The 424,904-nt window shown below is 41.0% G+C and overlaps 2 protein-coding genes across 2 annotated transcripts; one reads left to right on the top strand and one right to left on the bottom strand.

Annotated features, from left to right (window-relative positions):
* The first annotated feature begins 6,916 nt into the window (after positions 1–6,916).
* CDH13 (cadherin 13) lies at positions 6,917–256,934 on the top strand. The gene is made up of 13 exons (XM_039355996.1): positions 6,917–6,935; positions 8,379–8,587; positions 34,845–34,961; positions 70,873–71,025; positions 99,636–99,780; positions 148,633–148,811; positions 182,702–182,842; positions 213,816–213,998; positions 214,353–214,606; positions 235,487–235,629; positions 249,531–249,761; positions 251,441–251,656; positions 256,132–256,934. Exons 1-13 carry the CDS (start codon positions 6,917–6,919, stop codon positions 256,137–256,139), a joined length of 1,998 nt encoding a protein of 665 aa, XP_039211930.1. The 3' UTR covers positions 256,140–256,934.
* A 125,002-nt stretch (positions 256,935–381,936) lies between these two features.
* Positions 381,937–395,854, bottom strand: MLYCD (malonyl-CoA decarboxylase). Its single transcript, XM_039356024.1, has 5 exons — positions 395,163–395,854; positions 387,705–387,817; positions 386,789–386,945; positions 386,449–386,598; positions 381,937–383,237 (listed from the first exon to the last, which is right to left on the bottom strand). Exons 1-5 carry the CDS (start codon positions 395,721–395,723, stop codon positions 382,704–382,706), a joined length of 1,515 nt encoding a protein of 504 aa, XP_039211958.1. The 5' UTR covers positions 395,724–395,854; the 3' UTR covers positions 381,937–382,703.
* Between the last annotated feature and the right edge of the window lie 29,050 nt (positions 395,855–424,904).

Here is a 424,904-nt window from a genome sequence, read left to right as displayed (position 1 = left end):
TAACAAAATACAAAGACCTACAAATAGAAATAGAAAGACTGTGGCAAAAGCAAGCAAGGGTAGTACCAATAGTCATAGGCACCTTGGGTGCAATCCCAAAACAACTGGAGCACCACTTGAACACCATTGGCATTGACAAATTCACTATTAGTCAATTGCAAAAGGCAGCCTTACTAGGAACTGCTTCCATCCTGCCACGATATCTGTAATACCATCAAACATCCACATCTGCCTATCCCAGGTCCTGGGTAAGGATTTGATAGGTAGACAAAATGCCAAATCCAGTCTGAACATCTGGCTAACTGTGCGATGATCCATAATAATAATAATAATAGTAAAGTTGGAAGGGAGGTCATCTAGTCCAACCCCCTGCTCAGGCAGGAAACCCTATACCATTTCGGACAAATGGTTGTCCAGTTTCTTCTTAAAAACTTCCAGTGTTGGAACATTCACCCCTTCTGGAGGCAGGTTGTTCCACTGGTTAATTGTTCTCACTGTCAGGAAGTTTCTCCTTAGTTCTAGGTTGCTTCTCTCCTTGATTAGTTTCCATCCATTGCTTCTTGTCCTGCCTTCAGGTGCTTTGGAGAATAGCTTGACTCCCTCTTCTTTGTGGCAGCCCCTGAGCTACTGGAACACTGCTATCATGTCACCCCTAATCCTTCTCTTCATTAAACTAGACATACCCAATGCCAGCAACCATTCCTTATATGTTTTAACCTCCAGTTCCCTAATCATCTTTGTTGCTCTTCTCTGTACTCTTTCTAGAGTCTCAACATCTTTTTTTATATTGTGGCAATCAGAACTGGATGCAGTATTCCCAGTGTGGCCTTACCAAGGCATTGTAAAGTGGTATTAACACTTCACGGGATCTTGATTCTATCCCTCTGTTAATGCAGCTTAGCACTGTGTTGGCTTTTTTGGCAGCTGCAGCCCACGGCTGGCTCATATTTAAGTGATTGTCCACTAGGACTCTGAGATCCCTCTCACAGTTACTACTATTGAGCAAGGTGCCACTTAATCTCTACCTATGCATTTGGTTTTTCTTGCCTAAATGTAGAACCTTACTTTTTTCAGCATTGAATTTGTCCTGTACAAACAGAGTTACTTTGTTGATTTGTGGAAGCTTGTTGTCTCAATTGTAGAGGTGTATAAAATCTTAAGCAGCTTGGCATGGCGTCTGTCAAAATATCATTTTCCATTTTATTGTAAGCTTCAAGATCTTCCAAAAATACCTTTCCCTGAGTCCAGTTCAGACATTAAGCATCTAGGCAGAACAGAAAAACCGCTAAAAAGAGATAGCGACAGATACCCTATTTTTTATTCTTACAATGAAGGCATGATGTAACCCCAGCATCCTTGTTTTCAAGGCAGCCTTTCAAAATTCCTTCTGAATGATATTTTTCCTAGACTTCCCAAATGTTCATGAACTGCTACAAACTCTTGCGGCTAAAATAAAATCAATATATTCCACTCATTTTTGCCATCGGCGGCATCCCATTGCAGCAATGGATCGTGACATTATGGATGTTGCAAATTTCTTTTACATCTCTTCTCCTCATAGGTAATAGCCCCTGGTCCCCATCTTCTCCTGCAGTACAAATACCTGAAAAAAATATTTAGGATTTTCACAGAATGTGGGACTTAGAGAAATGTTACTAAAATAAAAGTAAGCAAGCAAACAAAGGAATGGAAATTGCGTAGACATTAGACAGATATCTGTGAAAATCCAAGATGGTGGCCAAAGCCACACAATCAAAACCCTAGAGCATTTTGAGGTGTATTGTGAGTGTGACACCTATAAAAAGTGTGCAGGATTTGACTGTGAGGTCTCAGCCACCATCTTGAACATCAGGATCGTGCAGAAATGATTTGGAAGAAATGTTTTGGACCTCACATGGATTTAATGCCCTCTTCTGCTATTAAAGGCGCTATCTTTTCTTTAGATTTTCCGTGAGTCTGAGGAAAAATGTCATTGCTGTGATTACCATTTGTGGAAACCATTTTGAGAAAAACAGATATTCCAAATGTTTCAAGAGGCAACTAGACTTTCTTATTTTTCTTTGAAGATGTTTCGCTTCTCATCCAAGAAGCTTCTTCAGCTCTGACTGAGGGACATCCCATTTTCTCCCTTGGTTGCTATGCAGTTATTCCTCAGGAGTTGAATTCACCCTTAAGTTTTAATAACTACCCCCATCAATCAATTCTTCCTATTTAATCCCAGATAGATTTGTGGAATTAAACTGAGTTTTTCTTGGCATCACAAAAAAAGTGAATTTAAAACAAGGAAGTGGAGATGGTTTAACAAGATGGATTTTCAACTGTACCTTTTAATATGCATTTTCTAATACATTCATTTTTATGCTGTCTTGTTTATATTTGCAAGCAATTTTCTTAATATAATGCATGGTGGGTTTACTATTGAATGTTTTCTGATAAGTTCCTCTAATACCACTGTGGTGCACATTTTTTAACTAGAAGTTTGCATCACAGAAGTATGAAATTTGGAGGATAAGCAAGTGTTTATTCTTATCTTGCTAAAAAAAACAATATTAGGTAATTACACTTTTTTTTCATACGGTAAATATTCTTCAAATGAAAGGAAACAATTTTCCTTTAGAAAATAGTGTCATTTCTCAATGTCAGATAATGTTGGTTCTCTACTTTGTGTTTCAGAGTAAAGCTCTCCAATATTTGGGGTAGTTTTTAATCATGGCTTATAGAAAACAGTTTATATTTCACTTCCATGAGATGGAATCCAAAACCTCACGGGAATATCTATATATATATGGATTTCATGCTAACAGAATGTCCCAAAAGTACTTTTTCAAAAGGCAACTGGACTTTCTTTGTTTTTTTTCCCCTTGAAGACATTTTGCTTCTCCAGCATGATGGATGAAGAATCCACCAATGGGTTATCTCAGTCCTCCTGCCCAATCAGACTAAGTTGTCAAAGTTGTCATGCCCGTCCTGGCCTGGGACCTCCCAGTTTCAACTTAGTATGTTTGCCCATAAGGTCATGATAACTTTGACTCCCAAATTCCTTCTTCTGGCAAGTTTGACGTAGATGAAATATTTCCCTTTTTCTACCATTAGTGGATTCTCCTTGACAGGAAGGTTGGAGGTTACATAGCCTCTGATTATCCCCTCTACAAGGGACCCTGTCCTCTGTCTTTTGATTTTATTTTATTTTTTGTCAAAAGTTCAGATGGCTATTTGGGAGGTTTTTCTCCCTTAGTAGCTCAGCTGGTTAGCTAAGACTTTCTCCTTAGACGAGGAACTCAGCCTGTCATTGGGGGGGGGGGTGTTTACCACTCGCAAGAGCTCAGCTTGCAATCTCAAAATCAGCTTGCCATCTGACATTTTCCCCTCAGTCAGGGCCTCAGCTCAATTCGTGGTCACCATTTTGGAGCCGCTCAACCATCAGCTACTTGCTGAAGCTTGACCTCATTCAAGCTGACAGGCCAGAATTAGCCCGTTTTACAGCGAGCTCTGCTGTGGACAGAAAGCCTACCTTATAGTCACATTGCTTTCTGCCGGCTGTCTCTCGGCCACGGAGTCTTCGCTGCTGCTGGAAGGCGCCGTTACCGCCGACACACCTCTCAGCTGTTCAGTGTGAGCCAGGAAGCATTTTTTTGCCAGTTTCCCACCTAAGGGAGGAAGAACTGGTCACACAGGGGACGAAAATCCTTCAAGCGCATTTCTGCACGATCGGAGGCTAAGCGATCCAATCACCTCAGATTCTCACTCCTCCACCAATTTCTCTATTCCGGCAGCATGGCTGCCATTTTGTGGCACAGTAAAACATTCCACCAGCACTACCTCTGTTCTTTGTAGGACAACAGGGAGACTATTCCCTTGAGAATTAGGCGGTGTGGAGGAGGCTGAGACTAGTGCGTCTCTCGACTCATCAAAGGACAGTTCATCACAGCCGTTCTCCCTTGCCTCACTATTGCGGGCACCATTTTGGGTGGTTTTGCTGGACAGCAACCTCAACCTTCATAGGCCCACAGACCACTACAAGTTTATTAGGCCATAACAGGCACCTGAATTTTGACCACATAGACCCTAAATTACAGGTAGATACTAGGCTAGGCATCCACAGATAACCAATCACATAGCACCATTGTTTTAACCTAGCAGTCTCTTTTCAACTCTCTCTTATCACCTACGAGCAATTCATTGTCTCAGGCCTTTGCCACTTAGACCTCCTTCACCTTAGCCAATCTGCCGCTCTGCATCTAGTGCAGCGGTTCTCAACCTATGGGTCGTGACCCCATTTGGGGTCGATCAACCATTTTTTGGTGGTTGCCAAAGAAGGCGATCCACCATTTTCTCCCCTCAGGGGGCGGCGCCGCGCATGCACGCCACGCATGGTGGCGGTGCCGCGCATGCGCGCTGCGCATGGGGGCGGTGCCGCACCTGCGTGCCACGCATGGGGCGCCGCTGCGCATGCGTGCCGCGCATGGGGCGCCGCTGCGCATGCGTGCCGCGCATGGGCGCCGCTGCGCATGCGTGCTGCGCATGGGCGCCGCCACACGTGTGCGCGGCACCACGCATGCGCAGGACGTTTGTGTGATGGGGGTCGCCGTCACACAAACATTGAGAACCACTGATCTAGTGGTTGCTCTCTAGAACCTGACCATCGCCACTATGTGAGACACATGAAATCTAGTCACTCAATGGAACATGATGGCTTCCTCTGGACATCAACAGTCTTCATCCATCCAGAAACATTCATTGGTTCCAACTGTTTCAGTTTGTATTTGTATTTGTATTTGGGATTGGGCGGCATATAAATAAAATTAAATACAAATACAAATCCCATTGACAAGCACCCTAACACTTTTGGCATGAATATGGTTCAGCCAGTGAACTGGACTACGCTGATCCATGTGCAAGTCAGCCCCATCGCGGTGGACAACTGGCGTTCTTTTGCAGTTCGAGATTGCTTTGAGTGATTAACTGGGATCTTTCTTATTAACATGGCAGACAACACTGAGTCACAGGCTTCTGTGTTGATCAGGCAACTTAAGCGCAAGTCCCCTTGCCAAGAAGCCACAGCTAAGGTAAAGGCCAAATCTAAGTCTAAACCCGGCAATAAGCCCAATAAGTCAGCTGAAAAGCAGGCCAGCCGAGCACATCGTGCCTTGGAGAAGCAGTTCTCTCGGGCACAAAGGCTGGTAGTAGGGGAAGCGGACAAACCACCACTTCCCCCACTTGCAGCTCCCACCATTGACTCACAACTTCTTGCCCCAACACAGGCATGGTCCCCAGAGCAGGAGCCTGAGCAGGTCTGCAGACCTTTGGTCAGGAAGGCCCACCCCTTTTGGGGAGGAACTTGTTCCACAGGGCCCACCTATGGAACCTACAGCAACATTTACCCCAATGGCAGCAGGGCTTTGCCCTTCACCAGACCCTTCATTTGCTGATCAGCTGCAAGCCATGATATCACACGCAGTTCGTCAAGTGATGGCTTCCTCTGGACATCAACAGTCTTCATCCATCCAGAAACATTCATCGGTTCCAACTGTTTCAGTTGCCTTTTGATAAAGCGCTTTTGGTACAACGATGACCTGGATGGTTGAGAATCTCCATAGACATGCTGACGGAATCAAGGTGTGTTGGATTTTAACAATTGTCGTGTCATTTAAATGTGGGCTGGATTTTGCATCAGTGTTCCAGGAATGAGTAAATAAATTGGTAACACATAAATTATTTGCTGGGAGATAAGCGTTATATTTACTTCAGAAGTTCATTGATAGGACTGGCACCAGGTCTTATGCTAACAAAGCAGGTATTAAGCAGCAGGCTTCATGAAATATAGGTTACTTGAATTTTTTTTCCCATTAGGAAATATTTGGCACAGCTTCCATGCTTTCCATCGTGCTTTTTGGATCTCATTCTACACCATACGGCATATTAAACACAATAAAGATGTTCACTTGGCAGAAATGACTTTCCAAAGAACCATATAGATGTCAATAAATGAATAGTTTGCTTATACAGAACTGAAACATTTGGATCTGGCTACAGCTGGGGGATAACTGTGTGTGTATGAACTGAATTTTCAGCAAGGAGAATCGGTATTCCAGTAAAGACCCCCCATTATCCATACTGTATTTAATGTTTGATTAGGATTTGTGGCTCATTATGTACTCCATAATAGTGAATTGATCTCCTTGACTACCTTTGAAGAACCTGACCATTAAAGGTCCTATCACTGCCAGCACCCAAAATTTCAGAAAGTAGATATGTGTCCAGTTTCAATTAAATTTATTCTATTGTGTTTTAGTAATGTGAGAGGCCAAAAGTCTCATCAACCTTGAATCTTCATTTTTGATTACATTCTCTCTCTTCTTCCTTAGATTTCATTGGTATTGCCTTAAAAGCAGCAACATATCTCTAACAGTATGATATTTACTGATAGAAGACATAGTTTGTAGCTCAGAGTTGAATTTGTGGGGTCCTTGCTGTTCTCTGAGCTTGATTGTTTTCTTGCAGACATTTCATTACCAAACTGGGCAACATCATCAGTGCTAGAAGGGAATGGGTGGTTAAGAAATACAAAGTATAAATAAATAAAAATGAAATTTGGAAACCCCACTCTCTTCTAGTACTGATGATGTTACCTAGTTTGGTAATAAAACATCTGCAGGAAAACAACCAAGTTCAGAGAGCACCAAGGACCTCACAGCCTGAGATTTTTGTGTCAACATCGCATGTCAAGTGCCATCTTGCTTGTTTAACACTCTGAGAACCATACTCCCCTGCCACCTGAATCCATACAATATTCTCAAGGACCCTGAAAGATGCAAATGTCATCTTGGACTGTCTCAGAATGAGGACAGTTGAAGTTCAAAACCCCTTGAGCGCAAGTAAATGAGAAATAGACTGGAGTTTCTTAATGGATTTTGGGATGGAGTTTGCCATCAAAAGTAGGATGTTGCTCTGAATTCATTCAAAAGATGGATCAACCCAGTCTAAAATTGCTGAATAGCATTGATTCGTCAGGTTTTATACCGGAATCTTTCCATCTTGCCTGAAGCTGACAAGGTCTCAGCAAATTCTCTACTAGAGAATCCTTCATTTCCATGTGGGTGTCATGCACATAAGTTGTGTTTTCATGAATTCTGCATCTATGAGCCCTGAAAACTCAACCGCCCATTAGAGATGATTCTCAAGGCTGTAGATGTGATCAGCTTTCCATAAAGAAAAGCCCATGCTGAATATAATTACAGTAGTCTGCACAATAACAATTATCACACTGCTGAAGTGTGGACATTCATATATTTAGGGAGGCGCTTTGATTGTGAAACCAATCATCCTACAGTAATTTCCATCAAACCAACAGAATTGGTTCTTAAAATGAAGCAAAATTATTACCCCAAACTGCTTTTATTAGCCTTAAGGATTTTAGATGGCCAGGCCAGGCCCAAACCAATTATTCCATAATTATTTACTGAAAACATTTTGTTCAAGCCTGCTGTTTCTCGCATTATAAACCTGGAGTAACTACTCACAAAGTAGTTGCTATAATTCAAGTATGTTTAATCTAGTTTCTGTTAATGTTTTGGTGAATAAATTTCAATCTGTATGCATGCTTGGAAGATGCTTTTCATTTTGTCTTTTCATAGCTCTTAAGCACTTAAGGTGGGATGAATTCATATATTGTATAAAGCCATAAAGCTTTTTCTTTTGTTCTGGAGTGGATATAATGTGTGAACCTTTCTTTCTGAATCAACAATTGACATTGAAACAAGTTTTGTGGCATTGCTGCTAAATGATAAAAGGTTATATAGTTTAAAAACAAGATTGTAATGGATATGCAGAACCAGGTTGGATAGACAGAGAATAATATTGAAGATTATATTATATATTAGTGTGATACCAACCATTGTGGTTTGCATACCATGATCTGCAACTTTAGCATGCTATCTAGTAGTTGGAGAGCTGCTGGCATATTGAGAAGATAAATTCAAGATTCGGAAAAAAATTGATACAATGGAAACCGTGGACTTTTCCAACAAAATGTTGTTCAATCTTCCTTCCTTCTTTCCTTCCTTCCTTCCTTCCTTCCTTCCTTCCTTCCTTCCTTCCTTCCTTCCTTCCTTCCTTCCTTCCTTCCTTCCTTGTTCATTGTTAGAGAACTGTTTACAATCTCTCTTAACTGTTGACTACTTCCATCATCACAATACAGTGCTAACACTTTTGATAGATTTTTGCAAGATCTATTATTATTAAAATTGAAAAGTATTGGGTCAGTAATGTTCCAAATAAGGCTTCTAATGTAAGCCAACTAGCTAGCTATCAATGACATGATATTTCATGGACACTTTTGACCTTGTTTTTCTCTCTCTTTCTCTCTCCCTCCCCCTTAGTGGTATTTGATGACTGTCAAGAAAATCACAAATTGAACTTTGAAGTTTCAAGCCCAGACTTCAAGGTGGAACCCAATGGAGCTTTAGTTGCTCTGAGAAATTTATCAGATGCTGAGAGAGCTTTAGTCATCTGTGCACAGTCAGCCTGGGCAAAAGATACAGCAGAGGTATTGATTGTCGGCAGAAAAGAAAAACCTGGTTCTTTAAAGGTAAGACGGAAACAAACATAAATCAAACATTTCTGATGCTGTGCATAAATTAGTTGCGCACACAGTGATACGATAATAGAATTTTTCATTTTAGAAGTTGAGCCAAACTATGGTGTTAACAAAACGATCGAACTATTTGCAGGAGATAAGTTTCTGAATCACAGAGGAAATTGTTCATATATTATGCAGGCAAGGCTATAAACTTATACACCCTTGTGGATACCAAATTAATTGGTTTTACTTCCAATTAAATGTATGGAGTTTTGGAGTGCATAATAAATGGCGCAAATTAATTGGACTTCATTTTACCTTTTAACCTTAAAGCCTTATCTGATTTAAATAAAGGTCTCTAAAGTAAGTAGTGGGGGATCTAAATCTATAGAGGCTTAATTTAAAAAAAAAACCTTCAGAAGAAATGAGATTTGAATATTCACTGAAACATATGCTTTGATGGAGAAGGATATCCCTCTTTTCATTCCACTTAAATTATATCACTCAATGTACATTGGATGCACTTGTAACAATTAATGTCTGGGAAAATCAGCAGGAAGATTCTAGAAAGGCCTACAGCTTCAAATTGGGCTTATAAAAAGTCAAGGAAAGTGAGGTTGACTGTTCCATAACACCAAATGATGTAGCAGGATTTGCAAAAACATTTTTCCCAATAATTTAACTTTATTAACTGGTGTGATCTACATACACATATTCTCTGTAGGAGAAGAGCAGGTAGAGCTGAAGGGTAGAGTTAAATATGTCATTAGCTTAGATTTCTTACATTGCCACAAGTTCAAGTCAAACTCTTCTTGAATATTGTTGAACCTTATGTGATTCCAATTTAGTACTGAGCTTTAGGTTAGATTAATTAATGTCAGGTGCAAAGGATCAAGACCACATGTTAAGAGTTAATGTTCAAAAGATTTAACACTCAAGCCATTACACAAGAATCTGTTAGGTGTATCTAGAACCTGGGAAACTGTGAGTTCTAGTTCCACCATAGGTCACAAAGCCATCTAGGTGACATTGGGCCAGTCCCTCTATCTCCGTCTTAGGAAGGAAGCAATGGCAGATCACTTCTTAAAATCTTGCCATGAAAACTGCAGGGCCATCACCAAGAGTCATTAAGCCACCAAATTTGGTTTATATTTGAAACTTCCAAATATTTCTCATGATTATTCAATCACAACAATAATTTGAAGCAATTATTTGGGTTGAAGTCAGATCTATCACTTCACCCCCAATAATCATATTAATTATACTGAATGTTAAACTCAACTGAAATAATTTAGTTGTTCTCCTGGGCCCATCTAAGTATGGGGTTTAGTTGTTGTTATTTGGGGAGTACAGTTCCTTATATTCCATTCATAAGATGAAATGTAATTAGTTTTATTGGAAATGGCTAAGAAATCAAATGCATCTTAAAAAAAAAACAACAATGGCTTGCATCCTGATCCAGGGAATGAATCAAGTTTCAAATAAGACAGCTAAGCACTGTCTGCCTTCTTAACATGTGATCCCCCTGACACACAAGCTCTACATAAAGCTGATAAGCTCAGGCTGGGAAAATAGAAGGGAATGAAAGAGATAAGGTTTTCAGAAGCAAGGAGAGTTTCTCAAGCAAGACGTTTTGAGAAAAGAAGTTCAAAATAAGCCGATGAGTTGGCAGGAAGAGAGAGCTCTTATTGGAGTTCTGAAGGTGGAGGAGATGTTTGGTTGGCAAACTTAGTTGGATTTAGGCAGTTTTGGCTGCTGAAGCGCTACACGTTCCAGGTTGTAGAAGGGCGTGAAAAGACCATCAAGAGATCCAGAATGAACAGAAAAATCAGCATACAGTACCTGCTTGAGGTATCATTTCTACCATGCATGGATGGATATCCCAAAAGAAAAGAGAATCAGAAAAACAAACAGCATTACATCTACTCAGGAAATTGCCAATTAAGAATATTTATTGCCTTTGATAAACTTTAAGGGAAAGTGGAACTTAGGATTAGCTATATACAGATTTAAGTTGATAATGGGAGGGAGGGAAGGAAGGAAAGGGAGGGGAGGGAAAGGGGAGGGGAAGGAAAGGGAGGGGAAGAGAAGGAGAGAGAGGGAAAGGAAAGGAAAGGAAGGAATTCAGTCTTATAAATGTAAGAGGCAAAAGATTCAAGGCCTTTTTGTCAAATTAATTAAAATATTCCCTGCCAATGATGTAACCAAATAGCAAAGGAATAACGGAGATAGCCTTCATTTCTCTATTGTGGCATTTAGCAAAGAAGAAAATATGTCAGTGACTTAGAAGACAATTAAACCAGGTACCTTCACAGACCTATAATTTAGGATGACAAGGAAGCCATAATGAGGAGATTAGAAAGGATGAGTGATCCATTCTCTAATTCTTCCACTTAGATCCCTGGCAGGAGGCAGTTTCATTGTTTTTCCAGCAGGAATGAGATTTTCACCAGAAATCTCCCATGTAAAGGCCACATTAGCTATAAAAGGAAGACCAAACAAGCTTTAAAACATTTCCCCTGTGCCTCTAAATGTTTTTTGATGTGACTTTGAGCTGGGTGGAAATCCTATGCAGGATGTGTGGGCACAGAGCTTGTTTTATCTCTCACATTGTGTGGACTTCATTTGAACCATGGCATTGAGACCAACACAATCTTCTGCCAAATTTGAAAGTTTTTAAAAGGCCCAATTTAACTTTCACATTAAAAATCTTTCTTTTCTTTTTGGTCTTCCATGAATAGATGTAAGACTGTTATATCCCTAGTCTTTTCTGTGGTGTCCCAATACCACAAAGATTATGAGAAGGATAAATTCTAGTTCTTTTGTCTCTGACAATGATCATTCTGCTCTGTTTTCTTCTTCTTCTTCTTCTTCTTCTTCTTCTTCTTCTTCTTCTTCTTCTTCTTCTTCTTCTTCTTCTTCTTCTTCTTCTTCTTCTTCTTCTTCTTCAGATTGTCACTGTTCTGGATGATATATATGATGGCATCATTTTCTCTTAGCTGTTCTTTTCCTTTACTCATTATAAGCTCCATCAAAGCGTTTTCTGAGAAGTATACCTCTTTTTCTTTGCCATGCAAAGATCAGAGAAGAACTAGCAATTTTAAAGCAGGGGGGGGGGACTCACTGAACTATGTAAGTGAGGAGCATGAATAATTCTCTTTGAGACAATAAAGAATTAGATGCCCTGAATTTTCTCTTGAGTTTGCCAAATTTGAATGTCCAGCAAGGGTTACGTCTTCCATGCAAGTGTGGGAAATTAAGATTCACCTGGAATGTAGGCTTTTGAGTGACATGGTTTTCAAGGAAACACAAAGTCCAGTTGCCTTTTGAGAATGCACCTTTGGGACATGCTTTACTCAATTAGCTCAGTTTTTGGAGTTTGTATGATGCACCAATCTAAAAGTGCAATCCGAATTGCTTAGCTAAAGTGTAGCTATGGTTTGTAGCTTGGTCTGTCATACAGTCACTGAGTCAGAAAAAGTAAGCACTCTTCAAAAACAACTTTGTCAGTTGAAATATTTTGGGGGAATCTAGCCAGAATGATATTTTCCCTTCATTTCATTTCAAAGCAATAGGTCTCCCTCTCTCCCTCTCTCCCTCCCTCCCTCTCTCCCTCCCTCCCTCCGTCTCTCTCTCTCTCTCTCTCTCTCTCTCTCTCTCTCTCTCTCTCTCTCTCTCTCTCTCTCTCTCTCTCTCTCAATAACGTTTTAATGTATTGGGTTAATCCAGTCCAATTTATTATTGGTAATTATTATTTGCTCAGCACACGGTACATTAAACTATGTTTGGAGAGCCATTTATTAATTGGAAAAACATTTCAAGATGATCATGACATGTAATAAGTATCTTGATTAAGACTTTTTTGAAAGCCTGCAATGGCAGAAGAAGGCTATTAATCTTGACCCCTCCGTAAGAGGCAGTTACTTAAAACTGTGGAAAACCTGTCCATCATTCACAGATTACAGGAACCTGTAAGAGACAAATCAATCAAGAAATGGCATGCTTATCAACAGAAGATCCTTAGGTGAGAACCAGAATGAGTCAAGGCAAGCAATCTGTGAATGATGCTATCAACACTATTGAACTTGAACAGTCTTGGGTTGTTTTTTTTAAATTATTGTTTTATTTTGAGGAAGCTCAGAGATACAACAACTGTTCTGCATGGATATTCTTGGCTTTGTTGCCAACTCCAGATCCAAATGGGACTAGCACAGGGGTAGGCAACTTTGGCTCTTTTATGACTTGTGGACTTCAATTCCCAGAATTCCTGAGCCAGCATGGCTCAGCTTGGAAACCTCTCCCTTTTCCCTCAGCATGGCTAGCTCAGGAATTCTGGGAGTTGAAGTCCACGAGTCAAAAAAGAGCCAAGGTTGCCTACCCCTGGACTAGCAGAATGGAACTGTGCAAAGTAGCTTCCAATAGTATATAGACTGAACTGAATAGCTGTGATGGCTGGGGAATTCTGTGAGTCGAAGTCCACAGATCTTAACAGAGGTTGAGAAACACTGAGATAGACCAATGCTCCGATGTGGCTTGACATATTGGAAGAAGAAGAAGAAGAAGAAGAAGAAGAAGAAGAAGAAGAAGAAGAAGAAGAAGAAGAAGAAGAAGAAGAAGAAGAAGAAGAAGAAGAAGACGAAGAAGAAGAAGAAGAAGAAGAAGAAGAAGAAGAAGAAGAAGAAGAAGAAGAAGAAGAAGAAGAAGAAGAAGAAGAAGAAGAAGAAGAAGAAGAAGAAGAAGAAGACTGCAATTGTACATCTTTCAATATGGCTTTCACTCTTGATGTCTATAGCCCTATTTCCTTCCCTAAAAATAAAGGAAGAAGTATGTAGATAATAATCTCAAAGGTGTTTTTTCAAAAGGCAGCTGGAAGTTTTTTTGTTTTTTCCTTGAAGACATTTCAATTCTTATCCAAGAAGCTTCCTCAGTTCTTCTTGGACCAGAAGTGTCCATAATATTCCTTTCAGTAGATAAAATAGCTACAGAAGAAGGTTATGAAAACGCACCAAAATCTAATTAGCCTTAATCATTGGTTGGCCTCTCTCTCTCTCACCCTTTCTTTGAATATTAACTGGAAGTGGTATCAAGAGTTTAGATGAAAAATAGTGTTGTTAAAGGCACACAAGCTACAAGTGCAAAATACCATTGGTATTTTAGGTAGAAATGGTTTCTGGGGCTATAAAATATCTCCTCTCTTTGGGAGGAGATTTGCAAGCTGCCAAAACATTCTACGCTAGGAAGTGTGACATTCAGTGACATCAGTAGCTGGAATATCTTGTTATTTTTATTTATTTTACTTTGGGCCCAGTGAAATTGCTGTCAGCTTCTGAGTGAGAAAACAGAGAAAACTTCTAAAGTTTGGCTGTCAATATTAAATCACCAAGAAATATTACTCCAGCTAACTCTTCCAGCCCGCCCATCAATAATAGCTGCTGAGCTTTGTCCTTTGGAGAGCTGAAATTTACAAGGAGCTCAAACGTGCTTTTGTGGCCAAATAATGATGGTTATGTTTTGTGGAGGTGCTGGTTTCCAAAAGAGGTTGTCCTAAATCCCAGTGTGACAAAAATCAATTTTCGGATGCAAATTAGGGCGTCATCGGTGACATTTTTCATGCCCGATAAACTCCTTGTCTAGGGCTTTTGAACATAAACAAGCAACTGGTGGTCAGGCACTGCAGGAAGATTTTAGCCAAGTTCTGTCTGATGCTACACTAAGCAGTGATATATTTAAGGAAAAATTCGGGATGGAGACGGGAAGGTTTAAATAGGTTTTTCACTTTCATCCTCTAATTTTGGTTTATTTCCAGCTCCTCTTCCTCCCCCCCCCCCAAAGTTCCTAGGATTCTCAGTAATGCTGTCTATCTGATGCAATCCTTCTTTCTGTTTTGTTCAGCAACTGTTTGCAAAGATTTCACAGAGATTGTGGCTTATATCACCTTTCACTAGCAGTGCCTATCCTTCTCTCTCTTTTCCTTTCACTAGTAGTGCCTATCCTTCTCTCTCTTTTCCTTTTCCATTTTAACAGTAGATACTTCAATAGATAGTTCTTCCTTCATAGCCCTTCCTTTCCCTTCTTCCTTCCCCATCCCCTTCCCTCTGTCCCCTTCTCTCCTCTCCTTTCTCCTTCCCCCTTCCCTCTTCTCTTTTCTCCCTTGTCTCCTTCCTCCCTCCCTCCCTCCCTCATAATTTTTCTCATTGTCTTCCATATTTTTTCTCTCTTAATCCTTTTCTCTGTGTCAGCTTCTCTTTTCTCCTCTCCTCTTCCTCTTTGCCCTTCACTGAAAACTGTCTCAAGCCAAACATAACTCTTCTAGCAACTTGAGTTGACGCATTCTGGATGGTTTAGTTGGCCTTGAACAACGAGGCAGCAGCGTTTGAATTCCCTGGAGTGGAACTGGGCTGCCTGCTAAGTAACTTTTGATGAAAACGCCTAATCTGGACAACAGAATCAGCTGAGAACATGAAAGTACATTTCTTGGGAATTTAATATTATATAAAGCCTGAGCTGGCACATTAAGAGCAGGATGCTTTTGAAATTCAAGGAAGAAGAAGGGCAGATGATAGTTTTGACCTTATATGTGATACAGAATTCTTTTCACTGCTGTTTAGAGGATGAACCAGACATATTGGATGTTGCAAAATAGCATTGCTTTACAGTATATTTGTGATCTTCCTCTAAGCAAGAGGTGTATTCCCCCCCTCACATATATGCAGATCCAGTTTAAACCTTTATATAATGAAGAGGCCGTAATAAACACAAATGGATAGTTGTTGATTAGCGATCACAGCTGTGTTTGTCTGAATGGCAAATATAACAGCTTGAATAGGAGACTACAGGGAATAGCGGGGGGGGGGGCAGAATGGTTAGCAATATAACTTTCTTGCCCTAGTGCCAAAAAGAAATAAAGTTAGTTTTACCTTGAAGCTTTTTTTTTTTTTTGCACAAAGGTGGTAAGGAGAGAAAAATTCTGAAAACATGTATGTTCTGAAAACATAACATGAAAGGTTACGTTGCATTCACACAGCAACCGGTTTGAATTCTAAACTGAGATGTGCTAGACCAGGAATGCACAGGTTTGAAACCTGCACCTATAAATCAGTCTATCAGTTATTATTGGAAAGATTTCCAAGAACAAATGCTTGTGTAAATGTTTGAAATCTATATGGTATTGTCTTGAAGTAAGCATGAATTTGAAAAATAAGTCTTGCACATTAACCTTATCTTATTTGTTCTTGTTTTTTAATTAGATATGTTACTCAGTAGACTATAGGAATGCTGTAGATGTAATATATCTTGATGTCAAGGAAGCATTTGTAGGCGACACATAATTTGTGAGATGGATTTATAAATGAATGAGTAGAGAGAAAGATCTGGAAGAATGAGATAAAATTCCCAACAAATCTTGATAGATTAATGGCTTGAACATCAGTATGAAATTTGACAATTTGAAATAATGCCTTTGTGTAGGAAATGGATGTAAGACAGGGAGTATTTTGTTTTGTAATGAGTGCTTGTGAAAAAAAAATAGACTAACAAGTGATTGCAAACTGAATGTGAGTCAGCAGTGGAATGTGTTTGCAAAAAAGGTATTTTCAGCTTTAAATTGCATTAACTATACTATAGTTTATAAATCCAATTTACTCTTCGTTAAGCAGCCTCCATCTAAAACACTGTGTCCAGATCTGAGTATCACCCTTTAAGAAGGATTTAGACAAATTGGAACTGGTTCAGAAAAAGGGAACAAGAATGACCTGGAATTGAAAACTTAGTCATATGAAGAGAGCTTAGGGTTAGGGTTATGTCACCATGAACTCAGGAAGCAAAATGGACATCGCCAACAAATTTGAAGTGCTTGGGTATAGTTAGAAAGGCATTGACTTTTCTAGCCTGCCTATCTATCTTTCATGGTAAAATACATGAGAAAATCCCATTCGGGGAAAATTCTACTTATGGTTAGGGTTAGGTCACCATGAACTCGGAGAGCAAAATGGACATTGCCAACAAATTTGGAGTGCTTGGGTATGGTTAGGAGGACACTGACTTTTCTAGCCTGCCCTATCTATGTTTCCTGGTAAAATACATGGGAAAATCCCATTGGAGAAAAATTCCACTTAGAGCAGGGGTGTTAAACTGCCGGCCCGCAGGCCGGACGCATCATCCCAAAACCGCACCCACCCCATTGCCAGCAATGGAGAAAAAGCTCCGATATGTCACGCGACGTCACGTGACATAGCAAGTTTGACATGCCTGACTTAGAGGTTCAGAGAGTATTTAGTTTTGAGAAGAGAGGACTAGATGGTGATAAAGCATCCGTATTTAAAAACTGAAACAGTGCATGCTACATTATTAAAACGAGAAACAGGATTGCTTGGCACTGTGCATTTTATGAAAGGCTGTCTACAAATGCCATAAAAAAAGTGTGTGGCTTCCATCTTTGTATATCAGGCTTGATGCATCCTAGACCTCTTTCTAAGAAGGTGTCATTGAGGGGAGGAAAGTTGCTCTATTTCTCCATTAAAACACACAATTTCTCACACCTATCCAGACTTTCTATCTAATCTTTGCCCATTGGCTTGCTTAATCCTCTTCTGCCTTCTCTGATCATCCAGATGGTTTGCAGTGTGAATGTTCCTCCTAGGATGTGAACCCTCTTTCGTGGCTTTGCAAGAGATGTTTTCTTTTTATGGTTCAGAACCATAAATTGCTTTCAGTAGTGATACAATATACGGGCTGGCCCCGCTTGTTATTTCGCCTCTGTCACAGCTATAGTGAAACATTGTAATAGCATGCAAGCAAGCTAGCAATCTCAGGCATATCTTGGCATGACTCTGCTGTATGCTGGGTTGTTCTCTCTCAGATGATCGGAATGTTTCTCCTTCTCTTGAAAATTCTTAGCAGGGAATGGCTGATGGAATTCAGGGCAGGGCAGGTTTCCATCCTGCTGGCTAGTGACCTAGATATCAAGAATAATAAATATTTCCCAAGACTGCTCTGTAATCCAGCAGTTTAACTTTAGGTTAATATTCAAGGGGCTCCAACAAAGACAAGGGGGTCAAACTATTTACCAAATCATCTGAAGGCAGCACAACAAGGGATGGAAATTAATCAAGGAGAGAAGCAACCTAGAAGTAAGGAGGATTTTCCTGATAGTGAGAACAATTAACCAGTGGAACAGCTTGCTCTCAGAAGTTGTAAGTGCTCCATCCCTGGAGACTTTCAAAAAGAGACTGGACAGCCAGTTGTCTGGAATGGTATAGGGCAGGGGTAGTCCACCTTGGCTCTTTTATGACTCGTGGACTTCAATTCCCAGAATTCCTGAGCCAGCTTAGCTGGCTCAGGAATTCTGGGAATTGAAGTCCACGAGTCATAAAAGAGCCAAGGTTGACTACCCCGGTATAGGGTCTTCTGCTCAAGCAGGCGACTGGACTAGAAGAGGGGTAGGCAACCTTGGCTCTTTTATGACTCGTGGACTTCAACTCCCAGAATTCCTGAGCCAGCCAAGTTGAAGTCCACGAGTCATAAAAGAGCCAAGGTTGCCTACCCGTGGATTAGAAGACCTTTATGGTAACTTTCAATTCTATTATTCTAGGTTCTAGGTTTATGTGCCAGTTTTTCATTTATACTTACAGCAATGAGAAGAGAAAGAAAGAAAAAACAAATGATTGGCTGAAAAAGGTTCAAGGATAAATGATATGAGTTGATTTCCTAGGAAATTTGTAATCATGGTCAAAATGGTTTTTTTGTCAGCTTTAGAATATCCTGGGGCGAAGCTGAGGAATTACTGCTGGAGTTATAAGACATGACCCTGATTCTCCAATATTTCCAATATTACATTGTCAGAACTCCTTCACACATAGATAGGGGTGTGACTATCGCTCAGAATCTGGTCAGGCCAGCATGCAATCAAGTATTGCAACAAGGTGTTGAGTTTCTGAGGATTAAAACAAACAAGCCCTCCAATTGTTGAACAATCGTATTTTGTTCACACTGTTCCTGAATAGTTGAAGTTGAAGCTCAAATGCTTTGGCCACCTAATGAGAAGAGGACTGATTGGGAAAGACCCTGATGATGGGACAAAACTCAGCAGCACTTTTTCGTGCGGCTGCTGATAAAAACAGAATCGCCAACATGATCGCCAACGTCTGATAATGGATATGGCACAAGAAGAAGAAGATGGGAATGATTGAAGGCAAAAGGAGAAGGGGACGGCAGAGATGGTTAGATAGTGTCATCCATACAAGGACACAAATTCCAAGAGACAATGGAGGGCAGGGAGCTGGCATGCTCTGTTCCATAGGGTTGCGAAGAGTCAAAACACAACCTAGCGATTGAACAACAACAACCCTTCCTGAATAGTTATCTGCTCACATGCAACTCTCTCTGTAGTTATAATCTAAACCTCTGAGTTTTAATTTTAATCTGTTTTGAGAACCAATCTGGGATGAAAAAAAAAATGCGTACATAAAGGAGAAATTGTGCCAGGGTGTTGTGAAGAAAGTAACTCTGTTCTCATATCTGATTTTTATGAAGAAATAACTACATAGAGAGGGCTTTAAAAAAAAGAAAAAGAAAAAAGAAAAGTGCAACTACGATAGAAGAGAAAAATTCACAGTCAGAAAAATGAATTCACACTCAGGCATCTGAATGCTGTTTGGAATATTAAATACAAATTGGAATTTAATTATCAGGACTAGCAGCTCTGTATTCAATGGAAGCAAGAATAGCTCTCTCTCTCTCTCTCTCTCTCTCTCTCTCTCTCTCTCTCTCTCTCTCTCTCTCTCTCTCTCTCTCTCTCTCTGTCTAAATCTTAGAGTGAGCATGGATGGGATCATTCAGACTCATTCAAAGAATTGTATAAGTAGCAGAGGGTGCATCTCATTTTAACACCGGCCTTCCTGGCAGATGGGAACATGGAAAACAAGCTTCTGTGCCTTATTTTTATTCTGTGACAGACCGACTCCTACTCTTCCTGGTGATCAAAAAGCACTGGCTTCCAAAAGCCAATAGAATAAAAGGGAGTAGCACAGCTAAGGAAAAGGGGGAAAAAAATGGCAGATTGTGTTGTTTGGCAACCCCCGTGAAATGGTCGTTCGACCCCAAATGGGGTCCCAACGCACAGGTTGAGAACCACTGTTGTAAGCTGTGAGTTTCTTGGGAGCAATTCATCCAAAGATTGGCGATGGCTCCCTTAAGCGAGTTTCTGCTGTCCCTGGTTACTAGAGACAAGGAGAATCCAGATGTTATCTTTTAATGTGGATAGTTAATTATCTACACTTAATTTTAAGAAGCCTCTATGTAACTCACTCTTTAAGTAGAGCCAGTTTGGTCTAGAAGCTAGGGCACCAGGCTAGAAAGCAGTAGATCTAGAGTTTGAATCCCACTTTAACTATGAAAGCCAGCTGGGTGACCTTGCACCAATCCCCAAGAGACTGTGAGTTCTAGTCCTGACTTAGCCATGAAAGCCAGCTGGGTGACCTTAGGCCAGTCATACTCTCTCAGCTCAATGCACCTCACAGGGTTGTTGTTGATGTGGGGAAAATAGGAGGAAGAAGATGTAGTAATAGTAGTAAAGTTGGAAGGGACCTTGGAGGTCATCTAGTCCAACCCCCTGCTTGGGCAGGAAACCCTAAACCATTTCGGACAAATGGCTGTCCAGTCTCTTCTTAAAAACTTCCAGTGTTGGAGCATTTACTGCTTCTGGAGGCAAGCTGTTCCACTGATTAATTGTTCTCACTGTCAGGAAGTTTCTCCTTAGTTCTAGGTTGCGTCTCTCCTTGATTAGTTTCCACCCGTTGCTTCTTGTCCTGCCTTCAGGTGCTTTGGAAAATAGCTTAATTCCCTCTTATTTATGGCAGACCCTGAGATATTGGAATACTGCTATCATGTCCCCCCTTGTCCTTCTCTTCGTTAAACTAGACATACCCAATTCTCGCAACCGTTCCTTGGATATATTGTTGGATATATTCACTACCTTGAGTTATTGGTAAAAATAATACAGGCAGGGAATGAATGAATGGGTGAATGAATGAACGAAGAAGCCATGATTTATTCCCTCTTCATCTCAAGTGAGCATGGACAACCTGTTTAGATTGAAGACTCAGAACAGATACTCCATTTGTCAATTTTGGGGCAACTCAACCGTAATTGTTTAGTTTTAGCTGACTGGGTGAAGATTATCTTCTACATCACAATATGCGTTAGTTTTACCTCTTGGTTTAAGTTCTACCAATTGCCCTCTCTGGAAAGTGACCACGTTCATTGTTTGCTCATTTGCTTTTCTGCTATGTAAATTTGGGGCATCTCAATACCTCGTTGAGAAAACAAACAAGGACAGCATACCTCGTCTGCGTAATCAGTTGCTCACATGTTATGAAATGCTGCCAGTAAATGAGGCCAGGAGGAACTGAAAAGTGCAAAGGGGAAGAAAAGGGTAAAAAGCACCATCTTGTCTTTTTTTAAGCTTAAAAAGAAGCTTTTTCATACATTTCTACTTGGAATCACCATGAAATGAGCCAAACATTTTCTTATTGTGCCCCAATAAATTGCGTTTCATTGGCCTATTACATGGAACGTGTGATACAAGGTCGCACTTTAAGGGTTTGACTTTATTTGCACCAAATTGTTAAGCTCTTCACACCAAGCAGTTAATGTCTGTTAAGTGATTGGGAGGAAGAGTCAACGCAAAAACCAAGCTGTGAAATGGATTAAAGCTCTTGCAGTTTTTTTGGTTCTTTGGGAGGAGAGAAAGTTGGAGTGAACTGGATTTTTTTTTAAAGAGTGGTAGGGTCTCCACCCCCTCCTAAGTAAGCGTGTCATCATTATCCATTAGTTAATTCATTTGTCAGCAATGACACAGGTTGACAAGAAGCAGTACATCCGTTCCTTAGATCTTTCTAAGCAAAATGGAGATGTAGGTGATGGACTCAATCTTCTACTTCTCTCTGAATTATTCAGTAATCACATTCAGATTTCTGGCGTTCACTGTGACCAGTGCCATACACTAAATAAATAAATCTCTCTGAATTGCACCTTCATCTTGATAAATCTTCAAGGCAATTGCTGTAGGTTGCTGCCCTGGAAAACCAGAGGAGTGACTTCTAATTCTTCAAATAGCTGTGGTCTCATAAACCTACATGAAGTGTCTTTCTATTTAAGGGAATTGGCTTATTTTTTTTTTTATCTCAAAGAATGCAGAATCATCTTTGTCATTTGAATGAAGTGGATCCCGCACTCATGACTATGATAGTGGTTTTTTTTCCCCTTCTGTTATTGGCAGAGAAAACATTTTAGGTAGTATATGTAAAAAAAATACCTATTAGAACAAGGCAGACTGTTGTTGTCCAGAACTTTTGAAATTCAATCTCCCATCTATTTATGGACAGTTGCAAAGATCTGGACATCCTGTAATTCACTGTCAAAATGTGATGTATGGACAGAGCTGTGATCAAACAATATTCCCAGGTATGCTTTTTTTCCTGGTGCAGAAATACAAATTTTAGTATTTTTAATGCCTCCTACAAGGAAGAGATGCATGAATGACCTATGAATTTGTCTTCCCCATAAACAGAAGTTCAAATCATTCAGTCTAGACGGGTTCTTTCCATGGATTCAGCATCTAATTGGGGATTAAGAAGGTAGTTATGGATTCTGTGAAACATAATGAGGGCCACAGATAGGCAGGGAAGGTGTGTCCAAAGCAGAGAATGAGTATGAGTTACAGTTTAGGTTTCAGGGAGAATTGTTTGCCCAAGGTTCTGATTTGAAGACACTTCCTAATGGTGATAGGTAAATAGACAAGATTAGATTAGAAGAGTGGAGTCAAACTTCACATGGAAATTCAAGACATTGATCTGATTTTGAGATTCTACTAATTTAGGAAGAAATTATTAAAGCATCAGATCTGTTTTGGGTGCTGGCCACTGAACATGACACTCTGAGCCAGATTTAATTTGATGTATGATTGCATTGTTTTGTTCACAAAATGTCGTGTTGCTTCAACCACGATTCTGCAGGGTGTAACTGAATAACAACCAATAATCATCTGACTAGCAGACCAGCTATCCATGCATAGAAGTGTATAACACATAATAATATAATGCAACCCCTATAATAAAAACTTGATGAATAACACTCCCATAATAATTCAGACATACATGCAAGGTCTTCCTCCTCACCCCTCCCCTGTGTCACCATCCAACCCTTTTCTTAGGAAAAAGCTAAATCTGTTGAACTGAGTAAATGAAGGCAAAATAAAATGAACCTCAGCGTTTAACAGATAGATGTTCAGATGTGTCAGAACTAATTTTTCACCAGGGTTGGTGCACTGCTGTGATTTTTAGGGAGACGACCGTTCGCCTTGCTTACTCATCAATCATGCGAGCTGATCCCACTTTTTTAGATCTCACTGGACTCCTTTGTTGAGAGAGGGGATTATTTCTGATTACATACCATTCCTCCAACCCCAGAAGGCATTTGCAAAAGGCTCCTGCTGTGAGCCCGAACTTCTCTTCTCATTATATTTGTTTAAAGTAGCTTCCCTGTGTAAGGAGGCCAGCAGAGCTTCCATAGACTCATACGGATCAGTTTTTATTTCAGAGCTGACCTCCAGCGTGAGAGCGGTGTGCTCGCTTGCTGGAGCTAATAAAATATCTAAAAGTAATTTTGACACACCATACTATTGCTTTAGGGAAATGAGAAGTTGTCTTTGTGCTTCATTCTCATAATGGAATGGAATCCATATTGGATGTGCATCCCAACCTGTATCTATAACTGCATGTCATGGAATATTAGATGCATATGTACATGTTCATGTTTATTATTATTATTATTATTATTATTATTATTATTATTATTATTATTATTATTATCGATCATCGCACAGTCAGCCAGATGTTCAGACTGGATTTGGCATTTTGTCTACCTATCGAGTCCTTACCCTGGACCTGGGATAGGCAGATGTGGATGTTTGATAGTATTACAGATATCGTCGCAGGATAGAAGCAGTTCCTAATAAGGCCGCCTTTTGCAATTGACTAATAGCAAATTTGTCAATGCCAATGGTGTGCAAGTGGTGCTCCAGTTGTTTTGGGATTTCACCCAAGGAGCCTTATTATTATTATTATTATTATTATTATTATTATTATTATTATTACTATTATTATTTTATTGAAAGTTTATAAAATTTTACAATAAAATACTCCCCCCCTCCCAACCCCCCACCCCCTCCCTCCTACTTCCCAGAGCTGAATACAGGGTTAAAAACAACAAAAAACATACAACTTAAATGAACATCCAACAATTATACATACATCCAAAAAGCAAAATTTTAAACACTTTAACTCCAGTACCTAAAAACAGAAATTACCATCCTTAAACATAAGTTACTCAAAAACTTACCCTTAAATATACATTATTCAAAAGTTAAATAATACTTTCTAATATCATATCTATTCTGTATAAAATTCACCCATCTTTTCCACACCAATAAATATCTCTCTTGCGATTGGTCTTTCAGATAAGCTGAATTTTTTGCCATTTCAGATAAATAAGAAACTTTAAAAAACCATTCTTCTAAGGTAGGCAAAAAATCCTTCTTCCAGTATTGCCCAATCAGCAACCTTGCTGCTGTAATTAAATTCAACATTAAAATAATCTCTTTACCATCACAATCATCAATAATACCTAACAGAAACAATTGTGGTGTAAATTTTATCCTTCTGTAAAAATCTTCTGAATATTCCACCAAATCTTGATCCAAAAAGCCTTTATATTTCTGCATGACCACCAAATATGATAATACGTTGCATCCAAACAACCACATCTCCAACATTTGGGCTGCACATTTGGATACATACGAGACATCCTTTGTGGATCAAGGTACCATCTATAAAACCATGTTTATTATTTTTGAAGCCACCCTTTAGTAGGCTGTCAGCCACAATGAAATCTTGGCAGGAAGGGTGAAGTATGACATTGGGCAGAGAAAGAATTGACAATTGAGCATTTGAATTAGTTGTGGCCAACATCCCACATCTGGGAATAACAGAATAATAGAGTTGGAAGGGACCTTGGAGGTCTTCTAGTCCAACCTATATCCTATTTCATTCCGGACAAATGGCTGTCCAGTCTTTCCTTAAAAAATGTCCAGTGATGGAGCACCCATCAACTGAAGTGATGAATCATCTCGAATGTTATTTAAAACATTAAATTTGTGGAGAGGAACCGTATGAGTTGTAGCTAAGTAATTCCTACCTAGAACTCAGGAGAAACTTCCTAACAGTGAGAACAGTTAACCAGTGGAACAGCTTGCCTTCAGATGTTGCGGGTGCTCCATCACTGGAGGCTTTTAAAAAGACACTGGACAGCCACTTGTCTGAAATGGTATAGAGCAGGGATGTCAAACTGCTGGCCCACAGGCCAGATGCATCATGCCGAAACTGCGCCCACCCCAGCTCTGGGGAAAAAGTTGTGATACGTTGTGACACGTCCTGTGACATTGAGAGTTTGACACCCCTGGTATAGGGTCTCCTGCTTGAGCAGGAGGTTGGATTAGAAGATCTCCAAGGTCCCTTCCAATTCTGCTATTCTGCTCTGTTCTGTTGTGTTCTGTTCTATTCCATTTTTTTTAATTAATGTTAAATCAAATCAAATTGTAATTCTCATCCTGGTCCATAAATGGCCAGATCTTGGTCTGAAAAAACATTGTTCAACCTTTTTGAGAACTTTACTTTCTTTCCTAGTCTGCCAACCTTTTTAAAAAGGGGGGAGGAAATATTTTCTGAATTACTTTCTGCAGATGTATGAAAGCCTGATAAGAAGAGAGTTTACTTGAAATCCATTTGCAATGCAAAGTGTCATGGCTGTGGTAGATTTTACAAGAAAATAACCCATGCCTCTTATTTTGGTGAGTGGCACATGAGTGAAAGGAAGGGTGAAACTGATTAGCAGATGATATTTCTTTGCCCGGAGTTTCAGACAATGAGCTTCTTGGGAACTAATGAATTCAGGCTGAAGTTATATTCTGTGAAGACATACCAGACAATGGTGTTATGACTAATAGCACAGAGTGACAAGATATAAATCATCTTCTGTATTGCAAATATGTACTTCTCAAGAAATGTACAGCTTGTCTCCCTGTTGTGAATATTTTTTTAACTAGACAAGAGAACGCATCCATAACACATTTGCTAAACGGAGGAAAGATCTGGTGGTTTGATTGTTCCAAACAATGGATAGACCTGGAGTGCTGGCTAAAACATATGAAGAGTGGTTGCAGGACTTGGGTATGTCTAGTTTAATGAAGAGAAGGACCAGGGGCAACATGATAGCCGTCTTCCAATATCTCAGGGGTTGCCACAAAGAAGAGGGAGTTAAGCTATTCTCCAAAGTGCCTGAAGGCAGGACAAGAAGCAATGGATGGAAACTACCGTAATTAAGGAGAGAAGCAACCTAGAACTAAGGAGAAATTTCCTGACAGTGAGAACAATTAATTAGTGGAACAACTTGCCTTCAGAAGTTGTCTGTGCTCCATCACTGGAGGCTTTTAAGAAGAGACTGGACAGTTTCATGTCTGAAATGGTATAGGGTCTCCTGCTTGAGATGGGGATTGGACTAAAGACCTCCAAGGTCCCTTCCAAATCTATTATTCTGTATTTATTTTCATGACAAGACTTCACCAGCATATTTCAATAGCTCGGCTGAGGTTTCTCTCATAGAACGCTCAAGTGTCTTGCCAATAATGCATTAATTCATGGGAAGGGCAACAGATGATAGATAGATAGATAGATAGATAGATAGATAGATAGATAGATAGATAGATAGGTAGGTAGGTAGGTAGGTAGGTAGGTAGGTAGGTAGGTAGGTAGGTAGATAGATAGATAGATAGATAGATAGATAGATAGATAGATAGATAGATAGATAGATAGATAGATAGATAGATAGATAGATAGATCACAGTGAGGCTTCAAGGGAAACACAAGTCATCCTTATGCCATGTAGCAGCTGCAATGCTGTCCTTCAATTTGATCCTTGGAAATAGCTTCCTCACTGTGCTTCCCTGGTTGGTTGGTTGGTTGGTTTATTATAATAAAAATGACAAAGGAACACAATGAGAATAATACATCAATATAATAATCAAAAAGATGATTTAGGCTTTTAAGCCCAGAATAACATTGACAAATCATCTAAAATAAACATAGGCACATGATCCATATGAAGGTTTTTTTCTCTTGTTGCAAAAAAAGAGAAGCCCTCTGAAGACCCTGGTTGAGAGGTCAGACCAGTTAAATTTCTTTTGGTTAGGCGGTTGCACGCCTGATCACCCAGGATACATTTAATGGTCGGTGTAGCATTGCACAATCACTCTGTTTAATGAGCAGCGTGCTATCATCCCAGCCGTAGGCAGAATTTACAGCTGGCTCAAATGAAAATATGCCCAGTAATGTCAATAATGATTGAAAAAACAGCTTGCCCTGTTGATGGCTAAAAACAACACCCAATCCAAATGTGTTTTTTGCTTCTTTTTGCCAATTGTCCTAGAGAATAATGTATGCTTAGACAGCAAGGAGTGGTAGTGAAAAAGGAGAAAGAAGGAGAAGGGAAGGGGGAGAGGAAGAGGAGGAGGAGGGAGGAGGAGTGGTAATGGAAAAGGAGAAAGAAGGAGGAGGAGAAGCAGTGGTAAAAGAGGAGGTGGGAAGGGGGAGAGGAGGAGGAGGAGGAGGAGGAAGGATGAGTGTTAGTGGGAAAGGAGAAAGAAGGAAGAGGAGAAGCAGTGGTAAAAGAGGAGGAGGAGGAGAGAGGACTGTGGTAAAAGAGGAGAGAATTATAAGAAGTTAACAAGGACAATCTCAGATAAAGAAAAATATGTATATTTAAAAGAAGGTCACATTTATTTTGCTTCTGCAATGCTATGTGATACTCACATGGTCTGATCCAAATGGGCAAATGTTCTCGCTTTTAGAATTAATTACTTTCAGGAATTGCATTGCTAAATGATGAGTCGACAAGTTTGGGGACCCCTGGCTTGGACCCCCAGCCTTTAGGAAACTAGAGTAGGAAGCTGGACCTCTTCAGCGTAATTAACTATATTGTCACTGTAAAATAGCTACCCTGGTATATTATACTTTCTTTTCTTTTTTCCTCCTCCTTTTCACCTTTGAAGCAATTTTTACATGTACTTTTTGATTGGATTTGCATTGTAATTATCTTTGGATTTTTCTTTTGGTTATTTTTTCCTTTGGATAAAAAGCAATAGTAAATAAACCATATTCGGTTTATTTTGTTCCGATGAAAACCACAAACTCTGCTGGGAGTTACCAGCAGAAGCCTTGCTGAGAAAGTGAGGTGCTTGTTCCCAAGCAGGTGTCTTTCCACAAACAACCCTTAAAAACAGTAGCAACTGATCTCCGATTTATCTAAGCAGCTGTTCTCTTGCACGGAAGTAAAGCTCCCTGCGCTTGGCGTACTGGCTGAGTTTTCAAAGCCCGTTAATAAATGCGAGATGGTTTGAATAAAACAAACAATGATTTGGCAACTATTTGGAAAGCACTAACCATCAATATGCAGTCCGTGATGTCAGCATTGTCCTGCTTGTCCATGTTGTACAGGGGGTCCTCGACTTACAACCACAATCCAGCCCAACCATTCTGTTGCTATAAGTGAGACATTTGTTGAGTCAATTTTGCCCCAGTTTACGACCTTTCTTGCCACTGCTGTTAAGTGAATCACGGAAGTTGCTCAGTTAGTAACCTGGTTGTTAAGTGAATCTGGCTTTCCCCATTGCTTGTCAGGAGGTCACAAAAGGGGATCCCATGACCCGGGACACACTGCAACCGTCATAAATATGAGTCAGTTGCCAGGGGTCTGAATTTTGATCACCTGACCACGGGGATGCTACAAACGATCGTAAGTGTGAAAAACAGTCATACGTCCTTTTTTTCAGTGCTGTTGTAACTTTGAACGATCAGTAAATGAACTGTTGTAAGTCAAGGATTTGCCCGTAGTAGGTTTATTTGACAGATCACAAGAAGTAGCAGCACCTGGTCAGTTCTCCTGGAGCAGGAATGTGTCAATGGGGAATCATCAGGAATCTACTTCTAGATTATTGATAAGGAAAGCAGTTGATGAATAAATTCAGGCTGGGAGCTACACTTAATTTAAAGAAGACTTTTCTTTTTATCCTGGACAGATATTAATTATATCCCGAGCATCTCTTTGAAGGCAAGAATATATTGCATTCCAGACAAGATCAATTTCCCCATTAATCTGGCAATGTAGCTGCCACATTTGGACATAAAAAAAAATCGCTAAAGATGCCTTGAACCAACTCCAGTCTGCCCCATCTCTTTATTGATCCTTGTCTAAACAAGAGGTCCATAACCTTATGTAGACCGCACACGTCCTCCCAAAATATCAGTGTATCTTTTTTTTTAAACAAGAAAGAAGGTGAGAAATTCTCAAAACGAAAGGAAGTAAACTAGGAGTTGCGTTTCATTTCTTTTTTTAAAAAAAAAATTCATTTTGGTGCAAATGAAAATAAGTCTTCTGCCTCTTAGTGATGGTTTATGTCATTTATCTCATTTCTTTCCCTGTGTTCTTGTAGTCTCTCACTCTTCCCTGTACTTAAGGATGAATCAGAATGAATATTGGGATGATGTGGGATAGATCAGAAGCCGTGGTAAACTTTCTATGAGTTGAATACAATAAGAGTTTGTTAACAGAGGATTTTAAAATTTTAATCTTGTAAATTTCCCCCCTCCTTTTTTGGAGTTTTTTATTTTTTATTTATTTATTTAATAAAATGAAAAATCTGAAAAAAAAAAATTCACCACCTCTCAACTCCCCTTAAATCCTCTAAAAGTCAACTGCCCCTAAACATCTGAACCGGTTTCCAGCTTCAGGCTGTTTTCGTGGCATCAGGAAACTGGAACTATTTCCTTTAAATTGCCAATGGGGATTCTGCCAAATTGGAAAGTGAATTTTATTAATTTAGATTATGGGAAAATGTTATTGCTTCATTTCTGCTCTATCAAACTGAGCCAAACTCATATATTACTGGGCTTCAAACAGAAATAAACCAGGGCTCCCTTGGTCAGCTATAATGGGATACATATGGATCATCTCACCGAGGATGAATTTGGTCCCAGGGTGATAGATGGCAGTCTGGCCCTTCACTCATTCCCTTGACAATTTCTAATGAAGATTTTGTTGTGAAGAATGATGGTGTTTGTTAGTAGTAGGCAGGCTGGCCATTCATTTAAATTGTAAAAGACATTAGGATCCCTGGGAGATTTTTCCAGCAGATAGGTAGAGAGATAAACAAGCAGATGGGAGATGCTATCTCTGATCTTGACAAACCCTCAATAATAGTCAGGATTTTCCCTCCCCCACACCTTCCCCCCCCCGAATTGAATCGGTATATTAGCTTGTAGAATGTGGTCAAGTATAACTGGGTATGGATCAAAAGTTTAGCATGTCTAAAAACCAGAGAACTTTTACAAGTTTTAATATTGTAAGATACCTAGAGTTACCTTAAGGTAAGATTAACAGCTAATAAATTTTACAAATAATAGTTTATACATGATAGAGATTAGTTAGTTAGTTAGGTAGGTAGGTAGGTAGGTAGGTGGGTGGGTGGGTGGGTGGGTGGATGGATGGATGGATAGATAGATAGATAGATAGATAGATAGATAGATAGATAGATAGATAGATAGATAGATAGATAGATAGATAGATAGATAGATAGATAGATGAAACATCTGCAAGAGAACCACCAACTCAGAGAGCACCAAGGACCCCTCATTTCAATCCTGAACTATAAATATTCTCCTTTATCATTTTTTTTTACAAATTATTCTGAACATGAAAATGATAAAACAGGATCCCAATTGTACCATTTATTGCTGTTTTTTTTATTTTGTGTCCTTTTGAACTGCTGTAAACTACCATGAGAGCTTGTGTGAATTGATGGGGTTTGATTCTAATAATAAATAAATATAGTCAGGGATAAAATGTGCACAGACTTAAAACTGAAGCACTGAACATTTTAAGAGGCAACAGTACGTATTCAAATTGCAACACAAAAAGACCCCATTAATTAGCACAGTCAGAATGCCTGATTCCCAAATGGGATCTGTACTGTAAATTATAGACCTAGTCTGTCTCAATTAATAGCAATAATTAGAGCTAAGACAACATCAGAAAAAAAACCCTCTTTTTCAACTTCTACCATCCTTGCAATAGTTATTTAAAAAGACCAAGGAAGGTAAAATACCTACCAATTCAAAGTAAGGTTATACCCAGATTTGGCACTATAATATTATCAGTTGAACAAATTCATATCACCACGTAATATTGTGATAAAGACTATATCACTTGCACGAATCATTCTCTGACTAAGCCAAAACAAAGCATGGTAAAGAAATTGAATGTGAATTTAATCTAACAAGAATACTGGTAAAATACCGTAGGAGTAGTGGATCAGGGCTGCAAAAATCAGCAAAAGCAGTAGATGGCTGGAAAGAGACATCAAAAACACTAATTTTTGTGGCTGTGTTGAGTTGGCAAACCACATGGGTAGATGTAAGAGAATGCAGTTTTAAATTATGAAGATTGCTCCCCATTTAATATAAATTTAAACAAACCAAAAAGTAAGTTTGGTCTAGTGATGAAGGCACCATATAGAAACCAGGAGAGAGTCAGTTCTAGTCCTCCATTACGCAGGAAAACCAGCTAGGTTACTTTGGGCCAATCACCAGGAGATGGTGAGTTCTAGTCCTGCCTTAGACATGAAAGCTGCCTGGGTGACTTTGGGCCAATCACCAGGAGACAGTGAGTTCTAGTCCCGTCTTAGGCATGAAAACCAACTGGGTGATTGGGCCAGTCACTCTCTCCCTCTGCCCGGCCCACCTCACAGGATTGTTATTGTTGTGAGGAAAATAGGAGAAGGAAGGAGTATCAGATGTGTTCGCCACATTGAATTATTTATAAACATAATAAAGGCGGGACAAAAGAAGTCTATAAAATCCCCTGCAGCTCTTTCAGTTAATGACGTGATTCATTGATAAAAGTGAATGGGCTTGTGTGCAGCACCCAGCTCTACGACCGTGGTTAGTAAACCACAGTGACAAGATTCATCCAACACATCAAGCCCAAGTGGGCTACAGGTAGTCCTTGACTTACGACTGCAATTCAGCCCAAAATTTATATTGCTAAGCGAGACAGTTCTTGAATGATCACTGCCCTGTTTAATGTCCTTTCTAGCCACAGCTGTTAACTGAATTGCTGCAGTTGTTCACTTAGTAACATGGTTGTGACTTCCCCATCGACTTTGCTTGTCAGAAGGTTGCAAAAGGGGATCACCTGACCCCGGGACAGGGCAACCATCGTAAATTTGTAAGACAGCTGCCAAGGGTCCGAATTTTGATCACCTGACCTTGGGGATCCTGCAATGGTTGTAAGTATGAAAAACGGTCATAAATTACTTTTCTCAGTGCTGTTGTAACTTTGAATGGTCGCTAAATGAACTGTTTTAAGTCGAGGACCACCTGCTTATCAGACTAACCTTGCTCATCTTGACTTGATTGGCCGTATTGCTAAAGTATCTAATTTAGCAGATTAGGGTCCCATATTCTGCTTCTTATCACATCAATGTTCTGTACGAAAACAACAAAAAGCTCATATTTTTTTTCTATCCTAAAGGATCAGAAATTGGAAGGCAGGTCCCCATGTTAGAAAAAAAAGAAAAAAAAATGTTTTGCATCTGTATTGGCTAACTGCACACTTTGAATTGTGATGGGTGGATTTTGTGATCAGTTACAGCGATGCTGCACTCTTATTTAGGTAATCCACTCCCGGATTCACTCCCAGGAGCCGATTCACAAGGACAGTCTGTGTCTTTTCCTTGCTAGGAAGGGAACAAAGAGCTTTATCCGTCCAAGAAGGCCAGAGACTTCTAAATCTTCTAAGTCATGGCAAAGACCCCTGGCAGGCCACAGACTACGGATTTCAAAGCTTACCTCCGCATCACACCGTTTGCCTTCTGGAGAGAATTCAGATTTTATTCCTTTTATATATATTTTTTTCTTTGACACTTCTCCGGCCTACTTCTGGAGGGAATTTGAAAGAAGAACCAAATTACCCCTTCAGGGTCTGTTGTGTTTTGTACAGTGAAAATCTGGATTGTTAAGGCAATAGCCTGGAGGCTGGAAAAAGATTTAGATGTAGGATGAAACCTTGTGAAATAATGAAACTGGGGATGTGATCATAAGAAAGGATTTCTTCCATGTCTCCCTCTCCTGGCTCCTGGATATGAGTCTTGATACCACTTTATTATCTTTTTTATTATAAGTAGTCCTCCACTTAAAACAGTTCATTTAGTGATTGTTTGAAATTACAAGAGCACTGAGAAAAGGAACTTATGGTGGTTTTTCACACTTACAACCGTTTTAGCATCTCCATGCTCCATGATCAAAATTCAGACGTTTGGCAACTGACTCGTATTTATGACAGTTGCAGTGTCTGGAGATCATGTGATCTCCTTTGGCGATCTTCTGACAAGCAAAGTCAATAATAATAATAATAATAGTAATAATAATAATACCACTTGGTAAGCTGTTGCAAGAAGATTGCATAGACTGATTACAAGCAGCGGCATGACAAAGTAGCAACAATGATGCATTGGAAGATCTGCAAAAAATATCATTTGCCTGTAAGCAAAAACTGGTGGGATCATAAAATAGAGAAAGTCATAGAAAATGATAAAATTAAACTGCTCTGGGACTTCAGAATTCAAACAGACAAGCACCTGCAACATAACACCCCAGTCTTAACAATTGTCGATAAGAAAGACAAAAAAGTCTGGATAGTGGACGTCGCAGTGCCTGGAGATAGCAGAATAGAAGAGAAAGAACTGGAGAAGATAACAAATTACAAAGACCTACAAATAGAAATAGAAAGACTGTGGCAAAAGCAAGCAAGGGTAATACCAATAGTCATAGGCTCCTTGGGTGCAATCCCAAAACAACTGGAGCACCACTTGAACACCATTGGCATTGACAAATTTGCTATTAGTCAATTGCAAAAGGCAGCCTTATTAGGAACTGCTTCCATCCTGTGACGATACCTGTAACACTATCAAACATCCACATCTGCCTATCCCAGGTCCTGGGTAAGGACTCGATAGGTAGACAAAATGCCAAATCCAGTCTGAACATTTGGCTGACTGTGCGATGATCCATAATAATAATATTAGCAGAATAGAAGAGAAAGAGCTCGAGAAGATAACAAAATACAAAGACCTACAAATAGAAATAAAAAGACTGTGGCAAAAGCAAGCAAGGGTAGTACCAATAGTAACAGGCGCCTTGGGTGCAATCCCAAAACAACTGGAGCACCATTTGAACACCACTGGCATTGACAAATTTGCCATTAGTCAATTGCAAAAGGCAGCCTTACTAGGAACTGCTTCCATCTTGCGACAATATTTGTAATACCATCAAACATCCACATCTGCTTATCCCAGGTCCTGGGTAAGGACTCGATAGGTAGACAAAATGCCAAATCCAGTCTGAACATCTGGCTGACTGTGCGATGATCTATAATAATAATAATTATAGTAAAGTTGGAAGGGACCTTGGAGGTCATCTAGTCCAACCCCCTGCTCAGGCAGGAAACCCTATACCATTTCGGACAAATGGCTGTCCAGTCTCTTCTTAAAAACTTCCAGTGTTGGAGCATTCACCCCTTCTGGAGGCAGGTTGTTCCACTGATTAATTATTCTAACTGTCAGGAAGTTTCTCCTTAGTTCTAGGTTGCTTCTCTCCTTGATCAGTTTCCACCCATTGCTTCTTGTCCTGCCTTCAGGTGCTTTGGAGAATAGCTTGACTCCCTCTTCTTTGTGGCAGCCCCTGACATATTGGAGCACTGCTATCATGTCCCCCCTCGTCCCTCTCTTTGTTAAACTAGACTGTGTTACTCATATAACAACTGCAGCGATTTGCTAAACAATTGTGGCAAGAAAGGTCGTCAAATGAGGCAAAACCTACTTTACAAATGCCTCTCTTAGCAACAGGAATTTTGAGCTTATTTGTAGTCATACATCAAGGACCACCTGTATTATTCTTGGACAAATTGCACCGTGGGCCCTGAAAGGTTATTACTTGATCTGAGGCTCATGGACATTGTGGTTGTTGTTCTCAAGAGTAAGAATGACTTGTGGTGTCCTTGAAAGCCACGGTCTAAATTAACTCATTCTTCTGTTCCATCTTAGGAACTCTTTAAAGCAGAAGAGGGCCTTGGGAGCATACGACAAAGAAGGTCCATTGTTGCTTCTCAAATCTTAATTCCTGAAAATCAGAGACCTCCCTTTCCAAAACATGTGGGCAAGGTAAGTAGTAAAATCTACTCTGACCTTTAATTTCATGGATTGCTGAGAGGTTTTTTTTTTTTACTTCTTTGCAAGTAATCTTTGTTTTCTGTCTTCACCCTTAAGTTTAACCAGAGACTTGTTTAGATATTTAGAACAGGAACACCTATAAGTTTCTCCTCCTCTCAGTTTCTTGCTCGATTTTGAAAATTTCTCCAGTAAACGTTCCCCGTCAATTCAATTGATCTCTCTCTCTCTCTCTCTCTCTCTCTCTCTCTCTCTCTCTCTCTCTCTCTCTCTTTGTCTAGGTATGTTACACTCATTTTTTTACATAGCCCATTGTATATGCATAATTTCTGGCAGTTTTTAAGAAAGTTAAGAGCCGAGGTGGCGCAGCAGTTAGAGTGCAGTACTGCAGGCCACTTTAGCTGACTGTGTTCAGCAGGTCAGCGGTTCAAATCTCATCGGCTCAAGGTTGACTTAGCCTTCCATCCTTCCGGGGTAGGTAAAATGAGGACCCAGATTGTTGGGGGCAATGTAAATATATATATACATTGCTTACTGGTGTACATCGCTTAGAGAGTGCTTGCACTTAAAGTGGTATATAAGTCTCATAAATAAATAAATAAGTTGCAAGAAATTATATTTAAAATAATACCTGCTTTTGCCCATCTGCTGCTTGTAAGGTAGTAGCTAACCCGTACTTCAGATGTGAAGTGCAGGCAAGTCCTTGATTTACAACCGTTCATTTAGTGACTGTTCAAAGTTATCATGGCATTGGGAAAAAAGAGATTGATGGCCCTTTTTCACACTTATGACCATTGCAACTGACTCATATTCATGACAGTTGCAGTGGCCTGTGCAGTGATTCACTTAAGCACTATGGCAAGAAAGGTCATAAAATGTGGCAAAACTCACTTAACACTTTATGTCTTGCTTAGCAACATAAGTTTTGGGCTCAGTTGTGGTTGTAAATTGAGGACTACCTGTATCTCATGCTGAATCCTTGCATTTCCAAAATGATGGGAACAGAGAAACATCTGAAATCCTAGAGGGGAAAATAGCTGTCAGTCTGCATGCATAATACTGAGCTAAGCAGAGCAATCGGTATCTGACAATTTCATGTGTTTGCATTCGTACCAAACCTCCATTTTGATCTGATTGTACGTCGATGCAGCAAACAACTTTTGCGCAGCATTTTCTAAGCCTCTAAATGCATATTGATCAGGACAGCCAAAAAGCCATATTGATACGATTGCACAAGGAACCTGAATTGCTCTTGGATGTAATGTTTCTGCCATCTGCATGAGCTGAGCTGAGCACTTGAGAATTTCCATGCAGAAAGAATGAATGAACGAAGGCTGACATTTTGCTGAAATTGTGAACGTCGTTACCCAACGTGCCTCTACTGCAAAAGCGGAAACTGGTGATGTGAAAGAGTTAAAGTAAACAAAATGGGCTTGAAGGCCAGGATTAATTTGGAAAAAAAAAAAAATCTTCCAGATCAATTGGGATTCGGAAGAAAGACTGGACAATAAAAGAAACCATGAAAGGGAAGGGAGAAATTGTAGCCGCTCTCTGTAGTAATAGAAAAGCTTGAAATTTTGTGAATATTGATTCATGAATGGTAGGAGAAAAACCCCTTTGATGGGAAGAAATGAGTTTTGACACAAACTCTGTATCATAATACTCCTTCCTAAATTTGAAACTAAATTCAGGAGGAAAGCCATGTCCTCTGTATAACGGAATAACAGCTGGAAGGGACCTTGGAGGTCATCTAGTCCAGCCCCCTGCTCAAACAGGAGACCCTATACCATTTCTGACAAATGGTTGTCCAATCTCGTCTTAAGAAGAGCACCCACAACTTCTGGAGGCGGATCATTCCATTAATTATATTGTTGATCAAGCACCACAAGGATGCTGCAACAAGTGTCATAAGTCATAAGTCTCTTTTTTCAGTGCCATTGTTACTTTGAATGGCCACTAAATGAATCAAGGACTACATTCTAGGTGCCACACCTGTCCAATTTTGGCAACTTTAAGGCTGGTGTCTTAAAATTACTGTTATAACTTCGAATGCTCATTCAATGAATGGTTGTAAGTCAAGAACTACTTGTATATATTAATTTGGTGGGATTTGGAATCCAACATTTCTCCCATTTTTCCAGGAAAGATTGGCTCAGCTTCAGTTGTTGCTTTTTGCCTGGGAGAACTAATGACATCCACATGATTGACTGTAGGGGTCTGATTGAACTAGACTAGGAAGGTGTGCCATCAACCTCATTTGGATAATGAGACAATTACCAGGGTTGAGGGCTCTGGGCCTGCAAACTCCAAACGAAGACAGAAAACAAAATATTCACAGGTGAACCCAGCACTTGAGTGTAATGAAAATGTAATATTGAGTGTTATTGAAATTGTTCTCTATAAGGGCAAAACACAACGAGGCGGATCAATAAAATGCTATAATGAGTTGTAATCATCAGGTCAGCGTGGGGAAACTGAATGAGCTGAAACTTGACCATCCTAGTTTCAGGAAAAGTGATTTGTCTAGGAAAGCTACTTGCTGGCAACCCATGTTTATGGCTGTTGTCACCATTTGTGTAGCAACAAGGAGTAAAGATGGAGCATTCCGTTGTTTCTAGGCAGGTGGCAACATGATGGAGACCCTGGGTGGTGCTTGTACATAACTAAGGATGGATTTTTTTTTATTAAAATTTTTATAAACTTTTTACAATAAAATCCCTCCCCACCTCTCTCCCTCCCCCCTCCCATTAACCCTCCCCCCCTTCCCAGAGCTGAATGCAGAGCTAAAAACAACAAAAAAGAACATAAAAATTTAAATAAGCATCAATCAATTATACATAAATCCTAAAAAATTTAAGGACCCCTTTAACTCCATTACAATAAAATCAACAAATCTAACCGTAACAACTTTACACAATAAGTTATTCAAAAGCTAAGTAATACTTTCTAATCCCATATTTATTCTGAACGAAATTTACCCATCTTTTCCATACAGAGTTATATCTCTCTTGCGATTGGTCTTTCAGATAAGCCGATATTTTTGCCATTTCTGATAAATAAGAAACTTTAAAAAACCATTCCTCTAAGGAAGGCAAGGAGTCTTTCCTCCAATATTGCGCAATCAATAATCTTGCTGCCGTAACAAAATTCAACATTAAAATAATCTCTTTACTATCACAATCTTCAATAATACCTAACAAAAATAATTGTGGTGTGAATTTTATCCTTCTATTAAAAATTTTTTGAATATTCCACCAAATCTTAATCCAAAAAGCCTTTATATTTCTACAAGACCACCAAATATGATAATAGGTTGCGTCCATACAACCACATCTCCAACATTTGGGCTGTAAATTAGAGTACATACGAGACATCTTTTGTGGGTCAAGGTTTAGGCATAGGGCAATTGCAAGATCATGTTCTTACTGCTACAGACACTCAAAAAAATCCATCCTTAGTCAAAATTTACAACTAAGGATGGATTTTTTTGAGTGTCTGTAGCAGTAGGAACATGATCTTGCAATTGCCCCATGCCTACAGCGATAAGGGACACTGATGGATTGGTTGATTGATTGATTATGTTCCATTAAGTGGTTGTCAACTCTTAGTATTTACAGAGATTGCATTCCCCCACCCCCATAACAATCTGTGCTCAATCTGGTTCTTTACATCTTCCATGTAACTGGATATGTCTATGTCTTCTTCTCTTTTTTTTCCACCTTTCCCAGCATCAAGACCTTCTCAAGAGAGCTGGGTCTTCCCATAACATGTCTGAAATAGGATAACTTGAGCCTGGTCTTTTGAGCCTTGAGTGAGAATGCTGAGTTTATTTCTTTGAGAATTCCTTGCTTAGTTTTCTCTGCTGTCCACGGTCTTCTCAGGAGTCTTCTCCAACATCAAAGTTCAAAAGAGACACTCTTCCTTTCTTCCTTCTTCAAACCCCAACTTTCACTTCCCTAGAATGCCACAGGAACTAATACCAAAGTTTACACAACACCATTTTCCTAGTTTAGATGTTTTATTAGATGCTGATTCGATTTCTTGAGCTCTTTTTCCCTTGTGAAAGAGATTTCTGATTTTTTTCCTACCTCACTCTCAAATTACTTGAGAATTCCTCTCAAAGTTCTCCCGATATGATTTTGTTTTACTTCTGGTGGGGTCAGGAGGAACATAATGGGTATAAACAGGTAGTCCTCGACTTACAACGAGTCCAATATTTCTGTTGCTAAGCAAGTCAGTTGTTAAGCGAGTCGTGCTCCATTTTATGTGAGTGTTTGCTGGTAGGATGGATGGCAGAAGATTAGAAGCTGTACTGAAACTGCTGAAATAATTGCTTTATTTCCAGTTCCCTACTAAAACATAGATGCAGGCTGGGGAATTCTGGGAGTTGAAGTCCATGCAGCTTGAAATTGCCCAAGTTGAGAAACTAGCACTGACATGTTTCATTAATGCATTTTCTCCCTCTTTCACACTGATCTAAGCCGACAATATCTTACCCACTTTATGTCCACATGTTAGTCTTCCAATTTATTTGTCCACCTCAAGTGGAATAAGGCCTGGAGCAGCAGAGCACACAATCCTCCTTTAATTATTGGAATAGTTTATTTGTCAGGACTCTAAATGACAGACATTTCTCCTGTGTGATTTGATTTTTCTTCCTATTATTTGCCTTCCTGCTGTGATTGCCTCTTGTCAATCTCCTTTCATAACGCATGGGGATGGGGATGGGGAGTGCTGTTTTAATAAGCATCTCTGCCACTAAGTTTAAGCCCAAAATATCTTCACAGTGTTGAATATTCAGGTTATCCAATTTTTGGTGTATGTTTGTATGTGTGTCTGTTTCAGGAACTATTAGATTGAATTGGGAATCTTTAATTCTGGCTTGGTAGCTTCTAGGGATTTAAATCTGACATTGTTACATCTTCTGGAGATTGCGTCTTCTAGCAGAGTGTCCAACTCCATTGTTGTATCTTCTTGAGATCGTACAGTATCTTCTAGGGCAGAGGGTCCAACCCCATTGTTGCATCATCATCATCATCATCATCATCATCATCATCAAGTTGGAAGGGACCTTGGAGGTCATTGAGTCCAACCCTCTGCTCAGGCAGGAACCCTACACCATTTCGGACAAATGGCTGTCCAGTCTCTTCTTAAAAACTTCCAGTGTTGGAGCAGTCACCCCTTCTGGAGGCAGGTTGTTCCACTGGTTAATTGTTCTCACTGTCAGGAAGTTCCTCCTTAGTTCTAAGTTGCTTCTCTCCTTGATCAGTTTCCATCCCTTGCTTCTTTTCCTGCCTTCAGGTGCTTTGGAGAATAGCTTGATTCCCTCTTCTTTGTGGCAGCCCCTGAGATATTGGAGCACTGCTATCATGTCACCCCTCGCCCTTCTCTTCGTTAAATTAGACATACCCAATTCCAGCAACCGTTCCTTATATGTTTTAGCCTCCAGTCCCCTAATCATCTTTGTTGCTCTTCTCTGTACTCTTTCTAAAATCTCAGCATGTTTTTTACATCGTGGTGACCAAAACTGGATGCCGTATTCCAAGTGTGGCCTTACCAAGGCGTTGTAAAGTGGTATTAATACTTCACATGATCTCGATTCTATCCCTCTCCTAATGCAGCCCAGCACTGTGTTGGCCTTTTTGGCAGCTGCAGCACACATGGCTGGCTCATATTTAAGTGATTGTGCACTAGGACTCCGAGATTCCTCTCACAGTTACTACTATTGAGCAAGGTACCCTATACTATACTGTGCATTTGTTTTTTCTTGCCTAAATGTAGAACCTTACTTTTTTCACCATTGAATTTCATTTTGTTAGATAGCGCCCAGTGTTCAAGTCTGTCCAGATTCTCCTGTATCTTAAGCCTGGCTTCTGGAGTGTTGGCTATTCCTGCCAGCTTGGTGTCATCTGCAAATTTGATGAGTTCCCCATCTATCCCCTCATCCAAATCGTTGATGAAGACGTTGAAGAGCACTGGGCCCAGAACAGAACCCTGGAGCACTCTTCTGGAAATCATGTCTTCTAAGGCAGAGTGTCCAACCCCATTGTCGTATCTTCTTGAGATCATATCTTCTAGGACAGAGTTTCCAACTACGTCCCTTTCAATTTCAACTGAGAATGGTAGGGTAGAGGATGAAGCAAAGCCTCATATAACACTTAATAGAAAGTTCTGTTCCCTCCTACACCTACTTTTTCTTCTTTCTTGCATTCTTTCTTGCTCTTTTTCTGGCTCTCCTCCACAGAATTCTGAATTGTTCTCCTGTAGATGGCTTTTGAAACTAGGTCAGCCTGGATGAAACAGTGTCTCCCGTTCAAGGGCAAGTATTCTCAGGTTTTATACAGCTCTCATTTATGTGTTTGGAGATCATATTTTTAGAGAAAGGAAGGATTTGATCAGTCTTCCTGCTTGGGTTAGGATTTGGAAGAAGCATTTACAGTTTTCTTGCATATTGTGTGGGTCAGATTCTTGACTTCACATCCTTCAAATCTCCTGGGTAAACTCTCTCTTCTCCTGGTTTATGGTTGCTATCTGACATGGAAGAGGATTCAGTCTAAATGTCACCTCTGAAGACAGCACTGGGGAAAATGGAGAAATATATTAATCCTTTCTTCCCAAATTTATCTGATGTATGTTTTCTGAACCTGTGCAGGAACCAGAATGTCATCAGATGCCGAGGGTTACTTTTGGTCATAAAATATACTCCGTGGCATTTCTGTTTTATATTGTCACTTTCAACGGCTGTTTCCCATACAACTTTAAGCAGCACACATTGGAACACAAGGTCCATTTGGACAACAACTGCTGGGTATAAACAGGTAGTCCTTGACTTACAACGAATCCAACATTTCCGTTGCTAAGCAAGGCAGTTGTTAAGCGAGTTGTGCTCCATTTTGTGTGAGTGTTTGCTGATAGGATGGATGGCAGAAAATTAGAAGCTGTACTGAAACTGCTGAAATAATTGCTTTATGTCCAGTTCCCTACTAAAACATAGATGCAGGCTGGGGAATTCTGGAGTTGTGCTCCATTTTATGACGGTTTTTGACACAGTTGTTAAGCAAATCATTGCAGAGAAGTGAATGATGTGGTTGTTAAGCAAATCTGGCTTACCCCATTGACTTGTTTCATCACAAGCCAGCTGGGAAGGTCACAAATGGTAATCCTGTGACCTTGGGATGCTGCAACCATGGTAAATACATGCCAGTTGCCCAGCACCCAAATTCTGATCACGTATCTGCCTGGATGCTGCAATGGTTGTAAGCGTGAGTCTTTTTTTTTCACTGCTGTTGTAACAAAAGGTTGTAAGTCAAGAACCTGTAGTATAAATCTCTTGTCTTCTTCCTAAATCAGCGTTGCCCAAAGTTGGCCACTTTAAGACTTGTGGACTTCAACTCCTAGAATTCCCCAGCATGGCTCAGGAATTCTGGGAGTTGAAGTCCACAAGTCATAAGAGAGCCAAGGTTGCCCACCCCTGATCTATGGTCATTAGTGTGACTGGGGAATCCTGGGAATTGAAGTCCACAAATCTTAAAGTTGCAAGGGACGGACATCCTGAGGTAAATATTCCAGTGCCTGAGATGTATTTCACAACAACTCTTCAGGTTAATGAATGAGCAATTACACTGACATTTTCATTTGCTAAATAAATAAAGATATTCATATGGGATGTCCTTTAATTAACCAATCCCATTTATTGAGGAATAAATCGGTCTATTCACATTTTCTCTCCATCTAAAATATTGATGTTGCTTTTCCTTCTCTTCCTCCTCCGGCAGACAAAATCTGGTCTGCCTCAGTGAAACAATCCTAACTAAGCAATCTCATTTCCAAACAATGCTTTTAAAAATACTAAACTGGGGCTTACAAAGACCCTAGCAAAATAATTGTATTATAAATAATAAGAATTGATTTCTTCCCCACCCCTTTCGGCAATAATTTTGGTGGCAACAACTAGAAATACATACTTGAACTTTTTTTTAAGGGGGGAGGGAGATTGTCCTTTTGTAGTTGCCATGACTACGAGATAGTGAGAAATACATTAGCTCTATAGCAACTGGAGAATTCTATTTTATGCCCAATATTGAAATTTCCAGTATCTAATTTCTTCAGAATAAATCACACTAATGACTATAGAGCTAAAGCTGGAGGGAGTATAATCTATAGTCAAGAATTTACTTAAGTAAGAGTAACACAAAGCAATTGTACCACGTGCGTTGACCTCAGTCCTGACATTTGAATTAAATCTGGTTTTTTTTAAAAAAAAAAAAGGAGAGAGATTTTTGAGAGACTGTGTGAAAATGCTAATGACTATCTGAGAAAATATGCCTCTTAAAACAAAAGAGGTAATTGGTGAAACCGGTATCGGGTAAAGGACTTGGGAGTATTTTTCCCCATGAGATCCATGTTGACTAAGATTTCAATCTAAAACATAATTACCGTACTTTCCGGCGTATAAGATGACTTTCGCAAGCGTTAAAATCGGCGCCGAAGTCGGGGGTCGTCTTATAGGCTGAGTCGTCTTATACGCCAGAAATAACGGTAGGTTCCGGCGTATAAGACAACTTTCTAGGCATGCAACTCGGCGCCAAAGTCGGGGGTCATCTTATACACCAGGTTGCCTTATACGCCGGAATATACAGTATAAAGAAGTAGTGGTTTAATGGAATTCTACTAGAGATCTTCCTACAAGCATATCCCAACTGCTGTACGCTGTATGATAATATGGTGACCAAATCTCATCATAGAATCATAGAATATTGCAGCAGTTGCCACAAAGAAGAGGGAGTCAAACTATTCTCCAAAGCACCTGAAGGCAGGAGAAGAAGCAACAGATGAAAACTAACCAAAGAGAAAAGCAACCTAGAACTAAGGAGACATTTCCTGACAGTTGGAACAATTAATCAGTGGAACAACCTGCCTCCAGAAGCGGTGAATGCTCCAACACTGGAAGTTTTAAAGAAGAGATTGGACCACCATTTGTCTGAAATGGTATGGGGTTTCCTGCCTGAGCAGAGGGGTTGGACTAGAAGACCTCCAAGGTCCCTTCCAGCTCTATTCTATTCTATTCTATTCTATTCTATTCTATTCTATTCTATTCTATTCTATTCTATTCTATTCTATTTCTATTTCTATTTCTATTTCTATTCTATTCTATTCCATTCCATTCCATTCTACTCCACTCCACTCCACTCCACTCCACTCCACTCCACTCCACTCCACTCCACTCCACTCTACTCTACTCTACTCTACTCTACTCTACTCTACTCTATTCTAGAATCTATCATAGAACTGGAAGAAACCATGGAGATTTTCAAGTTCAACCACCTGTTCAAGGCAGGAGACCTTATGCCATCCCAACTAAATGGCTGTCCAATCATTTGTTGAAAACCTCCAATGATGGAGCTCCCATAACTCTGGGAGACAAGCTGTTCCATTGCCCCATTGATTAATTAAAGTCCAACTAGCTTTCCCCATGGCCCTGGGAAGAAAAATGGCAGGCAAATCAGATAAGAGTTGGTTTTGCTTTGTAAGATGTTCAAGATCCTTTCCCACTATTATTTAAGGACTCCAAAAAGTCTTCATGCAGACTGACCATACTCATCATTTTTTTCAGTGCTGTTGTAACTTTGAACGGTCACTAAATGAACTGTTGCAATTCAAGGGTTACCTGTATCGTCTTATTTAATGTGCTGATCCAGGCCAAAGAGCCAGACAATTATTCCTTCATCACAGGCTTTCAAAAGAACATTTGCTGAAAAGAAAAGAAAAAAGAACAGAAATGGAAAAAGAAAATATAAATATTGGGAGCTGGATTTTTCCATTCTCCAAATCGTCATTTAAATTCAACACCCGAAGGCTGATTTTCTATGCTATTTCTTTTTTCTTTCCTTCTTGTTCTGCCTTCTAATAGGGAATTATCCCCTGCTGGTTCCCTAATAAACTTGTTCAGACTTACAGCGAGGTTTTCAAAAGGAAAGTCTTCAATAGGAAAACAGCACAGTGTTTAATGACGACACACAAACATACACATACAACCTTCCTGTCTTGCACATGAACAGATTGTAAAACATCTTTTTGCAACTTGGACAATTAAAGTTGGCTGCGGTTTATTTAAAATAAAAATCATAAGACTGCATTTAAAACAAAGCAGAACTGTGTGTGGTGTGTGGAATCAACAGCTGTTAAGCTAGAGCAGGGGTAGGCAACCTTGGCTCATTTATGACTCGTGGACTTCAACTCCCAGAATTCCTGAGCCAGCTCAGGAATTCTGGGAGTTGAAGTCCACAAATTATAAAAGAGCCAAGGTTGCCTACCCCTGAGCTAGAGCCATGAATTTGGTTATTTTTTTTTAAAGTATCACATATCCTGCAGCAAATTCCAGCATCAGGATGAGAGCTTCCATCTTTGTAATTCTTTTCAACTCAACAGAAGATTGGAAATGAACTATATGGGGAGACTCCAGACTCTTATCTCTGTCCATTAGCAAAATAACCCTCTGAAAACTGAACAAAAACTGAACTGGACTGAATTAGGCATCTGAATTAGCAATAGCACTTAGACTTATCTATCACTTCACAGTGCTTTACAGCTCTCTCTAAGTGGTTTACAGAGTAAGCCTATTGTCCCTGACAATTTGGGTCCTCATTTTACTAACCTTGGAAAGATGGAAGGCTGAATCAACCTTGAACCGATGAAGATCGAACTGCCAAACTGCTGACAGTCAGCAGTCAGCAGAAGTAGCCTGCAGTACTCCATTTTAACCACTGTGCCACCACCAACAAAATAAATAGAACATTAAATTTAGTGTTGTCATCTGTCTATCATACAACCTATTAAAAGCACTGAAGTGGCTTCTTATGATCTACCATGCCCAGTTAAAGATGTGGACAGCAATTTAGGAAGCCATTAAATGGTTTTATTTATTTATTAAATTTGTTTGCTGCCTATCTGACTATAAGGTGACAGTGGGCAGCTTGCAACGTTAAATAACATTTAGATTTGGGACCAAACTCCTTAAAAAAAACCCTCTTCATATCCCACATACTCTAAGAGCTTGGTTAAGCGGTGGAGGCCTTTGTTTGTGTGCAATTGTGGGTCCAGGCCACAGTGTGGGGAAACATAAATTAGTGGTAGCACTTTCTGATTTTAGAATTTTCTGCTGGGGATGGCATATAATATGCCCCATATCTTCTCAAAGTTTAAGCTATAGTTTAAGGCACGCTTGTTCACTTGGGCTTTTCCAACACAACTGTTTCAGAATCAAATCCTTACCTATTAATTATCATTTTAATTAAAATGTTCTGTTTGAAAGGGTGTATAGCAAAAAAACTGCACTTTATTGTTTTAATGATTTGGTTTTATGGGTGCTTTTAGTTTCCGTAGGTTGATGAGAGAGAGGGAAAAGGAGAGAGACTACAATAGGTCTCATTATTTTAAATCTCAGTTTCCAAAACTGTGGACTGTTAACCAGTTCTAGGCAGTGATTACTGATTTGAAGAACAAAACGGGATTTGAAAAACGTAAGAGTTATCAGGAATTTTTAAAATGAATTGTATATTTTTTTTTTTCAGAATCACACACAACTCTGTAGGGTAGTCCAGGAAAAGACACAGCTACAATAACAGTAGTTATTGGCTGGAACTACATACACACTAATTCCTATTCCAAATTACACTTTTTCTTTCAAATCAGATATCTGCATAGCTCTGGTTTCCATATTACTTGAGGATCTAGGAACTTTTTAAACTTCTTTCAATAAGCATCATGAGCATTTCATGAGAACCAAAGAATGGCACAGTGATTTTAACTTTTAATAAATGTTCATCAAAGTAGCTAAGAATCTTCATGCTAAGTTCAGTATGCGCTTACTACCTCATTGTCATGAGTGCAGCAATGTTGCTAATGCCATTAAATCATTTGTTCTTTTGATTTGCCTGAAGCACTCATATTTCAGAGAAAAAAAAAACCTAGACAACAAAGAATGATCCTGGGAAAGTAGTTTGCTTCATTAAGCAGCAAAGTTTGATTTAGTCGAATGTTTATCCCCAGAGTCTGTCTGTCAGTGAAATGTGCCACATTCTTGAATTATATATAAAAGAATCTTTGACCTGTTTAAATTGGTTTTGAAATCTGCAGAAACTAGGTTTATGCAATGGATGCTCCTGTAGTTTTTAGAGGGGTGGGGTTAAAATTGCATGCTTTAGTAGACTGAGTATGAATAACTTTTGATTGCCCCATGGTGGTATTAATTATACGTGTCGTCTCTAGGAGTCAAAAATGAGCTAACAGAAATCAATCAAATCAATCAATCTGGCATTTAATTCAACTCCATCCCATAGAATAGTGGAGTTGGAAGGAACCTCAGAGGTCTTCTAATCCAACCCCCTGCTCAAAGAAGAGACCCTATATAATCTCAGACAAATGGTTATCCAGTCTTTGAAAGCCTCCACAACTTCTGAAGGCAAGTTATTCCATTAGTTGGTTGCTCTCGCCATTAGGAATTTTTTCTTGGTTCTAGGTTGTTCTTTCCTTGGTTAGTTTCCAGCCATTGTTTCTATTTGTCTTGCCTACTGATGCTTTGGAAAATAGTTTGACCCCCCCCCCATCTTTGTAGGAGCCCCTCAGATATTGGAACAGTGCTGTCATGTCCCCCATTCCCCCAATGGGAAAATCCCCCATCCCTCAACATTGCTATCATGCCCCATTTGCTGTTTGGCCCATGGGCATTTAACAACAAGGAAGGATGGATAGATGATTAGATGAGAGGGGGGGGGAAAGAGAGAGAGAGGGAGAGAGAGAGAGAGAAAGAGACCATTGTTTAGCTGTTTAATTGTTTCATGCAATCAATATTAGCAAAATGCAGAACCATTTTTCAAAGGCACAAATCCAAACAACCTATAACATACTTTGTTTTACAAAAGAATGTGTTTTCTTTGACCACGATTTCAATTGAGTTTCAATTCAGTGTAGTGTCATCATTACATCCCTCTCAAAGGCCGTTTGTCTGGGAAGCCAATATGAACAATGCATCTATGCAAAGGGCCACAAAGATGCTGATGGATGCACATAAGATGAGGATAAAGGGCCACTCTTGAACTACTTGAGTCAAAGGAATTGTGCTTCTTTTATGACTATGGTGAGAAATGAGATGTCACTCTGATTATTGACGGGTGTTTTGGACAACTACTTACCTGAGCTTCGATAAAAAGCTTATTTTAAGGTTCACTTTTCAAGGATTGGCCAATGACAGTTTGCATGTTTCAGCTTCAGTAGTTTCTCATCAAATGGCTGAGAGAGGTTGAAGGGATTCAGGCATTACAAAATCCAGAACTTGTATTGCAGCCGGTGACTTGCTTATTCAGAAGTATGTCCAAATGCGTTTAAAGAGGATTATTTGCAGATGGGTTTCTGTTGGACGGCAGCCTTATTAACTCGACCTATTGTGATTCCCAAATACTCCAACATACTTCTTGGTTCAACAAAAACATGAAATTAAAATGTGAAACACCCAATTATATTTTGGGTGGAAATTGGTTTAGGATTGCACGTTTTGAGAAAAGACATGTTTTATAACTAGCTTGTAAATGCACAATTTTGTGTAGATCTTTTTTTTTTAATAAAGAAGTGAGTCACTATGAATATGACTGAATAAATGTGCAAATTGCAAACTTAACTAATCACCATTCATTTCTTGAGTGGGAAAAGGATTTTAACAAGCTTATGGTTCCATCAGAATGCAAGAGCATTGGAGAACTTTATGATCTTTTGATCTCAAAAAAAGAGGACACTATAGGTCTCATTGCTACTGGATAATCTCTTTTCTAAACACAGACAGAAATACAACTTTGCTAAAGAGGAATGAAGCAAACACTGAAATGCAACAGTCTAAATACTGAAGCATTACCGGGAACTTAAGAGTTCTTCTTGGTTGTATTTTCTGGCATATTTCAAGCATTTTGTTGTGCACACAAACACACACATACAGAGAGAGAGAGAGAGAGAGAGAGAGAGAGAGAGAGAGAGAGAGAGAGAGAGAGAGAGAGAGAGAGAGAGAGAGAGAGAGAGAGAGAGAGAGAGAGAAGAAATAAGCTTTGTTAACACCCCAGAAGTTGAAATGCAGTCAAATTATTTGACTGGCAACCACTTAAAGAAGGAAGGAAGGAAGGAAGGAAGGAAGGAAGGAAGGAAGGAAGGGAGGGAGGGAGGGAGGGAGGGGATGGACAGATGGAAGGATGGATGGAAGGAAGGAAGGGAAGGAAGAAAGGAAGGAAAAGGATGGACAGATGGATGGAAGGAAGGAAAGAGGTGTATTTGTGTGTGTTTGTGTTTGTGTGTCTGTGTGTGAGAGAGAAGAACAGACAGACGGACAGACAGAGAGAGGGAGAGGGAGAGAGATGCTTCAAAGAACATCAGAGGCAAAGTATAGAAATTGCACCTATCATCTCTTCTGGGTTCCTTCAGCCCTGCAATGATGCCTCTGACTATACACTTTAACCAATCTGCATTCCTGCATTCAAAAATAGCAAGAGAGGTGTATTATTAGCCCCTCCCCCTCAAGAAAAAGGAGAGGCGAATTCCAATTCTTTACCGCAAGACAGGATGTCTGTCAAAACCACTGAAACACATCTTGACTCCTGGTGTCAAATAGTCCATCAGTCCACAATGAGGCTCGTTTGCAGAACTCATTAAGAGTTCTTCAGTTAGCCCGGCTGAAAGACATGTAACACCGACAGATCCCTCTTTTGGAATTCTATTTTTGTACAGAGTTTTAATCAGGCAGTTTGCATCAAACAGAGGAGACAGGGGCGTCACCACGCCGTAAGAAACGGCAAAGATGATTTAAATAAACGTCTTGATCTCTTGGCAGTTCTAGCATGAAGCTGATGTACTTTTAATGAACTTATGTGTCAGTACCAAAGACAAGCTATCCATCATTTATATATATATATATATATATATATATATATATATATATATATATGTCTTTGGTTGTTCGGGTTTTCTCCCGCGTAAAATTGGAAGTGTCTTGGCAACGTTTCGACGAAGTCCACATTCGTCATCTTCAGGCTGGTGTTTTTAGCTTCTTGCTTTGAGCAGCAATGCTGCTCAAAGCAAGAAGCTAAAAACACCAGCCTGAAGATGACGAATGGGACTTCGTCGAAACGTGCCAAGACACTTCCAATTTTACGTGGGAGAAAACCCGAACAACCAAGACCTACATACAAATACCCGCGAAAACCTCAGAAAACATATATATATATATATATATATATATATATATATATATATATATATATATATATATATTAGTGATAGCATTAAAAATGTGAACCCTGAGTATATCCATATTTGAAATAAGAGTGAACACCAGGGAAGTTAAAACTATAAAAAGTTTAATTAAAAAACGCCAAGCTTTCGCCGGCACCTGCTGGCACCATCAGGGCTTAGAATGCTAGGAAGTGAGGGAGTCCCCTTTATAGGTCAGCTAGGGTCTGCGCGCGGCTCTTTGATCTCGTCACTGGGCCTAATTGAGTAGATTGTGCTCCAGTGATCTTTTTTTTTTTTTTGCACCACTTATCCATCTGTATGCTGTCACCAATCTTCCCTTCGTTGGGTTTTGGGTTAGGTGGAGTACCTTCCCTGTCCCCTTGGGTATTCCCACCATCTTTTTCTTTTTCTCGCTCAGACTTTTTAGATGGTTTATGTTCTCACCCTTTTTAATTAAACTTTTTATAGTTTTAACTTCCCGGGTGTTCACTCTTATATAATACACACACACACACACACACATTTTAGATTGCTAACAAAGAATAAAGGGAGAACTGGAATAGCTATTTCGAGCTTCTTAACTCTCTTCAGCCAGACATACCCTTCTGAGATTCGAACCTGGGCTGTGTGCATGTTAGGCAGCTGTATAAATAAAAGAAAAAACGAACACCAGGATATAATAAACCAGCCTGTTTAATATAAATAGGCGTGTAGTTAAAAAGAGTTACTGAGTTTTTGTCCGGCCAAAAAACTGCCAGCGTCATCAGAGCTAGAATAGCAGGAGATCGGGAAGGCAGCTCATATAGCCTCCTGTCTCTGCGCCCGGCTGCTTGAGCGTGTCATCAGCCCGTTGATTGTGTTAATCCTTATCGCACCGAGTTGTTCTGCATCAGGCAAACTTTCTTTGACTCCACTGGTTGTTTTACGATCATCAAGTGCTCTTTTTGAGCATATGCAAGCACTTGGAGGGTGGCTGTCAACCCGTCCCTGCACCCAATCCCCCTCCCTCCCAGGGCCATTATCCTCCCCCACCCCCAAGGTCGTTGTCGTAATTCCTCTGCCCCAGTCCTGCAACAAACAGCTGTTCCGGCATTCCTGCTCTCTGTCTTCCCCCTCCCTCCCCCTCCTTCCAGATCGCCTCAGCGCTTCCATCCCTGGCTTAGGGCCATTTGATCAATCATCTCGGTCCATGTGAGTCCTGGTCGTCCCATCTATAGAGCCATTGTCCCAATTATGTAAAACACTGTCATCTTCTTCCTGTCTCATCCATCATTCTACCATCCCAATCCTGCCAAGGAAGAGTTAAATGTCTTCTCAGTAGGCCGTGGTGCTGTTGTTCCCATCTCCTAAGCGTCTGGTAGGTCAGCACAAGGTCTATATGCCACTTGATGGAATTTTCATTAGACAGCCAGGCTTCCTTGAGTAGGCGGCCACCCTTACATATATTTCACGGGGAAAAATGAGGTGGCTTTGTGGTCAATTTAAATTAGGCCTGTAACCTGCCAAGCTAAAAACAGCCATGAACAAATTTTACAAGTAGTTTTTGTTGTTGTTAATTGCGAAGTCATGTCTGACCCATCGCGAACCCATGGACAACGTTCCTCCAGGTCTTCCTGTCCTCTACCATCTTCTGGAGTCCATTTAAGTTCACACCTACTGCTTCAGTGACTCCATCAGCCATCTCATTCTCTGTCGTCCTCTTCTTCTATTGCCCTCAATCTTTCCCAGCATTAGGCCCTTCTCCAGTGAGTCCTTTCTTCTCATTAGGTAGCCAAAGTATTTGAGTTTCAACATCAGGATCTGGCCTTCTAAAGAGCAGTCGGGGTTGATCTCTTCTAGGACTGACCGGTTTGAATGCTTTGCAGTCCAAGGGACTCGCAGGATTCTTCTCCAGCACCATAGTTCAAAGGCCTCAATTCTTTGGCACTTAGCCGTTCTTATGGTCCAACTTTCACAGCCATACATTGCAACTGGGAAAACCATGGCCTGGACTATACACACTTTTGTTGGCAGGGTGATGTCTCTGCTTTTTAGTATGCTGTCTAGATTTGCCATAGCTTTCCTCCCCAGGAGCAAGCGTCTTTTAATTTCTTGGCTGCAGTCCCCATCTGAGGTGATCTTGGAGCCCAGAAAAATAAAATCTGTCACTACCTCCATTTCTTCCCCATCTATTTGCCAGGAATTGAGAGGGCCGGATGCCATGATTTTGGTTTTCTTAATGTTGAGTTTCAAGCCAACTTTTGCACTCTCCTTCTTCACCCGCATCAAGAGGCTCTTTAGTTCCTCTTCACTTTCTGCCATTAGAGTGGTATCATCTGCATATCTTAGGTTGTTGATATTTCTCCCGGCAATCTTAATTCCAACTTTTGATTCATCTAGCCTGCCTTTCTCATGATGTGCTCTGCATATAAGTTAAATAGGCAGGGCGACAGTATACAGCCTTGCCGGACTCCTTTTCCAATTTTGAACCAATCAGTGGTTCCGTGTCCAGTTCTCACTGTTGCTTCTTGACCCGCATATAGGTTTCTCAAGAGACAAATAAGATGGTCTGGTATTCCCATCTCTTTAAGAACTTGCCACAATTTGTTGTGTTCCACACAATCAAAGGTTTTAGCATAGTCAATGAAGCAGAAGTAGATGTTTTTCTGGAACACTCTAGCTTTCTCCATGATCCAGCGTATGTTGGCAATTTGATCTCTAGTTCCTATGCCTCTTCAAAATCCTGCCTGTACTTCTGGTAGTTCTCGATCTACATCCTGCTGGAACAAGTAGTTTAAAATAATCTTTTATGAAAGAAAAGAGGGAGGAATCAAAACAGAGAGTTTAATACATGCAAAACTGTCCTCCGAGGATCGGAATTAGTAGATACATCATTTCCAGAGAAGAAATAGAGACTGTTGATTGATTTCAGCAGAACTATCCTTACATTATTTCAAAAGCCAGGCTGAGAGAAAGAGGGACTTTGAATTTTGCCTGTGAAGCAAGAGTCAACTCCTTGTAGGAGTTCTTTTTTGTGGAACAGGTTTTGTCTTTGTCCAGAACATCATAGGAAAATATGAGCTCCTTTGGCTGAAATTCATATGATAATCTAGTTTGCTTGTAAAAAGAAGGAGAGACAAAAAAAAAAAGGAAGGATCTTTATTTCTTAGCTGGTGAGAGCAAAGTAGTATGAAAAGATCAGCAGAAGGTTTGAGTCATACGTTCTACCACTGAGATTCTCCTTAAATTTTGATCAAGCATGTAGGTGTGGGAGGTAAATTAAACAAATGCTACAGAACCTTATTCCTTCACCCTTGCTCCCTTCTTTTCCCCTTCCTTTCTTCCTCTCCTCCTCCCTTCTTTTTCCCTTCAGCATCTCTTTCCTTCCTTCCTTCCTTCCTTCCAACCTCCCTCCCTACTTTCCTTCTTTCCTTCCTTCCTTCCTTCCTTCCTTCCTTCCTTCCTTCCTTCCTTCCTCTCTCCCTCCCTCCTTTTTCCCTTCAGCTTCTCTTTTCTTCTTCCCTCCCTTCCTTTCCCCTCCCTTTTTTCCTCCCCTCCTCCCTTCTTTTTCCCTTCAGCTTCTCCTTCCTTCCTTCCTTCCACCCCCTCTGCCTACTTTCCTTCCTTCCTCCCTCCCTCTCTCTCTCCCTCCTTTTTCCCTTCAGCTTCTCTTTTCTTCTTCCCTCCCTTCCTTTACCCCTCCCTTTCTTCCTCCCCTCCTCCCTTATTTTTCCCTTCAACTTTTCCTTCCTTCCTCCTTCCTTCCTTCCCTTCCTTCCTTTCTTCCTCCCTCTCTCCCTCACTCCCTCCCTCCTCCCCCTCTCTCCCTTCCTGATTTATAGTTTTTTTTAAATACAGCCTTTATGATCCTTTAAACTTTATATTTATGGTTATCATGTCTCGCTACAAATAATAAAGTGTTAGCTGTTCCTGTATTTCACAAGAGCTTGTCAGAACGTGTCATATTTCATTCTGCCAACCAACAAAGCAACTGCACCCCAAAGAAAGGGGAGGGAGGGAGGGTTACATTCTTTATCTTTAAAATGCTCCTAATTTCTTGGGGGGGGGGGAAATCCTCTGGTCTACCAACATGTTCTTCTGCAAACATTTGGACCTGCTGGTTGCGGAATTCTAGGAGCTGAAGTCCACATCTCTTAAAGTTGCCAGATTTGAGCATCAGTGCTGTAGATAAACCTCGAATTACTCCCTCCAAATCCCAGCAAAAGGCTTTCTGAGGTTGAAAAGATCAGTAGATCTTATTTGTGCCATCATATCAGAAGCTAATGACCTTGAGATTTATTGTGGATATTGAGCTTGTATCCTTGAAGTAAATTGAGAGGAAAAAAAAATATTAAGTAACTGTCCCTCCCTTCAGTGAAAAATTACTGCAGGTTCACCAGACTTTGGTTAGTTTCAGTAATTCAGAACACCTTGAAAAGAAAGTCAATCATTTAGATCAATAGTGCCTGTTTTCCCCCAAATGATGGGAAGTTCCAAGGAAATGCTCTAACACAGCAGCTATATATGGTAAGCAGCAATATCAGACTATCATTTTTTTTATTATATAAGGTGGGAAAAAGAAACAAGCAAGTAAAGTACGATGTGTCCAAAACAGCCACCAAAGGCCAAGGATGAAACGAAGGCTTCAACGTGCAAATGGATTTAGATTTAGGACTCATAATAAACCTTAGTACACACACTGGATTTTAACCAGCTGGCCAAAAAGGAGTTTACCTTTACAAAAACTGCGTAACTTCTGCAAAAAATAAAAATCCCCATAACTGGATTTTGACAGTATTTCATTCATGTCTTTTAGGTTTTGTATAGTTTCTATCTTTTTAAGATTGCAAATGTGAAATGTTAGTACCACTTTATAATGCTTTGGAAAGTTGCATCCAGTTTTGGTCAACACAATATAAAAAAAAAGAGGAGACGGTGAGTTCTAGTCTCTCCTTGGGCATAAATGCCAGCTGAATGACTTTGGGCCAATCACCAGAAGGGTGTGGGTTCTAGTCCTGCCTTAGTCACAAAAGCTGGCTGGGTGACTTTGGGCCAGTCACTGTCTCCTTAGCCTAACCGACCTCACAAGGTTATTGTTCTGGGGAAAATAGGAAGAAGAACTATTAGCTATATTCGCTGCCTTGAGTTACTTGTAAAAGTAATAAAGATATGATTTTTTTTAAAAAAAAAAATTCTGTATTCCTGCACAAATAATTTTCTGGGGGCACATTTTATACCAGTGGTTGTAAGATAGAAACCATAAGATATGATCCAACCTCAACCTCTCTCGTGCTAATTTCTTATATCTTTATCTTTTTTATTATTATTCTTTCCTTCCTCCTTGTTCTTCCTCTGTTGCTTTTTCCAAAGGCTGAAATTAAGATGATTATCTTAAGCAATTTCAAAATTAAGCCTGGGACCACACAAAAGGATTTCATTTAGAGTTGCCAGTTAAGTTGGAGAGTAGGAAATGGAAGACTTTCAGCCTTAACAATTTTCTCTTGGTTGCATCCAAATCTATCTTGTTATTAAGCAAAGGAAACATTTGATATCATGATTGCAAAATGACAGCATTAGCTCAAATTGGTTTCTTATTATAGGAGGATTTCAAAGCTTGACAGATATCATATAAAACTCCAATTTTGCATAATCAAAAACTTATATTTTTGGACTGCTTATTATTCAGCAGTAAAGGAGATTCCTGTTAGCGACTGTAAGTAATGGCATTAAAAATCAGGCAACTATTTTTTTTTTCAAACGTATCTGTGAAAAGTGCCTTTTAATGTTCACTAAAGCCAATTTTATGCAAATGAATTTATTGATTTAATGTTTTTAGCTGGCAAATGTTTATTTAGCATGTTTTTCTGCGACGTGAATTAAACTGTGGTTTTTCAGCAGCAAAAAGTAACATTTATTTATATCTACGTTTTTTGGAAAACGAGGAGGAATATGACGTTGAAAGAAAAAAAAATGGATAATTTAAAGTAGATACAAAATGACTATTATAAATTTGCCACCGGGCTGAGTCTTTTCCCAAATAGCGTGTTCTCATTATATTTTGGCACCGGAGTGAAATTTGAGACTTGCAAGATTGATGTCAGCCTCATTTGGGTAGACTAGACCAGGAAATAAACTCCGTAGGAAAGCTTAAATTACTTTTATTGAGATTTTATTGAGATAATCTGATTATGAAGTGCATCCACCCCCTTATACTGCTGTGATTTAGGAAGGTATCTCTCTGAGTCTCTTCCAAATACAGGTAGTCCTCAGTTTACAACAGTTCGTTTAGTGACCGTTCAAAGTGGCACCGAAAAAAGTGACTCACGGCCATTTTTCTCACTTACGACCGTTGCAGATTCCCAGATTCACATGATCAAAATGTGGGCGTTTGGCAAATGACTCATATTTATGACGATTGCAGTGCCCCAGTATCCTCTTTTGACAAGCAAAGTCAATGGGGAAACCACTTACCAGTCGTGTTACTTAACAATGGTGGCAAGAAAGGTTAAAATTCACCCATCTTCAAGTCACCCAGGTATAGGATCTCCTGCGTGAGCAGAGGGTTGGACTAGAAGACCTCTAAAGTCCCTCTCAACTCTGTTATTCTGACTTCCTAAGACCCAAGGGGATGATTAACAAATCCTGTTAAGTGTTAAAGAATGACCTCCTAAAACAGTGTTTCTCAACCTTGACAATTTTAAGGCATGTGGGCTTCAGCTCCCAGAATTCCACAGCCAGCAATGCTGGCTGTGGAATTCTGGGAGTTGAAGTCCACATGCCTTAAAATTGTCAAGGTTGAGAAACACTGTCCTAAAATGTTTGAGGTGTTAAACTTCTCCAGAGGAATAGCCTGGCAGTCTTGATTGCAATGTCTCCATCCCCAATTTGTAACCTCTAGATAAATTACTACGATGGAGAGAACCAATTAACTAAAAACTCTTCCTTCTTGACCTTGTGAGTAGGAGCCATGGATTTGATTCCTAATGGAACTAATGACTGAAGAAAATCTGTAATTAGATCTGCAGACTGTATGCTGCATAGACAAATGCTCAAGGAATTGTCTTTATGTACAAAGCGTGTAGAAGTTGGTATAATTCACTACAGGGATGGCATGGGAGAAATGGCAGATAATAGTCCCCACCTGAAGCCGTTTTTTTCAGCTGCAAGAGATGTATCATGGATGGTTTCCCCTTTGTAAAAAGAAGTTTGGAAATGAGTCCAACTGTTAGAGAAACTATGATGATCCATAGTGTTGGTGACTGAGGTTTGGATCACTCATGGATCTTCTAAGGGACTTGAGGTAAGGTGGGGTGGGGTGTTGTCCTCGTTTTAAAACATCTGCCGTGCTTGGAAATACAAGAATGGGAATTTCCAGAGCCATAAGCAAGTCAGTCAAGCGCAGCGAAAGCAATTTGTCATCTCCTACGTTTAGGGCGCTGCAGAAATATTTGGCGTACAGTTGGGAATGTTAAAGCAGAGTTATGCATGTTTACATCTTTAAATTCATGTTCCTATTGGATTATCCTACTTCAAAGATTTTCTCGGGGTCTAGCCTCCAGGCACCAGGGATTTAGTGCAGTACTTGTTCAATTAGTTTTTTTTTTTAAAGAAAAATTAAAAAAAACTTTGTATAGCTTATTTTAACTGTGGTAGTCAGGATGGATGCTTCTCTGAGACACACACACACACACACAAACACATGCACAGAGGGGGGAGAGATAAGCAAGGTAATTCCTTTTATTTTGATGTAATAATAAAATGCACTAAACACTGTAGAATGAAGGATGGAGTGGGTATTGTAGAAACCATGATTTCTTTTTGAAATCTGCATTTGTAAGAAGCAGAAATTATAATTTAGCATGGCTTGGCCACCTTGCAGGGAGGGAGGGAGGGAGGGAGGGAGGGAGGGAGGGAGGAAGGAAGGAAGGAAGGAAGGAAGGAAGGAAGGAAGGAAGGAAGGAAGGAAGGAAGGAAGGAAGGAAGCTATGCATCCTGCTACACCTTTCCTGAAGGATGGCTAAATAGATAAATACATAGTTAGATTGACCATCCAATAGGAAACAGCAAAGCATGTAGAATAGATAATAGAACAACCAACTGACAACATTCTGATATTAGTTTATTAATCTCTGCTGAATTTTACAAACTATAAAAGAAAACTGTTCACGAAATGGATGCATTCCTCTTAGAGAGGAAATAAGTAAAATCCATTTGAGCACCCTGAGAATTTTATTATGGAAGCTCTAAGGCAAAAGCAGATGTCTCCCTGCAATTGACAAAACAAAACAACATGGATTGTGGTTTTAATAGATCCAGCGCCAGAAGAAACAACAATGACAACAATCTATTGCTGTATGCACCAACATGGCCCATTTGGACCAGTGTGCTTTGCTATGCTCAGTGCAGGTACTCCTTGAGTGACTTCAGTCATTCGCTTAGTGATCATTCAAAGTGACAATGGCAGAGAAAAAAGTAATTATGACCATTTTTCACACTTACAACTTATTAGCATCCCCATGGTCACGTGATCAACATTCAGCCACTTGGCAACTGACTCCTACAGATGATGGTCGCAGTGTCCCTGCGGTCACGTGACCGTCTTTTGCGACCTTCTGACAAAGTAAAGTCGATGGGGAAGCCAGTCTCACTTAACAACCGGGTTATTAACTTAACAGCTGCAGGGATCCACTTAACAGCTGTGGCGAGAAAGCTCCTAACATGAATCAAAATTCACTTCGCAACTGCCTCACTTAGTAACAGAAATGTTAGTCTCAGTTGTGGTCATAAGTCAAGGGTGCCAAGATCTAAATTCTCCTCCCCTGAGCACATATTTTGCCAGCATGTTCCCTCCCTTAATTTGCTGTCATAAATCACATTCTCCTATCAGTTTGAAGGCCAACTTGGGATTTTTATCTAATATAATTACCCACATATATTCTTTCTCCTCCTCTCCCAGCGTCATCTGAGTTAACTCTAAAAATACCACACAGCTCTGCATATTTTGTCAGAGCAAGAACACAGAGCAAGAACAGCGTTGACAAAGGGCTTCCTGTATGGAAATCAGGTGAACCTGGAAGTAAAAGAAGTTGAGGATAACTCCACAGAGGTGGAGCTGTCACAATGTGATTACACAGAGAATCAATTAGATTGTTGGGTCACTGCTAAAGCTTCCCTCAACTATCTATTCTTTATGGTAATATGCAGGCTTCCTCTGCCATTCGACAGGCTGAGATAGATTTCAGAGGACTAATAACAGGCATCAAGTTGTCAATTATTTTGTTTATTGTCCCTGTGGTGCCTTCATTTGGATTCCCTGCCTGAGGCACCAACATGACCTGGTCTGCCTCTGCTGGGTTATGGAGTTCAAGAACCTATCCGAAGCCTCAGGAAATTAAAAAAAAAAAATAAGGAGCTCCTTTGCCCAGCAGATATTCCATTTTTTTTCATTATTCTGCATTTAAAAGAGTAAAATTAGAACAGCCTCTTCAGTCTCATACATCTTCCAATTAAAATTGACCCTTGGGGATGTGACATTGAACATAAGCTGCGGAGGGGGAAAAAAAATCTAATTAAATTTGAAGAAGGAAGTATACAAAACAAAAAAAAAGTTGAAGAACCAGAGTTACACTTTTCATTGCCGGGTTAAACTTCCCTTACTTAACTCTGTTTGTACAACTTTTTTCTCCTTGTCAACATAAAAGAGAATCATTTATTTATTTATTAAACCTGCCTACGCGTCAGGAAAATATTTAGAGTTGGTTCAAAGCAAGCAATAAGAAAAATGTCAACGAGAACTTTTTTTTTTAGTAATCCAGTATCTTTGGACTTCTAAGAATAGTTGTTAATTAAAGAGGACGATAGCCTAAGCTTCTGTGAATATTTGGCTTGTCCAAACAAGAAGGAAACAGGTTGTGAGAACAAGGAAGGAAATATGTGTCCACCTTCAGTGTTTCCAACAGTTGCTCCTTGGCATCTGAAGACAGGAAAAACGTGACAAAGCTCTCCCTGTCAGGCTGAGAATCATAGATCAATGTGACTGTCTTGAAACATAATGGTTGGATATTAATGATAAAAAGAAAGAAGAGAAAGAAAGAGAGACAGAGGAGGAGGAGGCGGCCTACAAGAGAGTGGAATTTACAAATCTGTGGAGATAGAGGCTTTAAGAGTATGGTGTCTATTGTAGAGAAACCCTATTTATCTCATCCATGTCCTACTAACTTCAGGTCAAGGAAGAAGAAGATTCTTCACAGGTCTTCTTGGGAAGTTCTCCCTAAATGGATAGATTTGAATCCACCAACATATGATCTGATTTAATTGAGAATGGCTACCCTGTGTAAGCAGATGATACCACTCTAATGGCAGAAAGTGAAGAGGAACTAAAGAGCCTCTTGATGCAGGTGAAGAAGGAGAGTGCAAAAGTTGGCTTGAAACTCAACATTAAGGAAAACCAAAATCATGGCATCGGCCCTCTCAATTCCTGGCAAATAGATGGGGAAGAAATGGAGGTAGTGACAGATTTTATTTTTCTGGGCTCAAAGATCACCTCAGATGGGGACTGCAGCAAAGAAATTAAAAGACGCTTGCTCCTGGGGAGGAAAGCTATGGCAAATCTAGACAGCATTCTAAAAAAGCAGAGACATCACCCTGCCAACAAAAGTGCGTATAGTCCAGGCCATGGTTTTCCCAGTTGCAATGTATGGCTGTGAAAGTTGGACCATAAGAAAGGATGAGCGCCAAAGAATTGAGGCCTTTGAACTATGGTGCTGGAGAAGACTCCTGCGAGTCCCTTGGACTGCAAGGCGTTCAAACTGGTCAGTCCTAGAAGAGATCAACCCCGACTGCTCTTTAGAAGGCAGATCCTGAAGTTGAAACTCAAATACTTTGGCCACCTAATGAGAAGGAAGGACTCACTGGAGAAGAGCCTAATGCTGGGAAAGATTGAGGGCAAGAGAAGAAGGGGACGACAGAGAATGAGATGGCTGGATGGAATCACTGAAGCAGTAGGTGTGAACTTAAATGGACTCCAGAAGATGGTAGAGGACAGGAAGGCCTGGAGGAACGTTGTCCATGGGGTCGCGATGGGTCGGACACGACTTCGCAATTAACAACAACAACAACCCTGTGTAAGGCTTGGTATTCAGTGTATCAACTTCTCAAGGAGTGTTAAACTGCAGTGGAACTCATCAATAATCTAGCCGCCTTGTTATGGACCAGTTTCAGCATCTAGGTCATCACCAAAGGAAGCCCCAAGTAGAGCACATTGCAGTAATCCTATCAACTCATTGGTTACCAATGTCTTCATCCAGGTTGATTCATAACAAAAAACCAGCAAAATCCTGCCAAGACACCCCCAGGATACAACCTCCACTTGCTGTTCAAGCAATAACTGTATCCCTGCTATGGCTTCAGAAGAAGCAGAATCCCAGCTAAGATGGCCAACACTGTGTGATTCCCTTGCGCTGAACAGAAAGAGGGTAACACAGCAAGGTCTCTTCTAAGTCAGTGACTTCATCTTCATCAATTTTGGACTAACATACATTGAAAAACAATTAATTGATTAATTTGGGGGGACTTTTAATTATTTAAAGGGAACCTAATTAGTTAAGGATGTGATGTTTGCCAATGTAATTTGATTCCATCTGACAACGTTAATTTTTTCTTGAATAATAAGGGTGATAGTGATAATAACTTTAGTTTTATTCATCTATTGCCCTTCCTTGTAAAAAAAACCCAAGGTGATGAAGAAAGAAATTAAAATAAAACATTACTGAATAGCAATTAAAAGCATCCTATAAAACGTGACCCACTTGCACGAACCAGGGAACTAAGGAAAAATAATCCAATAGATAAACAGAATACTCATAATGGTGGAGAAGGAGAATTGGTCATCCTTAGGAAAGAAAATATAAGTCTCTGGAACCATTGGTGCACTTTTTAGAAGATGGAAGATAGAATCATAGGGCTGGAAGGGACTGCAAAGGTCTTCTAGTCCAACCCCCTACTCAAGGCAGGAACCTTATACCATCCTGGTCAAATGGTTAACCAGTCTATTTTTGAAAACCTCCAGTGATGGAGCACCATTCCACTGATGAATTTTTCTTACTATCAGAAAATTTCTCTTTAGTTCTAGGATCTCTCTTTAACAAACTTGCACCCTCTACTTCTTGCCTGGCCAACATGCCTATTTAGAAGCAAGGTCGAGGTCAAGGTTTACACGTAGAAGGAAAGTCCATAGAGTGTTAGCAAAGATATATGGTAGTCTTAATCATGATGACTCAAGTCCCAATTAAAGGTTGTTTCACGGGCTACCTTCCAGATACAGTAATAAGAAAGGTAAAAAAAAATGCCTCTGGGGTTGTCCATTGCCCATTGCCATTTTCCAGCAGAAATATGAAGTCTAATTTCTGCAAAAAGCCTATCCATTTTTGCAGCTGTACATGTTTAATGCAAGCACTGAAGCACAGGTCCTTTGAACTGCTATTGCCATAACCTCTGCATTCTAATTAGAAAGTGTCTACATTTATCTCCGTTCTGCCAGCCCGTAGCTCCCTCTCGTGGCTAATTAAACCAAGCCTCTCCTTTCCCCGGGTCCTCCTTCTCTGTAATGATCAACACCGTCATTCGTGGCTTCCAGCAGTAGGTGCGAAGTCACTAACACCAGCTTGGATGGGCAGAGTGAACTCTTGACTCTTTGCTTTGGATGAGAAGCACGTTCAGTGAGCAAGTTAATTTGTCATGCAGGTTTCGCTCCAAACCTGCATCAAGAAGGATGGTTAATTTGTTTTGCAGGTGTTGAAGGGGAAAAGAAAAAATTGGCAAGGAGCAAAATTGCTCTAGCAGGAAAAGAGAGCAAATGAGGAGATATTTTTTGCTGGGTTTGAAAAGGGCCGTCAGTAAAATCTGTTTTCTTTGTATGCCAAAACTTGGTTTGTATGTAGTTTTGTTGCGGTGCTTGTCCTATGAACCTCACATGGGCCTCTTGTCTTGGAGAATTGCCCAGTATAGGCTGACCAATTTGTACAGAGCTTCAGTCACTGAATTTAGAGAGGATTCGTAGACCATGGTTTCCCATAGGGTAGAAGCAACATGGGAAGTACAAACTGGCTAACAACTGGAAGGTAGAGGGTTCTTATCAGTGTCCTAGCTGTAGATGATAGATTATTGTAGACAGAGAAAGGTAAAGGTTTCCTCTGTCTAGTCATATCCAATTCTAGGGGAGCGGTGCTCATCTCCGTTTCTTAACCAAGGGAGCCTGTGTTGTCATGTGGGCAGCATGACTATATGCTGAGATGCACAGAATGCTTTTACTTTCCCACCAAAGTGGTACTTATTTATCTACTTGCACTTGCATGCTTTCCAACTGAGGCAAGAAATGGAGCTCACCCATTGTGCTTTGCTGGAATCTCGAACCTGGGCTGTTAACTTTCCAGCCAACAAGCCCAGTGTCTTAATTATTGAGTCATCACTCCCCTCTGTAAACAGAACCACCGAACAGAGATTTATAAAAGTATAAGTGTCCTTGGGAGAATTATCAGGAGTGTGCAAATCAGCTCTGCCATGATTCAGACTCTCCACTCAGTTCAGAACTTCAATTCAATCTGAGAGTTTGAGCTGATTCATTAAACTCATTCCTCAAACTGGTCTGATTCATTGGAGATTTTTAATTCAGTTTGGAAAGGGGGAAAAGAGTCTCGCATATAATCCAAAGTACTTGAATTAGTTTGAAGGCATCTAATTTGATTTCGCAATTCAGTTCAACTTCCTGATTCAGTCTGGAAACTCTGTTCAGTTCAGAATTTCTGATAAATTCCCTTTGAACTGAATCTCAGAAAGGCAATTCTAGCTTGTGACAGGTAAATAAAATGTAGGAAAAATGATTTATACGTATAATGAGACACAGACATTACATAGATTAATTGCTTAACATTTTCTGTCTGATAAGAAACCTTAGTCTCAGTTTAATCCTTGTGAAACTGTGTTAAGCCTCTTAATATATTGCTTCTCTGCTATTTCATGATGTAATTCCTTCTTTTGCAGATAACTATGTTGAAATCATGTTAGTACTGAATTTCTATTTATACTTAAAAGGGTAGAATTATGGGGATGAGAGAGGGGTGGGAGGAAAAGCATGCAGGTTGCTAAGAACCTGGGAGAAAGGTAGGAAGTAATTTTTATAATTATATCCGCAAACGATGAGTGAGTTCAAGAAAAAAGATGGCACATTTCAAAAATCTGCAGCCCTGCTTCATTTTAACAGAACTAGTATACTTTTAAAAATGAAGGACTTTTATTTCACAGCTGTGAGCTAAGGAACTGTAGTTTGTTGAGATATTAAGAAGTGAAGGTGTAAGGACCCACCCCACTTTGCATCTTAAGAAGACAGAACTCTTGGAATATTTCTTCCAACAGGCATCCTTAATTAAGAGAAAATGGTTGCAGGTGTTCTAGACAGGACCTGGGGCCCAAGCCCTACGGGTCAAGGTTTTAAGGGGTCCCCAGCAGCCCCACCCCACTCCATCATCTTTCCAGCAACAATCCCAGGCATTACATTTCCACCCCCTTTTTCCTCACTGCCGGTGGAAGGGAGACTTCAGAGAGGAGTAGATGAAAGCTGATGGCCCCATTGTTATGATTAATCCTTTTGGTGGTATCCACATTCAGTCCCTTTGAAGTTGTACCGAAGGAAGTGAGGGCCATAAAACCCCTTTGTTCACCCCCCTTCCCTTCATCGTATGACAGAATCCAGAGAGGGCAGAAATGGGTTTTCCATAGTCGATAACTAGAGATGAAATATAATTAGATTCTGACATCCTGCCCCCTTAAAAATAAGATAGATCCACCAGAAAGAAAACAAAACAGGTATAAAAGTTAGTCAGGCTTGTTAGGATACTCTCTATGAAACTTCTTTAATAGCTTCAGGGCTCTGACATGACATTTATGGACCCACTCATTTTGTGAGGCATGGAGGTGTTTCCATGCAACTAGGTACTGAGTCGTTCCATGATATCTCCTAGAGTGTAGAATTTCCTTTATTTCAAAGTGTTGTTCGCCCTCCACCATGATTGGAGGTGGTGGTGGGGGGATTTTTGGCCATAACGGTGACTGATGCTCTCTTTTCAGCAAGCTGCAATGAAAAATTGGGTATATTTGCCTGAGATTTTGGGGTAATTCTAATTCTACTGTCACTGAGTTTATGATTCTTTTAATTGGAAAAGGCCCTATATATTTTGGTCCAAGTTTTTTACAGGGTTGTAGGGACTTTAGGTATTTTGTAGATAAGTATACCATTTCTCCTATAATGAATGGTGTAGGCTCAACCCTTTTTTATCAGCTTGTGCTTTGTATGCCTGCCTAGCTTCATCTAGTGCTTTTCTAACTATTGGCCAGGTATTTTGTAATTGTTCCATCCATTCTTTCAGTGATGGTATTGCCGGTTCATTTGGGGTTGATTCTGGCATGGGGTTGAAACTTTGACTGGTGGCTATTTGAAAAGGAGTGTAACCTGTGCTGGAGTGGATTGCATTATTGTAGGCAACTTCTGCGAAAGGGAGTAGGTCTGTCCAATCAGACTGCTAGAAACTAAAAAAGCATCTTAAATATTGCTCAAGTACTGAGTTCAATTTTTCCGATTGACCATTCTACTAAGGGTGATGGCTAGATGTCAGTCCCTGAGTGGTCCCTAAGAGGGATAAAAATTCCTTCCAAAATGCAGACGTAAATTGCACTCCCCTATCAGAGATGATGCATTGGGGTGTCCCATGCAATCTGTAAATATGCTGGACGAAAATTTTCACTAAGGATTTTGCAGTGGGAATCTTTTGGCAAGGGATAAAGTGCACCTGTTTGGAAAACAAGTCCGTGACCATCCAGACAACAGTATTCCCATTGCTTTCTGGTAATTCCACTATAAAATCCATGGCTATTTCCCTCCAGGGGGCTGAGGGATTTGCCACTGTTTGTAACAGTCCAGGCGATTTCCCTTGCAACCTCTTTGCAGTTGCACACTTTGGGCAGCTGGCTACGTAACTTTCGATGTCCTTTTTTATGGATGGCCACCAAAATTGCTGTTTAATTAAGTGTAATGTTTTTACAAATCCAAAATGCCCTGCTGATTTTGTGTCATGGCAAAGCTTCATGAATGTGACTCTTTGGATACTTGGTATATATAACTTTTCCCCCACCCAAGGCAGCCCGTTTCTCATTGTACACATTTTTGTTTTTCTGGAACCATTCATCTGTTTCCAAACTTTTCTGGAATTCAATTCCGGTTTGGCTGCCCAGCTGTGGTTTTAATTTAGCTTGGGCTCTGGTGCTGCCAGTTGTGATTCTACCATCATAGGTTTAGATCGGTGGCTCACGTGCTGTTATATTGGGGCATGTGAGATAGTGCATCTGCCAGGAAGTTCTTTCCCCCTGGCAAATGCTTGAGCATAAATTGGAACTGGTGAAAATGCTGGGACCAGCGGGCTTGCTTGGGGTTGAGCTTCCTGGGTGTTTTCAGGGCTTCCAAATTTTTGTGGTCAGTCCACACCTGGAAAGGGATTTTGTTCCCTTCCAGGAACTGTCGCCACGTGAGTAATGCCCAATGTATCCCATATGCCTCTTTCTCCCATACGGGCCAGTGCTGTTCTGTTTCCATGAGTTTCTTGGATGTATATGCACAGGGTTGCAATACTCCATCATCATTTTCTTGTAATAGAACAGCCCCCACTGCCACATCACTTGCATCTGCCTGTATTACGAAGGGCTTATCCATGTCTGGATGCCTCAGTACTGGTTCGGCAGAGAAAAGTCTCTTTAACTCTCAAACGCCACTTGGCACTCCATTGTCCATGTTAGTGGCTGGCTAGGTTTTACTGAAGATGCTCCTTTCATTTTTAGTAAGTTCATGAGGGGCAGTTCTATCTGGGCAAATGAGGGGATGAATTGACGGTAAAAGTTTGCAAAGCCCAGGAAACTCTGCAGTTGCTTTCTTGTGTGGGGTGGTGCCCATTCTAATACTGCTCTGACCTTTTCTGAGTCCATTTCAATGCCCTGTGGGGATATGCAATAACCTAGGTAGTCTATCATTTCCTGGTGGAATTTGCATTTCGAGAGTTTGGCATATAGGTGGGTGGCTCGCAGTTTCTGTAAAACTGCTCTGACTAGGTTGACATGTTCCTCTTTTGATTCGGTGAAGATAAGAATGTCGTCTAAGTAAACCAGGACCCCCTTAAATAGGTGCTCCCTTAGAATGTCATTGATTAATTGTATAAATACTGCAGGGCCCCCTTGTAATCCAAATGGCAAGACTTTGAATTGGTAGCACTCCATGGGGCAGTTAAATGCTGTCTTCCATTCATCCCCTTCCTTAATTCTCATGCGATAGTAAGCTTCCCTTAGGTCTAGTTTAGAAAAAAAATTCCCTTTCGAGAGGTGTGACAATATGTCCTTCATGAGCAGCAGATGGTATAGGTTGCTTTCACTGATTGTATTCAGGGCCCTATAATCCACGCATAAGCTTAAAGAGCCATCCTTCTTCTCTCTAAAGAGGACTGGGGCAGCAACTTTAGGTTTGGCTGGCTCAATGAACCCCTTTCTAGGTTTTTCTTTATGAATCTTTCCATTTCCTCCTTCTCCTTTGGGCTCATGGAGTATAATCTGGGCTTTGGGAGTTTTGCCCCAGGCTTGAATTCAATGGCACAATTTGTGGGTTGGTGGGGGGGAGCTCATCCGCCCTCTCCTCACTGAAAACTTCAGCAAGGTCTCTGTATTCCTCTGGTATTTCTGTTAGTCCCTTTTCCTCTCCCATGGATGCTTTTTCTATTCTTGATTCTGGTAGCCCCCCTTGGGATTTTAAGTCCATAGGGTCCCCCTTCAGGAATTTGATTTCTGCCACCCTCCAATTCACCCAGGGGTTCCATTTTTTAAACCATTCCATCCCTAGGATCATCAGGCATTCCATGCCTGGGTTCACGACAAACGTTATGTCTTCCTCATGTTTGCCCAGGGAGAGGTGTATTGGTAAAGTGGCTAGGGTAGCTGGCACCCCCCTCCTGCTATGGACCCATCTAATTGGCCAAATGAGATTGGTTGTTCCAGTCTCCTCGACGGAATGCCCAGATTCCCCACTAGCGTTGGGCTAATGAGGCAGTGGGTGCAGCCAGAGTCTATTAAGGCTTTCACCTTCATGGCTTCAGGCATGGGGGGAATTAATATAGTCACTGTCTTGAGGATGGATGCGATGTGTCCACTTACCAGGGGTTCGCCCTCCGAGCTGTCTTCTGAGGCATCCACCAGCTCTGCAGTGTAGGCTGGAGTCCTTTCCCCCTGACGAGCAGAGGTGGGGGATTCCACAGTCTCCATTGTTCTCATGGCAGGTTCTTTTAGCTTAGTTGGAGACTTTCCAGATTTGCTGGCTGGTGATCTGTCTGGGTTGTGCTGGGGGGGGGGCTCTTGAGTAGCATTCTACAGCCCAATGCCCTTCTCTTCTGCACTTGAAACACCCCATTTGCTTCTTGGCCATAGCCAATGGTTTCACTGGTTCACGTGTCAACTCAGGTGGTGAGCGGCTCCATTTTTATCTTCGGCGGTGCCTCTTCAGTAGGTCGATCTCTGCTTCCTCTGCCAGGACGTACCATTCATCAAGTGGATGTGGGTCCCCTCGGGGCAGGCAAGCATCATATAGGTCATAATTTAGTCTGTCTTTGAAATGGCTAAGGAGGATGTCTTCCGGCCAGTTCAGTTTGCTGGCAATGGCCCGGAATTCTTGCATATATTCGGCTACCAGGTGCTTGCCTTGACTCATCGTTTTTATCCTTTTGCGGGCTTTGTGATCACCCAGGGGGTCCTCAAATCGCCTTCTCAGAGAGGACATGAAACGTTTGAAGTCGTTGTGCAAGTTCACCACCCAATCTGCGGCCGGCTCGTCCAGGGCAGATTGCACGATCTGGATATGGACTTTGTCGCTGGGGATGTCCTGCCCGTATTCTTCCATGTAGCTGAGGACTTGGGTTGGGAAAAACCCCAAGCGTGTTAACTCCCCCTTGAATCTCACATCCAGCGGTGGGAGTCTTTGAATGGATCAGTGCCTTCGTTGTTGGTGGTAGTGTCTTCCATCCAGATCGCATCTGTGGGTCGGCAGGGAGTGGGGACTACTGGATCAGTAGATGTCCCCGGGGTTGCAGGTTCCACGTCCCCCTCGGTGTCTCTCCCTTTGTGGCTCCAGGAGCTGGGGTGGCCGTAGGGCTCAGAATTCTCCTCTACTAGGGAGCTGAGAGTTCTCTTCATCAGGTTGATAGCCTTCTCTAGGATCCAGCCCGAGTACGGTGCCCAGCTCCCTTCCTCCTCACTTGCGTGCAGGCATTTCTCCATCTCCTGTTTCCATTCTGGTTGGTTGGCCCCCCGTCTCAGGGTCACCTTTCTTGATTTCTTTTCCCACTCGCTTTTCTTTCCAATGCCCATTGACCACTGAGGTTTGTGGTCCCGTGTCTCCACCACCTCTTCTCCTGAGGAATATGACCTCTCAGATGCCAACATCTGGCAGGGTTTCAGTCAGGGCAGCGGCTCCCTTTCTGGGGAGTTTTCTCCCTTCCTTGCTCTGTTGTCTGACATGGTAATTTTTGCAAAGTCCCCCGGCAAGGTTCTCCTTTCCAGGTGGACTAATTCTGAAGGTCCTGTCTAATGTAAGGACCCACCCCATTTTGCATCTTAAGAAGACAGAATTCTTGGAATATTTCTTCCAACAGGCATCCTTTATTAAGAGAAAATGGTTGCAGGCATTCTAGACAGGACCTGGGGCCCAAGCCCTATGGGTCAAGGTTTTAAGGGGTCCCCAGCAGCCTCACCCCACCCCACCATCTTTCCAGCGACAATCCTAGGTGTTACATTTCCACCCCCTTTTTCCTCACTGCCAGTAGAAGGGAGACTTCAGAGGGGATTAGATGAAAGCTGATGGCCCGTTTGTTATAATTAGTCCTTTTAGTGGTATCCACATTCAGTCCCTTTGAAGTTGTACCGAAGGAAGTGAGAGCCATAAAACCCCTTTGCTCATCCCCCTTCCCCTTCGTAGTATGACAGAATCCAGAGAGGGCAGAAATGGGGTTTTCCATAGTCAATAACTAGAGATGAAATATAATTGGATTCTGACAGAAGGTAGCCCTCGACTTCGTTTAGTGGCCATTTGAAGTGGCAACAGCATTGAAAAAAAGTGAATTATGACCATTTTTCACGCTTGCAACCATTGCAGCATTCCTGTGGTCACGTGATCAAAATTTGGACTCATATTTATGACAGTTGCAGTGTCCCGGGTTTTTGTAATCCCCTTTTGGGACCTTCTGACAAGCAAAGTCAATGGGGGAAGCCGGATTCACATAACAACCATGTGACTATCTTAATGACTGAAGGGATTCCCTTAACAACCGCGTTAAGAAAGGTTGTAAAAAGGGGGCAAAACTCTCTTAACAATGGAAATTTTGAGTTCAACTGTGGTTGTAAATCAAGAACTATCTGTACTGGTGATTGAACAACCATCAATTGTTCAAAGTGACAGCAATGCTAACAAGGGGGAATTTAATACAAGTCTTTATAATTGTGATCATCACAACATCCCTGGGGTCCTTTGATTGTGATTCTTGTGCTTGTCTTACAATTACAATTATTTTGTGGTCTCCTTTTACAGGTGATAGACATTGACCGGCCCGAGAATTCAAAGTTCCGAATTTTGGGGAAAGGTGTAGAACAGGAGCCAAAAGGAGTTTTCAAAATCATTGAGGGCACGGGAGAACTCTTCGTAACACAACAACTTGACAGAGAAGCCATTGCTACATACGAGGTGAGTAATCCTGTTTTGTGTTTCTTTTATTGATTGATTGATCAAATTTATAGATATCCCCTTCCTCCCTCTCTCTCTCCCTCTCCTTCCAGTCTTTTTGTTGCATTAATGAGCCATCTGTGTTACCATGGTAACCCTGATACCCTGGTCTTTCAAAATACTGGACTATTGTAACATGTTGGACAAAGTTGATATAGGAAATACATAATATTGAATGCGATGAGGACTAAACTCAGCAAATCTCAGATCCCTTTTCTTCTTTTGACACTTGTCAAGTTTTGGAATTGAGTTGTGTCTTCTACCAGCTCAAGGGTGGCTTGGGTGAAGTGTAGACTCTTTGTGAAAGTCTACCCTGAAGAAATAGGTGGGACCAAGGTAGTTTTCAGACTGGGATTCACAGTTCAGAGGGATGAATTAAATATCTGAAGCATCTTATTCAAGATTCTCAGAATGCAGTGAAAGGGTACAAGGTCTTGGTCTCAGCCCTGATAGAAGCCTCTGCTTGTGTTCTTTTGTGCTTCTGGTGTATGAATGTGGAAAAATTTAATGCTTGGGGAAACAGGATGAGAATAAAAATGGAGTTGCAGTAGCAAAACTCATTTTAATGTTGGCTCTAGACCCACCCACCTTTTTTTTCAGATTTACCATTAGCAGATTCGGAAGAAATCAGTTACACAGGGAGGACATATGCAATGGTTATGGGTTGTTGTATTGGGCAGGGGTGTTGGATTAGATCAGTGTTTTTCAAACTTGGAAACTTTAAGATGTCTGGACTTCAATTCCCAGAATTCCCCAGCCAGGGAATTGTCCATGGGGAGAATGAGGAAATAATTTCTTGTTGATTTGAAACATTGCCATTAGATAATCTGAATCGAAGCAAAAGTAGAAGAAATTATTTCACATACATCTAATATGAATCGAAATTTGCAAACAACAAATGACTGCCACTAGATTAATTCCTAAAAAGCCATGACATTGACACAGATTACACTTACCAAGGAGGGAAGCAACCTAGAACTAAGGAGAAATTTCATAATGGTGAGAACAATTAATCAGTGGAACAATCTGCCTTCAGAAGTTGTAGGTGCTCCATCACTGAAAGCTTTCAAAGAGAGACTGGACAGCCATTTGTCTGAAATGATATAGGGTCTCCTGCTTAAGCAGATGGTTGGACTTGAAGACATCTGAGGTCCCTTCCAACTCTACTATTCAATGTTCTATGTTCTACCGTAATCGATATAGCATGAGGTGAATGGCTACCTAACTTTTATTTAACTAGAGAACGGGAAATAACAGGTTTTGGCATTTCTTATTCCCAATTCTGTCTCTGCAGCCTCTGCTGCTTTCATGAGGCATCAACTACTACACAGCAACAGCCCTTTCTCATACTAAATCAAAGCATTTGCTTTTCTTCCTTCCAGCTTTGCAAACCACATTTTAAAAAAAGGCACCATGTTAGATGAAGCAGAAAATAAATGCAAATGAATGTTGTCATTGCTGCACATTCTTTCTGTGTGGTCCGTCATATACAGTATTTCTGTGCACAGCAGGTTGGTTGGAGCCCCATTGAGAAAAACACAATCACAAAATTCAGCACAAAGAGAACACACAACTTAATTAGTCAGGTTTTTTTTTTTTTTTTTTGAAAAACTGGGAGCTGCAATCCCTGGAGATTTTCCTGTTTTCTGGTTTCAAATACTGACTGACCCACGGTTGCTATGATAGTTCATAGTTTATTCATAGTCAGAGAAATAACAGTCAATGCATGTAAAGGCAAATGACAGACACTTGCCAGTCTGCTTTGTTTTAACAGGAACACACAAGAAAAATAGTCCAAAATCAGTCCAAGTTTTCAAAAGCTGGGTCATGGTTGTTCAACGGTCCAGAATTTCCTGAGCATGATCCACATAAATGTCATGCAAGAGCTGGAGATCAATCCAAAACCTTTAGAACATTTTTGTTCTGATCTCCTCTCTACTTGCCAGATATGGGGGCTGGGAGACCTTACACCATTCTCATTTGACAACTCCAGTTGCTTAGGTAGTGCTGCTGTTTGATCAGCTTCACATAATTCTTGGCTGAGGCTGACATTCCACAGATCCTGCTGAAGCAACTTCTCCATATTCACAGGCAAGAGTCGCAGATTCTCTGTGGAAAGGTATAACTATTTTCTGAATTGTTAGGTCCATGAAATAGAAAACTGATACTAGGCAGAAGTGGAAATGATAAATGTGCCATGTAGTTCCACTTAAACTCTACTAACTGAAAAGATTAACCCAACTCTTTCAAAAAATAACCACAGTGCAGGAACATTGGTAGGACTATTCTTTCCTCTCTGTAAGTTTCACTAGCATAATGATCTGGAGCAAGGAGCCATTAATCTAAGTGAATAGAAAAGCTGAAAGCCCTTCTGAATAGGGAACGGCATCAGTTTCTGTGGGGCAGTACTTACTCTTGAACAGGACCATGACTCTTGTCCAAGAACAACTAGTAGTTTCTAAGAGGGTGATTTGATCATTGCTAACGTGGCACAAATGTCCCTTGTGTTGATCATTGATTAAATGTGCATTTATTTCAGTCAACATAGAAGAAGGCAAGCCTGGGGAGTGGAGTCAAGAGAGTAATAGCTTGGAGTCATTACATTCCCACAAATGGTCTAAGTGCAATCCCTCTTGAATTCGGTGGACTCTTATCTAGCACCAGTGTAGTGCTGAATGTCAGTTGACTTAGATAAATTCTTATGTATAGGCATGAGCAATAAATCAGCTTAAGGGGAACGTAACACATGCTCCTGGTTATTCATGCCTGACAGTCCATCGAGAAATCTAATTCATAATGATACTTCAATCTCAAAAAAATAATAATGAGTACAAGAGAAGTCCCTCTGGTTTAACACATGTTTTAAAACAAAAGCCAACAGTTTGATCAGCTGCTTTGATGGAGAAAAAAGTCATTCTGTGTATGTGAATGAATGCACATTAGGAAACAGATCGATGTGGTATGGTCAGTCCCACTGACATCTCATCTGCGGCACCAATTCAGTTCAGTGCTTCATTTAAAGGTGGCTTCTTTGATCCATGTTCCATCCAGCCCAGAGGCCCTTTTAAAGCTCTGCATAGCTCTATTATTTATGAACTCATATTTACGAAGATATGAACCTTGCTCAAGGCAAGCTATTGCTGTACCTTGTCCATTATAATTGGAAGAAATTCCTTTGCCTCTTAGAGAGAAAGTAGAGCATCTTTCTAATTGAAAGTGGTGGTGATATTTACCACCCAAGTTTTAGTGAATATAGCATAAGAGTGAGTTAGCACCATCCTATTATTCCATATTTATTATACTACTCTGCGGATACTCTTAAGCTGAAGGAGAAAAAAAAAAGATAAACTCACAACAAAGGTCATTGCAATTTAAAAATAACACAGGGAAGGAACTCCTACTAATTAAGAGAATTAATCTCCTTCTTTTCTGCTAGATGACATGGATTTTCATACATTTGGTAATTTATGAATTACCCTGCTCATCTTGGTAAACAACCTGAAAATTTATTCCATAAATGCTAATATTAATAAATTCAACTGTATGGATGGGAGTTATTAATACATTAAGCACCTGGCATTTGTGACAGATAATTTATAGTTAACTATCAGGTTCCAAAGCCATTTCATTTCTTAAAATTGAAAATATCTTTTCGCTTCACAGAGGATGCTTAGCTAAATTCAGAGTCGACAAAACCCCTCGATTACTGCAAAGTATTTTTTTTTTTTGGCACTGTAATGTGAAAAATATGGAAAACTAAAGCCATTTTAAGAAGAGCCATTATTCTCAGTAGATACTGAAAGAGAAATCTGGTTCCAAGGAGTTAATTCATTTTCTATTTGGACTGGAATGAATGGAAGGCTCAGGTAGAAAGAGATGAAATGTTACATGATTCCAGAAATAAGATTCCTTGTTTACCCAGAAATACAGTCCTTTTGTGACACATCAGTGGTGCTTCTAATCTAGCATCTAATCCCTTGCAGTGGACTACCAGACCAAGAAGCTCACAAGCAGGGTTGAAGACAACTGTTCTGTATTTTTCCTTCCCCCCAAATCAGCACTTCCTGCTCTTAAGCATCGAAGCTCTGTTACGCAAGCCCTTAAAAGTTAAACTTTTTAAAAAGTAAGATCATGCTTGGAATACTGCGTCCAGTTTTGGTCACCCCATTGCAAAAAAAGATGTTGAAATTCTGGGAAAAGAGCAGAGAAAGACAACTAAAATGATGAAGGGTCCAGAGACTAAAACATATGAAGAACGACTACAGGTTATAGCTAGTCTATAGAAAAGAGGGGATAGTATTCCAGTATTTGAGGGGCTGCCACAAAGAAGAGGGGGGTCAACTTATTTTCCATAGCACTGAAAGACAGGATGAGAAGCAATGGATGGAAACTAATCAAGGAGAGAAGCATCCTGGAACTAAGGGGAAACTTCCTGATAGCTAGAACAATTAATCAGTGGAACAACCTGCCTCCAGAAGTTGTGGGTGCTCCATCACTGGAGATTTTTAAGAAGAGACTGGACTGGACAGCCACTTGTCTGAAATGCTATAGGGTCCCCTGCTTGAGCAGGGGGTTGGACTAGAACAGGGGTTCTCAACCTTTTTAATGCCGTGACCCCCAACCGGTCGTAAGTCGAGGACTACTCAACTGGTGCAGCACCGTTTGCAGAATGGGACTTTTGGCGGGCTCAGCAGGGCAGAGACAGCCTGGACAATTCCTATTGGCTTTTGAAAGCCAATAGAATTAGACTCTATTCAAGAGAGTCTATTCTATTGGCTTTCTAAATCCAATAGAATAAAAGGGAGTAACACAGCTAAGGAAAAGGGGGGGAAAATGGCGGACTGCGTTGTTTGGCGACCCCTGTGAAATGGTCATTTGACCCCAAATGGGGTCCCGACCCACAGGTTGAGAACCACTGGACTAGAAGATCTCCAAGATTCCTTCCAACTCTATTCTGAATCAAACTTAGTAGAGTGAAAAAAAACCAGCACACTATTTGTTTATTTCCTAACTACTAAGATACATTGACTGTAGTTCCTCCTTTGGACCAGATCTTCAAAATCCTTCATTGAATACAAAGGTCACTAGAGCTGTTTTTCTAATGGTCTCAAGTCCTTGGTCTCACAGTCATCCTGATTAACCTAAATTGGGGTCTTCAGCATCATGGATAGACCACTGTGGAATTACTTACAAGGCTTACTTCCTGAAAAACCATCTGATTTGAAATGTTGTCCCACTAAAGGTCTGGAAGCAGCTGGGATTATAAATATAGCTCTGCAGCAAGGTAGGTGGGCTTAAAGGAGATTGGCAAATGATCTTCAAAGCTCATTGCTTCTTGGATGGTGTTCTGCTACCCCGTTGTGTGCTAACATAAGGAGAATCTCTAATTGGAAGGTCTTGTACATACAAATGCCTTGTGTCAGTAGAATGGAATAGGGTAATTTCTTTAGAAAGAGTCAGCAGAAGAATGATCCTCTCTAGAGCTTGACTTGTGCAACCGACAGTTGGGTTGGCCTTAAACTGTCTCTTCCTACCCCACCTCCCATCTCTAATATTAATAGACCTCATTTAAACTCAGACTTTATAAATGTTCTCCTCCATCTGTCTATCAGGTGAAGAGTTCAGTCAATATTTTAAGGAGCAAGGGGGACTCAAGTGCTTAGAGCACAGGGCAGGAGGTTAGCAAGCCCACGTTTGAGACCTGAGTGCTACCATGAGGTAGGTTGAGCTCTCGTCCTTCACTCCAGCTCCTCCAAGGGACAGGAAAGGAGTCCCCAATTGGACATCCCCAGACAATGGTGATATCATCAATTAATCTTTTCAACTCGGAAGCACCTCGATGCTTCTGACATGAGCGCAAATATATATATATATATATATATATATATATATATATATATATATATATGTAGGTCTTTGGTTGTTCGGGTTTTCTCCCGCGTAAAATTGGAAGTGTCTTGGCGACGTTTCGACGAAGTCCCATTCGTCATCTTCAGGCTGGTGTTTTCATATATGTTTTCTGAGGTTTTCACGGGTGTTTGTATGTAGGTCTTTGGTTGTTCGGGTTTTCTCCCGTGTAAAATTGGAAGTGTCTTGGCGACGTTTCGACGAAGTCCCATTCGTCATCTTCAGGCTGGTGCTTTCAGCTTCGTGCTTCGAGCAGCTCGTCGAAACGTCGCCAAGACACTTCCAATTTTACGCGGGAGAAAACCCGAACAACAAAGACCTACATATATATATATATATATATATATATATATATATATATATATATATATATATATCAATATTTGATATTAGTTTCTTCACCACTCTTTTCCAGAATTTATTGAACATCCCAATGAATCTACTCTGGAGAAGCAGGGGCCTTTCTTGATTTTATTTTATTTTTTTACAGCTGCCAATGTAATCAAAAGCTCAGGATTCATGTACAGGGAGACAGTGTTTCACTGGCAGGCTAGAGAGGAAGAACAGAATGAAAGGAGAACGGAAGGATTTAGCAATTGATTTCACGGCTGCTTTCCACAAAGGATTTTCTAGGTTTTGTTTTAAGTCTACACCTTTCCCAGGGGAACAAATACCAATTGGCATTCCAAAGGGCACTTTTGCTCATCAAAATAAGGATGCTGCCTTTAATTTTGTCAATGCTGTATATTTTCTTTTTGTTCCTTATCATGAGTTTGTATGGGGGGGGGGGGAATGATGAACGCTGTATCATGGTACAAATGCACATTGTGATATTGCATGCACACACAAAAGGGGTGGGGCTTGTAATGCAACGACACAACATTGATTTTGTCCTGAAGGCATCCCACTGCCGCTCCCAACCCTCCAGCTGACTGGCAGCCTTCCTTTAGCCTGACCGTTTTCCTATTTTCTTCAATATACACCATTTATTTTGCTTTAGGACCATTCTCCCTTTCCCTCTGATTGCCCATATGTCTTGTCAGAGTCTCTGGCCCGATTCCATTAGTCGTAGCGGCCAGATCTAGCACTGCCTGCTTTGCCATCAAGCTTCGACATGAATAGATCCTTCCCCTCCAAGCAAATTGGGTAAACAATGACTTCCCAGAGCGAGGGAAGAGATAACTTTTCTGGAACAAATCTATAAAGCCGGATGGCAAGCTTTCAAATTCAGAGTTCTTTTTATCTTCAGGTAAAAAGCAAAAGACCGCTCTTCTCCCTTCAGCAGATGAGGAAACAGCAGGAGGATTTATTATGTTATATAATCAAATTTGACAGGAAACATGAAAGAACATTAAGAGTCAGTTAATGGCCTAGGAACATTGGATGCTATTTTTTTTTTCAGAGCTAAGCAGAGTTGCACCTGATCTCTCCCTGTATACAAAACACTCGTAGCATTTCTAAAGGAAGAGGGGAGCTGTAATTACAATAAATAGGAAGATAATTATCATGATGATGATATTGCCATTAGATGAAATTCCAATGGTTGCTTAGATATTATTTTTCTCCTGGCAGCATTTTTACTCTGGAGCATGATGTAATTTCAGGTATACAGGTAGATGGATTTCAGAGGAGATGAGAACAAAAATGGAGAGGCATAAGGAGACGCTGTTTGCAGAGGTGTACATTTTGCACAGATGTGTATACAGCTTTGGAACTTGGCATATGGCCTCTAGCCATCTAAAAAATGGACTCAGGGAGGGTCGTTTATGTTAGGAAGGTGACTGTGCAGAATGGCTGCTTACTCAAAGTGTTATGAGGGAAGGAAATGAAATGCAAGGTGGTTAAAGATGCTGAGTTTGTCAACTGGAAAGCTTACAGCCCATGTTCGAGACCTGAGCGCCACACAACGGGATGAGCTCCCGTTCCTTGTCCCAGCTCCTGGCTACCTAGCAGTTCAAAAGCATGCAAATGCAAGTAGATAAATAGGTACCACTTTGGTGGGAAGGTAACAGTATTCCGTGTGCTTTTGGTATATAACCATGCAGGCCACATGACCACAGAAATAGTCTTTGGACAACACTGCGACCTTGACCAAGAAACGGAGATGAGCACCGCACCCTAAAGTCAAATACAACTGGACAGGGAAACCTTTACCTTACATGAAAAGTGCTTGGTCTATATGCAGAAGATACTTGGTGCACTCCACATCTCTCCAGTTTAAAAGATCAGAGCACAGGTATTGTGTTGTGATGACCTTCTGAGAAAGAGGTGCTTCTGGTCAGGCCCAAAGAGCCAAGAACAACATGTGGAGTTACTTCTGAGTAGTTCTTTATTGTTGTTTGCCTTCAGACTAAAGCAACTATCTGCATAACTCTAGCTATATTCTGTGAATGGCTAGGAAGGGTCCGACTTTGCTGTCTTCCTGCCTACCAGACATTCCAAGCTCTGCAGTCTCTTTGCCTCTTTAGAAGGAGCTCCTCATTCCTGCAATTCTAGACTACATTCTACCATACTTCTAGGCAGAATATAGTAATGGATCACCATCATTATTTGGTCATGTGCTGAGCACATTGGGCAGTGAGTGTTTTCCATTTCATTTGCAGCATTTTGGGCATTGTCCCAAGGGACATTAATGATCTTAAGATCTTCTTTAAATGCTTGATGTCAAGTTTTCGAAGACCAGCCTTATTTCCCCTTTCCTCCAGGAGGTATCCAACATGGTGCAATTTTGGGGAGATTGTTTTTAGGCATACATAAGATATTGCCAACAATTTGCTTTCAGCGTTCATTCCCGGTTCTCAATAGGTGTTCTAAATTTAATCTTTGTAGTATCTCTTCATTAGTGATGTAACAATGTATGGGCAGAGGCACATTCTGAGAGCATTGGAATTATCCTAATGCAGTGGTTCTCAACCTGTGGGTCGGGACCCCATTTGGGGTCGAACGACCATTTCACGGGGGTCACCAAACAACACAGTCGCCATTTTCCCCCCTTTTCTTTGGCCACGTCCTTGGCATCCGGTGATGTATAAATGGTTTGGGGGTCACCACAACATGGGAAACTGTATTATGGGGTCGCGGCATTAGAAAGGTTGAGAACCACTGTCCTAATGTGTGTATAACTTTACCTGCTCCAAACGTGTTTCATGAGCATTTGTTTCAAATAAGCATTGCTTTTGAGATGTTCTGGAATAATTGAGAATCTGACAGCCCAATACATATGGGTGACATCAGGTTGAGGAATAGTGTCGTATTTGCTTTTGAAGAGGCACCAATTGAAAATGGCAGTGTCACCTCAGCCAACTGCTGGGAGAAAGCTGAAGACAATCATTTCTTCTGAAATCTCCACGTTTACTGTATGTACTCCTGGTTGTAATGGTTCTACATTGGCCCTAAGTTCAATTGCTGGAATTCCTGTACTCCGTTCTGTTCTTCTTGATAAATCTTGATACACTTTTGAAAATTGTGCTTGGAATGAATAACTTTCAGTTTTAGGCAGCTGTCAAAGAAACTGACAACATACTGTAGCTAGAAGAAGTTATGAATTTCTAGTTTCTCCTCTGGGTCCAAGAAAGCAAAGAGGATTGACAGTTCTGGAACAAAGAGGTAGTAAGTCCCTACACTGAAGAACTCATGGGATCAAGATTTTTCCAGCAGATGGATTAGCCAATATCAAGGAAGACACCCTCCTTTGTCGATTTATACATCTTCCTCTTTTCTTCTGAAATTGCTTGCAATTGAGAGCCTTCTCTGAGAGTCTTGTGGATTTCTCATGAGTATTTTAAGCCTTATATCAGGACTCATTGACTAACTAACAAATTTTTCTTGAACTTCTCTTGAGAGAAAGCATGAAAAAAGATCGTCACTTTTTTCAGTGGCGTTGTAACTTCAAACGGTCACTAAATGAATGCTTGTAAGTCAAGGGCTATCGGTAGGCAAATGAAATGCCAGTGGCACACATGAGTTCCTCCTCCTGCATTGGCATGGGTTATTTAGGTATTGTCCAGTCTGGATCATGGTACAGCTAACTATAAACTAAAATTAACAGATAAACAAATCTCCTTAAAGGAGAACTCTCATACATTAAAATCAACTTCTCAGAACCTAAACAGAGAATATCTTTCAGTTATCTTACAGTCTATATTTGTGACAACAGACATTGCTAGCAGACAGATAAGGCTTACACTCCTTTTAAATACATGACACTTACACGGAAGAGTAATTTTGCGTAACCACCTTAATTTTGCACATGTCTTTCATTTACTATAAATAGCTTTCAGCTCCTGATTAAATGTTATCTGAACTCAGCAGAGGCCTTCAGCTTCTTATTTCTAGGTTCCTTCAATATGTTCCCACCAACCTGCCACCAGCATTCTTTTGACTGCCGAGCATATTAAATAAATCTAATGCTGTAATGTAAGCGCACATCCTGCTGATCTCTTTGGAATATTTTTGTCCACCCGTTGTTGTACCACCTTTGCATGCAAAAAAAAGGGGGGCCAGATAAGTATTTTTCATTTGAAAAATCAACACTGCTTCACTTTTTTTGTTTATAAAAAGTGGGCAGGAATCTCTTAATCTTTGTAGTAGCTTGAAAAAGACGACTGGGGAAAAAGAATCATTAAATGTTTTCCCTTATCTCCATTGAACTGTACAATGAAAGGAAGAGAGAAAAAAAAATCATCTTGTTAAAATGAAAAAGAGCACTGCTGACTTCCAAAAAGATATAGATACTTTCATCATAAATTCATGCTTTCTTTTAGAAACTGTTTGATGGAAGCGATTGGTGGAACTGAATAAATACACATTCCCCAGACTGAATTAAAGGTCATAATTTAACCCTGAATACTAAACTATTTTTATGACTCTAAATTAAAACGGCCAACTTCCATCCTGGGGAGGTTTGGAAAACAATGGAAAGAGAAAATTTTGTTTTTCCCAGATGGCTTAAGTGGGCTATGAGTAGTCAGAAGAATTTCTGTAATTCTCCAAGGGCAGTCATCCATCTTTGAACACATGAATTAAGATTAATAGAAATATTATCTAGGTTCGTTTGTTGGGTTAAACAATGGTTTGCTTATCTATGATTTTCTCGATAAAACACAATTGGGTTCACACAACATGCATCATAGTTTATAATCCACAGTAATTAGGTTTTTGGGGAAAAAACACTGAGTCAAAATCAAATCACCTGTATTATGGCTAACTGAAGAATCTAACAATTCTTCCTTTCACATGGATCTAAACAAATCCTTTTATATCCTATTTCCCGAAGCAAAGTTCTCCAATAAAGTGAGGCTCAAATCAGTAAAAAGTGGTTGGAGATAAACAAAGCTTCAAGCATCACATGATTCAAGTGGACCTTAAATAGGAATACGTTTGTGTCCAGATTGGACCTATCAAATGCTTCCATCCTTCATGGACGGGTCTGGCCAGGGTTTCAGTAGCTTTGGATCTAACGTCACACAATGATTTGATTGGCAGATGTTATCAATGTACAGATTTGAGAGTTTCTCACAAGTAAATTTTTAAGTATAGCTAGATGATAGATAGATAGATGATAGATAGATAGATTAGGCCTTATTTTGGGGGGAATATAGTGGATACATAGACAGACAGACAGAAATGAAGTAGTGATGTAGTGATTAAGATATCAGGCTAATGCGTTCTACACCTGCCTTAGGCCCAGGGTGACCTTGGGCCAGTCCTTCTCTTTCAGCCCTAAGAAGGAGGCAATGGCAAATCAGAAAGTTCTCCAGGCAATCACTAGGAATCAAAAAACTGTCCTGAAGGCACACATAATAATAAAATAGTGGTGGAGACACTATCTTCATATCTTTTTTATGTCCATGTCATAATCTGTTTTAAAAGGAGATTTTCACCATCCAGCCTACCGCCTATCCAGATGCTAATTCTAAGAGATGGGCAGACCTGCCCAATCTTATTCAGATCACCGATTAAATATTAAAACATTGATTTATTTTGATGCAAAGGATCAAAGTGATTTGAAACATCAAAAGCCCTTGTTCTGGAACATCAATTCACATAACCGAATTTGAATGATTGATTTTGTTGGAGAACTGTCCTTTTGCCGAGGCGCAAGAGTCACCAAAACACTTTGATAGCTTCAGTTGGTTCAGCGACTCCATTTGGCTAATCAGAGATTTGATCAAATCACCTTCTCATTGAATCTTTGCTTCAAATATTTGCACAGTCCAATCGGTTCGTAGGCTAACTTTGCACAATAAATCACACCGATACTTCAGCCTACCGAAAGGGCAGAATGAACTAATCTTGTAAATCCTAAAGAGTATATCAAGGTGCCGTGGGATTAAAAAAAAAAAAAAAAGCAGGAGTGATGCATCACTGTTTTCTTTGATTCTGAGAATCTAATTTGATCCTGAAACACAGTTGCAAAAGTAAATAATATACACCTTTTGTCTTTCATTAGCAATGAAAGCTTGAGAATATTAGAAAATAATGCGCTGCAGTAAATTAGAAGAAACCAGAAGAAATTAAGATATGGCCTACATCTTACTGTTTGCTTTTCTCTTTCCCTTGGCTGTAACTATTGATCAATGTAGTGCTTAAAATATTCAGAAAACACTTTGAAGTTTTAGATGCAAGTGTGTCTACTTTTCTTCCTCTTTTCTTGGCTGAGCCAGCTGAAGTGAAGTGTAGCAGCTAACTATCCAGATTGCTAAATTAATATATTTAAAGATGATGAAACAACTCAGATAATCACTGTCTACCGTGTATATTTAAGTGTTTTAAAAGCAAGGAGATATTTTTTGTCAGGGGACGAAAAAAAATGCTGCCATTGGCAACAATACTTCCAATGAATTGCAATGGAAAAACCATTTGTTATGTTGCTGTAGTACTGTGAATAATTGCAATATGAGCATGTCAGGATTCATGTATTTATTTACATATGCATCGATATTTTGTATGCCATCTTAATTCCTGAGACTTGTGACAATTCATAAGACAAAAGAAGAAAGGAGAAAATTAATTGGTGAATGCATCCACAATAATTAATACCAATTAACATTCCTAACATAAACAGAATCATTATATCACACGTAAATACAGATAGCTTCAGCTAATGAACACTGAAGGAGTTTTATTTTTACTAATTTTCAGAAAAGTCAAGAATGATGTCCATTTTGTGGACTTGTGAAAATACTGGTGTACACTGATGTTGTGTTGCATTTGTGGAGCTGTGGTGTCACAGTGGTTGCTATTGCAAGCTAATTCAGATCATTTCCAGGAGTTCGATCCTGACCGGCTCAAAGTTGACTCAGCCTTCCATCTTTCCGAGGTCGGCAAAATGAGGACCCAGATTATCAGGGACAATATGCTGACTCGGTAAACTGCTTAGAGAGGGCTGTACTGTGAAGCGGTATATAAGTCTATGTGCTATTGCTATTTGTCCAGCATCTTCTGAAGATGCAAAGATTTTTGATATTACCCTGCCACTATCTCTCTTCTGGTGTTTTAGGGAGAATTAAATTGTGTGTTCCCCTTTCAAAAAATGATAGTACCACTTTAAGTTTAAGAGCCTGGTGGGGGGCAGAGTCAAGAGAGTAATCAGCCTGGAGTCATGACGTTCCCACAAATGATCTAAGTCAACCCCTCTTGAATTCTTTTGAGTCTTAGCTAACGCCAATGTAGGGGCTGACCATTAGTTGACTAAATTCTAGAAGAGGACATCACCACTAGGCAGTCAAACACTGACTGCACAGTCCAGCAGATTTAAGGAAATAAATGAGGCAGGAATGTGAGTTGACCTGTTTGTGCCTTTTTAATGTCATTTTTTACAATTCCATGAATAACAATAGGTTTCCGAGAAATGACATAAGGTGCCACCAAAGAACAGAAAAGCCAGAAAGTTCATCATTTTTTATTATTCAAGAAAAATTGGGATATAATTCATGGATTCTGCCATGGAGCAGTGCTATAAAGAAATAAGAATGGGTGGAGAAGGGTCTTTTGAATGCCACCCCTTTTTTTCCCTGTCTCTTTGGAAATTGCTCGACTCGTATTATTCACTCTATAGCATTGCTAGAAAATTCTCTAATAAATTCTTGGTGAAAATTAACTGTCAGTCAGTTCCAGCAAGAACTATAGCTTTTTATTGATGCCATTAAGTAGCACACTATAACTCATAATATCATGTTTTACCAACCCCTGTAGATTTTTTTTTCTTCATTCTTTGCTGCTGTTTGGTATGGATGTGGTCTTGAAGGTATATTTTCAAAATATATGAGGTACTGCAACTTTATTGCACATTATGGTTTGGGGTAATAAATGTGATATTTGTTTCTATTTTTCTCTAACCATTTCGTTCTTAATAGTTTCAAAAATGGCCCCTGCATTCAATTTTTGTTGTGACTCATAGTTTCTCTTTCCAGCCTTTTATATAAATGAGTTTCACCTCGTAAAGACCAGCTGAATTTCTATTAAGGTAAAATTTGAAAACAAATTTTAGCAAACCCAATTCCCATTTCCTGGACTAATGCACAGATTGGACTTCAATTGCCCCTTGGTTGGTTTATTTATTTATTTTTGAGCTTCCCATCCAGGTTGACTCAAGCCCTCACCAAGTGCTTATGAAAACATGAGTTTTAGATTAAAATGTGCGTGAACATTTCAGACAATTTGGTATAAAGATGTGCAGTTTAGAAAGCTTAAGGTTATAAATCCTTGCCATAGTCTTTCCATTATATGTGCAGTGACTGAAAAAAATGCATTGTGGAAGCTGGCAGTTTTTGAATTTGCCCCTTTCTCTTCGCAAGACACCCAAGATATGCACAAAAGATTCTATGCCTTAGTTGTTGCTTGGCTGTTACTTGGGATCAATAAACCTACCTAGCTCTCCTAAAATCCATTTATGAGGGATTGTCAAGTAACCCATGTTTTTTTCTGAACCCCATTCCATCCTCTGTCTGCCATCTTGCTTTTGACCTGATGTAATGATAGCCAACAAAGGGGGCATGATGGCTCAGTGCTTAAAGACACTGAGATTGTCAGCTGGAAAGCTGAACACCTGGGTTTGAGACCTGAGCACTGTGAGATGGGGTGAGCTCCCGTTAACTTGCCCCAGCTCCTGCAAACCTAGCAGTTCAAAAGCATGATGGGCCAGGGCAACTTTGAGCAAATTTACAGCAAATTTGGTTCCCGAATTCTGAAGGGCTGAACTAATGAGTAGAAAAACAATGAGATTTAGAATAGAATAACAGAGTTGGAATGGACCTTGGTGGTCTTCTAGTCTAGTCCAATCCCCTGCTCAGGCAGGAAACCCTATACTATTTCATTTATTTATTATGGCATAAGCTGGAGGCTGTGTGTGTGTGTGTGTGTGTGTGTGTGTGTGTGTGTGTGAATAGTCAACAGAGAATACAGTTCTACAATTGTCTTGTGACACAACACCATTTAATTTTGTTTTCACTTGTTTGAATTTGCCTCTTAGAACCCCCCCCCCCTTTTTTTCCCCCTACAGTAACTGTTTTTGCCACTACAACCAAATTGGGCCACCTTTCCTCAAATGGGATGGGCAAAGGAAAACCCAGAAGTCCTTTCAAAATTTCTTCTTTTACAACTTTTACTTTATGTCTGCAGCGAATAGCAATACCACTTAGACTTATATGCCACCCCTTCACAGTGCTTTGCAGCCCTCTCTAAACAGTGAGCACATTGCTATTATCTCAGGAAATAGGCTCAGAACTTATTAGTATTTGTAAAAAAAAAAAAAAAACATGAGAAGAAAGCAGAGGTGAACCATGTCAGTTGGTTTAACTTGAAGGAGAGTGTGCTCTCCACATATACAAAGCTTTGTCAATTAATGTCATTAAAAGGCTGAGTTTTTTACCCCCATGACCTGAAGTTAAGAATAGTCAGCATTACAGAGAAATCAGTTTCAAATAGCAAAGGTACCCTGATCTTCCTGTCTTAAGGAAGGAGGGTCAGAAAAGGAAGTAGAATAAAGGTTTCTTGTAAGATAGAATTAAAAACTGGAGCTGAGCGCTCCTGTATTTTTAATCATTCGGAGATCCAGACTCCCAGGCTACTAACTTTAATGTTGTCATGCTGGGAAGTTTTCAACTACAGATGCTACTCCTTTAGTTCCCTGTTGTGAAGGAATTTTAAGGCTTGCTTTAAATCAAATACTGAAAGGCTTACCTTTTGGGTTCAGCCATGCATTTCTTCAATAACCAACAAGCAACGCTTCTTTCTTGTCTAAAGGACTCCAGAAAAGAAACTGTACAGCTTTAAGGATAACGTGGATTGCTCTATTTTTCTTCCTTAAAAATGGGGCAACTTGAAGACTTGTGGGCTTCAACTCCTTGCCAGCCTTGGACTAGAGTAGGGGTAGGCAACCTCGTCTCTTTTAGAACTCATGGACTTCAACTCTCAGAATTCCTGAATCAGCTGTGCTGACTCAGGAATTCTGGGAGTTGAAGTCCATGAGTCATAAAAGAGCCGAAGTTGCCTACCCCTGGACTAGAGCAAGAGTCTCCAAACTTGGCAACTTTAAGACTTGTTGACTTCAATTCTCAGAATTCCTCAGACTGGGAGATTCTGGGAGTTGAAGTCCACAAGTATTACAGTTGCCAAGTTTGGAGAGCCCTGTGCTAGAGTCATCTTGTTTTTTCTCCCTTGCTGGCTTGACTCTCCAGATTATATGGCCAGTATTTTTGCTGAGAAATAACAATATATTACAATAGGTATTTTCTTTTTGACTCTTTTCACTGTGCTAGAGTAGCAGGAGGTTTTGTTTAGTCATGCCTAAATCTGTCTTTGATTCAATCATAGATTAATTGCTCACTGATTTAGAGTGATAAGTATTGGCCCACAGTACAGAAACAAAGCAAAACATCCCCGAAGTGTTTTAATTGCTCTTCATTGTGCCAGTTTACTTCTCCTGAATGTTCCTTTTACGGTAAGAGTTGCTTTTTTGGATGAAGCACCACACTACTAACATGCAGGAGTTGTTTTCCAAATACATTTTGTTAGATTTATACTGTTATATATTTGTCGAAAGATTGGATCAAGAAGCTCTGGCTGTTATGTTGTTTTCCTTGCCACTCCTAAGAATTCTTTGTTCCATTCGAAGCTGGCTTCTATCTTCAAAAACAATTGGTTTAATAAATTTGGTATTGGAGTCTCTGATTCACACTATTTGTCCAATATGGTGGTATTTCCTGTGATCTGTTGTTTTTTTTTTTAATGAGAAATATTAAGCATTGCTTCTATTGCCTTTATCCTGCATGGCAAGACAGCACATTACAAAAAGATTAGGGCTTTCATTATGCAGTTGTAGCCATCATTTTGACATTTTTAAACCTCCTACTGAGATACTCCTTCCTTCCTTCCTCCCTCTTTCCTTCCTCCCATCTTCCCTTCCTTCTCCTTCCTTTCTTCCTTCCTTCCTTCCTTCCTTCCTTCCTTCCTTCCTTCCTTCCTTCCTTCCTTCCTTCCTTCCTTCCTTCCCTCCTCCTTCTGGTCCCTTCCCTTGTTTCCTCCTTTCCTCCTTCCCTTCCCTTCCCCTTCCCTTCTTTCATCCCTGCCTCTTTTTTTTCCTTCATTCCTCCCTCCCTCCCTCCCTTCCTCCCTCCCTTGAAAGCCACCTGCCCACTCTGAAAGAAACAGAATCCGCTCTCCTTTCAGGTGCGATAAGTGGTTACCTCCACAGTCCCAGGCACCAAACAATGAGGACAGATATTTAAGCCTCTTTCAACCAAAACTGTTTGCAGAGTAGCAAATACATGAACATTACATGTCAAACATTCATCTTCTGTTTAGGTAAAGTAAAATGCTCTGCATTAGGATCTATTACTGTGCAAGGGAGTTGTAACTGATTCCATCTGGGCTGTGCACATTAGATTTAGAAGGAAAGGTGTTTAAAGCAGGAGAGATGTTGAAAGAAGAATTATTTCAATTCTTTCTTAATCCAGGGCTCATCGTGCAATCTGTATATGTGAAAAACAGTTGGTCAGTCTCTTAGCAGTGATAACGTCAAGAATTAAATATCAACCGCTTTCCAACAGAGCCTAACAAATTGTCACACTTAGAGCTCTCTGCCTCTCACAACTTTGAATGGAAGATTGGGGAGCATTTTAGAAAGACCTCAACAATAGCAACACTTCACATCATGACAAATTCTGGCTTTTATATTTCTCCCTTTTTCTCAAGACAGCAGAAAGTCAGCTTTTCAATCCTGATGATTAGAGGTAATATACTTCAGATTGCTTAGATTTGGAAAGATTTCTTCTGAATGTCAGTTGTTGAGGAAATATTGCAAGGCAGGCAAATTGTGATTTGTTGACCTATCAGCTTTTATTACCACCAAAAGAACAGACTATCTCACTCAGCGGGAAGCTGGGAGACACTTAAAGACAATCATGCATTGTTCTGTGTTATTTCTCAATGGGGTTATAATGAAAGATATTCCAGTTTAGAGGAAGCAGAAAAAGTGTTTTTCCTCTTGTTGTCTAATGATATTAAAACGACTCAACGGGAAATGCCTATTTGTAAGAAATCTGTTGGTAGAAGGTGAAACATTCTGTTTTGTGGTTTGAACAGAAAATAAAGGGTATCTATCTCTGGTTTACAGTAGAGAAAAAGCCGGTAACCAACAATTATGGATAATGCCTTGACCCCTTTCTCAGTTCTCCCAGATGTCATTTTGACATCCTTGCTTTCAAGACCATAAACTCATATCTGTAGGCTGAACTGGAGGGTAGGGTCAAACTTGTCATCAATCTGGAGTTGTTACATTCCCACAAGAGACCCAAGTCCAGCTTTCCTTGAAGTCTATTGACCCTTATCTAGCACCAATTTGCCTTGACCGTTAGTAGATCAGATTCTCGTGTATAGATAGCCTGGAATAAACTTCAAGAGCTTTGAACTAAACTCCTGTTCCTGGAGACTTGCGCTGGCAAGATCTACTTATTTCGCAAAGAAGAATTGTTAGCTGTAGCCTTGATTCGAGCAATTGAGTAATGTCCTACTTTTATTATTTTTAGAAATAACTCAAGATGGCAAACCCATCTCATACTCCTTCCTCCGCCCGTGTTCTTATAGTAGCAAAATTCAGTTACACGTAGCTTAGCCAAATGAAATCAAGAGCTGGATAATATAGGTAGTTCTTGACTTCCAATCATTCATTTAGCAACTATGCAAAATGACAAACAACACGGAAAAAAGTGACCCAAGACCAGTCCTCACAGTTATGAGCATCCCAACAGTTATGTAATAAAAATTGGGGCATTTGGCAATATTTACAATGGTTGCCACATCCTGGGATCAGGTGATGATCACCGTTTGTGATTTCCCCAGTCAAACAAGCAAAGACAATGGAAAAAGCTGGATTTGCTTAGTGACTCTATGTTTCAATTAGTAACTGCAGAGATTCGCTTAACAACTCTGCTGAAAAAAGTTCATAAAATTGGACACAACTCACTTAACAACAGAACAACAGAAGATCTGGCCTCAATTGCAGTCACAAATGGAGGACTACCTGTCAGGTATAAAACATGATTATAAAACATTGCAAGCATGACTTTTCCGATCAAATATTGGTTCAATGTGTACCTCCTTAAACTTAACTGTCTCCATAGGAGAACACAAAGAAAAATCTGGTGCGCCGTGTTTATGAAAATTTATCTTGCAAATACTGTAGCAAGTTTTCCATTCCTCCACATTACAGTAAAAGGAGTCCAGATTGGGAGACATAAGAAAGACACTCTCTTTTTGTTCATTAGAAGCATAGCAGCTTACTCTGCTCTCCACCTTGGGGAGATTAAGGACCGACAGCCCTGAACAACTTTTGAGTTTCATTGTCTCTGCTTACTCTGCTCACAAATGCGATGTGATATATTCATATCTGAAGTCCTCAGAGATGCACTTTCAATGAAGAATAGAGTATGTAGCTCAAACGGATTAATCCCAGTGTTTGATGCTTAACCAGGATGTCTCTTTGCTAAAACTACTAATCTGACAAGTCTTCTTGTAACTGCTTCATTTTTAGAAAAGGAGGAAGATAAAAAAAGCATCCTAGAATTCACAATAAGTGAATTCACAATAAGTAGTTCTTCGTAGCAACAGGGGCAAAGGAGTAGATGACCTAAACAAGTTACCTTGGAACAGAGGTGAGTTACTACCAGATGTTCAGGGACAGGAACCCTTCATTAACAGGCAGTTTGTGTCTTGCAAAAGAAAAAAGAAACAAGACCATGTTGACATCACCATCATATTATGAGTCTCTTAATTAAGACTGAAAGGGCAATGAAAGCCATGTCTGCCCTTTGCACAGATTGCTTTGTCAAGAAATTTCTCCTTAGTTCTAGGTTGCTTCTGTGTGTGATTACTTTCCATCTGTTGCTTTTTGTCCTGCCTTCAGGTGCTTTGGAGAATAGCTTGACCCTCCTCTTCTTTGTGACAGCTACTTAGATATTTGACGAGATCAACCCCGACTGCTCTTTAGAAAGCCAGATCCTGAAGTTGAAACTCAAATACTTTGGCCACCTAATGAGAAGGAAGGACTCACTGGAGAAGGGCCTAATGCTGGGAAAGATTGAGGGCAATAGAAGAAGGGGATGACAGAGAATGAGATGGCTGGATGGAGTCACTGAAGCAGTAGGTGTGAACTTAAATGGACTCCAGAAGATAGTAGAGGACAGGAAGACCTGGAGGAACGTTGTCCATGGAGTCGCGATGGGCCGGACACGACTTCGCAATTAACAACAACAACAAATCATGTCACCCCTAGTTCTTTTCATTAAACTTGACATTCCCAGTTCCTGCAACCATTCTTCGTAAGTTTTAGCCTGCAGTCCCTTAATCATCTTTGTTGCTCTTCTCTGTACTCTTTCTTGAGTCTCAACACCTGTGCCTTGTTGGAAGTATACAATATGCTTCTGTTCATGGGGAAATGAACACATTGGGCAAACCTTTCTCAGGCAGGTTGTGAGTTTGCCCAGGACAAATTAAATATCACAAGCTATTGTGGACTGCACATTCGCAAAGATTTGGGATGGTGTCCTCTGAGACAAGGACAGACCATTCATATTTGCAAATAGAGAAACTCGTTATTATCCTGTGGTTTGTGTGACAACTAATAATAATCATACTATTCTTCGTTCTGAAATACACTGGGTTGTATTTAGGCTCCACATCTGTGTGCTGCAATCATTGGCTGTTATTAATAATTACTAGCCAACGCAGCTTATGCTATAATATAATGCATGGTATATAAGGAATCACTCATGCTGTGAATAGAAAATTGACTCAGAGCTGCCTTAGGGCATTGTGATTATTAGTGATAATTCATCCATTTCAATCCTCAACAATTATTAATAACAAGTTCTATTGAATATTCATTCACAACAAGTTCTGTAGTCCTGATGACATATTTATCCCACATCCTGGTAGAAACCTAGAGCAATTGTTTGCTGGTAACAGATAAGGTAACCATTTTTAAGCAACAATTTTAGACCTATTTGTAAAACTAGTGTAATTCGTAGAACCAGAGGAAGCTATTGCTCAGGAAATGGGAGAGGATGAGAAGGGGGACAGAGAGGAGGAGGGAGGAAAAGGCGGAGGGGGGGAGGAGGAGGAGGAGGAGGAGGAGGAGGAAGAACAAAAAGAGGAAGGAGAAGGGGAGGAGGAGGTAGAATAGGAAAAGGACAAAGTTGAGGAAGGAGGAAGAAGAACAGGGAGGAGGAGGAGGAGGAGGAGGAGGAGGAGGAGGAGGAGGAGGAGGAGGAGGAGGAGGAGGAGGAAAGAAAACTTTATTAAGTCAATTGACCATATCAAATATGTAAAACTTTTGATTACCACATTTCTTGTTTACCTTTTACTATCAGCCTCTTTCCCTTTTTCTCTGCCTCAGTCATTTTGATAAATTGGGTAATAATTTAGCTGCATGCAATAGTTATTGCTATCAGATAATAGATATCATTTCTAATTAACTATTCCCAGCGGCTTAGGAGGAGTCCTAAGCAACTTGGAAGTTCAATTACTTAGTTGGACCAAGTATTACACTTGGAAATTAAATGTACTGGAGCAACAATCAGTGTGAAATAATGCATTTTTAATTTGAGGGATTCTAGGCACAACACTTTTTTCTCCTATTTTTCTATACATAATGATGACAGTTGATAAATGGATTTGGGAGGGAGGAAGGGAGGGAGGAAAGGAGGGTGGGAGGAAAGGAGGAAGGAAAGGAGGGAGGGAGGGAAGGAAGGAAAGGAGAGAGGGAGGGAAGGAGGGAAGGAAGGAAGGAAGGAAGGAAGGAAGGAAGGAAGGAAGGAAGGAAGGAAGGAAGGAAGGAAGGAAGGATATTTATTTAACAGATCTGAACACGCTGCTTGGAATTGCCTATATTCTTAGACGCTACCTTAATAATTCTTAGGTCTTTGGTTAGGACTTCAAGTATTAAGTTTCCACCAATCAGAGTGTAAATCTAACTGTAGATTACTCACATGTAAATTAATAAATAATAATGGGAAAGACACAATAAGTGGATAAAAATGCCAAATCCAGCCTAAAGATTTGGCTGACTGTGCAACCAATCATAATTCCACGTTGGCTTAGTTTAGATTTGTTGCCCTCTTCTAACAAAGCTTTTAAATTCTGGGAGACTTTTAAAATGTCAGAAGTTTGAGAATGTTGTGTTATTAGGTTTAAAATAATATCAACACTCCCTTTCTCCTGACATTCTCAGAGTGGATTAAGTTTCTTCTTTTATTAAAGGAACTTTTAATCTCTGCGCGTAATGCTAAATTAGGCTGCTGTTGACATGTCTTTGTAAGTCTTTGAAATCCTTCATTGGCTGAACTGAATTGGGAAGAAAAAGGGTAGGGATAAGTTTGAGATTTCAGCCCCAAAGGCTAGAAACTTCAATTATTCTAGGATGTATTTTCATTGAAAATCCTGCCATTTGCTATCTTGAATACTCGTTGGATTTATAGTAAGAGAAGAGTTGAGAAAGCCATAGATGTGTTGGCTCATGAGATTAATTATCTTTTTTTACCCTTAAGAATAATACTTCTATAAATAAAGTAGACATTTTCTGGCAAGTCTTATTTTCAATTCAATATTGGGGTATTTGCTCTGATCTCATGGAAGCACAAAATTTTAAGGACCACATTGTCTCCTGAGTTAATTTCTTGAGATGATGACATTTCCTGGTGTTCTACAACATTTATTTAGATTCAAACTGAAATAGGTTGTACAGCCAGTTGTATAAATGAGATGTGTTAATCTTTATGGAGAATAACAAGAGGAGACTCTATATAGAGTCCCTTTTTTAATGTAGAAAGAAAGTATGTTTAAAAGAAGAAAGGAAGGAATAAATTATGTTTGCCCATAATCTTTAATGTGGCAGGGAAGGTCTGTGCATATTAATTTGAAGCAGGGGGAAATTGCAGTTCTTTATTTCATTTCCAAGACTCCTTGAGAAAACAAATTATTTTATACATCAGCTCTGTGTTGGAAATGACAGATGAGATTAATATGCTTCTTAAATTACCATTACCAGGGGTCAATTAATAAGTGAACCAACCTTGTGAATGTCATTCCAAGAGACTAGTTACGGGGTCCATAATGGTCCCTGTCAAATTATGTAAATGTGAGAAAATTAGAAAGATGTCGATTGGATGCTAAGTCAGGATATACTTACTAATTGCATTCTCTACAAGGTAAATGAGTAGTTGGTTTGAAAGCTACGCTCCGAATGCTGGAAAAAGCTGAACTAATGTAGTGCTGAGAAGAACCTTGAAGAGAAGGAATCGCTGTGGGAATAAATATTTTGAACTCTCTTTGGATCAGCTTGAAACTTCCAGCGGAAGGTTATTTCTAAATGTGATCATCAAATCAGTTTTACTTGTCTTACAATGCGGCAGTAAAATTGGAAATTCCCACTAGAGAACATCTAAAGAAACTGTCTTTAGATCTATCAATATGTATATACTCAGACTTATATATGTATTTTGTTCAAGGAGGAAAGTCCAACTTTGTTTCAAAAATTTGTTTAGGAAAATCTGATTTCAGTTTGGGGTATCCACCCACCCAGCCAGCCATCCACCCACCCTCCACCCATCCACCCATCCACCTATCTACCCAACTGATGGCTCCATCCATCCATTCAACCAATCAAACTACTTACCTAAGCAAGGATTTCCCATTTAAACCTAACCTTTCCATTAAGCATTTTTAAACCTCCGATTATATATTTAACTTCCTAAAACCTTCCCAAAATATCTCTAATCCAAGGGAAAGCCTTGTCGACTTGATTATTCTTCGTAATTTTCTCCTGTAACTCCCTGTAAGACACCCATTGGATGGAAGTTTGGATAGCAGTCCATACTGAATAACTAAGTAACAGAATAACAGAGTTGGAAAGGACCCTGGAGGTCTTCTAGTCCAAACCCCTGCTCAAGCAGGAAATCCTATACCATTTCAGACAAGTGGCTGTCCAGTCTCTTCTTAAAAACCTCCAGTGATGGAGCACCCACAACTTCTGGAGGCAAGTCGTTCCACTGGTTAATTGTTCTAACTGTTAGGAAATTGCTCCTTAGTTCCAGGTTGCTTCTCTCCTTGATTAGTTTCCATCTGTGGCTTCTTGTCCTGCCTTCAGGGGCTTTGGAGAATAGGTTGACCTCACTCTTCTTTGGGGCAGCCCCTGAGATACTACCATCTTGCCCCTAGTCCTTCTTTTCATTCATTCCTCCATTCTTTTCATTACTTTGCCTGCAGAAGTGCTTATGTCTTCAACCTCCATGTAAATGAGGCAAAATTTCAGCCGGAAACAAGGGACAATTGTTTTGTTATCCTGACAGCGTGAAGCCAGACGATAATCTTCTTCATTCAAATATGGGCATGGAAGGTTGTAGCAAGGATTAATTTCCCCACAATGCCAATTAATTACAGCTAATGAACCTGGCTGTTAGGGGTAATTTATTAATGGGATCTGTAGGGACCCGTTCACCATTTTGCCATCCGGACAGCAGCAGAGAACAAATGATCAGTGTCCCATTGATTATCTCAGTGCTTTTCAACCTTGGCAATTTTAAGCTGTATGGACTGCAATTGGCAGAGCTGGCTGGGGAATTCTGGGAACTGAAGTTCATACAGCTTAAGGTTGTCAAGATTGAGAAACCCTGGAATATCTAATCCATTGGCTCATAAGAAAGCAGCCAGCTTCTCTAGAGTGTCACCCATATTTTGTGCCGTGTAACTGCAGGTCACAAAGGCTGATAGCTTTTTCCAAGGTGACATTTAGGAGCTTTTCAAACACCTCTTTGTTCCCCTGTGTGAAAGATTCAGATTAAAAACAACAAAGTCAATCTTTCATCCTGTCTGACATGGCCTTCTGAGAACTTCTGAGTCAAGAAAATCCTTTAGACCCCCCACGTGGGGTCCATTTTAAGCATTTATTTAGCTAATTGTGGACTCATTGGCAAAAACATTATTTCTTTGTCAGTAAAGCACAAACGTTGCTCTAAATTCCCACAATTAATTTTTTTAAGACAGAAAACAGATAATTAGAAAACAGTGCTTCTCGTTTAGCTATTTTGCTTTTAAAGCATCAAAAGATCAGGTGCAAAAATCAGTGTATTTTTGCATTCAGGCAAGTCTTCTTCAAAGTTACCACTCTACCAGTGAAGTTACCACCTTGGGGGAGATGAAAAAAAGAGGAAATCTCGCATAGAGCTATTTCATTTTGCCATAATTTGTTTGAATTCAATTACTAGTTGTATCTAATGATAGAACTGTGAAAATACGTCACATCTATGTTGCATCAGCAAAACAGCCAGGCATAATAGAAAAGTCAATGCAGCCTGACTGATTCGGTAAAAAGCTATTTATTCCAAGATAACTAGCGAAGGAAAATACGATAATTTATTGCTACCCTAACATTCACCTATCTCCATAAGCATTAATATTGCAGAGAGAACAATGGGGAAATTGAAGCTAGTGGTTTCAATTGTGCTATATTTTGTGGGAAGACCAGAAATGGGGGAAAAAAATACTGAGATAATGAAAATGTGGTGATAAATAACTTTTCATATTATATTATTAGATTTAAAAACAACTTCGGTTTGAAGCTCTACCAAAATGAAATGGAAAGGTGTGGGTTTTTTTTGTTGGGGTGGACTATAACAAAATAATTAAGAGGTTACAAGACTAAAAGGCAAATGCCTTTATGTGGGGATGATATTTTTGTTCTGGTGGTCCATAAGAAGTGGCTTCCTAACTCCTGCCTGAACAGGGTGTTGGACTAGAAGACCTCCAAAATCTCTTCCAACTGTATTATTCTGATATTCCTGTAGTATGGGACAATTACAGCGCTTTCAATCAAGATTTTGATAACTCTTGATTTTGATAATTTGGTCTAATAATGAAGATTCTTATGTTAGAATAACAAGAATAAAAAGCTTGTGAAGAGCTCGTGAAAGCCTTGATGGTGGAACCACAAACTTGCAGCCTAGCATGTGTCCATCCCCACAAATATTTTGTAACTTCCATACCTTATCTACTACTATGAGCTGTGTAATCAAGTGAAGCTAAGAATCCTATATATGCCTGCTGTAAAATGTACTCAGGGTCCTTTCAGCTATATAGAAGATCCCACCTTTGTCCAATGCTGAATAAATGTGTCATCTATAGAGAGAATCTGGATTCTGCCTCTTTGTTCACACTGAGCCACACCAGGTTTCCTGCTCCACAGTCATACCTCATCTGGGTGTCCATCTGTCATATCGTAGAGTGGAGGTAGCAAAATATTCCAGAAGCAAGAAAGCAATCATGTGTTTCTTCTAAAATGTACCATGGAAGATTCTCGAGGTGAATACAGTCATGGTAGACCTAGAATTACTAAAAGAATCTTTCTTAGCCCAAAAAGGCCTAACTTTGCCTATGGTGAAACTGATACTCTCAAGCCTATCATCTTTTCTTCTTCCTTCAGTTCAGTCTTCTTTCTTCTGTGTCTCTGACCTCTGCAATTCTGGTAAACATCTGTCTTGTTCTCTGGCTATTATGGAACAGAAAATAATATGAGTTTTTAGCTGTAGATAGGCTGTCGTAACTCATCTTTCTTATCACATTCAGGTTTTCTACATAAAACATATATTTATTTACCCCACCCAACAGAACAGGGAGGCACAGAATGCTACAGGTCTTGTCTCCTAAGGAGGTCCATCTCATATGACCAAGAAAAAAAGGTGTTACTTCCACTTAGACAAAATGAGATTGAAGCTTTGTGATTTATAGAACACATATTGTTTTATATATATAGAATACACAGTATTGACTTTCCATATTATTTCCCCCCGACCTTTTCTTTTAAACCCAGTGTTTATGGATCAATTCACTTGACTATTATTTCTTGCAACATCAAATCAAATTACTGAAAAAATTATTCTTCTGCAACTTCTTTTCAAAGACGCAAAGAAGTCTTTCACGGGAAGAAGAAATTGTTATGACACACAATGCTCATCTCATAATTTTTCCACTTCAAATATCAGGGAAGTAGGATTTCTATTTGAATTAAAATAATGCTCTGCCAGAGCAGACTAATTGCAGGTTGAATTTCCAGGCAGGTAAAATTAGACTCGCTTCCATAGGGTTGCTTAAGAATGGATGGAAAAATTATTTTTGATACCATCCTTATGGATGCTGACCCCATAGCTGCTGTGGTGATGAAATCTCAAAGGGGTAAATTAAATCATTTCAGTATAAAACCGTTATGTTTAAAACAACACTCTCTTTTTCTTTATTTTCTGCTAACGATCTCGTTTCTGCTTCCCAGTGGTTCAGGTTTGGGCTATCTTTTATTTTGTAATTTTGCAATTTATTTTGTAGTTCAGAATGTTCCCCTTTAGGATAATTATGTTTGAAGGAGAAAAGAAGGAAAAATACTTATTCTAAGCAAATCTTCACTTCATTAGCATCAAGTTGTGTTCCTCTTCTCCCCCTCACGGCCTGCAAATATGACAATTCCATTGCAATGTGCCCAATGAGGATCTCAGCAGGGGTGTGTTTCGATTGCTCAAGTTTGCCACCATCCTTCCTTTATCCCACTTTCTCAAGTGCTAACGTGGCCAGGGATTTCTAATGACTTAATGGCCAAAATGCTGATGTCAAATCTGCCATCTTCAACTTTTGCGCCATAAAATGCAGGGGAGAGGAGCCAAAGGAATGTAGAGTAGCAAGGATGAGCATGGGAATGGGAAGACAAATGGCAGGAGGGGGGAGGAAGCCCTGATAGAAACCAGAGGTGCGAGAACTGGATCAAACAAGCCTTCAGGGTCACATGGCCTGAGAACAGAATGCAGCATTCCATTGACTGGCACCAACATCCAAACATCTGGACAGCATGCTATTGGAGAGCAGTGAACTGGTCTAGCAGGGAGGGCCATGGAAAGGGGAAAAGTGTAACTTTTTGTGCGGGAATATTCAGATCTAGCCTTTCTTTTGGTGCAACTACTTAACCTTAGTAAGAATCTATTGCTTCAACCAAATGAAGTTGAGGGTCTTTCTTTTCTAGGGATCTGAGTTGGGGCAGGCCTGATAGCTGATGTCAACTCTCCTCTTCTTCTCCTTGTTGGGTTAACAACGCGACTCAGATTTCTTTTATGCTTTTTCTATTTATACAGCTGCAGGTGGAGGTCACTGATGTCTCTGGGAAAACCATAGAAGGTCCAGTTCCTTTTGATGTTATCATCATTGATCAAAATGATAACAGGCCCATCTTCCGGGAAGGACCGTACATCGGGCACGTCATGGAAGGTTCTCCAACAGGTGAGTAATCCAGATACTTCTGGAATCTCATTTTGTAGGCCCTTATGATTTGGTGGACTGTGATGGAGAGCAGGAGTATCCAAGCTGGACAAGATCTGAATGACATTCAATGAGTAAATTCAGTTGAAATTCTGTAATTCAGTTGGATTGGAAGAATTGGTTTGGCTTGGTGATTCAAAGAAGGGAAGGGAAGGGAAGGGAAGGGAAGGGAAAGGGATTTCCAATGCTCCCTGCCAGATTCCCACAAGGAAAGTCAATAGGGAAGCTGGCAGGAAGTCAGAAGCAGCTTCTCCTCCCACTACTTTTTTCCCCACCTTTGGTCATTCTGTTTCCTGTTTAGGTAAGGAAATATCTCTGAAATAGACCCAACAGGATAGGAATTGTCTAATGAAATTTAGAGCTATTTTCACAGTGAGAAATATATTTTATTACAAGCTTGCAAAGAAAGAACCCCACTTTAAACATTTTGCTGAAAGTTTTGTGTTGGATCCTATCCGAAGAGAACATACTGTTGGTGGTTGGTCTCAAAATTTAACCATTGAAGCTTTATTTGGAGATTGGAACATTCCATTAAGAATCTGAGTTTTGAACTGTCTTGACATGTTTTAACAATAAGAACATTCTATAATAATGAACTCATTAATCTACAACAAAACTTTGGATTTTTGTAAGATAGCTCCTTTTGTAAGATAGCTGTGTCATGTTTTATCTGCAGGAGTTCTGATTTTAATGTTAGAGCTTCCCATCCTTGCTGTTTCTCCTTCTATCGTTGTCTTTTTGTCTTGCCTTTCGGAGTCTGCAAACAAGGAAATGAGCAAGAATTAACAACGCTTTATCTTTTTTTCTTTCTGGTGAATACCAAAGACTAGGTTTACGGTGCAAGAGCAGGAAAGTCAGCAGAAACTTTTGGGAGGATAACCTGGGAAAGGTTGGAGAGTGAAGTGGCCCCACCTGTGACAGCTTCTTTGCAACGCCTTGGTTTCTGCAGACTGCAATAAATCACAAATACAGAAAGTAATATCGGTAGATCATGCGAGACAACCGACCATCCTACAGATTAAAATCCCCCTTTTTGTCCCATAGCAAGAGGAACTCTTCAAGGGAATAAATTTTAGCAGGACAAATGTTCTGATGCTTTCCTTCTCTTCTGAAATGGGTCTTTGTCCTTTGCAATCAGGTATTTGTTTTTCTTAATCAGGGAAGGATCCACAAACATGGAAGTAAGATCAAACTTTTCCCTTAAGTCAGTGGTTCTCAACCTTTCTAATGCCGCGACCCCATAATACAGTTCCCCATGTTGTGGTGACCCCCAACCACTTATACATCACTGGGTGCCAGGGGCATGGCCAAAGAACAGGGGGAAAAAATGGTGGACAGCCTTGTTTGGCGACCCCCGTGAAATGGTCGTTTGACCCCAAATGGGGTCCCGACCCACAGGTTGAGAACCACTGCCTTAAGTAAAATTAGAAATGGCTGAAATCCATCCATCCATCCATCCACCCACCCACCCATCCATCCATCCATCCATCCACCCACCCACCCACCCACCCATCCATCCACCCACCCACCCACCCACCCATCCATCCATCCATCCATCCATCCACCCACCCACCCACCCACCCACCCACCCATCCACCCATCCATCCATCCATCCACCCATCCACCCACCCATCCACCCACCCATCCATCCATCCATCCACCCAACCATCCACCCACCCACCCACCCACCCATCCATCCATCCATCCATCCATCCACTCACCCACCCACCCACTCATCCACCATTCAAATCCATTGAAGTGTATTTAGTCTCTTGATCAAGGCACCAAGCTAGAAAGCGGGAGATGGTGAGTTCTAGTTCTGCCTCAGGCATGAAAGCCAGTAAGTAACTGTGGGCCTCTCTCTGGCCCAAAGTCAGAGAGGAAGGAAGGAAGGAAGAGAGGGAGGGAGGGAGGGAGGGAGGGTCAAACAGAAAAGCCACTAAAATGGACTTTTCCCTCTCCTGTTGTAGCATTCAATTGATGTACAGTATATCAGTGATTTATACTTTTTTTTTTACAGTTGGGGGTGTGCACATGTATGCATGTCTATTTAAGCTGGATTTTGGGTTTTTATCCTGTCCTCCCCCTATTTTAAGGCTTTTTCTTTTCTTTTCTTTTGAATGTCCAATTCCATCTTCCTCGTGATTGCCACTGGTGCGTAGGGCCACTTAAGCTTTCAAATGACTAAAATTGCATTCAATTTGCTGAGCCCAGTAGGATCCCTTCTTGTCTATGACCTGTGATTCTAACAACCTGCAGGAAACCACGGGGGTTTTTCTTAAGAGCTTTCTGAAGCCAGCAGATAGAATAGACGAGGGTTGTTTTTTTCTCCCCGTGCAGTGTTCTTGCAGCAACCAGACACACCAGCAGACCATTTTGTGTCCTTGTTGCTAAGTACATACATAAATACGTCCTTTAATACATATCTGCTATTTCTCCAACAAAGCAAACCTTCCTAATCTTTCTGTAGGTATCTACATAGTGCATGGGGTCAAAGAACAATCCACTGCAACTGATAGCGTTGTACAAGGAAATTCCTGTAGGTCGGATCTGATAGAGGTAGTCCTCAACTTATGTCCGAATTGAGCCAAAATTTCTGTTGCTAAGCAAGACATTTGTTAAGTGCGTTTTGCCCAGTTTTACAACCCTTCTTGCCACAGTTGTTAAGTGAAGCACTGCAACAGTTAAGTTAGTAACACGGTTATTAAGTGAATCTGGCTTCCCCAGGGACTTTGCTTGTCAGGAGGTCACAAAAGGGGATCACGTGACCCCAGGGACACTGCAACAGTCATAAATATGAGTCAGTTGCCAAGCGCTTGAATTTTGATCACATGACCGCAGGGATGTTGCTACAATCGTGTGAAAAATGGTCATAAATCATTTTTTTTTCAGTGCCGTTGTAACTTCGAACGATCATTAAACGAAAGATCATAAACCAATTTTGGGCTGGCATAGGCAGAAGCCAGTTAGAGTCTTGGTTTTCCCATCCAACTCCATTGCATACAGTGGTTTCATTCCACTTTGAGCAGCTTAATCATTCAGGGAAGGTTGAGGAAATAAATCTCATCAAATTTCCTTCTTCCCCAACCTAGATGGCCCCTCTATCAAAATTGCCTACAAGTATTATTTTGTAATTTGTCATCTTTCTGCAATTCCACCTCATGAAACTATAGAGAAAGGGATGGAATCTTGATTTTTTTAAGCGCCCTGAATTTAAAAACTTCCCCCAGCCCCCAAACACCTACTGTTAGTTTTATTTGCTTTGCCATCCTTTATTCCCCCAAAACCAAAAAAAATTGCAGCATTGGTTTAACCACTCTCAAAGGAGAGTCACAGGTCCTTAAATATATATAACATTTCTGGTGCTTCAGAATTCATTCTCCGCTAAAATATACAGTTGATTCCTGTTATTTGCAGATTCCATATTGAGGAATTTGCCTACTCCTTAACATTTATTTGTACCCACAAAGTCAATACTTGCAATCTTTTGTAGACAAGCAAAGCAGTGAAAAAATTGAGTTCACTCGACATGTATGCTGAAGTTTCAGTATTCGCTAATTCAGTGTTTGTGGCAACTTTATAGAACGTTAACTACCGTGAATAACGAGAATTGACTGTGCATATTTTAAAAATGTCTCTCAGTTTTCATGCAGACATTTTTAAATACATTAGCCAAGCAATTCAGATGGCAGACGAAATGCATTTAAGCTGGGGCATAGCTAGGAGTGAGCAAAGTTAGATTTGACATGCAAGTTCACCCCTACTTTGCAAATTCAAATAAACTGGTATGCAGAAAATCTCCACTCCTCATTTTACATTTGGATTAATGAGCCATTCCAGATTTGTTAATTTTACCTTTGGTGCAATTTCTCAAAATGCATCTTATTTCTAAACATTGCGATCTAAATGCTCAAGGTAATGGTATTCAAAAAATTTTGTCTGTAGTGTTTCCTGAAAATATGCACCACCTTGTTTGATCAGAGAGAAAAACCTTGTAATGATAGTTACAAGTAAATTACAGGCGTGCAATTAGACTATTGCTAGTTCTAATGATCTTAAATTAAAATTATGAATAAATACATTCAGGGCAACATCAAAAACAATTTTGTTTGTGTGCAGTATACTTCAGCGAGAATTAAATCAATGGAATCTCTTTTGATGTTTCTGCGTAAGACAGCAAATAAGGAGCTGTTGCAAAATGTTTATATAAAATCAAGGGCTGGTTTTGATATGAGGTGTAAAGGAAATAGTCCAAATTAAATCTCAGCTGGGAACACTTCAGAGTTTGGTATTTGAGTTGACATTAATTCCAATGTTCCACCCTGAAGCAGGCTGACTTAGATGTCCATTTTTTTAAAAAAAAAAAATAGAATTCTTTGAAGGAGGGTATGCTGTAGCATCAGCTATGGTTTGAATTAGTTGATATGAAAGATCTAACCTTGATTGGGATGTTATCAATATATCTAGCTGGTTCAGTGTAGTGGTTTCATTTATCCAGTGGAGGAAAATTGAATTTGTTAAAAAAAACTAAGTAGGGTATGGTCAGAAATGGGTTTTCCTCCCAAAAAGCATACCTCCTTCACCCTCGGGGTGCTTTAAAAAATTAACATGATGCTTAAATGAAATTAAGGCTTAAATTGAAGCTTAAGTGAAAGAATTTTATTTTCCTGGGCTCCAAGATCACCTCAGATGGGGACTGCAGCCAAGAAATTAAAAGACGCTTGCTCCTGGGGAGGAAAGCTATGGCAAATCTAGGCAGCATTCTAAAAAGCAGAGACATCACCCTGCCAACAAAAGTGCGTATAGTCCAGGCCATGGTTTTCCCAGTTGCAATGTATGGCTGTGAAAGTTGGACCATAAGAAAGGCTGAGCGCAAAAGAATTGAGGCCTTTGAACTATGGTGCTGGAGAAGACTCCTGCGAGTCCCTTGGACTGCAAGGCATTCAAACCGGTCAGTCCTAGAAGAGATCAACCCCGACTGCTCTTTAGAAGGCCAGATCCTGAAGTTGAAACTCAAGTACTTTGGCCACCTAATGAGAAGGAAGGACTCACTGGAGAAGAACCTAATGCTGGGAAAGATTGAGGGCAATAGAAGAAGGGGATGACAGAGAATGAGATGGCTGGATGGAGTCACTGAAGCAGTAGGTGTGAATTTAAATGGACTCCAGAAGATGGTAGAGGACAGGAAGACCTGGAGGAACGTTGTCCATGGTGTCACGATGGGTCGGACACGACTTCGCAATTAACAACAACAAAGTGAAAGAATGGTTGCTGGAATTGGGTATGTCTAGTTTAATTAAAAGAAGGACTAAGGATGACATGATAGCAGTCTTCCAGCATTTGAGGGGCTGCCACAAAGAAGAGGGAGGAGGGCCAGCCTATTCTCCAGAGCACCAGAAGATAGGACAAGAAGCAATGGATGGAAACTAATCAAGGAGAGAAGCAACCTGGAATTAAGGGGGAATTTTCTGAAAGTGAGAACAATTCACCAGGGGAACTACTTGCCTCCAGAAGTTGTGGGTGCTTCATCACTGGAGGTTTTTAAGAAGAGACTAGACAGTCACTTGTCTGAAATGGTACAGGGTCTGCTGCTTGAGCAGGGGGTTGGACTAGAAGACCTCGAAGGTCCCTTCCAACTCTGTTATTCTGTCATTCTGTTAAACTAAAAATCACGACAATCGAAGTGGAAGTGATATTGCAGCTTTTCCTTGACCAATAGCATTTCCCATTCAGCCTATTTTCTGAGCATAGAACAACCAAAACAATCATGTTTGGGGAATCTATTTTTATTACACTGTTGGGGTGTTAATTAAGGGAGGGGAAGGAAGCATGTTCCTTAATTAAAGTACAAATGAATTTTTAAGGAAGCTTGGAAGATCCCCACTGGGTAGTAAAGATTGCTCGGCTTCAACAAACAAGAATAATTCTGCACTGATTTGCAGGGAGATGCTTATTTATGTCATGCCACTCCAGAAAGGAGTTTTATTGTAGTTTCTGAAGCATCTTCTCATGTGGCTTTTAAAGGACAGGGTTGGCTTCAAGCTAGCTGAGAAAAGGTGAAGGACAAAATATTTGCTGGGGAAATAAACAGGTTCAACAGTGGAGTGGAAAACAGATGAATCCCATTTTGAAGTTGGATGAAATTTGCTATAGTTTTTCCACCCCCAAAATGAAGAGATGAATCTAGTTATTTTACTCACAGATTGTTTTCTTGCTTTATTTTTTAAAAAATAAAACAAAACATGTTTTAGAATATTATGCCATTTTCCATAATGTAGTCTAGAACATTCTGCAGTGGTTGTTAAACGGGGGCTGTTAAGGCATGAATCAAAGTAGAACTATCAGCTGAATTTCTCATTTTTCGACTTTGTACTCAAGAAGAAAATATTCAAGAGTTTTAAAATCCATTCTTCTATCTTTTTATTTATTCTGCTTTTAATCTATTGGCAGTTAATGCCCTCTTTGTGCTTTATTTAAACATTTTGAAGCATAATTGCAAGCAAAACCACAAGAAACGTATTCAAATAGAATTAGAAATGTATATATTCATAAGATGGAGAGAACAAACCAAAACACTGTGGAGGGAAAGGGTAATTAAAAAGTAGCAATTGTTCTTAATTCAAACATTTTTATTCCAAGGAATTCATGGTGGAATATACAACTCTTTTTCAGTTTACTCTCACACACATTCCCCTTTGATGTTCTAAGAAATAATTGTTTCAATGACAACCAGCCAACTGTGCATATGAAATAAACTCACTCCAGTTCAAAGATATATGTACTATAAGGGTCAAATTATCTAGGAAAGATAAAGTTCATTGCAGGAAAGAGATGAAATTCACTCAAGCCATTTTTAGCTAGAATACTCTTTGAAACCCAACCCCAGAGGCTGGACATAGAGTTTGTTGGGAAAACTAAGCTGGAAAATAAATGATACCGACTGGGTATAAACAAAGAGAAAACCCCATTCCCTTCTAGCACTGATGGTGTTACCTAGATGGGTCATGAAATGTCTGCAAGAAAACAACCAAGCTCAGAGAGAACCAAGGACTTTACAGTCATTCTCTTTCTTCTCCTCCTCCTCCTCCTCCTCCTCCTCCTCCTCCTCCTCCTCCTCCTCCTCCTCCTCCTCCTCCTCCTCCTCTCTCCTCTCTCCACACCCCACTCTCTTCTAGCACTGATGATGTTACCTACAGTAGTTTGGTCATGAAACATCTGCAAGGAAACAACCAAGCTCTGAACCACAGTTCAATCCTGAGCAACAAATATTTTCTTCTGTTGGAAAACAGATGTCTCTGTTGATGCAACCACAATAATTCCTAGCCATGGAGATCAATCAGAGCTGACAAACAAAAGTGCCCCAGTTTGACATGTTGGGTGGGGCATCCCATTTGAACTTATCTTTATATTACCGTTACAGATGTCAGTTCACCAGCCACACTGATGTTGTCAGGCACATCATGATGTCCTTTCCACAAGTCGCTAAGCGACATCATGGATCTGATATCATCTTAATGTACGTGGTACCAGCAGAGATGCCAACCACTGCTGTGCAATGAAGCAAAATCACGTCAAGTGTTAGTACCACTTTATAAAGCCTTAGTGAGGCCACACCTGGAATACTGCATCCAGTTTTGGTCACCACATTACAATAAAGATGTTGAGACTTTGTAAAAAGTGCAAAGAAGAGCAACTAAGATGATTAAAGGCCTGGAGACAAAAACATATGAAGAACAGTTACAGGATTTGTGCATGGCCAGTCTAGAGAAAAGAAGGACTAGGGGGGTCAACTTATTTTCCAAGGCACCTGAAGGCAGGACAAGGAGCAATGGATGGAAACTAATCAAGGACAGAAGCAACCTAAAATTAAAGAGAAACTTCCTAACAGGGAGGACAATTAACCAGTGGAATGGCTTGCCTTCAGAAGCTGTGGGTGCTCCAACACTGGAGGTTTTTAAGAAGAGATGAGACAGCCATTTGTCTGAAATAGTATAGGGTCTCCTGCTTGAGCAAGGGGCTGGACTAGAAGACCTCCAAGGTCCCTTCCAACTCTATTCTGATTGAGTGAGTAAAGAATAGATAGTATTAATCTGGTTTTCTGAAGGAGAAGCTTTGGAATCAACCTATATGTGTGATAATATGCGGTTCATGAACCCAGTTTTATATATTCATCATTTTTGGAGTGCTATATGATGCCAACTTTTAGCCTCTCAAAAGATTGAGGCTAAGTGCCTGTATTACCTGACAACAACCCCCCCCCCCAAAATGGATGTGCATAGGAGACAGATTTTTTTTAAAAAAAAAAACACACACACACACAACGGCATTTATTTTCATAAAAGTCTGCATTAAAAGAAATGCTTGTTCAACAGAATTTGGAAACCTAATGCTGCAAAAATTTGTAGTTAAAAAAAATATAATAATAAAAGCCCTCTAGCAATTCTCCCGTTGCTTGTGGGAGATTTTGTTGCGATAGATGTTAGATTGCTTCTTAATGTAACAAATCAATACATCTTTATTTGAAGAAAGTTTTAAAATGTAATCAAGAAGCTTTAGCAAACAGGATTTACTGTTTTCTTTGCCAGGCAAATATCAACCTGTCTCTTTGCAGTTAGGTGGGCTTTGAAAATTTAAATCATGGACCCAGAATATTATATATATATATATAACTGGTACATCTTATAACTTGATTGGCATGTAGATAATATATATTGAGTTCCCAGAGAAAGGATGGGCATCAAACCCCATGGGTAAATTGCTAGCTAGCTAGTTAGCTGTATTCAATGGATTCATATTTAAGCTGGACCTTCAAAAACTGAAGTGATCTGCTTGAGAAATTCATAAATAACAATAGCGCCTTGGGAAATTTTACTGGCAGAAGGCATGAAAAATGAATGCATTTTCTTTTCTACTTCAACGTAAAGCTTCATTTTGCATTGCCTTGGATTTGGCCAAAAAAACCTTATAGATCTCGTTTAGCCCACTTTATTAAATATACTGCTTTGATTCCGTCCTTCCTGCTTAATGCATTGGCTACAGCACAGTTGTCATTTAGTATTTCACTTTTCTAATTTTTTTTATGCCATTCTTGGTTATTTTAATTTTTTTTAAATGGAGACCTAATATTTATAAAGAGTATTTTAGGCCAGCATACATATCAACTACTTAGTTTATAATGAAATGCATACAAATATGAATAGCCTCTGGGGGGGGGGGGAATGTCTTTTACGTTTCAAAAAATGCAAACCAATGCAGAAAGAGAATACAGTGGACTTGGAGAAATGAACACAATTCAGAAATAGATGGGTGCAGTCCTAATTCCTTTGGATACGTTCAGTTTTAATTTTCTACAGTCACAGTAAAGGCAGAGAACTGCCCAGTAACCATAAAGCAAGAGCAGGCTTATTAAGCAGGGCCCAAGAAAATCTAAATAAATCTACTTGCAGGTAGTCCTCACAATTGAGTCTTTACGATCACAACCGAAGTCAACATTTATGTTGCTAAGCGAGACAGTTGTCAAGTTAATTTTGTCCCATTTTACGACCTTTCTTGCCATTGTTTTTTTTTAAGTGAATCACTACAGTTGTTAAGTCAGTAACATGACTGTGAAATGAATCGGGCTTCCCCATTGACTTTGCTTGTCAGAAGGTCACAAAAGGGGATCACACAACCCCCGGGACACTGCGACCATCATAAATATGAGCCGGTTGTGCCAAGCGTTGGAATTTTGATCACATGACCGTTGGGATGCTGCAATGTCGCAAGCGTGAAAAACGGTCACTTGTCACTTTTTTCAGTGCCGTTGTAACTTTGAATACTCACTAAATGAACTGTTGTAAGTTGAGGTCTACCTGTAGTTTGTGTGTTTGTGTGTTTGTGTGTTTGGGGCAGAGTGGAAGCTAAAAAGTACCTTCTCCTTCGTTGGCTAAAAACTACAGCCATTTCATCTTTCCATCCAGAAGAAATACCTTTTCTTCCTTGTTCGTGCTTTTCGCACAGCTGGGAAATTGTATGTTGTCATCCTAGTTGTTCGTAGCTGATCAGGTACTAATCTCACAACAGCCAGGATAAATGGCGGGATAGCATAGCTGTTGGTGTGCTTGTTTCGTGGCATTTACCCTCTGACTTCCATCCAGAGCTGTTTCTGCCCCCAGTTTGGCTGCCTTGATTTGTCTTTTTCTCTCCCTGTATAAAAAGAAAAAGCACGGGAACGGTGCCAATCTTTCACAGTATTCTGATCAGGTTTTAATTGCACGGTCCCCTCCCCATTTCCACGGCCTTTATCCAGGAGAGAAGATTCACAAATAAAATGATTGTCTAGGGGCGCCACCCTTTCACCGTCCCCTTGGGTTAAAAAATACACTTTTTGTCTTGCTTCTCTGTCCTCCCTCCCCCCCTTCCCCGCTCCTCCTCGCTTTCATCAAAGCTGCTTGTGATCCTGTACTAATGATTAAAGCATAACTGCTGCAATTATGTCACATTGATTTGAGCGACAACAAAGCCGAGTGCAATATCAGATGTCTATCAAAGCTCTCCAATTTAATTGTCCTCGGGTCTGAATCTAGCAGTGCTTTCTCTTTTTAGTCTGACAGCCTCCTGGTTTTTAGGTACAACATACGTAACATCCATGAATGTTACAGCCATTCAAAAATCTCGGGAAAGTTTTGAGCTGAAGGATTTTTCGTGAGGGGAGGACAGACCTTTCCCCATTTTGGCCTATGCTAATGATGCATGGCTTTTTTTGCCTTGTCTGGATTAAAAGGGGGGAAGGTTATAATATGGTTTTGATTAAACCAAGTCCCCGTTGAAGGTTTGTGGGGTTCCTGGTTGCTCTCTGAGCTTGGTTGTTTCCTTGTGAATGTTTCATGGCCCAACTAGGTAACATCATTAGTGCTAGAAGGAAGTGGGGTTTACTCTCTACCAACTATCAAGTAAGACAATCAAACAATAAATGCTGGCCTAATCAAGAGTCCCTCAAGAACACTCCCACCAATTTTGACAGGGCAAACCATCCTATATAAACAAAAAGCAAAGCCCTTTCCCCTCCAGCACTGGTGATGTTACCTAGTTGGGTCACGAAACATCTGCAAGGAAACTGTTGTGATTCCTCACCAGCCAGTGGACCCGGCAGCTGAGTCTGAGGAATCAGAGGAGGAGGAGGAGGGGCCTGGAGTGACATCAGAGTCAGAGGAAGGCTCTGAGGAGCTCCAAGACTTACAGTCTGACGAGGAGCCTGGTCCCTCTACTCGCGCTCAGTCTGAGACACAGCTGTGCCGGGAGTCTGAGTTGGACAATGATGAATCACAGCTGGGAGATATCCCAGATGCATGAAAATACCAGCAAGAAAAGAGAGTAGGACAGAGCAATGCAATGGGGCGGCTCCAAAGGCAAAGGAGAAGACATTAGGAAACCTTGGCTGAACAATAAAAGGGATGGTGTGGGAGGTACTGGTTGCTGAAGGTAACCACTTGTGTTAAGGAATCGAGTTTCTGTGAACGGTGTTTGTTTGCCTTGGACATTGACTCAGGTCTGTGAATAATAAAAGGGGATTGTTTTTTCCTGTCATTCCTGCTTGTTGGAAGAGGGGTTTCTCCTTGTGAGCATAACAAGGGCTCATGTAGGCTGGGACAGTAACAACCAAGCTCTGAGAGCACCAGCCCTCCTCCCCCCCCACAAACTGCACTCCTTTCTAGCATTGATGATGTTACCTAGCTGAGTCATGAAACATCTTCAGGAACCAAGCTCAGAGAGCACCAAGAACCCCACAATTCAACCCTGAGCTTCTCCTCTATATTAAAGGTTTATTCTCGCACGCTTCCAAGTTTGGTTTGTCATGCAAAGGAAATGTAACCAAAATTGGACACTACACATTGCTTCAAAGAGCTCAGATGCCCTGCCTGCGCATGCAAAACCTAAGCTAATGGAAAGCCTGCTCCTTAACCCTAAACCATCATTTGGCATGTCATCTCAATTAGTCACTTAGCTGTGAGTAAAAGAAGAATGGAAATCTTGTATTTTAATGAGTTGTCTTCACTGCAGAAGCCATGAGAAATATTCTAAAAGGGATGAACAAAAAGAAAGACAATCTGTCTGATTTTTTTGTTTTTAATGATTTACGATCCTTTGAAAAATTAAGTAAATATACCCTGCAGGCTTTGGCTTTTGAGACAATCTGGAAAAGTGGCATGCTAAGTTGACCAGGTAGTGCTTAGTTATGACAAAACTCTTGTTGGGAATTTTCTTTACTGGAGTAAAAGGAAAGGGGAAAAAACAGTGTTTGATGCTGTTCTGCTGCCCTGGGACTTTTTGAAATTAGCATACAGACTAAAACTGCTGATCAGGGTTTATTTCCAGTGTCATTATAGCATAAAGAAAAGCTTGATTATTCAGGAATCTTGAAAAGGGAAAAAAAGGGAGAGGGAGAAGGAAAACTAACTTATGTCTCAAACAATGGGTGAGACAGCCCATAAAGTGGGTCAACCATGAGCCAACATGACAACCTTGTCATTGAGAATGTCAGAGGATTAGTATTAAGAGTGACTTACTGCTATGGACTAAGCTTTTATTTGAATATCCTACATTATGTGTTGGAAATTATCTTTATGTGCTAGTTAAATTGTGGGATAGGCGTTCAGTTCTCAAATTTAAAAAGAGTAATGCTCTGTTAAGATAATCCAGGTTTTGCCAAATCAAAGACCATTCAGGACCTTGGAGAGGGCAAAGTAAGATTTCACAAGTCGAGATTTGCATGACAGTTCTTCTAGCACAGTGGTTCTCAACCCATTTGGGGTCAAACGACCATTTCACGGGGGTCGCCAAACAACGCAGTCCACCATTTTTTCCCCCTTTTCCTTAGCTGTGCTACTCCCTTTTATTCTATTGGCTTTTGAAAGCCGATAGAATAGACTCTCTTGAATAGAGTCTAATTCTATTGGCTTTCAAAACCCAATAGGAATTGTCCAGGCTGTCTCTGCCCTGCTGAGCCCACCAAAAGCCCCAGTCTGCAAACGGTGCTGCAAGTTGTCTGCAGCAAAGGCGAGTTGTCTGGAAGCTTCCACCCCTCTCTGCTGAGCAACTACTAAAAATGTAAGGAAAAGAGGGCCAGGGGTGGGAGGTGGGAGCCCGGCAGGCACAGGGAGGGTTGCTGGCACGCGTGGGGCCCGGCGGGTGCCTTACCTCCCTTGGGCTGGGCCAGCTGGTGGCCCAGCCGGTGGTCAGCCTGCGCCGTCGCTGCCCCTTGCCAGCTACGCCTCGGCCAGCGCAGGGGGCGGCACCACGCATGTGCGGCGCTCCCAGGCACGGAAAGTCCTCAACTTACGACCGGTTGGGTAGTCCTCGATTTACAACCGGTTGGGGGTCGCAGCATTAAAAAGGTTGAGAACCACTGTTCTAGCAAAAGACAACAACTGAGTTGAGTTGAGTTAAGATTGAGGCTTTAAAACAGGGTAGCCAATCTTAGCAACTTGGCTGGCTGGGGAATTCTGGAGTTGAAGTCCACAGGTCTTAAAGTTCCCCAAGGTTGCATACCCCTGCTTTAAGAAGGTCTAAAGTTGTCCAAGGTTGCACCTACCTGCCTTAAGAAGGTCTAATTCTGTAGCAGCTCTACTTTTACAGGATGCTGCCTCTAGTTTTGAAGTCTTAGTCTCCCACATAGCCATAAAGGATTCATTCTATATATGAGATTAGGATTATGTCTCCATCTGGGAAGTCACTGAACTTCAAGACTTCTTCAGACCATTTCTCATCCTCTAGGATGAGGAATTCCTAAGTTGATAGAATTCAATCAGGTGTTCAAACCTTGCTCATATTTCTAGTGGGGTGTTTACACATCTAGGCTGCAGAGATGGTTACCTTCTTTTCATATTTACAAACATGCTCATGTATTAAGAATTAGGGTGTTATATTATTACTTCTATGAAAGTTCCTGGGCAGCATTGCTGGAGATATTGAAAAGGTCACATGCTGCACATTTGTTCTTTGATGTAATAATAGAAACCTGGATGAAAAATGATGGTTCCTTAATGTAAATGGGAGGTGGCCCAGCCATGCTCATGCCCCATACAAATGAGAAGTTATATCCTGTCAAATAGCATTTGAATATTTTGTTCCCTTTTGACATATATTGCATATTGAGAGATTTGGGGTCTTTCTTATTTATTCCTTTTCTTTCCAACTTCAGGTAATGGGAAGGTTAAATATGATTATTAAATAAAGAGAAACATAAGGGAAAGAAACATGAAAAATAAGCCATTATTTGGAATGATTAAGGCACAATGTTTAAATTAAAAATCAACATAAATCTGAGATACTCTTCAATTTCATACCATGTTGAGATAATAATAATAATAAAGTTGGAAGGGACCTTGGAGGTCATCGAGTCCAACCCCCTGCTCAGGCAGGAAACCCTATACCATTTCGGACAAATGGCTGTCCAATCTTTTCTTAAAAACTTTCAGTGTTGGAGCATTCACCGCTTCTGGAGGCAGGTTGTTCCATTGGTTAATTGTTCTAACTGTCAGGAAGTTTCTCCTTAGTTCTAGGTTGCTTCTCTTCTTGATTAGTTTCCATCCATTGCTTCTTGTCCTGCCTTCAGGCGCTTTGGAGAATAGCTTGACTCCCTCTTCTTTGGGGCAGCCCCTGAGATATTGGAAGGGTGCTATCATGTCCCCCCTCATCCTTCTCTTCGTTAAACTAGACATACCCAATTCCAGCAACTGTTCCTTATATGTTTTAGCCTCCAGTCCCCTAATTATCTTTGTTGCTCTTCTCTGTACTCTTTCTGGAGTCTCAGCATCTTTTTTACATTGTGGTGACCAAAACTAGATGCAGTATTCCAAATGTGGCCTTACCAAGGCCTTGTAAAGTAGTATTAATATTTCACATGATCTTAAAGGCTTGGGGTCATCCTACTGAATACGGCATATGACCTCTGCTCCTAAATCTATCTCAAAACAGCACTGGGCCTTAGCTGATCCAGTTCCATTTCAAAAAAAAAAATCTCATTGACCCACATTGGTCAAATGCACACCAAGCAGAGTCCATAGGCAAGAGTGTCATCAAGGTCCAGAGCAAGGATGAAGGCAAGACATAACTATAAAAAGGGTTAGAAGTTTAGGCAGAAAGCATTTGCAAAGTTTTGGCAGCAAACTTACTATTTGAAAGTTACAGGAAAGGATATTTAAGATAGAGAATGTCTAATGCAAGGGGCTCCCACAAAGAAGTGGGAGTCAACCTATTCTTCAAAGCACCTGAAGGCAGGACAAGAAGCGATGGATGGGAACTAACCAAGGAGAGAAGCAACCTAGAACTAAGGAGAAATTTCCTGATAGTGAAAAAAAAAAAAAACCAGTGGAACAACCTGCCTCCAGAAGCGGTGAATGCTCCATCACTGGAAGTTTTCAAGATGAGATTGGACAACCGTTTGTCTGAAATGGTATAGAGTTTCCTGCTTGAGTGGGGGATTGGACTAGAAGTCCTCACAAGGTCCCTTCCAACTCTATTGTTCTGTTAGACTATCATTCCACCACCTAAAGTTAAGTAAACTAGTTTATCCTACAAGCTCCAGGCTTCCATTCAACCAGAGTTAGTCTGGAGATAGTCTTTGAGAAATTTAGCATGTCTCCATCTCCCGGTGACTGTATCTGGTGTTCAACTCAAAGGATTTGGGGATGCCATCCTGTTTTCAGGACTGAGTCTAGGACTGCAAAGTTGGTGGAAGATAATTATGTGATGCCTTAAGTGCTAGACCAGTGTTTCTCAACCTTGACAATTTTAAGGCATGTGGACTTCAACTCCCAGAATTCCACAGCCAGCATTGCTGGCTGTGGAATTCTGGGAGTTGAAGTCCACATGCCTTAAAATTGTCAAGGTTGAGAAACACTGTGCTAGACCAAATTTTTTTCATGAAGCTCATTATTCTCATCCAGTTGTTCCTCCTTGTTGATCTAGAACCTGTCTAAAGCAGGGCCTTTAATCAGTTAAATTATCCACTGGCCACAAGAATTCACACTACCAAAAAGGCAACATTTATCTACATTGCTGTAGGATGTATTTTTTCCTATATTCCATTGCAAAGAAGGGTTTTTTTTATATCCTGAGTATAATCTAAAACCAGATGTAAAACAAAATAAAGTTTTCCCCCTCCCTCGAAGCACAAGGGAAACAGATACGAGGAGGAATCCAGCCGGCATTAACAGAAAAACCCATCGGCTAATCTTTTGCAAAGGGTTAAGTTTCCTTATTGAGTTTCTTCCAAAAATGCAAGCAGAGATGGTTCTCAAAGAATAACAGGAAGATAATATATGGAATTCCTGGCCCGCATTATTTATTCATTCTCTCAGTCATCCAATAGCAGGAATTTTCTGGTAGCTGGGCCAAAACAAATTTAAAAACCACAAGATATAGTTGCAGCCATCTTTCAAGGGGAACGTGAAAAAGATCAAATCAAATCAAACATTTATTGGGATAAGAAAGAAAGAGACTGGCCATCCGTCATGATAATGTAATGATTCTTTCAGTACAGAGGGCAACATCCTCTATTAAGAACATATCAACATGGATGGAAGAATTCTGTACATTGATGTATACATAAGTGCATCAGGGTGTTTATGCCCAGCGAGTGGCCTTCTGTGAAATTGGGCAGTAGATTATCACAGGACACAACATTTTGATTCATATATTTGGTTGGATGGAAGTCTTCTTAGTTGACTCTTTAATGCAGATTGATGATGTAGCAGCTACTTAGAGGTGATAGATACAGAGAGATCCTTTTAGATTAAATCAAGTAAATCAAGAAATTAAGATTAAATCAAGGACAAGAAACAATGGATGGAAATTAATCAAGGAGAGAACCAAGGGAAAAAATCCTGACAGTGAGAACAATTAATCAGTGGAATGGCTTCCCTCCAGAAGTTGTGGGTGCTCCATCATGGAGGCTTTCAAAGAGAGACTGGGCAACCGTTTGTCTGACATGGTATAGAGACTCCTGCTTGAGCAGGGGGTTGGACTAGAAGACCTCCAAGCTCCCTTCCAACTCTGTTATTCTCTTAATGTAATTGCCTTGTGCATCCTACTTGGAGTGCTATGACATCAATGATCTCTTCCACAAAAGGAATTGGGATTCGTAAGAAAAATGTGTAGGTTTAACAGGGTTTTGAGTGGTTAAATCTATTTTATAAAGTTTAATTGGCAGCCTCTTTCTGCCAATTTAAGAATCTCAATTCTGGCAGATCAGTCCAAAGAACAACCAAGGCCACCGTCCTGTCTTCCTGAAGCAGCTATTGGACTCCTGCAAGAAATCATAAGCGGGCCAAGATGAAGTCTGTGTTGTGATCAATCGACAAATGAGATTCAAGTACTTGTATGCAAATTAAAACACAAGAGTTGCAGTGCAGTTCTTTTCAACTTTCCTAATCACCTTGCATTTTTTTCAACCCAGAAATCCAATTTCAAGTTCTGACCGCAAGCACAAACTATACGTTACACCTGGACTTACATTTTAACCAATAATTTCTCAGCAATGTGATAATTGGAAGATAAATGTAAGCTAATGTGTTTCTTCCGCTGCTTCCCTGAGCATTAAACTTAAATAAAAGGATCCAGTGATGTGAAACTCTTTTCCTTCGAATACCCATTAACTAGTCTTACATAGAGTCTGTCTTGAGAGAATGATAGAGAAAAGTATTTGACAATGTGGAATTGCTTAATGCTGGCAGTGTCGGTGGTATTGCTCCTCTTTCTTTCTTTCTTTCTTTCTTTCTTTCTTTCTTTCTTTCTTTCTTTCTCTCTCTCTCTCTTTCTTCTTTCTTTCTTTCTTCCACCCTCCTTCCTCTTCCTTCCTCTCCTTTCTTTCCTTCCTCCATCTTTTTTCTTTCCTTCCTTCCTTCCTCCCTTCCCTCTTTCTTCTTCTTCTTCTTCTTCTTCTTCTTCTTCTTCTTCTTCTTCTTCTTCTTCTTCTTCTTCTTCTTCTTCTTCTTCTTCTTCTTCTTCTTCTTCTTCTTCTTCTTCTTCTTCTTCTTCTCCTTCTTCTTCATATCAGTTATCGGACGTTGGCGATTATGTTGGCGATCCTGTTTTTATCAGCAGCCGCACGAAAAAGTGCTGCTGAGTTTTGTCCAAACCAATCCCTTAGATTTTGAAGCCACGATGTTCTTCTTCTGCCTTGGACTCTTTTGCCTTCAATCTTTCCCTGGAGGATTAAATGGAGTATGCCGTATTTTTCTGGGTGTCGCATCACATGTCTGAAATATTCTAATTTTCATTTTTTTAATTGTCTTGATGATTTTCCTTGGCTTTCCCAGGTGGCTGATCACCTCCTCATTTCTGATCTTGTCAACCCAGCTTATACGTAACAGCCGCCTGTAAATCCACATTTCAAATGCTTCTAGTCTCTCCTATCCCTTCATTTTCCTTTCTCTCTCCCTTCCTCCCTCCCTTCCTTCCCTCCCTCTCTCCCTCCCCTTTTTTCTTTTTTTTCCTTCTTTCCTTCTTTCCTTATTTCCTTCCTTCCCTTCTTTCCTTCCTTCCTTCCTTCCTTACTCACAGATAAGAAAAGGAAGCCAATATCATTTTCTGTTGGTTATGTCTTTCAAAATTGTCTCGTTCAATCTTACTAGACATTCATTGGGACATTATAAACCTATAACAAACTATTATTTGCATTATCCACTCCCAACACCCCCAAAAAAACCTTGATGTTAAAATAAGGTCTGTTGACTGTGGGAAGTTTGGTTCTTAAGTAACACCTCAGTCTCCTTGCTTTTGAACTGCAACAAATGCACCTAGCAGTGATCAATCTTTGATCACCGAAACTATAAAGGCTCCTTTTAACTCTTGCTTAATTGAATGTTTGGTGCTCTTGTTTATCTGTTTTTCTTCCTTTTTGTTTCTCCACAGCCTCCTTTTCTGTTATAATCCCCTATGGATTTGAAGAGATTTGCACTTTTATTTGCAAACATATCGGTGTTAAACCTGCTATACAAAGCAATGCTTTTGCTCTTATTTTTTTCCCCATTGGAGAATAAACATTTTTTATTGTTTACTGTATTAATTCCTTTCAAAGTTTTACATCAGAACATCTTATTAACATTTCCCCTGGTTAAAAATGGAAGAGAAAGACAACAAGTAATAATATTAGTGATGAGACCCTACAAGAATAATAAGGAGGGGGCTGCAAAATTGGGAACAACAGACATCATAGATTTAGGAAAGATGGAATAATGAAGTATAACATTATAAACATGGATGAGGTTTGAGTAATGAAAGGTCTGCAAGAAAACCACTAAGCTTAGAGAGCACCAAAGACTCATCATTTCAACCCTGAGCTACAAATATTCTCATTTATTAGTTGAAAAACTACCTGCCAGCCTATACTGGACCAGCATAGGAGGGCCCTGCTACTAAATTCTAAGCCTGATCTTCAAAATGCAGCTACAGGTTCTTGACATATAACAGTTCATTTAATGACCATGCAAAGACCCAACGGCACTGCAAAAAAAGTGACTTATGATCATTTTTCATACTTACAATAATTGCAGCATAATTAAAAATTATAAAAATTCAGATGCTAAGCAACTGTCTCATATTTATGATGATTGCAGTGTCCCGGGATCGCATGATCTGCCTTTGCTTCCAATCCTTCCTCCCAGCTTTTATTTGTACCCAAATTGACCCCTGTGTGTTCTAACCTAGTTTTCTTGTGTTCAGTACTTCTTTGAATCTCGGAGAATTTATTTCCAATCCCTGTTTACTGAGCAGATTTTAAAATGCCAAAGATTGAACACAAGAAACGTTCTGCTGGATCAAATCAAAGCTGGTCTAATCCAGCACACCGTCCCTACGGCGACTAACCAGAGGTTTCTTGGAAACCCAGGGGCCAAATACTGGCTTAGATGGACTTTGTTGCCTCTGTTCAGGGATGTCCTTCAAAAACTTTGGCGTGAAGTTTCACATTCAGAATAATTTAGGAGGTGGGGGAATTACTGTCAAAGTTAGCAAGAGAGAGGCATTACAACATTGTTGGCAAAAGACAAGGTGGTCTATAACAAGGAACTATTATAAAGTGACATTTTTTAAGCTAATCAGCCAAGCCTCCCCTGAAAGGTCTTAGGCTGAGTGATTTACCAGGCTCGTATCAAAGACCTCAAATTTGGAAAACTTATGCAAGCTCAGAAGCTGCTGCCACAGAGGCAGAAAAAGCTGCATTATACCGTGCCAAATCATCAACTTTAGAATAAATGACAACTGCTTTTCAGAATTTCAAGCAAGTTTTATCTAGCTGTGCTGGATAATGCTTTTTTACTTTTATTTATTTGCAGCCAGCTCAGTCCTGAAGTAACTAGCCCATGGTGGATAAGTCCTTTTTTTAATAATAATAAAAAAACCTCTTCAGTTATGTCAAAAGAATACAGGAAGCAGACCATCAAAAAGACAATATGAAGTTGGTGTATAATGAGACACCCAGTTGATCCATCCATGGGCTGATACCTGTTTGCAAAACTACTTTAGCTCCATCTGAAGAAACTAAAGATGGTTCCTGACATTTGATGTTTACAAATTTCTACTATTAAAAGACCCTGCTTCATTCTTTTGTTTAAGCAGTTCTGGCCACCTGAAATCAGCCAGAAGGGTCTGGAAGTTACAAACTCTCAGACAATTGTACATTTCCTAAGCATGAAAAATGACTATGTTTATGACTACTTCTCTTTACTTGCCTGAATGACACAGGACATGTCTACAAATTCAGCTATGTGGATTCAGTTCAGGGAATCTTTGTGGTTTCTTTTCAATTCAGCAATTTAGGTCACTCTGCACAGCGACCCTAGCCTCAAGCTACATCTGGATCTCACCGTGTTAAAAACTCAATCCTGAATGAATTTGACAATCGCTTCCCATCTGCTCCCTTCCTTGGGATTTGTCTCTTTTGCTTCTCTTGGTTTTTTGTTTTTTTTTTAATTTTCCCTCCTTGCTTTCTTTCTCTGGGCAGTGCAGTGGGTCAGTGGTTAAGATGCTGGGCTTGTTGGCTGGAAAGCTGGCAGCCCAGGTTTGAGACCCAAGCACTACGGGATGGGGTGAGCTCCTGTCCTCACCTCAGCTCCTGCCAACTTAGCAGTTAAAAACATGCAAATGCAAGTAGACACATAGGTACCACTTTGGTGGGAAGGTAACAGCTCTCCATGCCATCATCCTGTCCAAATGCCCATGGAAACGTCTTCGGACAGTGCGGGCTCAATGGCCTTGAAATGGAGATGAGCACCACTCCATAGAGTTGGCAACGACTAGCTGAGTAAAATCCGCAAGAAGACCTTTACCTTTTTTTGATTTCTCAAATGTTTCAGCTATGCAGGATTGTGTAGTTTTTTTTCCTGCCTGCCTTGCTTTTCAACACACTTCTCCTCCTAAAATATATATATAATTTTGTGTTTTGTTTTGTTTTGTTTTTAAAAAAGCATCCTGCTTAATAACCCCAGGTTTCTTCTGGGAATTAAGTTGCATGGAGAATAATTGGAAAGCAACTTGAAAGAAGTAACAAATCAGGTTCATTACAGCCACATCTTAATGAAGTTCTTAATGACATATTAAATGTAGTCTCTTCAAGCTTTGAGAGAAGCAGTCGTGAATTCATTACAAAGGATTGTATGGTCCATTATCCGGAAGGCTTAAGCCATTTAATCTGCCTCTGAATCATATTCTCATTGTTTTGAGGGAAAGGCCACCATTTGTAATAAGGGTGACAAATGTTGCCTATTCTGGTTGGCCATATAACATTGCAAAAAATCCACTCAGAGCCTCTGAGGGTTGGGATGTTCGCTTTACATTTAAATTGAAGAAAGCCCATTCATTTATTTGGAAAGGTAAATATATTCATTAAGATCAAAATGAAGATCTCGAGACCCAAATTAATTTCAAAATGCCCTTTAGTTTAAAAAGAAAAAAATAAAACCAGCAAAACATGATGGTAATTCTTACGAAAAGGCTTCTTTCTCAGCAGTTAATTTTGTGAAGTTGCTGCAGGGCGCCCCATTTCAATCCTCCCTAATTGTCTGAGAGCATCTCAGGAAGAAATCACATTTGGGTCTGTAAACCTGGAAAGTTGATTTGCTTCTGCTTTTGATAAGGAACAAAATCTTACTCTTCCCAAAGGGATCATGGAAATGTTCAGGGTTGGTTGGGACATTTGGCGAACGAGTAAATATGGGGGTCTTATGAAAGGCCAGTACATTCTTCATTATTGATGCATTCATCTCTGGAACTTACCTTTTTTCCTTCCTTCCTTCCTTCCTTCCTTCCTTCCTTCCTTCCTTCCTTCCTTCCTTCCTTCCTTCCTTCCTTCCCTCCCTCCCTCCCTCCCTCCCTCTCTTCCTTTTTTCCTTCCCTCCCTCCCTCTCATCCTTCCTTCCTTTCTTCCCTCCCTCCCTCCCTCCCTCCCTTCTTCCCTTCCCTTCCCCTCCCTTCCTCCCTTTCTTCCCTTCCTCCCTCCCTTCCTTCCTTCCTTCCTGCTAATTTTAGTTGTTGGTTCCCCAAATATTTGAGATTCATTTCTGCTGACATAGAGAAAAGTTCTGCTCAGGGTTGAACAGTGGAGTCCTTGGTGCTCTTTGGCCTTGAAGACGTTTCATTACCCAACTAGGTAATATCATCAGTGGGAGTGACTGTGAGGTTTGTTCTTTGTTTGTTTGCAGTAGCTTGTCCTGCCAGTATTGGTGTCCTACCAGAGGTGGTCCCACACCCCCACTAACACTGGAAGGGCAAGCCATTCTGTATCAACGGGAAGCAAACTCCACTCTCACTAGCACTGATGATGTTCCCCAGTTAGGTAATAAAACGCTTGCAAGCAAACAACCGAGCTCAGAGAGTACCAAGGACTCCATAGACAAGGGTCTTCATTTACTTTCATCACTATTCCTTAAACAAAATGTAGCCCCTTTATTATCCTAAAGAGGATTCCTTACACATCTGCATTCAGCACGGGGAGCTTTCTCCATGTTGTTGAGCACCATATTTTGCATTTGTCTTAGCGACCTCCAGGGTCTTTGATGCCTGTAAACAACAGATCAGAGGCACCGGGCAGAAGTGAGTTTTCTTTTATTTCTATACTTCAGAGTGGCAAGTTTTGATTTTGCCTACATGGAAATGGAACTTCCTTGGCTGCTCACCTCCTACCCCTTCCTTGTATGCTACGAGTGGAGCTTTGGCAAATCAATCACAAGGCAATCTCTACACAAAACTCAGTAATACTAAATGGGATTTTGTGGACTTAATTCCAGCGCAACCCCCTTTTTATTTTCCATTTCTTTCCTGGGGTTGAAATGACACTTGGCACCTGCCAAATCGTTAATGGAATTCAGTGTGTCTGTCTTTCGGGGATTTGTAAACAGACAAAGTTCAGCAATATCCAAATTATCTTGAAAGACTAAAGCTGAGTGACATTTTATTCATTGCTTTCACTGCTGTGAAGCCTCAATAGCTTCTAAGTCCTGAGAAAGGTATTTTGGTGTGTAAGATTACCCTTCCAGTCTTCTTCAATTAGCTTTGAGAGAACTCAGGTATGTCCACATGATAAGGACCCACAAGCAAGCTTCTTAGAAGGTTTTGTTCCACATCATCTATGAAGATTCTTCTTCTTCTTCTTCTTCTTCTTCTTCTTCTTCTTCTTCTTCTTCTTCTTCTTCTTCTTCTTCTTCTTCTTCTTCTTCTTCTTCTTCTTCTTCTTCTTCTTCTTCTTCTTCTTCTTCTTCTTCTTCTTCTTCTTCTTCTTCTTCTTCTTCTTCTTCTCCTCCTCCTCCTTCTCCTCCTCCTCCTCCTCCTCCTCCTTCTCCCGTGTCTAGATCAAATTTTAAACTGTCAGAAACAGGCCACCTTCTTGGCTTTTCATTGGGCAAAAATAAATCATTATTGATACATGTTTCTGGTAGTAGCCAACACGTCAGCTCTGGTTCAGGTTCTGCATCTCTCCACATTCACACAGTGTGTTGTTATCTGCTAATTAAGCTTACCTTTAAGCACATTGCTTTTACATTTAGGCACTCTAATCCTCAACCTATTCAGAATCTTCAAGTAGTATAAGGTAGATCAGATCCTCAGCCACACCCTCCTCAAATGCCATTCCTTACTCAATGGTCTCCCTCTTCCATGTTTTAATTTTGTTTTGTTCTTGTGTACCCTCAAGAATGTTTGTTCTCACCATAAAGCTTTTCCTAGATCTGAATCAGCAGGCTTGGAGCATCTGTCCATTCAGAGGATGTCGAGTATCATTTTCTTGCTTATTCTCTCGGCATCTGCTGCTAAAGATGATCACCTAAAACATGGGAAAACAACTAGCAATTCAGCAGTGTCTGGTGGACGACAAGTCCCAGCCTTAGCCATAGTTGTTTAAGGATGCTGAGAACTGCAGTTGAACAGCATCTGGAAGCCCACAGGATGCCTGCCCTTATCAAGAAGGTCTAACTTTTGTTTACTTTCTGTAAAGAACAGTACCATCTGGGGTATAACTTTATGTCATTGGTTGATGGATGGACTCCTACTCTTGTATTGGTTTTCTCAGAAGCGGAGATGGTTGATCTTCTCATCAAGGAAGAAACATCAAGAGACTCCTCAATCAATTTTTCTTTGGTCACAGACCAGCAGATAAGAGGCTCCTTACTTATCAACAGATTGCACGCGGGGAAGGTCTGAGGCTGAGTCAATTAGGCTCGCCCACTCCATTTTACTCCATTGCTTATTTTTAGTAGCACATTTGAAATAGCTCATACACATGGAAAGCTTCAAGGCTGTGGAGCAGGCATACCTGTTAAAATCTCGCCCACACACATGGGAAAAAATTGGAGAAATAATTTCTCCTAAAGAATTAGGAAGTTCACAGAATAACAGAGCTGAAAGGGACCTTGGAAGCCTTCTAAGTCCAACCCCCTGCTCAAGCAGGAGACCCTGTATCATTTCAGACAAATGACTCTCCAGTCTCTTCTTAAAAAAACTCCGATGATGGAGCACCCATTCCTCATTATCAGGAAATTTCTCCTTAGTTCTAGGTTGCTTCTCTCCTTGATTAGTTTCCATCCGTTGCTTCTTGTCCTGCCCTCAGGTACTTTGGAGAGTAGGTTGATCCTCTCTTCTTTGTGGCAGCCCTTCAAATATTGGAACACTGCCATCATGTCACCCCTAGTCCTTCTCTTCATTAAACTAGACATTTCCAATTCTTGCAATTGCTCTTCATACATTTTAGCCTCCAGTCCCCTAATCTTCTTTGTTGCTCTTCTCTGCATTCTTTCCAGAGTCTCTTTTGAGATCTTTTTATATCATGGCAATCAAAACTGGACGCAATATTTCAATCATGATCATACATATGAAATTCTGCATTCGGCAGGCCCTGAGAAGCTTGCACTGCATGTAGGACAGTCCCAATGTTCAAATGCTGTTTTTTTTTTTCCTGCCCTTTCAAGAAAGTGAATTTGTTATTCTTTTCTTGGCCATGGAAATGGCTAACATCCATTTCTTGTTTAGTAAACAGCTTACCCTTGCAGAAAATGCACATGGGATCAGGTCTGCCCACTGAAAAGATGTGTGTGTGTGGAGGGGGGAAGCTTTGTATCCTTTATAGCAGTGGTTCTCAACCTTTTTAATGCCACAACACCCCCCCACCGGTCGTAAGTCGAGGACTACTCAACCGGTCGTACGTCGAGGACTACTCAACCGGTCGTCAGTCAAGGACTACTCAACTGGTGCAGCACTGTTTGCAGAATGGGACTTTTGGCGGGCTCAGCAGGGCAGAGACAGCCTGGACAATTCCTATTGGCTTTTGAAATCCAATAGAATTAGACTTTATTCAAGAGAGTCTATTCTATTGGCTTTCAAAAGCCAATAGAATAAAAGGGAGTAGCACAGCTAAGGAAAAGGGGGGAAAAAATGGCAGACTGCATTGTTTGGCGACCCCCGTGAAATGGTCGTTCGACCCCAAATGGGGTCCCGACCCACAGGTTGAGAACCACTTCTTTATAGGCATTGCACAGTTATTTTAAAGTTTGTAAGAAAGGAAAAGAGTGGACTTATTGCTGTTGCCCTAGAAATTCATGTTCCATGAAAAATGTTAAAGTACAGTAATAATGAAGAGCAGATTTGATTAGATTGCAAAATATTTGTCCAGGTTTGCTGGGCTTATTTAGCATTTCCATAGAATTATTTCTAAACATCTGCTCTGTGCGAGGTGATCTAGATTTCTTGTATTATATTACAGCTAGGATTTCTTTTTTTCAGTGTTTAGGAATTTCTAATAGCCTCCTTCTTCCCCTGCTCTAATAATTTCTCTCATTGAGGTTTTATGACAAAGGCAATGTTTTTTTTTTCTTATTACTCTATATAATAAAAAAGCATTTTCAGGAGCTGAATAGCAATTTCCCCCTCTAAATAAATAAGCAGGTGGATACCAATGCCGGTTCTAAATAATTGAGTCGTTTATATTCTAATTCCATTGTTTGTTTCAGAAAAAGGCTTGAGAATTATGATTCACAAGGAGTAGATAGGTGTTAGCTTGCCTTTTTTACCTCATTTTTATAGTGTGCCTTTTTTTTTTTAGCACAGCACCTATTAGTTATTCCAGTGAGCCATATCCAATTTTTGCTTATTTCTTCAGAAATGTTCTCATGTTTCCAAGATGGTAGGTGAATGAATAGATGGCTATATAGATGGATGTATGGATGATGATGAGGAAAGACAGGTAAATGACAGAGAGATTGCTAGCTAGAAGATAGATAGATAGATAGATAGATAGATAGATAGATAGATAGATAGATAGATAGATAGATAGATAGATAGATACAGGGCTTTTTTTTCATAGAATGCCCAGAACGGAGTTCTGGCATCTTTTTTGGATGGAACCTTGTAGGATAGGCAAGGCGGGTTGTATGATGTGTGTGAGTTCTGGCACTTTTTTTTTTATAGAAAAAAAGCACTGGATAGATAGATAGATAGATAGATAGATAGATAGATAGATAGATAGATAGATAGATAATAGATGGATGATAGATGAGAGAGAGATAAGATAGATAAGTCGGACAAGCTGGAGGTGATAGATAGATAGATAGATAGATAGATAGATAGATAGATAGATAGATAGATAGATAGATAGACAGACAGACAGACAGACAGACAGACAGACAGACAGACAGACAGACAGACAGACAGACAGATAGATAAGAGAGAGATAAGATAGATTTGGATCAGCTGGAGATTAGATAGATAGATAGATAGATAGATAGATAGATAGATAGATAGATAGATAGATAGACAGACAGACAGACAGACAGACAGATAAGAGAGAGATAAGATAGATTTGGATCAGCTGGAGATTAGATAGATAGATAGATAGATAGATAGATAGATAGATAGATAGATAGATAGATAGATAGATAATGAATGAAAGAGAGATGATAACTGGATGATAGATAGTAGATAGAGAGATGATATAGACATGGATAGATGGATAGATGGATAGACAACCAACCAAACAGACAGAGAGACAACCTCGGTGTGTATAACTGCTACGGTACTTTTTAAAAACTTTTTTAAAACTGTAAAAGGGGAAACGTAGCCACTGACGTTTTTGTGTTGCACAAAATAACCTCTCAGGGACTTTAAAACCTTCAGACTGGGATGTTATCTCGTCAACTTAGCCTTGTTCTAAAGAATCAGTTTTGGGGTTATTTTCCCTAGAAGAGAACATCTCTTTGCTCAGCCTTGGGCAGACGGTGGCAAGCTTACAACAGCAAAGACACACAGCCGTGAAACATTGATGATTCCCATCCTCAGTGAACTTGTTGGTTCAGTTTTTCAGAGGTTGTGTGATGCCATTGCGTCCTTTCTTCTCCAGAAGCTTTTATGTTGCGAGATTTAAAATTCTTTTAAATGCTTGTTTCTAGAATGCAATAAATGACAAGGAAGCAACATATCTCTGTCTCTGAGAGTTATACTTATGATTCCCATATGTGTGTTGTGTAAGGCTGGAGGGGCATTTATTCCGTCTGAATATTTATATCAAGCTATGCAGTTTGCTACTCTCCACCTGAATACATTTACATACAATTTTCACAATTTAGTTTGCAAAAACATGCATGACTTAATAGCAATACTTTGGAAAATCTTAGGGAGAGAGTAGTTCACAAAATCTGTGGTTCAGTAGGCCAAAGACCTAGAGTTACGTATTGTAGAAATAATCCTGAAAAATCCATCTTGTTCTTCTGCTGATGGATGAAAATGGAGTTTAATATTTAGTTTTGTATTACAGCCTACAGGAAAGTAATCAGCATCTTAAAAAATTAGAAGGACAGGCCATTTTTTTTTAAGGAACAGAATCCCCAAAGGGGATACAGGACTTTGTATCTTTTACAAGTAGTCCTTGAATTACAACTCTTTGTTTAGTGACCGTTGTAAGTTACAACAGCACTTTAAAAAGTGGCTTATGATGAGTTTTTCCACACTTGTGACCATTGCAGCATCCTGATCATGCGATCAGGTCTTGGCAACCGGCATGTTGACTTATGACCACAATTGACCCCAACATTTATGTTGTTAAGTGATTTTTTTCAGTGCCGTCGTATCTTTGAACGGTCACTAAATAAGCTGTTGTAAGTCAAGGACTACCTCTATTTATGACATTTGCACGATCCATGTGATCACCATTTGTCATCTTCCCCAGCTAGCTTCTAACAAACAAAGTCAACGTGGGAAGATAGATTTGTTTAACAACCATATGATTCATTTAACAGCTGCAACGATTCGTTCAACAACTGTGGGGAAAAAAACCATCATAAAATGGGGCACGGCTCATTTAACAGCTACCTTGCTTAGCAATGGAAGCTTTGGAAGCTCAACTGTGGTCGTAATTCAAAGAATGCCTGTACTGTATCGAGTAGTCATTGATCCATCTGGCTCAAAGTTGTGAGCTTCCTGAGGTTTTAGCCTTCCATCATGTTGTTACTTAGCAAACTTTGTGCAAGCAGAGGTTCCTCCCCCCATTTTTTCCTATAAATCCAATAGAAAGAGAGCACCGGGGCATATATTTTATTTCCATAGGTGAGCGGGTGAAACAGCTCCAAGCACAGTGACTCATGGACAATTGTCGACAGAGCTGAAACTTGCCGGATTTTGAAAATAAATATATCTTGATCTAACATCATGCTTTATGAGCACAAGCTCAAGGGCAATAAGACAATTTTATTATAGGAGAGCTAATTTTTAATACATCCCATTGCTAAAGCTAATGTGGAACACTTACGGCTTTATCTGCTCTTGGGACCCAATCAGGTGTGCTTCATTCAATTTAGCAAGGCTGTGCACACCTACATTACCTTGGTCAATTTCAAGCAGCAATTTCTACTGCAGGAGGAAACAGGGTAATATGACATAGGGCATACATAAGGGAAAGGGATCTAGTAGTGTTATCCAGGGACTTTATTCCAGTTTGTGAGAACTTTGTCCTGCAAGGGAGACGTGGAAAACGGAACAAAGAAATAAAGGCCAGCCTGGTCAAAGAGTCCGGTGTTCCCAGCTCAAAGACCTGGGAGAAGAGCAGAAAGTAGATGCTACCTCCAGGGAAGTAGGAAGTCTAGTCTGTACCAAGATATCTGTCCTATCTCTATGATCTTCCATGTGGATTTGTGTAATCAAGGTGTGAAAGGATCTCTGGTATCGTTTTTGCATGAGGCATTTCTTAGAGATCAATTTGAACTCAGTGATCTTGAATCAATTTTATAGCAAAGACCTCTGAGCACCCAGCAACCTTTTGGAATGTCAACTGAATCTTCAAAATGCACAGTGTATCCATGAAATAGTAGTAGTAATACTAGTGGTGGTAGTAAAGGTTTTTGAATTGCCATTGTAGGCTTTAATCAGCAGAAGACTGGTAGATATAATGATTGATTGATGCATGCAAGGAGTGAACCAGTTAGATGTAGTGGTTGGACTAGACTAGAAGGCAACACTAGATGTTGCCTTAAAAGTCTGTTGACTCCTTTGGAAAGAAGAGCTTGCCACCAAACGTGTTGTGATCAGCCAATTTTCACTAGTATGAATTTGGAAGAACAGCAATAAATCATATCCCTTTCCTTTGGCATTCCGAATGTTCCTCTGAGATTCCATCTGCAAAGTTTAAGAGAATTTAGAAGCATTGCTCAAAGCAAGGTTGCATTTTTAAAAACACAATTACATTTCTGGGTCCGTAGAATATTGATCCTTTTTTTCTCCCAGATCTCTTCCCCATCCCTGTCTTCTATAAGTTATAAGTTAGCTTTTGTTTTTTCCTTTTGCAACTTCTGGGGAAGCAATGGAAGATGAAAGACAGTTGCACAGAGAGCAGATATGACCACCGTGGTAAAAAGAGGAGCTGTTGGATTCCTCAGTTCCTCAGAATTTCTCTCCGGAGCAAGGAGAGACTCAAGATCGCCCATAGGTGCCCTTTAGTTTTTTCCAGTGCTTTTCTAACTTCAAATGGTCACTAAATGAAATGTTTTCAAGTTGAGGACTTCATAATTTACAAGTGCAAAGGGAAAACCTGTGAACATTGTTGCAAGCAAGATTTTTGGAATTTTTCTCTTTACAGAAAAAAAAGCAGTAAAGAAGACCATGTGATATTCCTAGATTTTGTTCCTCATACCCCATCTTTCTTTGCTATATTATTGTATAAATGATTGGAAAGTGGTAATAAGGAGCTTGTTCCTTGCAAGACCATACAGCTGACAAAGCAGAATTTAAGCTATGTGAAAATAGGACACTGTTACAGCCCAGTATGCAAAATAAGGATAACAGATGAGCATGTTAATTAGGACTGCTAACATCTGTTTCTCTGATGTTTTCTTAAAGTGTACATGTCTGTAACACTTTTGTGTGTGTGTATGCCATTTCCCCTTAGGTTTTCAATTCTTTGGTTCCAAGAATGCCATTAGTAGGGGAAGCTTGAATAATTAGATTTCCTTTGCAAAGTCTTATTTCCTAGATTAATGTGTGGATCACACTTTAATAATCCAATAGTGATTGCATCTCCTGATGGGTTGATACAGTTTTTAGGGTTCAAAACACTGCATCGCATCAAAACACTGAAAAAAAATTTTTAGCCCTAAAACGAAATGTGCATTAAGGAATGACTATTTTGAGATCAAGACTTGAATTAAAAGATTGCAGCTTGAGAGCAAATGCAACTAACTTGAGCCTTTCAATAATTAATGAATTGTGAAGTTTTATGGAGATTGCAAGAAAGACCCATACACAGATTGATGGGCTGGTCAGCCCGAATGAACTAATGAGAGTTGCTTTGCAGTGATATGGGCAGGAAAGAAAGGAAGGAAGGAAGGAAGGAAGGAAGGAAGGAAGGAAGGAAGGAAGGAAGGAAGGAAGGAAGGAAGGAAAGTTAATAGTCAATCCATTCATTTACAGAAAGTCAGGGAAGGCTCAAACTGTACCCCCTAACATGTTCAATCCTTGCATTCATGCTTCAAAAAAAAGTCACAACCGATGTTGACCTTTGACATTTCAAGGCACATCAAAAGGTCTAAGAAGGCTGAAGGGAGAACATAGATTGGGTCTCACCTCCCAGATCACCTGGTCTTACAGGTCCACACCTGAGATGTGTTATGCTGCATCTTCTTTGCAAAGAACCCAGAGGCAACGGTGACATTAAAAACCGCAAGCTGCCTGTTTATCGTGGAAAGAGGATGACTGCAGAGTAGTTTTCCTAAGATAATCAAGGCTTTGGTTTGAAAAACAGAATTGCTCCATTAACGAGTAAGGTGAAAAGATGAAATTAGGCATTGGAGGCTGGAACCTCTCACATCTTCAGTGCAGCTCAAGAACTCTTTAGCACATTATTAAGTAATTTCTTTGCTGTTTTCCCCTCAATTATAGTTATTTTATGTCTGTATTAGAAGAGGGCCTCGCGGCAACCAGGGACCAATTTTCATCCAAAGGCTGATTAGATATTTAGCTTCATTCTGCCTCCGAATGTCTTTCTTTCCCCTTTCCATCGTTGTTGTTTTGGCTTTGTTTTTGCTGACCTTTTCTTCCCTTTTCACACCAGGAAAGATTTCCGGCTTTTCTTGTTCTGTCAGATGGTTCCTTTCATGAAAACAGACTTGGAAAAGGACCAGTAGTTCCAATCCTTGTCCTTTAATTGTTTCTGTGCTTTCTGTGCTCAAACAACTGAGGTAATTATTGATTCCAGGCATCAATTGAGCTAATGTACATTCTGGGTAATGGCTCTGCTTGTCCCACAATTCCACACACAACAATGTCTGAGAAAAGAGCATTGTGGGAAGAAGGCCAAGATGGCGGTCATACATTTCTGCACAGGCCAAGTGCTCATCTCCAATAGACCCTTCCTTCATGAAGGCATCAAGAAATGCAGTGGGTTCCAGCATTTTCCTGGATGGATAATGTTAAACTTTTACCTCCAACTCAGGAATCAAAGATGTTGCATTCAGTAGTTGTCAGATAGTCTTTAGGATTTTAAACACTTAAGTGAGAATAAGGGCCTCTTCAGCGGAACTCAAAAAGCATAAAAAAGTTGACTGCATAACTGAAGCTCTGTCCTTTTTTTTTGCATGAATTATAGATATAACATGTAAAAATGGGTGAGGGTTTCAATTACATGGCTGCAATCTTGTTTTTTTTTTAAGCCATCTTGTCTTCCCTTAAGATGAGCAGGGTAAGTTTTTGATTTCCTGCAAACTAAGAGAGAATAGAATAGAGTAGAGTAGAGTAGAGTAGAGTAGAGTAGAGTAGAGTAGAGTAGAGTAGAGTAGAGTAGAGTAGAGTAGAGTAGAGTAGAGTAGAGTAGAATAGGACCTTGGAGGTCTTCTAGTCTAGAACTTGCTGCCTTTCTCATATTTCCTAAGGGAAGACATCTAAGAAGCTTACAAGTATCTAGAAATCTATAAAGGGGGATATTTGTAGCTCAGGGTTGAAATGATGGGTCCTCAGTGCTCTCTGAGCTAGTTGGCTTTCTTGCAGACATTTCATGACTGCAAGAAACTACAGCAGCAGCAGTGCTGGTGATGTTACCTAGTTGGGCAATGAAATGTCTGCAAGAAAACCACCAAGCTCAGAGAGCACCATGGACTTCCTTCTCCTTCCCTCCCCCTCCTCCTCCTCTTTCAAAAATGTTATAATGTTTAAAAGACCTTCTCAGTGGCAGAATATGGGGCATTTGCACGTAGTCGAGCCAAAGGGGTGTGCGAAGCATTTGTATTTGAAGAAAGTGGCCAGATGTGCTTATCCCTGCAAAGGATTTATAGCTCCCCACTGGAAAGCATGGCTGGCTGGGGAATTCTGGGAGTTGAAGTCCACAAGTTTTAAAGTGGCCAAGTTTGAGGACCCCTGTTCTAGAAAATCAAAGTAACCTCTGAAAAATAAGCGACAGAAAGGAACGCAGAAGGGGGAAGTCTGTTGGACTTGGCCTCCAAGCCCTCTTTAACTCATCTGTGGGGGTTTGGGGGGGGGGAGAGGAAGGTCTTGTGATCCTGGATGTACAGAATTTTTAGCAGCTTCCCACCCCGTCTCTCCATGCTGAGCATTCAGCTTCCAAATCAAATGGAATCATGAAGCGAATTCTCCAATGCTCAATTGAGAAGTTCATGGACTGTGAAGCTCATGGCTTGCACAGAGTAGCTGAAGGAATATCTCTGGACATGCTCCATTAAAACACATTGGGAAGAAATGACTAGCTGGGGCTTTGGAGAATTTTACTGCAATTTGGAAGGCATCACCATTGCTGCCCTTGGGATACCCTACAGTTGGGTTCACACAAGACATTTTGCCTAGTTATTAAATCATCCTGTTTCCCCACTCCGTATAAATATCTCAAGTCAGGACTGACCAGACAGCTGGTTATGCTAACCAACTGTGACTTCACCCTCATCTCTCTCTCTCTCTCTCTCTCTCTCTCTCTCTCTCTCTCTCTCTCTCTCTCTCTCTAACACACACACACACACACACATGCATGCTCAAAGGCTAACCTTAACCATGCTTAGCACACTCAATGGATGAATGGATCTTCTGATTCTAGCAGGCTGATGTGTGCTGTGTGAATGCAGCTAGCCGGCATAATGGGTCCACCTTAGCAGCAGAATGGGGAGAGAGCAAAGGACGATGAGTTTTGTTAATCAGAAAGAAAGAGAACAAAAAGAGGCAGCCCCAATCTTTTGTTCTGTAATTTTAAAACCGAGTAATCATTGCGACGCAGAAATTGCAAAAATATCTAGAGAGTGAGACAAAGAGAAATCTCTTTAAAAGGGGGAAAATATTACAGGAACAAGGAGAGACAAGTGTTATACCTTGAATAGCTGTTTCACATATCAAAATGTAGCAGGTGATTTTTTTTCTTTCTCTTTCTCTCCCAAGCATGAACATAAGGGCCGATAAACACTTCTCCCTTTAATTTATCTGGATGAAGTACTGAAGACGGAGAAGTGAGATATTTTCTGAAGGTGACAGTCACTAGGCGCTATTATTCAGCGCAAGCATGAGACTCTTTCTATAGTCTGAAATTGTTTTCCATATCAGGTACACAAATACAGGAAAAGAGGAAAGGGAAATAATTGCAGGGTTGGATAAACGTGTTCCAGGGACAGTTACCCACTCTTGCAGTCACCTCAAGACTTTCCAAGATTGCGGTGAAATCATGGGGAGAAAGAATAACAGAATTAGAAGGGACCTTGGAGATCTTCTAGCCCAAGCAGGACACACCCTATAACATTTCAGACAAATAGCTGCCCAGTCTCTTCTTAAAAGCCTCCAATGATGGAGCAACCACAATTTCTGGAGGCAAGCTGAGCCTCTGATTAATTACCAGAATGACGGAGTTGGAAGGGACTTTGGAGGTCTTCTATCCCAACCCCCTGCTCAAGCAGGAGACCCTATACCACTCCAGACAAATGGCTGAATGGCTGATTCTCTTGTTAAAAGCCTCCAGCGATGGAGCACCCACAACTTCTGGAGGCAAGCTGTTCCACTGGTTAATTGTTTCACTGTTAGGAAGTTTCTCCTTAGTTCAAACAGTGTGAACAGCTTACCTCCAGAGGTTGTGCATGCTCCATCACTGGAGGCTTTTAAAGAGGCATAAAACAAGGCATGGCATAGACAACCTGAAATGATAGAAATTTGATAATGGGGGTGTTTGTTTTCTATTCTTTTCCCATTAGGCTCCTTGGCACTGGTCTAAAATTGAAAAATAATTTTTTGGTCCCCAAGCATGATATTCACAGAGTCACCTTAGCAGGATTTAATGGGAAGAAAGTGGATAGTACAGTACGGTACGGTACGGTACTGTACTGTACTGTACTGTACTGTACTGTACTGTACTATACTATACTATACTATACTATACTATACTATACTATACTATACTATACTATACTATACTATACTATACTATCAGGGGTATTTCCCACCTAAATGCAATATGTATATCCCTGATATATCTTACAGGTGAGATTTTTTATTCATTTTAGATTTGCCTTGGGTCTGTTCCTGAATGTTTTAGGCAGGCAAGCAACCCTTACATGCTTTGAATCAATGTATTATTCAAACAAGGCCACTGGGGAATTCTGGGAGTTGAGGTCCACTTGTTTTAAAGTTGCCAAGTTTGAAAAGAGCTGTTATTAAACACCGAGAAACAATACTGGAAGGGTCTCTCACAGCAGCAGGCCCATTTACAGAGGGGGAAATAGAGTGAGTGGCTGGCCAATTGGCAAACGTGTTTTTTGTTCCTTGCAGAAGAGGGTGCGTGCCAAGTTGTATTATTAATCTGGAGTGAGTAGAAGATGCTTTGTGTGCTTTGTGCATGCCAGTTTAACCCACAACGGAGGGACAGTGAGAATCTCAGTTCTCCAAGGTGTTGCAGCAACAGCAGCAAGACTTGTGTGGCCTTTTCTATCCTCTCTGAACCTATCATTTTATCATCCACGGCAAAATTAAGGCAGCTCTCAGAGTTTATGCAAACTACATTATTAACAGCGTTTTCCACAGGGAGATGAGAAGGAGAGTGTTTTGTCACTATGCATGAATTAACACGAAACCTGACTGCCTAAACTGTAAACAGCTGTGAATTTTAGCCTTGCTTTCTGGAACTGTATTTCCATAGGAAGGCAATTGTTAAATCCCCAAAGGTTTTCGAATCTTGCTAGCAGGAGAGGTATCCAATGTCTTAGTCTCTATTCTGGCTGCTACAAATACCGTTGTCATGCACATATATATATTATGAATACCAATTGTTTCTCAGAAGATAGGCATTTGTCAGGCACAAAGAATCAGGACAGTCCGTTAAGTTGCAGCATGGAAGATTTAGTCAAGTCTGTACACAAGAATTTGGTCAACGAAAGTTCAACACTAAGTTGGCACCAGATAAGGGTCAACAGAACTCAGGAGATATTGGATTTGGACCCCTTGTGGAAACACAATGACACTAAGCTGATGACAGTTCAGAACCTTTGAGATGTGTGGACTTCAGTTCCCAGAATTCCCCAGCCAGACTTCTGGGTCTACCCATCTTAACAATGTTGGGTTTGAGAAACCACGATTATTTTAGAGGTAAGGAAATAAAACAAGCAGCTGTCCTCACCAAGGTGGTTACGTTTCAAAGTGGTTACATTTCAAGGTAGCTGCACTTCCATGACTTTGTACACCAGTCCTACATCACCAGGCAGTACAAATCAACAAGCACTGTCTAGGACTAAGAGGACACCCAAGAAAGTATTTAAACCTTAACTCCATCCAGTAGAAACTTCCAGAAAGAGTCCCATGAGTTGAGTTGAGTTGATTGATTGATTGATTGAATTTCTATGCTGCCCATCTCACTCATGTAGTGACTCTGGGCAGATAAATGTATTACAGACCATGAGCATTTACTGTATAGCACAGTGGTGGCAAACCTATGGCACAGGTGCCAGAGGAGGCACTCAGAGGCCTTTCTGTGGGCACATGTGCCATCACCCCAGTCCTAGGCCTTCAGCTGGGTTTTATAAAAACTTTTTGCTTTAGGTCTCCGCCGCCGTGTGCAAAAAAAAAAAAGGTTCAATCAGTCAATTTCAACTTCTCGCGGGGAAAAAAGATCTTGCAAAGTTGGAATTGATTGATTGAACTTTTTAGTCCCACCCAGTCTGCCGTTACTACTGCAGCCACGCCCACCCAATGGGCCACACCCAGCCAATGGGACACACCCACCCGGCACCCGACGATGCATAAGTGGGTTTTGGATTGCAGTTTGGGCACTCGGTCTCTAAAAGGTTCGCCATCACTGGTATAGCACATTAATACTGGGGATGGAAAGAGACAGAAGTTCCTGATCTTCTTCAAATTGCAAATAAACGAAAAGAGCACCTGATGACATTCCTAAGATAAAGCTCACCTCAGTGGTAACAACAGTCGTTTGGAAATTCAGAACTATGGTAGAACTCTGGGAAACCACATTTTAGAATCAGGTTTGTTTTTAAAATGTAAGAATAACTTCATTTGACTTTGATTCATAGAGCTGGAATGTACTCGAGTTGGTTTTTTCAAGGGCTCAGAAATTTTAACCATTATTTTTCAAATCTGACATATAATCCATAGCTATAAATCACGGGGCATAATATTAGATCCCAAGCTGCCATTGGCATTTTTTTTTTTTTTGCAGGTAAGCAGACATAAAATAATAACATTTAAAAGTCTATCAAAGTCCATAAGTGACTTATGGTATGCTTGCCTCCCCTTCCAGAATAAAATGAAATCAGGTTGTGGGGGCTGAAGAAGATTTTGGAAGACAAATAAATGATTGGTCTCCTTATGAGACAGAGGATCCATAAGGCAAAATAATTATCTGTGCAATCTTCTGTACTGTGAGCAGTTGCCTCGAAAGAAACTTGATACAGTGACTTTGCTGAGAGGACTAGACTGGAATTTTGCAGTTCAGATTCTCAGACAATACAATTTGAAATGCGCTGGCGGAGAAGAAAAGTAATAAATAAATACAAATAATGCTTTAAGCCAGTGCTTTTTAAAAAAAAAAAAAAAAAAAAGTGCCGGAACTCACACACGTCATACAACCCGCCTTGCCTACCCTACAAGGTTCCATCCAAAAAAGGTGCCGGAACTCCGTTCTGGGTATTCTATGAGAAAAAAAGCCTCTCCCTCCCTCTCTTTTTCTTTTTATTCTCTTCTTACCATACTGAAGTTTTTGTTCTGTGGTTATGACACTATCCTGTCATATGAAAAAGGAAATCCAGGTGATTGTGGGATGCAAGGGCTGGTTTTATGGTGAAGAACCAGAAAAGAACAAAAATTAAAGCCGCCTTGCTGACTGGAGATTTTAAATGTTGTAGTTTAATGTCTCTGGAGATGCTCAGTCATCCAGGTCTGAAGAACTGAAGAAGCTCGTTGGATGAGAAGCGAAATGTTTTCAAAGAAAAAAAACCCAAGAAATTCCAGTTGCTTTTTGGAAAAAGCACCTTTGGGTTAAAAAAAAAAAAACAACACCTTGGGTTCAACATCGCCAAAGCTTGGGAGAAGTTGATTTGAAGCACTAGAGAAATTCTGATTTTACTACAAGCGTACTGGGTGACTTCTGAGTGATGCCGTGGAAGTTTCGCAGTCAACAACTTTACTCCTTCAGCTGCTTTCCTTTCCTTTTCCTTTGGATCATCAAAGTATTGCCACCTAGAATCTAGGACTTAAAGAGACCATAGAGAAGGTATATACCCTGTCTTGTCCTCTGTCCTCTCTCCTTCTCTTTCTCAAAAGAGAAGGAGAGAGGACAGAATTAATCAAAATTAATTCAGGCAGAAACTGCCAGGGAAAGCAACAGAGGTTGGCAATAAACACCCAAGCTTTATTGGCCAGAGGTATGGACCACAAGACCATCAAAGCCCCTTCCAGCTACGATTCCCGGTCTACAGATCAAGCCACAATCTTAGATAACTGGCTGAATGTAAATGTCAGAAAGGTGAGCTGTGTAATCTCAAACTTGCCTTTCTTTCATTTTGCCTTCAAATTTCTAAGAGTTTCTCCTCACTCTGAGGATCTGCCTTCCCGGAGGGAGAAGAAAAGCGGAATCTCACTTGATGTGAAGCCACAACATCATCACCATCCTTGCTTGGTTTAAAGAGAGAGAGAAAAAATAGATTCATGTTGGCACAGCAACTACTAACTGAGCTCTAAAGCTCTAAACACAAAGAAAGCAGGAGCCATGGAAACATTTGGGTTTTCCTATTTAAAAAAAAAATCAACATTTTCTTTGTCTGCACATATTTCTGGGAGAAGATTAATTACAGCTCGACTGTAATAATAAAGGAGAAATATGCTGAATCCTTGCTATGTTTGCCTTACATTTAAGAGGCCTTTGCAAAGGGCCCTATTGATTAAAGCATTATCGTCATAAATGGTTTCTCCAGATATTTGCACGGCCCATTGAAATGGCAGAGGCAAAGCTGGAGAAAGACCTCTCTGCCATTGGCATGCCTTGCTTAAATCACCTTTAGCAGAAAGAGGAGAAAAATGGAAGTTAATCACATGGATAATGGATTGCTGTTGTTGTTCCTAGCATTTGTCCTGCTTAGTTGCAAGCTTAGTTCTTGCACTTTGCTGGTTTCAGTTCACATAACAAAGCTATGAATACATGATGTGACAAGGGGGTTTGTTTTTTCAGGCAGGTTTTTCAAGCTGGCACTGATTTACACGGAGAAAGAGGTCCAAGGTCATCCGGCTGTGTTCCAGACCCTGTATCTCCCTCCTTCTAGTCCAGCAACTTAGCAACTGTAATAAATTGATTCTTCAATATATATAACTCATGATAACTTGGTATTGTACAAATAAGAAATAAATTGAAAGGGGGAAAAATAACAGGGAAAGAGCCAGTTTGGTCTAGTAGTGAAAGCACCAGGAGGTGGTGAGTTCTAGTCTTGCCTTAGGTGTAAAAGCTGGCTTGGGTGACTTTGGACCAATCACCAGGAGACGGTGAGTTTTAGTCCTGCCTTAGGCATGAATGCCGTGTGGGTGACGATGAATTCTAATGGTCAATAAACCACTATACTTTACTTATAAACAAGTCTTGACAAGTCATGATCGTTGGCCACATGTTGAACTTAAAGATACTTAGTAGTTCAAATTCACAGGCTCTGAAATCAACCCTGGGACAAAGTGCAAAATTGGGATTAAAAAAGTGCCTTGATGGTCTAAAAAGATACCGTAAAGTCCCTCAGTTGTATGTGAGTGGAGAAATGTTTTAGGAATTACGAAGACAAGTGATGATTCATCTGGCTTAGAATTCCTTTGGATCAGCACCCAAACGCCAATGACCACTTTGTTATTATGTCTAATTAGTTTAATTAATCAGCCCCACGTTCTTTGGGAATTCCAGAAATTGCTCTACCTGCATCTATAGAGAGCACCAAGCTGGAGAAGGTGACTGTAAGCTGGATAGAGGGATAAAACATTCCCTGAAATTCTATGTAGTTGTTTTTTTTTCCTGAGAAGACTCAAGTATAGACCCCAAGACTTCTTCTAAAGATTGCACAAAAGTTCCGTCTTTTAATAAGACAGGAGATGGAAACTATTAATTATACAGGGGAAAAGTAATTGTACTAAAGCACCATTTAATTTAATTACAATCCAATTCCTATTTTGAATCAAATTTAGCTTTTGTCTTCTCTCTTCCTACTTTTGAGGCAATGGCCACTCCTGGCCCTTCTAAGGACCCCTCCCATTTGTTACTCAGCCTGGATAACTTTCAGAAATGTGGACCGATTCCCCAAATTCCTTATCTCACATGGCCATTTCTGCCAATTGAAGAAGAGAATTTAAATATCATCTCTAAAAATAGGTCATGATTTAGACAGGACACCCCAGATGAGATGTTCTCCTTCTTCTTACATGCCAGGTATATGGTTACAGGGGATGAAATATAAAAGGAACAAGACAGCAGGAGAACCCACATTGTAAGCCTATAATGGGTTATTATTCTGTTTAAAACAGTAATTCATATGATTTACTCTCTCGATGGCCGCTCTGCAAACATCAGAAAATGCAAACCCGGGGGCTGGATGGGTGCAGTGGTGATGTGAGACCACTTTTGCTTTGATGACAAATTTAATAATAGAGGATTAACATGCAGCCCGTTAAGCAACCCATTCAAAGGGAAACAACAAAGTGCAAATAGATGGAGTCATAAAATATGTAATATCCCCAATTCATCATCCTCAAAATATAATGTTCTCTGTACTATTGGAATTGAATAATGATGGATAATATAGCAGTGTAAAAAGGGTGATTAATTTTTCTTAAAAGAACTTATGAGCCAGGCACGAAGACAGCCCTGTAATGTCCAGTTGTAAAGAACATGACATTTGACAAAAGAAAAAAAAAATTCAACATTTTAAGTCAAATTTATGATCTAGCTGCATTATTCTGCAAGGATGGCTTTGTTCTGGAGGTGACGGTGAGTTTCTCAATTTGAGACTCACTTCGCACCTAGCCACGGTTGTGTGGAAATTAATACTTGTACTGCTTGACAGTAAACACCATTATCCTAAACAAATAAATAGTTGCAAAGGCCTTCACAATTTAAATGGGGTTTGCTAAAATGAGCCAGTGCATTATAGAGTGTTTTTTTGGGAAGCATGTAGTAAAAAGGCCGTCTAAGTAGCAAAAGGATGTGATTGCAAGTGCTAAATGTTAGAGACACAGTGAGTCTCACACATGAAGCAGGAAAAGACATATGTTTGATTGGTAACTTTGCTACAGTTGCTGGAGTATTACAGGATATGGAATTAACACCAGATTCTACATTAACTGAATCAGCTTATTTGGGCTAATTCGAGGAAGCACCACTTAAACAACGGTGGGTGGATTAGTTAAAGATCAAATCCTTGTATCTGTGGGTTTGCCCAAGTGAATGTTATTAGAGTTTTAATTTAATTTATATCTTATATAATAAAAAAGAGTTCCTGCGGATTTTACTTTGCTAGTTGTTGCCGACTATAAGGGGTGTTGCTCAAGGCCACTGAGGCAGTGCTGTCCAAAGACATTTCTGCAGTCATGTATTACCTTCTCATTGAAGTGGTACCTATTTGTCTACTCGCATTTGTGGGCTTTTTATCTGCTAGATTGGCAAGAGCTGGGACTCGGATCTCGAATCTGGGCTGTCAACTTTCCAGTTGACAAGCCCAGCATCTTAACCCCTGAATATATGCTATATAGAATTTATATTTATTCACATTGCCAGTCGCTGGTCATCAGGAGTCGTGGTGACATAGTGGTTAGAATGCTATATTGCAGGCTAATTCTGCCGACTGCCAGTAGTTCGATCCTAACCGGCTCAAGGTAGACTCATCCTTCCATCCTTCCAAGATTGATAAAATGAGGACTCAGATTGTTGGAGGGCAATATGCTTAGGGTTAGAGAGGGCTGTAGAGCATTGTGAAGCAGTATATAAGTCTAAGAGCTATCATACACGATTCTTTTCTGCTTTCCTTAATTTTCATCTTAATACACAGCTTTCCCCCCCCCTTTTTTTTTCTAACTTAGATGAGACAGGCTGAAAGATACTCTTGGTTCACCCATTAGCCATATCCTGGCTTGTTTTAATTTTGGTATAAGCAAGGCTATGATTTACTTATAAACTATGATTAACCATTGAGATTAGTTATCAGGCTAATCTGAAGCCAAGCCAAGAACATGATGGCTTAGTGGGTTGAATAAACTTTTCCATTGTTTCTGGCACTTTAGTTTTATGGCCAAGCACACATTTGAACCTAAAACTTCCTCCTTTTTCTTGCCATTTTACCTTTTCTTCAACTCAACTGCAAATGCAAGATGAAAATCGGAGAAAGTCTGAAGAGCAGCAGCTTGAGGGATGTTTGTTATAAAAAGAAAAGATAAGGCAGAGGCCTTTGCAAGATTTATTTCTTTTAGTAAGCTCTGTGCTTAGCCGTTCTAGACTATAAAGCCTGTGCCTGCATTTAAACAGCCTGCAAAATCTGAAATCAAATTTGAATTATGGCAAACAATCCTGGCTCGCTTAGGGGAAAAAACAAGGAGTTGGCCCAGCATAATCTGAGAGTTAAGTGCACTGTGCGATAGAATAGGCTAAACTATAAAATGGCTTGGATTGAAAGCTGCCAGATGAAATAGCAATCTGGAAAAAGAGACCAAAATACAGTATTTAGTTTTAGGTGGATTTCGCCCATTTGGTCTTGTAAAGATAAAGAAGGGTGTCAGAAGCAAAAAGGATGACCTCCATATTAGGTTCATAGTTGCAATCCACAGTGAAAATGCCTTATCTTAAATTGAATTGTGGGTCCATCAAGTCTAGGTCTAGAAATGAACCATGCTGGTTATCAGCCCAGAACACTTCTCTACTTATTCTGTGATTGTGACCTTGGCTCAGAAGCCTTCACTGGAGAACTGTATCAATAAACCACTTCTCACTTCTTCTCATCAATAGGTTTATCAAACTTTCAAAGAATTCTGAAATTTTTCAAAAAGCTTATCCCGTTAGCAAGGAAACAGTGTGAAGGCTGTGTTGGTGCTACTGTTGCAGCTGCTTTTGAAGAGTAAGCTATCATTAATCTGACACTATTAGAATTGGTTTGAATCAACAAAGATAGTACCAATGGTAATAGGCACCGTGGGTGCAATTCCAAAATATCTGGAGTACTACTTGAACACCAGGGGCATTAACAAAATCTCCATCGGTCAATTACAAAAGGCAGCTTGACTTGGAACAGCTTACAACCTGTGATGAGATGTTTAACGCCATTAAAAAATCCACATCTACTTATTCCAGGTCCATAGAAAGGACAATAGCTGGATAAAAATGCCAAATCCAGTCTAAACATCTGGCTACTGTGCAATCAACCCTAATAATAATACAATCCTAATGACTATTGCCTCCCAATTGTCTTCCATTTCCATTAATATTAATATTAGTAGACTTCACTGGCTGAAAAAAATCAGAGGTCTAAAAATAAAAATTATTCAGGTGCTTTCTGTCTCTTTATTCAAATTGGTCAGTTTGATCCTATCCTGATTAGCCTCTTGCAAACCGCATTCTGTTTCCCACAATGACACCCTCCTATCCTGCCTTCAACCCAGTCTGCACCAGCCTCTTAAACAGATTCTCATGTTCAGCAGAAGCTATGCTGACATGCTGCTTCTACAAATGAAGGTGGATATAACTCATTCCACGTAACCTTAGCACATAAATACTTTCTTAAATCCAAACACATATAAAACTCCCTGGGCTGAAAAACGGGAGGAGGGGTAGAGAGACGGTGGGTAAGGTTAAACATTGAAATTGCTAAAATTTGACCTGATCGTAAATCTCCACTTTGGCTCATGTTTTATGAGAACATTCAGTGGGAAAGTAATTCCCATGTACAATTGCTTTGCCTTATAAGTCATTTCTGACTGATTGATGTCATACCTGAGATTTTTAACCTCTTTCTCGGTAGCTTTAGCAATATTTTTAACAGTGTTGCAGTGGAACTGTCTATGTTTAAACCAAGGAAGTGAGTCCAGAGAGTGTCATGTGCTAGAAATATACAACATTTAAAATATGGGAAGAGCTGAATGCTTTTAGGTAGATAATGTCATTCATGGGGGGGTGGGGGAAAGAATTCTAAACATAGTGCTGGGTATAGAACTGTTAGGAGATGCTAAGTTTAGGCCTGGGAACCTTAACTTCTATTTGTGGTTGATCCATATGGCAAGTTACGAGAACCGCAGCTTGGGACAGCTTCCTGTTTGGCAAAAGAGAATATTTTATGAGCGTAAGAATTCCTGGCAGCAGTTTTATAATTTGAACAGAAAGAAGGCTGGAAGAAATAACAGGAGCTGTTGATTGTGCTGGGAGAACTTCTCTTATTTTCAGAAGCTCAGGGGGTTGACTGTGTAAGTGTTTTTCTGTTTTTTTGACCTTAACCTAACCCTAATAAATGGTTGTTTGACTTGATCTGATGCTAAGCATTCTTTCCATCTGGTCATGTCAGGCACAAAGAACTAGGAACACTGGCGCAGTTCAAAGCACTGAAGACTTTATTATTGTTGCCTATACACAAGAATCTGGTTGAAGCTAAATTGGCACTTAGATGAGAGTCAATGGAATTCATGAGAGTTGGACTTGGGTCTCTTCTGGCTTGCAATGATTCCAAACTGATGACACATTTAATCCCACCTTCCAGCTCAGCCTGCTCCTCTCTTCCAGATTATGAATGCGTGGATTAAATCTATCAGCTGTTTACCATTCAAATTTCACAAGAAGAATGTTTGCTAAACCATGTTAGCCACCAAGATACTTTTAGGAAATTCTCCCATCAGAAAACAATGCTCCCATTTTTTGCAACTTTCTAATAGATGAACTTAAAAAGTTCATTTCATGGAAAGTAAAGGAATTTGTTTGGAATTGAGGACAAATGTTTGGTCATCTACTGGATGAATTTGTAAATCAGAACCTAGCTCTCCATTGCATCTCCAATTGATTTGTCAATGGTGCCATGAATTTTACCACTGGCATCTTTTAGAACTTATTAAGACAGAAAAACTACTAGAAAAAGAATACATGAAACTATAAATTCAGGGTTCCACTGGTTTGACCCAAGGCTCTAGAATAAGTGAATTCTGAAAGGGCAGCTTGAACCTTTGAAATGGCTTGCATTGAATAGCTGTGTGTATTGGGAGAAACAGAAGTCTTGGAGACTGTAGGAAAATTGGCCTGTAGCTCATTAATTCTCACTAAACAGACTACCGACTGGGTGAAGCCTCCAAGTTTAATAACAGCCATAAGTTAATACATGCAGCTGCAATTCAAATGTACTTGATTGGAAAGAGAATAGATCTTCTCCCATTTGTTGTGGCTTTCCCGGAGTTTGTTTTTCTTTAAAGTACAAATTGACAGTCAAACATGTAATTAGTTGTGATGACTGTCACAACCAGCCGTTTCCCTTTCACCATGCCACTTGTCTAAAAGTTTAATTATTTTGATCACAATGGCAGGCTTTTCATAATCATTGAGGGAGTCTGGTTCTCTTCTCGTGCCTACTGCATTTACCCAATCATCAGATTAAAGCACAATGGTGGCATATCATAACAGTTTCCTGTTTCCATGCGTATTATTTATTCAGTTGGGTAGATTTCGATCAGGGGTCTTCAAATTTGGCAATTTTAAGACTTGTGGACTTCAGATCCCAGAAGTCCTCCACCAGCCATATCTTTAGTCCAGGGATGTCAAACTCACCACGTCACGTGATGTGTCGCAACATATCGTGACTTTTTCCCCCTGGGGTGGGCGCAGCTTCCATGTGATGCATCCGGCCCGTTGGCTGGCAGTTTGACACCCCTGCTTTAGTCTGATGACATTCTCCTCTAACAAAAGGCCTGTGCAATAAACTGGATTAGGGAGAGAGTGAGTTGCCCAAAGTAAGCCATGAGCTTCCATGGTCTATCAGTCCATGGTCTACTCCAGGGGTGTCCAACCTTGGAAACTTTAAGACTTGTGGACTTCAATTCCCAGCAATGCTGGCTGAGGAATTCTTGGAGTTGAAGTCCACAGATCTTAAAGTCACTAAGGCTGGACACTCCTGGTCTAGTCTATCATCTTAATCACTAAATAACTACACTGGATGACAAATGCTGTGAAAGAAAAATGAATCTCTAAAAAGGTTTAGTTTCTCATAATCTGGTATGACTAGGCAAATTGTCGTGCATTTATTATACTTTTAACAAGAGAATTTGTTTTACTGCAGCTTCAGCACCGCAAACTTTTTGGAAAAAGAATTGGCTGCAAATATTTAGCAAAGTGATGATGGGTCCACTAATTGTGTTGATACAACACACCCGCACCTGTCTGTCATATAATAATTTTGTAGGCTGTTGTCTGATACTTCAGCAGCCAGGCATTTGATTAATGCATGGAAGCATTTATAAATGACAGAAAGTTAGAAGGAGGCAGTTTATGAACCTTGGGAAATGAATCTTTTCAGAAGAATATAAAATTTTGTGATGGGAATAATGCTAGGGATGTTCTGTTTAATATGTCTGGATGGATTCTCACCTATAGACAGTTTTGTACTATGTGTGGATATTCAACCTGTTTATCAGCATTCTTCTCGGTTGTGGGTGGTTGGTTAATTTTTGGCCGGTGTGTCCCTCACAGTTGGAAGTCTGTAAAAGGAACCACCTAAATGTCTCCCCAGGTTTTAGAGACTTGGATCACATTACCGAGATAGTTTTCTGCTTCTTGGGTTTTGTTTTTAAACCGTTGACCATGGTTTACAGTAAACTTAGCTCCTTTGTGTTATTAGGAGCATTTTATCTGAGCACAGTAGTGCATCTGGATGTTAGCCAAAAAAAAAAAAGAGAGAGAGAAAGTAAGCAGCAAAAATTTCACATAATCATTTGTGTCATTTTGTCTTTGCTTCCCACAAACTGACATAAATGTTTTATCCATGCCTGGAGAGACTGAGCAGGAAGCAACGCAAGGGGGATGGAAACGCTGCCATTAAACTAGGAGAACATTCACGAATGCAGAACAAAAAAGAAAGAAAAGTAGAAGGACTAAAACTTCTCAGCTCCCCCATCCCTTGATTTTTATTTTTATTTTATTTTGCAAAAGAAAAGGGACTCTGCACAGCCAACTCAGGCTAAGCTTTCTGGCAGCTGTCTAGTCAGAACCTCATTTCAGAAGTTGGGCTGCAGGTGAAGGAGAGATAAGTACGGATTGAAATGCAAGTGAGAGAAGCTGCTTCCAGTAAATTGGACTGCTAGGTCTGGGAAAGTACGAGCGGCCTTCGCACTTCAGGGTTAATAATCCCCTGCTTTTTCTAATTACAACTTGCTCACAGCGGGGGAGATAACTAGGCTGCAGAAGAATATGCTTAATGAGGTGGGCATGGAAAATTCATTAAAGGCTCCTAATTGAATTTACAGTCATATGGTTAACGGAGGATAAGTTCTCCACTAGGAAATTCGGGAGAATGTGTCCTGCTAAATGCCGGATCCGTTCCTTGCAAGGGAATAAACATCAATATATCCCCTTGATGAGGTTTTAAGAACAAGCCGTTGGTTGGCTTTGAAAAAGCAGTCTGGGCTGTTTAGAAGGAAGGATATGTTGTAATAAACTAGGGGTCCTTTGGGTTTCTTTTAAGTGCGCCTTTATGTGATTATACACTCACAAATCCTATCATTTGTGTATCTGCTACAGCTGCAATCCGGTTTTAAGTTGGATTCATTAGAAACATCTAACGCAGCAGTGTTCAGCCTTGGCAACTTTCAGACTTAGGGACTTCAACACCCCAAATTCTCCAGCCAGCATGGGGAAGGCTGAGAGTTGAAGTCCACAATCTTTGCAAAGGTTGGACACATCTGGACTAGACCATGGAATTGATAGGCCAAGAAAATTCATGGCTTACTAAGGGTAAGTCATTCACTCTCTCTCTCTAATCCAGTTTACCTCAGAGGCCTTTTGTAAGAGAAGAAAGTGACCAGACTCCTCATGCTGGCTGAGGACTTCTGGGAGCTGAAGTCCACAAGTCCTAAAGTTGCCAAGGTTGAGCACCTCTGCTCTAATGTATAATGTCCTACCTAGTTAAGTGAAAAAATAAAAGGACAATGAAATGATATAACAGAGAATTGTTTCAATTCATCTTATTTTGTCTCTTCTCTTAAATCCTTGGAATCTTATTTTCTAAACAGGAAGCACCGAACTCTACAAGCTAGATGCCAAGTGGATAGCAATCAGTTGCTTAATCTGTTTTAATGCCTTGTTGCTGGAAATAAAATTTGATCTTCTTCTGCTCCTCCTTGCTCCAGGAAGTACTGTTATGCGGGTGACGGCGTCTGATGCAGATGACCCATCTACAGATAATGCTGTGCTGAGATACAACATTCTGAAGCAGACTCCAGACAAACCATCTCCGAACATGTTCTACATTGACCCAGAGAAAGGGGACATCGTCACGGTGGTGTCTCCAGCCATGTTGGACCGCGAAGTAAGTCGCAAGTGGTTTCCATGATTTGTTGAACAAAACAGATTCTATCAACACAAGCCTTGTTGTTTACTGCCTATTTTTCATCTTGTCATCTTACCTGGAACTTAGTAAGCCATTTGTTGGTTTGATCTTTGAATGGCTTGTTTAGAAAAATATTACGTAAAACCCACAGATGGAAAAGAGAAGTGTTTAGATAGCTGAATAATATCAGGATTTGATCTCCCAGTGATGAATAGAATAAAAAAGAACAGAACAGAATAAGGAATAGAATAAGGAATAGAACAGAACAGAACAGAATAGAACAGAACAGAATAAAATAGAATACTTTGTGATTTTAAATGTATATTAATCGGCATACATTAAAATGAAATTTCATTGCATACAGCTCTCAAAGGATCACCACCTCCAATATACACTACATAAATATGACAAAAAAGAAAAAAAATGCATATACCCACATATATTCTTTATTCTATATATATTCTACATATATTTGTAGCAGATCAGCTGTGTTTCTTATTCTAAACTAGCGGTGTTTCTTTCCATTTTTCCATGCTTGGAAAGGGCCGTGTAATAATATTAGAACACACATCCTGAAGGAGCTTTTATTTTAAAGGCAACTGGACTTTCTGATTTTTCTTTAAGACATTTTTGCATCTCATCCAAGAAGCATCTTCAGTTCTAACTAACTGCTGTGGAATCCAGTCCAGATGCCTTTAAAATAAAAACACTTTTAGGACAAACATGATCTGGATGACTGACAACCTCCATAGACATTAGAGCACACAGTTTGCATGGAGCAGAGGAGCAGGAGGAGGAGGAGAAGGAGGAGAAAGAGGAGGAGGAGGAGGAGGAGGAGGAGGAGGAGGAGGAGGAGGAGGAGGAGGAGGAGGAGGAGGAGGAGGAGGAGGAAATATTAGCAAATCAGAAATGTCAACTTCACGGTCCATCAATGTCAAGAAGATACTTGGAAAAAATAGGGAGCAATTTGATAGGAAAACTGGTTGGAGAGAGAAGAAATGAGCTTTATTAGGCTTTGTCAGTGAAGAAAAGAAGAAGGTTTAAAGCTTGTGAGATAAGAAGGGATAAGGAGCTGAACACTTCTTTGGTTCAGATTAAAATTCTGAGCCATCAAAGAATAGGGATGTTGTAAAAATCCTCCTGAACTTGCAAAACAGAAGTGAACACTATTGCCATGTAGCTGGCTAATTCAACACAAGGGGAGAAGCAAAGAATAATCTCCCTTTAAATATATCTCCATGCTGACACCCCCAATTTGCATAAACAGAAGTGAGCTAACCTCTCTGAAACCTTTCATTGTGTTATTATCGTTCCATTTTTATTTACAAGCATAACAGCCACATTGGTGTGTGAATGAGTGTGTGGTGTATGAGTAATGTGTGTTTTCTTTTTCTTTAAAATAGTTGAAGGATGTACAATGGGGGGGGGATTGGCAGCATCATAAATAAGTGTTAAATTTTTTAAGTAATAATTTTTATTGAAAATGACAATTTTTAATAATGACAAAAAAATGACAAAAACACAAAAGAATGGATCGCCCTGATGGTTAATACATCAGTTTGAGCCAGAGAGAACTTCCGTGTGGGGCATGTAAAACATGTGAGGATAGCCCATAAAACTGGGGAGGGTTGCATTGTAGCAGAGACGGGAAACTTGTTGGGATGTCTTGGATCCAACTCTTTTATTTAAATCTGGCCAAGGTTTTGTCTAGGCTAAGGGTAAATATTGCCAGAAAGCAAGGCCACACAGTATGTCAACATGTGATTGATTTGCCTCCTTAGAGAAGAGACAAACTTATCCAATAAGGTAAGGTCGAAAAAAAGGAAGTTCCCCCAAGGATTTGCTTCAACCGGGATCAAAGTTGACAAAGTCTCAGACAAATTCCCAAAGAGACGTGACTGAGTTCTAACTCTATCTTGAATTCAGTCTCTTTGATTTAACAAAAGAAGAATTAGCTTAGAAAATATATTCTTAGCTATGAGGCCCTTGGTGCTCTCTTGGTTGTTTTCTTGTAGATGTTGCATGACCCAACAGTGAACTGATGATGGTATCTAGTTGAGTCTTGCAATGCCTGCAAGAAAACCACCACATTCAGAGAGCACCAAGGACTTCACAGTTTTTCTCCTCCTCCTTCTTCTGCACACCCCATTCCCTCCTAGCATGATGATGTTACTTAGTTGGGTATTCCAACATCTGCAAGAAAACAACCAACTTCAGAGAGCACCAAGGACCCCATAGTTGTCCTCCTTCTCCTCCTCCTTCTTCTGCACACCCCACTACCTCCTAGCATTGATAATGTTACCTATCTGGGTCATGCAACATCTGCAAGAAAGCCACCAACCTTAGGAGCCCACAGTTCAACCCTGAGCTTCAAATATTCTCTTCTATTGCTATGTTATTAGCTTTGGGGACCTTGGTCATAATATCCATATGAAATGAAAAATATATATTTGAGGGCTGTGCAACCACCAAGTCATCCAGAGAACTTTATGGCCAGATGGGAATATGAACGCAACCTGAGTGTGAGATTCTTCAGGGATTCCAAGCTTACCACCAGCTAGGAACTGAGATAAGAGGCTTTTTCCGATGTTTATCCATCCACAATTGTATGACTAATAAGGCAGTTATGTATTGTGCCTAATTATGCTTTTTAAATGTTAAGTTAGTGCAATTAAAAGACAAGCGAAATATTGACAGACATCTGTGACATAAATGGCATTGCCTTGAAAAGAGCTAACTGTAGATAAATTGTTGAATTATACCGTAAAGAATGGGGGGAGGGGAATCTCCAAAATGTCAATCAAACCTTCTTTTAAATCTTACTTGGATTTCATTCTCTCTTCAAAATGTGTTGAGTCAGCTGGAGAATCATTTATAAAACATGAACGTTGATTAGCTTTGACTGACGAGAGTGGGGTGTTGTTGTTGGGGGTTTTTTTTGCAATTATGGAGGAAAAGTACAAATAAGTAGCACTGGAATTCTGTTTAAAATGATGCTATGAAATTAGGAAGGAACCCCAGAACGATCTCATTTTTACCCCTGTTTGTTTTGAAGCATTGCTCCAGCATAAAATCTAGTTTTCTCAACTTAAAAAAAAATGTTAAAAGTAATTAAGTGTAAAAAGTACCAAAAGGGTTGGTTTCATTGAGGATATCCCTCCAGCAAATATATATTAGACATTTTTCAGCAGGAGATTAAAGTTTTCCCTTGCTTTCATCCTTTAAATGAGCCCCATCAATTTAGTCCCTGCTTTTATATTTAAAATATTCCCAGGGTAGAGAGAAACGTGCATTTTATAGCACATCTAGATTGGATTCCTTCATTGTGCTAAATGATTGTTTGTAGACTAAACCACAATTACCTGGGTTTGTATAGCATGTTAAGCTATAGGTTTACTGTTAGCTTGTTTGTCTGTATTGATAGTTCTTTGATTGGGATATTGTTTACTTCTTGATTGTTGTCTAGTGTTCATCTTGGTGTTAATATCTACTTATTTGAGTGTTGATTGCTAGCAAGGATATGTTTTGCTCTTTTTGTTTTCTTTTTAGCTTTTTGATTCTTTCTTTTGAATCGTATATAGATGTTTATCTCTATGTGCATTGATGTCTGATTTTTCTGAGTGCCAGGCTTCCCAGAATTCTCTTGGAATTTGAGTATTTTTGCTCACAATTTCCCAGTTGGAACTGTGGTTGAAGCTATCCATGTGTTGCAATATTAAGGAGTTCTCATGTCTTCTGACTGCTAATTGGTGTTCATGGAGACAATCTGCTAGTCTTCTCTGTCTGTCCTACATAGAAGCTGTTTGTTTACTTATTTTCAAAACTATGGACCTATAATTAGTTAGCTACTATGTGATAAACCTCATTTTCATTCATAACCTCATCTATTGGTGACTTCTTCACCCAGAATCTAAAAGCAAAACAGCTATTTGGCCTAATTCCTTTCATTTAATTTAAAACTTTTTAAATTCTTTTTTTGGAATATCTTTCTGTTGTCAAACACATTTATTGATTCCCACTTCATTCAGAAAAAAAGAGAAAAGTCTTGTGGGGTCAAAATAATTTGTTGCTTCACCAGCCAGTTAAATACGAGGAGAAGCATCATGTAAGCACAAGAGGGCACAAATAATATCAAGAATGCGTATAGTTCAGCTAAAAGAAAGAAGACTTTTTTTAAAAAAAGAAGGAAAAAAAACAATAACCACCGGTTGTATGTCAATTTAATAAACAACTGCCATGTAACCGCCTTTCTAATATTTTAATTATGTCATCTTCAAATAATTTCTCCTGCAAAGAAAGCTGAAGTGACAGCTCATGGTCTGAAGGAAATGAAACATGACGTAGCTCATTTTCTTTCCCTCTTAGAGCTAAAATTTAATTTTCTTCATCTTGACAAGGAAGTGTTTTAATTAGAAATTACTTCTGTCTCTGCCCTTCCTCCCCATTTCAGACCTGATGCCCACAACATAGCAAGACTTTAGATTGTTCTAGTGAGCACGTACATGTTATCTGGTCTAAGAAGATTGTCCAGAACTAGAAATAGGGCTCAAATCTTTGTCCATTACCAAAATCAGGGTGGGCAGTAAGCAATTCCTACCAATGATACGTTTTCCAGATTGAAGAAGAATCGGTGTACCCAAAGCTGAGATTAGTTCACCCAACTTTTGAGAGTCACTTAGCAAAATTTGGAGCTCTCTGATTATGTTATGGTCACACAAGAACTCTCTAGCTGCTTTTGAAAAGCTCATGGACATGCTTGCCAATAGTTAGAATTTAAAGCATTCGAGAGTTGCAATCACAAATGCCCCAATTTTTCATGAATTGCTCCAATCAGCGTTTCAACCATTTAATTGGTCTTCATGTTCAGATGCTTTTCCAAGCCTTCTTATTTCCCATTGTTCTTAGCCTTATTCTTTAAGATGACCTGTTAATTATGCTAATTATCTATTACATATTGTCCCTCCTTTGTTTTCCTGTTTTCCATTCCCCCCTTTTCAGTTCTTAAAGCACTTTTAATGTGTTTTCTTCGAGAATAGATCCATCGTAGTTATATTTGCATTTCGTTCCTTTTTTCTCTTATTATTTTAGAAGCGATAAATAAATGAAGGCATCCTTTAAAATGGAGCAATTCATTTAACCTTTGCCCTTTCCTCATTTCAGCAAAAGAAGGGGGAAAAAGTAGGTAAAGTTGCTTCTCATTTCTGAACTCTTTGTATTCGTATGCATATTTAAATATATAGTATGAAATTTGCATTTTTTTTTAATTCGAGGAGCAGCCTTTTTTTAACTTGAAGCAACGATAGATGAGAATCAGAAAGAAACTATGTAGAACAGTGGTTCTCAACCTGTGGGTCGGGACCCCATTTGGGGTCAAACAACCATTTCACGGGGGTCGCCAAACAACGCAGTCCGCCATTTTTTCCCCCTTTTCCTTAGCTGTGCTACTCCCTTTTATTCTATTGGCTTTTGAAAGCCAATAGAATAGACTGTCTTGAATAGAGTCTAATTCCATTGGCTTTCAAAAGCCAATAGGAATTGTCCAGACTGTCTCTGCCCTGCTGAGCCCGCCAAAAGTCCCATTCTGCAAACACTGCTGCACCAGTTGAGTAGTCCTCGACTTACGACCGGTTGGGGGTCATTAAAAAGGTTGAGAACCACTGATGTAGAACAATGAATATTAGAGTTGGAAGGGACCTTGGAGGCCTTCTAGTCTAACCCTCTAATCAAGCAGGAGACTCTATACCAGTGATGGCAAACCTTTTAGAGACCGAGCCCCAGCTCCACCTCCTGCCCTGCCCATGCCCCGCCCCCACCCCGTCCCTTGCCCACTTGCCCGCAGGGCCACTCACCATCTCCAGGGCCCGCCGCAGATCGTCCAGGCAGCCCAGCAGCATCATGGCGGCCATGCCCTCTACCCACGCCCTGCAGCATCAATTGTGTGCGATGGGGTGTGAGGGCAGAGTCTTGTCTACGCTGCCTGGCTGCCATGTCCTTGGCTGCGCTGCGCTGCTCTGCATGGGCCACACTCGGGGGCGACTCTCCTCCAGGGGGGCTGCTGGTGAGGAGGGGGTTGCAGGGGAAGGTGAGGCTGGGAAAATGGCACATGTGCCCACAGAGAGGGCTCTGAGTGTCGCCTCTGGCACATGTGCCATAGGTTCGCCATCATTGCCCTATACCATTCTGGGCAATGGTTGCCCAGTCTCTTCTTGAAAACCTCCAGTGATGGAGCACCCACAACCCTTGGAGACAAGCCACTAATTGTTCTCACTGACAGGAAATTTCTCCTTGATCCTAGGTTTGTTCTCTCTTTCTGAGCTTTCCCCTGTTAATTTTTGTCCTGCCCTCAGGCGCTTTGGAGAATAGGCTGACCCCATGTTCTCCGTGACAGCCCAGAACACAAAGTGCGTTTTGTCTAGCTGAGCAAAGATTTAACATTTGAATCTAAAGTAACATTGAAACAAGATTAATTGAATTCATGTAAGAGTTGATTGCCCCCCCCCCCTTCCTCTGTGTAGTCACATTAACATTGTCGTGTTTTGGAAGGTGGTGCTCAAGAGTTCGAACAATGGAAAAATATGTTCTTATTAAATCGACACACAATTGCAGAGTGGAGAAAGGCTTTCTGGCAGCAACTATGTAATTTTACCAAGTTGCCTATGTAGGCAAAAATGAGAAAGTAAATGAAAATGGATTGATTAGTTATTAGTACACACAGCAGAGATTCATATAGGACAGTGGTGTCGAACCTTTTAGAGACTGGATACCTAAACTGCAATCCAAAACCCACTTATGCATCGCCGGCTGCTGGGTGGGCATGGCCACTGAGTGGACGTGGCCACCAAGCTGTTGGCTCGTGCTCGCTCATTCGCTCACTGTCCACTCCGACTCGTGCTCGCTCTTAAGCTGTCTGCAGCAACTGCTTCCGCAGAAAGTTGCCCCTTTTATAACCTCTTGCCTATTCTCAGAATGCGCATGCATGGAGAAGAGGAGGGAGCAGCTCAGCCCAGCAATGGCTTGCATGCCACCAGAGACGGCGCCGTGTGCCGCCTGTGGCATGCATGCCATAGGTATAGGATGTCTAAGGATTCATATTTGTAAGTTTTGAAGTTTTTCTTGCTCAGAACCAGGTAGAAAATGAAAATGGATCTAGACATTTATCGCTGAGCTATAAATGTATGTTGGGGAAGAATAATAGAATCCTAGATTTGGAAGGGACCTTGGAGATCTTCTAATACAACTCCTGCTCAAGGCAGGGATCCTTAGACCATCCCAGAAAAAAGGTTGTCCAGTCTTTGGTTGAAAGCATCCATTGATGGACCTCCATAATTGCAGCAGCCAGATGCTTCATTTCTTTCTACTTCTCACACTCAGGAAATTCCTCTGATTTTTATTTTGGATCTCTCTGTGTAATTCTTCCACCCTCTGGTTCTTCTCCTACCCTTAGGCCAGACATGTCAAACACAAGGCCCGGGGGCCAGATGCGGCCCGCGAAGTGGTTTCATGTGGCCCGCGATGCCTTCCTGGAAACAGTGAGGGAATGGCCCCCACTGCCTTGGCCCTAGCCCAGGCCGGCTGGGAGCCAATGTACAATTTTGTGGTGGCCCTCTATGCTGAAACGCATTCAGTCTTAGCTCTGCAAGGCTGTCTAGAAACCAGCCCCTGGTGTGTCGGCCCCGCCCCCTGGATGCATGCGGGAGAGGTGTCACCCTTTGTGAGGAATGAAGAAATGGACCACGCCTTGGCGCTTGTCCCGGTTCCACCCCTTCTGCCAGAGACCCTCAGATCTGTCCCACTTCTGCCTTTGACGGGAATGATGTAGAGCCGGCCACTCCCACCCAGTAGGCCACACCCACTCCATCCATGCCCGCCCAGTAGGCTGCACCCACCCTGGCCACACCCACCTGGCCCCCCAAGGGCAACTGCAATGCTGATGCAGCCCTCAATGAAATTGAGTTTGACACCCCTGCCTTAGGCCATACAGAGGATACATCCACCCTTCTTCCTTGTGATAGTCTAGAGAAGCTTCCCTCTTCTTTGCCAATTTTATTTTCCCTTAATCCCTTTTTTCAGGAGAGATGAATTATATAATTCAAGGGATGTTACACTGTTGTAGATAAACAGAATGGAATAAATATTGACTATTGGAAGGGACCTAGGAGATCTTCTAGACCAACCCCCTGCTTAAGGAGGAGATCCTATACCATTTCAGATAAATAGCTCTATAATTTTTCTTAAAACCTGCAGTAATGAAGCATCCACGACTCCAGGAGCCAAGTTGTTACATTGGTTAATTGTTCTCACTGTCAGGAAATTTCTCCTTAGTTCTAGGTTGCTTCTCTCCTTGATTAATCCAGACAAAAAGCACAATCAGGAGTACTAGTTTGTCTTTATTCCAAGATGACACAAACAGTATTTGCAAGACTGGAGAGAAATTCCTTGTGTGTCTAATCACACTTGGCCAATAAACCTATTCTATTCTATTCTATTCTATTCTATTCTATTCTATTCTATTCTATTCTATTCTATTCTATTCTACTCTACTCTAGTCTAGTCTAGTCTAGTCTAGTCTAGTTTAGTCTAGTCTATCATTATTCTATTCTATTCTATTCTATTCTGCTTTGCTCTGCTCTGCTCTGCTCTACTCTACTCTACTCTATTCTAATTCTATTCTATTCTATTCTATTCTATTCTATTCTATTCTATTCTATTCTATTCCATTCCATTCTATTCCATTCCATTCTCTATTCTATTCTATTCTATTCTATTCTATTCTATTCTATTCTATTCTACTCTACTCTACTCTACTCTAGTCTAGTCTAGTCTAGTCTAGTCTAGTTTAGTCTAGTCTATCATTATTCTATTCTATTCTATTCTATTCTATTCTGCTTTGCTCTGCTCTGCTCTGCTCTGCTCTACTTTACTCTACTCTACTCTATTCTAATTCTATTCTATTCTATTCTATTCTATTCTATTCTATTCTATTCTATTCTATTCTATTCCATTCCATTCTATTCCATTCTATTCTATTCTATTCTATTCTATTCTATTCTATTCTATTCTATTCTATATTCCATTCTATTGTCTTTCTATTCTATTCTATTCTATTCTATTCTATTCTATTCTATTCTATTCTATTCTATTCTATTCTTTCTCTTAGTTTGCAGGAAATGCTTCTCAGCCCCCTCTCCTTCCACGGCTCCTGTCTGCAGCTCTCTTTCCCATCTCCAAGGTCATTCACACCTACCATTACAGAAAAGCATATAAAAATACTTTGTATATTTGCTTTTATTAGCAAAGCACTCCCTTTATTATTTTTTCTTGCTGTTGCTAGATTAAAGCACTTTTCTCTATCAAGAAAGCAAGGGGGAAAGATCGATCAGCTTTGCCTATTAATATGAATCGCATACTGCTATCGACAGAAGCCAGCGTCTGAGAGCTGTTTCAAAATGAACAATGTGATATATCTGGTGATGAGGAGGGAAATAAAACAGAGAATATAGCTATTCAGTGTAGGACAATGAAGAAAATATGTCAGTAAGGAAAGGAGAGAAAGCAATAATAATGCACATCGAGCGGGATTCCAAGCAGCCACAGGAATTTATCTAAGAATTAGGCAAAATGATTGAGAAAGATGTGTTTTTATTATCTTGCTTGTATATAACAAAGGTTTGATATTCTGGAGATGCATACACCAAATACAATGAGACCATGCAACCAAACATCGTGATTACCATCAAACTAGGCTTGTGGGTTTCTTAATAGTACATGATTACTCAATGTGAGGTGGAAAGTTGTGGACAAAATAGATTTTTGGATCCAACTTAGTTGGTTCCTGCCTTCCTTCCCTGAGCTGTTGTGATGCAGTATTGGAGAGTGACTCTGCCCACTGCCAGCAGTTCGATTCTCACCGGCTCAAGGTCAACTCAGCCTTCCGTCCTTCCGAGGTCGGTTAAATGAAGAGCCAGTTTGTTGGGCACAATGTGCTGACTCTGTAAACAGCTTAGAGAAAGCTATAAAGCACTGTGAAGTGGAATATAAGTCTAAGTGCTACTGTTATTGCTTCCCTCCTTCCCTCCCTCCCTCCCCCCTCCCTCCCTTCCTCCCTCCCTTCCTTCCTTCCTTCCTTCCTTCCTTCCTTCCCTCTTCCTCCTCCTCCTCCCCCTGCCCCTCCTCTACACATTCATGACAACTGTGCCAACTCCAAGTTGATTGTGTTTTCACCATAAAATTTCCCCCTGGGGGAAGAAAAATTTCAAATATGTAGATTGGATAGGTGGCACCCATGTTTTTTTCATTTCTCAGATACCTTGATAAAGAGACTAAAACTGATCCGCAGTCAAAAGTACAGTTCAATATGAGGGAAATTAAGAGATGAACAATGTGTTCCTTTCAATAAAAGACTGCAATTCATCAAGTTTTATAGCTAAACAATCCCAGTCATTTCGTTCAGTCAGTCCAGATGTTTGGATAAAGCATTCTCATTTTCAAACTAATACAGTCATGAGAAACCTCTCTATAAAGCTTTTCTGTGTAGTTTCTTTCATTTTTTTTTCCTGTTTTCAAAAATGTTTCCTTTATCTTCTTCAGGAGGAAAAAAAGATAAATGCAAAACAAATGCATAGCCAGGCCAAGAAAGAAAGAAGAAAAATAAGCAAATATAGCGTAGGAAAGATTATTTGCAGCTTTTTCTGTGCTGTGATTTGTGCAAAACTTTTTCTACTTTACTGTAGAAAATTGCTTTGCAAATCGCTTCAGGCATTAAGCACCAGAAACATGTTTCCAAATTTGTTCCTTCGTCTAATACTTCCCCCGGCCTACATCTGTTTACTTTAAAGAGTCTTTCAGAAGGAGTTTAACTGCAGACATTTTGTTTTCTTCCCATAATTCATAGGAGGAAAGGAAAATGCATCCATGATGTCTTGGAAGGACATGATTCTTATTTGCTTCACTTCCAAGCCCTATGAAGAACATCAATTCAGATAGAACATAGAATAGTACATAGAATAATAGCATTGGAAGGGACCTTAGAGGTCTTCTATTCCAACCCCCTGCTCAAGTAGGAGACCCTATGCCATTCCAGACACTTGGCTGTACAATCTCTTCTTAAAAACCTCCAGTGATGGAGCACCCACAAAGCCACCTGTTTCACTGCTTAGGAACTTAGGAACTCCTTAGTTCCAGGTTGCTTCTCTCTTTGGTTAGTTTCCATCTGTTGCTTCCTGTCCTGTCTTCAGGTGCAGAACAAGAGGTTGAACCCCCTCTTCTTTGTGGCAGCCCCTCAAATATTGGAACACTATTATCATGTCAGCCCTAAATTTTGGGTTCAGTTTTGGTTGTAACGACCTAAATTAATGTGGTTCTTTTTTTTCCAATCACAGTTGCTCTTCCCCAAATCCTATCCTAGTAGAGCATCAGGGATATAATTGGCTACTCATTTATAAGCAAAGCATTTTTTTGTTTTGCAAGATAACAGTTGGATGGCCTCCCCAAAGCATTCTTCAGAAAACCAGCCGTGATTTCTTTGCGCGGTCCTTGGTGCTCTCTGAGCTTGGTGGTCTTCTTGCAGATGTTTCATTACCCAACTAGGTAACATCATCAATTTGTCTGAAATGATATAGGGTTTTCTGCTTGTCTTTGGGGTTGGACTAAAAGACCTCCAAGGTCCCTTCCAGCTTTGTTATTCTACTATTCCTTGTGAAGGGGTCAAACAAAGTATAGACTTCCTCTTTTCTAGGATGCAGCGGGCCCTCCCTTCTTAATGCCTTTGTCTAAGCAGTAACAATTACACATCTGCCGTCTTTCAATTCAGCTTTGATACAAGCGGGGTCTCAAGACAGTAGAAACCCTATCCGTCATCTCTAAGACAATGTGTTTAGAAGATATCTCAGCATTTTTCAAGCGAGGAGTCTTCCGATTAATTTATAGAATGAAGGTGTCAGCCCATTTTTAATAAACTCCTCTTAAATCACAGCAAAATCCATTTGCAATACATCAGCCCTTTGATCTGTGGCATGATGAGATATTGTGAACCGAAAAGTATTCTTTTGAAGTCTTTAAGCCAAGAATGCAAGCAGTTGTCATGTATCCTGTAAAATCGGACGGGTTTGCACTGCTCTTGAACCTAACAAGCCCTTGAGTATTAGATGATGTGGTGATGGGAAGGATTTATAATGGAGGAAGGGAAGAGCTTGACGGAAGGGTGGATGATCCACCTTCCTCTCATTCCCTTTTCTTTCTCACATTCTATTACAGCCTTCTTTCCTCAGGTTTGGTTTCCTCCTTCTTCTTTTGCTCCAATTTATTTATTTATTTATTTATGAGACTTATATACCGCTTTAAGTGCAAGCACTCTCTAAGCGGTGTACACCAGTAAGCAATGTATATATATATTTACATTGCCCCCAACAATCTGGGTCCTCATTTTACCTACCCCGGAAGGATGGAAGGCTGAGTCAACCTTGAGCCGGTGAGATTTGAACCGCTGACCTGCTGAACACAGTCAGCTAAAGTGGCTTGCAGTACTGCACCCTAACTGCTGCGCCATCTCAGCTCTTAATGAATAAAGAAAATAAAATCAAGCTGTTGATGACATTATAGGCTAATTCTGCAGCAGTAGGAATTAAATACTAGCGTGTGGGGGCAATGGCTGGGGAGGTCTACTTCTGTTAGGTGTTTGTGATCATATGTGAGAAAAAATGTCGGCTGGGAAAAGAACATTAGAAGATTTGAACTGACTGGGAATAGCTGTATGTTTTCTAGGATCACTTGTACAATAGATAATGATACTAAGATTTGCCACCTAATCCATTACAACCCACAAATTTCTTATGTAGTTGCTAAGCACTCCTAAATATCCAGAAGGTATTTCTAGTTTACGCCACGCAGAGTCCCTGTGGCTGGTCATAAGGGCGAATGACTGCAGGGGTGATGCAGCCATCGTAACTTTGAAACTGGGTCATTTGTAGCTTTTGGGGAGTCTATTGTAACTTCAAATAGTCGTTCAATGACTGGACATATCTCAAGGACTACCTGTACATATGTGCAGTCCTCCTCTGTAGGAGATGACCAGGCTAAATTCGAGGGAGGGGTCAAACGTGTCATCAGTCTAGAGTTCACACCCACAAGAGATCTAAGTCCAGACCACCTTGAATTTCACTGACCCTTATCTACCACCAATTTGCTTTGACTGCTAGCAGTTCAGATTCTTGTAGAGAGCATTAGCGTACAATAAACCTATATATTCATTTGAACTGCCTGGACTCCTGATTTCCTGTATTCAACACCCTCATTTGACAAGATGACATGACCTCTGTGACCTTCGAAAGATGCCCTTATTCCATTCTATATCAGTGATGCTACCTGAATGAAGATTAAGCTATGGCAAAGTAATGAGGTGTTGACACTTCAAAGAGCGGGTCACTTCTTCAGTTTGCTTTGACACCAGTTGTGGTGCCTCCCAACCCTGCCTCCTCGTACAAGCGTTTCTAGCAGAGCCCCGGTGGCTGTTAGACTACCTGGCAAATTATTCTCCCTGGTCGCGGGAAGAAAAGGTCATCGATCAGTGCTTCTTGTAATGAGTTGGAGCACAAGAGCGTTTGCTGGTAGACCGAAATGGCAAAGGCCTAGAATGAGTGGGAAATTCCATCCCCAGTCTGCAGATAAATGGCAAAGCAGGATGGAGAGGATGCTCACCTGATTCATGTAATGTTGTCAATACGAACTCGCTCTGGCACCGAACAAACTCATTTACCACACAAGGGACACTCATTATTGTGCTCCCCTTCGCTTTCCTGGACGTTTAATGCTTGGCTTTGCTGGATGTTCCCATTATTTTAACAGGATGTTTTTCTTGGTGTGTGTGTCTCTATGCAGTGCATTTCTTTCTGTAAAGCTTGCCCTGGGGATCACTCTACCGTGAGTCCTTTGGATGGCTTCCCGGTTAGCTGCACCACTCGGGCCTCCTTCTATTGTCTGGAAGCATCTATTGAAACATTGGGCTGGTTGAAGAGAGCCTGCAAACAAGACATCTGTCTCCACTTTGACACCCATCTTAGAAGGCTGTCCCAGAATGCTTGCTTACATCTCTGTAGGCACCCCCCAAATAATGTTTAAATCCACCACCCCGAATTAATGCAAATGCCAAAATTTTAAGGTTTTGAGTTGTAAGTCTGAGATTCCTCAAGTTGCTGTGAGTGTCTAAGCCGGAGATGGACACAAATATTCTCTCCATCAAATTTCTGGGCTGGAGAAATACTTCACCAACCAACTACTACAATATCCAATGAGGAAGTCCCCTACTGATGTCTAGTCATGGGATTTAGCTTCTGAAAAACCTTGCCAAGAAAACTGCAAGGATGTCCCCAAAGTGCTTTTTCAAAAGGCAGCTGAACTTTGTTTTTGCTTCTCATCCAAAAAGCTTCTTCAGTTCTGATCAAATGGTGGAGAATAGAAGGATTTGTATGCCTTGCAGTCATCTGGTCATTAGCACTCCCTCTGAGAGTCATTGAGGCCACTTGGAGATTGATCTGTGCCCTAAGGATCACCCAAAGAGATGACTGCAAGGAATAGGCATCCTTCCATCCTCCACCATTCAGTCAGAACTGAAGAAGCTTCTTGGATGAGAAGCGAAAGGTCTTCAAGGAAAAACAAGGTCTAGTTGCCTTTTGGAAAAGCACCTTTGGGACAACCATGACTCGGATGACTGAGAATCTCCATTGGCATAAAACTGTAGAGACTTGAAGAGCCAATTGCTAGGCGTTCACACTAACTTTAAGGCATAACAACAAGACAAAATTGCTGTGAAAGACATCATAACTTAGATAGAAATCAACCCAAACTCTTCTCCAGACTGAATTCTGCATCTGTTCTGAACATCATTAGATCTTAAATGGTTTCAGCATCCTCCTTCATCAACGGTACTTTATTCAGGCACGAAAAACACTATTATAGTTGAGAATGAGGCCTGATGAATCTTACCTCTTTGTATTTGAACATCTAAGTCTGTCAGCAAGAGGCTGAGATTCCCCTCTAAGGAAAAAAAAAAAAACACGATACAGACAATCAGTTAGGGCTGTGGAAATCTTCAAAGGAGTTTTTTGATTTGATGACGATCACTGTCTCGTCCTTCGTTCCTAACTCAACAATACTTCATTTGCATACATGACCAAGTCTACAAAGTGTGTTTTGGCAAGGTGACCTGCAAAGAGGTTATTAAGACAAGAGCAAAAGAGCGGGGAACTCTTGATTTACAACCTTCATTTAGTGACAGTTCGAAGTTACAATGACACTGAAAAAAGTGACTTATGTCCATTTTTCACACAACTGTTGCAGCATCCCCCATGGTCGTGGGATCAGTATGAGCCAAGGAGAATTTTGTGTGTTCATTTTTTTTTATTTTTGTAGGCACCTTAATTATTGTGAGCATTGTTGTTGACTTCTTCCATTATTTCAGTGGAAAATGTAGTTAGTTTTCTCTGTTTACAGCATTGATTCCCCCCCCCCCCTTTCATCCTAATGGACAAGCGTTAGGTGCTATACTACAATTCCCCCAAAGAATCCAAACTGCCAAATTTCAAGTAGATTAGACAAAGTGCCTTCTTTTTAGCAGCAAAAGAATATTAAAACTAAGGCAAAAACAAAAAAATAAAGGGTCAGTTGTTCAATACTGTTTTCCTTCTCTCCTTTGTCTCATGTTTTATCAAATGCACAAAGAGGTTCTCTTGAGCGCAGCTTAGAGCAGTCGGTGTCTTTCATGTTGGTTGACCCTTATGCTTGATTTTTAGAAAAGCTTTTGGCAAATGTATTTTTAGTGGCCTTTTAAATTCCTTTCAATTTCTTATTTTTCCATTAAAGTTTTAAGATGGGCTCAGTGTTGCTTTCCTTCTTTTTCCCTCTTTCTTTCATTCTTTCTTTTCCTTCTTCCTTCCTTTGTCTTTCCTGTCCTTCCTTCCTTCCTTCCTTCCTTCCTTTCTTTTTCTTTTTCTTTCTCCTTTTCTCCCTTTCTCCCTTTCTCCCTCCCTCTCTATTTTCCTTCCTTCCTTCCTTCCTTCCTTCCTTCCTTCCTTCCTTCCTTCCTTCCTTCCTTCCTTCCTTCCTTCCTTCCTTCCTTCCTTCCTGTACTTGCTCTATTTTTATGGTCCCACCAGTTCCTTCTTGCAGGCAAATGGTATTTCTTGCAAATCTTCCAACGTGCCAATAGCCTACTACCAAATTCTGGTATACAGCCTCTTTCCTTCTTGGGCTCAATAAGACATTTGACTGGGCATATTGCTTAGGTGGATGGCTGAGAAAAAAGACTAATGCTAGTTATGGCAGTGAAATGCTCCAATTCCTTTACTTTTTTTTTTTTTTTTTTTTAGAAAAAAACAGTTTCCCACCTATAGAGATGTAGCTAGAGATAGCTACATCTAAAGGCAAATCACCCACTGTGCCCATACATATTCAGAGGACTATAACAGAGATTTGTGACAGTAGTACGCAGCAGCATGTCTTCCAAATGGGATGAAAAGAAATAAAAAGCATGTGTGTTTGTGCACGCGCGCGTGTGTGTGTGTGTGTGTGTGTGTGAGACAGAGAGAGAGAGAATGCATGCTAAACGTTGGTGCATATTTTTTCATATCAATGTATTGCACATAGATCTCTTTTTGCAATGCTTTTATACAAATGATTTTGTTGCACTTGTATGCCTCATGTGAAGGGCAGGGGTCTTCCCCCCCCCCAAGTGTGTCTTCGTGGGAGGGCAGTTATTGGCCTGTCCTTTGGAAAAGTAGTCAGATCCTTCCACTTACAATTGCAGGGGTCAAGTTAGCGAAAAGTGAGAGCTCCTGCTTCTCACACTAGAGCAGGGGTAGGCAACCGTGGCTCTTTTATGACTCGTGGACTTCAACTCCCAGAATTCCTGAGCCAGCCATGATGAGGGGAAAAGGAGAGATTTCCAAGCTGAGCCATGCTGGCTCAGGAATTCTGGGAGTTGAAGTCCATGAGTCATGAAGGGGTCATAGTTCCCCCATGCTGGCTCAGGAATTCTGGGAGTTGAAGTCCATGAGTCATGAAGGGGGCCATAGTTTGAAGACCCTTGATTTAAGGCTTTAGGCCAGGGGCAGGCAACTGTGGCTCTTTTATGACTCGTGGACTTCAACTCCCAGAATTCCTGAGCCAGCCATGATGAGGAGAAAAGGAGAGGTTTCCAAGCTGAGCCATGCTGGCTCAGGAATTCTGGGAGTTGAAGTCCACGAATCATAAAAGAGCCAAGGTTGCCTACCCCTGCACTAGAGGAAACCACATGATAAACAAGAAGCAGATGGTGAAGAGCTTCAGGACCATGGATGATCCAAGGTCTGGTGGGCTAGGATGGACAGAAGAACAGGATTGTCAAGCACAAGAAATCAGGAGACAGTGCGGTTCAGATGAAAGCAGGTTTATTGCATGCTACAAGAATCTGAACTACTAACGGTCCAAGCAGACTGGCGGTAGATAAAAGTCAATGGAATTCAAGGTGGGCTGGAATTAGATCTCTTGTGGGCGTGGAGGGACTCATGACTGATGACGTGCTTGACCATCCCTCAGTTTCAGCCTGGTCATCTCCTACAAGGATGATGATCTAAAACACTGGACCGGACTGAGTTATATAGATTGTATGTGTTCCTATATAGAGAATTAGTTTATATGCATGGTTTTCTAATTCTTCTACCCAAGGTACTTATGTACCTTATTGTGTTGTGGACCTGAGACAATGATGGGACAATTGCATTTTGACCACCTGGCACTGGAAATTCAGGACATTGCAGAAGCCACATTTTTACTTTGCTATTGTTTTTAATGGTTTCCCCCTAAATGATAGCCCCTTCTTGCAACTGAAAAATAATAGCTTAATGAGGATTTGTAACTGGGCTCTATACTCATTAGGCAATTCAGCATGGCCTGGTCAACAGAATCAAGAGGGTGACCATGACATTGTGTTCAAAGCTCTCTGACACACACATAAAAAACAGCTTCAATCCCTCCCTGGTGGCCACTTTTGTGGACTTTTAAAGATCATTTTTGTAGGCAAGCACAATAGACTTATTTCTCAGTCTTCCTTGAAAATCTGTTGCAATAGAAAAAAAAGTGTGATCTTAGCATTCAGTTCTGGACTCTCTCTGCTCTCTGTTAAAATATTTGTGGTAGGGTTTGTTTGGGGTTTATTTGTTGTTTTGCAAAAATTGAAATACCATAAATTAAAAGGCTGCAAAATATATTTAAAATTCTGGGCACTGGGAGAAAGGGAAGAAAAAAATCATCTCTTTTCAGTCTCTTTCTTGTAATGCTTCTTTTTTGAAAACCCTTCCTTTGATTAATCCAGCCCTCCTATTTGCCTCTTTGGACTCCTGCAATTCCCCTGGTTCATAGCAATAAATTCTATTCTTTTGTTTTCACCGTAGTCCTCTTAAGTCTCTGGAGAATAATGCATCTTTCGGTGACAATCAGCCTGATGAAAAACCTTCCACTTTCAGAGCAGAATTCCATGACTTTGGAACCAATGGCCAGGTGTTTGCATTCCCCTCGTGTTCTCTTTGTCTGCAACAGCCGCACAGACAAATAGACCGGTGTCCAATGCCATTATGGAACACGCACTTATGGCCTCTATGATCTTGGTGGGCTTATAAATAAATCATGCTGAGGATGGCGAGATGCATCAGGGCTTTGGGGAGGTGGAACAATTCTCTTCTTCTAGCCAAGCTTCTTCTCATTCCAGGCCTGTAGCACTTTCTAGCTTTTGCATTACTGGTGCAATGGGTCAGCATCTGGCGAAACGCATGAGATTGTGATGGATGAAGGCTGGCCAAATGGAGAAAATTAAACTGCTGTAATTGCGGTTGAGCAATTGCAAGGGGTATGATTCGGGGGCTAATCTGAATCTAAAATGATCATTAGTCCAGGGATTGTAGGACTTGGGGGCTGAAAAAAGGCAGGCAGCTCTGCTTGGCAGACAGGCGAAAGACATCCACAAGAAGGTCATCGCCCTCCAGCGATGCCCTTCCTGATACGAAGATGCTTTAATTGGTTCCAGGAAGTTGATTTCTGCCCTATGCAGTTGGGAATCTATCAGAAAGGTCTTCCAACTGGATTCTCGTCCAATTTTTGGATTGCCTTTCAGTTCTTTGTTGGTTTACTCCCAACTGCCTTCTCTAAGTTTTGCAAAAGGATAGTAAAAGACAGAAATTTGGGGGAAAGTATTCCATTTCTTACTAATTTACCTGGATATTTCTGCATTTGGGAGTTAGGATTTGGAGGTGGCTAGAAGATTAGTAGACGATCCCAGCTCCACCCCATCTACACACTGCATCTTTTAATCCATTAATCCATGTTCTTATTAATTTTAGTGATTTAACTTTCAGTGTTTGTAATGTTTCTAATCTTTAAATTGTTTTGTTCTGTAATTTAGGGCATTGTATGTTACTCAGAGTCATTTGATAATCAGATGGGCACCAATAAATTTAATAAGTAAATACTGTAAGTAATGATAATAATAAATAAGATTTGTCTTCCTCCTGATACAATAGACTGGGCAGAGGGTTTCATTTGTTCATTCATTCATTCCCATACTTGCTTGCTTGTTAGCTTGCTAGCTCATTCATTTATTTAAATTATCTTACCTTTTTATTGTGCCTTGCTGTGATGGAAGAGTCTGTTTTAATACATTCTTGGTGGCAAAGAATGGAATTTTAATTCCTTCCTAAAGAAACTAATTTTTGCATGCAAATGTACCAATTTTCAAGATCTCATTGGCTGCTCTGGGTTTCAATGCCTTCAATAGGACATTCTCACTTGACAATTCTGGATATTTCTGCAGCCAAATGTCAGTACTGCAACTTGCAGTATTGTCCGTCAAGCGGCTGATTAATATTTTGGTCAGAATGCTCAAACGGAAGAGCTTATCTCTTTGCCTTTTATTTGGCCAACTCTTTCTCATCAGAGATAATTTGGAAAAGTCTTCAGCTTATTTGATCGCTCAGGCACAAGATCAAACAGAACCAGAACAAGAGGGTTGCGAGTGCTAGCTGGAATTAAATAAATATGGCCAACATCTGAGACTAAAAGTCTTTCTGTATTTCAGAAGCTGTCAGAATGAAAAATGAGGCTGCGGGTTTGGCCTTTAAAAAAATAATGTATTTTAAAGAACTACATACACATACATTTCTTGGAAAGGAGGGCTGACTTAACTTTAAAGACAAAGGTGCAAGGCCAGCTCTTACTGTTTTCCCTAGGTCTTGAATGACACTGTTCGGATGCTTTTATATCTCCAAAAAATGACAAAGGCGTGCTTGTCATTCTCTTAAACGCAATAAATCCCCAAGAGTTTTCAATTAGCATTAATAAGCCAGCCATGACGTATACAAGCCGGGTTTTTAAGATACCATATCCACTAAGTGCCCTCCTTGCCATTTCTGCTGAATAAATAAATACCTAAAGACTTGGGATATTCAAAGTTGATTTCGGAAGAAGCTTTTCTTTCAACAGGAAACTAATTTGGGGGACCATTTAACGAATGGTAGGCTGACTGGGGAATTCTGGGAGTTGAAGTTCAGACATCTTCAAGTCGCCAAGGTTGAGAAACGCCATTCCAAGCCAAGGGAAATGCAGTATTTCTGGCACATTCTTTGCCCAAACAAGCTGCTCCTCTCTCAGAGAATGAAAAGGATTCATCTGGAGCTTTTATTGGCTTTCATTCTCTGGATTGATGGTGCAGTTGCTGTGAAATGATAGGTCGAGTCAGGGACTGAAGTCACATCCAGGGAAATCCACCATCTGCTTCTCCAAAACAGATCAGCCGCCCTTGGCATTTTGCAGAAGAGATTTCCTTCACGTTGTTCATCTTAAAAAGCTTTGCTGCCTTTGGAATTTAAATACAGCAATGTTTTATAACCAGAATTTCCCACTGTATTATTTGTTAGTGCCTTGACCAATGAGGCAGATAATCCAAGGCCATTAAGCTTTCCATATGAAGAATTGGAATATACTTACAAGGCCAGGAAATGGTGGAGACCGTGTTTTTTGTTTCCTTGGGAATGCATGATGTTCTCTTCCACTACATAGGTTTGATACTGACACAAGGTGTTTTTTTTTAAATGAAACGTTACAATGAAAAAGATAATAACTAGTGCAAACTTAAACCCTAACCCTAAAGAAAAAGAGAAGGGGCAGAAACGAAAAATAGGAAAGAAAAATTCAAAAGAACAAAAAATAAATAAAATAAGAATTTTGACCTCTAGTGCCCAGCCTTCAAAATCACACCCTATCTTTTAAAAAAAAAAAGTGTTTGAAGAAAAAACATTTCCCCACTGAAGGATCCCCATAATTAATCCCAAAATGTTATTTTGAATCCATCCGGATACTTAGTCCATTTGTAACTTTCCGAAATCACTGACCTAAGCAACTGTCTGCTCGTCAGTTCTGCATTCATCCACTTGGTTTTTGGTGGAGCCATCTTTACTTCACCATTTCTTCCTTGGAAGTCAATTCTGACATATGCTGAAGGTCTTTTTCATAGATCTGCCATGTAAATATCGAGATTTATGTTGACTTATACTTTTGCCTTGGATTACTATGTTATATTTTTATTATTCATTTATATCCAGCCTTTATTATGTTTTTATAAAAACTCAAGACAGAGGACGTATCTAATATTCCTTCATCCTCCAATTTTCCCCATGACAACAAACCTGGGAGGTGAATTTGGCTAGGACAGAAGTATTGGCCCAAAGCATCACCCAGCTGGTTTCATGCCTAAGGCAGGACTAGAACTCACTGACTCCTGGTGATTGACCCAAAGTCACCCAGCCAGCTTTCATGGCTATGGTGGGACTAGAACTCATGGTCTCCTAGTTTCTAGCCTGGCGCCTTAACCATTAGACCAAAGTGGCTCTTTATATATGACATACATAACAATGATTTTTATCCATCCTCTTTTTAAAATGAACTGCTTTGATCTCACTTCCAAAACTATAACTTGGATTGCAGTACCCAACACTCTTTGGTTTTAATTCTTTGCCAATTGTGATTAGCTTTTTAAAAGCGCCCATTTTAGAGTTAAAATGCACACAACATGCTTAGCCAAGTCAGTCAAAGACTGAGCTACTGCTTTTTAAAACCATCTTAACATTGGATAAGCTAAAGGCATGGTTAGTTTTTGCAACCTAGTTTATAGCTTCAACTGAGTCAATTCAACATTCACATTAGATGTGGGACCACAGCCACTATTTTAGAATAAATGCATATTTTAGGGAGAAATGTGCACCAAGGCGTGCAATTTGTAATGAGAATATATTGAGAAGACTGCAGTTTTTCATATGTGTTTCTAACCAAAAATTGATGCCTAAATGGGATGGAAACAGACTTCAGAGTGAATAAATATATGCAACAATAGTAAGAACTACTAATAGACCAGTTTCTCCATTCCTATTAAAGTTGCCAAGTTCTCCATTTTTATGAGCAAATCAGCATTCATTCTTTCTTGCTCGCTCATAATAAGAAATGTGCAACATTCCGTTAGCAAAAGATATTTTCAAATCTACACAATCCTCAGCTGGTTGGCTAAACTAAGTTCAGAGGCAACAAATCCAGAAGTAAAAGAGCCCACTGAAATACAGAAAAAATGCACAATAATAGGAACTTTGGCAAAAATTAGTGGCCATTAATGGAGAACAAATGCCAGGCATTCTGGATCCCAGATGTTTTGTGATAGTGGTAGATTTCAATGCCTTTTGGTGTTTCCTGTGCAACCTCAGGCAGATGGTATATCTTATCTGCATGCCAATTAACTCATCAATTAATCTGTTAAATGGGCATAATCATATTTATCTGTGCTGCACAATGTTGCCCAGTTCAATTAATTTATCTACTCAACAGGCTTTGGGATCTGAAGATCAAAGCGCAGGATAACAAAAAATAATTCATAATATTCATAAGCCAAAGATTCCTATTAAAGACACACAGCAACATATTTTTAGCTTCTAATTGCTGATGAATTCTGGAGCAGATGGTGCCAAAAAAGCCATTTCAGTAGTATATTAGGAAAGAGTCTATAACTCAGGTGTCAAGGTAATCTCTTGGTAATTGAAGAAGTTAATAAATTTGGATCTTTTCAAAAACATTTTTTTAAAGAATACCACCTTTTATCCGACAGGGGTCTTCTGATCCACTTTTCACAGCATTGTTGACGTGTTGCTGATTCCCATCTGAGCATGTGCATTGACCTCCTTTGATAGTGTCTTGAAAAGTCATTGGATGATGTATTGATTGGGTTTAGACCACAGGGAAAGTCTTCTTGGTTTTAACCTTCTTTTGTTAAAGAATTATGATCCATATACAATATTAATACAAATCCGAAGTCACACAAAAATCAGACAACAGAGCTGGAAACGCAGTCCTTGCGATTCATCTTTGGCAAGTCATCAAACCTGCTAGCCCTTGCTTGCACCAGTAACAAATGGGAGATGAATATGCATGATTTGTGTGTGTGGATTGGCTGCAAAGTCAAGAACCTTCAAAGCTCCATTGTGGTGCATCAAATCTTATTTTCAGATTCTATGAGAGAGAGTTCAGAACATCTCCAAGGTCTTACTGTACAAAACCTGAGAAGAAAATTTGCAGGATTATAGACTTTATGTCAACACTAATGTGCATTTCGCTTCTGAAGTTCCATCTTAGTGAAGTTGAGTCCAGAAAGCATGAATAAGGAAAAGAACGTTGGTTTAAACTATTGTCTGATTTTAATAAGTTAATATGCATCTTCTAGAAATGTTACTTGCCGTCTTTTCAGTAATTATGTTCTCATATTGATAAGCAGGACTGAACTGACTGATTAAACCTTCCATGAAAGCAATAATTTTCAGAGATTTTACTGCCTGTATTTAGTGAACTGATTATTTTATCCCATGCCTTCCAGTCTCTTTTCTTTTGAGCTCATGTGAATGTGAACTCAGCAATTATGCACACACCACAGGCTCGCTTGACTTGAAATGACCTAAATTGAGGGCCTTTGAGCATTTTCAAAAAAAGAAAGCTGAGTTTTCTGAGCATCTTCCGAAAAGAAAGCTGTGTTGAACAGCTTTCTCATCGTTAAGCACTATTCAAAAAATGGAATTTGTAAATAAAGAACAGACCTGCATGGATCTTTTTGGGGAATTCAAAAAGAGTGATGGTCTAAATGTATTTTCCATATTCCATATCGCACAGTTTAAGACAAAATCTGTATTCTAATGATTAATAATCAATATTTATTGTATTTAAATCACATTTGAGACAGAAAAAAAGCTAAGGTGTTAGAAATATTTTCTTACAAAGCATTCCAAAGGAATCTACAACACTTGTCTGAAATGGTATAGGGTCTCCTGCAAGAGCAGAGGGTTGGACTAGAAGACCTCCAAGGTCCCTTCCAGCTCTATTCTGTTTGACTGATTGAATCCAGCAAACTTTCTGTTTTCAATCAGCTGCATGGCTCTTACTCATTTTGATGAAGAAACAATGCGGTGCTGTACAGTTGCCTGGTCATATCTATTTATAAAAAGCCACGTCTAAACTTAATCTGAAACCAGACATTTCTTTCAGTACAATAACTGTTTCTTACAAAAGTCAGGTGAAAAGTGCTAGAAATGCTAAGTTTCATTTTGAATCGGAGTCACTTCTTTTCAGTTCTGGGATCTGGAACCAAATGTGGGGTATGTCCTGGATGCTAAAATTTAGTAACAGGAAAAAAAAAATCTGGTTCTTTGATGTGGCCTTCCTAGATCTCAGGTTCTCTGTTGGACTTTGAGGGTTTTGTACAGGATCTGAGCCATTCCTAGTCCTGCATGCTTCTAGACAGAAAGTTCTGATGTTGTTCCTGGGATCTGTTGGAGCCCTTCTCGGCTTAGGAGACACAGCCCTGATTGCTCCTACCAGCACCTGGACCATGTAGGTCTTGACTTTCCACATCCTCTTCTAGTTCCTCCTTCAGGTCTTGGTACTTCTCCAGTTTCTCGTACGCCTTGCTGATGTTACTGTCACTTGGCACTGCTAAAGCTATCACCACTGCTGTCTGCAGGTCCTTATCTACTACCACAAAGTCTGTTTGATTGGCCTCAACCTGTCTGGATCTGGAAGTCCTGGAGGATATGTTCTAATCCAGCAGGATAGAAAGGGCACTGATGTTTCTGATGTTTATGGTGTTGTAGAAGACTCCTAAGAGCATCATCTACAAACAAATGGTATCCTCAAACAAATTAACCCAAGTTGTCCTTTGAAGCACAAATGATCGGGTTCAGATTACTCCACTTCAGACACATTAGGCAAAGACCAAATTCTCTCAGAGAAGCACTGGGAAAGAATGAATGAATGAAAGAAAGAAAAGGATGACTCACAGCAAGGTGGATTCATTGCCACGCCAGTGATTAAAGCATGAAAAATTCCACGGACGCTCCCATCAATCAAGGAGCATTTGTACAAAAGTGATGGCTTATTTCCACTAAGCCCATGATTTTCTAAGTTTGCATGGGCATCTACATACATCCGTGGTGTAATTGAAAATCCATTTTATGCGATCTTCCATCGGATAGGGAATTAGATCAGTTTATGCTCCTGGAAAATGACCCAGCAAATACATAAATGCATCCATTAGAATTATCTTTTGTCTATGGACAAAGATGCTATCATTTACTAATTCATTACACACTCAGAAGGGTGCTTGATTTTAGAAAGCTACCTGAAAGTATTACTGTCAGTATAACGGTAAACGAAGATAATAATAATAATAATAATAATAATAATAATAATAATAATGGGGGATGAAACCTGAAGAAGTAAAAGAAACTCTGATTGCAGCCATAGATGGCTCAGTTTGCTCCGTGTACTGTATGTGGTTCAGAATTGCAAATATAAAGAGAATCTTCAAAGAGAATCTCAGACTTTGTCGAGCACAGTGCTGCATTCCCCCCACCCTCATTATTGAGTTGGTTATCTCTTTTAATTGCATTCCTATTCTGGAAGACAGGATTCAAGCTGATAAATGGGTCGATTCAGCCTTGGATTCAGAGGACTCCTGAATTAAATCACAGCGATTGAAAATTTGTTCAACGTTGCGATGCAAATCAAGTCCTCCCGAAGAGCTGCAAGATGTTTGGTGACAAAGAGCCTTCACAAAATAAATAAATAAATAAAATAATGGTGACCCTTCTTCCCGTATTCATTTGCTCGTTCATTGTATGACATCTTTCATGTGGAAACCGTCAAGCCAATTGCACACAACAAGCTAGTGCTTCTGTGCATTGTGTTGATGAAATGCAGTGAGGAGGGGGAACCACCAGGAGGGAGGTTGATACAACTTATTATGAGATCAAAGGTCCATTTAACAGAATAACAGAGTTGGAAGGAACCTTCGAGGTCTTCTAGTCCAACCTCTTGCTCAAACAGGAAACCCTAGACCAGTGGTGGCAAATCTATGGCACGCGAGCCAGAGGCAGCACTCAGAGCCATGCCCCGGAGATGGCAACCGTCCCTCTTCAACCAGCCGCTCGCTAACTCACTGAGGTCCCATGTGCCGGATGCATCCCAGCATGGCTGGTTTCCCTCCTCCCCTGTCCCATCCCTCCTGGCCTCGCATGCTCTCCTTTTCCCAGGCACGACCCACTGCATCTCCTCCTCAGCTGTCAGCCAGCTATCCAGCTCAGAGATGGCTTCTCTGAACTGCTGACAGAGGGCTGCAGAGCCCAAGAGTGCTCCAGTTGAGGGGCCGGCAGGTTGTGGCTGCTGACAGACATTGTTGGCCCCCGTGCGCTCGCTTGCCTCTATGTGCAGGGGCCAATGGTGTCAGGCAGCAGCCACCCCAGCCCCTGCCTCGCCTTGCCCTGTGACAATGGCACCCCTGCCCTGCCTCACCTTGCCTCACCTCACTCCGCAGGACGAGCCTCCTGCACATCACCCCACCTGCCAGAGACCCCCTGGATCTCCCCCAACCCTGCCCGGCCCCCACAGGCATCCCTCCACATGAACAACATCAAGGTGACCATGCCCACCTTGGCCACACCCACCCAGTCTCCCATGACCATCACAGCCATGCCTACCCAGTGGGCCATGCCCACCTGGCACCAGGTCATAAATAAGTGGGTTTTGGGTTGCAGTTTGGGCACTCGGCCTCTAAAAGATTCGCCATCATTGCTCTAGACCCTTTCAGACAAATGGCTGTTCAATCTTTTCTTGAAGACCTCCAGTGTTGGAGCACCCACAACTTCTGGAGGGAAGCTGTTCCACTGATTCTCACTGTCAGGAAATTCCTCTTGCTTCTAGGTTGCTTCTCTCCTTGATTAGTTTCCATCCTTTGCTTCTTGTCCTTCCTTCTGATAGCTCAGTATGAATATGTCATCATATGATGAACAGCTCAGGGAACTAAGTATGCTTAGTCTAATGAAGAAAGGGACACTTGATAGCATCTTCCAATAATTGATGGACTGTCACAGGGAAGAAGGCCTTCATTTATTCTCCATAGCACCTAGGTATAGGACAAGAAGCCATGGGTAGTAGCTCATCAGAGGGCGATCCCATTGGAAATAAGGAGCTTCCACTGTACTACAACTCCTATTATTCCTCCCAGCTGGACAGGCTGCAGCCTCTTCGATCCTACACCACTTAATAAAAATGCAGCAATGTAAGGACCCACCCCACTTTGCATCTTAAGAAGACAGAACTCTTGGAATAGTTCTTCCAACAGGCATCCTTTATTAAGAGAAAATGGTTGCAGGCGTTCTAGACAGGACTTGGGGTCCAAGCTCTCCCATTCAAGGTTTTAAGGGGTTCCCCAGTAGCCCCACCCAATCACCCCCTTCTTCCAGCAACAGTCTCAGGCATTACACTCCCACCCCCTTTTCCTTACTGCCGGCTGGATGGAGACTTCAGAGAGGAGTACATGAAAGGTAATAGCCCCATTGTTATGGTTTGTCCTTTTGGTGATATCCACATCCAGTCCCTTTGAAGTGTACCAAAGGAAGTGAGGGCCATAAAGCCCCTTTGTTTACCCCCTTCCCTTCATCGTATGACAGAATCCAGAGAAGGCAGAAATGGGGTTTTCTATAGTTGATAACTAGAGATGAAATATAATTGGATTCTGACATCCTGCCCCCTTAAAAATAAGACGATCTATCTGAAAGAAAACAAAACAGGTATAAAAGTTAGTGAGGCTTGTTAGGATACTCTGTGTGAAACTTCTTTAATAGCTTCGGGGCTCTGACATGACGTTTATGGACCCACTCATTTTGTGAGGGAGGGAGGTGTTTCCAGGCAACTAGGTACTGAGTTGCTCCGTGATATCTCCTAGAGTCAAGGACAAGCAGGTTGTAGAAAAAACTTTTCTGGGTCACGTTGACTGCTTCTTCAAGGAAACAGTAGTTAAAAATGTATGCAGGCATGCAAAAATGTTTAGGGATGAACATTTGGATCCCTCTCCTTCAAAGGGGGAAAACTTTTTTACAGCCACATCAGAAAATCATGTTATAAAAGGTTGAGGTAGAAAATGTATTACTCCATGGCTGATGTGCGTTGCAGATTAGCACCAGTGGTCAAAATGCCCAGAAAATGCCATTACTGAACATTTCCTGGCATTTCCCTCTTTAGTGGATAAAAATCACAGAGGTGATTTTGAAAATTAGTGCTCTAAGCTGTAAAACATTTTGCAATCCACTTTTACATTTCTGGGTTGGAACTCTCTGCCCTTCACGATTAATGGCACAGGGTGTATAACTTCAAGGGGTTTTCTTTTCCCTGCTGATCGAAGCTGCCATTGCAAGTTTTACATATTCCATGCTACTCTAAACATTATGATGGGGGTGGGGGATGGGGGAGGAGGAAGATAGAAAGAAGCATTTTGGTGGAATATCCATGAAGCTTTTAATGTCCTACATGCCTCAGGCCATCCTGCTAAATGACTCTCAGCAGTTTACAAACGGATCTACAGGTGATTTCCAGAGTTCTCCACCTAGCTGGAGTTGCTAAGAATGATGGGAGCTCAGATCTACATACCTGTGGCAACCAAAAACTTGGGAAACCTGGCTAAGATGCAAGGCAGTTGATAGATCAACTTTCTAATTTAAATGGTCCATACGGGAGAACGCTAGCCTCCACCTGCCTTTAGGACAATAATATGTCAATAGAAAAAAGATCCATGTTGACGAAATACCATTTCATCCAGGTTGATGAAATATAATTCTTGGATTTATTTGACTGGAAAGAAGATGGCAGGGTGCAATTGGTCCAGCTGCAAGAAATGCCTTTTTATTGGTTTTCTCCCAAGATTAAAAACATGTTGAGACTCAGAGAGCAGAGAAGAGCAACAAAGATGATTGGGGGTTGGAGGTTAAAATATATGAAAAATGTTTGTGGGAATGTGGAATGTCCAGTCTAATAAAGAGAAGGGCTAGGGGGTAACACGATAGCATTTTCAAATATTTGAAGGGCTGTCACAGGGAAGAGTTGCCCAACCTCTTCTCCAAAGCACGAGGCCAGGACAAGAAACGACGTTTGGAAACTAATCAAGGAGAGAAGCAACCTGGAATTAAGGAGAATTTTCCTGACAGTAAGAATATTCAACCAGTGGAACAGCTTGTCTCCAGAGGTTGTGGGTGCTCCATCACTGGAGGTTTTCAAGAAGAGATTTGGACATCCATTTGTCTGGAATGGAATAGGGTCCATTCCAATTGTCATTCTGTTATTCTGATGGTGCTCTTGCTCCAAATTAAGCTTGAACACCATTGCATCTTATTGGAAGGATATGAAGACCCTTTGTTATTCTGTTATCAATGCTTTAATATGAATCATCATTGAATTATTGCAACCTATTTCTTTCTATGTTGGAACGCTGTAACCATCATGAAGACATTTGAGATTAACCTCAGTGCAAACTATCTCTTCTGCTGTCTTTCCTTGCACTAAAAAGAATCATTTCATTTATTTAGATTGTAATGAGCTGGCACTTCCCCTTCTTTGATCTAATAATAATAATAATAATAATAATAATAATAATAATAATAATAATAATAATAATTGAAAGACTGTGGCAAAAGCAAGCAAGGGTAGTACCAATAGTCATAGGCTCCTTGGGTGCAATTCCAAAACAACTGGAGCACCACTTGAACACAATTGGCATTGACAAATTCGCTATTAGTCAATTGCAAAAGGCGGCCTTATTAGAAACTGCTTCCATCCTGCGACGATATCTGTAATACCATCAAACATCCACATCTGCCTATCCCAGGTCCTGGGTAAGGACTCGATAGGTAGACAAAATGCCAAATCCAGTCTGAACATCTGGCTGACTGTGCGATGATCAATAATAATAATAATAGTAAAGTTGGAAGGGACCTTGGAGGTCATCTAGTCCAACCCCCTGCTCGGGCAGGAAACCCTACACCATTTCGGACAAATGGCTGTCCAGTCTCTTCTTAAAAACTTCCAGTGTTGGAGCATTTACTGCTTCTGGAGGCAGGTTGTTCCACTGGTTAATTGTTCTAACTGTCAGGAAATTCCTCCTTAGTTCTAGGTTGCTTCTCTCCTTGATTAGTTTCCATCCGTTGATTCTTGTTCTGCCTTCAGGTGCTCTGGAGAATAGCTTGACTCCCTCTTCTTTGGGGCAGCTCCTGAGATATTGGAAGACTGCTATCATATCACCCCTTGTCCTTCTCTTCATGAACTAGACATACCCAATTCCAGCAACCGTTCCTTATATGTTTTAGCCTCCAGTCCCCTAATCATCTTTGTTGCTCTTCTCTGTACTCTTTGTACAGAGAGTACTATTCTCTGTACTCTTCTCCAAACAATTTTGTTCAAGCCTATTAAATAATGAATCATTCCTGCATTTCATCTCCTGCACTACTGTATAAGTCTGCTAGACTACACCTGAATACTCAAAAGCCATCCAATCCAGCATTCTGTACGCCACCCAGACTCAATCTCATGAGATGGCCGACAATATAAATGTGATTAAGAAATAAATAAATCTCTCCCCACAGTGGCTAAAATAATATCCGAGAAGATATAAAACCATAGCTTCATTGGAGCTGTTGCCTCCTCAGACTAATGAGTCAGGCCAAGAGAAAATCTAAACATTGACTTGCCTAATATCTGAAATTAATCAAAAAATAATTATGAATGACTCTGAATGCTCTCAAGTCATTTATGGAGTAAGGTTTCTCTTTCGAAAATTAAACATTACAATTCAGTAGGCAAGGGATGACTTGGGCAAGCTAAACAAGGTCAGGCATCGCTAGTGCTAAGAGAAGACATCACCAAGGGATCAAAGACTGGACTGAAAAGTTAAGAAATATCTGGGGGGGGGGGGGAAGCAACAGCAAACCGATTTCCATGCTCTTCTCAAGGAAGCTAGATGAGAATGTCCATGAGGTCACCAAAAAGTGGGCTTAACTCAGAGGAGACCAACTGTGAACACATTTGGAATCTTCCTTTTGCATCTGTTTTTAAATCATGATGATTTGTTATCACCACAGTCAGTTAAATTCTATAGCAGTATTCCTCAGCCCGGGCATCTTTAAGATGTGTAGACTTTCAACTCCCAGCGTTACAAGTTCAAGCTGCTTTTTGCAAACATGTTTCAGAGGTGGTTTGCCATTTACATATTTGAAAACCTTTTTATTAGTAATGTGTCAAGCTTGAAGCCCACTTTGCTGGTGCAATAATGATTGCTTCTTAGCTTGCCAACGAACTTGGGGGGGGGGATCAGAAAATGGAATGTAGCTACAAAGATAAAGAAGGCAGACTGTGAGAATCAAGGACGATTCACCAGGTGTCTGACCCAACTCACAGAGACATTTTCTCATAACAATATACAGTAATTACTCCTAATTGGGCAATGTGACCTGTCCATGGGTGGGAAGGGGAATTCTATTCTTTTACTATAGGGGTTTGGGTTGGGGTTTGCCAGAGCTGGTTTTGCTTTCATACATGCTGAAATGATGTATTCAATAAAGTTTTACATTAAGAGATTGGAATGCCTTGAATAGTAGATAATGCATACCAAATAATGGATGACGACTGCTTACTAAGAAAATTCAGTTTCAACCCTGAAATGCCTTGGTAATTGGGGGGGGGATTGCAAACATTGAGGTGGTCCTCAATCTTTTCATATCTGCTGACACTGAACAGTCATGTCATCTCTCAGTAGTTACTTGTGAATTTTGCAGCGCCAGGTTGAAAAAAAATAAAATGGTCCTGAAAGAGCAGGCAAGGAAGACACAAAGCCTAATCCTCAGGACTAGAAGATATCAGGTTTGGTGATGTAGCAATATTACATAAGTGGGAAGAAATCAATTCAGAATGAGGTTGCTACTTTCTGAGCAAGAATTGACATCTTTCGGAATTAATTTGTTTTTCTTTTGATGGCATCATCAAGAGCGAAGATTAGCTGTCTATTTCCTCATGTCCTAGAGAACACATCCATTATAAACAAAGCTGATATAATGCTAAGAGGAGAGATAATAACCTTAATGATCAGGCATTAAATCCTGATTCATCTGATGGCTCATTTATCAGCTCCAGCTCCGTCCAAACACAGCACTGTCAAAGGAACTAGTATAATTACAACAGAGAAACCTTTAATTATCCCATAAATTCGCTTGTTGCCATTTAGTTGGCTGAATGGCTGGAATTAGCGATGGTCTCAACAAAATCAGACCCAAAAAAAGAGGTTAGGAGAAATATGCAACCTATTTGCAACATTTTCCTGTACTAAAAATTTTGGTGTTTCAGAATTTGTACGGTATTACATTTAATTTCTGCAATTGTGTCACCAGAGGGCTGGCCTGCAGATTCGTCCTCTTCTCCATTTAGAGAAATACCTGTGCACCCCTGTTACTCAACCTTGCCATCTTTAAGATGGGTAGATTTCAATACAGTTGCCAGAAATGAAGACTGCCTTGAACAGGGATGAATGGATGGATGGATGAATGGATGGGTGGATTTCTAGGACCATTTCATTGAATGCATCCACTTTAAACTGTTCTAATTTTATTTTACTTGGGGATTAGGGAATATTTTTGGGAATATTTTTGGAATTGGCTTGTCCTTGCCTCCTTCCTAGGACTGAAAGAGAGTGACTGATCCAAGGTCACCCAACTGGCTTTATGGCCAAGGTGGAACTACTGTAGAACTCATGATCTCCCAATTTCTGGCCAGGGGCCTTAACTACTCGTCAGACTGGCTGTCTTGTCTTCTGATACCTTTGCAATAAATTGCCAGGAGTGTAATACTTAGCACACCACTTTAAAAGAAAGTAGAAATTGTACCCTGTTCTTTGCTATCTGTGTTCTCCATTGAGCAATAGAGTTGATGAGATCTCCCAACAGATGGGTGTTCAGCAAAGAAGGGAACTCTCTCCCCTTAATTATCTTTAGCCCAGTTTCTTTTAAAAAAATCAAAATATTGCTCTATTTATTATAATATTGCTGTATTCCAGAAGACATCATAAAACTTCTTCCTCTTACCTATTCTTACTGGGACTTGTACCAACTGGCCCTGGACATAGGCTATAGATGGTAATTTCTAACAACTCACATGCTTTGTTAATACATGTTGCTGTATTGTTGTAGGCTGAAAGTATATATGGTTTCCATCAAGAGCTAAGCCATTTATTGTTGAGATTTGTCAGCTTTGGTAACAAGTATGCTGTTTTCCATTTTCTCAAAGATCATTTGCTTATCTGGTTACATCTTACCTGCAAACCAGTTTCATAGACTGGTTTTACCTAAGGTCTGTTAACATAATAATGGGGATATCAGAAGTAGATAATGGGGATATTGCTAGTATATGAATGTCTCATTCTTGAAGTAAATTATCTTCTTTCTTCATCTCTGCAGACAATGGACAATCCAAAATATGAGCTCATCATAGAAGCAAAGGACATGGCTGGACATGAAGTTGGGTTGACTGGGACTACCACTGCAACAATCATCATTGATGATAAAAATGACCATGCTCCAGAATTCACCAAGAAAGAGGTAAATGTTTATTTCAAAATGCACAAAAGACAAGAGGTTGATTGGCTTAAACCTGAATCAAAACTAAAGCAGAAATAAAGTTAATGAGAACCTTAGAAAAAAGTTCTATTTCTTACCTGGTTGAATCTAATACCTTCTATTTTAAAAGGTTGGTCGACATTGTTAAATAAACATCAGTTAAGCAGTTCTATATATCTATTAGCTAGTAATTCCTAAAACTATACATTTCTGAAATATTAATTACCAAGAACTAGGAAATGACAGCAATATCTGTGGAATCTCGGTTATGGGTAGGACAAGGCAAATGTATGGGGTAGACATGGAGGATGGAAAAATCACTTCAAAATACATAGCAGAGTGGTTAATATTAGCCAAACTAATATAAATTATTTAACTGGTCGTGAAATATATGAATTTTCATATTCAGTAGGTATTATTGTTTTGTACAGTCCAAATTTATTTCTCTGGGTTTTTTTTTTTAAGTTGGAGTAAATTTTCATTTGAATCGAAAGCTGCAATATGAAACTTGATGGAAATCATCGTGTTTGTCAGCAGCCCAGCAAACAAATTCACTTTGAGAGGGGCTCATCTTGACAGGACCATAATGACTTTTCCAATATCAGAGCCTCTAAATTTAGTATCAATTTTCTTCTTTAAAAGATAGATTCTGTGATATCGGCTCTGTTTTCCCTAAAGGGAGGTGGTGGGAGAGAGAAAGAATACTTTTGTTGTAGAAAAGTGGAGTTCACTTATAACTGGGGAAATCAAACTAATGTTGGGTAGAACGAGAGGACACCGACAGAAATAAAAAATGGTATGTATTTTAACTGTTTCTCAGAGTTCACATCGCATTTAAAGGTAAACCATGCATTTTTTTAGCCATTTAGCTATTTAACTTTAATTTAGCCATTTAAATGATAACCTAAGGATACATTTGAGGTGGAGAAGGCCAATAGTTTAGATGTCTTTAGAATAATGAGATCTTTCTAAGATCTTTAGAAAGAGGATTAGATGAATGCTGCCTCCTATTAAATCCCATCTGTTGGTTTTAGCCTCTCCTCTAGAGGAATACACAATAAATCTGTTTCAGGATTAACTCCTAGTTTTGCAGGCATTCGTACAAACCACAATAACATCACAGACATAATTTGTGCCATTTGCACAATGACATCCTGATGTACCTCTGTTGTTTGCCCTTACATCATCTGGGGACACAGATGGCCAGCTCTGAGTTTATGGGAATTTTGGACACCAAAGTATGTTTTTGTCATTTCTCGGTGATCCTTGACAATAATAGGGCTGGACAGCTTAACCCAATCATGTAGATTTTCCACAATGTCCCTAGTATGAAAAGAATATTTGAAGCTCAGGACTGAATTGTGGTGCACAGAGCACTGATGATGTATCCTAGTTTGGTAATGAAATGTCTGCAAGAAAACGACCAAGCTCGGAGAACACCAGAGACCCTACAGTGTCCCAAATATTTAATCAAGGCCAGTCTCCAAGATCTACCCCATGCAACATCTCTATATGAACAATGGTTTGTGGAAACCAGAGTTTGTCCAGTCTGGATACCTGGCAAGTTAGTTATTTTTTACGGAAAATGAAAGTCTATGAGAAGGACAAAAGAACATGATTGCATTTCTTTATTTGCTTAATTCAAGTTACAAATTTAAACAAATTAATTAATGTGTTTAATTGATTCAACTTATATGACTTCCCACTTAAAGCAAGTGATTTTGGGTAGCTACATAACTTGATTCTTATAATAATATAAAGTGTTTTTGAATGAAGATTTACTGACGTGTTACTATTTCTACATTGCTAACTCCAGAAGGAAAAAGGGTGTGAGGCAATTGTATGTCCCTTCCCGAAAACAGCAATCAAACCCCCATGTCACAGTTTTAAGCAAACCCCTTTTAATGTCTTAAACTGCAATGCAATAGACCAATTCCATTGTAAAAAAAAAAATAAAATAAAATCAATTCCAGCTTTCAAAGAGGTAAAGATAAGTATGCTTCCATGACCAGCCCCTCAGAACATTATTACAAGCCAACTGTACTTAACACAAGCTATGGATTGGTGGAGAAGGATGGCCGGAGCTAGGAAGTGAATTAATTAACCGAAAGAAAATTAAATCACGACACAAATTGTAGGCAGTGTCAGCCATTAATTGAATTTGCCTCCAGGTGTGGCCACCGTTTCCAGTTAAAGTCTAAGAAAGTAAAAAAAAAGAATCAAATCTAAAAATAGCCAGTGAAAGTAAATTAGTCTCATTAACTAAAGAAACAGTGGTGTGACCTTTTCAGTTGTAATTACAGGGACCACGAAATACACTTTTTGAATGTTAGCAGGCAACAGGTGAGCACTTCCCCCCACCCACCCCTCCGGTACTTTTCTCAGCCCCGTGAAAGGCAGGAGCGAAGAGATGGGATTTTATACAGGTAATCCTTGACTTATGTTCACAAAATTTATGTTGCTAATTGAGAAATTTGTTAAGCGGGTTTTGCCCCATTTTATGACTTTTCTTGTCACATTTGTTAAGTGAACCATTGCAGTTGTTAAATTAGCACCACAATTCTTAACGGCTTCCCCATTGACTTTGCTTGTCAGAAGATTGCAAAAGGGGATCCCGTCCCCCCAGGGTTTTGCAGGTGTCATAAATATGAGTCAGTTGCCAAGCCTTTGAATTTCGATCATGTGACCCTGGGGAGGCTGCAAGTCACTTTTTTCAGTGCCGTTGTAACTTTGAATGGTCACTAAATGAACTGCCGTAAGTTGTACTTGCAGTTTGCAAGCTGAGTTTCTGAGAAAGAAGAGAGGGAATCAGAGAACTGGCACGGGACGCTAAAATGCAGAGATGTTTTCTAGGAAGCAAGCATTGGACATCCAATTCACATGGAAATCCTGGTTTATTTACAGCCGGGCTTCCACCTGGCAAAATAGAACTTTAAAATCAGAGCTAAAATAGTCTTCAGCCTTCATGGTTCCATTAGATAGCTCTGCTTCCCTTTCAGATGTTTTTCTTTTGATATTTACAGATGGAGAGGAGCCTCTTGCCTCTCTGATTTTCTCTGCCTTTTATTTCTGCTTTTTTGGCAGTCCTTTACTTTTCTTTCAAGATATTCCTTTCAGCCGCCTCTCTTCAACTGACCTATATTGTCGACAGAAAACACAGTGGAGTTTTGCCTGGAAGTAGCTGTGGATCCCTCTCTCGCCTCCTCCTCCCCCTTTTTTTTGAAAGCGGGGTTGCTTTAAGTTCCTTGGAGAGGCTGAGAAATTCTTCTTGCTAAAAGTCAGATCTGTTGCACCAGGAATGCAGCTTTGCTTGGAAAACAATTCAGCAGAGCAATGCCACAGGAATATGTGTTTTTTTTAGTTTGCTTTAGTTTTGTTTGTCCTCGACTTGCAATCATTCATTTAGGGACTGTTCAAAGTTACAATGGCAGTGAAAAAAATTGACCTATGATTGGTTCTCACACTTACTATCGTTGCAACGTTCCTGTGGTCACAGGATCAGAATTCGGATACTTGGAAACTGGCATGTACTTGTGACAGTTGCATTGTCCTGGGATCATGTGATCACCATTGTGTAACCTTGCCAGCTGGCTCCCGAACAGCAAAGTCAATGGGAAAAGCTGGCTTCGCTTAACAAACCACGTGATTCACTTAAGACTTGCAGTGATTCTCTCAACAACTGTGGCACAATGGTTGCACAAAATGAAGCAAAATTCACTTAACAACTGTTTTGCTTAGGGACAGAAATCTGCAGTCATAAGTTGAGGATGACTCTAATTCATGGGTCAGCAACCCACGGCTCCAGAGCCGCATGTGGCTCTTTGAGCCTTCTCCTGCGGCTCCCAGCCTCCTCCGCCATTTGCAGAGAGAAAGACAGAGACAGAGAGAGGCACTTGTGCTTCCCTTCTCTCTCTCTCTCTCTCTCTCTCTCTCTCTCTCTCTCTCTCTCTCTCTCTCTCTCTGTGTGTGTGTGTGTGTGTGTGTGTGTGTGTGTAAAAAAAGAGAATGGCCTCACGCTGTTCTTGGACAAGCTGACAAGCTTATTGGGCGGGGCTCCTGCCTTTGCTGCATCTCAGCAGGAAGCAGGAAGCAGAAGCTCTCTCTCACACACTCACTCTCTCTCTCTCTCTCTCTCTCACTCTCTCACACACACACACTTTCACACTGAGTGGGGGAAGAGGACTGGAAGACCAAGGGCAGGAGAGAGCCAGCCCAATAAGAATGTGTGTTAGCTTGTCGAAGAATAGCGTGAGGCCAGCTTGCCAGGTGAGCAGAAGATTGGAGAGAGGGAGAGAGAAAGGAGGGAGAGAGAGAGGGAGGGAGACAAAGAGAGGAAGAGAAAGGGAGGGAGGGAGAGAGAGAGAGAGAGAAAACTCATGCACAGCAGCCTCTGTTTCTTTTTAATTAAACTCTTCAATCAAGCTCCACTGCTCTTGCGTGTGCACGCATGCGCAAGTTTGCAGCTCCCAATGTTTTCTTTTCTCTGGGAAACAGGTCCAAGTGGCTCTTTGAGTGTTTAAGGTTGCCGACCCCTGCTCTAGTTGCAACCATATTCTACATCTAGCACTGTTTTTTGTTGTTGTTGTTTTAAATGTTCTCATAGTGAGTGATGGGGAAAAAATATTTTCTGAAAAATACAGCCGTTCAAAGAAGAGGCCACCCTACTGGGTGATTTTTCTAGTTTTGATAGATAGTTCCAAATTGCTCATGTCTTCTTATATGACAAATGGAAGTGTTAAGGCCCAATCATTAATTTGTTTGCTTTCATCTGCGAGGCCTAGGTCATAATTCCGGAGGCAGAAACAGAGCATTTGGAATACACTTAAGAAACATCTTTGTAATGTCCCTGACAACATGTCTATTAGCGAAATTGACAGCTATTAATACCAAACAGCCAGAAAGAAGTTTACTACATTGAAAACAGAAGTAGCAGTTTCCCCCTCTCTGCAAATTAAATATGCATGCATTGTTCTGGGTGTGGCGAAGCATTAGAAAAAGAGAGAGAAATATCTGATGAATACTTTTGTAAAGAATATTAACGAGCTGGGTGAAGCCACCAATATTTTAGGTTCAGGGTAAATTGTTATCTTTATCTATTGAGCTGGATCACAGTAGGAAAAGATGGGCACCGAAGATGGCTGGAATCAAAAGAGAGCAGGCATTTTTCAATAATCATATTCTTTGAAAAGCTAATAGAATAATGGCTGGCCTACTGAGTTAAATTATATCTAATTTTTCCTTCCGGGTTTTAATCCATCATTCTGATTACTTGTCCCTTCCTCGAGGGCGCAAGCATTCGTGAGTTATCTGAGCCTCTGGACAGCAAGACTTTTCTCCTGGGGTTTCCTGTCTAAGGGAAGGAATTCAGAAGCCACGTACAGGAGTTGCTTCTTCTTCCATCAGGAACAAATGATGATTGCATTCAACAAGACGGGGGAGCTCAAAAATCAGATCTAAATGCAAGGGAGAATTAAGCCTCCCCTTCTCCGATTAGCAGCCTAAGAGGCCGAGAAAACGGCTGGGGGAGAAGGCGTCGTGGTGCCTTGCAATCAGGCAAATAGGTATGAAAAACGACAGATGTAATTGCTCCAAGATGAGTTTTAGCCTTCAAGTAAACATTAGGAGGAACGTCCTAATAGTAGGAAGTGTACAGCATTGGAATGGGAGAGGTGAATGCATTACCAGAGGCAAGGAAGCAGAATCCGGGGATATTATAATTGTGGTAAGCAGGGAATTCAGACAGATGGCCCTCTGCGTCCATTTTGACTCCAATTCTACCAGTAACTATTTGCAGGTTTATTTTAATTTGCAATAAGTACCTTTCCTTCCAGTTTTCAAATGCTGGAAATATACAGGTAGCCCTTGACTTATGAACATGTTAAAAGGGAGGGACTGAAATGGGTCATTTCCCACTGAATAGCAGACATGGAACTGTGCAGATAGTCCTCAACTTACGATTACAATTCAGCTCCAAATTTTTCTTGCTAAGCGAGACAGTTGCTCAGTTGCCCCATTTTATGACCTTTCTTCTTAGTCACACGGTTGTTAAATGAAACCTCATTGGCTTTGCTTGTTAGAAGGTCACAAAAGGGGATCACGCGACCCCGGGACACTGCAACCATAATAAGTACATGTCAGTTGCCAAGCCTCCAAATATGGATCACCTGACCACAGAGATGCTGCCACAGTTGTAAGTGTGAAAAACGGTCATAGGTCACCCTTTTCGGTGCTGCTGTTTGAGTGGTCACTAAATGAATGGTTATAAATAGAGGACTCAAGGATTCCCTTCCCTCCAAGCCATTTTGGTTCTTCCTTTGACGTCCAAAACCAATTGTCCTTCAAAAAAACACATCTCAACATCTCAATAATATCAAATCACAAGAAGGAAAGCAGTGTTCTGGGTGGGGGAGCAGAAGGAGAATAATTTTTTCTGCACAGAAGCAACATTTCTTAAAATAACAACGTGCCCCTGTCTCCCCCTTGAAAAGAAGAGAGAAAATAAGTCTTAACAATAGGATTTAAAGAGGGGTTGAATTGCCCTCCCTTTTTTACTTCTCCAGATGCATATTAATGTGGTCCCTTTGGATAACTGTTCCCTCAATAGAACAGCTTCTTGCAAGGTGATGGGATGGATGGATGTTTAGCCATTCTCTCTTTACTCAGGCCATCATTAGTCCAGGATCCCTAAGGAAACAGCTTTATCTCCTCTTTGCTGGGGTCATCTGCAAATGCTTTTGTTCCCGTCTCAGCCAAGGTCATCAAATTCTGTAGAAGTTGTCTCTGTAATCTCCGGATAAACATTTTAAGCAAGCAAATATGACACTGCCTCTGCCTTTGATGGAAAGCCCTCATTTCTGTGTTTTTAAAGGAAGTTTTGATAGACAAGGAAGGTCAGTCGAAGTGGTGGACAATTGGAAGTGATGCTCGAAAAGGCTTAGAGGTCATCTCTGCCCTCTCACCCCACCCAACCGAAAACCTTTGAATCTGATTTTTGGGTTTTTTTTCTGAATTGAAAGGTTACCACACACAGAAATGTTCACAGGCAGAGTATGCTGATCTTGCCCTTATTTAGCACAAAAGCATGGAGAAATATCTCGTCCTTCATTGTATCTGATATTCTTCAGCAGCTGGGATGCTGCTGGAAATTCTCAGATTTCTATGGAAGCCCACCTTGATGGAGCTCCTGGCAGTATTTTTCAGTAGCAAGGCCTCTGTCTTTACTCTGATGATGTTCTAAACTTCTTGTCATACGCATATCCCCAATTCTAAATAGACCTTCGCACATAAATCCTAACATCTACTGTTAGAGTTTCTCTGCATCTTTCCCATTCATGACATTAAGAAATTCTTAGAAAGTACTTAAGGGAGAACTTTTACAAAATGTTTTACAGATGGCACCTTGATCCACAAAAATTGTCTCGTATGTATCCTGACTTACAGCCTAAATGTTGGAGATGTGGTTGTTTGGATGCTACTTACTATCATATTTGGTGGTCGTGTAAAAATATAAAAGCCTTTTGGATTAAGATATGATGGAATATTCAAAGAATTTTTAGAAGGAGGGTAAAATTTACCCCACAATTGTTTTTGTTAGGCATTGTTACTGATTATGATACTAAAGAGACCACATTGATGTTAAATTTAATTACAGCCGCAAGGCTGCTGGTAGGGCAATGTTGGAAGAAGGAATCTTTGCCTACTTTGCAAGAGTGGTTTCTTAAAGTTTCTTACCTGGCGGAAATGGCAAAGATTTCGGCTTTTTTGAAGGATCAATCGCAGGAGAATTATTTTCCGGTATGGAAAAAATGGATAGATTTTATACAATATAAGTTGGATATTAAAAAATACTATTTAGTTTTTCAATAACTTATATTTAAAATATTTTATAGATTTTATTTTCCTTTTTTTATCTTTATTTTTTATTCTTACTATATTTTTTCTTATCTTTTTTTTGTCTTTTCTTTATTCTTTTTTTTTTAAGTATTATTTTTTGGGGGGTATTTATGTTTTTTCATATATATATATATTATTGTTAATTATCTTATAGTTTGTTTAATTAATGTATTTAATATTTAGACTTATTCATGGTTTATATTTCTTTTTTCTTAAGATTATTTGAAAATTTTTTAATTAAGCCTATGTTCAGCTCTGGGAAGGTCGGGGGAGGGATTGGGAGGGTTGGGGAGGTTTGGGGGTGGGTTGTTTTGTTTTTTGTAAAATTTTAAAAAAATTCAATAAAAAAAAAGAAATTCTTAGAAAGTTTCTTTTCCCATGGAGGCATTCTGTAATGTCATCTTCTCAAATCTACTGCCCATCAATTGGATCATGCCTATACCGATTTAGATGTTTTGAGCAGCTGTTTATTCTTCTACCGTGACACATCTTCTCCCATAACCAGCTTCCTGAAACATACTTGTTAATCCGTATCTTTCTCAAATGCTCAATTATCATTGTCTGGCTGACTCTTGATACAGCATAAGTATCTGAGATAGGCAGATATTTGATTTTGTTGGCTTGTGGTCCTAGCATAAGCTTAGATACCTCCCTGTTGGCTCAGGAACCAATTTAAGTTCCTCAGCATAGTGAAGTTGTTTTTCATTAGCCTTCTCACTTCATTAGCCTTCTTACTGTAGACACATCTATAAAGAAAAAGTCTCCAGTTCCAGTTGCTGGCATAGTCTTCTGGCTGAGGATAGGGCAGTTCAGGGGTCTCCAAACCTGGCAACTTTAAGACTTGTGGACTTCAACTCCCAGAATTCCTCAGCCAGTATGCCGAGTTGAAGTCCAGCCATCTTCCAGAATGGTGTGTGGGGAATTCTGGGAGTTGAAGTCCACAAGTCTTAAAGTTGCCAAGTTTAGAGACCCCTGGTGTAGATGTTAGTAATTAGAGTGCATGAGATTTCACAAGGTGGACTTCTGGACCAGCTGAAGAGGAGGCAGCTTTTGATTTTTAGGGCTATACAGTCAGAGCAAAAATCACAGGATAAACGGACAATCTTTTTTCCCATCTGATGTAGAAAATTGCTAGTTAATTATATCTGTGTCATGCAAAATCCGTAGGGATAGATGTTCCTGCTACAGGTCTTGTAGGCCAACCGACTTGCTTGGAATCTTTTCTGTCTCAATGTTGGCTTGATTCCCCATCTCGTTTAACTTTGTAGCCAAGATGTTTGCTTGCTTCATGGATAGCTGAATCCTGAGCTCTCCATATCGACAGTCACTTAATATTTATTTGTTGCTATGAATGCTTTCTCCTCAATTCTCAGCCCATCTGCTGTTTGGACAGGAAATGGGATACACATGCCTAGTTGTGGCAAAAAAAATAAAAATATGCACAGAGAATCATGCCTTATAGTAACAGGGACCTAATTTGCTCTGTATGTATTAAATTCTTGCATAATTCCAACGCATAATTTCAATTACGGTTACAGCCGTCCTGTAGAGTAGGCCAAATTTATTATGCCCTTAGTGCAACATGCAACTGAGACCAAGTCAGGAGCTACAATTCAATGTTCTCCCCCTATTTCACAGCTCACAAAGCCTGAATTCAATTATTGTTCCTAGGATTCTGATCGCAGGCATAATTATTCTACTTATTGAAAATAAGCTGAGTAGGACTTCTGAAGAGGAGATAAAATCAAGGCTTTTTGAGGTCACCAATGCCAGTTCTAAAGTGAGGGAGAGCAGAGTGGGAAGCTATTTTGTAAAGGCTAGCAGTGCATTAGTGCTTTCAACCTGTTTCATACTCTCTGTTTGCAAAAGAGAGAAGAGACTATGAGATTTAATTTGGCTGCCTTTAGATGTGATGCCTCTGACCTTAACTTGGCTGAATGTTATCATATTCTGTGATGTTCAGGGCCAGCACAAAATGTCAAGTTCTGCACCATCTTTGGTGACCTGGCTGATATTTAAGGAGGAGCAACCAAATCTTACCTTAATCATTAGGAGACCCATACTATCTCGGTTTTGCCTGAGGACTTGTGCATGGACCACCTTCACGTGTTAATCACCACCGCCATGACAAATGCAAGCTGCTCACATTTGAAAAGCAAACCAAATAAACAAGGTTCCCCTGAATCAGAAGACATATAGTAGGATTAATTCCACAGAGAGATATGTGCACCAAAACATGGGCTCTTAATGCTTAATGCTCTCCTAATGCACTCTCAAGCATTGGACAAAAAAACCAATGCACTCCTAGGCTGTATTAACAAAGGGATAGACTCAAGATCACATGAAATGTTAATACCCATTTATAATGCCTTCATAAGACCACACGTGGAATACTGCATCCAGTCTTGGTCACCACCCTAAAAAAAAAAAGATGTTGAGAATCTAGAAAGAGTGCAGAGAAGAGTAACAAAGGTGATTGGGGGCTGGAGGCTAAAACATATGAAGAACAGTCGTAGGAATCAAGTATGTCTAATTTAATGAAAAGAAGGATTAGGGCAGTGGTTCTCAACCTGTGGGTCGGGACCCCATTTGGGGTCGAATGACCATTTCACGGGGGTCGCCAAACCATGCTGTCCACCATTTTTTTCCCTTTTCCCTAGCTGTCCTACTCCCTCTTATTGGTGGCCACACCCACTTGGGGTCACCACAACATGGGGAACTGTATTATGGGGTCACGGCATTAGAAAGGTTGAGAATCACTGGATTAGGGGGTGACATGAGTGTTCCAGTATTGGAGGGGCTGCCACAAAGAAGTGGGGGGGGTCAACCTATTCTCCAAAGTACCTGAAGGCAGGACAAGAAGCAATGGGTGGAAACTAACCAAGGAGAGAAGCAACCTAGAACTAAAGAGAAATGTCCTAAGAGTGAGAACAATTAACCAGTGGAGTAGAACTTAGCTTGCCTCCAGAGGTTGTAGGTGTTCCATCACTGGAAGCTTTTAAGAAGAGACTGGACAGCCACTTGTCTGAAATGGTATAGTGTCTCCTGCTAGAGCAGGGGGTTGGACTAGAAGACCTCCAAGGTCCCTTCCAACTCTGATGATGTTCTAAACTTGTTCTCTCTCATACATACCCAAATCCATAATTCTAAATAGAACCTAATGTATGTTTGCACATAAATCTAACGTCTAGGAGTTTCTCTAGATTTTTTCCCAGCGTTGTAAACTTTTTCTTTTTTCAGAGCTCTTCTGAAATGGGTGAGTCGGTCAGGCTATTGATGTTGCCCGCAGCTGACTTTTGAGTCCCTTTTATGCCTATTGTTCTCTCTTTCCATTACCTGCCACTGGACTTGCCAAAGATAAATAGCAGCTATCCGCCTTGCTTGACTCGGAGGTACCTTTGATCTTTTCTTTCCTTTCCTTATTGATGTCTGGGGTTATCACCCTAAATTTGCTCCCTGGAATAACTAGATTGCTTTTCTGCGCCAAACTTTCTCACATCAATACTTCCCTTTCTGCGGAGGTGCTCCTTTCAGCCTAGCCTCATCTGCAACCAGAGGCAATAGGCTTGAACGTAAAGCCCTCTCTCCTCTCAGATTTTTCCTCTTTGAAGCTGCAGATCCCACCCCGCCATCCGTCAGCTTTAATAAATGGAGGAATCCTTCCATGTTATTCACAGAGACTCGGTTGCTCCACCATGGCTCACAAATTGATCGAAATTAAGTGGGAAGAATGCCAAAGAGTTGATCAAATTCATATGCATCTCTGGCCTTCAGCCACTTGTCAGCTGGCATGCCCTTTAACACAGCTGAAGCCCCTTGTTTTCTGCAAGCAAACAAATGCAAGACATTACCAGCTCCCACTTGGGTCTTAGAATGAAAACTTTCAGACAACCCATTGATGCCCATATATTAAAAAAAAAAAAAAAAAAATTAAAACGATCTATCTCAGCAGGATGATTAGACCAGGCATGACTGAGCAGAAATCCATTCAGCAAACAAGGCAATTTATCAATTGCAAGTTGATTTAAAGAAATGGCTTGATGGAGGCACTAAAAGGATAAGGACAATTGTGGAACATTTTCTCCCTGGTTGTTTCTACTCATACCAAGAAGTGAAAACTGATGTCTCTAAGAATTGAAGGAAACTCACCCAGTGCTGTAAAACCAGTCAGTCCAAAGGTTCCTACGCAGTTAACAAGCAATATCCCAAAATAATTAGGAAATATGCTGTTTTGGAACCCTTGTGGCCAATCTCAAGTCCACAGATATAACATTAAGAAAAGATCATGATCGTGTGTGTGTGTGTGTGTGTGTGTGTGTGTGTGTGTGTGTGTGTGTGTGTTGGGCAAAAACTCAAGACCATACATTAAGTTGCAGTTCAGAAGATTTATTGCTCAAGCCCACACACAGCTAAATGGTCAGCTAAAGTTCAACACTAAATTGGTGCCAGATAAAGAGGGGTTGGACTTAGTTTGTGGCAATGTAACGACTCTAGGTGGATGACTCATTTAACTCTGCCCCTCAGCTCTTTCTGCTCTTCTTCTAATCACCATATGTGTAGGTGGTGGGTAGCTTGTGTATTACATATTACTTACTTCAGTGGTCCTTATTCAAATCACATATGCTTCTTGCTGTAGAGCTGCATAACAGAGGAAGAAGAAAGCCACCCAGGCTTAAAGTCTAAAGAGTCTCCCCCCCCAACCTACCTCGCCACTGAAAATAAAGCCCCACAAGGATCATTCAATTTGTGTGCATTCACCTTTGAAGTTCCAGACACTAGCCCTGCTCTTGGCCTTCAAGGGACAGCACAAAATTCTAATGTTCCCTCCTGTGGTTTAACTTCCCCTTTTTTGAGTACAACTGATATGCAGTGATGAGACCAAGGATTACACCAAGCCCCACTTGATCAAGAAAAAGGAGAGGAAATCAAAAACATTGTGAGCATGGCCAGCAGGCTAAAGGAAACCCAGAATCTGATGCAACTAGCTAGCCAACCCAAAATAGTGGACACAACTGCATCCCATACAACTGGAATATGTCAATAAATTCAGTTGAGAGTTGAATTTCCTCAGAGGCCGTGATTAAAGTACTAGTGGATTAAAATACCAATGGAGCGACTTGCCTCCAGAAGTTGTGGGTGCTCCAACACTGGATGCTTTTAAGAAAAGATTGGACAACCATTTGTCTGAAATGCTAAAGGGTTTCCTGCCTGAACAGGGAGTTGAATTAGAAAATCTCAATCAATCAAACAATCAGAATAGAGCTGGAAGGGACCTTGGAGGTCTTCTAGTCCAACCTCCTGCTCAAGCAGGAGACCCTCTACTATTTCAGACAAGTGGTTGTCCAATCTCTTCTTAAAAACATCCAGTTGTGGAGCACCCACATCATCTGGTGGCAAGCTGCTCCACTGGTTAATTGTCCTCCCTGTTAACAAACCAGAGTCCTAAATTGTCCGGATTGAAGGCCAGGAACGCAGGAACTTGGTGCACGTTAGCAATTCTTTATTCACTAACTGACAAAGTCAGCACTGGGAATAGCTTCTCCCCAGAGCTCCTTATAGTGTGTCCACGCCCACACCCCCACCCTCCGCCCACAAACCACCATCCGGTTAATTATCCTTATAACCCCCACCCTTGTGCTCCAACCCCTTTTCCCGTGCAGCCCCACCCCCTGCGGTCCAGCGTCCGCCCGCCTGTTGTTGCCACCCCATGTTTGCTGCCCCCAGTTGGAATGGTAAGTCTATCGGTCCAGCCGCTGGCCAGTCCTTTCTGGCCAGTCCGTTGATAATGTGTGCTTCCTCCCTCTCTATGCCCACGCTGAGGCCTCTTTGGTGTCTGAGGAGGTGTTCCAGGCCAGCGTCTGTGACTTCCGCGGCGTCGGGGGGAGGTTGCACGCCCCCCAGCATTGCCGTCGGCCGTTCCGCTGCTCCTGTCTGGTCACCGGGAAGCTGTGGGCCGCCCTCCGAAGCTGCGAGGAACACCGAGGCTGCGGGGGACGCCCAAACGCCGCCCGACGCTGCTGGGCGTTCCCCGCCTCCCAGCTGGTCGACGGGGCGCCTGGCAGAAGCCGCAGCGCCTCCTACGGCATCCGGGAGGGGGTGAGAGGCTGCCGTTCGTCCCTCCGTTTCCAGCTGGCTGGGGGGTCATGGCAAGCTGGCTCCGGCACGGTCAGCGAAACGAGTTGATGGGGGTGGGATGGTTTGCTCACCCCCCCCCACCGAATGGCAAGCCCCTTGGCGCTTGACACCTGTTAGGAAGTTTCTCCTTAATTCCAGGTTGCTTCTCTCCTTGATTACTTTCCATCCATCGTTTCTTGACTTGCCTTCTGGTACTTTGGAAAAGAGACCTCCATGGTCTCTTCCGATTCTTTTATTCTGCTATACTGAAATGAACCAATCATGTGATGAGGGAAAGGAACTAGAAAGTGATAAAATAAAATTTTGCAACTATCAGTCATATTTAAGCCATCTGGGACAAGCTTACTTCAACACTAGAAGGTCTTTAGGTTAGCACACGCACAGTTGTTCCCTTGAGAATCTGTAGAGAATTTGGAAGGAAAAGATCACAGGAATCATAGAATGGAAATTTCAATTTATCTTTCCATTTTAGAAAGGGAAGTTGAATGAACAAGCAAATCTCCCAGGGCTGAAAATCTTGACAGTAATTTTAAGTCCGCATCATATTCTGGGAGTGCTCTTGCGCAACATTTGTGGCCGGGAAACATCGCCAGAGCCCAGCAGGACATACTTCAACATAATGGAAGATAAAATAGAGCAATCTTCATCAAGGCAACAGATCTTGCCCCCAATAGTTCTGAATGAAGATGTATGAGTCAGAATCTTAATGCTGGCTTTTCCCAAAGGCGGGGTGATTTTTTTAAAAAAGCATTTTCAGCCTATTTTGAATCTGACATTTTGCCATTTCTGTGTGGCAAAGCACACCAAGCGCTTGTGGGCAGGTTGATGTTTCATAAATAAAACATATTTTGCTGATAAAGAGTCAGTCTCCTCCTTCTAGTCTTCTCCAGCCCTGTGAAAGGATAACAAATCTCACTATCTGTCTGGTGTTATCATCTATGTTAGTGTTTTTCAACCTTGGCTGATTTAAGAGTTGTGGACTTCAACTCCCAGCAGGCTGGCTGGGGAATTCTGGGAGTTGAAGTCCACCCATCTTAAAGTGACCAAGGCTGAAAAACACTGATCTCTTTCCCCTGAAAGCATCCTTATTTTTTCTCCTGGTTTCCCACACACAACCATGTACACATACCGTATATGCCGACGTATAAGGCGACTTCGGCAAGCGTTAAAATCGGCGCCAAAGACGGGGGTCGTCTTATACGCCGAGTCATCTTATACACCGGAAATACTGGTAGTTTCCAGCGTATAAGACGACGTTCTAGGAATGCGACTCGGCGACAAAGACGGGGGTCATCTTATATGCCGGGTCGCCTTGTACGCCAGCATATACGGTGTTTGCTGTTAATTGCACCAGGCTTTTGGGGATGTTGGTTTGAGCGTCTGACCCAGCTCATTCCATTGACAAAGATGGATAGCCAACTTTACCAGACATATCTTCTATCCTTTGAGAAATGATCAGAGGAGGTTTTAGAGCATTGCATTTTGCTGAACAGGTTTGAAAAGAAAGGTTTAAATTAGGCCAGGTTTACTAATTTAAAGGGAATGAAGTGCTATGTCTTTCTTTTATACCCTCCGAGTGATCGATGGGAGAGACTATATTCATACGGATTTGTTTCCCTCTGAAAGGAGAAACATTAAATTGGGATATGAACACAAATTTCATCTTATCAGTTAGGGTGGTGCTTTGACAAGTGTGAGGGAAGGCTTTACAGCTATTCATTCATTTTAATAAAGCCAACACACGGGATACGTGTAATTACCTTGTGCTTTTATTTAATGCAATTCTATTACGGCATGATTATAACCTAAAACACTACAAAACATGTAGAATCGTTCAATTTTGCTCCCTGATATCAATTATTAAAGAGAGACAGGTGTGAGTAAGAATGAGATTATAAGATAGATTGACAGGTTCTGCCAAAGTAGTCTTGGATGGGTTTAAATATGTCCCAACATTTCTAAGCAATGGCTTAGATTTGTTCCATGAAGTCACACAGTTCAGGGACAGTGGTATTTTCAATAGAAATGTGCGCAGAAAAGTCTGCTTGATGTTCTTTCTTTGACAGGAGATGTGTAGCTACAAAAACGTCTATGTTGGCCATAAGAATGAGTGTTTTTTTTCTAGCTACACATCTCCTGTCAAACCAAGTTTTCTTCATATGGAAGTAGAAGGTACCAATAAAGGAGAATATGGGTAGCTCCAGGTGAAATGAGGGATGCTTGGTGCTCTCTGAGCTTGGTTGTTTTCTGGCAGATGTTTCATAACATCATCAGTGCCAGGAGGAGGAGGAGGAGGAGGAGGAGGAGGAGGAGGAGGAGGAGGAGGAGGAGGAGGAGGAGGAGGAGGAATAATGTGAGGTCTTTGGTGCTCTCTTGATTGTTTTCTTGCAGACAACCAGTGCTAGACTAGCACTGATGATGTTACCTAGTTTGAGTAATGAAACATCTGCAAGAAAACAGCCAAGCTCACAGAGGACCAAAGACTCCGTTGGTATTACCAAGTGTGTAAATTTACAACCAGAATCAAGAATGTCCACATGGGAAAAACAGTGTCAAGATGGCAGCAACCATTGTACAATTAAAGCTGTGCCCATTTTTAATTCTCATGCAACACACACAAAAAACCAGGCAGGCCTTCAACCATGTCGTTATGGCTGTCATCCTGATTTTACGGACACGTCTGGTAGTAATATAAAAGATATCCACTATGAAGACCAGTGACAGCAAATGAGGCAGAAAGTAGAATATTGGGGAAAGATACATCTGAAAAGAATGTGTAACTTAGAAACAGACCCCCCCTTCCCATCTTAATTCAGGTTCAGCTGCATCGTTAATATTCACAATATTGTATAATGTTGGAAACTAAACATTGTACATGGGGAAGTGCTGTTTGTGAGAAGTGCAGAATTTTCAGGAGCTTCAAAAATGCAAAAAAAAAAATCCACAGCCCTCTGATAAAGTAAGATAATGTATGATAATGTAAGACTCTGGCTTCACAGTGGTTCACTTATCCCCTAGGACCCTGAAGTTGCTTGCCCCACAATGTTTTACATTCGGCCAAATATGTAGATGATGCTCAAAACCAGAATTCTGATTTCCATTAAACAAAATCTGTGTTTGCCCTTTTTAGTTTTCATCGTAGAGTAACTATCAAATAAACCTAGCCTTAGACGCCCACAAAAATGTCCCTCTCGTTTTATGCTTCTTGGCAAACATTTCCAACAATACTTTCATCCTTGGGGGGGGGGGGTTAGAGGAAAAAACACAGGTGTGCGGAATACAGCTGGCTGAATTAATTTCTGCTGACTACTGTGCAGCCTTTGAATGTGAGTGTGGAGATAATTGCAAATTACTGCTGCTGTTGTTGGAAGCTTAAATCCACCCCTTTTCCCTCCCCCACTCCTGCCTTTCTCAGGTGCTTTGTGGGGAGCAGAAACTGAATAATGCAACAACTTGTTAGGAAAATGGGGGGTTAAACCATTTCATAGCATCTGTTTTTAACTCAGGAAAAAGTACATAAAGAGAGGCATTGAAGACAAGATGGTTGTTCACTCTGGAGACAGGACAGACAATGAAACCCACTTTGGGCTTTTTGGCTGATTTGTTTTGGTCTGGTCTGAATAATGTAATAGTATATGGAAAATACCTTGGGAGACAGGATGAAGTGATGCTGTCTAGGGAACAGTAATATAAGAGACAACATAGCCCACAGCTGGATAATGGGCAGGGCAAGAGGCTGAGAAGGAATCCTTCCTACCAGGTTATCAAGGTGATGGTGGATGAATTTTATTTTCAGATTTTCAAGGCTTAGTAGGTAGATCAAATAAATTCTACTTTATTGTGAAGCTACATTAGCAGAATCTGTGGAATACCACAAAGCAGGTGCTTAGGGCTGGAGATCTTCCTCCTTCCAGCATTGACCAGAACTAACTCCGAAAGAAGGACTAACACAACACTGTGTCTCTCACTCCTGATCTGCTGAACCAGTCTGCATCCAGTTTTGGTCACCACAATACGAAAAAGATGTTGAGACTCTGGAAAGAGTTCAAAGAAGAGCAATTAAGACGATTAGGGGGATGGAGGCTAAAACCTATAAAGAACGATTGCAGGAATTGGGTATGTCTAGTCTGATGAAAAGGATTGAGGATGATATCCTAGCAGTGCTCCAATATTTGAGGGGCTGCCACAAAGAAGAGGGAGTCAACCTATTCTCCAAAGCATCTGATGGAAACTAATCAAGGAGAGAAGCAACCTGGAATTAAGAAGAAATTTCTTGACAGTGAGAACAATTAATCAATGGAACAGGTTGCCTTCAGACATTGTAGTGCTCTATCACTGGAGGTTTTAAAGAAAACCATTTGTCTGAAATAATATAGGTTCTCCTGCTTGAGGTTGGACTAGAAGACCTTCAAGATCCCTTCCAACTGTGATGATGATGGTGGTGATGATGTCAGAATTCACTGAGAGATCAGGCAAGGTGAGGGTAGATGCCCCATTTCACAGGTGTCATCGATGTAATCAGCATACTATATCTTGGTCTAAAATCCAAATAATCCACTTTCTCCAAGGCCCTCTGAAACTCTAGCTTGTTCACCTTTTCAACACCTGGAGTCCAACTCAAAGCAAATGCAGGAAATTTCTTGAATAGTCCTCACAGTAACCCTACAGAATATTAATTTGAACAATATTCAGCAAAAGATGGCCAAGATGTCAACAAAACTTTTTCTCCATTGGATATATAAGCATAAGATACAATGAAACCAATAAAATGTAATCAAAAAAGATATTGAATGGCAGAAGGATGCAACTTAAAATATCTAGGCTGATAAAAAAACGCAACTGTGCTTTGACTCTGGGAAGATAGAAATATTGATATCAGTCAGACATCTATGGGGAATAGATTTCATTAAAAAGTAATCATAACAGACAGTTTGGCTTGAGTTTATTATGAAAAACAGCAGTTCATAGTTTCCTGGTGGAGAAAACAAGGCAAATGGTGAGGAGCTCAATTGAGTTTGCATTTCAAGAGCTACTGGAGGTGCATAATCATTAAGTCACACCGTGGTGCTTCAGTTATAACAGAATAGTGGAGTTGGAAGGACCGTGAAGATCTTCCACTGATTTACTGTTCTAACTTTCAGGAAATTTCTCCTTAGTTCCAGGTTGCTTCTCTCCTTGATTAGTTTCCATCCGTTGCTTCTTGTCCTGCCCTCAGGTGCTTTGGAGAATGGGTGGACCCCCTCTTCTTTGTGGCAGCCCCTCAAATATTGGACCATAGATAAGAATATGGATAGTGAGAAATTATCTACAATTGCAAAGGTTGAAAGATTCCTAGCTAAATGACTCCCTTGTCCCCTCATAAAAGATCATTTTGGAGGCCCAACCTGGAATCTCCGTGTCACCACCTGAGTTGTGTGCATAAATGGAATTGGACCATCTCTATTGTGATCATCGTGGAAGACATATTTGGTTTTTTTCTTTACGTAAACAGGATATTATGCATAAATGGAATTGGACCATCTCTATTGTGATCATCGTGGAAGACATATTTGGCTTTTTTCTTTACGTAAACAGGATATTATGCATAAATGGAATTGGACCATCTCCATTGTGATCATCATGGAAGACATATTTGGTTTTTTTCTTTACGTAAACAGGATATTAGAGTTCTGGGCTTTTTTTTTTAGACCACTAGACCCTTGGTTTTAAAAAGTCACCAATATTTTTTTCAAACATGATTGAAACTGTTGGGAGAGTGGGCAGGAGAAATTAGGAGGGCATTTTGAAAATGGAATGCTCTTATTTATTTTTCCTTTCATCTTCAACTCATTCCGTATCAGGTAGGCAGGACAAAAGGCCACTGGAGAAAGAAGAGGTGGGTAGAAGCTTTGATTCTGCAAAATAAAACCTTGTTCAACCATCATTGTGTGTCGGTGTGCGTCGGTGTCATCCTGTGTGTCCAGTTTCTGAAATGAGTTCTTTCTAAGATCTTTTTCTCACAAGCCAGGATCACTTTGTCACGGAAAAGGATTTGCTGGATTGTATTTTTATTTCTGCCTTCCAGCGCTGACTCCTGTTTCCTTCTTCCCCAACACCTCCCAACCAAGTCCTTGAGCTCTTGAGTGAAAGTATTGCAAGTAATTAAGCAGACTGCTCTCTCTGAATAGTAAATGAGAAATTAAGCAAAAAAAAAATGTTCAACTGCCAGTGCTCCAGAATTCCAAGCAGATCACCTCAATTTGATGATGTTATGAGAATACATTTCTTGAACTGCATCACTAGCTAAATTGATTGAATTAAACACGCTTCGTGACGCTGACTAACCTTTGACCCATCCGGTTACTTGGAATAATCAAGAGGCTAATTATCCCTAGCATGAACAGTACTTGGAAGACTTGGGGACATGACTGGGTTCAGAGAACCTACACTGGTATTAATCAAGATGTTAGGAAAAGGCCAAAGTACCAGAGGACCATTACAACACAGTTATAAAAGTTAGATGATCCACAAATCCCCAGGTTGTCTGGAAGCAGGTTGCCTATTCACCTAATACACAGGTAGAAAAGATAGTCCATTTAAAGCTAAACCAGAGGAATGAAAGCATGAGATCCATCTTTAGCTGTGCTTGGTAATGTAGGGCAGAATCTGGGATGGAGTTAAAAGAGGGAGGAGCCTAGAATCCCTACATAGCCACAAGCAGAACTGCCCTTGAATTCCATTGAGCCTTACCTAATTCCAAGCAGGTGCTGGTTTTTAGTTGGGCATGAGTAGCAATAAATCAATTTAATTAGACCTTCATGGGTGGACCTGGTCTTTTGTAGCTGACAGGTGGCTGGGATTCGTGTCGTTTTCTGAAACCAAGGTCCAGTGCCTTTACAGCATAAACATTTCATAGCTGCAGCTTTTAATCATCATTTCCTTGTTCTCTTTTCCTTGCTGTTTTTGAAGTGCTGCAAAGAAAGAGTTTCCCCTTCCCTTCCTTCCATTTGGTAATGGACACACTGCTTGGGTGATGAACCCTAACCCCAGAAACGTTATGAAATTGCGGCAAACGTTATCTCTAAATTGAAACCATTTCTTAAAAATTTACAACTCCTGCATCTTGAAGACTGCAAATGTCCTAGGAAATTTCTGTTCTCAATCAACTATCAAGGTCACTGAGATCATTACCATTGGTTAATTTTTTCCCCTCTAATCGGAACTTCGCTTGGTTTGGTGGGTTTGGTGGAAGACCTCCAAATGTTCTGCTTTTTTAACTGAACAAAAATGTTCATGTTTTGAAAGAGATCACGTTAAAAGTTACCTTTTCCCAACCAGGAAAAGATAAAAGATGGGGATGATGAATGTTGATGGTAAAAACATCAATGGAGAAAGGGAAAGAACAGAATAGCCTTCATGACCTACTTGAAAATATTCTCTTTTGAATACCAAGCTGTTCATATGGGAGGAGAGGGTTTCTGATGGGGGTTGATTGAATTTGTAATTTATCAGAGAGCACCTTGTAATAAATTGAACTGACCAACTGAAGAAATTTTCCTCACCTGAAACGAGAGAGAAAGAGAAAGAGAAAGAGAGAGAGAGAGAGAGAGAGAGAGAGAGAGAGAGAGAGAGAGAGAGAGAGAGAGAGAGAGAGAGAGAGAGAGATTTGCCAGTTGAAATTTGTTGAGATTACAAGGCAAAGTTTTATTGGTGATGAAAAATCCATAAAACAAAGCATTTCCTTTAAGCTGAACTTGATTCCTGTGGATGATGTGGGCATGGATATGTTAGAAAGAAAAAAAACAAGACTGGGCTCTACTATAATCCAATTTGCGTCAATGTGTTTGGTGACTGCATTATGTACTTCATGGAAAGTACCTAGATCCAGCCTCGCTGATGACAAATTTACTGGAACAAATCAATTTGGAAATTGAAATTACTTTCTGGGTGGGTTGAAAAAGAAATTGCTTCGCCAACCTATGCATTTTTGTGGCAGGATGTCTAGTTTGTTTCTTTCTTTTTGCATTAATTTCACTGGGATTCGTCAATCTTGTTCTGATGAAAATTTAGAGTAACAGAAGCAGCTCATTAAATTCCCTATGAAGGAGTTGAGCCCTGATTTACTATTGTCTTCAAAAGTTGAAGATGGCAAGATGAAGTAATTGTTGTCAATGATGTGTAGGCTGAGCATTTCCCCCCCCCACCTCCGCAAAATATGTTTGATCAAAGAACTCTCAAGAAATGTGTACAACTACAAGCAGTTATTTCTCAGTTGTATCAATCAAAAGGAGGAGTAGGGGGTGACATAATAGCAGTGTTCCAATATTTGAGGGGTGCCCCAATGAAGAGGGAGTCAATCTATTCTCCAAAGCACCTGAAAGCAGAACACGAAGCAACGGATGGAAGCTAATCAAGGAAAGAAGCAACCTGGAATTAAGGAGAAACTTCCTAACAGTGAGAACAATTAATCAGTGGAACAATTTGTCTCCAGAGGTTGTGGGTGCTCCATCTCTGGAGATTTTCAAGAAGAGATCGGACAACTAATTATCAGAAATGGTATAGGGTCTCTTGCAAGACCTGCAAGGTCCTTTCCAACTCTGGTATTCCATTATTCTGTTAATAATCTTAATTCCAGACACCCCTCTTTCCTCTTCCCTTCCCCCCAAAAAAACCATCCTATTTTCTGCAGATGACTGATAAATTACTACACTACTGAATTCATAACAGGATCTAAATGAGAGAGGAGCCTTGTGTGAGCCATCGTACATCGGCCTTAGAGCCCGTGTCCTTTTTGTCTTGACAGTCCAAACAATTCTGCTTCAGGCTGGTCGTCTTCTAGCTAGGGACCTTCTTCAAGGGCATTTGAGCTGAATGCATCCTTTGGGGAAATGGCCTACAAAGAAATTCTCATGTCATTCCAATGAATCCCACCATAAAGTGCTAGACGCTTCCCCATGCTACGAAAGAACAGCTGTTTCCAGTATCCTTCCCCACGTTGAATATAATGGTAGGCTGATCATTAATAGCAAAAATCAAACAAGAGGGAAACAGCCTTTGATAGCAAGTAGGGACTCCGAAAGAGAAAAACTTCAGCAACTGAGGTGAGCCAGGACGACAGGAGTGACAGCATCGTGAAGTTCGCATCAAGGAAACACTATGAATCCTTCAAGATGGGACGCCGAAGCGATAACAAGCAATGACAGGAAATTATCCTTTCATCAGCCAGCAATGTGGATGTCAGCTAAGAGTGGGATCATTGGGAAGATGTCCTTGTTTCCTATCAGCAAGAGTTTTTTTTTTTTTTTGCAAGAATCATGTGCTTTACGTTCTGTGTTTCGGTTTAGCAAACAACAGTATGAGAGTCATAGACTTTTTCATCCTTACAAAGATGGATTCAAACAGATGCTGGATGCAAACAGCGGACGGCGTTGCCCGTATTATGTTGCTTCTGAATTTAACAGAATAACTGAGTTGGAAGGGAACTGGTAGGTCATCTAGTCCAAGCAGGAAACCCTAGACCAGTGGTTCTCAACCTTTTTAATGTCGCGACCCCCCCCCAACCGGTCGTAAGTCGAGGACTACTCAACCGGTCGTAAGTCGAGGACTACTCAACTTGTGCAGCACCATTTGCAGAATGGGACTTTTGGCGGGCTCAGCAGGGCAGAGACAGCCTGGACAATTCCTATTGGCTTTTGAAAGCCAATAGAATTAGATTCTATTCAAGAGAGTCGATTCTATTGGCTTTCAAAAGCCAATAGAATAAAAGGGAGTAGCACAGCTAAGGAAAAGGGGGAAAAAATAGCGGACTGCGTTGTTTGGCGACCCCCGTGAAATGGTCGTTCGACCCCAAATGGGGTCCCGACCCACAGGTTGAGAACCACTGCCCTAGACAATTTCAGACAAATGGCCGTCCAATCTCTTCTTAAAATCTTATAGTGATGGAACCCCCATAACATCTGGAGGCAAGTCCTTCCAGTGTTTGATTGTTCTCACTGTCAGGAAGTTTCTCCTTAGTTGTAGGTTGCTTCTCTCCTTGATTAGTTTCCATCCATTGCTTCTTGTCCTGCCTTCAGGAGCTTTGGAGAATAGGTTGACCCTCTCTTATTTTTGGCAGCCCCTCAAATATTGGAACACCGGGAACATTTCCCAGAGATATCAGAGTTGACCATAACAGGAGACATCTCAAGGACATTCAGTTACATTATCAACTGGGAAGAGTGAGCTTATGGACTGCTAATTCTGTGCCCATTGCCTTAATTTTGAAAAGTGATGACTAACCCTACTTCCCTGAAGATGTTTGTTTTCGGGGACTGCAATTGCCACACAGCATGGTTCACCTTTAATATTTCCTTAAAGAAAAGTAGCATGTTTTCCTCTGCCCTTATGTATATAAGCCTGTATATCAAACCACGCAAGAGCTCAAAAGCTTAAAAAAACATGGTAAATGTTGGCTTCGGCAAATAAAGGTGAGCATTTGAAAGGAAAATGTGGGAAGAGAGATGAGGGAGAACACTTGTTTTTTTTACCCAGTTCCATTAGCAGTAAATCACCAGTGTATTTATAGCAGAGAGAATAGATTTAGCAATGTTACCTCTGGGGGGGGGAGGGGGAAAAGGCATTATAGCTTTTTGTCTTGGTTTCTCCTTCCTCTCTCCCATTTCCATGCGTGACAAAAATCACTCAGCCTTTCCAAAACCTCTGAGGCAGAGGGAGGATCAAGGGTTTTCAAATAGCCATGATTTGTGGAAACAAAACAACGCAGCTCAGCTCCAGCAGTTTGCCAGGGGACCACTAAGAAGATACAGATTAGACAAACCCATCTTTGGCTAGTGAATTTATGCAAACCTTCCCAGAGATCAATGGGCAGAATCGAAAGGCCAATGAGGGATTATGCATAGAGCAGATAGAGGAAGGGATTTTGTACGAATTTATGAAATCCACAGATTTCTTTATAAATGGGGAAGAAAAGCTGGGATTTTCTTCCGTGAAACAAAACAATGAGGGAACGTAAAGGCGATTTGACCTTAAAAGTAAAGCTTTCTCCACAAAATGCATGCGCACCCTTTACTTACAGCAACTCTGTCTTTTTGTAGGTTCAGTTGGGTTCTGGATGAACTAAAGCGTGCTCACTAAATCCTCGACATACAATGGTTCATTTAGTGACTGTTTGACATTACAGTGGCATTGAAAAAAGTGGCCTAGGGCCGTTTTTCACACTTACGTCCATTGAGCATCTCCATTGTTATGTGATCAAATTCAGCCACTTGGCAACTGGCTCGTATTTATGACAGTTGCAGTCTCCCAGGGTCACGTGATCCCGTTTTGTGACCTTCAACAAGCAAAGTCAATAGGGGAAGCCATTTTCACTTAACAATCGTTTTATTAACTTAACAACTGCACTTAACTGTCTCAGTAACAGAAATTTTGAGCTACCTGTACCCTTTTTTCATTCTTTTTTATTTTTTATTTTTCTTCTTCTTTTTCCTTTTCCCTTCTGACTCTCATTTCTAAGGCTTTCAATATCACTGGGTTAAGGTAAATATAGATGAGAGTTATTTCTTACGGTGCAAACGAAAAACTCGTTGTGATTGCGCAATAGTCATGGGCAACCATGAGAGACAAGGTGGAGGAAGGCCACCAGTGAAAAAGTGACTCACAATAGTGCTTGCAAAGGGGCAGTGCTTGCATTCATGACACTGTGACACCCAACTTGTCACCTGCATTAAACATTTGCTTGCTGCTGTTTTTTTTGCATTGTGATTTAACCAGTGTATATTGTTCAAATTCAGTTTATTTATGCAGGTTGTTTAAAACACAGCAAAAAAAAAAAAAGTGATCACATCGCCAACCTATTTACTGCTGCTCTTTGACTAAAACTCAGGTAATTGTTTAGGCGAAATCAAGGAGTGTGCAAAAACATAGAATAGATACAAAATATAGCATAGGTACACTCTCGTAATTCCTTTGGTGGAACTGAAGTGACTGATAGGATATGGCAAAAATTATCCCAGTTGCCACTTTGCTTTCAAAAATAGATAGGAGAGGCATTTGGGGAGGATAATGTATTAAACAATGGTAATTTAATTAATTTAATTTAATATTTTTTCCCTGAATCCAATTAGCTAATCCACTTGGTAATACCCAAAGTGGCATGATCTGACTTTATTCCCGAATCATTCCTTCCATGATCTGGTTTCAAACCAGGGTTTCTTGAAAGAGAGAGAGTAAGACAGCGAGAGGGAGGGAGGGAGGGAGGGAGGGAGGGAGGGAGGGGGAGAGGGAGAGGGGGAGGGGGGAGAGAGGAAGAGAGGGAGAGAGATTGAGAGAGAGAGAGAGAGAGAGAGAGATCGAGAGAGAGAGAGAGCATGCCGTAACCAAAAAATGGACGGAATACAGTAACATTTCTTGGCATTTTGAATGCTTCCTCTTAGGAGCTGAATTTATTCTTATTTATACTGCCAGGTCTTATCATCCATGAGCATCCTGAGAGGAAACACATACTGTGACAGGACACACCAAATCTTTCAGCTGAGAGAACAAAAGCAAAAGATTTTCAGATTTATGCGAAGTGACGAGGCATTTTAATTTGGCGGTTCAACCAGCATATTCAGCTGGATGTGGAATCCTTAATGTGTGAATGCTTTGGCTCTCCTTATTCCAAACCGTGTTTCTTCTTGTGCTCCTTTTCTCGCTCTTAGGGACTATTGTCTTTTAGCTGCATCTTCAACGAAGTTTACAGCAAAAAGTAATTCCTTCCCAAAAGAAGGGGTAGAACTGTTTCTATAAATCTCACGCCTCAAAGGCAGAAGTGTCTAATCTGAAACGGCTATTTTTGGTTAGTATAAAGTATATTGGACTGGTTGAGGTATTGTTTGGGTTAGAGAGCTACATAAAGCCCTGGGAAGGATGTAATTATGGTGAAATACACTTTTGTTTCTTTGCTCATGCCATTGAAGTAACTTGAATAGTCCCTCAAGCCAAGTGTAGGATTTATAGTTCTTTGGAAGAATGGATTGAAGCTGAAGCTCAAATATTTTAGCCACCAAAGAGAAGAGAGAACTTGTTGGAAAAGGCCTGATGTTGGAACAATTGAAGACAAAAGGAGAAGGGGATGGCAGAGGATGAGATAGTTAGATAGCATTATCGATGCAATGAACATGAATTTGAGCGAACTCCGGGACATAGTGGAGGACGGGGGGGGGCTAGTCTGCTGTGGTCCATGGGGTTGCAAAAAGTCAGACATGACTTAGCCACTCAACAACAAGCGTAGGAAGAGAAAAATCAACAGAAGAAGACTTGGAATGGTGTCCAGTTGCAGTTGAGCTTCGTTGCAGTTGTCCTTAAAAATATATTCTAGATTCAAATTTGCTGTGAGATGTTCAGTTGATCCTTGAGCAACATTGCCTCAACTTCTCATTGTCTATTTCTGCTCAGAAACAATCAAAACAACTTTTTTAAACTGATGCAAGCCCACTTTTCTTCTCTGAGATGCACTCAGAGGAATTCCCTTTGTCAAGGGCAGAGGTAGGCAACCTTGGCTCTTTTATGACCGGTGGACTTCAACTCCCAGAATTCCTGAGGCAGCCATGCTGAGGGGAAAGGGAGAGGTTTCCAAGCTGAGCCACGCTGGCTCAGGAATTCTGGGAGTTGGTCCACAAGTCATAAAAGAGCCAAGGTTGCCTACCCCTGGTCTAGGGAATGGACCCAAAGTGATGTGTCACACCATTAGAGAGCTTTTCCTGGAGTGAAAAGCCGAATATGTAAACTGAGGCTTAATGCGTGCATAGATGAAGGTTTGATGAACATGAAGGGACAATTAATCTCTGTTTCCATTTTGATATGTGTGTATCCTAACTCAGGCACCTGTTCTCAAAATGCAGATTCAAATGAGCAATCATTCATTTTTAGCTGTCTTTGTGCATTTGACTCAGGTGTAAAATTGTTGCTCAGAACTGCTAGTTGCTTGGTATGAAATGAATCGTTCTATTATTTGAGTGGCACATCTTGACAGAAAGAGCTTCTCCGTTGACAAGTGAGCAAGTACACATTCAGTGACCCAGTTAAAAATCTTCTGAGGGTTTGGACCTGGGATGTTCTGTTGCTGAATGACCGGTTTTTGATAGATCTTGATAGCAAGGGGTTAAATACGTATCTGGCCTCATCTATTTTATCCTCTCCAGAGTTTGTGGTGCTTTGGGATGCGTAGATATTAAAGATTAATACAATCAATTCATGCATAATCTAATCATCTCTAATGTCACTGGAGAGTTGACTCAATTCAGCCTAGCCACTTTTTGCAACTTGGGTACTAGAAAGCACCTGTTCTGTGCTGAGGTTTGCGTGGCATTTTGAGGCAGGGAGTCCATGAGATCCAATCTATGTAAACAGACTCAGCTGCAATAACACAGAGAGACATGATAACTTTAATGACTTGGCTTTTTAAAGCAACCACATCTTTTTTTTCAAGCTTGTTTAAAAGCCTGGGAAAAGACACGGCTGCTTTAAAGCAGTGGTTCTCAACCTGTGGGTCGGGACCCCATTTGGGGTCGAACGACCATTTCACAGGGGTCGCCAAACAACGCAGTCCGCCATTTTTTCCCCCTTTTCCTTAGCTGTGCTACTCCCTTTTATTCTATTGGCGTTTGAAAGCCAATAGAATAGACTCTCTTGAATAGAGTCTAATTCTATTGGCTTTCAAAAGCCAATAGGAATTGTCCAGGCTGTCTCTGCCCTGCTGAGCCCGCCAAAAGTCCCATTCTGCAAATGGTGCTGCACTAGTTGAGTAGTCCTCGACTTACGACCGGTTGAGTAGTCCTCGACTTATGACCGGTTGGGGGTCACGGCATTAAAAAGGTTGAGAACCACTGCTTTAAAGAGATGTTTTGCTCACTCTCTTATGCATTCCAAATGCTTTTTTAAAATCATTTTCAAAGCATGCCCCAGCCTTAATAGCTAGGTGGTAATCTGAATCAGGAGCTTTTCCTTCTTTGGATATTCCAGATATTCCTTGCTCCAAAAAAAATCTTTAATTCTAATGGTGGAGCATAGTTGTTAAACTATATTTCCAAGGAAAAGGGACTTGATACCAACTGATAATAAAAATCCTGAAAACTCACTCCTGATCAGAGGGTGATGATGTTACTTTATACTTTATTTATACTATTAGCAAATGAAAACCCCCAAGGAGATTGCCACAAAATTTCAAATCACAAAATGCAATTAAAAACAGGAACAAGATCCAGCAATTCAGGTTATTTTTAAGCTCTTTTTACATTAGTGTAGCACTGTTTCATTATAGATTTTTTTTTCTTGACAATTTGGTTCTGTTGTGCTATCCTTTTCTCATTTCTGCTTTCTCCGCCTGTAAGCAGGTGGAGGAGAGATATTGGAAAAAATATATTGCTGTGAAACCCCTTCACTCACCTGGATGGAACTGTGCAGGTTTTAATATCTTCTAAAGCAGTGGTTCTCAACCTGTGGGTCGGGACCCCATTTGGGGTCGAACAACCATTTCACGGGGGTCGCCAAACAAGGCAGTCCGCCATTTTTTCCCCCTTTTCTTTGGCCACGCCCCTGGCACCCGGTGATGTATAAGTGGTTGGGGGTCACCACAACATGGGGAACTGTATTATGGGGTCGCGGCATTAGAAAGGTTGAGAACCACTGTTCTAAAGGGTAGACCATTCCTGTTGTTTTCCTCCCATTCAACTAGAAAGTGAAATAGTTGTAGTTACTCGGATTCTTTTCCCTTGCATGGCCTATGGTCAAGTCTTTCCTTAAATCTCAGATTTAGATGTTGTCACCTTCAGAACCTGAATTCAGATTGAATCTTGGCTAATCCATTCACCCGTACTAGCTATCCCTTAAATCAGAGTTTCTCAGCCTTGATGACTTTAGATGTGTAGACTTCAGCTCCCAGAATTGTCTAGCACAGTGTTTCTCAACCTTGACAATTTTAAGGCATGTGGACTTCAACTCCCAGAATCCCACAGCCAGCATTGCTGGCTGTGGAATTCTGGGAGTTGAAGTCCACATGCCTTAAAATTGTCAAGGTTGAGAAACACTGGTCTAGCAAACAAGCTAGCTGGGGAATTCTGGGAAATAAAGTCCACACCTCTTAAAGTTGCCAAGGTTGAAAAACATTGCCTTTAGTAATTCCAGTATTATCTTTTCCCATAACCTTTTAGTGTAACCTGAAGGAGTATTTTCAATAGAAAGAGAAATAGAAAATGGAGATGATGTTATGGGAAATCAACACTGAGATAATTTCTCTTCATTTCGTTACAGAAGACCCCTCATCCACAGGGGTCAAAAAGAACAAAAGACACATTATAATACACACAAACCCACAAAAGAACAGTTTAATGCAGATTACCTTTAAAACACCCTATTTTAAATGCATTGAATATATTTTTATTCCTGGCAATTGCATTCTCAAGCATTGTAGCTTTATATTCTTCATACTGAATTTCTATATTTATAGAAGAGAAACAGATTGCTTGCTGGAGTTTTCAAAGCAAGTTTCACGCTTTTCTTTCTCAGTAATCTTTGAAAAGTAGGGATGTGCTCTTTGTTAGCTGTAGAATTTCAGCTTTTCTCTGGAAGGTCATCATATCCTACTTTTGGGGTGCTTTGAATAATCAATGGCAATAGCAATTGCACTTAGACTTATATACACTTCACTTTACAACCCTCTCTAAGCGGTTTACGGAGTCAGCATCTTGCCCCCAACAATCTGGGTCCTCATTTTACCAACCTTGGAAGGATGGAAGACTAAGTAAACTTTGAGCCGGTCAGAATAGAACTGCTGACAGTCAGCAGAATTAGCCTGCAATACTGCATTCTAACCATTGTGCCACCATGACTCTTAACACCTTATACAGATTTATTTTAATGGTGGTGATGATTTGTTTAATGGTACTAACATTCTTTCTTTCTTAATTTTGAGTTCCAAGCCACCGTCAAAGAAGGCAGCACGGGTGTGATTGTGAATCTAACTGTTGAAGACCGAGATGATCCAGCCACAGCTGCATGGAAGGCGGTTTACACCATCATCAACGGCAATCCAGCCCAGAGCTTCAAAATCCACACAAATGCAGAAAACAATGAAGGGATGTTGTCAGTTGTCAAGGTAAGGGAGCAAGGCACCAACTTTTAGTAATGAAACTGTGAACCTAATTTCATATGTTGTCCTTCACTCTTCTGGGCCAGACTTCTCCAAGCAATGTTCTCTTAGATGTGTTAAGTATGACCATCACAAATGTGATGCTTATAAGTCACTGTTTTCAGCACTTTAGGATTACCAGCGCCTAAATGTCTCTTTCTTTGTGGTTTCACTCCATGTAACTGATGAAGTGGATTAGGGTCCATAAAAGCTTATACTACAGTATCTAGATTGCCACAAGACCCATTAAGTAAGACTATCTTATGATAAAAGCTTTTAATATACCGGATGTGGACAATGCTATATGTTCTTGTCTTTCAGCCTTTGGATTATGAGATCTCAGCCTTCCACACGCTGCTGATCAAAGTAGAAAATGAAGATCTCTTGGTTCCAGATGTCCTATATGACACCAGCTCCACAGCAACTGTTCAGATCACAGTTCTAGATGTGAATGAGGGGCCCATTTTCCACCCTAACCCAATGGTTGTCACCAAACAAGAGAACATCCCTGTTGGAAGTATTGTCTTAACAGTTAATGCCACTGATCCAGACACTTTGCAGCATCAAACTATAAGGTGAGTAGAAGATTCTGGAACCCCCTTTTACTACTATTACTACTTGAATTTTTTTTCCTGAAACTGCAAAATCCATCCCAAATAACCAAAATCCCATGTCTTAAACAATTTCAAAAGCAAAATGATTTAAGATAGACATCAAGAGATATAGATAATAACAGATATGGAAATTGCTGAAATACACACCATGATTCTATGATTTGCGAATCAACAAATGCTTGCAAACTAAAGACTGAAAATTGATATAGAACCTATAAAGCATACTGTAGAATAACAGAGTTGGAAGGGACCTTGGAGGTCATCTAGTCCAACCCCCTGCTCAAGCAGGAAACCATATACCATTTCAGACAAGTGGCTGTCTAGTCTCTTCTTAAAAACCTCCAGTGTTGGAACACTCATAAGTTCTGGAGGCAAATTGTTCCACTGATTAATTGTTATAATATCAGAAAACTTATTCTTAGTTCTAGGTTGCTTCTCTCCTTGATTAGTTTCCATCCATTGCTTCTTGTCTTGCCTTCTGGTGCTTTGGCAAATAGTTTGCTCCCCTCTTCTTTATGGCAGCCCCCCCCAAATACTAGAACACTGCTGTCATGTTTCAATGACCCCAGGACACCACAACTGTCATAAATGCATTCCAGTTTGCCAAGCACTTGAATTTTAGTCGTGTAACAATGAGGGCATGGAGACAGTTTTAAGTGTGAGGACCAGCACTGTTGTAACTTCAGATGGTCACTAAACAAATAGATATAAGTTGAGGACTACCTGTGCCTTAAACCAGGGGTCCCCAACCCCCCAGTCTGTAGACCAGTACCGGGCCGTGGCATACCAGCAACTGGGCCACACAAACAAGCAAAGCCCCATCTGCGGGATGCAGGCAACACACAAAACCATGTACCCTCCAGTCCGTGGAAAAATCTCTCTGCATGGAATCGGTCCCTGGTGCCCAAAAGGTTGGGGACCTCTGCCTTAAACCAAACAAGAAAAAAAAACCAATAGTCCTGTCATTTTATCAAATAGATAAAATAGGAGAACTAATGCAAAAGGAGAACATCAGTAAATTGGAGCATTCAATCTGCAAGAGGAGAAAGGTTAATATGGCTAATTAGAGTTCCTTTTGCCTACTTAAATTTAAATAGGAATACTTGAATCTCCTGCGTCAGGAATAAGTATGAGTTTTGATCTTAACAAGCGTCATTCCCTTGTATAGGGAGACGGGAGACCAGGGTTTCCACTGCTAAGCAAGGCAGTGTTGACTGAATTAGGCCCCATTTTACAACAGTTTTTGCTAGAGTTGTTAAGGTAATCACTGCATTGTTCAGGGAATCGTTTGATTCTTAAACAAACCTGGCTTCCACCATTGATTTTGCTTGTCAGAAGCTAGTCGGGAAGGTCACAGATGATAATCACATGACCCCAGGACACAGCAACCTTCATAAATACAGGCCTACTACCCAGTGTCCGAATTTTGATCACGTGACCCTGGGGATGCTGCCATGGTCATAAAAGTGAAGACCCATGATAAGTCACTTTTATAATGCTGTTGTAACTTTGAAGGATTGCTAAATGAATGGCTGTAGGTCAAGGATTACCTGTACACATTTATGTGTCTATATACACATATAGTGTGCCACACAAGTGCCTATGTCTATGTATATATTACATACGTTAGGTACACCATATACCTTCTTCGTAGATGAATAATTGAAGACCTGGATTGTATGGAACAAGAATATTTTAGCTCCCACTGTTCCTGGCCTTTTGATTAGGAAATATGGTGGGAGCATTATTGACAGGTGCACCTGTCTTCAGGAGAGCTACTTTGATGAGATCCTTTAATTATTTGCAGTGTTTCATCTTTTGCACCTGGCAGATACCTTAAGAGAATGTTGGAGAGACATGACATGGGTTAAGAAGAAGGGGAGAGGAAGGAAACCTGATCAATAGGCCCTGATTATAGCACTTAGCTATAGCAATAGCACTTAGACTTATCTACCGCTTCATAGTGCTTTACAGCCCTCTCTAAGCAGTTTACAGAGTCAGCATATTGTCCCTGACAATCTGGGTCCACATTTTACCAACCTCAGAAGGATGGAAGGCTGAGTCAACCTTGAGATGGTCAGGATCGAACTCCTGGTGGAATTAGCTGCAATAGTGCATTCTAACCACTGCGCACAGAGGGAGGGAAGGAAGGAGGGGAAAAGGAAGAGCAATAGCCCTTAGACTTATATACCACTTCACAGTGCTTTACAGCCCTCTCTAAGCAGTTTACAGAGTCTGCACATTGCCCCCCCAACAATCCTCATTTTACCGACTTCGGAAGGATGGAAGGCTGAGTCAACCTTGAGCTGGTGAGGATCGAACTGCAGGCAGTCGACAGTCAGCAGAATTAGCCCGCAATGCTGCATTCTAACCACTGCGCCATCTCGTCTCTTTATCATTCTAAAGCTGTTACCAATTTCAGATCTTCATCTCATTCTCTCTCGTTTTTTTCTCCACCCACCCTTTTTCATGATTAGGTTGCAAATGCAAAATAGCAGCCGTTAGTAGTGGAAAATCAGGAATGCTCATTAGCTTTGCAAGTCATTTTGCCCAGCCAGACAGCACAGCAGAAATCTCCTTGGCTATGTACTATGAGTTGAAATCTGCATAGGGTTAGCCACCTTGAATAACAATCAGGACGGCAGCTGAAAGAAACATCTCAGGGATTGTGACATTGCTTAAACCAGCTTTTACCACTAAGATTGGAACGAGACTTTTCCCATGTGTTCCCCAGAGATGATGTTTTGCTTACCTCGGGCTAAGAAAGCAGCAATGATTGCAATATGAAAAACAAGTTCAGGAGGCTTGGACAGATCCCACTTCCAAGGGAATAAAGTTGCTCAGGTCACGAGTAGAATCGGACAGGATGGAAGTGGTGGGAATATGAAAGAAATTGAGAATGATAAAAGAGAATATCAGGGTAGGAATGAGGGGTCCTTGGTGCTCTCTGAGCTTGATTGTTTTCTTGCAGATGTTTCATGACCCAACTAGGTATTATACCGTTTATGCCAGCGTACAAGGCGACCCGGCGTATAAGACAACCCCCGTCTTTGTCGCCGAGTTGCATTCCTAGAACGTTGTCTTATACGCCGGAAACTACCAGTATTTCTGGCGTATAAGACGACTTGGTGTATAAGACGACCCCCGTCTTTGGCTCCGATTTTAACGCTTGCGGAAGTCGCCTTATACGCCGGCATTTATGGTAATCAGTGCTAGTAGGGGTGGGGGGTGGGGTTTGCTCTCATGTAATATAATAGTGTCTTGCCCTGTCAGTGTTGGTGGAGTTATTGACAAGACAATTGTTTCGTTCATGCATATTTGCTTGTAGTGTTGTGTTTCTAGTTTAACTGCAAAATAAGTTTGATTCCAAGTTCAAGATGAATTGTCCTAAGGAGCATGATAAAATAGTCAGTGTCAGTTGCAATTTTTCCAGCTACCTGAGCTAAATAAAGAATTTGTATCTGTTGTTGAAATAGAATTGGGACTCAGTTAAATTAATCTTAATTCCAATTTATTGTATAGATGCTATTTTTCTTAAAACAAGGCAAAAGAAAGCAACACTGGTATGGCACAAACCATTTATAATTTCACCTTTTAATCCAGACTAACAGTTAATCCTGAACTCTGATTTCTTAATCCTAGATCGCATCAGAGCAAAGACTTTAATTTTGCCTGCCTGTTTGCGAACTCTGAAATTCTAATCAAAACTTTTTGATATTTTTGTGTGTGTGTGTGTGTGTGTGTGAGAGAGAGAGAGAGAGAGAGGGAGAGAGAGAGAGAGAGAGAGAGAGAGAGAGAGAAACTTCAAGGCCAAATGCAATAACAGTTTCTACCCTGGGAAATTAAAGAACAGCCTAATTCTGAAAAATCCATTATTAACAGTAAGTCTTAATTAAACATATTTAATGGCTTCAAGAATTTATCTCGGTGGAAAGATCCTTCAAGGTATGTTGTTCCACTTCAGGCTCAACAAGTTCAGAGATTAGAATAGTTTTGACTTCAGAACCAAATACAAATAAGTTGTTCACTGCACTACAGTGGTAATGTTTAATTAAAGCAATGCTCTTTGCTTTCATATTTTATTGTGGCAATATATTTTTATTACCTACTGTGCTTCTGGAGTTTTAATTATTTATGTAAATATATGACTGCAACTTTGATTCTTGGAAACCAATGTGACTGAATCGTTCTCCAGCAAAAGAGGGGAAATGCTGATTATGACTTTCAAGCCTACCTAATTGATTAAATAACCAAATTGGCAGCAAATACTTGGGGGACTCTATCTAGCTCTAGCTCTATTTCTTTCTATCTATCTATCTATCTATCTATCTATCTATCTATCTATCTATCTATCTATCTATCTATCTATTTCTATATCTATTCTCTCTGTTTGTCAACATCCAGCTCAAGAATCCAAATAAAACTCCAGGTTTATTACATCTTCGAAACTCTTGCTGCTTATTAAATACACTGCATGGTAATGTCGAAGCAAAACTAACTCTGAGGTTCCAACACACAATCATAGATTAAAACAATAATTTTCCCAGCCAAACCCCAAAATCTTACATAGTCGACAGCAACATTCACTTTGTTATTGGAACCATCTGCTTCAAATTCACACCTCTTATGGTGTCCTTGAAAAGGTTTCAGGCTCGCATAGTCTTCAGCAGAACTGTAGAAGTTTCGTTTCTCTCACTCGGAAGTAACACCTCCCCCCCTTACTCTAAAGGCAAGTTGAAACACAGAGGCATGTAACTGCCAAAGGTCTTGCAATGAGTTGTCTTGACTCTCTATTTCTCTATCTCTCTATTTCTATCTCTGTCTCTATCTTTTTTTATCCCTTGAGGCAAGGAATGTCACATACACCATAACATCATCAATGAATGACACAATGATGTATCTTTTGGGGGATGATGCACAAGACACACACATTATAACACCATCCCTGAATGACACAATTATGGCATTTTTTATCCTTTGTGCAATGATGCCATGCATACCATGACATTGTGGTGGCTTCTACCAGTTGACTATGATCACCCCCATGCCAATAAGAAGGCACTAGACTGGAAAAGCTCGCCAGCAGTCTAGCTAATCCTATGTTTGTCATCTTTTTTCAAAAAATAAAAAGTCCTTCAAAGCCACCTTGCTCTATATTGCAAGCTTTAAAGCAGAAACGGTGCTAGCAGAGAAAGGCAAAATATTTGATAAATATCAAATATCCAGCCAAGGGAATAAAAAAAAAAGACACACTCTTTGTATAGAAATGCCAAAACATTTCTTCTGAATCTGTGATTTTATCCACTAGAATGACCTGTCTCTCATAACTGCCAGGGGTAGCATGACGAAGGTCAAGGTGAAGCTCATGTTAAAAATGAAAACAATAGTGGGATATAATTCATGAATGCAATGAGGCAAGCATTCGCATTTCCAGAAGACCTTGATGGGTTGAAGTTACATTTGAGGAATCATGCCTCGTTCTGGTTCCCAAGACTGACTGAAAGTAAACTGAAATCAGAGGCACGAAGCTAGAAGTTGCTCGCTCTTCTTACCCTTATTTTTTTTCAGCCAGTCCCCAGCTGCCTTTCCGCAGTGTTCCCATAAGCTCTGAGTCATGAAAGCAATTCTCCAAATGTATTTCATCCTCTGCTGCCAGCTTCTTCAAGCAGACCTCAGAACCTGATGAAACTTGATGGGATACCTCAACATTCACTGGCATAACCGCAAGGGGATTAATTATACCCTCTGTTTCCTAGTCTCCTTTGAAGAATGGCTTTGTAGCAGTTGCTATTAGAATTGTATTTAACTCCAGTTAGGAAAACTGCTGAAATGTTTGAGTGCATGGTTCCCATCCAACTGCTTACCATAATGTGACAGTGATAGAATAAATATCTCCTGAAATTCAATTGGCGTGGGCGGGTTGATGTGTTTGCTTATTAACTTTTTAATAAGTCGTCCAATTTCTGGAAAATAGCTTCTGAATATAAATGCAATCACACATTTTGTTAGGCATCAGAAAAACCATAAATTACCAGCAAACATGTCTTTCTACTGAGTTGATGAGCCACATTATATTTAGGAAGACAGCCTTGATATAGAAGATGATAGGAAACCCAGAACCTAAGGCTTAGTCACTCTGGAGCAGTGGTTCTCAACCTGTGGGTCGGGACCCCATTTGGGGTCGAACGACCATTTCACGGGGGTCGCCAAACAACGTAGTCCGCCATTTTTTCCCCCTTTTCCTTAGCTGTGCTACTCTCTTTTATTCTATTGGCTTTTGAAAGCCAATAGAGTAGACTCTCTTGAATAGAGTCTAACTCTCTTGGCTTTCAAAAGCCAATAGGAATTGTCCAGGCTGTCTCTGCCCTGCTGAGCCCACCAAAAGTCCCATTCTGCAAACGGTGCTGCACCAGTTGAGTAGTCCTCAACTTATGACTGGTTGAGTAGTCCTCGACTTACGACCGGTGGAGTAGTCCTCGACTTATGACCGGTTGGGGGTCGCGGCATTAAAAAGGTTGAGAACCACTGCTCTGGAGGAAGGCATGGGTTCAGCTCAGAGACCAAGTTAAAGTTCAATGAAGGTTAGAGCTTAGGGTTGTGGACCAGGCCTTATTAGAAAGAAGGCATAAGTCGGCGTTTAGAAGCAGCAATGTTTAAGAACAACAACCAACAAGCATTGAAGATCTATCCCTGGAATTATATAGTCATACTAGAGAGCAATGGGGCACGATGGCTCAGTGGTTAAAGATGCTGAGCTTCTCAGCTGGAAAGCCGACAGCGTGGGTTTGAGACTCAAGACCTGCACAACAGGGTGAGCTCCCATTCCTTGCCCCAACTCCTGTCTACCTACCAGTTCGAAAGCATGTAAACGCGAGTAGACAATTAGGTACCCACTTCGGTGAGAAGGTAACAGCGTTCTGTGCATCTGGCAGCATGACGACAGAAAATATCTTTGGACAAATCTGGCTCCCTTGGTCAAGAAACAGAGATGGGCACCACCCACTAGAGGTGCCACAACTGACAGGGAGACCTTTACCTTTACTGGAGAGCAAGAAGCGTTAAACCTACATATCTATCTTCCTAATCTTGAGAGCATTTAATAGTCTGTCATTTCTTTGTTCTAAAAAAGCAGTAGCAATTCTCTAGTGCAGTTCAATTAAAAATGCACATCAAAAAATAACCAAGAAAAAAGTTCATAAAATGCTAAACTAACACAAGCTCAACCCACCAGAGATTTCATTGATTAAAAGAGTACACCACAGCGCTAATAACAAAAATAATACCGAAAAGCCAGACAATCCAATTCATTATTTTTTTTTGTGGGAAGATGAGACTATTTTAGTACAGGAGGCTCCCCAAGGAGAAGGTCATTTTCTGGGCAGCCATCTCTCACAGCTAAGCAGGAGAGGACCTCTGAAACGGCATCTCCCAAAAAGATTTTACACTGAGGAAATGTGGAAAACTTAGTTAATCCTATATTGTATGGGCTTACTCACTTTGGCTTTACGTAAGCATTTTAAAAATGATCCTAAAGGTTGCTTATTCCCTAGTAAACCCATTGAGATCAAGTCAGCACAAACTGGCTCCTGGATCCCTTCTGGAGATCCTAGAGAGGAGATTCTGACCCCATCAGGCAGAATAATATTTGCATCCAGAGATAGGCATGGGATTGTATGGCTTGGGGAGGTGTTTTAGGCCTCTGTGGGGTGGTTACTATTTCTTTTCCTCTTAAAAACATGGGTAAAAGTGCCACCTCACATTTTTTTTTATTAAAAGTTTTACAATTTTACAATAATATCCCTCTCCCACTACCTCCCTACCCTCCCAAAAACCCTCCCCCCTTCTTCTCAGAGCTGAATACAGGGTTAACTAGAACTAAAAATACAAAACATTTAAACTTAAGTAAACCTCAAACAAAAGTTACATTAAAAAAAATCGAATATATATATATATATATAATAAAAAAATCGAATATATATATATATAATAAAAAATACTTATTGTCTTAAACTTTAAACTTTAAACATAAATTATTCAAAAGCTAAATAATATCTTTTAATATCATACTTATACTGTATAAAGTTTATCCATCTTTTCCATACCAAGAGGTATTTCTCTTGCGATTGATCTTTCAAATAAGCCGAAATTTTTGCCATTTCAGATAAATAAGAAACTTTAAAAAACCATTCCTCCAAGGTAGGCAAAAATTCCTTCTTCCAATATTGTCCTATCAACAACCTTGCTGCTGTAATTAAATTTAACATTAAAATAATTTCTTTATCATTACAATCAACAATGATACCTAACAAAAACAATTGTGGAGTGAATTTTATCCTTCTCTTAAAAATTTTTTGAATATTCCACCATATCTTTATCCAAAAAGCACCTCACATTAAAACTACCAGTTAAGGACCTAGAAATCCAAAGAAAGAGCAATATCAGGCACAAAGAATCAGGATCACACGTAAGGTCCAGGTCAAAAGATTCATTGCTCAACCAATCACAAGAATCTGATCAACTGGCAGCACTAAACTAGTGCTAAATAAGAGTTAATGGAATTCAAGAGGGGTGGACTTAGAGCATTTGTGGACACGTAAGGATTCTAGTCTAATTCCTCTCTTGACTCTGCCCCCTCCTATTCATGACTCCTATTCATTGTTCAAGCTAAGCCTGGCCACTGTTCATCAGGCTAACTTTTACTTGAGTTCATTTTAGATGATTGAATTCATTTGAATTTCAAGGATTCCATTTATTTTGGATAGTAGATTGATGATTAGATTACATATGGTTATTAGAGCTTTTACACTATGAAGATGGTAGAAGTAATTTTATCCTTGATGTCCGCTATTGGATACCCATCAACTGAAGTAGAACAATATTATTGTTAGGATTGAATTCTTCTCTTCAGGCATGAATTTGTTTCCTGTTCAAATGATTCATATGCGAAAAAGAATCTGGAGAGCCTTGGAAAAGTTTCTATATCTCAACAGGCCAACGTTTAATTCTGCCTGTAGTTTTTAAGCATCGTTGAAAGCTTGCCAGATTGTCGGCTGAGTTCTTTATCACACATGATGTTGCAATTCAAAAGAACACACATTCCTCCAAGCAACATGAAACCGTGATCATTTCTTCTCTTTTCCTCACAATCTCTCCCCCTTAGTTTCCCCCCACCCTAAAATTGGAGAAACAAGATAATCTTTCAAGAATGCCTTCTCAGGCTGTTAGGCTGACGGCGCCATTGGCGAAGCTGGCAAGAGACAGCATGGTTGTGAAAGATAAAACTGGTGCCACTTCACGTAAACAGTCACACCAACCCTGTAAATTGCCTCTAGCTGATATCAGACTCACATTGGAAAGAGACGAGATCTCCCTGCACAATCTCTCTTCGGAATGTTTAAATCTCTCTCACAATACGAAACGAGGCTGAATCTATTGTCCATCTTCCAATCCATTTGTCTGGACAGAGTCTTATCATAGTGGAAAGCAGATGGTCACAAATGGTTTTAAGCCCCCTTGATTCCAAGGTGCCTTCCATTCAGTATAGTAAAAAAAGAATCACAAAAGTCTTTTTTGTACAGTACATTCCTTATGGCATTAATTTCTTCCATTGTTTCTCCCTTCAACACATTCTCCTGCACTAATTATTCATTTTCGTCATGAAGAGAGGTTGGTTCAATGACCAAAAAATGCTTGCGGACTTGCAGCTTCTGATAAATAAGGCTGAGGCATATTAGTTGGAGGCAACAATCTTTTGCTCCTAGCACTGATTCAATGGCCAGGAACTATGTGCAGAATAACAGAATAATAGAGTTGGAAGGGGCTTCTATGGTTTATGGAGGATGGTTTATAAAGAACCAGCAAGGAGAGTTTACAGCATGGGTTATTTGCAGCCACCCACAGAAATGAATAATAGAATAACAGAATAACAAAGCCAGAAGGGGCCTTGGAGATCTTTTAGTCCAACCCCATGCTCAAGCAGGAGACCCTAAACCAGTGATGGCAAACCTTTGGAGACCGAGTGCCCAACCTGCAACACAAAACCCACTTATGTATCGTCGGGTGCCGGGTGGGTGTGCCCATTAGATGGGTGTGGCCCATTGGATGGGTGTGGCCATTGGGTGGGCATGGCTGTGGTGATAACGGCAGACTGGGTGAGACTAAAAAGTTCAATCCATCAATTCCAACTTTGCGAGATCTTTTTTTTCCCCGTAAGAAGTTGAAATTGATTCATTGATTGAACCTTTTTTTTTTTGCATACGGCGGCGGAGGCCTAAAGCGAAAAGGTTTTATAAAACCTAGCTGAAGGCCTAGGACTGGGGCGGCGGTGCGCGTGCCCACAGAGAGGGCTCTGCGTGCCACCTGTGGCACGCGTGCCGTAGGTTTGCCACCATGGCCCTATACCATTTCAGACAAGCTGCTGTCCAGTTTCTTCTTAAAAACCTCCAGTGTTGGAGCACCCACAGCTTCTGGAGGCAACTCATTCCACTGACCCGTTCACACTGTCAGGAAATTTCCCCTTAGATCTAATTTGCTTCTCTCCTTGATTAGCTTCCATCTGTTGCTTCTTGTTCTGCCTTCAGGTGCTTTGGAGAATAGGTTGACCCCCTCTTCTTGGTGGCAGCCCCTCAAATATTGGAACACGGCTATCATGTCACCCCTAGTCCTACTTTTCAGACAAAACCCATAGCAATATGTGCACATCTGCACTGCCACCTGTTAGGACAATGAAAAATTGCATTTACCCAGGTCTCACTTAATACAACCAGCAATCAGTTTTAGGGTACCTGGTGCTTTAGGCGGGGGTTCTCAACCTTGGCAACTTTAAGACTTGTGGACTTCAACTCCCAGAATTCCTCAGCCAGCAAAGCTGGCTGAGGAATTCTGGGAGTTGAAGTCCACAAGTCTTAAAGTTGCCAAGGTTGAGAACCCCTGCTTTAGAGCTTTTGGGACCATATCAAAAATAATTTCTCTTTTACTTTTTTGGAAGCATTGATGGCCAGTATTTAAGGCATCTTTTTCTTGTTCAGACCATAGCTTGCAACCTGACTGAAGTTTAATTGTTTGTATCTCTTGGCTTTTCAATTGTTTTTCCACATTTAACCTGACAAACTGAATAATTTCCTGTAGGGTTATTCTGGGTATCTGTAACCCACTTTCTTCCTCTCCTTTGATGTTTCTGCTCATTAGGGGTGGGAGAGCATTTTATTTAGTTCACGGTTGGAGGTAAACTCATCTCGTTTTGAATTTTAAGCAATACATAAACTGAAACATGATTGTTCAAATGTTTCGGGATTTCTTGCGGCATAATTTGTCAAAAGAAAGTTTATTAAGGGGCAAAATCTTCATAAAAAGATGTATATTCATGAAAATAAAGACAAAAATAACTGTCATGGAGATCTGTTTGTAAAAAGCAAATACATGAGGGGGACAAATGGGTAGGATTTCGCACTAAAATATAAAGAAGGTTTAATGGATTAAAAATAATAAATTCAGTGAATTGCATTAGATAGATTTGCAAAAATGAGAAATGAAAAGACATAAAATAGACACATTATCTCATAAGTACTGCTCGGGTACATGCTTGAATTTAGATAGCAGGAAAAAGCTGAGATATCTTCTTTCAATGGTCCTGAGTTATGGGTATTCCAATGCAATCGTGCCAAATCCTTGCAACTAACTAGCTTTTTTCATTGATTCCACAATCACTGTAACACTCTAACATCTCTGTGTCATCAAGTACAATAAAGCATATCTAAAATGCAATAAGCATTCCTCTGAAATACAATGAAAGGCTTTTCAAATATTCGACGGTGGACAATTGAACTTTAGCATAAGGAAGCTGAGTGCATTAAAATGCCCTCATCTGCCAATGGAAGAACAAACAGATAATTGGGTGTCTTGCAACAGGTTGTTCCCAACACTGGTGTAACAACCCAGAAACCTGCAGGCATCTTGCCTTCACCTGTTGTCCATTAAAAACAGCCTCCCATAACTTTGAAAGCCAGGTTTATTGGGGAAACAGTTGGTCTTTCAGATATCCAGGGCCAACACTTTAAACATCAACACTTTAAAGCATATTTAGAAGAAAATGTGTTCATGAATATGCACCCCAAGGTTACGGTTAATATGTCTTTCTTTCTGTCTTGTGCCATTTTTTGAATGGGAACCAAGAAGCTGTTCTCTTATTTTTTGTAGAGTGGCATCTTCGGTAGATGATACTGTATAAATAAACCCATCATCCTTATCGCCAACTCCATTCCATGCTCTATGTATTCATCAGTTCTGCAATTGATCAATGTTTTCTTGGTACTAGACGCAGCCCAATTATAGTCAAGATTATAGTTCCATTGCAAAGCTCACAGTTTTCACCTCTGCAATTTGAGATTGGACTGCTATCGTTGACCGTCTCATTAGCAACTAAACAGACTCCCCTGCTTAGGGCTAAATACGTATATCAGACAACTGTTGTGATCAGGAACAGTCTACAGATGCAGGTCAATTTCTCAGGAAAAATAGCAGGAAAGATTTGAAGCTTTCACGCATGCATTGAAGACTATATGAGCACTTCTGGACAAGGTTGGGAAGGGTCTTGTATTCAAAAGCAATTAATTGCCTAGGTCTGCAGGGAAATGCACACAGCACTTGCCTACAATTCTTTAAACCAAAAGCTAATTTTCCAAATATTATGCTAGAGTAGTGGGCAGCAACCAGACAATCTTGGAAAAATATGTGGCTCATTTAAAGAGTTGCAGAGAGGTGATATATTAATGTTCCTGCACACTCCGAAGCACCTTTTTGCTTTGGAAACTAAAGTGATCACAGCTCTGCCATGCTCTCCTTGTGGATTACTTATGGCCTTTTGCTGGTCTTCTTCCTCTTCAGGGCTTCAGCATTTAATTTCAGTTTCCCGAAGAAATTTAGTAGTGATAGCAAGGATGATATGTGGATGCAGAAGGTTACATCTCTACATCACCTCTACTTCAACTTCACCTACAAAGAAAACAGCATCCCTGCTGCACAAAGAGGATGGAGTCAATTTATTTCCCAAAGCACCAGAGGGCAGGATAAGAAAGAATGGATGGAAACTAATCAAGAAAGAAGCAACCTGGAATTAAGAAGGAATTTCCTAACTGAGGACAATTAACCAGTGGAACAACTTGCCTTCAGAAATCATGGACACTCCATCACTGGAGATTTTTAAGAAGAGACTGGACAGTCACTTGTCTGAAATGGTATAGGATCTCCTGCTTAAGTAGGGGTTGGAGTAGAAGACCTCCAATGTCCCTTCCATCTCTGTTCTGATTCTGATTCTACAGGCAACTCAAAGTCTTCAAGCTGATGGATCTGGAAAGTCCACGTGAACAGCTGAGCCCTCTCTTTTTCCAAACTACTGGTCCAGCAGTGTTGAGTCTAAAATTAGGGTACCATTTTCAAAACTACTAGCCGGTGATGACACCTGTCTTTCAGTAAGCTCCTGGAAGCCAAATGCTAGAAGAAAAGATCATTTTCTTGAGCCCCTAAAATAAATCTCCTGATCAAAAGGAGATTATTTCTTTGGTCTCTAAACTACTTCCTTCTCCTGCATCTCTGTCTGCATGGTTCTGAACATTCGGCAATAAGTGGAAATGTACTCTTAGATGCAACTAACCCGAACTCATATTATTTGAACCTCGTTTCGCTCATCCTTTTAAGTGTATCTCATATGATTTTCTTTTCTTTTTTTTTCTGAAGAAAAAGCCAGAGTTAATTGTCAAAAGTGGTGCTCAATTAAGCCAGATGACTCCAATTATCATCTCAGGAAGCCATTCAAGTACATCCCCAGGAAACGTTTCAATAAGGTTGTTCTCACCGTGATTTGCCCCTCCAGATTGAAAGAGATAAATGTCTCTGAAGTTTACTTTTTTTCCTTCTCTTTTTTTCTTCTCAAGGCCGTCAATTAGTCGTTCAGGAAGATCTCTCAAATCGGTCCTTGTCTTTCTACAGTAGGATGGTCCACAATACCTCTGCTGGAACAATTTGTGAGAAACACAAGTTTTAAATTGAAAAAAAAAAGCTGGAGCTTTTAAAATAAAGTTAGCATTAAATGCAAGCATTCATCCTTTTGAACCAGACTGAGCATACAAAGCAATCTCCGAGAGTTTTTGAGTTTATTTATGGATAGGTTCAAAGAATTTTGGTAGGGAGAAATTGGCTTTGATTGATCGATTTGGCCAACAGGCAGTAATCACACATTATGAAAATTTATTACTATACAAAAATGTAATAAAATAAAGCACGAGCACCTTAAAAGAACATGATTAAATAATAGGCATTTATGGAAACATGCAGAGATCCATATGACCACCTTTGAAAAAAAGTCTTCCTTGGGCTGATAGTGAGTGACTGGCTCAAGATTCTGCAACTGGTTTTCAGGCCTAAAGTGGGACTAGAACTCACCATCTCCTGATGAGTGGGCCAAAGTTACCCAGCCATCTTTCATGCCTAAAACAAGACTAGAACTCACAGTCTCCTGGTGATTGACCCAAAGTCACTTAATTGGCTTTCATGTCTAAGGTGGGACTAGAACTCACCACCTCCTGATGAGTGGGCCAAAGTTACCCAGCCATCTTTCATGCCTAAAACAGGGCTAGAACTCACAGTCTCCTGGTGATTGATCCAAAGTCACTTAATTGGCTTTCATGTCTAAGGTGGGACTAGAACTCACCACCTCCTGATGAGTGGGCCAAAGTTACCTATAGGTGCATCTTTCATTCTTAAAACAGGACTAGAACTCATATTCTCCTGGTGGCTGATCCAAAGTCCCCCAACTGGCTTTCATGCCAAAGGCAGGACTAGAACTTTACCATCTCCTCCTGGTGGTTGGCTAAAAGTCACCTAGCTGGCTTCATGCTAGAACTCACTCTCTCCCAGTTTCTAATCTTCTGCCTTGACCACTAGACCAAACTAACTCTCTGCTGAAGACCACCCTAAGTGGAAAAATGATCTTCAACTTCCTTCCTGGCGGGGCTGTTCTAGTGAAAATGGTGAGAAAGCCCCCATTTAGAATAGGAGGCACTACATAAAGGACAGCCTAGCAGCCCATATTGGCTTCTTGTGATTTCGTTGATGGATAGATTTTAATATACATCACCTCACAATGCATAAGATGCCTGCTTTTCATTTTCTTGAAGAATATTTTGAATCTGGCCATTTTTTCCGACAATTGCAATCATAGGAGCCTCCAGACAACTGTGAGGCATTATGCTTAAGGACTTATTGCAGAAGTATTCTTGACTCGGGGCAGTCAAAAATGATAATAATATTGCTTCATATCAGTTTTAAGCATCTGGAAAGGATATAAATCTTTCCCTTTGATTTGTTATTGTGGTTTGCAGCCTTGTGAGTAATCCTTTGCCATTTTTAATTGGACGAGGGAATATTTGCATCTGGGTTTACCTCTCGCTTCTCAGCAAAACCACATGTTTGAGGTATGCTGTTCCCCTCCCCCCCAAAAAAATCCTTTAATTTCTGCACATACCATTAATACCTTTGGTGTTTGTTCTCCAAAATCCTACTGTCTTAGTGATAAAGAATGGGCATATTTGACAGTTTTTCTTCCTTTCATCCCTTCTCGCATTTAAAAAAATGTTTTGGAAAAATACGATTAAGAACAGCTTGCTAAACATCTGGACTGATAGGTGTGATGAATCAGGAAAGAAGAATGAAAGAGAGAGAAAGAAAAACATGTTTTTCTTTCGATGTAGAATGTTTCACAAACACCAATACGCACGCAGAGAATTGCACTCATTTTTATGGCAGGAATCTTATTTTTCATGCTTCTGCCTGGACAAAAGTGGCCTCTTACTATTTTAAAGATTTCAGGGATTTTAAAAAGGCCCAAAGTGTTCTGTTATTTTGTTGCCTCTCCAATTCCCATTCTTGGGAGATCACCTCGTTGGGTTAAAGGCCCAGCTTCTCCAATCCTTGGACAAGAGCATAGGATAGATATTGGGACATGATGGGCTTCATCAACCTTTGTTGATCATAGAAGATGAGCAGGATCAGTCTGAGTTCATCCCTCAGAAGGTGAATTCCTGGGTTGTAGGCCCAAAGATGCTTTTTCCAAAAGGCAAGTTTCTTGATTTCTTGAAAACATTTTGCTTATCATCCAAAAAGCTTTGTCAGTTCTAGTTGACTGGTGGGGAATGTTTAGTTCCATTAGAACTGAAGAAACTTCGTGGATGAGAAGCAAGTTCGAAGAAAAAAAACCAAGAAAGTCTAGTTACCTTTGGGGGGGGGAGCACCTTTTGGATAATCATGACCTGGATGATTGAGAATCTCCACAGCTAGAGATTCTCCTGGGCTGTAGGTTAGACAGAAAAGTCAAACACACACAAAGACACACACACACATTCACACACACAAAGAGAGAGACACTCAGACAGACGGGAAGAAAAGTAGAGGAAAACATCTTGTAATCTCAGCGTGAAAACTACATGGCTGTCAAGCTGAACCTAATTCTTAAAATAACTTTATATTGATCTTGTAAGCTACCAAGCTGGAGGTTTTCTGTGTGACAATCATGATAAGAGTCTAACATGAGGAAAACTCTGGTGAATTTCCTAGTCATGTGGTAATGAAAGGTTAAAAGTGTCGTTGGCTTGTTTGTGTGTGCTTTGTTTAAATCGCCATTCAACTCACTTTTTCAGGTCCCTAGGCAGTTCGCAACAGAACCGATCAAAACACAAAATATGTAATAGAAAGCAAAAATAAAAATAAAATGGTTACCTTGATGTTGATGTCCAAAGAAGGGCAAAGCTGAGGGTAAAGAAAAAACACAGATTAGCTGGAATTATAGTAAATCCCTTGGAGGGCTCTGTACTGTTCAAATAAGGCTGTTGCCTTAATCTTTGTGGTGGTTGTGTGTGTGTGTGTGTGTGTGTACACTGAATATATTTGTGAGTTGCCTCTCAAGACTAATAGATTTCCCGGGGCTTCTTACAATGTGAAATCAGTCCATTTTGAAATTAAAACAACAAATCATGTTGTGTTTAAAAAGCTGCTTTGAAACATGTCCACAGCAATAAAATGTCATTTTAAGAATCTAATAGTAACAAAAAGCCCAAACATTTGATGTTCAGGCATTGCTGACCTTCCTTTCAATGACGGTCTATAGTGACAATCGGCAATCTAGGTTCATTGTGGCTTGAAAGGAGAGTTTAAATGGGAACATTACGAACATTTTCCCCGGCTTTGTACAAGAACAGCACACTTAAGTTTTGTTATTTATTATCACAGTTCACATCTCGGCGCAGAATTCACCTGGATCCTGAGGGCAGAAAGGAGAAGGGGGAAAAAGGAAGAAAAAAACCTCATTTGATATCTTTTGAAATCTCTCCACACTCCAGGAACTGTTTTTATGGCCCGTTGCACATTTCACATATTATCATGGCTTTGCTAACACATGCAGACTCCTGCATTCTCTATCATCAAATATTTAATGGAAAAAAAACTCTTCAGCAGCTTATGACTTCCCATATGAACAGTCAAACGTAGGCAGGAGATTAGCTGCAGAGCAAATCAAGCAGAACCAAGAACTCAGGGTTTTCCCACACCTTTCTGGAGAAGAAACTTTTTCCAGTTCTTTGTTTGCCGACGCACCTGACCTCAGTGGAAACCACAAGTGCCTTTTCATGGCGTGCTTTTTCCCCCAAAAGCGAGGAGGGGGGGAAGAACATGGCAAAAATGTAGGGTTTTCTTCTGGGCAGTTCCACTTGGATTTTGAAATTGATCTGCATTTACAGGCTTGGCCTCAGGTAGATAAATGGAAGAGATAGTCCCATCTGCATCCAAAGGTTTTTTGAGACCTGGAGACTGTGTGTGTCTGTGTGAGAGAGAGGGGGGGAGGGGGGACAAGGGGGATACTTAAAGCTACAAAACACCACTAGGTAAGGCAAGAGCTATTAAAAATGTAAAAAAAATGTTTTAAAAAAGTTTTTAAATGTATTTATTTTTGACACTTTTGAACTGCCCATCTTTGTCAGAATGGGACTCTGAAAGGTATACAATAAAAAGGTTGCAAATGACGATCACACAATCCTAGGACTCTGTAGTTCTATTTATCTTCTCTCTCTCTCTCTCTCTCTCTCTCTCTCTCTCTCTCTCTCTCTCTCTCTCTCTCTCTCTCCCAATTTTGATATCTATCTATCTATCTATCTATCTATCTATCTATCTATCCATCCATCCATCCATCCATCCATCATCATTGGCATCCTTCAGTCTCGAGAGACTATGGCATCATGAGGTCCTAAGGCAGCATCTGGTGTGGCTAAAAAGGCCAATTTGAGAATGTCAATCCCTTCCACACTGAGGGCAGATACAATCTGTCCCCTGTCCAGCCCCCAGATTTTGCTGGCTTCCTCATTGACTTTACTTGTCAGAAGGTCACAAAAGGGGATCATGTGACCTCCCCCCAGGAACACTGCAACCGTCATAAATGCGAGTCAGTTGCCAAGCATCTGAATTTTGATCACATGACCCTGGGGATGCTGCAATGGTTGTAAGTGTGAAAAGCAGACATAAGTCCCTTTTTTCAGTGCCATTATAACTTTGAATGGTCACTAAAAGAATGGCTGTAAGTCGAGAACTATCTGTATCTGCCTGGGATGTTTCAGTATCTGGTATTTCAATGAATACAAATTGGGTTGATGGGCTAAATACGTCTGGCCAACTCAATAATTTGATGGACAAAATAAGAGGTGAGATAGGAACTAACACACTCATTTTGCTTCTGGTTGTGGTGGACATATGAATCCTGTTAAATCCTGCTTCTGGTTCTTCTAAATTGCCCAGCTCTCTTTTTATGAAATTTAAAATGGTTCTTACTGGATTTAAGCCAATTTGGATATATTCATTCTACAGCTGAGAACTAAGCCCTGTTCCCAGGAAGATATAAGTGTACAGATTGGAAAGTAGAGAGGGGGACACAATCTGCTTAAATCACTCCCAAACACACCTTCTAAATCAGGACCCTGTGTTGCTAAGATTTTATTTGTCATATATATATTATTTTTATTCTTCAGGTGATGGAAACTCATATTTGCATATTAAAAGAACCTCAGCGAGGAACAATCACCTTAGTTAAGGGGTATTATGTACTTACAATGGGTAAATTTTGAGAGAAGATTTAATTTGGGAGAAAGACAAATAATACTCTGTGTCAAATTATGTGTTGTGCAATTTATCTTCGCCACACAATCGGAACAGATTGGTGAGAACTGCCCATTTCTCCAAGGCAGTGTCATTTGTGAACATAGAAGCACTGGTTAATCTTTTCCAATTGTTCTGCAAAGCTGAGTGTGTTGTGTGTGTATGTGTGTTTTTGTATGTGTAGAGTACGTGCACACACATGTATCACACACACAAACATATTGTTTGGGATCAATGGGATATTCTCCACCTTGCAATGAGTTCAACTACCTTGTCGCCTAGTTTGATGTGCATCTTTGTTTCAGAATTATTCTTTGTAATGGAATAAAGGAATGGCGTGAAATAATTAGACGCACTGTAATTGTCGCACACTGTATTCATCACTATGGATCATAAGATGCTCTGCGGATTTGGGCTTTAATGGTTATGAAAAACAGGCACAGGCGGAGTTGGTAGACTGTATCATTTGCTAATCACAACAGCTTGTATCGGCTGCGTTCTTTGTTCCTTTCTAATCATTCTCAATGATGCCAAATAGCACCATTGTCATTTGGTGTGAATGAGATGCTTTGGGGAATGCAGTGCTTTGTTTCTACAGTCACAAACATCTCTGTGACATCACTGACAAAGAGTCTGCCTTTGCTCCATAAAGAGGCCTCTTTTAAGTCAAGATCTAAGGTAGCGTTCTTCAATCTTAGGAAGTTTAAGATGTATGGACTTCAACTCCCAGAATTCCCAGGGAATTCTGGGGATTGAAGTCTACACATCTTAGAGAGGTCAAAGTTGTGAAACAGAGATCTAATGAGCACAGCACAGAATCTTGAATGGGAAGCTTTTAGAAATTTGACTTGAAACCCAACATAGCGTCCATCTTTTCCCTCCCCACATGGGTGTGTAGATCCTTGTCACTGCTGGCTATTGTTTGTCTAAAAACACAAGGAAATTTAAGAATCTGGGTGAAAAGAAGGAGTTGCTTTCGAGGAAGTAAAATGTCTTAAAAATATTCTTATGATATCTTCCCATCCTTTCTCCTGCTTCACATTTTGTCACTATGTGATGTGATGAAGATTGAAAGAATATATGTAACTTATGTCATGCATTCTCAAGGACTAAGACTTTATGATCATTTTTGCTGCTGTTGTTAAGTGATGATGTTGCCTAGTTGGGTTATGAAATGTCTGCAAGAAAACAATGAAGCTCAGAAAGCACCAAGGATCCCATAGTCGTCATTGTCTTCCTCCTCCTCCTCCTCCTCCTCCTTCTCTCTACAAACCCCTCTCCCTTCTAGTACTGATAATGTTCCTTACTTGGGTAATGAAACATCTGCAAGAAAACAACCAAGCTCGGAGAGGACCCCACAGTCCTTTTCTTCCTCCTCCTGTCCGCAAACCCCCCTTTCTAGCATTGATGATATCTAGTTGAGTGATGAAATGTCTGCAAGAAAACAAAGACCCCACAATCCTCCTCCTTCTCCTCCTCTGCCCCACAAACCCTACTCCCTTGTAACACTGATGATGTTCCGTAGTTGGGTCATGAAATGTCTGCAAGAAAACCCACAAGCTCAGAAAGCACCAAGGGACCCCACAGTTCAACCCTGAGCCACAAAGATTCTCTTTCTTGGTATCATTGATGATCATCTGTTCATTTTGGCAGATACTCCACTGACAGAGATCCAGCAGACTGGTTGGAAATTAACCCTGCAAATGGAACCATTCGCACCAAGGGCATGCTTGATCGTGAATCCCCCTCCGTCTTGAACAACGTCTACACAGCATCGTTTTTGGCAATAGACAGTGGTAAGTAGTAGCCAATGGCATGAGTGTTTTGCTCATCTTCCGTACCATCACAAGCAAAGAATGCACCGAGTCTTCTCTGAGATGAAAAGGCATGGTGGATTTTCCAGGTATGGTGTGCTTTCCACATATGTTGGATTTTAGCATTCCAAATTCCTAGGCAGCAGGCCCTTTGAGGCCTCCCAAAGGGCATCCAGCTGTTCCCTGTAGGAAGGAGAGTCTTCCTGGGTGGTGCTCTGCTCTTCTTGTAGTCAAGTTCTAATAAATCATCAGATGAACTGAGGTGATGATCTCACACAAAATCCTCCGTTACCAACAGCAGTGGAGGAAAGATTTCAATGTAAACAGTGCAAATTATTAAATGTTGAGCATATGAAACATAGGCAATCAAATTGGATTTTCACGTTTGATAGAACCTCTGTGATTGACAATAACTCCTTTTTTGTAAATCCAACCATCAGGTGTTAAGTCAGCCAATTGTAGTTTACTCAACTAACTAGGGGCAAACCTTGGCTTAAGGCAATGTGTAGACTCAGCTGATAACTGGTTTCTATTATTATCATGATAAAATATTGGCAAGGGAGCCTAAGAGTAGCTCTGCAGTATTTTGAAGAGGGGTCTTCTTCAATCCCAGAGAAATTGAATATTGCATATAGGAACTGCTGCATTTGAAGGAAATGGTCTTTCATTGATCCATAATTATTTTCTTTCAGTTAGAGATTTCATCCCAATTGTAAAATCATCTTCCTAGTAAAAAATCAAGGCCTTTATTCCTATTTTCATCAATGTGGTTAGGATTAATTTTGCTGTCCTCTCTGCAAATACCTGTACTGTTTATTAAAATCTTGGTAACATTATATAAATAACTCATCTTCAGCTTTCCAGATTCTTCATAATGGCAAATAAGATCCAAATTAAAAAACCCTAGTTAAAAAGCGATATCTTTAATGCATTACGCAAATTAAAGCTCCTTCTGTTGCCCATCATCTAAATTAAAAGGATGTTATGAAAACTCATTGCAAATAACTTTTTGTAGCACATTAAAAATAAAGATGGGGAGAATGGAGAGAAATTTTGAATTTATCCGGCACAGCTGAAAGGCGCAAAATAAATACGAGCTTTTGTACATAGTGTTCCAAAAGCTTATATGCTTACACTACTCGGAGATGCAGCTGGTTCAGCTGCCACGATGAATTGTAAAATGCTCTTTTTAAGAGGGTTATTTTATTTCTTTCCTTTGGTTTCTGCACAGGGAATGTTTGCGAGGGGTTTGACAAGAACATGGTTTTAAAATTCAAAGCTGGGAAGAAGGTCCCCTTTGCTGTTCTGGCTTATTTGGATGCTCATAAATCTATTTCTCTTGAAAAGCAGCTTTTGCAGGAAAGTCTGTTTTCCACGCACACACACACTCATTCTTTTCATCCCATGTTTCTCTGGGTTTTGATAATGCATCCCCCATACAGTATGCCTGTTCACTCTAATCGGATTAGAAGGATAAATTTATTATTGCAAAGCAATGCATATAATGCTTGTATCACTAAGGAGTGGAAATTTCATGTATTCAGGACAACATGTAGTTCATACCCCAATTCTATGATCAAAAAAAATCCGTTGGGATTTCAGTTTCCACAGTATAAATCTCTAGCCAGTATGAAGTATCCCAATATTCCAAGCATCAATTTGAGGATTACTAGCTTTGCTTTTCATTTGGTCAAACTTCCTGGTGTCGCTTCGGTTTTGTGAGCAGGCCAAGTCAATTCCCCACAGTTGGGCTGGCTGGGGAATTCTGGGAGTTGAAGTCCACACATCTTAAACGTTGCCAATGTTGAGAAACACTGGTCTAGAATCAGCACAAGTCACTTTTAAGCAGCAGGAGTGGCTGGTTTCGATCCTTCTGCTTAGCCCATCTCTTTCCAACCAAAAAGCCCCAGTGGTCAGATGGACAATCCACATTTTTAATTATCCTCCATGCTGTAGAAATGCTTGTGATCCTCATATGATAATTCAGCTGAATGGTGTTGGACTCAGAGCAAGCTTCCAAGGTCCCTTCCAACATGCAACTCTAAAGGACATGCCACATTTATATTTCTGGGTCCATCCTTGAGAGATAAACAAACTTGGTTATTCTTTGGTTTGATCCTTCTTTCCTTCTTGGTTAAATGAGTAAAGTGTTAGTTCTCTCCACGAACTGGCTCAAGGCTCAAGGAAAGGAGCTTACATAAAACCAAAGGGATTGTTGCTGTGCCATCAATCTAAAAATATCTAAAAAATAAAGAGTAGAGATGGATGCATTTTTTTTTAATTCATGATGATTGAGTAGATACTATGTAATGTACTATTTGGTTGTCAGCTCTTGCTGAGTGCATTCAGTTGGGGTGGGGGGAATATACTCTAAGCTCAAACCATCTGACAATCACTTGCCATCATTCTCCATCAGGGAGGGACCTTGTCGGTCTTTGCAATTTTATCTGCTCTACGAGAGTAGTGATATAAACCCTTGTCAGGAACGAACAACTCAGTGTCAGCTACTTAATTCAAGTTACAGCTTGTACTCTATAAAATAATTACAGTGTAATACATTAAATTAGATTTCATTGACATCTGGAGCAGGCGGATGTCCTGTAAAAAGTTCACTCAGCCTTCAAAATATGACGGAGCCAAGATCTAGCATGGTGTCTTTCAGCTGCTCCCTCTGCTGTTCCTGGGAGTCGATTGGAAAGCGGTGGATGTAATTTCATGGCTAACTCCAAGTGCTAATGTGATAAAATTGATTCCGCAAGACTTTTTCCCAACCCACCCAATGCTAATGCTTAATTTTCTCAAAATTATGATGTTCCCGCTGAGCCACAAAATGCACACGATGCTACATTAAGCTGCAGTTGGAAAACTGGCCAAAACTGATGGGAAAGCTGCTGGAAGTGGGATGTCTTCTACTGGATGTCAGACTTCACCCCAGGCATGGTGATAAATCTGTATTCTCCAGATATTCAACCATATTTGAGAACTTGCTTACAGCAGAAGCTCACAAACACAACACAGCTGGATAGGTTGCTCTATTGTGCATATGACAGGAGTGATCTGTGTGCAGATGTTGTGTTTCCTGCAGAGGCCCAGAATCAAATCCTGTTTATAAGCCCGTTCCAGCATTTAAATTCAAGACCTCTTTCATTCACCTTTTTTGAATCAATAAAAAGTTGGCTACTACTCTCCTGGTCTGAGAATAGGAGATATCTACAGTACCCAGTGTTGTGTAATGGGCGTAATGCGTCATTTGTGGCACTTTTCTGGATGTTTGGGGATCAGGATGGGGCAGGAAACATCTAAGAAGAAAACCATTCCATTTCCCCAGGTGGTGAATTCCTAAACACTTCCTCCCAAAGTTGCACCCCAAAATTACCTCCCCTTTCCATTTCCACCATTGATTTTGAAAAATCGCCTTATCAAAACCTAAACTTTTTGCCATGAAATTTCGACATCCCTGCTTTGAGGAGCTAGACAGGGTAGGTGGGGGTACCGTGTGCAAGCTGAGCCACTTGCTTTGGATACTCAAAATGTCAAACCGTACACATTTTTCCAAAGCTCCTACCATCATTCAATAACCATTTTGTCTTTCTCCGTTGATGGTGTACAGGCAGGGGTGTTAAAAATGCACTTGCCATTCCTCTAACATTCCAACCCTCTTTGGAAACAGCTTTGCCCTTGAAGATTGCACTTCTTAATTTCATAAAGAATAAAATGTGACTTTTCCTGGGGAGCGAATCTGCCTCTCCCCTTTCCTAAACGGAGGTCCTAATTTGCTTTGTATTCTTTGGCTTTCTCCAAAGGTCAAGGCTATTGGCTGTTATTTTTATTCTAGTTTATCAAGAGCCTATTCAAGACACACAGGCTTTCTAATCCTCTAAGCCAGTGGTTCTCAACCTGTGGGTCGGGACCCCATTTGGGGTCGAATGACCATTTCACGGGGGTCGCCAAACAACGCTGTCCACCATTTTTTTCCCTTTTCCCTAGCTGTCCTACTCCCTCTTATTGGTGGCCACACCCACTTGGGGGTCACCACAACATGGGGAACTGTATTATGGGGTCACGGCATTAGAAAGGTTGAGAACCACTGCTCTAAGCCAAAACGAAATGCTGCGAAAAATTCTGTAAAGTGGTGTAAACCCACGGAAGTGGATCAAACTATGTTTTTTTTTTTTTTTTAAAGAGAATTAGCTGAAAGCTGAAGAGGCAGCTGCAAACATCTATAAGAAGGTTAGGGGTTTCATGTAGTTGAAGCTGAAGATGCTCTTAAGTCAACTTAGGGAATTGGTTTGGCCCGGTTTTCTTCTTTCTAAGATAAGGGTGGAGTAGCAGAGACCTTCACACAAATGCTGCATGCAGGCTGGCTGGCTTCCTTTTTATTTACAAGTAGTCCTTGACTTATAACCATTCATTTAGTGACTGTTCAAAATTACGACTTGAAAAAAGGGACACTTAGGGCCATTTTTCACACTTACGGCCGTTGCAGCATCCTGACAGTCATGTGATCAAAATTCAGACACTTAGCAACTGACTCATATTTATGACGGTTGCAAGGTTCTGGGGTCAGGTGATTCTCTTTTGTGACCTTCTAAAAAACAAAGTCACGGGGGAAGCCAGATTGCCTTAACAACCAGGTTAGTAAGTTAATAACTGAAATGATTCGCTTTAACAACTGTGGTAAGAGAGGTCGTAAAAGGGGGCAAAACTAACAACCGTGTGATCATAAGTTGAGGACTACCTGTATTTGGGGACTCCTGGTCTGATAAAATTGTCCTGCTTGGCCTTTATTGTTGCTACGAATTAGCTGATTAACTCAAGTACATTCTTTTCCAATATACAATACTATACAGTGTGTGTGTGTGTGTGTGTGTGTATACACACACACACATACACACATACACACAAACATAAAATAATAGACTGAAATGCTTTAAAAATAGATACTCAGCTCCTAAATCTTTGTCTCCCTTTTTGATATCAGGCAAATTAATGAGAAAAAAAAAGGCCTGCGCGATGAAGACAGATCAAGTAAAATGAAAATTGTCTAAGAGTTCAGTTAAAAACGATCTTGCCATATGCCTTAACCTGTTTATAGACATCACGATGCCTGAAATTAAATTATCGCAAATTGATTCCACCTAAAACACACGGTTTGGAAAAAAATTGGGTAATTAGTAGCCATAGCAACCCAATTAAGTTGTTTTACACCCTTTATTTTAATTGCTGTATTAATTGAAGAGAGAAAAATAAATGGAATGTTCATCCTTTACATATCACGTTAAGGTTTAGTAAAAATATAAATTGCCGAGAAAATATTGCTTAAATTAATCACTATAAGCTGTAGATCCAGAGAGAAAAATTAATTTTGCAACCGTGTTTGAGATGGATGCCACCCATTTAGAACTCTGAGATAAGGGGCTGGCATTTTGAAATACAAATTACTCAGATAGAAACAGATTGTGATTTTAAAGAGCAACTTGTTTTTTTCTAAAATTTAGAATAAAATATTTGTTGACAAGAGGAGGACAGAAAATGGCTTAATTTTATTGGTATGCTTCTTGCAAAGAAACAAAAAATATATTTCAATTACATTGATTTTCAATGAAATGCAGAGACATCAGTGAAATCTGGAACATGGCATCAACTTTTATCACAAGATAAAGATCAAGTATTGATAAACTCATGAATAGATCTATACCATCTGTTACCATCCAGATAACCCAACTGTGAAGCTCTCTATGCTATTTCACCATTTTTCCACAGTTTACATGAAAAGAAGGATGAGGGGGACATGATAGCAGTGTTCCAATATCTCAGGGGCTGCCCCAAAGAAGAGGGAGTCAAGTTATTCTCCAAAGCACCAGAAGGCAGGAGAAGAAGCAACGGATGGAAACTAATCAAGGAGAGAAGCAACCTAGAACTAAGGAGAAATTTCTTAATAGTGAGAACAATTAATCAGTGGAACAATCTGCCTCCAGATGTTGTGACTCCAACACTGGATGTTTTTCAGAAAAGATTAGACAACCATCTGTATGAAATTACAGTATATAGGGCACTGGTGGCGAACCTATGGCACGCGTGCCAAAGGTGGCACTCGGAGCCCTCTTTGTGGGCACACATGCCATTGCCCCAGCTCCGCCTCCCCCTGTGGCCCCCTCACCAGCAGCCCCCCTGGAGGAGAGTCGCTCCGAGCATGGCCTGCGCAAAGCAGCATTGTCAATGACATGGCAGCCAGGCAGCAGAGACAAGATTCCTCCCTCACGCCCCATCATGCGCAGTTGATGCTGTGGGGCATGGGTGGAGGGCATGGCCACCATGGCGCTGCTGGGCCACCTGGGTGATCTGCAGCAGGCCATGTAGGTGGTAAGCGGCCCTGCGGGTGGGCAGAGCAGGGGCAGGTGGGGGGTGGGGGCAGTTTTTGGGCACTTGGTCTCTAAAAGGTTCTCCATCACTGATATAGGGTCTCTTACATGAGCAGGATATTGGACTAGAAGGCCTCCAAGGTCCTTTCCAATTCTATTATTATTCTATTATTCTGTTTTCTTTTGAATTGCTATTATGAAAGCAGATATACTGTACGATTACAAAGCATATGTGTGATTTAATGGTTAAAGTATTGAGCTGAGACTAGGAATATTCAAGTTCAAGGCTCTAATTGACCACAGAGCTCTCTTTGAGTCACTCACTCATTCAGTGTTAGTCCAACCTGTATCACAAGGTGACTGTGACAAGAATGAAATGAGGTCAATCTCAGTCAGTGCTATCTTTAGCTAGAAGAAAGGAAGGAATAAAATTCAACCATAAAAATAAAGCAGTAATTTGGCACAAGACAATTAAATAGGAATCATTCACACATTGTGAATAAGCCTGTTGGATACCCTGAGTAGGTTCTCACAAGACTGTTTCAGAAGACCATCCCTCTTGAAAACCATCTCATTAGCTTGGATAGGACACTGGCTTGGGACAGATCTGATGCTGCCTTTGATCTGAAAGGGAAGCTTAGATCAACGGATGAATGAACGTGAAAAGTAAAGGTCAAAATACTTTCTATGAGTCCTATCCATCCCCATCCTGTGACTTCTTTGAGTTCTGAGACTCTCCCTTAAAATAAGAAAAGACGAGAAACCCAAGATACTTCTTTTGAAGCATTCAGAGAGAGTTTAATACCTATAGCTACGTCTTTCAACATCTCTAGAGAAGCCAGCTCAAGCATGAAAAAAAAAATGGGACAAAATCAATACACATCTGACACTGGATTTGCTGATGTTGCCTGTTGAGTTATCTAAGAGCCCCCCAAATTTATTTTTCAGGCTGATTGAAATCTGTAGGTTCAGTACTCAATGTAATGACTACTACTGTAGTATGGCTGTTTCCTCTGTGATGTTTGAATTGCTTGAAACCCCTTAAAATTCTGCTCAGAAGATCTGTAGCAAATGAATCCGTATTGGAGACCATCAGCACGGTTATAGCACCCAACATCATTAGCAGTCCTTAGAGGATTAAACATAAATGAGTACGACCTTGGAAAATGAAATCTGACATTGATACATTGATCGAAAGCAATTTTTGGGGGGAAAGAAGTGAAATCTGACATTGATCCATTGATCCAAAGCTTTTTTTTTTTTTTGCAAGAATATCACATTGTTTTTAGATAGATAGGCTGCCGGGACTCAAACACCACTTCATTCCTTCCCTATTGTTTCATTCTTTCACACAATTTTCACCTTTCAGCCGATCCCTGAATCATGATGACAAGAAGTCTGTGTGATGAATGCTCAAAAGAACTATTCAATATCAATGCTACCAACTCTGTGTTGTTGGGGGTGATGAATTGGTCCTTGGGTCAACATTTGCATGTATCTGGAATTCTTCTGGGGGCTTAAATGAGTTAGAATCGGGCATAGCTATCAGATGGTGTGGAATGTTTGTCAAGTTGTTAAATCTCATGAGATTTCAGTATTCGTCTCCCTTGTCCTCTTGTCCTGCAGGGGGATCCTAAAGAGATTTGGTTTTCATCAGTAGATAAGTGTCTATGGAGATCCTCAGTCCTTGAGGTCAAGGCTTTTCAACCTTTTCACCCATTGTACCACTTTTAGGATATGGCAGTATCCAAGTACCACCAGTCGCCTAGCAAGGTGTCAAAAACTTGATGACCAAAAAAAAAAAGGAAAAAACTGATGAAGTACAGGTGGTCCTCAACTTACAACAGTTCACTTAGTGACTGTTTGAAGTTACAATGACATTGAAAAAAGTGCCCCCCAAGCCACAGCCGAGCAAGACACCTGCCTGCCCACCCGGCCGCACTCTTCCTCCTGTCTGAGGTTTTCATTGTTGTGAGCATTTCTGTTGAGGATTGGCAGCGGGGGTGGGGTGGGGTGTTTGGTTTTTATTCCCCCATCTGCTGGGTGGTTGCAGCAGGTTTTGGTCACTTCACATGACCCTGGGACACTGTGACCATTATAAATATGAATCAGTTGCCAAGCATCTGAATGTAAATCACAGGACCCTGGAGATGCTGCAACATTCCAGCTGATCGGTGCTTCTTCTGGGCTCAGCAGAAGCATCAGGATCAGCGCCAGGCTCCGCTGAGCCCTGACGGTCCCGAAGAAGTGCTGATCCTGGCGCTTCCGCTGAGCCCTGACAGCCCTGCAGCTCCAGCCATCTCTCGCTCAGGCTTGTGCGGTGCTGCCACCGGTTCAGCTCATTCCCCTCCCCAGCTACCACGTTTTCTAGGATGGTCGCGTACCACCTGCCAGGTGCCAATGTACCACAGGTGGTACCCGTACCACTGGTTGAAAAGCCTTGCTCCAGGTCATTGTTGTCCCAAAGGTGCTTTTTCCGAAAGGCAACTGGATTGCCTTGGCTTTTTTTCTTTGAAAAGGTTTCTCTTCTCCAAGAATCTTCTTCAGTTCTAACTGAACTAAACATTCACTTAGAACTGAAGAAGTTTCTTGGAGGAGAAGCGAAATGATGTCGGGGGGGGGGGAACCCAAGAAAATCCAGTTGCCTTTTGGAAAAAGCATCTTTGGGACATCAGTAGGGAAAAGACACAAATACTGAGCCGTGATATCAAATGTTTATTATTAAATCAAAATCAAATCAAATCAAAGAGTTGTGATATAAGCAGCTTGGCCTCTTTCGTTCTCTGCAATGTCTGATACCTCCTACTTTTCAGGATTGTCTCGGAAGAAATGAACATGTCTGCCCAGGTCTGCTACTGATATTATAAACAAAAACAAAACCCAGAGCACCACCACACACGTGAAGGAAAACATCATGCTTGAGTTTCTCTAACAAGATGGTATTGATTTCTTTGCTAGGGTGACAGTTCTCCCTTCCTTGAGGAGATAATGCAGTGGCTCCATGCAATCTTTCCTATTGTCAATTTGATTAATCTGTTATCTGTGTACTTAACAAATCCTCTTACAAAAGGTGCTCAGATGGATGCTATTGAGGCCTTCTATTTTTACACCCTGGCAAGAGATGAATAATATGACTCTGAAGGCTTCTCCAGGGGGGTCAATACAACCTTGATGGGGGTCTCTTTATTTCTGACTTTCCCTTTCATTGCTTCTCCCCCCCCCCACAGTTAAAGTTGTTAACCACTTTCCGTTTACAACCTTGATATTCGCTTGTTTTTCTTTTGAAATTCTGGTGTACGGCGTGTAATTGGTTATAAATAATAGACATGTATAAATAATACAGTTGCTCCAATGGGCAAGAGGCAATTTTCTGTTCCTCATTGTGTTGGTAGTAGCTGAGAGATGCTTAAAGCCGGGGTAAAGAGAGACCAAATTAAAACTACATTAACCACAGAGCAACTGTGTTCCCATTTCCAAACTCTGTCAGTTCTTAATTTTGGAGGAGCAGAGAGAAAAATCAGCAAAACAGGAACTTACTAGAAAATGATGATTGGCAAATAATATACTCCAGTGTAAATAAGATGGTGTTTTAATTATGAATCCCCAATACCTGACTTTTCTGCTCAGGTTTCAAATATTCCATTGGCTTTTCATCCGTTTCTCTTCCCTGACTTAGCTTAATAATATATCAAGAAAAAGGGGGGGAAACCCACATATGGCCTTTTTAAAATTCAATTAGTCTAGCCTTAACTGAATAATAACTTTCATTTTTATTAATAAGAACGTAGCTTGCTATCCCTGGAGATCAGATACTTGGGTAGACACAGGCAGAGAAATGTAGAGTTCGGACAATTCCACCTTGGTGGTGCGTTTATGTGTCTGAAATAGATGAAATATTACTGTTGGGACAATTTATCATTCTGCAGCCATGATTTTGCTTCCACTCATGTTTTCTCTAAACTTATTTTTTAATGTGTTAATTATTCTTTCCTTCCAGACTCCCAAGGTCTGGGAGAGATGGAACCTGTTGGGGTTGGTAATTCCAGATCCTTCTCTACCATTATGAGTAATTTTCTTGCAGCTCCACAATACACAATGTCCCCAATCACAACTCACTAATCCATCATGTATTGTTTGATTCTGGCTTACCTTGAAAGACAGACCCAATCCCTGTGCCCTATAAACTATGGCTGATGGTTTGGTAGGGCACTTGAACAGCCAGTCCATCTTTATTCAACAAATTATGGTTAATGGTCCATGACTTGGTGGATGGCTGAGCAAATGTTTTACCGATCGAGAATGTCAGACCTGCCTCAGCTTGAACTTCAAAGTAAGAACTATCCTTAACTACGTTTATTGAAAAAGGTAGTGTTTACTAAAAGTCAAGTGGATTATAGTAAATGCATAGCCAGAACTGAAAAATTGCATGCCAAGATCCCCAGGCTCCAAGATCACCACAGATGGGGACTGCAGCCAAGAAATTAAAAGACGCTTGCTCCTGGGGAGGAAAGCTATGGCAAATCTAGACAGCATACTAAAAAGCAGAGACATCAGCCTGCCAACAAAAGTGCGTATAGTCAGGCCATGGTTTTCCCAGTTGCAATGTATGGCTGTGAAAGTTGGACCATATGAAAGGCTGAGCACCAAAGAATTGAGGCCTTTGAACTATGGTGCTGAGAAGACTCCTGCAAGTCCCCTGGACTGCAAGGCGATCAAACCGGTCAGTCCTAGAAGAGATCAACCCTGACTGCTCTTTAGAAGGCCAGATCCTGAAGTTGAAACTCAAGTACTTTGGCCGCCTAATGAGTAGGAAAAACTCACTGGAGAAGAGCCTAATGCTGGAAAAGATGGAGGGCAAGAGAAGAAGGGGACGACAGAGGATGAGGTGGCTGGAGGGAGTCACTGAAGCAGGAGGCGTGAGCTTAAATGGACTCCAGAAGATGGTAGAGGACAGGAAGGCCTGGAGGAACATTGTCCATGGGGTCGCGATGGGTCGGACACGATTTTGCAACTAACAACAACAACAACAACTTTTCCCTCCCTTATTTGCCTCCCATCATTGGTCCCCGATGTCCAATCTAATTCAAACAAGATGCTTTTAGAATGGGTATAGGTCTGGTATGCAGCTGCATTCCGTTCCCAGCCATTTGTCCTTGAAGGCCATCTTGGAAAGAGACAGGGAAGTTTTGTTTTCCTCGAAGTATGCCCCCTCCCATCCACCCCCCTCCCATGTTCGTGGCAAGCTGATATGACTGGTTGCGAAGCTCAAGTGAGCCACATTTAACATGGAAAGGGTGGAACAGTGAGCCACATTTAACATGGAAAGGGTGGAATTAAAGGTAACCCTCACAACATCCATATGAACAAAACCACGGAAGACGGATTTCTTTCATTTTATACTCTGGGATGCCTGTTAATTACTATGTTCATTAGAGCAACACTTCATAATTGGCAAAAATTTGCTTTTGGTTTTCAGCTGATTGTGGTATGAGGGTTAGAAAAAGGAGTTGTGCACGGGGTCCATTTCTAGACTAGCATGTTGCCTCGACCCAAAACATGGTTTACCAAAACATTGTTAAAATAAATCATGACTCAATGTGAACTGGGACACGAGTGGAATTGAAGTCAAAATCTTTATCTTCAACTTGAGGTCCTAGAATTGGCTCATCCTCCACACCTCCAGCAAAGAATGACAGTCAGAGCATCTTCAGGTCATCTTTTTAATCAAGATGGAATCACCAACCTAGAGCTAAGGAGAAATTTCCTGAAGTGAGAACAATTAATCAGCGGAATGGCTTTGCCTTTAGAAGTTGTAGGAGCTCCATCACTGAAGGTTTTCAAGAAAAGATTGGAAAACCATTTGTTTGGGGTGGTATAAGGTTTGCTGCATGAACAGGGGGTTGGACTAGAAGATCTCCAAAGTCCCTTCCTACTTTGTTATTCTATTAATTTGGTTGAAGTCTTGCTGCTTTTTTACATATTTGCAAGGCAGGACTTCAATGGATTCCTCCTCGGGCATGACAGTTCCTAGGGCTGTTTTTATTCCTCTTAAAAAAAATCCCATGATAATCTGGATTCCATGTGGCTAACAGTCATGAAGGAGGAAAAAGAGTATTACGCGAATCAGGAAGTTCTTGAGGGAAATCACAAAATAAGAATTCCTGCATATTCCTCAGAGTAACATGAAATAATAATGCCCCTCATTTGTTTAGAATGGAAGAATTATTACAAATGCTAGTAATTACTAGAAACAAATATGTAGCTTGTTGTTCCTGGCATTACAGTTTCATTTTGGGAGCAGATGCTATGGAAAACACAGATGGTGGAAGAGAAAAACGAACATGGAGAAATCACATTTTCACCTGTCTATGAGATAGCTAGGTCAACTTTGGAAAGGAACAAGAAGTTATTACCACCTGTCAATTTAAACAGAGGATGGTGCTGGTCTTGATTCTGCTGTCAACAGATAAATGCTGAACTCAGAAAGTCTTAAAGCAATATTGTGAGGAAAGCTCTGTAAAAATAAAGCTAACAGCTAAGCAAGATGGTTATTGAGTGAGTCTACTATTTGAGGGACTGACACAAAGAAGAGGGAGGGTCACATTATTCTCCAAAGCACCAGAGGGAAGGTCAAGAAACAATGGTTGGAAACTGACCAAAGAGAAAGGCAACCTGGAATTAAGAAGAAACTTCCTAACAGCGAGGACAATTAACCAGTGGAACAGCTTGCCTCCAGAAATCATGGGCGCTCCATCACTGGTTTTTAAGAAGAGACCTAGACAGTCACTTGTCTGAAATGGTATAGATTCTCCTGCTTGAGCAGGGGACTGGATTAGAAGATCTCCAAGGTTCTGTTCTATTCTATTCTATTCTATTCTATTCTATTCTATTCTATTCCATTCCATTCCACTCCACTCCACTCCACTCCACTCCATCTATTCTATTCTATTCTATTCTATTCTATTCTATTCTATTCTATTCTATTCTATTCTATTCTATTCTATATACATAGGTAAGCATAGAGAACATAATTCAAGAGATAGGATCTTATTTTCCATATCTGCCATGTTATAAAGTTCGAAAAGGCTCCTATGTACAACCTGATTGTAAGTCCAGCTTTATACAAACTAAAGCCAGTTTAATCCTGACAGGTTACTTTGAAGTCAGCTACAGAAAATGGTCATTTGTTTAAATTTGTGACTTAAGTCCAAGGAAATAAGATTTACAAACGTGCATCAGAATACTTGGTCCATCAATTCTGATTCACAAGATGGTCATTCTCCACTTTTGTGATTGATTGATTGATTGATATGGACATTGGTCATCAAAGAAACAGTGCTCTGGCGTTGCTAATAGGATCCCCAATGGATTTTTTTGTTTGTGAGTGTCTTCTTTTCCCTCTCAGTTATGAAGCATTAATGCATCTATTGCTTTGATCCTTGAGCGCCTTAATCATATCCTACAGGGAAATGTGATATACATAAATGGAGCATTTGTGAATACCTGTTGCTTTTCTTGCAGGTAGCCCTCCAGCTACAGGTACAGGAACTTTGCAGATTATCTTAGAGGATGTGAACGACAATGCCCCTTCTCTCTACCCAACGGTAGCCAGTGTTTGTGAAGATGCAAAGGATGTAAAAGTTGTCTTTGGTGCCTTAGATAAGGACATTCATCCCAAACAAGAGCCCTTCAAATTTGAGCTGAGCAAGCAATCGGGTCAAGATAAAGTATGGAAGCTTACCAGAATTAACAGTAAGTCCATTAGAAACAGCCAAACTTTCAGCATTGTGTTGTCATTCTCTTACAGTTATCCTTCTCCCTGCATGTATAAATCAGGCTGGGTCCTGTCTGTGTGAGTACCACATTTAAGGATGTCTACACCACATCCACAAAACAAGATGGTTGCCAGGATGTTGCAAATGAAGTTCCACCTGTGAATGAAACACCTAAGAAGCAGATGGAGCTTCAATCAGATCCTGATGACCATCATTTTGACCATACTCTGCACATACCCCTGACCAAATACATTTGGTTGTTAGCCTGGTCCACCTAAATTCTACCTCGTTCTATTTATTTTAAAAAAACAAGAACATATCCATTTGTTTTCCTATTCAATATCTATTACCTGACAATTTTATTTATAAGTGAATTTGTCTAATGCGGTGTTTCTTACCCTTAGCAACTTGAAGATGTGTGGACTTCAACTCCCAAAATTCCGCAACCAACCAGCTCACCAGAGGAATTCTGGGAGCTGAACTCCACCCATCTTCAAGTTGCTGAGGTTAAGAAACACTGGTTTAATTCATGATTTCTTAGCCCCAATTTTTCAAATTGATGAACTGTTGTTCTCAATATAATCTGTTTTGCGTACTTCTTCTCAAGGAGAATCCATGACCTGCTTTGTTCAAGGTCACCACTTTTCTGTAAAATTGAGAAATTCAGAAATAAAGATTGGAAGACACTAGCCCTTAACTATCTCTTCCATTTGCCCAAGTCATCAAAATAATTCATCGCTGCCAAAAGATGCTGTGGTCTCCAACAGTTCTGAAAGGTCTCTGCAGTGCAGTGGTCCATATACTTTGTTGTTTCTTCTACAGAAAATTAGGGTTGTGGGAGAGCAAACTGCACAATGCATTGCAGTAATTCCAAACACTGGGGCATACCTGCTGGTTCTTCATCATAAACAAAATTGCAGCTACAGATATTATGGTACCCATTCTTGCCAGCTGGATCCTATCCTCAAAACTCATTTTGCTATTAGCTCAGTTACCTAAAAATGAAGTTTTAAGGAGGGAAACCCACAAGCAACATAACCTTTGTTGCATGCAGTGTCGAAAGCATGTTGTAACGAGAAAAGGCGATAGCTAAGTCTCTGATTTTCATAAAACGTTAGCTCTCTGTAAGGTCTGAAACTTGTGAATGATTTGCACAGGGCTGGAAGATCAGTATATTCTCCATATGCATTTTACTAGTGTTGTGCAAAGTTCTCAGAAGTCCAAATGTATACAAAAAGACAGATGGAGAAGAGGGCTCCCTGTGGATGCTTTCATGGCTGCATTAAGCACTCGGAGTGTTTCATGGGTCCAATCTACTTATAAACCCTAAACTAACATTTTATGATAAGGCAATATTATTAGCCTCCTATTGCAAATAAAAGAGGAGTTAGCACTAAGGGGTGTGCTAAAAATGTTCTTGGCTGGGATAACGTTTGACTTCTGGACCACCTGTCTTGTAGCTGATATTTTTTTTACCGTTCCACAGCAGGGTTTTTGTTTTGTTTTCTTTTTCAAATTTGGCAGCAAGTTAGCTGGGAATTCTGGAAGTTGTAGTCCACCCACCTTAAAGTTGCCAAGTTTGAAAAACCCTGTGCTGTGGTGTCTTCTGCAATATTAAAACCATCGCCCTAAATATAACTTCCTTATTTCCCGCAGATACCCACAGCCAAATTGCCGTTCCCCCGAATTTGAAGAAAGCCAATTATATCATCCCCATCTTGGTAACGGATCCTGGAACACCTCCCCTAAGTAATAGTACGGAACTCAAAATCCAAGTGTGCTCCTGCACGAAATACAAAGTTGACTGTAGCGGTTCTCCTACTTTTCACACCAGCACAGTTCTGATCGTCCTCTGGCTCTTCAGTTTATGCTGTAAGTAGTCCAGTAGGTTCAAACTAATATGGTGAGGTCACCCTGAGCCAATTTAGCTCAATCTGAATGGGATGGGGGGGGGGAGAGACTCTTGGTTTCTGGAGAGGTCTCCTGGGCATGAACGGTTGCTGAGCAAAGCATGGGCCTCCTTTAGACATTGTCTGGGTTGTTGAGAACAATGGAGTCATTGGTGCTCGCTGTGCTTGATTGTTGTTTTGCAGACATTTCATGACCCAACTAGGGAACATCATGAGTGCTAGAAGGGAGTTGTGTTTGCAGGGAGGAGGAGGAGGATTGTGGGGTCCTTGGTGCTCTCTGAACTTGATGACCCAACTAGGGGATATCATCAGTTCTAGAAAGGAGTCAGATTTTCAGGGAAGAGGAGGAGGAGGAGGAGGATTGTGGGGTGCTTGGTGTTCTCTGAAGTTGACTGTTTTCTTGCAGACATTTCATGACCCAACTAGGGAACATCATCAGTGCTAGAAGGCAGTAGGGTTTGCTCTCTGTGGAGTGCTCACCACCAAGTGCTTGAGTTTTAGATATTAAGTGCAACCATGTCTTCTTCCTGATAAAGATCTCATAAGGCTATTAAATGGAAAACCCTCAGCACAGCTACTCCACCTTCTTGTGCATATGTGAAAAAAATGTACAACTGGGAATGTTATCAGAGATAATATTTAATCTTTTTATATTAACATTATAAAATTTTTTATCCAAGTCACATTTTTGCTTGGTCCTCTTGAAGCAGAGTAATTCATCAGTGCTTCCCTTGGAACTTCTGGTGCCTTGTAGTTCCTCTGAAGTTTTCTTCCTTCTTAAAAGAAGCTTCTGGGGTTTGTTTGTGTGAACTTTATTCTCAGACGGTCTTTTCCTTATTTTGGGGGGATGAGGACAGGGGTGGCCAGCTTCCTTGATTTCTATTATCCAATGTCCCATCACTCTGAAATTTTTCTGGGTGTCAGTCAGTCAGTTGGTTTATCATCTGTCTGGCTGGCTGTCCAGCCATGCATCCAGCCTATTATCCATCTGTCTGTCCATCTGGTCCATCTGTCCAGGAATTCTTGGACTTTATTTTCTTCTGCAAAAGAAATGTTGAAAGCAGACTGCCTTTTATCAAACTGAATAAAGAAGGAGTGGTAAAGACGGAGAAGGAGAGGAAGGAGAAGGAACTGTAAAGAAAGTGAAGGAGTTGAGGAGGAGAAAAGGAGAAAGGAGTGGAGGAGGAGGAGGAGGAGGAGGAGGAGGAGGAGGAGGAGGAGGAGGAGGAGGAGGAGGAGGAGGAGGAGGAGGACGACGACGACGACTTTCTGCTAGCATTCATCTAATGGGGCCCAGTAGCCCAAAGGTCTGTCACTGCTGAGTCCACCAGAAAAGCAGAAGCAATAACTGCTAAAGATAGCTGTAATGTCTGCAGATTTTCTACAGATATAATTAGTGAGTTCCAGAAGAAAGCGTTAAGAGATTCAAGCCAGAGAACTAGCTAAGCAATTTAGTTTTGGATTTTTGCTACCCTGCCAAAATTTGCCAACTTTACATCTGGAGCTTCTTTATTCCAAAGGCTGAAGTTTCTTTTTACAACCACCATTAACTTCACAGCAATATCTTTTGCAGACCAAATATTCCTAGGAATAATCAAAGATTATGATGCCATTTAAAAAAGGGGGGGGAACCCTACTACTACAAGACCTTTCATGTGTATTGAACAGATGAGCTGTCCCTGTCGCTTTGGGCAAAGTTATGGGCTTAATTTTTTGCTGTACTAACAATTTAGTGAAATCCTTTTTAGTTATCTGCCTCGCCTCTTGGTGATTAGGTTTCATAAGTGCACTTCTGTGTGGGAGGTAAAGTAAAAGGTGGGAGGGGGGTATTTTTGCTTGTTCTCACTTCTAAATTTGTGTGTGCACATTTACAATCTGAGGATACAGCCATGAGCAACCATTTTGGTAAGACAAAACATATTATCATTTAAATGAGGCAATTATCTTCTAAGATTGGAACATGTGCCTCTTCAGTAAGTCACTGAAATGATTTGTGGTTAGATCTTCTTTCCTTCCTTCCTTCCTTCCTTCCTTCCTTCCTTCCTTCCTTCCTTCCTTCCTTCCTCTCTTTCTCTTTTTTCTTTCATTTTCCTTCCAGCTTTTTCTTTCTCTCTCTCTCTCTCTCTCTCTCTCTTTCATTCATTTTCCTTCTGGCTTTTTCTTTCTTTCTTTTTCCTTTCCCTCTCTTTCTTTCTTTCTTTCTTTCTTTCTTTCTTTCTCTTTCCTTCCTTCCTTTTTCTTTCTTTCTTTCTTTTCACTTTTTTTTTCTTTCTCTTTCTTTCTTTTTTGTTTCTTTCTTTCTTCATCAACCCCTAACCCCATTAAGTTTCTTTATCAATAAATCACAAGCATATTAAATGGATCAGAAGTCACCTGTTTGGGAATATGGAGCCATTTCCTCAAGAGCTGCCTGGAATCTTTGTACCTTTGTCCCAAAGGGTTATTATTATATTTTTTTTCTTTGTCCCCCCCCCCCCCCAGTCTGAGAGCTGGCCATGAGAGCTGCAGCCAACTACTAAGTGAGAAGTATCTGCTGTGCTGCTGGCCTTCACTATGGCATCTCTAATATATTAAACAGATATACTTTTTCAGTTGATTCATCTTTCCAGTCTTATTTTCTTGGAGAATGATTCTCGTGACCCAGTTCACTTGGCCATGAATTTATTTATCTCTATCCATAATGTCTCTGGTTTGGCTAACCCAACTGGAGTTAGTGGGCTGCTTCAGTTGATCTTTGCTGGAGTTCCCAAGATAGGCCCAACACCCCTCCCTTGCATTTATGCCTGCATTTATGTCTCAAACCACAATGGACTCTGTGTTGTTGTATAGCACAGGATAGATGTAGAGCTACTGCACATGAATGACTGAGAAGTATTTTTGTGGGGAGTCCTTAGTGTTCTCTGAGCTTGGTTGTTTTCTTGCAGATGTTTCATTATCCAATGTCTGCAAGCAAACATCGAAGCTCAGAGAGCACCAAGGACCCACAGTTCAACCCTGAGCTACAACTAGACACAAAGACAGTTTTCCTCCATGCCATCACTCTGCTAAACAATTAATTCCCACAACCTTATCTTATGCCCTAGGACATCAAACCATGTAGTAGGGCTGTATTACTATTATCCTTCTCATCTTTCCTGTTACCTATTTCTTTAGCATCTTATGATGACCCCTTTGTTGGTTGTATCTTATGATTTATGTTGATTGCTTTTATTTAGCATCCTATAATTATCACTGAATGTTGTATCTTATGATTTGTGGTGATTATATTTTATGATTATGATCATGATTTATCACTTGTTGCTTGTATATACACTAAGAGCTTATGCACTGGAGACAAATTCCTTGTGTGTCCAATCACACTTGGCCAATAAAGAATTCTATTCTATTCTATTCTATTCTATTCGTCTAGTCTAGTCTAGTCTAGTCTAGTCTAGTTTGCATTCTATTCTATTCTATTCTATTCTATTCTATTCTATTCTATTCATCTAGTCTAGTCTAGTCTGCTATTCTATATTCTAGTCTATTCTAGTCTAGTCTGCAATCTATTTTCATCATTTAATCTAGTTATTCTAGTCTATTATGTAAATAGTTGTCTAGCTGTAGTCTAAAACAGCTTATCGACTGTCTATTGACTGTTCTAGGAGATGTGGATCATGGTCCATTTGCAGCCTGCTTTAAAGAGAAGGGCATGCCATTTTGAAAACAATTGGATCACATGCATTACCTTAATCTTTTTGATCTGGGTGCGAATAATTATGGAGGCATGTAAAAGGTGACTGGGGTCCATGGATTGCAGAGGTCAATGAAAGCCGTAAACAGCATCTGCGGTCTTCAGAAAGAGCTGAGACAGGAAAAAAAGAAAAGAAAAAAGAAGTACACTGGATGTGCAGAGATGGAATAAGTTGTGCAGAGCCTGCACTGAAATTAACTTGTCAAACTAAGTGTGAAAGGCCTCAGGTGTGCAAGGGAGTTGCATGGCACAGAGATGCCAGGATCATCTCTGCAAGAAAGCCTCAAAGATATCCAGATATTTAAGCATCTATTAATTTTCATCAATCTTGCAGCCGAAATGGCAATTGGCAATAACTGTTTGCCCTTTCTCATGTTCTATCAATGAGAAACACACAGATTATGTCAAGCAAAGAAAATCCAAGAATAGAATTTAAATCTTTTGCTCTTATGTTTTTCTTTGTTTCCTGGTCTTTTTCTTTTTTCTTTTATTTAAATGGCCAATGTAATTATGGGTGTTTTCTGCTCTAGCCTTAAATCTTTATGATGAATTGCTCTGGCACATGGGTAATTGAATGTAAATTGCTTATAGTCATAAGTGAGCCACCAAATAAATGTGCCTAAAGATTAGAGGAGGGATTAAAATAAATACGGTCTTTAAACTTGCCATATGCTTCCTAATAAATGATGTTATTGCTCATCACGCAGGTCTGTAAGAACTCCTGACATTTAAAGCTGGTCTATCGTTTCGCCACGGTGACAAGCAAAGAGCATACTATCCCCAACAGAAGTTCACCTCTGACTTTTTCGATTCCTTCTTCTCCAAAGCTTTGGTTGCTTCACAAATTCAGCTCAGCATCCTCCCAGCGACTGGATTGTATATGACAAACGTGCGGCAGCTTTCGCTCCAGATTCCTTCCTCAAGAGCATTGAACACGATAACCTCTTGTTGAAAAAGAGAGCAAAAAAACAACAACAACAAAAAACCAACAAAAAACAAAACCACACAAAATAGACAGAATCAAAACTTGGTCTTCTGGGAGCCCAATTCTGCGATGACTCTGTCTCCCCCTGCCTCTCTGTCACCTTGTTGCTATTGAACTGTTTTAAAACAATTGTCTGTGGGTTAGTATTTGTATATGTATGAGTGTATGTATATGTATATATATATATTTATAGAGAGAGAAGAGATATACCGATAGGATTAGCTTTTGTATGGCTTTCACATTAGGCTTGGGGGGGTCAATGGGGCAGAGGAACATGGAAGCCAGGTGATTGGTGACCACCAGTAGCTCCGCTCAGCATTGATGCTACGTGTGAAATAGAGTAACCCAAGGTCTCTCCACCAGGGTAACTTTAAGAGTTGTGGATTTTAGCTCCCAGAATTCCCCAACCAGCACAGCTCTTAAAGTTACCACGGTTGAGAAACAGTGGAGTAAGCCAAAGGAGAGGGCATCTGGCAAGAGGATTGTGTGAAGCAACTGATTCAACAGCATCCCTTAAAAAAAAAATGAGAGAGAGAGAAAATCTCCCTATGTTTTATAGTATAGGATACCATCATTTCCTTTGACTTTCCATTTCATTCCCCAAGGATTGGAGTCAAACGTCTAGCCCAGCTTGATATGCTCAGCCAGTATGGGGGAAGATCTTCCATTGGATGGCAGGCTGTGAAGATGAACGTTTTCACAAGAGAATAAAAATTTTAAAAATCCTGCTCTGCTCACCCTTTAGAGATTTCCTTTTCTTCTTCCTCTTCCTCCTCCCTAGATTAAACTTTCTTTGCCTTCTCCTTGTCCTCCTCCTCCTCTCTAGATAAAATCTTTCTCTTCTCCCTTCTCTTTCTCCTCCTCAGATTAAATGTTCTTCTCTCCTTCTCTTTCTCTTCCTCCTCACCCTCAGATTAAACCTTCTTCTCCTTCTCTTCCTCACGCTTCTCCTCTTTTTCATCCTTCTCTTCCTCTTCCCTCTCCTTCTCCCTCCTCCTCCTCCTCCTCCTCCTACTCAGAGGGGCAGACATTTCGTACAAAGGGTTTTATTCTCTTATGCTGATGGTTTCACTGGCTAGAACTGTTTTGTGTTAATTGCTGGGGCAATCTGCCAGCTTTTTCTCCTATGAGGATGGTTGGGAACGGACTTGAGGAAGGCCTTAAGCTACTTAAATGTTGACACTTACTGAGAAGCCAACCTTCCTTGGAAAAACATGGGCACAAATAATAAATACCACACCATCCTTTCCTGACATTTCACCATCGCATTTTAGAAGTGAAGTTCAACTGGGTTACAACAGTAACTGCTAAATTACTTTGAAAGTCTATGCCTTAAGATATTCAAAGGACTGGCCTTACCCTGAAACCACAAAATAATAGAACTTTTGAGTCACCTTAGATCAGGTTGAGTGCCAGGAGAGAAGAGTTGGGGGTAAGCAACTATTCCTACGTTGACAGAGCAAAATCCTTCCATGGGAGGGGGGGGATTGCATGGCAAGAAAAAAACGTTCAACTTTTGCCTTCTCATTGAAAGGCTACCTAATGATCTGTGACTCCCTTGTATACAGGAGAATTTTGTGATATCGTAGCTCCTGCAGGTTGAAGTAAAACATTGCCATTTTCTATAGAATGGGAAAACATCATTCTCTGTTGTTGTTTTTCTAAAAAGAAGATGGGAAACTGCTGGCCTCCAACTGTTGCTGGACTCCAACAGTTTCAAGTCCGTCATAGATGTCTGGGGGGGTGATCTAAAAGGGCCACAGCGGTGTCATCAAAACTCTGCCCATGTTTTGATGTGCCTCACGCAATTAAACAATGGGTGGAGACTTGACAGTACCATCACAACTCCCATCTTGACATCTAGCAGAGTCTCCTAAACTCCAGCCAATGTGGTCAACCATTAGCCACAATCTGACTGCATGGTTTTCCCTTCCTTGTGTTGGGTTGAGATAGACTCAAAGCCCCCAGTGAAAGAAAGCTAGCTTTTTTTCTTGCATAAAATAATTAGTTTTGGTAGGAGAAGCTCAAGAACTCATGATTATCTGATCCCAGCAACTCAGATATGTGTCCACCACAAATTTGGAGGCAAGTTTCACTGAGTTGTCTTTCCATTTTCTCTTCCCATTTTTTAAAAAAATCTACTACTAATCACCAACCAGTTCTCTCTCAATGCCTAGAGAAGCTAGCTCTCACTACTCAAGCACATCTAAACTGAAAAAGTTATATAAATATATACATATAATTTGTTTTTGAGTATATTATATATACATACATATTCACAGGTACACACAAAGAGGCACACAAGCGCACACTGGGATTTATTTAAAAACTAACCAGAGCTTTTTGTTTTGTTTTCAGTATGTATGAAATAACCACACTTGTTTGCAGAAAAAAAATAAAAAAACAAAAACAAAATAGGAACAAAGGGTGTTCCTTATGTATGAAATGGAAGCCTTTTTTAAATATATATATATAATTATATATATATATATATATAATTTGGTGAGCATGTAAGGTAATGGAAAACTTCTCTAACTGTATCATCAAAACGATCATCTTGTTAATAAATTGTAAATGATCCACTCAGCTCACAACAATTTTTTTTAACGACAAAGGAAAAATTAGCAAAGAGTAATAAGTGACAGACTGTGGCTTTTAATAGAACATGACAGTAACTAGGGGTAAGGTAAGTGTCTTAGACTCTTTTAATAAAGTTGCTTATTTAAAGTCTGAATTGCAGAAATTTCCTTTGTAATACAATGTTATAGCTCTAAAGTTGGGTTGGGTTTGGACAGAGCATACATGTTATGTTGTATATCTAAGCATTTATTTCTTTGTCATGCCTCTCTTTCCACAGGGCTTTTCCTGATCAACAAATCATTAAATAAATTCACCCCTATTTTTATCTTTTTCATACTGTTACACTAGTTAGCAAATGCTTTGGGGTGTAAGATGCCTAATTTTAATGTCCTAGTTAAACTGTATATCTTAAACCCAACAGCTGGTGGGGAATTATTAGCATCTCAGAAATTGATGGAATGCAACCCATTGGTCGCTTAGCTGCTCAGGCCTACAGTTCTGCAAACATCTGGCTGGTTTTTGTTTCCTCATGCTAACCTCATGAGAAGCACCATCTTCAATGGCAGTGCAGTTTATTTCTTCATCTTAGGACCTCAGTTCAAGAAGTCACCAAACTATGTCCATAAGGAACTCCATATGTGCTACAGCGTACAGGCAGAATTCTGCACAATGAGTTGTGTCTGCACAAAATGACTTGTGCAGTCTGTCAAACAAGCCCATTAATTTCTCCATCCACACACTAAGGAGAAATCACAACTTCAGAAGACAATATTGCACATAGCCCACATCTCTACAGAACACCCCAACTGCTGAACCATCTGGGAGACTTGGAAAAACATTAGGGATCATCCTTTTGAATCTTTTTATAGAGAAACTAACAGATGGTTTTCCTTGGTCCCTTTGCTATAATCCAATCCAGTGAAGGACACCTATATTACTCAATGTGAGTCATCTCAAATCTATACATTACTACACTTGATCTTAGTCAAGGCCAAGAAGTGATCTCAAATCATCTACATAGTTTAAATCCAGACTGGAGTGGAATAAATTATTGATTCTTCAGCCTCATATATTTAGTCATGCACCCTCAGGTCATCCACCGTTGTCAAAGTCAGAGTTGAAGAAGACCTTAAGAGTAGGAATTACAGCTTGCTATAGCAGAAAAAACACATATTCAAACTCATTTTTTTCCCCACCAGATAACAAAACATTCACAGATTCTTGCAATGGGAGAAAAATGAACCAAAAGTATCACCATTGTTTTTATTTATACCACAACATTGGTCAAATCTGATTTTTTTAAATAGCACCTTCTCCCCTTTAAATTAGCTCTTTGAATGTTCTTCTATTTCATTCACCAGCAATCAAGATATGTTTGCAAAATGCCTGCGTTTAGAGAAAAGCACAAAAATTAATCATTTTCACTTTTAAGCAGATAATAGGAAAAGCTAATAAATCATTTTAAAGGAGGGTTTTTTTAAAAAAAGACACAAACTCAATATAATTACTATTAAGTTAATCAGAAAAAGTGATGCTGGGGAAAATATATCATTTGCTACAACTGTTATCAGCAGAAGAAAAAAAAATCAGATTTTGGGCAATGTATGCTTTATTTCTGTGCCTTTCATCTTGTTCAGCCTTTAACAAAGTCAACCCAAAACAATGTCATCTGAACTTTCCCATTATATCCAACAAGATTCTCGGGACTCTCAAAACCATATTTAGTTAAAAGAACTATTAAACTCTCCTTTGAACATTCAAATTAATCAGGGACAATTAGAAGGACTGGATATTTTAAAAAAAGAATTATAACAATGTTGAATGAGAATGATGGGGAGAGTGAATGACTTGTTCTATGTAGGTCATTCTTTTATTTTCTTTTTCTTTTTAGATTATTTCATTTAAAATGTATCTCCCCAATTTTTCCTTAGATGTTCTGTCAGAAATAGCTTGAGAAGGGAAACTATAGGCTCATGACCCAGAGGTTTAACAAGAATAGAGTTACCAAGTCTTAAGCATTGAATTACAGAGTTGGAAGAGATCACATGGATCATCTAATCTGGAGGTTTCCAATCTTGGCAACTTTAAAGACCTGTTGGACCTCAACTCTCAGTTTGGCTGTCTGGGGAATTCTAAGAGTTGAAGTCATCCCTGATCTACTCCAATCTTACACTCTCCTTTGGAGATATTCATTCCTCATAAAAGTGTGTAGAAATGGAGAATCCACCACTTCCAACAACTATGGTGCCTGGTTGGGTGTAGCTTTTAGCTGTTAATTTATAACAATTTATACTCCTTTATTGCTGGTCCTAGTTTCTGTGGAAGACTAAATCTGCTCAGATCCATAGATTTGCTACCTGAACTCAAAGACAAGGCTGTCATGTAACTCCTTAGGGATCTGGACTGCATGTCTGATACCATATCCAAGAATATTCTAAGCTCTGACATTTTCTCTGGACACTCATGAAAAGGCTGAAGTTTCTTGGCATGTACTAGATGCTCATGAATCAGGGTAAAGGAAGAAGAATGTATGTTTTCATCCAATACGGTAGATTAAGCCTGATGGTCTTCTATGAAGATGACATTGCTATAAATTCATCATCTTAATACTGAAACACAGGCTTTGCTCACAGAAGATTTCTAAGGTCACCTGCCAGCATTCCCAAAGCTAGACTCAGAAAAACTGATTTCAGCTCCAGAAGAAACCCTAGTTGATGTGGACAATATGCAAATACATAAATCTTTGGCCTGGCTTAACACAAGGCAACCTTCTTTGTTGGCTTCTCGGAGGTATGAATCCAACTATAAGATAGTATTGTATACCAATTTAACTCCATTCGTTTTTATAAACCTTTAGGACTTGTGAAATTCTCACTTTTCAGTTTAACTCACCCACTTAGAAGAATATCAAAAAGAGTCTAAAGAGCTCCCATTCTTTTGTACAAAATATAAGCAATACATATCTCAGTATTATTAGTCCCTTCCCACATATTTATATGCAGTACATTCATAAGAGGTCAAAAACGGTCTGTTTCAAAGTGGGAGGTTGGAACAGAATATTTGAAACTCTTCCAGTAAACTAATTCCAAAGTCAGAGCCTGTTTTAACCTTGGAGTCAGAACAAGACACGTTTTCTGAAATGTTTGCACACTCCTAACTCTAACAAAAAAGGCTGGGGCGAGAGTCCAAATCCCTGAACACTGCAGTCCATTTTTGGAAGAATCATTTCCAAAAGCTCAATTGGGAATCTGCAGAAGCTCCTTGCCCTCTTGGTGATCGCAAACACTCAAACTCAAAGTTGGCCTTCATGATTGATTTTCTATGTACATAACATAATCACAAGATACAAGTGCAGAAGCAAGCAAAGCCAAAGTTTCAATAACAAGTTAGAATAAACAACTGAAGCCTGTGAATTATGAGCCAATACATCAACTAGCAGAAAAATGTGAAAAGGTAATCCAAATTAATGAAAAGGAACTGTTTCAATTGATCGATTGATTTTATTAATCGAATTTGTATACCTGCCCATCTCTCAAACAGCAGCCCTGAGTCTCCTCTCTCTCATGTTGTATTTGTATCACAGCTGGCTTTTTTCCAATCCAAAATGGTTTAGTGAAGTCTGAAGGCGTGTGCAGTTGTTTAATGTATTTATGGACTCCTTTTCTTTTTAGTTGTGGGATTGTGAGAGAGCAGGCTGCCTGGAAGATTGCCAGCATGCGTGGTGCTTTCTTCTCTTAAAGTCCTCTTGTTGGCGTCGGCATGGTGAAGTTACTATAAAAGTTGTACTGTGAAACAGCTCATTTTGTGGGCAGGGAGAGAAAAGAGGATAGGAGGTGTGTGTTTGTGTATGGAAGGCAAGCAGCCCGAAGGCATGTTTTTCACTAGCAGTACTCACAAGAAGTTATAGTTGGATAGTAGTAATAGAAGTAGCAGTGGGGAAGTATGGAGAAGAGTGAGTAGTGAGTAATAATATGTAAGTATGGAGGAACTTGTGCGTCTTGTCTAGGAACCTGTATTATTGTGGATTCATTTGTGTCTTGAGCCCACCAAAGTGGTATAGCTAAAAAGAACCAATGATATTGATTATGATGCAAAGCACAGGAATTAATCAAAAACGTATGACTTGGAAGGACTCTTTTAGGAATTAATTTCATGGGATGATGTCTGGGAGGGAACAATACACAACCACAATTGAGCCCAAAATGTAAGTTGCTAAGTGAGAAATTTGTTAATTGGGTTTTGCCCCATTTTGCGACTTTTCTCACCACAGTTGTTAAGCGACTCACTGCGGTTCTTAAATTAGAAACATGGCAGTTACGTGAATCTGGTCTCCCCGTTGGCTTTGCTCAACAGAAGGTCGCAAAAGGGACCCAGGGACACTGTGCAACTATCATCAGCTAGTTGTCGAGTGTCCGAATTTTGGTCACGGGACCACGGGGATGTTTCAACAGTGGTAAGTGTGAAAAACGGTCATAAGTCACTTTTTTCAGTGCCGTTGTAAATGAGCTGTTGTAACTCAAGGAGGACCTGTAGCTTCCCTTGTCCACTTTATTCACGCCATGTATAATTTTGAACACTTCAGTCGTCTCCCCTCCCCTTTACCTCCTCTTCACACTAAAAAGTCCCAAATGTCTCGACATTTTCTCTTCGGGAAATTGCCCCCAGCCTTTTCCGCATTGTCCTCTAAGTCTTCTGAAGCTCCACTAAAATCCTTTTTTTTTCCCCCGGCAACCAGCAACCAGATCTTCCATTGGGTGGCATGCTGTGAAGATGAAGGAGAGGGCATCTGGCAAGAGGATTGTGTGAAGCAACTGATTCAACAGCATCCCTTAAAAAAAAAATGAGAGAGAGAGAAAATCTCCCTATGTTTTATAGTATAGGATACCATCATTTCCTTTGACTTTCCATTTCATTCCCCAAGGATTGGAGTCAAACGTCTAGCCCAGCTTGATATGCTCAGCCAGTATGGGGGAAGATCTCCCATTGGGTGGCAGGCTGTGAAGATGAACGTTTTCACAAGAGAATAAAAATTTTAAAAATCCTGCTCTGCTCACCCTTTAGAGATTTCCTTTTCTTCTTCCTCTTCCTCCTCCCTAGATTAAACTTTCTTTGCCTTCTCCTTGTCTTCCTCCTCCTCCTCTCTGGATTATTTTTTTCCCTTCTCCCTTTTCTTTCTCCCCCTCAGATTAAACATTCTTCTCTCCTTCTCTTTCTCTTCCTCCTCATCCTCAGATTAAAGCTTCTTCTTCTCCTCTTCTCTCCTTCCTTCTCTTCTTCTTCTTCCTCCTCCTCCTCTTCTTCCTCTTCCCTCTCCTCTAAATCTTCCGTTAGCTCCACTAAAATCCTTTTTTTCAGCAACTGGCAACCAGAACGTCGCACAATATTCCAGAGGTGTGATTGCACCATTGATTTATATAAGAGCGACGTGACATTGGCGTCTCTATTTTCAATACCATGTTTATTATCTCTGACATGCTGTTGGCCTTTTTTACAGTTGATTACACACTGTATCGATACACAACCATCCCCAAGCCCATAGATCCAGCCGTCTTGAAACCAATTTCGGCCAAAGACATTGGTCAACATTCAAGCAACCAAAACATGACTCGTCAACTAGTTACAGATCTGCAGTCTGATTTCAAGATAGGCCTCTTTAGCACTTGCTAGAAAAAAATTCACTGGCCTCTCAGCAATATAGAACTTGAATTTCTAATTATTTTTTATTATTTTTTTCCTCATCCCCCTGTACCTCAAGGGTTGAGCTCCTGGCTTACTAGAGAAGATTTTGGCTGACATGAAACACAAACATAATTCCTGCTGTTGCAGTACGAGGAGCTTTTCTCTCTGTCAAAAGATGGAAGAAAAAAAATCAACATTTTCCTTCCTTCCTTCTTGTAGATACCCACTAATTAGGGCAAAGGAAGACTCTCCACCTCTTGATCAGTTCGCATTATACCAAAGTTCTGTTTTATTATTTAGAATCTCAGGAGGTTTTTGTAGCTGCTGCTACAGGTCTTATTGCAGTAGGAAATGTTTGCTATTAGGGAGTTTGTATGGTGGGTTACAGGAAGAAGGATTGCCAAACTATGCTGACATCTCTCGTGATTCCCTCCCCCCCCCACCTCTTTAGGCCATAAAAGGGCAATGAATTTTTTAAAAGCCAAATGCAGCAAGGAGTGAGAGCTTGGCATTTGGTGATGGATGTTCTGCAGAGGGGTTTTTTTTCCCCAAAAAAACTGATTTTTGGAACATGAGATATAATTTCTTGCTGTCAGTCAGCTTCAAATCTCAGATGCCTCAAACATGGCAGAAGCCACAATAAGCATCGCTCATAAATAAGCAAAGAAGCTGCATTTAAATGTCGCCTTTGCTGCTTTGCCCAAAGTAGCAATCAGAAAAAGGGGGATGAAATATCCACAAGAGAACGGGGTGTAAGAAACCGAACCCAGAGAGAAATGAGAAGAGCTGTAACAGAGGAGAATCAAAACTTCCTACAGACAAAGGATAAATGCAAGAAAAATTGATCTTGCACCACCTGACTGGAAAACGTGTCTCCTGGAGGGGAAGTAAATCATATTTGTTCAGTATCACATCTATCGACATGCCATATTTGTCTGAATTACTAGGGGTTTTTTTCCCCTCCAAAAATAATTTATATTGAAAATGGGAGAACCTCTTAGATTTGCTGAGAACATGACAACAGAGGTCACCTCTAGTGCTTCGTTTGGAGCAAAGTAACCTTGCCCACCACCCACCTAAGTCCTGGCCTTCTTGTGGAAAGAAAAACGGAAGCCAGATTATGGAACAGTCATGGATAACCAAGATGTCTAGATGAGGAATGGAGGGTTCAAGGATAACCAGAGAGGCAGAATTCAGAAGTAGCTCAGAAGTCCCATCCCCAAGGATGAATGGGTTGGGGAAATATTGAACTTAAAAGAAATGGCCAAACTGATATGCTAGAACTGGGGGGGGCGGGGAAACAGCAAGTACTTTCACAGAAGACCGGAAATCCCTTTTGGACTTTTTGATGAAAGTGGGAGAAAAATGATGTATGGGTTTGCTGATTCGATAGGGTTGAAAACGGGAAGAAGGGAATCATGCAATACAAGTTTAAAGAGAGAAAAGGAATATTAACTTTGTTGGTAACTGCTGTAAAAAAAAAAAAAAGAAAGTCGCTTCTTTATATATCTTTTTCTTTTTTTATCTCAGCTATTCTCTGCACTTTTATCTTTTATTAGAGAGAGAGAGGAGAGATTTCAATCATGTTTGATTCTCAGAGACTGACTGAACAAGTCCCTGCAGTTTTCTAGGCAAAGTTTTTTCAGAAGCGGTTTGCCATTGCCTTCTTCTTAGGGTTGAGAGAAAGTGACTGGCCCAAGGTCACCCAGCTGGATTTCTACCTAAGGGAGGACTCTGTCTTAACTGCTACAGCATACTCGCTCTCTATACGTGTATGTGTATGTATATGTATACCATATTTCCCTGAAAATAAGACCCAACCACAAAATAAGCCTTAGCATGATTTTTTTTTCAGGATGCTTGTAATATAAGCTCCACCCCCCAAATTAAGCCCCAGTTAAGATCATCACCCAGACAGACACATTTAGTACCGTATTTCCCCAAATATAAGCCCTAACTGGAAAATAAGCCCTAATACGTCTTTTGGAACAAAAATTAATATAAGACCTGGTCTTATTTTGGGGGAAACACAGTATTTATATGTGTATGTGTATGTGTATATATGCAAAGGAAGAGGAAGAAGACATCAGAGAATGAGGAAGAGATAGTGCAACTTTAATTTTGGCAATAGAAAGCACCTTAAATGCCAGTACAGTTCTGAAGAGCCTTTGTTGTTTTAATTAAAATATCACTTGCGACATTTGTCAACTGATGAAAAACATTTTCCCCCAACAAGCAATACGGTGATCTAGCCATTAATGACAGCCTAAGCTTTCAACTTCCTAATCACATCCAGGGCTCCCTTGGTTACATTTTAATAGCAGACATCTCGTGGAACAATTCCATAACATAAAGTTTGATTAAGGTGGCAATTAAAACGGAATTGATCTGATGCCTCCGCTTCTTGACATTATAAGGCTATGGAAAATTTGCATCTTTGTCTCTGCCGTCAAGACTCCAGCCTTTATTGAGAAAATATATGAGAACAATAATCATTCTTCACCGAAATAAACCCTTAATATGGAGCACAAGGGGGAGGGGTTGGGCAAGAACAGAGAAGTACCCGGAATGTGGTTATTCCATTTTCCACAGAAGAGTGCCTTTTACATTAGTGTTTGCTATTAGCCTATTTCATGTCACTCCATCATGCTGCCTTTCAGTCAAAACCTTACATTTGTCAGAGCAGATGGAAAGTTAGTTTAAATTAATTGAGAGCATGCTGTGCACAGCTTGGGGTACCCAGAACACGCAAAGAAAAATGGCAGAGGCGCCATTCTCTTTTTCCCAGCTACCTATAAATTCAAGACGAAGAACCTCTTTAAAAAGCGATGGGGGGAATTCTCTTGCTCACAACCATGGCTTTCTTTTTGACTTCTTTTTTTTTTTTAAAGAAAAAATACATAACTCTGATTTTGACAAGAGGTGGCAGTCATGATTAAATTGGTTGGATGCACATCATTTGAAAAGATGAGGAGCCTTAATAGGAAAACACACCATTTACTGCTGTGCTTGGGAGGCTTGCCTAGACCTTCTTTTCCTTTGCCGTAGTTCAGCTCACTGCTCAGCTATTCGCCAAAGAATTTGATTGCCAATTTATTTTCTCCTATTTCATTGAGAGGAGAAGACTAAACCCCAAACAAAAATGAACGTGTCACTCACAACCTCTTGCTCTTTGCAGCCATTCATTCTACATAACCTTTTGGGTCCTCGTTTCAATTAGCAGCCATGCAAAGTTTCTACATTCAATCCCCCAGGGATCAGTTGAGTGAATGTTGCCCACTGCTCAGGATTTTTTTTTTTTTTTTTTTGAGATCCATAAGTCTATTTTCCTTAATCTTTTTACAACCTCTATACACTCAAAGAAAGATTGCTATTTTCAGTTCTGGGATTCCAGTCAAACCCTGTAACGGATGGTCCAAAAAGTTCATAACCTAAGAGAACAATTTGGTGAGATGTGCCAGAATGCAATTTTTCCAAAATACGTCTAGAAAATTGTATATTCCCTTAGAGATGTTTAATTATGGGGTCCTTGGTGCTCTCCGAATTTAATTGCTTTCTTGCAGATGTTTCATGACCCAATTAGGTAACATCATGAGTGGTAGGGTTGATTATGTTAGCTAGTTGGGTAACGAAACTTCTTCAAGAAAACAACAGAGCTAGATAGCACCAAGGACCCCATAGTTCAATCCTGAGCTAAAGATATTTTCTTCAAAATGTTTGTTTGATTATGTGCCATCAAGTCATGTTGACTCTTATCAATCATATTCATAGACTTTTTCATTGATGATCTGTCTCCAATCTCACCCTTCAGGTCTTCCAAAGTTGCTCCTTCTATAATTGAGTTCATCCACCTTACTGCTAGTTGTCTCTTTGTCTTTTCTTGTTACATAGACCGATTCCATCACACATTTGTCTGGCACATATATATTAATAGCTATTTAATGTTTATCAAAGTTTATCTTATGATATAGCTGCAGGGCACAAGAGGCGGGTAGTACATCACAGAGCTGAATAACTTGATATACTTTTCGGTATGTGAGCACATACATTATGCAAATCAAATTGAATCTTGGAATCAAATTGGTTGGATGACTCAAGCGGTATTGCAAATTTGACTCAAATCAAATTGACACTCTGAAGCAAATTGCAAGCTCAGATTGGATCCTGGCTTTTTTTGCAGAACCCTAATAAATGACACGGTGAATGAGTGGCATCAAGGTGTAAAGATATTTGCCCAACAATAGACTTACCAGCCAGGTAGTTACCTTAATAGATTTGGCAGATTCACAAGCTCCCTTCCCTCGGATGACTTATGTTGATCTCAGTTCACAAATCCATAAATCACAACGTCAAAAATGGCAAACAACCAGTTCTCCATTATACTGCAGTTTCTTTTTAATTGAAAGTAATTTTTTTTTTCATGTTTGAACCTCAAAAAAGCAGGGTTAATTTTTACAATCATAGATGACCAAAGATGCTATAATTTTCTTTCGTTGAAGTTCTCTTGAGATTATACACCACATGTTTAAATTGAGAAAGGAGTCTTCTGTCATTAAGGACTGCTGCTTTCTTCTTTACTGCCTGAGCAGGGGGTTGGACTAGAACCATGGTGGCAAACCTAGGGCATGCGTGCCACAGGTGGCACTCAGAACCCTCTCTGTGGGCACACGCGCCGTTGCCCCAGTCCTAGGCCTTCAGCTGGGTTTTATAAAACCTTTTCGCATTAGGCCTCCGCTGCTGTGTGCAAAAAAAAAAAAGGTTCAATCAATCAATCAATTTCAACTGCTTGCGGAAAAAAAGATCTCGCAAAGTTGGAATTGATTGATTGAAGTTTTTAGTTACTACTGCAGCCACACCCACCAAATGGGCAACGCCCACCCGGCACGATACATAAGTAGGTTTGGGGTTGCAGTTTGGGCACTCGGTCTCTAAAAAGTTCACCATCACTGGACTGGAAGACCTCCAAGGTCCCTTCCAACTCTATAATAATACTAATATTAATACTAATAATAATAATAATAATAATCCTTTCCATACAATGAATTTAATATTGGAGGTTTATTGGATGGGAGTGTAAATCAGCACTTCCCTTACAGTACCAAAATTTGGAGCACTTCCCAACTTTGAATACCTTCTGCCAGTTGATGAAAACTAAGCTTTGAAGAACAGCTTTAAAAGGATTGATGAGCCTCTGGAGTTAATACATTTTGATAAATTGCCAAAGACAAAAGAAGATTTATTTGATTGGCAGCTTCCTGCTATGTTATTCTGGTACAATGGTGGCGAACCTATGACACGCGTGCCAGAGGCGGCACATAGAGCCCTCTCTGTGGGCATGTGTGCCATCACCCTAACCCTCTCGGCCACCTCCTCACCAGCAGCCCCCCCCCCAGGAGGAGAGTCGTCCCCAGGCACGACCCGCGTGGAGCAGCGCAGCCAAGGACATGGCAGCTGGGCAGCAGGGACAAGACTCCGCCCTCACGCCCCATTGTACGCAGATGATGCTGCAGCGTGCAGGCGGAGGGCGTAGCCGCCATGGCGCTGCAGGCACCGCTGCATCTGCTGCAGTGGGCCATGGAGGCAGTAGGTGGCCCTGTGGGCGGACGGGGCGGGGCGATTTTTGGGCCCTCGGTGTCTAAAAGGTTCGCCATCACTGTTCTAGTATATTTATTTCACCATTTCAGTTGTGTTTCTGCACACACGAATCAGCCATCTCCTTCTCTAGTTAGCAATAGCAATTCTTTAAGGAGAGGGAAGAACTGTCCTTTGCCTTTCCTCCTATTGAGGTGGTCCTTGGTGGTTTCTGAGCTTGATTGTTTTTTGCAGACATTTCATGGCCCAGACTAGGTAACTCATCAGTGCTGGTTGTTGCCTAGTTTGGATCATGCAACCTCTGCAAGACAACAACCAAGAGACTACCAAGGAGCCCTCATTTCAACCCTGAACTACAAACATTCTCCTTTATTTCCTCTTATTGGGCAAATGAACAAAAACTTACCGTATATGCCGGCGTATAAGATGACTTCCGGAAGCGCTAAACTCAGCGCCAAAGACGGGGGTCGTCTTATACGCCGAGTCGTCTTATACGCCGGAAATACTGGTAGTTTCCGGCGTATAAGACGACGTTCTAGGAAGGCGACTCGGCGATAAAGACGGGGGTCGTCTTATACGCTGGGTCGCCTAATATGCCAGCATATACGGTAACTGGAAGTGCTGCCATCTCTGTGGAAGGAGAAATAATACATGATGAGGGAAAGCCCTAATATTCCACACAACTTGCTTCCAAACAAATAGTTTTTAGCTCAAACAGATGTTTATAAGACATCAAGGCCATCATGAAGATCAGGTAATTTCACAGGGTTTGTCAATCAGCAAACAGAAATGGATATACTTAGGCCCTTCACTGTCTGCCTGACAGATAGTTATGTCTTTGAAACTGCAGCAGGCAAGTCTTCTGACTGTCAGGTTTGATTTAGCATTTTTAAACTCTTGTTTCAGAAGTTCAGAAGCAGGCGGAATGGCCTCCAACGCTGCCCCATGATCGTAACACAGACACGCGGAAGATCATGTTAGAAAGATTGCTTCGTGGGCATTTCATTTCCAAGAAATGCACTCAAAGCATTAAGAAGATAAGCTTCTGATAGACATTTCCATGCGTCTTCTAGCTGTAACTGAAAAGGGAAAGTGGGATGTCATGTCCCACATTTAATTCTACCCTCACCATAACCAGTGGCATATGGAATACAGGAAGATGGACATTATTAAGAACAGAATAACAGAGTTGGAAGGGGCCTTGGAGGTCTTCAAGTCAAGCAGGAGACCTCCTCAAGCAGGAAACCCTACACCATTTCAGACAAATGGTTGTCCAATCTCTTCTTTAAAATCTCCAGTGATGGAGCATCCACAATTACTGGAGGCAACTCGTTCCACTGGTTAATTGTTTTAACTGTCAGGAAATTTCTGTGGGGCCCAGTGGGTGCCTTACCTCCCTTGGGCTGGGCCAGCTAGTGGCCCAGCCGGTGGTCGCCCTGCGCCGTTGCTGCCCCTTGCCAGCTACGCCTCGGCCGGTGCAGAGGGTGGCACCACGCATGCGCGGCACTCCCAGGCAGGGAAAGTCCTCGATTTACGACTGGTTCGGTAGTCCTCAACTTACGACCAGTTAGGTAGTCCTCGACTTACGACCGGTTGGGGTCGTGGTATTAAAAAGGTTGAGAACCACTGCTCTAGATATACCCAATTGCTGGAACCGTTCTTCATATGTTTTAGTCTCCAGTCCCCTGATCATCTTTGTTGCTCTTCTCTGCACTCTTTCCAGAGTCTCAACATCTTTTTTGTATTGTGGCAACCAGAACTGGATGCAGTAATCCAAGTGTGGCCTTACCAAGGCGTTGTAAAGTGGTATTAACACTTCACATGATCTTGATTCTATCCTTCTGTTAATGCAGCCCAGGACTGTGTTGGCTTTTTGGCAGATGAAGATGTTGATACAGTTAGTACAGACTAAAATATCAAGATAGACAATCAGATCATGTCCAGGCCTAGTACTTTGGCATATATTTGTCTATAATTCCACTGATCTCACATCTGAACGAATTTGTTATTTCTTTCTTTCTTTCTTTTTCTTTCTTTCTTTCTTGGTCCACACCAAAACCTAGATGCATATTTCAAAATGCATTTTCTCACAAACTCAATTTAATATATATTGATTTTTTTTTCAAATGACAAGAATTGAATCAGGCGATGGAGGATGTGTGAAAACTGCTGTATAATTAAGTTTGAATCCACACATTAGCTGGGAAGGTGACGAATGGGTCATTTCATCTCTGAATTCAAAAATGTCACACTCTTGAAATGTCTCTATTTATAGAAAGGAGGTGAAAGAAGCTGGGAGGGAAGCAATTCACACATTTGCATCCGTGGGGACCACCAGTTTGTGGGAGAGTGATCCAGATGTCCCAGTGGAAGACTCTTGATGAGTGCAGATTTCATAAATGCACTTTGGGTCTTTGCCATTAACTTTTCTGTCTGGTTTAATGGGTGGAACCTTCAGTCTGGAATGTTGTCTTCTGTTGAAATCAATGGGAGATCCTGCTTCAAAGAAGTTCAAAGTATTTTGGAGCCCTGGAGTCCATACAGAGCCTTTGGAACAAGAGGACTTAATTATTTTTTTTCCTTTTAGAAGAACATTAATAACAGAATTATAGAGGTGGAAGGGACCTTGGAGGTCTTCTAGTTCAACTCCCTGCTCAAGCGGTTGTCCAATCTCTTCTTAAAATCTTGCAGTGTTGGAACGCCTACAACTTCATTCCACTGGTAAATTGTTCTGTCAGGAAATTTCTCCTTGGTTCTAGGTTGCTTCTCTCCTTGATTAGTTTCCATCCGTTGCTTCTTGTCCTGCCTTCTGGTGCTTTGGAGAATAGCTTGACTCTCTCTTCTTTATAGTAGCTCCATAGATATTGGAACACTGCTATCATGTCACCCCTAGTCCTTCTTTTTCTTTCAGCAACCGTTCTTGGTATGTTTTAGCCTCCAGTCCCCTAATCATCTTTGTTGCTCTTCTCTGCACTCTTTCTAGAACCTCAACATATTTCATATTCAGAAGAATACTCAGAAGGATCAAAAGACTAGAGACTGTTGTCCTGCATTAAGCATCAAAGACCAATTGTTGGGAAATGGCTAAGTCCTAAGTATTCTGAGCAAACTTAAAAACAATGCTTAGAATATATATAAAGGGATTTTTCAAGGAAAGATTTTTCTAATTAGAAATCATAGTTTTCACCAGTCCTTTTCCATTGGACACTTTAATGTACATATTTCTTCTAATATACACCAGAGTGATGGAGAATGTCTTTCTAATCACCAAAATTCTGCATATTTTTCAGCTTTTGAGATTTCATCATTTTGAGAAGGAGCATTGGAGCATCAGTCTTTATTATTTGTCTTAATTTATAATGTCATTCAATTTATTACAACTACCCAAATTCTGTTAGAACATCTGCCTATAATAAATGTAATGAAATAACAAATAATAATAAAAAGAATCAAAGTCTCTAGGCTAACCACCAAGATTCTGATGCAGGGGAAATTCAATAAATAAATTAGCACCTTCCACCTGAAAAATCACAAAAATCCAGTACAGATTATTATGACGCTTTCCAATAGCTTCAGCACTTCAAATACAGAAGAAGAAAAAGGAAAATATTGACCCCGTGCAATGAGTGTCAAGCAAAGATACCTTTTGCCCTTATCTTATCTATTTTTTCCCCAAAACACCCCATCTCCTTTAAACTGCTCTGATGAAGTTCTTCAAAGGCGCTCAAAGAGTTCACAAATAATTTGAGGCTCATAGAGAAACTTGGAATAGGAAAAAATTAACTTCCCACCTCCTAGTGTTACTTGAAGATTAATTTGCCTAAAATCTTAATTAGCAGGCGCTCCAGAAGCACTGAACCTCAAGTAAGAAAGCGAAGAACAAAATAAATGTATGTCTTGAAGGGGGGGGAATGATAACACTGGCAAATATACGCATAGATCTGTAAAAGAATGGGTTCAGAGGAACCTTTCGGAAACATTTTGATTAAATGTTTGAAGATTTAAGTTTCTAAATGGATTTCTAAGAAGACTCTGGGGCGGAGGATGCTTTTCCCCTTGCCATTACACTAGTATCTAACCACCAGATACTACTTGTTTTCAACTGCAAAAGTACTCAAAGTTGACTTGCTATTATTATTTTGCTAACTTAAGGGACTGTAAGATTGTCTTTCTAAAAAGATATCCCACCTTGGCTTATCCCATAGGAATTAATCTATTATGGTGGCTGGCTGCTGAATTTTGTGTGGGTCTAGACCAGTGGTTTTTAACCTGGGCGATATTGCCTCCCAGGGGGCGATTTCATTTTTCAGGGGGGCGATGAAATGAAAAGGGGTGATGTGGGGGCGATGGAGCAAGAAGTTTTGGGGACACTTTTGAGACTTTTTCATACAGTGAATCGCTGTATATCTGTCGTACAAAAACATCAGATTGCTCGCTCTTAGTGCATTGAATTGTGTTTCCAAATGTTCCTCCAGCTAGCTTCAGTACAGAAAGCCGTACATATGTAAATACACATTGCTTATCTTCATGCGCATTGCACAGCAGTCTCTACCCTTTTTATATTTCTTTTTGCATCTTAAAATTTACTTGTAATTCAATCATTAAATATTACTGTTTTTCTTTTCGGGCCTTTCACTTTCTTGCAATTGAATTTTGTTTTCAAAATGGTCATTACATTTAAGTGTCTTGAATAAATAAGATAATAATGAAATATATGTATCACGAAATTTGGGAATAAAGTGACGGGTGGCACCAAAATATTTCACACAGTTGAGATATGGGAAAAAGATTGGAAATAAATTATTTGCATCAATATGTCCTGATGACAATTTTAAAGAAAACAAAACAAGTATTTATGTAAATTGAAGAATTATTTCCTATGTTGTGATTGAGAGGTGATTTTGGGGGAGGGGGGCGATGACAACTTCCTCATTGGCTCAAGGGGGCGATTCGTTCAAAAAGGTTAGGAACCACTGGTCTAGACCACCAAAAAATGTCCTTCCTATTAATAATAATAAGGCTTCTATTCACAGTTGCAGCTTTTTCCCTATTAGGATTAGTGAAGTAGAGAGGAAATCAGAGATGTCCATTCTTAGAAGAAGGTACTAAACAGATGGGTAAACTTTGGAGGCAAGGAGTTTCAAAAGCAACAAAGTTCAGATTCTTGAAGTCAATGGTTTTCCCTTTGATATTCTATAGAAGCAAAATGGTCTTTGAAAAGTCAGTAGAAAGAATATTGATGTTTTTGAAACTCTGTTTTGGAGGAGACTCCTAAGAACCAACAAACAGATTGTAGAACAAATCAATCCACAGTTGTTACCTGAGGCACAAATGAACAGGTTCAAATTGTCATTCTTTGGACGTATTATGAAAATATCTAACTCTCTGGAGAAAGGTGAAAAGCTGGGAAAGGATAGGACGTGGGGAGGAGGAGGGGAGGACAACCAGGACCACGGTGGATGGACTCAGTTACGGTAGTAATGGTGCACCACTGGAACACATGAAGGACTAGACTGGAGACATACCTTCCTGGAGAAAAGCTATCTATGTAATCGTTAAGAGTCAAGCTTTAATTGATGGCATTTCCTTAGTCGATTAAAATCAAAGGACTAAAAGAATGAAGGCATCTGAGACATAAACCAGAAAAGCATATTATTCTGCTCCAGATAAAAGTCTCTAAGCAAAAAAAGAAAAATCCTACTTTAAAAAACCCCAAAGATTTGATGAATGAAGTTGGGAAGAAAATCTTCAAAACTACATAACAGTTTAGAGTGAAATACATTAAACATAGGTTAAACATAAATTATGAAAGGATAATTAGAAGGAAACATTTCTGTTTGTGGCAGATGAATATGTTCATTACAGTACCTGTTGTGGGGGAGAAGAAATATCAAGTAACTCCAAAGTAAATATATTTATTTTTAAACTGCTTTATTCCATAAATAAGACAGTGGAATGTGCAAGGAAGTGAACTCTCAGCCAACTGGAAAATGCACAAACTAGAATAAACAAGAGTATAATGCAAATAATCTCCTAAAGAGCAGAGTTTCTTAAAGTGTGGTCCTAGAATCCCCCAAGAACCTCTTGGTGGTCTGCAAAATCAAAATTATTTGCCAATCTATGCTGAAAAATAATCCATAATGATAACAATCCCATCAAACAATTGTTTTGGGTTCCTCTATAACTTTTAAAAGTGGAAAGGGATCCTGAGAGAAAAAAGTTTAAGGAACACTGCTATAGAGGTATCTCCAAGGGTGGCATCATTGTGCAAAGAAGGAGAAAGGAACATCTCCAGATGTTTCACCCAACATTTTTGATTATCATTCCAGCTACAATGGTAATTGAATCAATGCCTAAGTCCTTATTCACTGAATTTTAACACAGCTGCCTAACTGTAAACTGTTTTGATGCCTTGAATTGGATTTTTTTTTAAAAAAAAGTAGGATTCTATCTAAGATTAAATAAATTGATGGTCCATTGGCAATTTGCCATGGTCAACTCTTTTTTTTCTTAATCCAATCCTATAAATGAGTATGTAGCAATGAGGGATAGCTTTATGTTCCTTTATGAGCAATGTACTTCTAATCTTTCTGGGTATGATTCATGTTCTTAAAGAGCTACAGCTTTCTTTACATAATTAACCAGCAATACTGGTGACAAAATGTCAAAGGGAAATAGCTATTTTTCATTTTTGCTTGAGCATTTTTTTTTAAAAAAAAAACCCCACCTTTTGAAAGGAAATTACAACAGTTAGCATATGACATACGCAGAAAAGCTTTCTAAGGAAAACCTACATATTGGGCAGGAGAACATGTGTCCTACGGACCAACGCAAAAATTTGACAATTTAACAGAAATGATACTGTTCTTTGTTGTTATTATTATTACCGTATTTGCACTATATAGTTTACAGACGAGTCCTCCTGAGGGATTGTCTTTTGAGAGTTTAGTTAAAGGATGTTGCATTTGATTGCAAATGCTGTGTATAGATAGTCCTCGACTTACCACAGTCCATTTAGTGACTGTTCGAAGTTATAACAGCATTGAAAAGGGTGATTTATGACTCACTGATTTTATTAATACATTCTCAGTTGGATTTCTCTATTAAAATGTCTTGCAATTGAGTAAAATGGGAAATAATAACATTTTTTGTAAAAATAGAAGCAAATAGCATGCCAATCAAAGGAAAACATTCTGTTTCGAACACACAAGAGATTTTATTAAAAGAGATTTTATTAATTGACTTCAAAGAGCAAGCAGTTTCTGATGTGCAGAGATCAGAGTTGGCCTTTTCACTAGAAAGAGTCACACTTACCAGCGTCACAGAATCCCTATGGCTAAATCGATCAAAATTCCGATGCTTGGCAACTGACCTGTATTTATGACGGTCGCAGCTTCCCAGGGCTCACGTGACCTCCTTTTGTGACCTTCTGACAAGCAAAGTCAGTGGGGGAAGCCAGACTCACTCAACGACTGTATTCCTAATTTACCAGCTGCAGTTGGTCCAGAATGCAGCCGCGCGAGTGATAGTGGGTGCTCCTCGGTACACCCACGTTACACCTATCCTCCGTGAGCTGCACTGGTTGCCTATTGGTCTCCGGGTCCAATTCAAGGTGTTGGTTATTACCTTTAAAGCTCTATATGGCTCAGGGCCAGGCTATTTGCGAGACCGCCTACTACCTCATAGTTCCCTTCGTCCAGTTAGATCCCACAGCCTGGGCCTCCTTCAGGTCCCGTCGGCCAAGCAGTGCCATTTGGCAGGGCCGCGAGGGAGGGCTTTCTCTGTGATGGCGCCCACGTCTTGGAACCAGCTCCCCCCGGAGATTAGGACCGCTCCCACCCTGTTGGTTTTCCGTAAGCTGCTTAAGACCTGGCTTTTCCGGCAGGCCTGGGGTTTATAAAATCTGACCCCTGGATGACTGTTATTGTATTGTTTGTTTTGTCATGTTATATGGTGTTTTTATTGTTAGCCACCCAGAGTCCTGCGGGAGTGGGGCGGTTTATAAATTTTAAAAATAAAATAAATAAACAAATGTGGCAAACAAAGCCATAAAACGGGGCAAAATTCACTTAATGAACTTCTCATTTAGCAGCATAAATGTTGGGCTCAATTGTCCAGGACTATCTGCAACTTCTCAGACCCCAAAAAATAACTTTTGGAAAGAATGAAAGCAAGGTCAGACCATTCTAAATTCATTTGGGGGAGGGTCCTACCATGAAAATTGGCATGAATATGCATTAAAGCTGACAAAAATCACAACCATATGCCAGCCTGAGATGCCTTTGATTGCCAAATTCAGCATGAAAACAGTCCCTCCACTGATAGTAATGGTATTAAAAGGAATACTCCCAACGCCATGTGGTAGATGGCAAGATTGTCTTCTTACTGTGATGTGAACTTTTTCGTTACAATAAGGGCAGGGACAGGACGTCTAATTCATATCAATTTCTGATTAGTGGAAAAAGAATTTAATCAGCAGTGACATTTTGATCAAGCGTGGGGAAAATATTAATACTACAGCAATAAATTCAGGGCAAACATTTTAACGAAGCACTGAGATGCAAGAAAAATTAGGAATACTTTTTGAAGTAACCGTGGCCAGTTTGGACACCGACCTCAAGGTGGACTTTGGCTCCAAGGATTCTCAGCAACAGCTGTTATGTCCAAACCGTAACAGCTGTTTCAAAGGATAAACCAAGTTTATGTCTCCACCCAAAGTGTGGCAATAAAATTCGCCACCAGCTTAGGGTTATTGATTTACTTTCACTGAAATCCTCTTGCTTTGTCTCCTCTGTTTAAAATTAAATTAAATGGAGGTCTATACATTATAAACGGCCCAGAGTTGCAAGTGATTGAGGCGGTCGACCAAGATTGTTAAACAAATAAACAAGTATCCATCAAAAGACTGGTTGCAGTGAAAAGTCATTTCCTTGAGCAAAGAAGCGGTGTGGAAGGAAGATCAACCGTCGTACAATCCTTGCTGATATTCCCTGGGCTGCTAGGAACGATGTATCAACACAAGGGCAAACAATTAAACTCTAAATTTAAAAAGTTATACACGGCAGCCAATTTCCTCCCTGAATCACAGAGAAAATGTCAAGGATATGATTTTTTTTTTTAACAAGTGAGGATGCATGCAGGAAATTGTAAATGGTAAAGAACTGACTGACTTGCCATTCATTTACAATTTACAATTGTTTTAAGGAACATCATGCTTCTTGTCCTGCCTTCAGGGGCTTTGGCTTTGTGGTATCGCCTTAGATCAGTGTATCTCAACCTTGACAATTTTAAGGCATGTGGACTTCAACTCCCAGAATTCCACAGCCAGCATTGCTGGCTGTGGAATTCCAGGAGTTGAAGTCCACATGCCTTAAATTGTCAAGGTTGAGAAACACTGCCTTTGATATTGGAACCATATCATGTCCCCCCTAGTCCTTCTGTTTGTTAGACTAACATTCCCAGTTCCCCACAACCATTGTTCATATATTTCAGTCTCCAGTTCCCTAACTGAATTTGAAAAGTTTAGAAAGGGCAGACTTAGCTAACTCTACCATAGGTCATTTGTTGTAGACCATCTGCACGGTCTTTCAAAGACTAAAGGAACAATGGTGACACACCTTTGGCTGATGAACTTTCTTTCAATCATCCCCAAAGCTGTTTACTTTACAAGTCCAGGACAACAAGCTAAGTTTGTTTGACTTTACAACTTCCATTCCTTAAGTATAAATCATAGGACTACCACCTGGCTTTTTATAATTTCAATCAAGATACAGCAATCTCAAGAATTTCAGGACTCATGTTAGTGCATGAATGCCTTAGAGGGAGTGGGCAAATGTGCCATCTACAGATAGGGCAACTGAGACTATTGTGGTGGTAAATTGAAAACTACCTGTACTTACAGGTTTGGGGATTAAAACAGGTTAAAAAGGATGGACAGGGATATTAAAAAGTAAGAGGGAGGAGAGAAAGAGGGAGGGAGGGGGGGAGGAAAAATAAAATAAGCCTTGGAGCAAAATTAAGTCATCTAACTAAGCCATGATTTTGCTTGGACCTTTTACCATAAGCCGTGCAATTCTGCTAACCACTGATTAATTTATTTTGAACAAAAATATTTTCACATTGGCATCAAATTCCCTAAAGGTTAATATTTCCAGTGATTTTTCTCTACCGCACATAAAAAAAAAGAGCATTTGAACTGAAGGCTACTCAGAACTGAATCTGCATATTGATTAGCCCCTGAAGTTTCCGCTGTTAAATATTCATCCATTCTGAAAGGGAGAATTGCTGACAATTTCTTGCTGGCTAAACTGGGATACTGGGGCAGGATGGTGGTGACTCTGTCATCTGTGGAAGCATTACAAATCCATGTTTAATTTGCAAACTACCTTCTCTTTTGTAGGCATGTCTTCAAATGCAGATGTTTTCATTAACTGCTGTCTTATGAAGAAGAAATATAAGCCAGTGGATATCTTTTTAACAAATTTGACCTGAGATGAAAATTAAATGAGAGGGGGAAGGGGCTGCTGATGAAGTTTCTTTGCCCAAAAGTCACACAGTCCTTTTTTAAAAAAACAAAACAAAAGTCAATTGAAGAGAATATTTGTAGCTCAGGATTGAAATGATGAGTCCTTGGTGATCTCTGAGCTTGGTTGTTTTCTTGAAGACCTTTCATGACCCAACTAGGTAATGTCATCAGTGCTAGAAGAGTGTGGAGTTTTCTGTTTATATACAAATGGCTTGCCCTGTCAGGGCTGTTGTTTACTGTTACTTTGTTTGTCTGAGCTGGTAGTTGGCAGAGAGCGAACCCAACTCCTTTCTAGCCCTGATGATGTTACCTAGTTGGGTAATGAAATACTTGCAAGAAAACTCAGAGAACACCAAGGACCCACAAAACAAAAGCATATGGATTATTTGTAAAGCTTTTATTCACAAGACAAGAGCTTGGAGTACAAATGTAGACAGATTTAAGGGATGCAGAAGAAAAACTGGTCCAGGAAATACAAGGTTTTAATTTTATTGTGGTAATTTTCACTGGATAGCTATGAACACCGTGTAACCACACTTTTGTTCATTCAGCTAGGTCCATTTCTGCCCATTTTCCTCCATTTTCTTAAATGGTGAATTGCATTGATTTTTCAAGTAAAGTACCTTTGCTGTTTTAGCTGAGTGGTTAATTAATTGATTAATTAATTACAGGAGAAAAAAAGAGCAAACACAGTTTTATAGAATCAATAAATGCCACACGTGGGTTGCACACCACCAGAAAATGTACTTTTTTCATTGTGTCATGCAAAATACTTGTTATCCTGAATTAGAAGCCCCACGAATGGGCTTTCCCCAGCCAGGTGCCCTCTGAATACATTGGACCGTGTCTCCTGACATGCAGGCTGGAAATTCTAGGTGCTGAGGTGGAAGGCATCTATCTGGGGGACATCGGATGGTGGAAGGTCAACTGGTAGATGAAGCCAGAGGAGGCCCAGGAAGGCTGCTCCAGCAGAAACCTCTTGGATGGAAAAGCAAATAATCATTTGACCCTAATCTGAATATTGCAATATTTAAAGGTATTCCTCTGAGTCCAGATTCTATAACAGATTCGGGGGGGGAGGAGGAGGAGGAGGAGGAGGAGGAGAAAGAGAAATACTTCTATTTTTCAAATACTACTTTATGGCTTAAAACAAATTGGAGATCTCCGGCAATCTTTATGAATCTAGGGCTTTGGATATGTTTATGCAAACTTCTGCAAGCTTGCAGGCCTTCTGAAGCTTATCAGAACCAAACAGAGCAAGCCTGAAGCATTTTGAGATGAATTGCAATGCTTATGTGTAGTACGTGGACCATCCTTTGCCATATTAACTGAGCTCATAATATATCATGTGGCCTAATTATTTTTTTGTTCCTCCTGTAATCTTATGCAACAGATTTTTATAATCAGATCGTATCGGAGAATTTGGCCAGAAAGAACACCCAAAGCCCTTGACATATTATCACAACATAAGTGAAGGGATTTTTTTTTCCATGCAAAAAAGCTAAATAATGTTAATTTCTGGAAGCCGATCCAACCTTGACACCCAACAGTTCTGCACTGCAGGCAAGACATTAGTTAGTCTGGCAACGAACTTGGTTTGGAGAAGGACTTGGCAACCACTACTCAGAAGCTCAGCTGGAAGCTTTGAAACTGATGTTTCCCTTGATGTGGTAAACCACAGGGGTCTCGGGATTGCTGTAAACTCTGAAACATGCTTAATATAATAATTTTAAAAAAACCTTGCACCTCACTTTCCTTCCTTCTGAAAAACTCTAGATTAATGTAGGTGGCGTAAGGGACAGATTAGATTAAAAAAGAAAAGAATAACCTTTAAAGGTGAGCTAACTTTACAAACTAAGGTCCTGAAAGGAAGCCCACAAAGGCAAATCAAATTAAGGCCGTTGCCATATTAAGTTCTTGGCAATATTATCAGAAAATTAATAGGCAAATACATTAGTATGGATGATCTAAGAGGCCATGGAAAGGCTCTCTTCTTCTTGAATTAACAGAATTACCAAGTTGGAAAGGACCTTGGAGGTCTTCTTGTCCAAATTAGAAGCTCAAGTCCAACCTTCTAACTCAAACAGGGAACCTTTTTGGAGAAATGGCTCTCGAGTCTCTTCTTAAAAACCTTGAGTGATGGAGCACCCACAACTTCTTGAGGCAAGTTGTTCCACTGAATAATTGTTCTCACTGTCAGGAAATTTCTCCTTAGTTCTAGGTTGCTTCTCTCCTTAGTGAGTTTCCATTTGTTGCTTCTTTTCTGCCTCCAGGTGTTTTGAAGAATAGCTCGACTCCCTCTTCTTTGTAGCATCCCCTTAGATATTGGAACCATATCATGTCCCCCCAGTCCTTCTCTCTGTTAAACTAATATACCCAGTTCCCCACAACCATTCTTCATATGTTTTAGTCTTCAGTCCCCTAACTGAATTCAAAAAGATTAGAAAGGGCAGAATTAGCTAATTCTACTATAGGCCATTTGTTGTAGATCATCTGCAAGGTCTTTCAAAGACTAAAAGAACAATGGTGACACATCTTTGGCCGATGAACTTTCTTTCAATCACACCCAAAGCTATTTACTTTACAAGTCCAGGACAACAAGCTAAGTTTGTTTGACTTTACAACTTCAATTCCTTAGGTATAAATCATAATTCTATCAACTGGCGTTTTATAATTTCCTCTGCAACTTAATCAACACACCCGATTCTGTACTTTACAAGTATTTCTTTCCTCAATACTTGTTATGAATGCTCCATAGCCAACTCCAAAATTCCAGCAATCAGTTCCCCAATAAAATTCACCCAAGTTCCCAGGCTGCATCTAATGAAGATTCAGACTAGAAGAAACCTGAATATGTTTTATGATATCTAAATAAATTGGCTGATGCTTAGCTGTAGCAAAATGGAATCTCTATCTGTGACAAATTAATTAACACACAGCAAGCTTTTGCATTCCACAGGGGACATGTCTGTCCTTTGTCTGCACTCAGAAGAGCATGCAAACTGAATGAGCATTACGGAGGTACTCTCAGAGAAAATGTATCACTTTGCCCCCTGCCAAAAGTGCCTCCATGCTATCACCGGAGGATGCCAGATGTTTCAAGATATATGGATGTGTTCTCCGGAAACTCCCAAACATGCCATCGTGCTGCTAATATATTTCCTCCCAAGTTTGCAGTGGTATTTCAAACATGGTAATTCTCATGATAAAGAGGAGCACTTGATAATGGCAATATGTTTAAAGTTAGGCAGAGACGCTTGATTGTAATGTCTTTTAACTTCTCAGCGACAAAGGTGAACGAGACTTTTGTTATTTACTTGTGTTTACATCGTCCAGATGTCCCAATATGCATTGTGCATTTCCTCTGGGAAGCTCAGAAAGACATACACAGACTCACAGGGCTGGAAGGGACCTTGGGGGACTTCAGTCCAACCCCCCCCCCAGGAGCCCAAGACAGGAGTCCTTATTCCATCATGGACAAATGGCTGTCCAATCTTTTCTTGACAAACTTCCAATGATGTAGCACCCACAATTCCAAAAGGCGAGCTGTTCCATTGATTAATCATTCTTACTGTCAGGAAATTCCTTCTTATTTCCAGATTGGATCTCCCTCTGATGAACTTCCATCCAACGTTTCTTGTTCTGCTCTCAGGTACTTTGGAGAATAAACTCACCCCCCCCTTCCCTGTGACAGTCAGTCAAATATTAGAAGATTGCTATCAGGTCTCCCTTATCCTTCCCTTTGTTAAGGGAACCTCCCTAATTCCTTTGGCCATTCTTCATAGGATTTAGCGTCCAGACCCCTGATCATCTTTGTTCCCTTCTCTGAATTCTTTCTAGGACCTCAGCATCTTTTTTTTTTTTTTTTAACATTGTTTTCTCTTGTTCTTCTTCCTCAGAAACTGCCACTCACCAATGTCTGCTTCTGTCCCTGGAGACATCGGTAGATCTCACCTTCTCCATGCTTCTTCCTCACAGATCTATTTCTACGTTGGGGGACGTTCCCACATTTTGTGCTGGAAAATTCCATGAATGTGTTGCATCTATCCTAAATCTCTTTGATTTCATTGGATGACACACCAAGCCATTGACTGGCCAAAGGTGGAATAGAATGCCCCAGCCAAAGGAAAGTTCCGAAACAATTTCATGCTCACTGCTGACAGCACATGGCACAGTTGCCATCAGGAACCCACAGCTTCTGCACAGATCTGCCATTTGCTGCAAAACAGCAGCCACCACAATAATAGTGTGGCATTAAAAACACCCCATGCCCTCTTCAAAACCTCCATAGGTCAGGACATTGAGCATTACAGTTGAATGGAAGAATAAACTCTCTCTCAGCATGAAACTTGGAAATCCCTCTTTCTCATAAAGGCAAATGCCCTGAGCCAGCTATTTCACTAACTTCTGATGCTCTTGGAGCTGAGTCAAGTGATCCAGGAAGCGCGAGACAAAAGACAACCTTTCTGCTCTACTGGAAATGAAAGAAGATGCAACACCAAAAACAAAAAACCAGAGGCCGTCTGCATCAACCCTGAGTTCTTTTCAGAAGTAAATTGGTGTGAAGAGAACATGTGCTATTCAATAGCATTATGCACCAAGGACATTCCCATACCACGAGAAACACCAAGGTATCTGAATAAGAGAGTTGCAAGGGACCTTGGAAGTCTTCTAGTCCTATCCCCTGTTCAAGCAGGAGGCCCTGTATCATTTCAGACAAATGGCTGTCCAGTCTCTTCTTGAAAACTTCCAGTGATGAAGTCCCCACAACTTCTGAAGACAAGCCGTTCCATGGATTTATTGCCCTCACTGTCAGGAAATTTCTCCTTCGTTCATAGTTGGCCTTAAAAGTCAGGGAAGTTTCGAGACAATGCCAACAGCTTTCTGTTGCATAAAACTGTTGTGGAGAATAAGCAGGGGTCAATCTAGTTCGAGAACTTCTTGGTTCAGAAAATGTGTAGCCACTAGCAAGAGCTGCCAGACTTTCCACTGGGTCACTGATGGATTTTCTTAGTCCAGCAAATGCAGAAGACAACAAGGCTTGCAAGAATTTTTTCTCATCTGGGATATCTGCAAAATGGAACACAGAGACTATAATACAAATAAATACAGTCACCAACAATAATATTAATAAAAAAAATGCTGAATGCTTTAGAGATGCTTTAATTCAGGCTCAGTGGTCTCAGGTGCCTCTTCTAACTCTAAATTCTAAGTTTTGGACCTTGAAAGTGAAATGAATGGTTTTCAGCAGCATCTTCAGGAAAACTGCAGTGACACCATCCAAGATCAGGAGGTTGGTGTGGTCATATCGTCATGTAAACTCTGCCACTGTAAACCTGTATCCTGACATCGGACGCTTGTGTGCAAAGTCACAGCAGTTGCATGTGGATGTTGTCACTCCCAAGTAGTCATCTGCCCCTTCTTATACCTCTATTGAGGGTCTTCATGATTGTCCTTAGTACACACCATTGGTCATGCTGGTTGAAGCTGCTGGAATTTGTGTTTTGTGATCATTTTGAAGGCCTCCATTGTTCTAATTCCTACTGTACAATTTGATTCTCGGGCAACTTACAAACAATCCTCTGGGTATCTTGCAGAAGCAGAGGCTGTGTCAGTTCCTCAACTCTGCCTCTTCAAAATCATTGGAGAAAGTCAGAGTTTTCATTAGTAAATCCACCGAGACTTCATCACAACTACAAGTGGACTTGTTATGGCGATATAAATACAACATCCCAGGAACTGCTGAAGGAAAATGTCTTTGCATGTTGTTGTTCCACTGAAAAATTCAATTCCCAGGTGCTTCCCACATTTCCATTATTTTTTTTTCCAGAAATCATAGTAGGAAAAGTAAAGATCTTTATCTATCTGCTCAAAACTACTCATCTCAGGAACAAGACACCTTAAAGCCCTGGATTTGGGGACCACATTTAATTCTCAAGGAAGAGGTTGTGGTACAGGGGTGTCAAACTGCTGGCCCGCGGGCCAGATGCATCATGCGGAAGCCATGCCCACCCCATTGCTGGCAATGGAAAAACTGTCCTGATACGTTGCACGACGTCAAGTGGCGTCGCGAGTTTGACAGGTCTGTTGTGGTAGAACTTTTATCTATGCCACAAGTCAAAGTTGACCTTGACATTTACAAAGGTCAATCACGGTGAGACCTTTAGGGAAAGCAGGAAATGACACCATTTTATTTTCTTCTTCGGAAAACCACAAGTCTTATCTACAATATTGAGGTTTAATGAGCAATTCCATCCCACTACTTTTATACCTACACATTCCCAAACACAAATGTGTGTGTGTGTGTGTGTGTGTGTGTGTGTGTGTGTGAAAGCTATGGTTCTGACAGCTTCAGAGAAAAGAGCATGCCAAAAAGCAAGGGATAAGGCTGAGCCAATCGATAGAAAAGACACAAAGCTTTCAAGAAGGTTTTGATGAGGTCAATTCAAGGGTCTTTTTGAAAAGTTAAGTCACAGAAAAAGTGGAAATGGCCTTTTTCCCCCCTCAGTTAAGACACCTTGGGGGGGGGGACGGGTTCAGAAGTTAAGCATGAAAAGTGATCGATCATTGAGTGATCAGCATAATCCTACTTCAAGTGTAGATGTGTGCTGTTAAAGGCAGCTTCTGAAGGACTGTCGTAGGCCGTTTCATAAAACAGCCATAGTCTAGCTTATTCAGAAATCAATAGAAGAGAATATTTGTTATTCAGGGTTGAAATGAGGGGAGCTTGGTGCTCTCTGAACTTGGTGGTTTTCTTGCAGACATTTTAATACCTGACTAACATCATCAGTGCAAGAAGGGAGTACGATTTGGAGGAGGAGGAGGAATGTGAAGTCCTTGATACTCTCTGAGCTTAGTTATTTTCTTGCAGATATCTCATTACCCAAACTAGGTAACATAATCAGTGCTAGAGGGGGTGGGGTTTGCAGAGAGGAAGAGGAGGACAACGGAGTCCTTGATGCTCTCTGAGCTTGACTTTTTTTGCAGATATTTCATTACCCTAACTATATAACATCTGTTCTAAGAGAAAGAGAGATTTATGGGAGGAGAATTATGGGGTCCTTGGTGCTCTTTGAGCTTGGTTGTTTTCTTGCAGACCTTTCATTACCAACTAGGTAACATCATCAGTGCTAAAAAGGAGAAAGGTTTCCTCTTATTTTTATCTACCAGTGTTCTTTGGAGTGCCTTGATTGGAGCAGTTTTTCCATCTCTTGCTTTCTTTTATCCAGAATTCAGACAATTCCAACTCTCTAAATTTTATCAATAGGTTTACCCATGCAGATGGTCTAGTTTTTCGGTACATCACAGCTTGCTTTTTTTGCATTCTCCGCCTCAGAAATGAGGGGTGGGGTGGGGGAAGGGGAGAGTGTTTCACAACTACTGCCATCTCCGAAAGAGTATTGTCTCCATAATGACTGCCTGCAGATGTTCCTGTAGTAAATTTCCCAAACTGTGATTAAGACTTGAACAGTCTCCCATTCCCTGACAAGCAGAGAAGATACTTTAAGTAGCTGGTTGAGTAGGAACATGTGCGAGGTGAATGAATCACGGATGGGTCCCATATGTGTAAACAGCAACATCTGGGATGATGAAGACAGATTTGCATATCCAGACTGATGCTACAGTATTATGCTTCTTTGTGAAAGTCACCTGTGCTCATAGTAGGGCATCGTTGGCTTTGCAAAGGAGCTTCGTCATTCAGTTATAGCTCTTTTCTTCTCCTAAGTCAAGGGTCCTCAAACTTGGCCACTTAAAGACTTGTGGACTTCAACTCCCACAATTCCCCAGCCAGCATGGGAATTGAAGTCTACAAGTCTTTAAGTGGCCAAGTTTGAGGACCCCTGTCCTAAGTGAAAAACAATTACATTCCATGCTACCAATAACCACATGCTTGTCTTAAGGATGGTCTCTTTTTTTTAACAATATTTTATTAATTTTTTATCATCACAAATACTTAATATTTTATAAGCAACATGTTGTCTGGGTTCCAATATTTAGCTTACTAATACATGTTCAACTCCTTTCTCTCTACCTTGTTTTTCTTTTTGTTGTTAGTTGCGAAGTTGTGTCCGACCCATCGCGACCCCATGGACAATGTTCCTCCAGGCCTTCCTGTCCTCTCCCATCTTCTGGAGTCCATTTAAGCTCATGCCTCCTGCTTCAGTGACTCCATCCAGCCACCTCATTCTCTGTCGTCCCCTTCTTCTATTGCCCTCAATCTTTCCCAGCATCAGGATCTTTTCCAGTGAGTTCTTCCTTCTCATTAGGTGGCCAAAGTATTTGAGTTTCAACTTCAGGATCTGGCCTTCTAAAGAGCAGTCGGGGTTGATCTCCTCTAGGACTGACCAGTTTGATTGCCTTGCAGTCCAGGGGACTCGCAGGAGTCTTTTCCAGCACCAGAATTCAAAGGCCTCCATTCTTTGGTGCTCAGTCTTTCTTATGGTCCAACTTTCACAGCCATACATTGCAACTGGGAAAACCATGGCCTTGACTATACATACTTTTGCTGGAAGGGTGATGTCACTGCTTTTTAGTATGCTGTCTAGATTTGCCATAGCTTTTCTCCCCAGGAGCAAGTGTCTTTTGATTTCTTGGCTGCAGTCCCCGTCTGTGGTGATCTTGGGGCGCAGGAAGATAAAACTGTCACTACCTCCATTTCTTCCCCATCTATTTGCCAGGAATTGAGAGGGCCGGATGCCATGATCTTGGGTTTCTTAATGTTGAGTTTCAAGCCAACTTTTGCAATCTCCTTCTTCACCCGCATCAAGAGGCTCTTTAGTTCCTCTTCACTTTCTGCCATTACAGTGGTATCATCTGCATATCTTAGGTTTTTGATATTTCTCCCGGCAATCTTAATTCCAACTTTTGATTCATCTAACCCTGCCTTTCTCATGATGTGCTCTGCATGTAAGTTAAATATGCAGGGCGACAGAATACAGCCTTGCCAGACTCCTTTCCCAATTTTGAACCAATCCGTGGTTCCATGTCCAGTTCTCACTGTTGCTTTTTGACCTGCATATAGGTTTCTCAAGAGACAAATAAGATGGTCTGGTACTCCCATCTCTTTAGGAACTTGCCACAATTTGTTGTGATCCACACAATCAAAGGCTTTAGCATAGTCAATGAAGCAGAAGTAGATGTTTTTCTGAAACTCCCTAGCTTTCTGCATGATCTAGCATATGTTGGCAATTTGATCTCTAGTTCCTCTGCCTCTTCGAAATCTGAAGTATTCTGAATCTTCTTTCTCTTTCATTTTCATTTCTGTCCATTTCTGCATAGTCCAAAATTTTCTTGATTATCTCCTCCTCCACTGGTAATTCTTCCTCTTTCCAATGTTGGGCAAATACGATTCTCGCTGCAGTTAGTACATGTAACATTAAATATATACATTCTTTCTCATAATTTCCTGCCATTATACCTGACAAAAATAACTCTGGCTTAACATCTACATGGTTTTTTTTTTTCATTTTCTCTAACCATAAGGATGGCCTTGATGCAGACAACTGAAACTTGTGCTGCTCTCCTGCCTTAAATGTCTACGGAGATTTTCAGCCATCCAGGTCATGTTTGTCTCAAAGATGATTTTTCAAAAGGCAACTGGACTTTTTTTTCCCCTTGAGAAGGAAGAAGAAAATATTTCGCTTACCATCCAAAAAGATAAGAGGAATCTAGGAGTCCTAGTGGACAATCACTTAGATATGAGCCAGCTGTTTGTGGCAGCTGCCAAAAAAGCCAACACAGTGCTAGGCTGCATTAACAGAGGGATAGAATCAAGATCACATGAAGTGTTAATACCACTTTACGAGGCCTTGGTAAGGCCACACTTGGAATATTGCATCCAGTTATGGTCACCACGATGTAAAAAAGATGTTGAGACTCTAGAAAGAGTACAGAGAAGAGCAACAAAGATGATCAGGGGACTGGAGGCTAAAACATATAAAGAACGGTTGCTGGAATTGGGAATGTCTAGTCTAATGAAGAGAAGGACGAGGGGTGACATGATAGCCGTGTTCCAATCTCTCAGGGGCTGCCACAAAGAAGAGGGAGTCAAGCTATTCTCCAAAGCGCCTGAAGGCAGGACAAGAAGCAACGGATGAAAACTAACCAAAGAGAGAAGCAACCTGGAACTAAGGAGGAATTTCCTGACAGTTAGAACAATTAACCAATGGAACAACCGGAACAACCTGCCTCCAGAAGCGGTGAATGCTCCAACACTGGAAGTTTTTAAGAAAAGGCTAGACAGCCATTTGTCTGAAATGGTATAAGGTTTCCTGTCTGAGCAGGGGGTTGGACTACATGATCTCCAAGGTCCCATCCAACTGTGTTGTTGTTGTTGTTATTAATTATTACCTATATTGTCATTTTTTTACTGTGGGCACGACACACATCAAAAATGAAATTTAGTTGCCCAGTCTACATACATGAAACACACCTAAACATACTATATACAACATATACATACTATATACAACATATGCATAGACCTACACCCCTCCATATACATAACATATGAATATTAAACACTGTCCATCTTGAATATATAACGGAAGGAGGAAGCTTGAGAGTTCACAAGGTTTATACAAGCTTGGACGGTTTGCAGTGTCCTGGTTGGGTCACGTGATCTCCTTTTGTGACCTTCTGACACGCAAAGTCAACGGGTAAGCCAGGTTCAGTTACAGTAACAACCGTGTCCTTAACTTAACGGCAGTGACTCCCTTAACAACTATGGTAAGAAAGGTCATAAAATGGGGCAAAACCCACTTAACAACACTCAGGCTTAGCAACAGACATTGGGGACTCAATTGTGGCCATAAGTCAAGGGTTACCTGCAGTTCATAATCCTCCTGCTTTTCCTACATGATTTCAATCTTAAAAGAATTGTGCTGGTTGCTTTCGAGTCAACCGTTGGTAAGGGTAGTATAAGAAAAAAAACAGTTTAACCACTGAAACATTTAAAGGCTTTTTTTAAAAAAAAAAAGTATATGATGCATGAGACCCCAAGGTAAAGATATAAATATTATTAACTTATGTCATATAACAGTTCATTGCATATTCAATCTGCTGCTCACTGATGCAACTCAGCAAATTTTATACTTCTGTGACTTCAAAAGCAATGCCCCAATGTTACTGTTCCATAGAGATTAACCCTTTTTTTTGCTGCAGTTCTTTAAAAAAAATGCGGAATCTTATAATTGTCTACTTAGCTTTAGGAATTCTTAAATAAACATTATGGAATCCTTCCTCCTCCTCTCTATCCCTCCTCCTCCTCCTTTCTTCCTTCTCCTCCTCCTCCTTCACATTTTTCCTCCTCCTTCTCTTCCTTCTCCTTCTCCTTCTTTACTTCTTCCTTCTCTTCCTCTTTCTCCTTCTCCTTCTTTCTCCTCCTCCTTCCCTCTTCCTCCTTCTTCCTTCTTTCCTCCTCCTCCTCCTACTCCCATTTCTTTCTAGTTTCACAAAAAGTCCTTCCTCAGTTGGGGTCTTTTAAAACTTACATCAAGGCTGTTGAGGTTATGGGTTCAAAATCAATTGCCCCAAAGGCCACAAGGTATGCTTGACAGGACACAATGCATCCAAATAATGATAGTCAAAATTAGTCAGAGAGCAAGCGTATTCTCAGAGTGTGTGATCAGGATTTTCAAGGCCAACATGAAGTTGCTGAACAATACCCCAAAGCTGTTAGGAATCTTCTTCAAGGCCAGTTGTTCACCATCCTCATCTTATATTCCCATCTGAATGTGGACATATTGTGGCTTCTTCAATTATAGCCTTTGAGATGTGATGGTCTGAAATGGACTGGCTGAGGGCCAGTTCTTTTTGCATCATTATTTGAGAAAACAGTATTATTTTAGCATGATTTCCAGAGTTTTCTTCCTTATTACAGGTTCACAATCAATTTCAAGGTGGAAATAGAAATACGTGCCAAGTTCAATTATTTGATGACGATATCGTCAAGAATTAAATAAAAACTGTGGCAGTCAGATTGACGTTCTTCTTTGTTGACTTTACCTATAGGAAACTCTTTATCAACAAAACATCTCGGCCCACTTGCTTTGAACTTGGGAGATCTTTCCAGAACATGTCTCAGCTTTCAAAAGATCCTTCTTAAAAAATCACCTATAATGAACTCCTTGTTGCTGCATGTCACACATTTTATTCTTCTAATTATTCCTGTTGTCACCTCTGAACCTTTTCCATTTCAGCTAGCTCTCTCTCTCTCTCTCTCTCTCTCTCTCTCTCCCTCCCTCCCTCCCTCCCTCTCCCCAAAAAAAAGTAATAAAAGGGAGCATAATTGGAGAAATAAAGAACAGGTGGGTGTATTTTGAATTAGCTTGTGTCTGAAGTTCTGCGGCTGTTGATGAAGACTTTCTAAAGAACCTGTTGATTGCACCCCTGGATAATTATCACTTGTGCAAATAGCAGCCAGCATTTATTGAATTACAAAAACCCCGAATTATAGAAATACAGAGACAGATTGCCTGCCTGGAACATGCTAGGAGAGAAATGCTATCCCTATGCAGAAAAATAGGTCACTTATTTAAAAAGTTAAATGGCTGTTTTATTGTGCTGGTATTCCTGCACCTGAGCAACTGAAGATGTGTGGATATTGATGAGAGGGATACATTTTGCTCCCCATAGACTCAAGACATCAAGAGGAAACACCCAGGGAGGAATCTGACTCATGAGGCTATTAATTCTCTGTAAGTAGAATGAGACGGGGAATCATTACTTTCCTGATTTATCTTTCCCTTCTCTAGGCCACTTTTTCATCCTTGTACTTCCACCCAATTCCTCCTGAAGGGAAATTTGAAATAAACATCCCAGTAATGTGGGTTGAAGTGTAACAAAGGTTGCATGAAGCATGCGATAGATAGATAGATAGATAGATAGATAGATAGATAGATAGATAGATAGATAGATAGATAGATAGATAGATGAATGATATATTGATATATATTGATAGATAGATAGATAGATAGATAGATAGATAGATAGATAGATAGATAGATATAGGTAGGTAGGTAGGTAGGTAGGTAGGTAGGTAGGTAGGTAGGTAGATAGATAGATAGATAGATAGATAGATAGATAGATAGATAGATAGATAGATAGATAGATAGATAGATAGATAGATAGATATTGATAGATAGATGAATGCTATATTGATATAGATAGATAGATAGATAGATAGATAGATGAATGCTATATTGATATATATTGATAGATAGATAGATAGATAGATGATATAATTGATATAGATAGATATAGATAGATAGATAGATAGATAGATAGATAGATAGATAGATGAATGATATAATTGATATATATTGATAGATAGATAGATGCTATATTGATATATATTGATAGATAGATAGATAGATAGATAGATAGATAGATGCTATATTGATAGATATTGATAGATAGATAGATAGATGAATGATATAATTGATATATATTGATAGATAGATAAATGATATAATTGATATATATTGATAGATATAAATAGATAGAGATAGATAAATAGAGATAGATATAGTGATAGATAGATAGATGATAGACAGGTGAGTGATATAATTGATATATATTGGTAGATAGATAGATAGATAGATAGATAGATAGATAGATAGATAGATAGATAGATAGATAGATAGATGGATGGATGGATGGATGGATGGATGGATGGATGGACGGACGGACAGACAGACAGATAGATATTGCAAGAGAGGGAGAGAGAGATTTTTCAGGTAGGAAATGTAAGCTCTGCTTTAAAGGTCTTCTAGAGCTGAAATTTCAAGCAAAGGCTAAGAAAACATTTGTGTTACTTCTTCTTGCATGTTATCAAGGAAAATATGTTGGTGGTCCACGCGAGCACAGCTATTCCCCATAGGTGTGAGAAAGCTTGGCACAAGGATCCATCTGACGGCTTGGAAGACTTCAAGTACCACCTGTTTGCTCACAGATAAAGTTGCAAGGCTCACAAAGCTTTTTGAGGAGATCTCTCAAGCTACACTTCAAAAGCCCATCTCTCCTGCCAAGCCCATTGTTGGTGGAATTCCAAACAGAACGTAATTATCCTAAGTCCCAGATCACCACGAATGGTGCTGACATGCTTCTTTCATGTGGATGTGAAGTTCTGCTTTGCAAAGACTAAGAACTGGTTAGAAGTTATAACTTTGTTTTTGCAACTTGATCTTGCTTGCTTTGGGTGTTAGCCATGTTCTCAAACCTCTTAAGACTGCCTGCCCAAGAAAAGTTATTTTAAGAGGAAGAGAGGGTGGCAGAAGGACTCCCCCCCCCTTAAGCTTTCTGTTTCCTTTTGGAGTTGACTTTCAAAAAGCCTTGTTTTGAGTTGTGAATGTAAAAGGAAGTAGTGAGATTTTTAAAGAATATGAATAGGTATTAAGGGATTGGATTCAGATTTGTGGTTAGATGGGATCATCTCCTAGTTATTCTCCTGTTCATGGTCAAACCTTTCGTAACTTCCCAAGAAATGTTTCATGAGACCAGTGGTTCTCAACCTGTGGGTCGGGACCCCATTTGGGGTCGAACGACCATTTCACGGGGGTCGCCAAACAACGCAGACTCTTGAATAGAGTCTAATTCTATTGGCTTTCAAAAGCCAATAGGAATTGTCCAGGCTGTCTCTGCTCTGCTGTGCCCGCCAAAAGTCCCATTCTGCAAACGGTGCTGCACCAGTTTAGTCCTCGTCTTATGACCGGTTGAGTAGTCCTCGACTTATGACTTGTTGGGGGTCGCGGCATTAAAAAAGTTGAGAACCACTGCATTAGGCAATATATGTGAGTGACCTCTAAGATCTTCAGCAAACTTTATTTGGTGTTTTATATGCCATATATTTGTCTGCTGGTTTTCAGTTATATCTTAATAGCTGAATTGATATTATCATTATTTTATGCCTGTAAAGCTGTCTTATAGGAATGAATGATTGCCAGGTTTGACCTTACTTAATGTCTTGTTTTTTCCAAGTTTCAGCTGGCGCTACCTACACCAAAATAATTGAGAGCTTGCTGTCAACTTTAATCCTTTCAGTTCTAACAAAGTTAATGAATATGTTCCTACTAAAATCCTTCTAGTGTTGCTGTTGTTTTCCTCGTGTACAATCCATTGTTTGTCTAGTTGTAACTTAATTAATAGCACCCTTTCCTAAAAGTAGGTGCAGTGATTGGAAAGCAACAGACTATAAGCAATTAGAAAATTGTATGTAAATATATAATTTGTCAGAAGAAGAAGCTCTTTAGTGTGATTACATCTCATTTAAAACTTCACTGTCAAAGGTAAACAATTCCCCAAAATATGAAGACATGTTTAGACATCATTGGAACTGGGGAAGGGAAGGGGAAAGGGGTGATATTTGTAGAAAGCCATTCATATATTTATTTTTAAGGGAAGCATCAGGGTCAAAGAAGGTTGCCTGAATTTAAGTGAGCACCGAAAAATAAACCAGACCCTTGGAAAGGCTTTCTCATACATGCAGTCGCTGATGTCACTATTGTTGCAGAAGAATTAAATGTTCCATGTCTTCTTGTTGTTGTTGTTAATTGCGAAGTCGTGTCCGACCCATTGCGACCCCATGGACAACGTTCCTGTCCTCTACCATCTTCTGGAGTCCATTTAAGTTCACACCTACTGCTTCAATGACTCCATCCAGCCATCTCATTCTCTGTCATCCCCTTCTTCTATTGCCCTCAATCTTTCCCAGCATTAGGCCCTTCTCCAGTGAGTCCTTCCTCTTCTGAGGGATTCTTGCCCACAGTAGTATACCTGATGGTCATCTGAGTTAAATTCACCCATTCCCCATGTCTTGTAGCTGATAGCTAAAAACATAAACACAACCATACAAATATTCATTGCAAGCAGCGTTTAAGCACATTAAGCCTGGTTTGAAGTGCCTGGCTTTTAATCAGGGACATCAAATCCAATTTAGAAGCTGTCCTTCCTGGGAAAAGTTTAGAGCGGTTTGACAGAGTGTCACTCTAGCAAGCTACCTGCCAACATTGTAGACTGCGCTGGGATCTAAGGGAGAGCTATAACATTGTTCCGCATGGTCCCTTTTTCATCCAGCGGTGCCAGTGACATTTGGGCTTTGTTGCGAGTTCAAGTCATTCATTGTACTTGCAGGCCTTGTTCTTCACTTAATGAGGAGCAAGACCTGCAGATAAAACCCCATTTGCCATATCAGCTTAAAGTACAGGGAATCACAATTGAGCCCAACAATTCTGTGGCTACGTGAGCCAGTGGTTCAATGATTTTCGTCCCCATTTGATGACCTTTCTTTCCACAGCGATCAAGGGAATCACTGTAGTTCTTGGTTAGTAATAAGGTTATTAAGCGAATCGGGCTTCCCCACTGATCTTGCTTATCAGAAGGTCACTAAAGGGGATCCCGTGACCCTGGGATGCTGCAACCGTCATAAATATGAGCCAGTTGCCAAGCATCTGAATTTCAATCATGTGACCATGGGGATGCTTCAACAGTTGCAAGTGTGAAGAACGGTCCTAAGCCACTTTTTCAGTGCAGTTGTAACTTTGAACTGTTGTAAGTCAAGGACTACCTCTATCTGTTTGTGAGTGCCATCTGCATGTATGGTGCTTTTCGAAATACAAAAGTGTGTTCTTATGTGTCCTCTGAAATATCAGTTCTGTAATTCACTTGTGTTTCCTGATGGTTCAAGAGTGTGTGTGCATTGTGGGAGGGAGGGTAAGAGGGGGGGTAAGTGTAGTATAGATAATGGTTGTTTATAGGAGTGCGGCCCGGGCACTCCCCTTATGCTGCGTTCATGGGTTTGATAGGGATGGGAGGAGAGAAGGTGTAGAGAGGAAGTAGGGTATTGAGAGGAGAGGGGGAGGGGAAAAGAGTAGGAGGGGAGGAGAGAAAGAGGAGGGAAGTAGGGAATGTTTTAAGAAAGGGTGGACGCAGCCTGGGGGGGATGGGCGGGTCGCGCCAATGGTTGTGAATTTATCTTATTTAAAATTAAAATTGTATTGTATTTTTATAATGTTTAAATGGAAAAAAAATAAAAAATTTCAATATATAAAAAAAGAGTGTGTGTGCATTATGCTGATTAGCTTGCAAAGAGCACCAGCATCTATCTTGTTTACTGCTGTAATTCCCATTCAATCTACCAAGCCAAGATTAAGCTTAAAAGACCTTTTGAGATATTTCTTTAAACTAAAAGAAACTTAATATCAGTGTCCTGGATCCAAACTATTTCCTCATTTATCTTCTGCTTGCTTTTATCTTCTTTTGCTTTTTCCCAGCTATCGTTTTGAATTTTCGGTTTTTTTCTTTTAACAGGATTTGGCCTGAATTGGAAACCATGCCTCTCCAAAGTATATTTACCTCTGTCCTTTCTAACATTTCATAAAATGTTAAAAACAAAACTTCTTCCATTAAACCTTTAAACCTAGATAACTGTGATATTCATCTACGGTGGATTGATTTGTACTGTATTTTCTTTCTGTATATAGTTTGCTGTATGTTGCTCAGAACCTTCACATGGCAGGGAGGGGGGATTTATAAATGCAATAAAATAAATTATAGAATGAACAGACTTTTAGTTAATTTTAATGAAGGGAGTTCATAGTTCAAATATGTACATTCCTTTTATCTTGCTTATTAATCTATCTTATTTGGGGATTGCACTATTGCACTATTGCGATTGTTTTCAGCCTTGGATTGTGACCCAGACCCAGAACATTAGGGAAAACTGACACAGAAGAGGACAAAATAAGTAGGTGACAAGTTGAAAGTTAAAACCACAAACTATGGAAAATGTGGATTTATCATAAGATCTCATTCAAAGTGGAAAACAGAATCTGTCGGTCTACGACCTGTTACTCTTGAAAGTTAAATCTACTTGTTTCTCAGACTCCATATGTTTCTTTCCATCCCATAATTTAGAATAATAGAGTAACAGAGTTGTTAGAGGTCTTCTAGTCCAACCACCTGCTCAAGCAGGAGACCCTATACCAGTGATGGTGAACCGTTTAGAGACCGAGTGCCCAAACTGCAACCCAAAATCCACTTATGCATCATCGGGTGCTGGGTGGGTGTGGCCCACTGGCTGGATGTGGCCAATTGGGTGGGTGTGGCCCATTGGGTGAGTGTGACTGCGGTGTTAATGGCAGACTGGGTGAGACTAAAAAGTTCAATCAATCAATTCCAACTTTGCAAGATTTTTTTTTTCACACGAGAAGTTGAAATTGATTGATTGATTGAACCTTTTTTTTTTTTTGCCCACAGCGGCGGAGGCCTAAAACGAAAAAGTTTTATAAAACCCAGCTGAAGGCCTAGGACTGGGGCGACGGGGAGCGTGCCCACAAAGAGGGTTCTGCATGCCACCTGTGGCATGCGTGCCATAGGTTCACCACCACGGCCCTATACCATTTCAGACAAATGGATGTCCAATCTCTTCTTAAAAACCTCCAGTGATGGAGCATCCATAACTTTTGAAGGCAAGCCGTTCCACTGGTTAATTGTTCTCACATCAGGAAATTTCTTAGTTCTAGTTTGGTTCTCTCCTTTATTTGGTTTTCATCCATTGTTCCTTGCCTTGTCTTCCCTGGTGCTTTGGAGAATAGCTTGACCCCGTCCTCTTTGTGGCAGCCCCTCCAATATTGGAGCACTGCTATCATGTCACCCCTAGTCTTTTTTTTTTTCATTAGACTAGCCATACCCATACCTATGCAATTTGTATTTCCTAGACATGATGCAGCCACAGACAAGGAAACGAGGCAATCAAGAACCAATCCGGTAAGTGAAAAATTATATTCACTAAAGCCTGAAATTTAGGGATTTAAAGAATAAGCAGAAGATATGAATATGGTAATCTGCTAAACAATCAGATTAAAACGCAGTCCAAATCATCAGGCAGCTCAAAAATAGACTTTTTTTAAAAAAAAAAAAAAGTCTAGCATATGATTTAAGAGTAGTTTAAGCCTTGCCGATTGATGCCTACATGGAACTATCCAAAATCATGTCATTTGACCCTTGATCTTTGTTGACCCATATAGACTTCATGGATTCAGTGCCATCATTAGCTTCCCACATTTTTTGTCCATCAAGGAACTAAGTAAAGGTTTGCATATATTTTTACATTGCCCTTCCCTGATTTGAGCTGTTATTACATTTAGCTGATTCTTAGCTACAGCTAAATATTTTATATGGAAGCCTGGGTTGAGGTAACTTAGGATGGATCTGACTTGGAATTAGACACTTTCTTTAAAGTGGGGGTGTCTTTCCATGTCAACTTTAAGACTTGGGGACTTCATATGGCTGGCTGCGGAATTCTGGGAATTGAAGTCCAGAAGTCTCAATGTTGCCAAGGTTGGACATCCCTGCTTTAAACACTTCCAACAGATATTGATTGAAGGTGCCATCTTCTGAATCAGATCCTCTAAAGTTTGGAGTAAATGTCTACGTTTTAGGGGAAATGAAATGTGCCACTTTTGAAAAAGTTAAACCCAAGGAAATCAAAACGTAGAGACTGAAAGTTGGCTTTGGATTTCTTTGACCATTAGATCAAGTTATGGGACATTTTGCTTCTAGGCAGCTACAAGTGGAACATCCAAAAAGAAAAAAGAAAAAAGAAAGGATTATGAGTTAGGTCAGAGTAATATGATGCTTGAAATCTGCTCGGAGGTTTGATCTTTTGTGTCTCCATCACCACAACGGGGAGAAAGAAAGGAAGATCCACAACAATCATATTTCTTACACGTCAGCCCTGACCCTGTTGGGTTAATACATTCCACAGGCTTGTTGTTTACTTCTCATTAAGCTAAATGTTTTATGTAAATCATCTGACATAAAGCCAGACGACCAATCTAGGAAGGCTGTAATTCCATCTGATGAGTTCATTCAAATGAAATCTGTACTTAATTTCCATAATTATGCTCCCCTATTCTCATAATGTGAACTGATTGCTACAAAAATACAAAACAACCAAGATGCATTTAGATTTAAAATATGAAAATGATAAGTCCCTATGGGCACAAGAGTTCTGTTTTACAAACAGCTTCTCCATTTTTAAAAAATTCTGTTTCTTCTCCCTGCCCCTAGCATATTATTATTATTATTATTTATTTAAGGCTGAATTGTGCTGACTGGCAATAAAATGACCCTGATATATTTTTGTCTTGGCTTGATTAGAAAAAATTCAGAAGACATTTAGCAGAAAATGTGTAATTATATTAATGGGCTTTGCTATGGTGCTTTAGAGGTGACCATCTTTACAGCCACACAGCTGAAACCCAAATCAAACTGTGCTGCCTGCTGCTGACAACCCTTAAGTAGTTTCTTAATTAGAAAATCAACCCAATTAAGTCATCACAATATCAGTCAAAGTGTTAAACAGAATGAATGCAGTTCCCTCTAGCCTGGCTCGGAAAATCAGCAAAAACTGCTATCTTGGAGGCAAGGAGCCAATTTACAATGAAATGTGGGAAAAGAGAGAATGTTGTGATAGTACCGCTTTATAGGGCACTGGTGGAGCCAACCTTGGAATATTGTGTCCAGTTATGGTCACCATGATACAAAAGAGATGTTGAGACCCTAGAAAGAGTGCAAAGAAGAGCAAAAAAGATGATTAACGAACTGGAGGCCAAAACATACAATGAATGGCTAAGGAAACTAGGTGTGTCTAGTCCAGCGGTTCTCAACCTCTGGGTCGCGACACCATTTGGGATCGAACGACCATTTCAGACCATTTCACGGAGGTCGCCAAACAACGCAGTCCGCCATTTTTTTCCCCTTTTCCTTAGCTGTGCTACTCCCTTTTATTCTATTGGCTTTTGAAAGCCAATAGAATAGACTCTCTTGAATAGAGTCTAATTCTATTGGCTCTCAAAAGCCAATAGGAATTGTCCAGGCTGTCTCTGCTCTGCTGAGCCCGCCAAAAGTCCCATTTTGCAAACGGTGCTGCAAGTTGTCTGCAGCGAAGGCGAGCTGTCTGGAAGTTTCCACCCCTCCCTGCTGAGCAACTACTAAAAATGTAAGTAAAAGAGGGCCAGGGGTAGAGGTGGGAGGCCGGCGGGCACAGGGAGGGTTGCTGGCGCGCGTGGGGCCCGGCGGGTGCCTTACCTCCCTTGGGCTGGGCCAGCTGGTGGCCCAGCCGATGGTCGCCCTGCGCCATCACTGCCCCTTGCCAGCTACGCCTCGGCCGGCGCAGGAGGCGGCACCATGCATGCGCGGCCTCCTGGGTAGGGAAAGTCCTTGACTTACGACCGGTTGGGTAGTCCTCAACTTACGACCGGTTGGGGGATCGCGGCATTAAAAAGGTTGAGAACCACTGGTCTAGTCCATTGAAGAGGATTAGGAGGGAGATGATAGTCTTCCAGTAGTTGAGAAGCTATAATAGAGAAGAGAGAGTTCAACGTATTAGCCAAAGCACCAGATGAAATAATGGCTGGAGGATCATTAAAGAGAGAGCCAACCTAGAGCTAAGGAGAAATATCCTGACAGAACATTTAATCAGTGGAACAGCTTGCATCCTGAAGTGTGGGTGCTCCATCACTGGAGGTTTTCAAGCGACTGGACAGCCATTTGTCCAGAATAGTATAGGGTCCCCTGGTTGAGCACAGAATTGAATGAAAAGATTCCAAGATCCCTTCCAACCCTATTATGATCTACGTTTTTCAAGAGGACTCTGTTTAGGTAGGTGGTACTATGTGTGCTAAAGGTCCCAAGGTAAGTTTGTGGTCTCTGTAGATCAAGATGGAAATCTTCAACTCTTCACATCTTGACTAAACCCATGAAATAGTAAAACTTCATGGGCAACGAGGGCTTTGCAATAGGTTGTAATACATTTTGAACTAAGCCATATTGCATTTTATAGCTGAGCTAAGCTATTTATCTAAAATTACTTTATGTTGTCAAGGAGCTGCCTGTTCCTTTGATCTAGTATGAAGAACTTTCTCTTTTCAAATAGTGAGGTGTCCTTATCCATGCAGGATTGATATTTTACGATCATTTGCTTTTGCCTGGTTTGAATGTTGTATCCAAAGCTCAAAAATGTATCTTCAGAGATGATACAAACACTCCATGAATGTTTGTGTTTTCTGAAATAAATGAGGTGTTTTAGAATAAGAGATAACTGTCCAGCAGTTTACGCAAGTCAGCCAATGCTGTAAAGCAGGGGTCTCCAGCCTTGGCAATTTTAAGACTTGTGGACTTCAACTCCCAGAATTCCTCAACCAGCAAAGGTAGCTGGGGAATTCTGGGAGTTGAAGTCCACAAGTCTTAAAGTTGCCAAGATTGGGGACCCCTGCTGTAAAGAGCTTATGGTCTATGACAGTGGTGGCGAACCTATGACACGGGTGCCAGAGGCGGCACTCAGGGTCCTCTCTGTGGGCACGCGCACCGTCGCCCCAGTCCTAGGCCTTCTGCTAGGTTTTATAAAATCTTTTCGCTTTAGGCCTCCGCCGCCGTGTGCAAAAAAAAAAAAAAGGTTCAATCAATGAGTCAATTTCAACTTCTGGCGGGAAAAAAAAGATCTTGCAAAGTTGGAATTGATTGAACTTTTTAGTCCCACTCAGTCTGCCGTTACCACCACAGCCATGCCCACCCAATGGGGCACACCCACCCAATTGGCCACACCCAGCCAATGGGCCACATCCACCTGGCACCCAATAATGCATAACTGGGTTTGGGATTGCAGTTTGGGCACTCGGTCTCTAAAAGGTTTGCCATCACTGGTCTACGAGATTCCCTTGGCTGTATTTTCTGAAATTGGGCTGCTTCCTGGAATGTTGTCATTGATGATGTTAATAGTGGTGAGTTAATCTAGATAAAATGAAGTTTTCTTTCCTAATTCAATTAGTTTAATTTCACCTGAAGCAACTAAGCTCAACTCTTCATTCTGTGAGTTAAAAGAGAGTTTCAAAATTGCTCATAGCCAGAAGATTTATTAACTTTGTGCAATTTTCTTGGGACCCTAAAGAAGATATTGTTCTGTAATTCACATCCTGCCATTTTTTTACAGCTGTACAAATCTCTTTTAGCAGAATTTTTTTTGGGGGGGGGGGGGCAGCTCTTTTAAAACTAACATTCTGTATTTGCACGTTGGTTTTCTCTTCTTTTCTTTCAAAATGTTTTTGCCCCCTGACATGTTGATTTGAGGAACAAGCTAGAAAACCAAGTATCCCACGTTTTCTTTTAAAGAATAATAGTGATTATTCTTTAAGTAGTAATAGTCTCACTAGTAGCGATTCTCAATCTGCATGCCCTTCAGAGGTGTAAACAGGTCTTGAGGGGGCCTTGACAAGTAAATTATTCCAACCTGCAGTGATTCTCTTAAATGTGACCAGAAAGGTCATAAAATGGGGCAAAACTCACTTTAGAAATGTCTCACTTAGCAACATAAATTTTAGGCTCAACTGTGGTCCTTAAATCAAGGAGTACCTGCACTAGATCAATTAGATTAAATAGAGGATAGAAGATAATTGATATACGAAAGATAGCTAGATGACAGAAACATATTTAATAAATTGTCCTGAAAAAAAGTTTGAAAACCCTTGGTTTTAGAATATAGGAGCAAAGTGCACTTTGAAGGCAGCATGTGCCATACAATCAGAGTAATAATAATAATAATAATAATAATAAGTTGGAAGGGACCTTGGAGGTCACCTAGTCCAACCCCCTGCTCAGGCAAGAAACCTTATACCATTTCAGACAAATGGCTGTCCAATCTCTTCTTAAAAACTTCCAGCATTGGAGCATTCACCGCTTCTGGAGGCAGGTTGTTCCACTGGTTAATTATTCTGTCAGGAAGTTTCTCCTTAGTTCTAGGTTGCTTCTCTCCTTGATTAGTTTCCACCCGTTGCTTCTTTTCCAGCCTTAAGGCGCCTTGGAAAATAGCTTGACTCCCTCTTCTTTGTGGCAGCACCTGAGATATTGATAACCATAAATAGGCCTGCTTTTCATCTCCTGGGACATTTATGCCAGAGAATGAAGCATTTAGGTCAGACATGTCAAACACAAGGCCCAGAGACCGGATGCGGCCCGCGAAGTGGTTTCATGTGGCCCGCGAAGCCATCCTGGCAACAATGAGGAAATGGCCCTCGCTGCCTTGGCTCTGACCCAGGCCAGCCAGGAGCCAATGTACAATTTTGTGGTGGCCATCCTGGCATTTGCCCCGGTGGACCATGCCTTGGCACCCCCTTCTGCCAGAGACCCTCAGATCTGCCCCACTCCTGCCCAGGCTCCCACAGGCACCCTTGACGCGAATGATGTAGAACTGGCCACGCCCACCCAGTAGGCCACACCCACTTCATCCACACCCACCCAGTAGGCTGCACCCACTCTGGCCACACCCACCTGCCCCCCCCAGGGCAACCGCAATGCTGATGCGGCCCTCAATGAAATTGAGTTTGACACCCTTGATTTAGGTCTTCCCTTTGGAAGAAAGCAAAAATAATTTCATTGGAAGTTTATTATGGTAGAAGAGGACATTTCTGAATATACCAAAACCCAAATCTTCACAAAAGATGATCCTCGGTGACTTCAGGATAGAACAGAAGTGCAGGGTGCCCAAGAAGCCCAAGCCCCTGACAGCAGGATCACGAACATAGTCAAGGAAGCCTTGGAAGTAGTTTCAAATACTTTATTGTTTCTTTAACACAATAAGCATCTCATCTTCCAAACATAAACCAGCAACAAGAGTTTCTATAATTCAAATCATAATACAGTCCAAACGATAAAACATATAAAAGTATCAGCCAATATTTTAAGGATAAACAATGTCATATAATCATAAAAACTGGGTTAAATGGTTCAGTAATTTTGATTAAAAAAAAGAGAAGGTATAAAAGAAGCCACAGTTTAATTACTTCCAGTAAAGGACAGAGGAAAAGAGGCTGTCAGAAGAACAAAAACACAAATTCAGTGTTCAAACACATGACTATCACAACAGGTATCGCCTTTGCTTAACCTGGAGATAAGATGGTGCTATAACAAGGATATATAAAACCAGGCAAAAATAATCTTGTCTACCAACAAAGATGATTAGGGGACTGGAGGCTAAAACATATAAGGAACGGTTGCTGGAATTGGGTCTGTCTAGTTTAATGAAGAGAAGCACTAGGGGGGACATGATAGCTGTGTTCCAATATCTGAGGGACTACCCCAAAGAAGAGGGAGTCAAGCTATTTTCCAAAGCGCCTGAAGGCAGGACAAGAAGCAATGGATGGAAACTAATCAAGGAGAGAAGCAACTTAAAACTAAGGAGAAACTTCCTGACAGTTAGAACAATCAACCAATGGAACAACCTGCCTCCAGAAGCGGTGAATGCTCCAACATTGGAAGTTTTTAAGAAGAAACTGGACAGCCATTTGTCAGAAATGGTATAGGGTTTCCTGCCTGAGCAGGGGGTTGGACTAGATGACTTCCAAGGCCCCTTCCAACTTTGTTTATTTATTTATGTATTGTTGTTGTTGTTGTTGTTATTATTACCATAAGCATCATACCTACTTAATATCAGTAAGTCCAGAGTAAAACTTAGCTTATAGTCCAAAAAATACATGTCAAACAGAATGTTATCAAGCATGAATCCCATTTAGAAATATTGGAAGAACAAAAGGATTACAAATGTTTGTGATAATCATGATTAACATTTACCAGTAAAAAAAAAATAATATATACATGGCTGAAATTATTCCAAAGTAGAAAATTAGACATCTTTTATCAATCACTGGCCACATCTATCATTAAAAAGGCCCATTGAAATTTTCTTTCTGGTTTGTTATGGCTAAAATTATGTCTGGCAAGAAAACTATAAAATCTATTAACAATCATCACCCATACCTATCTTTAAAAAAGTTTTTTTCTGGTTCTAAGGACCATCCATCATGCCTAAATTAAGCCAGGCAAGGGATCTATTCAGTTTCAATGGCCACATCTAGAATTAAAAAGGGCCAGAGAGAATTATTTTCTGATTCTAGGAAATAATGTCTCACCCTAGCAGAAAACAACTTCCTAATTTATAGATTGATGGCCATGCCTCATATTAAAGTGCATCACCAGGTTTACTTTTGGTTCTAAGAGGTCTGGCTGCTACTGGCATTATTTCTAAGGGTGTGAAGGTTGGGGGTGGGGGGAGGTGATCTCAAAGGATTCCCTTCAGTATGAGATTCACTTAGCGATCCTCAGGGACTGGAAGAGTCTTCTAGCAGAATGCTATAGACTCTTCCAGTGTGATTCACAACTCAGTGCTCGCTCAGGGACTGAAAGGGTCACCCAGTGCAATCCCAGAGAGAACTTCCAGTGTGAGTCTCACAGACTGTCAACTCAGGGACTGAATGAGAAGGCAGCGGATCAACAACCAGGCTCACTCAGTGTGAGTGTCACAGAGTGCAAACGCAGGGACTGAGAGATCTCCACAATAGGTGCCTTGGCATCACCTGCATCTTGTGTGGGGATCTGCTATGCATGCCAATGGCTGATGATAGTGAACCAAATGGGTTCTCTTCCAGTTTGGGTCTCACTGAGGGGGGTGCTCATGGACTGGAGAAGGCAACCAGCTGAGTGCTGTTGACTCTTCCAGTGCGATTCTCCCTCAGTGCCACCCAGTGGAATGCCATAGAAGACGCCCAGTGTGAGTCTCACAGAATGTCAGTTCAGGAACTGAATAAGGCAGTAGATCTCCTCCCAGGCTCATTCAATGTTAGTGTCACAGAGTGGAGGTTCAGGGATTGAAAGACCTCTTACAAGTAGGGCAATCGCTATGTTTGTATGTGGGTCCTCTCCTATGAACCACAGCCATGGCTAAGATTACAGCAGGCCAGAAAACTAATTAGTATTTCAACAATCCACAGCCACACTGAAGCATTAAAAAGGGGCTATAGAGATTTACTTCTTGGTTTTAAGAACCACAGACATGGCTAAAATTATGCTAGACCATAAAACTATACAATATCAATATCACTACCAAACACTAGCAACATCTTGGATTAAAAAGTATGTGCTGTTTTCATGAAAGTGACTTATGCGTTGACGCATTCTTCTACAGGTCCATTTGTTTTACTTGCTGAACTTGCATTCTTGATGAAGATCATACAGCATTCATTCTTGTTTTCCATTAAATTCTCTGCCATTTTCACGAAGAACATTGCAGGTAGACATTTGACTTCTCTGTCTTCTAGAATGGTGTAGTACGTTCCTTGGAGATTAAAAATAAATCAACATTACTTCAGCTGCCATTGTAGTTGTACAATTTTCAATATACAATCCATATTTACTATTAGCTCAAAGGTGTGACCTTAACCCTAGGAACAATGGACCATCAGTTAGTGAAGACCATCCACCACCACTACCACCCATATCCTAAAATTTAGAAACAGACTAAATTAAAATTACCTCAGGGTGTACAAGGTTGCATCCAGCAAAGACTAAGAGGGCCTGGACACTGGATTTTCCTTCTATCCTTCCAACCTTCCTTCCTTCCCTCCTTCCTTCCTTCATTCCTTCCTTTCCTCTCCTATTGCAAGGAACCGTTGTCTCTTGGCAGGAACAAGACATGTGGCTCGCTTCTCATGACAGCCTGCAAAGCTAGAAAGTGATAAACTCTATTTCCAATCAACATCCCCACCTAGCATTAAAATGGGCCGCTGAATTTTTTTCTTAGCTTCTAAGAACCTTCGCCATGGCCAAATTATGCCAGGCAGAAAACTACAAAATCTATTCTCAATCAACAATCCCACCTAGCATTAAAATGGGCTCCTGAGTTCTTTTTCTTGGGTTCTAAGAACCATCGCCATGGCCAAATTACGCCAGGCAGAAAAATATAAAATCCATTCCCAATCAACAGCCCCACCTAGCATTAAAATGGGCTGCTGAGTTCTTTTTCTTGGGTTCTAAGAACCATCGCCATGGCCAAATTACGCCAGGCAGAAAACTACAAAATGTATTCCCAATCAAAAGCCCCACGTAGCATCAAAATGAGCTGCTGAGGTCTTTTTCTTGGTTCAAAGAACCATTGCCATGGCCAAATTATGCCAGACAGAAAAGTACAAAATCTATTCTCAATCAACAGCCCCAAATAGCATTAAAATGGGCTGCTGAGTTCTTTTTTTTTGGGGGGGGGGGGTTCTAAGAACCTTCGCCATGGCCAAATTACGCCAGGCAGAAAACTACAAAATCTATTCTCAATCAACAGCCCCACTTTGCATTAAAATGGGCTGCTGAGGTCTTTTTCTTGGGTTCTAAGAACCATCACCATGGCCAAATTACGTCAGGCAGAAAAGTATAAAATCTATTCTCAATCAAGAGCCCCACCTAGCATTAAAATGGGCTGCTGAGTTCTTTTTCTTGGATTCTAAGAACCATCGCCATGGCCAAATTACGCCAGGCAGAAAAATACAAAACCCATTCCCAATCAACAGCCTCACCTAGATTTAAAATGGGCTGCTGAGTTCTACTTCTTGGGTTCTAAGAACCTTCACCATGGCCAAATTACACCAGGCATAACATAACACTACAAAATCTATTCTCAATCAGCAGCCATACCTAGCATTAAAATGGACTGCTGAGTTCTTTTTCTTGGGTTCTAAGAACTATCGCCATGACCAAATTACGCCAGGCAGAAAAGTATAAAATCTATTCTCAATCAACAGCCCACTTTGCATTAAAATGGGCTGCTGAGGTCTTTTTCTTGGGTTCTAAGAACCATCACCATGGCTAAATTACGCCAGGCAGAAAAGTATAAAATCTATTCTCAATCAACAGTCCCACCTAGCATTAAAATGGGGTGCTGAGTTCTTTTTCTTGGGTTCTAAGAACCATTGCCATGGCCAAATTACGCCAGGCAGAAAAATATAAAATCCATTCCCAATCAACAGCCTCACCTAGATTTAAAATGGGCTGCTGAGTTCTACTTCTTGGGTTCTAAGAACCATCGCCATGACCAAATTACGCCAGGCAGAAAAGTATAAAATCTATTCTCAATCAACAGCCCCACTTTGTATTAAAATGGGCTGCTGAGTTTTTTTTTGTTGGGTTCTAAGAACCTTCGCCATGGCCAAATTACACCAGGCAGAACACTACAAAATCTATTCTCAATCAGCAGCCACACCTAGCATTAAAATGGGGTGCTGAGTTCTTTTTCTTGGGTTCTAAGAACCATTGCCATGGCCAAATTATGCCAGGCAGAAAAGTACAAAATCTATTCTCAATCAACAGCCACAAATAGCATTAAAATGGGCTGCTGAGTTCTTTTGGGGGGGGGGGTTCTAAGAACCTTCACCATGGCCAAATTATGCCCGGCAGAAAACTACAAAATCTACTCTCAATCAACAGCCCCACTTTGCATTAAAATGGGATGCTGAGTTTTTTTTGTTGGGTTCTAAGAACCTTCGCCATGGCCAAATTACACCAGGCAGAACACTACAAAATCTATTCTCAATCAGCAGCCATACCTAGCATTAAAATGGGCTGCTGAGTTCTTTTTCTTGGGTTCTAAGAACCATCGCCATGGCCAAATTACGCCAAGCAGAAAAGTAGAAAATCTATTCTCAATCAACAGCCCCACCTAGGATTAAAATGGGCTGCTGAGTTCTTTTTCTTGGGTTCAAAGAACCATTGCCATGGCCAAATTATGCCAGACAGAAAAGTACAAAATCTATTCTCAATCAACAGCCCCACTTTGCATTAAAATGGGCTGCTGGGTTCTTTTTCTTGGGTTCTAAGAACTATCGCCATGGCCAAATTATGCCAGGCAGAAAAGTATAAAATCTATTCTCAATCAACAGCCCCACTTTGTATTAAAATGGGCTGCTGAGTTCTTTTTCTTGGGTTCTAAGAACCATCACCATGGCCAAATTACGCCAGGCAGAAAAGTATAAAATGTATTCTCAATCAGCAGCCACACCTAGCATTAAAATGGGCTGCTGAGTTCTTTTTCTTGGGTTCTAAGAACCATGGACATGGCCAAATTACGCCAGGCAGCAAACTACAAAATGTATTCTCAATCAACAGTCCCACCTAGCATTAAATTGGGTTGCTGAGTTCTTTTTCTTGGGTTCTAAGAACCATCGCCATGGCCAAATTACGCCAGGCAGAAAAATATAAAATCCATTCCCAATCAACAGCCTCACCTAGATTTAAAATGGGCTGCTGAGTTCTACTTCTTGGGTTCTAAGAACCATCGCCATGGTCAAATTACGCCAGGCAAAAAACTACAAAAACTATTCTCAATCAACAGCCCCACTTTGTATTAAAATGGGCTGCTGAGTTTTTTTTGTTGGGTTCTAAGAACCTTCGCCATGGCCAAATTACACCAGGCAGAACACTACAAAATCTATTCTCAATCAGCAGCCACACCTAGCATTAAAATGGGCTGCTGAGTTCTTTTTCTTGGGTTCTAACAACCATGGACATGGCCAAATTACGGCAGGCAGAAAACTACAAAATGTATTCTCAATCAACAGTCCCACCTAGCATTAAAATGGGCTGCTGAGTTCTTTTTCTTGGGTTCTAAGAACCATCGCCATGGCCAAATTACGCCAGGCAGAAAACTACAAAATCTATTCTCAATCAACAGTCCCACCTAGCATTAAAATGGGGTGCTGAGTTTTTTTTCTTGGGTTCTAAGAACCATCGCCATGGCCAAATTACGCCAGGCAGAAAAATATAAAATCCATTCCCAATCAACAGCCTCACCTAGATTTAAAATGGGCTGCTGAGTTCTACTTCTTGGGTTCTAAGAACCTTCACCATGGCCAAATTACGCCAGGCATAACACTACAAAATCTATTCTCAATCAGCAGCCATACCTAGCATTAAAATGGACTGCTGAGTTCTTTTTCTTGGGTTCTAAGAACTATCGCCATGACCAAATTACGCCAGGCAGAAAAGTATAAAATCTATTCTCAATCAACAGCCCCACTTTGCATTAAAATGGGCTGCTGAGGTCTTTTTCTTGGGTTCTAAGAACCATCGCCATGACCAAATTACGCCAGGCAGAAAAGTATAAAATCTATTCTCAATCAACAGCCCCACTTTGTATTAAAATGGCTGCTGAGTTCTTTTTCTTGGGTTCTAAGAACCATCACCATGGCCAAATTACGCCAGGCAGAAAAGTATAAAATCTATTCTCAATCAAGAGCCCCACCTAGCATTAAAATGGGCTCCTGAGTTCTTTTTCTTGGGTTCTAAGAACCATCGCCATGGCCAAATTACGCCAGGTAGAAAAGTATAAAATGTATTCTCAATCAACAGTCCCACCTAGCATTAAAATGGGGTGCTGAGTTCTTTTTCTTGGGTTCTAAGAAATATTGCCATGGCCAAATTACGCCAGGCAGAAAAATATAAAATCCATTCCCAATCAACAGCCTCACCTAGATTTAAAATGGGCTGCTGAGTTCTACTTCTTGGGTTCTAAGAACCATCGCCATGACCAAATTACGCCAGGCAGAAAAGTATAAAATCTATTCTCAATCAACAGCCCCACTTTGTATTAAAATGGGCTGCTGAGTTTTTTTTGGGGGGGTTCTAACAACCTTCGTCATGGCCAAATTACACCAGGCAGAACACTACAAAATCTATTCTCAATCAGCAGCCACACCTAGCATTAAAATGGGGTGCTGAGTTCTTTTTCTTGGGTTCTAAGAACCATTGCCATGGCCAAATTATGCCAGGCAGAAAAGTACAAAATCTATTCTCAATCAACAGCCACAAATAGCATTAAAATGGGCTGCTGAGTTCTTTTGGGGGGGGGGGTTCTAAGAACCTTCACCATGGCCAAATTATGCCAGGCAGAAAACTACAAAATCTACTCTCAATCAACAGCCCCACTTTGCATTAAAATGGGATGCTGAGTTTTTTTTGTTGGGTTCTAAGAACCTTCGCCATGGCCAAATTACACCAGGCAGAACACTACAAAATCTATTCTCAATCAGCAGCCATACCTAGCATTAAAATGGGCTGCTGAGTTCTTTTTCTTGGGTTCTAAGAACCATCGCCATGGCCAAATTACGCCAAGCAGAAAAGTAGAAAATCTATTCTCAATCAACAGCCCCACCTAGGATTAAAATGGGCTCCTGAGTTCTTTTTCTTGGGTTCTAAGAACCATGGACATGGCCAAATTACGCCAGGCAGAAAACTACAAAATCTATTCTCAATCAAGAGCCCCACCTAGCATTAAAATGGACTACTGAGTTCTTTTTCTTGGGTTCTAAGAACCATCACCATGGCCAAATTACGCCAGGCAGAAAAGTATAAAATCTATTCTCAATCAACAGACCCACCTAGCATTAAAATGGGCTGCTGAGTTCTTTTTCTTGGGTTCTAAGAACCATCGGCATGGCCAAATTACGCCAGGCAGAAAACTACAAAATCTATTCTCAATCAACAGCCCCACTTTGCATTAAAATGGGAAGCTGAGTTTTTTTTGTTGGGTTCTAAGAACCATTGCCATGGCCAAATTATGCCAGGCAGAAAAGTACAAAATCTATTCTCAATCAACAGCCCCACCTAGCATTAAAATGGGCTGCTGAGTTCTTTTTCTTGGGTTCTAAGAACCATCGCCATGGCCAAATTACGCCAAGCAGAAAAGTACAAAATCTATTCTCAATCAACAGCCCCACCTAGGATTAAAATGGGCTGCTGAGTTCTTTTTCTTGGGTTCAAAGAACCATTGCCATGGCCAAATTATGCCAGACAGAAAAGTACAAAATCTATTCTCAATCAACAGCCCCACTTTGCATTAAAATGGGCTGCTGGGTTCTTTTTCTTGGGTTCTAAGAACTATCGCCATGGCCAAATTACGCCAGGCAGAAAAGTATAAAATCTATTCTCAATCAACAGCCCCACTTTGTATTAAAATGGGCTGCTGAGTTCTTTTTCTTGGGTTCTAAGAACCATCACCATGGCCAAATTACGCCAGGCAGAAAAGTATAAAATGTATTCTCAATCAGCAGCCACACCTAGCATTAAAATGGGCTGCTGAGTTCTTTTTCTTGGGTTCTAAGAACCATGGACATGGCCAAATTACGCCAGGCAGAAAACTACAAAATGTATTCTCAATCAACAGCCTCACCTAGATTTAAAATGGGCTGCGGAGTTCTACTTCTTGGGTTCTAAGAACCATCGCCATGGCCAAATTACACCAGGCAGAAAACTACAAAATGTATTCTCAATCAACAGTCCCACCTAGCATTAAAATGGGGTGCTGAGTTTTTTTTCTTGGGTTCTAAGAACCATCGCCATGGCCAAATTACGCCAGGCAGAAAAATATAAAATCCATTCCTAATCAACAGCCTCACCTAGATTTAAAATGGGCTGCTGAGTTCTACTTCTTGGGTTCTAAGAATCTTCACCATGGCCAAATTACGCCAGGCATAACACTACAAAATCTATTCTCAATCAGCAGCCATACCTAGCATTAAAATGGGCTGCTGAGTTCTTTTTCTTGGGTTCTAAGAACCATTGCCATGGCCAGATTACGCCAGGCAGAAAACTACAAAATCTATTCTCAAGCAAAAGCCCCACCTAGCATTAAAATGGGCTGCTGAGTTCTTTTTGGGGGGGGTTCAAAGAACCATAGCCATGGCCAAATTACGCCATGCACAAAACTACAAAATCTATTCTCAATCAACAGCCCCACTTTGCATTAAAATGGGCTGCTGAGTTCTTTTTCTTGGGTTCTAAGAACCATTGCCATGGCCAGATTACGCCAGGCAGAAAACTACAAAATCTATTCTCAATCAACAGCCGTACATAGCATTAAAATGGGCTGCTGAGTTTTTTTCTTGTGTTCTAAGAACCATTGCCATGACCAAATTATGCCTGACAGAACACTACAAAATCTATTTTCAATCAGCAGCCACACCTAGCATTAAAATGGGCTGCTGAGTTCTTTTTTTGGGGGGTTCAAAGAACCATAGCCATGGCCAAATTACACCAGGCAAAACACTACAAAATCTATTCTCAATCAACAGCCCCACCTAGCATTAAAATGGGCTGCTGAGTTCTTTTTGGGGGGGGGTTCAAAGAGCCATAGCCATGGCCAAATTACGCCAGGCAGAACACTACAAAATCTATTCTCAAGCAACAGCCCCACCTAGCATTAAAATGGGCTGCTGAGTTCTTTTTGGGGGGGGGTTCAAAGAACCATAGCCATGGCCAAATTACGCCAGGCAGAACACTACAAAATCTATTCTCAAGTAACAGCCCCACCTAGCATTAAAATGGGCTGCTGAGTTCTTTTTGGGGGGGGGTTCAAAGAACCATAGCCATTGCCAAATTACGCCATGCACAAAACTACAAAATCTATTCGCAATCAACAGCCCCACTTTGCATTAAAATGGGCTGCTGAGTTCTTTTTCTTGGGTTCTAAGAACCATCGCCATGGCCAAATTACGCCAGGCAGAAAAGTATAAAATCTATTCTCAATCAGCAGCCACACCTAGCATTAAAATGGGCTGCTGAGTTCTTTTGGGGGGGGGGGTTCTAAGAACCTTCACCATGGCCAAATTATGCCAGGCAGAAAACTACAAAATCTACTCTCAATCAACAGCCCCACTTTGCATTAAAATGGGATGCTGAGTTTTTTTTGTTGGGTTCTAAGAACCTTCGCCATGGCCAAATTACACCAGGCAGAACACTACAAAATCTATTCTCAATCAGCAGCCATACCTAGCATTAAAATGGGCTGCTGAGTTCTTTTTCTTGGGTTCTAAGAACCATCGCCATGGCCAAATTACGCCAAGCAGAAAAGTAGAAAATCTATTCTCAATCAACAGCCCCACCTAGGATTAAAATGGGCTCCTGAGTTCTTTTTCTTGGGTTCTAAGAACCATGGACATGGCCAAATTACGCCAGGCAGAAAAGTATAAAATCTATTCTCAATCAACAGACCCACCTAGCATTAAAATGGGCTGCTGAGTTCTTTTTCTTGGGTTCTAAGAACCATCGCCATGGCCAAATTACGCCAAGCAGAAAAGTACAAAATCTATTCTCAATCAACAGCCCCACCTAGGATTAAAATGGGCTGCTGAGTTCTTTTTCTTGGGTTCAAAGAACCATTGCCATGGCCAAATTATGCCAGACAGAAAAGTACAAAATCTATTCTCAATCAACAGCCCCACTTTGCATTAAAATGGGCTGCTGGGTTCTTTTTCTTGGGTTCTAAGAACTATCGCCATGGCCAAATTATGCCAGGCAGAAAAGTATAAAATCTATTCTCAATCAACAGCCCCACTTTGTATTAAAATGGGCTGCTGAGTTCTTTTTCTTGGGTTCTAAGAACCATCACCATGGCCAAATTACGCCAGGCAGAAAAGTATAAAATGTATTCTCAATCAGCAGCCACACCTAGCATTAAAATGGGCTGCTGAGTTCTTTTTCTTGGGTTCTAAGAACCATGGACATGGCCAAATTACGCCAGGCAGAAAACTACAAAATGTATTCTCAATCAACAGCCTCACCTAGATTTAAAATGGGCTGCGGAGTTCTACTTCTTGGGTTCTAAGAACCATCGCCATGGCCAAATTACACCAGGCAGAAAACTACAAAATGTATTCTCAATCAACAGTCCCACCTAGCATTAAAATGGGGTGCTGAGTTTTTTTTCTTGGGTTCTAAGAACCATCGCCATGGCCAAATTACGCCAGGCAGAAAAATATAAAATCCATTCCTAATCAACAGCCTCACCTAGATTTAAAATGGGCTGCTGAGTTCTACTTCTTGGGTTCTAAGAATCTTCACCATGGCCAAATTACGCCAGGCATAACACTACAAAATCTATTCTCAATCAGCAGCCATACCTAGCATTAAAATGGGCTGCTGAGTTCTTTTTCTTGGGTTCTAAGAACCATTGCCATGGCCAGATTACGCCAGGCAGAAAACTACAAAATCTATTCTCAAGCAAAAGCCCCACCTAGCATTAAAATGGGCTGCTGAGTTCTTTTTGGGGGGGGTTCAAAGAACCATAGCCATGGCCAAATTACGCCATGCACAAAACTACAAAATCTATTCTCAATCAACAGCCCCACTTTGCATTAAAATGGGCTGCTGAGTTCTTTTTCTTGGGTTCTAAGAACCATTGCCATGGCCAGATTACGCCAGGCAGAAAACTACAAAATCTATTCTCAATCAACAGCCGTACATAGCATTAAAATGGGCTGCTGAGTTTTTTTCTTGTGTTCTAAGAACCATTGCCATGACCAAATTATGCCTGACAGAACACTACAAAATCTATTTTCAATCAGCAGCCACACCTAGCAGTAAAATGGGCTGCTGAGTTCTTTTTTTGGGGGGTTCAAAGAACCATAGCCATGGCCAAATTACACCAGGCAAAACACTACAAAATCTATTCTCAATCAACAGCCCCACCTAGCATTAAAATGGGCTGCTGAGTTCTTTTTGGGGGGGGGTTCAAAGAGCCATAGCCATGGCCAAATTACGCCAGGCAGAACACTACAAAATCTATTCTCAAGCAACAGCCCCACCTAGCATTAAAATGGGCTGCTGAGTTCTTTTTGGGGGGGGGTTCAAAGAACCATAGCCATGGCCAAATTACGCCAGGCAGAACACTACAAAATCTATTCTCAAGTAACAGCCCCACCTAGCATTAAAATGGGCTGCTGAGTTCTTTTTGGGGGGGGGTTCAAAGAACCATAGCCATTGCCAAATTACGCCATGCACAAAACTACAAAATCTATTCGCAATCAACAGCCCCACTTTGCATTAAAATGGGCTGCTGAGTTCTTTTTCTTGGGTTCTAAGAACCATCGCCATGGCCAAATTACGCCAGGCAGAAAAGTATAAAATCTATTCTCAATCAGCAGCCACACCTAGCATTAAAATGGGCTGCTGAGTTCTTTTGGGGGGGGGGGTTCTAAGAACCTTCACCATGGCCAAATTATGCCAGGCAGAAAACTACAAAATCTACTCTCAATCAACAGCCCCACTTTGCATTAAAATGGGATGCTGAGTTTTTTTTGTTGGGTTCTAAGAACCTTCGCCATGGCCAAATTACACCAGGCAGAACACTACAAAATCTATTCTCAATCAGCAGCCATACCTAGCATTAAAATGGGCTGCTGAGTTCTTTTTCTTGGGTTCTAAGAACCATCGCCATGGCCAAATTACGCCAAGCAGAAAAGTAGAAAATCTATTCTCAATCAACAGCCCCACCTAGGATTAAAATGGGCTCCTGAGTTCTTTTTCTTGGGTTCTAAGAACCATGGACATGGCCAAATTACGCCAGGCAGAAAACTACAAAATCTATTCTCAATCAAGAGCCCCACCTAGCATTAAAATGGACTACTGAGTTCTTTTTCTTGGGTTCTAAGAACCATCACCATGGCCAAATTACGCCAGGCAGAAAAGTATAAAATCTATTCTCAATCAACAGACCCACCTAGCATTAAAATGGGCTGCTGAGTTCTTTTTCTTGGGTTCTAAGAACCATCGGCATGGCCAAATTACGCCAGGCAGAAAACTACAAAATCTATTCTCAATCAACAGCCCCACTTTGCATTAAAATGGGAAGCTGAGTTTTTTTTGTTGGGTTCTAAGAACCATTGCCATGGCCAAATTATGCCAGGCAGAAAAGTACAAAATCTATTCTCAATCAACAGCCCCACCTAGCATTAAAATGGGCTGCTGAGTTCTTTTTCTTGGGTTCTAAGAACCATCGCCATGGCCAAATTACGCCAAGCAGAAAAGTACAAAATCTATTCTCAATCAACAGCCCCACCTAGGATTAAAATGGGCTGCTGAGTTCTTTTTCTTGGGTTCAAAGAACCATTGCCATGGCCAAATTATGCCAGACAGAAAAGTACAAAATCTATTCTCAATCAACAGCCCCACTTTGCATTAAAATGGGCTGCTGGGTTCTTTTTCTTGGGTTCTAAGAACTATCGCCATGGCCAAATTACGCCAGGCAGAAAAGTATAAAATCTATTCTCAATCAACAGCCCCACTTTGTATTAAAATGGGCTGCTGAGTTCTTTTTCTTGGGTTCTAAGAACCATCACCATGGCCAAATTACGCCAGGCAGAAAAGTATAAAATGTATTCTCAATCAGCAGCCACACCTAGCATTAAAATGGGCTGCTGAGTTCTTTTTCTTGGGTTCTAAGAACCATGGACATGGCCAAATTACGCCAGGCAGAAAACTACAAAATGTATTCTCAATCAACAGCCTCACCTAGATTTAAAATGGGCTGCGGAGTTCTACTTCTTGGGTTCTAAGAACCATCGCCATGGCCAAATTACACCAGGCAGAAAACTACAAAATGTATTCTCAATCAACAGTCCCACCTAGCATTAAAATGGGGTGCTGAGTTTTTTTTCTTGGGTTCTAAGAACCATCGCCATGGCCAAATTACGCCAGGCAGAAAAATATAAAATCCATTCCTAATCAACAGCCTCACCTAGATTTAAAATGGGCTGCTGAGTTCTACTTCTTGGGTTCTAAGAATCTTCACCATGGCCAAATTACGCCAGGCATAACACTACAAAATCTATTCTCAATCAGCAGCCATACCTAGCATTAAAATGGGCTGCTGAGTTCTTTTTCTTGGGTTCTAAGAACCATTGCCATGGCCAGATTACGCCAGGCAGAAAACTACAAAATCTATTCTCAAGCAAAAGCCCCACCTAGCATTAAAATGGGCTGCTGAGTTCTTTTTGGGGGGGGTTCAAAGAACCATAGCCATGGCCAAATTACGCCATGCACAAAACTACAAAATCTATTCTCAATCAACAGCCCCACTTTGCATTAAAATGGGCTGCTGAGTTCTTTTTCTTGGGTTCTAAGAACCATTGCCATGGCCAGATTACGCCAGGCAGAAAACTACAAAATCTATTCTCAATCAACAGCCGTACATAGCATTAAAATGGGCTGCTGAGTTTTTTTCTTGTGTTCTAAGAACCATTGCCATGACCAAATTATGCCTGACAGAACACTACAAAATCTATTTTCAATCAGCAGCCACACCTAGCATTAAAATGGGCTGCTGAGTTCTTTTTTTGGGGGGTTCAAAGAACCATAGCCATGGCCAAATTACACCAGGCAAAACACTACAAAATCTATTCTCAATCAACAGCCCCACCTAGCATTAAAATGGGCTGCTGAGTTCTTTTTGGGGGGGGGTTCAAAGAGCCATAGCCATGGCCAAATTACGCCAGGCAGAACACTACAAAATCTATTCTCAAGCAACAGCCCCACCTAGCATTAAAATGGGCTGCTGAGTTCTTTTTGGGGGGGGGGTTCAAAGAACCATAGCCATGGCCAAATTACGCCAGGCAGAAAACTACAAAATCTATTCTCAATCAACAGCCCCACTTTGCATTAAAATGGGCTGCTGAGGTCTTTTTCTTGGGTTCTAAGAACTATCACCATGGCCAAATTACGCCAGGCAGAAAAGTATAAAATCTATTCTCAATCAACAGCCCCACCTAGCATTAAAATGGGCTGCTGAGGTCTTTTTCTTGGGTTCTAAGAACCATCGCCATGGCCAAATTACGCCAGGCAGAAAAGTATAAAATCTATTCTCAATCAGCAGCCACACCTAGCATTAAAATGGGCTGCTGAGTTTTTTTTTTCTTGGGTTCTAAGAACCATCGCCATGGCCAAATTACGCAAGGCAGAAAAATATAAAATCCATTCCCAATCAACAGCCTCACCTAGATTTAAAATGGGCTGCTGAGTTCTACTTCTTGGGTTCTAAGAACCATCCCCATGGCCAAATTACGCCAGGCAGAAAACTACAAAAACTATTCTCAATCAACAGCCCCACTTTGCATTAAAATGGGCTGCTGAGTTCTTTTTCTTGGGTTCTAAGAACCATCGCCATGGCCAAATTACGCCAGGCAGAAAAGTAGAAAATCTATTCTCAATCAACAGCCCCACCTAGGATTAAAATGGGCTCCTGAGTTCTTTTTCTTGGGTTCTAAGAACCATGGACATGGCCAAATTACGCCAGGCAGAAAACTACAAAATGTATTCTCAATCAACAGTCCCACCTAGCATTAAATTGGGTTGCTGAGTTCTTTTTCTTGGGTTCTAAGAACCATCGCCATGGCCAAATTACGCCAGGCAGAAAAATATAAAATCCATTCCCAATCAACAGCCTCACCTAGATTTAAAATGGGCTGCGGAGTTCTACTTCTTGGGTTCTAAGAACCATCGCCATGGCCAAATTACACCAGGCAGAAAACTACAAAATGTATTCTCAATCAACAGTCCCACCTAGCATTAAAATGGGGTGCTGAGTTTTTTTTCTTGGGTTCTAAGAACCATCGCCATGGCCAAATTACGCCAGGCAGAAAAATATAAAATCCATTCCTAATCAACAGCCTCACCTAGATTTAAAATGGGCTGCTGAGTTCTACTTCTTGGGTTCTAAGAATCTTCACCATGGCCAAATTACGCCAGGCATAACACTACAAAATCTATTCTCAATCAGCAGCCATACCTAGCATTAAAATGGGCTGCTGAGTTCTTTTTCTTGGGTTCTAAGAACCATTGCCATGGCCAGATTACGCCAGGTAGAAAACTACAAAATCTATTCTCAATCAGCAGCCACACCTAGCATTAAAATGGGCTGCTGAGTTCTTTTTTGGGGGGGTTCAAAGAACCATAGCCATGGTCAAATTATGCCAGGCAGAACACTACAAAATCTATTCTCAAGCAACAGCCCCACCTAGCATTAAAATGGGCTGCTGAGTTCTTTTTGGGGGGGGTTCAAAGAACCATAGCCATGGCCAAATTACGCCATGCACAAAACTACAAAATCTATTCTCAATCAAGAGCCCCACCTAGCATTAAAATGGGCTGCTGAGTTCTTTTTTTTTGGGGGGGGGGGGTTCTAAGAACCTTTGCCATGGCCAAATTACGCCAGGCAGAAAACTACAAAATCTATTCTCAATCAACAGCCCCACTTTGCATTAAAATGGGCTGCTGAGGTCTTTTTCTTGGGTTCTAAGAACTATCACCATGGCCAAATTACGCCAGGCAGAAAAGTATAAAATCTATTCTCAATCAACAGCCCCACCTAGCATTAAAATGGGCTGCTGAGGTCTTTTTCTTGGGTTCTAAGAACTATCACCATGGCCAAATTACGCCAGGCAGAAAACTACAAAATGTATTCTCAATCAACAGTCCCACCTAGCATTAAATTGGGTTGCTGAGGTCTTTTTCTTGGGTTCTAAGAACCATCACCATGGCCAAATTACGCCAGGCAGAAAAGTATAAAATATATTCTCAATCAACAGCCCCACTTTGTATTAAAATGGGCTGCTGAGGTCTTTTTCTTGGGTTCTAAGAACCATCACCATGGCCAAATTACGCCAGGCAGAAAAGTATAAAATCTATTCTCAATCAAGAGCCCCACCTAGCATTAAAATGGGCTGCTGAGGTCTTTTTCTTGGGTTCTAAGAACCATCGCCATGGCCAAATTACGCCAGGCAGAAAAGTATAAAATGTATTCTCAATCAACAGTCCCACCTAGCATTAAAATGGGCTGCTGAGTTCTTTTTCTTGGGTTCTAAGAACCATCGCCATGGCCAAATTACGCCAGGCAGAAAAATATAAAATCCATTCTCAATCAACAGCCTCACCTAGATTTAAAATGGGCTGCTGAGTTCTACTTCTTGGGTTCTAAGAACCATCGCCATGGCCAAATTACACCAGGCAGAACACTACAAAATCTATTCTCAATCAACAGTCCCACCTAGCATTAAAATGGGGTGCTGAGTTTTTTTTCTTGGGTTCTAAGAACCATCGCCATGGCCAAATTACGCCAGGCAGAAAAGTATAAAATCTATTCTCAATCAACAGTCCCACCTAGCATTAAAATGGGATGCTGAGTTCTTTTTCTTGGGTTCTAAGAACCATCGCCATGGCCAAATTACACCAGGCAGAAAACTACAAAATCTATTCTCAATCAACAGCCCCACTTTGCATTAAAATGTGCTGCTGGGTTCTTTTTCTTGGGTTTTAAGAACTATCGCCATGACCAAATTACGCCAGGCAGAAAAGTATAAAATCTATTCTCAATCAACAGCCCCACTTTGTATTAAAATGGGCTGCTGAGTTCTTTTTCTTGAGTTCTAAGAACCATCACCATGGCCAAATTACACCAGGCAGAAAAGTATAAAATCTATTCTCAATCAAGAGCCCCACCTAGCATTAAAATGGGGTGCTGAGTTCTTTTTCTTGGGTTCTAAGAACCATTCCCCTGGCCAAATTACGCCAGGCAGAAAAATATAAAATCCATTCCCAATCAACAGCCTCACCTAGATTTAAAATGGGCTGCTGAGTTCTACTTCTTGGGTTCTAAGAACCATCGCCATGGCCAAATTATGCCAGGCAGAAAAGTACAAAATCTATTCTCAATCAACAGCCACAAATAGCATTAAAATGGGCTGCTGAGTTCTTTTGGGGGGAGGGGTTCTAAGAATCTTCACCATGGCCAAATTACGCCAGGCAGAAAACTACAAAATCTATTCTCAATCAACAGCCCCACTTTGCATTAAAATGGGCTGCTGAGTTTTTTTTGTTGGGTTCTAAGAACCTTCGCCATGGCCAAATTACACCAGGCAGAACACTACAAAATCTATTCTCAATCAGCAGCCATACCTAGCATTAAAATGGGCTGCTGAGTTCTTTTTCTTGGGTTCTAAGAACCATGGACATGGCCAAATTACACCAGGCAGAAAACTACAAAATGTATTCTCAATCAACAGTCCCACCTAGCATTAAATTGGGTTGCTGAGTTCTTTTTCTTGGGTTCTAAGAACCATCGCCATGGCCAAATTACGCCAGGCAGAAAAATATAAAATCCATTCCCAATCAACAGCCTCACCTAGATTTAAAATGGGCTGCGGAGTTCTACTTCTTGGGTTCTAAGAACCATCGCCATGGCCAAATTACCCCAGGCAGAAAACTACAAAATGTATTCTCAATCAACAGTCCCACCTAGCATTAAAATGGGGTGCCGAGTTTTTTTTCTTGGGTTCTAAGAACCATCGCCATGGCCAAATTACGCCAGGCAGAAAAATATAAAATCCATTCCTAATCAACAGCCTCACCTAGATTTAAAATGGGCTGCTGAGTTCTACTTCTTGGGTTCTAAGAATCTTCACCATGGCCAAATTACGCCAGGCATAACACTACAAAATCTATTCTCAATCAGCAGCCATACCTAGCATTAAAATGGGCTGCTGAGTTCTTTTTCTTGGGTTCTAAGAACCATTGCCATGGCCAGATTACGCCAGGTAGAAAACTACAAAATCTATTCTCAATCAGCAGCCACACCTAGCATTAAAATGGGCTGCTGAGTTCTTTTTTGGGGGGGTTCAAAGAACCATAGCCATGGTCAAATTATGCCAGGCAGAACACTACAAAATCTATTCTCAAGCAACAGCCCCACCTAGCATTAAAATGGGCTGCTGAGTTCTTTTTGGGGGGGGTTCAAAGAACCATAGCCATGGCCAAATTACGCCATGCACAAAACTACAAAATCTATTCTCAATCAAGAGCCCCACCTAGCATTAAAATGGGCTGCTGAGTTCTTTTTTTTTGGGGGGGGGGGGGTTCTAAGAACCTTTGCCATGGCCAAATTACGCCAGGCAGAAAACTACAAAATCTATTCTCAATCAACAGCCCCACTTTGCATTAAAATGGGCTGCTGAGGTCTTTTTCTTGGGTTCTAAGAACTATCACCATGGCCAAATTACGCCAGGCAGAAAAGTATAAAATCTATTCTCAATCAACAGCCTCACCTAGATTTAAAATGGGCTGCGGAGTTCTACTTCTTGGGTTCTAAGAACCATTGCCATGGCCAGATTACGCCAGGCAGAAAACTACAAAATCTATTCTCAATCAACAGCCGCACATAGCATTAAAATGGGCTGCTGAGTTCTTTTTTGGGGGGGTTCAAAGAACCATAGCCATGGCCAAATTACGCCAGGCAGAACACTACAAAATCTATTCTCAAGCAACAGCCCCACCTAGCATTAAAATGGGCTGCTGAGTTCTTTTGGGGGGGGGGTTCAAAGAAGCATAGCCATGGCCAAATTATGCCATGCACAAAACTACAAAATCTATTCTCAATCAACAGCCCCACTTTGCATTAAAATGGGCTGCTGAGTTCTTTTTCTTGGGTTCTAAGAACTATCGCCATGGCCAAATTACGCCAGGCAGAAAACTATAAAATGTATTCTCAATCAATAGCCCCGCCTAGCATTAAAATGGGGTGCTGAGTTCTTTTTGTTGGGTTCTAAGAACCATCGCCATGGCCAAATTACGCCAGGCAGAAAACGGCAAAATCTATTCTCAATCAGCAGCCACACCTGGCATTAAAATGGGCTGCTGAGTTCTTTCTTTGGTTCTAAGAACTATTGCCATGACTTATTTATGCCAGGCAGAAAACTATAAAATTTAGTATCAATGAACAGTGGCGAACTGGCCATCAATTGACACATGGCCATAAACAATATCTAAGTCTGTCTACAATAGACAATCAACAGCCCAAAAGGACCACAACACCTCCTCACTAGCAATCAGCATGTATATCAGCATAGATGACCTCCAAGATTAACACCACATGCATAGTGAAGATATGAACACGTAAATCTACGAAATGCCAAAAAGCAGCAAATAAACGAAGAACTTCCAAGACCATTTCCACTAATACTGAAATGGCAAGCCTCTAGAACAGGGGTCCCCAACCCCCGGTCCTTGGACTGGCAGCGGGCCACAGTATACCAGCAACCTTGACCGTGCAAACAAGTGAAGTCCCATCTGCTGGATGTAGGCAGCACATGAAACGACGCCCCGTCTGGTCCCTGGAAAAATGTTTCTCCACATAACTGGTTCCTGGTGCCCAAAAGGTTTGGGGCTTCTGCTTTAAAACAGTCCCTGGGCACCAGGGATCAGTTACATGGAGAGAGGCTTTTCCGTGGATCAGAGGGGGTGTGGTTTTATGTGCTGCCTGGATCCCACAGATGGAGCTTTGGTTGTTTGTGCGGCCCGGTCACTGGCATGCCACACCCCGGTACTGGTCCACAGACCAGGGGTTGGGGACCCCTGCTCTAGAACATAAGTTGACAGCAAAGCGCATTCACTCCTAGCACTGCTAATATTCTCTAGTTCGTAATGAAACATCTGCAAGAAAACCAAGGACCCTTCATTTCTACAATGAACCACAAATCTTCTCCTTCCTTGATATACGGCGGTACATTACAGTGCATACGGCGGCATATTGTATTACATACGGCGGCATATTACATTACATACGGCGGCATATTACATTACATACGGCGGCATATTACATTGCATCACCATGTTTACTTTTGGTTCCAAGAAGTCTGACTGGTACTGACATTGGCAAGGTGAACCAAAAGGATTCCTTTCCAGTCGGAGTACTGAGGGGGTCCTCAAGGACTGGAGGAGGCTGGCAGCCAAGTACTCTCGACTCCTCCAGGTTGATTCACCCTCACTGCTCACTCAGGGACTGAAAGGGTCACCCAGTGGAGTCGCCAACAGTATGTCAGGCTTCTTGGCTGAACACATAGTTAATAAAACTGACCCTACCTTTGATGTCTTCAGTTTTGACTGATTTCTCGTAGTGAGTGCCTTTAAAATAAAAGAAAAAAATCAACATCACCAAATGTCCACTTGATGTTCAGAGACTAGAAAATCAATTCAGCAATTTTACAAAGGGGCTTTTATGTGCTTTATCCTACATATGAAAAGAGATACAATTAATTGGAATGTGGTGCCCCTGAAAATCCCTCAGACCACAGGTTTTTATTGTTCCCAAAGATATGGCCCCCAGCCACAGGAGTTTCTCTAACTCTCCAGGTATAGGAAGGCATCTCTAAAATTTCCTCAGGCCCTGAGAGTTTACCTTTCTGTAAGAAAGCTCCTGGAACTGAAGCTATTTTGGTTAATTTTTGCCTTTAGTTCCTTAAAGTAGCATGTCCTCTACATGCTTTGCTTCTTTTAAGGACTTGAACTTTGACTAAAATTACCTCAGGCCCCAAGAATTTACTTTATTCCCAAGAGCAAGGTCAGCCCCCTAAGCAATTTTACCCTTAAAATAATTTTTCAATCAGACTTGCTGTAGTGGTTTGGTCCTTTTAACAGGACATGGCTGAGAATTCCTTAGCCAACATTTTACTTTAAGAACTTGAGCCTTGGCTATAATTACCTCAGGACCCACTTTACACCCAAGAGCAAGGTCAGCTCCTGAGGTAATTTTACCTTTAGTTTTAAAGCTATTTTGAATTCTGACTTGCTTGGGGTAGGGCTTGGTCCTTTCAAGAGGACACGGCTGAGATTACCTCAGGTTCTACCATTATTTTACTCTAAGAGCTTAAGTTTGGTTAAAATTACCTCAGACCTCCAGCAGAGTTGACTCTTTCAAGAAAGTAAGGTCAACTCATGGACCTGAAGTAATTTTAGTTAACTTTCACCTTTACTTATCTGCAGTACTTTTAGTCTGCAAGGACATAGCTAAGATTACCTCAAGCCCCAAGGGAACTTTACTCCTAAACTAATTTTAACTTACTTGCCTGTGGTGGCTTGGTCCTTTCAACAGGACCTAGGCTGAAATTACCTTAGGTTGCACTAGTATTTTACTCAAAGAACTTGAGCCTTGGCTAAAATTACCCCAGGTCCCAAGAATTGACTTTATTTCTGAGAGCAATTCAGTTAACTTTTGCCTTTAGTTATTTGAAGTAATTAGTCCTCTTACATTTTGCTTCTTGCAAGAACTTTGTTAAAGAGTTGAGTTTGTTAAGAAAGGAAGGTCAATTCCAGGGACTGAAGCCATTTTGGCCTTTAAGCTAATTTTAACACTTATTCTCACCTGTGGTAGTTTAGCCCTTTTAACTGCCACCTGGCTAAAATTGCCTCAGTTTTGTTCCTCCTAAGGCTAATTTTAACTCTTTCTCACCTGTGGTGGTTCAGTCCTTTCAACAAGGATATGGCTGAGATTACCTCAGATTACATCAGTATTTCACTCCTAAAAACGTGGGCCTTGGCTAACATTATTCAGGACCCAGATGTTTGCCTCATTCCCTGAGAGAAACCACTTGGTGGGACTGAGATAATTCACCATAGATGAGCTGTGGTATTGGACTCCTTTAAAACAAGATTGCCTGAGCAGGGGGTTGGCTAGATGACCTCCAAGGTCCCTTCCAACATTATTATTATACACCGTTGAGACATTACCTCAGCCCCACTGGCGTTTTACTCCTAAGAAGATACACCATGGTTAAAATTACCACAGATGCTATGCTTACAATTTGGTTTTAACTAAGATATAACTAAGCCGTCCAAGAGTAAGAGGAGCGGCCAATACATTTTATAAATAATGCGCCGTAGTTAAAATGACCACAGGGGCTACCCTTACTCCCCTCCATACCCCACAATGTCTAAAAGTCTCAACTATAGAATTACCTCAGAACGCAAGAGGCTACGTTTCGGTCTTCGGCTCGAGGTCTTCGGCTGCTAGGCGCACTTGGGAGAGGCTTTACGCCTTCCCGCGCCCCGCAGCAGCGTCTCATTCGCAGAACGAAGAGACGCAAAATGCCAGCGGCATCTGCTGCTCTTGCAGCGTGCCGCTGTTCTAACTCAGCCTGAGGAGCCCGCCGGCTTTTTAAATTGTCCCCGCCCCTTCGAGGGTGAGGTTCCCCTCAGCCAATCCGAGGGAACGGGTTTCCAAAGCGGCCAATCATAGCCGAGGTGGGTGTGGGAGGCCGTCCGAGAAGCTCTTGGCGGGAAAGGCGCGCGCTGAGGGGTCTCACGTGCGGCAGCCTCCCCGGCCCGGCTCTCCGGGCGGTTGCCATGGAGATGGCGAAGAGCAGAACGAGCCGGCTCATCGTATGCAGGTGTGCCGCGGCCGCGCAGGTGAGGGCAATTGGAGGCAGGCACGTGTGTGTGTGTGAGTGTGTGTGTGACCGTGTAAATGGAAGCTCTGCCCCCGCCCACGGACCCTTTGGACTACAAATCCCATCAGTCAGCCAGCGATCGCCCCTTTTGTATGACAGGCTGGGGTTGCTTTAGCTTTTCGTCGGTTGAAGGCTGCCTTCTTTTTCCCCCCCCCGCTGCAAAGGCCCCCCTTTTTAAAATTATCTCTATTAACTTTGCAGAAGTGTTTGGAGGACTGAAGGTTCAGAGGGAGTCTGGGGCTTATATTGGGGGTGCTTTGGATTACAAGTCCCATCAGCCACCTCTGGGCTGGGGGATGTTGGTAGGGATCCTTCCTTCTTGCAACAGAGCAAGAAGTTGCTTTCAAAATACAATACACACACATACATATATATATACACGTGCAGTATGGGAGATGCTTTGGACTACAGGTCCCATTAGCCAGCATTGCAGAGGGGGGGGGCTAATGGGGATTACCTCTCTTGCAATAGATTGCCCCTCTAGTTATTGGGTCCTCCCCACCTAAAATTCAGGGTCCTTTTTCTGTGTTTTTGTGTTTTGCTTGCATTTTCCCCACCATGTTACAATCTTGCCATTCAGTCCTTGATTTTATTTTGTTGTGCAAATATTGAATTGGTTATTTTCTTTCCAGTTTCTTTTTAAGAAAAATATTCCATGATTGATTTGGTTTGCTTTGCTTTACTTTGTTTTGCTTTCTAAGAATTCTGCTTAAATGTTACATAGTGGAGTAGTTTTTGATACATGATGGCTTAGCTCCCTGAAAGTGAAAGAAATGGACGCAAATTTGAAACTGTTTTCTTCTTTCTCTGTTTTAGGAACTCCATTGCCCAGAAAAAGGTATGAACAAGTGAGTGCCATCATGACCAATCTGACTATGCTCACCCAACATGCTAAACCAGGTTTCTGGTTTGCCATTCATGTGTTGTGTTGAATCTAATAAGCCATAGATAAAAATTGTTTAATGCAATATGTAACCTTAGCCAGTAGCTTTGTTTTGTTTTGTTTGTGCCTAAAGAATAATTTTCAAACATTCCAATTGTTTATGGTCTCTGCATATTCAAATCCAGGTGCCTGGAGCAGAAAAGGATTGTTTTCTACAGCAACTAAGCAACAGGATGCATCTCCTACATCAGTTACAAGAAGAGTCTCTGGAACTAGAGCAGTGGTTCTCAACCTTTTTAATGCCACGACCCCCAACCGGTCGTGAGTCGAGGACTACTCAACCGGTCGTAAGTCAAGGACTACTCAACTGGTGCAGCACCGTTTGCAGAATGGGACTTTTGGCGGGCTCAGCAGGGCAGAGACAGCCTGGACAATTCCTATTGGCTTTTGAAAGCCAATAGAATTAGACTCTATTCAAGAGAGTCTATTCTATTGGCTTTCAAAAGCCAATAGAATAAAAGGGAGTAGCACAGCTAAGGAAAAGGGGAAAAAATGGCGGACTGCATTGTTTGGCGACCCCCATGAAATGGTCGTTCGACCCCAAATGGGGTCCCGACCCACAGGTTGAGAACCACTGAACTAGAGGGACAGATGCAAAAACAACGACAAATTCTTGAAAAGGAAAAGGAGTTAGAAGGCTTGCAAAGTTTCCTAGATTCTCTGGATCCTAAAGAGCCAAGACAGCTAACTGTGTACATCTTTCCATTTTAAAACGGGTTGCTTTCTTTTAACTAGGACCTGTTACACTGAAGAAACTCAATTCAACTTTGAGTTAATTTCTTTACATTTTTGGCAATTATGTCATTCTGATGCTTCTTTATATTGTCAGTGTCATTGCCAATGTCCAATTGGTCTGCCAGAAGTTTATACGCAGTTTCACCTACCCAGAGTTTCCTTTGCAAAGCCAAATTTCATTCAGCTAAATCCTTTCATTTTATTTAATCAAGGAGAGAAGCAACTTAGAACTAAGGAGAAATTAACAGAACAATCAACCAGTAGAATGGCTTGCCTTCAGAAGTTGTGGGTGCTCCATCACTGGAGACTTTTAAGAAAAGATTGGACAGTTACGTCTGGAATAAGTTCTCCTGCATGAGCAGGGGGTTGGACTAGAAGACCTCCAAGGTCCCTCCCAACTCTTGTGATTTTATGATTCTGTAAGGGTCTCCTGCTGGAGGAGTGGGTTGGACGAGATGACCTCCGAGGTCCATTCTGACGCTTGTGATTCTATGATTCTGTAAGGGCCGCCTGCTTGAGGAGGAGGTTGGACTAGATGACCTCCAAGGTCCCTTCCAACTCTTGTGATTCTATGATTCTGTAAGGATCTCCTGCTTGAGGAGGAGGTTGGACTAGATGACCTCCAAGGTCCCTTCCAACTCATGTGATTCTATGATTCTGTAAGAGTCTCCTGCTTGAGGAGTGGGTTGGACTAGATGATCTCCAAGGTCCCTCCCAACTCTGTCATTCTGTTATCCTTTTCTCCCTTACTGTAGATATGATAGCTCCTTTGCTGACCAAGGTTTTCAAGAGGTCTGCAAGAGACATTCCTCCTGCTTTCCCAGATTCCCCCGCACACAAACACAAAATCTACTATATTTAGGGATCTTCTCACCCCTGAAAAGCTATCGCTCCAGAACAATCCCCCAGCAAGCCATGCCTCTTCCGTTGCATTTTTCCAAGGGATTATCCCAAAGTCACCCAGCCTATCCAGTCCTAAAGCAGGACTAGAATGCCTGCTGTCAGAATCCAATTATATTTCATCTCTAGTTATCGACTATGGAAAACCCCATTTCTGCCCTCTCTGGATTCTGTCATACTACGAAGGGGAAGGGGGATGAGCAAAGGGGTTTTATGGCTCTCACTTCCTTCGGTACAACTTCAAAGGGACTGAATGTGGATACCACCAAAAGGACTAATCATAACAATGGGGCCATCAGCTTTCATCTACTCCCCTCTGAAGTCTCCCTTCTGCCGGCTGTGAGGAAAAAGGGGGTGGAAATGTAACACCTGGGATGGTCGCTGGAAGGACGGTGGGGGGGGCTGCTTGGGACCCCTTAAAACCTTGAACCGTAGGGGCTTGGGCCCCAGGTCCTACCTGCAACCATCTTCTCTTAATAAAGATGCCTGTTGGAAGAAGTATTCCAAGAGTTCTGTCTTCTTAAGATGCAAAGTGGGGTGGGTCCTTACACCTGGTCTCCTGGTTTCTCGCCTGGTGGCCTTTAACCACAATTCCAAATTGTCTGCTGCAGAATTTAAAATGAACTTTTTTTGATAACCTGGAAATAATTTTCTAAACTATGAAGCCAAGGAGAGCCTTCTTTTTTGTAGAGAACAAAGTTTAAACCTGAAAATGGTTTCCTTCTTAGCTTCGGACTGAGCTGTAAAGCTTCTTAAAAGGAGAGAAAGGGGCAGAAATATGCAAAGCACTGTAAATTGGTTTTTAGCACCGAAGGGACTAAGTACCAATTTTATTACTCCCATTATGGAAAATTGTTCAAAGAGATTGCATTTTCTCAGAGATTAAGAAATTGTATGTTGGCCTTATATTCCTCCTGTCACAACAAGGGGGTGGGGGGGGGAAGCATCACGGTGAGCCTTAGAAACACACCACAGTTCACACTGAACATCTGCTTCAGGCTTGGCTTTACAAGAAACATCTCAACACGTTTTTTGTTGACTACTAGTTGCAGGAGACCGGTGGAATTGTATGTGCTCACCTCCTTTAATTTTCCAAATTAACAACCTATCGTTCAAGGAGTGAGATCTTAGATTATTCTTGCTATCGATAAAACTAATTATCAACCTCAGGCAGTTGTCTGGGATTTTTTTTTTATAGCATGTGACTAAAATCCCTTGGAGGAAAATTGATTTCACTATTGAGCATCTTTGCACGGAGTTGTTTTATATGGTTCCACTCTTCAGGTTAGCGTTCTGGAATTCCAGAGAGCTCTTAGAATTTATTAAGTAGGGCTGCTTGGTCTCTCTCAGACATTTTTCCGGCTTTTCTGCTTTCCACACCAGTGCCCAACACCTTCTGTACATTTTTTATTTCCTGTTATGGAACTATAAATCCTAATTTGGAGATGTTGACACACCAGTTCCATACAGGCACAAGAATATCAGAAATATAAAAAGTCCTTGTAAGAAAGAGTCCCTAGATTCATCCAGTTTTGGTCGCCACAATATAAAAAAGATGTTGAGACTCTGGAAAGAGAAGAGCAACAAAGGTGATTAGGGGGCTGGAGGATAAAACATCTGAAGAATGATTGCAAGAATTGGGTATGTCTAGTTTAATGAAGAGGAGGATGAGGGGGGACATGATAGCAGCCTTCCAATATCTCAGGGGTTGCCACAAAGAAGAGGGAGTCAAGCTATTCTCCAAAGCACCTGAAGGCAGGCAAGAAGCAATGGGTGGAAACTATTCAAGGAGAGAAGCAACCTAGAACTAAGGAGAAACTTCCTGACAGTGAGAACAATTAATCAGTGGAACAACCTGCTTCCAGAAGTTGTGAGTCCTCCAACACTGGAAACTTTTAAGAAGAGACTGGGCAGCCATTTGTCTGAAATGGTATAGAGCAGTGGTTCTCAACCTGTGGGTCGGGACCCCATTTGGGAGTCGAACGACCATTTCACGGGGGTCGCCAAACAAGGCTGTCTGCCATTTTTTTCCCCTTTGGCCACGCCCCTGGCACCCGGTGATGTATAAGTGGTTGGGGGTCACCACAACATGGGGAACTATATTATGGGGTCGCAGCATTAGAAAGGTTGAGAACCACTGGTATAGAGTCTCCTGCTTGAGCAGGGGGTTGGACTAGAAGACCTCCAAGTTCCCTTCCAACTCTGTTTTTCTGTATTTGAGTAATCATGTAATTGTAAGTCCATCTTCCTGTATTCCTTGTGTCACTGGTTATGGTGAGGGTAGAATTAAATGAGGGATATGGCATCCCTCACCCCTAATTGTGCTCATAAGTTGAGGACTACCTGTATACGTCACTTTTTTCAGCGCCTTTTGTCACTCCAAATGGCCACTAAAAGAATGGTTGTAAGCCAAGGATTCCTTTCTCGCTAAGCGAAGGGCAGCTGACACATTTACACTCCGCCAGCTGAGAACTTGTACACCTTTTGTCTTAACCCAGAAACCTCGCAGAGTTGGGAATATGGAAACATTGAAGCCTGATGGAAGAGTCAAACTGTGCTATGCACTTTTTCTAGGTCAGGCCATGCCTGGAGGGTGCTTCAGAGCAATCTCTTTTGTTAGAAAGCAGAACATTCCGGAAATATCTAAAATGAAGAATCCTGCTTTGCTTTGAAAGCGTTGCTTTTTCAAGCGCACTTGAAAGAAAAAAGGATAGCGGTTTCCAAATGCAATGTTTCTCACGGTTTTTGGTACAAGGTAGAGTTCTTCCTTTCTGTATATAATTTCTATTACAACTTTTAAGCCAGATGATTAAAAAAAAGGATGGAAACAGATGGAATGTAAGAAAAGGAGAAAGGAATTGAAGAAAAAGCAAAACATGCAATAAAAGGGAAAAGTGAAGAAAAGATATAAAGGAGATATTTTTCATGGCAACTTTAAGCGCAGGTATGTTTTAATCTCTCTCTCTCTAAAGTTACATTGTATTATTCTCCTTTCTCTAATCTGCACTGTCTAATTGCCCAAATCACAAATCACAAGTTCATTTTTTTAATGAAAAAAATTCCCCCAGAAGCTTTCAGCCACCAAGAGATGCAGATGATGTCTTTTCTCTAACCAGAGAAGTCAATTTCAGCAAAACCGTCATAAAGATGAGTCAGTCGCCCAGCATCTGAACTTTGATCGTATGACCATGAAGATGATGCAATAGTCATGTATGAAAAATGGTCATAAGTCACTTTTTTCAGGGCTGTTGTAACTTTGAAGGGTCACTAAATGAACTGTAAGTCATGGACTACCTGTACATTGTAAAAACTGCTGCAAGAATCCCTTGGTAAGTTCACATTCACGTTTCTCTCTTTAAGACTCGGCCTAGAGAAGGGAAATGAAATCTAGCATTTCTCTGTCGAACCCTATCAAGATCTGCTGCATAAATTGTGATGGCTTCATTGCTGAATGTTTCAACTACTTAGACAAAATGGATGTCTTGCAAAGCTATAGCCCAGCACAGGATTGATTTCTTCGATAACATCTTTTACATATCAGTGCTATATATTATGGAAATATTGAGAAAGCTGTCGTGGTTCTGCTCCACCCCGATTACCATTCCTTTGCATTGCCATTTCTGGAACCATCGATTCCACATGCTCTATGTTAACCCCGAGTATTATTTTCATCCTGTTAGTCAACACCTTCCAACTGTTCATCCATAGGTAAACTCAAGGGCACAACTTCCCAGGTATTCTCCAAAGTCAGTTAGGAGACATGGGTTTTCTCTGTCCACAGATGCATTTGTGCATATGTCTCCTGTGTTTCTTACATGTGTATCATATTCTTTATTTGCACATTCATGCTGTAAGGGAAGACTCATTCACTTCCTCAGTTTATCCTTTCCAACTTCTTTTAACCATAAAGACCACAAATAATTTAAGGTTAGGTTGTTCTTGGTGCTCTCTGAAGTGGGTTGTTTTGTTGGATGTTTCATTACCCAAACTAGGTAACATCATCAATGCTAATGATGTTACCTAATTTAGATAATGAAACATTTGCACGAAAACAACCAAGCTCAGAGAGCACCAAGGACCCTTCATTTCAACCCCTAGATCAGGGGTCTTCACACTTGGCCCTTTTATGACTTGTGGACTTCAACTCCCAGAATTCCTCATCCAGCATGCCTGGCTGAGGAATTCTGGGAGTTGAAGTCCGCAAGTCATAAAAGGGCCACGTCAAAAGCCCTTAATGGAGAGAAAGACACCCCACCAAAAGAGAAAAAAGAAATCCTTTGGAGTAGAAATAAGTGGGTTTAATTAAGTTGCATAAGCTTTATCATGGTAGAGCTCATGTCAGCATTATTCATAAGTGGATGTGTGTGTGTGTGTGTGTGTGTGTGTGTGTGTGTGTGTAGTTGACAAAAGGGCAACGGAAAATTTAGATTAAAATACAAATCTGAATGAGAAGACTTTCCTATCTGGAAAAAAAATAAGCATTTTAAGCGGTTTACGTACAGATCATAGGAGGTGAGTGAAAGAAAAGCAAAGTCAAGAAGACCCAAATTTCAATAACTGCCAAAAGACTGGATTAGTATCAGTGAATCTAGCACACACATCTCAAGCATGCTCTGATACATTGAATGCAAAGTGGAGCCTGGTGTCCTTCTCTTGCTTTCAGTTTCATTGGATAGGCCTTGTGGCATCACTGATACTCAGTTAAACCTTCATCAATTTCTGGCTGAAATATCTGTGCATCTGTTGCCTTTCAGCGATTTAATGTCAACTTCCAGATACTTATGGAAGCTTCCTAAAATATTTAGAGCCTTGGAAAGGAAAGGCTAGTTCAAAACTGGTAGGAAATAAACAATTCACAGCAATAAATTCTTAAAACATTTTAAGAAAAGAAAACAAGTCCTTTCTAAAAGAAAGAAAAAGTCTTCGGTTTCAGGCAGTGAAAGAATGGTTCTATTAATCAGCTGCTACTTTCTGCTGGTTCACCACAACCATTTATGAAGTGCATCTGAATTTGTCATCAGACCTGACAGAAATAGTGTCAAGACTGGCATTTGGGCTGTCATTTCTGATGCACTTTGGACAGTCTTCCTGCTGGCTCCAATCTAGACTTTGTTCTATTTTTGAACCAAGGGAAGACAACAATGAAACTTGATGAAGCCCAGAAGAGTTTTCTTCTGTTGAATTTCGAACAGTTCTAACTTCTTCCTGAAGGCATCTGTAAATCAATGTGTCCATGATAGCTACCTAAACTTAACTACAGCTCATCCTTCATCAGCTGTAATCATAAATGATAGTTTACTCAAGACTTAAGAGGAAGATATTCCAAACGTCAACATGGATACATCAGGCACAGAGCAGGCAGTTTGCCAAGTGTGGATAAGTACTACATAACCATATTTTTTTGCCAAATGTTTATGGAGATTCTCCATCATCCAGATGAGGGCCATCCCAACGGTACGTTTTTTCCCCCAAAAAAGGTAACTGGACTTTCTTGTTTTCTTTTTCTTTGAAAATGTTTCACTTCTCATCCAAGAAGCTTCTTTAGAACTGAAGAAGCTTCTTTCGTTCTGAAAAAACTTCTTGGATGAGAAGTGAAACATTTTCAAAGAAAAAAATAAGAACATCCAATTACATTTTTTTGGGGGGGGGGAAGCACCCTTGGGATATATTTTTGCCTCTTTGTCTCCAAATGTATTAACATTCTGTTGAAATCGGGGAAGATGTCACCAATCTGTTAAAGGAAAATATCATAATTTCACAGTCATGGAAGAAAAGTAAATTCTGCCATATCTGGATAATCATCAATCTCATTTCTACCACAAGATGTGCCTTTATGTGCCCTTTGACTTTCTCCTGATGTGTGTCAGAGAAAATTTGAGAATTTGCCAGCTTAAGCTTCTTTTTGTTCTGATGTTTCCCTTCAAAAAAATAAGAATTCCACCTCTCTTAAAACAAACCCACCAAGCATGCTATGCTGAAGAGAGAGACAAATCTCTCTTTCGCCCCCAGGAACCAAATGTGACTTACAACTGCAGAGTGAATAATTAGTTGTAATTAGCACTAGAAATTGATGCCTTTAGAGATAGTCTGCCAACTTTTTAAGCATTTTAATACTAATGGCTTTTCCCCCCAAGGAATAAATCTTTACAGAAAGAAGCGAGTGCAAATTGATTTTTAAAGAAGCTGTCCAACATGGAATTCACCTCTCAAAACGTTAGTTTTTAAAAAAAAAAAAAAAAAAAAGCAATTACTATTATTATTATTACTCTACCTCTAGAGTGTTTTAATGCTTTTCTGATAAGTTCCTTTTTTTCCCCCTCAAATATATTGTCCTGTCACCAGGAACTCTTTTTCCTGGGAAAATATGCTTGTCAGAGAAATAAAACTGCGGGATAAAACGTGTGATAAACTCATTTTGAGTTCTTAAATCATTCACTACACAGTAGAGAAAGAATATTAACACTACTTATGCTGCAGTGAAATAAATGAGGTACAAGGAGCTGTCAGACCATCCCAATGTGTAAACGGGGTTAAAAAAAAAAACCCCAGAATTTATGTTTGTGAAACTGAAAAACACAGGGCCTGTTCCCAGCCAGCTTTCGACTTAAGCAGAGCTATTCATTTATTTATTTGAAATCTATCTAGCTTGCATTTGGGGGCAAAGGCTTTCTGGTAGCTGATGCAAAAGGAGAAAAAATATATACTCCCAAAGGAATCTAACCACTTTCAAGCAGCAGTCAATACATTTCAAAAACTCGCCTTCTATTCTTGTAGAACTCGCCGGGGTGGGGTGTGGGGTGAGGAGCTAAAAATAAAGAATATAAAAGCTGCAGTTTAAAAGATTGGCAACCCAAAATATGGTAGATAATAGAGATAGACAGACGGACAGAAGAATAGATAGGGGATGGAGGGACGGAAGGAAGAAAAAAAGAAAGGAAGGAAGGTTTTCTTCAGCTGCTTCTCTTTGCAAATAGATGAAGCATGTTTTTTTTTTTCCTTTAGAGGGATTTTGAAAAGCAAATGGTGAAGGTCTCCAGCTTTCTGGATGGATCTTGAGTGTGAATGGAATATTTTAGCCTGGCATTTATTCAAAGATAGGGTGGTGGTACTGAATGGTGCTAATGCTAATGTTTAAACACCGCTACCTCACCGAAGGTAAGCACTGCAAATCTATGGAACGCAGGGATACAATTTAAAGTCTTCACTTCAGCAACTTTAAGATGTTTTTAACCCCCACTGGATTCATGCAAAGTTAAACAGCACGCTTGGGATTCACAAACTTTCATGATGCTGAACCTTTTCTGTTCCTATGGGGGACATGTTCATTGAAGTCTATTGAAATTGTGCCACTTTAGGAACCCGAAGTTATTTAAAAATATCTCTTGTGTTGTCAGCCGGCGCTCCCAGTGATATAGAGTTAGATGTAGAAGGTAAATCTATAGCTACCAAAATGGATCTCCTTCCTTATACCAGTAATTTTCGACTTAACAGCAGTTCATTTAGTGACTGTTTGAAGTTATAACGGCACTAGAAAAAGTTGTATAACTTTTACGAGGGTTTCGGGCCTCCCCGTGGTCACGTGATCAAAATTCGGACACTTGGCAACCAACTCATATTTATGACGGTCGCAAAAGGGGTCACGTGATGCCCCTTTTGCAACCTTCTGACCAGCAAAATCACCGGGGAAGCCAGATTGACTTCACAACCAGGTTACTAACTGCAGTGATCCACTTAACAACTGTGGCAAGGATGGTCATAAAATGGGGCAAAGCTTACTTAGCAACTGTCTCATTTAGCAGCATAAATTTCCATTGTGATTGTAAGTCGAGGACTTTCTGTATTTCTTCAATTTTTATCCACCCATCTCTCCCCGATAAGGTGACCCTATAAGTTTTCAATTGCTTCCTTGTTTTCTGATGCCAGGACTTGAGCTGCTGTTTGCATGATAAAGTGTTAACAAGCTGCTCTCTTATCGGTTGTTATTTAAGTATAGCATTCTTCCCAACATCTTCTCATCTTCCATGCAAATGTGGTTTGAACCAAGAAGCTTTGCACAGGGTCTAGACCAGGGCTTTTCAACCAGTGGTACGGGTACCACCTATGGTACATTGGCACCTGGCAGGTGGTACGTGACCATCCTAGAAAAGTGGTAGTGGGGGAGGGGAATGAGCTGAACCGGTGGCAGAACCTCACAAGCCTGAGCGAGAGATGGCTGGAGCTGCAGGGCTGTCAGGGCTCAGCAGAAGCGCCAGGATCAGTGCCGCTTTCCAGCTTATCGGCGCTTCTTTGGGGCTGTCAGGGCTCAGCTGAAGTGCCAGGATCAGCACCAGGCTCTAGCTAGAGCTCGGCGCTGATCCTGGTGCTTCTGCTGAGCCCTGAAGAAGCACCAATCAACTAGGAAGCAGCACTGATCCTGGTGCTTCTGCTGAGGCCAGAAGAAGCGCTGATCAGCTGGAATATTGCAGCCTCTCCAGGGTCTTGTGATTTACATTCAGATGCTTGGCAACTGATTCATATTTATGACGGTCACAGTGTCCCAGGGTCATGTGAAGTGACCAAAACCTGCTGCAACCAACCAGCAGATGGGGAGGGATAAAAACCAAACACCCCCCCACCCCACCCCCGCTGCCAATCCTCAACAGAAATGCTCACAACAATGAAAACCTCGGACAGGAGGAAGAGCGCCGCCGGGTGGGCAGGCAGGTGCTTTGCTCGGTTGTGCCTTGGGGGGCACGTTTTTCAACTTCGAACAGTCACTAAGCGAACTGTTGTAAGTCGAGGACTACCTGTACTTTATCACTTTTTTCCTTTTTTTTTTTTTTTTTTTGGTCATCAAGTTTTTGACACCTTGCTAGGCGACTGGTGGTCCTCGGATGTTGCCGTATCCTAAAAGTGGCACAATGGGTGAAAAGGTTGAAAAGCCCTGGACTACATTTTGCTTCCCATAGATTCTTCTGTGATGCTGTCCCTGGTTCTTGACGCAGGCTTTTGAGCTGCCTTCGTAATAGCTCTACTATTTCCCCATGTATTTGATGCATCCAAGTTGTCTAGCAGACAAACAGACAAATTAAACTTTCCCAAGCTCTGAAATGCCAAGACCTTTTGTGTTCTCCCAATGTGCACATCAAGAATAAAATCGCAGCAGGCAACAGAGCTAGGGAGCTCAAAGAATAGGTTACCTTGATTAATACTCGCAATCCAGGCCTAGATTAAACATATTGAAAACATTTATTCATAATCTTTCCCCTAGCCGTGGTGTGTGCTTGGCATTTGATTCTTCTCTGTGTCTGGAGGGGAACTTCTTGACCTGCTGGAGCTTGCCTAACCCCTGTCATGGAAGAAGAAAAGAAAGAGAACAAGGGAGAAGGAGAAGAAAGAAGGGAGAAGGAGAAGGTGAAGAAGGGAGAAAGAAGAAGGGAGAAGGAGAAGAAAGAAGGGAGAAGAAAAAAGCTGCCAACTGGGGTACTTATTCTGACTATTTGAGCACCACCCAGGGCCATTACAGGTATAGAGGTCTTTCAAAATATATTAAAAATAATTAAATTTATTTTTACCCCAACTTGAACCTACTAAAGGAGTTGACAGTTGTAGGCATAAGCAACGTGTAGGTTATTATGACACCTATTGTGTAGGTTTTCAGAGAGATTGAAGTTATTTTTTTATTTTTTTGTACCATCATCCAATTTTATTCTTTAGCTTTATATATATTCTGGGAGTTGAAGTCCACGAGTCATAAAAGAGCCAAGGCTGCCTACCCCTGGTATAAGGACTCCTGCCTTAAGCAGAGAGTTAGACTAGAAGACCTCTGAGGTCCCCTTCCAAAGTTTCAAAATATGGCCTCCATAAATAAAATAGACAAGGGGATGCTGTGAGTGTAATATTGATCCCAGTTGTAAGCTGAGATGTAGAAAGGCCCCGTGATCCTATGAAAACTTCAGCAAAAACAAAATAACATCCAGGAATTGTCACAAAGTCCCCCCATTGCCCCAAAGCAGGCAGACCCCCTAGCTAATTAACAATCTCCTTTTAATTGGAGAGGTTCAGAATAAAAGGGTGGGGGGGAGTGAAAGGAGGAGATTTATCATTGTTTTGTGAGACCACGAATGCCAGCGCTGCATTTTTCAACATCTCAACTTACAGCTGGGATCAATACCATACTCGCAGCATCCCCTTGTATATTTTATTTATGGAGCCCATATTTTGAAACTTTGGGTAGGAAAAAAGGCAGGCTATTGAGGGAGATAATATACTGTCACCCTCATCTTTGATTTAAGCCCTCTAGATAGCTGTTGTTTACTGAAACAAAACTCAATATTCCGTGCATGGAAACGAGTTGAGATATGCATACAGGGAATAGAATAGAATAGAATAGAATAGAATAGAATAGAATAGAATAGAATAGAATAGAATAGAATAGAATAGAATAGAATAGAATAGGACTAGATAGACTAGACTAGACTAGACTAGACTAGACTAGACTAGACTAGAATAGAATAGAATAGGACTAGATAGACTAGACTAGACTAGAATAGAATAGAATAGAATAGGAATAGAATAGGAATAGAGCAGGAATAGGAATAGGAATAGAGCTGGAAGGGACCTTGAAGGTCTTCTAGTCCAGCCCCCTGCTCAAGCAGGAGAACCTATACCGTCTCAGACAGGTGAATGTCCAGTCTATTCTTAAAAACTTCCAGTGATGGAGCGCCCACAACTTCTGGAGGCAAGCTGTTCCACTGGTTGATTGTCCTCACTATCAGGAAGTTTCTCCTTAGTTCCAGGTTGCTTCTCTCCTTGATCAGTTTCCAACCATTGTTTCTTTTCCTTCCCTCTGGTGCTCTGGTGAACAACCTGGTCCCCTCTGCCTTGTGCCAGCCCCTCAGATACTGGAACACTGCTATCACGTCACCCCTATTCCAGCTTGATCTGGAAAAGAGTAAAATCCTGATGCCTTTCCAAAGGTGACAAAACCCTGATGCCTTTCCAAAGGTGACAGCTGCATGCAGGTAGACTTTGCTTAAGGGCTGCCCTGTTTAGTTCAGATGGTGCAGAAAAAGTAACTTTATGACCTCGTATTTACCACGATCATAGAATACCCACAGTCACCTGATTGAAACTCAAGGTGGTTTGCAACCGGCGGGTATTTATTTATGATTAAATTTACTTATCAAATATAGAGAAGGCACATCTCACAATTAAAACTTTGGGCTCTCGTAGCACCCCTGCCTATGCAATCATCACTGATACCTTTCCGGCTGACTTCGGCTCAGCGAAACCTATGGGGAAGCGGGCAATAAAAAAAATCACAAGGCACGTCACATGATGTCTCACTTAACGAACGCTGCAGAAGTGCCATAAGCCTGGGGCGGTCACACAATGTCTTGCTTAACAACTGCAGTGATGTCTAGTTTAATGAAGAGAAGGACGAGGGGGGACATGATAGCAGTGCTCCAATATGTCAGGGGCTGCCCCAAAGAAGAGGGAGTCAAGCTGTTCTCCAAAGCACATGAAGGCAGGACAAGAAGCAATGGATGGAAACTCATCAAGGAGAGAAGCAACCTGGAACTAAGGAGGAATTTCCTGACAGTGAGAACAATTAACCAGTGGAACCACCTGCCTCCAGAAGCTGTGAATGCTCCAACACTGGAAGTTTTTAAGAAGAGACTGGACAGCCATTTGTCCGAAATGGTATAGGGTTTCCTGCCTGAGCAGGGGGTTGGACTAGATGACATTCAAGGTCCTTTCCAACTTTTTTATTATTGTTGTTGTTGTTATTGTTATTTAACAACAGAAGCAGAAGCGAGATGGTAAGTCCGGTGCAGTCTTGTGGTTTTTTTTTTTTCATTTACTGACTGCATCATTTAGCAACCAGGTTTATGGAGAATCCAGAAGGATTTGCCTGTATGTCAAAAGGCGATGCCAACACGGTGAGCAACTGGGCTGCTCAGAATTGACTTACTTTTTCTTAGGGGTTCAGGAAGGGACGTGTGTTTGGCTACAAAATAAAAGGCTGAGTTGACAATGGCATTTGTCTTTGCTGGCTTTTTTCACCTTGGCAGTTCCCCCAAATTATGGAAAAATTCACTGGATGCATCAGCATCACCCTTAGAAGACCAGATTGTTTCAAGGAACTGAAATATTTTTCAAAGTGATTGACAGCTTTTCTCTTCTCTTGGATCAACTGTGAGACTTTGGATTCCCAAGACAATTTTTTATATTGGTGCATTTAGCGAATGAAAATTTCCATAGTTAGATACTGAACTGCCTTTTTTTTCTCTCCTCTTCTGCTCGCAAAATACTTTTTCCACCGTAAGAAGATAAGTGGGCTTCTTTTAACAGGTGAATGAACCAGATAAAGCACCACCGACTTTCAATTTTAATATTCAATAATAATAATAATAATAATAAAATGGCCAGGTTTGAACAGGATAATGAGGGGCACTTAGCTATGATGGCGAATTAGAAAAATAGGACCCTACCAATCAAAGCAGACACCACACAGAGCTTTCTGTGTGTAAGGGTTAAAAAACAAAATGAAAGAAGAGGGAAAAAAGCAAAATTTAGATATCCAGGTAGCCCCACTGAATGCTTTTCAACAGGAACAGTTTATGCCATTTTTATCTGCTCTACCATCTCCATAAATGTAGAGAGTGACAAATCTCTCAATACATCATCTCCATTTTAGAATAATCTCCATCGGCTAAATCCGTGACTTTCCAACTATTGTTAAGGGCACCCAAGTTCCATTTGAAAAACAGACATTCTTCTAAATTAAACCTCAGTCCCATAAATCTTAGGTAAGTATAGAGGCATCTCTTTTGTTCTTTGCTCTAATGTTTTCAAATTACCACTCGCACGTCTTGAACAATTTTTAGTCAATTAATTTGAAGTGAATGATTTAGATTAGCAGGTAATTAAAGCAACACTTGGCTAAAAAGCAAAAGGTTGGTGGTATCACAATTCCCACAAAGCCATTATGCTCAGAAAGCATAAATTTGTGTTAGAAATGCTTGACTTCATCCCCCCCCCCTTTTAAAAATGTGTTGTAATGCTTAAAGCTGCGTGTCCTTTTCTGATTGTTAAAAAGAAAAAGAATGGATAAACTAGCCAATTAACTGATTATCACTCTCGTTGCTTGGGAATCATTCCTAATTAAATAAATTTCAGAGTAGTAAGCTTGGACCTCAGTATAAACAATGCCAGCTGTTTTGGAACAAATGATATATAAGCCCAAGTTTTCTGTTGCTAAGCACCAGTCAGTTTCCAAGCATCTGATGTTTGATCACGTGACCACGGGGAGGCTGCAATGGCCGTCAGTGTGACAAATGGTCATAAGTCACCTTCTTCCAGTGCCATTTTAATTCTGAACAGTCACTAAATGAACTGTTGTAAGTCAAGGACTGTCTGTAAGTATTTATTTATTTATTTTTGCAAAAAAAGAAGGATGGAAAGATTACAACAGCAAATGAACTCAGGCTTACAAAGAAATCCAAATGAACAAAAGTGTGTTTCTGGCCGTGTCAGTAGGGAAAAAAAAGCAAAGCAAAGGAAGGAATAGCCCATTGCTTAAAAAAAGGAATAGTAACAAAAGATGGGGAAAGCCCCCAATTCCTACTTCCTCTGGAGCATCTGAATAAGGGGTGGGTGGGATACATAGTTGTTGGTTGGGAGCCTGGAGTGTGTGTGTGCCGCATACTTTTGTGTGTACACACACACACACACACACACACACACACACACACACACACACACGTCAGTTTTGATCCTCAGTGATTGCTTGGGAAACTCCCTGCAATTTTCTTGGCAAGGTTGTTCAAGAAGCGGCTTGCCATTGCTTCCTTCCTAGGGCTGAGAGGAACTGGCTGGCCCGAAGTCATCCGGCTGGCTTCGTGCCTAAGGCGGGACTCGAACTCGTGGTGGCCTCCTGGTTTGTAGCCAGATGCCTTAAGCTGCACATTTTTGTTTGATTCAAGAGTTTCCTCTAAAGCTCTTTGTGAATACGTTTTAAATATATCGCTTGCTACAATATTCAGGGAGAAGAAAGATTCAGGGCTGATAGCATCGGAAGCCAATTTATAATTTCTCTGTGCCTTGTAAATCTTTGACTAGATCATTTCTTATTCATCCCTAAACGAAGCAACCTTCTTTCTCACTTAATGCTCACACACATACTGAGTTTCTCGGGTTGGCATCAATTTAACAACTACCTAAAAGGAAGAGGGATAGTGATTGAAATCTGGTTGCGTGAGTGATATATTGCAAGAACGTTTTGCCCCATGAATGCCAAAAAGAAGGAGCAGTTTTTCAAATCTATATTGTCAAAACCATGTTGTGTCCAATAACACTTCCCATAAATATTTTACAAGTATAATGGCTATTTTATTTGCAGTTAAAAAGTGAATACAATTGCAGTCTACCAACTGCTGTTAAAATGACATCAAAGGATATATATGGTGTGTGGGTTCTTGTTGTTTTAAACTCATATTTCTGGGCTTCTGCTTTTAAAAAAAATGAAGCTATTAGGAAAGAGGGAAGAGACGGGGAGAACAGGGAAGAAGTGAATTCCAGATATGTCTTCTGGGGAAATTTGTCTTCCATCTGATGAAGTTTGAAGCGAGAAGGAACCAAAAGTAGAAGCATGAAGACGCCTCGATATATTTGGAAGTAAAAATGTAGTTTTCAGATTGATTTCTTTTCTAGCCTTTCATTAATTTTGCCCATTACTTCCTTCACCCACCACTAGGAAATAATATTGAAGTAATATGCATAGGAACATTTATTGATGGTTTTATCTCTGCCCATTGCCTCTCCAGGAGGGAGAGTCCCTCCCTCCCTCCATTCATCCATCCATCCTAGCTCCCTTTCCTCCCTTCATCCATTCATCTCTCCCTCACTCCCTTTTTTCCTTCCTTCCTTTCCTTTCCTTCCTCCATCCCTAGCTCCCTCTTTCCTCCATCCATTTATCCCTTCCTCACTCCTTTTCCTTCCTTCGTTCCTTCCTTTCCTTCCTTCCTCCCTCCCTCTCTCCATTCATCCATCCATCCCTAGCTCCCTTTCCTCCCTTCATCCATTCATCTCTCCCTCACTCCCTTTTTTCCTTCCTTCCTTTCCTTTCCTTCCTCCATCCCTAGCTCCCTCTTTCCTCCATCCATTTATCACTCCCTCACTCCTTTTCCTTCCTTCCTTCCTTCCTTCCTTTCCTTCCTTCCTTCCTCCATCCCTATCTCCCTCTTTCCTCCATTCACCCCTCCCTCACTCCTTTTCCTTCCTCCCTCCCTCATTCCCTTCCTCCCTCCTCCTCCTCCTCCTCCTCCATCATTATTGGAAAGTTAAAGGGCCAGTCCTGCTTCCCTTCTTCCAAAAAATATAACACATTGAGGCCTGTAAGTTAAATAGGCAAGTCTAAGAGCTTAACATGGAGAGCCACATCTGTCTTCTCAGAGACCCCCTGGGGGACAGGAGACAGAAAGAGCTTCAAACAGATGTTCTGCCTCAGATGCCTGTCTAGAAGCTTTATGGGCTTGGGAGTGCTGACCTGATGCCATCACTTCACTTGCTATTTCCTCCTTCACTTTCTCTCGGCAACATCTGGAGGATGGATCTGAACATTCTGCCTTCACCTTGTCTTGCCTCCTCTTGACAACCTCCGCCAGATTGAGTGCCACGAAGTTGGCCCAGGGAGAGCTGGATTGATGGGGCAGCTGTTGGAGTATTATATCGCCACCCAGGGCAGGTTGGTGACTGCTGAGAATGTCTTTTCTTGCTCACGCACGCCCTAAAATATATCGATGGGAACTCTGGAACTTGGAAGGGGAGGCCCATTCCTCATTTCACCTTGACACGGTCTCTTTGCAACACACAAACACAATTCAGGGAGGAAGCTTTTGGACAATTTAATGACTGGAAGGGTAATGGTACAACTGCTAGAGCCATTTGCTTTATACGTTAACAAGTGTTTATTTCCACCAGCACAGAGAGGCGTTTATATTGTTGTTCTGGCTTTCCCATCTTTTAGAATTAGCCTTTTTGTCTGTAAATTGCAATAATCCTGTAAATTGCTGGATTATTGCGGAAGATAATCTCAATGTTTGGTAAGCCCTTTGCTTTGGGATAGCAGACTCAGAAGCAACAAGCAATGTCTATCATCTATCTATCTATCTATCTATCTATCTATCTATCTATCTATCTATCTATCTATCATCTCTGTTCCTATCATCTATCTGTACCATATGTATGTATTTATGAAGTTTATATGCCCCTGTCTCACTGATAGGGCAGCGCTGTAATTGAATTAAAAAATTAAAATACAAAAATCTGAAAGTGGCTGAGACAACCTGTGATCTTCCATGTACACTGCAAACTCGCCAATATTTGTAGAAGCCCTTTGGTTGAATTCCTGACTTCCCGTCACAAGGCTGCTCGGGACAGAAGCATCCAAGTTCTTGCACCATCCAAGACATAGCTTCCTAAATAAATAAATGTCATATGATATTAGTAAGGATTTCATTGTCCCAAAAGTTGAATAGAAGTAGCTTTTATTATAACTAAGATGTGCAGCATTTCTGCCTTACCGGTCATGTGTTGAAACATTTTATGTAACATTACAAGGTATCTCAGTGTTTGGCAAAGATTTCATTTGACAAATGAACACTTGGACAAAAATGATGAAATGCAGTAATGAACTATTGCCCAAAAAGAATAAAGCAGTTCTTTTTCTGTATTGTGATGTGACGTATAAAATTCTTAACCATGTCCTTAGTCTCATTCCAGGCAGAATCTTGTGTCCTCAGGAACTTCCTTCCTTCCTTCTTTCCTCCCTCCCTCCCTCCCTCCCTCCCTCCCTCCCTCTTCTTTCCTTCTCTCCTTTGCTTGCAAAGTCAGCAAAACCATGGTGCTTGGAGCTCATGTGATGGAGATCTACCCCCCCCCAAAAAAAAGTTAAAGAAAGCACAATGAATTCAATATTTTTTCCAGAAAGAAAAAAGGAATCTCAGAAGATATACACACATGCACACACACACACACACACACACACACAGAGAGAGAGAGAGAGAGAGAGAGAGAGAGAGAGAGAGAGAGAGAGAGAGAGAGATGCCTGAAAAGCTAGTCCTCGTATGCATTTAAAATGTTCATTAAACTTAAATGGTAGTCAGCTATTCTTATCTGTGGTTGCAGTTAGAAAGATATAGCTAAATGGGAAGTTAATTATATCCACTAAGTGTTTAATATCTACTTCATAATATTTGTAGTCTCACAGAGAAAGCAGAAGCTTCAAATTGAGTTATGTTTCCCCGATTGGTTTCTTCTGCCTGCCGTGACTGGTTCATTCTAAAGTTGTCTCAATCTTTGAGCAGCTCTTTGGGTTCAGCGGGGTGGATTGGTTGATTCTTGAGCATTGCCGGTAAATACTTTCTAATAATTTGAAGTTCGCTGAGGATGAATCTTCTCCCAGCTCTCTGTCCTACAAAGGCCAATATAATTAATCTACAAATTCCATAACCGTTTGTGGATTGTCATTTGGACAACCATTTGTCTGAAATGGTAGAGGGTTTCCTGCCTGAGGGGGGGGGGTAGATGACCTCCAAGGTCCCTTCCAACTCTGTTATTCTATTATTCTGGTTTAGCCTCCAGACTCCTTATCATCATCAAACATTGAATTTCCATAGAGGCATCTACCTGCCTAACGCCTGCCTGATTCTCTGTGAAGCAGTTAGGAAATCTTATATAGGCCCTTAAAAATTCCGGTTGAATGCTTTTTTGAAAGAGTGTGAGATCTGGACTCAATTAGCTGCGTGTTGCTGCCAACAAAAGGTTTCTTGACTTTATCCTGCATTAAAAGCACAAGGCCAGCACCCACGTCTGCCCTTGTTACTAGGCAGAATAGCACCCAGGCCAGCGTATATTTTTCTTTGGGCTCAAGTTTAGATAGCTACCACTTTAAGAAAGTTGTCTGGCTGGGCTCAAGTTTAGATAGCTACCACTTTAAGACAGTTGTCTGGCTGTGCCCTCTGCCTTCTCCTTCTTTGGGAAAAAAGTAAGATTCTATCCAGGGAAAGAGCGAAAAAAGCAAAAGGGACAGAGAATCATGCTGAGCACCTAATGACAGTAATGATAAAGGGACTGTTCTTCTGAACCTGTTCTTTTCTTATTCACTTATAGCTGATGTCTCAAGAACGGGGTGATTATTTCACATCGCCAGCCTCCCCCAGAATGGCAGGTCCCGCACGTTATCATCATCCTAAGATTAGCTGGTTCGGAAAGAAAAGGGGCTGAAGAAGCTTTAATTCCCTTGGAGAACAGCATTTAATGGCTGTCTGGTAGGAGATATTCTGTAATTGCTGTATCACAAGGCGATTAGCAGAGAGGGGAAATTTGAGTTCAAGTAAAACTGAAGTCTCATTTAGCTATTACCCAGATTGCTTCAAGTCAATCTAGCTACTTAGACAAGGGCCAAAGGAAAGTGAAGCTGGCTGCCTGTGATGTCTTGGTAAGACCACACTTGGAATATGGCATCCAGTTCTGGTTACCACAGTATAAAAAAGACATTGAGACTCTGGAAAGAGTGCGGAGAAGAGTAACACAGATGATTAGGGGGCTGGAGGCTAAAACATACGAAAAACCATTGCAAGAATTGTCTAGTCCAGGGGTAGGCAACCTTGGCTCTTTTATGACTCGTGGACTTCAACTATGCTGGCTCAGCAATTCTGGGAGTTGAAGTCCACGAGTCATAAAAGAGCCAAGGTTGCCTATCCCTGGACTAGTCTAATGAAAAGAAGGACTTAGGGCAGTGGTTCTCAACCTTTCTAATGCCGCGACCCCATAATACAGTTCCCCATGTTGTGGTGACCCCCAACCATTTATACATCACCGGGTGCCAGGGGTGAAAAATGGCGGACAGCCTTGTTTGGCGACCCCCATGAAATGGTCATTCGACCCCAAATGGGGTCCCGACCCACAGGTTGAGAACCACTGACTTAGGGGGTGACATGATAGCAGTCTTCCAGTATTTGAGGGGCTGCCACAAAAAAAGGGGGTCAACCTATTTTCCAAAGCACCAGAAAGGAAGACAAAAAGCATTGGATGGAAACTAACTAAGGAAAGATCCAACTTAGAAGTAAGGAGAAATTTCCTGAAGTGAGAAGAATTACTAAGTGGAATAGCTTGCCTCCTGGGGCTGTGGGCGCTCCATCCGTGCAGGCTTTCAAAAAGAGACTGGACAGTCACTTGTCTGGAATGGTAGAGGGTCTCCTGCTTGAACAGGGGGTTGGACTAGAAGACCTCCAAGGTCCCTTCAAGCTCTGATGATGTTCTGTATTCTATGCATGGTGTTATAAAGATCAGCCTGTTGGACTGTGACTACAGATAGTCCTGGACTTAGGATCACAAACCCAACATTTCCGTTGCTAAACCGGACATTTGTTAAATGAGCTTTGCCCCCTTTTACGACCTTGTTTGCCACAGTTGTTAAATGAATCGCTGCAGTTCTTGAGTTAGTAACACGGTCGTTCCGAGAATCTGGCTTCCCCATGGAACTTTGCTTGTCAAGAAGGTTGCAAAAAATGACCACATGATCCCAGGTCACAACATCCATCCTAAGTCTATGCCAGTTGCCAAGTGTTCAAATTTGGATCACGTGACGGGGGCGCTGCAAGTCGCAAGCGTGAAAAATGGTCATAAGTCACTTTTTTTCAGTGCCATCGTAACTTTGAACGGTCGCTTAATGAACTGTTATAGATTGAGGACTACCTGTTTAAGTCACTGGTTTATAACGGGAGCTGCCTCAAGTATTGTCCACCGTGGCTACTATTGGTCCTTCAAGATGATCGGTTCTTTTATGGTTTGATGAAGATTTGGGGCCAAGGATGTCGTGTCTGTGAGCTGCCTTCCTGAGCAAACACATTTCACTCGAAGAGAAGGCTGGATAAAACGATGAACCAAATATTTCAAGAAGAATTGGGTTGAGTCCATTTCTCATAGGTCACCCATTCAAACTTCCTGACAGTGAGGACAATCAACCAGTGGAACAGAAGTTGGCTGCTCCATCACTGGAGGTCTTTAAGCAGAGACTGGACAATCACCTGTCTGAGGTGGTGTAGGTTCTCCTGCTTGAGCAGGGGGCTGGACTAGAAGACCTCCAAGGTCCGTTCCAGCTCTGTTCTATTCTAATATTTCCAGCTGAGACTGAAAGAGCAAAGATAAGTCGCTTTTGATTCAGTATCGTTGAAGTGGATACCTTGAAGGTGATAACCCTGTCTCTCCCAGCCAAAGAGGCAATCAAACAACAGATCATATTGACTTTTGAGATTCCTTAATTCCTGCCCTTTCCTAAGCTTAGAGATTCATTGAAGAGATAGCTTTAGATGGTATAAATGGACTAGTCTCTATATAAATATAATACTGCTTCTGATGGAAAAGAAGGGCTTGATTTTTGCTTTTCATCTACCTTATGAATATGAAAGATGATGAAGGAACAGAAGAAGGAAGTAATACCACAGAGAAAGTAATGCTCAGGGATTTTTTTCCCCCCATCTACGGAAAATGCATTTGATCCCTAGATAAAAGAAAGGCATTCAGAGATGAGTGAATCTCTGTAGGTAAATCGCCAAAGTGTTTTACGAGGTGAGATCAACAGTGACATTCCCAAGAGCTCAAGCCACCATAAACTAGCCAGATGTAACATGTGACAGAGAGCTAGTGATTAAAGCGATCAAAGTGATTGCAGTAGAGAGAAATGAAGCAAAAGTGCCTCCAATCAATAGCTGATGGAGATAATGAAGCAGTAGAATTATTGATTGCACTGAGATTATATCAAGAGATCTCCATATATTCTGGATCAGACTCAAAATCCTTATATATCCAGCATTTTGTTGCTTTCAATTTTAGCCTAATAATTCCTAGTGAAATGAAGGTTGGCTGTGTTGCGTTAGAGACCATCATGGTCTTACGGAATTTGACTAGTAGTTTATCAACCATACCTTATATCTTCACATGATGGATCCATCCAACCAAGTATAGAACAACCAGTGGTCCAATTTTAATTAGGATTAGTTCTTAGGATGATGTGTTAACCTAGTCTGTGACTTATTGAAAGCCGACAAAGAAGCTTTGTGGTTCTAGATAGAATTAAACATATACCTAAATCCCAACTTTTCTATTCAGCGTAGCACACTGGGTCACCAAAAAAATAAAATCTTTGGTTTTTTTCTCTCTCTCTTGTACAACAAAGTGGGGATCAACGAACATTAGCCTTACAATTTTGTGCTGCAGCATCAGGCTTATTATGTCGATGGCCCAAATTATTCAGCGAGCTTCCATTTGAATAATCAGAGTTACCAGGGATTGTTCTCTGCTCAACAGAGAGGTTTGCTCGAGCCCTGTAGTATTTTGAGAAAAATAAGTGGCAAGGAGCACAGAATAACAAGACACTTCATCGGGATCAAAAGACAGAAAAATGCAGAAAGGGCTGGAAAGGGATGGAAAGGGATGGATGCAGATGTATTCAGTGTCAAGGACTGAAGCTTGAGAATTGCTGGTGCCTTCATCTCCTCCCTCTGAAGCCCTTGAGAACCGACTATCACATGATGGTTGTCAAGAAATGTTCCACAGGAACATGAAAGAAATTAATTGAGAGTCAAGTTTGCAGAAAGGAACAAGCAAAAATGATCTTCCGTGAGTTTTCTTTGAGCTGGAAGGGTGAAGAAGAGGAATTTCATTCACCGTCCTGTTGAGGAAGCAGAATTCTCCACCCGTTCAGGTGGCAAGGGGAGACAATTATTTCTTTAAAAAAATGTTACATGTAATGTAAAAATAAATACCGTATATGCCGGCGTATAAGACGACTTCCAGAAGCACTAAACTCGGCGCCAAAGACGGGGTCATCTTATACGCCGAGTCGTCTTATACGCCGGAAACACTGGTAGTTTCCGGCGTATAAGACGACGTTCTAGGAAGGCGACTCAGCGATAAAGACAGGGGTCGTCTTATACGCCGGGTCGCCTAATACGCCGGCATATACGGTATGTGAACAAAAATACGTTCGCATGTTCATAAACTTTTCCTCCCTCCACGCACATGGCAATAGTGTTATGTTGTTGTCAACCACAATAGCAATAGTTGTTGTGTATGGATATATACATTGCAGGTTAGGACTAAACACAGAATACGGATACAGAAGAATAGAGTCGGAAGGAACCTTGGAGGTCTTCTAGTCCAACCCCCTGCTCAAACAGGAGACCCCATACCATTTCACACAAACGGTTGTCCAATCTCTTCTTAAAAACCTCCAATGGAAGCCGTTCCAATGATTAGTCATTCTCATGTGTTTATATTGGTTGAAATAATAGATCCATTAAGTCAGTAGACTGGTGTTATATATGTAGGGATTGGCAGTTTGTTTTTTGTTTAGTACAGACTGGGCGAGACCTTGCTCAAAAATGGCAACTGTGAGAGGGACCTTGGAGTCCTAGTGGACGATCACTTGACCATGAGCCAGCAGTGTGCAGCAGCAGCCAAAAAAGCTAATACAATCCTGGGTTGTATAAACAGAGGCATAAAATCAAGATCACACAAAGTATTAGTACTGCTTTATAAAACCCTAGTGAGGCCACACCTGGAATAGCGCAGCCAATTTTTGTCACCATATCACAAAAAAGATGTTGAGGCCTTGGAAAACGTTCAGAGAAGAGCAACTAAGATGATCAAAGGCCTGGAGACTAAAATATATGAAGAACGGCTGTGGGAATTGGGTTTGGCTAGTCTAAAGAAAAGAAGAAATAGGGGAGACATGATAGCAGTGCTGCAGTATTTGAGGGGCTGCCACAAAGAAGAGGGGGTCATGTTATTCACCAGAGAACCAGAGGGAAGGACGAGAAACAATGGTTGGAAATTGATCAAAGAGAGAAGCAACTTAGAATTAAGGAGAAACTTCCTGACAGTGAGGACAATCAACCAGTGGAACAGCTTGTCTCCAGAAATCGTGGGCGCTCCATCACTGGAGGTTTTTAAGAAGAGACTGGACAGTCACTTGTCTGAGATGGTATAGGTTCTCCTGCTTAAGCAGGGGGCTGGACTAGAAGACCACCAATGTCCCTTCCAGCTCTATTCTATTCCAGAAGAATGTTTAAGACATGTAGGCAGACAGATGGAGAGATAGATGGCTGGGCAGATGGACCAAAGATGGGTTTGTGGGAAATGCAGTGAGATATGAAATGAAGTAACATTTGGTTGTATTTTTTTAAAAAAAAAGAAACAGTGATAAGTGTTTAACACTTTGCTGGGGATGGAGCAAAATTTCCTGTATTTCCCCTCCCCTCCTTTTTTTCCCTGCGCTTAAAAAAATAGAAGTATATAGAGATGAGAAGGAGATTAATATAATATAATATAATATGCATATATATCTTAACTACAGAGGAGAATAGAGAGCCCATTTTGTTGCCAGAAAGGATATTGGAAATGAAAAGAGGTGTCATCCAACTGTAAAACCATGGGTGTGTTCAGCCAGGCAATGGACTAGAACAGTGATGGCGAACCTATGGCACGCGTGCCAGAGGGGGCACTCAGATCCCTCTCTGTGGGCACACCTGCCGCCACCACCAGCTTGCACAGGTCCATTGGGCTACCACTGGCACCCAGAGCATCAGCCCCACCCAGCACAAAGGAGGCGAAGCAGCTGGCTAGCAAGCTTGAGTAGAGGCAGTAGAGCATGCCACCCCCATGCGCTTGCTGGCCTCTGTGTGTAGGGGGGTTGATGGTGTCAGGCAGCAGCCACCCCTGCCTTGCCTTGCCCCGCAGCAATGGCACCCCTGCCCTACCCCCTGCCTCACCCCGCAGGACGAGCCTCCTGCCCCCGCCCCATCTACTAAAGACCCCCTGGATCTCCCCCAATCCTGCCCAGCCCCCACAGGCATGCCCCCCACGAGCAAACTCAAGGTGGTCATGCCCACCCCAGCCATGCCCACTCAGTCTGCCATGACAACCGCAGCCATGCCCACCCCCACCCCCCTGAGGGCACCATAATGCTGATGCAGCCTTGGCACTTCACGATACATAAGTGGGTTTTGGGTTGCAATTTGGGCACTCGGTCTCTAAAAGGTTCGCCATTGCTGGACTAGAATATGTTCGTTAAAATAATTGAAAAGCAATAGATAGAAAATTGGTAGGCTGAGCCACAGAACAAGACTTTAGATGAACTGGGTTTCCTAGAAATACTTTTCCCCCCTCATTCGTTAAGTCTACAGCTTAAATCATTGCAGATGTGCACAACAGGCCGTGAAGATGTTCCCTTGCAAAAACTCCACTTCCCAAATCTGTTGTGACCCCCACCCTTTTCCATCAGCAAGCTACAGAGCTGCCTATCTGTTATTTATAATTATAGCTCCCAGCAATTACTTTGGCAACTTTGGATTAATTAGGGGATTTTTATTTTTTTTTTTACTATTAAAGTGTTAATAGATAAGGCAGCTCTGGATTCCTTTTCACTCCTCCGTTTTACCCTGTCATACTGGCCCATTAAATCTTTGCCTGCTCTACCTATGATTGCAAAGCTCCAATTATCATACCTTTAGTTTAAAAAGAGGTGATAAGGTTTGCCAGAATGGGAAGGTGATAAGAGATAAAAATGGAAAGTTGCCTAGGAATAACTTTTTTTTTCTTCTTAACAGCATCAGCACCAAATGCATAATTTTGATAAGAGGCAGCAGGAATAGATGACTTAAATTTTCACTTCCTCAATTATCTCCAAGCAAATAACCTAGATGGAATGAGGGAATAGCACGTCTTTGCAGAGATGTCAGGAAAGTACAATCCACTCACCCAGTTCTCTTCACAAAAAATATTCAGCTATACTTGCATTGATTACACCACCAATCCAGACAAAGAACGCAACCTTTAGAAAACGTTCGGCACAATTAATTGGGGTGAATGCCTTTCAACTTCCAGTGGATCTAGCAATATGTATATTCATAAACTCTGCTGTGTTTGTACAAAGAATATACAAAGCACAGGTGCATGATTGGGTATGTCTAGTTTAACGAAGAGAAGGACGAGGGGTGACATGACAGCTGTGTTCCAATATCTCAGGGGCTGCCCCAAAGAAGAGGGAGTCAAGCTATTCTCCAAAGCACCTGAAAGCAGGACAAGAAGCAACAGATGGAAACTCATCAAGGAGAGAAGCAACCTAGAACTAAGGAGAAACTTCCTGACAGTGAGAACAATTAATCAGTGGAACAACCTGCTTCCAGAAGCTGTGAATGCTCCAACACTGGACACTTTTAAGAAGAGACTGGACAGCCATTTGCCTGAAATAGCAATAACATGTAGACTTATATATCGCTTCGTAGTGCTTTACAGCCCTCTCTAAGGAGTTTACAGAGTCAGCCTATTGCCCCCTCCCAACAATCTGGATCTTCATTTTACTGATCTTGGAAGAATGGAAGGCTGAGTCAACCTTGAGCCAGTCAGAATCAAACTCCTGATAGTGAGCAGTGAATTAGCCTGCAATTCTAACCACTGTACCACCACGGTTCTTATGGTATGGAGTCTCCTACTTGACCAGGGGGTTGGACTAGAGCAAGGCTTTTCAACCAGTGGTACGGATACCACCTGGGTACATTGGCACCTGGCAGGTAGTATGCGACCATCCTAGAAAAGTGGTAGCGGGGGAGGGGAATAAGTTGAACTGGTGGCAGCACCACACAAGCCTGAGTGAGAGATGGCTGGAGCTGCAGGGCTGTCAGAGCTCAGCGGGAGCGCCAGGATCAGTGCTTCTTTGGGACTGTCAGGGCTCAGTGGAAGCACCAGGATCAGCGCCAGGTTCCAGCTGGAGCTTGGTGCTGATCCTGGTGCTTCTGCTGAGCCCAGAAGAAGCACCGATCAGCTGGAATGTTGCAGCATCTCCAGGGTCTTGTGATTTACATTCAGATGCTTGGCAACTGATTCATATTTATGACGATCACAGTGTCCCAGGGTCATGTGAAGTGACCAAAACCTGCTGCAACCACCCAGCAGACTGGGAAAATAAAAACCAAACACCCACCCCACCCCACCCCCACTGCCAATCCTCAACAGAAATGTTCACAACAATGAAAACCTCAGACAGGAGGAAGAGCGCCACCGGGTGGGCAGGCAGGTGTCTTGCTCGGCTCTGGCTTGGGGGGGCACTTTTTCATTGTAACTTTGAACAGTCACTAAGCGAACTGTTGTAAGTCGAGGACTACCTGTACTTTATCACTTTTTTCCTTTTTTTTTTTGTCATCAAGTTTTTGACACCTTGCTAGGATACTGCCATATCCTAAAAGTGGTACAATGGGTGAAAAGGTTGAAAAGCCCTGGAATAGAGCACTTCCAAGGCCTCTTCCAGCTCTGTTATTCTGGTATTGTTCTGTTTTGGGACACAAGTGGGACATTTTCCCTGTCCTCCATCAAATAGGATGCATACCCTATACAGGCAGCCCTTGACTTACGACAATTCATTTAATGACAGTTCGAGGTGACAGCGGCACTGAAAAAAAGTGACTTAAAGCCATAGCCCTTAGTTTTGTATACCGCTTCACAGTGCTTTACAGCACTCTCTGAGCCGTTTACAGTGTCAGCCTGTTGCCCCCAACCATCTGGGTCCTCATTTTACTGACCTTGGAGAGGGGGAAGGCCGAGTCAACTTTGAGCCCTGTCAGGATCAAACCCCTGGCAGTGGGCAGAGTCGGCCTGCAATGCTGCATTCTAACCACTGCACCACCGGGGCTCCACCAGGGCTCCGGGACTTATGACCCTTTTTCACACTTATGATTTTTGCAGCATCCCCAATTGTCATGTGATCAAAATTTGGACCCTGGGCATCCCATTTATGACGGTCGCTGTGTCCCGGGGTCACGTGGTCCCCTTTTGTGACCTGCCAAGCAAAGCCAATGGGGAAGCTGGATTCCCCTAACACCCGTGTTACTAACTTTAAAACTGCAGTGGTTCTCTTAACAATGGTGGCAAGCAATGTCGTGAAATGGGGCAAAGCTCACTTACTAGCTGTCTCATTTAGCAACAGAAATTCTGGGCTCACTTGCGATCATCAGCTGAGGACCCCCTACCTCCTATGAATAAAACTGTGCCTTTCCACACACCCTACACTTCGGCGTTGTTTGCCCTTAATGAAGAGGGCTGATTGCTAATTCCAGCTGAGCCTTCCTTGGATTTACTGGCTTGGAACAGGAGGGAGCCGCGTCTGCAACTCCTGCGCCTTCTATATAAATAAGGCAGAGGGCCTAACTATCCCATCCTAGGTGCAGCACAAAAACCTGGCAAGGCTTTGGAGCAAGCCTGAAATTCAATTTGTGGAGGAGTGCAAAGGTGACCGACTGTGTGCAGGGCTGGTAATTTCGAGAAATACATAGAAAGAGAGAAAGGGCAGTCTTAAGAACAGGACAGATAAAAGCGTGGCTGTTATTAAGTGGAAGTCACCGTGCTGCCAAAAGAGGCTGGTCTGGCAAAGAAAAGGGTGAATAAAAACAACATTAACCTGCCCGCTATTAAGCGGGAAATGGGAGGAAAGAAAGGTGAGCAAGAAAGGAACCGAAAAGGAAGAAGAGTGTGCTTTATCTATCTCAGGAAACAATTAGGCGTCCAATGCAGCAAGCACGGACTCCAAATAGCACTTCCTACACACTTGGTGGGGGGGAAAAAAGAAGAAGCAAGCAAGCAATTTATGTTTCGAATCAGGGTCCTTTTCCCAGGGTGTCTCCATCTACAGAGGACTGAGCTTAAATAACACTAATAATAGGTGGCTTTGTGTCTTTCTGAAATGAATGCAGTCCTCATTTTCCAGATTAGTCGGCCTGGAGATTTCATTTCCTGTTTGGAAGCCTGGCTTCCAAGCAGCTACAGGAAGTCCTTGACTTACAACCTTTCGTTAATGGCTGCAGCACTGAAAAAAAGTGACTTATGGCCTTTTTTCCACATTTATCACCACTGCAGCATCCCCGTGGTCAGGGGATCAAAATTCAGAGGTTTCGCAGCTGGATCCTATTTATGACGGTTGCGTTGTCCTGCAGTCGTGTGATGCACCTCTTTGCAACCCTCTTGACAAGCAAAGTCAGATTCACTCAACAACCCGGGTTACTCAGTTAACAATTGCCGCAAGAAAGCTTGTAAAATAGGGCACAATTCATTTAACAAATGTCTCGCTTAGCAACGGAAATGTTGGGCTCCATTGCGGCCGTAAGTCGAGAATTAACCTCTACTTTTCTCTCTCTTCCAAGGAACATAGGTTTAGGATGGAGGAGATTTAATGGGGATCTCCTTTCTTGCTTTCCCGAGCCCCTGAATTAGCAACCTGTGTTTCGCTCCTCTCCTCGTCCGCAATCACAGGATAGTCAATAGCAATAAAGCTCATCTCCTTGATAAAAAAAATAAGCACTTCCCCTGCTTTATTTGTTCTCCACGAGGATGTCCCTTGGGGAATTAAGCAGGCCACCACATTTGTACCACAAGGTACTGTTCAAAAGCATGCTTTGTTTATCCGAGTCCTCTGTGAGAACGCAAAGACATTACCCGATGGTATTATAATAATGGATGAGCTACTTCAGAGAGGAAATCAACTGTCCAGACGTTTTCAAACTCTGTGTCAGAATCCAATTATACTTCATCTCCAGTTATCAATTATAGAAAACCCCATTTCTGCCCTCTCTGGATTCTGTCATACAAGAAAGGGAAGGGGGTGAACAAGGGGGCTTTATGGCCTTCACTTCCTTCGGTACAACTTCAAAGGGATTGAATGTGGATAGCCCCAAAAGGCCTTATCATAACAAAGGAGGCTATTTACCTTCACATAGTTTTCTCTGAAGTCTCCATCCAACCGGCAGAAAGGAAAAGGGGGTGGGATTGTGATGCCTGAAACTGTCACTGGAAGAGGGGGGTGATTGGGTGGGGCTACTGGGGAACCCCTTAAAACCTTGAATGGGAGAGCTTGGCCCCCAAGTCCTGTCTAGAACGCCTGCAACCATTTTCTCTTAATAAAGGATTCCTGTTGGAAGAATTATTCCAAGAGTTCTGTCTTCTTAAGATGCAAAGTGGGGTGGGTCCTTACACTCTGCTCCATTCTGCAAAGTTGCTTCTTGGGAGGAAACAGGCTGGAGATCCCTCTCTCATCTGTGCCTGCGTTTCTTTCTCTTTGCCATAGGAACCGGTGGCGAAAACACCTGAAAAGGACATGTCACCTATCGCTTCTCTTCTTTCGGCTGCCTTTTGTCTACCGTGAATGTTGATGGTGAAGATCAGAGTCTCTTTGTGAACGGAGGGGGCTGCAGATAGAGGAAACCCTCCGCTTGTGACCCAAAACTTCTGTTGTTAAGTGAGACGTTTGTTAATGAGTTTTGCCCCATTTTAGGACCTTTCCTGTCTGAAGCATCCCTGCTTCAGACAGGAAGGCGGTGCAGAGAGTGGTGAGGATGGCTGAAAAGATCATTGGAAGTTCCCTCCCTCCCATCCAGGACATAGCACAGAAGCATTGCTTGAGCAGGGTCCGCAAGATTGTCTGGGACACGACACATCCTCTTCATGACCTGTTTTGCTTGCTACCTTCTGGGAGGAGGGGGCTTCGTAGCAGAACACCCAGATTCAACCATAGTTTCATTCCATACAGCATTAACCTCATGAACTGTCAAGCTTCCTCCTTCTGTTATGTATTCAAGATGGACAGCGTTTAACATTTATTTGTTATGTATATGTAGGGGTGTGAGTTTATACATATCTTGTATATAGTTATGTTTAGGTGTGTGTCATGTATGTGTTTCACTTTGAGAGCGGGCAGCTAAATTTCATTTTTGATGTGTGCCGTTGTGCCCACAGTAAAAAAATGACAATAAAGGTTATCTTATCTTCTATTTCTTGCCACTGCTGTTAAGCGAATCACTGCAGTTCTTAAATTAGTAACATGGCTGTTAATTGAATAAGGCTTCCCCATTGGCCTTACTTATCAGAAAGTCGCAAAAGGTGATCACGTGACCCCGGGACATGGCAATTGTCATAAATATCAACCAGGATCTGAATTTTGATGTGAATAATGGTCATAAGGTCACTTTTCTCAGTGCTGTCGTAAGCTAGAGCAGTCACTAAATGAAGTAAGTAAAGGACTACCTGTAATTTACATACCATTTACACAAACCGATTGTGGGACAGTTTTACAAGAACTAGCGTTAAAAAGAACTTTATGAGAGTGTAGCGAGTCACTAAAATAGCAAGTAAAATATCTGGATGAAGACTACTGATTTCACCCATCTCCAGCTTCATAATCTAAAAGAAGATAAGGTTGGTAATTCTTCTAAGGACATTCATTTGAGATCAAGAGAAGGAGAAGGAAAAGGAGGCAGTTTCCCCTGGGCTGTCTGATGGGAGAAGACATTGAGATATTGGTGTCATCAAAAGATATCTGCATATACCCGTTCCTCAAGGTTCAGGCGTTGAAAGATGGAACGAAGTGAACCGATAAACTCTTTGAAGATTGAACAAGGCGATCAAGCTGTACTAGTTAAAATTTTGTCAGCTGCAGTTTGAAGCCACTGATGCTTTCAGTTTTCAAAAGTCATCCTATGCATAATGCACGGAAGCTAACCAACTAGAAGATGATAAAGATGTGGGAATCTGTAGTACATCCCAAATGACTTCATTTAGCTGGCATAAAAAAAAAAAGGATATGGCCCTGTCTGAATCTTCCAGGGCTTCGTAATATGTGTCAGTAGCTAAAAACTAGTTCTCTAGAACTACCCCTTGAAGCTGACCTCGCAAGTAGAAACAGAATCACTCTGTTATTATGAACCAGATGGACACCATCAGTAATGGCCATTAAAGCAGAAACAACAGGCTTGAAATCCTGATGTTTCTCCCCTCAGAGGTCATCCATCAGGATAACAAATGCTATTTCTGACCCACAACTAAGCTTACAACTGGACTATCTCCTTAACTGATCCAGCCTGACTCAAATATCTTATCCAAGAATGCAGGAACGCATTGAAGCTTTCCAGAAACCACATTGTTGCTTCCTAGGAAATGGCAGAGATCTCGCTATCTTTTCAGAAGCATTAATTATCTCATGGGCTGCCCTGTGATCTCCAATACCCAGGAAAGCGGCTGAAGCTTCTGAACCTCAGTTACTAAGAATGCAGCTTACAAAAATGAGTCAGAGATGCACTTCTCAAACGGTGCTCTGATCAGATCAGAGGTGGCTGGAGATCCTGAATGGGTGCTTTGATTTCTAAATAGGGAGTGCAGCATTATTGTTGCAGGGGTGGGAGGCTGGAGGGGAGGAGATAACAAGGGGGAGTATTTCCTTATACCTTCTAGGACCAAGACTTGAAATGGAAACAAAACCCTACATGTGAGCTACAAAGATATAGTCAACGCCACCATGAGCAAGGTGAAGATCAAATGTTAATACTTCTCTTTTTGTTATTGTTCAAAGCTTTGCCAGGAATGTTATCTTCAGGTCTTAGTCCAGTCAGACTCTTGAGGGCATAGGTTCACTACAAGTGGCACTACACACCTACACACACACACACACACACACACACACACACACACACACACACTACCTCCAACCAATAGTTGAGAAATAGCTCTTTGTTCCTCCAGCTGTCTTCCTGAAATAGTACATTTTCATTCAGGGAACCCCGTTATTGTCGCAAGCCTTTTGATATGATGTATGATAGCCAAGATGCATGTGGGAAGGGGGGAACGCCAGCATTTTCAGCACTCCACAATGAAAAAGTGACATAAAGCCAGAAAGAGCATACTGTAGCTGTAATTGGAGGAAGGATGTGATATTGGATCTGTATGTCCAACAGAGACATCTGCTGGTCAGCTCTAGCATGGCCAGAACTTTGTGTAGAGATTATTTCAGATTGGGGATAACCTCAATTTAAATTGATTGCCTTGAATACGTTCTCTGAGGATGGGCTCCATCACAAGTCCAAAAGCTCGGAAGACTAAATCTCTCATCTCAGTGACCGGCCCAGATTGGATCCTGCCTTTAATATCATTTATCAACTGCTGAACAGAAGCAGATCCCATCTTCCATCCATTACCAGTTCCTGTGTACATCAGAATCAGGCCAAAAATGTATCTGGACATAGATTCCATTCTTAGAGCAGAGAACAGAACAGAACAACAGAGTTGGAAGGGACCTTGAAGGTCTTCTAGTCCAACCCACTGCTCGAGCAGGGGGCCCTGTACTGTTTCAAATAAATGGCTGTCCACTCTCTTCTTAAAAACCTCCAGTGTGGAGCACCCACAATTAACCAGATGTTAGCCCAGATAGAAGACAACTTTGTAGGAACCATTTCAGATCGAGAAGGTTATTCGGTACCATCGGGACAAAAGGCCTTTTGACAGCCTCATCCTCTAAGCCAGGGCTTTTCAACCTTTTCACCCATTGTACCACTTTTAGGATATGGCAACATCCAAATACCACCAGTCGCCTAGCAAGGTCCCAAAAACCTGATGACCAAAAAAAAAAAAGGAAAAAGGAAAAAACTGATGAAGTACAGGTGGTCCTCAACTTACAATAGTTCACTTAGTGACTGTTCGAAGTTACAACGACATTGAAAAAGTGCCCCCAAGCCAGAGCCGAGCAAGACACCTGCCTGCCCACCCGGTGGCGCTCTTCCTCCTGTTTGAAGTTTTTATTGTTGTGGGGGGTGTTTGGTTTTTATTCCCCCCCCCCCCGTATGCTGGGTGGTTGCAGCAGGTTTTGGTTACTTCACATGACCCTGGGACATTGTGACCGTCATAAATATGAATCAGCTGCCAAGCATCTGAATGTAAATCACAAGACCCTGGAGACGCTGCAACATTCCAGCTGATCAGTGCTTCTTCTGGGCTCAGCAGAAGCACCAAGATCAGCGCCAAGCTCCAGCTGGAGCCTGGCACTGATCCTGGCGCTTCCACTGAGCCCTGACAGTCCCAAAGAAGTGCTGATCCTGGCGCTTCCGCTGAGCCCTGACAGCCCTGCAGCTCCAGCCATTTCTCGCTCAGGCTTGTGTGGTGCTGCCACCGGTTCAGCTTATTCCTGTCCCCCGCTACCACTTTTCTAGGATGGTCGCGTACCATCTGCCAAGTGCCAAAGTACCACAGGTGGTACCCATACCACTGGTTGAAAAGCCTTGCTCCAAGCAACTACATTTTTCAGACTAATTCTTAGGTTCCAGCACATGCTAATATCTCTAAACAGAACAAGAAATCCTACTTATAGTAGTGCAAGGCTACATTAACAATTTAGATGGATATTTATCCATGAATGGAGATGCAAACATATTCTCTCTGGTTGTAGGTTATACTGTGTGTATCCAGAGTTCATTCATTCATTCATTCATTCATTCATGTTCTTCCTAACTTTAGTAAGACCTGAATGAAAGATAGAGGGAAAGAAAAGTAAAAAATCACATTTGAGTGTTTGTGTGTGGGTATGGGACTAAAATATATTAAAAAATCCCCATAGGCCTCAATACTCTTAGAGGACAAGGGGAAAAAAAGTCGTTTTCAAAGTCAATGCAAATAGTAAATTAGTACCCAAATTATTAAAGGACACAAATAACTAAAAAAATAATAATTCTTCACTTTGTATTCAAGTGAGGGATGTTTACAGCAGCATATTTCACCAAACCCAGGAACTGAAAGGTTCATAACAATCAGCCAGGCCAATAAAAAAAAATGTTGCTAAATTGCCAAGGTAAGGCATTAATTTTTACAGAGAGAGAGGAAACATTCCTTGTTGATATGTTTACAGCATATTAGGAAAAATGCTGCTAATAATTCATTTTAATAGTGCCCGGATTCTGTATTTGAGGTTTCAAGACAAATAGAGAAAATAATTCCCCTCTTTTCCAAAATTATCTCAGACCAAGGGAGTCCTCGATACTGTTTTAGAGTCCCTCTTTACCAGCTCTTAACATGTGCTGGTAATTAGAGTAGACAGCCAGATGTTACATTAATAAAGCGTTGTTCAGTCACAATTTTCAAGAGGATAAAATGAAGAGCACATGAAGTGTTGGTACCGCTTTATAATGCCTTGGTAAGTCCACACTTGGAAGGTTGCATCCAGTTTTGGTCACCACAATATAAAAAAAAAAAAAAGATGTTGAGACCCTAGAAAGAGTACAGAGAAGAGCAACAAAGATGATTAGGGGACTGGAGTCATTGTTTGATTATGCACGAAAGCAGTCGGAATAATAAGAGAAATCAAATTGCAAAGGGCTGATTTAGAATACTCAGTTTTACAGTGGATTCTGCTTATGCAATATACTTGCACAGCAAAAGGCAAAACCCTCAATTCTGCTTTAAATGGCCCTTCTGCAGAAAATGGGAAAGTGACTAAGTATCTTGTAAACCATTAAAATCTAGAAGATTGTATAGCCAATAAACTATTCACCCGGGCTCAGCCAAATCGAGGCATTGTAAGATAAGATGAGAGATTTTGGCTACTATTAGAGGTTGAAAGAACTGCGCTTGTAAGTCATTTCAGGGCACATGAAAAAATTGGTTCGAAGTGGGTGGTGTTTTTTTTTTTCCAAAGCAACAACAACAAAACCGCAGAGCTCCATCGATTTCCCCAGACACAGTTTTTTCCATGATTAGAGAGCAACGCTAGCACGCTAACACGTTGTGTTGTTTAAAAAAGTAACTCGCTTGCCATAATTCAAACATAATTGGAATATGCCAATGCTGAGCTGTAATATGTGTCTCTGTTTTTATCTTTTAGCACCATCCACCACAACAGTTGATGAAATATTAATGGGAACTAGTCTTCGGTTCTGATTTAGTGAGAAAAAAAAAGACTTACAAAAAAAGGAGCACTGGGCTCAACAGAAGAGGTTGAACAGCGCTCAAGGTCAACCATCAAGACATCTTGATTTTTTCTTATTTCTCACTCCCCAGTTTTAAAAAGCAGATTTTTTTTTTTTAAGACATTCAGTGAAGTTAGAATTCATAGGTTTGCCTCGAGCCTTCCCAGTAATTTAACTTGTTTCCTTACTGTCAAGATTTCCATGGTGGCTTCAGAGTAGGGCCTGTTTAATAAATGCTGCACTGTGCAATTTTAGCTTGATGGTATAGCTTAGCCCTGAGGACTCCACAACAGAAATGTACATATTGTTGTTTTTCTTTCGATCTTTTGCCTGCAAAAAGGGAGAGGAAAAATGCAAAACACGTTATTGGGAGCAGGTTACTTCCACAGGATACCAGTAACTAGAGGTTATCTACATCTCCCTGGATTTCCATGATCAGAAATTCAAAAGAGAGGCCTGGAAGACTTTTAGATGCATCACTGGGAATCAGTCAATGCATGAGCTTGCTATCTGTTTGAAGGACGGATCAGACCCTTATCAAAGGGACAGGTGTTGCAGCTGTCAAAAAACTGTCTTGCCTTTACTAAATGCAGGTTGGCTGGTTGGTTGAATCACAGTAGTTTCATGTCTTCCATGTTTTATACATCTCATGTCACCAGTCTCTGTGCTATATGCAAAAACATGAGAAGCACCTGTACAATAACATAGTAAAATACACACACACATGCCAAAAAAACCTGCATTATTAACCTAAAAGGAAAGGTTACTATTGGAGAAAAAGAGAATGGGTGCGTGTAATTAATTGCCTGTATTTACTCAGAAGTAAGTTTAAATGGGTTTATTACTAAGCAAACAGATTATAACCCCAATCGTATTCCCTTTATAATTGGGAAAGAAAGCTCACTTGGGCTGGGAAGAAAAGGATTGTTCTTTGCTTAGTTCTAATCCAGGGAAGGGATCCTCCAGGCTGGCCTATGAAAATACGCAATAGGTTTGAAACTTTGGAAAGAGTAAGGGAAGATAAGAAGGATAAATAATACTAAAAGATGCTCTGTAGACACACTAAAGTCACAGGAGGGACATGGAGAATTACAGTGGTCCTACATTATGAGTGATAAACTCATCTGCCCTGTAAAAGGGAGGGAGGGAGGGAGGGAGGGAGGGAAGGTAGGAAGGAAGGAAGGAAGGAAGGAAGGAAGGAAGAAAGGAAGGAAGGAAGGAAGGAAGGAAGGAAGGAAGGAAGGAAGGAAGGAATCTAGCCATCCATCCAGTTTCTGGAATATTTTGCAGGTAATAGATATGGAATTTGTATTTGTTTGTTTTATTTTTAAAAGATATGTGCCACCATCAAAATAGAATAGAATAGAATAGAATAGAATAGAATAGAATAGAATAGAATAGAATAGAATAGATGGAGTGGAGTAGAATAGAATAGAATAGAATAGAATAGAATAGAATAGAATAGAATAGATGGAGTGGAATAGAATAGAATAGAATAGAATAGAATAGAATAGAATAGAATAGAATAGAATAGAATAGAATAGAATAGAATAGGAGTGCAATGCAATGCAATGCAATTACAATACAATACAATACAATACAATACAATACAATACAATACAATACAATACAATACAATAGAAGCAGAGCTGGAAGGGACCTTGGAGGCCTTCATCTCCTAGGAATTGTTTTTTCCCCAATGTACGTAAATGATATTAAATGCAATCTCTACTGTAGGTAAAAAGAAGTTGCAACCCATTTCCCCAATACACCTAAGCAATTTCATGCCATCCAAGTTTTGAAACAGAGAAAGCTGCCTTATTCAAAAGCAGACGGAGAGTCCAAAGGTGGGGAAGCCATTAATGAATTGCTGTACAACTCCCAGAAGCCTCGACCAACATGGTCAATAGGGGTGATAGTAGGAATATCAGTAGCCCCATCTGAAGCAGGTTCCTCGCCCTGAAATAGACTATATAGCTACGTAATGTCTTCAGGCAGCATCTGGAGTTAGAAAAGCTCCAATGAAATGGCCCCAGAATCATAAGAGATGGTAAGATATGGGACATTTTTAACGTTATATCTATCTACCCATTTACCAATCCTCCACCTATCCATTTATCTTTCCTCTTGGTGAGTAGCTACCCTTCTTTGATGTAATGGATTTCTTGGCACCCACTGATAACCGATTGCCAACCGTTGAGGTTTAACATCTTGTGGGATCCATCAGCACCCAAGAAAAAGAAGGTCTTCTTCAAGTCAAGGAGGACACAACATTCAGTTGTGTCCTCCTTGACTTACAGCACTAGAAAGATAATTCTCTCTCTCTCTCTCCTAATTCATCCACCACTTCCTTGCAGCTCCCTAGGCAGCTAGTTTGCAAATTTCATTCAATTTTTGTTAGATGAAGTGAAACAAACACCCGTTTATCTGCATGCCATTTTGGATATAAAAGTGAACTGTCAAAGGCGTTGCAAGGAAAGGTCTACAATTATAATGCCGTATAATCAAGAAACAGCACCTGTCTGGGAATTCATTACCGTATATTCTCTTCCTCTTGACAGGGAGGGTGCAGAAACCTCCCAAGTGACAGGTGATGGCTCCGACTCAGATCTAAAGGGACACCAACCAAATTATTTTCAGGCAAATATTTTAATGTTCATTTGTTATTTACTCTCCAGGGTTTCCAGAAGAGACTCTGAAAATCACTGAGCCATGTTTATCTTCCTCTCAACTCTCTTTTTCCTTCTCCTTTGCAAAATGAGATATTAAGGGCACCACTCCAGACAGTTCCAGACTATGGAAAATAGACAGAAATTGTCTTTTTAGAGGAGGCAATGACAATATCATTTTTATAAGTAGGGGAATCTCGTACATCATGTGTTGTGAGTACTAGAAACTTACTAGGAACTTTGGAAGCAACTTAATGGTTGGAAGGAATGGAAGGTTGGCTTTTAGGGTCCATCACCCTGCCAACAAACGTGTGTATAGTCAAGGCCATGGTTTTTCCAGTTGCAATGTAGGGATGTGAAAGTTGGACCATAAGAAAGGCTGAGCACCAAAGAATTGAGGCCTTTGAACTATGGTGCTGGAGAAGACTCCTGCGAATCCCCTGGACTGCAAGGCATTCAAACCAGTCAGTCCTAGAGGAGATCAACCCCGACCGCTCTTTAGAAGGCCAGATCCTGAAGTTGAAACTCAAATACTTTGGCCACCTAATGAGAAGGACTCACTGGAGAAGAGCCTAATGCTGGGAAAGATTGAGGGCAATAGAAGAAGGGGACGACAGAGAATGAGGTGGCTGGATGGAGTCACTGAAGCAGTAGGCGTGAGCTTAAATGGAGTCTAGAAGATGGTAGAGGACAGGAAGGCCTGGAGGAACGTTGTCCATGGGGTCGCGATGGGTCGGACACGACTTTACAATTAACAACATTCTCCAAAGCACCTAGAGGCAGGACAAGAAGCAACAGATGGAAACTAATCAAGGAGGGAAGCAACTTGGAACTAAGGAGAAACTTCCAGACAGAACAATCAGCCAATGGAATGACTTGTCTCCAGAAGTTGTGGATGCTCCAACACTGGAGGTTTTCAAGAAGAAACAACTTGTCTGAAATGGGATAGAGTCTCCTGCTTGAGCAGAGAAGATTAGAAAACCTCCCAAGTCCCTTCCATCTCTGTTATTATCAGAGGGCACCAAGGACTTTACAGTTCAGCCCTGAGCTACAAATATTCTCTTCTATTGGTACCATTTTCATGGTTTTCACCAACAGTCCTCAGAAATGTTATTTCAATGTGCCAAAAGAGGTTTGAAGCCAGTCCTTCAAGTAAGCATCTGCCCAGCTTTCTATCTAAACCAGCTGGATTTGGGAATGATGGCTCAGCTATTAAAGACGCAGAACATGTCAGCTGGAAAACTGACAGCCCAGGTTCGAGACCCAACCGCTGAGCTATGGGGTGAGCTCCTGTTCCTTGCTCCAGCTCCTGCCCGCCTAGCAGTTCGAAAGCATGCAAATGCGAGTAGATAAATAGGCACCACTTAGGTTGAAAGCATTCTGTGCGCATTTGGTGTCTAGCACTGCTGGCCAGGTGACCATGGAAATGTCTTCAGACAATGCTGGCACCTTGGCCAAGAAACCAACGGAAGCACCGTAACCTGACATGACTGATAGGGAAAGCTTTACCTTTAAGCAGAGATTGAATTTGCTAACGTGTCTCACCTAAGCAAAGGCAACCGAGGGGCATCTGTGGCCGGAAGGAAAGAGACCCTTTTTCTAAACACATCTTCAGACTAGAGCAGTGGTTCTGAACCTTTTTAATGCCATGACCCCCCAACCTGTCGTAAGTCGAGGACTACCCAACCGGTCGTAAGTCGAGGACTTTCCCTGCCCGGGAGCGCTGCGTATGCGTGGTGCCGCCCTCTGTGCTGGCCGAGGCATACCTGGCAAGGGGCAGTGACGGCGCAGGGCGACCACCGGCTGGGCTACCAACTGGCCCAGCCCAAGAGAGGTAAGGCACCCGCCGGGCCCCATGCGCGCCAGCAACCCTCCCTGCGCCCGCCGGCCTCCCACCTCCCACCCCTGGCCCTCTTTTACTTACATTTTTAGTAGTTGCTCAGCAGGGAGGGGTGGAAACTTCCAGACAGCTCGCCTTCGCTGCAGACAACTTGCAGCACCGTTTGCAGAATGGGACTTTTGGCGGGCTCAGCAGGGCAGAGACAGCCTGGACAATTCCTATTGGCTTTTGAAAGCCAATAGAATTAGACTCTATTCAAGAGAGTCTATTCTATTGGCTTTCAAAAGCCAATAGAATAAAAGGGAGGAGCACAGCTAAGGAAAAGGGGGGGAAATGGCAGACTGCATTGTTTGGTGACCCCCGTGAAATGGTCATTCGACCCCAAATGGGGTCCCGACCCACAGGTTGAGAACCGCTGGACTAGAGCAGAAGTCCAGCGGTTCTCAAGTTCACTAAATGGCAAGACAAAGAGCTACGATGGGAAGACAAATCAGCACCCGTAAAAGAAGTTAAATATGGCAACAATCAAGGGAGGGGGGGAAACACCACCACCAAATGCAGGGGAGGGGGGGGCTACTTAGCTGCCTTCTTCAAGCCTCGCAAGTTATGTTGGCCATTATTCCTTATAATAGCCCTGGGAAAGAAATGTGCGATGAAGACAGAAAACAAAGTTACAATGATTTTTCAGGCATGAAGCTTCCTTCGGGGATCAGTTATAAAAGCCGAAAGGCAACTCGCAAGAAAGGAAGTAGAAGACCAAATTATTTAATTGGATCTGAAGAGACAAACTAGGCTTGTGGCTGAGAAAAAGCGAATGGAAAAGACACATTTAAAGCACCATGTTAATTGAGGCTCTCGGATCTTGGTTCGGGGCACAAGGAATAGAATAGAGCTGGAAGGGACCTTGGAGGTCTTCTAGTCCAACCCCTTGCTCAAGCAGGAGAACTTATACCGTTCCAGACAAGTGGCTGTCCAATCTCTTCGTAAAAACCTCCAACTTCTGGAGGCTAGCCATTCCACTGGTTAATTGTACTCACTGTTAGGAAGTTTCTTCTTAATTCCAAGTTGCTTCTCTCTTTGATTAGTTTCCATCCGTTGCTTCTTGTCCTGCCCTCAGGTGCTTTGGAAAATAAATTGACTCCCCCCTTCTTTGTGGCAGCCCCTCAAATACTGGAATACTGCTACCATGTCACCCCTAGTCCTTCTTTTCTCTGGACTAGCCATACCCAAGTCTTGCAACTGTTCTTCATATGTTTTAACTCTCCAGGCCTTTAATCATCTTCGTGGCTCTTCTCTGCACTTTTTCCAAAAGTCTCAACATCTTTTTTGTACTGTGGCGACCAAAACTGCATGCTGTATTCCAGGTGTGGTCTTACCAAGGCATTATTATAAAGTGGTACTTAACACTTCACGTGATCTTGAATTCTATTAATGCAGCCTAAGACTGAGTTAACTTTCTACGTCATCCACTCATCCATTTCACTGGACATACTAGAGAGTCCTCAAATTAAAAAAAAAAAAGATAAATGATTGATAGAGCAAGCAAGCAAGCAAACAAATAAACAAACAAACAAACAAACAAATAAATAAATAAGAAAGACTAATAGGCTCAAGTGCTCAGATTAAACCAGCTTTCAAAGGTCACCAGCAATTGCCTGTTTCTGAAGCCATCCGTAGACTTCTGTCTACAAGCAGATGTCTGAGCTCTAGCACAAGGGAACAAGGCAGCCTTGCCAGATATGTACCCTCCTCCTCCCTTTTGCCCTCCAAAATTCTGAGCAACTAATCCCCTGTAATCCAATTAGAAAGGATCAGCAAAATGCTGAACTCAAGAGTATGGCTCTCGAAAGGAACAAGCAGCACTCGTGTTCAAAATTTGGCAGTGATGCTGCATCACTGGGGCAAAGGCCCTTTATACCTGCGTGGGATTCAAATGGAAATGATGGTTTTGAACCTCGCCCAGGTGTGAAGCAGGCGCTGGCAAATGGAAGGACCACCAAGGGCAGTCTTTGGGGGGATGGTGCAGCCACGTTGAACTCCAGCCATAAGAGGGTTCATTAGGAGAGGCCAGAATGATGCAGACAACTGGACTCGTGAACATCTTTCCAACTCTACAACTCTTACTCCACAACATCGTAAATAACACTTTCATTTAGGATCTCATCCATCACTGTTCAGCCAGGGAGTCTGTATGGAGAAAAGTCTTGGTTCCGAGACAATTTTATGGAGACTGTCCTTGGATCATGGACAGTTTTATAGAGAAGGGCCCTTGTTCAAGGGCAATGTCCCAAAGACTGGCTGAGACCAGAAGCACTGTCATTTCTCAGCCTCAAGCTACATTTGGTGGAAAATAAAGCCTGGCCAAAAAACAAACAGGGAGAGAAGGAATCGATTTATCAAATACTTTGATTGCCTCCATTTCCTTTCACACCTCCCAGACTTTGACAGTTTTAAGAATGCGGAAGGCAGCTACACCGTGGCACCTTCTGTGTTACAAATTCTAAGATGGCACAGCATCAAGAGCTAGACGGGATAATATTAATACGCCATTTAAATCCTTTAAGTAGATTAAGAAGAATTATATCTTCTACCTCCCCCGAGAACAGAAAACACGAACAGGTGTCAGGTTGTACCTTTTTACTCCAAATTAAAGTCCAAACCAATAGGGAAGGAAGAAAACAAAAAAGAGGATGATATAAGCTTTCAAACATATGCTGATTGGCCCCCAAAATATGGAAGCAAAATCAGCTATAAGAGGAAAATTAGGACTTCATAAATTCCCCAGCTTAAGGGATTTTTGTTGTTGCTGCTGTTGCTGTTGACTCTCCTGCTACAGTTAATTTTATCAATGGAGGAAAACAGCAGATTGCAAGAGGTTTTTTTCCGGTTTATTGGGAAAGAGCTTAGGAAGGAATTAACCTTTCCCATGAAGCTCTTTTTCTCATTTCTCTCATCCCCAAAGTGCTGAACTAGGTGCCAGCGGTAAAATACCTAATCAAAGACTGAAGCTGTTAGTACGCATAATAATGTGACAGGAAGAAAAACTGAATGTTAACACAGCTAGTCTTCAGTTTATGACCACAAATGAGCCCAAAATTTATGTTGCTAAGTGAGACTTTTGTTAATTGCACTTTGCCCCATTTTACGACTGTTGAAGTGAGCTGTGCGGTTCACAAAAATATAGTTCCCATATGCCTATGTGGTAAATGATTCAGTACGTCTTGGTTTGGCTTCCTTACCTTGCCATATTTAATAATCTGATGCTCCAAAGCATCTGAAGACAGGATGAGAAGCAACAGATGGAAACTAATCCAGGAGAGAAGCAACCTAGAACTAAGGAGGAATGTCCTGACAGAATAATTAACCAGTGGAACGACTTGCCACCAGAAGTTGTGAGTGCTCGGTCACTGGCAGTTTTTAAGAAGAGATTGGAACAACCATTTGTCTGAAATGGGATAGGGTTACCAGCCTGAGCAGGGGGCTGGACTAGAAGACCTCCAAAGTCCCTTCCAACTCTGTTATTCTGATGTTTCCTGCCTACCTTAATACATTTTATGTCACTTTTGTATACTCACTGTGATGAAATAATTTTTAAAAAAAAATTACCTAGTTGAAGCAGCTTTTTTAATTTCAGCTCCAATTCTTTTTCTTTCTCTATTTTTTCTTATTCTTGCATTCCATAAGGATTTCCAGGTGCTGAAAGCATGGAGCAAATTTGTCAGCTCATCAAGTTTCTGATCGTCGTTGGTCATATAGAGGCGCAGGATGTATTAAGTGCAAGCCACCAGCTGGTAAATTTTGCAGGTAAAGCCCCTGGGAATTTGCAATCGTATAAGCATAAAAGCGTATTTATTTCTTGAATGAAATGGGGAGAGAAATATCAGCTGAACAAACAGGTTTGCGGTTTTTCTTTTTTCTTTTTAGTATTTGGGAAAAGCACAGGAAGTTTTTTGGGCCCGGTGAAGCGCAAGAAAAGAAATTTCAATTTTAAGAATTTTAAAAAGGGTTATCACCTCTTGAATCTTTGATGGAAACAAAGAAATGTTTGAATTTTCTTCTCCTTCACACACATCCCTTTCCTCAATATCTCTATCATTGTTTCTAGAATGATTAGCAGCAAATTTGCAGCCTGGATGCAAAGGATCTTCTCGTGGCTTAAGACCATGAATTGATCATTTGTAGGCGTGGGTTGCATACTAAAAAGCAGAGACATCACCCTGCCAACAAAAGTGTGTATAGTCCAGGCCATGGTTTTCCCAGTTGCAATTTATGGCTGTGAAAGTTGGACCATAAGAAAGGCTGAACGCAAAAGAATTGAGGCCTTTGAACTATGGTGCTGGAGAAGACTCCTGCGAGTCCCTTGGACTGCACGACATTCAAACCGGTCAGTCCTAGAAGAGATCAACACCGACTGTTCTTTGGAAGGCCAGATCCTGAAGTTGAAACTCAAATACTTTGGCCACCTAATGAGAAGGAAGGACTCACTGGAGAAGGGCCTAATGCTGGGAAAGATTGAGGGCAATAGAAGAAGGGGACGACAGAGAATGAGATGGCTGGATGGAGTCACTGAAGCAGTAGGTGTGAACTTAAATGGACTCCAGAAGATGGTGGAGGACAGGAAGACCTGGAGGAACAGTGTCCATGGGGTCGCGATGGGTCGGACACGACTTCGCAATTAACAACAACAACAACAAGCATGGGTTAAATTACGGATGGTTTTGTGGTGACAAGAGGCTTTATAAATACATTCTCCCCACCCACCTACCCACCCACCCACCCACCCATTTACACATGTCTGGTGGTGTCCCACTATTGCCAGGATTCCTGACAAATGAATACAGTAAAATCATACCACTTCAAGCAGCGATGGATAATTCAGTCATCGGCAAGTATCACATACGAGACAGGAAGGCTACAGGTATATATTTTAGTTAGTATTCCCTCAGTGACCTTTGCTGCCTTATTCTAACTAAACTCAGTAATTCTTGCAATGCATCGTCCTGTTTAGTACAGGTAGTCCTCACCTTACAACAATTTGTTTAGTGACTGAAGTTACAGCAGCACTGAGAAAAAGGGACTTATGACCGTTTTTCACACTTTACGACCGTTGCAGCATCCCCATAGCGACATGATCAAAATTGAGATACTTGGCAACTGGTTCCTTTTTATGACGGTCGCAGTGTCCCGGGGTCATGGGATCCCCTTTTGCAACCTTCTGACAAACCAAACCAATGGGAAAACCAGATTCTTTTAACAATTATGCTCCTAATTTAACAACTGGCATGAAAAGTTCTAAAATGGGCAACATTCACTTAAGTGTTTCACTTAACGACACAATATTGGGGGCTCAATTGTGATCATAAGTCAAGGACTACCTGTAGTTCCAGATGGTTTAATTGGAAAATAAAAAGGCAAGCGAACATGTAATATGGCCGCGCATCAGCCTCACCTGTTCTCTTTCGTTCCACGCCATGTCTGTGGGTCCAAGGTGGTTGGTTTTTTTTTCCTTGCTAGGTGACGTACAAAAACTTAAACCCTAGTCAGCAGCGTGATCCCAAGTTAGCAGTTTGCTCAAAATCCAACTTTGTTAATGAAATCTGCCCTCTAGCAAGCATGCAGGTTTACAATTTCATTTCAGAAATCTACACTGGCAATGATCTTTAATCTAATTTAGAGAATGGCTGAGGAAGAAAGGTGATACGCCTGCTACCAATTTGGGGGAATACTAAAGTGACACATAATTAAGAAAAGATATGTTTCTGCAGCAGTGTGGTGAATGTTCCAGCTGGGCTTTGCAAAATGCTAATTGCCCAAGTGATCTTCATTTTCTCATCCGCACCCTTTTTTTCTTTTAAAGGAGGAAAGGACACCGGTTTTACTCAAAGCAAGTGTTAAATACCGGAAGCAGGAAATCCACCCTGATCAAACCAAGGACCTGCGTAGAGCAACACTTTCTCACAGCAGCCAAGGAGAAAGTTATTATTAAATGTATATACTGTACTTATGGAAGGAAACCGATAGTATGATACGAAAGCAAACCCCACTCCCTTTCGGCACCTGATGATGGTACTTAGTGTGGTAAGGAAACGTCTGCAAGAAAATAACCAAGCACAGAGAGCACCAAGGACTCCATAGACCTCTTCCTCCTCCCCTTCTCCTTCCTCCACTTCATAAACCCCTCTTTCTTTTAGCACTGATGATGTTACCTAGTGTGGTAATGAAACGTCTGCAAGAAAACAACCAAGTTCAGAGAGGACTCCATATGACACGATCACACTACCCATTTTTGACCCTAGCGAAACAGATTTTTAGAAGTATGAGGGAGATTAAAGGAGTGTGGGTCCTCCCCCCACCCCAAAATCCCCAAATCAAAATGAAACTATGTGCAAAGAAAGCATCTTTCCATCCCCAATTGAACAATACAGCTCTCTGGATATTTGGAGACAAACCAGGCTACAGCATTTATCCAGGAGTGCCTCTCGATTTGAACTTAATGGGCCTGGACTCCTTACTTAATTTCACCCTTAAACCTCAATGTGTAAAACACTCACCTGCTCTTGAAAGCATGTCCCATTCAACCCACACGGTAGAACTAATATGTGTGTAAACACCCATACAATTTCCCCGTTTCTTCTTTCCAGCGGGGAAGGGAGACAGAGTTGAACCAAAAAAATTGAAAACTAATGTTTCCTTTTATCACCTCAGTTCATAATGCCTAATTAAATACATATTTAGATCCTTCAGTTCAGATGCCTAACCAATTTTTTTTTTTACACTCTTCAAAATGTCCCTTCTCGGTTGCTAATTGGAAGGTGAGAAGAGCAGTGGGTCGTTTTTAATGCTCTCTTCCCACATCAAACCACTATTAAGATTCATTTAAGCATTTCTAGAGTCATCTCTTAGCGATTAAGAGCCTGCAACGTACTGAAATTAAACAAGAGCAAAGTGGATATTTTAACATTAAAAGTGATGGGTGCTAAATTCTTCCCAGACACACAATAGTTTCTGGAACTGGACAATGTGAAAAGGTCAAGAAATCTTGACAATTCTTTTTATCAAGAAGGATTTTACTGAGTTTCCAAAGAGACTAATTTCAGGGTTATTGTTGCTATCTACTTTCTGTTATATGTGGGCCTAAAGTTGGTGTGAGTAGCCTTAAACTCCTCAAAATCAGAAAGTACTGCATTACATCAGACCTGCCTAGATAATCTATCTATCTATCTATCTATCTATCTATCTATCTATCTATCTATCTATCTATCTATCGTTTTATCTTCTATTTCTATCATCTATTTCTATCTAATCCTCTATCTATCTATCTATCTATCTATCTATCTATCTATCTATCTATCCAGTGCTTTTTTTTTTCTAAAAAAAAAAAGGTGCCTGAACTCACACGTCATACAACCCGCCTTGCCTACCCTACAAGGTTCCATCCAAAAAAGGTGCTGGAACTCTGTTCTGGGCATTCTATGAGGAAAAAAGCCCTGTATCTATCTATCTGTCTGTCTGTCTGTCTTTCTGTCTGTCTGTCTGTCTATCCATCCATCCATCCATCCATCCATCCATCCATCCATCCATCCATCCACCTACCTACCTACCATCTATCACATTCCCATACTGGCTGGGGAATTCTGGGAGTTGAAGTCCGCAAGTCTTAAAAGTTTCCAAGGTTGGACACCCCTGCTTCGGACGATCTATCCTTGGTGTAGGCAGCTTTTCATGGCTTGCGTATCGATATGGAAGTTAGGGAGACCAATATCCCAAAAGACCTCTTGCTTAATCTCAGCTCACTGCCAAATCAGCTCTGCAAAAAAGCCAGCAAGCCTTTTCCATCTGCTTAGCCCAGCTTCTCCTTTGCAAACTCCCGATTGCCACCAGACAGCGTGGAAAGATTATTGTGCTTAACCCGGGCTTAACTTAAAGGGGGGGAAAGAGAAGATGTGGTAGACAGACAGGTGCAAAGAGGATATGCAAAGCCTGGGTTTCAGTCCAAATCTGTAATTTGATTGTATTTAATGCAGCTACTATAACCTCTATCCATATTTTTGTTCAAAGATTTGGTGGGGAAGAGACAGCTTTAAATAAACCCAAATGCAGGGGTGGTTTTTGTTTTGTTTTGTTTTGGTCTTTCTAGAATTTCTGTACACGTCTTTTTCCAAAGGTGGATTTTTTTGTTTGTTGCCCATTCCCCACTGCAGTACATCTAGGCAGGATGAGACATTATTAAAGCACACTAGTGAGACGGGGAAAAAAGAGAGAGAGACTGACTGAAGGGCAAAACTGGCATTAGAAGAATTCTGCTCTTTACAAAACAGGATCAAAATAAGCAAGCTTTTTCCACCCAGCTGAGCCAAATATTACTTAGATGCCCATCAAAGGAGCAGGGTGTCTTGAGTGAAACATATCCAATTTGCAAGATTCCCTTCGTTTTTCCTTCGCTGGGCAAGTTCCCCTCTCACAAACTGAAGCTCAGGCATGCAAAAAGGAAATTGCTCGAATGAAGCTTACAATCCTCTCTACAATCTGTCTAGGTCGGACCAGAAGCAGCTCAAACCTAAAATGTTTGTTCTATGCCCCCAACCTCCCAAAATGAAGTTAGACATCAAATTCTACAACTCGCTAGGGGCAATTAGCTGAGAACAACTGGGAGCAGTGATTGTAAAGGCGATTATAAGTATTATTTTTACACCCCTCCAATGGAAGCACAAATGTGAGGGTGCACAGATGGAATTACTGAAGCCTACAATGGTGTGTGGAAGAGATTATGGCATTCAATTTTAGTTCTTTTCCACATGTTTTGTTTTTTTTTTTTTTTGGTTTGGTTCTCTATTCAGCATTGTGAACTTAAGGAAGGTGGGATGAGATCAGAAGTTGCCCATTGCCCATTATATTCATCCCTCTGTTAGCTACTTGCAAACCAGTGGAGAGCAGTTTCATTATCTGTATTCTGGAAAGTTAGGGTTTCCTTGCTTTGAAAGGGGAGGGACAGCCTCAACTGCCCGCATTGTTATGTAATTTTAATTATATATATATATATATATATATATAAATATAACACACACACACACACACACACACACACACACACATACACACATCAATGTCAACGCTCAGGGTCACGCAAGACAGATATTCCAACTCTGAAACTTTTTTCTGCAGCTGCCTGAACTCGAAATTTCAACTCTTCTTCACATATCATGGATGTGCTATTGATTTCAAGCCGTTTCCTGACACCAAGAGAAAACTTAAAATTGAAGCCCTACAGAAAGTCCACAACTTATTACCAATTGCGTAGCAGCTGTTCGAAGTACTGACGGATGTCCCCAGGGTTATTTACAATCTGGTTTTTGAAGTTCCAACAGCTACCCCTGCCACCATCCTTGTGATCTCGTGATCAAATTTTGGGGTACTTGGCAGCTAGCTCATTTTGGCAGTGTCCCATGGTCATGTGACCATGCTTTAGCATGCTTTAGCCAGAAAAAAATATTTACTTCCGATTTCCAACAAAAAGGTACAGTGGATCCAATGGATGTGTTTAATGACTGCAGTGTTCGCTTAACAGCTGAGGCAACAGTCATTAAAACTCGAGTGTAATCACGTGGGTGACCTGCTTAATGGCTTAATTCTGGGCTAAATTATGTTTGCCAAGTCAAGGACTACCTATAAACTTCAGATCAACAAAAATCTTGCAACTGCTAAGACAAAATGACAAATATTAACTTTAGCCCACACGTGATTTGACCCACTTTCCATTAGGGCACAATCACACTAAGGTGATGGTCTAATTGTGGTGTTATATTGTTCCACGTAAGCATGTTTTAAGCTTTATTGCTCCTGGAGAGACACTACCTCTAGTAATTATACATGTAATTAGTATTCCTATTGTACAGGGGAAAAAACACTTCAGGACTTCAGTTTTAAAGCCTTTACTATTTTTTGAAATTCTTAACTAGATGGGGTTAGAAACCTTTCTGGTTACAGGTATTGCTTTTTGAATTTTTTTATTCATTTATTTGTAGCTTAATCACTCTGCATAGTGGAGTGCATGAAGAAGTTTTAGACTAAGCCTTTGTTACGGCAATAAAGGTCATACTTTACACCAAGAAAGAGATTGCACTTACCAATCTCTTCCAGACTGCTACAAAGCCAGATTTGGATCAAACATTCCCATCACCAGATACTTTTGGCTCATTTAAGGTCTCTAGCAGAAACGAAAAAAACTCTTATTTTACGAAAAGGGCAAGGATTTCAGATCAGCAGCCACCACATTATAAAGATGTAGTGTACATAAGAGGTCATTAAGCAAATGCACTGAAGATGCTCATGGTGTGATATGATGGAAGCCAAATCAAAAGGCTCAGTGGGACCACTTTACGCTGTGGCTGTTACACAACACAATTATTTTTCAAACCAGATATTTTTAGCCCAAAACAAGAGTACATAAATTTAGAACTAGTTTTCCGAGAAGAAGGGAAAATTATGTCTATTATCTTCAGGAAGACTGTTTTGATGCTGGTATACGGCAGGTGATGGAGAAAATAAAAGAATTTTATTCTGACACTGCTTATTCAGTTTTTAACCAGGCATTACTTCTAATCTCTGAGAGGAAGGGAAAAGGCACTTAGGAAGTAATTATGCCACTTTAGTAATCAGCTGAGATGCCCAGACAGCTAAATATTATAAATTATCATTAATACCTACTGATAAATATAAGTTTTGCACATTGTAGTCCTTCAGTTATTCAATTTCATACAATCTATCCATGAACAAGAAGATAGGGCTGCCAATTGTCCCATTCTAGTTCTGGAACTTCATGCTGGCTTTTCTTTTCTGGTTTTGATTTTCCCTTCTGTGGCCAAATATTAAGATTTTCATGTGCTGACAAAACTACCAGCTTTTTCAAGACCCCACCCTGAGTTGAGCATCAAAACTCATTTATTAATTCCCCTTTAATGCTTCTACTCAGTTATGCTTTTGGTTCCCAACAGGTAGGAACATGCAATTTTAATTAGGATATTAATTAAATGTTTCTTTGCTGATGAATGTTACAATGTCTCCTAGTTTAACTTCATAAATCCAATATGCAATTATTCCTGAAAAGAACTAGAGAGACCCCACCAGAATTTAAGGAAATAACTCAGGAACACCATAAATTTCCTAAGTTAAAACATTGATGTATACATATTAAGGGGAGAAATAACAAACTCTCCTCATTTTGAGCCTAATCTCAGCAAATTGCTAGGTCATCTGTAATACATAGCAGCGACAGAGCCAAGAGAATTGGCTAAAAATGTTAAGGCACAAAACTGTTGAATAATTGTACCATAGGCAAGGGTTCTGTTTGTATGGTAAATCTTAGGTTTTAATGGCCTATGTTTCTTGTTTCCTTAATTTGATACATTTTTTAATATTGTTTCCAAAACCTCTGCAACAAACCACATAAGTCTGAATTGTTTTCATTTGTAAACCATTTATAGCAGCAAATGCTTCCTTCCATGTGAACGTTGCCTCTGTGTTGGAGCCAGACAACACAACATTTCAATGCTTTGTTCAACCAAAGCAGTCAACCATGGTGTCATTTTGTGCAGTGCTCAAGCAGGTGACCCGACCCAAGAATTTAGCACAGCAGAGAAAGGGTGGATAAAAGCAGTTTTTGAAGAAGTGTAAAAACAGGCTGTTTTGTTTCCCCAGTTGGACGAAAATGTCTTCCTTGCGTGTCCCTTTTTTTTAGTAACTCTGATATTGATCCCTCTAATGTCCAAGGGCATTCGGTGGTTCAATAGTGCTGTCAAAGATGCAGATTAAACAAGACTATTGATCTACTGAGAACAAGGGATAACACACTCTTCACAGAAACCACCAACAAGTTGCCACCACTTCTCTGAGGTGAGGTCAACAAGCCTGAGATTCAGCCTGCTGGAAGCACCACAAGAAACCACGTGGTCTTCTTCTCTGGTGACGTAAGGCAGTGAGAACTCAAGACAACTAACTGCAGATCCTGAGGAGATCCATAACAGAGCATACTGGTTCATCAGCAACCCACTTCTTTCTAAGCAGGACCAAGTCAAGATTCCCATTTAGCCAGAACCGGTATTTGCTTGCTCAAAGTTTGCTGTTCTGCTGAAACTGGGACACCAAGGAGAGAACCTGCTCGGAAGCTTTGATCTGCTTAGTGCCACGATAGGTGGCGCTGTTGGCCATCGTGTCCTCCAAGAAGTAGCGATAGTTGACCATCATGCCACAGGAGGCTGTCATGCCACGGGGACTGGTGTCTGCCATCCAGTTCAGACGCCATAACACCGCACCGTTCTGAAGGTGGAAGTTCGCCACTGGGTTGAGCGCGTAGCCGCGGTGCTTCTCTCCGTAGAGATACCAGGCGCAAAGCCTCATAAGGGGCTGCTCTAAGACCCGAACCAGCTTTTCTGATTTCACCCACCCGTTGTTCGCGAAAAGGCGCTTCAGTTTTTCAGCAGCAGGGTCTCCCGTGATCTCAGAAATTTCTCGCAACTCGGGATCTGTGAAAGGCTTTCCCCAGCCCAGTTCATTGGATTGGGAGCACAGCAGCCCAATGAACCACTTGGTGAATCCCGGAATGGGAGACAAGGTGGAGAAGACTTGGATCTGAGGAAATTCAACCTGAGGATTTTCAATGTGTTCAAAACACATACACACACACACAAAAAAAACAAGAGATTTGGGATACGGCTGAATGAGGATAAAAAATCACAACAACAATACCAAACATTTAAAGCAGCAAGCACAAACAGGTTTGAGATGAGGCTATTTTCATCAGCAGATTATTGTTGCATGCATTTCATAACTTCATTTCAGAACCTGGGGAGATACACCTACTGCAGAAGTAAAACATTTCAGCTTAGGAAAATTCTTCATTTCTGGCTAATAAAATACCATCTGCCCAAATACTATACTTGCAATATGAGAAGCAATAAAACTACCTACAAAGCATCTCTAAAGCTTTGATTATCTATTTTTTCACTGGTACTAGATGTACTTTCAAGGATTTTTAATTTTTGTTGGGCCCTAAAAAACCTGTAGAGACACAGATTTGTTCAGCAGATAAAATCCTCCCCCACCCATTTCTAGCACTTCAATTTTAACAACCGAGCAGCTGAACAGCTGTAATACTCAGTTATCTTTCCAGAAACAGATGTTGTCTTTATTTGGCCCTTGTATTTCTTAATTTTTAGGAAATAAATTTGCAACCTTAACATGGATCTTATATTTGGGGAACCCAAGGCAATTTGGCCTCCAGTGTTAATTACAGTGATCATCTAATAGTAAGAAATGCATTTCCTTGTTCCACTTGAGTCTTTTCTCAAACCTTTTTCAATCAGAAAAAAATAATGTGTAGACATCTTTAAATTGTGAAGGGTTCAACTTCTAAATTGCATTTTTTTTTTTTTTTGCCATCTAAAAAAAGGGCATTTTACATAAAAAAATGCAGACACCAGTAGACTGGCCTGGATGACTCAAGGACACCGTGCCAAAATCCCTATTCTTCACAAGTCCATAAGCTGCTGGAAAAATAATTTAGTACTGCATAAAATCAACACGTTGGCCACATATTATCCTAAGCTATTATGTGGTTTGTTTGTTTTTAGCTTCTAAAATATGTGAATTCACTCATTACAGTTTAGTTTTCTGTGTGAACCAATCCATTATAGCTTGTTTAACAAATGTTTTAAAAAAAACCCTGGCTTTGTGTGTATGTGAACTTAGCTTATCTGTTATGTACAATGTGGGTGGCAAATGATGGGGCATTTGTGTTATTCATGAAACACAGAGACCAAATATACTAGCATCTTTAAAAGGGTAGACAAAACATGTCTTGATTAGCAATAAGCTCATCATCAGCCCCGGAACAAATGAGATTTACTGCTCACTTCTGTTGATCTTAAGAGGAGCTTTTGCGACACAGGTAGTCCTCGACTTATGACAATCAAGCCCAAACATTTCTGTCGCTGAGAATTTGTTATGTGAGTTTTACTCCATTTTACGACCTTTCTCACCACAGCTGTAAAGTGAATCATTGTCATAACATGGCTGTTATGCAAATCTGGCTTCCCCATTGACGCTTGCTTGTCAGAAAGTCGCAAAAGGGGGTCACGTGACTCTTGGACACTGCAACCGTCATAAATACGAATCAGTTGCCAATTTGAATTTTGATCACGTGACCGTGGGGATGCTTCAATGGTTGTAAGTGTGAGAAATGATCCTAAGTCACTTTTTTTCAGTGACTTTAAACAGTCACTAAATGCACTGTTGTAAGTTGAGGACTGCCTGTATAGTGGGGCTCATTTGAGACCCAGATAGAAATAAAAACTGGATTAAAAGAGATATTATTGCCACGGCCAAATCTATTCTTTCAGCAATCTGACTGATAATCAATATCCTGTTAAAGACACAATATTCACAAGTATTCTGATTCCCGTTTTAACTTTTCCTCATTCGGTTTCCAAAGGTCAAACTGCAGCTCAAATCTAAAAGAGTTAAGATCTGAATCGCTGCAGTTCAAAAGCCCAGAGCCTGTCTCGTCGCAGTCTGATATATCCGTGACAGCAATAATATAATATGTTCTTTTTCTGGGGAAATTAAAAGTTACAGAAGCTTGAAATTAAGTGATTTGGAATTAATCAAATAGATGAGGGAAAACAAAGCAAATAATGATATATCTTATTTTCCCCACATTGTTTATTCCCCAAAGGATATTTGAGATTCAACCGTGAGAAATGTATTACAATACATTAATATCTAAGGGAATGAACCCCAGCAAATGGAGCAGTACCAAGTAATTTAGTTTGGTATTTAAATGAGTAGGCTGCACTTTTAATAAAGCAAATGCTAAAGCGCCTGCCTCAAAACTAAAGTTTAGTTTATTTATTTATTTATTTATGAGACTTATATACCGCTTTAAGTGCAAGCACTCTCTAAGCGGGGTACACCAGTAAGCAATGTATATCTATATATTTACATTGCCCCCAACAATCTGGGTCCTCATTTTACCTACCCCGGAAGGATGGAAGGCTGAGTCAACCTTGAGCCGGTGAGATTTGAACCGCTGACCTGCTGAACACAGTCCACAATCTTCCACAACCATTCGCGAGTGGTTTCACTCAAGCCCTAACAGACGGTTCAAAAGTCACCCCCAAAAGATTTTCACATGCAATGATCACACGTTAAGTTTTTGGACCGGAACTTCCTGTGCTGTGGGATAGTGTTTCCAACCCCACCCCAAAGCTGGGTACATTGTGTATACAAGTCTCTAATGTTACCCAATTCCTTTCGGTTAAGGAGTGGGATAATATTAACGAATTACCTCAGACTAGAAGAACTCCAAAGTCCTTTCTAACTCTGTTATTCTGTTATTCCACAGGACTGGAAGATTGAGACCTAAGTTCTACCCTCCCACTGAGCTAGAGGGCTCAATTGTCTGACTTGGTTTAAGGCAGACCTGGGCATTTTACTAGGCCACCTCTGGCCCTTTGGCTATCCCGGTTCGGCCCACGTGAGATCACTGGAAATTAAAAAATGTAAATAGGTGTACATCATGCACACAATACAACTGCATTGCTTTTATTCCGAAGACAACTTTTTTCTCCCAATTTATGTATATCCGTGCATGCAAGTTTGCCTATATACCTTCACAATAATACGTTGGTCCTATTGGTTCGACCCTCCACAATGGTCCCAGGAGGAAAATTAATTGCCCATTACAGGTTTAAGGAAACTGCATTTTTTTGTGTTGCGTTTAAAATGCAAAAGCAAAGGGAGGGAGGGAGAAAGGAAATTAAATTAAATTCCAGGGCAACATCCTTTTTTGACCTACTTGCAGTTCTTTGACAACCCGCTTGATGAGGTGCGTCCCAAGCTCCACGCCCTGCAGGCCCTGCTGGGTCAAACTGATTGAGTAGAAAATTGCAGTGGTAATTCTGTCCAAATCTTCTGCTCCTTGCAAGGGAGGCTCTTTTACTATGGCCTAGAGAAAGATTAAGATAATGAACAACGGCCATCTGGGTTCGAATTCAAGCACACTCACATTCCACAGCACGACATTCACAGCAGAGGGAAAGATTTGTCTGCACACTCATATCGGCTCCGACTGTCAACGGAGCACTTGCTCTCTCTCGTGAGTTGCTTTACTCCCAAGTAAAGCTAAAGAACGGTACCTGGATAGTGCTGGATATTTCGTCCGTAAGTGCAACGTGCAAAATGACCAGGGGTTCTCCAGGTATTGCACAGTGGGCGAAATAGTAACACCTTCTGTAGGACCCAACACGGCGCTTCATATCCACCCAATTTCGAACAGGGTGCACAGCTTCACTACTAAAAAATAAAAGAGGATAGAAGGTTGCAGGTTTTGCTGTTCTTCTAAACATGGACAATCCAAAGAGCAACATAACCTTGAGGATGTACATGTGTCAGGTGGCACTAGATCAGTGGTTCTCAACCTTTTTAATGCCGCGACCCCCAACCGGTCGTAAATCGAGGACTACTCAACCGGTTGTAAGTCAAGGACTACTCAACTGGTGCAGCACCGTTTGCCGAATGGGACTTTTGGCGGGCTCAGCAGGGCAGAGACAGCCTGGACAATTCCTATTGGCTTTTGAAAGCCAATAGAATTAGACTCTATTCAAGAGAGTCTATTCTATTGGCTTTCAAAAGCCAATAGAATAAAAGGGAATAGCACAGCTAAGGAAAAGGGGGGGTGAAATGGCAGACTGTGTTGTTTGGAGACCCCCGTGAAATGGTCGTTCGACCTCAAATGGGGTCCCGACCCACAGGTTGAGAACCGCTGGCCTGGAGGAACGTTGTCCATGGGGTTGTGATGGGTCGGACACGACTTCGCAACTAACAACATACATACATTGTCTATCTCTGAAGCTTGTCTTTCTCAGAAAATTTGCAATTCTTGTAGATTTTCACCTCTCTTGACACGGGGGAAGGAGGACTGCATTGTTTGGCGACCCCCGTGAAATGGTCGTTCAACCCCAAATGGGGTCCCGACCCACAGGTTGAGAATCACTGCACTAGATGGTTTTAACTTGGGGAAATGCCACACAGCTCAACAATCTTTGCACTTACTCGCTAATCTTCTGAAGAATCTCGCAGGGAGACTGCCATGTAACCCGTTCCAAGTTTAAGAATCCAGTGGAAAACCATTCAGACAACATGTTCTTTAGGACTCCATTCATTTCCTACGAACAGAGAAGTTATTAAGGCTTCAGCAGCAGGGGAAGTCTGCTCTTGGGTATCTGAGAGATCTCCTCACACAACATCAAGCTCAACTCAATCTAAAAGTTGTTGGGGAAGGCTTGCAGACAATCCAATCTACACCTTTTACTTCATAATAGCACCAGATCTCTAGAATATAAAAGACCTCAGAAGCATTTCTACTGCAGCTGCTAAATTTTAAAAGAATGCCAGAGTTTCAATCTCTAACATTGCCTTGTCATATGCATCAGTTTAAAAATAATTCATGTATATTTTTTTTTAAAAAAATTACTAGTGTCTATGCACAGATGTGGGAGACACAAATATAAGATCTAATCTGAACAGTCTAAGCCAACGGATGAACAAAGAATCATTAAGAGTCTTTGTTGCTAAGATTTTACAAGTTACACTTCCTTATTCCATGACCATACTGCTAGCAGAGATGTTATAGTTATTAATTCCTGAAACCATGAGAGGCTGAACTAAGTGTTTGCAAATTGGATGGAAGTAGAATGGAATAAACAGTTTTTGCATTCATCTTCCATTCATCTCAGTTTAAGCAAGCAAACATAAAATGACTTGCTGTTGTTGTTTTAGAAAACAGCAATTTCACATTAGATTGACAAATGTCCCATTGAAGAAAAGCAACTCAAGTCAACCTCCCCTTTTAAGAGGTTTACTGGAAATAAAAAATGTATTAACATTTTCATGGACTGTGATCTTAGAACAATGTGAGTGAAGCAGAAATATCTGTGGCAATACTTTTACTAAACCAAACAGAAGCGTTAAAACAAAATATACTAGATAGCTTTCTTCGCCAAAACATTTATCTCAAAAAATTCAAAATAAAGGGTTTTATATCATAAAGCATGCTACCGTGTCCTCTAACTTGCTATACTATAGTATTAGATTTGTACACTGCCTCCAACTATTTATGGTTGATCATAAACTAGAGAGGAATGTAACTAGGTTATGTTCTAACCTTCTGGGTTAGAAGAGACAGTTTAAAGGTGGCTTAAAGGTTAAGTGCAAAAGAATGGAGGCCTTTGAACTATGGTGCTGGAGAAAACTCCTGTGAGTGCCCTGGACTGCAAGGCGATTAAACCGGTCAGTCCTAGAGATCAACCCCGATTGCTCTTTAGAAGGCCAGATCCTGAAGTTGAAACTCAAATACTTTGGCTACCTAATGAGAAGGAAGGACTCACTGGAGAAGGGCCTAATGCTGGGAAAGATGGAGGGCAAGAGAAGAAGGAGACGACAGAGAATGAGGTGGCTGGATGGAGTCACTGAAGCAGTAGGCGTTAAATGGACTCCAGAGGATGGTAGAGGACAGGAAGGCCTGGAGAAGTGGTTCTCAACCTTTTTAAAGCCGCGACCCCCAACTGGTCGTAAGTCGAGGACTACTCAACCGGTCGTAAGTCGAGGGCTACTCAACTGGTGCAGCACCGTTTGCAGAATGGGACTTTTGGCGGGCTCAGCAGGGCAGAGACAGCCTGGACAATTCTTATTGGCTTTTGAAAGCCAATAGAATTAGATTCTATTCAAGAGAGTCTATTCTATTGGCTTTCAAAAGCCAATAGAATAAAAGGGAGTAGCACAGCTAAGGAAAAGGGGGGGGGGGGGAATGGCAGACTGTGTTGTTTGGAGACCCCCGTGAAATGGTCGTTCGACCTCAAATGGAGTCCCGACCCACAGGTGGAGAATCACTGGCCTGGAGGAACGTTGTCCATGGGGTTGTGATGGGTCGGACACGACTTCGCAACTAACAACATACATACATTGTCTATCTCTGAAGCTTGCCTTTCTCAGAACATTTGCAATTCTTGTAGATTTTCACCTCTCTTGACACGGGGGAAGGAGGAGTTCCTTATGTCTTTCTTGGTGAATTCTCTCGCTGAAGTGTTCCCTAGAACAGAGGTCCCCAATCTTGGCCACTTTACGACTTGTGGACTTCAACTCCCAGAGTTCCTCAGCCACCATGGTGGCTGAGGGATTCTGGGAGTTGAAGTCCACAAGTCGTAAAGTGGCCAAGGTTGGGGACCCCTGCCGTAGAATTTCCAAAATCTTGCCTGACTCACAAAGCCCTAGCTGCTTGGTTAAATGTGAGGACCCGAGACCAGCATATTCTTGTGCTGTCCATGTTTTATGACTACTTTAACCACATAGGCACTGAAGAGCTTTATAGGCAATGAGATTTTTAAAAGGGCTTAGGGGGACATCATGCCTAGAAAGAAAAGCAAGGTCTCCTTGACACATTAAAAATAGATTTTCCTCCATGATGCCCAGAGGCACTTTCTGTCTACTTTAAAAAAAAAGAATCTTTTTTAGTAGATATTCCATCGCTGAACTCCGCCGGTGGACATGCCTAAACAGAAACACCTGGACCTAGGCCACAAGAATCTATCATCCACCACAAATTCAGCAAGACGACATTTACTGTTTCTTAGCAACTAGTCGCCAAGGAGCAAAGTCATTTTCCTGCACCGCTGCTCTTGATCCCACTGGCTATTTAACCTGAAAATGCTAACCTTCCACGCTGACACCCTCCTACTTGAGGGACATGCTGGCTCCCAGAGTATGAACCCGCTATGCTGGGAGCTAAAAACAAACAAACTAGCTTTGACGACCTTAACCTCTTCATCTTGCAAAGAGGAAAGCTGCAAATCATATACGGTTTAGTCATTTCTCAACACTTCTAATCCCCTGATGACCAAACCAATCTTGTTTATGACCCCCAACATACCAATACTTTGGCGGCCATTCAAATGGCACTGAAAAAAAAAGGGACTTGCAAGTGGTCTTCGCGCTTACGACCGCTGCAGCATCCCCACAGTCGTAGGATCAAAATTTGGGCCCTTGGGAAGAGGCATGTAGTTGCAAGCACGTGGTCACCATTTTCAACCTTTCAATTCAACTTCTGACTAGCGAAGTCCGGTTAGGTCCGGGTCACTTAACAACTATTTGAGTCACTGAACAGCTGCAGTGATTTGTTTAATGAGCATGGCAAAAAAAAAAAAAAAGGATCACAAAATCAGGTGCAGCGCACTTAAATGATTTGCCTTGCTTAGCAATGGAAATTCCGGTCCCGTTTGCGGTCGTGATTCAAGGATTACCTGTATTCAGCTACACACTGCTTAGAAGGGTGGCCATTGTGAACGAGAAGAAATCATGCAAGGTGTGTGTGATTAGAAGTGTGAGAGAAAGATACAGAGACACAGACACACACACAGAGAAAGAGAGAGAGAGAGAGAGAGAGAGAGAGAGAGAGAGAGAGAGAGAGAGAGAACTATTCAGCTCATGGGCTTATTCTATGTCCAGATGCATTGCCAAAGCAACTCACAGGATTGCTCAAGAACCTTGAATGTGGGACAAGGGTTACAACTTTGCAGTGATCTTGTCTAGTGCCCTGTCAACACCACACTCGTGACCTACCTGGGTAACCTCAGAGGATGCTCAGAAAAATACCTCAAAACAATTTCAGCAAAAACATAATTGTTCTTCTTTTCTGGAATATCCTGCAGCCTGCCTTATCTCTAGGCAAACCACAGGATCTTATTTAGATTACACCAAATAAAAAAAAATATTTAGATGATGGACGTTTCAGAGATATACAAAGCTGCCTTCACTGATAACACAGGGCTAAGTAGCTTATACAAAATTTGCCTTTTGAAAAGATTATACAAGTGACAGAAAAAAAACATGTTTAATGCTCTCTGCTTCCGGGACCATTATCGGACTGCTGTGAGGTGATGCAAAAGGGCAGTTTTAAAAAAGAAAAAAAAGCTGAATTAAAGTTATGAAAGTACAAATAAGTTGGTAGGTGTCAATTCCACTCAAATACTCAACTAAACTGAAATATTACACTATCAGATCCTTGCAAGATATTTCTCTAGCCATAAAGAAAACCCCAGAGTTCATCTCTAGGACACAGTCACAAAAGATAACACAAGAAACAAACCACAAACAGAACAAAAAGAAAAAAAAATAGAGATCTGATCATCCTCCGAATTAGATTAAAACTATAAAACTGTTCTCAAACTATAAGGGTCAACTATTCTACATGGTGTACAGAGCAAAAATGATTTTGTTCTACTAAATGCCAAGTACATGTCTTCTGGATGTGCACGAACTATTCTTTTATTATTAGAATTTTTCTCCTGTTAACCTGGTAAGCCACCCAGAGTCTTATGGAGTCACGCAGCCTCTCAACTGTAGAACTGAATAACTTTCACCACAAACCCTATTGAAGAAAAAAAAACAGCATTTGAAGGACACAGCTTGCATAATTATGTAGATTTTGTTTTGTTTTTTAAAAAACAACCTTTCCTGGCTGAAGCACAAATGTTTCTTGCCAAGGCCAAATTTTATTCTTAGCACCGCTATGCCCTGTCTCCCACATCAACAACATGTGCTGTTCCATCACACAGAAATTTGGCACAAATGCATGAACTTTGCTCTAGTTCTGCCTTTTTCAAGAGTATCAAACAGTGCACGCTGCCATACATATTTTTTCTCCAGTTACAAGCTGAACTGTCCTGTTCCCCAATGCACCTCATTCCCAAACAAACCGAGAATATAAAATATCTACAGTTTTGAAACATTTGCCCTCGATGAAAAAGAAATCTTTAGAAATTGCAATCCATCCTGTTACCAAATATCACCTATTTCACTATATACATCCCAAATCTCCATTTGAAGGTTGGGCAGGCCCAGACTGCAGTAAGGCTCCAGTTAGTTGAATTATTACAAACCAGCTTTTGCTCCCTTAAAACAGAACTTGGGGTAGTCTGAATAATCAATCGGATGCACATGGTATTTCGTTAGTGGTTTCATAAAATTTGTGGACAAGACAGCGTAAGTGCTTTAAGACAGGCAAGGTTATTCCTCTTTTGCCTTTGCTAAACATGATTGTGGATTTGGGTAAGAAGGATTTAACAGCAAATCACAGACCCCTGAGCACATCTGGATGACAGTGGCCTATCTCACAGGGCTGCTGTGGGGGTATAAAATGAAAGAAAGTAGTACCAGGGGAGATAAGCTAAGATAAGCTATGTTCCTAGAAGGAAGAAGCCTTAAGCCAGACATGTCAAACACAAGACCTGGGGGCCAGATGCAGCCCGCAAAGTGGTTTCATGTGACCCACGAAGCCATCCCGGGAACAGTGAGGGAACGGCCCCTGCTGCCTTGGCCTCTTCTTTGTGGCAGCCCCTCAAATATCAGAATACTCTTATGTCATCCCTAGTTTTTCTTTTCACAAGACCAGACGTATCCAATTCCTGCAACCGGTCATCATATGTTTTGGCCTCCAGTCCCCTAATCATCTTTGTTGCTCTTCTCTGCACTCTTTCTAGAGCAGTGGTTCTCAACCTGTGGGTCGGGACCCCATTTGGTGTCGAACGACCATTTCACGGGGGTCGCCAAACAAGACTGTCTGCCATTTTTTCCCCCTTTTCTTTGGCCATGCCCCTGGCACCCGGTGATGTATAAGTGGTGGGGGTCACCACAACATGGGGAACTGTATTATGGGGTCGCGGCATTAGAAAGGTTGAGAACCACTGTTCTAGAGTCTCAACATCTTTTTAACATTGTGGTGACCAAAAATGAATACAGTCTCTATCTAGGCCAGGAGCCAATGTACACTTTTGTGGTGGCCATCTACGATATGTGAAGTAGGTGAGGGCCATGTGCTGGCCACTTCCAGGCAATGGTGCATTTCTTCATTCCTCACGAAGGGTGACACCTCCCCAGCTGCATTTCTTGCCTTTTTTTCTCCCTCCCTCATCTCAGATATTTTTCCACTACTCTGTACTTGGGAAGGAAGGAAGGAAAGAAGAGGGAGGGTCTGAGGCAAGTCCTGCCCTGTTGCCCTTTCACCATCCCCTTGCCCCTCTTCCTGGCCTATCCTGGGGGTCTCCCATCCTATTGCTAAGGAAGCTTTGTATATAAAGCCGGGTCTCCTCCCATGGCGAGGGAATGAGCCTCCCTCTGACTTTGCCCTCGTACCCATCATGAGCAACCTGGGTAAGGAGAGCAAGCACAGCAGCAGCAGCCTTGAGGAGGAGGCAAGTGCAGCTGGGTGCCCCCTTGGGGAAGTGGGGCTGGGCTTGGTGCTGCGGGTGCTCGAGGGTCAGGCTCGGCATTGGACCTCTGCTATCCAGGGCTCCCGGCAGTCTGCACCACCATTGAGCCCCCCCGCATGGCCTGAGAGGAACAGTGAGGTTTCTCCAGTGGACCATGCCTTGGCACTTGCCCTGGTCCCACCCCCTTCTGCCAGAGACCCTCAGAACTGTCCCACTCCTGCCCAGGCCCCCACAGGCACCCTTGACGAAAATGATGTAGAGCTGGCCACGCCCACCCAGTAGGCCATACCCACTTCATCCATGCACATCCAGTAGGCCGCACCCACCCTGGCCACACACCCCCGGCTCCCCCCCCCCAAGGAAACCACAATGCTGATGCGGCCCTCAATGAAATTGAGTTTGACACGCCTGCCTTAAGCACTAGATCAGACTGACATTGCTGCAAGAACAGCACTTTCCTGTTGAATCTCTATCTGGCACCATTTCCAATGCAGGCCCACTAGCTGAACCTCTGCACGGCATCATCACCGGAATAGCACTTTCCTACTGAATCTCTACCTGACACCACTGGCAGAACAGTCCCTCCTGCTGAACTTCTACATGGCATCATTGCCAGTTCAGCCCCTCCTGTTGAACATATACCTGGCACCATTGCTGGCACAGCCTCTCCGATTGAACTGCTACCTGGCACCAATTACCAGAATTCCACCTGTTGCACATCTGCACAGCTTCCCAGCTGGAGTAATACCTTCCTGTTGAACATCTGCCCGGCACTACTGAAAGAAGAATCCCTTGTGCTGTGTCCCATTATACTTGGCCAATAAACTATTCTATTCTATTCTATTCTATTCTTATTTCATTCCATTCTATATTTTCTGTTCTATTTTATTCTATTCTTATTTCATTCCATTCTATATTTTCTATTCTATTCTATTCTCTTATTTCATTCCATTCTATATTTTCTATTCTATTCTATTCTGTTCTGTTCTGTTCTATTCTATTCTATTCTGCATTCTATTTCTATTATATTCTCTATTCCTATCCTATCCTTTATTCCATTCCATCTGTCCTATCCTATCCTATCCTATCCTATCCTATATTCTATTCTGCATTCTATTCTATTCATTTCTACCTACTTCTATTCTCTATTACACTGTACTCTGCTCTACCCGGCGCCACACAGCCCACCCACCCACCCGTTGACCCTCTGCCTGCCCCCCCCGCCCCAGCCCAACCCCCGCGCTCTCACCCGGGCCTGCGGGCCGGGGGCCTCCCGCGCGGCCAGCGCCTCCAGCAGGTCCCCGCGCAGCTCCACCAGGAAGCGCAGCCCGCCCTCCTGCCGCGCCAGGTGCTGGAAGAGGCCCCGGTCGCGCGGGGTCAGCGCGTGGCGCAGCCGGTCCTCGGCCTGCAGCAGCGCGCCGGGCTCGCCCTCCTGCAGCCGCAGCACCCGCGCGCTGCCCTCCGCCACCCGCCCGTGCTCCACGCCGAAATCGCCCGCCAGGCGCCGCAGCAGCTCGGCCCGCGCCCCGCCGCCGCCCAGCGACCGGTAGAAGCGCATGAACTCGGCGCTCAGCTGCTCCAGCGCCGCCCCGGCCGGCGCCGCCGCCTTCTCGCGGGTCTCGTAGGGCGGCAGCGGCGGGACGACCCGCCGGAGCGCCTCGTCCAGGCCCGGGTAGGCCTCGGTTGCCATGGCGACGGCGCTAGGCCGCGGCCGGCCGGAAGGAGGAGGAGGAGGAGGAGGAGGAGGGCCGCGCGCGAGGAGGCGGAAGAGCTGCTGCGGGGTCTCCCGGCAACGGCTCCAGGGGCGCATGCTACCCCTCCCCACACCCCGGCCGTGCTTCTCGCTGCCCTCCCGGCCTCGAAGTCCGCTCCTCGGGCGCGGCGGGAAGGAGAAATACTGGACGGATTAGCGGCGGGGGGGGGGGAAGCCTCCCGCCGCCCTCCTTGAAAGGTCGGGCGGACGGCGAAGCGGATTGGTCGCCTTCGGGGAGGGTCTGTCTCCCAGCGGCCAATGAAAAAAGAGAAGGGGCTGGAAGCTGTCAAAGGTGGATGACGTCACCGGCGGGCCATGGTGGGAGTGGCCTCATCGGCGGCGCTGCCGCCATGCTGAGAGTGGCAAGTTGCCCTAGGCCCCGCCCATCGCTGCCCAGATTTAAAGGCGCCTCGTCGGAATACTGGCGCAATAGTCGTGGCTGCGGATGATGGAAGTTGCCCTTCCAAATCCAGAGGCAGGTGGGGGGCAAAGCTAGGGACGGGATGAACTGCAATCTGTATTTCATAAAGCCGGCTTCCCTTGCAGATGTGTCCTGTATATTTATTTATATTTCATATTTCTTTACCGCCCCTCTCCCTGGGAATGATGGAATAGTTGAAAAAACTGGAAATTCTAATGCTATGATTAAAGCCAAACACCATCTTAGGAAAAAGAAAAAAAAAAAGTATTGCACCCTGCGATTTCATGGCACCTGTTTGATCAAATGCACAAAGTTCACCGTTGCCTCTTTTCCCATGTGGCAGCCCAAAACTGCTTCACTTAAATAAAACCCATGCAGCACAAATCATTAAATGTGCAAGCTACTGAAACTGCTTTTCAAATTTGGCCACTTCAAGATGTACAGATTTCAATTCCCAGAATTTCCTAGCTGGCATGGAGTAATTTCAACTCCCAGAATTCCGGGAGTTGAAGTCCACATATCTTAAAATTGAAAAACACTGAACTACAGTAAACCACCGGACTCACATCAAAGGATCTCGCTCAGCAGCCCTGAGCAAAAGCAGACCCACAACTATTTACCTTTGGTCCACTACATTACAAAAACACCACAAAGAAAAAGGCAAGACACAGTGGAGATTCTAGCATGACATTGGAATGTCTTTATTATTATTATTCAACATTTCCTAGGTACCAGATCAGCATTGCCAGCTATGCTATCTTTTGCGATATGGCCAGTAAATGTAAACTATGTGGTTTTCTTGGGTTAATGATTCCTGTCCAGTTCCTCCCACCTGTCGCTATTCAGGGTCAATGCAAACTTGTGAATGTTCTACTACAGGTTGACCTTGATAGCTTAATATATGTAGCTAATAGGGCTGGTAGCAAACACAGCTCCTGTGTACATTATGGAGAGTAACTTAAACTTCCATATCTACTAAAGCCTCAATGGAGTAGAAGGTAGTCCTCGCTTTATGACCATAATTGAATCTGGAATTATGATTTTAAGTCATGCTTATTGTTAAGCGAGTCACCACATGACTGTCTCCGATTTTACGACCTTTTTTGCAGCAGTCATTAAGGGAATCATTGTCTGCAATGAAAGCGGGGGGAGGGGTTTTGCCAGAAACTGGAAGTATATAAGAATTTCCTCCAAAAAATGCATGTTAAATCGTGGTCATGTGGCTGCAGGATGCTGCAAACAGCTCTAAATCCAAGCTGATTGTCCAGTGTCCAAAATGCAATCATGTGACCCGAGGGGCATTCCTCAGATCTTCAAATCCAGGTCATAAGTAACCTTAGGGAAGTCTGTGTAACTTCAGTCACTAAGGGACCAATCGTAAGTCTAGGACTGCCTATATGCAAGCAACAGAGCCAGTGTCCTTTAAAGTGCAAGAGGCACAGAACGTGATATTCTTACCCCGAGGCTCAAATGTGGGACATGTGAATTCAATCCCTGAAGCTCGGGGTCAAACATGCATGTCCTGTTCCTCATCTTTCATGCTGGCCTAAAACCAAAGGGGTTTATTTTTGAAGCATCTGGATATTATCCACAAATTCAACCCAGGTGGACTCTCCTGCCCTCATTGCCAAATCTCTGCTGAGTGTTGCACCCTCTGCAGAAACACCTCCTCAAAAGATGTATCCAGAGGGGCTGGAAACCTTGCTGGCCCCCCACCACCGAATGTGGGCTGACATTTCTCTTTGCCTTTCCCGCTGCCCTTTCCCTCCCTAACCGTCCTCCCCACTCCCTGCAAATTAAACTTCTCTTTGTAGATTCGGGATCAAATTAATTTCCCCCCCAGAACACAGATCGTGGGAGTGAAGATTTCCAAAGAGTTCGTAATTGAGCCCAACCACTTGCAGACTTTTCTGCTGGCAGAAGAGCTAAAATAACAGCTGGGTTCAAGACAGACAAAATCCTGTCGGAACATTAGCCCTCTAGAAGAATGGATGACCCGAAGCCCCTGGGAATCAACGCCTTTTATTACAAGAAGCCTGACATGAAGTAATCAGTTTTGGATTGTCCAGCCTTGACCTTAATATCAACCTTTCTGGCCCAATCTCTCTGTCCTCTGGACTCCAGAAAATTGCACTTCCGTAATGAAATTAGGCGGCGTGGAAAACTTCTCGTAGGCTGGCTTCAAAGTCAACTCCAAAAAGAAAGAAAGAAAGAAAGAAAGAAAGAAAGAAAGAAAGAAAGAAAGAAAGAAAGAAAGAAAGAAAGAAAGAAAGAAAGAAAGAAAGAAAGATTAAGAGGTCCTTGGTGTTCTCTGAGTTTGGTTGATTTCTTGCAAACATTTCATTACCCAAACCAGATAACATCATCATTGCTAGTGATGTTACCTAGTTCGGGTAATGAAACATCTGCAAGAAAATAATCAAGCACAGAGAGCACTCAAGGACCCTTCATTTCAACCCTGAGCTACAAATGCTCTCCTTTTCAGGGGAAACTGGCGTCTGATGGAAATTGTGAATGGGTTCACAAGAAGCAATGTAAGACCATTGATTCATGTTATCCTGGTACAGTGGGGAAACCAAGTCAATTTGCTTGGAAAATAAGGTTTAAGGCTTAGTATTAAAACTTGAGGATCCTGCCCTGCAACCATCTGGAAGACCTCAGATCTGCTAAATCAGATGGGAATAACTGTGTCTCGGAAAAGGGAGGGTGTAGGAATGAAAGTATTAAATTGAAACTAAGGCATGGTTTTCTGGATCATGCTTCTAATGTTCAGAATATACTGCATTACAAACCTTTTGCATCTACCCAAGCGTTAGAGATCACCAAATCTACTAAGTCCAAACTAAACTCAGTGATTATAACTCACCATGGTAAACAAACAAAAAGTTAAAGTCTCCTAGACTTCATACAACTTCTAACCTGACCTGGATTCTTCAGCCATCTACAAAGTAAAGGAACTTCTGTTTTTTTTTTTAAACAAAATTTTATTGAGTTTATATAGATAAGGAAAAATAGGAATAGTAAAGGGAGGGGTGGGGGGAAAGGGGAAGGGGAAAGGAATAAAGGATTTAAGGTAAAGTAAGGATAGGTACAATCACACATTTCAACAAACAAGCTACTGTCCGGATCATAATAGTGAGTAAATATCATATTCAGCCATTTTTACTGTAAGTTTAGACTATAACATATTAAAAACAATTAGTAAACAAATACATTGATCTATTAAATAAACACTACTAATAAAATCTCAAAAAATCCTAACAATCAAGAGTAACAAATGAAAATCAGTAAATTACGAAAAATAATCATATCATCAACATGTTAGTCAGAACTCGGTTAAAAACCAGTCATCTGTTCTAAAATATTGAATCCTTCAAGTTCTAATGTGTCTCTAACCATTGATAAAAATTTTCCCAAGTTATAAAATAAATTGAATCATCTTTTTCTTTCATCTCTAATGTTAGTCTATCCATTTCTGCACACTCTAAAATTTTAGTAATTATAATCTGGTCAGATGGTAAATTCTCATTTTTCCAAAATTGGGCAAATACTATCAAAGTAAAGGAACTTCTAATGAAGGGATGCTAGGTGCCTCTGAAGAAGACCGTCATCTGTGCAGGAGGGACCATTTGCATCCCATTGGCAATGGATGCAAACGTGTGGCTGCACAACAGAAGATCTCAAGAGGTATCTGAATTCTGGAGCTAGAAAGTCTTAGCCAGGAGTGTTCAACCTTGGTAACATTACAACCTGTGTACTTCAATTCTCAGAATTCTGGGAGTTGAAGTCCACATATCTTATAGTTGCCAGAGTTGGAATCCCTATCTTGTCCGTTAATGGGAGACCCAGAGAGAATCTGAGGAGTCTACATTATTGGATTTAACTCCACCACTTTTTAGCATCTCTAGACTGCTAGAGAGGTTTTAGGGTGTTTTGCTTTGCTTTGAAGTGTGTGAGCTTATTACAGCATTAAATAAAAATAAATAAAAGGCATTCTTATTACAAAGAGAGACAAACAGTAACTACATTAGAGGCTAAAGCTGTTAACGCCTTTTTATGACATCTAATTTCTCTTCTACTTCATACTCAAAATCAAAGGCTTTTATTCTCCTTGACACTGTTTCTTCATTGTGTGTGTCAGCCGCTGTGTGCATGTGTCTATGTGTATATTAATGAAGAGGGGTTTTTCCCACTCACACTGAGGCAGACAAATGGTATTGTCAGGGAGACACAGGATTTTGTGTTCCTCTCTTTCATCCTGGCTGGCAAAGCGTTTTATAAAGATGATTTAATGTGCCACGAGGCTAGGTAGCTGCCACGCTTAATCCTTATATGTCTGCTTGAAACAGTTTTCCAAGGCCATTTTTATAGGTTATTCAAAGGAACCGACGCCTGAATCGTCTTGTCTACACCCATTTCTGAATTCCAAGCTGGATTAAAGAATTTGAAAGACCCAACCACATCAGGAATAATCCAGCTTAATCCCCCAGTCCTGTTCATCCACGGTTTGTTTGAGCAAGCCACCGTGATCTAGCTCACACACCCAGAATTGAGTTTTTCCTAATGAGGGGGTCATCAAAGATGAGCCCAAGGATAATTTTCTTTTCTCCAAGTTTTCCATGGGGCTGTCTCCCCATAAAAATGCACGCAGCCCCTAATATTTTCTATAGTTCATAAACAAACCATGGCTGAATTCCTGGATAAATCTTTAGCCGTTCATAGTTTTAAGAGAGGGGGTTCAGTTGCATGTTCAATATTGGGTTCATGTTAAGCATATTTTTTTTTTTTAAAAATGTATTTTATTACTGTGTGCTATATCGGAAGAGGCAGAAACAGAGCAAAATCAATCTAACTCTAAGGTTGATGAAATAAAGAAAGCTGGCTTGACTCATCACATAAATCAAGATCAAAATAAATCATTTGCAGGATGATTTTTTTTTCCCCTAGCCATGTGTGACATATGCTTGGGAGGGGAGGGGAACTTGTCCTGCCCTCCCCCCCAAATAAAATAATCTACATGCTCTTTGTGTCTCTTTCATGACAACTCTCTTCTTTTGCCTCCCTGTGGCTCAGTGTTTTCCCCCAGACACCTATTCCAAATGCCTTCGCTTTGCCTTGTAATTATTCCACAAATTAAGGTGTTTGAAACGAGCTCATCTCCATGGCTTAAATTAAGCTGGTTTTGTTTTCCACGTTTCTTTCAATTATTTCCGCAATTAAAGCTTCTTGGAAACAAAGTGAGAGGCACCAGGGTGCAAAAAAAAAAAGAGACAGAGAGAGAGACAGTGATTTCTTTACCCACATCCTTTTGTTATTCTTGCCATATCTGATTGTTAGATCCTGAAATCCACTTTGGTATTAAAAGGTACAGTGAGGATAGGAACCTCTGCATGGTTTTAAAAAGAAAAATAGCATTTTTTCCCTCTGTGTGTGTCTAAAAACACTGCAAAGATTGACTGGAGAGTACCTAATTATGCAAATCGGTCTTAGCCGAAACTTCTAAAAATGCAAAATCTCCATTTTCCATTTGTAGCAAGTTGTTTTAATCAAGTCAACTTGTTTTGTGGCTCCCCTTTGCCAGGAGACATCAGATGAAGTTTTTAAATATTTTATTAGGATTGAGATGTTCATCTGAGCTACATCTGGAGAACCAAAACTGGAAGAAGTAGATCTTTCATTTGGGATGCTTCAAGAAACTTCAATGCTGACATTATCCAGAATTTGAGTTCTGGAAAGATAGAAAACTGGAAGAAAAAAACATTGGGCTGCTAATAGGATTTATAGTCTTTTTTTTCTAACAGAAGAGAAAGGAAAACCTTCAGAGAAGCTGCTTGCTCCAGACCATCTCTAGATCATGTAGAGCATAAGCTTTTGACTGTCTGTGGAGATTCTCAATCATCCAGGTTATTGTTGTCCCAATGGTGCCTTTTTCCAAAATGCAATGGAATTTTTTGGGTTTTTTTTTTAAAAGGTTTCGCTTCTCATCCAAGAAGCTTCTTCGGTTTTAACTGAAGCAGATCTTATCTAACAGAACTGAAAAGCTTCTTGGATGAGGAGTGAAACGTTTTCAAAGAAAAAAATCCAAGAAAGTCCAGTTGCCTTTTGGGGGGGGGGGAGAAGCATTTTTGGGATGAGCTTTTGAAGCATGCCTAATTGAATAAACTATAATAGGTTAGATTTAGTCAAATCGCTAACCAAACAACCCATCTAACATCATAGTTGCATGGATGAATCCAGATTATCTCTCTCTCTATTTATCTATCTATCTATCTATCTATCTATCTAGCATCTAGCATATGGCATATTGAACATGGTCTAGCAATATCAATTAAACTATATTAAAATAAAAATATAAACCTTGATGTTATATCATCAATGAAGCTTCAAACCACAGGGCTGTAACCATCAATATAGGCCTCCCTTAGTTATCATAGCCAGGATGCCCAAACTCTGCAACCCTGTAACCCTCTTTCAGAAAACTGATTCTTTAATTTTCCTTATTTTAAACAATTTCATATCGCTCTTCAAGGAATCTAAGATTTCGGGTTATTGCAGGATTTGAAACAAAATGTTAACTGAATCCTAGAAAAAGGGATACGCATGTTTTGCAAATACCACACAAGCTAATTTAATTTTCCTAGCTAATTAAGCAGGCGGGGAAGAGGGGGAATTGCTCTAGTTTGGGGCTTAATTCATTACCCCAGTAAATGAATCCTTGTAGGGCTTGTACGTTGCTTTCCTGCAAATCCCTTCAGATGTCTGTCAAGCCGGATGAAAATAAATGATTGTGTTAAAATCCTATCTGGTTAAATAAATCTTCATCACAAAGTGAATAAGCCTCAACGAATTTATTTTACTTTGGAGTAGACCTCTGCACACCTGTTGACCACGTATAATCTGTTGAACAGAATTATCTCCTTTAAGCAGAGGCATCTGAAAGATGATTTTCTTCAACTGTGTGATGTCCCCAATCCTAGCAAAACCGACACAGCTTTTAATGCTGCGAAAAGTTTTTGACAACTTGATTTTGGCACTTGTCACCCGCAAAGAGCAGTTGGCTGTTTCTTAGAAAAGTGTCTCCGTTTTGCCCTCTTCTGGTGTGATGGATAAGAGAGCAAAGTCAACAGCAGGAGTGAGCTAAATGAAAAGAGAATCCAAATTTAATGAAGAGTCGGACAAATAACGCTTAGCGGGGTCTTCAGAGAAAGTGACAGCTCAATTAAAGTCCTTGCTGGGAATACAGTCTGACGTACGTTCACTTCTAGGAAGGAATTGCTGCATACCAAAACAGGCCAGATGTGTTTCCGACGTGCCAAAGAGTTGGTGCAAAGTTAGCAGGCAGAATGCTTAGCTTTCCCTAGTTCAGACTTCTGTCTTCAGGAGACTGATAATGTTGCCTAGTTTGGTAATGAAATGTCTGCAAGAAAACAACGAAGCTCAGAGGCACCAAGGACTCCTCAAGTGACTGTATTTCAGAACGGAAATATGTTATTATCCATCCGTCCATGGAAACAAGACACCCAAACTTTAATGGCCCAGTCTCTTTAACTAGAACTTATTCTGCAGACAATAGCATGAGTTGACTCTTTTCAGAGCTACAGGTAGTTCTCTACTTATAACCCAAGTGAGCCCAAAAATTCTGTTGTTAAATGAGACAGTTAAGTGAGTTTTGCCCCATTTTAAAACCTTTCTTGCAATGGTTGTTAAATGAATCACTGCAACCCTTAAGTTAGTAACAGTTCTTAAGGGAATCTGATTTCCCTGTCAGAGCATGCAGTCTTATTGCGCTGATGGGGAAGAAATGGAGGTAGTGACAGATTTTATTTTTCTGGGCTCCAAGGTCAGATGGGGACTGCAGCCAAGAAATTAAAAGACGCTTGTTCCTGGGGAGGAAAGCTATGGCACATCTAGACAGCATACTAAAAAGCAGAGACAACACCCTGCCAACAAAAGTGCGTATAGTCCAGGCCATTGTTTTCCCAGTTGCAATGTATGGCTGTGAAAGTTGGACCATAAGAAAGGCTGAGCGCCAAAGAATTGAGGCCTTTGAACTATGGTGCTGGAGAAGACTCCTGCGAGTCCCTTGGACTGCAAGGCGTTCAAACCGGTCAGTCCTAGAAGAGATCAACCCCGACTGCTCTTTAGAAGGCCAGATCCTGAAGTTGAAACTCAAATACTTTGGCCACCTAATGAGAAGGAAGGACTCACTGGAGAAGGGCCTAATGCTGGGAAAGATTGAGGGCAATAGAAGAAGGGGACGACAGAGAATGAGGTGGCTGGATGGAGTCACTGAAGCAGTAGGTGTGAACTTAAATGGACTCCAGAAGATGGTAGAGGACAGGAAGACCTGGAGGAACGTTGTCCATGGGGTCGCAATGGGTCGGACATGACTTCGCAATTAACAACAAAAACCCAGGAGAAAATACAGTAAACAGTGGTTTGTATTAAATGGTAGTTTATATTACACTATATCTACAAATATACACTAAAAATAAAATGCATACACGTGGTGAAACAGCAAACTCCAATATACAGCAATTACAACAAGGAACGGACAAAAGAGAAAGACTCCAGCAAGGCCTTCCCTTTTATACTGAAGCGCTTAAAGGGATACAGACTCCTGCTGAGTCATTCCTAACATTGCATCATTCATCTCACATTACGTTACATCCAGTGCTTTTTTTTTTTTTTTTTTTTTTGTCGTAGAACGCACCAGAACAGAGTTCTGGCACCTTTTTTCGACAGATTTTCCAAGTTTTAAAAGTAACTTTTGAAAATTTGACGTTTGATCCACATGGACTTGAATCGCACTGTCGAGTGTAGCAGGTTGGTGGCAAAATCATTAAAATGGTGCATGCTGGCTGCTTGTGTGTCGAGTCCGATAATGCGTACTTCGTCCGCACTGGTTATGATGGCGCTGCTCAGCTTGTGGCACTGCTCAGCTTGTGATTGATTGTGTGGTCATGCGCTGAGTGCTTACTGCAGGTGGCGACCATTATGTTTCATTACACAACTGATTGTGTGGGTCTGTGTACAGTGATTGACTATGTGCGGAAGGTAAATTTATCTTAAAGACTGAATATATAATTTTTTTAAAGTAAAAGATAAACAAGATATGAGTTCCAGCACCTTTTTTCTTACAAGAAAAGCACTGATTACGTCATTTACATAAGCTGTTTAGCTATTAAATTATTATCCTGATACTGTGCTTATCAGCAGTTTACAAAAGGAGATTCTCATAATCCTGGGAGGCTGCAACAAATGGTGGGATTCAGCCAGTTCACACCACTTTGGCAGAACCGTTAGCTAATTTTTTGTTGCCCAGGCCCAGAATGGACTTCCGGAAGCGGCATCCACACAGAGAACCAGTTGTTCACCTATTTGAATCCCCCCACTGGCTGCAACCATCATATATATCAGTCAGTTGCCAAGTGTCTAAGGTTTGATCACGTGACCACGGAAATGCTGCAACGGTCGTAGGTATGAAAAAAGTGCCATTGTAACTCTGAACAATCACTAAATGAACTGTTGTAAGTTGAGAACTACCTGTACATGAACATTGAAGTGTGAGAAACCCTGACTTCCACAGTGATGTATCTCACAAAAAGGGGGAGGGCTGCCAGTCTCCTTTCTAACCATATTTGGAATAAAACTCAAACACCTATGGCTGGCAGGGTGATGAACTACCAGGCCAAATTCAAGAACCTTTGCTTCGAATTTCGACAGAACTGCTCTCATGCTGAAAAGGGTCCAATTTGTTTAGCTCCGGGCCATTTGTCTTCTCCTGGCAGGTGTTCCTGGATGCCCATCAAATTACTTTTGGCAATTAGCTGAACTAACGCTGGGGATACTTTCACCGATCTGTAGCATGAACCCCAGGAGAAATTCTTTGTTTCCTTCACCAGCTGTTGGGGCTATAATCAGCCAGGTACTGAAGAGAAAGGAAGACTCTTTTGGTTTGCAAGTATAATTGGATCAGTGAAGCATGTTCGTGCCAACAGCTTCCTAGGGAATCTACTACAACTATCTAATTAATGGGGAGGAGATCTTAAGATCTGGCCAGAGCTTCATGCAGAGGGCGGAAAGCAGCTTTTCAACAATGTATACAGTTTTGGAAATGGATGGATGGCTTTCTCGTCTTCCAGGACGAGAAAACGACCATGTCTTGGAGATGTGGAACTAGGCCAAAGAAGCTAGGGAGACGTCAAGAGATCTTGGTAGTGTTGACCTTCAATCGTAGGATAGGTTGTTGAATAGCTGCTTGTTAAAGGAGATGGCAATATGAGCAAAGGAATTTGGCCACCATGATGTTTACACAAGATACGGTGATAATTGTGGATTGGATCCCCCTCTAAACTGCAATAAATTTGCAATATCTTCCATTTTGGGACTTAAAATGACTCTGAACTCAATTTAAGCCAAAGGGGATCATGTGATCCCAGGACACTGCGACCGTCATAAATATGAGCCAATTGCCAAGCCAGTTTTGATCAGGTGACCCTGAAGATGCTGCAGTGGTTGCAAGGATCAAAAATGGTTGCCAGTCCCTTTTTTTCAATGCCGTTGAAAAACTTTGAGTGGTCACAAACGGTTGTAAGTTGAGGATTTCCTGGACCATTTTACCCCTCCCTCCTCCAGGACTAAAAGACACACAAACCCACAATGTCAGGCTTGGTTTTCCATCCTTCTATTTGTCTTTTGTCACTGAAACTTAAATCAATTGTACAGTGTCTTCCTTTGTACATTGTCTCTTCAGTTCCTGATGGCGTTGTCAAAGAACAGATAATTCCCCAGTAGATTCCAAGTCTACACATGGATGTAATTGAGATACATGAAGCACAATTCTACATCATCTCCTTGCTTATCAGCATCCCAAAAAAGAAAAAGTGGTTTAATAGAACAAGCCGTTTGGGGGAATAAGATGCAAAACGGTCACGGCCATCTTCTGCGTTTGAAACCCCATGGCTACTATCCAAAGGTTCTTTTTTTTCTCCTGGCATCCCCAGATCTCAAAATCTTGTAGGAAATTAACCTCTTATTTGATTTTCCTAACAATTTCCTTTTTCACATCACGCTTCTGGACCAACGCCAGGCGTCCCAATAATTTTTGAAAGATGCTCTGGAGTCTCTCAGGAATCAAGATTAGATTAGAGAAGGGAAATATCCCTGAGCTTTTTTTGAAAGTTTATTTCTTTGGCTGCTGCCTCCACTTCCATTCTTTCTCTTTATTTTTACTTTAATGCCTTTGAAAGAGTCCCGAAATTGCAAAGTCTGCTGAAAAGCAAAATTAAAGTTCTCCGTGACCTTGCTCCCATTCCTGTTCGATGTCTAATGAAGAGCCTTGCCTGATTTTCATTATAAAATGATGCTGTGAGAAACATCCAGGTGGGCTCTCCACAGCTCTGGAAATACAGGTGGTTTTTTTTTAAAAAAACTGTATTTTAAAAATATTAGTAGGGCAGGCAATCCTTCACGTAGGACCACAATTGGGATCAGAATTTCCTTTGCTAAGCAAGGCAGTTGTTAAGTGAATCGTGCCAAATTTTATGACATTTCTTTTGGCACGGTTGTGTGGGAAGCCAACCCCAGAGAAGGAAATATTAAAAAGGGCAGAAAAATATATATTTCCTGCAAGGATCTTAAAGAGATAGAAAAGCATGCCCAGTTTTCCTTGATAGCCCCAGGTCTCCCTCCGCCAAGCAGAAGCCAGCCCTGCACAAATGCAAATGTAAACCATCAGGAAAGTTGGAGCCAGAAGCTCAAGAAGACAAAGACCTAAAATCTGCATAGCCCACCTGTGACAGGACATGGTAGGATTAACTCACAAAGACCAAAAGGCACACCCAGATTCAGGTCAGAAAACGTGACACAGGAAATAGCCTCAAAGTTCACAGGAACAGAGGGTATAAAAACCTACTACCCATGTGCTCATCCCTTCTTTTCTCTGGTCTTTCCTGGAAGAACCATCTTTCTGGCTCTTCAATAAACTGCAATCTTCTTCCCAAAGCAGTTGCCACGTTGTTTATTTATCCCCGGCTTGGATGAACCAGGATGAAGACTTTTCTTTCGACAGTTGTTAAGTAAATCATTATACTTAAGTGAATTATTGGGCCGTTAAGTGAAAGTGGCTTCCCCCGTTGAATTTGCTTCTCAGAAGCTGGCTGGGAAGATCGCAAATGGCTGATTTCATGATTCCAAGACTCTGTAGCCATTAGCTGGTTGCCAAGCACCTGAAGTTCAATCAGGTAACCATGGGGATGCTGCAGTGGTAGTAAGGATGAGGACTGGTTATAAATCCCTTTCTTCAGCGCTGTTGTAACTTTTGTGGGAAATCAGCCCCCCAGAGAAGGAAATATTAAAAGGGCAGAAAAATATATTTCCTCAAAGGATCTTAAAGAGGCAGAAAAGCATGCCCAGTTTTTTAAATAGCCCCAAGTCTCCCTCCACCAAGCAGAAACCAGCTCTATAGAAATGTAGATGTAAATAATCCAGGAAGGTTGGAGGCCCCCAACTAGAAGATTAAGAAGACAAAGGCACCTAAAATCTACATATCCCACCTAAACTCTAAGACAAGACATAATAGGATTAAGCCACAGATGCCAAAGCGACACAAGTCAAAATACATGACACAGGAAATTCAAAGCCTCAAACAGAAACAGGAAACTACCTCAAGAGCCTCAGAGGGTATAAAAACCCACTCCCTACATGTGCTCATTTTTTTCTTCCACAGCCATCTTTCTGTCTGGCTCTCCTCTTCAATAAACTGCAACCTTCCTTCTAAAGCAGTCATCATGTTGTTTATTCCCAGCTCGGACTGAACCATGATGAAGACTTTTCCAACACTTTAAATCATTGCTAAACAAATAGTTAGAAATCAAGGACCTGTATGTTGTAAGAGTCTTTTCTAACTCAGAAGTTGTTCTAGGTGGAATGGGGAATTGCAATCCCATGCATCCATTGGACACTTAGATAGGGAAGTGTATAAATGGGAAAGTGGAAGTCAGGGCTTCAAAAATCCTTGTGGCTTAAACATAATTAAAATGGCTCAGGAAATCATTTGATGCTTTTCTACCCACTGAGAGATTCAGTGACCAGACTGCCGAGAAGAGCAACAAAGATGATTAGGGGACTGGTGGTAAAAACATATGAGGAACGATTGCAGGAATTGGGTATGTCAAGTTTAATGAAAAAAAGGATTCGCTGACATGAGACGAGTCTTCCAATATTTGAGGGGCTACCACAAAGAAGAGGGGGTCAATCTATTTTCCAAAGCACCTGAAGGCAGAGCAAGAAACAATGGTTGGAAACTAACCAAGGAGACAACCAACCTGGAACTAAGGGGAAATTTCTTAATGGTGAGAACAATCAACCAGTGGAACAGCTTGCCTTCAGAAATTGTGAGTGCTCCATCGCTGGAGGCTTTTAAGAAAAGATCAGACAGCCATTTGTCTGAAATGGTATAGGGTTTCCTGTTTCAGCAAGGGGTTGGACTAGAAGACCTCCAAGGTCCCTTCCAACTCTCTTATTTTGAGCAGGGGAAAACCAGTCCAGCCAACGACTGGAAAAATCTGCATCAGGTAATCACAGGAATGAAGATCTGCTCCAAATATTTCCCAGCATGGGTCAATCTGGAAAAAAAAGTAAGAGAAGATCCTGGAGGGAAGCAATTCCAGCTTCAGGGGCAAGAAAGAAGGCAAAAAAGGAAGAAAATTTGATCAGCCAAAGGTGACAGGTATAAAACAGGAGAGATAAAGGAAGAACACGTCTCTGTAAGGAATAGAGTCAGTGTAGCACGGACCAGCCTTGAGAGCCCTTAAGTCAATATACCTCAAGCCCTTTCAAAATCCATAAAAGTAACCATCAAATATCCATTACCTGGGAAGATGAGAAGAAACAGCCTTGACTTTAAACCTTGGGAAATAGAACCAGCTCCCAGCTTTGACTGTGGTGCGCCCTAGTAGGCAAATCTTCCCTGGTGTCTAGCTTCATTCAGGTCTGCAATAAAGCAACTCATTTCCAGATGCCCTGGGAGTTTTCTGGATACAGAAAAGAGGAATTTTGAGGGCTGAGATTTATAGCCGTGCTGGGTAGGATCCCTGATAGCCATCCCTTTGCCCAGCCTTGCTTAATACTGTATAAACCTTTAAAGGATTCTCACCCTTTTCTAACGAGATAATTAGCCGTTTGAAATCCAATAATGCAGGTAACAGGTTGTTTCCAGGTGAAAGGGGAGGCTTTTTTTAGGGATTGGCAAAGAGTTGATGAAAGACTGCAGCAATAATCATGATAATTAGCTCAGTGACCTCCTGAGATTAAGAGATTTGAAAAGGCATTTTTTTTAAACAACAACAAAAAAAAAACAACCACCATCTTTTTTAAATAGTTTTTTTCCTCCTCCCTGGTTTCCAGTGAAATAGCTGGAGAACCTCGTGTTTCCAATTAATTGCCATAGTTACTACATGAGAATGGATGTCTCATTGCACGGGGCCCGGGCCATCCATCAAAGCTTGCTTCGATTGCACAAATCAATTGCTCGTGGACAGATATCACTCTTGTCTGATGGGCTGGTGGTTATTGTACTTGCACGGCGAAATTACTGATCTCCCCTATAAATGCTGCTGATGTGAATTAATTACGGTCGGTCAACTGCCGAAGGACCCAAAGCAAAGTGGTCACCTGTCTCGGAAGGATGTCAACCTCTTAGCCAGAGACTGTCGCAAGCTGTCTTGTAATCTGTGTGGTTTGAGCAAAAATCTACTTCGTTCTTTGTGGGTTTTTAAAAAGCTACACAGGTAATTTTGACTTGTGATCCTTCCTTTAGTGGCCATTTAAAGTTACGATCATGCGAGGAAAAAAAATGACTTACCAGCAGTTATCACAGTATCCCCCATGCTTACATCATTACAATTTGAGCATTTGGCAACTGGAATGTATTTACAATGTTTGCAGCCTCCCGGGATGGTTTGCCATTTGTGATTCTCCCAGTCAGCCTCTGACAAGCAGACTTAGTGGGGAAGCCAAATTTGCTTCACAATTGTGTAATTCGCTTAATAACCATGAAAACACACTTAATAACTTAGGGCCAAATAGTCGTAAAATCAGGTACAGCTCACTTAACAATCGCAGAAGTTCCACTCCCAATTGCAGTTGTAAATTGAGGACTAGCTGTAAGTGTGTACACTCAGGACCTTCCAACAATTATTCAGAGGTAGATTCTCTCTGTCTGTCTTCAAATGCTAGGTATCTATCCTGGCTAAGAGAGGATTTCATGATCTGTGAATAGGATTAACAGCAATCCCAAAGGGTGACTGTAGAGATCCTTCAAATAGCAATGAAAGGACATTTATTCGGGTCATGAAACAGGCCAGCTTGAGTTGGATTTGTCTACCCTGTAGCCAAGTCAAGAATGAGGTCCTAGTCTTGACCCCAAAGCTCTCCACATAAGAAGGGAAAGACTTCAGTTCTGTCTGAAATCTTGGAGAGCCACCATATTTTAATGAAGGATCTTTGTAGCAGATCTCCTTTATTAGGGATTTCTCCACCCTTCTCCCCAGGGTGTTCAGTCAGGGTCAAGCTCTCCATTCAATAGGCAACCATCTTTATTAATGAATTTCAACTGTGAAATTTACAAGCATGGATTACAACAGTGAGGGTCTTCTTCCATTTGACATTGCAAAACCAGACTAAGGTTTTCCAGATATCTGGATATCCTGCCCTTTAAATGTTGATTTTATTCATCCTATAGCTCAATTCCATGGTTTTCCCAGTTGCAATGTATGGCTGTGGAAGTTGGACCATAAGAAAGGTTGAACGCCAAAGAATTGAGGCCTTTGAACTATGGTGCTGGAGAAGACTTCTGCGAGTCCCTTGGACTGCAAGGCGTTCAAACCGGTCAGTCCTAGAAGAGATCAACCCCGACTGCTCTTTAGAAGGCCAGATCTTGAAGTTGAAACTCAAGTATTTTGGCCACCTAATGAGAAGGAAGGACTCACTGGAGAAGGGCCTAATGCTGGGAAAGATCAATAGAAAAAGGGGACGACAGAGAATGAGATGGCTGGATGGAGTCCCTGAAGCAGTAGGTGTGTACTTACTCCAGAAGATGGTAGAGGACAGGAAGACCTGGAGGAACGTTGTCCATGGGGTCGCAATGGGTCGGACATGACTTCGCAATTAACAACAACAACATAGCTCAATTAAATGAATAAAATAAAGAGTGCCAAAGGGAATAACCTATCATCCTTCCAGATGTCTGGCAAAGCTTTGAGGTGTTCTGCATCAAAGTATCATTGACCTAAGAAAAATGCACGCACACATTCTTCTCTAAAAAGAATGGAAAAACTTAATGTTGGCTATTCAGCAACCACAAAAATATTCACTCCTCCATCCCAGCAGATCACAAGACCAGGATGTTATGTTCTTCATGGGTAGGACTGGCTCCTATGGAATGCCCTGTTCCCCACCATTTCTTTTAAACCATCCTTTCCATCCCTAGTTGCTAAGCAACAGCAAATTCTCAAGGAGGTAAAGGATGCAGTATAATGATCAGGGCTCTGATCCAGTCAAAATCCACATCTTTTCCACATAAAACTTTCTGGGTGGGAGAAAATGCATGGCAAAATCCCATCCCCCAAAGAAATTGTTGGAGAATGTTTGATAAGGTAGATCTTCCCGTGTGTGTGTTTGTGTGTGTGTGTGTGTGTGTGTGTGTGTGTGTGTGTGATTTTTGTTTTTAAAACAGACTACATGGCTCTCTAGATAATTTCAGGAATGCCTGCAGAGATAGTTCAGCAAGAGAGTTGAAATGAGCCCACACACTTGCGCTACCTCATCAAAAGTCTTCCTTGTGGACTTTGGAGCATCTCAGAAATTGAAATTCAGGTTTTTAAGGCCAGGCCCAACCTCCAAAAAAAGACAGTTGGGCTCAGAGATTATAGCAGTCTATCAAATATTTGAAGGATGGTCAGACAGAAAAGGGAGTGGATGTGTTCCCTATAATTCCAGATGAATGGATGGTCGCTAATGGGTGACATCTACCGTCAGGAAGAGGTTTAAGCGGGACATCAGAAGGAACACCCTGATCTTATGAGCTGTCAGGTCAATGGAACAAGTTGGAAGCTGATGTGGTGACTTCTCCTTCACTAGGGGACTTTAACCTGTTAAACAGGTTAACAATTTTAAAAATCCTATTATTGACTCCAACGGATGTTCTAGAGACAAGGATGACTGTGACTAAATGTCTCACCCACCTTCTTCCCTAATGTAATAATTATGCTAATGTGAAATCACAGTGATTAATTACTGTGTATCATAAACATTGGTCCCAATCTGACTTGACAATGAATGTTCAAACATCCGTGGAAATAATAAAGAGCTTGGTAGAAGGGGCTTACAGTGAAAGGTGTTAATGAGTTTATACAGGAAGAGGTGAGTTTTTTTGTTGTTGTTGTCAATAAGATACGGGGGGGGGAGACAAAATAGCATATATTTTATCTATCCATCTTTCCATCCATCCATCCATCCATCCCACCTTCCATTCATTCATTCATCTTTCCATTCATCCATCAATCCATGAATATTGTCAAATTTCTGGGTAGGACAACCACATTATTCCCCCTTTTTTTAAAAAAAAAAATCTGCTTGCTTCCTTGTGGTGTTTGCTGGGCTGTTTTTACAAGAAAGTTGATACGATGCTTTGAAAGCTATTTTTTAAAAAAAGAAAAGAAGGCAAGATTTGAAGAGTTTGAGTAGCCCTGCTCTTTGAACTATGAAGTTGATTGGAGACCCTGAGCACATCACTAGTTCTTTGGGGAAATACAGGTTTTAGGTTAACTTGATCTACTTGGAGAAAAGACGGGGGATCATGAAAACCGAAAAGGAAATACAACGGAAGGAAGGAAGGAAGGAAGGAAGGAAGGAAGGAAGGAAGGAAGGAAGGAAGGAAAAAAGAAAGAAAGAAAGAAAGAAAGAAAGAAAGAAAGAAAGAAAGAAAGAAAGAAAGAAAGAAAGAAAGAAAGAAAGAGAAAGAAAGAAAGAAAGAAAATCTCCTATAGTATCATGCCTAGTGGTGAATAAAGTTAGACTTCTCATCCAAATAGGGAAATCACACTCTTGTGTGCGCATAGACGAGCAAATGACTCCTATTAATGTCTATGGAGATTCTCAGCATCCAGGTCATGGTTATCCCAAAAGTGCTTTTTCAGGAATCAACTGGACTTTCTTTGTTTTTTCTTTGAAGACCTTTCGCTTCTCATCCAAGAAGCTTCTTCAGCTCTGACTGGATGGTGAGGTGCGGAAGGACAACAGTAAATTTTGGTCTCAATTGTGGTAGTTGAGGACAACCTGTGTTGAAAAATTTTCAAATCCAGAGCCGATTCATCACGTTTAATGAGAACTGATGGGGAGAAAATGCAGGAATATTTCTCTGCGCGGCATTCAAATGTACAATTATTTTTGGCACTTTTAAGTTCCACTGATTCAAATGGAAAAATCGTTTATGGCATCCTTGAATATATATCTACCTCTATGCAACAATGAGTCTCACTAATTTTAAAGGAAGACTTAAATGTGTCTTAAATCAAGTCATATCCCTGGTCGATGGAATATAGAGAGAGATGTGTGTGTGTGTATATGTATAAATTACCTATCTCCATCCACACAAGTTCTTTATTGCCTCCTTAATTCTGTAGAACGTGATCTGCAAAGTCTTCTCGTTTTTCTTAAACAAAATAAAATAGTGCACTCTGAAATCAGATTGATTGTATCTCACCCTGCCAAGCCCAATATTTTTCTCTTTTCCCTCTTCTCATAGCAAACTACAATATAAATGGACTTTTTTTAATATAAAAAGCACACACTTTTATATCTTCGTATGCTCCCTTAAATGTCCAATTCACATGAAAAATATCCCCAGAAACTAGAGTCTCAGATAACTTAACAGGGGGGAGGGGAACCAATCTGAACTGTAGATGTCACTAGCTAAATTGCGGCACAGCAAGGGTTTTGGATGCAACCCCCTGTAATTTATATAAATCACTGCTTTGTGAAATGTAATGAAGTTAATATCTTAAAAGTGGCAGAGAAAAATGCCCTTGTTTTGGCAGCTTGGGGGAGAAAAAGCAGCAAAATAGTGATTTGACAAAGAAGAGAGGGAAAATACTTTGGGCTAATAAACTAACCCACATGAACCATGTACTCTGTTTTGAAAAGAGTTCGTTAAATAGGAGCAAATTAACCTCAATCTAGGACAAAAAGTAATAATATCTAACTCCTAATGAAATCAAAGGTATGAAATGATATATAGGGTTTCTTGCCTGACCAGGGAATTGGACTAGAAGCACCTCCAAGTTCCCTTTCAACCTGATTATTATGGATCATCGCACAGTCAGCCAGATGTTCAGACTGGATTTGGCATTTTGTCTACCTATCGAGTCTTTCCCAAGGACCTGGGATAGGCAGATGTGGACGTTTGATGGTATTACAGATCTCATCGCATGATGGAAGCAGTTCCTAGTAAGGCCACCTTTTGCAATTGACTAATGGCGAATTTGTCAATGCTGATGATGATGTCCAAGTGGCATTCCAGTTGTTTTGGGATTGCACCCAAGGCACCTATTACTATTGATACTACCCCTGCTTGCCTTTGCCATAGTCGTTCCATTTCTATTTGTAGCTCTTTGTATTTTGTTATCTTCTCCAGTTCTTTCTCTTCTTTTCTGCTGTCTCCAGGCACTGCCATGTCCACTATCCATTATTATTATTATTATTGATCATTGCATAGTCAGCCAGATGTTCAGACTGGATTTGGCATTTTTGTCTACCTATCGAGTCCTTACCAAGGACCTGGGATAGGCAGATGTGGATGTTTGATGATATTACAGATATCGTTGCAGGATGGAAGCAGTTCCTAGTAAGGCTACCTTTTGCAATTGACTAATGGTGAATTTGTCAATGCCAATGATGGTGTCCAAGTGGCACTCCAGTTGTTTTGGGATTGCACCCAAGGCACCTATTACTATGGATACTACCCCTGCTTGCCTTTGCCATAGTCGTTCTATTTCTATTTGTAGGTCTTTGTATTTTGTTATCTTCTCCAGTTCTTTCTCGTCTATTCTGCTGTCTCCAGGCACTGCCATGTCCACTATCCATTATTATTATTATTGATCATTGCATAGTCAGCCAGATGTTCAGACTGGATTTGACATTTTGTCTACCTATCGAGTCCTTACCAAGGACCTGGGACACGCAGATGTGGATGTTTGATGGTATTACAGATATCATCGCAGGATGGAAGCAGTTCCCAGTAAGGCTGCCTTTTGCAATTGACTAATGGCGAATTTGTCAATGCTGATGATGGTGTCCAAGTGGTGTGCCAGTTGTTTTGTGATTGCACACAAGGCACCTATTACTATTGGTTGTATTATTATTATTATTATTATTATTATTATTATATAGGGTTTCCTGCCTGAGCAGGGAGTTGGACTAGAAGGACCTCCAAGATCCCTTCCAACTCTGTTATTTTGTTTTATTCTAAATATCCACTGCTGATTTGCATCCTATTAATTTCAGAGCAGAGATTTTGATGATGGTTGATTGGGCTTCAAGCTCTCACTCCAGAAGAACTCTGGGATCTAGTATTTTCACATCTCAGTCGGGAACCTTCTTTTATTTCATTGATCAAAGAGCTATACTTGTCTGTTTCTATAAATCAGACTTCCGTTGAAGGGACTGAAGAATGAACATTGGGTGTTCTCTAGTTTAGAGGTCCCCAACCTTTTGGGCACCAGGGACCAGTTCTGTGGAAAGAGGTTTTTCCATAGACCGGAGGGTGCGTGGTTTCGTGTGCTGCCTGCATCCAGCGGATGGGGCTTTGCTTGTTTGTGCAGACTGGTTTCTGGCATGCCGCGGACCGGTGCCAGTCCACAGACGGGGGGTTGGGGACTTCTGCTCTAGTTGGCTTCAAGCTTTCCCAGGAACAATTCCTATATTCTAGCCTCAGCCAAAAAATTAGGGTTGTAAGTCAAGAACGTCCCGTAATTCTTTGCTTTACGTAGAGCAATTTTAAGACCTGGAGACCTCAATTTCCAGAATTCCCCAGCCATGCTTGAGGTCCACAAGTCTTAAAGTTGCCAAGGTTGGACGCCTCTATTTTAGAACAAATACTAGATGAATTGTTGTTATAAGATGATACCAGCATTCATAACTTGGTTTAATGGTTTTACGTCTAGCAAAGCAAGAGCAGGACCAGCGTAACACATTGGGCTAAAACATGTTTAGCAACTATGCATTTCAACAAATGTTGCAAACTCAAGCAGTTGGGTTTAATTTTGCAACCACAGTCATTACAGCAAGTACAAACACATCCAACATTTAGCAATGCTAAAGAGCCGAGGTAGCGCAGCAGTTAGAGTGCAGTACTGCAGGCCATTTTAGCTGACTGTGTTCAGCAGGTCAGCGGTTCAAATCTCACCGGCTCAAGGTTGACTCAGCCTTCCATCCTTCTGGGGCAGGTAAAATGAGGACCCAGATTGCTGGGGGCAATGTAAATATATATATACATTGCTTACTGGTGTACACCGCTTAGAGAGTGCTTGCACTTAAAGCGGTATATAAGTCTCGTACATAAATAAATAAATGCAACACACAGGAGTTACACAATCATGGTAACAGGTCAGTCTCAGCTTATGGGGAGGAGAGAAAGAAAAAGACATCAAGAGAAAAAGAAAAAAGAAATTGTATTCCTTTTAGGCTCTTTACAAGCCAAATCCACTCCTTTTAGCCCTGCTTTTCCATTGACTACAAGTTCTGAAACATCTTCAAGGGATGGCCCTCAAGCATTCATTGCTGCCGTCCAGTCTTGAGCAGGAGATATTACAAAAGGCTCGAGAAGAGATGCTAAAATTAGCCGCTCCCTGGATGAAGAAAAAAAAAAGTTTCCCCAAACAATTTTGTGGCGATATTGTCTCTCATTAGCAGTCTATTCATTATTAATCCTGTAGCGCTGAAAATAACTTAATTGATTTCATCTGTCATGGGGTAACCGAAGAAGCTGAATGCATAATTCTCTTCAGTGGTTTTGCTTGCTAATTGTTTCCGAGATAATCCAAGCATGTTTTAAAGAAAACACGGGTGGGTGGGTGGCAGTACGTGTAACTGCCTCTTGTCTTTCTAAGACAGAACTGAGCATTGACTTCCTCGGGGCTAATTCATTCTTTCATTTTTGTAAAATCAAATCGCAGGGAGCTGATGTATCTCGATGACTGAGAAGTTCCATACTTTTACGTTCCATCTTGTATTTACTTATTTTTTCCCTCTCTGAAGGAGCATCTGAAATCTGCTTCCTTAGGACAAATGGTGCGTGAAACTACTTTCGGGAAAGTCATTCCAAATTTGAATGGCCTTCGAAAGTGCTTCTGTAATTTAAATACAGAAATATTCGCAATGGAGGAATAACAGAATTAGAGTTACAGAGGACCGTGGAGGTCAAGCAGGAGACCCTATACCATTTCAGACAAATGGTTGTCCAGTCTCTTTTTGAAAGCCTCCAATGATGGAGCACCCACAATTTCTGGAGGCAGGCGGTTCCACTGGTTAATTGTTCTCGTTGTTGGGAAATTTCTCCTTAGTGCTAGGTTGCTTCTCTCCTTGTTTAGTTTCTATCCGTGGCTTCTTGTCCTGCCTTCAGGGGATTTGAGATGGTTTCAAGAAGCTTTGGAGGAGTGGATGGTGAAATTGGCAGAACTTGCTGAGATGCCTGCATTGGATTTGATTTCCAAAAAAGCACTTTGGGGTGTGTGGGGAGGGAGAAATGTAAGCCTTGTCTGCAACTGTTTAAAGCAGCTATGTCCTGTTTAGGGAATAGACACCTTGTTGTTGTTGTTGTCATGTCCGACCCATCATGACCCCATGGACAACGTTCCTCCAGATCTTCCTGTCCTCTACCATCTTCTGGAGTCCATTTAAGTTCACACCTCCTGCTTCAGTGACTCCATCCAGCCATCTCATTCTCTGTCGTCCCCTTCTTCTATTGCCCTCAATCTTTCCCAGCATTAGGCCCTTCTCCAGTGAGTCCTTCTTTCTCATTAGGTGGCCAAAGTATTTGAGTTTCAACTTCAGGATCTGGCCTTCTAAAGAGCAGTCGGGGTTGATCTCTTCTAGGACTGACCGGTTTGAACGCCTTGCAGTCCAAGGGACTCGCAGGAGTCTTCTCCAGCACCATAGTTCAAAGGCCTCAATTCTTTTGCGCTCAGCCTTTCTTATGGTCCAACTTTCACAGCCATACATTGCAACTGGGAAAACCATGGCCTGGACTATACGCACTTTTGTTGGCAGGGTGATGTCTCTGCTTTTTAGTATGCTGTCTAGATGTGCCATAGCTTTCCTCCCCAGGAGCAAGCGTCTTTTAATTTCTTGGCTGCAGCTCCATCTGCGGTGATCTTGGAGCCCAGAAAAATAAAATCTGTCCCTACCTCCATTTCTTCCCCATCTATTTGCCAGGAACTGACACAGCGGCTTTAAAAAGCTACAGACGCAAGCTAGCTTCGTACCTATTTTGGAACTGTCCGTAGCTTTCCTGGAGGGTAATCATATCCATTTAAAAAATAGTTAACGTGTTGTGAATGAAATCAAATGCAAATCTTGTCCTGCCATAATCCTACTTAACAAAAGCCAAATTCAGTCCTCCAAAAATTATAGGTAGTCCTTGACTTACGGCCATAACTCTGCCCAAAATTTCTGTTGCTATGCAAGACAGTTGCTTTGCCCCATTTAACAACGCTTCTTGCCACAGTTGTTCAGTGGATCACTGCAGTTGTTAGGGACACAGTTGTTAAGTGAATCTGGCTTCCCCATTGATTTTGGTTGTCAGAAGATCACAAAAGGGGATCCCGTGAGCCCTGGACACTGCAACCGTCATAAATACAAGTCAGTTGCCAAGCGTCTGAATTTTGATCACATGACCCTGGGATGCTGCAATGGTTATAAGTGTGAAAAACAGTCATAACTCACTTTTTTCAGTGCTGTTGTAACATTAAATTGGTCATGAAATGAACTGCTATAAATCACGGATTACCTGCATAATCCTGGACAGCGACAAAAAAAGAGTTTTTCTTGGCTATCCTAAGTTACGCTTTTGAATATATCTACATTTTATTTTACAGCAAGATCAAGATACAAAGCGCTTAGAAAAATGGAAAATTTAATCTATTACTCTGCATTATGTTTTATCTGTCAGAGTGTGAATGCATCTAACTATCTGTTTAATGAATACATTCTGAAAGCATTCAGATCCCACCGAAGTGCATATTTTTATGAATGTATCAGACAATGATAAATTGAAATGAATACAGCATATTATCAATTAAAATCAAAAGATCAGCAAAGCTAGAATTGGCTCTTTCAGCACGCTATTTGTTCCTCCAAACCCACTAGTTATTTTTCTGTCTTGAGAGTGAATTGCTGGAATTTCTTCAGATAAGTTTTATTGTTATTATTCACTGATACATTTGAACTTATCCTTTCTAAATATGCATGCAGGAAAGTGTTTTATTATTAAGATATTGGGAGGAGGAGGAGGTCAAGCAATTAATCTGAAATATTCCCTAGTGGAAGCCACTTATTCATTGGGCTTTGGAAACAGTCAAACTCAGATTATTTCCCTTTATTTAGGTGAGGAAAATTGACATACTGCTGAAAGATAATCCATTAGGCAAAGCATAAGCTTCATTTAGATGCAGCTTTGCAACATTCTTAAGTGAAGCAAGGGACTTGGTACCCCTTGCAGTTTCTAGCCAATATTATCAAAATGGCTTCTAACCATCTCAATCTAAACCAGTGTTTTTTTAACTAGCAACTTTAAGATGTCTGGATGTCAATTCCCAGAATTCTACTGGCTGAGAAATTCTGGGAGATGAAGTCCATACCTCTTAAAGTTGCCAAGGGTCAAAAACTTTGGCCAAGGACCAAAGACCTTGGAATCTCCATCAAATACTAATTAAGAGTCTGGGGTCTACCAAGTTTGGCTCAAGACCGCCACATGGTGCTAGATAGGCCCCCTTAACTGCTTTTAATCTGACTTGTGAACATTTCTTGACAAGCCAAACCTGGAACCAGATTTTGAAACTGCAGGTAATAATAAGCTAGAAAACATATTTAGGAATTGCATTCAGTTAGATTGGGGGTCTTCAAACTTGGCCTTTTTATGACTTGTGGACTTCAACTCCCAGAATTCCTCAGCCAGGCACACTCAGCCAGTTGAAGTCCACAAGTCATAAAAGGGCCAAGTTTGAAGACCCCTGAATTAGATAGATAGATAGATAGATAGATAGATAGATAGATAGATAGATAGATAGATAGATAGATAGATAGATAGATAGATACATAGATAGGTAGGTAGGTAGGTAGGTAGGTAGGTAGATAATAAATAAGTAGATAGATAGATAGATAGATAGATAGATAGATAGATAGATAGATAGATAGATGTAATATGGAACTTTTTGAAATCTGAGCAAGAGAGTTGACAGATCAGAAGCAAATATTTTGGGATAGTTGCTCTGATTTGCACAATTATAGAGTTTCCATATTTTTAAAAATTATTTTCCTCCTGTAAGATTTCCTTTCTCCCCTCCTTCCTTTCTGTCAGCCTAAATTTTATTGTGTCCAGGAGCAAAATTTGTTTCTCTTTTTCCTTCCCCACAGGACTTCCTTTGATTTTCTTTAATGGAAGATGACTAATTGGAATACATTAAAGGCAAAAGGGTTGCTGGAGCCTGCTGGGTTTTGCATTTCTTCAAATTAAAATATTTTTCCTTTTTTATATATCTGTCTGTCTGTCTATCATCTAATCGGATAGATCTGATAAATGGCTTTGGAAATGCGCATGTTTTCAAAGTAGCACAAGGAAGTATACGTTTGCAAGAAATGTGTAGAAAACACAGGGGTTTTATGTATCCTTTAGCCACCAGTATCACCAAGTTGAGATGGGCAACCTGTTAAATGTTGTCTATCTGTCTGTCTATCATCTGTCTGGCTGGCTATCTATTTCATCTATCATCTATCTATCATCCATCTATTATCTATCTGTCTGTCTGTCTGTCTATCCATATCTATCCATCCATATCTATCTATCTATCTATCTATCTATCTATCTATCTATCTATCTATCTATCTATCATCTCTGAAATTCTCATTATGTTTATCTGTCTGTTCCCTCAAGTTTATTCCTAAATATCTCCTCTCTGATCAGCTGTTTTAACTCTTGGAATGATGAGTTAGTTCACTCCAAATGCAGAATTCAATCTCCTCTCTTTAGAAGACGGGTGTCAAACTGCCAGCCCATGGGCCAGTTGCGTCATACAGAGGCCGTGCCCACCCCAGCTCCGGCAATGCAAAAAAAGTTGTGATACATCGCGACACGTCACGTGATGCGGCGAGTTTGACACCCATGCTTTCGAAAATGTTGTGAGCAACCATATTCAGAAGCCTAGATCATATTTCTGTTTCACAGCAATACAATTGCTTTACAACAGGCTTCAAATGGCAACAGTGCCATCTAATGCTAGTCTGTGCTGGTGGTTTTGCTTTGCTGAACTATTACGTATTATTAATTCTCTCAAAGTTGTTCACAAATATTTTCCCTGTTCCCTGTTCTAAAAACTCCTTGTCCACACTCACTCAAGGGGGACCTCAAAGGTAGTTTTTGGCTGTTCGCTTTTAGAAGCAGATGTGAAATCAAGATTTCACAGCAGCTCTGAAATAATGCCAATCACTATTACCGGGAATTCATTTAGTCTATTACTACAGTATACAGTGCTTTTTGACCTTAGCAACTTATAAGAGGTGTGGACTTCAACTCCCAGAATTCCCCCAGCCAGCTATGGAATTCTGGGAGTTGATGTCCGCACATCTTAAAAAGTTGCTGAGGTCAAGAAACATTGGCCTATTAAAACAAAAAACAGGTACCTCAGTAGGGTTGTGCGCATCCTTGGTATGTGAAAAAGAATATTGTGTCTCTAGATTTTAAACAGCGCAAACCTATGGGAATAGAAAATGTATAGGGCAGCGTTTCCCAACCTTAGCCATTTTAAGATGTGTGGACTTCAACTCCCCGAATACCCCACCCAACTAAGGTTGGGAAACACTGTGTTGTAGTTCCGGACATTGTATATTGTATATTCTTGCTTTTGACACACTGGTATACAGGAACCCCTTGACAATTGTTTGCTAGCCTCTGTGAAACTTTTTGCAATCAGTTATTACGTTATTAAGCAACTAAGATGATCAAACACCTGGAGACCAAAACGTACAAAAGACGGCTGCAGAACTTGGGTTTGGCTAGTCCAGGGGTAGGCAACCTTGGCTCTTTTATGACTCGTGGACTTCAACCCCCAGAATTCTTGAGCCAGCATGGCTCAGCATGGAAACCTCTCCATTTTTTCTCAGCATGGCTGGCTCGGGAATTCTGGGAGTTGAAGTCCACGAGTCATAAAAGAGCCCAGGTTGCCTACCGCTGGACTAGTCTGAAGAAAAGAAGAAATAGGGAGACATGATAGCAGCATTCCAGTATCTGAGGGGCTGCCACAAGGCAGAGGGGGACAGGTTGTTCACCAGAGCATCAGAGAGAAGGACAAGAAACAGTGGTTGGAAGCTGATCAAGGAGAGAAGCAACCTGGATCTAAGGAGAAACTTCCTGACACTGAGGACAATCAACCAATGGAACAGCTTAACCCAAGAAATTGTGGGTGCTCCATTACTGGAAGTTTTTTTTTAAAAGACTAGACAATCATCTGACTGATATGGTATAGGACCTCCTGCTTGAGCTGGGGGCTGGACTAGAAGACCTCCAAGATTCTATACTCTACTCTACTCTACTCTATTCTATATTATTATTCTATTCTATTCTATTCTATTCTATTCCTCAATTTGGATGGCAGAAATTTCATTTTTGAAATGGATTACAAAAGAAGAGCATCTGAAACAACATGACTTGGTGCTTATGGATTCAGCATAAACCCTCTTTGTCTTCTCGAAAATAAGGATTCACAGAGGTTCCAAATTTTTGTGGAATTTTTGAGGAAATCTCCTCTTTCCCTACTTGCATTCAAGAATTGACTGTAGGGACTCTCTTTGGATGGCGGACATCAATAGATGGGTCAAGATGGCATTTCAAAGCATTGCAATTTGTTAGATGGAGACTTTTCTGTTGCTTTTAGAGAGGTAGATTAAAGCTAACAGGGGAAAAAAAATCTCTTAAAAGTCCAGAATCAAAAAGGAAAGTCATAAATTCTCCCGTTAAAAAGTTTGAGTGGACCTTTAATCATCTAGTTATTTGTTCTGCGGGATCCATCAACAGGACAGAATCCCTGGATGAGACTTAAGCCAATTAGATGGCACTGAAGTCCACATTCACAAGTTTTGGGCCAATTTTGAGTTCTTCAAAATTCTTCAACAAATGAGAAGTTATATCCCCCCCCCCAAAAAAAAAGGAAAAGAAGGGAAAATAAAGAAACTGGAGAAGAATCAGGACAGTTATTTCAATCAGCTCCAAGTCATAAATGTGATCAGTTGCCAAGTGTCTGAATTTTGATCAAGGTACCACAGGGATGCTGCAATGGTTATAAGTGTGAAAAATGGTTGTAAGTCACATTTTCCAGTACTGTTGCAACCTCAAACAGTCACTAAACGAATTAAGATGAAGACTACCTGTACAGGAAACAGAATTCTGCTTTCTTGGGTCATGTTAATGTTAGCAAAGTTTTGTTCTTCTTTTTCTAATTCTCTTCGAATTTCAAAAGAATGGTGTATAAGTCAACTGTGGAAGAATT

Source organism: Crotalus tigris, unplaced genomic scaffold, assembly GCF_016545835.1.
Source record: "Crotalus tigris isolate CLP2741 ecotype Arizona unplaced genomic scaffold, ASM1654583v1 scf7180000018783.1386937, whole genome shotgun sequence".
NCBI classification, from domain to species: Eukaryota; Metazoa; Chordata; class Lepidosauria; order Squamata; family Viperidae; genus Crotalus; species Crotalus tigris.
This window is presented reverse-complemented; position numbering and strand designations above follow the sequence as displayed.

Coding starts and splice junctions, on each gene's coding strand:
- CDH13 (XM_039355996.1), top strand. Junction 34,962..70,872: donor TTCCAAAACATGTGGGCAAG/GTAAGTAGTAAA, acceptor CTCCTTTTACAG/GTGATAGACATTGACCGGCC. Junction 99,781..148,632: donor CATGGAAGGTTCTCCAACAG/GTGAGTAATCCA, acceptor TCCTTGCTCCAG/GAAGTACTGTTATGCGGGTG.
- MLYCD (XM_039356024.1), bottom strand. CDS start 395,723: ATGCGCCCCTGGAGCCGTTGCCGGGAGACCCCGCAGCAGCTCTTCCGC. Junction 387,818..395,162: donor CCCCCGGCCCGCAGGCCCGG/GTGAGAGCGCGG, acceptor CTCTGTTCGTAG/GAAATGAATGGAGTCCTAAA. Junction 386,599..386,788: donor AAATATCCAGCACTATCCAG/GTACCGTTCTTT, acceptor ATCTTTCTCTAG/GCCATAGTAAAAGAGCCTCC.